The following is a 576,716-nucleotide window of genomic DNA, read 5'->3' on the forward strand; positions in this document are numbered from 1 at the left end:
TTAGTTCCGAGATTTACCTATTGTGGCAAAGTAAGGAGTTTTTAATTGTATTTCATTTATATTTAATTTATTATATGGGAAGCAGGGATTGTATCACTTTGTTATGTTCAATATGTGAGCTTCTATGCGAAGTCAGAAGTATTCCTTGTATTTTAAATGTTATATAATTTATCTGGATATAACCAGACCTCGAGGATTTTTAACAAATCTTGGCTTCAGTCTGTAAGGCTGCAAATTCAAACTTAGATTTTAGAGCATCGAATAGCTTGAAATCAAAGAGAATTCGATTCTATAAGAGATTGTACGACTTGGCAAATAAGGAAAGTTGAAGTATAAAAATCGTGAATTTAAGTTTGATTGATTGCATGTTTTATGAAACATACAAGATTCAAATCACTGTTTTTCAATTTGGACTCTTCTATTCAAGAAGAATTTATATTTCATTTATTTAATATATATTTAAATTAATGTATATCATACGGTTCCATACCTTGTGTTAACAAGTCTATTTGTGTCTCTATATAATTGTGTAATTTCTTTATTCCATATTATATATATTCTTATAGTTTTAGCTTGTATAACTTAATTTTATCTTCCAAATAACTGAAGAAAAAAATGTATAATAAAGATAAAATAATAAATTTGAAAATACAACCTTTTATTAAGTAACATTATTAATTGAAATTCTGATGAACAAAATAAAAATTGAAAAGCCTGAAGCGCTGAAAACAATGCCATAAAGAATGAAATCCTAATGAATATAAAGAAGATACGTCTTAACGATTTGTTAAATATTGAAACATAGTAAGAATGCAAGAAATCCACATTACATCTACTATTTCTATTAGTATCTTTCTGATTTTTTAAATCTTGTTCCGATTAAAATTTATACAATGAACTAATAAACAATTTTGACGGAGTAAAGTGAATTGAAGAAATCGGATTTGTGTATATTGATATATATTTAGAAAATACGTTTCGGCATGCTTTTTTTTTATTTTGATTGTTAAATAATCTTTGAGACTTGAAGTCCTATATATAAATATTATATATAATTGTCTATTATCCTTTTCTATTTCAAGAGCCTTATTATTCAAATATTTTTGTAATGTGTAATTAAATATTTAAAGGCAAATACTTAAATTTTGGATTAGATGGTATGGCAACAATTGTTAACTGAAGCAAAAAAATATTACTTAAATTCTCATTATTACAAAGGCCAAAAGTGTTTAGTTAGGAAATGTAAGCCAAAAGAAAATGTTTATGAAGATATTTAAAAAAGTAGGAACTTAAATCTGATGGGATAAAATATATAATAGTGCAATAAAAATTGACAAAGTTACCTAGAAAAATTTTTATTCAATGACCTCAAACTAATAAGAAAGTAGTAAAAAAAAAAAGAAGTTAGCTAATCGTAATGGAGAATTTTAACACGCTCATATTAAAATTTTTGCTATAACTTTACGTATGAAATGTAAAAAACAAATTCTACAGAAAGGAACTTAACATTATTATTAGCAATAGCGCGAGAATGAAAATGTGAACATTTCTGATTAAACATCGAAATAAGTTTAATATTTCGAAAAAGAAATGGAATTGATAAGAATCAAGTTTAAATTAATTTTTAAAAATTTATTAAGAATCAGAAAGAACTTTGCGACAATAAAGTAATGGCACTATAAAGTAAATATTTTGAATTTTAAGATGAAAGATATTGTTTGAGCGGTACTTTGTAGAGAAGGTTACACAAAATTATTCAAATCCATTTTTACACTCTTCAGAGGGTTATAGATATTTACCATTGCTAAGGTATGCTAAAGTGTTTAGATATCATCTTTCTAGATGCTATGGAATATATGTACGAAATTTCATTCTAATCCATCAACAGGTGTGGAATTGTATAAAGTTGAAACAAGAAAAACAACCGGTTTTTCAATTTTTTTTTATTAATAGATTATTTTCATTAGTTCAATCTAGTCATTCTTTTTGCATGTCTTACATTTTTGAATCCATCGTTTCTATATTAAACTTATATATCCATTCATGAACTGAGAATAGCTAATCTAGGAAAAAAATATGTATAAATTTGAATTTTCGAAACTCAGTAATACATTATTAAATTCAAAGAATCAATTCCTTAAGAAATGAAGTAAAAGATCAGGGATTTAAGACCTTTTTCTGTTTTTGATATTCCTTCCTATTTTGAGATCCTGGCCGGAGAGAAAAAATTGGTAATCAGTTATTCCTTTTATATTTACACATATATCGGTAGTTTGAACTCGACTTTATCATCACATTATTTTTTCACGTCAATTCCTATTTATTTCTTTACATTATTGTAAGGAAACTTTTTTGTTAAGTCTCCAGAAAAATAGTCACTTTGATTAAAATAGGGAGAATCGATTTCTGGTGAAAATTAAGTATTGAGATTACTGAATACGGTAAGAGGGGAAAAAAATGAAACTTTTTATAAATCCTTCTGTCTTGAAAAATTATCCTAGCAGAGAATACTTTTTATTACCTTGTTAAATTTGATCACCATGTTAAAAATCCTTGCCATGTAATGAATGAAAGTTGGGAAAAAAAGCATACATTTATTTAGATTTTGAATTGAATACTCCTTTAAGACCAATTAAATAAATGAGCTGTAATGGATTTTATTCGGAAAGAAAAATTCCCAAAAGAATTTCAGCCAGCAACTATCTTGAAAGGAAATATAGACGTCAGGCAGTCACTGTAAAAAAAAAGAGAAGATTACGGGATGATATTAGCTTACGAGTAGCCCAGACAATACCTTGTCAATAGTAAATTGTGCAATGCAAAGTGATGAAATGAAATTCAGGTAACAAGATTTAATCCTAAAATTCAATTTTTTCCCATCGGTTTCAAAAATACTCTTCGAACATACATTTCATCACTGGCTAAAAATCTCCCATTTGTTTCATCATAACTTTGTATCATCACAAATTTATACCATTGCTTCCTTGCGCAGTTAATATCATCGTAAGAAAAAGAATTTTACAGATATTTGAATGTACGTATGTTCAATGGAGGTCAGATGAATATCTCTGGTTTTTGGAAACCATTAAAAAATAAAAGGAAGTTCTAGGAAGTACAAAAAATATTATGATTTCTCTATTAAGAAATAAGTTCAAAAAATCATTCTATATTTTTAAATGCTCTGTCATAACATGTATATAAAGAGAGAAATTAAGACGAATCGAGTGATTTTTTTTTTCTTTTGAGTATGATACTCGCTATGTGCATTCAGAGCATATTTCTGGCTTGCTGTTATTTTATTAGCGATTTGCTGTTTGAGTATGTGCGTTTTAGGCAGATTCCTGTGGGAAGACTACCTATTGCTATGGTTCCCATGACAAAACTGCCAGAAAACTTCTTTCTGGCAGTCTTGTTCTTCGCCAGTCTGGTTCTGGTTCTTCGCCAATTATGGTACCTAGAACGAAAATCATCCTGCCTATGTTATCTTGTGAATAGAATAACTAGAGTAATTTTGTTTGCATTTTAACTGGCTTGGAGTATATTATGAGAAATCTAAAATTCTCGGATCAGTTCAAAAATTCCAATCTAGCTTAAAGAGGTGGCAATGAATTGAAATTCTCATTCCGCTATAACTTTCTTAATATTTAAGATAGAAAAAATAATTCAATTAGTCAAATTAGCGTCTTATTAAAAAAAACAACTTTTGTTTTTATAATTTTTCGATAATTGCAATATCTTAGGAGTGAGGGGTTGAAAAGTGATTTTTAAGCTCTAATGTTGACTATTTGTAAATCAACAATTTATGTTGCCAGATAGTAACTTAGATATAAAAGAATCTACCTTTGCCTATCAGCTTGCAGAGAGGAATTTTTTTATTTCTTTAAGTGTTGTCTTTGTGTGCGTTTCTTCTGCGTTGTACTATATCTGATTTTGCTATTTCTGAATAAAGTGACGTTATCCGTTATTGAGCTTTTTGCATTTCTAACTCTATCTTCGGACGATTACCATAACAATATCATAAACAAAAGACTGCCTTCTTTAAAATATATTGCAAAATTTAGTGTATATGAAAGGTTAGGTACAAAATTAATTCAACCATTCCATAAATTTTGTGACAAAAATATTAGAAAACATTTCAATTATAAAATTATCAATTTTAGGATCTTGCATTAGGAGCATTTTGAAAATTTATTGATCAAAAGAATTTCGTTTTGTGTAAATATCGAAAGAAATGCAAACCACAAATGCAGCACTTCGATATAAACATATGGTATTAAGAGAAGCAAGAGATATTAAAAAAATGTTGCTTTAAATATCTAAATATCAAACTCTTTTGTATTATTTGATTAATTTTTCAATTAAAAACATGAAAGGATAATATAAATAATTTTAAATCTCAGTTTATAATAATTAGAATTAACTCCTGAATCAAAACCACAGAACTTAACTTCTTAAAAGTATCAGCCTTCTTTATCTAGAATAAAAGATAAGAATATAACCTCCAGTGATAGCTGCAGTATTTTTTCCACTTTCTATCCAATGTGGAATTCAGAAATCTTGAAAAAAATTTGGAAACCTGTTCAATTTATTTCCAAATATGTGAACCTTAGATTCAATTTTTAAAGGGGCATTTAACAACTCGTATATCACTATCTTTTTTCAAAACAATGTCTGCCTATTTGCTTTCCCTTTCACTTTTGAGGGGTTTTTCTTTTTGTATTTCTAAAATTTAAAAAAAAATGAATAATACTTTCGTTTTCCTTGGGATAAAAATAATTGATCTCTGGGAAAATTAAATACTGAAAATAATGAATGTCAATTTCAAAAGAAAAAAAATGAGTGATTTTTTTTTTATTTTCAAAATTTAAGAATAAGGTGAAAAAAAATTGTCCGTTTATAATAAAGGAAATTGAAAAAGTGCAATCAATTGACTTTTGAGTAGAATATTTCATTAGAAATGATTTGCGGTGATTTGAATAAATGCTTTGCAATGTCTTTCGATTCGAAAATTTTAGTATTTCGTGGAATGATGTCTAGACTTGTCTCAGTCAGTCATTCGACATTCAGTTTTAATCAACCAGTTTGCAATAATTAAACCTAAAAGTACAATAAAAAATTTAATTTTCCTTAAGCATGTTCTTATTTCGCTAGGCGCCGTAATCAAGTGTTTACCCTCTATGCAATGATTTTGAAGTCGATTCATGTGACACTAAATATCACTTTTTTTATTGTTGTTGTTCTTGTATATTGATGAATAGAATGCGACAACGATAAAATAGTTCAGATATTAGATAAAGACAGAAAAACTTGAAGAAACTGTGATATTAAAATAAAGCATAAGCATAAATTAAACACTAACGAAATAGTCTTAAAATATGTTTAAACGCTAGAGAAAGCCCAATTCAGACATGATGTTCTTTTTATGTGATTGCGTGATATAGTAGCTGGGAAATCTGCACGTAAGCAAATTACAGCCACAAACAATTTTTTAAAATGCAAACTGCTAAGTTTTTATAAATTGTTCTAATGGGATTCTTTTTTTGAAAGGTAAGATAGAGAAAAGATGTTCTCAATCTTTATTTTCTCCAAGAAAATACAAACCAATCGAATTTAAAGTAACATTTCTGAATTTTATTTTTTGATTTTGCGTTTCATTCTATTTTTTAAAAATAGTTTCACATTTTAAGAAATCAAAATCACATTCAAAATATATTTACAAATCTAATTATTTCTCATCGTGATTATTAGTCATTTCAATAAAAGAAAAGTTCAGTATACTGGAACAATTTAGTAATGCATTGTTATTCAAAAAGAAGGAGCAGGTTTCAAAATACTGGTTTCAAAATACAGGTTTCAAAATACTGGTGAATACTATCCAGTAATTTATTTGAATCTAATAAATTACTGGATAGAGGACCATTCAAAGATTTACTCGATGTGGTCAACATAAGCTCCAATTTTTATGCGACAAAATTCAAATTGGAAGTCCATTTCTGGTTATATATGAAATAACTGCTTCTTGATTATTGGACTCACTGTTGTAATAACTCGAAATAGATAATTCTCAGATATTAAATAACTGCAGGCGTTTGTGGTATATAATGCTATCTTTTATATTATATATTTACACAGATAGTCACTTTTCTAAGACTGCATTCGAAAGTAATTCGGCCTTATCAAAATTTGTATCTGACGTGCAATGAGGAACACTGCTTTTTCCTTTGCATGTGTAACTTTCTTAAACGAATTTCTTGCACAAACAGCAAGTTTGCTTGTGACAAAATGATTCTTTATGAAACATGCAATAAAATGCATGTTCCACTTAATAATGAATTCATTCTTTCCAAACTACAATATTCAAAACAGCTTTTTCTGAGAGCTCTCAACAATAGCACAACTTTTAACGGATTATATGAATACATAAAAATAAACTATGGAACTTGCTTTTATTCAGTGATATATATCGTGAGTCATTATCGATTATTAGAAATAAATATTCTTCTTTGTGAATAAATCTGCACAATACAGCGATTTACAATTTTCACTGCATCTTGTAAGTTCAGATGATATGGTTTCGTTTTTTATGGCGTAAAAGCCAAGATGTTGACTATGCTACGCCATAAGTTCAGAAGAAGACAATTCATTGAAGTCATAATCTTATGTCTGAAGCTACGTCGAGCTAATGCAATGATACCAGCGTTTTTCCCCACAATTTCTGTCGTGATGAAAGGTATTAAATATTTTATCGCTTTTAGTATTTTATCGTTCTCAGTAGTTTGTTTTTTCGATGTTACTCGGTAGACTTTTGGACTCAGATAAGTTCTCTATTCTGGAACTTTGGAACCAAAATGCTTATTTATTTACATTTTAATCCCTTAGGCTGCATTTGTTCGCCCATGCCAACTTCTCCTACTCCCGGTCTCTCACGTACCTCCAAGTGTACGTATACCACATATTGACAACTTCTGGCTTAGATAATTCATCGCCTCTTTTTATAGAAGATAGAACTCAATGTGGAGTATTTCCTTTTCAAGTTGTCTCTTCCTTTCTTCTATCAAATACTATGTATTCACCATTTCTACAGGTGAGTACAGCTAACCCAACCCTAAGATTTTCAGATTTTGGAAATCCATTTAATTTACTCTCTCCTACACCCCCTGGTGTCTGCTTGGTCTTTCCATCGCTCAATGACAAGCGAGTGAACCCATGTGAAACTATTGCCAATCTGTTCTCTTCTAACTTTTTACGGACAACCAAAAACCCCGTATTTTCGTGCGTAGTGACCTTTCAAATGGGTGATGCACTTTTGTCCCTAGTGTAGCTTAATTAAGGGTAATCACTGTCACAGGGATTGGTTCTAATTAGATTTCTATTAGCACTAAGACGAACGCCAAGGATGGCAGTGGCCAGAACAAATGGCTACTTCCATTATTGGCTTCGTCGTGAGTGATGCCATCAGATCTGGAACAATTTCAATATCGTATGGGCCTTAAAAATCTTCCTCCTTTCTGTGAGCATCATTTTGAAGCTTTTAAGTTATCTTTTGCTATATTTTATATAATGGAACAAATTTCAAATAATTAAAAACAAACTTTCGTTCAGCCTCTCCATTTCAACTTATCTTTTCACCGACAACTAAAATTCTTATTAATGTATAGGCTGTGTGCAATATCAATTGAATTTCGTAGTTATAATTTGATATTTTTGATTCCATCAATTAAATATTTTTAAACATCAAATTAATTGTCTTATGCCTATTCTGTTTATACTATAAACTTCCTTAATGGAGTTCAGAGAATATTCATCATCTGTTTCATCTTCTTATTAAAATATATATAATATAATATCATCCATCTGATATGCTATAATCAATTTTGAAGCAAGTTGCCTTGATTTCAAATATAAGTACTCTACTGGCCAAGACGTTGGATGCAGAGCTATCAAATTTGACAAATATACTTTGGAAAATTCCAGAATTTTATACCACGCAAATAAGAATAAAAACACATCTAAACATCCTAAAATTATTTCCGTTTAAATATAACTGTATCCTATATGAAGGGGAATGACGCTAATCTTCTTGGTTCTTTATATTCTAAATCTACAGTTTTTCTTTTCTACCTACCATCATTGAAAAAAACACATTTATCGATATTAATGAAGTGCTTAATTTATAGAAAATCAATGCCCCCATCATATTGACAATTTGGTGACATATTTGTAGAGAAAAATGAATCTATTGGAAAATGTAAGAATCATGGTCGAGATCTGGAGATTTCTCAAGAAATTTCCTTCCCTGTCAAAGAGCCTATAAAGGACAATTCACAGGAGGATCAATTCTAACTTTTGTGCTTTATCGATTGAAGTATAAAGGACTAGTGTATTGTTGTTATTGATTTATTAATAATTTGTTACTTGAAAATTATTTGATTTCTACAAGTGTTGTCTTTGTGTGCACTTCAACTTCGTTTTCTCGGTTTTGAGTTTTCTTACATCTGTTTTGTGTTTTCTTAGGGAATAAAGCGTAGTTGTTCATTATCGAGCTTGTAAAACTTCTTGCATCGGATTCCATTGGTTCATTGTTATAGCATTTATTTCAGTTCGGATTTCAGAAGTGCAAGTAGCAATTGGGGAATGTAACGATAGCCATATATGTGAGTTTCAGGCAGTCATTTCGGGAAGAAAAAATATATAAATATACCTGAATATTTAAGATTATTTTAATTCCTAATAATGGCTCTTGCTTTAATTAGTTAGAAAAATCATTTGAGTGTTTTGTATAAAAATGTATCGACAAAAGTAATTTACTATATAATCAGTAGTATATGTATCGTAGTTTCAGAAACTTTGAGCAAAATGGAAATTATACGGTGTCTGATCTTTACAGTGAAATTATAGCTCTAGATTAAACTCTACACTAAATCCATTTTCAGTAAGTCTTTTGTTTCTTACGTCTGCAGAAATTCGATAAATCTCAAATGAAACTTACTAAGAAAAGGGAATTTGTTTTATTAATTATAAATTTTAGATATGTAACAAACTTGACATTTATGAACTTAGTAACTACAAAAATCCAACAATTACGATAAATGAAACTCGTCATATAATATTTATCATAAAATATATGTTCAGAATCAAATCTTTTCTGTAAGTAAGTCAAAGAGCAAACCTTCTATCTGTAGTTTAACAGTGAGTTATTCGGCACTATAGCAAAGCTTCACAGAAAATATAAACATGCTGTCACCACAAAAAATATTTTGTCCTTATAAAATATAACTGTAAACCTACACCAAGGGCCGTTTATATAAGCCTAGAAATGGGGCATTTAATTTCAGTTCCTTTCCCCTCACCTTAAAGTAAAATTATTCTCAAAATTTTGTAGTATATAACAATCAAAAACATATACAATCAAAGAAGTATTTTTCCGATTAAAAAATCAATGCATTTTAAAAGAATGCGTTTATAATCAATGAATGAAATATTTGAATTTTATATTAGACAGTTCATAAAAGAAAATTTTACCTTAAAACCGAATTTAAGCATCATAATAACACTGCAGTAAATAGTAGGTAATAAATAGTTTCTATCTTATTTGTTTAATAGATCAATCAATTTATAATCTTAATATATATAAATTACATGTCACGTTGTTTGTCCGCGATGGACTCCTAAACTACTTAACCGATTTTAATCAAATTTGCACACCGTATGCAGCTTGATCTAACTTAAAAGATAGGATAGCTCTTTTTTTGAATTTATAATTAGAATTTTAATTATTAATTAAAAACTAACTTTTCCGCCAAAAAAGTCTTCATTTTCCCCATCGCCAAATGAGTACGGCTTCAGTTTTTTCCCCAATAGTCATGAGGCTAGGCTTAAGATTTTTCGGCTGATTATTTGAAACGATTCTATTTATTTTCTTAATGTTTGATGCATTTAAAATTAAACATTGTTAATTAATCGATCTTTCAGATTTATTCTTAAATACTTTTGAATTAAAATAAAACAGAATAAAGGAAATTAAAAATTTCTAATCTGCATAGCGTTACTCCAACTGGCGTAGAAAAACTCGCGCATTTGCGTTACGTTTCGAATCCGAATGTTCGAATTATTTATGATCCTATCCGAAAACGTTTCTCAGGAATGAGATATAATTTTCCACAATTATTTTTTAATGCATACAATAAATTTGATATGTTGCAACGGATAAAGTATCACGATCTTATGTTTGAATTTTGTATTACTGTGCACGGTGGCAATTCTCAGAAATAAGATATTTTATTTGAAAATGATTAATTACAAACGTTTTAACGGATCACTGATTAATATAACATACTAAAATTCTGCTTTTTTTAATTATAAAGAAGTTTGGAAAAATACTTGGAGGTGCACACGGATAATTATTACTTTTCGTTTTGAATGAATTCCGATTCTTTATCTGACTGTTTACTAAGAAAAATGTTGCACGGCAATAACATTTGTTACCTTCATTGAATTTTCAATTAAATGATTTTATTTATTTGTTAAGGATATCGTAAAAAAGGTAAGTGAACGAGCCAATAATAAGTTCCTCTAATCGGATAATAAAAAAATATTAACTCATTTGTATTCTAAATGAAATTTAATCTTTTTTTATATAAATTATTGAAGATATGATAATAAAAAATGGTTACAATAATCGTTTCAGTTTTTCATTTCTTTACTAATAAACTGCATGTACGTATCAAGTTATGTCAGCTATCATCAACTCAGCTATCATTCACTTCAGCTACAATGCTTATCATTATTTAATAAATGTTTCTGAAACTGATTTCATTTTGTAAATGAATTTTGAATTATTGCAACAGACAAATGTATCAATGACGGAATAAATCTCATGTCAACTTCATGTGCGGAATATAGAACTTTTTTTTAAAAAAAAATCTTTCCTTTAAACTGAGGAAGCCAGAATCTGTATCATTGAAGTTAGAGGATTTGTTATACATCATAAAGGGTTTATACTAAGAAGGAAGGTATTAAGAAGGAACAAATTATTTGTTCATTATTTGACAGTCACAATTATCTGTTAGCTCCAAGCTATTCTAACAGATGGCGATATCTGTTGATTGTATTGAGTAAGTATTCTAACAGATGGCGCTGTGTTAAAAGTACCAACGTTTCACATAAGCTACAATTTAATGCCATAACCACCACGTGTTGCAGAGGCTAAAGTATAAGTTAAATTTATTTCGTAGTAAACGCAATACAATGAAATTCAATTGTTCTTACTTTTTCAATTTTAGGTATTAGCATAGCCGACCACGTGTTATTTAGACTGAAGTATAAATTGAATTCATATTATAGTAAAAGTAATACAGTGGAATTCTTCTTGCTTTTTAATTATTAGTGCTTCATTGTTCAACAATCTTTAATTAAAATGCATGTTTAAAACAATCATTCTTATGCCGAAGTGTTGAAACACTTCGATTGGCAAATTGCAAATTGCGTACAATTGCAAAATGACCCATCAGTACAAATATTTTCTGAACAATTACTAGATATTGGGAACGGTAAAATAGAACTGCAACCAAATACGCAATGCATTAAACTGCCAGACAATTTCTGCGCTGTTCTTCAGGGAAAAAATGAATTGTTTCAGAGTATTTTTCCGGATATACAGAGTAATTACTTGAATCATAACTGGCTCAGTGATCGGGCTATTTTGGCAGCCAAAAATGTTGATGTTGACGAAATTAACTTCCAAATACAACAGTTGTTACCAGGCGATCTGATGTCTTTTAAATCAATCGATACTGTTGTTGATGAAAATGATAGTGTAAATTTTCCAATTGAATTTTTAAATTCACCAGATATACCTGGAATGTCACCACATAACCTTCGATTAAAGATTGGTTCACCTATTATTCTCCTGCGTAATTTGAATCCAACACGATTATGCAACGGTACGCGTTTGGTCATCAAAACGATCACCGGAAATATACTTGAAGATACCATTTTAACTGGAAAGTTTAAAGGAGAAGTGGTCCTGTTGCCACGTATTTGGATGACACCATCAGAATCTACGATACCCTTCAAAAAGTTAGTTTCCAATTCGTTTAGCTTTTGCCATGTCTATAAATAAGTCTCAAGGCCAAACAATGTCCATTTGTGATTTAGATTTGGAAATTCCATGTTTTTCTAATGGGCAACTATATGTTGCATGTTCACGTGTAGGAAAACCGTCAAATCTATTTGTGTTAGCTAAAGACAGGTTAACCAAAAATATTGTGCACCGATTAGTGCTAAATTAAATTGAAATTAAAAGTATAATTCAAAATAATAAACATTATTGTCAAAGATTTAAAACTATCTGCCCTACCTACCTCATTTATAAGTTTAAGTGTTACGTGTTTTTTACTAACAACTTTGTAATGTACTCATTTGTTACAAACTTGAATACAAAAAATAAAGAAATTTAAATTTATTTTTTGTATTGATTTTTGTTCAATATCAACGGTAGTAGAAAATCAATCATGGAGGTCCCCATGTTTTTTTACAAATGGCATCTGTGTAAAAAAGCATGGTGGTCCCCATGACCGTGTTCTCCTACTGTTTCCCTATAATAGTTTACTACTATGTAATATAACAAAAACCTTAGCCATAGCAACGAGTGGCCGGGTCTGCTAGTATATATACTAAATATTATTAAGAAATACTTTAATTTCAATTCCTTTTTCGAATTTTGAAATTTTTTCGAAATTATGGCAAAAAAAAATGATTTTTTTCAATTATTCATCTAAAATAAAGACAGGATTTTTTTTTTAATAAGAAGGCATGAAGTTTAAAAAAAATTAAATAGAAAATAAAAAGTCAAGGGCAGCGAAATAATTAGATTTTAATAAAATATGCTTAGATCCTACTTCTTTCAAAATCGAATGAAAATACTCTTCCAAAAGTAAAGACAACGCACAGAAAAAAAAAGTCTTTGAGCTCAAATGTAAGAATAGCCAAAAGATATGGAAGTATGTTCTTATCTTTTTGTTGTTGTCATTGTTATCCTGTATTTTATTAGAATTGAAAATACTAAAGAAGATACAAAAAGTTCTTTATTTTAAATGCGACTTTGTGTCCTTGGATTCAGCCATGGTTTTAACTGAATATCTATCTACTGCTGTGTTCTACATATTTTCCTTTCAAACAATTCCTTCTTTTTTTTTACCAATTCCATTTCTTCAACTTCTTTGCATAATCAATATTACAGAAAAATAATTTCTTTCATTTAAAGTTAAATACTTGAAGTCTGTCGAGATCAAGTATAGAATTCACAAGCAGCATTCAAAACTCAATAAACCAGATTTAATGAAAATAAGAATAGCGTCGTTTAATCGATTATGAAGAGAAGGCCAGTTTTCTGTTTCAGATTAAACTGAGTGTAGTTTCTTTTTTTTATACTCTATTCTAGGAGAAATATTTTTCTTAGATATGTTTTTAAATCATATGCACGTATTATACACATGTTGAAAAAAAACCGGTCTAATGATTAGCTATATAACAATCATTTTTATCTTTCTTAAACTATACAGGTATCAAATACTTTGTATACTTAAAATATACAAGTATTTGTCATAAATGTTGAACTCTGGTATAGAAGTTTGTCGTAAAAGCTTTGTAAATTTATAACAAACTGTAATTTAAAAGAATTACAAGATAATTGTATACAATGTGATTGTGTTGATGTTTCAATTGTTTTAGTGGCTGTAAAGAGGTTGGGCATCTATTTAAAAACTACTTCACTGAAGTCATATCAGCAGTAATTTTGGCTGTAGAAATTTAAGAAGATGGAGTCAGTATAAATAAGGTGAAAAAGTCGGAAGCGAGGTTTGGATCGTTGATTTAATTGCTATAAACGATAGTTTTAAAAGACGTAAAAAAAAAAAAAAAAAAAAAAAAAAACTGCTTCTCATTTTCCGAAAATAAATTCCGACATTGGCCGAAAATATCTTTCTCGAGGAAATGGTTAACTTATGACGTCGTCTAAACAAATACTGACTCTATATTATAAATTACATTCATTACATGCCAGTATTACAATACTCTCTGAAACGAATCTGTGAATGAAATAATTAAATTGCAAACACTCGCTCCGACAGGGTGTTTTTGATCCTATAATTCCTGTTTTCTCAATAATCTGTAGGGATTTCTCAAAACTTGCAATTATTACTTCCCACACCTTTCAAAGATGGACCGAAACGGCAGATATTGGAAAAAAGATATTCATTTTTCTTTGTTGGAATATGGAGAGGAGATAAATATGCACTCGTATATGCTAGTAGTTCATACAGATTTTAAGTTATAGATTTAAATTATGGATTCACACTTTATAAATTGATTATTTTCATATTTTAAATTTTTTATACCGGAAAAATTAGTCCAGAAATAATATATATGAATAGAGGAAGTAAAAAATGAATAAATGCAATAAGCCTTACGGAATCTCGGTGACAAATTTTCTTCATTCTTGTTGAAAAGCTATTATATTTTGAATGCATGACAATATATTATGTATGACATATATTTTTCGTTGACACGCGCTATAAAAGCAGAAACATAAGTTCAGGAGTAGTTTGGTGTTGAATGACCCCCAGAACATTTCAATGTTCTGGAAAGGGATACGTGTACTAACGATTAAAGATGTCCACTTGTTTGATAAAAAAAAGGAATGAACTTTTTGCAGTTATATTTTTTAAGTTCGGAGACGGAAGATATTTAAGACATACCAAATCAACAGAAGTCTAGTCGTATTTATAAACTTCCATCTTCATTTAAATCTATTTCACTATCACTAGAAATTTCCTTTACTTGAACTAAATCACTATCAAAATTCATTGTTCAAAGAGTCAAAATCAAATTTAGTATCGTTGCTTTTTATTTTATTGCTATGGCTGCTGACTTTTGCCATTTAAAATATTATTTTTAAAGCATTTTAAAAGATGAAAGTTTTTAACCACTTGCGATGGAAAGAGCTGACACGCACGTGAGATGATTTTGTCACAGAAATCATCTACTGCGAGCTACACACGGCAGCAGGCGATTTTCACAGAAGTAGAAATGATGTTCGCCACCCGTAGATTGAGATTGTTTAAAGGAGCACTGTTTTAGATTGAAAATCAATTCATTTGGAAGATATAAATCTTTTTCTGATTCTCTGTAAGTTATCAGATACTTTATGTAGCCTCGTTGCGAGTTATTGTAGATTAGTTGACACTTACACCTGTGAATTTCTTGCTACCGCAAGTGGCTAATTACATCCATGTGCACAAGTGCAGTTTGTAAATATTATTTCGCATTCTATGTTTCCCAAAGAATATAGACTTATATTAAATCAATGAACTTCGAAGCACAGCATAGTTCATTGAAATAATGGCTGACAGCAGACATACGATTGGAAGCATGAAAAATATCTGGTGGCCGTGAATATATTGCTACAGAACATTCTCCTCCAAGTCTATAAAGTCAACGAATTCATCTGTAGTAGGTGTATCTAAACTCAGTCAACAGGCCACAGTAAAGAATAACTACGTTTGTGAACACGAAGATACAGACATCAAAACACAGTCAAGATGTACATAAGCAATAAACAGCAGCACTTCCAGCAAATAGCAGAAATGCAAACAATACAACTATGATAAACAGCTCGTAGCTTTCAGGGGAAAAGCTCGTTCAACTATTTATTAACTAGAGCTGAACTCAAAAGACTGCCTCCGCTCGGTCTCATGACTTTTTATAGTTCCCCCGACATGGCAGAAGAGGATCCAGAAAGATCACCTTAAATCGCTTCCACATGGATCTATCAAAAAATTTTTGAAGATTCTAGTATCATCCATTTTGTTGCCAAAATCGCCACCAAGTCGCAAATGGTCGCCAAGTTTGGCGACAAGCTCAGGGGGCATTGATCTTGCATCCGATCAGCATCTAATAGAGCTATCAGTAAAACTTTCTTTCCTACCATAGAACCAACCATTTTGGGAAGCCACTTTACAGATACGTAACAATATATACGATCACAAAGGGTAAAAATTCTTCCTTGACAGTACGAAGTATGGTCATAAAAATTTCATCTAATTCAACAACTTAAATGGAATATCTAAACATGTTAGAAACTTTATTACATTTAATGTGAGGGAAAATCCAATCTTGAATAATTCGAACATAAACTCTATCTTCCTTTGAAAGCAAATAAAGGTACCTTCACAAAAAATAAGCTAAAAAAAAATCTTTAAAAGTTTCATCCTTTACCCACGAGATAAGGACAGCCTTGGGGATATCGGTGGCTTTTTTCCTCTTTCGTCCCATAGTGGGATTCAGAACCCTAACGAAGAATCGGAAATCTGTTCTTCATTTTATAGCCATCTTTGTGTGAGATCCATAGTTTCGACTGAACGAGTAATATTTTTTTTTCTTATGAACCAATGCTTTCTTCTTTCTTTACAATTTCACTTCTTCAACTTCTCTGTGAGGTTGGGACTACTGAAAAATAACCGCTTTCATTAGAAGAGAAATAATCGATTTTTGGCAAGATTAAGTGCTCAGGTTATTGAATGTAAAGTTGAAAAGAAAAAAAAGGGAGGGGAGAGGATATTTTTTTTATTATTTTTACTGTGGAAAATGACCTTTGAAGAGAGAAGAAAAAAAAAAAAATTTCGAAAATACCGCCACCGGGTTGAAAACGGCGTGTGATGAAGAAAGGAGAAAAAGTGTAGTCATTTAGCTTTAGAGTATAATACTTCATTGGAAGTCATTTACTGGTAGTTGGAAAAACGATTTATAATGGCTTACTCTGGAGAAGGCAGAAGTCTAGAAGAATTACGCCAATATTTTCAAACTGATTATTATTAGAGAGAGCGACTTAGATGAGCTAAAAGACTGCGTTAAAAGGACTGAGAGAGATTTATTTTTAAATTGTGACGCAGAATGAATTAGCATTATTCTGCCAGGAATATCGATCAATATACGAAAACAAATTTAATGAAAATTGATTTTGAAAGCATTTTTTCATTATAGTAAAAATAGAATTTCTTCAGTGAATTTTTGCTTTGCAATCTTTAATTTATAATCAATATTGTTATTTTTATAAAATCTCGAAATATTTTTTCTAAAAATTCACCGCCAGATGTCACTACGCCAATGGTATTCTTATTTGATCAAATGAATCAATTAATTAATAATATTGTTCTGAAAATATTGATAGTGTAATTTCATTTTATTTTTGGTGTGAAGGCATCAACCTATTTTATATGTCATGTTCATTTTAGTCACATTTTAATTGATTATCCTAATTTTAAATCTCATCGTGGCCACTATTTCCAATCGGCATCTCTAATTTTACAAAAACTGCTGTTATATATCACCGAATATTTTTGTTTTTAAAAGCTATTCAATTTTTTATTTGCATTTAGCATTTCTTTACGTTTGTCTTCTGTTTATTCCTTTCGAACTATCGCATGTCTCATTTTGCTTTTTTTACATTTACTGCTACTTTCATTGTTATAGGAATTTTACTAATGCCGTTGGTTTAATATTTTAACATGTAATTCGGTAAATATCATAATCTAAATTGGTTAATAGACATTTAGCAGACGATTCCTTTTCAGACATTTTATAACTGCTACTATTTTTTATTTAGTTAAAATATTATTAAAAAGTAAAAGCAAACGATTTTTTATTTGATAAACATATTTTGTTAATATTATTTCATTTATTTTTTGTATAATAGCTGATGATCAATTGTAAACCTTGTGGAAGATGGTAATGTTTGTAATATATACTGTTAAATTGAAAGAATAAACAAGCCGATGGAATTCTACATTGCTTGGAGTATTATTTTAGTTGCAAGAATTTAAGATGCTCTGCAAGCTATAGTTTGAAGCTTAAGAAAACGGGTAGTTTTCTAGAAAGCATGTAAAAGCAAGTTTCATTGCAATAGGGATTTTACTAATGCCGTTGGTTTAATATTTTAACATGTAATTGGCGCGGTTTAGTCATAACTGACTCTTGCACCGAAAAACACGAAATCAAACCCTTTCAGAGCGTCAATAGCTAATCCCTTCTAATTAACGGCCCAATATTTTGAATCTAGTATCCTTTTACCTTCATTTTGTAAGTAAAGAATTTTAGTGAGAGGATTTTAAAGGATCAATGCTGCTTAAACCGCGAAGACTTTGATAAATTTTTGATTTGATTGGTTTCTTAATTGCCATCATCGACTAAATAGGGAAAACTTATGTCAAGTTACTCTTCGCATATTTACCACAATACAAAGACACATAGGGGACATTCTTTTCAAGATCTAAAATGGCAACTAATGCTACATCCTCAATTCACTTTTAACTGTCCAATTTGTAATTTTCTTCCAAATTAAGGAAAAGCCTAAATAAAATTTGGAAAAATTCTATTTAAGAAATGTTCAGGATTTTTTTTAACAAATATATTGTGTAGCAACATGTTTTTTCTGAAATAAAGAATTGTGCCTACCTTCAAACTTCCTAACTGATTAGTAAGCCGTATTCAATTTTGTTTTCTTCGACGATTGAATTTACATATGAAATGCAGCCTAGAGATAATGAATGGCGTTTTCTCATGTATGAACGAAGCTTTAATGTTAAAAAAGAAATTATTTTTTATCATATCATCACTAGTGATGAAAAATAGATATGCTACAATAACTCTAGGTGTAGAAAATTTTGAGGTTTGTCTGGCCATGTATCAACATAGACGGCAAGGCCGAATGCTCATGGTCTGTAGCTGCTGGGACCAGCTTGATATTTCCCTGCTTCAATCGAATGAAACCATCACTAGTAAACGCTCCAGAATTCAATTAATATGATTGAGCCATGCATTGAATGACAAACGATCGAAATTCGATCAGAGACGATGAAGTAATGTTTCAACATGACAACTGTATGTTGCTCTTTTAGTCAAAAAATAAATGGAAACACTGAAATGAGTTTTTATCTTAACTCACTTTGTAAACTAGATACTGTTTCTTTGGACTACACCATGTTCCGATTCGTGGAACATTCCTGGTTCCTGGCTAAGCAGCACTTCCAATCTCATGAAGATATGAAATATCGGATCGATTGGTGGATGCATCAAAGGGTTGTTCTTTCGATATAAAAATTTGTTTGCTTCCAAAAAGATGGGAAGGGGGTTTGGCAGCGATGGACAACACAGAAAAATAATAATGTACGCAATTTTTCATAACAAAGCAAAAATATTCCCCAAAGTTAATTCACAGTTCTAGTACATAATACCATATTACGCGCGAATCTTCTGTCACTACCTTATTCTCGTTTTGAACAAAAAAAATGAATGGATCTCATAATTTTTTAAATAGGATAATTCATAAAATTCGTGTGGTCGTTTGTAGCAGTGATTTGCAAGTAAAATGGCTTATGGAAAGAGGATTTTACAGTATCATGTTATGTGACTATTTACCGCAATAAATTTTAGCTAAAACCTATGGTTATGGGGAGAGAACGTTATTTCCTCTATGTGAAAAAAACGCATACAAGATTTGGAAATACTAATTACTGACAAACGAAAAACAATGTATAAATTCTGTATTTTTTATCATTTCTAATGTGTCATTTTAGAGAAAATACAACGGTAAAACTGTTTTCTCTTGATTGTTTTTTTCCTTATTGCTACTATTTGAATAGTTATTGTTTGGCTTCGAAGTACAATGAAAAAAAAATCGTATATGCATTTTAGACATTTTCCTTTACCGAAATTCAGAAGTGAATTAGGTATCACATATTGGTGCAATATGATGCTTTTTGGTGACTTATAGAGTACTGAAGAAAACCGTTCATACATTTTGGATTTCTCTTCCATGGATTAAGTCCAAAAATTGGTAAAGATCTACAATTCTGAATTTCAAATTTTTACTTTTCTAGAATATATGTCTAGATAAGTAAATGATATAGACTTCTGACTTATCTGAATGTAGATTATTTCTAATATATCATTTTCGTACTCGCATATTTCATCCGAAAACTGATACACATCTAACTTCTAGTGATAAAGGGCAGTGGTGGTCTGGTGGTAAGGTTTCGGCTCGTGAGCTGTAGGGTTTCAGGTTCGAGACCCGATTCCACAGAAGAACCGTCGTGTAAGGGGGTCTGTTGCACGTTAAATCCATCAGGGCCAAACGTCCTCCGGCTGGTGTGGCGTGGTGTGGAGAGGGGGGTGCCAGTCAGGTGTCGTCCTCATCAACTGACCGCGGCTCAAAATGACGAGGTCCGTCCCAAAATAGCCCTAGTTTTGTTTAAATCGGGACGTTAATATAACTAAAACTTCTAGTGATAAAATTGTATGCAAACTTACATCGGTGAGCTTTAATCTTAGCAGTTCTGTAGCTCCCGATGGATATACAAGTAGATTTTCAATTCTTGAATTTCGCCAAAAATTTGATAGATGTCCACAATTTTGGCATAAATATTACTTGCATACAGAACATTATCATTGTAATTTGCTATTTTTTTTATTATATTGTTCACAAAAAAGGAGCCAGATATAGATCTAAAATAGTTTGTCACTACTCTGAGAGGTTTAAAATGTGTAAATTCATCAAATCTAAACGTCAGTTTTTTTGGGAGATTATCATGCGTACTACTTAATAATATTTGATAATCAAACCATTCTGTAATAAAAATTTTAAAGTTGAAAAAACATAATTTTAAGAATTTAATTAAAATTTCCCACTCCACTTTTCGATAAGGCACTTGCAAAATAAACGATGCCTTATCTTCTTAAGAGCTCTGACTAATTGCTGTTGCCGTAAATTAATAACCCGAGAGTTGTTTACAAACTTTATCATCTTGAAGTTGAAAACTGAGTTTGATCAGCTCGCTAAGACCCTTGTCCTGTCTAATTAAATTCAAGAGAAGACTCGAGTTCCGCTGGGATATTATAATCGGATTTTCTTCTTTTGCCTCGGAGCAAACAGAGATGATTTTCTAGAACAGAGTCCTGGAAAATACGGTAAACAAACAGATGAAGCGACATCAAACAATTTGGATCCGAAGTCGCGCAGTTGCGTTACAATGTGGCGAAATTTGGCAATTTCGGGCGTTCGTATACGTTGTGAATATTGTATCTTTTAGAGTCTTATATGTTTATTTTAAATTACTGCACGCTTTTAACCAATGAAATTATTATTTTTATGTGTTATGTGTTCCGTGCACCTCGGGAATGTATAATTGTGTTTGAAATCATAAAGTTTAAAATCTATATAGAAGGTCAAATATAGAGAAAATAATGATTTTTAAAATCGAAATAGCTTCCCGAAAATAAAGAACAGCTGATATTTGAGGTTGAATTAACTATAAGAAAATGATATATTAAATACAATATGCAACACACTTTTAATGGAATGCAAATTAACAATACCAAATGGCACAATTTCGTCATCAACATTATATATAAGTATATATCATTATACATAAGTATATATCATTATACATAAGTATATATCATATATAAATGTATAACATTACATAAAGAAAGAAAACTCTTTTGAAACTTAAATTAAGTATTTCAAAGGTTTACTGTCATATTTATTTACTCATAGGGAGTTAATAAGTGAGTCAGACTTAGTCTCTTACAGTTTCATAGGAAGTTTTACAGATATTTTAATGGATGTTGATTGGATCCAGGTCAAAGGTCATCCGTTCTTGGAGACAAAAATAAAAGTTTCTTGAATGTGCCAGAATTTTAGTGATATATCTATTAGGAACCATAATCTGACAGTCTTAGAGAGAATTCGATACCCTGCTTCGAAGATTATAAAAATGCGCGCGATAGAATTAAAACAATTTTTGATTTCTGTAAGTTCTATCTTTGGGTACGTTTCTGCTGTGTTTGACAATCTGTGTTTCGTGCTTTCTTTGTAATAAAGCGTTGTTACTCATTTATTGAACCTGTTGAAATTTTCACTGTGTACACAGTAGACCCATTTTCCGTAACAATATCTGCCATGCTTCATAAGACATAATACCGTTACTCCTGAAGCTGAGTTATTATACTTTTGTAAATCTATATTCCATTAAAACTATGTGATGTCTCTTGTCAAGTGTATCCCTATTTTTTATTCAATTAACTCTTAAGATACCCCTGTACTCTTTAGTTTGAGGAGCCCTGTTGTAGAGAAAAAGTTACATTTTTTTGTATATGAGTTAACTTTAAAGTTTATTTCATGATCTTAGAAACACCCTGTAATATCTGTATTTATTGAGACATTTATATTAGAAGCCAAAAAGAATGTTGTTTCGGCAATTTTCTCATATTCTTATCAAAACAAATCATTTTAGGCTTAGCTTTGGTGTAGAATCGAATAATTTCTTTGCATTGATCGATTCCCAAATTCAATACACTATAGTATTGATACAAAGACCGTATGATAAAATTTATCCGTATAGCTTGTTGTGGTTTTTAAGTTTTTTTTTTTTTTCGCTTACTTAAACTCGAATAGGCAGACTAACATGCAGTTAGCCAGTGAGCAGATTTGGTCCAGCTCCACAATTCTAGTGGGAATATACTACATAAATTTCATTCACACATCTTCGTGCCTTTTTTTAAATTTTCGGTTCATTTACGTATGGTGCGGCAAAGGAACTTCCATTTTATGGATTTCATTCAGAGCTCAGGTACAATACTGGTATAAAGATTGAATGGAAAATTTAATTCATTTAGTATAGATAATTCTGCTTACTGAGCAGTCGTGCTCACTGATGCGTAGATATAAAACAGAAGCACATTTTTAGAATTATATCTCCTCGAATTAAAAAAAAAACGAATTAAAAGAAAAAGGTCATGCTGTCGCATCAAAGAATAATACAATATACAGTTATATCTTCGAGGGCAATGTAACTGAATTTGTAGATTGTGTTATGTGAATTAATGACGTATGCAGCTTTTTTTGTTCATTGTATTATGTGAATCACTATTGGGCATTGTTAATGCTTCTATTCATTCTGATCAAGCAGAATTATTAACTGTAAAATTGCCTCTAAACGATATCTCCAGATGGCAGATAGACGTATAGACATACACACACAAAAAAAAAAAAAAAAAAAAAAAAACCTTTCCCATTGCCTTGCGAATGGAAAAAATTTCCATTTTCTTACCTTAGAACGATTTCTCCCCTCATCGACAAGAGAAACCTAACACTACAAAAAGGGGAAATAAAGCCGAATACGAGGAATGAATTATTTACAGAATAATTAGAGCTTCCCACAAACAAGATCAGCTAACGACACGAAAATGTAAGGTTTTCCTTTTTATGAGACCATTTACGAAGGAAGAAAGTATATACAGAATTTATATTGACCATGAAGTAAAGGTGATTATGATCCTTACATATACATTAAATGTGCACACATTGATTTATTTTTAAAAATCAATGTGCGTTATGGAGAAAGAAAAGCGATATAATGTCACACCTCATGGAGAGAAATTGTTATGATATATTAAAGGTGAAATCGCATTTGACAGAAGCTTAATGACGCACATTGATCCATCGAGTGTTTGTCAGGGACAAGCATCAAAATTCTGGTGTCTCAAAATAAAACAATCTTTTTGCATATTTTAATGAATCTGTAATGGTGCTTCCATGAGCAGTTTAGTCTTATAGCAAAGAAGAAAGATTTTTAGACAATTTTATAGAATAGTGAATGGTTTCCAGATCAATGATTCCTGATCTTGATGACCAATTGGCGACAAAAATGAAAGTCTTGGAAAATACAAGAATTAGGACGACATCTCTTTTAGAGGCGAGATTCGAAGATCCTTCTAAAAATTATAACCTATCACAAATATACAAATATTATATAAGTGAAGGCGCTCACACAAACATTGATTCTCTCTTTATGTGTTTCCAGATATGCCTTCTCAGTGCTATAATTATTTTTGAGTTAGAAGTTTGCTGTCTGCTTTTATTGTGAATTTTACCAAGTGCTTTTCTTTGCATTCGTCTCTGCAGCACTTTTATTGCTTGTGTTTTCTTGTGGTTTGAAATCTCGTTGGATTGTTGACGTTGAAAACGTGTTGGATTTCTTTCATCATGCATCCATTGAATGATTTCTATAACAATATATTTATAAAAAGTTGAATAACTATCAGTTTTTTTTACACAAAATAAAATACAAAATAAAATAAGTAATACAAAATTTTGTAATGCATGATAAAATAAGTAATACAATACTTTTAATACAAAATTAAATAAGTAATGTAGTTTGAAAAGCATTAGATGAAATCTTTATGGTTTACTTTTTGTCATCATTTGAGGAATTTTACCTCATTGGAACTTTATTAGAAATGCAGGCTAATTATTCTTGGTAGATATGTATATTTAGTTTAGAAGTATCAGAGTTCCGTTTTGAAACAAAGCGAAAAGTATTTTGAATTGAACCTCATAATTTTAAACCAAAGACATTACACTTCAAAGAATTTAGTGAAATAAATATATATTTATGCTTATATTCTTATTTCTCTTTTAAATATTTAAATTCTCTCAAGTTTAAATAACGCATCTCTTTAAGCGCCAAAATTGATTTTAAAGAATATCTCAATATTTTCTAAATCCGAATTTTAAGTCTTAATGGAAAAATAAATTATTCAGGAAGATTAGGATATTTAAGCTCAATGTAAAATAAAAACAATTCGCTAATTCCTCGGAGATTAAGATATTCGACTATGTTTGGGAGAAGAAACGAATTTTTCAGAACTGATGCAAAAAGATTTTCTTATAGTTCTGTAGTGATTTGGCAATAGCAAGAACCGAACTCGCAACATTTGAGTTCGTAGCCGAGTAACATGACCACTAGACAAAAGTGATCACTCCTGTCCAGGAGCTGTTATCTGGCTTATAAAGCGTCGCCACAGTGCCAAATAACTGAAATAGTCTAGAAACATTACAATTAGAAAGAGAAAAAAATATTATGATTAGTTCTTGTAAAAAGATGATTAGTTAATGAAATGTTAGCAAAAATTTCAGTATTAGGATAAACAGTGTAAGTTCAAAAAAATAAAGGAAATGTTTGGTTTTTATTTCACATGTATATTTCTCAAACTACCTAGAATGTAATAGACTGCAAGATAAGAATTATTGTGATAAATAGATATTTTATGAGCATTTCAAATTGTCATTCTTGATTCTATCATGTAAGAGCATGATATTGTTTTAGTTTGGAGTTTTTGAAGCCTCAAGATGTACGGGCAGAAAATTGAGGATTTATCGTTTCTAAGGCATCAATTTTTCGCTTTTAAGGTTATTAGAAAATGATAAAGTTTGTCACATTTGGCGACTTATCGCTAACGAAAGTTACAACTTGGCGTGAATGTTCGCCATGTACAAGATTCTCCTGTCTAGCCAATAAAGGGCAGGGTCATAAAAAAATTATCGCCGAAAAAGAACAAAAGAAAATGGCAATGAACGCGAAATATCGAACATTTATATATAATTTCAACATTTCTAGCTGGCAAGAAAAATGTTTTAGAATTCGAACGATTTTGAGATGGGAAAAAACAAAACCTTTCGTTTTCTAATATCAACGTACGCGTAATCTGATAGTGATCTGACGTGATTGTTTCAAACCGGTTTAAATTAGTATTTCGCGGGGGGGGGATTCTGGCCTCGAGAAAATTTTAGAATTTGATTCATTTCGAGATGTTCTAAATGTTGGGGATTGCGAAATTTGAGTCATGTGAGAAGATATTTTCTGTCAGCCTGACACCACGTGATAAAAAAATAATGTTCTCGCATGATAACCGGAAATTTGCGATAGCAGAGTTCAATTTTTATTTATGTTTATTAATTATTATCATTATTTATCAAAATTTCTCTATATTTTGAATTGAAAGTGTCTGTAAAACATGACTAAATAAAGCCATCTTAAACCCGCAGCCTATTACACCATCGAAAGTATTTGTTATGCAAACCAAATTTCATTGAATTGCTTTTGAGATATCATATTGTCCAAGATTCAATCATTGTGAAATATTCTATTCGTTTGAAACAATTTACTTGCAGATTTGTTCATCCAAATTCATTGAAAATAGATTCTGTTTTCTGATGTGATTTTTAACAGAATTACCTGAAATAAACATATTATGGTTTGGTAGAGATAGAATTAATATAACCTTTCAGATATTGTATTATCAGAAAATTAGAATACAAATAAAACAAATCATTCACTTCCGGTTGGAAATATCATTATTTCTGGTATTATTTTGTGTGTGTGTGTCATTAAAATAGTTGAATCTGTATTTTCTGTATTACATATATTAAAACAAAGACTATTTTAGAATCTACAAAGTTTAGTTCTAGATTTAAAAAAAAATTCAACTGAAAGCAACATTACAATCTAGAAGGATCCTTAACAATAAAATACAGAATAATGTAACTTTTTTTTTTTTTTTTTTTTAACTCTGTATTAATATTTAGAGGAAAATATTTCAAAGAAAGTTTTTGCCTTACTTTGAAGATGAACCAGCCTTCATCCACTAAACGCAGTCATCTCCTTTAATAAAGCTTATTTAAATACTAATTATCCTGCTTTAAAAATATTGACATAAATCTTCCACCTATTCGCTTTTCCGCAAGAGTAAGCCATTATAACTCATTTATCCAACTGACATTAAACGGCTTTCAATGGAGCATCCTACTCAAAAACTAAATGACTACACTTTTTCAATTTCCTTCATTACACGACTACGATTTTTAACCTGGTGCTGGAATTTCCGAGGAGGGGGGGGAGGAGCTTCATTCCCTGCTAGGTTCATTTTCCATGGAACGATAAGGAAAAAAAACCAACCTCTTTAAGTTTCTTTTTTTTTTACAGCTTACATTCAATAACCTTGGTATTTAATCTCCAAAGAATCGAAAATTTCTTCTAATGAAAGCTGTTTTTCTATAGTCTTAATGGAACACAGAAGGTGAAGAAGTGGAATTTGAAGGCAACAAGGAATATTTAATTTGAAAGTAAAAGTTAATAGATAGATATTTAATTGCATGTGCGGATCCATCATCCATATCCATCATTTAATAAATATAAAGATGAGTATTTATATGTTTTTGACGCTAATTTACAGTTTTTATCCAATATTCATGAAATTTGGTCACTAATATTTCAAGGTAAGAAAAAAAAATCGTCAGTTTTTTTTTAAATCCCAAATTTATTTAAAGTATGGAATGGTCACCCTAAAACTTTCTCGCATATTTTCTTATTAAGGTGTTACCCCAGAGAACACCTTACATGGCATTGGCGAACAATAGTTAACAAAATATTGAACTTAAGCGTCACATTTTTACAGAATTGATCGTCTGAATTTTAGCTAATTTTTTGGCTACTAATCTCTAGTACGTAATTAATAATATCCAAAAAACCGAATTTGTGCTTCAGACGCGTTGTTTCCAATAGATTAAAACAAAATTTGAGAAAAACTACACTTATATTCAAAACTCTAATACTAAATTTGATATATTTAAGCCATTGCGTTTACATATTTCTGAAAGTATATGCCAACAAACGATCCCTTTGAGCCAAATTTTGAGAGAAATCCAAATCCCTTGTTGGATTTGGTACAAAATTTGACAGAGTTTTACGCTATAGATGTTAAATATATGTACCGACTTTTATCAGTCTCTCTTCTTTTATAGTCATGTTAACTTATATTTGGATATCCGGGTAGACAAATTTTGCTTTTGGTCTAAAGATAGAGTACCGAATTTCATCCGTCTAGCTCAAAGCGCTTTAGAGTTATCTTTGACACAGATGGATAGACAAATATCTTCCAAAAATGTATTTTTCGAGCTCTGACGTGTTTAAATCGGGGAAATTCGTCAAAATCTTGAGTATAATGGTAATTTTTCTATACTTTATATACGAGGAAATTGTTATGGCAATAGGCCTAATTCTGGCGGTATGTTTGCAAGTAATAAATTCTTCGATAGTGAACAATTTGAGATTAATGGACTTTATCCATATTAATTATAAAAAATAAATTAATTACTATTAACACTTATAATAAAGGATGAACAATTACAAGGAAAGTAAAAGTACTCTGTGTGAGTAGGACTGGTAAAGTGATGTATTTTTTTTAACAGGATATTGGGGAAGACACGATACATTGAAACAGGAAGTAGCAGGTGGTACAAACAGAAGTAATAAAGTTTAACTAAGAATTTAGCAAAGATTTTATATTCATACAATTATAAAACTTTCTGCACAAAAAATTTTTTAATAAGATCAAATTAGGAGACTATGATAGATTTGCTTGATTTGATTTAAATATTCGTTTTTGCTTCTCTGCTATCAAAAACAGACTTAGATAACAAATCACTCTTTGTATAAACAAGTTAATTTTTTTCAATGTATTAAAATTTTTTTGTGGAAATATCTATTTCTAAATTAGAATACTGCCAGATATTTTTCATCGATTATAGTTAAAAGTAAATTTCAAAAATTTCCTAGGACATTAAATCACTCTTCCAAAAAATAATGGTCCCTTATCTAATTATAATCAGGGGAAGTAAGATAAAATTTCATTCCCTTAATTGTTTCAGTCTGTTCCAAAGTTCATTGCCCCGATATATATACTCTTAATTGAGATTTATTTACTTTTGAACTTATTTATCTTTGACATAACGATAAACAAAACAATTTTTTGCAAATATATTTATTGTTAATACTTTGTTCAATGCCAGACTCAAGGCTCTTTTATTTCTGAAATGTAACATTTTAATGAAATAATAACCAGTAATGGCTGAATCCTGAATTTTTATATTGGAAATTCGGTTTCCTTATATGCTTTTTCCATTAAAAATAAATTTATACATCTATAAAAAAGATACAAAATAATTCATTACAAAAGGAGGAGGTTCTAGAATAGTAAAACATTGTACTTTTAATTTTTCATTACAAAATTTAGAAAACATGCTCACTTGCCGTCTTTTCTGAACGTTATTTCTTTATTTAATGATTTTTCATTTGTTAGGTGTATAAAAAAGCGTATCGTAATCGTAAAGAATGTGTGACAAAACAGTAATGAAGCCCCACTTTTAGGTCTTAATGGATTCAAAAATAATATTTTTAGGATAGTGTTTGCCTGTGAATACGTAATTCAAAATTTATAATCGTCAAATAGATGACTATTAACTGCAGATTTCGATCGACAGTCGATTGAAATTGGCACATTTTGATAGAAATTGGTCGATAGAAAGTTTTTATATCTATATTTTTAAAAAAATACGAACAACAAAACTCTAAAATACATAAACTTAGAATGATTAAAATATGGCATAAGGTTAATCATCAGAACTGGAAATCTCTATTTAAAATGAATATTGATTTAAAGTCAAATCTAAGAATGCATTGTATACCTGTTACTATTATTATGCATACATATTTAAACATGATAGTTGCGAAAAAAAATTTGATAAGTCGTCTCGACACCTAAATTGTAATTCTGAACCAAAAGTTAAAGCAAATAGGTTTAAAGAAAGAAGTGCAAGCTATTGATAGCCAAGAAGAAGCTTAGCTATTTGAGTATTGAGAATGCAGTTCTCTTCTTCAGTATGCTACGGAGCTAAATACAAAAGGAAATCAAATAGGTAGAAAATCGAAATGTTGTATGTATATGTTTTATTGTTTTTTCTTCGTCTGGCTTGATTTATCAGATATTGTATCATGTGGTAACGATTTTAGCATTATCTATTAACAATTTAGATCCTTTATTCGGTTACAATCCAACGTATTAAAACGTTTTAATTAGTTATTAACTAACTGAAAATTTTAATATTTATTTTTGATTAGTTGCGTGATAACTATATAACTATTAAAATATTCGTGCTGATTATAAACAAACTAGCTAGAGTGTTGTGTGTAATGAATAAAGGAAAAACATGATTACAAAATTGTATTTGAAATTATTTGAAACATTTTTTTAATTGAAAAAAAAATGCAAGCAGATGAAATTTATTTGACTGATAAGCTTATTTTTGTAATTTTAATATAGTGTAAAAATGTTTTATCTGTTTATATGCTCTGAAGTCATTGAGAGAAAACGTTATGATGTCTATTGATTTTTATTCAATAAAAATCTAATTACAATTTTGAAAAATTCTGTACTAATATGCATCTATTACTCCAGAAATAATTATGTGTCAGATGTGGTAGCCCTATGTCCAACGGTCTGCCTTACAAAGTTTTCAAATTCCGCATCAATCATTTTGCATTTAATATTCAGTCTATAAATATTCTCATCCTAAAAAGAAACATCGTGTCAAAGCAAATACTATGAAACAATTCGTTGGTTTATTTAAATTAAAATAAAATTCGTTATTCAAAAATAATATTCAAATCTATGTAAAAAAAAAAAAAAAACTTTTATTGGTTTTCTTTTATTTCACCTTAAAATGGCTGTTGAAGTTAGCTGTTAAGTTGTGTGCTAAGCTTCAAAACGTGATTCCTTTCAACTTCCTCCTTGCGTACTTATTAAGTAAGTTTAATATGCGTCGAAGGAGCTGTCGTGGAAGAAATATATTTGCATTTTTGTGATACCGACTGGAGTGTGATTCTCTTGAAGTGGCTATGATTCATGAGAGAGATATTCTTACGAATTTTGATATAATTATGATAGAAAAATAACAAGCTTTCTAAATGTATTATTTTATACTTTTAAATATACTGATAAGAACATGCTTGGAATAATAATAATAATAAATATTTTTTTATCCTTACGTCATCATTTATTATGTCATTATTTAAATGTCATGGAATTTTGTTTCGTTTTTTAATTTACTACTAGATGGCGCTTTTCAAATGAAATCAAAATTTAATATGTGATTTTACTAGCTGATTATAAGATCTAAAAAATATTCAGTTTCTTATTATCATCGGGGGAGCTTAGAGATATATGGATTTTCAGAGTTATATCCCATCAGGAAGTGAATGAAAAATCATTTGCAATATTCCATCTTAAATGTCAAAGAAGTCAGATATAAGGGCATAGACTACTTCAATTATCATTAATTTTATAAATAATAATAATTGAAGTAATATTTTTCTATTTTCAAATGATATTTATGCGAAAATTGAAGATTGATAAAATACAATATATATATATATATTAGAGAACATTTTTTTTTGTTTCACATTTCATCTTTTTTTCAAACGTTTCTGGTCTAAAATAAATTACTGGATTAGTATATACTATGATATTAATGTATTGAGTAAGTACTGGAATAAAAAATATCGTGCAAATTACATAAATTTTAATCGTAGCTTTGTTTGAAATTTTGATCTTTTTTCCGAGTTTAAAGTATCTTTATCTTCACAATAGTTCACTATTGCACTCATATTTTAGTCCATTCTCTAAATATTACTATAAACAAATTCTAAGCCAAATTTCTTACTCTTTCAATATTTTAATAGTGTTTTCGTAATCGTATTTGAAAAACGTATGGACAAACTGCATTCTGAGAAAATTGGTTTTAAAGTTTGTTTATAATTTAGAGCGAGATGGAAAAAGATTACTCTTTTAGATTGTTCTTTTTCTTCAACGCAATCGCTTTTTTTTTCAATGTTTTAATTTTGTCTTTTCTCCACTGTAATATATACGTATTGCTGTGTCTGCTATGCATCTGGTATCAGCAGATCTCAATATATCAGTTTTTATTTTTATTATTTTTTTGGTTTAAAGTGTATGTTAACTAGAGATACTGTTATCTATTAATATTTGTCAAAAGTACCGATTTAAATACTTTCTATGCAATTATTTACAGAAATCGCCGTACCAGAGGGAAAAAAAAGATACTTGAGGGAATCATAATTATCTAAATTTTCAACAATGCCATAGTTCATACGGAAAATATTTCGAAATAATATCTAGTATATAGCAAAAAATGAAATAAGAAAAGATAATAATTTTTAAATAAATGAAATAATTTTAAATAAATGAAAAAATATGCCACTGTTTACAGCTCCATTTGCAGGAGTTGCTTTCTATTAAAATTTCTTTAATTTCATATCTATTTATTGTAGATATAAAAATTGGATTTGAAACTAAAGAACAGACTTTCAGTTAAAGTATTTTTTTTAAATGAATTTCTGTCAAAAATGGATTTTTAACGTAAACAGACACTTTAAAAAAAGTTTTTAAAGCATATTTTTATTTCATTCTAAAAGGCAGAATTTTTCTTATTTCAATGCTTTCTATTTTTTTTCAACTTATAATTCATTATTATAAATATTATAGAGTCCTATTCCTTTTTTCAAATTCTCTACAAAGTGGTTCAAAGAGTTTAAAATAAAAATAAATTTATATTATTAATTTATTTAATTGATATTTTTGTTCTAAAAATTTTATAATAACCAATTTCCGTCAAAACTCAAACATAAGAAATAAATGGAAAAACTTTTTAAGAAATCTCATATTTACAAACATGAAACAAATCGAGTTAAATAATGGTGCATAATTCCTGCTCAAATATATCTTACAGACTATACAAATAAAGAGAGTCCGAGAAACAGGAGATCAATATTTTTTATTCGTCCACGCATGCGGGTACAAAACAACACAGCACTCGCTTTCACTAAGGCAAAAGAACATTTCACTCAACAGTACCGGGTTATCGGGGCTACATCCCGAACCCGCCTTCCGGATTAACAAGAGGGTTATACACAAATACATGAGAAGACTTGGGAAGTGAAATCTTCTTTCCCGTCGAAGATTCAAATAATTATCTATGTGTGTTGACACTGCCTCCCCCCCCCCAAAAAAAATCTTTAAACATTTTTTTAAAAAAACAACAGATTTAGTATGAAAAATTCAAATCGTTGTCGTCCAAATGTTTAAATAATCAAGTACAGTCATTTTATATCCTTGTATTAATTAAATGTCGAATTTTGCTTCAGTTTATTAGGACTGTATGTCCCCAGTCTCTTTACTTCCTTTCATTAAAAGAAATGACAAAAATCAAGGAAATTAAATTATACGAATTTCAGATTTATTTTAACTCATTTAAAATTATAGTAATATTTATGCGCATTAAATTATGCGATTCTCAAATTCATTTGAAATTACCTTAAAAACAAAACAAAAATTAAAATTATTATAATATTTCTTTAATTTAATTTAATTTTGAAATGTTAAAATAATTTCATTTTATTTAGATCGATGAAAATATTTATAAAAATGTAATTATATACTCAGATTCTGATATATGTGATATACATTAGGCATTTATACATTGAATTATATATATATGTATAATATAATTTAAATCTCGATTATTATTTGTGTTTAAAGTTTATATTGAAAAGAAGTTATGTTTCATATAATTTTAAAATGCCATTCTATAAAATAATGCTTGAATTGTTTAAATTTTGAAAACTTACGGATTCGTGTCTTCAGATTTGAATTCGAATATTAATTATTTCATAAATAATTGGACTTAAAATCGCTTGCATAATCAAACTTATCTATTGAAGTTATAATAAAAAATTTAGCTAAATATTATATATCTTTGCAAAAATATAGTGCAAATTCAGATAATACAAATACAGAGCAAAGAGATTTGGGTCAATAAATTGAATTTTAGCAGTTCTAAATCTCACTACGGTAGCTATACTGTTTATTTTCTGTTTTTGGAAAACCGTGAGGCTTTCTTAAAATGTTTTTTCAATTCGTCATCAAAGAAATTCTGAAAATGCTCCTAAATGTTTTAGTAAATAAACAAATTTATATGTATTTTAAGGGTAATCATTTTTATGATAACTTGTAAGAAATTCTTACAAGATATATTTAATACAAAAATTTATTTTATTTGTATTTAGTTTTTAAACTCACTGCTATCATAAGTGTTTTTGAAATAGAGTAGAAAATTATATGCTATGATCATAGTTTAAAATTGGGTTTTCAGCTAAAAAGTAAAGATTTAACAAAACGTTTACTATTGCCATTCCTTCTGCTATACTTTTGGTTAAAATTTAATTAATAATATGTGTCTACAGACAAATTATTTCAATGGAATTTTATGACATAAAATTGGAAATACTTTTATGAAACAAATCTCTTATTAATATGACTTCCCAATTGAAATCTTGATGTGTTTGATAAAGTATTATAGTTTTCAGTTTATTAATACGCCATAAATTAAATCGATACTGCTAACAGTTATTTTTTAATTAACTTTAAATAAATAATTCAGTGTAAAAATTTTATTTTTTATAATAAGGAACATTTTTTAATAAATTAATTTTATATTCTTTATTATTCTATTTGTTAATTTTTTTTTCTTTATAAATATTTTTCGTGGAAAATAAAAAAAAATGCAATGTAGTTCTCGATTTTATGATTGCTCAGTTTAAACCCTTTTAATTAATATAATCTTGATCAAACATAATCGTGCTTGCCGAAATTTCTAGATATAAATTTTTAAATAATTAATAATACGAATAATATTTTCTACAAAAAAATTTTTCTCTTGCTAAAAATCCTTTTAAATTTTTCTAATAAATTTATGTTGGATCACAATAAAATCTTTTAGTTGAAAAAACTTTTGTAAATAGCCTAATATAACGAAATTTATGTAATAATAATAATAATAACAATATCATTTTTAATATAAGATGATTTCCATGATACTCAAAAAAAAAAAATCTTTCAGCGCATAGTTGAATTGTAAATGAAAACATTGAAATCTGTCTTTTTCTCAATCTAATTAGTTAATGAAATTAAAAAATAGTTCCATATTTATTAAATTTTTCTTGCACTGTTAAATTAATTGCCATGACTTGCAAATTTATTTCCCTTTATTCGAATAGCTAGGGATTTTAATTAACTGCTTAAAATATATTATTTCATTTCATAGACTCTGAAACACACTATAATGCATTTAGTTGTTTTTCAATAAATATTCAGTATTTTTTAAATTGAAAAATACTTGAAGTTGAAACTTAAACTAGATGGATTTGTACCCATTAAATCTGTGATTTTCAATGCTTAAATATGATTCTTTTTATGAAAGGTGTTCATTTTTATTTCAAATAATTTTTCTTTCTGCTTACTTTGGGCGAAAGCATTTTTCAATGAACTCAAAACTGCAAAAAAAAAAATCTATAATCAAAAACACTAACAAAATATAAAAAAAGAAGTCTTAAATTTAAACGGACGAGAACGATTTGAATGGGATAGCTACCGAAAATTTAAAGAAAAAAAATAGACCAATCAAACTACCGAGAAAAGACATTTCATTGCGGGTAAGTCGGGATCAAGGCCCGATAAATAAAATAAAAAACCTAGAAAATAGCATCACTTGAGCAATATCTGATCTAAAAAGAAGGGGAATTGCTTTGATTTTCTTCACAATTCGAATAAATACAACTCGCTAAAGTAAACGGAACTCCCCAACGATATTTTATGTACAATTATTACATTCGAAAGTGTTCCAACATGTTCACAATATTTTAAGATATTTGTGTATCGTCATTATCATTTGATGATGACAAATTCATATAATTTATTCGGTGGTAAATATCGAAGACACTATACATTTTTCATAATTTTTAAGGAATATAAAAATTATAACTTGTGAATTGTTATTAATAATATAACGTTATGAAAGAGTCTCAAATTATTACTAATTGGATATTAATTAGCAAATTTTGCAATAGATTAGTATTTATAAATATTCAACATCCAAATGATCTAACGTTAAAGATGATAATAACAACTGATAAAGAATGCATCAGCAATGATCAGTATCATTTCTGAACAAGGTTTTTAATGAATTATAAAGCATTTCATCATTAAAAGGGGATCTAAAATACGAAGAGCGTTTTGTTAGGAAAGTTAGGAAGAAGGTGCACAAAAATCAGTTAAGATCATGTAGAAAAGTAAGACCGGAAACGTCAACCCGATGAATCAGATAGCTCTGTAATTGGAATGTAACATCTACAGTTTCGATTGCATAAGGACAACATACAGAAGTTAATGAATGGTGAAACAGCAGACATACTAACCTCATCGCAAAATTTTCCACACTACTATAAATATATTTAAAATTCCGTAAGAAAAAATTTTAATACCAGTTACGGGTGCTAAATGGTCGATTCATGGCCAAATTACTTAAATCTGCTCCCAAAGTCTAGTTGATAGCGGATAGCGACGCCTAGTGTCGCAGGTGCCACTAACCATCTTCTTTGTGTCCTTGTGTAAGAAAAAAAAATCATCAATTTATGTACCCCTCCCACTTTACATAAGGAATATTTTAAGGAAATTTACTTAAATTTTTTTTTGAAATTGAATTTTTTATTATCCATGTGTAAAGTATCATCGAAAAAAGACTTTCCCCCCGTTATTAGATGATTAATTAAGCATTTTGAACATATTCTAACTCTACGAGAGCGTTTCTGGTCATATACTTTAACGTGATCCATTCTACCTTTTCCACTTTTCATTATAATATTTTTCACCTAGTTTTAAATCGCTCTGTATAATTAGTTTTCAAATTATTTGTGTTTTCATTATGAAGTATCCGTTTATATGGTAATACTGCAAATCGATTGACTACTGATAATGAAAAAAGTTAAATTGTGAAGTGCCTTTTTGTTATATTTACATTAAAAATGCAATTTGAAGTATATTGATTCTCACAACTGATGAAACAGTTGTTTTACATGTGATAAAATAATTTTCTGATTAGTAAATTTCCTTAACAGAGTTAAATCCATTCTCAACATTAATTATTAATAAAAACATGAATTTTTTTTTAACAAATACAGACATAGAACATTCTGTAATATATCTTTTAATACACTATCCACTTCAGAAAACTTCTTTGAAAGATACAGTGAAATACAAATCCAGAAATAATGCATGCTTTACAAACAAGTAATAATGAAACAAATTTGCTTGACAGAATAACAGGAAGCAAACAGAAATATCTCAAAGTATTTACAATCAAAATGTTTCCATATAAAATAATTCAATCAAAAACAGATTCTAAATGATTTTTATTCTATGCATTTTTCTTTTCAATAGAATATTTTGCAATGCGCACCAAAACCTCTCTATGTCATCAATTCCTATAATACATTTTAAAATGTGAAGCAAAATTTAAAGGAAACTACACTCGAAGAGACAGGAAGTGTCCGAAATACATTAATTTTCAAAGCTGTAAAGAATGGTTTTCTGAGCTTTCCATTAGTTGTAAAAAATGTTTCTGGAAAAATTTGTATCTTATTTATCAAGTACTAATGTGAAGTGCTATAGTTATATATGCCTTATTTCCTATTTTTATGATTTTTTTAAAAATGTTTATGAATGAGAGGTGAAGAATATACTCTTTTACTATATCTTACGATGAAATAATTTTCTGTGTAATTTTTATGGGAAAAAATCAAAATAGTTCATTATTTCATAAAATAAAAACATTTTTATTCGTAATCTCTCTTAAACGTCTTATTAGACCTCATCATTATATAATATGCCTCTGGTGCCTTTCAATTGATATACTTTAAAGTATCTTAGATAAAATATCATAAAAAATGTTTCTCCCTAAATTTTAAATTACACAGTTTCTAAAAATTGCCACTTCTCAAGAGTTATTAAATAATAATATTCAATAAAAAAATCAAATGAATTACGTTAAAAACTTCTACCAAGCATTTAAATGCTTTTATTCAAATAATTGATGTCTTAAAACAATAAAATTATTCTGCTTTTTATTAGATAGTTTAAATAAAATAATTTTTAAAAAACAGATATTTAGCTCTCAAATATCTCATATCTGCGAACTATTCAATACTGTGGAATGTGATCGGTTTAGAGAGGTTTTGCTGTATATTTTTAAGCAGAATTCATCAAATATGAGCAAACGATTTCAATATTAGATATACAGTTCTAATTTATAATAACTCTCACGAACAATGCCGATAAATGTCGAGGAGTCCCGAAGAGCTAAAACGAACATTAGGGTTTATGTTTCTAGGGAAAGACTACGAGAGAAGGCTTTCCCCCTGATACACAAGAATAGAAACACAGCACCATCAAGACATAAAAATTAAATTGCACTCTCTTTTTTTTTTAATTAATTCTAGAACTAGGACGTCCGGTCGACCGCTCGGGGCGGGTACACATCTCTCCCCTAGGGGGTTTGAAGTGTGCGTCCCTCCCTTGATTTCTTTGCTATCTGCAGCGGGCGATGCATGTTGCTCGGTGACGTCTGCTTCTAGATAGAAAACGCTGAATCTATTACTTTGATGACGTCACAGTCCGAAAGGGCTTAGTTTATTTAGAATCGTTTGCTATGTGTGTGTACGCTCAGACGATTTTCTACGTTCTGAAGGAGATCCTCCCTTTTTACTCCTTCCCACAAAATTGAGCAGGGTACGAGTTGCACAGGGCTGGGGAAGAACTTTTCACTAAACGTGGGAGAATATCATTCAATATCGCATGAAAATCGGAATATATCGTGATTATTGTCGAAATATGAATGCTGAAAATTGATATTGATAAATATCGACCAACATATGATGTGTATTAGAAAATGAATTAAATATTCAATGGCGAAGGAAAAATTTAATAAACTATTTTCATATACGTATTCAGATTATACTTATTTGTTAATATTATATACTTATTTGTTATTAAAAACATGGGATAATATCGGTCAATATCTCATGAAAATCGGAATATATCGTGATTATCTTGGAAAGATGAACGCTGGAAGTTGATATTGGTAAATATAGGCCAACATATGATGTGTATTAGAAAATGAATTAAATATTAAATGATGAAAAAATGTTTTAATGAGTGCTTTTAATAAACATATTCAGATTATACTTATTTGTAAAAGAACTGTAAAAATGTGAAATGAGCTTAAGGGGCGATAGTATCATTTAATACAACCAACAAATATTGTCAGTTAGCTATAAAAAATAGCAAAACTGAATCAACACGCTTTTATTTTTTATAAGGAATAAAAAAAGCAAGAGTCTACACTTTTTGTCACTTTTAAAATTATAATTCCAGTGAAAATAAACATTAGTCCACTAAAATAGAATTTTACTTTGAACAATATTGAAACAAAATAATATTTCAGTGCACCGTCTTATTGCATTGAATATAAATTTATTTCATTTATTTCGTTAATAATTTACAATTTTGTACATTTCATTTATTGACCGATAACACAACTATCAAGTAATACCAATTGGTATTTTCTTGGTTAATTTTCATATAATATTAAATGTTTTAAATTTATTTCATTAAATTATTCACATTTTGAAACAATTATAAAAACTTTAATCAAATAAGAAGTTAATTCTTGCAAAGAATGGCTACAAAGGATATCCACAAAGATTTATTTAACGCGCACTACTAAAGAAGGTTTGTTTGTTTGTTTTAAGAAATCACCTTCGTTTTTCAATGACAATGTAATATTTTTTGTAAGCATTTCCTCAACCCTGGCAAAGCAATGTGGGCGGTAAAAAGAGGACATGCCCTCGGTCCTCTACTATCCTCTACGCGATACAGTTTCCGCGGGCAAAGTGTTTTAAAATTGGTTTCTCGACAGACATGAAATTGCAGTTTCCGCTTTTAAAATTTCAAACTTGAAAAAAATATATATATTAACTAAACTTTATAAAAACTCTCTCCTGATAACGAAAACATGAAGGAAATAAATATATTGTTTTAGAGTTTTAGTAAATAATATTAATTAAAAAACACATTTAAAAAATTACTGATATTTATGATGTATTTAGAAAGTTTTTAATATTGTGAATGAATTATAACGGATAAGATTATAGATAACATGTTATTGTCTTAGAGAATTTTGCTGTTAACAAAGGAAAAATTAGGAAACTTTAAATATTTTTAGTATTTCATTCTAGAAATTTTATTCTTAAATTACATAATAAAGATAACTCTTTTCCAAAGAAAAAATACTATCAAGATTTAATTTCACATTAAAAGCATGAAAAATAACGAAGTGAAATGGGTTGCGACAGTTTAATTTGGATTTCCATGACATCACATTACAATGTAAAATAGAATGAAGTCAGATATTAAATGGAATACGCAGCTGATACTGACATGCGTCTATGGTATTTAGTGAATACGAGCATATAATCCGATTGTTAAGCCTTTCAAATAAAAGAAAAAGACTGTACTTTCGAATAAAGTAAATATCACAATGTGCTATCTTTAATCTCTGAAATATAAATTATTGCAGTAATATATACTGACAAAAATATAAAACTATTTAGTAAAAGAATAACTCAAAAGAATAACCAAGTTGTTCGGAAGTTCAAAGCTAACGCCAAGATGATTTTTGCAGCCAAACTTATATTTCAAAATGAATGATGCATTCACTCGAGAGACATATATGAACCGAATTGAATGCATTTTAACTGGCAAAAAGGTGGCTTCTTTTGCCATTATTCAAGCTTCAAATGGCAACGAAAGGGTTTTTCACAGTTGGTTTGGGAGCTTACCAAAACATACATGAATAAAACAACAGTTGGCAATGCAGCAAATTCAATTTCGGGAACTTCTTTCGCGTATTTTTCTTTTTTCAGCCAATACAGTTTTTCTTTATAAAAGTTGAAAGGCGAAGAATTTTGATATAAAATATTATTGCAGCGGAAATGCGGCTTTAAAGGGTTTTACGAAGTAATTGAGGAATCTGGAGCAAATATCTCACAATAGGTTGTTTATTAATAAATTTAAAAACATGCGTACATTCTTAAAAAAAACATTGACTTGTCGTTTTAAAAAGTTAAAAAAATTACAAATTTTAATTCATATTTCTGCAATTCATTACATAATTTTGTCAAAAATAAATTAAATTTAAAAAAATAGAGGATTATAAAATGCATTATTTATATATTTAGAAATGTTAACATATTGGAAATTTGTTTTTAACAAGTTTGCAAAAATGTAAAATGTTTGGAATATTATAATATTATTATCAAACGATTTTTCAGAGATTCTATTTTAAAATTTGGACAAGAAAAATCTTTGAAGAATTTTTTAATCATGTTTTTATTATTAATTTTATTGCATTAGTATTACAAATAATTTATTAATCGTATCATTTATACTACAATAAGATCTCATCTTCAGTGTCCATAGTGATGAAATTATATTATACTCTTCCAAGATTTATGTCTGTTAATTCATTATTTTTTATTCGTAATTCGCTTTCTAATTCCATGAATATTATTTATATTCACTGGAAAAATGATAAAATTGTCAAAACTTTGAGATATTTGACTTCCAGGAAGATTTGTTTTGGTAAATTAACAGCTTTTTAAAACAAGAAATCAAAAAGCATTTAACGTCTATTGCAAAGAGTAATAGTCATCAAAAAATTTTTACTTCTTGTATTTATTTCTCACAATCTGATGTTGCTTTTCTGAATTTTAGAGCTTATGGAAATTCATTAATGTTGATTTAAAACTAGGTTAAAAATAAAAATCTTTTAAAATATTATTAGCGTTAATTAATCATATTTTGTAAATTAAATCATATTTGAATTAAATAATTAATGATGTACATTTTAAGATTGACAGTTTGAGTTTATTTACTATATTTCAATTCATTTGGAATTTTATGATTTTCATTTTTCACATGTAAAATAAAATTAAAATAATTTTTTTTTCTTTTAATTTCCCTTACATTTTCTGCCTTATTCTGATTACTTTTCATATAATGTCATATGTTTTGACAAAATCATTCTTGTAATTATTGAATTTTTATGCTCATATTTATTGAAGCGGAATTTTCATTAAAAATTATTTTCTGAGCAGCAGAAACGTACAGTGGCTCAAAAAATTGAGAGTACACCTTATTTTTACTCGATAAATCAGACTTTCAATATAAATAGCATATTACTAAGAAGTGCAAACATGTTTTTATTTTTACCCATAACAAATGGTTTAATTTAGAGTAAAAATAAAGAAAAAATCAACGAAAAACTTCTAAATTGAAAAGTTTCAGAAGCATTTTAAATACACAAGCGCAGAATTTCACGTCAAAAAATTGAGAATACACCAATGAAATTCTTATAATATTTCGCATAGAAAGAACGTGTCAGTATTTAGATGCATATCTTTTGGCTTTTATAAAGGTCTCTAAACGTCGTGGTACCGATTCGACCCATTTTTGGTGGTATCTGAAGATATCTTATCCCATTCTTCTTGCACCACTTGTTTTAAATTGGTTTTGTTTCTAATTTTGTGTTTTTGGCCCATTGCTTCGAGTGTGGCCCACAGATATTTAATGGTATTGATGTTGGGGTAATGTGGTGGTGTGTGTAACTGCTGTTTACAATGAAAAAGACGCCATATTTTGACGTTACATGCATTCTGTCTGGGGTCGTTGTCCAACTGGAAAATGAAATTTCCATCTAAATTCAGATTTTTAGCACTTTCCTTTAGATTGCTGTGAAGTATATCCAAGTAAACCATATCGTTTATAATGCCATCTATAAAAATTAAATTTCCTACCACGGATAAAGCCATGCAACCTCAAATCATGACGGAATCACCATCATGTTTAACTGCAGGAGGTAAATTTTTTAGATCCAAAGCAGTATTAGGTTTTCTCCATATAGTAAGATGGCTGTCACTGCCAAAAATGTTGAGTTTTCTTTCATTACTAAACATAGCTTTCTTCCAAAGGTTATTGGTCTTCAAAAGATGAGTTTCTGCAAACTTCAGATGCTTTTTCTGAATTTGCAAGCTGGTGAACGGTTTCTCTCTAACAATGCATCTTTTATATCCAGCTTGTCTAATGGCATTTCGCACAGTTTCAGCACTTACACGTCTGCGTTTGATTTGAAAAGTTTCTGAAACAAGTTGGATGAACCATATGGTCGCAGCAATCTAAAGAAAAGTGTAAAAATTTGAGTTTAGATGGAAATTCCATTTTCCAGCAGGACAAACGACTCCAAACAGAATGCACGTAACGTCACAATATGGTGCCTTTTTCATTGTAAACGCAATTACACACACAAACACATTACCCCAACATCAATACCATTAAATATCTGTGGGCCACACTCGAAGCAGTGGGCCAAAAATAGAAAATTAGAAACAAAACCCATTTAAAACAAGTGGTGCAAGAAGAATGGGGTAAATTATCATCAGATACCATTAAAAATTGGTTAAATGGGTACCACGACGTTCAGAGGCCATTATAGGAACCAAAAGACATTCAATTTAATAGTGACACTTTGTTTCTATGCGTGATATTGCAAAAATTTCATTGGTGTATTCTAAATTTTTTGAAGCAAAATTCTGCGTATGTTTATTTTAAAATGCTTCTGAAAATTTTCAATTCAGAAATTTTTCGTTTATTTTTCTTTATTTTCACTTTAAATTAAACCATTTGTTATGTGTAAAAATAAAAACATGCCTGCACTTCTCGGTAATGTGTTATTTATATTGGAAGTCGGATTTATAAAGTAAAAGTAAGGTGTACTCTCAATTTTTTGATCCACTGTATATGTATAACTGCTGAAAAGAATTGCATTATTTACAGCTATTCATAATTATTTAAAATTATTGCAGAAAATACTTAAAACCTAATAATTGATTCATCAACATTATTGAATTCTAACCAGTTTCCTTGATTTTGAACTGAATTCCTATATTCCAATGCGTTCCAAAGTTTTTATACGAATCAAAGCTGTTCTGAACCTAAGCCTATAGTCATCAAGACAACAACTTATTTTTTTAAATTATACATGTGGTAAGATATATTTTTTTAAGATTTAAATATCACTAACCGAAAACGCAAAAACTGCAATGTCATTTCGGTCAAAAAAAATTAAAATCAATTCTAAATAAATTTTATTAATATATGGAATTGCACAAATGGAATTCGTTTCAAATATTGTACCAAAAAAGTGAAACGAAAAGACGGAATGGTTGTTGTGCGCAATGTTTTTGACCAACACTGAAAAATGAATCACAATGACTGGAAAAAATGCAAATGGAACGGAAATTTCTTTTTCCACAAAAGAATTTTCGAATACTGTGGACATGAATGTTAAAATAATCCTTGGAACGCGGCCATCTTTGTGCTGTCATTTCGGATTGAGCCGTATTTTTTCTTGACTTCAGCGCTAAAATATTTCATAGATACGAGATGTGGTTACTTAGAAGATGTCACATTTATGATATAGAATTTGCAGACACGGAGAAATTTTCAGTCTTCCTTAACTCTGCTAGAACATTGAATATGATAAGCATTCATAAGTTCTCCACTTCTTGATGTCACAATTTTTAAATGATAACCATTCATTTAAACTATTTTGGTCTTTTTTATTTAAAAAAATGTTTATTAACTGATTTTATAAAAAACTTAATCTCTAATTTAGAAATACAATACTTAACAGATGGTCTTAATTTTTTTCTGAAGTATTGAAGTACGTCAAGAATTATCGCATAGATCAAGAAAATGCCGAGAAAATCTCAGTGTGTCCTAATAATGTTTAACTTCATCAAGTATATGCTAAATATTCTTAACTATTCAAAGAAATTTATGTTAAAAAAGCAAATATATTTCAAATAATCAATTGTTTTAAAGGACTAAATTAGTTTATTGAGGTTATAAATCTATTCTATAATTAATTTCTGGAAAAACACAGAAATTTATTGTCAGTATACCAGAATTTAAGACTTGATGATGTAAGTTGAATCTGAAGCATGCCAACAATCCATAAAAACTTAGTAGACTATTAAAAATATTGCAGTTATAAGCATACATTTTCAATGGATTGTTAATCCCATGGGAATGATAAGCAAAATTTTATTATTTTAAGAATAACAGAAAAACAAACAAATTGAAAATATGATAGTTTAAATTCATCTTCAGAATCATTTTTTTAAACTTAATTTCTATACTTACAAAAGGAAGAATTTTAAAATGTTTCTAAATGTGTTTTTTTCAATTACCATAGACAAATGCTAATTGCCACGCAAAAAATGCTCGTATTAGAAAAATATTAATTTCCACATAATATTCAAAAAAAATTTTTTACAAAAATTAAGAAAATTTTAAGCGCATTTTATCATTAATACACGCTAAAATTCAAAAATCATTTATTTTATATTTCAACAGTTGTTAAGCAATTTTCCTATTTAAAAAACGATTTTTATTTCTATAAAAAATTAAAATTAAAATGATAGAATACTATTAAACCAAATTTAAAGCATAAACTCAATCATGTTGGAAAACAAGAATATACACATAGTTAAATATATGTTTACTTAATAAAGCTTTAACTTTTTATTTACTACAATTAGAGCAAAGAATTAGTGATTTTATAGAAAGTAAAATTAAGGAGAATTTCCCAATTTATTAATATATTTTTTAGCTTCTTTTGTCGATAAAAACGTCCAAATGCTTTTTTTATGTGTGAATCTAATTTGTTTTGGAAAATTGGCAAAGAATATCGAAAAGAACACATTTTATTGATATTTTCTTTAATTAATCCTCTAATTTAGAATAAAAAACTGAAGGAATATTCGGATGATTTTAACAAATTCTTTCTTGTACGTAAGCAACACTCTAAGACAAAGATAATGATGAACTTCCCTTTCTTGCATATCATATCAATTCCGTAACTATATGAACATATTCTATCCATCTTTGGTTGCAAACGAATTCGTTATGTGACACCCACTAAGTGTCCACACCTCGCATTTTTGTTTATTTAATAGTCAATAAATATTCTCCTAGTTTTGATAAGAGAGGTTGTAAAAAGCGCTTCTTCAGCATTAGCCCGGGAAATTGCTGATACCACTAGTGAAAGCATATTCGATCACTTCATAAGGAACGAAAAACAAAATGGCATCCATAGGTTAGTGTTACAAAGCACGTATAAAACTCGAAGAACTAATCCTAAGTCTTACCTCCAGCGGGGTGAAAAAAGTCCCATTTCTGGGGCAGAGACTTCAGCCACTATTAATATTGACTACAACCAGGTCACGGAACACATATACCACAATCGACCCAAAAAAGATCGATATTGTATCGGGATTTTTTTTATTCATTGATTTAACAGATCTTTTTCAAATGTCCCGTGGTATAACTATAGATTTCTGAAATTTTTTTTCAAGTAAATTTCAAAAGATTATAAGCCGACGTATTCACGTATCCTGGCCTGAATTTTTGTTCAATTGAACAAAACTCCAGCAGAATACGTGGCTATAGGACACTTGATTTTTTTTTTTTTTTGCAAAGATTTTTTAATTCTTTTTTTTTTTTTTTTTTAATTTTTTGCTTTTTCTGGTATGGAACAGAGGGTTATCACACCATGCTAAGTATAACTGACATTAAACGGTTCTTCAAAAGAAATAACAGAGCAACAACTTCAAGCTTCTTTTTTTTTCTTCCCTAAATTCTCCAAACCACGCATCGATGTTCCAAGTTTTAAAAAATGTCCTCCTTTGTCCAAATAGCGGAGGTAGAGAAAAGAAGAAAAAACAAAGAAAATGCACCAAAATTTGCCGATAGGAGCGCTGGCAAACGCGCTGCGACGACTTCATTCAGTTGTTTGTTAAGTGCAAGTCGGTATTGAGCAAAAATCTTTCATGGTTATTTTTTTCAAATATGTCTTTTCTTTTATGCTTTTTTTTCAGCTGGCTCACTGCTCGCAGAAAAGCCACGTGAATTTCAAAAAGGGATATATCCGACGCCTTGCAGGAGATCTTTCATCTGGAGGCTTTTCCCTTGTGCATCTCGATGATGGCGTCCTGGTCTACGTACTGGAAAATGTGCGGGGCATCCAAAAGTATGCCCACGGTTCCAGCAGCTGTGACCAAGAAGAAGATGTATAACTGCAGGCGATCGATTACCATTGCCACATATTTCCAGTCTTCACGAATCTGTAAAAGAAAGCAAAATAAAACTAATGTCAATAAAATGCATTAGAAATTCTCAAACTTTGGACTGCAACCTCAATTGGCTCACTTAGAAAAGTGTGAAAGTGAAGAAAGTTCTTGTTGACAAATTCCTCAACGCTTGAAATAAACATAAAGGAATTATTTAAACGATAATGAGACATTGGGGAAAATTCTCCAACGTGCAAATAATAAATGAATAAACTGCAAGAAGCCATGCCGTAGATAAAATGGACTAACATACATTTTGAGAGCATTATGCACAAGTGAAGGTTACTTAACAGAATCCTTTACAAATATTCAAGTGCAATTGATTCTCTTTCAATACCCAAATAAAGAAATATGGTGTTTTAACCATGAATATTTTAGTCCCGGGATATAGTTTTCTAAAGAAAAATCTCCGTTGAAGTCTAAGAAAGTTTCGAAGAAACTGGATTTGCAAGTTCGAGGTTCACTTGGGATGATATTTTCGATGAAGCGCACTAACCCAGAGTGTCTGTCGAGATCAACTTTTAATTCTTTGAGCTACAAAATTCTCTATTATATAAATCTGCGATGATTTCAGCTCTATCCACGAACCTTCGAAGTTTCGAAAAAAAATTACATATAGGCGAACAATGCAATGATCTAGAAATAAAAATTTAGTTTATGAAATGATCTAAAAACAAATTTGGAGTTGGAATTATTTTGTGTATTTGACTGCATTATTTAGATTGTTTTAGGGTCTTGCTATAATCTCAAAAACTATTTTCTAATTTCTCAAATGCAGATGATTTATTCACTAAGTTTTTATTCGGGTTAACTTTAAAACAGTTGCCAAAAAGTTCTGCTTATTTTCTAAGGAATTTTTTCGTTTAAAACATGCTTTTTAAATAGTTTCTCATCAAACAATTAGTACATTTAAATATTTTAGATATTATGAATAAGAACAGTTTGAATTTTCTAAAAAAAATAACTAAAAAGTATTTTCCGAGTGTTTTCAATCATAAAAAAAATAACTAATACTCTCATTCTTCTAGGAAACATAGGCCAAAATAACTCAGCCTAAACGGGTTGAAGGAACATACGGTAACACTGAAAAATGAAGACTCAATGGTTCAAAATCTGTGTCCACTATCTGCAATTTTTAGACACTCCCCCAGTTACGTACGCCTTATCTGACTCTTTATTACATCCCTAGAATTGTGAAACTCGGTCTTTCATTTTTCCTATAAATAATATTTATAAATACCAACATTAGTAAAAATATTTTTTAGTCTATTAACAAATCCCATAATAAAGCCATATTCTAATATTTAAAGAATCATCTCTCTTTGTGAACTCTCTTTCACTATATAATATGGATCAGGTATCAAATTATTTTTGTTATGTCACTTTTAGCAGCAACGTAAGGGAACTGAGTCTGGAAACTTTTCAAGTCAAGTTAATACTATTGATTGTTCTTTCTGATGGTGTGCTGTTTTTACCCTCTCTATCTATGTAATTTCTAAATCCATCACAATGCACGTTTATAGAAAATGAATTAACAAAACACTTCTTTCACTAACAAAAGAAAGCCGTCTACATTCCTTCGCCTATTTAGTTCAGTTTCATCGTCTGAGCAGGTTATGACTTACACCTCTGTAGATTTAACTTCTTGAAATGTGCTTTGCAAATAATTCCGAGAAAATCGAGTTTGATACATTCCGATGTTTTTATATATTCTCTGGATATCACCTTTATCAAGCCCCTCACTACAGAGTAAATAACTGTTTCATTAAATGAATGCGAGGTCTTTGGATCAAATTTGCCATTTTGAACAAAAAAAGGTCATTTTCATTTCTAAAATTCCTTGACTGTAAAACTAAAGTTGTTTAGAATTCTTGAAATAGCTGTCCGTTTTAAGGCCAGAATCGAAGAATCAGGGATCCAGCAGCTAATAAACAGAATAAATTGCTAAAAAAAAAAAAAAAAAAAAACCTGTGTTCTGGCTGTCTTTGAAATAAATTTTTAAAAATAATTATTTTTTCGATGAAAATTGATTATTTAATATTTACGATTTGTATAATCATAATGCTTATGTTTTTAAATTTAAGTAAAGGGTGAAAACAAATTTGCCAACAGAGACACTCAACTAAAAATTTCGCACACATCTGCTCCGCTACGTGATGCGTCACAAACATGATACACACAAAGTATAAAACATTTCAATTAAAATTTCTGAACTTTATTTTATTTTTTTTTAATTTTCTGGACCTTATAAATTATGTCTTTTTAAATGCAATTCATACTCTTCACAGATGATGAAAATCAATCGAAGTTGGATAATAATGTGGATAAATCTTTTTAGTAAGGGAAAAAGGATATGTTTTAATCCAGGCTTTACTTGCCTATTGTTCATCCCGATTGTCTTGCAGCCTATTTTTATTTACGTTTATAAACTTTTATTCCCTGATGTGATATGCATTTGTTATAAAAATAGATTCGCTTGCCACTTCTTGTAGCAAAGTTAGTAAAAATGATCTTTATGAAATTATGGGTCCAAATTCTCTTCTGAATAGTGGTCAGACTACCCACCTGTATGTACTCGTCTTCACTCCTGAGGTGCTCTGCTATGAATTCCACCGCCTCGGTCGCCTTGTATGCCTCAGAAGACAGCACCAGGGTGTTACTCTCCGACGAGATGCTTCCGGACAGGGCTCGGGCAACGGTGCAGTTGGGGTGGTGGACGTCCAGGAGCTCCACTTTGCTCCGCGGTGGAGGGTGCGAAGGGTGGTAGTGCTGGTGGTACACTCCGGGAAGGTCCATCATCCACCGGAGGCGGGTTTTCTTGGGACGCTTCATAAAGAGCATGGCGGGCAGGTATTGAAGAAACACGACTCGGATCCAATTAGGCATTCTACATGGACATGAGAAATCAATTTCCATTATTTCTTAATAAGATTGATATATAATTTTAAAAATGATCTAAAACAACCTGATTATTTTTCAATATTTTAAAATTTGAATACTAATATTCTTTCATTCTTTAGAATTGTATTTTATTTCACTTATTTGATTATCTCTGTTTATTTCTTTAATTGGTATATATGGCTCAAGTGGACGTACTATTGAAATCCAAAAAAAATAATAATAATAATAATAATAATAATAAACCTTCTAATATGACAAACCTCAGAACTGATTCGCGGAGGAATTCGTTATAATAAAATTCAAATGAAATAAATTTGTCTTTTAAACTTATGAATGCAAAGAAAGGATTCTTAGTGGGAAAAATATTATCTATGCCTATAACAGTCCTAGAGATAGTCTTATTGATGATGATATAAGCCTTTTTGGCACAAGATCAAATGATGCCAAAATCCTCAAGAGGAAAGTAAGCTGTATTTGATTATTAGACATAATTCCTCCTTATGAAGTGGATCTATTACAGTTTTCAGGAATAAAAACCCTCTGTAAAGTAAGAAAATATTCAGATACACTACAGCATGTGCATTACAAAATGATTTTGTCTTCCAATTTAATATTCATTTCTCTTCAAATACAAGATAATAACAAAAAAATCAATCTGGATATCACAATATGTCTAATATTATCAAGCAGAAAAAAAATTATAATAATAACAATAATTTTGAATTTATTATTATTTTATTTCTCAATCATTTGATGGCAATGATATGTATTATTTCATTTGGTTTATGATTTCTCCTTTTTTCTTGTCGTAATATAATTATAGATGAATTAAAAAAACTGTCCTGAGGGCAGTTAAACGGTCCTTCCCAGGACAAATTCCTGAAGGAGACATATAGCAGGAAATGAGTTTTTCATTATCAGTCTTGCTGTCTAAAAATTAAGCTTAGAGAAATGCATTCGTTAATTCGTAATAAATGAGAGTGAAGGTTTTTATTTTAAATAGCAAAGGAATCTGCAATTTCTTAAACGGTTACAGAGATGAACATAGAAATGAGTTTTATGAAATATTTTGATGAATTGCTTTATTGCCTCAATTGCATATTTCCATCTTTAATATTGACCATGTCTAATAGAGAAATGCACTTTTTAGCATCAATAGTTATCATAAACAGTCCCTACAGCAACTTCTATTTCTTTACATATTATTTCTACAAGGTGATGACTCAGTCTGATCTATTAAGTGGGGAAATGGCAAATATCGTAATCATAAATTTCTTTTCAAGAAAAATAAGAAGGCAGTCGTTTATGTTACAGTACTGAAATATCGTTTGGACGAAAAACGAAGTCCATTTTATGAAGGACCTCTAGCTTTGAACAGTGGTTAGATAATGAGAGCTAAGCTATGGACCTCAGATGCAAGTGGTCTTTGCAGCTGATATTATCTTGCCCGATAGTTTAAATTTAAATACTAGGGAACCACATACCTCGAGGCTGTTACAGAAAAATTTCTTGCCAAAGTTGTTAATAATCAACCTCTTTACCTAGTTGCAGCAAAATTAATTCACAAAAATATATGCTATCAAAAGGAAAAGAGTTCCCCACCTGTGTGTCCTGGGTCCCCTGAAGTTCCAATTTATAATGATTACGGTGACCAGGATGGAGACGGTGTTCATGAGGAAGGTGAAGAGCAGGTACTTGGCGATGAGGGGCAGCACAAGCGATGTCGGGGGTAGGATCTTGGAAACTAGCAGCAGGAAGACCACGAGTGACAGCAGGATGGAGATGCCCAGCGTCACTTTTTCGCCGGCTTCTGCTGGCAAGTAGAACACCAGGATACACAAAAAGGAGATTAGCACAGTCGGGAGGATCAGGTTCACGGTGTAGAATAGCGTCTTGCGACGTATGGTGATGTAGAACGAGATGTCCGTTTCAGTCACCTGGGAATAGGGAGAAAAATAAACGATTCATTAACCGAAAAGCATTCAGTTAGCTCTGAAATAGCTGTAATTGCTGCTGGAGAGCCTACCCCCACCAGTAGCGACCACTATTTGCACGCCTTTAATTAACTACTAAGGCAAAAAAATCAAATCCAGTCAATGTTTGAAAGTATGTTGTCTTTTGCTAATTATAGATATTAAGGCTGTTTGCTACAATAAATTGAATGATATCAGCAATTCACGAGATGATGTCTCTGTCTCCCTGTGGTGTTTTACGGCCACTTTTGTGAGGATACGCTCGACCTTGATTGGTTAAAGCTCTTCTGAATCGATGGTTGTATAGAAAGCATCATTCAAAAATACAATGCAAAATTCAGTATTCCTGTATATAATTTTAATGTGCTTAAATACGATAAATAAACAGAATTTTGTCACGAATATAAGTCATCCCTATATATCAAAATGGCCATGAAAAGTAATTTCACATTATGCATCAATTAGATGAAGAAAAAAAAATGGTGTCTTTCAATTAACATAACTTAAAGAACATTATCAGTCATTTATGACTATCTGTGACTTATTAAGTATCAGTTACTATGTTACAAATTATAGCCAATATTATATACCGTCTTGTTAAAATAATTTTTTTATTTAATTTATTAATATCTAAAAAAAATCTCAGTTTTTCCGAATAACTTAATCAAACTCTTCACTGTATATATAAATATACAGAATAATCGTGGATAATCATAATATTGAGGTTACATTAATAGGTGGAAGTACAAAGTATACCGATATTTTTCGACCAGTTTCGCTGGATTGTAAATGATAGTTTGTTTAGTTATATTAACGTCCCGTTGTAAAGCAACACTAGGGCTATTTTGGGACGGACCTCGTCATTTTGAACCGCGGTCAGATGACGAGGACGACACCTGAGCTGGCACCCCCTCTCCACGCCACATCACACCACACCAGCGGGAGGACGTTTGGCATGACGGATTTAACGTGCAACAGACCCCCTTACACGACGGTTCTTCGGTGGAATCGGGTCTCGAACCTAAGACCCTACGGCTCACAGGCTGAGACCTTACCACCTGGCCACCGCGACATCTATTGTAAATGACAGATAAAAGACGTTATAAAGAACTTTTTATTACATTCTAGAATAGAGCTACTCCTTGGATTTCAAAGAGTAATTCTAGCTGTTCTCTGTCTAAGGAGAACAGTAAAGTATGCATAATTTATCTGATAAAGGAGAATCCAAATGCAAATGAAACGCCAAATTCATATTAGTTGTTCGGGAGAATTTGTCAATTCTTCCATTGTCACTGTGAACTGTACAGTTCATTCTTTTCAACTAACTGTTCAATATTTATTTATTAAATCTATCGCTTCTGGACGGTATTGGTTTTCTATTTTTATCTTTGGAGTCATCCTTGCGTTTTTTCTTTTCATTTCATATCATTGTCTACCCACCCACACTAAAAGAAAAAGCAGTTTTCGTGTCATTTTTTGTTGAGTTCAGAATCATGTAGACATTCTAGGGAATGAAGAAACAAATTTGGCAGCAAAAGCTGCAATAGCGTTTTTGAGCAAAAGACTTCCATTTTGCGTCCTTCTTTCTCTCCTGACAATATAGTGAGATCTGCACAATTAGTGATCTGACAATACGTGAGATTAAACCCATAATTAATTTGTGGTCTATTTCTCTTGTACAGGAGATCGATGTATAAGTCACTGTCGCTTCACCCACAGATATCACCTATTTCCGAGCATTCTCCTGTATGAGACACGTGTCACTTTCCTTTTACAGCTCGACATATTTTAATTAAATTTCATTCCTTTAATAATTATTATATTCATTTTATCGACTGGTGGTCCTTAACTTTACAAGATCTGATGGGTGAAAAATGCCACCTAAATATTGCTAACTTTTATACCTGCATTTAGCAATTTTTAATCCATTTTAGTTGAAGTTTCTTGTTTTGTAAATCTTATTAAGTTGAATTATTGCTTCGACTTTTTTTTTTTTCGAATATTTGTTTCACTCTATGAAAATTATTTATACCATTGTTCATCTGTTATTTGTATTTTTACTATTTGCATTTTATTTTGATGTTTTTAAATTCTGATAAGTGTATTTTATAATCTACTGTAGGGATTGGATTTGCCATTTGCTTGGCGCAGTATGATCAGCTGTAGCTTCTACTGTAGAGAACACAAACAACGACTGCTAAATAGAGACTAAAAAAACTGTGATTGAAGATAATATAATTGGTATGTACCATCATTTCTTGTCTAGCTTTTTTTTCATTCATTTTGTACACAACAGAAACTTTCATAACAAAATTATGAATATTTTTGTTGCACTTCTTCGCGAATCTTTTGTAACTGGAATCATTTCATTCCGATTTTGCATTGAGAAATGAAAGAAAGTTTCCCTATTAATAACCGCTTTTAATATTCTTTTAATTGTCTTTTAAAGAGTTATTATTAAAGAGCTATTATTTTAACATGTAATTATCGAAGGATATTTCATAATTTATATTCCAATTTAGAAACAAAACCCGAACAATATTAGGCTTTTAACCTTCTTTGTTCTTTTGATTTCCGATCGTGCCTGTATAAATCATCATCCATATTCTCAAAAGATATATTTCCAAGCTGTAATGGCCATTTTCTTCGTTTGCTTGAAGTTAATTTTTTGTGTGGTCCAATAAATCATTCATTTTAACACAGAATCTGAATTTTCTCTATGCTGTTTTGAAATAAGAGGAATTAAGGTGTACGTACACACTAGAAGATTTTTTTTTTAATTTTAACTTTAAACATCCAGTTTTTTCACAGTAGGTCATTAATATATGTTTAAACTCATTTCAGTGAGAAATCCATATTACACTAATTATTAATTAATTAATATTAATAAGCTAATTAGCATATTTTTTGAAACATGATATCTTAAATTCTAATTTGTAAAGACGCACAATTCTAGTTGGAAATGATGCCTAATATTAGTCTTCATGTTGTCTGCCTCAATCAAGTTATAAAAATATATAGTTTTTTTTAACAATTTTTTCATCAACGATGAATAGAAAAAGCGAGATTTTTTCTGTAATTTTAACTTTTAAATAGCTATTAAAAATTTATTTCTATAAATATAACTTTGATTGAAGCTAAAAATATCCACTGTTTCATGCATATTATTTTGATATATAAATAATTGTATAGGGCTAATTTCTTGTTGAGTTATGATTGTTTGAATGAAGCAACATAGTGGAAAAATATCATTCTTCATAAAATGAGTTTTAAAAAAAACCGAAACTAGAGTTTTTAGCGAAAGTACCACAATAAAAATAATTATAACTCGAGAAATATTTCAAATATTGACAACATCATGGTATCGTTTGAAAGCTAAATGACCAGAGAACATTTTAAAGCAATAAAAAAATATTCGATATTTTGAACGATTTTCGAAGTTTCAAGTGTGTACGTACACCTTAAATGGAATTCTACAAATGCATTCAATACCAGAAAATACTATTTGTTTAAAGAAATATTTGAAATGCAAATTTTACTTATTATTCAATGTGGTATTCTGCTTTATTTCTCGTGATTTTTTTTCAGAACAATTCTCATGTATGAAAGTAAAAATCTGAGGATTCGTGACATTCACGCGCTTAATCAATGCCCACAATTTTTGTCGGGGAGAAGGGGAAACACATTTACTAGAAAGTACGCGAGAAAGTTTTGAGGAGACTATTCTCGCTTTTTGATTTAACAACCCCTGTAAATAAGCCTGAAATAATATTTAAAATGGTTAATCCACACTTTGGGTAACATAATTCATGCCCGTGACTCGGATCACTCTCTAATAAGATGCTTACTTCCTTTAATTGTAATATAAATGAGAATTCCTCATTAGATAATAAGTGTGAATCACAGATGATTCACATAGTGATCAATCTGCTAAAATAATGTGATATAAACTAGACATAGGCGTGCTCTTTTGCATCTAATTCTCTGCTGAATAAGAACTTTTGCTGTCACCCTAATATGAGTACACGCAAGTCAGCAAATTAAAGCCCATGAAATATAATTGTACTCGCTGCTTCAGACTGTCTCCTTAGCTCAAAATGGATGTTAAAACTAATGGATGTTTAGGTGCGACAATGTTCTTCTAAGGACTCGAGTGGAGAACGGCAGCTACTCACCTTTCCGTACTTGGAGTTGTTGTAGACGTTGAGGAAGGCTGGCACTTCGACAATGTCCCAAGTGCCGCTCTTCCAGTAGTCAGACAGGTCCACCCAGTCATTGTCGTTGTAGAGCTTGAGCGAGACCTGGTCCCCGTTGAAGGTCCAGGAGCCGAATTTCATGACGCACTTCTGCTGATCGAAGGGGAAGTACGTGACGTCGATGCGGCACGAGCTCTGGTAGATGGCGGGGGGGACCCACATCACCCCGCCGTTCGGATAGATGAGCACGTTCGACTTGTAGCGAACTTCGTAGTTGCCATCAGCGCTGCGGGGGGAGAAAGTTAATCTTCATGAAAACTGGACATTCTTTTTTTTATACCAGTTTTAAAGCCCTGAAGTATTCACTTACTGCCAAATTCTTAAATTTTTAAATGACCACAGAAAACTATTTCCAACTTTCATTTTAGAATCGTTTTCCTTTAAAAACTTAAAAAAGAAAAAAAAAAAAAAAAAGAAAAAGGACCCATTAATATTGTAACTATTTAATGTAGTTTTAGCTTTCGAATTGATTATAAATTAATTATTCTTATTATTTTCAAATGATAATTGGCCAATATTTGACATTAAAACAAAAAGATTTGTTTCTGTTTCCGGAAATTTCTAGGATGGAAAAAAAAACATAGATCTTAGATCCTTCAACATTTGATCTCTATAGTCATGAAGAACTATATTTATTTTTGAATTATTGGATGCTACCCGTTACTGCAGCAGAGGAAATAATTTTAGAAATATCGTTTGTAATTTGAAATAACCATCTTGTTTAATTAGGAATGATAGAAAAAATTATATTTTTTTTTTTTTGTCGACAAAAATGCATCCACTGAAAATTGAATGACATGTAAAAGAGAATATCAATAGTATTTATTCTATTTTTTGACTTGGTGATTCAAGTGACTTGGTGATACTTTTGGGTAGGCATTATTTTTTTCCGTTTTCAGCAAAAACTAATACGTTTCTTGATTGTCCGACTCGTGAGCATCCAACATACAAATGGCATGTGAAAAACATGGATTTTCTTGGTTCAAAGCAATAAGATGGCAAAGTTATATCGTCATTGGAGGGACAGTACGACAGCGCATAAAATACGAACAAAAATTCATTTTTATATATTATATATGATAATTATACTATGCCTATAACTTTCAGGCAAGTACAAGCAATAAGTTGACCCAGTTTTATCGCATTTGGATGAATGGAATAGCAGCGCATAAAATAGGAACAAACAAAAATCCATTTTTATATATAATATTTATTAATAAATAAAATAATTAACAAATTAAATGTATTTTATCTAATTAGCCAAATATTTTTTTAAATCAAACTCAATCCTAAAAATATCTTATAGTTTCATTATTAGAAAAAAGTTTAGTTGCACAACTCCTTTATAAAAAAAAAAATATATTTCCCCATTTCTTTTAAATCTTCTTTAAAAAAAAAACAGTTTCTCTGAAATAAAACAAAATATAAAAGGAGAGAAAAAAAATGTCTCTGTTAAATATAATTATGACAGATCAACACGACTTACAAACCAGTGACAGATCTCATTTAATAGAAATAAACAAGTTACAACTTCGAATGAAACGTAATTTCATTTCGCTGAGGCGCGCTTCAAAAATGAAAGAAGTAATTGCGAATTTTTAAAGATCATCTATCTTCGCTAATGTTAGAATCGATTATCTCTTAATAAGACTGTCTGCTGTAGAATTATTTTTTTTCTTAGTCATATACAGCTGTCGTGATAACTAACTACATTTTTGAAACAAAATAAAGCATGACAAAAAGCTGAAGATGGAAATGAGCGATTTCACAGTTATTAAATTAGATCTTTCGTATTATTTTTTTCATTGTTCCCTGTTGATCAATCAGCATTCACCTGAAGATGATAAAGATAGATGCAAGCAATTTTTTTCGGACTATTAGCTTCTTTATATGATTAAAAAAACATGAAATGATGCAATTATAAACATTGAGAGACATAAAACAGATTTGGTACTTTTTGATACTTTGTTTACGTTTGTAGTTAAACAATTTACATGTGTTATGTTAAATGATGACTACAAAGGTAAACAGATTTTCCAGATTATTATCTTCTTCAGAGATTTTAGAAACATGAAATACTGCAATTTATAATGATTGGAAGCCATAAAACAGATTTGGAACTTTTTGATACTTTGTTTATGAATGTAGTTAAACAATTTACATGTGTTATATTAAATGATAAAGACAAAAGTAAACAGATTCTTCGGATTATTATCTTCTTCGAAGATTTCAGAAACATGATTGTTATTGCCCCAGGAAAAATGGTAGAGAGAAAAATTTGAAACCTTTTGTTATTCTATTGTTGTTATTATCTGATTGGTCTTAAAACTTCAGTGAGTCTTTGTCTTCGAAACTGCATTCTTATTAAAAAATTATATGCTTACACATTATTTAAATAATATGTAAGTATATGCTTACGTATTATTTAAATAATATGTAAGCATTATTTTGTCTGAAGCAGAATGCAGTTTCGATGATCGAAAAACTCATTGAAGTTTTAAAGTTCGCTTTATTTTATCTCCCGGGAGGCAGGCAGAAATGTTTATTTACAAGAAGGCGTGGACACGGCATGTCCGCTCACAGCAACAGGTTAATCAAGAAGTGGCTTAAAAAAGAGGATGAAACAAATTATATCTATCTTATATACTGTGATGTTTTAATAGGGATTTCCATGGCATGTCAATCAAAAAGCAAGGGGAACACAGGGATCTTTTACAAGAATTTGTAAAGTCAGCGATATTTTGTCCCTTCACGCCGAGTGTGTGAAAGTGACGACGTTTAGCCGATTCAGTAGTTTTATAAAGCTTCTCTTGAATTGATTAAGTAGAGAAAGTGGAATTGGATCGGTAAAAAAAAGAATGAAATTACTATGGGCTAAATTAAGATAAAGCTTTGGAAATTAATTTGGATTAAATTAAGAGTTTAAAATATCATTACACACATATACATTACATATATATATATATATAGAGAGAGAGAGAGAGAGAGAGAGGGAGAGAGAGAGAGAGTATAAAAAGTGAAACTTCGCAATTGTAAAATTCTTCTCTCTGAAAATGAGTAATTTCTTTTTTATTACATTAATAAGTATTGAAATATTACTTAAATATTGATAAAAAAGAATATTTTCATGAAATATTGGCTACTAAAATGTATTAAAAGAGTTATTTAAATTGAAAATTCAAGTTTCACACAACTTATATCCGTAATTTGAATTACTTTCTCCGGTATTGTATTGCATCTACCAATTTACATGTGTTTAAGGATGTATTGCATCATTATAAAAACAATACAAAATATATATTGGCCATGAATAATATTAAAATAAAAGGTGCGTGGATTCCCGAAGAATGAAAACTGCAGCTCACTAAATTCACAACTATGCGCAATATTTTTGAAGAGAATTGTGTTAATGTCAAACAATAAAACACTTCTTATTTTCAGAAAATTATTTGCTACAATGTTGTAAAAATATATGTGATATCTCTGTCAATTATTTGCAAAATGTAAGGTTTGATTTAAAATATAACGAATTGATTTCGGTAGTAATTGACTAGTTAGAGAGAAAAACTTAATACGAACGGCACATTTCTGCTGCTTTTCATGGGGTTAACATTAGTTATAAATTAGGTAAACTTATATAAAATAAATAAAAGTAACATAATATAAAACAATAATATACTATTTCCTTAATGATGACAGTCTTGAGCATTTAGAGGATATTTTCTTTCAAACGAGAAAAGGTGATTTTGGCATTTCACTCCAATTTCTGCAGGAAAAAGTTGCGAGAAATCTCCATTCCATAGCATTCGCATATTAATTGTTACAGTTGGTAGTCAAAAATAAATTTGTCTTGGTTTTATGTAACTAATTATTCCACTAGGATGCACCATGAGAATGTGGAAGCGACGATAAGTAAGTAGATTCTAGTTTCCTTGTTAAATATAGAATAGTATATAGTTGAGTCATCCGCAGTTTGATAACCGAATGTACATCCTGTAGGACAGGTTGGGCTTTGGCTGGTGATGAGTATTTGGATTTGAGCTTTCATTTCATTGTAATGTCAAGTCAATTATCTCCCAATTTAATCTCGGATATCTAGCCACATCGAAGGTAACTCTTTTTCATTTCTTTTAAATACCCAAACATTTTAGGTTTAATATCCATAAAAATATAAAGTATGTAAAATCTCCTTTTTAATTGAGGATTTGACCTTGATATACAGTGGTGGAAAATACTTTGAAACCCCCATTGAACTTTTTTTTTTTTTTTGCATTTAAAAATGCAAATCTTTTTTGTAATTTACATTTACATTTATATATAAAATGTAATAAATAAAAAAAAATGAATTTAGAATTTAAAATACGTTTATTGTAGCTATAAAGAAAAATGTGTAATGTAATGAAATGGAAAAAACTTTGAGACCAGTTTTAAAGAGTGATTGTTTGCATAATGAGATGACGTAACTTTTGCACGATTTTGTGCGAGATAGTTGTGAGACTGGAGAAAGAAACACTTTCTAATCATTTCTTTGAGTGTTGAAGCAACTGAGATTATGGACAGCAGAAGTTTACTGACTGAAATTGAAAAAAGGGAAAATCTTAGCATTTCGCGGAAGCGGAATGAGTGAAAGGCAAATTGCTAGCAAAATCAAGAGGTCTAAAAACTGTGGTTCATCATTTACTCTCAGATCCATGCAGATATGGTACAAAAAATAGATCAGGAAGGCCATCAAAACTCTCAGCCAGAAGGAAAAGAAGTGTTATAAGGATGGTTGTTAAAGACAATGCACATTCTGCAGCAATAAAATCGACACTTAAGCTTCCAGGTACGGCTAGAACAGTTAGAAATATTCTGAGTAATACGGAAAACATCAAATATGCAAAATTCAAAAGTAAATCCAGACTTGAAAAACGCCATATTGCAGCAAAATTGAACTTTGCAACATCTCATGTTTTAAAACCCAACTTGTGGCGAAAAATAGTGTTCACGGATGAAAAGAAATTTAACCTAGATGGACCTGATGGTTTAAGAAAATATTGGCATGATTTGAGACAGGATGCTACGCTTTTTCAAAGCGAGTTCAAGGGGGTGGATACGTTATGGTTAGGGATTGCAGTATCGGACCAAAATTTCAAAACCGGTATTCGGTATTTTTTAGATCTTAATACCGGGATACCGGTTTTAATGCCGGTAGTAAAAATTTTAGGGGGAAAAAACACAAGTTATTTTTTTTGTTTTATTTCCCAGTTTTATTAGAGAGTGTAAATAAAACAAAAAATAATTTATAACCTATAAATTATAACAGTATATAAAGAATCACAAAAAAAAAGGAAGATCTTAATTTTTTTTATTATTATTTATAGCTAATTCTAATTTTTGTTCAAGAGACAATTCCTTTTCACTATCGACATTAGTATCATCATAATCTTTGATAACTGGACCGAATTCTTCTGAAAGTGGATAGGTTTGTGGGTAAAAAAAATTTTAAGAAAATTTACTATGGACTTGATCAGTTTTGAATTGATTAGTCTCTTTTAATTAATTGTTTTTTTATTTTTTTAAAATCATTAAAATTATGTAAATACCGTAAGACATTTTTTATTTCGGTATGCCTTTCTTCTGTGCGATTTTTCAATGTAATATATAATTAATTCTTCACAGAGTGATGTGTGCTGTTCTTTCAGTGACTGCAACATGAAATTTATTGTTGCATTAGCTGTTAATAAATTAGAATCTCTCCGACATAATGCCTCAACAGCCAGTTTTATTGGAAGTAGAGCTGATACAGTTCTGGACATTAAGTTGAATTTACTATCTGAAAAATTAATTTACAGGTTTAAGTCGATTATTGCTTTTTGGATTGGATTTCCCAGTTTTCAAAAATCGTTCCATCGTTAGGCGTAAACTGTTCCAATGTGTTTTAGAATATAATATTAACATATATTCTGTTTTATTTTCAGTTAGTATATATTTTTGTAATATGGAATTTTTTGTAGGGAAACGTTTAAATATCTTAACATTTTTTCGAACTTTATAAATTATAGGAAGGAATTCTTGATGGACTAATATTTCATCCTGATTAGCAATATCTTCTTCAACAATTACATTGTTGTTATCTTCATTGTCAATATCACTCACATTCTTATTCTCTTCAAAGTTGGAATCCGAAGTTTCTATATCCACAGTATTTGGATTCTTCTGTTCTTTATTTTTTTGGTATAACACATCTATTACTCTTAATTGAATTCCATGAGCATAGCAGAATTGCTGATTTGCACCAATCAACTTTCCAACTTTTTTCATTATTGTTTCTCCATCAGTCGTTATGGATACAATATCTTCTTTCAGGGATAATCCATGTTTCGCTCATTTAGATTTAAGCCAATTAATTAAGCCATTAATTAGTAAATTAATTTCGCCCGTTAGGTAGACATAAAAACAAAAACGTATACTATTTTGCTATGTTGGCGATCCCTGAAAATTTAGTGGAGACAATTTTAAAAATTTCTAGTAAATACCGAAAAACCGGTATTTTAACTTGTGAATACCGGTATTACAAAATTGTACAAATGGCTCAAAATACCGGTATTCGGTATACCGGTATTGCAATCCCTAGTTATGGTTTGGGCAGATTTCAGTGCTAGAGGTAAGATTGATATTGTGTTCACTAAAGGTAATATGAACTGTATTGACTATCAAGATATACTGGCGAACAATTTTGTTCTATTAAGAGATGAACAAAATTTGATTTTGCTACAAGATAATGCGTCAGTGTACAAGTCTGCTTCAACTATTGCTTGGCTAACTGAAAATAATATAAGTTTTATGGATTTTCCGGCCAAAAGTCCAGACCTCAACCCCTTAGAGAACATGTGGGGTATCCTTGCGCGCATGGTGTATGAAAATGGTAAACAATATTATTCTGTGTCTGAACTCAGAGCTGCTATTTTAAAAGAATGGGATAAAATACCGATTATAACATGCAAAAACATAGCAAAATCCTTCCAGAATGGTCTTTTAGAAGTAATTCGTGTGAAAGGAAAACACACGAAGTACTAAAAACTGCAATGCTATACATTTAATTAATATTTAACTTCGTGGTTTCAAAGTTTTTTCCACCCTTTTATGCTATGAAAAGAAATAATTTGAGTATAATGTATAATTACACTAATTTCTTTATAAAATAATAAGAAGAAATTTTTATGTTTTTGTATTGTATATACTATTTAATGTATCTTTTTTAGTAAAGTTAAAAGTTTTCAATTTGACATGTGGTCTCAAAGTTTTTTCCACCACTGTATATTCAGTCATATTCGCTGATATTTTATCTTTTGTGATTCGGATGATCTATCGAATTAAATTACCCTATCTTTGCTTCCTCATACTTTAAAAGAGAGGTATTCATCTAATTTGGCAATAAATGTGAGTTAAATAATAGGTAGGATTCACAAGCGAGTAACGCGATAAACGAAGCTTTCAGTTGAATATTTCTAGCTGTATTATTTAATAAGTTACATTAGAAAACTCAAAAATAATTTATTCTTTCAGATCGGTTTGGTTGTGGTGTTGTATTTCATCCAAAAATCTGCAGTTTTTCTAAAAAATGGTTATTTTAAATTGCAAGAACAATAACATGTACACAATAATATTTTCACTTCAATATCCATTCTTATCTATCTGATATCATTCCGTCCAATCCATATTTATTTTACGTGCAACCATCTACTTCACTCGAATGCCACTCCAAATTGCTCAAGATGTGGTGTTATTCATTCTTGTCCAGCATATTATAAGTGAATACACTTAAACACCGCTTCCTCAGAATAAAATAATTCAAAAGACTTTATCATATATTGAATGGTATCATTTGTAAACTTTACCGTGCTGCATGTTCTCTTTTATTCTTGACCCTTTTATGTATAATATTTAAGTTAGCGTCGTATTTTGTTCGATCTTTTTGACTTGGCTTTTCTCTATAGTTTTTAATAAAATAATATTTGTACTTTAAGTCAACCCGAGTTTGGCACCGCTTGGTCTGCATTGGTTCTTGTACTATAAAAATCCATCTATCAGTAGACAAACAGATCACAACATTACAACTACATGTAAATAAGAGATAACTATGATTCAAAATATCATTTTTCTTAAACATGAAGAGTATTGAGTAAATAAATAAAAGCAATAATCAAAAATACATCTGAGATTTTCCTTGAAATTGAACTGGGCAATGTTTTTGAAAAATAGTGTTCACGGTATCCATTTTTCTGTAGCTGTTAAAGAGTATCGAGTTTTCATTTTTGTATTTGAACCAAAATGTGACACAAATTTGCAGTTTTAGTGTAATAATTTCAAATTCGATTTTGTTCAATAGCTCTTTACAGTTTCAATTACCGTGTTTGCTCTTCTCTTCTATAGTTAAAAGATAGCACAAAAGGGGTAATCTAATTAAACAGGCGGCCAGATATTCAAACTTTTAATAACGGGAATTGAAGGTTTGCTGTAAAAAGGAGGTAGCTCCAATTATTCAAGTTTGCAGAAAACCGGCGAGAGCACCAGGAGCTACCTCTATATTGCAACAAACTAATGAGACAAACAGCTCTAAACAGCTTGAGTTAACGAGAGAACTAATGATTAGGGCTATATATCTTTCTGGCATCAAACGAACAAGTTTTTATTCTACAACATGATAGTACATGTAACTCCAAATTCTCCTAATTGGTGTTACATCCTTTTTGCAGAAATCCTTCAATTATGAAATAAATCACCAAAATCTGAACATAAATTTTTTTGCATAGTATTAACGTATAACAGCTACGAAATAAAACAGAACTACAATGTAGTCCCAAAATCACATACGCAATGTCTTTTATTTAAGGTAATGTGTGTTTGAATTTTGTCATTTAAATACAAGAGTAAATACAGGCAGAGATACGTTCAACTCCCTCACGGATTTGGCTCAAAATTTGATATAAATATACATTATAGATGATAAATCTGTGCCCTAAATTTTATTTATCTAAGTCTTTACGTTTGGTTGCAATCGCCTTTACTTATACTCGGACAACCAAACAGACAAATTTCCACTGAATTAATTTCTTTCAAAAGTTGATAGAAATGTGTAAGTTGCTCTTTGAGTTGACGACCAGACATAATTCCAAAAACGAAACGAGTTGAGTTGAATTGATGAATCTCCACATTTCAAATTTCTGGTGATCTGAAATGTGGAGATTTATAAAACCCTTGAGTTAAAATTTTATGACCATTTCAATACTTTATCTCTATATACTTCTTATTCGAGAGATAAAAATTTAGAAGCAATTAAAATCTAGTTAATACATTCGAAAGTAAAGACATTATTCATAAATCAGAAGCGTATCAAGCTAAATCAAAAGATAGTAATAAACCTCAATCCCAATTCCTGTTCACACAAAAATGGTGATGGTGAGGCGTTCCCAGATCACACACAAATATGGTAGAAAGACATGTTGGAGGCCTACCGCTATCGATTTCAGAGACTCACTGAATCACAGAAAGGAAAAAAGAAAGAAAATGGGTTAATTCTTTCCCAGAGGAAGGAAAAGAATGCTTTTCTGCATGAGAAAGAGAATGATGTATTCGAGGGAGGTCTTCATTCATTTTGGCGCTGGAGCAACACAGAGATGGGTGTCCTCGGCACTATCTGATACAATGAAATTCTTTTGGGACGCGAAAAATGGATAGGGAAGGGATAAAATAGAAACAGACAAAAGAAGGGGACAGAAAAAAGGCTTGGAATAAAAAAAGGCTTACAGATGCAGGGAGATCGTTTAAAGATAAAGGGAAGACTATCAGTTAATGATCGTACAAAATTTCTGGAAAAAAAATAAGATGAAGCAATTTATAAAAGCAGAAAGTGGACGAAGTGATAAGGGTTGTATTAATCTGGCGCTTTATTGTTAATGTATATTATTAATACATTTCTAGAGTTTAAACTCTTAATTTTTTATCAGTTCTTATATAAAACAGTTGAGATTAAATTATTCTATTGGTCATAAGAGAGGCAGATCTTGGTGCTGCACTTTTTAGACGTGAGAAATCAGTTGAGAGAAGAAAGTTCATAATAAAAGAATAATTCGCTATCGTGTTATAGAAACGGTAACCATCCTTATAAATAGGTCATATGTAGTTTAGTACTGCAGTAGATACTACAGTAATCATAACATCTAAATATCTATCTAATTAATACAAATAAAGTAAAAAAATAGTTCTGTATTTTTATGATTCTTTTCTTTTTCCATAATTCCTCTCTCTAAATAAATTCTAAAATGTAATCAACCAAGATATGAAGTTAATAACAGTACATTTCTTTACGTTTTTGCTCATGTACCATAAAAAAGCATATTTCATAGATTTTGTTTTATTCTTTAAACAGAATATTAAAAAGAAGGAAGTAGGAATTTTCGTTACTAAATGTAAAATTCAAATGTCTTTGCCTACAAACTCTTCGACTGAAACTCACAAGGTAATACTCACAGGTAATAATTTATGATTTCTAGCTAAATGATTCATTAACGTACGAAGGAGTAAACTGTTTGCATATAAATCAATGATTTTTTTCCTTGTTGGTACCTTTCCTTTTTCATCTAATACATCTTGCACAGAGGTTGAGGCAAAACTCATGTGGATTGTAAAGATGAAAGTAATTGTGGAATATATGAGATTGAAGTCTGACATAATTATCGTCTTGAAGGATACAGACTGAATACATACAAATTAATTTCTCTTATCCATTTTCATCTAGCACATCTTGCGAAGTAGGTGAGGGGAGAACTCATACTGATGATAAAGGTCATAGCAACCTTGAAATATCTGAAGTAGGAATCTGGCTTAGTTATTATATTAATTAATTATATAATAACTTAGTTATTATATTAATTAATTATATAGATAGAATACATACAAACTAATTAATTTCTTCTGAGGTTTTTCTCATTTAATATATCATATCTTCGAAATGCATGAGTCAAGAACACATGTGGAATGTGAAGGTCAAAGCAGCTTTGATACACCTGAGGTAGACTGTTCAGTTTGCCTTTGGGATGAGGTTACTTTCTGGAACGATTTCAAGTTAAACTGGTTCACATTTGTGTTTCACTTAAAGGAAAACCTCAAGAGATTATCTGACTAATACTAGCAATCCGTTGCTAAAGCGTAAATTGGTCTAGCAGTTCTAAATAACTGATATATTTGAAATAATAAGAAAAATTAATAACTAGTCCCTGGGTTCCAATCATTGGTTCAGTTTCTATCATTTTATTTCGTAGAAAAGCTTATGACACCTTAATTTGTCATCACTGGTCGTCTCTTCATCCATCTTTTACTTTCCAGAGAATTCACAAAAACACAACTTCATTACACATCTCTATGGGAAAAAATAAGACTGAATCTCCCATCTTTAAACATTGTACATGCTTCACCATTTTTTTAAATTTCATTTAAAAGTTCACGATCCCCTTAATGTGTTGTCATGGTCATTAGTTCCATCCCTTTTGATTTGATAAAATGTAATTCATCAAAGTTGGGTGACATTACTAAATTACTGCTATTTACCAGTTAGATGTTTTTGTCGAGTATACTCGACATGGAAAAAGTACATTTTGCGTTATGACGAGATAATTCGTCAAGAGTAATAACTAATGATAATTTGCAGTTTTAATTACAGTTTTAATAAAATTTCAAGCATATTCGTAAATTTCCAAAATGTTTAAAACATTTTGAGGCCAAGTCGAAATCAAAGGAACAATTAAAAGATTATTATGCGTTGCACCAAGCTTTGCTCAATACCATTCTCTAACAGCAAATTAAAATAATAAATTAATTTTTTATGTTTATGATCGTTTATATGCAAAAAATGTATCTTAGTTTAAGTAAATAAATGAATGTGATTATTGGATTATTGAAATAAAAAAAATAAAAGTCATTTCATTATAACATAATTTTATATTATACATCCCCTATGTTTGACTAGTATACTCGTCATCGCTAAATTTGGCGACACAATTTAGATGCGCATTTTCCGAAGAGGTCGAAATAGTTAAATGGTTAATGAGCTGGTCCATCTTATCACCAAAATTTGATAATTCTAATTAAAAAGGGAGCTGAAATAATGCATAAGTTGTATTTAAATTAGTACAATAAATCTATAGTATGTGTCAATTTGATATTTAGGTACATAGTGCTTCTTTTGTTAAGCTTACGTTAATCTACTATAAACTATAACTACTTAAGGTTAGTAAAAAATGATCACAGAAATGTGTATTAGATGGAAGCAAGAAATCAGCATATCTAAAAGCTCAAAACCTTTGATCAATATCTAGGTTTGTATTTGATTAAGTGTTTAAATTCAATCTTATCAAGGAGGCATGTCTACACAACGTTTCAAGATGTCTCATAAGTATTGACTTCACTTTAGGCCGCTTAATTTGAAGCTTACAATGTTCCAAAAAGAATTTCTAACTACTCCAAAAGCCTTTTGAAGGACATATTTTCTTCTTTTTTTTTACACATAATCGTCTCATTACTGACAAATAATAGCCGTTTTTCCGCGACAAAACCAAAGAAGTTACCGAAAAAAAATGGGCAGCAGAAAAGCCTTCGTTTTAACGAGGCCTTTATTCCTTTCAAACGCAAACTATTCTTTGTTGTAGAATTCCCTCGTCGGCTAAGTTCTTTCAAAACAGAATAATGGAAAGTAAGGGAAGAAATCGAGGAAAAAAATTCAAACAGAACACCATAAAAATTAATGTTAGCAAAGGATTAAATTGCTGAATTAATCCCCAAAAATAATACCTCGTTTAAATCAATCATTATTAATTGACATGATCATCTTTGTCATCGTCGAGGGATTTAGATGCAAAAAAATTTGAATTGATGAAACTATCCAATTATCTTTCTTTAAAGCTTTTAATCCTTAAATAATACTCAGTTTAGGATTAAAATCATTTCTGTCAGCAATAAAAGTATAATTATATGTCTTTGTCTTTCCTCGGCTGCTTCAGAACGTTTCTTTCAATTGTCGAAATATCTTCTTTGATCCCTTATTTTTCAAATTGAGATATTTTGTTTGCGCAGCATTTAACGATCTGCTGCATAAGAGGATTTCTCACCAATCTCTCGTGTACAAATTTGATTCATGTATGAAAGATTCAAATTATCAAGAAATGATCTCAGAGGTTTATTTGTCCAGTTATATTGAATGAACTCGTTTAATGACAAGCTTATTATCACTACTGATATTGGACTTATTTCCTTTCAATGATTAAAATTCTCAACAAAATTACGGGAAAACTCAAACATCAGTGGATTCTGTCCTTTAAATCTATGTACGCGTGCGTGTACGTGCGTGCATGTGTGTGTTGGTGCTCAACATTCTAGACCAATTAGTCTAGAACTACCAAACTTGTTTTTATGTCATTTAAATCCTTTTGAAAGTAAAACTAAAAACTGAAATTTAAAATGAAACAGAAATTTTCGTCGTATAATTATTTAAGGATTTGCTTAACTCATAAAACATTCTGTACTGCATATAAGATTTCAATGCTTAATGATTCAGGTTTCTGTGCTCATATTTTTAAAATTCTGTTTAGGTTTAGCAAAAGAAAATATTTTTATTAAGTGTTGTTTAATCACTTTCTATTCAATTTTTAAAGATCAAATTTTATGGGAGCTGAGAGAAATGCATAGTACAATAACCAGAATGATGTAAGGTCTATAATAATAATATAATTTATATGCTATTAAAATTTGAAGTTGAAAAATATTTTGCTAAAAAACACATTAAGAGATCGGTTTATATAAAATATTGAATTGAAAAATTTTTCAAGCAATAATCCCAGCGAACTAGCTGGTCGCCAAAGGCAACTAGTGAAAGAATAAAAAAAGAGAAAATTTACTGAGTGTAAACTAAAACTGAATCATAAGGCTAAATTTATTATTATTAACCCACTGACAAAGAATTGACTTGATAATGTTTACTCTTCAATAACATTCTCTCCATGTAACTAAGAATCTAGGATATATAAATGGAAGGAAAATAAAGCAAGGGTAACATAAAACAAGTGCTAGAAAAATCCACAATGAATGCTTTGGGTGTAAGAGAGGACTTTTAACGTTATTATTAGCCAATATTTGTTATTGTATGCTCGTTCTTGTAGAAGATTCATAACCTTCATTTTTTCGTGCCACAGATTTTTTTTTATTTTCACCCCAGGTGGATAAGTTTCCTAGTATGGTCTTAGAGAACTGAAAGACTTTTGTTATGGGAGTAGAGAGTACTATAGCAATCTTGGTAATCTAATCTCCATAGACTCAACGGCCATGAGAATAGAAACCGAGGTTGCGAAGAAAGATCATAAAGGATCCATGTCCTATATTATTGAACTGATTAATGTTTGAGTTGAAAGAAGAATACATCTTTTAAAATATGAACATTTATATTAATACAATTACAAATAATTCAAATTGGAATTATGTTCAAATAGCATTTGTTTATGAGTATAGCACTAATGATCAAAACACAGAAGAGTCAGCCTAACACCTGCATCTTTGACAGGATAGGGTAAAGGCTAAAGATTTAATTAATCGTCAGCTAAAGCCTTAATTTTATTCAATTTATTGACTATTCTCAGAGTTTTTTTTCATAAATCCCCAAAAATTCCATTTGACGTTCTTATCTCCAGTTTCCCTCAAAGGATCAAACCGTTAATAATTATGGAATTGATACCATTATTGCTAATGAAAGGGAAGAATTCAAAGCTATTTTTACTTTTCTTATCAAACAGTCTGCAGATTTGATTCTTTTTGTGCTTAGAAATATGTAGAGAATGTAGAATTTTTGCTTGCATTTTTCTATGCATCATACTATGCAAATCTATTCCTCTTACTTCCAGTCTCCCTGAAAGGCTCAAACCGTCAATAATTATGGAATTGACATCATTATTGCTAATGAAAGAATCAAATTGAACACTTTTTTTTTCTTATTAAAAAGTCTACAACTCGGATTCTTTTCATATTTATAAATTAGAAATACGTAGAGAATGTAGAATTTTTGCTTGCATTTTTCTATGCATCATACTATGCAAATCTATTCCTCTTACTTCCAGTATCCCTGAAAGGCTCAAACCGTCAATAATTATGGAATTAACATCATTATTGCTAATGAAAGAATCAAATTCAACACTTTTTTTCCCTTATTAAAAAGTCTACAACTCTGATTCTTTTCATATTTATAAATTAGAAATATGTAGAGAATGTAGAATTTTTGCTTACATTTTTTAGGCATCATACTATGCCTAATTATGGAATTGACATCATTATTGCTAATGAAAGAATCAAATTCAACACTTTTTTTCCCTTATTAAAAAGTCTACAACTCTGATTCTTTCCATATTTATAAATTAGAAATAGGTAAGGAAGGTAGAATTTTTGCTTGCACTTTTCTATGCATCATACTATGCAAATCTATTCCTCTTACTTCCAGTCTCCCTGAAAGGCTCAAACCGTCAATAATTATGGAATTAACATCATTATTGCTAATGAAAGAATCAAATTCAACACTTTTTTTCCCTTATTAAAAAGTCTACAACTCTGATTCTTTCCATATTTATAAATTAGAAATAGGTAAGGAAGGTAGAATTTTTGCTTGCACTTTTCTATGCATCATACTATGCAAATCTATTCCTCTTACTTCCAGTCTCCCTGAAAGGCTCAAACCGTCAATAATTATGGAATTGACATCATTATTGCTAATGAACGAATCAAATTCAACACTTTTTTTCCCTTATTAAAAAGTCTACAACTCGGATTCTTTTCATATTTATAAATTAGAAATAGGTAAGGAAGGTAGAATTTTTGCTTGCACTTTTCTATGCATCATACTATGCAAATCTATTCCTCTTACTTCCAGTCTCCCTGAAAGGTTCAAACCGTCAATAATTATGGAATTGACATCATTATTGCTAATGAACGAATAAAATTCAACACTTTTTTTTTAATTAAAAAATCTACAACTCTGATTCTTTTCATATTTATAAATTAGAAATATGTAGATAATGTAGAATTTTTGCTTGCACTTTTCTATGCATCATATTATGCAAATCCATTCTTCTAAAAATGAAACCGGTACATCTTTGAATTTATTGTACATATAATTTTATTTATTTTTGTGCCATTCTAACATTGAGAGGTGACGAAGCAATCAAATACTAATTGCAACGCGGCTGGCTGGCTAAGTGCAATGGTGATTAGATAGTAAAAATGCATCTTCTGAATGCAATATATCTAAAATAAAAAGTGGCAGAACATTTCTAATCTTCTATTAGTAAAAATTTATGTATAAATTAGGTTATATTTCAAGATGAAAACAAAGATCTAAAAAATATGCCTCTGAAGGAATTGAAAATCAGAGAAAGTTATTTCTTATATCTTCAAGAAATATTAACGAGATTATTTAAGATTTCATCTTCCCGTAATCTAAAAGTTAATAATACAAGTCTCTTGATTTACTGTAATCCCAAGTAATGCTTGTCAGTAGAACTAATACTTCAAAGAGAAAATTATTTCCATCCTTTTAGCCTTCGTTTCATATATCTAAATGATGCAAATCAATTGCCTTATTTATTACAAGTAATCTCTGCTGCTTATTCCCCAATTTAAGAACTCCCACAATTAATACCACCTCGCTAATGACTCCTTTTTCACAATTCTTGCTTTCAACTGACATCTGGACAGGAATTAGCATTTAGTGATACACCCAATGAATTTACATCACATACAAAGTGCCTGTAATAAATGAATAATACAGGCTCGAAAGAATGATGCGAGTGCACCTAAACACGTCTTAAAAGCCTCCTCCAGGCTATCTATGATCAGTGGAGCGAGACGAGCATGGATTTGAATTAATTAATTAGTCATAAACTCCATTCGTAAGTATTAAAAATTGAGCATATGCTCTGGAAAACGAGTGTGCTGGCGTTTGCGTCCGGGCGATCAATATCTCGAGTTATTGAAGTCACTTCTCTTCATAAAGGGGAAAGAAGATCGTTTGGCAGAAGATCTCTTCTCTGCTGTACAGAGAGGTTGTTTGGTGTAAAACAACAAGGAATAATTTGCCTTGTTTAATTGCTTCAACAGATTTTATTGCTTACATTTCAGGAAGTTCAGATTTATCGATAAAATTTCTGTTGTCTTATGTAAGAAAATCCTTGCTCTGATTTTCCGTGTTTGGATTTTGGAAGATAATTTCCAATATTTTGGATGTTGCCCAATATTTTCTGGTGGTGAAATTGTTTTTGGCTTGTATTTGCAATGAAAAGAATGATAGTTTGTAATGTCATTGAGAATGCTTATCTTTTTATGGTAGCAGCTTCTAATAGATTAAAAAAGACTCATATGATATTATAAAATATAATTTAAAATTAATTAATTTCTTAATTTTTAGCTTAATTTAACCCATATTAACTTCATTCTAAAATGTTCTCTTGTTTCCTGATTTCATTCCACTTTTTCTATTTAATTAATGCAACGGAAGCTCTGTAAAAATGGTGGAATAGACAGTTCACCCAATCCGAGTGAAGAGATAAAAAATTGCTGATCTAAACATCCTTTTAAAGGATCTCTATAATTCCCTTATCTAGGTCGACACGTGTAGAGAAATCCCTATCAAAATCTCACAGAATATAATCACAGGGATAAGTTTTTCATTAACTTTTCCTGATTTCGCTTTTGTGTCGTTCTATGTTGATGCGCTGATCGCTCCTCCTTGTACATAAACCCTGCCTCCCGAGATGGAATAAAACGAAGTTAAAAATTCAAAGTATCTTCTCTGTCTCCGGCCACGACTCTGCTTATATATATATATATATATATATATATATATATATATATATATATATATATATATATATATATATATATATATATATATATATATATATATATATACAATTTTTGAAGCAGAATCGTGGCCGGAGACAGAGAAGATACTTTGAATTTTTAACTTCGTTAACTGAATTTTTAACTTCCTGTAACTGGAAGTATGTGAAAGACAAGATATCTGGTCGGTAACGTTGGAAGTGTTAAACGAAGCTGTATTTAGGGATGTGGGCTATTTATTGAAAAAAAATAGTTACTAATAGGTGAAAACAAACGGAACCGAAAAAAAATTGTGTTGTAATGTAGATCAAAATAATCGCTCATTTAATATAAATAACAATTGTTATTATATTGGACTTGCCTAAAAGGACTATTAAGATACTCATCTGATTTATTCATACTGATTTCTTTGCGAAACGTTCAGAAAAAGTTGAAATAACTCAATTTAAAACCATTATATCTTTGCGTCACTTTACTTTATGTCTTACATTTGTTTATCATAGCAATCCGTAAAAGTGAAATTATATGATTCAATATGATAGATACAGTGGCTCAAACAATTGAGAGTACACCTTACTTTTACTTCATATATCTGATCAAGTAACGCATAATAAATAACACATTACTGAGAAGAGTAAACATGTTTTTATTTATGTGTTTACATGTTTTTATTTACACATGTCTGAGAAGAGCAATCAACAAAAAACTCCTAAACTGAAAAGTTTCAGAAGCAATTTACGTAAACATATGCGGATTTTTGGTTAAAAAATGAGGATTCGGAAATTGTTCGCACCTTTTTAACTATCCGTATTATTTTCTACATGACAGTTACTTTAATCTAATTTTGCGTAATCTTATCTTAAACCTTTTTAGCGATCTATTTTGTATGGTTAAGTTCATTAGATGAACTTAAAGCACAACTTTAAATTGGAAAATGGCTCCTCGAAGACAAACTAGTATTGATGTAAGAAAATTCGTATTAATATTATTTTAAAAAGAAAAATCCTATTGAAATAGCTGAAATTGTTGATGGAAGACACACTTGTGTCCAGAAAATGATTGAAATTTTTTTAAATGATGGATTGATTGAAAATAAATATGGAAGAGGAAAGAAAGGTATTCTGAGTCATGTTGCAAATAAGAAAATTTTGAAAGAAATCAAGATTGATCTTAAAGTAAGTGCAGTCAAACTTGCTGAAGAAACTTCTGAAATTATAGGCAGAAGCGTAAGTACCGAAACTGTGTGAAATGTAATTAGACAAGCTGACTATAGAAGTCGAATTGTTAGAAAGAAACCGGTCATCAGCTTGCAAAATCAGAAAAAAGCGTTTGGAGTAGGAAAAACTCATCAATTGAAGACCAATAACTTTTGGAAGAAAGTTATATTTAATGATAAAAATAAATTCAACATTTTTGGCAGTGACAGCCGTAGCTCCGTATGGAGAAAGCCTAATACTGTTTTGGATCCAAAAAATTTACATCCAACAGTTAAACATGGTGGTGACCCCGTCATGATTTGGTGTTGTATGGTTTCATCTGGAGTAGGAATTTAGTTCTTCTGGATGACATTATAAACCATATGGTTTACTTGGATATAATTCGCAGCAATCTAAAGAAAAGTAAATTTGGTTTAGATTGAAATTTCCTTTTTCAGCAGGTCAACGACCCCAAACAGAATGCACGTAATGTCAAAATGTGGTGTCTTTTTCATTGTAAACAGCAGTTACATACACTACCACAGTACCCCGACATGAATGTCATCGAAAGTCTGTGGACCACACTCTAAACAGTGATCCAAAAATACAAAATTAGAAAAAAAACATTTAAAACAAGTGTTGCAAGAATAACGGGATAAAATATCTTCAGATATCATCAAAAATTGGTCAAATTGGTGCAACGACGTTTAAAGGCCATTATAAAAACCAAAGGACATGCAACTAAATATTGATACTTTCTTTGTAGGCGAGATATTATAAAAAATTCATTGGTGTATTCTCAATTTTTTTAGGCAAAAATTTGCACATTTTTATTTAAATGGTATCTGAAACTTTTCAATTTAAAAGTTTTTCGTTGCTTGTTTTTTTATTTTTACTTTAAACTAAATCATTTGTTATGTGCAAAAAGAAAAACGTTTGCACTTCTCGGTAATGTGTTATTTATGATGAAAATATGATTTATCAAGTAAAAGTAAGGTGTACTCAAAATCATTTGTGCCCCTGCATATATATAAATATATCATAAAAAATAAGCTTTATATCATTCTCAAATTGTTTTATTTTTGTGCAAATTTTATCAAAAATTTTTATTACATCCGCCTTTAAGGAAACTTTTATAATTGTGCATTCAATTAAAAGTATTGTGCAAGTAAAAGCCCATTCACAAAACCCTTTCAATTGTTTAAAGAAACTTGAAATCAAACGCTTAAATCTGCCGACTCCAGCTGCACGCATATATAAAATACACAAAAAAAAATTAGCATATATTTTATATATCAATAGTCGTAGAATATTTATATAGTTACTGAAGTCCCTTTTCATAACATCGTTTGGCCTTCAACGCTTCCTGAAAAAGTCAAAATCGTTTGGTGCTAAACAGGATGATGGCGAAAAGGAATAATTTGCCATGTTTGATCATCCCCAACTACTTGTTTTCAATGTTTGCTCAACTTGCACCTTCAAAACAGCACTAAATTTATGGTTATCGATAAAGTTTCAGTTGTTCTAAGAAATCTTTCACTGCTTTCCGAGTTTATATATCCCATGCTATAAATAATAATTTCCAATACTTTGGCTGTTTTCCAATATCGTGTAATATTAAAAATGTTTTTGCTTTGACTCTTGATAGTCTGGTATGTGATTGTTTGCTTACCATGCCTTTCCATTTTGTGGAATATATTGGAGACCAGTTTTGTCCTGTTAGTCTGAAATCCGATTTTTTCTCTTTTTTTTTTTTTTTACAGTAAGCACTTCTAATAAATAACAAAATAATTGAGTTTATCTGTCTGTAAAATTTTATACGATTTTCAGATAATAAGGAAGAAAATTTGATAATTTTTTTCTTAATTTAGCCTGAGAAATATTGTAATTAATTCCATCAAAAATTGACTCGAGAATATCCCCAAACTTCCATTATTTATTATGAAAGAAACCGGATGTAGAAATATTTTGACTAGAGAAAGGTAGAGAAATGTTCGAGAGAATCTTTAAAAAATGTAAATAGATAAGTAAAATGAAATAAATTAAGACAGTTAACTATTTGGAAAGCTAATACGAAGAAGACCGAATAATATATTTTGGTATTGTCTAATTTTATTAGATATTTCCAACAATGCCGACAGATGGCATGTCACGTCCAGTGAAAAAACTGAGCTCATGACTGATAGACTGAAGATGTGTCAGTTTTATGCAGCAGTTGATAATTCCTGACCAATCGAAATATTGGAGGCGAATGCATGCATATCAATTAAATGAAGAATTTTTTTTAATTCATTAGTTTTAAACTGTTTTCAACTACCTTATTATTCAAAAGTATCTCAAACTGGAGTACAAACATTTCTTTATATAAATTGTAAATGAATAAACCTAGAAGTATGTAGTTCAGAAATTAATTTTAATCCTCATCGTTAAATTGGAATGGAACATGGTAAGCTAAAAAATGTAAAAAAATAATCAATGAATTTCAGACATCGAATCTTAGATTTTTAAAAATCATCTTTAATTATATGATTTTGTGTTATATGCTAAGAAATAAAGGAAGAAAAAGATATGACACATTGTATAAAATCTTATTCGTGCCCCTACTAAAAAAAATGCCCAACAAACTTTACGATGTTTTCATAATATTGATATATTTCATAATATTGATGATATTCAAAACGACATCATGGAGTTATTGTACGTCTTGCGGTGATAGGCTGGGTTCATACATCATGTGCTTACCTTGAATTTTAGATTCTAAAACATTCTTGCTTTGATTGTGCTTAAAGAAAATGGTGATTCAAAGTAGGATATCATTATTTAATGAGATTAATAGTATTTTCCGCAACTTTTTGCCTGCTGTAAAGAGTATTTTTCAAAAACATGTTTTGAAAATAATTAAATTATTAAAAAATTTATATTTACAATTAATAAATTAGTACATTAAAAATGTTTAGATAAACGAAATTTGGCACTTTTCCCTCATATCGCACACGGCAAAAACTTTTACATAATGAATTGAATATAGTTAAAATATTAAGCCACTTACATAAAACTGTATTTAATTTCTAATTACATAACTGAACTCATCTCTATTCTATTATATTAATATTTCAGTGAACACAACAATTCAGAATCAAGAAAAGTTAAAATATTGTATTCAGGATATTGAAACGTTTGCATGGTTTTATAGAATTGCATGTTCAAACCTAGGTATACTGTCTCTCAATTTCCGGAGACAACTGGTCTCCAAAGAATAGCACATAAATGCTGTGTTTCGCGGCAATTAGGTTGTGGACAAAGGTCAAAGGAAATGAGTGGTCTCGTCTAGACTAAAAGCGGCCATTCTGAGAAGAAACAGCAGGTACCTGACCTTTTAATGGAGGTTAAGCTTTAATGAAATCTGAAGATAAAAAGTGTGAGTCAGAGAAATACACTCCCTAGAGGGAAATCGTCGGAGAATAGAAGGGAAGCTTACAGAGACCTCACGTAACTCATTTGAGAGAGATGCAAAAAACGCAAAAGATGCTCTTTTTCCGAAATACATACATAAAGAGAGAGAAATATAAAAAAATGGATTTTATAATTTTTCTCTATGAAGTATGAGTTATTTCTTTTTTAATACGTGCATAAGTATTAAAATATTACTTACATATTGTTAAAAATACTATTTTCATGGAACAGCGGCTACTAAAATGTAATATATCCTTTTTTTAAAATTGAAAATCAAGTTTCTGCCAATTTATTTCCATCATTTTATGCGATATTGTATCGTTCTTTTTAGCACAAAATGTCGAACATTTTTATCATATCTTCACGATTGGCCAATATGCAGAATATAGAACAATATCGTACAGTATCTTATGTTAATAAGGATATCTATCAATAATAATGTATGCAGGGTGGGTGGGGGTGAAAGTGTTCTTCAAAATTTAAATTTAGAAGTTAAGAGTGCCCCAGTGTCATACCAATGAAAAAAAATTCGAAAACAATTACACACAAAAATTATTTCGTTCCATTTTAAAATTCGCAAAATTGTCAACCCTACCACATCGAGTTGTTGCTTCTTATGGCATTTGTGCAAGTCCTCTGACGAAATCAGCGGTTTAAGCCGAGTTTGTGCCGTAGCTTCTGAGGGTAAAGGCCCCTGAGCACCCGTGGGCAGAAGTCTTCCAAATCATATGAAGATGACACTCACACACCCGCATGCACAACCCCTTTTTATAGGGGGGAGGGGGCTGTTTCATAAATCTTACAAATAGAACACAGGGTAAAGAACAATCCTGCTCCAACCCGGAAAGCTCAGATCACGGTACAGATGCGCTACCCCTAGGCCAGGACACCGGCACCACATCGAGTTCTGTAATCAAGCACTTTTTTTGCCTGATTTTGATAAATTTCAAAATTTATTCTTTAATATAATTCCGAATCAATATCAATATTTTTCAATGTTAGAATAAAGTTTTAATCATTTTCATTGTTTCTTTTAAATAGTTGATATTTTATTTTGTCTCCCATTGTTAAAAAATAAGGCATAAATCTGTTAATATTTTGTATTAACCGCTTTTGACGATCAGCTTGTTCGAGAGAATATTGATATTGGTTTATTGCAATCAAATATCTGATGAGTAATTCAATATTCATGCTTCTCTTCAAAAATATTTTTCCATTTCAAGTTCTAATATTTTAATCTTGTTATTTTTAAAAGCCTTGGATTTATTCTGTACATAAATTTTCCCAATATAACCATGCCAAGTGAAATAATTGCTCCCATCATCCAATTCTACTGTATCTTCTCAGCCAAATTTTGTAACTCGCATACAAGAAGATATAAATAGTTAACACACTTAATTTTATGTATAATAATAGTAATAAATACAGTATATTAATGTTGCGGCTTTTGTGCCAGCCCGGATCTCTTGGGAAATTCCGGTCTCATAAAACTCCTTTGGCACATATGAGATCAAAGTCAGAACCAATCTTTTGATTTACGACAAATTTCCTCCTGGATCTAAATCTCATTTGAGAGTGTCAAGTTCCAGACTGCATGGTAGTAGCTCCTAAACTTCCCAACCGAATACTTGCAGTTTGGCACGAACAGACAGGCGATGTTTATGAGGCAGGAATTTTTAAACTGATTCGACGTTGGAACAAATATATCAACATAAATAGCAGTTATGCTAAGAAGTAATAAATTGGTAAATCTTCAATTTCTATTTTATATTGTGTTTATTATTATCATTTTGTACAAAATTTTGTGCTTTATTTATTGTTACGCCCTCATGAAATGCTGTTCAAATTGCTATGTATTATTCTTCCTACGGGTACAGTAACAAGCTCAATAACAGATAACTATATTTTATCCCCGCCCCCTCCCCAAAAAAACACTGCAAAACGCAGCTTAAACGTACAGAAGAACTACACTAACAGAAACCAGTAACACACATGCAAACAGTAAATTGTTAATTAAACAACAATAACTGCACAATAGTACTAGATACATCAGATTACAATGCAGTGACAGTCTATATAAAGGACTGCAGGATCGTTAAAGATTCTCAAATTTACATAAATTGTCTGAAAAGCTATGGAATTTTCCAGAAGAATCCTTGGTTCTCTGTTCCTAATATAGATCCAAAATTCTTGTATTTTTTCGAACCTTTGTTTTTGTTGTCAACTTGTTAGTAAATCATCACATAGTCACTAAGTGGCTAACAGTAACGAGAGAAAAAAAATATAAACATTTCGTGACATTTTGCAGTTAATTCCAGCATTGAAATAGTGCTGCGCTTTTTATGTCCAATATCATATAAGTTGAAACATAAATAAAAGAATTAACGGCCTTAATTACTCAACTTATTAAATATATTTTGTAGCATACTTATTATGTTGCAGGTTTTGTTTACAAATTTGACTAAAATATGATGAAATGAAAAAAGCTAAATTAATTACCAGATTACTTGCAGAATCTCAATTTTTAACTTTCAACAATGGAAAAGAAATAAGCAATTACATATTTGCAAAAACATTGAAATGATTCTAATTTCATTGCAACAAAGAAAAGTATTGCTAGAATGGAGACTTTTTTAAAATGTTAAAATTAGAGAAACAATAGGAAGGCTATTAATTATTTATTTGCAAGGAGATTTTTTTAAATTTTAGGATGTTATAAAGATTATTTTTGTAGTATAAAATTCTCAAAATAATTACCGAAATTTTCCAATGTTTAATTAAATAAAATTATAATTAAAACTTGTATAAAATTTCTCCGAGATTCCCATTTTCTCCCCCTTAAAGCATTTTTGCATCTGAGTCAGAAAGTCTGCTCAATTGCGCGCCGACATATATATATTTAATTTTTTATTAGTCGCGATATTAAAAGAATTGCTTATAAGGTAAGCTTTTAATAAAATGTTGAATTTTTTTAGTTTATTTCTTTTTTATGTTTCTTTATAATATGAAATAATTGCAGTTAAATTTTAGAAAAGCAGTGATGAAATTTTTTTTTGTCCGCTTCTAAACGCACCATTTCTTTACTCAGAAATACATGAAGATGTAAAATAATGGAGGGTAACACAACTTTTCTTATTTCAAATTAAAATTGTAACAGTTCAGGCAATTTTGAAAAGACAAAAAACATTTATAGGTTTCTCAATATCTCTGTCTTCTTAAAGTTTGCAAAGGTATTGTGGTTCTCTTTGCCAAAGCGAAAATCTTGCAACTCTCTTAATCATTCAGTGCTAATGGCTCTGTTATAGGTTTTTTAGCATTAATCGAATATTAGACTATGAATGAATAATGCCATTTTAAAGGTCATTTGCTTTGTTGTAATTATTAATTCAAAAAAAGCGCATTAGTTATTATTATTTTTATTATTGTTTTTGTTGTTGTCTTGTCCAATAGTGCAATAGGATTAGATCTGTCCAAAAGTGTCTAAAACGGCTTTGGCCACATCAATAACCTCAGTAGAGTAGAGGAGTTGATGCGGTGAATCGAGATGGATCATGAAGAGCTTCGCCAAAATGGCTGGACAATCAAAGATATGATCGGGGGAGATTTCAGTATCAATGCAGTGAGGACAACTTCTGTAGATTCGATGGCCATCGGAAGATATTTTCCTTTCCCTGAAGTGTTTAGTCCTCAATCTAGCAATGGTTGTGGATATAATGCGATCACAATTTTTATTCTTCTTATTATTAATTCCTTTATGTTTTTTCAATATTTATAAATATATATTTACAATTTTTTCATGAAATAAGCAGCAGAGCTAAAAAAATAATTATAATTACACATGCAAGCGAGCAAACAAGAATTTCTAAATAGGACGGAGACCAACAGTATATATATATATTATACATGCATTCCAGCAATGGAATAAAATAACTAGTCTCCGAGCCCTAAACAATAGTCAACTTTCTCCCTTTTTTGAAAAATATTTCTCATATATGAGTTATGTAAAGAGAAAGCATTGCAGTTGCCAAAAAATTCAAACTCGAAATTTTGACGAACCTTTGCGTTTCAGACCTTCCCGGACTCTGAAAACACATTTTTAGGAATACTTATTTCTATCTGTGAATATATTTCGAAAAAAAAATGAGTTAGGTAAATGAAATTTAGTATGCTACCTTTACAACAAATTTATAAACCTCGGTTAAATTTTGAATGGATTGCAATCAGAGAGAGGAAATCTCTCTGATTGTTCAAAAACGATTTCTACGAAATCTATACAGTTAAATATAGAAAATTGGCATCTGAAATGTCTATTCGTATCAAATTTGGAGGCAAATCTATCAAGGGGTTAATGATCTGATTGATGGTCCGTCTGTCCTTTTACATGCATCTAAATGCAACAACTCAAAAACACAATGATTTAAATAAATGCAGTTTGATAGGTGATCTTGTAACTATAATTGCAGTTTTTTGTCAAATTTTGATATCGTTTGGGAGGGGGATAAGGGGTCCAAAATGCATATTTGATTTTCTAGCAATTGTGTATAAGTCCCATGTCAGTGATTAATCCTCAAAGATCGCGCACTCAGTTCAGTAAAAATGCCAGATTTACGCCAAAAAATTGATATCCCGTAACTATTTTACGCCAGTGTCATGCATGTCACAAGTACTAGATTCCTTTACCGTATTACAAAGTACGCAGTGTTCATGTGTGGGCTCTAAACATGAAAATCGAGCTTTCACGACCTTGTTCAACCTCCACAATTTTATGTGGTGTGATAACATCTTTATTAGAGAGTTTGCGAGAAATTTGTGTGTCCAATCCCAATCAAATTGTGGGATTTGATTAACCAATCCCATTTTATTTCTTCATATAAAGTTTATGATTCCCATGTAGGCATCAATGATCGTTTACCTCCCACCACAACCTATTTTCGAGCGAAAATTCAAAAGAAAATTTTCACTGCACATTTTCTATGGGGAAAAAATCTGCAACTGTTTCTTCCTCTCCTAATCAATCTCATTTGAAAGCAGTCCCAATTTATTTCATTTGAAAGATATGATACTCATGACTTTTAGATATACTATCAATGATCTAATTTAGAAAAATATCTGGTCGAACCTAGTTGGTAGGGCGTTGGATTCGCATCCCTTGGGTTGTGAGTTCGAGCCCACCTACCGAAGACTCTCCTAGTGTCTGGTGGCTGGTGCACGTATAAATCTGTTGTGGTCACAAAGTCCTCCATGTTGAGATGAATACCACTGGGTGTACAGATTCAGAGGCTATTTTCTCTGATTCAGATCTAAATTACGATTTGTGCTAAGACGTACTCTTGGCCCTAGATTGTGCTACTGAAAACAGAAGACGCTATCTCGGCTTAAAATCGTTGACTTCGTCACCGGGCTTGTCTATGACACGTGCCATTAGAAGCAACAACAACAACAGAAAAATTTCAGAAAAGAAATCTTGACACAGCCACTAACTTCAACAAACGGACCGATTTCGCTACCTAATATTACCAGTTTGAAAAAATGTTAAACCTTTGAGCATGCTTTATGTTTACTGTGAAAGTATAAATTAACATAGTTGTTTTTTTCATTTGGTTTGATTAAATTAAAATTGGTCGTAAATTAAAATTGGCTGACACTATTTATTCTATTAACCCTTTCTAAGGCAGCAAGAAGTATGCTTCCCACCAAATTTATCAATCTTTGTATGAAATTATGTAGGTTGGCATAAGTTCTGACACATTTTTTTAGAAAGACAGAAACTTAGATGCTTCAGTTCTTTATCTCACACAAAATGATGCATCTTGATTTGTTAATTAGCCAAATTAATTAATTAATCAAATTAAATTTATCTAATAAGCTAAATAAATCCCTTTTCTTATTCTAATTTCAATCCTAAAAATATTTTAACATAATATGACTAGAAAAAAATGGCCCTTTAAAGGGTTAATATAATGGTTGAACATCTGGTCGGAGAAGGCGATTAGTAAATTTTAATAGGAAAAATGATTATAATAAAGCGAATATGCGATAATTAATTTGCTGGTGGGATTAATTATTAAGAGGAAACGACAGAGAAGAAATTTATAGAAATTAATGGAGATAAGGAATTTAATAAACTGAGGTTTAAGGCATATCAACTCCAAGTGTTATCCGGTCTCGAATGCAAGAACCTTCGATCCTAAAGAATAGTATGTACCACCATATCACACTCACCTCATTTTCACTTACAGCGTTTTATAGATATAACCGGTCAACCTCCATGTTACAGTCAAACATCAAATGATTTACAAATCAGAAGGACAGTATCTATCCATCTGACACTGCTGACCTAACCGTTACAGTCGCCGTTATGAGTCGATTCGATAGGAACACCGATTCATTTGCGTATGCAAAGTGCAAACGACAGACGAGAGAAAATTCGAATTGGCAGACAGGATAGAATGCAAAGACGAACAATGCATTTCCGGCACCGTCGTGTCAGTTCGCAGGATGTTATGCGGAAGCCTCATGCCATTTTCACTGTCAGTGACTGCGTCATGCACGCTTCGCTCACAAGAACCTCTTAATAGAACATCCTGCTAATTTCACTCAGCATTAATGCATGTCCTATATGTTGGCCCGTTGTTGAATAGTAGTCTTTGAGATATGATTATTTTAAATACAGTCTATCATGTGGAATCGGGCTATCAAAGGGATAGACGACTTGCTGGGAGTTTCTAAATAAAGCCTTTTGGAACCAAATTAGTTTGAATAGACAATTGTTGAAGGAAATATTCGAACACTCATTTAACTGAATAATCCTTTAATTAACCAACGGGATTAGTCTCAGCAAAACTTCCTCATATACTCTCAGATAAACTTGTTCATGCCAGAGAACGCCTTATATGGCAATGGCATGCATAGTTACGTAATGTTAACTTTTGGTGTAAATTGAACATTTTTACTGAATCTATCGTATGATCCTTGGCGAGTTATTTGGCGATTCATCCTTGGCATGCTTAATAGTACCGAATTTGTGTTTTAGACTCTTTTTTCTCAATCGATTGAAACAAAAATTTGTCACAAAAGTACACTTGCAGCCACAAAATACTTCATCAAATTTGCTATATTTAAATTATAGCGTTTTTGAATTATCGCATTTGCATGTTTCTAAAAGTACAGACGGACAGACAATCAACCCAAAGTTGGATTTGGCTCAAAATTTGAAAAATGTCCACACTATAGATGTCGAATCTGTGTGCTTAATTTTATCTATATTGTTCTTTTCGTTTTGTAATTATCTTGTTTATTTATTTCGAACAGCTAGATAACCAAATTCTGAGCAGGTTTTACTCAAAATTTGATAGAAATCAGCAAATTTGGTAGAAAAACCATATATCAAATTTCAGGCATTAAACTCAAAGCGCTTATGAGTTATCTTTGTCACAGTACAGACATTTTCCAAAAATGTGTTTTTCGAACTCAAGAAGGTCTTTAAACGTGGAGATTCTTTAAAATCTTGAGTTCAAATTTTTTGACGATTACTATACTTTCTCTAGACTATGTATACAATAAAGTAAAAATGCCCTCGTTGAACGTATTTGTAAGGTAGAAGTAAAAGATATCCTCAAATTACCTTTAAAAATTTAGGCTTTAATAACTTTGAAACTATAACAGATAGCAACAAATAATTTTCTACATGGGACAAGATAGCTTATAAAGTGTTTTATTTTCCAAATGAAGTATATTTGACGAGAAATGTGGACACCATATCAGAAGACTCAGTGTGTAGCCAGATTCATTGAGGCAAAATCCGATTCCCAAACGCAATGGAAATTTCGGTCACAATAAGAAAGGAACCACCATCTCAATCAACTATTCGGGCTTCGTATAAGAACCGGTAATTTCAGACCTATCGACCTTTAAAACGTACATTTTCATGTATTTGAACATATTACCACGGAAAAAAAGTGAACATTTTAATAGAATGAAATTAAAATGGGCTAAATTAAAATTAAAAATTAGGAAATTAACTAAGATTTAAATTAAATTAAGAGATATTATTACATGTATCTAGTTTCCGAATAAATCTATGGACGGATTTATTGTTTTTAAATCTGCTCGTATGTGTATAGATATGATGACTCAACAATATTACAAACACAAAACGAGAAATCTTATCCATGTTTACTTTTTGTACTAAAATTGTAGATTCCTTTTAAATTTTGGGCCTAATGAGCCAGAGACAAGAGGTCTTTATTTTTCTTCACTGTACTAGGAAAATAAGTGCTAACTAGGCTTCATTATATACAAAAATTAGAATGTTCGGGGTAGTACATTTTCAATGATTGCTTCGATAAGAAAAGTTAAATAAAATATAGAATAGAAGAAAAATGGACTTTTTATAATATCAATTGTTTTTATCTAACATTATAAAAAAAATTAAAATTCTTAATGAAAAACTTTTATAATTTTCGAATTTGCTTTTATAAATTTATTTGAGTTATATTTGGTACTTATGCTACATTTGCTTTTATACAAAATTAATTTTTATCAACGACTTCAGTTGTTTATATTAATCTAGAATCTTGTCGAAACTCTTTAAAAATTATAGTTTAACAATATAGACTTGAAAAAACCGAATCGTTCTATGTTCTTATTGGATGAAAAATAAAACGATTCATAACGAATTTCCAACTAGGTCTACTAGGCAACTGCCTAGTACCTAAATCTGCCACTGGACGTAGTAGGAATTCCCTCTTCCAGCTTCCTTTCATATTTGCTCTTGTAAAAAAGGAGGATAAAGCTTCAGGCTACAATCGATGTCCTTAAGACGTTCTCTGCGAATTTTTGTAGATCTATAGCAGTTACCGTTTCAGTTCAACAAAACACGAAGAAAACAAACCTTGTTATTTTGAAATACAAACAGACGGACTTCTTGAAATTCCTTGAACAGTTGATAAAAGTCCAACTAACGTTTTCTCCATATATTTCCAAAACAATTTAATTTTTAGAAAAATCAAAAGAAAATTTAAGATAGTAATGATTCTCGGATAAAAACAATGTATGGGATGACCATTCAAAATACTCGCTTACTTGTTGAATAGGACTATGTCTGGTTTCCAGACTTTGTCTGGGGGTAGTCGCAAGACGTTGATTCCACCATAATCCGCAGGATCCCACACCAACTGATAGTCCATCCAGGTCTGGAAAGAAAACTAAAATTAGTACACATCCGAAAAAAATCTTTTGATGCGATGACATCAATCGATAAGACATCAAAGTCACATAGCAAGCGTTACAGAGAACGTAATCAGAATGTTTCCCTTTAGGACACACTATTAATGCGCTTGACCCTTTATTCCATGCTATGGCACCTTCATTATATTTTACAAGCCTTTAGTTCTAAGCATTAATAAGCCTAAGAAGCTTGTTAAAATGATTATAATTTACTTATAAGTATTTTAACCAGCGAAAATGTCTTTTGTTTGTTTTTGGCTTTGAGACGTACAAAGATAGGCGATTATAGAACGAAAAATGTTTTAGCTTTCTACTTTTAATCCGCAAAAACATAGGAAAGAATATTTTAAGGTGTATGTACACACTTGAAACTTCAAAAATCGTTCAAAATATCGAATATTTTTTATTGCTTAATAATGTTCTCTGATCCTTTAGCTTTCAAACGATACCAAAACGTTGTCAATATTCGAAATATTTCTCGGGTTATAATTATTTTTCTTGAGGTGCTTTCATTAAAAACTCTAGTTACCGTTTTTTTTAAACTCATTTTATGAAGAATGATATTTTTCCACTATGTTGTTTCCTTCAAACAATCATTACTCAACAAGAAATGAACCAAATACAATTATTTATATATCAAAATAATCTGTATGAAATAGCGGATTCTTTGTGCCTCAATCATAGATATATTTATAGAAATAAATTTTTAATAGCTATTTAAAAGTTAAAATTACATTTAAAAAATCTCGCTTTTTGCTATTTATTGTTAATGAAAAAATTGTTTAAAAAAAACTATATATTTTTATAACTTGTTTGAGGCAGACAACATGAAGACTAATATTAGGCATCATTTCCAGCTACAATTGTGTGTCTGTACAAATTAGAATTTAAGATATCATCTTTCAAAAAATATGCTAATTAGCCCATTAAATATTATTTAATTAATTAATTATTAGTGTAATATGGTTTTTTCTCACTGAAATGAGTTTAAACATATATTAATAACCTACTGTGAAAAAAATGGATTTTTAAAGTTAAAATTTAAAAAAAAAATCTTCTAGTGTGAACTTACACCTTAAACTTTCATGAGACTATATATAGTGCTAATTTTAACGATGTTAAAAAATACACAGATATACATTTTTTTTAAAGTGTCATAAATAATTTGACTCTTTAACTAAGAAACAGCTTTCTATTCCTTTAAATAACAAGTTCATGTGAAGCTCAAAACCAGTTTAACGATGTCTATAGCCTTAAATAAAACTAAATAAATACGCACAAATTCTAAAAAACATTGATGAAATTTTAATTAGAATCTTTTTATTTTAATTATGCTGACGCTCCTTTATAAAATTTCATAATTTATATTTTGAGATTGGACCTCACAAGTTTGAATCAAGATCCGGTGTCGAAAACGACACCAGAGCGTGAATTTCCTCAACAATCTTCAAATCTCCTCATCACCTAACTTATATTTGAGTAGAATATCATATAAAGATGTTCAGGGAGAATGTTAAATTGTTAAAAAGTATTTACATTAAAGTATTAATATATTTTACACTTGTGACTCAGAATGTTAATATCATCATTTCACCAAACTTCCACATCACAGCAATATAAGGATGTATAGTCCACACAAATCCAGTGTGTGCCAAATCAGCATACATTTTAGAAACTCTTGCCACAAAGTCTAGGAAAAGTTTTCATTTAAATGATACTATTCATCACGAAAATATATTTGTTCTCTATGTATACGTATAAGAGAGAAGATTTTCCTTTTTTAATTTTAGAAACTCTTCTGTCGCAAACTTCATTTAATTCACATTCTTGAAAGAAATGATTTTCTTTTATAATTCTTTAATATTTGAAACAAGTACGTGATATTATGATCAAAATCTCATTCAAGGTACTTCAAAAACGTAATTCAAACAGGGAATTCAATGAAGTTTACTCAAGTCTTAATAAGTCAAGTGTTTTATTTTTGATTTTAAGTACAGGTTAACATTACGTTTTATTCATTAATCATATTTAATACAAGATGCAAAGCATCACATTTCTTCTTTTAAGTTTTTACTTTATTCCTTATATTCTTATTCTTTGTGAAAAAATATTTGTGTTTTATAGTTTAATGCTATGCATTTTTATCTTATATTCCTTTTATTTTCTTCTGACATAAAATGTAAAGTTTTAAAAAATATTTCTTTTTATTTGGAAAAATTTGATTTTTTTTTTTAAAATCTGCTTTCCAAATTTTTTAAGAAATATAAATATTTTACATATAAAATATCCATAAAATTTACTGTAAGACTTCTCAATTCTTATTAATTATTCCAACTTTTTTAACAACGTGAAAATACTGATTATTTATGACTGGAGACTGATCTATGATGCTTAATAGAATGACTCTTTTACTGAAGAAGTTATCTCTATATCTAGCATCAAAGAATGTGCGCGCGCGCGTGCGTGTGTGTGTGTGTGTGTGTGTGTGTGTGTGTGTGTGTGTGTGTGTGTGTGTGTGTGTGTGTGTGTGTGTGTGTGTGTGTCAAGCCGCTAGAGGCCAGACCATCTGCCTTACAGCCATCAAATTTTGCACGTATCATTGTAATTTTGAAAAGTTCCTTCTAAATTCCCTTCCTTCTTTTGTAATTTTAATTAATTAGAAATTAAGAGAAATTTTGATGTTTTCCTGCGATAACTTACACAAATAATACTTCTAAAGATAAATTTTACACCGTTTCAAAATTTGACAAAATGGGAGTTTTTACTAAATTTTAGCAAATTTTTTAAGATATTTTTTTTGCCTCATTTTTAGAAGTCGATTACATTATTGTCCTAAAATTCAAGCCATTATCATTTTTCAATCCTACATTTAATCACGCGATTTCTTCCGATGTTGAAACGTTAAGAAGAAATATTGAGCTTAATATCTGCGTAGTTTAAAAGACGAATAAAAATGTGTAGCTAAAATACCGCGAAAGTTAGATGAACCGGACATTAGAATCTTTAAGATCGCTATGATTTCATGGAGTTAATATGAATTAGAAAGGTTCATGTGCACAATGAACAGAAAATGTCAAAAACAATTAAATTAAGATCTTTTCATGTATGACAAGGTTCATGACAAAACATGGTCATCAAATATAAACGATTTAACTGAAATCAAATTTAACCCCTATCCCAGTGAAAGAGTCAAAGGTGCCTACTACGAAATACAATACTTTTTCCTAATACAAAATATTTATTCTAATTGTGGTCCAACAATTTATTTCTAAATCGTTAAAAAAAACATATATTTCCAGTTTGAAAAATATTCCAAATGAATTAAAAAATAATATTTTATGTTAATTTGTATCAATTAATATATTGCTGGAAAAATTAGAAAATCTTAATTTTTACACAGTCATCCGTTTTATTACTCATATTTAGTAAAATTATCTTGACACACTAACAAAAGGAACTACAAATCCACTTTTGAGATTAAAACTGAACATATTCGAGCAACGAACGTTCGAATAATCAATCAATAACGCCTTTAAATTGATTACATTCATCAGTCGTTCACTCGATCGATAATTTTATTCGACAGTTTTCATAAATATTACATTATGAGTTTTGAAAATGCAGGCATATATTTTTAAAAATACAGTTTTAAAACTTGTAAACGTAAAATGCACTTACCAATTGAAGCCAAACATTGGACGTCATAATTTGATTTTTTTCATTCTACAAAAGAGAAAAATGAACAATTAAACATGGTAATTGTCAGAAATCATTTTAAAGTTTATACGAAACATTTATTTAAAAAAAACTTTTAAGGGTAATATACACAATATAAAACTCAATAAATAAATTATATTTAAATAGAAATTGAATTTTAAATTATATAATGAAAGGTGTTTCACGTTTTTTTCTTAGACGGAGCAGAGTGTCATGTACCGAAGTAATATACTAATAGTACGTGAGCAAAAGATCTATTTTAAGATGCATGATTGGATTGCGATTGAAATATGTAACACTCCTTTAGTTCAATATAATAAAGAATAACTTATCGCTCCTATCTAAAATAAAAAGCGAAATAAAATCTATTACAAACAATGGACCCCCGGGAGGGCACATCGAAAAGAGGATGAGATGCTTCCGGTATGATGGTTGGATCTCGTCACCCTGAAGGGTACACAAAAAGGTGGGGGATCTCTCTCCTCCCGTCGATGACGAGACATACTTCCTTCGGGAAGGGTTGCACCGTGGCCGGTGATGGCCCTTGGGACTCAACTTTAGTTTCCGCCAGTGTTGCTGTTGCGGGATCCGGTCATTCCGTTTTCTTTATCCGTATGTCTTTGGGCGGGTCGGAGAGATATTGGAGATCGGTCGATGGTGGAATTGGATATTTTGCTGCCTTTAGCAATTCACGTAATGAAATCCCTCTTTTAATACCTGGTTAATTCAGTTTCACATGTCGATACATTTTTAATTTAATCTATTAGTTAATAATTAACTTTAGTTTATTTTTTGCATCATGGTGAAAATACATATTCTTTTATTTACTTGTTTTTGATATTTATATCATTAAAACAACAAGTAAAAAATTCTTGAAAAATTAAAAAAATAACCATAATATTAATTAGCCATTTGCTTATTTATAAATATAAGAATTTAATTATTTTGAAATTAATTATTATAAAGAAATAATGTTTAAAACAAATATGACATTAAAATTTAATAATTTACAGACTTGTCAAGGAATGTATCAGAACCAATTAACGAATAAATAATGCTGTATTTTACTATTCAAAATAGTTGCTTATATAAATGTTGTTTTAATAAATGATTTTTAGGATTTAGTGTGTAAGTACACTGTAGTCTTAATTTCTTTTATAATTCAAAAGATTTGTATTTCTCACAAATTTATTTATTTGACAAATAGATTAATAACATTTTTTAAATCTTCTCCCCCCCCTTATCAGTTCGTTGACCTAATGTCTATCTATTCTGCCTGATCCGGAATCCGAGATTGATTTCAGAAACTTTTGTTCATAGAAAATTTTACTGTGGATCAATTTTCGAGATTCAGAAAACCAAATAAGGAGCATAACTTTTGCTCTCAGTTATAGCTAGGTTATTTTTTTTATAATTTCCATGATATGCATTCATATTTAGAATTTCAAAAATGTTACGGATTAATGATAAAAATTAAAACAATGATAAGTGCACGCATAGTAAGAGTGATTTTAAGAAATGATAAGAATTAAAATATCTTAGTTGAATACCGATAAAATATGGCAGTCACATTAGGTACAATTTGCATGTCTTCTTCTGTTACACATTTTTTATTTAGCTTGAATAGTTTCAAGCTTGTAAAAAGAGAATTTTATAATCGACTGTCATTAACTTCATCAAGTATCAGGTTTCTGAGATTCTGAATAGTTGTGTGCGCTCAATGACAATACATTACTGTACTACTTCCAAAATTTAGTTATCTGTTATACCGTCTGTTATTTAATTTGAGGAAACATTTCTTTCAAGGCTCCTAAATAGTTATTAAAAATTATATAATGTGAAAACTAAATTGTAAAAGAATAAATAAAAATACTTTTTTAAGGCAATAATAAAGACGTGTTTTTAAGCATCCGTATTTACTTTGACTTGTTTCTTATTAAAGATGGAATTGTATAATTAATTTTCATTCATTTCTTGAGGCATAAGAGATTAGAAATTTGGCATTTTTGCCTTCTCGATGACAAATATCATTTTAATATTTTTAGACTAAATTATAAGTTAGCCAATTCATTTAATTAAAGTTTCATTTCATAAATGTGCTGCCATCTAGTTATTAATTTGGAAAAAAAATTGATTTTCACAAAATTTATAACAACAAATTATAAATTCAAATATTAAATATTAACTAATTAAAATAGCAAAATCTTTGTAACACACTAATAAAATTGTGTTTTTAAAAGAAATATTTTTGCTTGTTAAAACTATTGATCCCTGAGATTTCTCAGTAGAATATTTTTAACAGAAACACTTTAATTCCCTTAACTACAAACTTCAATTTAGTACCACAGTTCAAAATATGCTTATTAATTCAATTCCAAAATAAAAAAGAAAATCTTAAAAAATTCTATTTTTGGGGGTTTTAGTTTTCAGTAAAAATACATTAGCAGTAAATATATTTTTTAAATTGTTTTTATTAAATTTCTTGAAAAACCGTTTTTGCTTATTAAAATTATTTTGCATTATTCTTACTTTTATGCTCCGAAATATATACCACTGACATTTTGGAGTGTTTTTTTTTAAAAAAGAAGGATTTTGAAATATTTTAAATAGAAATACTTTAATTCTAAGAATCAGTTAACCACAAATCTCAAGTTAGTATTACATTTCAAAAAATGTACAGAAACAGAAGAAACCGCGAGTCTTGTGCATTCACTGGAAAGAACCGAAAATGACGCATTGGTCTCAGTTTATTGAACTGTGTTGAATTGATCCAACAGAAAATGTTTTCCTAAGCTTATGATCTTATGATATATGATCTGTATTTAGAACAAAAAAGTTTAAATAAACGTTTAGAATGAAAAACTCTATAAATCGTTTGTTTCTCTTGTGTACTTTAAAAATCATTTATATTTAAGGAAACCTAAACCTAGTCATGTTTTTAAAGAGTTATATATGTTTTGGGAGCTTTGTTTATATGAATTCGTTGATTTTTCAGTCGAAAAGTAGAGCGTGAAATTGAATCTTAGAAAGATTGTTTCCAGCAAAGTCATCAAATAAAGTGAAATCTGCGAGTTGCTTAATGATCCTAGCAATGAAGTGAATGACTTTAAAGTTTGTAGCATCAGTTCACTGACATTTGCTTGGACAAGTTTCCGCTTCTCAATTTTGTGAACTAATAGTGATATCACATGGATAACTTGTCTGTATCAGTGAAAAGTTTTTAAAATGAAATGCATTTTTATTCCAGAAATTTTATGTATAAATTATTTAGAAAGTCATAAAAAGAATCAGTTAGTTAAAATTAAATCATTTGCCCTGTCATTAAGTTCATTAAAAAGAAACCAAAGAGGGTGGGTTTACTTAAATTATTTCGTACAGCTACAAAAAGGAAGATTTTTGTCTTGTCGTACATCAAACCCCGGCAGGGGGCCCCTCGAAATGAGGATGAGATGCTTCCGATGTGATGGTTGGATCTCGCCACCCTGGTGGGTACATAAATAGGTGGGGGATCTGGCTTCTCCCATCGATAACGAGACGTACTTCCTTCGGGAAAGGTTGTACCGTGGCCGGTGACGGCCTTTAGGATTCAACCATAGTTCCCGCCAGTGTTGCTGTTGCGGCGGTTCGGTCATTCAGTATTCTTTATCCGTGTACCTTCGGGAGGGTGGGAGAGTCAGTGATATGACTTGTCATACATGAAGTACCGAGTATGCATTTTGATCCATATGTTGATCCACTGGGTCAAACATTTGATACAAATATACAGTTTTTATGTCAAAATACTTATTAAATATCATCTATATAAATAATTTCTTTTAGTTTTGGGTTAACACGTTTACATGAAACATTAACTGACATTCAGCCAGACGACCAAGTTGGTTCAAAGTTCAAAATATATCTAAATATTTCATTATAAAACCATAAGCAAAATTTCATTCACCTAGTTTGTTCCGTTTTTAAATCATTGTATCCCAATACTGGAAGAATGGGCAAATTTAGTCAGAAATTTGATAACAATTTATAAATGTAAAAAGCACATAGTAATTTTAATCTTAATCTTTTGTTTTCTTTTTACTTTCTCGTTTATGAAATATAAAAAAGAAAAAGTATTAAAATCATAAAACAAATTCGAACTCGAAGTGATAACGAATTTCCATGTTTCGGATCTCCTTTGAGACCGCTAGGTACATTTTTTTCCAATAATGTATGTCTATCTGCCTGTGAAACGTTAACTCAAAACCCCTTCGATCTAGATTGCTGAAATTCGGTATACCGTCTCTATTCCAAATTTATTGATTTCGGTCTACACTGAGGAAGTATATCTCTCTACCTGTCCGAATATAACTAGATAGCTACAAAATGAGGTGAACTAGATAGATGATAAAATTTAGCATATAAAATATAGATATGTAACAAATTTGAAACCAATTCCATTTAGAAGTGGACCTCTTTTGGTCTGCCCTTTCCCGTGCATGTTAGCGCAATAATTGAAAAACGCCAAGTCTCAGATGTAAGAAATTTGGTACTTGATTTTGGGTTTACACACGCAGTTTTCTACCAAACTTTAGTTTCACTCTGTCAGAAAAAAAAAAAAAAGAAAAAAACTCCGTAATATACATCTGGTTTTCTGGGGCTTTTGTATTAACAGTATCCCAGCGATTCATCGCCAAAGAAACTGCCAAGCATCACACTCTAATATGCTCTTTTTTCGTAACTGTTGTTCACCAGTATGTACGGTTAATAATATATAAATAAATTTATTACAGAGTATGCGCAAACATTTCCTGGAGACCACTCTCGCTCTTTTAAGTTATTACCACTCTTTTAACCCTTTAAAGGGCCATTTTTTTCTAGTCATATTATGTTAAAATATTTTTAAACTTGAAATTAGAATAAGAAAAGGGATTCATTTAGCTTATTAGATAAATTTAATTTGATTAATGAATTGATTTGGTTCATTAATAATTAAGTATCAAATCAAGACACATCATTTTGTGTAAAATAAAGAACTAAAGCATCTAAGTTTCTGACTTACGAAAAAAAATGTGTCAGAACTTATGCCAACCTACATAATTTCATACAAAGATTAATAAATTTGGTGGGAAGCATACTTCCCACTGCCCTAGAAAGGGTTAAGTTATTATTTTCACAACACAACAGATCAGTTACTCTCAAAAATGCAAGCTAGACGTATGAAATTTAGTATATGGTCTTGACAGAAAATTAACAAACAGTATCAAGTTTTAATAGAAATAAATCGAAGAAAAGTAGTCCAAACTACGAACTTTCCTCCTTTTTCTATTTACGAAGTTTAACATAAATTACATCGCATTATCACAATCTATGAAATAATCGATAAAACACCACTATTGCTGGTTAGTAACTAAGACAAATTTATTTGTAAATTAGAAGTACAACTATCATGTGATTAATTCAACAAATGCATAATCTACAAATAATGACAGGCTTACAGTTGGATAGAATGTCTGATGAGAATAGAAGTAGAGCTCAGACAAAACCAGATAAATTCCAATTAGTGTACAAATAGCCTCGATTATTCGAGGGTATGAATAACGGTGGATAATCGCTACATAAAAACGTGACTCAATTTATACAAACGCATAGTGTAGATTAAGGACATAACATGGAGTAATAATGTCCTTAGAGAAGCGGCGCATTCGCCTAATCTTTCCGCTAGTTCCTTAACGAACCGATAGTGCCTTCCTTAACGACTTGTTTACTGCGACAAATACGATAACGATTATTGGTTTTATTGTCAGGGGCACAGATTTACGGCTTATCAACTAATGAAGAAAAGTGCAAAGAAGGTAGTTTTGTAACTGAAAGAGAAATACGATTGCAGCGTCATGCAAGCAATCGATTATGTAAATATAAGAGATGTTACCTCATATCAGAATTGTTTTTCTTTTTATTTTCTTGTTAACTAAGTATATAAAGAGAAAATATTGCAATTGCCAAAAAAATTGAATTCGAGATATTGGCTGATTTTCCCGTTTTAGACCTTACTGATTTCGAAAAATACATTTTTCGTAATATGTCTATCTGTCAATAGGATCTCTCAAAAAGAACCTCATTTCGCATCACTTTTTACTTTTTTATATACTTAGTATAGAAAAAGTATAGTAATCATCAAAAAAAAAAAAAAAAGAAAGAAAGAAATTTGAACTAGAGATTTTGACGAATCTCCACATTTCCGATCTCCTCAAGTTCGAAAAATTCATTTTTGGAAAATGTGTGTCTGTCTGTTTGTGATACAGATAAATCAAAAATGCTTTAAACTGGATGTTTGAAATTTGGTATGTGATTTTTTTACCAAATTTGCAGATTTCTATCAAATTTTAAGTAAAATCTGTTCAAAGGAAGTCTGGCTATTCGAATATAAGTTAACGCAATAATTACAAAAACGAAGAAAGCCAGAGAGATAAACTTTGGTACACAGATCTAACAACCACAGTATAGACACCTGTCAAATTTTGAGCCATATCCAAAAAGAGGTTGATCGTCTGTCGGTTAGTACTTTCAGAAATATGTAAAACGCAGTAACTAAAAAAAAAGTAATGATTTAAATATATCAAATTCGGTATGTGGTTTTGTGACTATAAGTTTTTGTTTCAATCGTTTGAGAAGAAAATGCATGAAACACAAATTCGATTTTTTGATACTATTAACGTATGCCTAAGAATAATCGCCAAATAACTCGCCAAGGATGACTCGGTGTATTCAGTAAAAATGTTAAATCTACTCCAAAAGTTAGTATTTCGTAACTATTATATGCCAATGCCACGTAAGGCATTCTCTGGCATGACAAGTTTATTAAAGAGTATGCAAGAAAGTTTGGGTAGACCACTTCAACTGGTTTCATCTAGCAATCAAACTCACCTCCCTGAAGAGGTGAAGTTTAGGATAATCCTACTGAACTCAACTGAAGCAGTAGAATTTTAGTCTTGTTTTTTTCTGATTTTATCTTCAAAGTCACTACAGCCTATACCCATATTGATAAGATATTATTTTAACCGATTCTTCTAAATAAGTGCAGCAGAATATCGAAAGTATTAAAGATATAACAAAAAGGACCTTTCAAGGAGGAATGATCGTAAATTTTTGAGTAATTAAAATAATTCAAGAAAAATTTAATTAATATCACGTCTGTGGCGAGATAAATGAAGGGTAAATGGTTTAATAGTTACGATATCATTACTATGGTGTCGGCAGCAGACCCAAATACATATTGTTCCACTTTCGTCTTCTAAAAAAAATGGATAAGATATGTTACAAATAAATTTTGTATTTGCTTTTAAATATTGTGACGGCTATATGATGCTACAGGAGATTTATGGAACGTCTGTCCTTCCTAAAAGCACAGTTAGAAGATGTTTAAAGAACAATGATAGCCGATTTCAAAGGGAAACTGACCCAACTGCCTCTCTAACAGAAGTAAGTATCAACACAGCAGTCGTGGTAGTTAAGGAATATTTTCGAATTACTTCAACAGGTTTATTAGAGCATTTCATTGGTTACTAATTACACATTAGTCACAGAGAAACTGCAAGTAGCATGAATTTTTGCTTTCTAATTTCCGAGATAACATCACTCGCATTTCGTCTTTATAACCCTGATTTAGCAGTAAGCGATTTTTTTTTCATGAATTTAAAAAAACACCTCCTCAATAAGTTTTTTTTTCAATTATTAAGTGCAGTGGGAAAAGCTGAGGAGGGGATTGTAAAGGGCGTATTTAAAAAATGACTTTCAACATGTGTTTAAAGAACGAAGAAAAAAGATGGTTCAAATACATATCACGCAATTTGAGAAAAAACATCAATATTTGAAGGTTAAGTAGCAATAATTATTTTTTATTAATTTACGCTCATTCTTAATGAACAATCTACATAAAATTTCTATGAAAAAAAAATACTTAGCTTAAAAAAATTTTTGAAGTACGAAATTTGCTGGACTGCTACTATTTCTTATACAAATTTCTATTTTCGAAATTTTTTACTTTCAAATTATTAGCTATGAACCTATTTGAATCATCAGAAATGCCGGGTCTATCAGTTAATTTAAAAATAAAATCTAAACAAAAAACAATTCAATATTCAAAATTCTTACAATGAAAGTAAATACATTTACTACATTCTTATATTTCATAAAAACAGACAACTTATTCTGTATATTTAGTCGCTTTAATAAAGAAGAGGGAGAGAAAGGAGTACTCACAACGTTGATGAGCTGGATGAAGGAGAGTCCGAACTCTACGATCACCGTCTGATTCATCGCCTCCACGGGACGGATGAGCTTGTTGTAGTCCCGAAACAGGTCGCGAACCAACCTCTCTTCGTCTTCTGAGCACCACACTGGAAACGAAAGAAGTAATAGATCATAATCACGATAGGCAGAATGAAACAAAATGCAAAAGTATTTAAAAAATGCAACAATTTTACTGATTGTTTTTAATTTCATTTGTTTTTAAAGATAGGTGACTACGTTGCGAAATCAATTTTTTGAGAAATTGTAATTTATTTTTTAATTTAATGTTCTTAATGTGTAAACAGGTTTCTTTATAAAGTTTTCGGTATTTTGGTTCTAGGTTTATTTCTTGGAACGTTGCACTGATTACTTTATTCGCATTTATATACATTTCAATGCTATTTCACATTTTAGATGTTATTTTCTCAAATTTTTAACTTTGATAGTTTTCTTAAGAAAAAACTCATAAATTAAAATCTAAAAGCATATTTTTTTTAATTCTAATTTGGTATAATAATTTCTCAATATCTGCAGTTCCTAAATTAGGGAATAAATAATCTTTTCATTTCGAAATATTTTATAATTGTTTTATTGCTTCACAATGTGTAAAAAAAAATTGAAAATTTCGCCTTATTTATCCGTTGAACCCCAGTATTTAAAGAATGGATAGAAATACAGCTTGTTTTTTTATTTCAGGAACTAGATAATATATTTCTTAAGCTCAGGAACTAGATAATATATTTCTTAAGCTATCAACAAACTTTTAAGTAAATCATATGATTAACCTGTAAACCAGAAGATTTTTACTTTATACCTCTTGTGGGAACTGTTAACAGATCTCTTCTCCTGTATGGCGCCATATTGACCATGTTGCGCCACGTCATTAATCACGTGATGTTTTCCCGCCATTATTGGGAGACGAGTGTTGGGTAGTGAGTCTGTAAGACGTACAGCTAACGCTCACGTATCTTTATGTGTTCTATGTTAGTAATGTTTTGTCCTTTGTCCCTTAATCTTAATAAAAATATTTCTCATATCAATGCTGGTCGTTGCCTTTCCCCACACTCTTTTTTAGACAAAATGAGCCCTTTTTCTCAATTTTCTGGAAAAAAAAATGTCACTTAATTGGTATAATTTGATTTCTTAGATGTATTCTTCCAATTCTTTTTATACAAATATTCAAAAATAGAATTATTTTTCAACGTTTTTCGAAAAATTCTTCCTTAGTTATATGTCTGAAACTTTAAAAAACCACTTTCAGCAGCCAATTGCTCTCCAACCAAATGAATAATACTGCCTCTTTTCTTTTCATAGTAATTAACATTATCATTAGGAATAGATATCAATAATAGATAAAATAGAATGCAATTTCGTTTGCTATTTAAATAGTAGCAAAAGAAATAGGTAAAATAGAACGCAATATTTGTTATTAAAAAAAGTTTAAACTAAACAATAAATTTAAAACATTTATTGTAATATTTATTTTTAGTGTTCATACAGTTTCTCGATTTTTTAATAATTTCATACTAGATTTTAGATTTATAGGAAGGATCTCTTAACTTCGGAGTTTTTCTTTCTAATTCTTTTCTTCTTCATATGATCATTCTGCCGCAATTAAATTATTTTACAATTGGAGTCATTTCACATGTCTGAAACTTTTCGTTTTTCTTTTGATTCGTGAAGAATTGGACAATCGCAACTTGATCTTTGCTTGAAATCTCTCTTTTTTTATGATAGGCTAATATTCAAAGGAAATAAAACAATTAAATTCTATCAATAGACGAAATTAGAAAAATAGCTATAATTCATAATAATTAGTTGAGCTAAAAATAGAAATATATGTCGAAACAAATTCCAGATGTCATGGAATATTGATTTTTATTAATAGCTTCGAACTGTTGCGCTGCAACATAACTTGCAGTTGCTATTACCAATAATTCCCATTTAAACATTCACTTGCAACTATTATGGGACAGAGAGCATTTAAATTTAATCATGACTTCCAACTATAATGAACTATATTTTAACACAACATAGAAACTTTTAATTTATACTTGCACAATAAATTTAGAGCATTTTAATTGGTTTGGTGTATTTGTGTGCTGAAATTAATAGGCAAAAACACTTGAACTATTGAGATCAGAGGATCGGACAAAGTTTTATTATTTTTATTTCTTTTGAAATTAGAGTTAAAGAGCAGGCAGCCATCTAGGAATCATGAGTTTTAATGTCAAATTAAAATATCTGAACTTATTATATTAATTGTGACTAAAAGAATATAACGGCTTTTCTCCGTAGAGAATTTACTGTGAAATGCTGTTGTCGAAATTTCTTACGAATAAGAAAGCTAGTGAAGGTCCGAATACCATTAAAGACATATCTAGCAGGCATGAACTTCAGGTGAAAAACAAATTCGAAATCGATTACTGTGGTTGAGCCTAATGGATTATGTCAAGGTATTTCCCTCATAAAGACTGCACAGTGAAGCTGTATGTTTGAGACTTTTTCAATACTGGGTTTGGTTTGGTTTGGTTTGGTTTGGTGGTGTTTATTGGCGCAAAAGCCATATATGGCCATACTGCACCATAAATATGGTTAAAATATAGAACATAGATGGAATCTAAAAGCCACTAGTCTTGAGAATGTAAAAAATAGAATCAGAAAAAAGTAGTAATGCGAAAAACTAAACTAAATGGAAAAACCCAGTAGCCTTTAAAAATCTAAAAAGATTTGGATGGGGTTGCTCCCCCACGAGGCCCTGCATATTTAAAATCGAGGAATCAACGAAATATATGCAATGATAATTAAAAACTGGACATTCAATTAAAATATGTGAAACACTGAAATTAACATGGCACATTGAACAGGTAGAACAATGTTCTCCAAATAAAAGGTGTTTATGCGTAAAACGTGTATGACCAATGCGGAGTCTTACCAACTCCGCATACTGGGGAGGCGGAGTTGGTACTCCGCATACTGGGGAGTTAAGTTGGTTGGAGTACTTACCAATTCCGCAACTTTCAATGCTAGGAGGTGGAGGTCTATTTATGACAAATGTAGGGATCTTGAGCTTTCATGTGATATAAAAGTTGTCGTAATCGGACTAATGATTGCGGCTGTGCGACTTGCTCTTTGGTTTAAACAATGTTTAAAATATATAGAAATTCTAAATTTAATTATAAAAGGGAGTACATTGCAAATAGATTAAAATAGAATCTTCCCTTGGTGAACTATGGTTGAGCGAACTTAATTCTTATTCAATTAAGTTCAATTGTTTGAGTTCAGAAACTTGTTTAGAAACCATGAACTTAAATTCTCATTTTCTTATACAATGGATGATATTAATTAATTTTATTTCTATATATTCTATTTATTTATTTAATTCACGTGTTTTTTCTATCACATGACAAATGTAATATCATGTGCTGCAAGCATATCCAAGGTGTACAAGGGATTAAATGGGTGCCAATAACTTAAATGCGTAATTGTACTATTCTCCATTGTTAAATCGAAAATCGTTTTATTTAATAGGGAGATCAATTAATCATTCAATATGATATCATTTACTATATTCATTCCCATTTAATTGACCAGCTCACTTATAATTAAAAGACAAATCGTCAGTAACTGGTGTGAATCCTTTGGCTTAGTAATCGTTTATAGCCTTATCATTATCCATAACTTTATTTTAAAAATCCTTCTTTAACCCAAAACATTTTATTGCTCCATATGACTCAAATTTTGTTTCAACGGTCTTTTTGAATTGGAGCAAAACTTATAATAACAATAAAAAAATATCTTCAAAAAAAACTTAGATACAACTTGCATGGAATCCTTTTCTGAAATTCGATCATGTTTTCCTCATTCATTTCAATTCGCACATAGAAATCCAAAGGTGGAAGAAAAAAAAAGAACCGAATGCATATCTAAAAGGAAGCTACCAGCACAAGTCACGTCCATCGGACCGTAGAAACACGTTTTCGTCTGCCGTGCTATTGATGTGATTTGGTCGAAAATTCCGCTTCGTTATAAGAAAACCGGAAAACTGCGGAAAAACTCGTTTAAAAGGCTTCAGGCGAAAAGGATTTTTCCTAGCGGAATAAGCCAATTTTCGAGATTTTTTTATTTTCTTTTAGAACTTGTTGGGATAGATATACTTTTTTTTCTCTCCTCCATAAATGAATGGAGGGAAATATTTTCTCTCTTACGATGGCAACAGGAGAGCGTCCAATTTTGATCGTTTGACACATTTGGGGTAGGTGTAGTGTGAAAAAGAATGTTGTGCTAAGCTTTTTAAAAGGTTTCGAATTTGACGTTTTTAAAGTTTCACCGGCATTCTTGGAATAATTTAAGCAGGAATTCCTTGCTATCACGGAAGTCAATTTTCTCGAAATTTCTCTAGGCGCCAAAGACCAAGTGTTCTATGAAAGGAAGAGTATGTATCAGGCAAGTTCACATTTAAAAGAAATACAGTATGCTTTCTTTTTCCTTGCTAGTTAAAGTTTCTTGCTTAACTAGAAAGTTTTATCCTTTTTTATTTGACAGGATATAATAATATTTTATAAGACGAAATCTAATTTTTATTTATAAATTCTAATTATATATTTGGGATCGTCATTACCTTTTAACACAGCTATTAGAATTAACTTTAAAATTTTAAGATTAATGTACATAATAATTCTTTTTCATACAATTTAAATTCTTTTTCATACAATTTAATTTCAAAGACAGACGCACTTCTAGTTTAAATTATGAGTTAAAGATTCGTTAACTTCCAAAAATCTCTTTTTAAAAAACTGAACCTTATCTGGCGAAAGTATATTGCAACATTTTATTACAACTTATTGAATAATACTACTACTTTTTTAGCAGAGTAAAACGAAAGGCAGAGTGTCCGAGAAATCTTGAGCAGATTTTAAAGATAAGCAATATAAAAGTTTTAAGGTATGGAAAAAAAATTTTTAGTTGCTTACACTAAAAATGCTAAAGTTAATAAATCTAAATGTGAGATATTTTGATTTCGATAATACATCCAAACAAGCACCCAACTGTATCACATGATGCATTTTGCAAGAGCTGACTACGGAATGAATTTTTTGAAAAACGTTAGTAAATTGTTATATTTTTGAATATTTGCATAAAAAAAAAAGATTTTAAAAAATTTATGAAACAAAAATATACCAGTTAAGAGCCAAAAGTTTTTCTTAAAAAGGGGGAAAAAGTAATTTTTTAGGCTAAAAAGAGGAATAAAGCGAAAAACTTCTAGTTTAGAGTTTTATTAAATAATTCGCTAAAAATTTTGCCGATAGCTTAAAAAATATATTACCTAACTTCTGAAATAAAAAAATAAGCTGTATTTGTATCCATTCATTAAATATTGGCATTCGATTGATAAATAACAAGAAATTTTCAATTTTTTTCACATAATAAAGCACTAAAACAACTATAAAATATTTCTAAATGAATATACTACTTATTCTCTAGTTCAGAAACTGCATAACATAGTGAATAGGGATTGCAATGCCGGTATAACGGGATACCGAATACCGGTATTTTGAATCATTTGTACAATTTTGTAATACCGGTATTCACAAGTTTAAATACCGGTTTTTCGGTATTTACTATAAATTGTCTCCACTGTATGTTCAGGGATCGCCAATATAGCAAAATAGTATACGTTTTTGTTTTTATGTCTCCCTAACTGTCGAAATTCATTAGCTAATTAATGGCTTAATTAATTGCTTAAATCTAAATGAGCGAAACATGGATTATCCCTGAAAGAAGATATTGTATCCATAACGACTGATGGAGCAACAGTTATGAAAAAAGTTGGAAAGTTGATTGGTGCAAATCATCAATTCTGCTATGCTCATGGAATTCAATTAAGAGTAATAGATGTGTTATACCAAAAAAAATAAAGAACAGAAGAATCCAAATACTGTGGATATAGAAATTTCGTATTCTAACTTTGAGAGTGAGAGTGATATGGACAATGAAGATACTGACAATGTAATTGTTGAAGAAGATATTGCTAATGAGGATGAAATATTAACCCATCAAGAATTGCTGCCTATAATTTATAAAGATCGAAAAATTTTTAAGATAATTAAACGTTTCCCTACAAAAAATGCCATATTACAAAAATATATACTAACTGAAAATAAAACAGAATATATGTTAATAATAGATTCTAAGATACGTTGGAATAGTTTACTCTTAATGATGGAACGATTTTTGAAATTTAGAAATCCAATCCAAAAAGCAATAATCGACTTAAACTTGTAAACTAATTTTTCAGAGAGTAAATTCGACTTAATATCCAGAACTATATCAGCTCTACTTCCAATAAAACTGACTATAAAGGCATTATGTCGGAGAGATTTTAATTTATTAACAGCTAATGCAACAATAAATTTCATGTCGCGGTCATGAAAGAACAACACACATCACTATCTGAAGAATTATATATTACATTGAAAAATCGCACAGAAGAAAGGCATACCGAAATAGAAAATGTCTAATGGTATTTACACAATTATAATGATTTTAAAAATGAAAATGAAAAAGAAAATAATCAATTCAAATCTGATTAAGTTTATAGTAAATTTCCTTAAAATTTTTTACCCACAAACCTATCCACATTCAGAAGAATTAGGTTCAGGTATCGAAGATTATGATCACACTACTGTCAATAGTGAAAAGGAATTGTCTCTTGAACAAAAATTAGAATTAGCGATAAATAAAAAAAAAATTCAACGAACCAAAATAAAATACAGAAATCAGCTATATCCAAAACCATCCGACGAGAAATTGATTTATTTGAAGATGAGGGATTTAGAGGTAAATACTTGGAAAAAGTATATTGCGCATTGCTAACAGTACCACCAACTAGCGTAGATGCCGAAAGAGCGTTTTCGACAGCTGGTAATTTTTACACAAAATTACTTTTCAGGCTTAATGACAGTTATAATTGATCACATGTCGAAAATCTGTAATAGTAGCACAGACTGAATGGTGATATTTACACTTTTTTTGTGATTTAAATAAACAAGTTGTTCCTTTCCTTTTTTTTTTTTTTTGGATTCTTTATATAGTGTTATAATTTATACGTTACATATTATTTTTTGTGATATTTACACTCTCTCATAAAACTGGCAAAAAAAAAATAAACACCTGTGTTTTCTTTCTTTTTCTAAAATTTCTAATACCGGTATTAAAACCGGTATCCCGGTATTAAGATCTAAAAAATACCGAATACCGGTATTGAAATTTTGGTCCGGTATTGCAATCCCTAATAGTGAGAAATTATTATACCGAATCTGAACCAAAAATATCCATTATATTTTAATTTATGAAGTTCTTCATAAGAAAATTCTATTATATTCTATATTTGAAAAATTAGCATTTATAGATGCAAGATAGCATTGAAATGTATATAAATGAAAATATAAAATTCGGTGTAACTTCCCTAAAAATAGACTTGGATTCTAAACAAAATTCTAAAGATTTTATAAAGAAACCTGTTCAAACATTAAGAAAATTAAATTAAAAAATTCATAATTTCGCAAAAAAAAAAATCGACTTTTTAACAAGTCACCTATTTTAAGGAATTATAGATTGAATAGTAGCCATGTCAAGCTACATCAAACCCTGCAAATTAATGAAAAGCATCATATATTTAAAACAACTAAAAAAAATTCTGAAGAGAAAAAATCCTGAGGTACTTAATTTTGAAAATCATATGATATGACTACAAAACAAAATTTTCTCATTAAACATTATAAAGCTATATAAACCGCCATCCATCGAATTCTGGGAATTAACATTTTCATAAAATGAAACATATAAACCTAGTAGCATCGAAGAAACGCCAATACTTTTATTTATTTCTTCACATAATTTTGTAATGTGTATATGAGTTCCCTGTCACCCTGAATAATTTTCTATAATTTTTTTTTTCTTGATTAAAAGAGTTCTATTCAGAGTGTGAATATTCACGAAGTCTATGTTTGCATGAAACCGGCCAATACTATTTTCAAACACTATATTACGAGGTTTATTATATTCTATATTTTTTCTTTAGAGAAAACTGATCCTTATTGTAAATAATTTAGTAAAAGATTTGAAAATTGCTGTTCAATTTTCCTTTCATTCTTATTTTCGTGAAATCAATGTCTCTTGGCTCAAACACAAAAAATTCAGAAGGTTGCAGTATCTGAAAACGGACGTATCGGATTCACACAACATTTTCATTTCCATTTCCTCTAAATTTTTATATCAAGATAATTTTATATAAATATATATTTTTAATATTTTTTAAATAGTGCGATCTTAAGCAGTCCACTTTGTGAGGCCAGTCTTTAAACAAATAAGTCAAATTCGTCTAATATTTTAGCACAAGTTTAACAATATGAGTATATTAATAATTTATTTTTAATTATTTGCTTTAATTTTATTAGCATGGTTAACATATTTGTTTATTTATTATAACTTATGAATACGCTGCAACTACCTTTATATACGTTTTCATTTACACACTCTATAAGATCAAAATGTCCAACAACAGTGTGGTGATATCTAAACGATGGTGGCCGGCATTCGGAATGTGGGATAACATCGTGGGAATATCGTACAATATATTTCGCTAACAGGCCAGACACTCTAAACTTATATATTTTGTAATAATTAAATGAAAGTAAAAATTATATAAAATCGAGACCAATTATACTTGACGAAATGTAAATATCCCAATATTTAAAAAATTCATAGAATTATTATTATTAACATATTTATTTATTTTGCAACAAGATTGACAAAATTTTTAATTACTCGATTTGCGGTCTAGTCAGAAACAGCCTATTTAGAAATCCATCCATGTCTAGTACAAATTCTAGTTATGAAATTTCATTTATTTATTCATTATATTTTGAGAAACATTTCCCTGTTTAGACACAGATGAAAAGGTAAGCAATTTACCCTTTGCGAATTTAGTCCAAAATTGAACATTGCTATATTGCTTTGGTGTAAAAATCACATGCTAAAATTCAAAAATCTAGTTTATTCCCTTTTTAATTATCGCATTCATATAAATACGCATATGAAAATAGATAGTCAACGTTGTAAGATTTAATCCAACAATTGATATACATTTAGAATTTTAGTAATAAAATCATTAACCAAATTTCATCTATCTAGCTCATTATGGTTTTGGTATCTAATATCAATCTATACAAAGACTGACAAAACCTTAGGACTTTTTTTGATGATGGATATGTTTTCTATGGTAAAACTTCATATTGAGACATTAGGGGAAAAAATTGCTGAATATTTCATCTTTGCTTCAAAACTATTTATTACTAGCCGCATTTGGCGAGCAGCCGGTTCGCCAATCTTAATGTTCGTTTAAATTTTAATAATTAAATATTTTACGCAAATATTTTACGCTACTTTAATAGATTCTTCATCAAAATATTTAAAAACTTCTAATTTTGATAGTCATATAATTCACTCATAATATTATAAAGGCCTTCAGTCATAACGTAATATTATCTCTCTAATTTTCTGTTAGTTCCCGTAGAATTAATGCTTTAAATTAAAGTGGAAAGAATTAATCTGCAATTAATATCATAATATTTTTTACTGAAACAAAGCATTTTTTTATAATATGATTACTGATAACAGAGTCACTGAGCGTTTAAAGTTTATGGGCACTAAAGAATATCTTTCTTAATTTATGTAATATCTCAAGAATTTGTCAACAAAATTTTCTGAAATTCATCATGAACAGATCGATTCATTAACAATGTTTAATTTTAAATGCATCAAACACTAACAAAATAAAATGAATCGTTTAAAATAATCGGTCAAAAACAGGTTTAAAAAAAAACTACTTCAAAAACGATGTACTTAAAACTATAAGCATATACAAAAAAGTATATAACTAACATAAATACAATTTAATTACAAAAACATGCAATTAACCTAAAAATAATTTAAATCATTGAAAACAGGTTAAAAAAAAAAACTACTTAAAAAACGATGTACTTAAAACTATAAGCATATACAAAAAATATATAACTAACATAAATACAATTTACTTACAAACCATGCAACTAACCTAAAAATAATTTAAATCATCCGTTGGTTGTCATGTCAACAGTCAGAACATAATGCGCATGCGTGAATTTTCTTCGCCAGTTACGTTAACGCAAATGCGCGAATTTTTCTACTCCAGTTGGTGTATCGCTATACAGATTATACATTTTTAATTTCCTTTATTCTGTGTTATTTTAATTCAAAAGTACTTCAGAATGAATCTGAAACATGGATTAATTAACAATGTTTAATTTTAAATGCATAAAACATTAAGAAAATAAACAGAATCGTTTGAAATAATCCGCCGAAAAATCTTAACCCTAGCCTCATTACTGTTGAGAGAAAAAAAAACTGAAGCCTTACTCATTTGGCGCTGGGGAAAATGGAAGATTTTTTTGGCGGAAAAGTTAGTTTTTAATTAATAATTAAAATTCTAATTAAAATTTCAAAAAAGGGGACCCCAGGTGCACATTCCCGACCTCTAAGGTATACATGTACCAAATTTGATAGCTGTATGTCAAATGACCTGGCCTGTAGAGCGCCAACACACACACACACATTGAGCTTTATTATAAGTATAGATTATATGTTAAAAATTGACATTAAACTAACCGGAAGCAAGTTTAATGAAAGTACACTTCCAAAAACAAAATTCAAATCCCTTATCTGTTGATAAGAACAATGTATATTTTTTGCAACATCTTTTCATTCTTAAAATAGTGTTATATTTTCATCACATAAATAGAATAAACGCTATTAAGAAAGTTGAAACGACTTTTGAATAACTAGGTATAATGCGAAAAGATCTTTTTAAATGGTTGAATGTGTTAAAAATATTCTCTAAAAAACACATTTCGAATTCAAAATTACCTAAAGAGAAGAAATTCATTTGCATATTAACCATATTTCTAAAAATATTTTATATTCTTATTTAGTTAAAATTTCCCTAAAAGCGATCGCTATTAAAAATAATATTAATTTTCTCAGCAGAAGTTTTAAAAAATCCTATTATTCCCAACAAATAATTAAAATTTTATGCTGCAGGAATCACTTATTAAATAATAATGGGAAGAAAGATCAACATGTCCGAAAATTGCTTGATAATGAGTTCGCTGCTTATTGAATTTAATTGTAATGAGAATAAAAACAACAGACAATTACTTTTTTTGTGAATAAAACATACGTAAGCAAACACAAAAGTTATAAACTGAGATTTGCTCTCACGCCGTTCGTTTTAATTGTTCTTCCATTATTATTTAAACCGCCAAACGCTTTTTCCAACATCTGACGTCATTTGCTGACGTCATAACTCTGAGAATCGTTTTCTTTATAACCATGCAGCCAGATTCTTAATACATCGAATAAGTTTCTTAATTAATTAGATGTATATAATATAGTAAATTCTTACGTCACTGAATATGTTTAATTTCTTCAAAAATTTTTAAATTCTTCAAAATAATATAATTTTCTTTACATGTTTCTAAGAATACTTTATTTGACATTTCAAAACGTTTATTTTTTCTCGCTTTAAATTTTTCGTTTTAACTGAGCTTTTATCTGTCAAATTATGGTACAGTTTCATTATAATGAAAGGTGTGTTAGCAGTTAATAAGTTTTCAAGAATTTCCTGGTTGGAAATTATGTATTGTTTTTAAGAATTATTTAAAGAGTTTTAAATATTATGTCAAAAATTAATAAACTTTAAAAGACATTTAGCTTGATAATAAAAAAATAGTCCATTTTAAGTTTTATTTCTTAAACTAAAAACCCTAAATCAATTTCTAATAATTCCAATAATCAAATCATAATTCAATTTCTAATAATTACAATAATAAAGCCATAATTCAATTTCTAATAATTCCAATAATCAAATCCATTTCCAATAATTCTCAAGCCCATTTTAATTTATCATGGAACTTTTTCCTTATTGACGTATTCTAAAAAGGGGTGACCGCTCCTTCAGCTTCATTGAAATCCATTCGTTTCTTCTCCTTATCTTGAAACTTTTATTTTTAAAAAAGACAAAAGGTAAGAAAATGGATATGCACTCAAAAAAAAATATGAAAACCAAATTCAAATTTTTCATTCCTTTCTCAATTTGGAGAGAATTTTAATCTCCCCTCTCTACTGTATCGGGGGGAGATACAGCCGACCATAGTTATTTTACAAAAAGCAAGACACTATTTTCGCAATAATACCCTTTGATTTCTAAGTGATGTATTTTTCTGAATCTTGAAAAATATATAAAACTGTTGCATTAATGGAACTACTAGAATTCAGCAAGAAAGACTTCTTTCAATTAAGGAGAACTCATAATTATTAAACAATTAACTTTTTAGACGGTAGTAATAACTGATGATGTTATTACATAATTATCTACAAATAGGCAAATGTATAAGGGATATAAATTTTTTCCATTCCAAAATAAAATTTCAAAAGACTATCTCTAAAAAAATCCAAACAAGTTTGAACTTTTTTCAAAAACACTTAGAAATGGTCTTAAAAATAACTTTTTTTAAACAACTCATAAAATTCACCAGCTCAAAAATAATGAAATGTAACTTGTTCTAATAAGCACTTTGTCTCCCTACCCCCCCCCCAAAAGACCTCTAGACGGCCAAAATAAACAGAAATAGAGGATGATTAGGGTAGAAAAGTTTTAGGGTATTTAATTTGTACTTATTGTCCTTTGACTCGATACGATTAGTTTTTCTTCATTGTTTTATAATTAGTTAGCATAATTTTCTGAAAACTTGGCATTTGCTTCTAAAATTGTCATTTTTAAAAAATTAATCTTTAATTACAATCATCGAATTTTTCCCTTTTAACTTGCTTAGCAATTCCACAACACTCACTTAATTTCGCTCTTTGGATAATACAAATCTATGAATACAATTCGCTTCAAAAATAACATGATAATGTTCAGAAAGCATTAATCACCATTTTTTTCAAAGATTGGGAGTTAGAATTATTATGAAATCAGAAACACAATCTTTGCAAATGACTCAGCGAGTCGACATATTTTCATCACAGATACCAGATCCATAATCGCAACTCCAGGCCATATTTTCTAGATCAGCATCGATAAATTTTTGCTGAGATTTCTATTAATTTATTCTTATTTAGTCAATATTTTAACTGTTTGTTGAGCAAATAAAAGGAAAAAGTGTAATTCAAATAGTTCTTCTATCGCCAAATTAAATTTCGACCAAAAAAAACTGCGATAACATCAGTGATTTGTCTAACAATTGTAAATGTTCCTTACTCAATTTAATGATAACAGATAAAGCATGATGTATTTTTCCCCGTGCTGTAATGAAATACAAAAATTTGTTCAACGATTAAATATTGTCACAATGATAAGGAGGATAACAGGTAGAGCAGGATTTTTCTTCGGGTGGTAATGAAATACAAAAATTTGTTGGGGTGCAATTGTTATTCTATTGATAAAAAGGAAAACAGGTAGAGCAGGATGCATTTTTTCTTCGGGTGGTAATGAAATACAAAAATTTGTTGGGGTACTAAATGTTGTCACAATGATCAAAAAGATAAGAGGTAAAGAAAGATATAATTTTTCTTCAGGTAGTAATAAAATACAAAATTTGTTGAACTACTAAATGTTATCACATAGATAAGAAGGATAACAGATATATAGCAGGATGCATTTCTTTTTCAGATGGTAGTGAAATTCAAAAATTTGTTGTAGGAATAAATGTTGTCCCAGCGGTAAGAAGGATAACAGGAGAGCAGGATGTATTTTTTCTTCGGGGGGTAAAGAAATACAAAAACTTGTTGGGCACGTGGATGTTCCCACACTTATAAGAATAACAGGCAGAGCAGGATTTATTTTTTTCTGCAGGTGGTAATGAAATACTACAAATTGTTGGGCAAGTGAATGTTCTCACAATGATAAGAATAACAGGCAGAGCAGAATGTATTTTTTTTACTTCCGGTGGCAATGAAATACTACAAATTGTTGGGCAAGTGAATGTTTGCACAATGATAAGAGGCAGAGCAGGATGTATTTTTTTCTGCAGGTGGTAATGAAATACAACAAATTGTTGGGCAAGTGAATGTTCTCACAATGATAAGAATAACAGACAGAGCAGACTGTATTTTTTTATTTCGGGTGGTAATGAAACACAAAAATTTGTTGGGCAAGTGAATGCTCTCACAATGATAAGAATAGCAGGCAGAACAGGATGCATTTTTTCTTCGGATGGTAATGAAATATAAAAAATTGCTGGACAACTAAATATTATCACAGTGATAAGGAGACTAACAAGTAGGGGAAGATATATTTTTCTTTGGGTGGCAATGAAGTATAAAAGTTTGCTGGGAGATAAATTATTGTCACAATGATAGGAAATGTTAATTCAAAATTTCCTTTTTCTGTTTTTTTTCCCAAGAAATGGCCCTTTAGAGAGGTATAAATTATTAAATTTAATTACGATAAAGTTACCAGAAATTCAACGAATGATTTGTCATTTTACAATAGATTAATGTCAGTGTTTAATTAAGCAATGTTTTAGGTATAATTAACCTATTTTTAGTCAACAACAAGCACAGATACTTAGACTCAAAGATATATAAATTCACCAATATCTCAAAAATCAAAGTTTTTAACCTTTTTAGTACCTTCTTTCTATATACTTCATAAAGTAAAAACTGCACGATCCGAGTACATCCAGAGCAGATGTCTCAGTCTTAGACATCCGCTCTCGAGATTAATTTCGCTGTATCCTCCGCCTGTCTCCGATTTTTACGCCATGGAGAGCAATAACCTGATCCTGTTGATCGCAATCATTGCTTTTTACTCGCCATAAATGTCTCCTTGGCGATATTTATGGTTTTGGCCTCACCGACAGAATATTCACGAGACGAAAATAAAGAAATACGAACCCAACTGAAGGGAGGATTACTCTTAATATGTTTCGTGACGGGATTCAATAACTCGTCGGGTGTTTGACTTGACTTTGGTGGTAAAAAACATATGTATGGAAAAAAAATGTATATTTAAAAATCTTTTCAATTAAAATAATGTTAAATTTTATTATAGCATTGGAATGGAAAATAATTAGGAAAACTACAGAACCATTGTCCCAGCTAATAGTCCAATTTCGCCAATTTTTGTTTTATATGAAAATTAGATCGTCTGTTCTACACCCCTATCCTTTATCGAGGAAAATCAGAATAAAACTTAATTCATTACATATTCTATGAAAGAAGAATCTACGAAAGAGTTCCCAAAATTCAATGATAGATATTTGCTAGTTTTCATTTCATTTAAAGACTCATAATTCTTAGATACGTCAGCAGAGGAACCTGTTCCTTTCCAAATTCTATTTTTAAAGGATATTACAAAATAAAACTATAATATAGCCCTCAGTCTTAATCATTGGCACGATTTCGCCAGTTAATTTTGCCACTATATGTGCATAATTGATGAGTCATAATATTCTATTTTTATTGTGCAGGTATAATTTAACCCTTTAAAGGGCCATTTTTTTCTAGTTATGTTAAAATATTTTTAGGCTTGAAATAAGAATAAGAAAAGGGATTCATTTAACTTATTAGATAAATTTAATTTGATTCATTAATTAATTTGGTTAATTAATATTAAGTAACAAATCAACAAGTAACAAATCAACAAATATTAAGTAACAAATCAACAACAACGATTAATATTAAGTAACACGTCATTTTGTGTAAGATAAAGAACTGAAGCATCTAAGTTTCTGTCTTTCCAAAAACATTTGTCAGAACTTATGCCAACCTGCATAATTTCATACAAAGATTGATAATTTGGTGGTAAACATACATCCCACGGTCGTAGAAAGGGTTAAGTTGGTACTTTTGTTGGTTGCGATCAAATGCAATTTATAAAATTGACTGGCATTATCAAATTAATGCTATTAATTTAATAATGTCAATTTATATATTTAGTATTAAATATGAAATATTAATTAGTATTATTAATTTAATAATAGATCTTAGCTAGTCGCCGAAGACAGAAAATTTTGATAAGAAAACTAATGAATTTTGCTTTTGTTTACTGTGAGGATAGATACAAAAATCTTTTCAAATGTTTGTCTTTAATGAAATTTTTTACTTAAATCCCACCACTAAAGCCGAGTGTTTGATAGAAAGATAAAATTTATACTTGTTCGCTTATCTACGTCAAAATATATTAGATATCCACCTCAAATATCCACCTTAGAGAAAAATATATGATCTGACAGAATAACTTCGTACAGGTGCAATTACACATAAGATGGCATGCAGAATTAAGATATTTGTGACTGTGACGTTATATGATTTAATTCTGCATTCGCTGGCAAAAGTTTAAATTTGCTCACATCAAATTATAAAAATAAGAGTAAATGAGAAATTTGAATAGCTAATAATTTTAAAAAATTCAGATTTTTAATTTTTTAAATATGATTATTAAGGTGTACTATCATATCAAAAAGCATACATTAATTATTGTATTTTAAACTAAAATTCAATTAAGTAGCCATTTTGCATCATTTCTATAGAATACTTCTATCTTTATTTTGGGGATTTCAGTATAGTTGTAGAACTCAGAGCAACAGATAAAGATTTCTTTTGTAAGTAAGGCTAGAAAAATAGCACCTTGAAATAGTGTCATAGGAGCATTGCTGAAACGTTTATATTTAATAGACTAATCTAAAATGGTAAAATTTGATTCATTTCAGTATTTTTGTAGAAATTAAAGTCCTTTAATAAATTACCTGCCTTGTAGAAAAATAATAAATGTCTACTATAGAAAATTTTCCTTAAAAAAAACCTTTAAATTGTTGATTTATAGTCAAATTCACATTGAAAATAATTAAAAGATTTAAAAAAAATTTAAATACAGGAAACCTGAATGTATAAAATAGGAAAATAACCAAAATTTAGATTAGAAAAAAAAGCTGAAATTCGTTGTCATATATTTATAAATCAGGAAACTTGGAATTATTCTGCCCTTTCAATTTCGTCGTGATCGTTCTTCAGTTTTCTTTGTTCGGAAACTGACATTATTTTGGGAGATAAGAACTCATTCTTGACTTGAAGTCATTTACCGCGAAACGTCATTTCAGGATTAATGGATCAGCTGATAGCCTCGTCTTCTGTCCATAGTTTAAAATTTCTGTATTTTTCTCAAAATAACTTGGCAGTGGTGGCCTGGTGGTAAGATCTCGGCTTGGGAGTCGTAGGGTTTCAGGTTCGAGACCCCATTCCACCGAAGAACCACCGTGTAAGGGGGTCTGTTGCACGATAAATCCGTCAGAGCCAAACGTCCTCCCGTTGGTGAGGGGGGTGCCAGCTCAGGTATCCTCCTCGTCATCTGCCCAGGGTTCAAAATGACGAGGTCCATCCCAACATAGGTCTAGTGTTGTTTTAAATGGGACGTTAATATAACTAAACTAAACTAAACTTCTCAAAATAGCTAACTCAAATGACGAAAAGCAACAATCAAAGATGCTTATAATATTGTCATTAATAATCACTGGATAACAACCTGCTTGCTAAAAGTAGTTTATAGTGCATGTATATTAACTGCATGTCATTGGTGTACATAGACAAAAGATTAATATGAAATTTTTGATGAATGTTTAGGTTGATTAATCACCGATTACAATAAACATAATATCTTTTTTTGATTTTTTTTCCTTTGGCTATTATTAACGCATAGTTTAAAACACAAGTTCCAAATTCATATACATATTTGTAAACATAATTTATAACACAATAAGGAAATTTCAATAAATGTATTGAAAAGCGCCTCTTCCTGACATATATTAGGTACAAAATATGACAGCAAGTTCCATTTTTGTAGTTCGAAACGAATACCGAATTTAATCATCTTAAATCGTTGCATTATGGTGGTAAAGTGATCACATATACGCGGGCGAACAGAAATAATTCCGAAATAAAATAGAGTTGTATATAGGTGAAGATTAAAACAAGAGTATCCATTGAATATTCTGGTCAAATTTGTTTGAATATTCCCCATTTTCCTATGTATATTTCTGATGAAATATCATGTAACAGTGACTTCATGTAAAATGCTAAAAGAGTTAATCTATAGAGTTTTCACTTCCTCGTGTACGAAGTACAGAAGAAATACTGTAATCGTAAAAACATTCGAACTTGAGATTTTGACAAATCTTCATGTTTCAGACTTCGCTGTGTCCGAAAAACAGATTATTGGCATTATGTCTGTCTGTCAGTCGGTGATCACGATAATTAGCTGAAGTTTAGTGTATTGAATTACGACCAAATTTGTAGATTTCTATCAAATTTGACTGTAACTGTCAAGATTTGATTAACTGACAGTCAAAATTCGATCAAATCAGTTTGATTTTCAATCAAAACTGTAATGAAATCCATTACAGTTTGTCCGTCTGCCTGTGCGAGTATAAGTGTAATCGAATATTGCAAAATGCAACCTATATAAAATTTAGCACACAGATTTAAAATTAAAATATAGGTATCAAATTTTGAATTTCCAGTTTTGAATCAAATTTATCAAAAATTAACCGTCTGCCGGTCTGTACTTTCACATGCATGCAAACGAAATAACCCATAAATGCAATGACTTAAATAAATGAAAGTCTGCATGGCATCTTTTGACCACAACTGTAGTTTTGTGTCAAATTTTGTTTTCCATCGGCCGCCAGGAAGACGTCAAAAATATATATTCTCGCCATGGATTCAGAAAAATTGCAAGATGCATGCACAAGATCTATATTTCATAACTATCATTCACCAAAGACATGCAATGTGGAACTATATACGGCTTTACAAATCTCGGTGCTGTTCACAACATAGTCCTTCGACTATAAGTATTGATGGTGAATAACTGCCGATATGTTGAGTATTTTTCATAAAAAACAAAGTATTTGTTAAAAATCAATTGCTATGCTAATTATTGCTTTTGCCATTATATAAAGCGCCCTCTGTTGGTCATTTTTATCATGTGAGAACATGATTTTGTTTTGGTAAGGAGATTTTGAAGCTCGAAATCACGTAGGCAATAAATATCGAAGTTCGAAATCGCGTAGGCAATGAATAAAGCATAAATGTCAATTTTCATCATCTTTTAATCACATTTTTTTTACCCTCTTTTACCAATATTGCATTATTATTATGTATACTTCTTTGAAAGCAGATGCGTTTTTAAAAGGTTGACCTGCTTTTACCAGTATTGCTTTATTATTACGTATGCTTCTTTGACAGCACATGCGCTTTAAAAAGGTTAACGTAGAAATATGACATCATAGCTGTTATTTCATCTCAAAATCGGTCGAGCTCCAAAACTTTGTTAGTTTTAAAAATGTATCATTATATATATATATATAGAGAGAGAGAGAGGGGGGGGTGATAGAGAAGTTTCGTAATTGCTTCAAACCGGTTTAAACTGGTCAATGGCTTAAATTAATTAAGACAAATAATGACTTAAATATAATAATGTCTTCACATGATAACTTGAAATTTGCGATCGTAGATTTCATTTTAATTTTTTTTGTACTTTTACTCCTTTTATAAAACCTTATGTCATTTCAAACACGTGTGTCAATTTTCACCTCTCTACCTAGATTATTCCGTAAGTTATAGAACTTCCAAATATTAACGTATTTTTGAATCCCCCTGTATATAACTTCTAAAATAAATTTTGTCGCCCTTTTCTGATCATGTTTCATTTAAATGAACCATTTAGTTAACTAAAAGTACATTAAAATTTACACTTAATTAACATTAAAAAAGCGAAAACTAAAGCTTTAACCCCGAGAATACCATTCTTACACCACATTAAGCGGACAGCACTTCTTTATAAGCCTTGAAGATAACGAAATGATTGCAACAACAATCCCGCAAATCTCTCCCAAGATTCTTCACGTTCTTCTCGGCAAGATACAAGAAAAAATATCATCCAGTTGTTTGCATGGCCGATTAGAGATCTTTAATCGAGGTTGATGGTCTGTAAGCAAATTGTCCATTTTGTTACCGTTGATGTGAGCTGCATGTCTCATTACCTCCGGTCCCTGCTATAAATAAACATTTGTTCGTCTCAATTTGCTCCGTTCTGAGCTCCTACTTAAAAATTAATGCTGCAGTTCGAACGAGATGGATTGCCCTCAGGTTCTGAAGTGGAATGGATTTTAACTTCATAACTTGAGAGATTTTTAAGCTCTGGTGGAGTTGTTTTTGCAAGAAGATAAGTGGCAAAAATTATTAGGATATGAAAAAAGAATATACGCGATGCAGTAAAGATGAAAATGCTTTTAATACTTTATAGCTGCTTTACGTACATTTGAAAAATTTTATCTGCTCTTTTTAACACATATTTTTCTTTGGAAAAATGCTTAGGTACTTTAATAATGGAAGCGAGGGGGAATTCTTCTATAAGTTTATTCTATCTAGTCAAACCTCACCCTCAAATATATCCATTATTTGGAAAATTAAGAGCTCTGCATTTGGAAATTCAATGGTCATTGAACTTTTCAAAGCAATTATTTTTCTGACATTTCTGATTCGAATGCTATTAAAACCAGTTTTCTAAAAAAATATTATATCCTGTATGTTTATTCAATTTGATCAAACCTCGCAATTTCAGGCCTTGCTTAAAATGGATGCATCAAATAAAATAAAACTTTTAATAAAATTGGAGGAGAGTATATGGAGTTTTATAATGAAGCAAAAGAATGTGAATTTTCTTCCCTAGAATGTACGCAGCGATACTGCATTCATAATGTTGCACAGTATTTTACAATATTCAGCTTCTTAAAGAAAAAGTATTAATTTTTTTATTATAAATCCTCAGATTATATGCAATTTACAATTCTATTAATTACAAAGAAAATTTATGATTTAAATTACCCTAAAATTTCACGAGCTTGGAAGTACTGTTGAATACTGCATAATATTATTGACAATGTATGCGGAATTCACAATTTAAATTGTCTTAATATGTTTTTCTATATTATACAATATTTTTATAGAATTGCAAACAGTGCCTACTAACTCAAAATTTCATTAAAAACACTTCCTTATAAACAAATATAATCTAATAATAAATGGAATCATTATTCAAGAGCTATAATTTTATTGAAAAATTACGAAATTCTAAAGGAAATAATACTTTACAGAAATACTCATATATGTATATAGTATATATTAAAATCTTAAATCCCTCAAATAAATAATTAAAAATTATGGAATAGTCCTGATTTTATAGTATTCACAATCTTGTTCTATGTTGTGAAATATTTGTTCATTACTGGAGTTAACGCTTTCAAAAACAATACAAATTTCTCTCAAAATGCTTATTCAACGCAAGCACTATGTTATAGGAAATCCAAACCCCATATTGGCGAAAACTGCCATTTCTGCTTATCTAGCTAATTTATTCAATCTGAATTTACGATATCACTGCATTTTATTCAATTACTGCCCAAACTGGACTTTTAATAGATTATATTAATTGTACTCAGCAGCTATTCTCCTCAGTTCGCTTCATTTCCGTAACCAGATGCTGATTAATGGGCATCACACGCTATTATTAGGCCTGTCGAATGCCCATGATTATTAGAACAGATACTACTTTGTTGTAATCGGTATCGGTATTTTGATTCTCTCAGCATTGCATTCCTTCGCCGTTGGACACGGTCATTTAATTGCGATTAGGCCGAGGTGTCTCCGTAATTGATTTGATTAAGCTGTTGATGATCCGCTCCTAGTGACCCGTTCATTTATTGAAAGAGAAGCGACCGATATTCTTAAAGGATTCGTTCTGGTTAGAATTCTGTTTAAGTAATGGATGGCAATGAGTTTTCTGTTTAAAAGACTTAATAGTACAGAAGAATTTGACTTAAAATTTTCATTTTAAACAAATTTTAATGAAATGATGAATTTTAAAACAATTGGAAGTAATGAATTGATATTTTTTAATTTAATTTCACTCAAAATTGTTTCAACGCAAAATCTTACAGAACAGTTATGTGCTCAGGTAGCTACTGATGAAAAATAATTTGATTTTTTTTCCTGGAAATTCAATGATTTATGGGAAGAAAACGATTGATAATTTAAATGAAATTCGTTTAATAGCTGCTGGCAATGCGTTTTTTGTTAAAAAAAAAATGTTAAAAAAGGACAATGTTATGCTTCATTTTGAATATTTCTCATCCAACAGAACTTATAAACACTGGAAAATCGTGTGCAAACTATATTTTCCGATTTAAAATTATTTATAAATTTTTCATCCAAGATTACACAATTTATACTCAAAGGAATTAAGTATAATATTAATTCAACAAATTATATTCCAAATTATTCAAAAATATACAATTCAAAGAAATTTTATAATTTTTGAGACGCTGATACAAAAAATCGTTTGCAAAAATAAAACTATTTAAATTTAAGTAAAATCATCGCTTAATAATACATTATTATCCTCTGTTTGGTTTGTGTATTATGCTTTTTTTATTTTTTGGCAGAAGAATCATATATACTTCTGTTAAATAACATAAATATTGATAAAGTTATGTGTTATTAAACAATTACATTCAGTACCATGTTTCGTTCTAGTAAATATTCTTTTGATATAATTTATAACACTGGTTGGTTTAAAGTAAAATTTATATCTCATAATTATTTCTTGCAGATTATAGAAATGATTTTGGTTTTTTAAAAAAATGATGGAATTTAAAAGGTTTTTATAAATGCTCTGTTTAAACAGCAGAATATGAGAATTTTCTTTACTATTAAATAAACTTCAAAATTTTAGCCTTCAATGCTATTAATGTGACATAGAATACACGAACTTAAAAAAAAAAATTTATTGTTTTTTTAATGACTCATTTATAAGAAAGTTATAGCCTTTTGAATTCGGTGAGATTGTTCTGAATTATCTAGCACAGCATTTCTCATGTTTTTTATACTCCCATATCCCTTTACGTATTATTACTGCTCCTCATATTCAAAATCCCTTCCATTTTGTAAATCATTGTCCTGAATTATCTAGCACAGCATTTCTCATGTTTTTTATACTCCCATATTCCTTTACGTATTATTACTGCTCCTCATATTCAAAATCCCTTCCATTTTGTAAATCATTGTCCTGAATTATCTACCACAGCATTTCTCATGTTTTTTATACTCCCATATCCCTTTACGTATTATTACTGCTCCTCATATTCAGAATCCCTTCCATTTTGTAAATCATTGTCCTGAATTATCTAGCACAGCATTTCTCATGTTTTTTATACTCCCATATCCCTTTACGTATTATTACTGCTCCTCATATTCAAAATCCCTTCCATTTTGTAAATCATTGTCCTGAATTATCTAGCACAGCATTTCTCATGTTTTTTATACTCCCATATCCCTTTACGTATTATTACTGCTCCTCATATTCAAAATCCATTCCATTTTGTATAATTAACTAACATCTACTTGCTGGTACAATAGTAACATTATCATTCAGATTTACTAGTTTAATAAAGATGGTGGTAATCACAATATTTATTTAAATATATATAATTACCACACCCGAGTAGCATAAGCTATCACACAATATTGTACAATATTGTTGGACATTATATTACATTATTCAATATTGAAAAATATTATAAAGTATTACGAATATTTTTTTATATTATACAATATTGTGCAATGTATGTGTGCTTCTAGGAAGCTTGAGACTGCTTGACATCACTCAATGTTTTAAAATTTAGATCAGAAATGCTACTTGTTACAATCGGTTTTGTCTTTTCTCTTATGTTCCAATTATCTATTAAAGTCCACCATTATGTCTTTTTACTCGCGTGTCCCTTGAGACCTTTTCATGTACACTTGGAAATTACATGTAAAGTAGTTGAAATTTACTTATCTAGCAAATAGATCAATTATAATTATCAATTCTTTGATAAGGAATTAATTATTCATGTGAAGATAATCATCTTTCTGGTTCCCATTGGAATAAAAATAATTTTCTTTTAATGTAATTTAATAGAATCGATACATATGCTACCTATTGATGATAAAATATTAAAAAAGTATAAAAATTTAAATTCGAATGTATGAATTTTGAATTAGAAATTAATTTTGGAAGGGGATGGGTATTAGAATGGATTTCATTCTTAAAGAAATATGCTATTTCCATTACATTGTGTTGATATTGCTTTTTGATTATCGTGCATAAGAAAGTGCCCACCATTTGGAATCGGTACAATTGTTATGAATTATTTAACACATAGATCGATTCTTTTTTCTAATGAATCAATTATTCATGTAAAGATAATCATCGTTCTTGTTGCCACCCGCATAAAAATAATTTCCTTTTAATGTTTCATCGAATCGAACATATGCTACCTATTGGAGATAAGATGTTAAAAAGAAAATCAATTATTGGAAATCATAATGTATAAATTTTGGACAAAAAAAAATATTTTTTGGAGGGGATATTGGATTTCATTCTTGGAGATATATGTTCTTCCTTCAATATTATGTTGATATGGATTAAACCTATTGTAGTTTACCTAGTAACTTATAGTTATTTGAAATCGGTGTAAAGGCATGAATTATGTTACACATGGATGAGTGGGCGTTTTTTTCTAATGAATAAATTATTCATGTAAAGATAATCATCGTTCTTGTTGCCACTCAAAATAAATTCGAGCATAAAAATAATTTTCTTTTGATGTTATCACAGCGAATCTATATCATATGTTATCTGTTTATATTCAAATATAAATAATATAATCAGTAAATTGGGATTGAATGAGTATGACACAGGCCTGGAACAAAGAAAAGATGAACTTAATTAAATAATAAAATGCTGAAGAAAAATCACAGATAATTAAAATAAGTATTATTAATTTAAGAACAAAATTAATATAATAACAAGTTGTAGAGGAAATGCTGGAGATATTTAAGATATGATAGAATTATTAAATTGAAGAAAATCAATCAATCTCAAGAATGGTAAAATTGCTGGCGTCCTGGCTTAGGGGTAGCGCGTTTTCCCAGTTCTGGGTTCGAGTCTTGGGTGCTTTTACCCTGTGTTCTATCTGTGAGATGTGTGAAAGACCCCCCCCCCCTCAGTAAAAAAGGGTTGTGCAAGCAAGTGTGTGAGTTTTATCTTCATATGAGCTAGAAATCAGACTTCTGCCCTTGGTTGCTCAGAAACTACTGCACCCCTTTTCCGTGGTAACACGGACACGACGTCATCATCAATGATAAAATTCGATCCTAAAAGCGCTGAAACCCGCGTTTCTGGAGAAATGTGTCCTGACTTAATTTATGACTTGAATGGGTTGTTTAATTTCATTCTTAGTAAAATGTATGCTTTTTTCTATACTAGGGTTACTTTATATATTCATGAAGTTATTTTTAGAAAAATTATAAAGAGTTGATTATTTTAGAATTGTCCTGAATTATCTAGCACATAAATCCTTTACCATTCTCTTTTTAATGAATCAATTATTCATGTAAAGATAATCATCATTCTTGTTGCCATTCGAATAAAAATAATTTTATTTTAATGTCATCATATTGAATCGATCTCATATGCTACTTATTTAATGGATTAATTATCCATGTAAAGATAATCATCATTTTTGTTGCCACTAGAATAAAAATAATTTTATTTTAATACCATTATATTGAATCGATCTCATATGCTACTTATTTAATGGATTAATTATCCATGTAAAGATAATCATCAGTTTTGTTGCCACTCGAATAAAAATAATTTTATTTTAATACCATTATATTGAATCGATCTCATATGCTACTTATTTAATGGATTAATTATCCATGTAAAGATAATCATCAGTTTTGTTGCCACTCGAATAAAAATAATTTTATTTTAATACCATTATATTGAATCGATCTCATATGCTACTTAATTAATGGATTAATTATCCATGTAAAGATAATCATCATTTTTGTTGCCACTCGAATAAAAATAATTTTATTTTAATACCATTATATTGAATCGATCTCATATGCTACTTATTTAATGGATTAATTATCCATGTAAAGATAATCATCATTTTTGTTGCCACTAGAATAAAAATAATTTTATTTTAATACCATTATATTGAATCGATCTCATATGCTACTTATTTAATGGATTAATTATCCATGTAAAGATAATCATCATTTTTGTTGCCACTCGAATAAAAATAATTTTATTTTAATACCATTATATTGAATCGATCTCATATGCTACTTATTTAATGGATCAATTATCCATGTGAAGATAATCATCATTCTTGTTGCCATTCGAATAAAAATAATTTTAGTTTAATGCAATCATATTGAATCGATCTTATATGCTACCTATTTAAGCTAAAATGTAAAAGAAAAGAAATCAATAGCTGGGAGTTGAATGTATAAATTTAAGACTAAAATATTTTTCTGAAAGGCAAAGCATACTGCATTCACATCTCAGAGAAATAAATTCTTCACGTTTCTAGGTTGACGAATCATTATTGTCATTTTCTGCTCACACATCATATTTCATTGTTCTTGCAAGAATTCAACTCTCACTCAAAAATAAAAAAGGGATAGATAACATTTTAAATTATTTATGTATCTCAATGCTTCAGTTTAACTTCAGCATGAAAAATAAATCGACACCTCTCCTCGACAATTATCGGGTAGTCGAAAGACACTTTAAAATGTGTCAAAAGAGACTTTCAAATAAGGCAGATTAGAATTATATGGAGAAATTTTTTTCTCTCAAAAAAAACTGGTGAACGATACGTCTCACGTTGTCAAGATAGATAGCGAACCATCTTTTTCTCTTTTCACTTCGTTTCTAAGCCCCCGGATATGCCATCGATCAACAAGTCCTATTACTTTCCGTTTCAGGCAGCAGTTTTTGAGGGGGAAAAACGTTTGATGTTACATTTTTTTTTTTTTATTATTATTATTATTTTAAAAATTGCAAAACCGGTTTTCATTGCGTATGTGCCCTCCTTTATTTTTATTCTCAGTTAAAATTCGTGTACTTGATGGTTTAGAAGGATGGAGAAGGGGTGGGAGTGGGGAAGAGAGAGTGTAAAACTTTTTCCGGGAAGTTTAACATTAATATTTTATAAACTATTTTGGGAAACATGAGATATATTTGCGCCTCGAAATTTTTCGGGAAAGAAGATAAATTCTTAAAAAATAAAATATTTCCGAATAGACTTCTCCGAATCGAGATTTCAGGTCAAGTTTATCAAATATTTACCGAGTTCTTTTTTAAATGAAGGATTTTCCTCCTGTGTCTTATATTGTTAAGAATTCAGATTGCTGGCGATGCAAAAAATGACAAAGATATAATAATTATTTATAGAATTAATAAAAAGTATAAATTGATTTCCGCAAAAATCTCATATGCAATATGAAAAGTTCTTATAGAAGGTACAGTCTACAGTCTGACTTAATAAAAATATTGTAAGAACCTTAATATTTGATTTTTCAAAATTTTATAACTAAGCAGGTAAACAGTTTTTGAAAATGTCTACCTGTCCGTCCTTGTATTAGGATAGAAAGGCATGAGACAGCTTCGATTTTAGTGTTTCTTTGTGTGTATTTTAATTTTCATTTACAGTGCACTCCCAAGTATCCGGCCTGATATGGTTGAAGGGAAGGCCGGATAACAAAAAAGCCGGATAAGCCGGAGTTCTATGAATTCATTTCTTTGCCCACCAATACTGGAAGACAAAGTTTTTATCCAAAACTCACTGTTTGTTATAATACGTATTTTTCCACTTCTTATGGAGTACTAAGCCCTCCATTTGTCCCAATGTGATCTCAGCCGAAAACAGTTGTTGGTAACGTGTCGAGTTATCCCTTTAAAGGGCCATTTTTTTCTAGTCATATTATGTTAAAATATTTTTAGGCTTGAAATTAGAATAAGAAAAGAGATTCATTTAGCTTATTAGATAAATTTAATTTGATTCATTAATTATTTTGGTTAATTAATAATTAAGTGACAAACCAAGACGTATCATTTTGTGTGAGATAAAGAGCTGAAGTATCTAAGTTTCTAAAAAAAATTGTCAGAACTTATGCCAACCTACATAATTTCATACAAAGATTGATAAATTTGGTGGGAAGCATACTTCCCATGGCCTTAGAAAGGGTTAAAATAGAAGGCTCTGAACTGGTAGTTTATATTTGTTTACATACTGTACTGCGCATTTCAAGAATTTATTAGAGAAAAAGTAAGTTAAAGGGTATAAACTGTTCACATTTTAGCATAAATTTTATAATGCCCAACTTAAATGCAAGAAATGTAAACAAAACATTAACGTAAATCGTAGACCTAATTCTTAAGAAAATTGACTCAAACTGATTTTATTTTTCACTGATAAATGATTACACGGATATCAAAAGATGATCCTAAGATAAGAGTCAAAACTTACAGTTATTAGGTTTGAAAAAGTCCTTAATAGAGGACTTAATAGACACCTTGCCTTTTACACTTAATTAAGATAAAAGAAAACTAAGCCAGTTAGTATGGAAGCCGGATAGTCACGAACTGGATACTCGGGAGTGTACTGTATGTACTAAAATAGAAAATATTTTCCCTTTTAGCCATAAAATTTAGGACTAAGATTGAATCAGAATCTATATTTTTATTACTGGTAAATATTTTTCTATTTATTTATGCATAAAGAACAATCAGGAACATTTTATTTAAAGCTGAAGCGAGATGTTAGTATATCTGTCAAAAGAATTCTGATTATTTTATAGGGAATTCCGTATTGAAAAATAAGTATTTCGAAATCAACAAGGCAAATGATTGATAAATTTTACATTTAACCCCACCACCATCTTTTTAAAATTCTAATCATTGCAAGTAAATGCCGAAATGCTTTTTCTTTTTAAATCATAAATTACTACACTACCTACCATCTGTATTTTACCTACCATCTTAAATCCTACACAATCATACACTACCATCTGTAACTTTAGACTGAGTTTATATGTGTGTGGGTGTGTGTGTGTGTGTGTGTGTGTGTGTGTGTGTGTGTGTGTGTGTGTGTGTGTGTGTGTGTGTGTGTGTGTGTGTAATGATATTTTAACTCTAATTTCAATTTAATTAATTTTCAAGATTTTATCTTAATTTAACCCATAGTAACTTCATTCTAAAATATTCTCTTATTTCGTGATCCAATTCCACTGTCTCTACTTAATTAATTCAAGAGAAGCTTTGTTAAAGTGCTGAATCAGCTAAAAGCCTAACTTTCCCACACTCCGCGTGCAGAGACAAAATACCGCTGATGAGGCAAATTCTTTTTTAAAATCTCCCTGTGTTTCCCCTACCTTGTCCACGCGTGTAAGGAAAATCCCTATCGAAATCTCATAATACATTAGCACTGTAAAGAAATATTTTCCTTATCAAAATCATAGGTTATATAAGAACAGGGATAAAATGGCCAAGAGCTTTTTCCTCATTCCTTTTCTGTGTCGTTCTGTGTGCTCATCGCTTGTACATATGCTTGCTACTTCAAAATGAAATAAAACGACGTCGCGAAATTAAAAGTATCTTCAGTGTCTTCAAACTGCATCATGCTTCACATAAAAATAATGCTTATATATATATATATATATATATATATATATATATATATATATATATATATATATATATATATATATATATATATATATATATATATATATATATAAACACTCCCTTTTAATCTGCGTCACTATCGAATGAGAAATATCAGTTAATATCATAGTAAAGGTCAATGATCTTGCATTTTTAATATTTTATGCTGATTCATTATATTCTCCCATCAAGAACAAAATTGAAGATTAATACTAGTATTTTATTTCGGCATTATTTTTATATTGCATTTTTTTTCTATCAATTAATTATTATTTGTTTCAAACTGATTTTAATAATTAGTTTTGATTTGAGAATTTATGAACGTTATGGAGAGAGATGTTCTCAGTGCGAGGCAACAAAGCTTATGATGTATACTTTTGTATTTACATCTAAAGTGCAGTGAAATAATAGCTTTTTTGTATTTCTTGAGCTCTCTGCCAATGTGCAAGAGTTACTTCTACAACTTTCGTTAGTTAGTCTGACCGTCAGGTTTGATATATCAATAACAGGATAATATCTCGTCTAGACAGGTACATCATCTAATAGCAATAATAGTAATAAATATGCTAATAAGGTAATATAAAACTTCATTTTTTTTTCTTTCTTCCAAATTACACCGATCAATCTTTAAAGAAAAGGCACAGTAATTTGGAGTAGTAAAAGATGAAAAGAAGAATTCTATAGAAGTTACCATTTTAAGAAAGTAATTGTGTTAAATTTTTATTTATATTTCAACCTGTCGAAGTCCAAATTCAAAATGTTTTGTATAATCGCAGTTATCTGATCATTTAGTTTTAGACGTCTAATGTTTAATTTTTATAAAAGTGTCCCGACAAAGGATACAGTTCCTGTAAACTGTTTGTGCTGAATTGAAAATAATATACATATTTGTCTCACATTTAAATAATATATTCCTGATTGTCTCCATTTTTTACTTATATGTAAATAAAATGTTTGCGATTCAATTTTAGAAAGTTGGATGTAAAAGGAGTAAATGTGTATTATTTTTATTTCTAATTTGTATTAAATACTTAAAGTAACCAGATTTCCTATAACAGCCGGCATTACACTTCGATTGCCAAAGAATGAAAAAAAAAATGTATCTCATTTAAATTGAAGGGATTGGTTATCTTTCTATATTATTATTCCTTAGAAAATAATTTTAAATGAAAGTTATTATGGTTATGTACGTTTGTAATTTGTTTGTTTATGTTCCATATTTTTTTAAACAATTGATCCAAATTCAACCATATTTTGCACACTTATTATATCAAATATCAGAACGAATACTACTTTTAAAAGTACATAAATTTGTTAAATATTCGATTAATTATAAAACAACCTAAATTTTGTCTTTTTTAAACTTTAGAAGACTCTACCATTCTTCGTTCAGGTTTCTCTTTTATTTTAATACATCTTTTGGCAATGATTTTATTTATCTTAACATATGATTTAGCCATTCTTAAAAACAAGCTTAAGTCAATCATTTGAATTCAGAAATCTTTCCTCGGCATATGTGAACAAAATTTGTATTGCTAATATAAAAAATATCAATTACTTATAATGGAAATTAGCTACCGAGTTTTGTTTGTTTCTTTTAATCATCTGGTTCAAATTATATTCTAATTTTAATTAAATAACGTTTTAGGTAACTAAAGAATTTTGTGTATTTCAATACTTCAAGCAAAAATATTTTTACATTGGAAATATTATAGACGAAAAGCTTTTAATGTCAACCAAAGCCGCATTTATCAACTAGTTCACTATAAAAATGAAATCATATTCAAATTTTAAATACTTAGCTACAGAAGAATTTTCTTTCTTACATTTTACTAAACTTAATGTAGGATTACCCTAATATGATCAATCTGGAATCATCTGAATCAAAAAATACTTATGCTGATGGCGAAATAGTTCAGTTTTTCTATTTTAAAAATTTCTAATACTTACCATTTATTGCTTCAAAATTTTAATTATCTATTTTATTTTATTTTACATACTATGGTGCATTTCAGTTTTATTCAATATTTCGTATCATCCCCCCCCCCGAACAATGCCAAAAATGGCTGCTATGGTTTCTACTGGATTAAGGTGACTACATTGGTTTTGATGAAAATATGCACTTTTTTTGTTCATTATTTTTAATTTCTGAACAACGTCCTTTTTAAAATCCTTCGAATTTTCTTTTTGCGTTCATTCTTTGGAAAACTACGCTGAGTTTTCAATAGCTTATGTATGAATACTATTTATATCTATAAGCGTTGTTTTCACATTAGTAAAATTCAAATTTTGGTAAAATTTTAATACGAAAAAATCTCATAAAGGAAAATCAAACGAATGTGTGTGTGTGTGTGTGTGTGTGTGTGTGTGTGTGTGTGTGTGTGTGTGTGTGTGTGTGTGTGTGTGTGTGTGTGTGTGTGTGTGTGTGTGTGTGTGTGTGTGTGTGTGTGTTGTTCATATATAGCATAACTGCTTCTTGGTTATAGTGCATAATTATTGAATTACAGAATAGGTTATCTGTTCGTTTAAAAAAAATTTCATATGTTTTTTTTTATTTTATAAGGTGAAAAAAATTGAAATTTTTTTTTTATTCAACAAACGGACTCTAGTATTGAAAGCAACTCATTCTTATATCAGAAACTATGGTGGAATGAAGATCATTATGATCCGTGCAGTGGAAGCAAGAGGACTCATGTTTTCGGGAACATTTCTTTAATAATCACATTTCACACAAAACAAACACAAATACGAAAGACAAGACAAGACATTCACGTGCGCACCTTAACAGAACAGTGTATCATTTCCTTATTTACAATCGCAATGCACTATGGGATGCGTACCTAATCAGGCATCGCCATCTAGTGTCCAAAAACAGAAGATAGAGTAATGTCACTGCTACAAAACTCGATAATATATTTCTTAGGTAAAAGATTTTGAATAAATCATTTGACAAACCTTTAAAATGGAGAGTTTTTGCTTAAACCAATTTTTAGCTGGAAAAAAAACATATTTTTTCCAATTTTTAAACATTTTTGACTTTTATTATTTTTTTTTCTCAGTCTTTTTTCTATGCAATAATTCAAAAATAAAAATATCTTATTGCGTTTATTCGAAAATTCATCCAGGATTTAGTCATATAATTAAAATTCAAAAAAAATATTGTCACTATAATCATCTACCTTATTCTTAAAATTTTCTGTCTGCCAAACCCAACTCATCAACACGAACAGATAAATTCAAATTTAGAGTCCCCCACCTCCATAAAGCGGTTGTTGCTCGTGCTGAAAACCACTTAATTGTATTTACAGATAACACGCCTCTAATGACTTCAGTAATTTAAAAATAAAAAAGGAAAATTCAAAGAAAAGCGGGGTGATTAGCCGACGCTCGTTTATCTTTGCCGGGGACCAATTAATAACACTTGACATCCAAATCGATTTCTTGAGACCAATTGTATCATTTGAGGTAGGTGGGGAAATATGTTTACTGCGCATTTAATGAATGTCGCCACACAAAACACTGAATGTTAAAACGGTTTCCGATAGGTTGTATTTATAAATGAATAAAGACTTGGCCTTAAAGCGTGATTTAGTGATATCTATAAAGCTGTAAAGACTTCTAGAGAGTTTATATATCTGTAAAGCGAATGGGCTTTAAAATTAATTTCTACAAATTTTCCCTACATGTAGGGTTAATAAACTATCACAATAGAAACTGGATCATTTGAACTGATTCGAGTTTGAGCGAACAAAATTTGAATCTGCGATAATTCGAATTTTTTCTTTCTCTGCTTCCTTCAATTTTGTATCCTCAAATGTTATAGTATCGTGTACAGTTCGAATGTATTCTGCTTAAATCCGTTATTCGTAAATTCATATAGGTAGGATATCAAATATATAAGAATTTAATGGAATAAAAATAAAATATCTAGTAGATAAGAATTTGATAGAATAAAAATAAAATATTAAATAGATAAGAATTTAAACGAATAAGAATAAAATAATAAATTAATAATAACTGGTAGAATAAGAATAAAATAATAAATAGATAATAACTGGTAGAATAAGAATAAAATATTAAATATATAATAACTGGTAGAATAAGAATAAAATATCAAATAGATAATAATTGGTAGAATAAGAATAAAATATCAAATAAATAAGAATTTGGTAGAATGAAATAGATAGAATTAGAATAATAAATAGAATAAATAGATAGAATTAGAATAATAAATAGAATAAATAGATAAGAATTTGGTAGAATAAAAATAGTACATAAATTTTATAAAGTTAATGAGTAAAATATCAAATAGATAAGAATTTGATAGAATAAGAATAGAATACCAAATAAATTCTATAGTTGCAAATACGAACAATTTAATTTAAATTCTTTGATATTAAAATTTTTTTATTATGTTCTTTGAATTTCAAACCAAAATAATGTTAATATATCTTCCATGACTCTATTTTATTTTTTCATTAATTCCTGTATTCTCAATATAAAATACAAAAGAATTTGATAGAATGAGAATAAAATATCAAATACATATTATAATGAAAATAGCTTTATTATTTAAATTCCAACTCGTCGATCATTTGAATTTTTAATATTTTCAGTTACAAAATAATATTAAATTTTTATTCAAAATAGTATTAATTTTTTGTTATTGAATAATATTAAAATATCGACCATAATTCGAATTTATTTTGTTTAACTCAATTGTTCGTAACATCAATTAGATAAAAATATGACAGAATAAAAATAGAATATCAAATAGATATTATAGTGTAACTTGGCTATTTTGAACTATATAAATTCCAATTTTTTGATAACTTGAATTTTTTTTATTTTGTTCCTTGAGTTTTTTATCAACATTATGTTAAAATGTCGTCCGTAATACGAATTTAATATTGTTAACTCATTAAGTATTTTAAACAAATAAGCAGACTAGATTAAATTAATCCACATTCCATCTTTTACTGAATTTTTGATGCTTTTCAGTCTCAGGCTTTATTCCAGAATTCTTATATATATTTTTGTTGGAAATAATTGCTTTAAGAGTATGATTATGAAAACCGGAGGGATATATTATAAAACAGAATTTATATCAGACATTGATCACACCTCTGTCGCATATAATAATAGAAATCTATTAGAAACAATACATATAAATAGGATGAGAGCTATAATAATGATCTATTAGCAAATTTCTAAACCGTAACAGATAAATATATAATTCCAATATGAAAAAAGCTTTAAATGGAATAAAGAATTATGTTGCTTAAGTCGATAAATGTGTCTGAAAAAATTATGAAATTCTAGTTCCGATATAATTTTCTATTTATATCAGTTGCATTTAATAAAACGTGTTTGCTGTTTGCTCATTAACACTTACGAAACGCTTTTAGAACGACATTCTAATAATTAAATAAGTAAATTTTTGTAATACACCAAAACTTTTTTCTTCTAAAATATGTATTTTTTCCATTAATGTTTTTATTAATGTAATGAAAATATAATGAAATTATGAAATTCTAGTTCCGATATAATTTTCTATTTATATCAGTTGTATTTAATAAAACGTGTTTGCTGTTTGCTCATTAACACTTACGAAACGCTTTTAGAACGACATTCTAATAATTAAATAAGTAAATTTTTGTAATACACCAAAACTTTTTTCTTCTAAAATATGTATTTTTTTTCCATTAATGTTTTTATTAATGTAATGAAAATATAATGAAATTATGAAATTCTAGTTCCGATATAATTTTCTATTTATATCAGTTGTATTTAATAAAACGTGTTTGCTGTTTGCTCATTAACACTTACGAAACGCTTTTAGAACGACATTCTAATAATTAAATAAGTAAATTTTTGTAATACACCAAAACTTTTTTCTTCTAAAATATGTATTTTTTTTCCATTAATGTTTTTATTAATGTAATGAAAATGTAATGAAATTATGAAATTCTAGTTCCGATATAATTTTCTATTTATATCAGTTGTATATAATAAAACGTGTTTGCTGTTTGCTCATTAACACTTACGAAACGCTTTTAGAACGACATTCTAATAATTAAATAAGTAAATTTTTGTAATACACCAAAACTTTTTTCTTCTAAAATATGTATTTTTTTCCATTAATGTTTTTAAAAATTCAGAATTTTATGCAACTGGAAAAGAATGCAAACTCATCAAATAAATCTAGCAAAAATTATGCATTATCTTTATTGCATATAATTGCATTTTTGTATAAATTTATTTATATTTTAAAATGTTCCAAAAAAATCACTAAATTACCATATAATATTGTATCATTGATATTGTATATAAATAATAAATGCAAGAAAGTATGTATTTATTTATTTTTGAGTCTCTGGAAAGAATTAAAGCTCATAAAATTCTATGATCAAGAAACAAGCAATGAACATTGTTTATGAACGAATTATATTCATTATTTTAACATCCATTAAATTTAATTCTATCCTAAAAGCCAATGTCAAAATGTTACGTATCAGAAATTTCTTTTTTTTCTTAAGTACAACATGTTTTTGCAAAAAAGGAAAATTTACTCCATTTTCTCCGTTAATATCTTTTGTTTAAAAAAAATTTTGTTAGTCTTCAAACGATTTTATACTCCGATTTCAAATGATTTTCTTATTTCACTCTTCCAAAATAAACAGATCCCTTTCAACTTTACTCTCAGAACTTTTACCCGCTTATCATTTTTTATGAAATTCGTTTGTTCTAAGCTGTTTTGCTATTAAAAAAAGTTGGAAGAAAGCAACAATCTCAACGTTAAACTCCAGACTGTAGAATCTTTACAAATTCAAGTACTATTAAAACTTTCAGCAAGTCATTTATAAATAGATATACAAGTCTAATCCCTACAGAACGTATTCTTCAAACATCATAGATAACCTACTTGCTAAAATCATTTATTTCGTTTCATCTAATGGCATCACTTTTCCTTAATACCATCACTCATCTCTGGAACATTTTAGTTTCAACATCCAGTATAAGAGTTATAAATGATTTTTACTTCTAGACAGAGATAGTCATTATTGCCAGTGATAGTAGTACTTTGTGAAGAAAGAGAGCAGTTGAATGGATTTTGAGTAAATGATTCCAATCTCCTATTAGAGATTTAGCTAGGGTAATTAACTAGAGATTAGCTAGAGTAATTTGAAACCCCATCAAAATCGAAACTAGGCATTTGAGCGTCTGTTATCCAATGAGAATATCTACCAAATACAGTAGCTAAAGTCCCCATTTAGCTGATTAAGGACTTAGACTTGGTATTGGACCTTTTCAAAATAGAATTTAGTGAAATAATTTCAGCTATATACGATAATTTTAACGGCTGCATTGAGTCAGCCAAAAATAGTCATACATTGATTAATGAATATTTTCCAAAGTGAATTTAACATTCCAAAATCAATGGCTCTCATCATAATTTTAAATATTTAAAATTATTTTTAAATGATTAATTCTTATATAGTTTTAAATAATTAAAATTATAATAAAATATTTTGTAACAAAATTAAACTAATACCTGTATGAATATTTTTAGTCTTCTTAGATCAACGACGCCCTTAAGCTACATTTCATTAGTATATTGGATGAAAAATAAATCCTGGACAGTCAGAAAAATTTAACCCTTTCTAAGGTCGTGAGAAGTATGCTTCCCACTAAATTTATCAATTTTTCTATGAAATTATGTAGGTTGGCATAAGTTCTGACAATTTTTTTTAGTAAGTCAGAAACTTAGATGCTTCAGTACTTTATCTCAGACAAAAGGATGTGTCTTGATTTTTTACTTAATTGTTAATTAACCAAATTAATTAATGAATCAGATTAAATTTACCTAATAAGCTAAATGAATCCCTTTACTCATTCTAATTTCAAGCCTAAAAATATTTTAACATAATATGACTAGAAAAAAATGGCCCTTTAAAGGGTTAATTGAATTTCAGATGAAGTCCTGGGAATTTTTAATCCACGAAAAAGAATTAAAATTGGGAATTGTTCGAAGCATTATTGGACACTTGATAGCCTTCATTTAGCATTTGATAATTCTCTCTCTCTCTCTCTCTCTCTCTCTCTCTGTCTGTCTGTCTGTCTCTCTCTCTCTCTCTCTCTGTCTGTCTGTCTGTCTCTCTCTCTCTCTCTCTCTCTCTCTCTCTCTCTCTCTCTCTCTCTCTCTCTCTCTCTCTCTCTCTCTCTGTGTGTGTGTGTGTGTGTGTGTGTGTGTGTGTGCGTGCGTGCGTGCGTGCTTATAGATGGGGTGTTGAATATTAAAGAGGGCACTAACTATTTTTTAAAGGTTATTATCACACTTTTCAAATGCATCAGTTTTTAAGAGATGGCATTAGTAGCACTGTTTGTATAGAAATAAATCGAGGAAGTATTTGAAAAGTAACAACCTTTAAAAATTATATATAACCAACACGAAAATAACCAAAAAAATGATCTCAAAATTAAACAGATAAATCTAAAAGTAAGCAGACAAGATTAAAAGGAGTATATTCCACCTGATCTAAACCACTATAAACAAAAGGAAACAAATTAACATCAAGGAATTACACATTTAGAATACAGTAAAGAGTTTTTAATGTAAATATAATATACTATATATGCGTTTTATCTTAAAATATTATTTACCCCTGGGGTAATCCAACGGAAGTCATTTTCAGGATGAAAATTCGACACATATAAAACAGATATTTGGCAGATGTCAATATGCCGGTGAATATCAACATTCTGATAGTCGCCACTCGGCATTCACTGGACGAAAATGTCGATATTCACCAGAGAATTCTGACATTTCCGAATTTCGGTCTTTCACGATCACAGAGAAGATTCTGAGCTCCTTCGAGAACAAAGTTTATTGTACTCTCCGATGACAAGTCGTTTTATCTTACAAAAAAATGAAATGCGAACCATTTTTTTTTTCTTTTTATTTAGAGGAATAATATCCAATAGATATTTAAGGTATATGATTATGTTAGTGATGATTTTTTTCAAAAAACGTTCGAAAATAATGTTATTTTTGAATATTTACATAAAATTGATTGAAAAATATCTATGGAACTAAAATATACCTGTTAAGTGGCAATTTTTTAAAAAATGGAAAAAAAGGCGATTTTTTGCTAAAAAAGAAGTATAAAGTAAAAAATCTTCTAGTTTAGAGATTTATCAAATGATTTGCTTAAAATTTTGTAGATCGCTTAAGAAATATATTATCTAGTTCCTGAACTAAAATTCTAGTTAAATATTCTGGTTCCACGAAATTTTCAATTCTTTTATCACTTTGTGAAGCACGAAAAGAACTATGAAATATTTCTAAATGAATAGATTACTTATTCTCTAGTTCAGGAAATACGAACGGTATTTAAGAATTATTACACTAAATTTGAATAAAAAAATTATGCTTTACATTTTAATTTATGAGGTGTTTCGTAAGAAAATTCTATCAAAGATTAGAATTTGAGAAAATGGCACCTGAAGATGCAAAAAAACATTAAAACTAATGTAAACACAGATATAAAAATCAATATAAATTCCCAAAATAAGACTTAGAAACAAAATTCAAAAGGTTTTATAAAGAAACTGACTCAAACGTTAAGAATACTAAATAAAAAAACATTCATAATTTCGCAAAAAATCGACTTTTCAACGTAGTATCTTAACTTAGGGTATCTATGTTCGGAGACTTTTTCCCCAGAAAAACGGTATTTGAATCATACTTTTTTAAATTTTAGAAGTAATTCATAATTAAAACTTAATAATTCACACAATAAAAGTATTAATTAAATAAATTTTTAAAAAATTGAGAAAATTTACAATTTTTTCATTAAATTTGACTTTTTTTTCAAAAACAAACAATCAAAATGATATAACCTGCTGTATATATAATTATATGTGAGTTTGTTAGGTCCTATACCAAATTTTTTACAATAACTTGTGACATTTCCAAATTATAAGAGTTTCAGTACAAATTTTTTTTTTCTAATTTTTTTTACCTGTTTGGCAAATATAAAAACCACATAATTTAGCAATAGATCGTAATTTTACATATATTCTGTTACAAGACCTATGTAACATTTGAAACAAAAATTACCACAAATGTTATGCAAATGCATTAAATAGGTATTCAGCTATTGTTATTATTATTATTATTTTCAAAAGGAAATTTCGCATATTTCGCCTTTTGTTTTTTTAAGCATAACTCAATTTTTTTAGTGAAAACTCTTAATCTTTTCTTCGTTTCTTAGCAGAACCTCGTGAGCGGCTTTTGTTATCCGTCATTCGAGAGCTGTCAATTATTTCGAATTTTTCTTCAGTAACACATCCTGGAGAAATATACATTTTATCCAACGCTGATAGTAATTCAGAAAATCCGTTATCGAATTGAATCATTGCAATATAGTCAACCCATTTCAGTGTTGTCAACCTAATAACCATTCCTTTTGGCATTATCAATCCAACAACTACATTGAAAGACTCGTTTCAGTTTCGAATTTTTCAATGAAAACATTTTTCAAATAGTTTTTGGTCACAGTGCTCAAAGTACACTATTTATCATATCATTAAGGAGACCAGATAAACTTTCTTTGTATTTTTGGTTAATGATGCGGCTATTGTACCAAACTTTATCCATCTAGCTCTCTTCGTTTTGTAGTTATCGTGTTAACATATTCAAGCAGCCGAACAGATGGACTTTCTCTAAACAGATTTTACTCGAAATTTGACAGAAATCTGCAAATTTGGTGCAAATGCCATATACCAAATTTCAACCATCTAGCTCAAAGCGTTTTTGAGTTATCTTTATCACAGACAGATATTTTCCAAAAACGTATTTTTCGAACTCAGGAAGATCTAAAGCGTGGAAATTTCTCAAAATCACGAGTTCGAATTGTTTTGACGATTGCTATAATTTCCTTGTATTACGTATCGAGAAAAAATTAATTAGTAAAATTAGGAAGTAAAAATTAATATTTGAAATGTATAGCCTAAACCAGCAAGAATATATCAATCTGTTAATCAACTAATCTATTGTTAATTTACCACCCCAAATAATCCCACACAAGTGTGATAACTGTTCAAACCGATATCACCATTATATACGATGTCCAACTACAATCAGCTGTGGGAGATGTCTTCCTCATATTTCTGCCATCCATCTATCCTCTACTGCCAGTTAAAACACGTTCGAACTAACAAAGAATCAATGCGGGTCATTCCTCAATGAAGAACAATGGTTTTTCCCTTTCTACCATTCAAAACGAATAATACTGAAACCAATGACCCGGAATAAGTTTCATTTCCTGGTCCCTTCCCCGAGATTTCCAGCTAATCTCTTTTCGAAAATGGATTCATCCATATCTGCTGGACAGTGGCTATAATTGCATTGAACAAACGTAAGAATTTGGTAGATTTGAATTTGAATGCAGATGCGGACTGGTCCAGGAAAATGTAGGAAGATTTCCATTAATGTAGAATACATTTTTTTTGTATATTAGAACAATCGTCTTAGAATTCTCACAATTTCGATGTTATGAATCAATAAACAGAATTTACAATTACTCCAATCTAAAAAGCAAATAAGTTAAGCCAAAAATTAGGCACAATTCATTCTATTGATATAAAAATCAAATGACATCCAGTAAAGTTTGTGTGTGCGTGGGTGCATGAGTGCGTGTATGTATGTGAGTGTGAGAGAGAGAAAAAGAGAGTTTGCACATGTATGTGTATGAGAGAGAATGTGTGTGCGTACGTGCGTTTATGCGTGAGAAATTCACTTTATATGCTTTCTTTAAGTTAATTATGCCGGCGTCCTGGCATAAGGGTAGCGCATCTTCCCCGTGATCTGGGCGTCCCGGGTTCGAGTCCCGGTTTGGGCGTGGTTGTTCCTCCTGTTCCATCTGTGAGATGTGTGAATGTGCCCTCCTGTAAAAAGGGGTTGTGCAAGCGAATGAGTAATGTGTGAGTTGTTAAGTCGTACTCTTGGACCAAGTTGGCTCTACGATAAAAACAAGAGACGCTCTCCCTTAGACTAAAATCCGCTGTCTTTGAACAGCGGGCTTGTCCGTAGCAAGTGCCCTAAGAAACAACGACAAATTAATCATTCTCTAATCATTTGAATTCGAATTTCCTATCTGAATAACAGTGGATTCAAGACTGCTTCTCAAGGTCTGTCTTCTATTAGCTTACATTTCCATTGCTAAACTTCAAAATCACACAAAAACCGCGCGCCTAAAATAAAAGCTTGCTTAGCTAAATCTCTTTTGAAAGTGTATAAACTGTGAACGACGCTTCTTTTCCTTTTCACTTTGCTCAGTGTCTCTCTACGGTTTCTAGACATGGTTTTCAAAAAAAAAATTAATCCTTTATTTAATCGAAAATAATAAGTAGTAGAAGAAAACTATGATTTAACAAGAGTATCTCTTCTGCTTGGTTACCAAAAGTTTTATTACATTTTTTTTTTTTTTTTTGTAAATTGATTTGAGGTTATGAAATAGAATGGTTTATTTATAGTTGAATTCTTCAGGCAAGCAATAAAACCCAGCATTTCATAATAATGTCGGAAACTTGGATACAATTAAGCAATTAGGAAAAACTATCATTTTGTGAATTTAAAATTTTGTGATTTTAAATTGCACTTAAAAAGTGAATAATGAAAAGTGAATTGAACAGGCATCTCAAGTTGTAAATAGAATATTTACAATTCAGCTATTAATTTCGATATAATGTGGCATTTATTTTTCTTCTATATTAACTTATAAAATTAGTTGTATCTCAAGCTGTGTGGAGTCGAAATGGTAATTGTATAACTACATATACTTGGTGGTAATTTAAGAATGTATTTTATGAAAAATAGTTGATGCGGAATAATGTGGGAAATGGATATCAGAAATTTATGGGTTGGAAATATTGCTTTAAAGAAACTTTCATGTCTTGCAATACATGAAGCATTAAAAAGAAATTGAAATAATCCGTTTTCATCAAAGTACATATGAATTTTCATATTTTTTATGTACGCTGATATAGAAACATTAAAATATAGTTGTTGTTAAAGAAAATATTCTAGATACCAATGGGCCACGGTGGCAAGGTCTCGGCTTCGGAACCGGAGGGTTTCAGATTTGAGACCCGATTCCACCGAAGAACCGCCGTGTAAGGGGGTCAGTTGCACACTAAATCTGTCCTGACCAAACGTCCTCCCGCTGGTGTGGTGTGGTGTGGTGTGGTGTGGAGAGGGGGGTGCCATCTCAGGTGTCGTCCTCGTCATCTGACCCCGTTCAAAATGACGAGGTCCATCCCAAAATAGCCCAAGTGTTGCTTCAAACGGGACATTAATATAACTAAACCAAACCAAATCTAGATACCAATAGAGATAAAAATCCTTATAAAAAAACTAATTGTTTTTGTCTGAAACAAAAAACAGAAAATACTTTACATTGTTGATTATATTAGTTAATTTCGCCTACCAGCTGGCAGATTTGCACATTTATGCCTATCAAAGAATATATAAGTCAATTTTGATAGCTCAGTGTCAAACAGTCTAGCCTACAGGACGTCTACACATACACAAACAATCATCTTTCTTAATAGTCGCCTTTCGCGACCAAATACTTTACTGGAAATTTTAGTTATATTCACTTTCAGTTAAATCGTTTAGATAAAACTTCAAGTCCAGGATTCTCTCAAACTGTCAAACATTAGGGCTGTATTATTTTAATAGTCTCGCATATATTTTATTCATTATACATATGAAGGAATTATCTAAGGAAGAACAGTTCCATAATGTCCTTGAACTATTATGTCCATTACAGCTCTAAATTTATTTTCAGGTATCCTAATTTCACTTTTTTTACTCGTCCTGTGAAGGACATAGATGTTAAAGATAATTTTTTTCTTTAGCTTTTAACAATGGAAGAAAATTACGCAGTCAAATATTTGACGAAACAATGAAAAACTATTTCTGTTTCATAAAACAACATGAAATTATTGTTCTAAAATATATTTAAAAGTTAATTGAATTTAGATAAATTAGTTTTATCGCAACTGAAATGGCATCATTGAAAAGATAATTTTTCGGTAAATCATTTTTGTAATATTTTTGATTGTTTTCGTGAAAAAATGAGATTTTTTTTAAATTCTTTATTAATTAAATTTTTTTTTCAAAACATTGCTCCGAGATGCCCATTCTTATCCACCAAAATGTAAATATGCAAACTTTGGTAACTCTTTGTCAAATGATAAGACATAGAGAATGTCAAAACACAAACATATATCTTTATTATTAGTAGAGATTATGATTATTCAACTAACAGTGCATTCATTCTAAGGTATTGGACGATATAAATTTTTATAACCTATTTGAAAAGGCCATGCATGAGACGATTAAACAAGATTGCTCCAAGATAAGCTATTCAACTAGCTTCTCCAAACAATAGCTCCCACCTACAGAAAACTCACCACCTCAGCAATCTCCCGCAAGTGAGAAAAATGTTCTGGTGCGATACGATCATTATTTATGACGTCCAGCTACAATCCGCTGTGGGAGATGCCTTCCCCAGATTAGTATCCTCCATCCATCCCACACCACCGGTTAAAACAAGGCCGCACTATCAAAGTGATGGACGGTCCTCGACGCCATCCCTCATTCCCTTTGGAAGAGAGGGAGAGAAAAAAAAATTCGAACGGGGTAGAAGGATTTTTCTCGTTCCGCCATTGAAAAGGAATAATAGTGATCGCAGAGATTCGACGAGAGTCCAATTTCCGGTGCCTTTTCCGGGTTTTCCAGTTAATCTCTTATCGGACATGGATTAATCAACATCTATCGGGTGGTGAATGGGACAAGTGTAGGAATTCAGTAGACCTAGGGCTAAAGACGGATGTACTGGAGTACTTTATCCACCGCAAATTAAAGACTTTGTCTTCAGTTGCGTCTGTTTCGGGGCAGCTTAAGAGCTTAATGAACAGTGGGAGACTAGATTTAAGCTCGTAGAACTTTTTTCCTTCTGTTTTGATTTGAACAATCAAAAGAGGATATCCAGAATTTTTTTGCCGCCAGTCGTAGACATTGTGAATTCGGTAGGAATCATACAGAAAGAAATTTAGCAGTTAGTTGTTCTTTGAAAAAAAAACTTAAAATGACTTTTGACTGAAACATCGAATGATAAATAATAAAAAAATCTCCCTCTGTATTGAAATGTAATTTTGTTGTTGTTACTCGTAAACGTGTGGGTATATAAATGAATTTGAGAGTTTTACTGGATGCATATGCATTTTAATCCGTTTAATTTATTGACAGATATTTCCTCATGAATCCGAGAAGAACCTCATCAAGAATATGAGAATCTCATCATTTCATTACAACCAGCAAGACAGCTCTTCCCATGGTTGTATAAAACAGAGGAATAAATAGTGTTGTGACTCACCGAACAACCACTTATGCAAGGAGAACTACCGAAGAGAATAGACGTAAGTATTTTTGAAATGTTTATCTTGTAATAAACATGAGTTTGTGTGTGTGTGTGCGCATGAGTGAGTGAATGCATGCGTGCGTGCTTGGCTCTACAGACTAACCTGTCGAAATGTAATATCTTTGATTGATATTATCTCTTTGTAAATTGGTCTCTTTGTGCTGCTGTGTTTATTTAATAACGCTTTTCTGCGTATGTGCTGCTGTTAACTGCAAGTGCTGTTATTGTGTATACCTCAGATATATGTTTTGCTACCTGCGTACCGTGTGTGAGTGTGTGTGTGTGTGAGAGAGAGAGAGAGAGAGAAAGGGATAGATAGTGAGTGAGTGTGTGAAAGAGAGAGAGGGAGTATGTGTGTGTGTGTGTGTATGTGTGTGCGTGCGCGTGTATGTGTGTGCGTGTGTGTGCGCGTGTGTGTGTGCGTGAGTGAGTAATTGAGTGAGTGAAGCATGCGTGCGTGCTTGGCTCTACAGACTAACCTGTCGAAATGTAATATCTTTGATTGATGTTATCTCTTTGTAAATTGGTCTCTTTGTGCTGCTGTGTTTATTTAATAACGATTTTCTGCGTATGTGCTGCTGTTAACTGCAAGTGCTGTTATTGTGTATACCTCAGATATATGTTTTGCTACCTGCGTACCGTGTGTGAGTGTGTGTGTGTGTGAGAGAGAGAGAGAGAGAGAAAGGGATAGATAGTGAGTGAGTGTGTGAAAGAGAGAGAGGGAGTATGTGTGTGTGTGTGTGTATGTGTGTGCGTGCGCGTGTATGTGTGTGCGTGTGTGTGCGCGTGTGTGTGTGCGTGAGTGAGTAATTGAGTGAGTGAAGCATGCGTGCGTGCTTGGCTCTACAGACTAACCTGTCGAAATGTAATATCTTTGATTGATGTTATCTCTTTGTAAATTGGTCTCTTTGTGCTGCTGTGTTTATTTAATAACGATTTTCTGCGTATGTGCTGCTGTTAACTGCAAGTGCTGTTATTGTGTATACCTCAGATATATGTTTTGCTACCTGCGTACCGTGTGTGAGTGTGTGTGTGTGTGTGAGAGAGAGAGAGAGAGAAAGGGATAGATAGTGAGTGAGTGTGTGAAAGAGAGAGAGAGGGAGTATGTCTGTGTGTGTGTGTATGTGTGTGCGTGCGCGTGTATGTGTGTGCGTGTGTGTGCGCGTGTGTGTGTGAGTGAGTGAGTAAGTGAGTGAGTGAAGCATGCGTGAGTGCGTGGGCTCAACAGACTAACCTGTCGAAATATAATAATGGTAATATTAAACTTCTAAAAACTGTTGCCCAACAATTCTTTAATTTCAGCTCCAGTGTCAATCCCGAAAAGTTGAAATCCCCTGTCTGAAGTGTTAAAACGAATTGAAATTCCTTTTTCTTACTGTTTTTGCTTCATATTTTTGGAGATAAAATGGCGTTTCTCTTCAATGGCCATTGCTCACGCCCTTTGCAATAATATTGAAACATTTCCTCTTTTTGAGTCAGATTATAAGCATACAAACGTAGTTATGGATATTTTTAAGTGACTACAGATTCCTTCAATACTTTCAAAAAACAGTATAGTCAATTTTGTGCGCGTGTGTATATATATATATATATATATATTTATATATACTCAACCCCGTATACCCAAAGTCGTGAAGTATCAGATGGCAAGAAAAAAGAGACAGAAGTCTTTCCTTTTAGTGCTTTTACAAAGAGATTCTGATAGGGATTTTTTTTGATAGAGTCGACTTAGTAAAGGGAATCTTAGGTATCTTTGAAAGGAATGCGTAGATGTTGGGAATTTTTATCCCTTCGCTCAGAGCAACTTTTTCAGGGCGTATGTAGCAATAATTAAATAAAAATGTGAGATTTGGATCAGGAAATAAGAGAAAACATTAGAATATAGTAACATGAATAAATTTAAGATAAAAATTAGGAAATTAATTAGGATTTAAATTAAATTAAGAGATATCATTACATATATATGAAAGTCTGTGTGTCTTTTATAGAAAGCTATCGTTTTTGAAAACTTGATGAAACCTACCGTAAGCATTCTTCGAGACAAAAAAAAGTCACTCTCCAACTTATGGAAAATCAAAAATTAATTAAAATACATGTTAATTAAAAAAATAAATAAATGTTTGTTATTTTCCAGAAAAAGTTTTAGAAAGTATTTTCTTATAAAAATTATTTCGCATTTTGTTAAAACTCAAAAAAAAAATCTTTTTTTTAATTATATCAATTTCATTCCTATAAAATTATTTTCTCTAATATTAATATTTTTAAAATTTTATTCGATTCACAATCACAAATAATATTTTTATGATAAAGATTAATTTCAAACTAATTTCATTCTTCCATTCAACCACATACTTTTACCTCTTTTAATTTTTTTAAAAAACTGTTTTCTTTGGACATTAATTCCGAAATAAAATTTTCACTTTCCGATTTCATTATAAGTATAAACATTTTTTAATTTATACACTCAGTCATTTATAAAAATATACCGATACCATTAAGCTCATCTTTTCAATCTTATCAAATAATAAGTTGAAAATGAAAATTTAAATAAATACATTCTGTATTAATAGTTTATCAGCCATAGAAAACAATATTCCGAATGAATAAGCTGGTCGCCAAAGGCTGCTAGCATAGATATAAATTATTGAAATTAATTTCAATAAGTCAAATTTGTTTTACGAAGCGGATATCGATTTATAAAAAAACGGGAAGAAAACATCATTATGTACTTTTGTGAACATATCAGCATCATGATTAAAATGACTCTTATCATTTTCTCTGCACCATAAAAATGCTTTTAAAGTTTCTGTCCTCACTTTGTTAAGCACCTTAAACAATCGAATAGTCCTTTCCAATATCCAGTTCACCGCATCAAATCCGCTTGAAGCTGAAAGATAAGACTTTTACAGACAATTTTGGGATTTAGCCAACGGAATATCTAAACAGGATATCAGTTTTATTTTTATGAGCTTTAAAAATCTCCCATAAAATCTGGAAAGTAAATTTAAAGGAACTGCCATATCCTGTTCATGTGATCAAAATAGATAAGTAAAACTGATATCTGGTGTTTAATTTATATAAATAATGATATTTATAATAACTATCCCCTTTGTTATGCATCATTAAAAGCTTATTTATTTCTACTGGAATCGTTTGCAGTTAAGTGGAATTTGTTGTCGAGTATTTCTAGGATTAATAATCAAAGCACAATGAGTAAACTATTAACAAATCTTCCAGACATTGGAAAAAGGGACAACGAGCACTTTTGAGGAATGCATTTTTATGGTGCTGTATATAAAACTACAAGATTTTCTTAAACTTAGATGCGGCCCTCCAAAATCTGGGAATCTTGCTACAGACAAAAGTAGCAAAAAAATACTTATAAATGAGTAACATAATGTAAAATTTTAATTAAGAAAACATTAAAATTTTTGTGCATTTCAAGTAATTTTTTTAAATAAAAATGGCAAACGGAGGTGTGAAAAATATGTATTTGCATTTGCTTTTACACTTTTTCTTCATAGTGATTCGTAAATTTTAATCTTTTTGGCGGAAGGGAGGAGAGAATCAAAAGGTAAAAACTATTTACTTACATATTTTTAGTAAAATTAATTATTTTCTTTATTAAAATTATTTTATTTTATTTGGTAAGCAACATCAAAATCTAATTTGATTAAAAAGGAAAATAGAATTGTTCAGAAATTAATTTTAAAAATACCAAACCGATTTAATATTTTTTATAGGAACTATGTATTGATAGTAAAATATGAAACAGCCCAGCACTTCTAATTCAAGCATTCAATATTGTTCAGTAAGCGTACAAATGGAAACTTGGTTAGTAGTATTAAAAAAGTTTTGTTGATAAGAATACTAAAAATATGAAAGCAATGATTTTGCACTTATAGCAATTTTAATTTACCATCTTGAAAAACTTTCTTAACTCGGTGCCCCTAAGAAATTGCCTGGTCAGAATCAATCACCCCTTCGGTAACAACATTCCCATGCTTCTAAGTGTTTTAGCCCTCAACCCCTAGAATTTCTGGACCTTTTCTGGGCACCCACCTCCTACAGAAGGTGGAATATTTAAATGCTCCCTCTAACATAATAATTATACCAAATATTAGTGTATTGTTTTCTCTGCATTCACTACCGCCTCCATGGAAGATTCCAGTGCCAAATGGTACTATTCTTAGTTGGGAAATTATGAACTTGAAGGATAAATTTTAGTACATAATTCTAAAACAAGAAGTTCATATTTCTATGAAATTCTAAATCAAAGCAGTCTCAAATTTGACTATAAATTGATCTGTAAAGTCTCGTGTGATAACTAAAAAACTCAACTGTTCGGATAAGTAGAATTTGATAAGCGATCTACAATTTTGTAAGTTTTGGTTTCAAATAGTTAAAAAAAACTTTCAAAGCACGTGTTTCTAGGCTACACTATAAGGCACAAAATGCGAGATTTTAAAAATAAAACCTTAACCTCGCGGCATGTGTCTTACTTACTATTATCACGATTACAATAATTATTACGCACACAAGAAAGTAAAAGCAACGCAATCGGTAGGATCCGAACCTACGCGGGAATATCCCAATGGATTTCGAGTCCATCGCTTTAACCACTCGGCCACGGCTGCTTGTTTTGTATTTTAATTATTATTATCAAGATAACAATAGTTATTACGGACACAAGTAAGTAAAAGCTACGCAATCGGTAGGAACCAAACCTACTTCTTAACATCCCAACGGATTTCGAGTCCATCGCCTTACCCACTCGGCCACGACTGCTTGTTTTGTTCCTTAATTATCATTATCACGATTACAATAATTATTACGGACACAAGAAAGTAAAAGCAACGCAATCGGTAGGATTCGAACCTACGCGGGAATATCCCAATGGATTTCGAGTCCATCGCCTTAACCACTCGGCCACGACTACTTGTTTTGTTCCTTAAATATCATTATCACGATTACAATAATTATTACGGACACAAGAAAGTAAAAGCAACGCAATCGGTAGGATTCGAACCTACGCGGGAACATCCAAATGGATTTCGAGTCCATCGCCTTAACCACTCGGCCACGACTGCTTGTTTTGTTCCTTAATTATTATTATCACGATTACAATAATTATTACGGACACAAGAAAGTAAAAGCTACGCAATCGGTAGGAACCAAACCTACTTGTTAACATCCCAACGGATTTCGAGTCCATCACCTTACCCACTCGGCCACGACTGCTTGTTTTGTTCCATAATTATCATTATGACGATTACAATAACTATTACGGACACAAGAAAGTAAAAGCAACGCAATCGGTAGGATTTGAACCTACGCGGGAACATCCAAATGGATTTCGAGTCCATCGCCTTAACCACTCGGCCACGACTGCTTGTTTTGTTCCTTAATTATCATTATCACGATTACAATAATTATTACGGACACAAGAAAGTAAAAGCAACGCAATCGGTAGGATTCGAACCCACGCGGGAATATCCCAATGGATTTCGAGTCCATCGCCGTAACCACTCGGCCACGCCTGCTTCTTTTGTTCCTTAAATATCATTATCACGATTACAATAATTATTACGGACACAAGAAAGTAAAAGCAACGCAATCGGTAGGATTCGAACCTACGCGGGAATATCCCAATGGATTTCGAGTCCATCGCCTTAACCACTCGGCCACGACTACTTGTTTTGTTCCTTAAATATCATTATCACGATTACAATAATTATTACGGACACAAGAAAGTAAAAGCAACGCAATCGGTAGGATTCGAACCTACTTGTTAACATCCCAACGGATTTCGAGTCCATCGCCTTACCCACTCGGCCACGACTGCTTGTTTTGTTCCTTAAATATCATTATCACGATTACAATAATTATTACGGACACAAGAAAGTAAAAGCAACGCAATCGGTAGGATTCGAACCTACGCGGGAATATCCCAATGGATTTCGAGTCCATCGCCTTAACCACTCGGCCACAACTGCTTGTTTTGTTCCTTAAATATCATTATCACGATTACAATAATTATTACGGACACAAGAAAGTAAAAGCAACGCAATCGGTAGGATTCGAACCTACGCGGGAATATCCCAATGGATTTCGAGTCCATCGCCTTAACCACTCTGCCACGACTGCTTGTTTTGTTCCTTAATTATCATTATCACGATTACAATAATTATTACGGACACAAGAAAGTAAAAGCAACGCAATCGGTAGGATTCGAACCTACGCGGGAATATCCCAATGGATTTCGAGTCCATCGCCTTAACCACTCTGCCACGACTGCTTGTTTTGTTCCTTAATTATCATTATCACGATTACAATAATTATTACGGACACAAGAAAGTAAAAGCAACGCAATCGGTAGGATTCGAACCTACGCGGGAATATCCCAATCGATTTCGAGTCCATCGCCTTATCCACTCGGCCACGACTGCTTCTTTTGTTCCTTAATTATCATTATCACGATTACAATAATTATTACGGACACAAGAAAGTAAAAGCAACGCAATCGGTAGGATTCGAACCTACTTGTTAACATCCCAACGGATTTCGAGTCCATCGCCTTACCCACTCGGCCACGACTGCTTGTTTTGTTCCTTAAATATCATTATCACGATTACAATAATTATTACGGACACAAGAAAGTAAAAGCAACGCAATCGGTAGGATTCGAACCTACGCGGGAATATCCCAATGGATGTCGAGTCCATCGCCTTAACCACTCGGCCACGACTGCTTGTTTTGTTCCTTAATTATCATTATCACGATTACAATAATTATTACGGACACAAGAAAGTAAAAGCAACGCAATCGGTAGGATTCGAACCTACTTGTTAACATCCCAACGGATTTCGAGTCCATCGCCTTACCCACTCGGCCACGACTGCTTGTTTTGTTCCTTAAATATCATTATCACGATTACAATAATTATTACGGACACAAGAAAGTAAAAGCAACGCAATCGGTAGGATTCGAACCTACGCGGGAATATCCCAATGGATGTCGAGTCCATCGCCTTAACCACTCGGCCACGACTGCTTGTTTTGTTCCTTAATTATCATTATCACGATTACAATAATTATTACGGACACAAGAAAGTAAAAGCAACGCAATCGGTAGGATTCGAACCTACTTGTTAACATCCCAACGGATTTCGAGTCCATCGCCTTACCCACTCGGCCACGACTGCTTGTTTTGTTCCTTAAATATCATTATCACGATTACAATAATTATTACGGACACAAGAAAGTAAAAGCAACGCAATCGGTAGGATTCGAACCTACGCGGGAATATCCCAATGGATGTCGAGTCCATCGCCTTAACCACTCGGCCACGACTGCTTGTTTTGTTCCTTAATTATCATTATCACGATTACAATAATTATTACGGACACAAGAAAGTAAAAGCAACGCAATCGGTAGGATTCGAACCTACGCGGGAATATCCCAATCGATTTCGAGTCCATCGCCTTATCCACTCGGCCACGACTGCTTCTTTTGTTCCTTAATTATCATTATCACGATTACAATAATTATTACGGACACAAGAAAGTAAAAGCAACGCAATTGGTAGGATTCGAACCTACTTGTTAACATCCCAACGGATTTCGAGTCCATCGCCTTACCCACTCGGCCACGACTGCTTGTTTTGTTCCTTAAATATCATTATCACGATTACAATAATTATTACGGACACAAGAAAGTAAAAGCAACGCAATCGGTAGGATTCGAACCTACGCGGGAATATCCCAATGGATTTCGAGTCCATCGCCTTAACCACTCGGCCACAACTGCTTGTTTTGTTCCTTAAATATCATTATCACGATTACAATAATTATTACGGACGCAAGAAAGTAAAAGCAACGCAATCGGTAGGATTCGAACCTACGCGGGAATATCCCAATGGATTTCGAGTCCATCGCCTTAACCACTCTGCCACGACTGCTTGTTTTGTTCCTTAATTATCATTATCACGATTACAATAATTATTACGGACACAAGAAAGTAAAAGCAACGCAATCGGTAGGATTCGAACCTACGCGGGAATATCCCAATCGATTTCGAGTCCATCGCCTTATCCACTCGGCCACGACTGCTTCTTTTGTTCCTTAATTATCATTATCACGATTACAATAATTATTACGGACACAAGAAAGTAAAAGCAACGCAATCGGTAGGATTCGAACCTACGCGGGAATATCCCAATGGATTTCGAGTCCATCGCCTTAACCACTCTGCCACGACTGCTTCTTTTGTTCCTTAATTATCATTATCACGATTACAATAATTATTACGGACACAAGAAAGTAAAAGCAACGCAATCGGTAGGATTCGAACCTACGCGGGAATATCCCAATCGATTTCGAGTCCATCGCCTTATCCACTCGGCCACGACTGCTTCTTTTGTTCCTTAATTATCATTATCACGATTACAATAATTATTACGGACACAAGAAAGTAAAAGCAACGCAATCGGTAGGATTCGAACCTACGCGGGAATATCCCAATGGATGTCGAGTCCATCGCCTTAACCACTCGGCCACGACTGCTTGTTTTGTTCCTTAAATATCATTATCACGATTACAATAATTATTACGGACACAAGAAAGTAAAAGCAACGCAATCGGTAGGATTCGAACCTACGCGGGAATATCCCAATGGATTTCGAGTCCATCGCCTTAACCACTCTGCCACGACTGCTTGTTTTGTTCCTTAATTATCATTATCACGATTACAATAATTATTACGGACACAAGAAAGTAAAAGCAACGCAATCGGTAGGATTCGAACCTACGCGGGAATATCCCAATCGATTTCGAGTCCATCGCCTTATCCACTCGGCCACGACTGCTTCTTTTGTTCCTTAATTATCATTATCACGATTACAATAATTATTACGGACACAAGAAAGTAAAAGCAACGCAATCGGTAGGATTCGAACCTACGCGGGAATATCCCAATGGATTTCGAGTCCATCGCCTTAACCACTCTGCCACGACTGCTTGTTTTGTTCCTTAATTATCATTATCACGATTACAATAATTATTACGGACACAAGAAAGTAAAAGCAACGCAATCGGTAGGATTCGAACCTACGCGGGAATATCCCAATCGATTTCGAGTCCATCGCCTTATCCACTCGGCCACGACTGCTTCTTTTGTTCCTTAATTATCATTATCACGATTACAATAATTATTACGGACACAAGAAAGTAAAAGCAACGCAATCGGTAGGATTCGAACCTACGCAGGAATATCCCAATGGATTTCGAGTCCATCGCCTTAACCACTCGGCCACGACTGCTTGTTTTGTTCCTTAAATATCATTATCACGATTACAATAATTATTACGGACACAAGAAAGTAAAAGCAACGCAATCGGTAGGATTCGAACCTACGCGGGAATATCCCAATGGTTTTCGAGTCCATCGCCTTAACAACTCGGCCACGACTGCTTGTTTTGTTCCTTAAATATCATTATCAAGATTACAATAATTATTACGGACACAAGAAAGTAAAAGCAACGCAATCGGTAGGATTCGAACCTACGCGGGAATATCTCAATGGATTTCGAGTCCACCGCCTTAACCACTCTGCCACGACTGCTTGTTTTGTTCCTTAATTATCATTATCACGATTACAATAATTATTACGGACACAAGAAAGTAAAAGCAACGCAATCGGTAGGATTCGAACCTACGCGGGAATATCCCAATGGATTTCGAGTCCATCGCCTTAACCACTCGGCCACGACTGCTTGTTTTGTTCCTTAATTATCATTATCACGATTACAATAATTATTACGGACACAAGAAAGTAAAAGCAACGCAATCGGTAGGATTCGAACCTACGCGGGAATATCCCAATCGATTTCGAGTCCATCGCCTTAACCACTCTGCCACGACTGCTTGTTTTGTTCCTTAATTATCATTATCACGATTACAATAATTATTACGGACACAAGAAAGTAAAAGCAACGCAATCGGTAGGATTCGAACCTACGCGGGAATATCCCAATGGATTTCGAGTCCATCGCCTTAACCACTCTGCCACGACTGCTTGTTTTGTTCCTTAATTATCATTATCACGATTACAATAATTATTACGGACACAAGAAAGTAAAAGCAACGCAATCGGTAGGATTCGAACCTACGCGGGAATATCCCAATGGATGTCGAGTCCATCGCCTTAACCACTCGGCCACGACTGCTTGTTTTGTTCCTTAAATATCATTATCACGATTACAATAATTATTACGGACACAAGAAAGTAAAAGCAACGCAATCGGTAGGATTCGAACCTACGCGGGAATATCCCAATGGATTTCGAGTCCATCGCCTTAACCACTCTGCCACGACTGCTTGTTTTGTTCCTTAATTATCATTATCACGATTACAATAATTATTACGGACACAAGAAAGTAAAAGCAACGCAATCGGTAGGATTCGAACCTACGCGGGAATATCCCAATCGATTTCGAGTCCATCGCCTTATCCACTCGGCCACGACTGCTTCTTTTGTTCCTTAATTATCATTATCACGATTACAATAATTATTACGGACACAAGAAAGTAAAAGCAACGCAATCGGTAGGATTCGAACCTACGCGGGAATATCCCAATGGATTTCGAGTCCATCGCCTTAACCACTCTGCCACGACTGCTTGTTTTGTTCCTTAATTATCATTATCACGATTACAATAATTATTACGGACACAAGAAAGTAAAAGCAACGCAATCGGTAGGATTCGAACCTACGCGGGAATATCCCAATCGATTTCGAGTCCATCGCCTTATCCACTCGGCCACGACTGCTTCTTTTGTTCCTTAATTATCATTATCACGATTACAATAATTATTACGGACACAAGAAAGTAAAAGCAACGCAATCGGTAGGATTCGAACCTACGCAGGAATATCCCAATGGATTTCGAGTCCATCGCCTTAACCACTCGGCCACGACTGCTTGTTTTGTTCCTTAAATATCATTATCACGATTACAATAATTATTACGGACACAAGAAAGTAAAAGCAACGCAATCGGTAGGATTCGAACCTACGCGGGAATATCCCAATGGTTTTCGAGTCCATCGCCTTAACAACTCGGCCACGACTGCTTGTTTTGTTCCTTAAATATCATTATCAAGATTACAATAATTATTACGGACACAAGAAAGTAAAAGCAACGCAATCGGTAGGATTCGAACCTACGCGGGAATATCCCAATGGTTTTCGAGTCCATCGCCTTAACCACTCGGCCACGACTGCTTGTTTTGTTCCTTAATTATCATTATCACGATTACAATAATTATTACGGACACAAGAAAGTAAAAGCAACGCAATCGGTAGGATTCGAACCTACGCGGGAATATCCCAATGGATTTCGAGTCCATCGCCTTAACCACTCGGCCACGACTACTTGCTTTGTTCCTTAAATATCATTATCACCATTACAATAATTATTACGGACACAAGAAAGTAAAAGCAACGCAATCGGTAGGATTCGAATCTACGCGGGAATATCCAAATGGATTTCGAGTCCATCGCCTTAACCACTCGGCCACAACTGCTTGTTTTGTTCCTTAAATATCATTATCACGATTACAATAATTATTACGGACGCAAGAAAGTAAAAGCAACGCAATCGGTAGGATTCGAACCTACGCGGGAATATCCCAATGGATTTCGAGTCCATCGCCTTAACAACTCGGCCACGACTGCTTTTATTGTTCCCTAAATATCATTATCACGATTACAATAATTATTACGGACACAAGAAAGTAAAAGCACCGCAATCGGTAGGATTCGAACCTACGCGGGAATATCCCAATGGATTTCGAGTCCATCGCCTTAACCACTCGGCCACGACTGCTTGTTTTGTTCCTTAAATATCATTATCACGATTACAATAATTATTACGGACACAAGAAAGTAAAAGCAACGCAATCGGTAGGATTCGAACCTACGCGGGAATATCCCAATGGATTTCGAGTCCATCGCCTTAACCACTCCGCCACGACTGCTTGTTTTGTTCCTTAAATATCATTATAACGATTACAATAATTATTACGGACACAACAAAGTAAAAGACACGCAATCGGTAGGATTAGAACCTACGCGGGAATATCCCAATGGATTTCGAGTCCATCGCCTTAACCACTCGGCCACGACTGCTTGTTTTGTTCCTTAATTATCATTATCAGGATTACAATAATTATTACGGACAAAAGAAAGTAAAAGCAACGCAATCGGTAGGATTCGAACCTACGCGGGAATATCCCAATGGATTTCGAGTCCATCGCCTTAACCACTCGGCCACGACTGCTTGTCTTGTTCCTTAATTATCATTATCACGATTACAATAATTATTACGGACACAAGAAAGTAAAAGCAACTCAATCGGTAGGATTCGAATCTACGCGGGAATATCCCAATTGATTTCGAGTCCATCGCCTTAACCACTCGGCCACGACTGCTTGTTTTGTTCCTTAATTATCATTATCACGATTACAATAATTATTACGGACACAAGAAAGTAAAAGCAACGCAATCGGTAGGATTCGAACCTACGTGGGAATATCCCAATGGATTTCGAGTCCATCGCCTTAACCACTCGGCCACGACTGCTTGTTTTGTTCCTTAATTATCATTATCACGATTACAATAATTATTACAGACACAAAAAAGTAAAAGCAACGCAATCGGTAGGATTCAAACCTACGCGGGAATATCCCAATGGATTTCGAGTCTATCGCCTTAACCACTCGGCCACGACTACTTGTTTTGTTCCTTAAATATCATTATCACGATTACAATAATTATTACGGACACAAGAAAGTAAAAGCAACGCAATCGGTAGGATTCGAACCTACGCGGGAATATCCCAATGGATTTCGAGTCCATCGCCTTAACCACTCAGCAACGACTGCTTGTTTTGTTCCTTAAATATCATTATCACGATTACAATAATTATTACGGACGCAAGAAAGTAAAAGCAACGCAATCGGTAGGATTCGAACCTACGCGGGAATATCCCAATGGATTTCGAGTCCATCGCCTTAACAACTCGGCCACGACTGCTTTTATTGTTCCCTAAATATCATTATCACGATTACAATAATTATTACGGACACAAGAAAGTAAAAGCAACGCAATCGGTAGGATTCGAACCTACGCGGGAATATCCCAATGGATTTCGAGTCCATCGCCTTAACCACTCGGCCACGACTGCTTGTTTTGTTCCTTAAATATCATTATCACGATTACAATAATTATTACGGACACAAGAAAGTAAAAGCAACGCAATCGGTAGGATTCGAACCTACGCGGGAATATCCCAATGGATTTCGAGTCCATCGCCTTAACCACTCAGCCACGACAGCTTGTTTTGTTCCTTAATTATCATTATCACGATTACAATAATTATTACGGACACAAGAAAGTAAAAGCAACGCAATCGGTAGGATTCGAACCTACGCGGGAATATCCCAATGGATTTCGAGTCCATCGCCTTAACCACTCGGCCACGACTGCTTGTTTTGTTCCTTAATTATCATTATCACGATTACAATAATTATTACGGACACAAGAAAGTAAAAGCAACGCAATCGGTAGGATTCGAACCTACGCGGGAATATCCCAATGGATTTCGAGTCCATCGCCTTAACCACTCGTCCAAGACTGCTTGTTTTGTTCATTAATTATCATTATCACGATTACAATAATTATTACGGACACAAGAAAGTAAAAGCAATCCAAACGGTCGGATTCGAACCTACGCGGGAATATCCCAATGGATTTCGAGTCCATCGATTTAACCACTCGGCCACGACTGCTTGTTTTGTTCCTTAAATATCATTATCACGATTACAATAATTATTACGGACACAAGAAAGTAAAAGCAACGCAATCAGTAGGATTCGAACCTACGCGGGAATATCCCAATGGATTTCGAGTCCATCGCCTTAACCACTCGGCCACGACTGCTTGTTTTGTTCCTTAATTATCATTATCACGATTACAATAATTATTACGGACAAAAGAAAGTAAAAGCAACGCAATCGGTAGGATTCGAACCTACGCGGGAATATCCCAATGGATTTCGAGTCCATCGCCTTAACCACTCGGCCACGACTGCTTGTTTTGTTCCTTAATTATCATTATCACGATTACAATAATTATTACGGACTCGAGAAAGTAAAAGCAACGCAATCGGTAGGATTCGAACCTACGCGGGAATATCCCAATGGATTTCGAGTCCATCGCCTTAACCACTCGGCCACGACTGCTTGTTTTGTTCCTTAATTATCATTATCACGATTACAATAATTATTACGGACACAAGAAAGTAAAAGCAACGCAATCGGTAGGATTCGAACCTACGCGGGAATATCCCAATGGATTTCGAGTCCATCGCCTTAACCACTCGGCCACGACAGCTTGTTTTGTTCCTTAATTATCATTATCACGATTACAATAATTATTACGGACACAAGAAAGTAAAAGCAACGCAATCGGTAGGATTCGAACCTACGCGGGAATATACCAATGGATTTCGAGTCCTTCGCCTTAACCACTCGGCCACGACTTCTTGTTTTGTTCCTTAATTATCATTATCACGATTACAATAATTATTACGGACAAAAGAAAGTAAAAGCAACGCAATCGGTAGGATTCGAGCCTACGCGGGAATATCCCAATGGATTTCGAGTCCATCGCCTTAACCACTCGGCCACGACTACTTGTTTTGTTCCTTAAATATCATTATCACGATTACAATAATTATTACGGACACAAGAAAGTGAAAGCAACGCAATCGGTAGGATTCGAACCTACGCGGGAATATCCCAATGGATTTCGAGTCCATCGCCTTATCCACTCGGCCACGACTGCTTCTTTTGTTCCTTAATTATCATTATCACGATTACAATAATTATTACGGACACAAGAAAGTAAAAGCAACGCAATCGTTAGGATTCGAACCTACGCAGGAATATCCCAATGGATTTCGAGTCCATCGCCTTAACCACTCGGCCACGACTGCTTGTTTTGTTCCTTAAATATCATTATCACGATTACAATAATTATTACGGACACAAGAAAGTAAAAGCAACGCAATCGGTAGGATTCGAACCTACGCGGGAATATCCCAACGGATTTCGAGTCCATCGCCTTAACCACTCAGCAACGACTGCTTGTTTTGTTCCTTAAATATCATTATCACGATTACAATAATTATTACGGACACAAGAAAGTAAAAGCAACGCAATCGGTAGGATTCGAACCTACGCGGGAATATCCGAATGGATTTCGAGTCTATCGACTTAACCACTCGGCCACGACTACTTGTTTTGTTCCTTAAATATCATTATCACGATTACAATAATTATTACGGACACAAGAAAGTAAAAGCAACGCAATCGGTAGGATTCGAACCTACGCGGGAATATTCCAATGGATTTCGAGTCCATCGCCTTAACCACTCGGCCACGACTGCTTGTTTTGTTCCTTAATTATCATTATCACGATTACAATAATTATTACGGACTCGAGAAAGTAAAAGCAACGCAATCGGTAGGATTCGAACCTACGCGGGAATATCCCAATGGATTTCGAGTCCATCGCCTTAACCACTCGGCCACGACTGCTTGTTTTGTTCCTTAATTATCATTATCACGATTACAATAATTATTACGGACACAAGAAAGTAAAAGCAACGCAATCGGTAGGATTCGAACCTACGCGGGAATATCCCAATGGATTTCGAGTCCATCGCCTTAACCACTCGGTCACGACAGCTTGTTTTGTTCCTTAATTATCATTATCACGATTACAATAATTATTACGGACACAAGAAAGTAAAAGCAACGCAATCGGTAGGATTCGAACCTACGCGGGAATATACCAATGGATTTCGAGTCCTTCGCCTTAACCACTCGGCCACGACTTCTTGTTTTGTTCCTTAATTATCATTATCACGATTACAATAATTATTACGGACAAAAGAAAGTAAAAGCAACGCAATCGGTAGGATTCGAACCTACGCGGGAATATCCCAATGGATTTCGAGTCCATCGCCTTAACCACTCGGCCACAACTGCTTGTTTTGTTCCTTAAATATCATTATCACGATTACAATAATTATTACGGACGCAAGAAAGTAAAAGCAACGCAATCGGTAGGATTCGAACCTACGCGGGAATATCCCAATGGATTTCGAGTCCATCGCCTTAACCACTCGGTCACGACAGCTTGTTTTGTTCCTTAATTATCATTATCACGATTACAATAATTATTACGGACACAAGAAAGTAAAAGCAACGCAATCGGTAGGATTCGAACCTACGCGGGAATATCCCAATGGATTTCGAGTCCATCGCCTTAACCACTCGGCCACGACTACTTGCTTTGTTCCTTAAATATCATTATCACCATTACAATAATTATTACGGACACAAGAAAGTAAAAGCAACGCAATCGGTAGGATTCGAACCTACGCGGGAATATCCCAATGGATTTCGAGTCCATCGCCTTAACCACTCGGCCACGACTGCTTGTCTTGTTCCTTAATTATCATTATCACGATTACAATAATTATTACGGACACAAGAAAGTAAAAGCAACTCAATCGGTAGGATTCGAATCTACGCGGGAATATCCCAATTGATTTCGAGTCCATCGCCTTAACCACTCGGCCACGACTGCTTGTTTTGTTCCTTAATTATCATTATCACGATTACAATAATTATTACGGACACAAGAAAGTAAAAGCAACGCAATCGGTAGGATTCGAACCTACGTGGGAATATCCCAATGGATTTCGAGTCCATCGCCTTAACCACTCGGCCACGACTGCTTGTTTTGTTCCTTAATTATCATTATCACGATTACAATAATTATTACAGACACAAAAAAGTAAAAGCAACGCAATCGGTAGGATTCAAACCTACGCGGGAATATCCCAATGGATTTCGAGTCTATCGCCTTAACCACTCGGCCACGACTACTTGTTTTGTTCCTTAAATATCATTATCACGATTACAATAATTATTACGGACACAAGAAAGTAAAAGCAACGCAATCGGTAGGATTCGAACCTACGCGGGAATATCCCAATGGATTTCGAGTCCATCGCCTTAACCACTCAGCAACGACTGCTTGTTTTGTTCCTTAAATATCATTATCACGATTACAATAATTATTACGGACGCAAGAAAGTAAAAGCAACGCAATCGGTAGGATTCGAACCTACGCGGGAATATCCCAATGAATTTCGAGTCCATCGCCTTAACAACTCGGCCACGACTGCTTTTATTGTTCCCTAAATATCATTATCACGATTACAATAATTATTACGGACACAAGAAAGTAAAAGCAACGCAATCGGTAGGATTCGAACCTACGCGGGAATATCCCAATGGATTTCGAGTCCATCGCCTTAACCACTCGGCCACGACTGCTTGTTTTGTTCCTTAAATATCATTATCACGATTACAATAATTATTACGGACACAAGAAAGTAAAAGCAACGCAATCGGTAGGATTCGAACCTACGCGGGAATATCCCAATGGATTTCGAGTCCATCGCCTTAACCACTCAGCCACGACAGCTTGTTTTGTTCCTTAATTATCATTATCACGATTACAATAATTATTACGGACACAAGAAAGTAAAAGCAACGCAATCGGTAGGATTCGAACCTACGCGGGAATATCCCAATGGATTTCGAGTCCATCGCCTTAACCACTCGGCCACGACTGCTTGTTTTGTTCCTTAATTATCATTATCACGATTACAATAATTATTACGGACACAAGAAAGTAAAAGCAACGCAATCGGTAGGATTCGAACCTACGCGGGAATATCCCAATGGATTTCGAGTCCATCGCCTTAACCACTCGTCCAAGACTGCTTGTTTTGTTCATTAATTATCATTATCACGATTACAATAATTATTACGGACACAAGAAAGTAAAAGCAATCCAAACGGTCGGATTCGAACCTACGCGGGAATATCCCAATGGATTTCGAGTCCATCGATTTAACCACTCGGCCACGACTGCTTGTTTTGTTCCTTAAATATCATTATCACGATTACAATAATTATTACGGACACAAGAAAGTAAAAGCAACGCAATCAGTAGGATTCGAACCTACGCGGGAATATCCCAATGGATTTCGAGTCCATCGCCTTAACCACTCGGCCACGACTGCTTGTTTTGTTCCTTAATTATCATTATCACGATTACAATAATTATTACGGACAAAAGAAAGTAAAAGCAACGCAATCGGTAGGATTCGAACCTACGCGGGAATATCCCAATGGATTTCGAGTCCATCGCCTTAACCACTCGGCCACGACTGCTTGTTTTGTTCCTTAATTATCATTATCACGATTACAATAATTATTACGGACTCGAGAAAGTAAAAGCAACGCAATCGGTAGGATTCGAACCTACGCGGGAATATCCCAATGGATTTCGAGTCCATCGCCTTAACCACTCGGCCACGACTGCTTGTTTTGTTCCTTAATTATCATTATCACGATTACAATAATTATTACGGACACAAGAAAGTAAAAGCAACGCAATCGGTAGGATTCGAACCTACGCGGGAATATACCAATGGATTTCGAGTCCTTCGCCTTAACCACTCGGCCACGACTTCTTGTTTTGTTCCTTAATTATCATTATCACGATTACAATAATTATTACGGACAAAAGAAAGTAAAAGCAACGCAATCGGTAGGATTCGAGCCTACGCGGGAATATCCCAATGGATTTCGAGTCCATCGCCTTAACCACTCGGCCACGACTACTTGTTTTGTTCCTTAAATATCATTATCACGATTACAATAATTATTACGGACACAAGAAAGTGAAAGCAACGCAATCGGTAGGATTCGAACCTACGCGGGAATATCCCAATGGATTTCGAGTCCATCGCCTTATCCACTCGGCCACGACTGCTTCTTTTGTTCCTTAATTATCATTATCACGATTACAATAATTATTACGGACACAAGAAAGTAAAAGCAACGCAATCGTTAGGATTCGAACCTACGCAGGAATATCCCAATGGATTTCGAGTCCATCGCCTTAACCACTCGGCCACGACTGCTTGTTTTGTTCCTTAAATATCATTATCACGATTACAATAATTATTACGGACACAAGAAAGTAAAAGCAACGCAATCGGTAGGATTCGAACCTACGCGGGAATATCCCAACGGATTTCGAGTCCATCACCTTAACCACTCAGCAACGACTGCTTGTTTTGTTCCTTAAATATCATTATCACGATTACAATAATTATTACGGACACAAGAAAGTAAAAGCAACGCAATCGGTAGGATTCGAACCTACGCGGGAATATCCGAATGGATTTCGAGTCTATCGACTTAACCACTCGGCCACGACTACTTGTTTTGTTCCTTAAATATCATTATCACGATTACAATAATTATTACGGACACAAGAAAGTAAAAGCAACGCAATCGGTAGGATTCGAACCTACGCGGGAATATTCCAATGGATTTCGAGTCCATCGCCTTAACCACTCGGCCACGACTGCTTGTTTTGTTCCTTAATTATCATTATCACGATTACAATAATTATTACGGACTCGAGAAAGTAAAAGCAACGCAATCGGTAGGATTCGAACCTACGCGGGAATATCCCAATGGATTTCGAGTCCATCGCCTTAACCACTCGGCCACGACTGCTTGTTTTGTTCCTTAATTATCATTATCACGATTACAATAATTATTACGGACACAAGAAAGTAAAAGCAACGCAATCGGTAGGATTCGAACCTACGCGGGAATATCCCAATGGATTTCGAGTCCATCGCCTTAACCACTCGGTCACGACAGCTTGTTTTGTTCCTTAATTATCATTATCACGATTACAATAATTATTACGGACACAAGAAAGTAAAAGCAACGCAATCGGTAGGATTCGAACCTACGCGGGAATATACCAATGGATTTCGAGTCCTTCGCCTTAACCACTCGGCCACGACTTCTTGTTTTGTTCCTTAATTATCATTATCACGATTACAATAATTATTACGGACAAAAGAAAGTAAAAGCAACGCAATCGGTAGGATTCGAACCTACGCGGGAATATCCCAATGGATTTCGAGTCCATCGCCTTAACCACTCGGCCACAACTGCTTGTTTTGTTCCTTAAATATCATTATCACGATTACAATAATTATTACGGACGCAAGAAAGTAAAAGCAACGCAATCGGTAGGATTCGAACCTACGCGGGAATATCCCAATGGATTTCGAGTCCATCGCCTTAACCACTCGGTCACGACAGCTTGTTTTGTTCCTTAATTATCATTATCACGATTACAATAATTATTACGGACACAAGAAAGTAAAAGCAACGCAATCGGTAGGATTCGAACCTACGCGGGAATATCCCAATGGATTTCGAGTCCATCGCCTTAACCACTCGGCCACGACTACTTGCTTTGTTCCTTAAATATCATTATCACCATTACAATAATTATTACGGACACAAGAAAGTAAAAGCAACGCAATCGGTAGGATTCGAATCTACGCGGGAATATCCAAATGGATTTCGAGTCCATCGCCTTAACCACTCGGCCACAACTGCTTGTTTTGTTCCTTAAATATCATTATCACGATTACAATAATTATTACGGACGCAAGAAAGTAAAAGCAACGCAATCGGTAGGATTCGAACCTACGCGGGAATATCCCAATGGATTTCGAGTCCATCGCCTTAACAACTCGGCCACGACTGCTTTTATTGTTCCCTAAATATCATTATCACGATTACAATAATTATTACGGACACAAGAAAGTAAAAGCAACGCAATCGGTAGGATTCGAACCTACGCGGGAATATCCCAATGGATTTCGAGTCCATCGCCTTAACCACTCGGCCACGACTGCTTGTTTTGTTCCTTAAATATCATTATCACGATTACAATAATTATTACGGACACAAGAAAGTAAAAGCAACGCAATCGGTAGGATTCGAACCTACGCGGGAATATCCCAATGGATTTCGTGTCCATCGCCTTAACCACTCGGCCACGACTGCTTGTTTTGTTCCTTAAATATCATTATAACGATTACAATAATTATTACGGACACAACAAAGTAAAAGACACGCAATCGGTAGGATTAGAACCTACGCGGGAATATCCCAATGGATTTCGAGTCCGTCGCCTTAACCACTCGGCCACGACTGCTTGTTTTGTTCCTTAAATATCATTATCACGATTACAATAATTATTACGGACACAAGAAAGTAAAAGCAACTCAATCGGTAGGATTCGAACCTACGCGGGAATATCCCAATGGATTTCGAGTCCATCGCCTTAACCACTCGGCCACGACTGCTTGTTTTGTTCCTTAATTATCATTATCAGGATTACAATAATTATTACGGACAAAAGAAAGTAAAAGCAACGCAATCGGTAGGATTCGAACCTACGCGGGAATATCCCAATGGATTTCGAGTCCATCGCCTTAACCACTCGGCCACGACTGCTTGTCTTGTTCCTTAATTATCATTATCACGATTACAATAATTATTACGGACACAAGAAAGTAAAAGCAACTCAATCGGTAGGATTCGAATCTACGCGGGAATATCCCAATTGATTTCGAGTCCATCGCCTTAACCACTCGGCCACGACTGCTTGTTTTGTTCCTTAATTATCATTATCACGATTACAATAATTATTACGGACACAAGAAAGTAAAAGCAACGCAATCGGTAGGATTCGAACCTACGTGGGAATATCCCAATGGATTTCGAGTCCATCGCCTTAACCACTCGGCCACGACTGCTTGTTTTGTTCCTTAATTATCATTATCACGATTACAATAATTATTACAGACACAAAAAAGTAAAAGCAACGCAATCGGTAGGATTCAAACCTACGCGGGAATATCCCAATGGATTTCGAGTCTATCGCCTTAACCACTCGGCCACGACTACTTGTTTTGTTCCTTAAATATCATTATCACGATTACAATAATTATTACGGACACAAGAAAGTAAAAGCAACGCAATCGGTAGGATTCGAACCTACGCGGGAATATCCCAATGGATTTCGAGTCCATCGCCTTAACCACTCAGCAACGACTGCTTGTTTTGTTCCTTAAATATCATTATCACGATTACAATAATTATTACGGACACAAGAAAGTAAAAGCAACGCAATCGGTAGGATTCGAACCTACGCGGGAATATCCGAATGGATTTCGAGTCTATCGACTTAACCACTCGGCCACGACTACTTGTTTTGTTCCTTAAATATCATTATCACGATTACAATAATTATTACGGACACAAGAAAGTAAAAGCAACGCAATCAGTAGGATTCGAACCTACGCGGGAATATCCCAATGGATTTCGAGTCCATCGCCTTAATCACTCGGCCACAACTGCTTGTTTTGTTCCTTAAATATCATTATCACGATTACAATAATTATTACGGACGCAAGAAAGTAAAAGCAACGCAATCGGTAGGATTCGAACCTACGCGGGAATATCCCAATGGATTTCGAGTCCATCGCCTTAACAACTCGGCCACGACTACTTTTATTGTTCCTTAAATATCATTATCACGATTACAATAATTATTACGAACACAAGAAAGTAAAAGCAACGCAATCGGTAGGATTCGAACCTACGCGGGAATATCCCAATGGATTTCGCGTCCATCGCCTTAACCACTCGGCCACGACTGCTTGTTTTGTTCCTTAATTATCATTATCACGATTACAATAATTATTACGGACACAAGAAAGTAAAAGCAACGCAATCGATAGGATTCGAACCTACGCGGGAATATCCCAATGGATTTCGAGTCCATCGCCTTAACCACTCGGCCACGACTGCTTGTTTTGTTCCTTAATTATCATTATCACGATTACAATAATTATTACGGACACAAGAAAGTAAAAGCAACGCAATCGGTAGGATTCGAACCTACGCGGGAATATCCCAATGGATTTCGAGTCCATCGCCTTAACCACTCAGCCACGACAGCTTGTTTTGTTCCTTAATTATCATTATCACGATTACAATAATTATTACGGACACAAGAAAGTAAAAGCAACGCAATCGGTAGGATTCGAACCTACGCGGGAATATCCCAATGGATTTCGAGTCCATCGCCTTAACCACTCGGCCACGACTGCTTGTTTTGTTCCTTAATTATCATTATCACGATTACAATAATTATTACGGACACAAGAAAGTAAAAGCAACGCAATCGGTAGGATTCGAACCTACGCGGGAATATCCCAATGGATTTCGAGTCCATCGCCTTAACCACTCGTCCAAGACTGCTTGTTTTGTTCATTAATTATCATTATCACGATTACAATAATTATTACGGACACAAGAAAGTAAAAGCAATCCAAACGGTCGGATTCGAACCTACGCGGGAATATCCCAATGGATTTCGAGTCCATCGCCTTAACCACTCGGCCACGACTGCTTGTTTTGTTCCTTAAATATCATTATCACGATTACAATAATTATTACGGACACAAGAAAGTAAAAGCAACGCAATCGGTAGGATTCGAACCTACGCGGGAATATCCCAATGGATTTCGAGTCCATCGCCTTAACCACTCGGCCACGACTGCTTGTTTTGTTCCTTAATTATCATTATCACGATTACAATAATTATTACGGACAAAAGAAAGTAAAAGCAACGCAATCGGTAGGATTCGAACCTACGCGGGAATATCCCAATGGATTTCGAGTCCATCGCCTTAACCACTCGGCCACGACTGCTTGTTTTGTTCCTTAATTATCATTATCACGATTACAATAATTATTACGGACTCGAGAAAGTAAAAGCAACGCAATCGGTAGGATTCGAACCTACGCGGGAATATCCCAATGGATTTCGAGTCCATCGCCTTAACCACTCGGCCACGACAGCTTGTTTTGTTCCTTAATTATCATTATCACGATTACAATAATTATTACGGACACAAGAAAGTAAAAGCAACGCAATCGGTAGGATTCGAACCTACGCGGGAATATACCAATGGATTTCGAGTCCTTCGCCTTAACCACTCGGCCACGACTTCTTGTTTTGTTCCTTAATTATCATTATCACGATTACAATAATTATTACGGACAAAAGAAAGTAAAAGCAACGCAATCGGTAGGATTCGAGCCTACGCGGGAATATCCCAATGGATTTCGAGTCCATCGCCTTAACCACTCGGCCACGACTACTTGTTTTGTTCCTTAAATATCATTATCACGATTACAATAATTATTACGGACACAAGAAAGTAAAAGCAACGCAATCGGTAGGATTCGAACCTACGCGGGAATATCCCAATGGATTTCGAGTCCATCGCCTTAACCACTCGTCCAAGACTGCTTGTTTTGTTCATTAATTATCATTATCACGATTACAATAATTATTACGGACACAAGAAAGTAAAAGCAATCCAAACGGTCGGATTCGAACCTACGCGGGAATATCCCAATGGATTTCGAGTCCATCGCCTTAACCACTCGGCCACGACTGCTTGTTTTGTTCCTTAAATATCATTATCACGATTACAATAATTATTACGGACACAAGAAAGTAAAAGCAACGCAATCGGTAGGATTCGAACCTACGCGGGAATATCCCAATGGATTTCGAGTCCATCGCCTTAACCACTCGGCCACGACTGCTTGTTTTGTTCCTTAATTATCATTATCACGATTACAATAATTATTACGGACAAAAGAAAGTAAAAGCAACGCAATCGGTAGGATTCGAACCTACGCGGGAATATCCCAATGGATTTCGAGTCCATCGCCTTAACCACTCGGCCACGACTGCTTGTTTTGTTCCTTAATTATCATTATCACGATTACAATAATTATTACGGACTCGAGAAAGTAAAAGCAACGCAATCGGTAGGATTCGAACCTACGCGGGAATATCCCAATGGATTTCGAGTCCATCGCCTTAACCACTCGGCCACGACAGCTTGTTTTGTTCCTTAATTATCATTATCACGATTACAATAATTATTACGGACACAAGAAAGTAAAAGCAACGCAATCGGTAGGATTCGAACCTACGCGGGAATATACCAATGGATTTCGAGTCCTTCGCCTTAACCACTCGGCCACGACTTCTTGTTTTGTTCCTTAATTATCATTATCACGATTACAATAATTATTACGGACAAAAGAAAGTAAAAGCAACGCAATCGGTAGGATTCGAGCCTACGCGGGAATATCCCAATGGATTTCGAGTCCATCGCCTTAACCACTCGGCCACGACTACTTGTTTTGTTCCTTAAATATCATTATCACGATTACAATAATTATTACGGACACAAGAAAGTAAAAGCAACGCAATCGGTAGGATTCGAACCTACGCGGGAATATCCCAATGGATTTCGAGTCCATCGCCTTAACCACTCAGCAACGACTGCTTGTTTTGTTCCTTAAATATCATTATCACGATTACAATAATTATTACGGACACAAGAAAGTAAAAGCAACGCAATCGGTAGGATTCGAACCTACGTGGGAATATCCGAATGGATTTCGAGTCTATCGACTTAACCACTCGGCCACGACTACTTGTTTTGTTCCTTAAATATCATTATCACGATTACAATAATTATTACGGACACAAGAAAGTAAAAGCAACGCAATCGGTAGGATTCGAACCTACGCGGGAATATCCCAATGGATTTCGAGTCCATCGCCTTAACCACTCGGCCACGACTGCTTGTTTTGTTCCTTAATTATCATTATCACGATTACAATAATTATTACGGACACAAGAAAGTAAAAGCAACGCAATCGGTAGGATTCGAACCTACGCGGGAATATCCCAATGGATTTCCAGTCCATCGCCTTAACCACTCGTCCAAGACTGCTTGTTTTGTTCATTAATTATCATTATCACGATTACAATAATTATTACGGACACAAGAAAGTAAAAGCAACGCAATCGGTAGGATTCGAACCTACGCGGGAATATTCCAATGGATTTAGAGTCCATCGCCTTAACCACTCGGCCACGACTGCTTGTTTTGTTCCTTAATTATCATTATCACGATTACAATAATTATTACGGACTCGAGAAAGTAAAAACAACGCAATCGGTAGGATTCGAACCTACGCGGGAATATCCCAATGGATTTCGAGTCCATCGCCTTAACCACTCGGCCACGACTGCTTGTTTTGTTCCTTAATTATCATTATCACGATTACAATAATTATTACGGACACAAGAAAGTAAAAGCAACGCAATCGGTAGGATTCGAACCTACGCGGGAATATCCCAATGGATTTCGAGTCCATCGCCTTAACCACTCGGTCACGACAGCTTGTTTTGTTCCTTAATTATCATTATCACGATTACAATAATTATTACGGACACAAGAAAGTAAAAGCAACGCAATCGGTAGGATTCGAACCTACGCGGGAATATACCAATGGATTTCGAGTCCTTCGCCTTAACCACTCGGCCACGACTTCTTGTTTTGTTCCTTAATTATCATTATCACGATTACAATAATTATTACGGACAAAAGAAAGTAAAAGCAACGCAATCGGTAGGATTCGAACCTACGCGGGAATATCCCAATGGATTTCGAGTCCATCGCCTTAACCACTCGGCCACGACTGCTTGTTTTTTTCCTTAATTATCATTATCACGATTACAATAATTATTACGGACTCGAGAAAGTAAAAACAACGCAATCGGTAGGATTCGAACCTACGCGGGAATATCCCAATGGATTTCGAGTCCATCGCCTTAACCACTCGGCCACGACTGCTTGTTTTGTTCCTTAATTATCATTATCACGATTACAATAATTATTACGGACACAAGAAAGTAAAAGCAACGCAATCGGTAGGATTCGAACCTACGCGGGAATATCCCAATGGATTTCGAGTCCATCGCCTTAACCACTCGGTCACGACAGCTTGTTTTGTTCCTTAATTATCATTATCACGATTACAATAATTATTACGGACACAAGAAAGTAAAAGCAACGCAATCGGTAGGATTCGAACCTACGCGGGAATATACCAATGGATTTCGAGTCCTTCGCCTTAACCACTCGGCCACGACTTCTTGTTTTGTTCCTTAATTATCATTATCACGATTACAATAATTATTACGGACAAAAGAAAGTAAAAGCAACGCAATCGGTAGGATTCGAACCTACGCGGGAATATCCCAATGGATTTCGAGTCCATCGCCTTAACCACTCGGCCACGACTGCTTGTTTTTTTCCTTAATTATCATTATCACGATTACAATAATTATTACGGACACAAGAAAGTAAAAGCAACGCAATCGGTAGGATTCGAACCTACGCGCGAATATCCCAATGGATTTCGAGTCCATCGCCTTAACCACTCGGACACGACTGCTTGTTTTGTTCCTTAATTATCATTATCACGATTACAATAATTATTACGGACACAAGAAAGTAAAAGCAACCCAAACGGTCGGATTCGAACCTACGCGGGAATATCCCAATGGATTTCGAGTCCATCGCCTTAACCACTCGGCCACGACTTCTTGTTTTGTTCCGTAATTATCATTATCACGATTACAATAATTATTACGGACACAAGAAAGTAAAAGCAACCCAAACGGTCGGATTCGAACCTACGCGGGAATATCCCAATGGATTTCGAGTCCATCGCCTTAACCACTCGGCCACGACTGCTTGTTTTGTTCCTTAAATATCATTATCACGATTACAATAATTATTACGGACACAAGAAAGTAAAAGCAACGCAATCGGTAGGATTCGAACCTACGCGGGAATATCCCAATGGATTTCGAGTCCATCGCCTTAACCACTCGGCCACGACTGCTTGTTTTGTTCTTTAATTATCATTATCACGATTACAATAATTATTACGGACACAAGAAAGTAAAAGCAACCCAAACGGTAGGATTCGAACCTACGCGCGAATATCCCAATGGATTTCGAGTCCATCGCCTTAACCACTCGGCCACGACTGCTTGTTTTGTTCCTTAATTATCATTATCACGATTACAATAATTATTACGGACACAAGAAAGTAAAAGCAACCCAAACGGTCGGATTCGAACCTACGCGGGAATATCCCAATGGATTTCGAGTCCATCGCCTTAACCACTCGGCCACGACTTCTTGTTTTGTTCCTTAATTATCATTATCACGATTACAATAATTATTACGGACACAAGAAAGTAAAAGCAACCCAAACGGTCGGATTCGAACCTACGCGGGAATATCCCAATGGATTTCGAGTCCATCGCCTTAACCACTCGGCCACGACTGCTTGTTTTGTTCCTTAAATATCATTATCACGATTACAATAATTATTACGGACACAAGAAAGTAAAAGCAACGCAATCGGAAGGATTCGAACCTACGCGGGAATATCCCAATGGATTTCGAGTCCATCGCCTTAACCACTCGGCCACGACTGCTTGTTTTGTTCCTTAATTATCATTATCACGATTACAATAATTATCACGGATACAAGAAAGTAAAAGCAACGCAATCGGTAGGATTCGAACCTACGCGGGAATATACCAATGGATTTCGAGTCCTTCGCCTTAACCACTCGGCCACGACTTCTTGTTTTGTTCCTTAATTATCATTATCACGATTACAATAATTATTACGGACACAAGAAAGTGAAAGCAACGCAATAGGTAGGATACGAACCTACGCGGGAATATCCCAATGGATTTCGAGTCCATCGCCTTAACCACTCGGCCACGACTGCTTGTTTTGTTCCTTAAATATCATTATCACGATTACAATAATTATTACGGACACATGAAAGTAAAAGCAACGCAATCGGTAGGATTCGAACCTACGCGGGAATATCCCAATGGATTTCGAGTCCATCGCCTTAACCACTCGGCCACGACTGCTTGTTTTGTTCCTTAAATATCATTATCACGATTACAATAATTATTACGGACACAAGAAAGTAAAAGCAACGCAATCGGTAGGATTCGAACCTACGCGGGAATATCCCAATGGATTTCGAGTCCATCGCCTTAACCACTCGGCCACGACTGCTTGTTTTGTTCCTTAATTATCATTATCACGATTACAATAATTATTACGGACACAAGAAAGTAAAAGCAACCCAAACGGTAGGATTCGAACCTACGCGCGAATATCCCAATGGATTTCGAGTCCATCGCCTTAACCACTCGGCCACGACTGCTTGTTTTTTTCCTTAATTATCATTATCACGATTACAATAATTATTACGGACACAAGAAAGTAAAAGCAACCCAAACGGTCGGATTCGAACCTACGCGGGAATATCCCAATGGATTTCGAGTCCATCGCCTTAACCACTCGGCCACGACTGCTTGTTTTGTTCCTTAAATATCATTATTACGATTACAATAATTATTACGGACACAAGAAAGTAAAAGCAACGCAATCGGAAGGATTCGAACCTACGCGGGAATATCCCAATGGATTTCGAGTCCATCGCCTTAACCACTCGGCCACGACTGCTTGTTTTGTTCCTTAAATATCATTATCACGATTACAATAATTATTACGGACACAAGAAAGTAAAAGCAACGCAATCGGTAGGATTCGAACCTACGCGGGAATATCCCAATGGATTTCGAGTCCATCGCCTTAACCACTCGGCCACGACTGCTTGTTTTGTTCTTTAATTATCATTATCACGATTACAATAATTATTACGGACACAAGAAAGTAAAAGCAACCCAAACGGTAGGATTCGAACCTACGCGCGAATATCCCAATGGATTTCGAGTCCATCGCCTTAACCACTCGGCCACGACTGCTTGTTTTGTTCCTTAATTATCATTATCACGATTACAATAATTATTACGGACACAAGAAAGTAAAAGCAACCCAAACGGTCGGATTCGAACCTACGCGGGAATATCCCAATGGATTTCGAGTCCATCGCCTTAACCACTCGGCCACGACTTCTTGTTTTGTTCCTTAATTATCATTATCACGATTACAATAATTATTACGGACACAAGAAAGTAAAAGCAACCCAAACGGTCGGATTCGAACCTACGCGGGAATATCCCAATGGATTTCGAGTCCATCGCCTTAACCACTCGGCCACGACTGCTTGTTTTGTTCCTTAAATATCATTATCACGATTACAATAATTATTACGGACACAAGAAAGTAAAAGCAACGCAATCGGAAGGATTCGAACCTACGCGGGAATATCCCAATGGATTTCGAGTCCATCGCCTTAACCACTCGGCCACGACTGCTTGTTTTGTTCCTTAATTATCATTATCACGATTACAATAATTATCACGGATACAAGAAAGTAAAAGCAACGCAATCGGTAGGATTCGAACCTACGCGGGAATATACCAATGGATTTCGAGTCCTTCGCCTTAACCACTCGGCCACGACTTCTTGTTTTGTTCCTTAATTATCATTATCACGATTACAATAATTATTACGGACACAAGAAAGTGAAAGCAACGCAATAGGTAGGATACGAACCTACGCGGGAATATCCCAATGGATTTCGAGTCCATCGCCTTAACCACTCGGCCACGACTGCTTGTTTTGTTCCTTAAATATCATTATCACGATTACAATAATTATTACGGACACATGAAAGTAAAAGCAACGCAATCGGTAGGATTCGAACCTACGCGGGAATATCCCAATGGATTTCGAGTCCATCGCCTTAACCACTCGGCCACGACTGCTTGTTTTGTTCCTTAAATATCATTATCACGATTACAATAATTATTACGGACACAAGAAAGTAAAAGCAACGCAATCGGTAGGATTCGAACCTACGCGGGAATATCCCAATGGATTTCGAGTCCATCGCCTTAACCACTCGGCCACGACTGCTTGTTTTGTTCCTTAATTATCATTATCACGATTACAATAATTATTACGGACACAAGAAAGTAAAAGCAACCCAAACGGTAGGATTCGAACCTACGCGCGAATATCCCAATGGATTTCGAGTCCATCGCCTTAACCACTCGGCCACGACTGCTTGTTTTTTTCCTTAATTATCATTATCACGATTACAATAATTATTACGGACACAAGAAAGTAAAAGCAACCCAAACGGTCGGATTCGAACCTACGCGGGAATATCCCAATGGATTTCGAGTCCATCGCCTTAACCACTCGGCCACGACTTCTTGTTTTGTTCCTTAATTATCATTATCACGATTACAATAATTATTACGGACACAAGAAAGTAAAAGCAACCCAAACGGTCGGATTCGAACCTACGCGGGAATATCCCAATGGATTTCGAGTCCATCGCCTTAACCACTCGGCCACGACTGCTTGTTTTGTTCCTTAAATATCATTATCACGATTACAATAATTATTACGGACACAAGAAAGTAAAAGCAACGCAATCGGAAGGATTCGAACCTACGCGGGAATATCCCAATGGATTTCGAGTCCATCGCCTTAACCACTCGGCCACGACTGCTTGTTTTGTTCCTTAATTATCATTATCACGATTACAATAATTATTACGGACACAAGAAAGTAAAAGCAACGAATCGGTAGGATTCGAACCTACGCGGGAATATCCCAATGGATTTCGAGTCCATCGCCTTAACCACTCGGCCACGACTGCTTGTTTTGTTCCTTAATTATCATTATCACGATTACAATAATTATCACGGACACAAGAAAGTAAAAGCAACGCAATCGGTAGGATTCGAACCTACGCGGGAATATACCAATGGATTTCGAGTCCTTCGCCTTAACCACTCGGCCACGACTTCTTGTTTTGTTCCTTAATTATCATTATCACGATTACAATAATTATTACGGACACAAGAAAGTGAAAGCAACGCAATAGGTAGGATTCGAACCTACGCGGGAATATCCCAATGGATTTCGAGTCCATCGCCTTAACCACTCGGCCACGACTGCTTGTTTTGTTCCTTAAATATCATTATCACGATTACAATAATTATTACGGACACAAGAAAGTAAAAGCAACGCAATCGGTAGGATTCGAACCTACGCGGGAATATCCCAATGGATTTCGAGTCCATCGCCTTAACCACTCGGCCACGACTGCTTGTTTTGTTCCTTAATTATCATTATCACGATTACAATAATTATTACGGACACAAGAAAGTAAAAGCAACCCAAACGGTCGGATTCGAACCTACGCGGGAATATCCCAATGGATTTCGAGTCCATCGCCTTAACCACTCGGACACGACTTCTTGTTTTGTTCCTTAATTATCATTATCACGATTACAATAATTATTACGGACACAAGAAAGTAAAAGCAACCCAAACGGTCGGATTCGAACCTACGCGGGAATATCCCAATGGATTTCGAGTCCATCGCCTTAACCACTCGGCCACGACTGCTTGTTTTGTTCCTTAAATATCATTATCACGATTACAATAATTATTAGGGACACAAGAAAGTAAAAGCAACGCAATCGGAAGGATTCGAACCTACGCGGGAATATCCCAATGGATTTCGAGTCCATCGCCTTAACCACTCGGCCACGACTGCTTGTTTTGTTCCTTAATTATCATTATCACGATTACAATAATTATTACGGACACAAGAAAGTAAAAGCAACGAATCGGTAGGATTCGAACCTACGCGGGAATATCCCAATGGATTTCGAGTCCATCGCCTTAACCACTCGGCCACGACTGCTTGTTTTGTTCCTTAAATATCATTATCACGATTACAATAATTATTACGGACACAAGAAAGTAAAAGCAACGCAATCGGTAGGATTCGAACCTACGCGGGAATATCCCAATGGATTTCGAGTCCATCGCCTTAACCACTCGGCCACGACTGCTTGTTTTGTTCCTTAATTATCATTATCACGATTACAATAATTATTACGGACTCGAGAAAGTAAAAGCAACGCAATCGGTAGGATTCGAACCTACGCGGGAATATCCCAATGGATTTCGAGTCCATCGCCTTAACCACTCGGCCACGACTGCTTGTTTTGTTCCTTAATTATCATTATCACGATTACAATAATTATTACGGACACAAGAAAGTAAAAGCAACGAATCGGTAGGATTCGAACCTACGCGGGAATATCCCAATGGATTTCGAGTCCATCGCCTTAACCACTCGGCCACGACTTCTTGTTTTGTTCCTTAATTATCATTATCACGATTACAATAATTATTACGGACACAAGAAAGTGAAAGCAACGCAATAGGTAGGATACGAACCTACGCGGGAATATCCCAATGGATTTCGAGTCCATCGCCTTAACCACTCGGCCACGACTGCTTGTTTTGTTCCTTAAATATCATTATCACGATTACAATAATTATTACGGACACAAGAAAGTAAAAGCAACGCAATCGGTAGGATTCGAACCTACGCGGGAATATCCCAATGGAATTCGAGTCCATCGCCTTAACCACTCGGCCACGACTACTTGTTTTGTTCCTTAAATATCATTATCACGATTACAATAATTATTACGGACACAAGAAAGTAAAAGCAACGCAATCGGTAGGATTCGAACCTACGCGGGAATATCCCAATGGATTTCGAGTCCATCGCCTTAACCACTCGGCCACAACTGCTTGTTTTGTTCCTTAAATATCATTATCACGATTACAATAATTATTACGGACGCAAGAAAGTAAAAGCAACGCAATCGGTAGGATTCGAACCTACGCGGGAATATCCCAATGGATTTCGAGTCCATCGCCTTAACCACTCGGCCACAACTGCTTGTTTTGTTCCTTAAATATCATTATCACGATTACAATAATTATTACGGACGCAAGAAAGTAAAAGCAACGCAATCGGTAGGATTCGAACCTACGCGGGAATATCCCAATGGATTTCGAGTCCATCGCCTTAACAACTCGGCCACGACTACTTTTATTGTTCCTTAAATATCATTATCACGATTACAATAATTATTACGAACACAAGAAAGTAAAAGCAACGCAATCGGTAGGATTCGAACCTACGCGGGAATATCCCAATGGATTTCGCGTCCATCGCCTTAACCACTCGGCCACGACTGCTTGTTTTGTTCCTTAATTATCATTATCACGATTACAATAATTATTACGGACACAAGAAAGTAAAAGCAACGCAATCGATAGGATTCGAACCTACGCGGGAATATCCCAATGGATTTCGAGTCCATCGCCTTAACCACTCGGCCACGACTGCTTGTTTTGTTCCTTAATTATCATTATCACGATTACAATAATTATTACGGACACAAGAAAGTAAAAGCAACGCAATCGGTAGGATTCGAACCTACGCGGGAATATCCCAATGGATTTCGAGTCCATCGCCTTAACCACTCAGCCACGACAGCTTGTTTTGTTCCTTAATTATCATTATCACGATTACAATAATTATTACGGACACAAGAAAGTAAAAGCAACGCAATCGGTAGGATTCGAACCTACGCGGGAATATCCCAATGGATTTCGAGTCCATCGCCTTAACCACTCGGCCACGACTGCTTGTTTTGTTCCTTAATTATCATTATCACGATTACAATAATTATTACGGACACAAGAAAGTAAAAGCAACGCAATCGGTAGGATTCGAACCTACGCGGGAATATCCCAATGGATTTCGAGTCCATCGCCTTAACCACTCGTCCAAGACTGCTTGTTTTGTTCATTAATTATCATTATCACGATTACAATAATTATTACGGACACAAGAAAGTAAAAGCAACGCAATCGGTAGGATTCGAACCTACGCGGGAATATCCCAATGGATTTCGAGTCCATCGCCTTAACCACTCGGCCACGACTGCTTATTTTGTTCCTTAAATATCATTATCACGATTACAATAATTATTACGGACACAAGAAAGTAAAAGAAACGCAATCGGAAGGATTCGAACCTACGCGGGAATATCCCAATGGATTTCGAGTCCATCGCCTTAACCACTCGGCCACGACTGCTTGTTTTGTTCCTTAATTATCATTATCACGATTACAATAATTATTACGGACAAAAGAAAGTAAAAGCAACGCAATCGGTAGGATTCGAACCTACGCGGGAATATCCCAATGGATTTCGAGTCCATCGCCTTAACCACTCGGCCACGACTGCTTGTTTTGTTCCTTAATTATCATTATCACGATTACAATAATTATTACGGACTCGAGAAAGTAAAAGCAACGCAATCGGTAGGATTCGAACCTACGCGGGAATATCCCAATGGATTTCGAGTCCATCGCCTTAACCACTCGGCCACGACTGCTTGTTTTGTTCCTTAATTATCATTATCACGATTACAATAATTATTACGGACACAAGAAAGTAAAAGCAACGCAATCGGTAGGATTCGAACCTACGCGGGAATATCCCAATGGATTTCGAGTCCATCGCCTTAACCACTCGGCCACGACAGCTTGTTTTGTTCCTTAATTATCATTATCACGATTACAATAATTATTACGGACACAAGAAAGTAAAAGCAACGCAATCGGTAGGATTCGAACCTACGCGGGAATATACCAATGGATTTCGAGTCCTTCGCCTTAACCACTCGGCCACGACTGCTTGTTTTGTTCCTTAATTATCATTATCACGATTACAATAATTATCACGGACACAAGAAAGTAAAAGCAACGCAATCGGTAGGATTCGAACCTACGCGGGAATATACCAATGGATTTCGAGTCCTTCGCCTTAACCACTCGGCCACGACTTCTTGTTTTGTTCCTTAATTATCATTATCACGATTACAATAATTATTACGGACACAAGAAAGTGAAAGCAACGCAATAGGTAGGATACGAACCTACGCGGGAATATCCCAATGGATTTCGAGTCCATCGCCTTAACCACTCGGCCACGACTGCTTGTTTTGTTCCTTAAATATCATTATCACGATTACAATAATTATTACGGACACAAGAAAGTAAAAGCAACGCAATCGGTAGGATTCGAACCTACGCGGGAATATCCCAATGGATTTCGAGTCCATCGCCTTAACCACTCGGCCACGACTGCTTGTTTTGTTCCTTAAATATCATTATCACGATTACAATAATTATTACGGACACAAGAAAGTAAAAGCAACGCAATCGGTAGGATTCGAACCTACGCGGGAATATCCCAATGGATTTCGAGTCCATCGCCTTAACCACTCGGCCACGACTGCTTGTTTTGTTCCTTAATTATCATTATCACGATTACAATAATTATTACGGACACAAGAAAGTAAAAGCAACCCAAACGGTAGGATTCGAACCTACGCGCGAATATCCCAATGGATTTCGAGTCCATCGCCTTAACCACTCGGCCACGACTGCTTGTTTTGTTCCTTAATTATCATTATCACGATTACAATAATTATTACGGACACAAGAAAGTAAAAGCAACCCAAACGGTCGGATTCGAACCTACGCGGGAATATCCCAATGGATTTCGAGTCCATCGCCTTAACCACTCGGCCACGACTGCTTGTTTTGTTCCTTAAATATCATTATCACGATTACAATAATTATTACGGACACAAGAAAGTAAAAGTACGCAATCGGAAGGATTCGAACCTACGCGGGAATATCCCAATGGATTTCGAGTCCATCGCCTTAACCACTCGGCCACGACTGCTTGTTTTGTTCCTTAATTATCATTATCACGATTACAATAATTATTACGGACACAAGAAAGTAAAAGCAACGAATCGGTAGGATTCGAACCTACGCGGGAATATCCCAATGGATTTCGAGTCCATCGCCTTAACCACTCGGCCACGACTGCTTGTTTTGTTCCTTAATTATCATTATCACGATTACAATAATTATCACGGACACAAGAAAGTAAAAGCAACGCAATCGGTAGGATTCGAACCTACGCGGGAATATACCAATGGATTTCGAGTCCTTCGCCTTAACCACTCGGCCACGACTTCTTGTTTTGTTCCTTAATTATCATTATCACGATTACAATAATTATTACGGACACAAGAAAGTGAAAGCAACGCAATAGGTAGGATTCGAACCTACGCGGGAATATCCCAATGGATTTCGAGTCCATCGCCTTAACCACTCGGCCACGACTTCTTGTTTTGTTCCTTAATTATCATTATCACGATTACAATAATTATTACGGACACAAGAAAGTAAAAGCAACCCAAACGGTCGGATTCGAACCTACGCGGGAATATCCCAATGGATTTCGAGTCCATCGCCTTAACCACTCGGCCACGACTTCTTGTTTTGTTCCTTAATTATCATTATCACGATTACAATAATTATTACGGACACAAGAAAGTAAAAGCAACCCAAACGGTCGGATTCGAACCTACGCGGGAATATCCCAATGGATTTCGAGTCCATCGCCTTAACCACTCGGCCACGACTGCTTGTTTTGTTCCTTAATTATCATTATCACGATTACAATAATTATTACGGACACAAGAAAGTAAAAGCAACCCAAACGGTCGGATTCGAACCTACGCGGGAATATCCCAATGGATTTCGAGTCCATCGCCTTAACCACTCGGCCACGACTTCTTGTTTTGTTCCTTAAATATCATTATCACGATTACAATAATTATTACGGACACAAGAAAGTAAAAGCAACGCAATCGGTAGGATTCGAACCTACGCGGGAATATCCCAATGGATTTCGAGTCCATCGCCTTAACCACTCGGCCACGACTGCTTGTTTTGTTCCTTAATTATCATTATCACGATTACAATAATTATTACGGACACAAGAAAGTAAAAGCAACCCAAACGGTCGGATTCGAACCTACGCGGGAATATCCCAATGGATTTCGAGTCCATCGCCTTAACCACTCGGCCACGACTTCTTGTTTTGTTCCTTAATTATCATTATCACGATTACAATAATTATTACGGACACAAGAAAGTAAAAGCAACCCAAACGGTCGGATTCGAACCTACGCGGGAATATCCCAATGGATTTCGAGTCCATCGCCTTAACCACTCGGCCACGACTGCTTGTTTTGTTCCTTAATTATCATTATCACGATTACAATAATTATTACGGACACAAGAAAGTAAAAGCAACGAATCGGTAGGATTCGAACCTACGCGGGAATATCCCAATGGATTTCGAGTCCATCGCCTTAACCACTCGGCCACGACTGCTTGTTTTGTTCCTTAATTATCATTATCACGATTACAATAATTATCACGGACACAAGAAAGTAAAAGCAACGCAATCGGTAGGATTCGAACCTACGCGGGAATATCCCAATGGATTTCGAGTCCATCGTCTTAACCACTCGGCCACGACTGCTTGTTTTGTTCCTTAATTATCATTATCACGATTACAATAATTATTACGGACACAAGAAAGTAAAAGCATCGAATCGGTAGGATTCGAACCTACGCGGGAATATCCCAATAGATTTCGAGTCCATCGCCTTAACCACTCGACCACGACTGCTTGTTTTGTTCCTTAATTATTATTATCACGATTACAATAATTATTACGGACACAAGAAAGTAAAAGCAACGCAATCGGTAGGATTCGAACCTACGCGGGAATATCCCAATGGACTTCGAGTCCATCGCCTTAACCACTCGGCCACGACTGCTTGTTTTGTTCCTTAAATATCATTATCACGATTACAATAATTATTACGGACACAAGAAAGTAAAAGCAACGCAATCGGTAGGATTCGAACCTACGCGGGAATATCCCAATGGATTTCGAGTCCATCGCCTTAACCACTCGGCCACGACAGCTTGTTTTGTTCCTTAATTATCATTATCACGATTACAATAATTATTACGGACACAAGAAAGTAAAAGCAACGCAATCGGTAGGATTCGAACCTACGCGGGAATATCCCAATGGATTTCGAGTCCATCGCCTTAACCACTCGGCCACGACTGCTTGTTTTGTTCCTTAATTATCATTATCACGATTACAATAATTATTACGGACACAAGAAAGTAAAAGCAACGCAATCGGTAGGATTCGAACCTACGCGGGAATATCCCAATGGATTTCGAGTCCATCCCCTTAACCACTCGTCCAAGACTGCTTGTTTTGTTCATTAATTATCATTATCACGATTACAATAATTATTACGGACACAAGAAAGTAAAAGCAATCCAAACGGTCGGATTCGAACCTACGCGGGAATATCCCAATGGATTTCGAGTCCATCGCCTTAACCACTCGGCCACGACTGCTTGTTTTGTTCCTTAAATATCATTATCACGATTACAATAATTATTACGGACACAAGAAAGTAAAAGCAACGCAATCGGTAGGATTCGAACCTACGCGGGAATATCCCAATGGATTTCGAGTCCATCGCCTTAACCACTCGGCCACGACTGCTTATTTTGTTCCTTAAATATCATTATCACGATTACAATAATTATTACGGACACAAGAAAGTAAAAGCAACGCAATCGGAAGGATTCGAACCTACGCGGGAATATCCCAATGGATTTCGAGTCCATCGCCTTAACCACTCGGCCACGACTGCTTGTTTTGTTCCTTAATTATCATTATCACGATTACAATAATTATTACGGACACAAGAAAGTAAAAGCAACGCAATCGGAAGGATTCGAACCTACGCGGGAATATCCCAATGGATTTCGAGTCAATCGCCTTAACCACTCGGCCACGACTGCTTGTTTTGTTCCTTAATTATCACTATCACGATTACAATAATTATTACGGACACAAGAAAGTAAAAGCAACGAATCGGTAGGATTCGAACCTACGCGGGAATATCCCAATGGATTTCGAGTCCATCGCCTTAACCACTCGGCCACGACTGCTTGTTTTGTTCCTTAATTATCATTATCACGATTACAATAATTATCACGGACACAAGAAAGTAAAAGCAACGCAATCGGTAGGATTCGAACCTACGCGGGAATATCCCAATGGATTTCGAGTCCATCGTCTTAACCACTCGGCCACGACTGCTTGTTTTGTTCCTTAATTATCATTATCACGATTACAATAATTATTACGGACACAAGAAAGTAAAAGCATCGAATCGGTAGGATTCGAACCTACGCGGGAATATCCCAATAGATTTCGAGTCCATCCCCTTAACCACTCGTCCAAGACTGCTTGATTTGTTCATTAATTATCATTATCACGATTACAATAATTATTACGGACACAAGAAAGTAAAAGCAATCCAAACGGTCGGATTCGAACCTACGCGGGAATATCCCAATGGATTTCGAGTCCATCGCCTTAACCACTCGGCCACGACTGCTTGTTTTGTTCCTTAAATATCATTATCACGATTACAATAATTATTACGGACACAAGAAAGTAAAAGCAACGCAATCGGTAGGATTCGAACCTACGCGGGAATATCCCAATGGATTTCGAGTCCATCGCCTTAACCACTCGGCCACGACTGCTTAGTTTGTTCCTTAAATATCATTATCACGATTACAATAATTATTACGGACACAAGAAAGTAAAAGCAACGCAATCGGAAGGATTCGAACCTACGCGGGAATATCCCAATGGATTTCGAGTCCATCGCCTTAACCACTCGGCCACGACTGCTTGTTTTGTTCCTTAATTATCATTATCACGATTACAATAATTATTACGGACAAAAGAAAGTAAAAGCAACGCAATCGGTAGGATTCGAACCTACGCGGGAATATCCCAATGGATTTCGAGTCCATCGCCTTAACCACTCGGCCACGACTGCTTGTTTTGTTCCTTAATTATCATTATCACGATTACAATAATTATTACGGACTCGAGAAAGTAAAATCAACGCAATCGGTAGGATTCGAACCTACGCGGGAATATCCCAATGGATTTCGAGTCCATCGCCTTAACCACTCGGCCACGACTGCTTGTTTTGTTCCTTAAATATCATTATCACGATTACAATAATTATTACGGACACAAGAAAGTAAAACCAACGCAATCGGTAGGATTCGAACCTACGCGGGAATATCCCAATGGATTTCGACTCCATCGCCTTAACCACTCGGCCACGACTGCTTAGTTTGTTCCTTAAATATCATTATCACGATTACAATAATTATTACGGACACAAGAAAGTAAAAGCAACGCAATCGGAAGGATTCGAACCTACGCGGGAATATCCCAATGGATTTCGAGTCCATCGCCTTAACCACTCGGCCACGACTGCTTGTTTTGTTCCTTAATTATCATTATCACGATTACAATAATTATTACGGACAAAAGAAAGTAAAAGCAACGCAATCGGTAGGATTCGAACCTACGCGGGAATATCCCAATGGATTTCGAGTCCATCGCCTTAACCACTCGGCCACGACTGCTTGTTTTGTTCCTTAATTATCATTATCACGATTACAATAATTATTACGGACTCGAGAAAGTAAAAGCAACGCAATCGGTAGGATTCGAACCTACGCGGGAATATCCCAATGGATTTCGAGTCCATCGCCTTAACCACTCGGCCACGACTGCTTGTTTTGTTCCTTAATTATCATTATCACGATTACAATAATTATTACGGACAAAAGAAAGTAAAAGCAACGCAATCGGTAGGATTCGAACCTACGCGGGAATATCCCAATGGATTTCGAGTCCATCGCCTTAACCACTCGGCCACGACTGCTTGTTTTGTTCCTTAAATATCATTATCACGATTACAATAATTATTACGGACACAAGAAAGTAAAAGCAACGCAATCGGAAGGATTCGAACCTACGCGGGAATATCCCAATGGAATTCGAGTCCATCGCCTTAACCACTCGGCCACGACTGCTTGTTTTGTTCCTTAATTATCATTATCACGATTACAATAATTATTACGGACACAAGAAAGTAAAAGCAACCCAAACGGTAGGATTCGAACCTGCGCGCGAATATCCCAATGGATTTCGAGTCCATCGCCTTAACCACTCGGCCACGACTGCTTGTTTTGTTCCTTAATTATCATTATCACGATTACAATAATTATTACGGACACAAGAAAGTAAAAGCAACGAATCGGTAGGATTCGAACCTACGCGGGAATATCCCAATGGATTTCGAATCCATCGCCTTAACCACTCGGCCACGACTGCTTGTTTTGTTCCTTAATTATCATTATCACGATTACAATAATTATCACGGACACAAGAAAGTAAAAGCAACGCAATCGGTAGGATTCGAACCTACGCGGGAATATCCCAATGGATTTCGAGTCCATCGTCTTAACCACTCGGCCACGACTGCTTGTTTTGTTCCTTAATTATCATTATCACGATTACAATAATTATTACGGACACAAGAAAGTAAAAGCATCGAATCGGTAGGATTCGAACCTACGCGGGAATATCCCAATGGATTTCGAGTCCATCGCCTTAACCACTCGGCCACGACTGCTTGTTTTGTTCCTTAATTATCATTATCACGATTACAATAATTATTACGGACACAAGAAAGTAAAAGCAACGCAATCGGTAGGATTCGAACCTACGCGGGAATATCCCAATGGATTTCGAGTCCATCGCCTTAACCACTCGGCCACGACAGCTTGCTTTGTTCCTTAATTATCATTATCACGATTACAATAATTATTACGGACACAAGAAAGTAAAAGCAACGCAATCGGTAGGATTCGAACCTACGCGGGAATATCCCAATGGATTTCGAGTCCTTCGCCTTAACCACTCGGCCACGACTTCTTGTTTTGTTCCTTAATTATCATTATCACGATTACAATAATTATTACGGACACAAGAAAGTGAAAGCAACGCAATAGGTAGGATTCGAACCTACGCGGGAATATCCCAATGGATTTCGAGTCCATCGCCTTAACCACTCGGCCACGACTGCTTGTTTTGTTCCTTAAATATCATTATCACGATTACAATAATTATTACGGACAAAAGAAAGTAAAAGCAACGCAATCGGTAGGATTCGAACCTACGCGGGAATATCCCAATGGATTTCGAGTCCATCGCCTTAACCACTCGGCCACGACTGCTTGTTTTGTTCCTTAATTATCATTATCACGATTACAATAATTATCACGGACACAAGAAAGTAAAAGCAACGCAATCGGTAGGATTCGAACCTACGCGGGAATATCCCAATGGATTTCGAGTCCATCGCCTTAACCACTCGGCCACGACTGCTTGTTTTGTTCCTTAAATATCATTATCACGATTACAATAATTATTACGGACACAAGAAAGTAAAAGCAACGCAATCGGTAGGAGTCGAACCTACGCGGGAATATCCCAATGGATTTCGAGTCCATCGCCTTAACCACTCTTCCACGACTGCTTGTTTTGTTCCTCAATTATCATTATCACGATTAGGGATTGCAATACCGGACCAAAAGTTCAATACCGGTATTCGGTATTTTTTAAATCTTAATACCGGGATACCGGTTTTAATACAGGTATTAAAAATTTTAGAAAAAGAAAGAAAACACAGGTGTTTCTTTGTTTTATTTGCCAGTTTTGTTAGAGAGTGTAAATATCACAAAAAATAATTTGTAACTTATAAATTATAACAGTATATAATCACAAAAAAGTAAAGAAACATCTTATTTATTTAAATCACAAAAAAATGTAAATATCACTATTCAGTCTGGGGTATTATTACAACTTTTTGAAATGTGATCTTAAAAAACATACTGCATCAATTGTACTGTCACTAAGCCTGAAAAGTAATTTTGTGTAAAAATTACCAGCAGTCGAAAACGCTCTTTTGGCATCTACGATAGTTGGTGGTACTGTTAGCAATGCGCAATATACTTTTTCCAAGTATTTACCTCTAAATCCCTCATCTTCAAATAAATCAATTTCTCGTCGGATGGATTTGGATATAGCTGATTTCTGATTCATTTTGGTTCGTTGAAATTTTTTTATTTATCGCTAATTCTAATTTTTGTTCAAGAGACAATTCCTTTTCACTATCGACAGTAGTGACATCATAATCTTCGATAATTGAACCGAATTCTTCTGAATGTGGATAGGGTTGTGGGTAAAAAAGTTTAAGAAAATTTACTCTAAACTTAATCAGATTTAAATTGGTTATTTTCTTTTCTTCTTTTTCATTTTTAAAATCATTATAATTATGTAAATACCGTAAGACATTTTCTATTTCGGTATGCCTTTCTTCTGTGCGATTTTTCAATATAATATATAATTCTTCAGATAGTAATGTGTGCTGTTATTTCAGTGACTGCAACACGAAATTTATTGTTGCATTAGCTGTTAATAAATTAGAATCTCTCCGACACAATGCCTCAATAGTCAGTTTTATTGGAAGTAGAGCTGATATAGTTCTGGATATTAAGTCGAATTCACTATCTGAAAAATTAATTTACAGGTTTAAGTCGAGTATTCCTTTTGGATTGGACTTCTCAGTTTCATAAATCGTTCCATCATTAGGAGTAAACTGTTCCAACGTTTTTTAGAATCTAATATTCACATATATTCTGTTTTATTTTCAGTTAATATATATTTTAGTAACATATCCTTTTTATAGGGGAATGTTTAAATATCTTAACAATTTTTCGAACTTTATAAATTATAGGAAGCAATTCTTGATAGGTTAATAATTTCGTCTTCATTAGCAGTATCTTCTTCAACAATTACATTGTCATTATCTTCATTGTCAATATCACTCTTACTCTTTTCAAAGTTGGAATCCGAAATTTCTATATCCACAATATTTGGATTCTTCTGTTCTTTATTTTTTTTGGTATAATACATCTATTATTCCTAATTGAATTCCATGTGCATAGCACAACTGCTGATTTACACCAATCAACTTTCCACCTTTTTTCATAATTGTTGCTCCATCAGTCGTTAAGGATACAATATTTTCTTTCAGGGATAATCCATGTTTCGCTAATTTAGATTTAAGCAATTAATTAAGCCGTTAATTAGCGAATTAATTTCGCCCGTTATGGAGACATAAAAACAAAAACGCATACTATTTTGCTATGTTCGCAATACCTGAACATATAGTGGAGAAATTTTAAAAATTTCTAGTAAATACTGAAAACCCGGTATTTAAACTTGTGAATACCGGTATTACAAAATTGTACAAATGGCTCAAAATACCGGTATTCGGTATCCCGGTATACCGGTACTGCAATCCCTAATCACGATTACAATAATTATTACGGACACAAGAAAGTAAAAGCAACGCAATCGGTAGGATTCGAACCTACGCGGGTATATCCCAATGGATTTCGAGTCCATCGCCTTAACCACTCGGCCACGACTGCTTGTTTTGTTCCTTAATTATCATTATCACGATTACAATAATTATCACGGACACAAGAAAGTAAAAGCAACGCAATCGGTAGGATTCGAACCTACGCGGGAATATCCCAATGGATTTCGAGTCCATCGCCTTAACCACTCGGCCTAGACTGCTTGTTTTGTTCCTTAATTATCAGTATCACGATTACAATAATTATTACGGACAAAAGAAAGTAAAAGCAACGCAATCGGTAGGATTCGAACCTATGCGGGAATATCCCAATGGATTTCGAGTCCATCGCCTTAACCACTCGGCCAAGACTGCTTGTTTTGTTCCTTAATTATCATTATCACGATTACAATAATTATTACGGACACAAGGAAGTACAAGCAACGCAATCGGTAGGATTCGAACCTATGTGGGAATATCCCAATGGATTTCGAGTCCATCGCCTTAACCACTCGGCCACGACTGCTTGTTTTGCTCCTTAATTATCATTATACGATTACAATAATTATTACGGACACAAGAAAGTAAAAGCAACGCAATCGGTAGGATTCGAACCTACGCGGGAATATCCCAATGGATTTCGAGTCCATCGCCTTAACCACTCGGCCTAGACTGCTTGTTTTGTTCATTAATTATCAGTATCACGATTACAATAATTATTACGGACAAAAGAAAGTAAAAGCAACGCAATCGGTAGGATTCGAACCTACGCGGGAATATCCCAATGGATTTCGAATCCATCGCCTTAACCACTCGGCCAGGACTGCTTGTTTTGCTCCTTAATTATCATTATACGATTACAATAATTATTACGGACACAAGAAAGTAAAAGCTACGCAATCGGTAGGATTCGAACCTACGCGGGAATATCCCAATGGATTTCGAGTCCATCGCCTTAACCACTCGGCCACGACTGCTTGTTTTGTTCCTTAATTATTATTATCACGATTACAATAATTATTACGGACACAAGAAAGTAAAAGCAACGCAATCGGTAGGATTCGAACCTACGCGGGAATATCCCAATGGATTTCGAGTCCATACCACTCGGCCACGACTGCTTGTTTTGTTCCTTAAATATCATTATGACGATTACAATAATTATTACGGACACAAGAAAGTAAAAGCAACGCAATCGGTAGGAGTCGAACCTACGCGGGAATATCCCAATGGATTTCGAGTCCATCGCCTTAACCACTCGGCCAAGACTGCTTGTTTTGTTCCTTAATTATCATTATGACGATTACAATAATTATTACGGACACAAGAAAGTAAAAGCAACGCAATCGGTAGGATTCGAACCTATGCTTGAATAATCCAATGGATTTCGAGTCCATCGCCTTAACCACTCGGCCAAGACTGCTTGTTTTGTTCCTTAATTATCATTATCACGATTACAATAATTATCACGGACTCAAGAAAGTAGAAGCAACGCAATCGGTAGGATTCGAACCTATGCGGGAATATCCCAATGGATTTCGAGTCCATCGCCTTAACCACTCGGCCAAGACTGCTTGTTTTGTTCCTTAATTATCATTATCACGATTACAATAATTATTACGGACACAAGAAAGTAAAAGCAACGCAATCGGTAGGATTCGAACCTACGCGGGAATATCCCAATGGATTTCGAGTCCATCGCCTTAACCACTCGGCCACTACTGCTTGTTTTGTTCCTTAATTATTATTATCAGGATTAAAATAATTATTACGGACACAAGAACGTAAAATTTTGTAATGAAACTTGGCTTTGTTTAGATATTTTACCAAATTTTCACATATTTGAGTTTTTTTTATATTGCATTATTTTTTCTCTTTGATTCTGAATAATTTGTTTAACAAGGATAAAAAAAATACGATGATGTATTTTTGTGTACGTGTTCTTTTGAGAAAAATAAAAATTTATTTAATTTTGCTCTTACTTGAAATAGAATGCTGATCTTTTGGTCTTAGTTTGATTAATCGATACATTATTCATTGTAGCATTTATGAAATTACAGTAAGTGAAATAATTTCTATATATTGCTTTGCAAGTATAATTTAAAATTGTTAAATTGCACTTATATTTCTTTTTTAATGTGTCATTTCGTGTTTTTTTGTATCATAATTCAGCTATTTACTTCCTAAAATTTTACTTGCTCTCGATATTTGCTATTTCTTCTTTACTTTAAAGTACTAAAACTTCTGATTCAGTGTTATTTTATAGATATTTCTATTTGCGGGCATTAATTTACTTTTCTCCAGTGAAATAAAAACTGTTTACTAATTTCATTTTTTAAGCTTATTTATTTGATTTTGATCAAATTATTAACCAGTTTAATATAGATTTTTTTCAGTTTATTATCAAATTCAAATTTTCTTTCGGTATATATTTTTTGTTACTATTCAATTTTATTCGCAAGCTCTGATACCAAATGCGATTTAAGTCATTGTGTTTTTGAGAATTTTAATTCAATATTTTATCGTATTTACATTCATGTAAAAGTAGAGACTGCGTCCTTTGGTATATGGTTCTATGGCTACATAGATATGTTTCTGCAGACATGGTTCTAAATGTAATAAGAATCTACACTTAAAATGAAAAATGTATGAGATTTTTCTTTTACCTAAGTTGTTTAGTTTTTTAATTATCATGGTTGTAGCCATGTAAAAGTACTGACTTAGAGGCGGTCAATCTTTAAACGAACTTCAGATGATAAATTTGTGTACCAAATCTTAATCATCTATTTCTTTTTGTTTTGTAATTATTGTATTAATTTGTCTTCGAAGATTCGCATAATAAAAATTTCTTTCAATGGATTCCTTTAAAATTTTATAAAAATCTACAAATCTTGTTTTAAAACCCTCAAATCAAATTTCCTTTATCTATCTCAAAGCGTTTTTTTTAACTTGTTTACATACTGGCAGTATGTAGACAAGATTACTTGTTTATGTACTGAATGATGTGTTTTCCAGACTCAGATAGGTGTGAAATTTTAAGATTGTCAAACTCTCGAGTTCAATTGTTTTGACGATTAAAATACTTTACTTTCTACATATGTAGAAAAATAACCAGGGGGGCGCTGTCTCCCCTAAACATTCCCGCATACACTCTAATAAATTTGGCATGCCAGAGAACACCTTACATGGGATTGGCGCACAATAGTTACGAAATATTAAATTTTGGTTTGAATTTATATGTTTACTGGATTTATCGTGTGATCCTTGAAGTTTTGTTTTGCTATTAATGGCATCCAAAAATCGAATCTGTGTTTTAGGCTCATTTCTTCTCAATTGATTAGATAAAAAATTCGACAAAAACTTAACTCATAGTTACAAAATCCGATACCAAATTTGATAGATTTATATCATTGCGTTTTTGAAATATCGCTTTAACACGTTCATGTTAATGCATCATAACAAAATACAAACGGACAAAAATTAACCCGCAGTTGGATTTAGTTCAAAATTTGGTAGGTGTCTATACCATAAATGTTAAATATATGTGCTGAATGTTAACTTATATTCGAACAGTTGGACAGACGGACTTCCTCTGAACAGTTTTTACTTAAAATCGGTAAATTCGGTTTAAAAATCATATACCAAATCTCAGCCATCTAACTCAAAGTGTTTTTGATTTATCTTTGAGATAGACAGGCAGAAGAACATTTTCCAAAAATTTATTTTTCAAACTTAATACAAGGGGTGTTCAAATGAAAAGGTACGAAACGACACTGAGGGCATAAATTAAGACTTTATTCAAAGTATACACCATAGACCTGAGCACAACAATCCCATTGATTAACGAGCCGAAGGATTCCTTGTTCATAGAATTCCTGTGGCCGTGATGAGACCCAGTCCTTCACAGCGTCCTTGAGATCCGTTGCTTGTTGAATACCTCGAGCACAGAAGAACCATTAACTCTGATGTGTACTGTGAGACACTTCGAAGACTATTCAGGTCTATCAAGAACAAAAGACCGTGGCTACTCACGGAGGGTGTGGTTCTGTTCCATGATAACGCGCGTCTACACGTCTCCAGGGTGACACACGTGGAACTGGCTAAATTCAAGTAGACGCAGCTCGACCATCCGCTCTACAGCCCGGACATTTACCCTGCGATTTTCATGTGTTTGGTCCCCTGAAAGGGCTTCAACTCGGATGGCGAACTCAAGGATGTTGTGAAGGACTGGGTCTCGTCACGGCCATAGGAATTCTGGGAACAAGGAATCCTTCGGCTCGTTAATCAATGGGATCGTTGTGATCAGGCCTATGGTGTATACTTTGAATAAAGTCTTCATTTATACCCACAGTGTCGTTTCGTACCTTTTCATTTGAACACCACTTGTATTTACAGGGAGGTTTGAAACGAGGAGATTAGTCAAAATCTAGAGTTCTAATTTTTTTGACGATTACTATACTTTCTCTATACTAAATATACGAGAAAGCAAAAATGCAGCATTGTTTTTTCTTTGTTTTGCTGCGAAAATTATTATTGAAACTACTGTCTTTTGATTGACGCGCATGCTTGCCTTATGCAAGTGATGCATACAATGTAAAATTCTTGAAATCTAATTCCCCACATAAGTATTAAGTGGAATGAAAATATTCACTCAAAATACATTCTGTGTGTTAGCATATGTATTTCGATATATCTTATTATAGTGCCTTAAATATAAAGTAAAATTTGTTATCATAATATCCAATTATAATGGATTTTATTTGTATGACATTACAATTACTGGATAATGTAACAAAATATGTCATCCGACTACGAATTCCACGTTTTCTTACTTCCCTCTACCATTTCACATCGTGTTTCTTTCTTCGAATAAATTCCAACAAAGGTATGTGATCACGAATTGACTTACATCTTTTATACCTCTTTAGTTCCTCATATATGAAGTATAGAGGAAGTAATGTAATCATCCAAAAAAAATTGAAGTCAATATTTTGACGAATACTTATCTGGTACCCTGTTTCTATTGACATAATTCGACTATGTAAATTTATCTCATAAAATGACCTGTAATAAACTAACCCTTCAGTCGTTACTGCACACTGTCGATACTGCTTCGTTCAGTGGAGGCGGGGTGGTTGGCTGGCTGTACATAAAAAGTCGCTACTGCACTTCAGAAGAGAGGGCACTTGCTAATGATTAAGCAATCTCTTTTATTCTTTCCATATATTAATACACCAGGTACCTGAAACTGTTCACTTTAAAAATCTGCTCTATTACTCTTTTTAAAAAATGAAGCATTTAAGGCGTTTGAATTTCTAAATTCCTCCATAAATTAATATTATTTGAAATATAAAATCATTTTAAATTCCAACCCAGTGCCATAGAATTGCCATACTGTGAATTTACTCCTATATTTATTATATTCTTTTATAACTAAACAACCTATAGTAATAAATTTTCCCTTCAGTCACTACTGCACATTGTCGGTACTGCTTCGTTCTTGGAGGCGGGGTTGTAGGCTGTCTGTACATAAGAAGTCACTACTGCACTTAACGATTAAGCAATCTCTTTTATTCTTTTCATATATTAATATACCAGATGTCTACACCTGAAATTATTCCCTTTAAAAATCTGCTCTATTGCTCTTTTTAAAAAATGAAGCATTTAAGGTGTTTGAATTTCTAAATTCCTCCATAAATTAATATTATTTGAAATATAAAATCATTTTAAATTCCAACCCAGTGCCATAGAATTGCCATACTGTGAATTTACTCCTATATTTATTATATTCTTTTATAACTAAACAACCTATAGTAATAAATTTTCCCTTCAGTCACTACTGCACATTGTCGGTACTGCTTCGTTCTTGGAGGCGGGGTTGTAGGCTGTCTGTACATAAGAAGTCACTACTGCACTTAACGATTAAGCAATCTCTTTTATTCTTTTCATATATTAATATACCAGATGTCTACACCTGAAATTATTCCCTTTAAAAATCTGCTCTATTGCTCTTTTTAAAAAATGAAGCATTTAAGGTGTTTGAATTTCTAAATTCCTCCATAAATTAATATTATTTGAAATATAAAATCATTTTAAATTCCAACCCAGTGCCATAGAATTGCCATACTGTGAATTTACTCCTATATTTATTATATTCTTTTATAACTAAACAACCTATAGTAATAAATTTTCCCTTCAGTCACTACTGCACATTGTCGGTACTGCTTCGTTCTTGGAGGCGGGGTGGTAGGCTGTCTGTACATAAGAAGTCACTACTGCACTTAACGATTAAGCAATCTCTTTTATTCTTTTCACATATTAATATACCAGATGTCTACACCTGAAATTATTCACTTTAAAAATCTGCTCTATTGCTCTTTTTAAAAAATGAAGCATTTAAGGCGTTTTAATTTCTAAATCCTTTCATAAACTAATATTATTTAAAATATAAAATCATTTTAAATTTCAACCCAATGCCATAGAATTGCCATACTGTGAATTTACTCTTATATTTATTACATTCTTTTATAACTTAACAACCTATAGTAGCATATATGCCACGTCATTAACCACGGTGCAAACTAGATACACTTGAAAACATTTCGCATGATAAAACAAAAACTTGGAGTTAAGTACATATTGAAAAGAAAGCATTCAAGACTCATCTCTCAGCAACATCTTTTAAGCCCCATTCTGACTGCCCGTGCGCATCTTCAGATCGGCACATTTTACCCTCTTTCTCCTCTCTTAAGGTTTTCTGGGGCTCTTTGAAGTCTGTTCTTTTTACCGAAAATTTGCGGGAATCACCCGACCGACCTCTACAGGTGATGGCGGTTCTAGAATGGGTCAGTTCGCATATTTACGACCATATCCGTAAAGACAGCAGGCCGTCGGAAAAGGGACTTTACTCTCCTTCATTCCTTTCCTGAGTCATCGATTCATGGAATTTAACTATGTACCTTTATCTATGAAGCTGGCCGAAAGTTAGTTATTCATCGGTTACTATTCATTTCAGAAAAAGAAATTCCTCGTGAATGAACAAGGACTGTCTCCCTTTCATTCCTTTATCATAATAAGACTAATGCCGCTTTTTAACTCTTTTGAAAATTACAATCATATAAATTTAAAAAATGTAAATTCGAGATATTTACATTTTCTAACTTGTAATATTTGAATTGTAAAATTTATCCAAGACTATAAACTTATTCTATTGTGTAACATTTGTAGCTATAAGGCATTAAAATACTGATTCATCTGCAACTTTACATCTCCTTGTAGTATTTGTAAAGATCATTAACGAGTATGCAACAAGACATAATTTAAAACAGTACGCCCAGTCATTTGGAATAAACATCATATGTAGGATAAATTTGATCTAATCTTTCAACCGAAAGACTATGGCAATCTGGTCCTACTTCTTTCCATTTGCAAATATGGATAAAGTGATTATACAATCAATCTAGAAAATTCCTAATTAAAATTTTTTTGACAAATCTAAACATGCAATAAACACATATTTTGTAAAAGCAGAGTTCCTATAAGACAGACCATTTTCATCAGGATACTTGGGTTTAAATCCAAGTTACAAGCACCAAATCCTTTGAATTTTCGCTAAAATCTCTATTCTTCATTGCCTCTACCATTCTAGCTGAAATATATCAAATTTACCAAAAGTTACTCAAAATTTTTTTTATACCACTCAAAAATTTTATCAAATTACCATTTGTTCTTTACATCAGTTTTTAAATGAGCCTATAATCTTAATATATATAAATTACGTGTCACGTTGTTTGTCTGCGATGGACTCCTAAACTACTTAACCGATTTTAATCAAATTTGCACACCGTGTGCAGTTTGATCTAACTTAAAAGATAGGATAGCCCTTTTTTTGAATTTTTAATTAGAATTTTAATTATTAATTAAAAACTAACTTTCCCGCCAAAAAAATCTTTTCATTTTCCCCACCGCCAAATGAGTACGGCTTCAGTTTTTTTTTTTTTTTTTTTTTTTTTTTCCCAACAGTCATGAGGCTAGGCTTAAGATTTTTCGGCTGATTATTTGAAACGATTCTATTTATTTTCTTAATGTTTGATGCATTTAAAATTAAACATTGTTAATTAATCGCTATGGTCATGATGAATCTGAGAATATTTTGTTGACAAGTTCTTGAAATATTACATAAATTAGGAAAGATATTCTTTAGTGCCATAAAATTTAAACGCTCAGTGACTGTTTTCAGTAATCATATTACAAAAAAATACTTTGTTTCAGTAAAAAATATTATTATATTAATTGCAGATTAATCCTTTCCACTTGAATTTATAGTTTAAATTCTACGGGAGCTAACAGAAAATTAGAGAGATACATATTACGTTATGACTGAAGGCGTTTATAATATTATGAGTGAATTATATATGAAAATTTGAAGTTTTAAAATATTTTGATGAAGAAGCTATTAAAGTAGGAATTGCATAAAATATTTAATTATTAAAATTTTAACGAACATTAAGATTGGCGAACCGGCTGGTCGCCAAAGGCGGCTAGTAAGCTATATTTCTTTCTACCTTCATTTAGTCACCCAGTGACAAAGATCGACAAAGTCTATTTACCTACAAGATTGTTAGGTAATTGCTCATTACACCATTTTTTAAATGAGCTTACAATAAGCCATACTTCTTTCTTCCTGCTCTTAGTCACCCATTGAAAAAACTCGAAAATGTCCATTTATCTACAAAATTGTTAAGTATCAAGGCATCTCTCGATCATTCCTCCAGTTCAAAGAAGAGGAATTTTGCTTACGAACAAGGATCCTCACTAAGCAATTTTTTTTTTTTTATTATAACAATAAAGCTGAATTCGGTTGATTTGGTCCATTTTAAGTTTTAACTTTTAAAAGAAAAATAAAGTAAATTTTAAATATACGTGCATTTTCTGAAACATTATATAAATTTGCATTACTTAAATTGCAAAATTACTGCAAATTTCAATGAAATACCAAAAACTTATCACACTCCGAGTCGGTTAATTAATGCGTTTTAAAATATCGATTCCATTATAATTTTACAATCTACAATAGATTGTGCAGCTCATCATCAGTAACGATGCATTACCGGTATTTCTAAAAACAATTAGCACGATCAACCCAATGACCCAGTATCAGCGCCATATTGAAAAGAAAACATTCCTTCTAAGACCCATCGTTCAGAAACATCTACTTTCCTCCCTCTTTTCCCCCTAATCACCCATTGATGGAACTCGACAATGTCCCTTTATCTACAAAATTGGTCGGTAACAAGCCATCCCTCGGTCATTCCCCTACTTCAGGAGAGAGGGTCCTTGCTAATGAACAAGGACCCTCTCCAAGTCACTCCTTCATCATAACAATAAACCTGATTTCGGCTGATTTGGTTTTTGCTGCTGCCGCTCGATGCAAAAGATCAACTGTTGCTTTGGCAAAGGTAAGGTGGCTGTACCTGGGCGGTTGCCTAGCAACCCCTCGTGGAAATGAGCCTCTTCCCCGCGCTCGTATCTGCGGAGTGTTTTATAGCGCACACCTGTTGGAGGAAACCTCTTCTCTCTTCCTTGAAGAGGGCTGTAAATTTTTTCTTGCGTGTGTGTGTTCGTTCTTTTTATTATTCCGGGATGAAGAGGAGGGAAACACGTCTTTCTCAGGGCTGCCATTGGACGAATGGGGATGAATGACTAGAGAGAGCAAACGATTTATAGGAATGGGCAGAGGGGTGGTTCTTGCTGGAGGATGGTTTTTTCTGAAGTGATTATGTTAGTGCGTCAAACGCGCCATTAGGATTATATTCGAAACAAAATGACACTTTCGCTAGCATTTTTTTTTTTTATTTAACATTTAATGGTGGAACATAACAGTCTTTCTTTCTCAGCCGGGACATCTTTAATTTCGAATGCTCTTTTTTGAATTAGACGTCGTACTTTTTAACAACCGGCAAATATAAATAAATCTTGTTTTTCTTCAACTGAAGAAAGAATTCAGGTAAAAATATATATCAAATAAAAAAGAATCTTTGGAAAATTTTAATAATATTATGTAATGTAAAAATAAAGTTATATGTATACATATATATTGAAGCTTTGGAATTAAATAATACGAAAAAATGAGTTTAAATCAAGCTTTTTCGATTACAAATTTAAATCGTCAAAAACGGAGAGTTAAGGCATATTAAAAATTTGAAGAATGAGTCATGAAAAGAACGAAATAAACGAAATTGTTATAATATATTCTTTGTACAAAGCAAAATTTTTGAAATATAAAAGCATCGCCATTTTGAAATAAAGCTAACCAATCAGAATGCTCCACCATTATTGTTCAAGTATAATTTAAAATAACATAATAAATATAATACGAATTTTTTTAAAATAATACAGTATCTTTTTTTGTGTTGTGATACAGCTCATTAAATTAATTGACATTTAATTAATTGACAATTAACTGACTAATTTAATCATATTAACACTCGGCAACTTTGGCCATTATTTCTATATTATTAACATTATAACCGCTAGCTTCAATGAAATGCATTTCAACAAAGGAAAACGAAGTAAATTCAATTTTGATTTTTAAACATCTTAGAATTGTATGCTTTTACATTCATGCATTGAAATATATCATTATGATCTCTCTTATACCAGAAAACTTTAATTCTGAAATCGATGAATTAGTTTTTAGTAATGGATGAAAAATTAATGTTATCAGTCGATGCAATTTGAAATAATTCCAATTTATTTTTAGGAATGAATGTATTTATAATTTCTTAGTGCTAGTAGAAATACATAACTAAGCTATCTGGAATCACGTAGTAATCCAAAAAAAAAAAAAAAAATCACAACGTGATTCCTGGGATTGGTAAGCTGAGTGAGCTGGGAAGTGTAATCCCCTAGTGTTTAAAAAATTAATGCATCTATTTATTTTAATGATATCTAACCGAATATTTGCAACATAACTGAATTAGAACAATGTCAAATGCAACTACTTTAAAAGTGAATATATAATGGATAGTCGGAAGATGTTTTACCTAATTGCAAAATAAACCACTTGGAGTATTCTAACTTCGACTTTCTCGAATATTTCTAGAATATGACGCCATTCGTGTTTACTTTCATCATTTTGTGAATAGAATATTACAAATAACTGACTTTTTCGAATATTTCTAGAATATGACGCCATTCGTGTTTACTTTCATCATTTTGTGAATAGAATATTCCAAACAACTGACTTTTTCGAATATTTCTAGAATATGAAGCTATTCGTGTTTACTTTCATCATTTTGTTAATAGAACAGACCAAATATTCGACTTTCTCAAATATTTCTAGAAAATGACGATATTCATATTTACTTTCCTCATTTTGTGAATAGAATAGACCAAATATTCGACTCTATCGAATATTTCTAAAATATGACGCCATTCGTGTTTACTTTCATCATTTTGCGAATAGAATAGACCAAATCTCCGACTTTCCCGAATATTTCTAGAATATGACGCCATTCGTGTTTACTTTCCTCATTTTGTGAATAGAATAGACCAAATATTCGACTTTCTCGAATATTTCTAGAATATGACGCCATTCGTGTTTACTTTCCTCATTTTGTGAATAGAATAGTCCAAATAATCGACTTTCTCGAATATTTCTAGAATATGATGCCATTGGTGTTTACTTTCATCATTTTGTAAATAGAATAGACCAAATATCCGACTTTCTCGAATATTTCTAGAATATGACGATATTCATATTTATTTTCATCATTTTGTGAATAGAATAGACCAAATATTCTTATTCATTTCAGATTGAAATTTGAAAATAAATCTACAGGCTCAAAATTTGAATTAAATCTACAATTTGATGCCAAGATAAAATACCAAGTTTTATTTATCTATTGTTCATTTGAATTAACATGGCTATAAATATGCAAATAAGCATGATCGATAGGCGTTCATCAGGTATAAAGATTTAATTGCCTCTATACATTTGAGACATATTATGTGGCAACTAACTAATTCTATTATTCACTCAAAGAAAAGAAAATAGCATTACTAACTACCAATGGATAATTGGTTGGATAATTGATAATTTTATAATGCATAATTAATAGACGTTCATCAGGTATAAAGATTTAATTGTCTCTGTATATTTGTAACATATTATGTGACAACTAACTAATTTTATTATTCACTCAAAGAAAAGAAAATAGCATTACTAACTACCAATGGATAATTGGTTGGATAATTGATAATTTTATAATGCATAATTAATAGACGTTCATCAGGTATAAAGATTTAATTGTCTCTGTATATTTGAAACATATTATGTGACAACTAACTAATTTTATTATTCACTCAAAGAAAAGAAAATAGCATTACTAACTACCAATGGATAATTGGTTGAATAATTGATAATTTTATAATGCATAATTAATAGACGTTCATCAGGTATAAAGATTTAATTGTCTCTGTATATTTGAAACATATTATGTGACAACTAACTAACTTTATTATTCACTCAAAGAAAAGAAAATAGCATTACTAACTACCAATGGATAATTGGTTGGATAATTGATAATTTTATAATGCATAATTAATAGACGTTCATCAGGTATAAATATTTAATTATCTCTGTATATTTGAAACATATTATGTGACAACTAACTAATTTTATTATTCACTCAAAGAAAAGAAAATAGCATTACTAACTACCAATGGATAATTGGTTGGATAATTGATAATTTTATAATGCATAATTAATAAACGTTCATCAGGTATAAAGATTTAATTGTCTCTGTATATTTGAAACATATTATGTGGCAACTAACTAATTTTATTATTCACTCAAAGAAAAGAAAATAGCATTACTAACTACCAATGGATAATTGGTTGGATAATTGATAATTTTATAATGCATAATTAATAGACGTTCATCAGGTATAAAGATTTAATTGTCTCTGTATATTTGAAACATATTATGTGACAACTAACTAACTTTATTATTCACTCAAAGAAAAGAAAATAGCATTACTAACTACCAATGGATAATTGGTTGGATAATTGATAATTTTATAATGGATAATTAATAATTTGAGATAAAACAACTGAAGCAAGAATTAACCGCAAAAAGCTTTTTCAAACCAAACCAAATCAATCACTGAAACCGTTAACAAATGGGAAACCAAATGCAAGTTTAAATAGTTTAAAGTAGCTATGTAAATCAAAAAATAATATTATTAAAATAATTCCATTAAGAAGAAGAAATATTGATTAAAAAATTATCGTCTGTCAAAAAATTTAATATACAATATTTTATTATCTATGAATCAACATGTAATTATCTTTCATGTCATATTATATGGTTATAAATCTTTGTTCCTTAACCATAAGCGTAATTACGGAGGAAAATTCGTTGATTTTTTTTTTCATTTATATAGAGCTTTCTTCCAATGAATAATTTTTGAATGAAAAATAAAACACAGACCTTGGTTGTCAGAAAAATCTAGTATGTTGAAACGAAGTGAAAGCTGTGCTCTGAATACAAAATCAGCTTGGCAATCATAATAAATTCTAAAATGAATAAATTCAAATGCAGAATAGATACAAAAGAATGAAATAAACACGTTTATATGCAGCGAAAAAGAGAAAAAAGAATAAAAAAACTTTAACTTTGCTTTCCAACTCAGTCAAAGTCATTTCTTTGAATTAATGATTTGGCTGTTCTTGCGAGTTGGCTGCTTTTCAAGATTTCGCACTCAAAACACCAGATTCAAAATGGGAAATGGTGATTAGATCTTAGAACAGAAATATGTTCTGTAACTTATCAAAATTTAAAAAAATATTTTTTCAAAACTCTAGAATTTTCTCTTTTGCACAACTTTGGATTTTTCAGTTTAATGCTTGAAAACTTGGTTTATATTTGGTTGAGATTTGCTGGCGCAGAAGCTGATTTGTTCTCCTTGTTGCGCGGTATTGTATAAAACAACAACTGAAACTGAAAATTATAAAATTGTTTTTAATTCACCGTGCTGCTTTAAAAACATATACTGAAAATGGAGGATTTGTATAACCAGCCAACTAATAAAATATAAAACTATAATAATTAAAGAAACAAGCTAATATGTAAAAAGATGGTACTTATTAATCAACGATGAAGGTTTGGCGATTCGTTGGCGATAATTTCTTTGGCAGAAATATGATTTTCTTCTAATAAACTTTGTATAAACAGCGTAAACAGATGCTTATATTCTTCTCATAAGTAAAAAGGGCGCTCATAAGTTGGCGCGTTTTGGGGCTATATTTGGCGAATTTTGGCTCTTTCTCTGTCTATTAATGAGTATCAAAAATTAACACATAATGAATTAGTTACTTCAGAAAAGGCTTGGACTTTACATTTTGAACTACACCTTGGGGTTTGATGCTCGTCCCCTAAGAAAGATTCGTCCCTAAAGATACGAAATATCCAAACTAATTTTTTATACACAGGAGACGATTCAAAAAGATGGGTCACACGTGATTAGGCTATAGTACACTTCAAACCAAAAAGGTTCTCTAAAGTTTGGTCATAAATGAAATCTACAGACATCAGAAGGAACATAATGTTCAACGTGATGGGGCAAACGAAAACACAGGACTAACACAGGAAAAGGAAAAAAAAAAAAAAAAAACACTCACGAGTCTCGTATATGAACATTCTCTGAAATCTACAAAGAAACCAGAATTCTGCAGTATCTATCTACAGCCAGAATTGTGTTTACTACTGCTGACATGTGCAAATATCTTGATGTTTTCTTTTGAAAATTTGCTAATCGCCGCTGCTAGAAATGCATTGAAGCTATCAATTGTTATGTTTTAATTTAACACATAATTGGAATATTTTGTGAATGGAGAGAATTGTCTTTATTTAAATAAGCGATATATTTACTCTAGCTAAAATTTACTGTTATTTCATTACTTAATGTATTAAAATTGACTTAGTTTTAATTAAAAAATTATTTTAAATTTGACTTGGGGAGACATTTTTCATAATGCCTACAAATAAACTAAAAATTTTAATATACTAAAAACTCACGGAGGTTTTAGTTACATTTAAATAGAAAAATAATTTTTTTTAAATAAAAAGCTTTTCTGAATAATTTTAATGTTTGATGCAATAAATAATTATTGATGTTTTTTTAGTAAATTATCATTTTGTTTTCCTTTTCTCTATTTGAAATGACATTTTTACTATAAGCATCAAAAATTCATTGTCAAAAGTCTGCTACCTTACTACAATTGACAATTCTAGAACAATTTTCTTTAGAAGAATATTTTTACAGAATTCCTTTCCTTATAGAAGCTGAAAATGTAGCCTAGTAACATTTTCCCCATAATTTAGAGGAAATCCTATAACCTTCTAGAAAATTCTCGCATCACAGCGGGTGTTTCAAGGCTTGTACTAAAACTTTAAAGTAGGTTCTCTTTTCATATAATTATAATAGTATATTGATTGGATTTTAAAACACTGCATCTCGATTGTGAAATGAACATTAAAATTCCTCTCAAAATTCTTAATCAATCGTTTATCAGTGTTTTTTGTGGTTATCCATAATTCAATATCGTGTTGTTTAATTTAAATGGTACTAAAGATCTTGAGCATTCGTTCACATTGAAATAGTTGAAGCAAAATTGGTTTATTTTAAAAACCTAATAATGTTTCGAAATTACAATTAGTGTTCTAAGCATGAAAGTCATTCATGTTGAAATTTTTACCCAGAGGTCGATTGCTATTGTGGCGATCCTGCTTCCATCAAAATGACTGTATTCGAAAAACTATTTTCCTAACTGCGCACCGGAAGTACGAAGCAGTTATCTACGATCAAGCGCGCAAGCTGTGCGAATTAAAAATCTGTTGTCTGTCGATGTGTTAGCGTTAAAAATTAAAAGATGTTTATTTTTATATAAAAAAGTCGTCGCTCATTCTTTATGTGTGGATGTAACTTAACTATCCCAATTTGCAACCTTCTCCACTAAAACATCCCACATTTGGTGACCCGAAAAGTGAAAGGATAACTTTCCCAGTTTTCTTTATGCATTAAATGGCGCCATAGCGCATTTCTTCCTAATGGCGGTAAGCGTATCGTTGAATATTGTTTCTATTTTCACAGCCTAAATAATTTCCATCGGAACTTCTGTTATATAATTTGGATTAGCATTTTCATATTATTTACTCTGATTATCAGTATATTATTTGTATTTTCGTATTTCAAAGCAGTTTTGTGACATTATATTTATAACGTGCCTTTGATTTCTTGAATAAAACATGCCAGGAGATACTCCAAATTCCGCCAACAACGACGCAACAGTTTCTCGTGTTGGCGTCAAACTTCCGCCTTTCTGGAAAGCTAACCCTGCATTATGGTTTGTTCAACTTGAGGCGCAATTTGCCTTGGCGGGAATTACTGCTGACGATACAAAATTTAATCATGTTATTTCTGCCGTTGATTCTGATATTTTGAATTGTGTAAGCGATATAATATTGAAACCTCCTGATACTGATAAATATCCAACATTAAAAAAACGTTTAATTGAGTTGCATTCTGAAAGTGAAGCTTCGAAAATACGTACGCTGCTACAAGGCCTAGAACTTGGCGACCAACGACCATCTCAGTTATTAGCTCGTATGAAAACATTGGCGGGCGATACTGTTGGCGAGCCACTCTTAAAATCTCTTTGGCTCGGAAGACTGCCAAACAGCACACAAACTATTTTAACTGCTTTGAATGAAGATTTAGCTGGTTTAGCATCAGTTGCAGATAAAATAAATGATTTGGCTGGCCATTCAAACATTAATTCCGTTACTCCTCAATCTTCGAATAATCAAATAGCCCAACTTGAAAAACAAGTCGCCCATTTGACGACTTTAGTTGGCGAGCTTACTACAACAATGCGCCAATCACGCTCTCAAAGCAGAAATAGAAATCGACCTTTTAAAAACAGTCGTAGTTGCTCTCGTGATCGCTTAAAAAAATATAAAGAACCTGCTGATGGCATTTGCTTTTATCATACAAATTTTGGCACAAAAGCAAAAAAATGTAGTTTGCCTTGCTCTTTCAAGAATTCGGGAAACTAAATCGGCGGTCGTCCACTGGCCTTGGCCACGATCGCAAAATTAATAGAATTATGCTGGCCGATAAAGTTAGTAAATGGAAATTTTTAGTGGATACAGGCGCAGACGTATCTGTTTTACCACACAATTATGCTCCTAAAGCTGATTCCTCTAATGAATTACTCCTCTTAGCTGCTAATGGCACAAAAATAGCTACTTTTGGTAAAAAACGCCTTACGCTAGACTTAAATTTACGGCGAAATTTTACTTGGTCTTTCATAATTGCAAATGTGAACCAACCAATTATAGGTATTGATTTTTTAAAACACTATAATCTTTTGGTTGATGTTAAAAGTGGTTGTTTGATTGATGGCATAACTAAATTAACCACTCAAGGCAAATATACAAACACAGATTCATTAACTTCTGGTATATCCATTTTGCTTGGTGATTCAGAATTCTATGACATTTTATCGCAATTCCAAGACCTCACTAATCCATCTCAACCAACAAAAAGCAAAGTATCAACTAAAATACATCACTTTATTGAAACAACTGGTCAACCAGTATTTTCGAGACCTCGTCGCTTATCTCCCGAGTTGCTAAAAATTGCACGTCAGGAATTTGAATTTTTAATGTCTCAAGGTATTATCCGTCCTTCTAGTAGCCCATGGGCAAGTCCTCTACACATGGTGAAAAAGTCTAATGGAGAATGGAGACCGTGTGGCGACTACCGTCGTTTAAATTCAATTACCGTTCCTGATAGATACCCAGTTCCTCATATTCAAGATTGCACTCAAATGTTTTTCAATAAAACCATTTTCTCCACCCTGGATTTGATCCGAGCTTATCATCAAATTCCTACTAACCCAGCGGACATTCCAAAAACAGCAATCACAACCCCATTTGGTCTTTTTGAATATGTTTATATGCCCTTTGGTTTAAGAAACGCGGGACAAACCTTTCAACGTTATATACATCAAGTTTTGTCAAATTTAGATTTCTGCATTCCTTATTTTGATGACATACTGATTGCATCAAATAATGTAGAACAGCACAAACAACATTTAAAAACAGTATTTGAACGATTATCTCAGCACGGATTGAAACTAAACCCTTCAAAATGCGTCCTTGGGAAGCAATCGGTAAAGTTTCTAGGTTGTCTAATTACATCTGAAGGCGTGAAACCTTTACCGGAAAAAGTTCAAGCCATTTCTGATTTTCCCAAACCTCAAAATATATCTGAGCTAAAGCGTTTCTTGGCCATGCTCAATTTTTACCGTCGATTTTTGCCTCATGCCGCTCAGACTCAAGCTAGCCTACACGAACTTTTAAAAAACTCTAAAAAGAATGATAAGCGACTTGTTCCTTGGACTGACCTCACTACAGAAGCTTTCGAAAAATGCAAATCTGATATTGCAAATGCAGCTACTTTGAACTTCCATTCACCTAACCAGCAATTATCTATCATGGTTGATGCTTCAGACTCAGCCATCGGATCTGTCCTCCATACAACTACGTCTAATGGTCAACAACCTCTAGCATTTTATTCCCGAAAACTTACGCCCTCAGAACGTAAATACAGTACGTATGATAGGGAACTTTTGGCGATATATGCAACTATCAAACATTTTCGACACTTGTTGGAAGGTCAAAATTTCATAATATTTACAGATCATCGACCTCTTACTTTTGCTTTCACCAAAAAATCTGACTCTTCTTCTCCAAGACAACTAAGATACCTTGATTTCATTGCACAATTCAGCACCGACATCAGGCACGTATCGGGCTCAAAAAACGTTGTAGCTGATACCTTATCTCATATTAATGAAATACAGTTACCAAAAATAGACTTTTCTGCCATGGCAGAAGCACAAGAATCTGATGAAGAACTTCAGACTATTTTGGCAAAGAATGAACTGTCACTTTGTTTAAAACCTCTCTCAACCGACTCCAATTCATCTAAACTTTACTGTGATGTCAAGCAAAACAAAATTAGACCTTACGTCCCGGAAATTTTCCGAAAGAAAGTTTTTCTATCTTTGCACAATATTTCCCACCCAGGTATCCGTGCCACTAAACATTTGATTTCAGAGAGATTCTTTTGGCCGTCCATGCAAAAGGACATTTCAAATTTCACCCGTTCATGTCTAGATTGCCAAAAATCTAAAATAGCTAGACACACCAATAGTCCTCTTAAATCTTTTCAATTACCTGCAGCCAGATTCGATCATGTTCATCTAGATCTCGTAGGACCTCTTCCACCTTCAAACAATTGCGGATACCTACTTACCTGCATAGATCGTTTCACACGATGGCCTGAGGCAATTCCCATTCCTGATATTTCTGCTGAAACTGTTGCGCGTGCATTCATAACTCATTGGATCTCACGCTTCGGTTTGCCTTCAATAATCACGACAGATCAAGGACGACAATTCCACAGCAACTTGTTTTCTTTGCTCAGCAAACTCTTGGGTGTCCAAAAGATCCGAACGACCCCATACCACCCAAAAAGCAATGGAATAGTCGAGCGATTCCATCGATCTCTTAAACAAAGCCTCCGATGTCATGCATCTACGAAATGGACCGAATCAATTCCTTTGGTTTTGCTCGGACTCCGAACCGCATTAAAAGAAGATCTACAGTGCACATCGGCCGAACTAGTTTATGGCTCAACCCTTAAACTACCATCAGAATTTTTTGAATCCCCTTCAATTAACGTCGAGCCTCATGAGTTCCTAATAAATTTACGGACCTTGATGGATCAACTTAAACCTGTTGCTACTGCACCTCATGACACCAAGAAAGTATTCGTTCATCCAGCTCTGGACACTTGCTCACATGTGTTAGTGCGCCACGATGCTGTTAAAAAACCTTTACAAGCGCCATACGATGGACCATACCTCGTACTCAAACGAACTGATAAAATGTTCACAATTGAAAAGAACGGCAAACAGTCCACGATCAACATTGATCGCTTAAAGCCTGCGTTCTTCGAGAACTCTCACCAGTCCTCTGCACCAGCAATATCACCACCAGTTGCAGTTCCGACTTCACCAAAACCAGTACCTGAACTGTCTCCATCGAGTCCTGTGTCACCTACAAATTCTACTCCAGTACCTTATGTGACCAGATCTGGCCGACGAGTTCGCTTCAACACTCGTTACCTCTAACTTCAGTGCCTGCTGCACTACTAGAGGGGGGAGTACTGTGGCGATCCTGCTTCCATCAAAATGACTGTATTCGAAAAACTATTTTCCTAACTGCGCACCGGAAGTACGAAGCAGTTATCTACGATCAAGCGCGCAAACTGTGCGAATTAAAAATCTGTTGTCTGTCGATGTGTTAGCGTTAAAAATTAAAAGATGTTTATTTTTATATAAAAAAGTCGTCGCTCATTCTTTATGTGTGGATGTAACTTAACTATCCCAATTTGCAACCTTCTCCACTAAAACATCCCACACTATCAAGTGCCAACATGAAGTTTTTCTGACAAAGTAAGTCTGTTAATAATTTTTTTTTCTTTCTGTGATTACCCTATTCTTGGGCATTCTCTATGCTCTTCTACGCATTCCCTTTTTTTTTGGTCCACTTCATTGTTGAAATAAATTTAAGATCCCGCGATAAATCGACAAAAAATGCATGTCAATTTCTTAAGTGGCAACTCGGCGATGGCAATCTTGGCTTAACCTGAAAAATCGCCAAGTAAATCTGGGATTGCCTATTCGCTGTTGAAATCTAGAAATCGTACGCATAATGGAACTTTCTTGGCATAATCATCTGAAAATCACTAATATATAAACCTTTGAATGAAACTATTTTGGCGTATTATGTACAATAGAAATTGGCAATCTGGGTGTAATTTGAAAATCCCCAAATAAAGCCAATATCGTGGCGTTCTTGGCGTAATCTAAAAATCAAATTTATTCAGGGGGCCATAAAAATAAAATACATATCAAAGAATTTCCTGCTTATATCCTTATACGTCGAAAAATAAAAATATTCAATTACTTAATTACAGAAAAATGTTATTTGCTTTATTGGTAAGAAGCTTAGAAAAAACAATTTGTATCGAACTCCATCCTCCTCCAACCACACGCACTATGAAATTCTCATCCATTATTCAACAGTTTCTGAATTAATAAATTAAATTTGAGAATTTTCGATGTGTTGTCTTGAATACTAAAATTTTATGGCATCACACTTTATTCGCTCGAAAAGTGAGAGAAAACATTGTAAATAAAAAGAGAAATACACGACGGTTACCATAGAAACATAATCGCTTTTCCCCATTTTCCCCTTCAAGCTAAATCCCATTTGCAACAGCACGATTGAATTACATTAAGAGAAGTGGATTAAGATAGGCTCTTGGCCCTTTAAACAGTTTCATCTGATCTTCAATTACATTACAGATCACAAATAGCTGAAGCGAACGCGATAAAAATTACCAACCCTAATAGAAACAGCGAGTCAAAATATTGAAAAAAATTATTATCGTAAATGAAACCTTGTGAAAACATAGTGCCGCTTCAAACATAGGTTCACCAATGTTGCGAATCCATCATTGGCATGGTATGAGATTATTTATACTGGAGAACAAATGAAGTATCTGGATTTGTCAGCGTCTTTCATGAAATTTACAAAATATATAAGATTATATAAAATATATATAAGATAAATCATTTATTAAAATAATATGTTCTTTAACTTTAATTATTTCTACTTTTCTATACATATCGTTTGAAATATAAAATAATGGAAATGATTATTACAATATCAGCTGCCTTTAGCAATCAGCTAATATGGCGGAAGATTGATTGTGTTTAGTTTCAATTAAATCTCTTATGATATTTTAGATCATAATTCTCTAAATAAAGTGTTTTTAAGTTAAAATTGTTATAGAGAATTAAAGTCGGGTTATTTTAATAGTCTTACACCCGTGTTTGACGGCGTCGTGACCCGGGCGTCATGGCTTCGAGTCCCTGTTCGGGCATGGTTGTTCTCGTCCTTGTGTTCCCTCTGCGAGGTGTGTGAATGAGCCCCCTGTAAAAAGGGGGTTGTGCAAGCGAGTGTGTGTGTGCTATCTTCATTGGAGCTAGAAGTCAGACTTCTACCCTCGGGTGCTCAGGGGTCTTTACCCTCAGAAGCTACTGCGCAAAAATGTGGCTTAAATAGTCACAAGACAAAAAAAAGAAAAAGAAACCCGTGTATATTATGTTCATGAACATCCCTAGTTCATTTGAGACATGTGATATCATATTCCCATTAAAAACGTAACTTTCTGAGTACTCTGTTGTCTTTTGAAGAATCATTTCAATTTCTTATTCCTTATGTAAACTATCCAGTTCATAAATGTTATCTTTGATCTTTAGATTTCAACAATGGAAGAAATTTAACATTTGATGAAAAATGAAAAAGGCTTTAATCCCATTGCAGTTCTGTAAATTATTGTTGAAAACTGTTTTTAAAAAAGTATTGTTAAAATCATTTTTAAAAAATTAAAATTCAAGAAAAATATGCGTGATAATTAAATTTCCATCTTTAAAAAAAGGCAATATTTTTAAAGTTTAAAATGATGGAAAAGTTAGTTTCGTGCAATGCTATTTGTAGAATAGATATCGGGAGAAATCATCCACATTTCACTTAGTTTTTAAATAATTAAAATTTAGAAAAAAATATCAGAGGTATGCATTACAAATTTCCACAATATTATGTATTAAATTTGGTAAAAGTCTGTCTAGCAGAGTGCCAAAATACACATATTTCCCTTTATTATTAGTACAGATTAATGACTGCGTTCACAATTGCATCGTATCTATCCATAACAATGATTGTTTCGAGCTTTCGCTACACAAAATTCAAATAATTTAATATTACCAAAGGGAATAATTTTCCTTCAAATTTATCGTAAATTGTATTTTTATATTTAGTTTTAAAGAGAAAAAGAATCTAATATGCATTTTTTATACATCTTTTGACAAATTAGATTCGAGAATAGGTGCAGATTTGTTTTAGCATCAAAGTAACATATTAAACATTATCGATCTGTGTGTGTGTGTGTGTGTGTGTGTGTATGTGTGTGTGTGTGTGTGTGTGTGTGTGTGTGTGTGTGTGTGTGTGTGTGTGTGTGTGTGTGTGTGTGTGTGTGTGTGTGTGTGTGTGTGTGTGTGTGTGTGTGTGTGTGTGTGTGTGTGTGTGTTCTTTTATGGAAAAGTTTTCACATGCATACGAATTATTTGAATCTAAAAAGATTTTCCATCATTCCCGGCTTTAATCAAAATTTAGACATATATTTAAAATGTAGTTGAGAAGATTATATGAATAAATTCACAAATTATTCCTTTCCTGAATTTTTGTCTTCAGAGACAATTGGTTTATATTCCATTCACACTGAGATAGACAGATAATTACTATTGTTATCTCATTTAAGTCATAATTGATTGCAAATCTGTAACCTCGTTGTAAATCAAACTTCATTTAGTTCGTAAATTTTTTTAAAAAAATTTATGAACTTTACATTATTAGTAGTCAAACGTAATCCTCGAATAAATGTGTTTTTGAAATGACAGTCGGTTTACGGAATTATGGAATTTATTTGGTCCAAATCTTGGAAACTTATCAAATTCTCGAGATCCAATTTCTACAGATTAAAATATTCATTTTTTTATATTTATTCCAGAAAGTAAAAAATAATATCAGATTTTCTAAACAATATTTTTTTCTCTTTATATTTCGTAGACTAATTAGAAAGTAAAAATTAAGATAAGCAGATTTTCTAAATTATAATTTTTTCTTTATACTTCAAATATTAGAAAGTAAAAATTAAAATAGTCAGATTTTCTTTGCCGTATTTTTTTTAAACTTCACAAGCTACAAAAAATTTAAATAATCAGATTCTTTGAACTATATTTTTCCCTTTTTTTTAAAAAACTTCATACACTAGAAATAAATAATCAATACTCTAGAAATAAATAATAATCAGATTATTTGAATTATACTTTTTCTCTTAATACTTCGTAAGCTAGAAAGTAAAGATTAAAATAATTAGATTCTCTTAAGCATTTCTAAATTTCTTATTTGTTTTTTTAACTTTCGCATGTTAGAAAGTAAAAAGGAAAATTAAGCATTTCCTGAACTACAGGGTAATTCAAAATGAATATAGCGATTACATAAGTCTATAACTATTTAATGAAAAAGAATTTATTGATAAGATTAACACAGAATGTAGACGGAACTTCAAAATTTCTTTACGTAAAGCGCAGGTGCAGTGAAGAAGAAGTCGACGCATGCGCGAGTTGGAACTTCGCAAGAAAAAACTGTTCATTGCGGGCGTCTCATTAATGATAATGGCGAGTCCGGACTTGAAGCCCTTCATTTTTTATCTTTGGGGTTATGTGAAAGGCAGGGTGTATGGGCTTCCTATTTTCACAAAACAATTGAAGAACTCAAAGTACACATTTGTAATGCGCTTGCGTCGGTGTCAGAATGTATGGCGTGAAATGAACTACTGCCTAGATATTGTCCGTGTGACCAAGAGAACATCTATGATGTATGTATACAAAATTTTGAAGTTCCGTCTTCATTATGTGTCAATATTGTCAATAAATTCTTTTTCATTAAATAGTTATAGCCGTTTGTAATCGCTATATTCATTTTGAATTACTTTGTATATTTTCCTTTTTATATTTCTTATATTAAAAAATCAAAATTAAAATATTTATATCATCTCAACAATATTTTTCCTTTTAATCCTCATATATTATTTCTTTAAATTTAAAAATTAAACTTTTATCCGAAATTACAATTTTTTTAAAATATTTTATCCGGAATTAAAAAACTTTTTTAAAAATCTTTTATCCGGGGAACTCAAAGAGCTGGATGCACATTCTAGGTCGTAGTCCAAAATGAGGAGAAAAGGACGAAAAAAAAATCCAAAAGAAATATAAATAAAAATAATAATAACATTTGAAAACAAATTCAGTAATTTAAATAAATCATGGAAAGGCAAAGTACAAATAATTTATTTACCTATTTCTTTTGCTATCTTGCCTTCAAGTTAATCCATTTTAATTTCTTAATCCAAATCAATTGTATTTATATGACTATATTCTATACTCAGTAAGCAGAAAAAAAAATTTAGAAATAATTTTTTTTTAAATTAAATTTATTTAATCATTTTTTAAATATGAGCTGGTTGCTTATAGGTGAAATTCCGAACAATCGAGAGTAATTAATTAATATTTCAGCACACTTCTTCAATCCATAACATTTAATTAATATTTGATCAAATAAGGGGGACGACTTTTATCTGGAACAGTCTATTAATATTGAGATAAATCTAGGACACTTCTATTCGGGACAAATATTATTTGGAACGAATTAAGGGCACTTCTATCAGGGATAACTAATTGATATTTGGGAATAAGCAGTGACACTTCTAGCCGGGACAAGTAATCGATATTTAAACAAATCAGATATACTTCTTCATTTAGAAACATTTAATTAATATTTGGAACAAATTATTCCACATCTTCAATTTGTAATATTTAATTAATATTTAGAACAAATAAGCACACATCTTCAATTTGAAATATTTAATTAATGTTTAAAACAAATCAGATGCCCTTTTTCACTCTAAGACATGTAATAGTATTTGGGACAAATCAGGAGCACTTCTTCAAACTGAAACATTTATTTAATATTTGGAACAAATAAGAAACATTGTTACACTCCAAGTCAATCAATTATTATTTGGGAAAATTAAGAAACACTTTTTCTCAATTCAAAATAAACAGTCAAAATTTGGGACAATGTGGTATGGTCTTATTTGGAAAATTCCATGCCATAATCCGTTGAAAATATGCCTTACATCACCTATTCCTCTCTTACAATAACTGATGTTGATATGAAACATCAGTGTTTCAGTGCTCAAATATCCTTGCCTTTATAAACAAAGCACTTCTCGCCATTATCTGATATTATTGCTTGCTTCCTCTTCCGCACGCTTCTACAAAACGGCACTGGCAATGTTTCGCATCATTGCGAGTCGTTGCATGGGGTCCTTAACGTATTTGAATTTCACGTCCCACAGGATCTATTAGATGAAGGCTTCTAAATTATTTGCAAAATACTGAATACTCCGGTAACAATCGCTCGCAGGATGAGCTGGGGGGATAGCTCATCCTGCCAGCTAATACGGTGCTTGAAAACAAATCTGCTCGTATAATCTGGTAATTTATTGGAGAGATGCCAAATAGGATCTGATTTAAAGCTGTGTGGATATTCAGGTCCTGATTCGCATTGGATGCATATATTGGCTTTGGAAAACATGCAAAATAGCAATGGGACGTTTTACTGATTGAAATGGGATATTGTGGATTTTGAAATTCCATTTTCAGAATTAATAATGGAATACATGTGCCCTAACGTATTGCTTTGTCAAAGATGATATGACATAAATTTACAAAATATATAGAAGCATATGTACAAAGAAAGAGAAAATATAGTAATGTTCCGTCTTATAGACGCCTTTTTCCCTTTCCAGGTGTGGTTCCCATGGAAACCTGGTATGAAGGAACAATTACAGGATAATAGTGAAGTAGCTCTAAAACGGATTTTAGGTTTAAAAATAAAATTTCTGAATGACCCCTTGCTTTTCCCTGAATATAAAGCTGTTCTAGATATCTAAAGCAGAACATTATTGAACAAGTTGCGTGTAGGTTTAATGAAAAGGCGAACAAATCAACATTTTATTTGCCTCATAGAGCAATAATTCGCAAAGACAAGACGGCAAGTAGTTTACTTTTCATTTTTGATGCGTCATCACGACCGATGTACCAAAGCAAAAACGTTGATGCCTTTGGTGCCAAAGCTTTCAACAAATAATTCTAAACGCAATCATGCCATTCTAAATCTATTATGTGGTTCAGTGGTTTTAATTATCTAACTAACATCTAAATCTATTTTCTAATTTCTAATAATCAAATATCATTAAACACAGAATGTCATTTATTAACGGACACGAAAATGCGCACGAATACAAAGATATTAACGGTTGCATCTCTAATTAGACCTTAAAATTCTAAACAGCTAAGCGTGAAAAAACGCATCAAAGTTCTAGAAAAACTGCGCATGCAGACTACTAATCTTCAAAAAATTCGAAACTTTTCCATGGTTATTTCCCCATGTCCTTAAACATGTTTTTTTTTTTTTTTTTTTTTTTTGGAATTATGTTTTCCTATTGGCTCGTCTGAATAGTCTATTTAGATATCGTAAAATTGCAACATTCCATATAGATGATAATTTCAAATATAGTCTTTGCATCCAAACTATACACTTGATCAAATTTTGAATAAAATTAGACAGACAATCTGATATCCTGTTCATGTGTTTGCTAATATAATTAAAACTATATGGAGGGGGTCCCCTCTAAACTTTCTCACATAGCCCTCCCCCAGCATTGTGGACCTTGGTTAAGATCATGAATCTCTTGCATTTCATTGGCGAGAAATAGTAATGAATCATTGATCTTTAGAGTAAATCTGACAATTTTATTGAATCTGTCGTACGAATATTTATTTCGGATACTTTCTTACCGATCAACTGAAGCCAAAATTTGACATGAAACTACAGTTGAAATCACAAAATGACAGGCGAATTTCATTGATTTAAATCATTGCATTTATGAATTACTGTCTTTACATGCAAGCGAGTTTACAGGCTGAAAAACAGTGAACTCTTTGACAGATTTTCTTCAAAATTTAATAAGTATCTATACCTATATTAAAACTGTATACTCAATTTTATATAAGTATTTCTTTAAGTTTTGTTTTTAATTACCACTTCTACTCGGACAGCCAGACAGGCTCCTTGCGAATGGATTTCTTTCAAAATTTAGCAGGAATCTGAAAATTTGATATAAAGATCATATACTGAATTTTATGCATCTAGCTCAAGTTCTCCAAAATCCAATAGCCAATTAGCAAGAGATACATTTACCCTTCTTGCAAACCCTCACATTAAAATCTCATGGATTAAGGCACATGTAGGCTATGAAGGGAATGAAGCGGCGGACAAACTAGCCAAAACAGCGGCTAATGCTAATCAAGATTGGAATGTAATGAAGCTCCCAAGATGTCATCTGAAGAACATCCTCCAAACCGATATGATGACAATATGGCAAAAGGAATGGGAAGAAGGCGAAACAGGCCGCTCCACATTCAATATAATACCGAAAGTTTCTCTATAACTGGAACAGAACGGATGTCCTTTTCTTCACTGGACACGGCCCATTCCCGACATACCTACACAGATTCCATCTGGCCAACTCTCCTTATTGTATCTGTGGGGAGATAGGATCCCCAATTCACTATGCCACCGTATGCCTACTGACTCTCTCATGGCACATGAGAAAGCCAGAAACAAGTCTCGAAGAAGAATGGTTCAGGAGAGTTGCATCGAATACCCTTTCACGTGGCAAGATCCACTCCATAGTGAACCATATTCACAAATACCAAGACCTCTTCAAGACTACACAATAGCTGAGACCAAAATGCCACTCGTCAAAATCAGCCGAAATTATAACTTCAAAAGTCTCTCAAAAGTGCAGTTCTCACGAAGGAAATCAAAACCACAGGATTCAGACGGACGCCACAGATTTCTGACTCTTTAGTGATTACTTATATGCTTATACATGTCATACAGATATTCTCAATGTAATTTATCAATTTTTCAGTTAGTAATCTCATTTCCCAGTAAGTTCAACTCAAAGTCACCATTTGTTTAAGTATTCTTGTCCCCTCTATCCAGTTATTACATCACCAAAAAATTGAATATAGTCATGTAGGATTTGACACCAATATGATTCTCTCTGGAGAACTCTGGATGGTCTGTCGTCTCTTTCTTTCTATCAACAATTTTCTTTCTTTTCTTTTTTTTTTCCCTTCCGTCTTAAGCTCATCCAACTGGTTAGATAACTTAGTGTTATAAGCACCAGAGGCACAGGATGGCGTTATGTTATGTATTGTCACCTTCAAAAGCAGACAGACTTAATTCCCAGAAATGTGTTCAGGGAGATCTGAAGCGTGAAGATTCACCAATGCAGTTCGAATTTTTTGATGATTATAATACTTCTCTATATTCCATATAAGAGAAAGTAGGAAGAACTAGTAAGCTAACTAAATCTGACATGATGTCTTTACACCAAACAATTCGGAACAGTACCGAATTTATGAAAAAATCAAACAACAATAAGAATCTCACTCTTTCTATTTATCCATAAGTATTTGAGCACGGTAACTCAAAATCGTAATGAGTTCGACGAAAAAATGTCAACACTTCGTATTTGTTCAAAAATTTAGTTCCGCTTCAAAATTTAATCAAAATTCGCCCCAGGTAGAAAATGTTTTTCTAATATTTGCTATTCTTATACAGGGTTAACGGTGAGTTTCTTTTAAGCCGTATAAATTGAAAATGATGCCTTGTATATTTAGGGAAGAAGCATGTACCTATAATAAAGTGACTATGCTGAATTTATTGAGACAGGTTACAGAGCCCCTAGTGGCGAAATAAGGAGGTTACAAAGAATAACTCAAAAAAATAAAAGAGATCGGATAAAAAATCCAGTTAGAAAAATGTGCGCTATTTCATAATAAAAAAAAAAACAGGAAAAAAGTTTTCATGGAGTCATCTATGAAATTGAAAAAGATATTTACGATTAAAATTGTGAACTTTCCATTACTAGAAAAAGGATTATATCGGAAAATGTATTCCCCGGTATTATCAAACATTTTCTCCTAGTTAAGCAATGGCGAAATAAAATTTAAGTAACGACGAAAGTAAAAATAATAATAATAATAATAAATCTGAAAAATGCAGTCGGTAAGAACAGGGAAATAAATCGAAGGATAAAATATTTAAATTTTAAGACGAACTCTTTTTCAAGTCATGAAAAGTCTTCTTTTTCAAGTCATCACTGCATTAAGACTGGAGTTCCGCTGTTTGCTCTAGAACATTCGATTTGGGAACTATAAAAAAAGAGACACACAGAGGAGAGGACAGTCAGTAGTGAGTAGGTCTGTAGCCGAGTGGAGCTTAGGCGGTATAATTGAACCAAGTCTCCAATAATTTTTCACTGCTCTCTTTGTGCTGCTGTGTTTATTTAATGACGATTTTCTGCGTATGTGCTGCTGTTAACTGCAAGTGCTGTTATTGTGTATACCTCAGATATACGTTTTGCTACCTGCGTAGCGTGTTGTGTGTGTGTGAGAGAGAGAAAGAGAGTGAGTGAGTAGGTGTGTGTGTGAAAGAGGGAGAGTGTGTGAGGGAGTGTGTGTGTGTAAGAGAGAGAGAGAGGGAGAGTGTGTGAGTGAGTGTGTGTGTGTAAAAGAGAGAGAGAGGGAGAGTGTGTGAGTGAGTGTGTGTGTGTAAAAGAGAGAGAGGGAGTGGTGTGAGTGAGTGAGTGTGTGTAAAAGAGAGAGAGAGAGAGAGAGGGAGAGTGTGTGAGTGAGTGAGTGTGTGTGTGAGAGGAGAGAGAGAGAGAGAGAGAGAGAGAAAGAGAGTGAGTGAGTAGGTGTGTGTGTGAAAGAGGGAGAGTGTGTGAGTGAGTGTGTGTGTGTAAAAGAGAGAGAGAGGGAGAGTGTGTGAGTGAGTGTGTGTGTGTAAAAGAGAGAGAGAGGGAGAGTGTGTGAGTGAGTGTGTGTGTGTGTAAAAGAGAGAGAGAGGGAGAGTGTGTGAGTGAGTGCGTGTGTGTAAAAGAGAGAGAGAGGGAGAGTGTGTGAGTGAGTGAGTGTGTGTGTGTGTGTGTGTGTGAGAGAGAGAGAGAGAGAGAGAGAGAGGAGAGAGAGAGAGAGAGAGAGAGAGAGAGAGAGAGAGAGAGAGAGAGAGAGAGAGAGAGAGAGAGAGAGAGAGAGAGAGAGAGAGAGAGAGAGAGAGAGAGAGAGAGAGAGAGAGAGAGAGAGAGAGAGAGTGGGTAGATTTTGAATTTTTTCGTATTTTTCGTAATACTCTGTTTTTCAAAATTAAGTAAAGTAATGGCTAAACTATAATTAATACTCATACTGTAAATTCTAAATAAGTAGTTACAGACTCATACCATTGTACAATATTGGATGGTTTATTCGTTATTTGACTTTATTCATTGGCTCAAGAGTGTGACATAACTATCCAAAATGTTCATTTTTAGTATTTTCTTGACAGAATCTGAACCATGTATTACTGCAAATATTCTGTATAAGGAAACATTCAAATTATTTTTTTCAACCGATCAGCCCTTTTCTCTTATTCAGCTCAAATTCCAATACCAAGAATTGGTACCATCCCAATGGTATCAATGCTTGGAAGATATCAAAAAATTCCGGGGCTTTTTGAATGTATTGATGTTAAATCTTGATTCAATGCCTACATTTGTAGATCGATATGTCGTCTGCTCAACAATATAAAGAAGAAGGCGATGTAACAATAAATGCCATGTTACATTAATTAAATATAATTATTTATATTAAATATAATTATTTCTATTCAATGTTTTACAATCAAATAAATGCTTTCAAGTCATTCTGTATCTACCAATCAGAGATACAGTCTGAGCAACTATCATTTTTCTAACATCATAAAAATCAGTTATGATTGCCATCTTAAATATAAGTTCTTTTGCAATTACGTAATTCAGTACCTTATGTGGATATTTAGAGCTTTATTATTGGGATAAGTAGCTTCGTGAATTGTGCCTATAAAAGTCTAAGGCTGTATTGATTTCCTGTTAAATTACGAGTTGTTTACGTACTTGAACAGGGAAAGCTCTAAATCATCCAATAGTGTTCGTCGTGTCAACAAAATGGAAGCTTCATGTGATAATGCTGAGAAATCTCGTAAGTTATTGATAAGATCTGTTCATATTAGCTATATACTGAATTGAGATTCAAATATCCCAAGTATGTCAAGAGTGTAAAAAGAAAATCTTTTATTGGTAACAAGATCGCTAAATATCTATTAGTATACATTTGAAAATATGAGAGAATGAATTTAAGAACTTTGTAATAGAAAATCTATAAGAATTCACAAGATCGCCAAATGTTTTCTGGCACATTTAAAAATGGGGGAGAACGAATTTTAAGAGCATTTTAAAAGAAATTCTATTAGTAGTCACAAGATCGTCCAATGTCTGCTAATGTGCATTTCAAAAAAACAGCATTGTAGAAAAATCTGTTAGTGGTCATAAGATTACCAAATAAATATTAGTATACATTTGAAAACCAGTGTGTGTGGTCTCCTCAAATCTTTCTCACATGCTCTTTAATAAGATTGTCATGCTATAGAACGACTTACATGGCTTTGAACCTACAATAGTTATGAAAAATTAACTTTGGCATAAATTTAGCATTTTTACTGAATTTATCGTATTATCTACAGAAAGTTATTTAGCGTTTAATCCCTGGCATGTGTTAAAAGTATCCAAAAATCGAATTTGTATTTTAAACACTTTTTTCTCAACCGATTGAAACAAAAATTTGGCACAAAACTGCACTCGTAGTCACAAAATTCTATACCAAATTTCATATATTTCTTTGCATTTTTTGAATTATTAGGTTTGTTTCTGAAAGTACAGATCGAGAGACAGTCAATCGGTGTTGGATTTGGCTCAAAATTGGACAGATCTTAAATCTATGTACCGAATCTTATTTATCTAGCTATCTTCATTTTTTCTTTTTATCGCGTTAAATTATATTCGAATAGTCGGGCAAACGGACTTCTTCTGAATGGATTTTACTGAAAATATGACAGAAATCTGCACATTTGGTGTGAAGACAGATATATCAAATTTCAGCCGTCTGACCCAAAACCTTTTTGAGTTATCTTTGTCACAGACAGACAGATGGACATTTTCCAAAAAGGTGTTTTTTGGACTCGGGGTGGTCTAAAAGGAGGAGATCATTAAAATATAGAGTTCAAATTTTTTGACAATTGCGATACTTTCTCTATATTACGTATACAAAAAGTGATCTAGTGATCACTTGTACGAATCTAGGGATCACTTGTAAATTGTAATTTATAAGTGATTATTAGAGTGCCAAATATCTGCTGGTTTTCAGAACAAATTTTAAAAACATTATAAAAGAAACTCTATCAATGATCACAAAGTTATTGAATGTTTTCTACCGTGCATTTGAAAAAATAAAGCATTATAAAAGAAAATCTGTAAGCATTCAAAAGATCCCAAATGTTGGCTGGTATGCATTTAAAAACGTAAAAAAGAGAATTTTAAAAACATTGTAAAATAAATTCTATTAGTGACCACAAAATCACTGAATGTTTTCTATTTTACATTTGAAAAAAAAACTGTATTGTAAAAGAAAATCTGTAAGCATTCACAAGATCCCAAATGTTGGCTGGTATGCATTTAAAAACGTAAAAAAGAGAATTTTAAAAACATTGTAAAATAAACTCTTAGTGACCACAAGATCACTGAATGTTTTCTATTTTACATTTGAAAAAAAAAACTCCATTGCAAAAGAAAATCTGTAAGCATTCACAAGATCCCAAATGTTGGCTGGTAAGCATTTGAAAACGTAAAAAAGAGAATTTTAAAAACATTGTAAAATAAACTCTATTAGTGACCACAAGATCACTGAATGTTTTCTATTTTACATTTGAAAACAAACAAACTGCATTGTAAAAGAAAATCTGTAAGCATTCAAAAGATCCCAAATGTTGGCTGGTATGCATTTAAAAACGTAAAAAAGAGAATTTTAAAAACATTGTAAAATAAACTCTATTAGTGACCACAAGATCACTGAATGTTTTCTATTTTACATTTGAAAAAAAACAAACTGCATTGTAAAAGAAAATCTGTAAGCATTCACAAGATCCCAAATATTGGCTGGTATGCATTTAAAAACATAAGAGACCAAATTGTAAGAACCATGTACAAGAAAGTGATCACAAGATCCCCTATGTCTGCTTACATGCAGTTACAAATGGTAGATAATGAATTTTAAGGACATTCTGAAAGAAATCGTACTAGTGGATACAAAATAGCTAATTGTTCGTCAGTATATATTTAAAAAATTGTAAAAGAAAACGAATTCAAAATACAAATGAAATGGAAATATAAGAATAAGCCTATTGTATGAACATAATTTATTCGTCGTCAAATCAGCTTTCTGATTTATCATTTTTCTTGTAAATCTTAGATCCACCAACGAAATCTCAGAGCAGCATTCCGTATTACTTTTCATAGTTTAAATCCATAAATCTAAATAACTCTGATTATGAAGCGCATCATTTCTGTGTTTAAACTACTCAAGGAACTGATACACAAGTATCCGAATGTTTATTTTTCCAATACGATAATGATCAAGAAACTCATTTCGGTTATTTATTTTATGTCTCTAATTAACACAAAAAATTAAATGATCCTTGGCACGCATTAACGCAGAGGTAATAAACGCCCCGGAAGCAGCCTCCAGCAAGAAACAAGAACAAGAAAAGCAACCTCCTTGGTTGTTTTCTTTGGTACGCTCAAGTAGCGTGCAGTTAAATTGGATAATTTGATAAATAGTTTCGTTAACTGCCCAAACGTTGTTTCCCTTCGCAAGAAAATTGTAGAAAATCCCATCACGATATTTGCGTGTTTACCTGGAATAATGTCCTAAATAGTTAGTAACCAGTTAGTGGTTGAACTACTCTTAGCATATTTAAAGAAGTTTTTGGCATGGATATTTCACAAAAAAATGTCTGAAATGACGTAAAGTTAAATGAACTGTTGTTCAAATCAAAATAATCTAGGAAATTGTTTTATATAATTTGATGGATATACTCCGGTGGACTATAAAAAAGAAGAGAAGAAAACAAGATGAATTTATTAGGAAAAGTTATGTACAAAATGGTTACTATTCGAAATAATTACCATGAAGATTCATGCATTTGTCATATCTGTGAAGATTCAAGGTTTTCTCATATCTGTGAAGATTCAAGGTTTTCTCATATCTGTGAAGATTCAGACATTTGTCATATCTGTGAAGATTCAAGGATTTGTCATATCTGTGAAGATTCAGGCATTTGTCATATCTGTAATGATTCAAGGATTTGTCATATCTGTGAAGATTCAAGGTTTTCTCATATCTGTGAAGATTGAGACATTTGTCATATCTGTGAAGATTCAAGGATTTGTCATATCTGTGAAGATTCAAGGTTTTCTCATATCTGTGAAGATTCAGACATTTGTCATATCTGTGAAGATTCAAGGATTTGTCATATCTGAAAAGATTCAAGACTTTGTCATATCTGTGAAGATTCAGGCATTTTTCATATCTGTGAAGATTCAAGGTTTTCTCATATCTGTGAAGATTCAAGGTTTTCTCATATCTGTGAAGATTCAGACATTTGTCATATCTGTGAAGATTCAGGCATTTGTCATATCTGTGAAGATTCAAGGTTTTCTCATATCTGTGAAGATTCAGACATTTGTCATATCTGTGAAGATTCAGGCATTTGTCATTCTGTGAAGATTCAAGGTTTTCTCATATCTGTGAAGATTCAGGCATTTGTCATATCTGTAAAGATTCAAGGATTTGTCATATCTGTGAAGATTCAGACATTTGTCATATCTGTGAAGATTCGAGGATTTGTCATATCTGTGAAGATTCAGGCATTTGTCATATCTGTAAATATTCAAGGATTTGTCATATCTGTGAAGATTTATGCATTTGTCATATCTATGAAGATTTATGCATTTGTTTTGTTTGCGGGCATTGTCATATCAGGTTTCTGATGTCATCTTCGAAAAATTTTACCGCCAATAATGTGAGATGGACCTTAATTTTTTTTGAAGATCCTCATTAGTCTGGAATCTATCGCCTCTTAATAAGTTCTTCAATTCAAGAAAAAGATGAAAAATCACTCGGCTTTAAACTGCGTTCTCAGTGAAATGGGATAGGATTTGCATCTCTAGTCTCAAAAAAACTTATTCAACATATTAATCAAATATTTTTATAGGAGTGAAAGATTGAGGAAAGAAAGGAAAGAAAGTTGAAACCCGAGCAATGAAGTAGTTGAACATCATGCTAAAATGGCGAGTATGGAAGGTGAATGCTTACCTCCACTGGTAAAAATGCTTCTTGGATAATGACGTAATATTAGCACACAAACACAGATACAGTTACAAGACTTTCGTTGTGTTCAGTTTAGTACTACGGATCCCCCGATATTGCTTATCGTTTTCAATCAGTGGAGTGTATTCAACTGAAGCAAGGTAAGCAGAGCTTCAGCAAAAAAAAAAAAAAAAAAAAATGTTTTGCTGATGCAGATTAGTTGTGTATACTCAGTTTCTTTCCTCTTGAAAACTTCCCAAAGCAAGATTGTGTTTTCCTGGCCTCTACAAACGAATGGATTTCGTAGTCAAGTGTGCTTCTCTTCAATATTTTTGTCTTCTTACCCTCATGTATAAATTGCTTGTGTAAACTATCGGGAGTAGAAGCCCCAAAACTTTCTCTCTTACACTCTAATAAAAATTTATCCTACATAATGCCTCCTATGAAAATGGCATTCCATAGAATTCCATTAGTTAAGAAACATTAAACTTTAGCAATTTTACAGGATCTATCCTTTACTGGATCCTTGGCGAGATTTTGGGCTATTAATCAATGGCATGCGGTTAATAATATCCAAAAATCGAATTTGCCTTTTAGACACTATTTTCCCAACCGATTGAAACAAAAATTTGTCACAGTACTACAATTGTAGTCACAAAATCCTATACCAAAAATGATGTATTTAAGTCATTGTGTGATTGAGTTATGCTGTTTACATGCTTCTGAAAATACAGACAGACAAACGATAAATCCTTTGTTTTATTTGACACAAAATTTGATAGGTGTCTAGATTATAGACACCTATTGATGTTAAATATGTGCATAGACCAAATAGATTTTAAATATGTGTATATAAATTTATCCATCTGCCTTTCTTTATTTTGTTGTTGTATTGACTTATATTCGAACAGCCAGATATATAGACTTCCTTTGAATAGAATTCGTTCAAAATTTGACTGAAATCTGCAAATTTGGCGTAAAGGCAGTATACCAAATATAACTCAAAGTGGTTTTGTGTTATCTTTGTCATAGACAGAGAGACGGATAGTTTCCAAAAAGGTGTTTTTCGACTTCACGGAGGTCTAAAACGTGGAGATTCATCAAAATTTCGAGTTCAAATTTTTTGACTATTGCAACACTTTCTCTATACCACATATACGAGAAAGTAAAAAAGCGAACACCCGTGCTTTATCTAGGCAACTAAAGACCTCTAATTTCTTGCTTATTTTATACCCATGAATTACTATTTTTTCTTACTCACACCGATCGAGTGATTTTTCAAAGCCGCCAAGTACTGCTGGCTTTCTAGTCAATCATGGGTGCTATTTTAAAAAATACGAGAGGCAAATGGTACTTCATCACCATATCACTATACAGATTTAGTTTGTTAATTCTCTTTCCATCATTTTCTCATTCATACAGATCTCATAGCTTTTCGGAAAATGTATAGAACATGCGCATTTATATATAAAATTGGGGGGGGGGATACGAATTGAAATATGTCAGGTTGATTTACTTATTTAGAAATAAGGTTGCATATTTCAACTTGTTCGTCAAGTGGTAATTGTTTGAATGGCATTTTATTTTAATGCATTTTTTATAATCATTTTCTTTATCTTCAAACAAAATATTTTTGATATTATAGATTTATAAAACTTGCTTGATAATATTGTTCTTATTAAGTGTGCTAAAAGTTCGATTGCTTTAGTAGATGTAAAATCATCTCATACCACCGCTTTCATTACACAGATGACAGCGAATTCAAGATTCGTAGTCTGTTGCTTTCTAATCATACTACTGAATTCAAATATGCCCCCCCCCCACACACACACACCTTTGTAATCAGACAATTTAGGCACTTCATAGCTGTTCAAGAAAACATGGTAGTATTAAAATTTCCAATTATCTTTCTTATCTTCTAATTTGATTAGTTGTCGCCAAATGGCGCCAAGTCAATCGTTAAATCAGCTCCAATATTTTAACTCCAATGAAGCATTGATTAATATGTCCGTAAACATTATCTTCTGCGCTTGAGTGAAACAAAAGGGAAAAATGCAGGAAGGTTTTTTTACGGTAGAAGAAAAGCAAAATTTGAAATAAATAAAATATTTTTAAGTTATTGGACATGCAAGACAAAACAGAATAGGCGTTTATAAAATTTCAAAACACTACTCTCAATTTCTACTCAAAATAAAACTGTTTGTATGTTTGTTGCTGTTCAATAGAACAGACTGTGAACCAAATTTAGCATAAATGTTCTCAGGAAAACGAGAATGAGCACGTTGAAACAATTTTTTCATTAATTGAAAATCAAGCGAAATTTATCGTTTTTCATCCATAATTTTCCAAAACAATCATAGCATAAAAATAAATTTTATGTTATCTTAAAATTTGAAAAAATTCTTTTCACTATTTTTTGCTACGGTAAATTATTTTCTATTTTTAATGAAGTTGTAAAAAAACAGCTGAAGCAAATTTTACAATTATATATTCAATTGTTGTAAAACTCAATGTATCCTAAATCGTTTTCATTGCTGTTGCAGATATCTCGATAACAAATTTTCTTCCATTTTTGGTTATGAAAATATGAAGATACGGCTAATTTTTTCCACAATAAGTAGATTTCTGTTATAGACAGGCTTTTAAGAAAATATACGAAATTCTATAATATTTATAGATAAAATTAGCTTCAGAATGAGTTAAACTATTCTGAATAATTGTTCTGAGTTAAATATCAAATTTTAAGAGAGATGGCGAAAAAATATGAGATAGTATATTTTATTCCTTATGAAGGAAAAGAATGGTATAAGATTCCTTAAAAGTATGAGCGCCATGTCAATCAAAATTTAAAGCTGAAAAATATTTTGCTGATAAAGCCACTGAAACACAACATAAAATATTTAATTGCTTTTACCAATTATTAATCCTGACAAATTATCTGGTCCTCAAAGGAGGCTAGCTAATCTGAGAAAAGAATTCAGACTTCAAAGGAAAACAATAAATAAGTAAATCTAAATCTTTTCTACTCAAACTTGTCGTTGAACCGGAAACTAACCCTTATCTTCTAAACAATTACCGCATCAGATAATTATACCACTTCCAATGCAAAAATTAACAAGAGTCAACCATAGAAGAATGAAAAGTTAAGAGACAGAGAAAGAGACACTTAAAATTCCGACTCTGAGCGATAAAACTGATGAGCCCTAAAAAGAACAAAAAAGGGGGTCTCGACACCCCACAGTCTTCAGAACAATGCAGATAGAGCGAGCTCTAAAAAGAAGAAAAGGACGTTTTGGCTCTTTGCCAAATAGTCGGTGCATATGCTAGTTCCCATTCCACGTCCATTGGAAATCAGATAAACCGAAAGAGAGCACATTAAAAGAAGACCTTGAAACTAACGAATGGGGAAATAAGATTTAAACTTTGTCGTCTCTCAACCAGAGGACGCTTCTTCACAATCTTTATCGCACTTGGTTAGCTAAGACAATGGATATAGGTAATTGGTCTTCTTCAGTTAGGAGGCGAGTAGTTAACGCGGCCTGAAATAGTTATCGGGGTCGGAAACTAGTGGGGATGATTATACTTTTAATAGGTAAAGAGGTATGTGGAACGTTGTAAATCAAAATATTTAACTTTTTTTTTTATTTGTGAATGGGGAAGAAAGCTGGTACAACTGGAAAGAGTCTTTGGTTCCTTTTTTGGTTAGAAGTTTTAAATCTTCATATTTTCTTTTCTTTTTTCTTTTCAGACCTTGCAGACGCTAAACTTGATGCTATTTGCATACTTATTATAGATGGATTGTCACAAAAATATTGAAATCGCATTTTATACAAATATGCCCAATGCCAGATGTAGGCTCTTTGTGGCCCTGAACAGTACACATTGTGAGAACCCTCTTTTAATAACTGGTGAATTTAGTTTCACATTTCAAAGGATTTTTAACTTAATAAAAATATTAATGATTTTAACTTAATGTCTTTACTCTAGCAGCACACATATATTTTACAATATTGTATGATATTAAATAATATTTACTATATTTTATTATATTGTCAAAAATTAAATGATACAATGTAGTATCACACAATATTGTATAGTGTGGTGAAATAGGATGTGCTACCTGGGTATTTCAGTAATTATTTAAATAATTTGTTTTTGTTTACTTATTTCTTTTGATATTTATGTCACAAAAAAAGACAAAGATTAAAAACGCTTTCAAAAATTATCATTTTTATTAATTAATGATTTTTACTTGCAAATTAAAGCATTTGATTATTATGATATTAAAGAAATAATAAACTCCATGCAATTATAACATAAAAAATATGTTACAGAACCTGCTGAACGGAAAGTAACATGAATAATTAATTTAAAATGTTTTAAGAGTTTGTATATTTTATAAATTTTTTACCTAACAAGAAGATTAAGAATATTTTTTTAAATAACACTTGCCTGCACCATACCTCAACAGAGGTCTGAAATTAGCTTTTGAACATGAATACTTACATGTATTTATATACGTGTAAGTTATTGTGGCTCATTTTTGTTTCAATTTTTAAAAATATGCGAAATTTAGAGAAAAAATATAGAATCATTCTGTAGAATTTTATAACTACATAAAATTCGTTTTCTTTGGATAACGTTTTCGAAATCATCACCTGTTTTCGAAAGACCTGTAAAATCACAAAATCAAAAACCATGATGGCAAATAGTCACTTGAGAAAGCAATTTTTACTGTTGTCAGTTGAAAACATTCCAATGTAAAAGCATTTTGATGCCAAATATTTGAAATAATTATTATACGATTGGAAACCGAATACTATTTTATTTATTTCCTATTTCCGCCTATGTGAGTATCATTACAACAATAAAAAATAATTAGTTTGCAAAATCGCAGAATTAATTTCTTGCAATGCTTTGCAAAAATAATTATATCTTAAAATGTATGCTCTGTAAATGGTTCCTTATTACATAACTCTGTGCACAAGTAAATTGTTCTTTTTGTTACGGTCAGCTTTTGCTATTATTCCGTTTCTGTTTGGATTTTTAATAAAGTTAGAAATTGTATTGGGGCTGACGTGCAGTATTCGAGCGATCGCTCTGATACCTTTACCTTCATTTTTATATGCAACAATTCGACATTTTTGAAAATCATTTAAGGGTATACCTCTAGGCATTCCGAAATTAAAGTATCAGTGAAATTTTTTACAAAATACGTTTTACTGAGAAAAAAAGTATATACTTACTCTTTCCCTTAAAAAAAGTATATACTTACTCTTTTTCTTAAAAAAAAGTATATACTTACTCTTTTACTCATGCGCTTTCAGCCAAATAAAAAATGTAGTAACTGTCCCACTTTTTTTACATTCCGTAAATCATATATTCTCGTCTTTCTAATTATATATAGTTGCAGCTATTTCATTCTTACATGAAAATAAAGAAAACTTGGTTAAAAAAAAACCTACATAAGTAACTATTAGCCAGGATAAAAATATTGGGTTGGCAACTAAGTAATTGCGGATTTCACTCATAGATGGCTTCAGTGGAATTTTTAGGTTTGCAGACGTAGTACAAATGTAAAACATATTTTGTTATTTATAGTTGACAAGTCAGCTGTCAATCAGTAAAAAAAGTTTTTTGATCGGTTGCGTAGTTTTCGTTTGGTGTTCGTTGAAAAATGGAAAATCAAAAGGAACATTTTCGTCATATTTTGCTTTTTTATTTCCGCAAAGAGAAAAACGCATCGCAAGCTCATAAAAAGTTATGTGCTGTTTATGGTGACGAAGCCTTAAAAGAACGGCAGTGTCAAAATTGGTTTGCCAAATTTCGTTCTGATGATTTTTCACTCAAAGATGAAAAACGCTCTGGTCGTCCATTTGAAGTTGATGACGACCTAATCAAAGCAATAATCGATTCGGATCGTCACAGTACAACACGTGAGATTGCAGAGAAGCTTCATGTATCACATGCATGCATTGAAAATCACTTAAAACAACTTGGCTATGTTCAAAAACTCGATACATGGGTTCCTCACGAACTGAAAGAAACGCATTTAACGCAACGCATTAACAGCTGCGATTTGCTAAAGAAACGTAATGAAAATGATCCATTTTTTAAACGACTGATAACTGGCTATGAAAAATGGGTTGCTTACAACAATATCAAGCGGAAAAGATCGTGGAGAAGGCCAGGTGAACCAACTCAAACAATATCAAAAGCTGATATTCATCAAAAGAAGGTTTTGTTATCAGTTTGGTGGGATTACAAAGAAATTGTCTACTTTGAACTCTTACCACCCAACCGAACGATCAATTCTGATGTCTACATTGAACAATTAACGAAATTAAACAATGCAGAAGAAAAGCGGCCCGAATTGACAAATCGAAAAGGTGTTGTATTCCATCATGACAATGCAAGGCCACACACATCTTTGGTCACTCGGCAAAAATTATTGGAGCTTGGTTGGGATGTTTTGCCACATCCACCATATAGTCCTGACCTTGCAACATCTGATTACTTTTTGTTTCGATCTTTACAAAACTCCTTGAATGGTAAAAATTTCAATAATGATGATGATGGCAAATCGTACCTGATTCAGTTTTTTGTTAATAAAAACCAGAAGTTTTATGAACGTGGGATTATGATGCTGCCTGAAAGATGGCAAAAGGTCATTGATCAAAATGGGCAATACATTACAGAATAAAGTTATTTAGTTCCATGTGAAAATTGTCTTTGATTTTCTAAAAAAAATCCGCAATTACTTAGTTGCCAACCCAATATAAAATAAAAATTTACAGAAAACGACTGTCCTTCTACTCTTTTTTACGCAGTGTATAAGAAATTTATTGTGTGTTATCAAATATGCATTTATTGTTGCAAGTACAACCTTCTCCAAGAGTTTAGAGTTCATTCAAAAACAGATGGATGGAGTTAATCCAAATTATCTGGTTTTATAGAGTGACAGGAATAGTTGTACTAAAGGTTACACATACGTATGTTTCTATCCAGGAAACTGGATGAATCTACAGAATCTGTATCAGTGACGAAGCCGTGATAAGCTAGCAAGAGGGCATACATACATCAGTTTTAAACGAACTAACATCTGAAAATTGTACAGAAAGCAGCAAGGATTTATTATGAAAAACTGATAGTTTTATTTTGCTTCTTATCTTCCATTCCAGAGTCTTTCTCTGATAATAAAAAAATATTGTAAAAAAAGCTATTATAATTCGTAACATGGTTGCTTCCATATGTTGTTAATACGGTTACAAAGTATCTAATAAATCCACTAAGTAAATAAATTTTAATGTGAGCACCTTTGGCGGCTCGAAGAATGATGTCAAAACAATATTCCAATGCTCGCTATGTATCGTCAACATTTCGACTTCACACGAGATGCAATTTCTGTGAATTCACTTCGAGTAAATCAATATCTTCAAGTAGTGTTAGAAATACTCTATCCTTTATACAAACCCAAATCTAATCTAAAAAATCTAATGGAACAATAATCAGTGAAACCCAGACGTCGTTAGACGCTATTTTCGCCATGATATCGTTGTCGTTATTTTGATAACAATCTAACGTGAAATTACTGTTTTCTGCATTAATTGCACCATCTGTTGAACTAAAAAATTTAAGAGCACGGCAAATCAATATTAAAACAATTACTATCATATATTTGGGTATTATTAGTAGAAAAATGCCTAACAGCATTGTCACGATGTATTCACGACATTCGATATCATTAAGAATATCAAACACCATCAAGGAGATATCAGGAAATATCTTGTGATGATAGTGATGGCTCTATCGCTGTAATTTTTTATATTCAGAGAAAGATTTTGTGGAAACTTTATATTATCCTTGGAGACTTAATCAAAGCATTTTGAAATTGAAATTGATTTCATAAAACTCAAAAAATTATTTTCTACCATAAAATTGAACACTTTTGGAGTAAATTAATCCCTAAATTGCAATTTACTTTTTTTGACATGGAGACAATGTCCCGAAAATTTTAGAAAAAACATACGATAAATATGAATTACAATATACATAAACTTCAAGATATATCTGTATCAAAAATAATAAGAATTTGTTTCTAAAAATAAAACAGTCTGTCAAAGAGATTTTGTAGAAATATGCCCATTAAAAAACTTGCATGATTTTACATGAGTTGAAATAACTTTTAGATGTCTAGTACATTGCATTTCTTAAAATGTAACCAAGAGTGTTCGTCTTTCATATTCATAATCAGATAATTTAATGGATCTTTCATGATTTCTCTGAAGTACAGAATATTTTCCTAAGAAAATGTTAATAGCAACTCAGCCATCAATTCAAAGAAAGTTTAACCACCATTTAAGAGTTAAATAGACAACTGTGTGCTTAAATGCTATTAAGGTAAACAGGATTAGTGATGTTTACTTTAGGTAATGGATATTTGCTTATTTCTGTGCTTTACTTAAATCTGTTTACACGTCGTGTTGATATTTTTTTAAATGTTTGAAAATTCTATGAGCTGTTTATTCGACATTTTACGAATAAATTGGTAATTATTTCTTATGTTCAATCTTTTTGTAATCCATATAGGATCAAAGTTTATGAAAATCCTTTACATCACATAAACGATATAAAATACCTATTTGTTTAAACACAAGATCTCCAAACTGTTATCGGCTATCTCTAATATAAATAATTTAATTTCTCGTTTAGCAATTAATCGTTCAAAATACACTAGTTCTGAAATCTAGAAGTATTTTCAATTTGTATTTAATTATATCATTTTATTGTAACCAAAAGTAAATGGAATATTTATAAAAGCAATATAAAAGTCCAATTTGTTTAAGAACAAGATATCCAAAATGTTATCGGCAATCTCGCTTCTAAATCATTTAGTATCTTGTTTGACAACTTATCGCTTAAAATACAATGGCTCTGAAATCTATGAATATTTTTAATTTTGCATTGAATTGCATCGCTGGATGAATGTTCCATTTACTTTTGCAATGAAGCGGATCGTTATTTATAAATTACGCTTTAATAGCTAAGATTATATGGGATAATTGAGAAGTGATTTGTACGTTACCCAAGGCAAAGAGTTTGGCTTTTACCAGAAATATTACCATTGGAATTCCTTCAAATAAAAGATTGCAACAATTCAGAAAGATTTGAATTAATTCGTATTCACACTGGAAATTAATTCATATATATGGTATCACAAATTTAAATTGGGTAAATAACATTGTTAAAAAGAAAATGGTGGAAGATGGATTGTTGTGAAAGAAAGATTGTGGGTGGGAGGGGGAGAGAAAAAATTAAATGAAATAATTCAGTCTTGATTCGTATGTTACTCATAGCAAAAATATTCTATTTTTACCCGAAATATTGTCTCTCAAAATTCAAATGATAAATATGGCAAGTGAAAAGAATTGAAATCAATATGTTTCCATTTTGGAAATTAATCGCTAATATTACAAAAGGAACTATTGAAATATCATATTTATGTTTTCGCGCATATGATATTTCAAATTTAAATTCGACAAATTATGTTTTAAAATAAATTAATTCTTATCGTTTTATAATTAGAACGTATGATTGTATCATGAGTTTTGACAGAACGGCATCCTTTAAATGGTTACATCAGTCCCGTTTATATAATCCTACAGTAGGAGATTTCCATCTACGCAGACAAGACAACTGCCTAGGGCCCTAGACTGAGAAAGGGTCACAATATGATCGAAGTATTAGTCTAGAATAAATATTGAACATATTAAAAATGTGCTCAAATGTGAAATTAAATTGACCTCTTATTAAAAGGAGGCCTCATAATGGTCATTGTCTAGAACCTGCCTAAATATCTAAATCCTCCACTGATGGGAGAATGCTCCCGCTGATTTAATACTGTAAAAAAAGAGCAAATCGCTGAACATAATGTCAAATTATTTCCAATTTTCGGCAAAAAAAATTATTTGTTGAAAGAACAAAGAAATCAATCAAAATCTTATTCCATAACGTTCTCGTCGTTGCCACTGCCATGAATAAAAATAATATTTAAGAAAACTAATCAGCTGGTTAATTTTTACATTTCAATGAACTTGCCTCACAAAATGTCAAATTTTTGAACCATAAGAAGCTTAGTTTCGAAAAATTATATATAATTTTATGATAAGTAAATCAAAATTAAAATTTATTTGCATTTCACTTTTTTAAATACAATTTTGAAACTTTTATCTCATCTACAGTAATGCATTCTCTGTTTTAAAATAATACGATCTTGCAAAACAGATTTCAAAGAAATAGTTTCATTTTACAATATGACAATATTTATCATAGCAACGAAGACGACCTTAGAATCAAAGAATAAATGAATAATTTTAGAATAATCCAGAATTTTTGTCATCCAAAGAATATTCAATAGAAATAAAACAAAAATAAATTTGAAAGAGCGGTATTTCTTCCTATTCAATAGCGCAAAAGCTATCAAAATGTCTAACAGGGTTATTGTTCTGACAAGAATTATTTTCTTGCACAAGAAAGACATATTTATTTAGAATATCTATTATTTTGGTTGTTTTCGACTATTGATATTAAGTACGTGATATTATATATTACAGAAAGCAGAGAAGATCTGTTTGACAAAGAATTTGTTAACACTGATTTGCCGAAAGCTGATAAGCTAAAGCAGAAATATTTAATAGAAATAAAATTAAAAAAAGAATAAATTTGAAAGCACAATATTTCATCCCTTTCAGTAGCGCAAATGTTACTAAAATGTCTAATAGAATAGTTATTCTAACAAGAATTATTTCATATGAGCGAGAAATTATTTATTTAGAATATCTGATATGTTGGTTGTTTTCGACCAAGGATGTTAAATATATATTATTATATATTACAGAAAGCAGAGATTGATTGCAGATTGCAGCAGAGAGATTATTGATTTGTTGAAAGCTGACAAGTTAAAATCAGAATGAAAAATCTGATAGCATCAGAAATAAAATATTTTAAACATTAATTAATTAGATTATTTTTTTCAAAAAAAAATATCAATACAGTTATTAGAATGATTTAGCACAATTTTCAATTAGGATGTGAAATTTTTGTTAATCCAACCCTAAAATCACAGAAAAACAAGAAACTGCAATCTGATAAAATATTTATGAAGCCTTAATGTATAGAACCTGTTGACTATGCTTTACCAATCAAATCTCTAAAAGCACTGATAAAAGTAACTTAATCGTTTCTCCAAGTTTGGGATATAAAACCTCTAACTCATCCTCCCCATTTCCAATCTAAAAATTAACTTTTCGTCTTCTCGCCTGAAATATAACTTTTATTTTTTCCCAATTTCTACCAGTACAACTAAAAAATACTTTTCAGCATCTCCCAGAAGACGTAGATATCTCACTTCAGAATAGATGTAAAAACGTGACACTTAATGCGACCGCTAATCTGCAATAAAAACTAAGCCGCAAACGCACTTAACACCAAATTGCTGCTCGGTTCTTCTAAGCTCCAATGTGACCCAAGAGAGCTCGGAGTTCCCGAGCAAGAGCTACAATTTTGACGGGTAATTTTTCGTTTTTTCTTCAGAAAAAAAATTACCTTATTTTCTTCGAGACATTTCGAATGAAGTTTAGGGGTGTTCGTGGGTAGGGGACAATAGAGAATTCCAGATGACAAGTATATTGTCCAAAGAACAAATGTGTGTTGAGAAATATTTGAAGAAGATTGTCTGCAGAAATTTATGTTGCAGTAATAAAAATACGGATATTTGGTTTGTATAGTATTGTATACATTCTTGGAATGGCTCTTTTTCATTACATAAAAGTTTTATGTCACATGAAATCTAGGATAATAAACCCGTAAACAGAAGGAATGGAAATTAAATAAATGGAAGCGTATTATTCTAACTAATATAACATATTTATTTCCTTGGAATCTTTATAATTCTTCGATTTGTAAGGGATATCCCAAAATTTACGCAAGATTTGAATTTGCCACCATTCGCGTTAGCAACCCTATTAAAAAAACCATATGATAGTTGATAGTTTAGGGTTAATAAAAGTGGAGCTTTACACGATAGAGAAACGTGTTTTCATTGTTGAGAAATATTTAAAAAATAATGAAAGCCTGGAAGTTCACAGTTCGAAAATTTGAGAAATGACCCCCTTAATCGTGTGATTTAACGTGATTGGATTTCTTTTTATGGGGTTATTTGAAGTGAAGGGTCTCTGCCAACAAGCCCACAAGCACACGTGCATTGAAGGAGGTAATTCAACGCTGCATCAGAGAAATTCAGCCACATTTATACAAAATGGTCATGGAAAATTTAGAGAAAAGAGAGCGTATGTGCCAACAAAGACGTAGAGGTTATTTGCCATATGTGTTATTTCATATATAACCCTATCCTTTATACTTTATGATTCATTAAAAATATATCAATTCAAAGGGAAAAAAATCGTGTGTGTTTTTTTATTTATTTAGTTCAAATCTTACTTAAACACGTTGTTCAATCGTGTAACGCTTCATTTTTACTACCCCTAAACTATCAGCTGTCAAATGGTTTTTTAATAGGGTTGCCAACACTTTACAAATCTTGCTTTAATTTTGGGACGCCCTTTACATTAATGTTGTTTGCAGCTTGTTTCCAGTGATGTGTAATTAGTATAATACTTGAAGATATAGTAGCTCTATTGGTGATTCACATGTTGCAGTTTATTACTTTAAGAATAACTGGGATAATAACAGTTATGTTTGATTGTTCAAATGTAGCAACAAATTCACAAATTTATGAGACAATCAAGTAACAACAAATGACTGATTTTTTTTTTTGTTCATTAAAATTGAGAGTTGCTGCACCTATTATTAATCCCCTCTATTTATGATTTGATTTTAAAGAAGAGGATACCACTTCGATGGCATTCGTCAAACTGTCCATAGATTCTTAAAGCGATAACGACAAACCAACAATTAACAGAATTGGTACCCATTCTAAGTAGATACAACATAGAACCTTTCAACAATCTTTGAAATGTTTATAGCACTTCGATTTGGTCACTAGCATTGTACATGACTTATTTCTAGGGATACAGAAATCGTAGAACGGCTGTAGCAGCAGTTGTATTAATAATACAAATGTAGCAGTTAATTGCTATAATAATTTATAGAACAGCAAATGGTTGATTTTCTTACTCATCAGGAGTGAGAGGTGCTGCACCTGGTTTTTAAGGCACCACTTTGTGGCATTCGTTGTCGAACTGTTTCAGAGATTCTTAAGGTTATGACCATTTACTTGAAACGTTAATTGAATTGGTACTACTTCAACATTAGTTGAATTGGTACTACTTCAACTATTCTATGACTTCCATATCACTGGAAAGAAGGTTTTCACAACGCTGGTGCTTACATCGATGAATTGATGTAAATGTTTTAAGCTGCTACTAATGTTGTATTGGGTAGAATTACTTATGCGGCTGCTATTATCAATTTCTGACACTAGTATTTTCTACCCAGTTGAAGAAAATAAGACAAATTTGTTTGAAATTTTTTTCCAAATGAGTTTTAAGCTAAAGGTTACAACATAATGGTCTAATACCAACCAACCCCCCTCCCCTAAGAACTAATTTTACTAATAAATATTTAAACTGCATCCAGTTAGTAGTCAAAAGATTAGCAGGTAAATTTGTAATTCCATTCTTGTTGAATGTTTAATTTGCTGCTTTTATCTATTGGTATTTTCCATTTGCTTCTTCTTATTTCGTACCAATCGCCTTATGACCAGTTGGTTTGCCTTAATTTCAATTATAACTTTTATGTATGGTTTGATTTTCGAAGTAGTTTTAAGAAATCGGATTGTATTTAAATCATGTTACTTTTATAGACATACACTTATTCTAATTATTGTGTAAATGGACCTTTCTAATGGACTTCTATCCAACAGCATCATAACGTTTATAAAAACGTCACTGCCTTCAAATGGTTAATTTATGTTTGAAAAAATACACGTTGATTTTCTCGAGCTGAAACTTTACACTTTTATTCTTCTTATAATTAACGTACGTATAATAAGTATAACTTATTTCCCTTTATCTTCAACAACGGAAAAAAAATCATGCGATTAAGTATTTAATTAAAATTGTCAAAATCAAGGAGTGCACAGCAATAAAATCAATATCATTTAAAAAGACATTTTTTATTTTTTATTTTAAGATACTAAACTCAGTTTTGTGCAATAATATTTTCAAAGCTTATCACAGAAAAATCCTCAAAATGAATGAAACATTCATTCTGAGGGCACATTCTTGTCCTTCAATGTATATTTGTACCAAATTCGGTCCAAATCTATTTAAGCTATACGGTTTTGCCTGTAGAGAACAATTACATACAGAAACACAAATTCTTTTTAATTATTAGGCTTTAATGCATAATACTATCATTAAAAGGCAAGTAAAAACTCAAATGCTCTGTATTCTTACATCAGAGCATGATGGGAGAGTACGATACTTTAAAAGTACAATGATAAGATTTGCAAAATTTATTAGAGGCAGTGTAAGTAAGATAAAAAATACATATAATACATCAAATAAGAAAATATTTGATCAAAAATATGTATTTAATTTTTGTTGTATTGTAATGATCAAAAAATTCAAAATCGAGATTTTGACAAATCTCTACATTTCAAACCTTTCTAAGACAGAAAAAGGCGTTTTTTGGCATTTCTCTCTGTGAACTCGATATCTAAAAAACACTTTGAGCATGAATGGGCAAAACTTTGCACATGGTCTTTACACCAAATTTGTAGATTTCTATTAAAGAGGAATTCAGAGGAAGTCTATCGGTCAGTTTGTTCGATATAAGTTAACTACAAAATGAATAGAGCTAAATGGATAAATTTTTTTATACAGATTTAAAACCTAAAATGTAGATAAGTGTCAAATTTGGAACCAAACCCGTCACGGCGTTTCTCAATCTATCGATTTGTACTTTTAAAAGTATGTGAGCGCCATAGCTCAAAAATGCGATAACTTATATATAGGGAATTTAGTATATGATTTTGTGATCACAATTGTAGTTATGTGCCAAATTTTGGTTTAAAAAATCGAATTTCTATTTCAGAAGCGTTTTCCCCAACCGATTGAAACTAAGATTTGATACGCCGACGTCCTGGCATAGGGGTAGCGCGTCTTCCCCGTGATCTGGGCGTCCTGGGTTCGAGTCCCGGTTTGGGCATCACCGGCCCGGTACAACCCTTCCATAAGGAAGTATGGGAGGAGCCAGACCCGCACCTTTTCGTGTACCCACCAGGGTGGAGAGATCCGGAAGCATCTCATCCTCATTTTAAGGTGCCCCCCCCCGGTGGGAAAATTGCTGCAAAAAAGTCAAAAACTAAATTCGATATATTTAAATCATTACGATTTTGAGATATTTTATTTATACGCTTCTAAAAGACAATCAGACCGACAGACAATCAACCCTTTTTTTTAATTTGACTCTCAATTTGACAGATGTCTACACTATAAATGATAAGCCTATGTACCCAATTTTACCTTTCGAACTCTTCATTTTACAGTTATCGAGTTAACTTAATTGGAACAGCCGTACTTTCCTCCTTATGAATGGATTATTTTCAAAATTTGATAGAAATCTACAAATTTGGTAAAAAGATCGTATACCAGATTTCATCCGTCTAGCACAAAGCGTTTTTGAGTTATCCTTAGCACAAGTAAACAGGCGAATAGAACAGATAGATGTAATTCTAAAAATGTGATTTTCGAGCTCAAGGAGGTTTAAAATTTGGAGATACATCAAATTTTGAATTCGAAATTTTTAACGACTACAATACTCTCTGTATACTTCGTATACGAGTAATAAATATGAGGAATAGGATGAGGAATAGAATGAGTATAAAATAAAAATGAGAAAAGTTCTTAACTCTGGAAATTCTCAAAAAAAAATTCATGACTGATGTTTTGCAGGCAAGAAAGAAAAGGAGCTTCAACATTGTAATTAAAAATCTAATAAGACGATTATTTAGATATAAGAACTGTTTCACTATTTCGAGAAAAAAAAATTAATTCCAAATGAAAATATTTTCATTCATGTACTGTAAAAACTAAATACTCCTATCGCGCTTCTCCTGCACGATTGCCAAGAATAGTCTTCTACTCATCTATATCTTAAAAGTTTTTCTTTTCTTAAGATCCAGCTTAATGCCTAAATCTACTTTCTGTTGTTATTCCAGTGAATCACGAGTCAACAAAATGAGTAATTTGCATCGCAAATGATCAGCAGGCTTCGATACTTTTTTCGCATGGATGATGGCAGAATCGCAAAAAAAAAGAAAAAAGAACGCAAATAAACGACCAGCTATTATACGACTAGATTTCTTGCATATATCGTGCATCACATGGCAAAGTTCCAAGATGCACTCTAATCTCTTGGAATTTTTTTTTTATCGACATATTTCTTTTTTTTCCCCCTTTGGCTTATAAACTATGTTGAATTCTGCTAACTGAAAAAGAATAAACAATGACATTTTTTAATAAGTATAAAGATAGAATTTTTGTAAGTTTGTGACATTACTGAAACTCATTATATAAACATCCATTCTTTTGACACCTAACAGATCTCAGCTATGACTGTAGAATAAGAAGTGATATTATATTCTGAGTTGTTTCTTACAGCTGTATAAATCTTCATGTAAACTTAGGTATATTTTGTGTACTAATTTTTTTTCAGTAATCTGTACGTCTTATTACCGCCCGCTTTATTAATAAAGCTTAAGAAAGATTTATTATGAGATTCTGATAGGGATTTCTTTACACGTATCGATTTAGGTAAGAGAATTATAGGTATCCTTTAAAATAATTTGCGTAACTTGACAAATTTTTATCCCTTCACTCGGAGTGTCGGAATTGCCGATTTCAGCAATTTTAAGGAGCTCGTGTTGAATTAAGTAAATAAAAAAGGTGGAATTGGATCAGGAAATAAGAGAACATTTTAGAATTAAATTAATATGGGTTAAATTAAGATAAAAATTAGGAAATTAATTAGGTTTAGATTTTAAATATCATTACATCTATATAAGCCATGTTTCTTTTAAGGGGACAGTGGACTTTTAAATAAGCAAAAATGGATGAAAACGTGCAATTTTGTTTTTATCGTTTCATCACCAAAATATAGGTTTATATTCAACTAAAATAGAGTTGTAAAATTCATTGTTCAATAAAATAAATATTTGAAGGGTTAAGAGAAAGAAAAGTAATCTTAATGACTTTCTCAATGATATTGTTATTCAGATTTAAATATCTTTGAAATGTTCCAGGTGGCTTAATTTTTGAAAAAATTAAATGAAATTGATAATAAAGATTTCGGTCAAACATTTAAAGAAAATAGGGCATGCGTTTTATGTTTTGAATTTTTTTAGATAGTTAAAAGTTAATTTTAGTTCAGAAAAACATAAAATTCCTAAGAAAATTCAGTAAATCTTCATAAAATATTTCTAAAAAATTAGCATTTAATTGGAATTACAAAATAATATACAGTTTTATTCCAAATAAATTTATATAGGGTAGTAAGGAAAAAATAGCTTTTTTAAAAATTAAGTGGCTTGAAATATTTAACGTTTTTTTTAAAGAAATTTGAAGTATTTTTATTTTAATACATCTGCGTAAAAAATTTCATAACCCTGACTGAATAATTCCCCAAAGTGTCTAATACAGTCCACTGTCCCCTTAAGTAATAAATAATTATTGAATTAGGATCACAGAAACCTTTTTCTTGCCCCTATTTTTCTAGAAAATATCGTGTTCCATATTTATTTCCTTTAATACAGCCCTATGCTACAAATCATGGTAATAAAGGTTTAGTTTGTAATGAAAATTATTAGTTTTTAATGTTTTAATGTTAATTTGTAATGAAATTTTGCCTTTTTTTTTCTACTATAATTATCAGTAGTTGGAAATAAAAGTAGCGATATTACTCTAAGGTATCTCAGATTTAACTGCCATTTGCTGACCACTTTGATTCATTTCAATAGTATATGTCAGTGCTTATGCTTTAAAAAACGTTTAACTCAATATAAATTTATAAAGTTTTAAAATTAATATTAAATTACCAAAAATATTGTCTTTGCACTGCTAAATACACACATTGGGAAAATTTAAGAAGCCATCGAAAATTGTTTTAAAGTATATTTATTTCCGATTTATCGGTTTATAGTATCTGGCATTTTATTTCATTATCAGATAAGATAATATCTATATATTTTTCCTGTTGTTTTAAATAATCATATTAGAAACGAAAAACTCTGCAATATCTTTCTAATATTTATTTACTTACATTATTTCTCACATATAATGAGGGTTTCGTCAGGATACGGATAGTTTTAATTTGCATTACGGATAGTTTTAATTTACATTGCAGAATTTAAATTTTCTTCTTGTTTGTTTTTTCTGAGAGTACCTACATTTGAGTTGCAAATTTCAAAATATGACGAATTATCTACTTCAGTTGTAGGACAGTGTTTCTTAATAAAAATTGGCAGTATTTGATTTTGAAGATATTAATTGAATGAAATTTGCTCTAAATTTTATCTACACTGCATGTGGATGAGTTAGCAAACAATTTGGAATAGTGTACAATTTATTTATTTATTACAAATGCCTAGAAAATCGGCTATGACGGCATTAAATCTGTAGTCTTCCAGTATTTCTGAACTTTACAGCTTAAAAACACAAGTGCAGAGCACGAGTCAAGATAAATAGCATCAAAAAGTTGATGTCCGCACAGAGCACATAAGGGAAAGCCACAAATCCCGAGCCAATACAAGTATGCGGGCAGACAATCATGGCCTGTAGTAAAGCGGAAAAGTGCCATGGCTGCACTTCTAGGAAAATCTGGGATCAACTGTGTATCCTCAAGCAGTGAGACCCATGGCTTACCGGTAGAGTCGCACAGTGAACAATAAATCGGGTGATAGGTGGACGAATACTTTAGTAAAAGATTTTGATATTGGTAGAAACAAATGTATTCGGGTAACAAACGTTTCTCTGAACAAAAACAAAATGCTATCTTATCAGCGGCATTTTGTAGAATTAGATACAATACGCTCACGACAAACACGCAGATTTGAAAAAGAAAAAAAAAGAAAGAAAGAAAGGAAGAAAAAGAAAAAGAATTAACTTATGTAGCAGTACACTGTTTCTTTCTGTTGACATTGAAGACAGTAAATTTTCTCTCTAATTTCTGAATTTTATCAACATTGTATGAGCATCTTTTAATAAACTATTTGGGGAAAGAATTATAAATCTGGCTGGGGGGCGAATGTTTTGGTAAAATATTTGAATGCCGGTATAAGCAAATGTATTTGGATGACATACGCTTCTCAGAACAAAAACAGAATTAGACCCTATGTGCGGCATTTTGTAGAACTGGTTATTCCTACATGTTTGCGTCAGACACGAAGAAGAAATTGATTCCCAAATGTAACAGCGAACACAATAGGCTAGCAGACAGTATCAGATTAAGTTTGCTAGGAGCTATAAGGAATGCATGTTTCAGTCTACTTTTCCCCCTCTCCAGCAGATATTTCTATCCTCCCAATGATTTCTTTATTAAATTTTCATTTAATCACTATCTAAGCATTAGCTAATTTAAATAAACCGAAGTGGTGAAACGTTATTAAAGTTGTCATTACAGTTGGTTTCATTATATCGTGCACAATTAAAGTTTAAAAGTTATTTTTCAAAAAAAAAATTAAATTTAAAAGTCATTTTGTTATTTTTTTTGTCAAAAAGCCCTTTTTTTCTGTGATAAGATGTAATTCAATGAAATTCGTTCTCAAATATTAACATTAATATTGTTAATGAGATGGATGAACTATTGGTTGCAGAAGACAGCTAGTAATAAATAATTGTATAACTTGAATAAAAACATAATACATTTAATATTTGCTTAAACTAAATAATATTTTTCATGACTAAAAATGTTTTGTTCTTTTAAAACTATTATGTTTCACAGTAACTCTAATATTTCAAATCTAGTTTAAACTCTACGCTTTTTTATAGAATTTTTCAAATCAAAACATTTTAATCTATTTTTAAAGATTTTAATCAAACATTTAAACATTTTAATCTATTTAATCAAAACATTTTAATCTATTCAATTCAAATCATTTTAATCTAAAGCATTTTAAACATTTTAATCAAATCAAAATATTTCAATCAAACATTTTAAGCTAATTAACTTCTTAAAGTTATAGAAGAAAAAAAATATGATACTTCTGTTAAAAAGAAAACTGAAAAAAATGATATAATTTCACAAACTTCTTTTGAAAATTTTTTAATAAAGTCACTACTAAAAAAAATTAACCTTGATATCTCAATCGAATATAAAGGCCTTAATAGCTTTCTGAATTATTAAAAATGCCCTCATAACAAATTTACAAATTTTACTTTTAGTGTCGGCATCGCACATTAAAACGTGCGCTTCGATTTACTTCTACATTCCAGAGAATCCGAAAATTGGCGCTCACAAATTCCGGATAGCGGAGTCACGTGACTTTTGACGCGGCGTGGACTGATCTATTTCTCGGGCGGCGAATGTAATGACGTCAAAACTGACGTCACTCCAAGCCTCAAAATCTGTGACGTTCGCTACCATATTAGGTGAACAACCAAATGCATTTCAATGCATACCCCTTAAATTTAATTGTCATATAACCATATTTAGATTCTTTATAAGATCAGCGATTTGTAGATTTAAATTCCTGATAAAAAATTTAAAAAACTGTAACAATATCTAACAAATTAATCGCTTAAATAAAAAAAAATGAGTCGAAACTCTGATAAATTATTCATTTCCGTATTTTATCAAACTGTTATTGTGAAAACAATTTGATTAAATCAATCTTAATATAGGAAAATTTTACAAATGGGATCAATGGATTTAAATTGTAACAAAAATCTTTTTTACCTAATAACATTTGAAATGACAAATATGATTACTGACTATCATGATTATGATCATCAAAAAGATTTCTTTCTTGAAAGCTTTACTTTCAATTTAATCAATTATATTGGCTGAATGGAAAGAGAATATAAATGAAACTAAATTATAAATTCTGTTTCATCTTTTTGTAATTGATATTATTTACGAATTTCATGAATTACCAATTCATTTCCATTACCCTTGAGGCTGCAAAATCAATTGATATCCTTCTGATGAAGAAATATCGGTTAAAAGTGGTTGAATTTATTAGAAGCAATCATCATAGAAAGAGGAAAAGCAGAAAGAAACAAAAGTATTCCAAAATGTCCCTAAAATGCATGTTAATATGACACATTAAATTATTTCCCAATTGTCTGATATGCGAAATAATTGCGTATTAAAATGGTAGAAAAAAAACAGTAACTCCATAAAGTGGATTCAAATTCTGTATATTTGTAAAAATTTCAAATTATAAGTGTTCTTGATATCTAAGGGAATTTCTTTATATATATATATATATAGATTTAGTTTACCTTTTATACAAAATTTAGTATAAAAGGCAAACTTTATACTATAGTGTTGGTCAAATATTAAGCAGTTAACTGTTTTTGATGAGTATAATGATCAGGGAAAAAAATATAATATTTTGAGTTGTGACGAGTACATTCGATGTCAAATACTATATTTATAATTAATTATTTATTATATTTTTATAATATATATATGTTTATAAAAATTTAGATACGCATATCCGAAGAGATCGAAACATTTAACTAGTTAATGAAAATTTGTCAAAGATGTTGTTCAAGGCAAGGAGATACTCTTTGTTTTAAAATCCTGAGATTAACATTTTTCGACGATTATACTTCCCTAAGAGGTGATACGCAGAAACATGGACAGTTATTACACTCCCTAATTCCGGAAATAATCTGAATTTATTTTATTGCTAAAGTAAATATCACATCCTTTCATCTTCCCATTCACCCCTTTTTTGACAAACTAAACGCCTCCTGACGCATGCGCAAAAGCGCGGAGGGTTTTCGAATTCGAGAATGAAAAGTACCTGTCCATCTTAAAATGCAAGTGAAATGAAATCTTAGCAACTTTTTGATTTTTTCAGTTATACTTTCCAAAAACAATCATACATAATGATACAAATTTAATTTCCATTCATTTTTTTTTCTGTAATATTAATACATTTGTTGGATTTAATTCAATATACAATCTGTAACGCTGGTTTTTTTTAGTATGAAGAATCTCAAATTAATTTCGTTCATTCATCAAACCCATGGGTTTACCAATGATAAAATGAAAATAAAAAATTGCTTTCTTTGGATGTTAACTTCAAAACACGATTTTCATTTTTATTTTTATTTCGTAATAAAAACACTTTTTAATATGTATTTGCAGTAATTTGTAATAGACATATTCCCTTAATATTTTCCATTCTTATCAAATAAGAAGTGTCTGCCTCTATTTTCCAATCAAAAGTATTAATATCAAATATTTTCCGAAGGGACAGTAACAATACTGTGCCACTAAGACTGTAAATTTTCCCGCCAAAAGAATTAATCTAATAGTATTAAAATCACCCTATAGAAAATTTTGCTTTCTTTTCAATTGCATCACATTAAGTATGGTAGTTAGGTTTATTCCTAACTAGTGTGAATTATCTAGTCTATTCCTAACGTCTTCTTCTTCAGGTATGAGGATTTTAGCAATGAATTATCTGTTAATTTACGAATATTCTCTGTTAATTTATAATTTTTTGAAGAATATTTTTCATCGTCGAAATTTCTAACACATTTCCATAGTCAATTTTCCATTGAAGTTTTGAAATTTTCTTAAATGCCTTTTGAAATGCTTAAGAACAGAACTGAGTTTTTGTTTCTTTAAATAAATTTTGGAGTTATAAAAAAAATAATAATAATAATCTGTCTATTAATGCCTTAATAAAAAAACCTCCTCATCTTGAAACTCCGTTCTCTAATGCCAACTTTAACAAATTTCTCTGCAAAATTCGATTTTTTTTAAATGAAAAAATAGTCTGATTTCCTGTTTTCGGCTTTGTGAATAGAGACATTTATAGATAAAGGCTCCGATAATTAAAATTCTATAGAACTATAATTTTATTTCATTGAAATGGCAACCAGTTTTTCATTACTTTGATCATATGTAGTCTCAGTTCTTCAGAGAAAATATTTTTGAAAAAATTACTAAATATTAAATCTTTTTCAATATACAAAAAATCTATTTTACTAAGAAATGACTTTGTATACAAAAATAGGAGCTTAAAGCAATTAAACAATTATAGAATGTATAAGTGAAATCTAATCATCGTTAATTTTATTAAAATGTTTCTGAACGAGCTGGGTTAATGAACTCATTAATACAAACATACTTCGGAAAAGTTTTTTTTTAAATATTTATTATATTAGTTTATTTAGTATTCGAAAATTATTTTTATTTCTGAAATCAACCAGTAATCAAGAGCATTCAAAATTTTAGATTTTCTAAATCTTTCTATTTCATAATTTTATTCTGAAGTTTAACACGTTAACATTAATTATATTTAACACTTTTTTATTAATATGCCTTCTTCTCTGTCTGTTTGTCTGTTCGGTATAAATTTTGCTATCGATTTTAAGCTGTTTTCCTATTGAATTACAGTTTTAAACATAACTCAGAACTGGATGACAATGCAATATTCATTATCGTTCTTGTCCGTGCGTTTGTCCGTCTGATCGGTACAAATTTATTGATAAAAAATAATCTATCAAAATCGACAAAAATATTTTATTACAAACACATGGTACCATGTCAAGCCATTAGTTTATTTAGAAGTTAATCTAAAATTGATTGCAAAATTCCACATACTCAAGACTAGAAAGGAGAAAATAATTATTTAAATAAACAATATTATTTGCAAATTTTCAAGACAATCTGCATGGAGCTAAGAGAAATTATTTTATACTTATTTATCCTTAAAAATGTAGTATAAAAATGTAGTATATTCAATTTTTTTATTTTAAAAAATTGTTATATTTTATTTTATATATAATGCTACTTCACGGAACATAAAAAAAATTTGTTTGAATTCATCCGAAATACATGATTAAAACGTTTTAAAATGTAAAGAAAAAGCGATGTACAAATGAAATGATAGATATGTGATATAGTAATAATTGCATGCCAAAATTTATAATTAAACAAAACGACTAAAAGTTTTTTAGCATGAAATTGAAAGCGAAACACATATACAGAAAAAAAATGTTTTATATCCTTTACATTCATTTATTAACCAATTTCTAATTTTACTTAAAGAAAGGATACATTAGTGATATTTGAATTTTAATTCCACGTTAATGTCAACATAATGCTTTAATAACAACATAATCTTTAAAACGGTGTAGTCATTTTCGTATTTTGATACAAGTAACAATTTTTAAAATAAAACAAATTTTTTAATTGCACATATTTCTAAATTCTTTAAAATACCCTAAGTATAGATTAAGTACGTATACGAACGTCTAACTTATGCATATACCATTGATGGTACAATACATCATTTTTGTGGTACAATTTTTTATACAAAATATTTTTTTTAATGTAAAATGGCGCTTTTTTTAACACTTAGCTTTTATCTTTAGTATTCATGTATATATATATTGTTTTTGTTGTTCTTGACGTCCTTATCGTTTATACGTACTATATATAATACTATGACAATAACAAATAAACAAATATGTTATTACAAATATTTCATCCAAGACTTTTCTTTATTGTTGTTGACGAAAATATAAAATTTAGATTTACTTTTTTCCCATGTTGAAAGGGCTTCTATTTCAAGCAGATTTTAATCAAAATTTCCAAATTTGTAAATAAGATTTATTTTTACAAGTTACCAATGAGGAAAAGTTTTTTAAATGCAGTTATTTTCAAAAATTAGTGCTCTTTCCTATAATATAATTGGATTTAAAATATACATATTATCATTTTTATAGTTTTAAATTTCTTTCTTTTATGGTTTCCCTCTAAATTTTTGTTCGAACAAAAAAATTTTCATTAAATAATCCTCTGAGATACAACATAAATTAAGAAACATATTCTGTAATACACACAAATTTCATTGCTGAACGTTTCCACTTTTTATCCTTATATTTTTAGTCAATATGTCTAATTTCATCAAAACATTATTGTGTTAGATGAAGTTTCATCAGTTCCATTTCATTTCAAAGTTGAAATTATAAATCTGATGGTAGAAAATTAAAACGATACAAAGCACAATGAACTGGAAGCTGTAAATCTATCAAAATTCAATATTTAAAAATATTTAGCGGAGGACTCCATTAAAGACAGCCTATATAAAATGTGATATTGAAACTTTTATCAACCACTGATTCCGGCGAACCAGGTGCTTGTCCAGTTGTTAATAAAAATAAATTTTTACAAATTTGCTTATTTGGTAACAGCATTTAAGCTGACATTACACATTCGCCTTTATTTTTAGTAGCGATAATATAAATTTAAAATATTTTATTCTATGCTCCTGATTGCTCCATCTAAAATGCTTTGATGACGGCGCACTAATTGATTCTTATTTTAATGGGTAAAAAGAATTTTTAAAGTGTGAGAAGTCTTCTTATATGCACTTGTTTTTTTATGTGTCAGCAATTAATTCATGCATCGTTTTCAATTTCATTCCCTATCGCTTTTTGTTGTGTTTTGGTTCCTAATCTGCTTCTAGTCTAAACAATTTTCCGTCGAACTAGAAATGCAACTTCAGCATTTCAGCTTATCACAACGACCTTGATTTCTGTGGGAATATTCAACTCTCAGTAGCGTCAGGATATTTATTCCACTCATAACCTAAACAAACTCCAACTGCAACCTTTTCAATTACAGACAATATGATTTTATTATATTCATTCTTCATAGCTAACGATGATCAGCTGCCTAGGACAGCTGACATGTCGATTTTGAAACTCTTATTGGCCTTGTTATCAAATAAATAAATCTATATGAGATACAAATTCTATGAATTATAATATATTTGGACTACAAATTATTTACATTGAATTATCAAAATTAAAAATTTAAGTATAACTAATTTTTTATTCATCATATATTGAACGTAATTTATTCGTTTAAATAGTTATAAAATGTTTCACTTATAACTATTTGTTTAGGTTATGAGTGGACAGGTTCTGTAAAATAGTAGCTTTTGAAGTTAGATTTGTTTAAAATTTATTATTTCCTAATAATGCATCATGACAGTTACCTTTAATTGAAAGTAAGAAAATCAGTATCTAACAGTCATGACTAATTGTATAAGGATTTTATAGGAAAAGTCGTTTTTTCTATGATACTTCTGCTAAGGAAAATAAATAAAAGCATATATACTTTCAATTGTTGAATTTAAAAATAAAATTAAAATAAATCATGAACATATTGATTAAACCAAATATTCGTTGAAATGCACGATTAAAGTGAAGAAAAAATAAAAAGAGAACTCATAGTGTATAATACTTTATGGGGCTGGTACATCAGTGTATACTCATGGCATTCAATTCCTGAATCCGCAATTTGCCATGAATCTCTAAAAATTCAAAACAATAACAAGTTTCTTAAATCTATCCCAATATGAATAAAAAATAATAAAAACTCTTGAATGCCTCGTTTATATTTTTAATTATTCTACTGATAAATATATATTTATATTTAAAAGCTGGAAAATAATTTAAAAAATATTATGAAGTTATGAATCTCTGCTCTTTTTTTTTTAAATTAATAACTTTCAATTTAAAGTTCGAAGTTGAAATTATTAAATATCCAACGTAAATAATATGAATTATTTATATAAAAATCATTTTCCATTCTTTTTATCGGCTATAGCGAATTGAAAATTTCTGGATGACGTGTTGATTATTGTTGTTTCTGCATACTCAACAAATCAAAAACATACTTTTCAGGAGAAACAGTAATACAAGAAAATTAGTGAAAATATAGCTTTGAAACTTAGACGTTATTTTGAGCTATGCATTATAATGTATGTTTTTTGCTTCTCTTTGTTCAGTCTCTTCAACATTATCAATTCAAGGTTTGAAACTAACGTTTCACTCAAAATATATGCCCTGATAACAATGTTCTGGCATCTCATTTAGTAGAAAGAGAACTATGCATTAATCTACTATCATGAAGTTCGAATCACAGACAAGAACTGGTATTTTTATTCGAAGTGTTATTTATTATTTATTTATGTTCTTGAAAATCTTGATATTTCTTTAAAATGCTTTATTCTAGAATATTCTTTAATTGTATAAATGCTGTATCTCTCAAGTTGTGGGCAAATTCACTGTCTCTTCATATTATGAGTTTCATCTAATTGATAAATTTCTTTATTGATTCGATTATTTAAATCATATTCTACCATCTACAAATTGTATTCTACTATTCCTTTGTGATAATATTACTATTTTACTAGCATAATGAGACAAATATTTCCCCCCATTCAGTATTAATGTTAAATTTACACCTATATTTTTCTCTATTTGATCAGATTGAGACCATTAGTCAGATTCGTCTTCTGAGGAAAATCAGTCTATTTCAGTGCTGAATCAGTAAAATAAACTCGAAACGAAAACATTTGATGCCCATTGCATACCGGCAGACATGACTATGAAGCATGATAACAAAACAATCTCCCAGAAATTTAATTTAACGAAATCAGAGGAAAAGATCAAATTGCATAAAAACTAATGCATCAAAAACAAATCAGCAGGGTATTCAAAGTGAGTTTAACTTGGACTGCTGCCATGATTGTATCAAGTGAAACATTTATTTTTTATTATGGTATCAACAATACTCATATTATTAAATCGTTTTGGACGATAATGTTTTGAAAATCCCTTGCATGTCTTTTCTTAATACTTTACAAGGAGACATAAAAAACATTTATTGCATGATTTCGGCTTTTCAATTTGTGGGAAGAAGTCTCGGGATCATATAATTTCTAAAAGAAAAAAAAAACAACTTCTACTTATATACGTTTTTGCTATTTTTCTAGAAAGCAACACGACCTCTATTGCCACAACAGATCATGAATGTTTAAAAGAAATTATTACTATTCCTCTCTATTATTGAAAGATGTCATTTGAATGAATAAATAAATATTTAATTTAAAAGTAACTTCTTCATTTATAATTGCAATTTTCCTTGCTCCTCCGCAGTTCTTATTAAGTCATCATAATATGAGTTTCACTATTATTTTTCTTTCGACCAAAGGAATATTATAATTATTTTTCTTTAGGTCGATTATTTTCGACATTTTAACATTTACATTGGTAAAAATCCATTTAATTGGTAAAACGTTTAATTAACACATTATTAACATTTTAATTGATGAAAATCCATTTTAAGCACCATTATCACCTTTTTTGTCTGCTGAGAGTAACGTTAACAGATGGAATTTTCATTTCACATGATTATAAACTTTTCTATATATATTTTACAATTTTTTTTTAATATTTAGTACTAACATTTCAAACATCTAATTATTTTCTCCAAAATTAGACGCAATATTGTATTTCTTTTAAAAACAATTTTTTAAAGAAATACAATACCTTTTATTCACTTGCTTTTATTACCATTCAGACGGTTAACGTTCAGCTCTGCCAGTGAACTTATGTACTGATCAAATTAAATTGCAGAATCTTAGGATAGATATAACATAAATTAAACAATTCCAATTTAAATAAATTTATTTTTATGTACATTAGTTTAAAGGGGGACAAACATGCTGAAATATTTGAAGGTTGCATTCGACAAAGGCATTTGAAAGCTTTAATTTTAAACTTGAATTCATCTTAAAAATAATAAAGAGCCTTCTATCTTCATATGGAAAACGATATATTTAAAAAGCAAAATATTTAAAAGGTATGTGACAACGTTCAAAACGAATTTTTTGAAAAACGTTCAAAATCTGTTTTATTTTTGAATATTTGCATAAAAAAGATTGAAAAAAATCTCTATGAAACCATAATACACCAGTTAAGTGTCAGAATTTTTTTAAAAATTGGTAAAATGTGCATTTTTGGCTAGAATTTTAGCAAAGAAATCTAGCAATTTAGAATCTTAAAATCTAGAAAATCTTAGAAATCTAACATTTTAGTATAAATCAGAATTCTTTCAGTTTAAAGATTTATCAAATGATTTGCTTAAATTTTTGCAGATAGCTTAAGAAATATGTTATCTTGTTCCTGATCTAAAACGTAAGCTGTATTTTTATCAATTCTTTAAATATTAATATTCAACTGATAAATAACACAAAATTTTCAATTTTTCCACATTGTGAAGCACTAAAACAACCATAAAATATTTCTAAATGAAAAGATTATTTATTCTCTAGTTCAGAAACTGCAGAACATATTGAGAAGTTATTATTATTATTATAAATTTGAACCAAAAATATGCATTGGATTTTAATTTGTGAAGTTTCTCGCAAGAAAACTCTATCATATTCTATATTTGAGAAAAGGGCATTTAAAGATGTAAAACAGCATTGAAAGTATATATATTGAAAGCATTGAAACAAATATAAAAATCATTGTAATTTCCCAATAAATAGACTTAGGAACAAAATTCTAAAGGATTTATTAAAAAAACCTGTCTAAATATTAAAAATATTAAATTTTAAAAAAAATGCAATAAATCGATTTTTTTTAACTTAGTCACCAATTTTAAAATATAAAAGCACTTTCTTTAAATAAAAAGAAAACTTTAAAATATTGCATTGCTAGTACATAAAGTCCAATTTTAAAAAAAGCAACTACAATCAAAAGAAGCTATTTTGCATTATTGTTACTGATTAGATTATGCCTTTTGTTTTGGGAAAACGCTTTTTTACTAATTCGATTATAAATCCGTAGAATTCTTGAAATATTTGCGAATTATGTGTAATAATTTTTGTATCAAATTGTAGTATTTAAGAATGCCTTCATTTCCGTTTACAAATCTGAATAGCGGTAATTCGATACTCGTATGACATTCCAGAACGACGATTAAAGGATTAAATTTGAGTATTGTGATAACACATAATTTAATACAACAATAAAGGTTTCGTAGTCTCCCGTAAATATTTAATCGTAAAATAGAACATTTTTTAAAAAATATTTATAATAAATGTATGTTACTATAATAAATAAATGAAATGTTACTTTAATAATATAATTACTTATATTGAAAATGATTATCACAGAATTCAAAACAAGTTATCAAAAAATTTGAAATTTTCATCATCCCATATATAAATGCTGTTATTCAATTAGGAATCAAATCTAATGTTACATTTTGATATCCCAAATTTCTGCGTAAAGTATAGCTAAAAAAAATTCATGTGTTGAGCTGTTCCATTAGTTATTGCACAAGTTATCAATCTAGCTCAATTTTGCATATAAAGTTTGGTTACAATTTGAAACATGAATCAAATCTACGATAGAAATCATCCCGAAAATTTCTCGCACACTCCTCCTTTATTCCCTTTTTCTCCCTCCACTCTCGTACAAAAATTGTTTGCAGACTGACAACCAGACAAACAGATATAATGCCAAAAATTGGGAAATCTGAAACATGGAGATTCGTCAAAATATCCATTTCGAATTTTTGACATTGCAATATTTTATCTATACTTCATATAAGAGAAAGCAAAAATGCGATTTTCGGAATCAAGAAGGTTTGAAAGGTGGAGATTTATCAAAATTACGAGTATCAATTCTTTGATGATTTCAGTACTGAAAATGAATCCATGTATCAATAGTTGTCTCCTAATTATGTAAATTCATTCACATAATATATGCTTATTTATCCGAAACATTTATCATTGTTAACAAATAAGTCACTGAAATAAATAAACAATGTTTAACATCTTGAACGTACAGTGACTCAAAAAATTGAGAGTACACCTTACTTTTACTTGAAAAATCCGACTTTCAATATAAATAACACATTACCGGGAAGTGCAAACATCTTTTTATTTTTACACATAACAAATGGTTTAATTGAGAGTAAAAATAAAGAAAAATCAACGAAAAACTTCGACATTGAAAAGTTTCAGAAGCATTTTAAATAAACATACGCAGAATCTTGCCTCAAAAAATTGAGAATACACCAATGAAATTCTTGTAATATCTCGCATAGAAAGAACGTGCCACTATTAAGTTGCATGTCTTTTGGCTTTTATAATGACCTCTAAACGTCGTGGTACCGTTTCGACCCCTTTTTGGTGGTATCTGAAGATATTTTACGCCATTCTTCTTGCACCACTTGTTTTAAATGGATTTTGTTTCTAATTTGTGTTTTTGGGCCACTGCTTCTAGTGTGACCCAAAGATATTCAATGGTATTGATGTCGGGGTACTCTGGTGGTGTGTGTAACTGCTGTTTGCAATGAAAAAGACAACCACATTTTGACATTATGTGCATTTTGTTTGGGGTCGTATCCCAAACATAATTTTCATTTATCCTACCGGAAAATGAAATTTCCATCTAAACACAAATTTTTAGCATTTTCCTTTAGATCGCAGCGAAGTATATCCAAGTAAACCATATCGTTTATAATGCCATCTATAGAAATTAATTTCCTACCCCGGATGAAGCCATGCACCTCAAATAATGACTGAGTCACCATCATGTTTTACTGTAGGACGTAAATTTTTTGGATCCAAAGCAGTATTAGTCTTTCTCCATACAGTACGATAGTTGTCACTGCCAAAAATGTTGAGTTTTCTTTCATTACTAAATATAACTTTCTTCCAAAGGTTATTGGTCTTCAATTGATGAGTTTTTGCAAACTTCAAACGCTTTTTCTGAATTTGCAAGATGATGAACGGTTTCTCTCTAATAATGCGACTTTCATATTGCCTAATGGCATTTCGCACAGTTTCAACACTTACACTTCTACCTATGATTTGAAAAGTTTCTACAACAAATTGGATGAAACATATGGTAACAGCAATCTAAAGGAAAGAGTTAAAAATTTGGGTTTAGATGGAAATTCCATTTTCCAGCAGGGCAACGACCCTAAAATGATTACACGTAACGTCAAAATATGGTGCCATTGTCATTGCAAACAGCAATTACACACACCACGACAGTACCCCGACATTAATGACATTGAATATTCATGGGCCATACTCGAAAAAATGGTTCAAAAATACAAAATTAGGAACAAACCCCATTTAAAACAAGTGGTGCAAGAAGAATGGGGTAAAATATCTTCAGATACCACCAAAAATGGGTCGAAACGGTACCACGACATTTAGAGGTCATTATAAAAGCCAAAAGACATGCAACTTAATAGTGACACTTTGTTTCTATGCGGGATATTACAAAAATTTCATTGGTGTATTCTCAATTTTTTTTAGGCAAAATTTTGCGTATGTTTATTTAAAATGCTTCTGAAACTTTTCAATTTAGAAGTTTTTCGTTGATTTTTCTTTATTTTTACTCTCAATTAAACCATTTGTTATGTGCAAAAATAAAAACATGTTTGCACTTCCCGGTAATGTGTTATTTATATTGTAAGTCATATTTATCAAGTAAATATAAGGTGTACTCTTAATTTTTTGAGCCACTGTATATATTTGCACCATAAAAATATTTCAAAAAACAGTACAATTCACATTTTACATTTTCAAGTGAAAAAATTGTATTACTCTTTTTAATTGAATTTTATTACTCTTTTAATAAAATAAAACAAACATTATGAACATACATAATTCCGTAAAATGTATTTGACTCACAAAACTATTTAAGAAAGTAAAAAATTGTTTGCAATCTTTGATTTTGACTTAGTATGAACCAAAGTAAATTAGAATGCTTGATAATATTTTAACATGAAATAAATAGATTCGAAAGACGAAAAAAAATTATAATTTATATTCAAATTAAAGATATTCAATATATACAGTAAATTAATTTATGTGTCTGTTTTTCTAAAATATATTCATGATAATTATTTGATAAAAATGATCTTTTTTAACCTTAATGCCTGCATTTAAAGACTGCTTTTTTAAAAAAGAAGTTATTAAGTTGTCCATTGTATTATTAAAAGACATCGAAACTGGTGAATAAATATTTAGCTAAGCAACTACAGCTGTCTTATCTCCATTTATGAAATACATAATAATTAACCTCCTTGTTTCAGCATAGTTTTTGTATGGTCATCGTAACATGAGTCTCATTATTATTTCCTTCCAGCCAAAACAAACTTTTTAAGTGGTAACAGTCTCTTTTAATTTCCTTCATGCTTTTAATTACCTTTAAGCAAACTTTTTTTCCGACAAATATAACGTCATCAAACAGAATTTTCATTTCTTTATTTACGCAGAAAATATCGTCTGCACTTAATTTCTCGAAAGAATTTTTGAGTATAATAATATGGCAACTGGAAGTAAAGCTGTAATCAAATAATCGTTCAATTCCAAAAATGACGAGTTAAATACCAGTTATGATTTCAAATAAAATCATTCAAAGAGAATAAAATATATAATTTGCGCAATTATTTACAGAAAGCATTTAAATAATATTTGAAACCAATGGAAACATTGAATTGGATTATTATCATCAGAGTTGTTGAATTATTTCTCAAATAAATCTGGATCTCAAAGTAAGAAGTTTTTATCTTAAGTTGCATTTATCGAACGGATGTTTTAATTAAATGTTCATAATCTATGAAATATGAGTTAACTTTATAAACATTGTCAAGTTTTTATGCTTTGTTATATAAAAGTAAAAGTACTATGAATTTCGGAATTCATATTTCTTCTAATAATAAGAGTTTCATTATTTTCTATATTATAAAGTAAACGTTTGATTGGTAATAATACTTATAATTTTCCCATTTTTAAATTATATTTGAATTTAATTTTCCTACCAGATTTGACTTCACCAGACAGTCCCCTCCAACCCCTAACTCAAAATATCATTTGCATCTAATTTTGTGAAATAATTTTGATTAGAATATTCAAAAAAACTAATTTTCAATCGAATAATCATTTTACTCCACAATTGATGAGTTAAATGCAAGCTACTCGTTCAAATAAAAATGGTTAATAATTCAATACGTAATTAGCGACATTGTTCTAAATCATATTTGATGCCACTGAGAGAAAGTAATTCAATAATTTTCTGAAAAAAAAGCTGCTAAACAGAATCTTAAAGTAGTAGTAATAATAGTAGTAAGATGCTGTTGTTCGAGTTATTGCTCTAATTATTCCTGAACAATACCGATGCATGAATTTCTTTTTTACCTTAATTTTAGTATACTAATTTATTTTAAAAATAAAATAGTTAATTAAAATTTTGAACGATTATCCTTTCATTAAATTGTTTTTAAATCATTGTTTTAAATTCGTTAAATGCATGTATTTTCCTTGCACAAAAAGGAAAGTTTTTGGATTTTAGTATTATTCAAAAGTGTTTTTATATAAATAATAATTTTTATAGCTATTTATTTTGCTGCCGTGAACTATAGCTATTCATTTGAACTTTAGCTATCTATTTTGAATGACACAATTATCTTTATTTATATTTATATTTCAAAAAAGTTGATGAAATAAAAATATGCTTGTGTTCAAGTGTTAAAAAAACTACTTTATGCAAAAAATATTTTCTTTTTTTTTTTCAATTGTATTCAAATCGATAAAAATTCAAAAACATTAGTTCAATATCATTGTAAATCTATTTTAATTAGAATACATCATTCCTATAAAATGTAAGCAATACGAAAGTTGATGCTTGTGTTATTAATAGTTCTTTTCATGGCAGATTCTCTGGCAATGTTGGTCTACTAATTTTTAGACGTGATTTTTTTTTTAATTTAGAATTTTGGATTAAACAAATTTTTACTCTAGCCGCCTGAGGTTTCAATTGCAAAGTTTCACAATATTTAAGGATAGTAAATACAGTGGAGCTTTGAACTTTCTCATTTATCATGAAGGGGAAATTGGATAGAGAAAACATAGCCACTACATTTGTACATACAAATTACAAAAGAGACTAAACCTTGCTAAGATCCTACATTTAATTCGAACTGTATTAGAAGTAAGAATATGTAATTTTTAATTTGAAATTCCCATCAACTTCTTAGAACTTATATTTTTACTTAAATTAAGTATTGTTAGAGATGTATCTAATACTAACACGCTAAATCTTTTATCATTTAAGAATTTGGAAAGTTTGAAAAATAATATTTAAATTATAAAAAAGCTAGCACCTCGAAAATATTTCAATCACATACTTTTAGAATTTCTCTGTAATTGAACTACTCGTCTACAAAACGATTAAATCTTTTTTTGGAAATTTTAGTTTTATTATTCTGGCAACAACATGGATATAAGTTATGTGAATGGATTTTTAAACGTCGTATTTGGTTTATAAGCAATTTTTTAAACGGCTTATTATTTCTATTATATAAAAGTTTAATTTGCTTTAATATTTTAACTGCTTACGATGGCAAAAACCGTAAATATCAATAATATATTGAAAGCAAAATTCTGACTGAAAAATAACATACTTAATGTATAGTAAAAGTTATATAAAATTGGAATTGAGATTTATTTTTAACTAATTTCTAATTTGATGCTTATGATTCAAAAATTTTTCTTTATGGCATTATAATAATTTCTAATAAGGGTTATTTTAAGATAAATTTCTATTTAAGAATGAGTTAAAAAGAGGATCAAATTCAGAACTGTGATGAGACAATGAAGATGATACTTCAATGGCACTATATTTAAAATCACTTATCATGTCAATTTAAATAAAATAACTTGCTTTTATGAAAATTTTGTTTATTAAACAAGTTTTAATTTTATTTTGAACATTAATTAGTTCATTGTATTTAAATATCAACTGCCTTCGGCGATTAACTTTTCACACATCGTACTCGGTGGCAGATTTCCAACTAAGCAGTTTTCTAGGGCTGCTAATCGGAGAGGGGGACACAAACAGGCTAATTAAAAACTTTTTTTCCAGTTACCAAGTAAATATAATTCATAATTTATTTCGAACATTAGGAATGATAAAATTTTAGGATAATATCATCAATTTCTTAAGTAAAATTGACCATGTTCTATATGTTTCATTACGTTCATTTTATTATTGGACCGTTTAGAAAACCGAATATCTGCCTCAATAATATTGTATACAAGCGAAGATACCAGCAGTCTAGAATCATAATATATAAATAAAATTAAATCAATATTCACACGTTAACAAAATAAAAAAATATTAACATAAGCCATTAATATATTTAAAATGTGTAGAAATGTGGAACTAAATCGATCATCGTATTAAAAGAGGAGCCTCGTATTTTAAACTGCTCAGTGCTCCAAAATGCCTAAATGAACCGCTAACCATATTGATAATATTACTTTATTAATGTAAATTAGTCCTGATATACTCAATTTCATCATATTACAATAAAAGTTCTGTTTTAAATTGCACTCGTACACTAAGCATAAAGCCTTTTGAATGTATATCTATACATGCAAAATGTTGATATTAATTGGCTAATAAAATTTAAGAATTTATTGAAGATTTTATTTTGAGATGTCTGTCAAAAACGGAAAGTGGGGTAGAGATGGGGAGTAAGGAACCGAAGAAACTTTATTTTATAACTAGGTGTCATGAGCTCTCACATGGCATGGAAATTGGCCAATCGATAGAAGGCTCAAGGGTAGAAGATTTTATATTATTCTTTTCATAGAGAAGGAATAATAAAGCCGTGTTTTTGAGATTTTTATTGAACATTGAGAACATTATGGACAAGTGACTGTTGCTGATATATTTAAAGGTCCTGAGCTTTCATATGAAATAAAAATTAACGAAATCAGACCAGTAATTGGAGCTGGGGAACTGTTCTCTGGATATCCTAATTAATATAAAAATATAGATTTGATTTTTTTTATATGGCTGGTAACTTTTTCTAATTTAGCGACATGTCTGACACTTGCAATGAAATACAAAATTTTAAATATTTAAAGCTGTGATTAAATCAAAGTTATAAATAATTTTAAAATAACGGTTGAAAAAACTAGTTAATCAGATCTCTTTTACGGTTTTATATAGATATAAATAATAATTAATGGCTCAGACAGGACATGTATCTAATTAGGAGATTAAATAAATTCCTAAATCAACAAATGGAATTAAAGTAACGTTAAGCAGCTTACAATCATTTTAATAAAAAGATTATCCATTATTTTATCTTTAAAATAAATACATGTTTTAAACGTTCAGTTACAGAAAAAAAATCAAAAGACTTTAAAATGCTTGAAAGGTTTGAAATAATGATCAATTATAATGTATTTATCTAAAAAAATAATTCAATATCTTTATTAATTACCTGTTTTTAAAAATTACGTTGCATTTTCTTTCAAATAATGTTTCTAAATTAGTTATCTTCGCTGTTTTAGACAGAAAAACCTTAAAAGTTTAGAGTTAAATCTAAATGTACGGAACTTCGCCACTTTTTTTACTCTCCTCCGGTTTTTAATTCTAATAAAAAGCACTATCAGTTATGAAAAAATCGTCAAATACAACAAAGAAAACTCTTAAAGGATTACAAATAATACATTGCTTCAATGTATTATTGAAATAATCCGGTGTCTATTTTTTAAACTGCGTGTTACTAAAAATAACATTAAATTTCTTTTCTAATGCTGCACTACATAAATCAAACATCTTAGAACTTTATGAACTTGTCAATAAAACCTTTCAAATTTAGAGTTTTATCAAAAAATATAAAACTTTTATCCTTTTATAAGTGCTATTTTCAAAATAAAAACGAACAATATTTAGAATGATCAGTTATAAAAAAAAAGTTTAAAAAAACAGAAATTGTTTTTAAAGTTGGCAAATACTGAACAATTCTTGTGTATTAATGTAAAAAAAAATATTTAAAAATCGTTTTCAAACTACAAATTTCTAAAAATTAGGTTATATTTCTTTACAATTAGTGTTCTATATAGCAAAACTCTCAACATTTTATTAAAAAATTTTGACAACTAAACTCTACAAACTTTAATCGAGAACTTCATTTCTTTTCGTAATAATTTGCTATTTTATGTTTAAAAATTAATAGATATTACAGCATCGTTATTTAATCATTACATTCAGCAATCTTTCATAATAGCAACATTTTTTTTCTCAAAAGGATTACCGCAAGTAAGGTTAAGTTCTAAACTAAGACTCCTAAATATGTAAGATTAGTTAAAATAATATCAGTTTTGATTTCTGCATTCTGAAATCTAATATTTTATCAGATTTATAAATAAGAATCCCCTATTGGTCTGTAAAAGTGTTTTTTCTAATAATAATCTATGTTGAAGAAAGAACACATTAACTTGATTCAATTTTTGAATTCTGAAAAATCCCCGACGCAGCTTTCACAATTTATATTTCCACCAACCAATATCTTAAGTTTCCGGATTAAATTTCAGAAAATATGGTCTCTTTAATAAGGTATTCTTCCTTAGAAATCTAATTTTTAATTAAATAAATCATATTTTTTAAACCAGAATTTTTTGAAATATATATAAATGCATTAATTTTGGGAGAAATCCGAAAATTTAGCTCGTTTTCTGTCAGACTCTTTATTAACAAAGAGCAAAAATAATTTATAAAATGATCTGCATTTTGAATGTCTTTATAATATTACAATATTTCAAATAAATAAATTCATCTAAATAGACTTTCATTTCAAAATCAACCAATATTTCTGGATACAATCAATAATTCTTAGGGCGCTGTCGGGGGTCATTAAACTTCCCTGACTCGAAAATGCATTGTGAACGTCAATGAAAACCCTGGAGTTTAAATGACTCCATCCCATTCGCATTCCAACTGAGATCCCACAGCTTGAGTCTCGCGACAATTTGAGTCAAAATTTCTTTGTTTCTATCCGATGTATCAACAGACTTAAGTTAGATGAGAATGTACAGGGTTTCTCGGCTCCATTTCAGCAAGAACTTTATTTAATAACTTTATTAGTAAAATTGATTTCAGATATAATTCAAATTGAACCACATAAAACTTTGAAATATCGAAATTTATATCTGTGTTATGAACAATCTAAGTCAAGGTAAGGACCAAGTACCGTACCACGCAGGTTTTACTGATTCTAGTTTGGCAAGTAATTTTTCAAATCCGTGAGTTAAAGTTTTTCTTGTATGAATCTAATTAACCACAATGAATTCTGGGATTCTGTAAATGTTTGATTTTGGAATTATAGAATACTATGTCTAGTATGTCTATGTAGACTATACCGAGAATAGTCTACATAGCTTTTTTCGATTTCTTTAAAGCAATAAAAAGTAAAAAAGGAATTTAACATTTGATAACCGTTCATAAGCGTTTCTTGTCTGCGGCGCCTTTTAGCTGATGAGATGTTCTCGAAATTCGAATTTTATGTAAAAACTAAAAACTTAATGAAGTGATGTTAATAAAAATTATCGTGTGGAGTTTCGGTCATAAAATATATTAAGTGACAGACTCTCTGAGGAGGATGGACAGTAGGATAGGCAAAATCTCTATAGAGGGAAGGGTGGAATAACGGAATTTTTTTCAAGAGTATCTTGTTTATATCCATTATAAATACGAATGCCGGCGTCCTGGCATAGGGGTAGCGCGTCTTCCCCGTGATCTGGGCGTCCCGGGTTCGAGTCCCGGTTTGGGCATGGTTGTTCTTCTGTTGTTCTATCTGTGAGATGTGTGAATGTGCCCTCCTGTAAAAGGGGGTTGTGCAAGCGAATGAGTGATGCGTGAGTGCAAAGTTGTACTCTTGGCCCTAGTTGGCGCTGCTATAAAAAAAAAAGAGACGTTCCCCCTCAGGCTTAAATCGCTGTCTTCGTAACAGTGGGCTTGTCGGTGGCAAGTGCCATAAGAAACAAACAAACAATAAATATGAATGGACTATATTTTAATACTATTATTCTCTGAATATTTTCATTATATCATGGTTAATTGAAGATGATGGCTTGAATTCATATTTCCCTAACAATATGTGATGTTATTAAAAAAAAAGATTTATGTTCGACGTGGAATCACCAGTTAAATTTCGCAAAGCATGGCATTACTTTGCTACAGAGTCAAATTTGGTTCTTAGGACTCCTGTCACATTATTATTCTTAGACAAGGAATTGAATTTTCACCAAAGCAGGGTTCCTACTCCTGATGAAGAAAAAAAGTCGAGGACCTTTCATGAACCTTTTTAAGAAAATTAAAGCATTTTTCAAAAAGTTTTTTACAAAAGTTCAAAAATTATAAAAATTACATATTTAAAACATAAAAAGACAAGTTATTTAATTTAAGTAGTTTCATATTAAATCTTAAACACTCCTTTACTCTCTTGCCTATTACTTCTAAATGCTTAAATGCAGAGAAGTACGAACACCTGTTATACTCAACTTGTTGTCAGTAAGCGATACTAATATTTCTAAGTGAGTCACAACACGAAAATCCCTAGTATTAGCCACTGGAGGGCTATTACTACATGCTAATTTCATGCAAAATACTATTGGGGCATTTCACATACATAATCTCAAAGCAAAACGAGGTTGAAAATTAGTTTTCCTTAGTCTTACAAGAAATAATGGATGTATATGTTGCGGCCAAAGCCCGAAATCGGCCATTTCGCGATTTGGCCAACGTTGCCTTAAACTTACCGGCCAATGTCCGATCTTTTCTTGATTTCGGGCTTTGGCCGGCCAATTCGCGAAATGGCTTGGGACGATCGGCCAAAGTAGGAAGAAAGGAATCAAGAACAGATTGTTTTACACCCTGTTAAAAATGAAGTATTTAAAAATGAGTACTTCTGTGTACTGTTTCTTTCTTTTTTTTTTTTAAGTACAATTGTTTTAGAAATGAGTTTAAATATAAGTGACAAATCTGAGTTAAAAATAAGCTTGTAATATATAAAAATATGATTTCGTGTTATTCTGTTCTCATATTAAAGCCATAATAGAAATTATTCAGTGAACGTATATACTGTAACAACGTGATAGCGTGAAGATTAGATTTGCGCCCGTCAAAATGAATGAATTATATCTTGAGCAAAGGCGTTGCGTATCGTGTATGAATGCAAAGGCAAATTGAGTATTCAGTTTTCAATTACCTTTGAGGGTGATCCTTAGTCTTTTTCTGCTCCATGGACCTAATGTTAAAGATCCCACATCACATTGTCTCCCGAAATATAGCTTCAAAAAATATGAAATTTTTTGCAAAGGCAAATAGCAAAAATAAGGGCTAATTAAAACAAATATGAAGGAAATATAGTTTTATTATTAATATCATTTAAAGACATTTCTTTGTTGGCGCCATCTGTCGAATTTCACCTACAAAATTGTCCTTATTTATATTTTATACATGAATGTCATTATATTTATTTACCACTAGTCGCCTTTGGCGACCAGCCGGTTCACCAGTATTAATGATCGCTAACATTTTCAATTAATGTAACTTGTTCTCTTAGTAGCTTTTTCTGCAAAATATTTTTGAGCTTCATATTTTGGTAGTTAAATGATTCAGTCGTACTTTTATGTAGGCCTTAAACAGTTCTGTTTCATTGTACTACTTCTCTAATGCTCTGTCAGTATCCATAAAATTTCTACTTTAAACTAAAGTGGAAATGTTAAACTGCAATCAATATAAAAACTTTTTATATTCAAGCCAACCATGTCTTTTTTTAAATATGAAAATTGAAATCAGAGTTGTTCGGCAGTGAAATTATATGCGCACTGCAGAATAATTTATATAATATCTTAAAGAATTATTCAACAAAAATTTCTCTGATTCATCGTAAAATTAATTTTTTACTTTCAAAAAGACGATGCAAATAAAAATATTTTATTTTATTTTAGTCAAAAAAAGATCTTATTAAAAAATTATGAATTTTAAATTTTACATAATCCTTTGGTCCCAAGGAATCCTATTCTGCGAAATACTCTTGACACCAACTTTTAAATAAATAAATAAACGTCCTTATCTTCTGCGATGAATCTGACCGATTTATGAAGTTTTTATGCATCAGTTTTAGAACAATCAACATTTTTATAATCACAGGCCAATCACTGTCGAGAAACCCTGCAGAGGATTAGCGTATCTTCATTGAGACAGTCGGTGAAGTAGTCTAAAATCGCCAGTTTTTATAGAAGAGTGATATTGAAATTTCATAAATCAGTCAGTTTCAGTGAATGATTTAGTTGGTTGGAGTTCACAATTTTTATTAAAAATATTGGTGTCTCAAGAATATTTTGTTAAATATGATTCAAAGGGCAGAGAACCTATTTAAAAATTTAAAATTCCTGATTCATTGGAGCATTTATTGACTAAAGTTATATTAAATATAATTATTTAGTTCCTTTACACCATTTTGTTAGCAAATGTATGCCCCAAATTAGCTGATGGTCGCTGATTAGAATGATTATCCTAAGTATATTAAACTATGTTTGCCTTAAATTAAATTGTTTTATTGAATTAATAACATAGGTATTGTCAAAGCTCATAGAAAACTTTTCTTCCTTTTACTTTTCAGAAAATATCTTATTTCATTTTTTTCATTTTACACAGACACCTGCTGAAAATTACAATTTTGCTTATTAAATTTGCAATAATAGTTGATTTATTTTTTAATTTAAACTTCTATCAATGTGATGGCAACACGTTGATAAAAGCTATTTTTTTTTAATTTGATGTGCTCGTGCAGATTAAATTTCAACATAATTTAATCTAAGCATAATTTATAAATTAAATTTTAAGCTTTAATTAAAAACAACTTTAATTTGATGCAAAAATCGATTTTGTGCTGTAATATTTTCTGGTTATTGCGACAAAACACCGAAATTACGCTTAATTTTTAATTAAAATTATAATTAAAAATTTTAAAAATCGCTCCATGGTGCACATTTCCGACCTCCAAATTTGATAACTGTATGTCAAACGGTTTGAACTGTAGAGTGCCAACACACACACACACACATTGAGCTTTATTTATAAGTATAGATTATCACATCGGGCTTTGGCCAAGGATTCCCGGTCACTTCACGAAATGTCCAGCCAAAGTAGAAAAAACAATATTTATTGCAAGTATTTCGGACTTTGGCTAAACCTCTTGGCCAGTTCGCGAACTGTCCGTACTTCGGGCTTTGGCCGTAACATATATATCACCTATTTTTGAAAGGCTGCTCAAAGACCTCGCGAAAAAACAAGTACTTTTCCGAGGCCCAAAATACAGCAAAATAAAGTTTGAGTTATTAGGACCATGGTGGCCCAACAAAGGATTACAGCAGTGCCGTTTTCAACACCTAATTGAAGTAAAAAAATAATAAAGTTGCTAAAATCAGCGATGTTTTTGAAATATTTTCATTTTTCCTTGAATTTAATGTATACTCACACACTCCAGTTTTTTATTTTTTTAACCTATTTTACACATTGCATACTATTTCTCCAAAAGATTTACGCATACAATTACCCATTCTGGTGAGATAAAACAACTTCCAGACGTTCGATGAACTTCAGAACTCTGTTTAACATAGAGTTTTTCACGGATAAGAGAAGAAAACAAACAGAAGGGGATATCCACTTTGTTGGATGAGGACACGAACAAATTAGCATTTAGTTTCAGCAACTTTAGAGAAAGGGCATTTTGAATGTCTCGCTTTAATTTCTACCAGTCGTCCACTTCCCTGAAAACCAGACAAGTGCAAACAAGTTTTGAATTAAGATTTTATTTGCACTTCATCTTTTATTTCATTTTTTTTTTTCATTCTCTCTCTCTCTCTCGGAGAAGAGTGGTTGCCTTGCTCTCTGTTATTGCGAGGCCACGGAATTTCTTTTTCTTTAAGTGAGAGAAACTGAGAGAGAGAGGAGCATCTTTTGAAATGTCCCGAGCTTGCTGTGAGAGGACTTTAAAGAACATTTACTGCTGTTTCTAAACTTAAATCTTTGAAAGAGCATCTGCTTTTCGAATAGTGGAATTAGGTACCAGTGGATTTCCTTTATACTGAATTATATCTGTCTGTTTTTGTCAGCATTGTGGTTATTAAATCATAAAAGTATTTAATTGTTCTTGGATATGCTAAAGAATGAATTGGTAATTTTTTATAACAGTCAGAGGATGGCGATAGCATTTCAACATTTTCCATTAATCCTATATTTGCTCCCAAAGAGTTTTAAAAACCGTTTACTACAGATTTAACAACTTGTAAGGCATATACAATCTGTTAGTAGTCAACGGATTAATGCTTTCGAAATTAAATCTTTAAAAGCATATTCCTATATCTTGGAGCAATAAAACATTGCGTCTATTCTTTTTCTTTTAGAAACAGTATAACTATATTTATCTCAAACCCCTTTACTCGGACATTTAAAGCGTTATTTCCTACTTCTGTTGGCCGCGATGGCCTAGTGGTAAGATCTCGGCTTCAAAACCAGAGAGTTTCAGGTTCGAGACCCTATTCCAGTGAAGAAACCGTCGTTTTTTTCGATCAGTTATATATGATTTCTTGTCAGAGTATTATTATTCTACATGTCATATTCTGTGCTTGTCCCATTTCAATAACAATCTTTTCATTTTGAAATGGTCTTGTCAGAAATATGATGTAATAACAAGTAACTCTTTTATAGAGATTACAAACTACAAGGCAGATATTTCTTTAAAATCTCTAAGCATTATTGCAAGAACAAAAAATAAGAAATCTGAAATGCAACAATTTATAAGCACTACCCTTAAACACTCGTTAATAATTAAAGTAAATGATCGCTGCACAATCTCCCATCCATCATGGGGAAAAAATCGGAAATGAATATTTCATTTTAGTTTAACGGGGAAAAGATGAATCAGCATAATGTATTGCCCTATTAGTTTTCTCTGTTAAAGAAAAGATGCAAACGCCACGCTCATTAGGAGATATGCAACAACAGGAAAACTTTTTTTTGGTCAAAAAATTGATGACTAGGAAAAACATACAATGGCAGATTTCCCACTTGGCAGAATAGGCAGCTACCTAAGGCTGCTGAGGCGAGAGAGGCCGCAGGCGGATTGATTGAAATGTTATTTATTTGGAAATTAAAATAATAACAAATTCGTAAACAATATAAACTTTTATTTAAAAAATACAACATGTAAAGAAGTAAAAATTATTATAAAATACTGTAATACTTTTAATACTTTGTTAAATAAAATTTGTCATGTCACTGTTTAATCACGATCACTTTGTTATTATAGTATTTTATAAACAACAATTTTCTACTGAAAAAATAATTTGTGTAACCATGTACTCATACCTTAAAAAAATAAAAATGTATGCATTTCATAAAATTAATAAAATATTAAAAAAATTAGCAAATAATCATTTACACGAAAAAATGTATTCAATGTGAAACTAAATCGACCAGTTTATTAAGAGAGGGGCTTCATAGTGTGCACTGCCTAAATCCGCCAATGAAAATAGATGTTTCTAGTTTCGTTTCTTAAAGAATGTAATAAATATATTAAAAGTAAATAATTTTATGAAGGTAACTAAATGAATTCCATTAATTGTCGCCAACTGTGAATCAAAATTGAATTTGATTTATCTAATCATTCCATATGCTGTATAGAATTGCGAGTTCTTTATTTTTATGTTTCCGTTGCTCCGGTTTGGTTCTTTACTCTTCTTAGAATGTCGCATGTAAACTACTACTTTAAGAAAAGTTAAATCTATAGTATATTATTCCAGCCCCTCAGCTTTTTAACACAATAATAATTTGACAACTTAACACGTTTTTAATGTCATAGCACATATTTTGTATCTGCCTAAATACAGAATCAATTATTTTAGAAAAGCTTTTATTACAATAGAAAATTACTCAGAAATATAATTTTTCCTTTCAGCTTTCACCAGTGGCGTGACTAAGGTGAGGTAGACAGGGCATGTGCCCTGGATGCAATTGGGAATCAATTCGTTGCATTTAAAATAAAATTAAGTTACTAATAAATTCTTATTCCCTAGAATTTTAAAAATTAAAATTTCTTCAACAAAATGTGAGAAAATTAAGTCTTACGTAGTTGAGAATTAACTTATTAAAAACTCTCGGATATTTATTAGTGGCTGACAGTTTATGGTTATTTTATGTGTTAAACAGATTCAATTAAAATAAAACTCAGATAACTTCATTTTCTTTTTGCAAGAAAAGCAAGGAGAAGAGATTTAAAATCTTTCGGCTTTATGTAAAAAGAAATAGCTTCACAGCAGCATAAACCAGAAATTGTATAAATTGTATAAATTTCAAAACCTTTCAACAATAGTATCATGCGTATTTCAGAAAAGAATCATTTTTTAAATATATGCGCAGTAAAACAGATTAACGCAAACTACGTTCCTGAAATTCGAATCATGGTTAGAAACCATATTTATGACAAATGTAACTAAGACAATTATCACACGATAAAATAATGAAAAGTAAATACGTGTAATAAAATCAAAGTTTTTTTCTTATTTGGAGTGTCAACTGAAAACGAGGTAAAAATCACAGTATCAGATTAGATAAAAATATGTTCGAAAGGTTATATTTATTTCCCTTCATTGAAGGCCACAATTAATCAGAAAAAAGGTCAACAGTATTTTGAAAGATCGATTTTTGGAAATTTTGACTAATACTTTTGATTCCTAAATAGCGAAAATAATTTTCATTTAAAATAAAGGGATTTGCTTGTGAATTATAAGCAATAATAAACTATATATGATTTAAGATGGTGTAGATACAATAACCAAACATTCTTGCAAACACAGATTCATAAATTCATTTCTTTATCTTTTTTTACAAAAAAATTATGTGAGGTAGCTCTGCTGATACTTTTGACGATAGAAGCCTCAACGGCAAGTTCGAAAGATCTTTTAGCTATCGAACACATATTTTCACATCACAAAACTTCAGTGAGGCAAGAGCTGCGAGTTTAGTTCTTTTGAGTGTAAACTGATTTCAACGAAATCACAAACACTTTCGCGTCGATAAAAGCAAGAGAGGGAGGAATTCCCTACATCTAAAGACTCCAAAAAATTTCGGAAGTAATGTATCCACTTCACTAGTATCTAATTTTTTTTTTTATATACGTATATATAAAATTATAACAAAGTACATTTTACATGTCATAGACAAATTAATATTGCGTTTATTTTAAATAAAATCAGATCTTTTGAGTTTTTCTTAATTTATATCTTTATATTTTATTTTTAATTTATATTTCTCTCATTTATGGAAAGTTCTACATTAAATTTTTAAAATTAGAATGAGGAAAATTGTCTGTCTGCATAAGTTTAGAGTAAAGTTTTTGAACTGATTTCATAAAATTTGTTTTCCGAACATTTTTTTTGAAATATTTTTATGACGCATTTTATATTTAAGAGTTGCCGATCATTTGAAGTTATTTGTAATGTTTAATTCATAACAATTCCATGATATTTTATATATTATTATTTAAGATACTTGTTTTTTTATTATTCCCAGAAAAATCCTCAAAGTATAAATCAAAAGCTTTTTTCAAAATATATATATATATATATATATATATATATATATATTACTTTATCAACAAGCAAACAGAATCTCAAAATGAAATTTCGTTCGGAGAAAAATCTTTCGCGTATCTTCAAAAAATAAATAAATAAATAAGATGAAAAAGCTTAAGACTAGTAATTAAATTAAAAGTAAAAGTAATTTAATAAAAAAATTTAAAATAAAATCTAGAGTAAAAAAAAGCTGAAAAAAGCACAAAAATATCACATTTTGAACTGCACTTCATATTTTCAAAGTATCTTAAGATATGTTTAAAGGATATTTAAGATTAATTAGCAAATCAACAAATTTGTTTTGCTATACAAGCACGTTAAATTAAAACTATTTTGTATTGACGGAAACTACTTTCATATTTAATCTTTGACTCCGTGGCTATAAAAATAAATCCAAAATAACTTGAATCAATAAAATTCATAACAAAAATTGTATTAATTTTCCTTAAAGCATAAAAAAGAGAAAAATAATCATTGAATTATTAGTAATTTGGAACCCAAATTGTGAAAAAAAATCTATACTTTTTTAAATACTTTTAGAAGTAGTTTGAAAAATATACATATCATGGGTAACGCAATTAAAATGACCAAGTAAAAAAATGAATAATTGTACTCTTATTGTTTTAACATGTCATCTCTGTAGCATAAAAATGAATGCATAAATATATATTCAGAATATTTTATGACTGAAGATAGATATAATTTATCTGCGCAATCTTTTCAGTAATATTTTAAAATAGCGAAAACACAAATAATTTTGATCGTTTTTAGTTGTATACCGACAATATTTTCTCATATAAAATATTAGAATACCTTTTGGTAAAATTTAGAAAACAATATCTAATAAGAAATATCAAAGTAGAAATCAATTTTGGAAACTGAATTTATTTTTAATCTTTATTGCTTTTTCTTCTCGTTACTTTCTACGGTCATTACTATTTTGTTCTCTCACTTTTAGGAAAGTTGCATCAATATGTTTCCTTGTACATTTAAATTGTAAATAAAATGAATTTCCTATTTATGTTTTGATTTCTAATATTATTTTACTGAGTTATGATACTTTGTTCTGGATCCTAATCCAATATCATAATGTTTTTATTTAATAACTGATTTTTCACGTAATAAGTGACTATTTATGACAGTGATAAATAAATCCTATTCTTTGATAATGCTTGTCATATTTATTCTATTCATCATTTTATGTCTATAACATAAATATTTATTTAATTCATTTTATATCTATAACATAAAAATTATTTCCAAAAAAAAGAATAATTAACTCTCAAAATATTCTTTTGATGATCGTACTAACGTCGTTAATTCTTCTAGTCTTTATTTAATTTTTCCTTCTATAACTAAAACATAAAAATTATTCTTTTCATGCCGAAATGATTAATTTTATCTTTCAAGATGTTCTTTTGATAGTCATAATGCCAGACCATTTATTTATTTCAATTTATTACAGCGTCTTGAAATATTACTTTAATATTGCTCCTTTACCTCTTGATTCACTATTTTTTTTTATTTTGTTAATATATGACATATTCTGTATTACGAATTTACTATAGAATACCATAGTTCGACTTTCTGTTTATTAATCTATATTGTTCTGATTAATTAAAAATCGTTAATCTAAAATTCCACATTCGATAGATAGATTTTGCTTTCGCTGTTTAATAGGTTGGTTGATCAGATGTCTTGGTTGTTAAACAATTAATGCTGATAGTGACTCAATTATGTGACTTAAAGATAATTTTGTGGCTGTGATATCGAATGCAGTTAATTATTTCGTTAATTCTTCATAAATGGATGAAGGCTAATAAATTCCGTGAAATTATGAACATAGAAATAGTTTATTTATTATAAATTATGACACACCAGTCAGTAAACTTTTAAGAGTGTACTAAGTTTATAAGAGTGGACTAGATCATTCTAAAATAATCTTGAATTTCATTGCATTACAGAAAGTGTCATAAGAACGGATGGACGAAATAATTTTCTTGAGTTAGTATGACATAACAGCTAGAAAATCTAACGATGAGGAAACAATTTAGTTTCATAAACTTTTAAAATAAAACTAGTATCGCTCATTTTAATATTGTTTTGCTTTTTCTAATGAGATAGACTTCAGTTGCTAGTTTTCCTGTTACATAATTTACATTTTAGTTGCATACCGAGTATATGATGAAAGATATTGCATATTTTTATAGTATAGTAAAAGAGGCCTAATAATTGTTCAATTTTTTCCCATCAATTCTTACTAAAATTCATAAAACATTAGAAATATTTTATAATGCGATTAGATTTTTATCGGAATTTAGATACCGCTAATGAGTTCATATCAGAATTTTATTTGTGAAAAATGTTACGAATAGGGCACGCGAGTTATTTTCTTCATGTTAAAGTGAAAGGAATAAAGTGTTCTCCAGAATATAAAATGTTTCGATTTAGAGAATTTTTTTTTATCATTCTTTTCTTCGGTTCGAAACAATAATTAGCAGCCATGTCCCCTCCCCCCTTCATTTCATAAGAACACTGCAAGAGCGAAAAAGTTTGAGATTAAGTTTCTCATTCATTTAAAAATTAATAGTGTAAACAACTTTTATTGAATTCCAAACCGTTCGTTGCTTTTTCTACAGATTTTATTTAAATAATACAAGGAGTAAAAAAAGAGTATTCAGAATTTCGGTAAAAATTTTTTGAAATGCAGCACTAAGTTTCTTTATAAATTTTTTTCATTTTATGAATGTTGTCTTTTTAAAAAAATTTATTAGTTTTTTTTTTGTTGTTGTTGTTTATCGCTGACGATTTTTTTTTGTGTGCGCTTTTACTAACTAACTCTAAATTAAATACTTATTATTTTCAATTTAGCGAAGTAAAATTATTCATAGTATGTCATTCGAAACCACATAAAAGTGATTACAAACAGCACGAAGAATGGGAATGATCAAATTATTTTTAACGGTATTATTCAACTTTTTATTCATTTTTATATTTAAATAATTATTAAAAAAATCATGAAATCAAATTATGAGAGATTTTCAAAGGCAAGCGAAAAATTTTTAATTTATTTATTTCATATTTCTCTAAAATTATTATCAGCAAATAAAAAATATAGTTTTAAAAATTTGGTTTTTCAAAAAAATGTAAACATTATTATCAGCAAATAAAAAAATATAGTTTTAAAAGTTTGGCTTTTCAAAAAAATGTATTTCAATTGTAATTTTTTTATATTGTATTTCAACGAAATAAAAAAGCTCTTATTTCTCCAGACATAAAATAGAATCTATAATAGAATTCTAAGAACAGAGCATTTAAAAAATTCTGTGGAATCATGAAACTTGAATTAAAACATTTAATACAATATTTTTGATAGAAAATTTTTAGAAAAAATAATGTTAAAAGCTTATAATACATAGTTATGGGTGAAATATAGTTTTGTAACAATGAACGGCAATTTTTTAAAATCTCTTTTCCTATTCTCATGTAGTAAGCATAGCTGAAGTATTTCATTGACTTATTTAGCATTAACTAATATACCTGCTTTGGATGGAAATATTTTCATGTTTAATTTTAACGGTATTATGTTAAAATTAAAAAATCTGTATAATTATATTTATCCCTTGAAATATAGTTGCTACTTCTTTGTTGTATATTAGAAAAATTACAGACTACCAAACGATATTTAAAACCTGCCGAAAGCTTATTTTTGCCATTAAGATATTAAGAATTTTTGAAAAAATTATACGAAATTTAATCAAATAGTGCGAGTGGCAACTCGAAAACTAATAAATAAAATAAAATATCTGCCATATTTTTATTCGTATTAATGATAAAATAACAGTTTTCATACATGAAAACATAATTTTAAGTTAGCAAAAAGTTCATTTTTTAATTAATTATTAAGAAAATTTTATTAAATTATTTGGCAACACTAATGATAAAATAATAGTTCTATGCATGAAAAAGTAATTTTAAGTTAATAAAATGTTTATTTTTCAATAAATTGCCACGAAACTTTTATTAAAATTTTCCGCAAATTTATGAGTAAAATTTGAAGAAACTTATTCAACAATTAGAAATTCCATAGCTTACAAAGTATTTAAAAATGTCTATTTTCGTATATGTAATTCAGTTTCCAAAATTTGTGTAAATCACAAGCATATATATTGAAACTTATTTACGAACAGTCATTTTTTTCTACGAATATTTTTATATGGTATATGAAAAGAACCAATAAATTGCATTATATAAATAAGAAGTAAGAAATAAAAAACAATTCGTAATGTTGCCTGAAAATCCAAATGTATTTTAATATCACATTACATATGTATCCATTTCATCCGCCAATTTGATTATGTGAAATGTTTTTATGTTTTATTTATATATATATATATATATATATATATATATATATATATATATATGTTCGTATTTCTTTTATGTTGCCCTTATTCATAGCGCAAAAAAAAGTTTGACTGCACTTAAAATTTGTATCCCTTAGTTTGCAGTTGAAATATAAAATACAAAAAGAGCAATTTTTTATAAAAATTTCTTTAAAATTTCTTTAAATTTAATAAAAATTTTTAGCTGGTAATAATTATATGTCAGTTAATATTTGCGTTATCATTACAAGTTTTGCAAATTTTCATTTGCGTCTCATAAAATGACAGGTTTAATATAATTTCTACAGTAGATGAGTATGTATTAATAAACCCTTGTCTTTTCCTCTATTATCTAATTAGATTATTACCTTTCGTTTTTGAAATGTTCTGTCCAACTGATTCAATTAAGATTTCATAGAATATTTATTTATGGATTATGTGTGATTTTTGTATCGAATCATAGCCTCCTTGACTGATTTAACTTCATCTTATAAGCTTGAGAAATTATAATTTGATGACGATAGGAAAGCACGCATACGTTAATCTTAATTCAGATGGAATCTGAATTATTACTCAATAATTATAGTCTCTATCCAATTTAATATAGGATATTTACAATGAAATATATATTTCTACTTTTAAATTAAAGATCGAAGAAATCTCAAAATATCCCTCTAAAATGGAAATTCTGGGAAAGAAGGAAGTATGTGTTTTACATAATTTTTAAATCAAATGGGAAATCAATGGGTCTTTTTTAATAGCATATTTAGTTAGAGTTCTTCAATATTAACTAAAATTCTAGTTATCGCTTATGAGATACTGCAATGGTACAAGAGAGCAAAATTATCTACTGAGTAATCAGAGGATTAGTCGAGTTCCATTGAAGGGAGAGTGAATGGTTTAACTTTACAATAGCTGCACCAATCAGTGTCAAAATCGTAAGATTCTGTTTTTTCACCAGGTAAAAAAAAATAGAATCCTATTATTTATATCAGCAAAAAAGTTAAAACTTTAAAACTTAATACATTCACTAACATGGTTTATACTTGTGATTGGATCATCGACTTTATTCTATGAGTCCTTCTTTGCTGTCTCTTAACTAGAAGAGAATGGGTCATCTACACAGACTAGGAGTGAACTAATTATATTGTAAGCGTGAATCGCAGGTGAATCACGCTGTAGCCAACGAGTTAATATAAAACATTTTGAGAATCAATTTAGCTCACATCTAGGCATGATCACAAAATGATAAGTATCATTGCTAATACTCCGAGTTATCACTGTAAAGTCCAATTGTCATTTTTATAAGACATATGATTCGTATATCTTAAATATGTTAACCTATATAATTTGAGCGTTTCTAACAGACGAAAGTATTTTTTTCCTCAATTTTTTTTCCTTCTATATTTACACAATATGGCACATCTTGTGTTTAACTTCATCAAGCAATGAAGAGGATGAAAATTGTTTTTTTTTTTGGAAGAATACTTCTTAAATTTCACTATAGAAAATTATTAATATAAGCATCAAATTCTATATTTCATACATCTCGTCTGTAGCTCCTTTGAGTAATCACCTTCACGTGCATGCTAACAAACGTACCTACAGACAATCAATTTAATTCAATGATTATTAAACTCAATGACTATTTTATTCAACTAAATAATTTCCTTCCATCCGGTTTTTTACATTTTTAAGTTATCGAGTTCAGTCAGATACAATAGATGATTTAAAAAAAAAACACTTTTGGTCTTTTTTCGGACTTCTTCGGTAAGTCTGAAATGTGGATATTCGACAAAATCTCGTAGTCAAATCTTTTTTAAAGTACAATGGGCTCCAGATTTCTTGAAACAAAAAGGAAGCACTAATATGCAGACTGCAAATTATGTATTAAAATTTTAAAATTAAACCAAATATATAAATTATTCTCCTTTTAAAGCAACTGTCGTTTTTTGTGTGCGATTGTAATTAAAATATGAATAAAATTTAGAATACTGCTATGATTTTAACTTTATAAATGTATGTGATAATTTACTTTTCATTACACAGGTTTTTTCTAATTTTTATTTTTTTTCTAATCTTTACCTTTTATTTACGCTACTTAAAATAAGACTGATATCTTAATAATATGATACGGTATTGAAATGTTTAAATAAAGGTATTCAAAAAAAAAAAGGAAAAGCGTAACTCCTACTGCAAGCAGTAGATATAATCAAAAAGTAGAAATAAAAGTCTTTCCTTATTAATTAAAGTATTCATTTAAAAAAATCCTTTTCCCTGGGCTTATTTTTCACCAAAACTTAACTATCGATACAAAAATAAAATTGAAATATTGATAGTAAAATAATACGGTAAATGAAAAATTCAAATTTACCAGTTTTTTAGAATTACCTTGGATCTATATTTTCTTTGAAAAATTTTTTTTTATTTTTTATTGTTTCGGTTGAAATCCGACACTCTTTTCTAAGAACATTTTATATCTAGTAAAAGAAATATACTTTATACAAGAATACTATACCCAATTGCATGAAAAAAAATTTAAGAAGTCATTCTAAGAACACAATCTACTTCCTATGAAGATATAAGTCAATAATATTTTGAAAAAATTAGTAACTTTTTTGATAACTTTTTTTAGTTAATTTTCTGAAAAACTAACAAATTAAGATTCTTAATTCTTTTCATAGATTCCTTCTATCACAAGTACTATATTTTATGACTATTTTAAACCACACCTGGATTCGATGAACATATTACATATCATTTTACATACGAATAACTAGCTGGTTTGGTCTCCCCGAAGCTTTATTGCATACTCTCCAATAAATTTCCCTGCGTACTATTAACCGTATATCATCGGTAAGCCATCATTACAAATGAATTGTTAGAGTGCAATACTTTGCTATTATCTTTGTAAATAATCTCTAGAATGCTGTTAATACATAAGTATTAAAAATCCCAATATATATTTTGGGTGCCTTTCTTCTGGCCAATTAGAAACAAAATTTGACGCACAACCACAATTGTGGTAACAAACTCATATACTCTATTTCCTATATTTTAGTCGGTACGTTCCTGTGTTATTGCTTTTACATACTTGTAAAAGTACAGACTGACAAACAACCAATTCTTTCACAGGTTTGCTTTAAAATTTAATACATATCTACTCTATTGATGTTAAATTGGTGTACCATATTTTTTAAAAAAAACTCGCTTCATTTTGTAGTTATCTTGTTATATTCGGACAGACAGACAAACAAACTTCCTCTGAATAGATTTCGTTCAATTTTGATAGAAATATATAAATTTTAAGTAGAGACTATGTGCAAATTTCATCAATCTAGCTCAAATCATTTTTGAATTATTGTGTTCACAGACTGACTGACTGACAGATAGATGGACAGTTATAATTTGAAAATGTGTTTTTCGGATTCACAGAAATTTGTTAAAATCACGAGTTCACATTTTGTTAATGATTATAATACTTTCTTTTTGTATCATCATACAGAACGAAGTAAAAAACGAATTTCACCAGCATTTAAAAAAATTCGACCTTGTTTTTTAAAGCTGAATTGTTAATTTTTAAAGATATTGAATGACCTCTCCGTAGGTATTCTTAGATATTTGTTGTACATCTCCTTGGTATTTGTACATCTCCTTATGTATTTGTTGAATAATATTGTAAGTAGTTTTAGAAGATTATCAAAGTTCCAAATCAGTTACAATTCTTAAGTGTCATTACGATTGCAGTTTGGATTTTATGAATTTTTGGAAAGATTATTACCTTAAGGTTAATCGACTAAATTTTTTATTCATTCAATCATATGATATTCCTTTTTCATATAATGCATTCATATAATTTAGTTTTCCTTGGTGAATCCACCATAAGGTATAATTTCAGTACATTTATAGGAGAACTAATGAGGTTGTATTGTCTTTTTCTACACTTCCATCATCATTCGTCCTTTATTATAAATACCAAATACTTGATTAGCGTCTATATGATATTACATTAAATCAATTAAAGTAGCATTTTTTCGGTTAATACCTCTTTTCCGATTTTATTTTTTTATCAATAATATTCAAACAAAAAAATTTTAATTATTTAAACCCAAAGTTCTTCTTTTAAATGATTTTTAATTAATATTTAAAAGATATTTTTGTTATTTTTTCATGTAATCGAATTACATGATTAGATGCATAATATATATAATATTCATTAAATTATTGTTCAACATATTTATAATTTTTTTTTGCCATAAGAAATAAAATATTTCTCTGACAACTTTTTTCAGCATTATTATCATATAAACTTTATGCAATTACTTCCTAAAAGCATAGGACGCCTTATCTTAATGATGTTAAACATGTCAATTGCATTTATACTCATGTCAATTGCATTTATATAAAACCGCTATCCTTAAATATCTGGGATATGAATTAAAGGTTAGAAATATACGAGATATAGGTTCGAAAAAAAGTTATTAAATATAAATTTAATAACTTTTTTTAAATGAATATTCTATCCCATATTTTTTAATTCAATCGGGAACTGTAAATTTGTAATATATTGAACTGGTATAACACAAGAGTCGTAAAACTAAACTATCAATCTGAAAACTTTAGAATATAAATTTGAATAAATTTAACTAACAACTGAGGTTTGGAAAAAATTAATATCGATGGTAAAATGATCCAACTGAATATCTAAATTTCAAATCTTTCTACTTGAGATAATGTTATCTGATATATTCTGCCAGGACCTGTAAAGCTGTTTTATTTTGAACTTGTAATCCACCAAAAATTATAAAAGATAACAATTTGTCGATGTGATAAATTTAGGATATAAATGTAAATGAATATGCCTTAAAGCTATGATTTTTAAAAAAAGAAACCCTCAATATTGGAGTGATCAAAACGAATGAAAATTTATGTTCCAATTTCACACTTTTGCATCATAAACTAATGATGTCTGTTGCAATCAGTCAGTTTTTTTATAGCATAATATTTGTTCAAATTACTTTTATAAGAAGGTAAAAGTAAATATAGAATTACCATTAATGGCTACGAGTTCTTTAGTCAACTGTATTATTCTGTATAACTCTGTTTGTAGAAACAAAAACAAAAAACTGTTTATAAAAATTGCTTTTATAAACTGTTTATATGTGTTCATACCAAATCTTGTTAAGATCAGATGAAAACATAGTTATTAGAATTTCTCAAAAGTTTTCAAGAAATACTAAAAAAAATTACTAAGTTCAATCTCATCTGATGTATCATGCCTCTTAAATGTACTTTTTTTATAATCTTAAAGCCTTTCTCCTACATATCCTCTGTTATTTTTGTTTGTATAATTATCAAAATTTTCAAACAATAGGTGAATTTACAAATTAAATTCTAGCATCTGCTGTATTCGAATACTTCATAAAATTACCAATTTTTCTGTGTTTTAGTAGCTCAGAGATATCAAAAATGGGGATAAAAATCATAAATGAATCTCTTTATGCGATAGAAAATTTTGTATCTCATTCTGATTCTTAAACTATTTTTAAACTTCTATGTATTTATTCAATTTGATAATCCTATCAAAATCGTTAGCAACGTTCATAGGTGAAAATCGTTGAATCTATATCGCAACTCTTTGTGAACGGTGAATTCTATGACTAACCATCATCAGGAGTTTAAGAAAACACAGCTAAGTAAGATTAATTAATTCCTAAAAAGACAATCATATTTATGATAATAAAATAAAGAATTGAGATAAATATAACTGCCTTTATAAAGTCATTTCTGATTTGGTATGTTTTTCTTCAAAATTTCTAAAACGAACTTTTTCTTGATTTAAAGTCATTGAATATATACTACCACTCTTAAAATGTGAATTTAAGATCCAATCGTTAATAATATAATAGTTTTGAGGTAAAGGCACTGAAAGGCTCATCGAGTTCATCGCCCTAATAAAGATGATAGGTAATATAAATTAGTGACAACTGCATGGTGATCTAAGGATACTGAAAATGACAACTAAAATTCATTCGCAATTTCATAAAAAATAGAAGAAAGCAGAAAATAAAGAATTTGGATAAACAAAATAGCATTTACAAAATCATTTCCTATTTGACATGTTCTTCTTCAAAATTTTTAAAACAAATTCTTTCTTCATTTAAAGTTATTGAATATGTTCTACCACTCTTGAAATGTGAATTTATGATCCATTTGTTAATAATTTATAGTTTTGAGGTAAAGGGAGCGCACTGAAAGGGATAATTAATGTTATCGAGTTCATTGCCTTGATACTTCTGTACGTCAGTGGATACTGAAAGTAACCGCTAAAAATCGTTCTCAAATTCATCAAAAATAGAATTGAAAAAAGCAGAAAATAAGACCTTACCTATAGAAGTGAGAAAGCTTAAGCAGCCAATTACCAGTCCGAGGAGGCACTTGTATTTCATGGCTTCTACGGCCTCTATCAAAGCATAACTCCCTCCGCTCTGTTTCCTAATTTAAAAAGTTCAAGCTGTTCATCGATTTCATTTCGATTAATATTCCACGTGTCCGTCTGTTTACCTTGTAGTCAGTTTTTTTAAGGGGTGATCAAGCACTCTGGATGGTAGCACCTGTGAATTATACTTCGATGGATTGAAATCAAGCCGATAGGATTCGGCTTAAAGACAAATGTCGAAACTTTTCTGTTTATGCCTAATATCTTCACCCCAGTGTCCTGAGCATCAACGCTGATGAATAGATAAGGTGCTTTGAAAGAAAAAAGAACAGAAAGGTTATCCTGAAGCTTCAATAAAGTCTGTCAACAACCTGGTGCAAGATATAGAACAGTGCAAGGTTCCATCATTAAAAATTAGTGTGTTGCCGAGAATGTCGAGTCGGATATCGGAAAGTATCCGTTATCATCAAGTGCTGGATTATACTATATGAAAGGTAAGAATAAGGTTGTATTTCTGTAACCAAACATGCAAGGAGTAAAACTTCTTGAGTGCTAATAGAACGAACACTTATAAATTGATGAAGAGAGAAGAGCAATTGATTGTTTCGTATTTCAAGCTTTCCAAAGAATTTTTTTCAAAGGCTGCAAATTGCCCTTGCTTTCTAATCTAATCTGTTGTGCTAAGCCTTTCCTTCTACTAGAAGACAAAGTTTGTAGAACCGCTGACAAGTGGGGTATAGAAAAGAATCCACAGAATCTACACGCTCTTGATGCTTCAGACTGACTACAAGTTTCGGATTGGCACAGTTCGTGACTGTCATACACTTGGTAGATACACAAATAGCGCCGCGCTCTTCGTTGTTTAGTCACTCGCATGTCTCGTCAGGGCTTAGAATTCCAACAGCTTGTTTATCCTAAGCACTGAGAACTTCCAAAAAAGAAAGAACATGTGGCTAGCAAGCAAATTTCAAATGCAGTTAAAACTAACATTAAATCCCCCATCGGCTTCATGCAGTTTGAGATGTAACTTTAATTTTGAAAAGAGGAATATCTTAATCATTGATTTAATTTTTCAAATTGATTGTTTTCTGTATCTTTGGAAAAATGCTTTATTAATATGTACTAAGAGAAGCGACTATTCCTTTCCTAAGTGTATGGATTTCGACAAAAAAAAAATTCAGTGGCAATAGTACAAAATGTCTACTAAATATCCAAAAGCTCTTGAAATTTATCTTTTTTGTCAGCCCTTGTAAATGTTCTACAATTTTAATGCACTGGAGTTACAAATCTTCCTACTTTTGTATAACACCCACTAACGCTTCTCAAAAAGTTGCTCAAAAACACTGCAAACGGTTGCCTTCGACAAGTGATGTGATTTTGTTTAATATAAAATTTATCAAGTAATGATCTTTTAACGTCTAAAATTGGGTAAAATAAAACTTGTATCTTTAATTCACAAGATTTCTAGCCTTTTTCGCAGAAATTAAGTCAAATAATAATCTGGTATTCTAGAGACCAAAACTTATACTATCTTACTAAACCGAAATTGCTTGAGTTTTTATCCACATAAATTGTGACAAGCAGTTTCACAGACACCACTCACCAAATTTTACCAAACTTTCTTTACAAAAGTTCTGTTAGGCAAGGTCATCTAGCATTCCATTAAACGGTCTTGGGGTCTTTTTAATGCACCAAAAACTACGAGACTTTTTACACTCACGAAATTCCTTTACGGTAGTTCAAAAGATCCAGTCTCTCTTCAGAAGATCTAAACGACGATCCGCGGTTTGGGGAAGTAGAGAACTCCAGAGGAGAAACACGATTGCAGTCAGTTTGACACACTTTTCAGCAGGTCCTGACCCTTTCAGGCCCGTCTCGTGGGGGGAACGGGTAAAAATCCCACCGAGGGGATGTTTCGACCACTCTCCTAGGGATGTCCCTTTTCTCTGTCGTCCGCCATTCTGTCCCACATTCTGTTCCGCACGCTGTCCTTCGTTTGAAGAGTTTCACCCACGTTGCCGTCGCGATTCGCTCTGAAAGGCTGGATTTTCCATCGACCCACGATTCCGGAGCGATACATTCCGGGAGAGGAGGAGGGATCAACATCCTCTCGCCTCCCGGATCAGGCGCATGCGCAAGGGAGGACTTTGGGTCCGTCGGATCGACAGAGACGTCCCCTGGTGGGGGGAAGAGGCACGACGTCGATATATTTCCTTTTTAGGTCTGTTTCTCCTTCTCTCTCTCTCTCTCTCTAGCTCGGCGTCTGTTCCCAGAGCCCAATTTGTTGCTGTTTTTCTTTTTCCATCGAAGGGGAGGCTCGTTTGCGATACTTTAAATGAAGGCTCAGGGAGATTTTTCTACTTGTAAATGCGATGTCTTGCATTATCTTTCGCGTAAGAGATGCATTTGGAGTCCTGCTGCAGTGTGGGCCACTCTAATCCTCCCGCTTTTGTTCTGTACATTTTTCTCTCCTTTTAGTTTGTTCGACGGTTGGGAAGGGGGATGTATTCGACCTCCTAGAGAGTGGTTTCTATTTCAGCGGAATGGAATGTTATTCAGATCTGATTAATGCTAATGCGAAGTTCGATGTTTGATGATTTCTGGTTACTTATTCTTAGTATAACTAATTTTGCCTTGCTTTTCAGCTACGGCCCCTCTTGCACGCTCAAAGATGATTTTATCCGGATTGAATGTTTCTCTTGCAGATTTTGCTGAAAAGTATAAAATCGCAATTTTCCATTTTCGCTTGAGTATTATTCCACTGCGTTTAACATTAGTCTTTCGTGATAATGTTTTTGAACGAGAATTCCATGCATTTCTTAAAGATATGAAATAAGCTATCAAGTTTCATCAAATTCTGGTTCATATAAAAAAAAATTAGATGAAATAAATTTTGCATTTGAAGAATGAAATATTATATTCATTTTTACACACACATTTGTAGTCAGTCCTTAATTTTATTTCAGAAAGATTTTCAACCAGAGTTACATTCATTAATGATCAATGCAACTTAACTATTTAATAATTATCTAATTTATTTGCGACAGTATGTTTTCAGATAAAATTAATTTTGTACATAAAAATTGAAACTTTTTAAATAAATTTTAAGCATTTAGATTATGAAGGGATGAATTCAGACAAATATATTAGAATATGCTTTCCCCTTTTCAACTAACTTGTATATGAAATTTACTAAAAAAAAAAGTATTATCATCAAAATATTCGAATTCGAGATTTTTACCAATCTGCGATGTTTCAGACCTCCTTGAATTTGAAAAATACTTTTTTTTAATTATGTTTCGCTGTTTCTAAGATAAATGAAAAACATTTTGAATCAAATCTGATATGTGGTCTTTACACCAAATTTGATGATTTCTGTCAAATTTATAAAAAAAAATCATTTGATAGTTAAAATGTTGATCTTTGGGAGATCAGTCAAGAGTTTGGTCTTCTGCTCACCTGCACTTTCGCATGCATTTAAAAGAAATTTGAATTTGAAAACTGAAATTTGGCACATAGTTTTAATACCCGTCCTTATCGAATTTTGAATTCAATCCATCAATGGTTTGACCACTTGTCGCTTTCGCATGCATGAAAAAACGATTACTAAAAAACGCAAAGACTTAAATAAATAAAATTTGATTTGTGCTCATGTTATTAAAATTTTATTTCCATGCCAAATTTTGGTTTAAATCAGTCGAAAAGATGTCCAAAATGTATATTCAGTTTTTTTTTTTTTTTTACTATATTAAGAATGACAAATATGCAGAAATCTCTGAAAACAAAAACAAATAGTTGCTTCCTTCACAGTCTTGTCCAAGGTCCACAATTCTTTGTGGGAGAGAATGTGCCAACATTTTTTTTTAATGTGAGAAAGTATTGGGTACAAATCTCGCAGGTCATTGAAAGTTAACAGATTTCCCTTTCAAACAACTATGGAGTTACCTATTATTGCCTTCCCCCCCCATGTGGTTCGCGATGGACTCTCGAATTTTGTGAACAGGTGGTCGCGGATTCGAAATCCTTTCTTATAGCAGAACCGCCTTAAAGAAATTAGGAGAAAATAAATCATTACTTTATTAATTAGATTTAAAATTTAAGGAAATACGAAGCTAAACTGACCAGTTTAATAAAAGAGTTGATCATAATGCGGACTATTTGGCACTGTAAAATACTTACATCCGCCAGTGAAGATTATCAACTCCTTATTAAGAGCCTAAATCAATTCTTGTGATGTCAGCCAAGTAAAAGTATCTGCATATGTCATCTTATGAGCAACCAAATATTGCGCTATATATTGCAATATTCATGAGTCTATCCTAAATCAATTCTTGTGATGTCAGTCAAGTAAAAGAATCTGCATATGTCATCTTATGAGCAACCAAACATTGCGCTATATATTGCAATATTCATGAGTCTATCCTAAATCAATTCTTGTGATGTCAGTCAAGTAAAAGAATCTGCATATGTCATCTTATGAGCAACCAAACATTGCGCTATATATTGCAATATTCATGCCTCTGTCATTTAATTCCTCGTATTGTTTGTACATTGTATTAACTTTTCTAACAATGCATTAAATATCAATTTTTATATGATATCTCTATCTCTTCTATTAATAAAAGCGTGTGTGTGTTTCACTACTCATGAATGTCTAAAAATTAACGATTTATCAAAATCTAGATTGCAATAATTTTTTTCTCTATGTTTCATATATAAGAAACTGAATTCATAATTTTTCTTGGTTATGGAATTGTACTTTAAAAGCAGCATAAAAATTCATGACAAGGAATAACAGAAACTTTCTTCCGTCACTAGGAGGTAGGAAATCATTTTTCTTTTAATTTACATGTGTGCGCATGTTGTTAACTCCAATCACATCTAAACCGTAATCCGATTCAATCCGGATGTCCTGTAGTATTGATTGTGAAAAAAGACTGAATAGCATGAGAAATTCGTGTTTAATCCAAAAATCCTGAACAGTTCATATATATAAACGATTATTGAGATCTATAGAACGTTTTTTGCTGTCTTTGAAAAGCAATGCCATCTATGGGCAAAATTAGGAATCTTTTTTTTTATTTGTGAATAAAAGTATTACACTGTGAGAAAAATTTTAGTTCAATCCGCACTCTTCTACGCTACTTGACTTTATATTTAATTTTAAACTGTCATATTTATAAAATGAAAGGCCAAAAATGAATAATTAATTAATTATAATGTATCAAACCACAAAATGATTGCGTTCAATTTTACCAGCAGCTAATGATAATAATATATTGCGGATTTTAGGTAAGTTATGATTTGACTCCAATCCCCACAATCGCAGATATAACACAATAATTTAACTATTTTTTTAATCATATTTTGGCTTTTTCAAGGAATTTTGAAATTTTAAGTATTTACTCTATATTGCATATTATAGGCTAATTTTAAGAATGACATTTTATTACAATTAAAAAAAATCTTATTGTTACTTCAATAATTAGGTTTTTTTATCTTTATGATGTACAAAGCGTCAAAAAGGAAAAAAACTGAAAACATAAAAAAAATTCCACATTGAGATCTCCCCAATTTAAATCCAAGAAAAAGCTACTTTTAGAGTCACGTCTGTTGTCTGTCTTCGAATATGCTATTTCAATAAAGGAAACGAATCAGACAGATTATATTTCGCTTGCGGTTATCACCGCTAAGTTGTGAATCAAATTGTGCGTCAAATATTGAGTAAGTCTAGGAACACGTTGTTTATTTTCCGATCCGTTTCCTTCTGCGTATCTGAACGCTATTAATAAAAAAGCAAAAAGGAAATTTGAACCCTCAATCCAAAACAGCGGAGTGCAATGTTTTCACTTTAATTTTATTTACCGTCTGCATTTTTACAATGCCATTTCGCCGTCGTTTCTAATTCAAATTAAGAAATTCATAATATTACAATGTATTATCCACGGAATTGCGTGGCGAAACAACCTCGAATAGGCGAATTCTTGGGATAATTTAAAACAGCAGAGAGAAAAAACTTTTTAAATTTTTATTTACAATAAAGGGTACACAGTACACCTAAAATTATGATGTATTTAACAACAAATTGCTGTACTTAAAATTTAGCTTGCTTTGCTACAAACAAATGAATCTATTCGTTATTTTTTGTTGTTGTTATTTGTGTTAAAATATTCATTTATTTGTGATTGAAGCTATCCAACAACATTCTGCTCACGAAAAACCACTGAATGATCAAGAGTTAGTCATAAATTAAAATAATACAAAATGTAAGATACATCCTTTAAATATAAAAGTATGCAAGTTAATCTTGAAAATTAAATATTATTGAAAAGTGATTCGTTTATGCGAAGTATACAAATAAAAAGTATGTTATCATCAGAATGTGAACTTGGAAATTTCGGAATTTTGGAATTACATCTGTCGATATGTGAACACAACTCAAAAAACGCTTTGAGCTAGATGAATGAAATTTAATATATGAACTTCACATTAAATTTGTAGAGTTCTATCAAATTTTGGACGAGGACGAAATACATTCAAATAAAGTATATTTATCCAGCTGTCCGAGAAGAAATGAAAACGGTAATAACAAAACAAAAAGAACTAGGTGAGTTTAGTTTAGTTATATTCACGGTCTGTTTTACAGCAACTCTAGGGCTATTTTGGGACGGACCTCGTCATTTTGAACCGCGGTCAGATGACGAGGACGATGCCTGAGCTGAATTTAAATTCAGTAAAAATGTTAGATTTGTGCCAAAGATCTATATTATGCCATAACTATTGTTCGGCAATGTCACTTCGTCCAACGTCTATAATTTTTTGCAGAGGTAGAAAAATAAGTTTTTTATTAGAGAATGCGCATGAATGTTTTGAAGAGTCACTCCCACTGTTTTGATTGAAAGTTACGCGGGAAAGTTCGTCTGCAAAATTAAATCAAATGCTGAGTATTCCACCAGTGAATGAATTGTAAAAATATGTCACATCAAAAGGTGTATAGTTAATTTTTGAAAAAATTATAAAAATCATGGAAAAAATTTCTTGTAAATTATATTGGTAATTAATTTTGGGGGGTTTAAAAGTGTAAAAATAGCTCCACCGGGATAATATTCTCAGAAGTTATCACGGTGGAGCTAATTTTTGGATAAGGATTTGTATTCGATAAGAATTTGTGGTATTGGATAAGGATTTTAAAATGTCTATTAATTTTTTAATTCATTAAAAATTAAAATTTTGAAAAACTCTTCTCAGCAACCATTTATTATCCAGGAAATTAACTGAGTACCATAGCTCAAAGTTCTGCAGGGTCTCTGTAGAAATTTTTAGCGTTTTTTGTTTGTTTGTTTGTTTTTTCTCATGCACGTTACAATCTACATACAATATATAGGCTATAAGCGTTATCACGTTAATCAACATGAATGAATTTGAGAATATGATCTTTAGGATAAAATAGTAAATGTGTGTTTTTCTTTCCGGTAACTCATTCGTTAATGCACACGCAGTATATGTATAGATCGATAAGCAGTTAATCTGGATTACTTGATTTACACTTGATACAGATTTACACTTAGATGCTGAAACTGATTATTTAATTTTATTTATGCTTTACATTAATTTTTACTCTTTACGTTTCAAAGATATAGCGTGCACTTCTATTCAGACATAGTGATAGGCAAAAATTTATCTGCATAGATTTCAGCCAAAAATTTTTTTAAAAAAATCTATAATTTCGGTGCGGAGATAGGATAACTACAAAATGAAAAGAAGCAGGTGAATAAAATTTAATACATAGATTTAGTATCTAAAGTGTATATCTGCATCAAATTTGGAACCAAATCCACCAAAGAGGTTGACTATCTGTCGGTCTGTATTTTCACAAACATTTAAACACAGTGACTTAAATACCTGTAATTTGATACGTGATTTTGTGTCTATAATTAGAGTTCAATGTCGAATTGTGATTTTATTTCATTAGAAAAGTCTAAAATACACATCAATTATTTGGTGTTTGTAAAATGTATGTCAGTTTCAATTATCTGGTATCAAGATAACATCGACTATCTATATTAATTCAAAATACACATCAAATATCTACATTATTTCAATATATATATTAACTAGCCGCCTTTGGCAACCAGCCGGTTCGCCGACTTAATGATTTTTAAAATTTCGTTACATATGAATATTTTATGTGTTTTTAATTGCTTCTTCATCAAAATATTTTAAGTTTCAAATTTTGATAGTCATATAATTTACTCATACTTTTAAAACGATCTTAAACCATAATGTACTATCTCTCTCTCTAATGTTCAATCAGAGCCCGTAAGATTAAACTGCAATCAATATGAAAAACATTTTTTTACTGAAACCACGGATATTTTTTTTAAATATGAGTACTGAAAACAGAATCGTTCAGTATTTAAGTCATACGGGCACAACAGAATAATTTTCATAATTTTTGTAGTATCTTAAGAATTATTCTACAAAGATTCATCATAACATTCAGTTTTTAGTTTTATTTTCAAAAGGATTTAAATGACGTTAAATATATATTTTTTATTTTGTTTATAAATATACTTAAAAAAGTTATGAAATCTAAATTTTATACAGTCCTTTGGTCCTAAAGGGATCATATTCTCGAAATATTCTTGACACTGCAACTTTTAAATAAGTAAATGATCTATCTTTTGATGTCAGATATGATCGATTTACGAACTTTTGAATAGAATAGTTTAGAACAATCAACATTTTCATAATCCTAGGCCAATAAGTCGTAAGAAACTCTAGGCGCTGATTGAGATATCATCTTTGAAATGGTCGATGAAGTGGTCTAAAATCACCCATTTTTATTAAATAGTGATATTTAAATATTCATAAATAAGTCAGTTTTAGAGACTAATTTAGTTGATTGGAAATCAACTGTTTTTATTTTAAATATCTGTATCTCAAGAATATTTTGTTAAATATGATTCGCAGAGCAGAGGATCTAGATAAACATTCGTCATTTATTAGAATATTTATAGATTCAAGTTATATAAAACATAATTGTTTACTTCAATTAGACAATTTTACTACATGCATTTCTATTATTGAAGGTTTACAAATTAGCCGTTGGGCATTGAATTGAAAGGATATATATTAAACCATGTTTAACTTAAGTATAACTGATTTATGGAATTAATAATTTAGGTATTGTAAAAGATCATAGAAATCTTTACTTTGTATTAACTTTTTATAAAATATCCTATTTCATATTTATTTCATTTCATTCAGACACATGCTGGAAATTACATTTTTGTATGTTTAATTTACAATAACAATTTTTTTTAATTTATATGATGGCAACATGTTGATAAAAGCTAATAATTATATAACATTTCCTATGAGCGCGTAACGTGCTGGTGCAAGTTAAATTTTATTTTTATTTTGTGCGAAATATGGTGTTGAAAAATATGGTTAAAATATATCTTTAAAAATTCGTTAAAAATAAGAACTTAATTATAGGTTAAAGCACTGTTATCATTAAAAAGATCATTTTTTGAACTTTAACTTGATGCAAAAATCAATTTTGTTCTATAATATTTTCGGAACGTATAGCGGAAAAACGCCGAAATTTCGATTGATTTTTAATTAATTAAAATTCTATTTAAAAAATTTTAAAAATTGCACCAAGGTGCACATATCCTGCCTCCAAGGTATAAACATGCCAAATTTGGCAGCTGTAGGTAAAACGGTATGGTCAGTAGAGCGCCAGCACACACACACACAAACACATTGAGCTTTATTAACGGCGGGTTAATTATTTGGATATAGTTCATACAAAAATACTAAAATCGCAATTAAAAAATGGGAGGGTGAAAATTTGAGGTTATAGATATTTTTTGATGCCAAATAAAAAAAAATACAAAAAAAAAAATTGTCAAAAAAAAAAATAGAAAAAAAAATTGGATAGGGACACTCTAATTACCTAGCGTTATGAAATATACTTTACGACCTATTCTCATACCTACCAAATACACATAAATTTCATAAAAATCGGTCGAGCCGTTTCGGAGGAGTGCGAACACAAACACCGTGACACGAGATTTTTATATATTAGATTGTCTAGTGCTTGTGGATTAACCCCATCCCAGCGATTAATCGTCAATGCTGATTCAGTAAAAATGTTTTGATTAGCGCCAAGATCAATATTTCTTAACTATTCGCAAATGCTACACACGACCTTTGTTGCGTTATTCAATGTCCACAATTTTATGAGAGGAGAGAGGATAATATCTTTATTAGACAGTAAGTTGGAAAGTTTTGGGAAGACCACACATATTGATTGAGTGGTCTTCCCAAATTCCAAAAATGAATGTTTAAATTCCAAAAATGCATTTTTCGGATTTAAGAAAATTTAAAACGTGGAGATTTGTCAAAAATCTCAAAATTCTATTTTGAATGCTTTCTATTTGTATATTTGTTTACAAGAAAATAAAAAGAATTTACGTTCCGGCTTTCCAAGAGAAATTTTGAATATTATAATATCTTTTAGCCGGCTTATTTCTTTCATGAATTATGATATGTATAAGAAAGAAGATTCTTCAAAATACTTAACAAGACAGAGAGGTATCTGACTCACAGCTACTAGTTACTTCATGGATCACAAGTACTCACTAACAAGGTATTTTTCAAATTCTAATTAAAAGTTAATCAAAAATTTTACGTTTTAACTCACTAGTCTCTGAGCATTTCGTTATTTAAAAATCTTTTTTTACACAACTTTAAAATTCAAAAGATTAAATTTTCGCTGATCTTATTTTTAAGAGAATAAAAATATGTTTAAACATAATTTTAACAATACTGTAAAGTCTCGATCCAATAACAGGTAGCGTTATGATCAAATTCTTTATTTACAGCTTTATTACATAAAAACAACTTTTTCTCATCTAGGTTAAATGAATGATGCTATTTATAGCACGAAATTTAAACAAGAATAGTTCCTCGAACAAATTTGGAGAAAACGCCTTCACAAGAACAGCTAACAGGCGGTTGGCGTCTCAGGCTACTGAAGGGTTAGCTCTAGGAATCCACCGAATTTCCTTCGGGTTGAATTTTTCTCAGAAGTCCACTTCATACCAAGCTCCTTTCTCTCCCTCTTCTTCCGAAAAATCTCACCTTTTATCTTTCTCTCAAACTCCACCTTTCCTGTCCACTCCCTGTTACCCAATCACCGTTCAGAACAACCTGAATCGTCTCTGGTCGCCCGTGGGAAATGTCCATTGATGATCCACCCTCCACAATGGGAAAAATGAAGGACATCTGGACATCTGGAGTGTTTGACACTGTCGCCTTTCGAAGACACGATTTATTTCCCTGGGAAACGCAAGTGTGGTTCCTTATCTGGATTAGCACTAATTGGCCAGACGACCGTACTTAAAAGGAGGGTCTTCCATTTGGCAATCTGGAGGCACTTAACACTGTGGGAGTTTCGTTGATGAAGAATGGTCCGGAATGTAAATTATCGAGTGTGGGAAAAAGGAATGTCACACTGGTCACCCAGGGAAGAAGCTGAATCATTACACTACATACAATTGCTTTGGTAACTACGATTCTTCATTCATGCTTTACGATGATTTTAAATACACATTTTGTGTTTAATATAGTTCATTTTGATTTAATTATGAGTGGATTTTTAAAAATATAGAAACATAATGAATAAAGTACTACTATCATGTAAAGATGTTTCGGAATATATCTTTTAATTTCCTTCAAGCTTTCTTGAATCAGTTATGTCTCCTTGATCTAAAATATATTCCACTAAAATTCCTTATGAATAATTGTTTTTTGTTTCTCTAGGGTGTTTAGGACTGGAATAATTTTATTGTTATGACCTAGTATGTTATTATTCTACAGAGTACATTCAATATTCATTTACCAATTTTACTTTCTTACAACTTTTCCGCTCATTTTAATGTGTAATAATTTCCTCTAATTCGGATTTTAGTGATCATTACATCCGAATAATCAATACATACGAGATTTTATCAAAAATAGTGCAATTTCTGTAAGTCTGCATGAGCACCAGGAAAAGGCAGATCATATAACGTCATTTGTGTTATTCATTCGTTTCAATTAGAAACAGGAAAATCGATGCGGTGCATAAGATGGAACAATATTCATATGTTTTTAATCCTTTCTACTTTTTAAAATATCTTCGAGATTATTCGAGTTATTAAGCATTACTTGGATAAACATTCCATATGAATAATGTTCAATAAAAGATTCAGATTATCTTCTTGTGGAATTATTTTCTTAAAGTCGAAGGGCCAGCACAGTTTCATCGGTTAATGATGGTTTCTCTTCCAGTATCTCTTTATCATCATTGTGTATAGACTGTATGCAGTCTTCTCTTCTATTCATCACAAATTGTTCCTTCTGTTATCTGTTTGTTATCTCCCCTTTTACGGCCATGGTGAAACGGGACTCATAATCGTCTTTGGAAAGATTTACTATTTCTTCAAAAAAAAAAAATCAGGGACATCTTGATTGGCCATGGTAAAAAAAGTCCATGCTGGACCACCTGCACCTCGAAATTGATAAATCACTACAGGCGAATTGTTGATTTCTAGAACTGGTGGAATATCTATGTATTTAGATACGAGTTATCTATTCCTCGCTATTTTGTTAGATACACCCGATTGATCGTACATAGGTGATCATTAAAGCTGCGACTTTTCTAGTTTGTTTTAAAATAATTTGAAATATATCCTCAATAGCTATCATTATTTTTGCTCTTTGATTCTCAATATTAAATACTAATTTTTTAGGCACATTATCTCTGGTATATAATTAAGAATGAAAAATTAAAATTTTAAAGTTAAACGAATTAAACATCATTATGTTACGATGTTTAAAACCAGAGGTTCGATTCTCCTTTAATTTTATATTTCCCTTATATAACATCTCTATATACAATTAATTTTATAGTTTCAAGATGTTATATTAAAATTTAACGCCTTAAAAAATAAATATCTTTCTTGGAAATTATGTACGTAGAATAAATAATATGTGTCTTCTTTTGGTTCTTTTTCCCTCTTTCTTTCTTATATCGAAATCCTACAACAATGTCTAATCTTTCAACTGTAAAGAGTTTCTGAAAATCTTCAACAAGACGTAACCCTACGAACTGAAAATAGAAGCTTGGGACTTTTTAAATCAAATTTTACAATAATAACGGATGGCGAAATGGGAATTTTAAATTTCCATCTGACTGACCAACCCTTCCTGTATGTTCGGACAATCGTATCTCCCGGCATCACATCCATGAAATATCTTCTCGAGGGAACACATAAAAAAATGTATTTTCTTGCTTTTGACCATAAAATTCAAACCACAAACGACGATCAACTCACTGAAACTCGATGGTGTGGCGAAACTTGGTCAAAAGGGACATGGCTGTTCAAGAACAAATCTTGGAATTAGAAAGCCGCAAGAATGAAATATTCTGGTGTTTATTTCACTTTTCTAAAGATAAATATGACGAAAGAAAATGAAAAAAGTATTATATCTTGTTTTATTTACTCTCGCCATATAAGTTTGAAAGTATTTTAAGAAAGAAAAATTCAGAAAAGTATTACTTAAGTTAGCAAATATTACATATTTAGATAGCATAACATGTAAATTAATTTAGTGACGATAATATAATAGTAATTTTGTATCGATACTAGTTTTCATATATTCTGAGGGTCAACATTCAACATTGCCAGGGTTACATTGTTTCATTATACAGTACATTCCCGACTATCCGGTCTAGTTTTTTAAAAACTAAAAACAGTAAATTTTGACTCTTATCTTAGGATTATCTTTTCATGTCTGTGTATCATTTATTAGTGAAAAATAAAATCTATATGAATCAATTCTTACGAATTAGGCCTACGATTTACGTTAATGCTTTGCTTATGTTTCCTGTATTTAAGTTAGGCATCACAGAATTTATGTTAAAATGTGAACAATTTATATCCTTACTTTTTCTCTAATAAATTCTCGAAACGTGTAGTGCAGTATATAAACTATAGTTACAGAGCCTTCTTTTTTAACTCGACATATTACGGCAGAGGCTTTTATGATTCATCAGACCACTGTAATGATTCAGCTTCTTCCTGGGTGACCACTGTGACATTCCTTTTTCCCATACTCGATAATTTACATTCCGGGCCATTCTTCATCAACGAAACTCCCACAGTGTTAAGTGCCTCCAGATTGCCAAATGGAAGACCCTCCTTTTAAGTACGGTCGTCTGACCAATTAGTGCTAATCCAGATAAGGAACCACGCGTGCGTTTCCCAGGGAAATAAATCGTGTCTTCGAAAGGCGAGAGTGTCAAACACTCCAGATGTCCTTCATTTTTCCCATTGTGGAGGGTGGATCGTCAATGGACATTTCCCACGGGCGACCAGAGACGATTCAGGTTGTTCTGAACGGTGATTGGGTAACAGGGAGTCTGAGAGGAAAATAAAAGGTGAGATTTTTCGGAAGAAGAGAGAGAGAAGCTTCGTGTGAATCGGACTTCTGAGTAAAATTCCACCCGAAGCAAATTCGGTGGATTCCGAGAGCTACCCCTGGAGTAGCCTAAGACGCCAACAGCCTGTTATAATAGCTGTTCTTGTAAAGTTGTTTCCTTCGAAATTGTTCGAGGAACTATTCTTGTTTAATTTTCGTGTTGTAAATAGCATCATTCATTTAACCTAGATTAGAAAGAGTTGTTTTTATGTAATAAAGCTGTAAATAAAGAATTTGATCATAACGCTACCTGTTATTGGATCGAGACTTTACACCGCTGTCACATTCACATTCTACGTGGCTTGAGATAAATGAAGGGCTTAATACTCAATAAGAAAATATATATTATAATAATGAATTTTGGTATAAAAACTTTGACTTCTGGTATTCGAGGACAAAGAAATTAGTTCATAGAACTACGGTATATTTGGTATTTTTGTTATCTGGCCTCCTCTTTCGCCACATTAAGCCAAATATTCGGGAGTGTACTGTATTATTTTTATGTAATATCTATTTTTGTTTAAAATATTATGATAAACAACATTCTTTAATCAGATAAATATTTTTAATTAAAATTAGAATATCAATTGAACCAGACAATTTTTTAAAAAACCCTTAAATCTGATTTTTCTTCATAAGTTTTTAATATTTTTATATCACTACTGCAACAGCAAAATTTGTTCACAAATTCTGCAATACCAGAAAGGTTGTCTTCGTTTAAGCTTTCTTTTAAACATAGTTAAATCACTGCTTTAAGACTGTTAGAGTTTTGACTCCCTCCGGTGGAGAAAAGGGGAAATTCTGTTCCCCTAACCAGATGTACTCGAGACGCCGACCCGGCGACATGTACATACTCTCTCTCCCGTCTTTTGAGTTGTGATGTGTTTGTATGGTAGCTTAGAAATGTCCGTGTCCATATATGTGTGAAAATAAACCTATGAAAGTTCAACTCCTGCTTCGTCATTTATGGAATTGTCATGCACTGACTGAACAAAGACCAATATTAAAATGAATTCGAATAAAAGAAAAATTATCAAAACTAGTGCTAGAGTATATAAAATGTAAAAACAATTTTTTTTAAATTTCTAATTAATTGAATATTTAATAGTTCGTACTTTAAAAAGTAGGAACAACTTTTAAAAATTTAAACAATGTTTTTTTTTTCATGTTTTTCATAATAAATGCGCAAAATTTGATTGAATCCAGTCCAGTTATTTAAGAAGAGATGTGGAACATGCAGACATAGCCACAATGACTTTTATTTATATTAAAATAACAATAACATATTACTTAGATAAAAAGGAATATTAAATTTTAAGATAGCATTGAAGTTAAAATGTCGACTTATTTTCATGCATTCATTGCATTTTTTTCTCTCTCCAAATGGAAAAGGAAACAAATTAAATAGAATTAAAAAAACAAACTGATAATGCATTTTAAAAGATAATATATAGGAGATATCATAGCTCTGAAGCACTTCTGGAGAAACTGCCAATATCTCAGACCGACAGATATAAACATACCTATCTGTCTGAGACATTGGTGACTTACCTATAAGGGAAAGGAAGAAAAAAATGAATTAGAGAACAGATTACATAAATAAATAATTGGATTGAAATAAATACAGTTGTGTTGAACAAGCTTCAGTTTCATTTTATTTCCCTTTTACCTGTTTTATTCACTTGGTTTTATTTATTTATTTTTTATTTTTGAAAAAGCGGAAAATGTATTGATGTTTTTTTCGCTCACCTGCTGCGCCGTAAATCCGGTTTTTTTTTGTGCAGTTTAGTGTTCCTAATGACAAAGAATTATCAGAACTTAATTATCAATAAAAGATTTTTTTTAATCTTAAATTTTATTTTGAGCCAGAATTAAAAACTCTTCAGAAGCTGTTCTAAAAATATCCGTAAAGTGATCATTTATCAAAGAATCTAATTTCACCTACTGCTGAGCAGATATTAATTTTAAAAAGAGGGGGTTTGTTTCCTCTTCTTAGTATAACATTTCCCTTATCATGAAAAAAAAGAAAAATTTAAATACATGATCATAATTTTATAGAAAGGTAAGAATTAAAAATATTAGTTATTACAATAAGATTATTACTAATATGAACTAGAATGATTAACATTTATAATATGTGAATTAGAATATTTAAATTTTTGGAATTGAATCTGTTATTTTTTTTAAGTCACAGATGTAATTGTTTAACAAATAATCGATTAAAATATTCTGTTATAAATACTATCCCCTGTCATAAAATATATTATATTAGAAAATAATAATTAAAAAAAAAGCTTTTTCATCGGTATACTAAAAATGAATTATTTTTCAAAAAGCTGAATATCAAAACTAGTATCATAGATAGCGTGAGATATTGAAAATAAAACAAGAATAAATTAAGCGAATGTTAACACCATAGTGAAAGAAATCCTAAACATTCGGAAAAAAAATTTATAATTAAATTAATTCCAAGAATTAATTTAGTTATAAATATGATTCCGATTATGAATAAAAATATTGTGAATAAAATTCCGATTTACTTTGAATACATCTCTATATCAGTTTTTTTTTTTTTTTTTTTTTTTCGTTTTAGCATTTTGTTCTGACATCCCGATTATTTTTGATTTAAAAAAATATATTTCTTTTTTTCCTTCTGACAAAAGTGTACTTTTTAAAAAGTACTTTTATATTTATTTTATTTCTCAGAAATTACTATCATCAACCAGCTAGTTCGGCAGGGATATTGGTTATACTTCATTTAAATCGAGAGATATAACTTCATAATTCTGCCAAACTGTCAGATATAAAAGTCGTGTTATTTTAATTGACTTATAAATGTTCAATTAATTGTATACACGTACTTTTAAAATGCAGACCAAATCCCCTGACTTCATAGTGTTATTAAAAACGTCAATGTTCGACATTCATCTACCTTCTTACTTTCGCGGTATTGTAACTTCATTTTTTATTTGTCTTGATAATTACAGAAATATTAAACAGAATACTTCTTCCATAGCTTTCACCAATGAAAGAATATCATGAGATTAAATATTTGATGAAGCAATATAAAAAGATTTGAATTTCAAGGTAATAATGTAATCTTTGCTGAAATTTTTGTGAAAAAAATTAAAAATTACCAAAAATTATAAAAAGAAAAAAAATTATTACATTGGATTTTTAAAATATTTTTTTAAATTTTAAAACGTAGTAAAAATTTTTTTACACAATAATATTTTCGGAAGTTATTTGCTGAAAGAATCCAAAATTCAGCATTATTTTTGATTAATTAAAATTTTTAAAAAATGGCTCCGAAATACATTCCAACTCAACAAGGTATGTAAGTGCCAAATTTGATAAATGTAGATCAAACTGTCTGACCACCAGAACGCCGAAACACATTAAACTTTATAGTTAGTAGAGATTACAACTGTGTAGACTTCTTATGATTGTTTCTTAGGAATATAAAATATATAAGCTAAATTATAAAATATCTCAGAATACTTAGGATTTAAAAAAAAAACAGTCTGCTAAATGATTATAATTTATTTATAGTTACATATTTTATTTTTAGAAGGTTCATAAAATCGATGGTTGGTCACGGGAAAAAAAAAAGTACTGAAACGGAAATATAAAGTAGGCTCTTTTCCTTTAGTAAGATATTGAAATATCACATAAATTTAACTTTAAAAGGCTATTTTCTTCACTGAAATATTTCAAGATAAAAAAAATTATCAGAAATTCTATTGGTTAATGGTATATGCTTATTTATTTACAGTATTGCAAAGGATTTTTTTTTAAATCAAAAGGATGCTGAATCTTTCTACAAATTTCCAAAAGTAAATAAAATAAAACAACTCAAACAAAAACAAAATTCCTAGGGAAAAAAAAGGAAAAGAAACATCAAAAGAAAGTAGGCTATAAAATCGTAGAAAAAACAAAATTCAATCATCACCGTATAATAATTCAATTACAGTAATGAATATTCAACGTCATCTTAAGAAGTTTGAATAATTTTGGCTTTTCATCAGAACTGTAATTACAAATTACAGCACCAGTGGCCCCCAAAAAAAGTACTTTGTAGAATAAATAATTGAAAAGAAAATTTTAAAAAATGAGTGTGTGGGGGTGTTGGCGCTCTACTGGTGGTGTGTTTGATTTATAATTACGGAAATCAGCACATTTTTAATTTGGAGGTAGAAATGTGCAATGAGGGACGATTTATTTATTTGAAATTTTAATTAGAATTTAATTAATAAAATATTAAACTGAATTTCATTGATAATTTATGAAAATACTATTGCACAAAAAACGAACTATACATCGCTTTAAAAATTAAACTAAACAAAAGTTTTAAAATTCCATTGTTAATTATACCTATTTAATAGTCGTTCAAATTTTTCCTGAACTTTAGCAATTTTTATTTTTATTTATTTTGCCTATCTCACAACAATAGATTACATTGCTGCTTTGAAATTCAAAGTATTCATTCTTTTAAGAAATTTTTTTATCAAATTGTTTTATTCCAATTTTGAAAGCTGAAGAAGGATTCTATTTATTATCTGTGTAGTTTACAAGAAGAAAAGAAAATGAAGTTGCAATACTGCAAAAATTTGTAAATATTTATATATACGCACGTTTACTTTTCTTAATAGTGTTAAAATGTCATGGGATTGGTATTCCAAATTTTTTCTAAGAACAATATTTGATTTACTTTCGTTGAAACATTTAGCTAAAATATGGGTTTTTTTACTGTGTTAAGTTCGACTTCTCTTTACTTAATGCCTCTGATTTTTATATTTTCTCTCCCTATGACATTTGAATTTGGAGATGCTGAGATGTTATTCGTGGACATTACATATATATTTTGGATTGAAAAAGTTTTAAAATGTGCTCTTTAACAGCTGCTCATCGAAACTTCAACGCTACATACCTAGCCACACAATTTAACTGTAAGTTAAATTCCCGAAAAAGTTAAAAACTTCAATTCCTACTACAAAACGAAACCGAAACTTTTGGATAATAGTAAACGGTAGTTTCCCGCTTTTGGATTTATTCTTAGCTCAGCACTACGCAATTGAGCAGCTGCGCTGATAAAACAACTTTCAACTTGCTTTAGACGCTGCAACTTCAGTCGAATCGGAGGCGATAAATTATTTGGTTTCTTTTCTGTGATGCTGATTTATCGATACGAAAACACTATTTAATTAAAGCTGTCGTCAAGGGAAAATTTGAAAGACTGACTGGAACTAGCTGAGTGAGTGATTTTTATTGCATGCAGTTCTTATTTTTCGCCTTAAAAAACTTTTTCTCAAAATGCCACTCGATAGACCGGAAGATATCTTCCAAAAATTCCTTACTGACATGTTGCAGTACTTTTCAGAAGATGTATTGAAACATTTTTCTGATAATATGCTGGAACAATCATTCAGCGAAATTAGTCGGAAGTCTACGAACGCATTTGTTGTTTTCAGCTGTTTCGCATACTTTTCTACCGATGGCATACCAATTGATATAATTACATCAGTCGTGAACAAAGAAGATCTAGAAAGCGTGGTAGAAATTGGTAAGAATTTTTTATTATTGGATGCAAACAATGACAAAAATTTCATTAATGTCAACAAATTTGCCCAAAAGAAAATAAGAGCATCTCTAGAAAACTCGGGAAAAGGTAAATTAATTTTAAAATCTGTTATAGAATTATTAATTAATATAGGAAAAAATGCAGAGAAATTTAGTTTGCTTGTTGATCATGCTATATGTGCATGGTTGCATACATATAATTCTGATGAACTTCTGAAAGCATCATGTGCATTACCAAACTATATTGTAACTTCTTTGATAAAGCAGCTTAAATATAAAAAAGCTAATTCATTTGGTTGGAAAGCATTGAAAGCCTTAAAAGCAATTTTAGGAGATGATCATTCAGAAGTATTAAAACTTCAATTTCAACTGGGAAATTTGTTAGAAATGGTGGGTAAATACAAACCAGCTTTGAGATTGTTGATGGGCCTCTTTGACAAAGATATCAAAGACACAGAATTAAAAATGAACATAAAACTTGCTGTTATTTCAGTTACTAAAAAAATCCAAGATAATTCCCAATATGATGAAATCTTGCCAGTCTATGAAAAACTATTAAGCAAAGAAAAAATTGGTGTAACAAATGATGAAGCCATTTTAAAAGCTTGGCATCATTATGCTCTCCTATTAATGAATCTGGATAGATCTGATGATTTTCTAGAAATCTGTAATGATATTCTTAAACAAGATAAAATTCCTCTTAAAAAAGAAACAAAATTCTATTTCATTAACAATATGGCTAATGCTTTTCTGGAACGAACAAACTACCAGAAGGCTTTAACTTTGTTTAAAGAATTACTCGAGCAAAAAAAAATTATTTTTAGAGAAAATCATGTTGAAATTTTGGAAATAAAATGCAGTATAGCAACAGTTCTTCAAAAATTAGATAAACAAAACGAGTATGTTACATTACTTGAAGAGATAGTGAAACAATATGATACAGTTGTTGGAAAAACTCATCCAGAAACTATATCTGTTACAGAACGTTTAGCTTTAGAATATTATAATCAAAATGAATGCAAGAAAGCTGCTGAATTGTTCAAGATTGTGTGTGAAGGTCACAAAGAGAAGCTAAAGAAAAACACTAATGAAATTCTTACTATAAAACAGAATCTTTCTCCAATTTTAATAGGAGACAATATTCATCCAGATCAGATTAAGAACTTCACTGCAGAAATAAATGAAAATTCTGCTTTCCAACCTGTTAATATTACTGTCATGAAAAAGAACATGGAAATTTTGAGTTTAACTCATTCTAATTCTATATTATCGATGGCAAAGGAAAGTGATGTGGGTAAAGTATATGAAGTAGTACAAAATGGCTGTGGCATTAATGACAGTGATGACCTTGGTAATACACCATTACATTATGCATCACAGTTTGGAAATATAACTGTGGTCAAACTTTTATTAGACTTTGGTGCCATATATATTGCAAAAAACAAACAAGGTAAAATTCCTTTACAAGTTGCTGACAATAGCGATATCAAAGCTCTCTTAAATATAGTTGAAAAGTTATTCAGGTATGTAAAATTGGGAAATTTTGTTGAAGTTAAAAAATGCATTCAACAACAGAGATGTATTGTGAATGCAAAAGATAATGATGGGCATCATCCACTACATTGGGCTGCTTCTAATGGTCACATAAGCATTGTGAAGTTATTACTAGAAACAGGGGCAGATCCTACTTATGTGACTAATAAAGGCAATACACCATTGCATATAGCTGTATCAAAAGGCTTTCTCGTAATTACAGAAGTTCTGTTACAGTTTATTGCATGCGATGAATTGGACAATTTCATCAATGCTCCAACTCTTGGTACTGGTGCCACTTCACTGCATGTAGCAGCTAAAAAAGGATTCAGAGATATTATAAAAATATTGCTGAAGCATGGCGCAATTTATAATATGAAAAATAATGAGGATAAAACACCACTTGAATTATTTGAAGACAAGACTTCTGATAACATATTGAAATTAACTGAAGAACTATTTGAAGATGCTGTAGTAGGAAATCCATCAATAGTTGATAAACTTCGAAAAATACCATCAACTGACTTGACTTCCATTGCCAATGCATGCAATATACAAAGATGTACATTAATGGAAGTTATGGTTAATAATAATCATAAAACATTAGCTTTTGATTGTTTACAAATATTAAAAAATCTTCAAAATCTTAAACCTTGGAAAAGTAGTCCAACAACTGTACCAGAAACAAAAAGTTCCAAAAATGCTGATCCTGAGCTCTTTCGTGTTGAAGGTGCTTTGCAACAAATAAAAAGCTTCCAAAGCCTTGCTAAGGAACACTTGGCATTTTCAGATCCTTTCATTCTCAACCTGCAATTTTTTTGTAACTTAAGTTCACATTTGTCAGAGATAAATCCTTGTCCTTCAAGGACCTTTGGAGATGGTCTCTGCTACTTGCTAAATGCACACAAATTAGTGAAGGAGTATAAAATTTCATACCCTAATTGGACTGAGAATGTTAACATAAAGCAAATAAACAAGATACTTGATTATTTAGAATTTGAACCAGAACCAGTTCCTGAAAAACCAGGCCAATTTAGTGCGAAAGCAGATACAAAATTTCATAATTTACTTCATAGTGAATTAAAGAAAGACTTGCGGCTCTTCATTGATTTGGTAGAGATTAATATTGAAATTCCAGTAATAAGATTTTTGCAGTCTTTAACTTCACAATTACGTTCATTTTATTCAGAGGCTTTATTTAAAGCTATTGAAACTAATAACCGATTGATTGTGGAAAAATACGTTAAGGAAGATAGAGCTGTATTAAATATAAATGTTAACGGAATAAGTCCACTACATTGTGCCATTAATCATGCTAGTTTCAAAATTATAAAAATCTTGATAGAAAATGGGGCTGATACTTTGCAAAAGGTTGATGGTGGAGACACACTACTGCATTTGACAGCTTCTAAAGGACATAAAGGTTCTGTTGAACTTTTATTGAAGCACACATATCCTGATCAACTAAATAAATTTTTGGATGCCAAAAATAAAACTGAAGGTGATACAGCATTACATATGGCAGCTAAAAATGGTTTCATACTAATTCTCAAATCTTTATTAAAATATGGATCTTGTTATTGCATAAGAAACAAACAGGGTAAAATGCCAATTGATTTAGCTACAAAACATAGCAACATCAGAGATTTTTTAAAGCTAATTTCTCAGCTTTTTAAATATGCAGAAAGTGACAATTTTGAATTTGGTAACATACTACGATCTGTACATCCAGAAGATCTTATGGCAGTTACAAATGCAAGAAATGACTTGGGACTGTCATTACTAGAAATTATAAAGTTGAAACACGTTCGACAAATTCCAGACAATATGTTGGGAATGATGTTAGGATTTGGAAAATCTGCCTTGTATAACCCTATATCTTATGACCAGACATCATATGAAAGAATTTGTAAAATAGCCCATACATTTTCAAGATATTCCGAGTTGTACCTCTCCAAACTCCGCTATAAGGCACAAATCTACCCAGATGATGCTGGAAAGAACCCATCTCCTTGGAGTACCTTGAAAGAGGGATCGTTATATCTTAATAATGTTAGTAGGTTTATAGAAGAATGCAAAACCTGTGTTGGCTCTGTGAATAACTCCAATTTCTTGAAAATGAAAGAAACTCTTGAAGAACTGCAGTTTGATCCCACTCACATTATAAGTGAAGCTCGTGATTGCATAGTCAGAAGTTTTATTTCACAAGGTCAAGGATCTAAATACTACAAGTTGCTGCACAGTAAACTGAAAAAAGACATTCTACAGTTTATATATGTTGTTGAAAAAGGTATTGAAACTCCAGCTATTCATTTCTTGGCTGATTTAAAATGTCTTATAGTAACAGCTCAACCAGGAATTTTCTAATGATGTATGTAGACTGAAAGCAATTTGTATACTTGAAGTATATAATGTTGAAAGCTAAGGTTACAACATTAGCACATGTAAGATTAAGGTTTTTGTGGATATTCAAAATATTCTTATATTAGTATCTGAAGAAATTTGTAAAATATAATCTTTTTTCTTAGATTTGCTGTTTAACTAAAATAATATGATAAATTTTTAAAAATATTACAAGATAAAGTGTTTCAACATAGTAATTTTTTTTTTTTTTTTTTCAAATATGATGCATTAAAAGAAAATCAGTTCTACATTATAAGTACAATGTTTGTCATGGGTACATTTAGATATAACTTCTTTTTTTTTTTTTTTGTTGTTGTTTTAAAATTGCATTCATTTGATTTTACATGATCTATATTTTTAAATTTTGATCAGAAAAATTATTACAGTAATTTATTATTAAAGTAGAAACATGCTTTTTTCTTTGATTTAAAAAAAAAATTCTTCTGTCTAAATTTTTCTTTTTATTGATATTTAATTCTTTATGGTATAATATAAAATACATTTGAATGAAGCAGAAAAGGATTTTTCTTTGGCACATGTAAAATCAGTTTTCAGTTGTATATTCATTTTTTATTTTTGTCTTTTTAAAGCTGAATCACGAACTTCTGCAAGAACTTTTTCTTTCACATTTTTTTTAATTTTTTTAGTTGCAAATATCAAAGAAATTGTCTTTAATTGAAATATTTCATTGACATTTTTAAAATTTACTGTTCATATTGAATTTTGTTTTTTTTTAATTAGTATATATTTTTACATTTTTTAAAATTTATTTTGTAAGAAGTCATTAAAAAATTTTCAGCCAAAAATGAGTTGATAAAATTTTTTATTCAATTTTAAAAAGAATGCATAGGAAAAAAATTTTAATTTATTATTAATTTTTTTTAATTTTTTGTTTCTTATATAAATTATATTTTTGTATATGAAATTCTAAAATTTCTCTTCTTTCTGATAAGTTGATGTATGAACTTTGTTCCCCAATGATGTGGTTTAATTTCTTATTAAAAATATTTTATAAGCAATTTCTATTTAGTGTGTGCAGTAGTCTGTTAGTAGTAATACAGTAACTGGAATTATATAACAATAAATATAATTCTTTACAAATTTTTTATTCCTCTTCTAAAATAATGTGTATACTCTATTATATAATATTTGATTTTAAAAGTATATTTTTAAAATACTATAGATTAGTTTTTGGAAAATTAACCTATAAAGGGAAAAAATTCTTCTCAAAACTATATTTAAATATCCAATTTACTATTTCTTCCATATTCTATGTAAGTTTCAATTAATATTAAAAATTAGTTCTTTTAAATAATGATATATATTTAGTAGTTAGTTTCACGATTATTATGTGTTGCTTGAAATATTTTGTAATTGCTGTTTTATATCTGTTTTAAAGTAGTGATGTTTTTCAAAATAAGAAAACAATTAAAAAATTGTTTATTCATAATATTTAAATTAATTTACATGTGAAAAATTTGTTTAATAAAAAAAAATTGTTTAATCAATTTTTACTTTCTTTTTTCCAAGTATTTCAGTTTTAAATCTCATTCCTCTATCATCTGATGATCCTTGTTGATTCTGGATAGGAAAAAAAAAAAAAAAATTGCTGTTAGTATACACTTAATTATAAAAACTGCAAGAATGCAAATAAAAAATTAAATATCAAACCATATTTTGAAGCATTTCTGGAATAGCAGTAACAATAAGATTTAATTTCTTAAGGAAGATGCAAGAATCAAAAGTTAAAAAATACTTAAATTGGTAATATTTGTTTTATACATTTCATGGTTATATTTTCATAATTTTTCCAATAGATCTGCATAATCATAACTAATTAAATCTGTTCAAAAAGTAATAAGTTAACAAATTTTCAGACACCTACTGTCATAAAGGCTACTCTTTGAACTCTTGTTTGCTTGTTGCTCAATTTTCAAAACCATTGTTTGAAAATATGAATGCATTGAAATCCTTCTGTAAATTACCTGACTTTTTGTAATTGTTTTAGAAATTTGAAATTGGTTGTATTATTTGCACTCTCACTTTCAGAACTATAGTACATTTCATTTGAATGCAAAATTGGTTCTACTATATGCATAGTTGTTAAAATGCTTTCAAACAAACAAAACTTTTTTTAAATTCAAAGTTAAAAATATCTGAAAACAATTATGAGTTTAGATATACAAAGGAATAGGGTAGTTAAATCTTGTAAGAAATTATTAACAAATTTTTAACTTGTTACCAATATGAAATTTAAGCAAAGCACATTACAAGTTGAAATGTTGATATTTTTATCAGTTGAGATATTTACCAACCTCTTTCTATATACATTAGTGTTGATTTAAATTTTTAAATCTTTGACTCAATTAATAGTGACAGTTTCATTACATGCAAAATATGCCAAAGACATATCTAACCAGACTAATGCAATGCTGAGCAATAGTTTAATGGTTTTATCTGGATAGCTGCAGAATTTTAAAATAATGATATGAAATTGTTAATTAATATAATACTTGATATAACTTGGCTTGATTCAAATTATGAAATCTTTTTTTAGAAATTGTATCACAGTTTAATTTATGGTATTATCAAAGAATTTTTTTAGTCCTTACAGAGTTTTATAATAAACTATATGGACCTACTTCTAAAAAAAAGTTTTATATTAATTCAGAACTATGCCATAATTCCAAATTGTTGCAATGGTTTCTACGCAAACTTTACTTTTAGTATAAAAATTATTGATTATACATTAGTAATTTCAATATTGAGAATATATTTGTTTTCCATCATGACAAAATCTAGCTATATTTAAAAAATATCACATTTTAAAAATATTTAAAAATTATAATAGAATTCATTATAATTATTTTGCACTAAAGTCATTGGCCTTTTAAAACTTTATTTCTCTATTTTTCATTAGTTAGAGAAACTAGCAATTAAAAACTCAAACCAATAACAGAGTTAACATTTTGAAGAATAACATCACTTTGGAAGGATGTACTATATTTGTAAGTTAGGGTTATGAAGAAGAAGAAGAAGGAAAAGAAAAAAAAAAAAAAAAAAAAAAAAAAAAAACTGTAAAGCTAAATATTTTAGTTTAAAATTTTAATACACAAAATATAATTTACAGTTATTGACATTTAAATTTTCCTTGAATGTATGGAATATTTTTGTAACGTAAGTATATTAGAACTGGCACAGTGATACACTCAGGTTTCCTTATACTATTACTATCAATTAGAATGGCATTCAAAATAAACCAAAATGTTAAAATGGCATTCAAGAATCTCTGGAAAACTGATATTTTGTACTAAAATAATCAGTCTAATATTACAAATTCTTGGAAAATTCTATCAAAGTTTTCATTAATAGTTCATTCAAAAATCTGTGTAAAAAATTTATCTGAATTTCAGTTTTAAGAAATATTTAAAGATTTTTTTTTTTTCCATGTTTTAAACATGTTCAATAAAAGCGTGCAAATGCTTACTTTAAATACATTATAATCCTACAATTTAAAAACATTTACATTTTTAAAAAATTATGGAAGTGGTAAGAAATATTTAAGGAAAAATATTTTCAGAAATCAATCAAAGAATATGTTGATTTCTTGCCATTAATTATCTAAAGAAAATAAGTTACAATTAAGATATTTTGTTTTAATTTCAGTATTCCCATTCTGAGATTATCTGTAATAATTTCCATGATAATGCTTTAAAAATGCATCTGTATAATATAAAATGTTATTTATAACCATCATCTACAACTAGATATTTTAAGCATCGAATAGTATCAAAATAGGACATTAATACAAAATAAAAGAATATTTGTATTTAATATTTCATTCAGAAACTTTTTGTGTAAAAATAGTTAAACATTCTCATATTTTTACCCTTTGCATTCAAATAGGACTTCTCGCTCACCATTCAAGATGGTGCATTATTTTGACGTTTTATTTATTTATTTTTTAATTTTGATTGTTAAAAATACCTACAGAATGGTAAAAAGATGTAAATTAATTTTTGGAAAAATTCAACATGAAACAGTTATATATATTTATCTTTGTGGCAATAAACAAGCCCTTGTATTAAACAAATAATTTTGCATCAAACTTTCCGAGTGCAAAGGGTTAAATGTTGTTTTTGGAACATAACTTCAATTTTATTTTATGTATTATGGTGTGCAATAGAACAGTTATATATAAAACATTGCATTAAAAAAGATGCCAAAAATGGGCAAAAAGTAGAAAGATATTGAGTGGTCAAGTAATTCAACCTCATATGGCAGTATTAAAAAAAATGTATTCTTTTCTAATTTATTGCTGCCCTTTCAATAGAATTGGAAATTAAGGTTTGAAAAATTTTTTATACTATTTTATAATACAAAAAAAAAGGCTCTTAGAAATGCGGACTTAGTGTAAAATAAAATGTCTTGGCAGACTCGGCAAAATAAATTAAAAAAGTACAGCATAACATATTGGAAAATACAATTTCCAATTGATATTTCCAAAAGTAATAAATTGTAAATGCATATCAGGACTAATAGTAATTGTAAGGGAGAAATTATTGAATCAATACTATATGAAAATGTTTATAGCCGTAGAATCTACATTTAAATAAGAAAATTAACTTAATAATTGATTCTTTTTCTTCTATTATTCCACTATAGAAAAATTTTAATACAGTGTATAACTATTAAGAAGTATGGAAATACTGAGATAATCTTGTTATGTACTTATTGTTTTATATATCTTATTTATATTTATTAATAAAATATATATTTTACAAGCTATCTAATTAAAGAGCTTTTTTTTAGTGACTACACTATTTTCACAAAGCTTAAAGTTCATATGAAATGTAAAATGTTTATGGATTCCTCACAATTTTTTATACAATTATATGAATGATCTAATTTTGAAAATTTAAAAATGATCATTAAATGTATATGTTGTGTGAGTAAATTAGTTAAGTAATTAATGAAGAAATGAGCGCATTGTTTTTCTATTTAAATATTGTTTTAAAAAAACTCGGAAGAAAAATTAGGAAAAATATTGTATTTTTCCACACCATTCAGTTAAAATTTCTTTGGAAAAAAAGAACTTTTAGTCAAGAAATTATTTTTAATTCATTCAAATGCCTGAATAATTAGTTAAAAATTAGGCTGTAAAATTAAGAGCAGATTATGATAAAGTCATACAAAAAAATATATCCCTGAAAATGAAGAACACTTGGTAGAAAACTAAATAAAATCAAAATAGTCAGTAAAAAAAATTGAAAATTGGATCATTAGTAGCAAAAGAAAAGGCAGCGAATCCCAAGATTCATAAAAATTCAATTATCCTATCAATGACGAGCGAAATACAAAAATGTCTGTTATTAAATCAGTCTCAAAAGAAAAAGTGAAAGAAGACCAATTTAATTCTTATTGCTGTTTTAAGCAGAAATAAAATGATAACGTGCAGATAAAAAATTGATGATTGCATACTTAAGGACGATTTTTCATTCAACAAAAATATTTCCTGTGACCTACGGAAAACACAAAGGCAAATCCTTTTGTTCAAATAACGACATCAAGTTTTAAAAAAAAAATCATTTCAAAACAAACCGAGGAATGATTATTAAAAGATTTGGTATCTTTAGATTTTATATCGCTGTAATAAACAGAAACCATTAGCCATATATTAAATATGTAAATTTATACATCTACTATTATCTGTATAACAATTCTGAAACTAGTAAAATGCTTAAATTAAAATAATTTATTTACATATGCAATTCTTCTGTAAATAATCGAACACTACTTAATTTTTAGTTTGAAATCTTAAAAGTATTTAATTTAAACAAACCCTTTTGTTTTTGAAAGCAAATTCAAATTGCCGCTAGTAGCATAACAAACACAACAAAAACAAAAATTAGTTGTATCATGTCTTCACTTCACTTACAGAAAGTTGTTTCTAAAAATAGCGCCTCAAACACAAGGTGGTAACTGCTAGAGTCATAAAAATAAATTGTTATAAAATAAATTATTCTAACTACATAAATTTTAATTTTTTTTCAATTTCTAGCATGTATCGATAAAAAGTAAATATCAAATTATTTATTAAATACTTATTCCATGAAAGCAATATTAGATTGTCGATATTCTTTAGAAGGATTGTTTTAAGTCTCAGCTACTATATGATAGTGATGATGATGGTAGTGGACATGAGGATTCCGATTCCATCAAACATTCTTCTGCACGTATCCGATGAAATCTAACATCATCACGCTTGTGAAAGACTCCTTTGAGAAGTTTACTTTACAATTCTAAATGACAAATTTGTCCCTAACTAATTTCCATGCAGTTTCTAATAAGGACACTAAACTGAGTTCCTTATGTTAAGCATATATTGTAGTTCACTGTATTTGGATACTTTTATCTTTATTTAATGTGCCTCTAATGGAAAGTGACATAAACCATTAATGCTTTTGTTTCCGTAGAACCAGGGACATCTAATTCTTGCTTTCCGGTCGCAACAGCTTCCTTTTGTAGTAATATTTATAATTTCCTTTCATATATATAACAGTGTACATGATACCGGAATTCTTATCTGCATCCAAGTTATTTTTAAACAAGCTGGTATATTTTACTTTCGAAGAACTCCAAACCTTTATTCATTGCGGAATCGTTGTGAAATTCATTATAAATCTTCCCAAACAGTTCGAGCACAATTTATTAGAAATACATAATAAAATTTGGTGTACTGGTTAACATTCTTAGAAATGACTATCAACAAAATTAATTCCTTTTCTGAAACTAGGAAGGATAACACAAATGCCCAATCTTACCGTCCAATTTTCCTTATTCCTGTTCCGCACAAAATATTTAAAAGATAATTTCTAGAAACAATGAAAAGTTCCGACGCAGTAATAAAATTTTAGCCTAATTTCTTGATTTCCTACCTCATAGAGACAAACTATCTTTTGTCTATTTTTATCACAAAATCTTCAAAGCAAAAATAACTAAATAAATATATTTTTTTTAATTTCATTAAACTAGATATAACATCAATATATGATTTAGTTTTAAGGGATTTGTTAATTTAATTTTTTTAAATTGGATATTAATAGTATAGCATCGAAATGCTTTAGAACTATCTTAGAATTTTTTTTCCTTACTTTTTGGAGAAATTCTAAATCGAACTTAAAGCCACCTTTTCATGGTATTCCATAAGGTAACGTGATAAGTGATTTCTCTTTCACCTCTATATGAAAAATATATTTGAAGTTACTCACCTCCAAATTGAGTGCTTTATCTATGCTGAAAACATTCTACTGTTTTGCAGCAACTCAAGTCTTTCGTCTGCCGTTAGAAATCTTTAATTTTCTCTTGATAAAATAATCTAATAGTGTAACACTTAGAAAATGCAAATTCATTCAGAAAAATGGGAAGCCATTAATTTCTCTGGCAATAATATCCTTTACAATGCTAGCCATGATACAGTCACTTTGACATAACCTCAAAACAAATGACGCTGAAATTCTATGGATGCAAAGTTTTAAACTTTGAATTAAACTTATTCTTCATTTGAAAAAAAAAATCTATTCTCAAAAGTTGAATGCACTCAAATCAATTGCGGCCAACCAAACCTCATCCGGCAACTGCTTTAATGGTTGATTACAACATTACAGTCACACCTCTAAAGGTGAGAGATGTCATTAAAAAAGAAGGTTATAATGGACGTGTGGTTTTTTATAAGTATCTGCAACAGGAAAAAACGCCTCGAGTTTGCAAAGAAGCATGTAAGCAAGCCTCTATCTTTTTGGGAATCGGATCTTTTTTAGTGATGAATCAAAATGTAATATTTTTGGGTCAGGTGGTCGAGTTATGATCTGGAGAAAGTCAAAGCAACAGATGTCAATTAAGAATTTATGTCGAACTGTGAGGCACGGTGGTGGTGGGTTAGTGGTGTTGGGGTGTATAAGTGCTGTTGGTGTCGGAAATTTATGTTTTATTAAAGGAAATATGAATAGGTACATGTATCTTGATATTTTAAAACAAAATGTTTTAACCAGTACAGAAAAACTGTCTCTGGGAACTGATTTTGCTTTTCAAAAAGGAAACTATCCTAAGCACATCTCTCCAAAATTTGTCAAAAGTGGTACTTCTATCATTTTAAACAACAGTTTCATAGCCTTCTCCAATCTCCTGATTTAAACCCTATAGAATATTTAAGGGAAGAAATAATTTGTGAGAAAAATATGACAGGAACAACTCAAAAGGGTCATTGTCATTCGGGACATATGAAATAATATTTCTCCAGAAAAAAAAAACGTGTGCTGGATTAGGCCACAACGCTTGAGAAAAGTTATAAAGGCCAAATAGGGCCTTGCATATCATTAAATGTAAGTTGGTCAGCATGAAAAAGTTAATTCATGTACTATATAAGTGGTGTTTTTGACTTTGTTGACTGCAAAACTTACTGCTGTACCCAGGCAATTTGAAGACACCTCTTTTAGAGTGTTCCAAACTTGATTAATGGGGTTCAAATCTAAGAACATGCTGACCAACTCATAAGCACGATAACTTTTTACAGGATGTATCTTCACAAATTATGTTGTCTGATCACATGAAACTGTCACCCACGGGTTGTACATAAAATCGGACATTATGAATAAGAAAAATGTCTCTTTATAACTGAGCATACACGATGTCTTTTAAGGCGATATACAAATCAGCTTGATCATCCAAAGAGGAATCTACTCGAAGAGCGAAACTGGAATTATCAAATTTTAATAAGAATCTCTGTAAGAGTATTTCTATCTCTCTTCTTTGATTAATCTTTTGCATCAGGTAACTGAATTCTAGAAAAGTCAACAGTTATAGTTTTTTTTTCCTTTACATTTTTTTTAAGGAGGGGGTGAGAAGAGAAAGGACGGGATGAAATTACTGCTTCAAAATAAGGCCTGTCACATATCACAATTTTTTCTCTTCTCTTTTGCGTAATGTAGAAAACACTCATCTTATGATGACATGTCTGGTTCATGAAACGAATAACTGAAGATTAGGGCTTTCTTCATCTCTATTTAGCCATCGCCATGTTGCCAAGAGATTTAAAAGTACTTCCGGATTAGATTTTTTCTAAGCAGACGGAGAAAAGATCTAATCCTAATAAAAGATCTGAGCAAAAGAATAAAAAGCATAAAAGGGGAATACATTTAAATTTGGATGTGACGAAGACATTTCATGGTGATATTTTTTCCTCGCCTGCCAGGTCAAAAATTCAGATGAAATAGAGTGATACATTAAACTTTTTTAGAATGTCTATGTTTCCATATTTTACGTACTGAAAAATAATTTGAGCCGGCGTCCTGGCATAGGGGTAGCGCGTCTTCTCGGTGATATGGGCGTCCTGTGTTTGAGTCCCGGTTTGGGCATGGTTGTTCTTCCGTTGTTCTATCTGTGAGATGTGTGAATGTGCCCTCCTTAAAAAGGGGTTGTGCAAGCGAATGAGTCATGCGTGAGTAGCAAAGTCATACTCTTTGCCCTAGTTGGCGCTATTAAAAAAACAAGAGACGCTCCCCCACCGGCTTAAAATCGCTGTCTTCGAACAGCGGACTTGTCCATGGCAAGTGCCATAAGAAACTACAACAATTAATTTGTTCCAGATTTTTTACTTGCAACATAGGTGGGAAGTTAGGTGATACTGAAAAGGCTTTGGTAAGGAAAGTTTTAGTTCGAAAATGAGTCAGAATAACTTCTATTTTTCTAATGTAGGGTAGTAATCGATATTGAGCTTTGAAATCTATTAGGATGCTTAAACTTTCATTATATTTTAAATTCTACCATGTTCTTTCTGTTTCACGTTGCTAGTTTGGCGATATCCAGTTAGAAATCGATATTGAGCTTTGAAATCTATTAGGATGCTTAAACTTTCATTATATTTTAAATTCTACCATGTTCTTTCTGTTTCACGTTGCTAGTTTGGCGATATCCAGTTAGAAACATATGGATGGAAAACCCTTTTCGTCAATGCAGGAGTGAATTAGGATTCAAGTGAATTCAATGGAAGTAATCGAGCTTATGATCTTTGAGACCTCCTGAACAAAAAGTCTGATAACATACTTGGAATGGGTGTTTGAAAACTGTAGCATTTTCAAGACGGATAAACTGTCAGTTAATTAAAGTTATTATTTTATTGATTAAGGGACTTGGTGATCCATGAAGATTGCTAGGGCTTCACTGGTAAAATTGCTACTATAAATTGAAATCGATTCTGAAGTAGTTTCACTTATAATGATATTTTAGCTTTTGTTGGGGGCCGCGGTGGCCTGGTGGTAAGGTCTCGGCTTCGGAACTGGTGGGTTCCAGGTTCGTGACCCGATTCCACCGAAGAACCGTCGTGTAAGGGGGTCTGTTGCACGTTAAATCCGTTATGACCAAATGTCCTCCCGCTGGAGTGGTGTGGTGTGGAGAGGGGGGTGCCAGCTCAGGTGTAGTCCTCGTCATCTGACCGCGGTTCCAAATTACGAGGTCCGTCCCAAAATAGCCCTAGTGTTGCTTCAAACGGGACGTTAATATAACCAAACCAAACCAATTAGCTTTTGTTGTTGGACTTAGATGCGTAGAATTATTTTATTCATCCAGTTCTGAAGTTTATACGCTTTGTACAATATTTTCAATTATCCCTAAATATTGCTATGTATTTCTGCATACATTAGTCCTTTAGATGTCGTGGGTTTACCATCCATTTCGGGACCGTTTTGTCTGAATGATTCAATTTAGAATCTACAGAATACTTGAAGTGTTTGTAGATTGCATGTGATAACAATTAAAAAGTTCAAAAAGGAAAATATTGACTCGAAAGTGAATACACTTTCGAGGTGATGTTTTCATATTTTTGTCCTCCCACCAATTTAAAAATTTCATATTCTAATTTGGACCTGTGCATATGGTAAAATATTTCAAAGATTTGTCATACACTGCTTATTTATATCTCGAATTCACGGATGATGAGTCAACATAATATAATATAAATCTGCAGTTTTTGATCGATCTTGATGAAATTAAAAACACATGTTCTTCAATACAGGAGGAAGATAACTATCAACATTTCATTACTCAAAATATAATTAAAATATAAGTTAATTAAAATTTAAGTCCAAAAATTAATATATAGTAAAAAAAGTTCAATAAATGTGTGGCGTTTGTAGCTAAATTTCTGAAAATATTTTCTCCCAAAAATAGTTTTTTTTTTTTTTTTTTTACATAATTTAAAATCCAAAAACTATTAAAAACTAACCATTTTAATTATACCTATTTCATTTCTGTACAGTATTTTATCTAGTCTTAATAAATTTTTAAAATTTAATTTGACACTCGATTTACAATAAGGTTTTTATTACTATGATTCATTTCAAATTAATTTCATTATTACATCAAATATTTCCTCGCGTGTTTTTGAAAGTTGAAATAGAGATGAAAAAAAAAAAAAAAAGAATACTTTTTTGGACGTTGTGTCTGTAGTAGAAGATTTTCACATCTTATTTTATTTGAGAGTGTGTACGCTTTTTAATTTGAACTCGCATTAATTTGTTGTTAATTGGTTCCATTACATTCATACATTCATTCTTACCAAATAACAAAGTCAGGTTTTAAGTAAATGCATTTGTTTCATATCATAAGTTATACTGCCAGGAAAGCCAGTATTTCGAGCAGACAAGTTAATTTTACACCAAATTAATGAAGATTTTTGACAATATCCTTTGACAATCGAGCAAGTTTGAAACCACTCCGAGTTCATAAAAAGCATTTTTAGAATTATGTCTGTCTGAGAACAAAAATGAATGAAATTTAGTATATAATTATGATACCTTAATTATACATTTGTAGTATATTTGGGACCCAATCGCTTGATGAGAAGAGAGTAAATATACATACATTGGTTATTACTGATTTTTTTGGGAGGGGGGGGGAGGAATAACATTTTTAGTATGTTGGTTGCATGAAACGAGAGCAACATTGGTAGAAACTAGCGAGAGTGGTTTCCCATAAACTTTCTCACATACTCTCCAATAAAGGCCTAAACTCCCTCGTAGGGCCGTGGTGGCCTGGTAAAGTCTCGTCTCGTGAGCCGTAGGGTTTCAGGTTCGAGATCCGATTCCACCGAAGAACCGTCGTGTAAGGGGGTCTGTTAAATCCGTCAGGGCCAAACGTCCTTCCGCTGGTGTGGTGTAGAGAGGGGGATTCCAGTTTAGATGTCGTCCTCATCATCTGAACGCGGTTCAAAATTACAAGATCGGTCGTCCCAAAATTGCCCTAGTGTTGCTTTAAAACGGGACTTTAATATAACTAAACTAAACTTAATTCTCTCATAAAATTAGGGACCTTGGGAAAGGCCACGGATATTTTGTATGGTATTGGTGAACGATATTTATGGAATACATATCTTTGACGTGAATCTAAAAATTTTATTAAATCTATCGCGAAAAAATGTATTTTGGATGCTTTCTGCCTGTTGATTGGCACCAATATTTGACATGAAACTACAGTTAGAACCAAAAGATAGCATACCGAATTTCATTGACTTAAGTAATTGTGTTTTACATGCATGCGACAGAACAGATCAACAGTCGGTTGACGCATTTGGTTCAAAATTTGAGAAGTTTCTATTGTTTGGATTATTAACCTGTGTATCAAATTTTATCTGTTTAGCTCTTTAGCCTTTACAATTTCATTGGTATTTGAAATTCAGACTTTTCGCGAATGGATTCCGTTCAAAATTTGATAGAAATTTAGTTGTAATTACATATACCAAATTTCAGCCGTCTAGCTCAAAGCGTGTTTGAATTATCATGCTCACAATTAGACATAATGACAAAAATAAGACTTTTGGACGCAAGGTCTAAATTTTTTTAATTTGTCAAAATCTCGAGCTCAAATTTTTCGTTAATTACAAAACTATCTTTTTGCATATTTCGCATGCCAGTAAATAAGAAAGATGATTGTTTCTCAAGAAATTTTTTTCATTCAGCATTGTTCCTTTTTCATTTGAGGTGATGTTTATACATAGCAGCCTTAAAACTGAATGCATAAAGAGTAAAAAATAATAATATTATTATTATCTACATCCTGTGTAATTGTATAAAAGGCCCATTTTTTCCTTTAAAATAAAACAAAAATTAAGACAAAACTAACATTACAGCTAATTGCCAGATTTGAGAAATCATACATCACATGTTAAACATGTCAGAGATAGTAAAAAGATTGATCGATCTTAACAAAAGTTGATGCAATATAGCTTTATTCTGATCAAATGAAAGTTTAAGATTTCTTAATGTCTTCGGTACATCTTCTCTGACCTTCACGATTTTTAGTAATAGATTAGAAAAAGAAGAGGCTCTTGTTAAATTATGTTTCACTTGAGTGATTTTACAATCGACACACGGCATTTTCCAAGTGCGTCATGGAAAATGAGAAAAGATACAATTAATTATGATTAAAGTATAATTTTTCGCTTTTCTTGTTAATGCAGGAAGTGCGCTTACAGGATTGCAGCTTACTGATTTTATAATAATGAACGTTGGTTTGTGAGCAGATGGTTTTCAAGTGTCAATACTGCATACTAATACTACTAAAAGTAAGTAACTCATACTTTTTTCTAGTATAACTTATTGATACTTAATTGTTTAATATCTAGCATATGTTTAAAATGTCATTTAATAAAATAATACGCCAAATTAATTATTGGCCTTTCTCATTTGATTAATCTCAATCATTTGTTTAAAATATAAGCTAAAATACAATAATGCCCAAAGTTGTACAAAGTGGAACTGACAAAAAACATACAAATCGGTGTCTAACTTTGCATAGTGGCGGATTTAGATATTTTTGTGGCCCTATATGGTGCACTTTACGAGACTCTATATATTTTCACATTCAACACATTTTTAAATAATGTACATGTCCATGATTTTTAAAAAAAATTTTTATGAAAAATTAACCATATTTATTTGTTACCAGCATTAGTATATTATTAAAAAAGTAAATAGATATCAATCATTTTCTTACTTGCAAATAAAAGCATATAATTACTATGATGAAATAGCAGAAAATGATAAACTACAAATAAATATAATATTTATAAATGTTATTCTTTTATAGGATTTGTAAAATGGAATTCTAAGTAACTAATTAAATTCTTAATTGATATTTCAATATAAAATAAACTAGAAACTGGTAATTCTTTATTTAATAATGATTTTAATCCACATATTCTATCCCTAGTAATTTTTATTTTCTGGTATGCATAATGTAGTAAGTATAGTAATCGTCAGAAAATTGGACCTTGAGATGAGTGATGTAGTTCGATCAATCGAATGATCGAACTTGGCAAATGATTCCGCAGAAAGCTCGATTAAAAAGACATTATTAGCCCTGTTGCAAATAAATTTGTAAAAAAAATAAATACATATTCTATGAATTATAAAAAAATTAAAATAATGTTAACTTATTGAAGTATGACAAATTATAATTGACTATATGCTAGATTAAGTTGCTTAGTAATAAAGATACTTACAAACTTTCAACATATTTTTAACACATTACATACCAAGTTGTGAAAATGTGCCCGAAGGTAACATTTTCCAGAAAGTCGCATCGCATCATCATAATAGCTACATCATGCTGTACTGACTGGCATTGCAATGTTTATATATATATATATATATGTGTGTGTGTGTGTATGTGTGTGGTATCGAAGTCTGTAGGGAAGAATCTTTCTAAGTGTGGCTTTCGCAGATATAAAAGAAGAAAATGCGTTAACCACTTAACTGTTTTATTTTCTTTACTATCTAGCTTCGATGACACCTTCTATTTTGGGAATATATTCTTATTTTGATTCAAATAGAAATCCATTGAATACTTGACTTATCTATGTATTCGAATGTATCTATGCATTTAATATTGAATGGGGCTTTTTTCCTTACAACTGTGGGATGTTTTAGTGGAGAAGGTTGCAAATTGGGATAGTTAAGTTACATCCACACATAAAGAATGAGCGGCGACTTTTTTTATATAAAAATAAACATCTTTTAATTTTTAACGCTAACACATCGACAGACAACAGATTTTTGTGAAAGAACGGAAAATGATCTTTTTAATTCGCACAGCTTGCGCGCTTGATCGTAGATAACTGCTTCGTACTTCCGGTGCGCAGTTAGGAAAATAGTTTTCCGAATACAGTCATTTTGATGGAAGCAGGATCGCCACACAACTATCAAAATTCGATAAATCGATGCAGGTATGGCATACGGGCAAAACAGTTAAGCGGTTAATGCCATATTGTTCATATGTGAGCGACACCAAAAGAGCTAAAAATGAATGAAACTAAAACAGTTTACAAAATCATAAATCACATAACATATTTAGTGTATGTGATGTATTACAACCAATAACAATGGCCTCCTAGAAACTTTCTGATGTAATCTCCGATAAATTTTTTTATCCCCATCCTCCCGCATAAAATTTTGAACTTTAATTAACGGCACTAGTAAACTATAGTTATGAAATATAGATCTTTGACGTTAATCTAGCATTTTTACTGATTTTTATGTATTTTCGTTGCCTTATTGCCAGTGGATGGATACCAAAATTTCACTCAGAACTAGAGTTGTAGTCGCAAGATAATATACCGGATTTCATTGATTGAAGTCATACGTTTAAATGCATGCAGACCGATAGATGATCAGCTCTTAGATGGTCTCAAGTTTGGTTCAAAATTTATTAAGAATCATTCATCAATTTAGATGCTAATCCTGTATATCAAATTTTAACTACTTAGCTTTAACTACTTGGCTACTTAGTTAACTACTTAACTACTTAGCTAGCTAACTGTGAATGAATTTCATTCACAGTTAGGAAAATATTTACACATTTGGTCATGAGTCCACAAGCCAAAATTCAACAATCTAACTCAATTCGTTTTTGACTTGTCGAGTTCGCAAACGGAAAGACATTTTCCAAAAATGTATTTTTCGGACCCTTGAAAGTTTGAAATTTGGAGATTTGATAAAATCTCAAATTCGAAATTTTTAATTATTACAATACTTTCTCTATACTTCGTATAGGAGAAATGGAATATATATAATATATATATAATATGAGTGTAACATTATTTTGGTTGAAGCAGAATGCAGGTTGGACAAGCAGTGAAGAGACGTCGTATCTTTAATTTCGTTTAATTCTCTTCCGTGTGGCAGACCTGATTATTTACAAGAAGACGCAGTGCGGCACAAAAGCAGAAGTAAAGAAGGGAAGGAAAAAGGGCAGAGACAAATGTTCACTAGTCTTATATAACATGGGATTTCCGGCCACTCGCCAATTTATTACACGTGGTGACCTTTAACACCTTTTCAAGGGCACCGAAGGATCACTTTCTCTTGAGACGTAGATTGATTGCGCAGTAATTTTTTCACAGCTTCATACATGGAATGAGATCAGAAAATAAGAGAATATTTTATTATGGGCTAAATCAAGATAAAGTTTTAGAAATCAATTTGGATTAAATTAAGAGTTTAAAATATCATTACATATATATAATTTTTGAATTAGAAGGCAGTTTCGAAGACATTGAAGAGATTTTCGATTTTTTGACGTCTTTTTATTTCATCCGAGGGAGGCACTTATTATTTACAAGCAGGAGCGACGAGCACACACACAACGTAGCACGACACAGAGCGGAATGAGGAAAAGCTCCTGAACATTTTATCCCTAGTCTTATATAACATGAGATAGTGATAGGGAAAATATTTCTCTACAGTGCTTATATACAATGAGATTTCGATAGGGATTTTCGTTATATACGCGCGAATCAGGCAAAGGAAACACAGGGATCTTTTAAAAAAGAATTTGTCAAGTCAGCGCTATTTTGTCCCTTCACGCGGAGTGTGGGAACGTGAGGCTTTTAGCATATTCAGCAATTTTACAAAACTTCTGTTGAATTAATTAGATAGAAAAAGTGGAATGGGATCAGGAAATAAGGGAATATTCTAGAATGAAGTTAATATGGGCTAAATTGAGCTAAAAATTAAGAAATTAAGTTTAAATTAAATTTTAAAATATCATTATATATATGTAAAGAATTTCGAATCTTGTCGGCTAAATAATATGTAACATATTTTGGTTGAAGCAGAATGCAGGTTGGACAAGCAGTGAAGAGACTTTTTATCTTTAATTTCGTTTTATTCTCTCCATGTGACAGGCATGATTATATACAAGAAGGTGCAGCGTGGCACAAAAAACAGAAGTAAGAAAGAAGGGCAAAAAGGGACTAACAGATGATCACTAGTCTTATATAACATAGGATTTCTGGCCACGAGCCAATTGTGGTGACCTTTGACACATTTTCAAGGGTACAGAAGTATCACTTTCATTTGATACGTAGTACTGATGGAGCATTATTTTTACAAAGGGATTAATTAAACCGAAAGTGGAATTGGATCACGAAATAAGAGAATATTTTACTAGGGTCTAAATTAAGAGTTTAAAATATCATTACATATATATATATATATATAATGTCGTGGACTTCAGGAAAATATTACCCATTTGACCGTGGCACACATAATAGTGTTCCATAGTGTCGAATAATAATGTGCATAAAAGTGGGAACCGCAAAATTATGAATTAAGAAAAAGACGTGTTTTTAAAAATTGTTTATAGTAATAAATTAATATACTGTCACATTAGAAATGTGTGTTGACTCTGTTATCCATTGTTTTGAATCAATTCTTTGGTTGATTTGGCATTTGATACGAAATGGAAATCCCTGTTATGAATCTCGATAGAGCTAATACGCTCTCAATTTAGAATTCATACTTTACTAACTTCGTTAGTAAAGTATGCCCACACTTTCAGATCAAGAAAAAAATAAGGAGTACACGTCCACTTTTATTTATGATTGAAAATTTTGGATTAGCAATTGATGATATGCGAGAGTTTATTCTGTTATCGATGCGAAGGTGGATGTTCTTATATAAAACATAGAAAGATGCATAGAGGTTGGAAACTAATTTTTCCAATTCATTAAACTATTTACAACAATTCAAAATCATTAAAAATAAATCATTTGACATTAAGTTTAAGTTAAGTTTAATTAATACTAAAAAAACTTGAGATAATTCAGGACATTTAGTTCAAATTTAAAGAACTTCTTCAACTGAGAACATACAGTCGAAATTCGAAATATCGCGGTTAATTTGAGAAACCTGTTCATTTCATTCTACTTATCTGAATGTTTCTATGTTACAATACACATTTTACAATAATGAAGTATGTGAAGTTTTCACCCGGGATTAAATAATATTAAATTCCCGTTCGGCAGCTACATGAGGGTAGGACGTTTTCATTTTGAATCATTATCAGATGACGAAATCAACGTCTGAATCTGTACCCTTCTTATCAACCTTTCAGGACACATTAACGCGGTTCCTTTCGGAAGAATCTATAAGGGAGCTTTTTAAAATTTTACAAGATTAATAGATTAATAGCAAAAAAATGCAACAATGCTGTTGTGTATCTTTATCATATTGTGCGAATATCAACCGGCCTCGTGGAGATATATATTATCTTTTGTTGAAAGGCAAAGCTGTAAACTTCAATCCAAGCTAGGCAAAAAATTTTTAATCAACCTTTTTTCTGCTAGATAAAATTCAGAATTATAAATTTTTGCTAGTTAGTTAGTTAGTTATATTAACGTTCCGTTTTAAGCAACACTAGGGCTATTTTGGGACGGACCTCGTAATTTTGAACCGCGGTCAGATGATGAGGACGACACCTGAGCTGGCACACCCCTCTCCACACCACGCCACACCAGCGGGAGGACGTTTGACCTTGACGGATTTAACGTGCAACAGACCCTCTTACAGGACGGTTCTTCGGGGAAATCGGGTCTCGAACCTGAAACCCTACGGCTCAAGAGCCGAGACCTTACCACCAAGTCACCGCGGCCCTATAAATTTTTGCAGACACGGCGGGGAAATATAATAATTTTCTGTTCTAATTATTATTCAATTGTGATATAAGATAAAAAAAAGTTTCAATAAATTTCTCTAAGTAGAATAAGTGCTTTATAACTACCACTAACTTAGTAATATAAATTAGTGTCAACCATATGGGGGGGGGGGTGCGGCGGATGCTGTGCATCGGGGCCCCGGGATTGTGGGGGCCCAAACATGATCAAGAACTAAAATGACGATTCGAAAGCAGCCATGTACTATAGTATCCAAATGGATTGTACTTCTTATATTTCCCATAAGAGACAAACGTCAGTCATTATTAGATATGCAAATTTTGAAGAGAAAAGTTTAACTATAAATGAGTCATTTATAGGGTTTATTGAAGCAACTGGTGTAACTTGAGAAAGACTGACAAAAATTCCATTGAAAAGATTGTATGAACTTGATTTAGATATTTTAGAAGAATGAATTATAAAGGATAGACATTCAGCAATGGTTGCAACATGAAAGGGAAATATAAAGGTGTACAATCTAGAATAATTACTCTAAACTTTCATGCAATTTTTGTGCCTTGCCTATTACATTTCTTTAATTTATGGATTTGTGATGCCGCTTCCAGCAGAATATACTGTTTTTTTTTTTGTTTTTTTTTTTTTGATATTGAAACTTTTTATTGCTTATTTTCTGCATCTATAAAAAATATGGGATATTTTACAAAAAACATTCAAATATTACTCTTAAAACATTATAAGACACTCGTTGGAAAGCCAAAATAGATAAAACTATTTCAAGCAAAAACAATTGTTCTTGATTGATTAAATTTAATTTAGTCAATAAAATTAAAACTAAAATCCAAAATTTAACACAGTTTTAGACGAAACTAAAGAGATAGCACGCAACTTGAATATTTTAGAACATGTTCCTGAAAAACGAATAAAAAAAGTAAAAGCTTATATTCTGAAATAGTTGAAGATGAAATGAGAGAAAACCTTGTAGGGGATAGATGTTAATTTTAACGCTGTAATTGATACTGGTATTGTACAGATAGAAAATAGATTTAAAAGAATTTCAAATAAATCACTGATTTAAAAAAATTAAATAAAACAAGAATTAGAAAAATTTTCTAAAAACTTTAAAAAGTTTTATAACAGTGATGTAAATGTAAACCTCATCCAAGAATTTGGTTTGCTATGGGATTTGATTTCGAATAAAAGGGATGTAACTAACGCACAAGACATACTGCAGTACGTACTAAATAATTATTATAATGAATGATTTATAAATATATTAACTGTTTTAAAACATTTTTGTACGTTGCCAGTTTCTATGACAAGTACTGAGCACTCTTTCAGCAAATTAAAATCAACAAAGAATTGTCTTCGGTCAAGCATGTGTGCACAACGCTTAAATGCACTTGCTGTATTAAGCACCGAAAAAGAAATTGCAAAAAATTCTGATTTCTCTGAAGTAATTAATAGCAAAAATAAAATCACGCATTAAATAAGCATGCAATTGTAATATATGTTTTCAATTGTTTTTTTTCTTTTGCTTTATTAAAAACTTAGAGCCCCAAATGGTGTTTTGCACCTAGGCCTCTTTATAAAGAAGGCCGACTCTGAGTTTCAATCATAATAATAAAAATTAAAATTCGGAAAATCAGAAATAAATGAGTTAAAATTCATTATAACAATGTTAATTTGATTTGAAAAATATTTGTAATTGTATTTTCAACTATTCTCGTAACAAATTATGAAGCTGCATCATTGTAATAATTAATGCTTATTTTCTTTATTCATTAGATGTATTTCCTAATTTCTGCCAAGAACATTTCTCTTATTTGGATTATCACAGCTTCAGTGCTTTGTAACGGGATGGAAACATTCGCTAACAACTTTGGAGATATCATCTACAGTGAATTGGGAGATATGGGAGCTGACTGTGAACCTGTGGACAATTGCAAGAGAAGTAGACAGAACGACGAACTCGCCACATACAACTGTAACTGTGACAACAATTGTTCTGAATTTGACACATGTTGCTTAGATTCGGAATATAGAGGTACCGGTATACCAAGAGCTATAAACTCTGATATAAAATGTCTTCCACTTTATCGTTCAGAAATTGGCGTATTTATGATTGATAAATGCCAAAACGGAGAAGATTTGGATATTGAAAGTCTTTGTAGAAGCAACGGGGAAGATACTGACGATCCTTTCTTGACGATTCCAGCCACAAGTTTGGCGACTAAAATAACTTATAAAAATTACTTCTGCTTGCTTTGTAATGAAAATATCGACCGTGATCAAGTAGTTTTGTGGAATCTTCACTTAAAATCTTTATCTAAAGCGGTCGATAGTTCTACCCTACCTCGTCTGAGGTTCGATAATTTCACCAGGTCCTGGATGGTGGACGACAACGGAACCTCTGAAGCAACAACATTAACAATAGAAACGGAAAAAAGTGTGATTCCATTTGTTAAGATATGTAAATCTGGTGAAAAAGGATTGATTTCCAACTGTTCCAAAGAATGGACGGATGATTCCATTATGCAGAAATGTGCTGCTTATATGGCAGTGGTTGGATTTTATGGAGATGAGGGCTGGAAATGGTACAGAAACCCACACTGTGCATTATGTAATTACGAAGATGTGAAACGCCGTTTCTGTAGGCAACCTATATTGCACACAAGATGGACGTTTATCCAGGATAATTTCTTTGTCGGCTTATTCGTGATGAAAGATGATGAGACATCTTGTGGACTTAAAATGATTTACGATAAATCTGCAAAAAAATGCAGATGCAATTCGAGAGAATCAATCATGCAAAATGGAAAGTGCGTGAGCAAAATCGAATAAGTTTTAAAATAACTTTGAGATGAATCTAACATTCTTTTACTTTTTCCACTGCATGTATTTATATGTATCATATTTAGTATTGTTTTGTAGTCTTATAAATTACCTGTCGATTCTGAGAATAAGTTGTGGTATAAGGGTGCTTATAAATAAGTAGTTCGATTATTAATTCATACGGCTGGACAAAGATGTAATTCAATGTAATGTGTAATGATTAGTTTTCAAATACTTCTACTTAACTTGACTTCATTGATTTTTGTGAAGATGGAATTTTGTAATTGGTTTTTCATTCATTTCTTGCTGTGCTAGACTTCGGACGAAAGATGATTCTTAAAAAAAATTGACTTATCTGTCTTGCTGTAGATGAAAATAATTTTAATATTTTTAGAATTTAATTACTACTTAATGAATTAATTGAATTGAATTTTGAATCAATACTAACTCGTTTTCACTAAAATTATTTTTAAAAATTACCAAAATTAAAATGAAAATTGGGCAACAGTAAAATTGCAATCATTAAAAATATAATTTATTCATTTTAAAATAGTAAAAAAATAATTTTGCCCAATATTGTTTTTGTACGTTTTTATGAAAAGATTCAAAATCCCATTTAATTGTTAAGTGATGAAAAATTCTTATAACCACCCTGCCCCAAACAAATGACTGCGGAGTGCATATTTTCACCTTCCAAGGTATATTTATGCCTAGCTTTGGCAGTTCTAGGTCAAACGGCCTGTCTTGTGTGTGTCAAAACACACACACATTCTTCTATGTTGTTGATAGACGTTACTGATTTCCGTGCTGTTTCACCTCATGCTATCGATAGTGCCAGTAAGGGTTATATGATACCAAGTAATAAGCGAGCTCCAAGGTTTCACTTTTTATTTCAGTTTTAACTCTTCAATGCACCGTGTAGCCATTTGCATATACTTCTTTATTTCCATTTATAAGCTTCACGTGATTATTCTAAAGGGCGATAATGAATGTTTCGAAATGCTTTTTCTGAACATTTTAAAAGCTTTTTGATAAATATTTGTAGGAAAGACATGGAAATAGCGGTAGTATAATTAGATTAAAATTGGAAACTTGGAAAAATTCTAAAATGGCTGTTGTAAGAATAGCTCTACGATTAAATATACTATCAAAATATTTTTTCTTTTTGGCATTTTAAAAAATATATTGATAAAAAGGGACTTTAATTTTTAATGTAGAATTATTATAATGTGATTTGTGTCACGGGGCTACAGTTTAATTCATAATATATCCATTAGCACATTTTTAATTTTTTAAAAAATTTTATGAAAAAATAATTACAAATCTTTTCATATATTTCCCCCTAATTATATGCAACTATTCAAAGCAAATATATTTCTTCTTTTTTTTTAAATAATAAGTCATGCATTCTAGGGTAAATTGTAATCAAATATCTTTTATTAGTCGGAAAAGTTTGAGTTCAACTGCTGATCCTTCATTTAATACGAATTTTAATTAAACTTCAACAGACATCTAAATGAGTAATCCTTATTATAAAGTATTAACAAGATTTAATTCTTACTTTCTCGTATACAAACTATAGAGAAAATATTTTAATCATCAAAAATTCAAAATCTAAATTTGACGAATCTCCACTTGTTGACCTCTCTGAGTTCGAAAAACACAGACAGACAGAAAATGCCTGTCAGTCTATCTGTGACAACGATAACTCAAAAACGCTTTGAGCTAGATGGATGAAATATGGTATACGGGCTTAAAACCAAATTTAAGATTTCTGTCAAATTGTAAGCAAAACTAAGGAAGTCTGTCTGTTCGGCTTTCGAATAAAAGTTAGCATGATAACTACAAAACGAAGACAGCTAGATTGATAAAATTTAGCCCACAAATTTAACAACTTCAATTTAGACACCTACCAAATTTTGTGCCAAATCCAAAAACTCGCCAGGATCGCACGATAGATTCAATATAAAGCTAAATTCATGCCAAAGATTAATATTTCGTAAGTATTGTACACCAGTGCATTACAAGGCTTTCACTGAAATAATATCTTTATTAGAGATTATGCAAGAAAATTTTGGGGAGACTTCCCCTGCTGATTAAATAATTAGATAAGATGCGAAATTCCCAATTTTGGTATGCGTAAAGAGTAATTATACACGCGCTCTCAGCCGAGACAGAGAAGTTTTTTATTTTTTTCCCCGAATTTGAATCGCCAAGATTAATAGCTACTGAAATTTTCATATTTTATTATTTTATGAAATTTTAAATATTTTATGTCAATGTGTTTTAACGTTTTCTTCAGCAAAATATTTTTAAATTTCACATTTTGATAGTCATATAAATATTACTTGTATAGAAGTCTTACGCTATTCTGTTCATTGTACTATGTATCTTTTGTCAGCTCCCCTAAAATTTGCACACATTAAAGAGGAAGAGATTAAACTTCAATTAAAACAAAAACTGTTTTGCTAAAATTTTATATATATATATATAATGTCTGTTTGTTTCAAGAAATTTCTCCTTAATTTAAGACACTGTTTTTCGGGCGTATCAAATGTCCCGTTATGAGATCACGATAAATTAAAATTCTCAAGTGTAGCTTTAAGTTCTCCCCCCCCCTTTTTTTTTCTTGTACTATGCTAGGCAATTCGAGCAGGAAGAAAAATAGAAGTAAAATAGAGTTTCTATTAATCATGTCGTTAGTTGTAGAAGGAGGTGAAAATAATTTTAACAATCTTTCTGAACTTTAAAAACAAAATATGGTATAAAGAATAAGAAATGAAAACAGAAAACTAATTTGGATCACATATTTCAATAGAAATAAATAATGGTTAATTTTATGGTACTAAAATTTAAATGTTTCACGCTGAGGAAACTCATTTTTTACATTTTAGATAATTCAACTCTTATTAAGAAAGATTTTTAAAAAATAGGTGAATATGTTCACTATTACCTCCTAAAAGATAATGGGCAAGAAGAAATATAAAAGCAGGGTAGTTTCAACAATAAACTTGCCATAGATCTCTATCTGAAGTAAATACTAAGGAATAAGAATGAAATGTGCTAAATTATTAATAATATGTAGCTGAAAGTAGGGTTTGAAGGTTTTCAAAAACCGGTTTTTTAAAGTATATTTGTCACATTCGAAAACCGGTTTTTAAATTGAGAAAACCGGTTTTAAGAATTCATATTATTGTGTAAAAATTAATTTTGAACTTATTTGATTTTCTATTCATTCTATGCAACGGACAGCAAAACATTTTTTCAACGTTGCAAGTTGCGTTGGCCAGTGCTTGTGCACTGCACAGTTGCGCCTCGAATTCGTCAATTTATGTTTTTCATGAACATCCCTTTTCATTTTCTTTTCTAGGTGAAACAAAAGTTTGAAAAAGTTCATCTCTTGCTTCTCGTCGGATGTTGTGTCTATTGGTATGAAGTCGGTGCTAATAGAAACGTCAGCAATTTGACTGGCTCGTTTCGAGGAACGTGTGAAAGGAATAAATAATTCCCCGTTTTCTGCTTCTTGATCATAGTATTTAATGATATCATATAAAATTTTCTTCGTACCACTCCTCAATGCTTTTTTACACCACTTGAACTAGCCATATCAATACGAAATATTCAGTTAAAATAAAATGCTGTCAGAAATGACATAACACTCACATACACGTGAAAAAAAAATAGAACTAAAAAGGCATCTAATGCGAGAAATCCAAGGTCAAATGTGCTCATCGTTCCGCGTCTCGCCCCTTGATGGAATGGAATTGTCGAAATGTGGTCTCAAAATCCGAACCGTCTCGAGTCACGACAGGTTTGCTTAATATTGTGAAGGTGAAAACTGGAAACAAAAATATAAAGTTGTTATATTTGGTAAAAATAACGTAAGTATTAAATATGTTTAATTTTTATGTTTATATTTTCTATTTTACATTTTAAAATTTAAATTTTATTTATACAGGGTGTTAAAATATTCCATATTTTCTTTCGCAACGTTTTAACATAAATTATGTCTTTAGCAAGCATCAGAATTAGATTAAGAAGTGTTTTTTTTTTTTTCAAAATTCCTACAAAATGTGTAGATTAGATTATTTTAAATTGCAATAATATTAATAGTTAAAATAATAAAATTGTAAAATAAACGTCAAAAATATTTATTCAATAACTTTAATTTCATTTTTAGATAAAAAAATGAGTAAGTCGGAAGTTTGGGATAGTTTCAAAAAGTTCGATATAGACAAGGCAATCTGAAATAATGTAATAAAATGTTGAGCTGCAAAGGAGCATCTACGAGCTATCTACATAATAATTTGAAAGCAGTTCATAAAATAACTGTCGGAAATAATATAATTCTTTATTTTCTTGAAGACCCTGAAGAAACACTTACAAATCCAAAGACAATGAAAGCTGAATTTTCATTATTTGAACAAACGAATAAAAGAACAAAAAAAACTTAGATTTGTAATTTGATGCCAAACTCAGTAACTAGTGAACGAGTATTTTCCATTTCAGGCAATATTGTGTCCAAAATAAGAACGAGACTTAGCCACCGTTCAATGGATATTTTGTTTTTTAAAATCCTATTTTCTTAGGAGAAATTAAAATTAGTGAAAATAATATAAATATTATTTGAAATTTTTGTATGAGTTTCCGTTATTTTGTGTAAGTAATATGTATATGTAATCTTCAATTTTGTTTTTTATATTTTGACTTTGATATTGATTTCGTTTTTTGTTATATTATATAAATTAAAATAAAATAAAAAAAAATAGAATAGGGGAAAATATTTTATTTTTCCTTATTCAATTTTTTTTTTTTTTGACAAAAATTCAAAACCCGGCTAAAACCGGTTTTTTAAAAAGTTGGTTTTTGTATAAACCCTAGCTGAAAGGGTCATATTAAGAAAGTCATTTGAAAAGACAACAACGCTTTGATTATCAAATACACCAAAATTTATTCATCTAGCTTTTTTATGTTCGTAGTTATCGTGTTCTAGTACTGAAACAGAGACAAACTTTTTGAAAATGAATTTCTTTAAAAATTTAAAGAAATTTGCAAATTTAGCGTAAATGGCACATGCCCAAATTTCATTTGTCTAACTCAAAGCATTTCTGAGTTATCGTGTTCATATAGTGGCAGATATACATTTTTCTAAAATGTGTTTTTCTGACTTGGGGAAATCGAATCTATTGATAACTGAAATATTATCTTTACATATTAATTATCTGAAAGATAAACAAACCAGCGTGAGTGGTCTCAAATCTTTTTCACATATTCTTTCATAAACTTGTTATACCAGATAATGCTTCTCATGGCATTGTCTTGCAATAATTACAAAAAATTAATTTTTGGCGTGAATTTAGCATTTTCGCTGAATTTATCGTGTCATCCTTGGCAAGTTATTCGGCGATTAATCCCTGACATGCGTTAATAGTATCGAAAAAATCCAATTTGTGTTTTACAAACGTTTTTCTCAACTAGTGAGGTAAATTAAAACATTTCTACTGAATCTATCATGTCAACCTTGGCGAGTTATTTGGCGCTTAATTCCTTCATACGATAGTAGTATCTAGAAATTGAATTTGTATTTCAGTCAAATTTTCCCCAACCGATTGAAAGAAAAATGTGACACTAAGATGCACTTATAACCACAAAATCTCATACCCAATTTGATATATTTAAGTCATTCCGTTTTGGAGTTAACGCGATGATGTCAAATCTGTGTACCGAATTTTATCTATCTAGCTTTCTTACGTTTTGTAATTATCGTGTTAACGTATATTTGTACAGTCGGTCTTCCTCTGAACAGATTCTACTGAAATTTTAATGATCTAAAACTGATAAAAATCTGCGAATTTGATGTAAAGACAGTATATATATTTTAGCCGTCTAGCTTAACCCTTTCTAGGGCCGTGGCAAGTATGCTTCCCACCAAATTTATCAATATTTGTAGGAAAGTATGTAGGTTGGCATATGTTCTGACAATTTTTTTTTACTAAGACAGAAACTTAGATGCCTCAGTTCTTTATCTTACACAAAATGATGTGTCTTGATGTGTTACTTAATTATTAATTAACTAAATTAATTAATGAATCAAATTAAATTTATCTAAGTTGAATGAATCCATTTTCTTATTCTAAATTCAAGCCTAAAAATATTTTAACATAATATGACTAGAAAAAAATGGCCCTTTAAAGGGTTAAAGTGTTTTTAAATTATATTTGTCACAGACAGACAGGCAGACTGACATTTTCCAAATATGCTTTTTTTAAAACTCGGGGTAGTTTAAAACGTAGAGATTCGTCAAAATGTCGAGTTCGATTTTTTTTTTTTTAACGATTACTACGCTTTCTATATACTACACATACAAGAAAGTAAAAATTAACCTAAATTAAATCATTAAAGGGGTTTTAAATTGAAATATGAAACCAAATGTATCTATTTTTTTAAGAGATGGATCTCATAGCTGTCAAAGGCCACAAAATCCTTACATCTGCCACTGTATGCTACTGTTTCCTTCAATTTACGCCACTGATGCTCTGATTAGAGAGTGCACTTGTAGAATGAGTTCATCCTGAATTCATTGTTTCTGAACTATCATTTTATTTACTTAAAACGTTTTAAAATTTTTCCATATTTCCAACCCTTTTCAATAACCAAGTAATATTTAGAAAATACGATAATATCATTTTAACACCCCCCCACCCCACCCCATTTATTAGAACATCTCGAGGTAAAATATTAAGATATATGGTCATCTTGTATCAGCTCATTCCATCAAGCGATAAAGAGAAATATAAAAAAAAATGATAATAAATAATTGCCTTGACTTAGCATAAGTGTATTGATCCGAAAGCGTGGGCGTTAGTAAAATATGAGTTCTACAACGAAAGCTCTTTTGTGATTTATTAAAGGAAATTCCCATTTTGGGATCAAATACCCAATATGGCAATGAACTAATTCAGGACACTAAATTACACAATTTAAATGAGAAATAATTTATTACATATATGAATCTAAATGACAAGAAATCTCGAAAAGGATTTTTTAACATGTAATTCATATCTGTATTAGCTGTACCAATCGTTTAAGATATATTGGAGAGTATTAAAAAAAAGAACTTCCTCTGCTGATTTTGCAACATATGATCGCTTATTCAAATACATTTAATCTATTATACTCCAAATTTTTAATCTATTATTTTTTTTACGAGAAATAAAATACTATTATAATTACTCCTTAAAATAACTCAATCTTTGTCTAATCCGTCATACTCTCGTGAGAAAGATTAGTATTTGGAAATAATCAGAGTAATGAGTCATTGATGGAAAGAATTATTTTAGGTTTTATTGCCGAGAATCCATAACATTTTCTATATTACTTAACCATGTCATGATTTTACGTTGAGATTACTTAATTTTAACACAAATCGAAATTCAGATACATTTTTTTAAGAAATATTCTATTTGAGCTACAATAGGCGTTATTTCTATGCTTTGATCAATTGATAAATAACTTCAAATTATGCATTGTCTAATTTTCCACATTCATATTATTTCAATACTTATTTCTATTTCTATTAATAAGCCAGAGGAAGTGGTCATCCCAAAACTTTCTCGCATAATATCTTATAAAGAGATGCTATAAAGATAGCGCCTTGCATATTGGCGTACAATAGTTACGAAATATTAACCGTTGGCGTGAATTTAGCATTTTTATTGAATCTGAGCTTTAGCGAGTATTTTGGCGATTAATTCCTGGCATGCGGACGAAAATATCCAAAAACAGAATTTTGGTATCAAATGTGTTCTACCCAACCGACTGAAACAAAAATTTGATACAAAACTACGCTTAAAGTAGCAAAATTACGTACTAATTTTGATACATTTAAGTCATTGCATTTTTGAATTATCGCTTTTATATATTTCTGAAGGTACAAACAGACAGACGGTCAACTCTTTGTTGAATTTCGCTCAAAATTTGACAGGTATCTTCAATATAGATATTAAATTTATGTTCCAAATTTTATCCCTCTAACCCTCTTCGTTTTGTAATTATCGTGTTAAATTATATTCGAACAGTTGGACAGGCAGACTTCCTCTGAACGGATTTTGCTCACCATTTGAAGAAATCTACAAATTTGATCTGAAGACCGTATACCATATTTCATCCGAATAGATCAAAGCGCTTTTCAGTTAACTTTGTAACAGAAAGAAAGACGAACATTTTGCAAAAATGTGTTTATCGAACCAAGGGAGGTCTAAACGAGATTTGTCAAAATCTGGAGTTCGAATTTTTTGACGATTACTGTACTTTCTCTATATTTCGTGTACAAAAGTAAAAAAGATATCGTATTTGTGTTGACGCTTTACAAGATAGACCATTTGATCTAGAATTACCAAATTTGGCACATGTATATGTTGGAGTGAGTATTTCGGTGCGATTTTTTTGAAATTTTCATTAAAATATTAAATAATTAAAAACTAAGCGAATCACTGACTTTTTTTTGGATAACTTTTAAAAATATTATTGTTAAATTATTTCGCGAAATTTTTGCGTTATATTTTCGCGACAACTTTTTTACTGATAGTATATGCGATTTTTACCTGAATTTTTCAATTTTTTTAAAAATATTTTTTGTGCGCAATTTTAAACAATGGATTTCGTCATTGCACTGAAATTCATCGTTATCATTATTTCATCAAATATTTAATCGCATGATTTCCTACCATTGTTAAGATTGCAGTAATTGCCAAAATGTTGATAAAGAACGTTTCGCTTTAGTATTCAATGACATGTATATGTGGATGTTGGAGTGAGTATTTCGGTGCGATTTTTTTGAAATTTTCATTAAAATATTAAATAATTAAAAACTAAGCGAATCACTGACTTTTTTTTGGATAACTTTTAAAAATATTATTGTTATACTACAATATACAATGAACAAAAGTGGATAGGAAATGTTTCGTTTGACTCTGATAAAATAGCAATACAGATTATATAATCTTTTAAAAAATTCTACAATTTGGATAATAAAAAAGATACAAGACTAATCATTTTTAGCCCACTCATAATTATTTTCTCGTATACAAAGATAAAATACTGTAATCTTTAAAAAAATTCGAACAAGAGATTTTGTGAATTCCCACATGTCAGACTTCCCTATGAAAAACACATTTTTAAAATTTTGTCTGTCTAAGAATATGATAGCTAAAAAACATTTTGAGCTACATAAAAGAAATTCGATATGTAGTCTTTATTCCAACACATATTTTTCTATCAAATTTCCAACGAAATGCATTCACTGGAAATCTGTCTGTCCGCTATCTGAATACAAGTGAACATGATAAAATTTGATAATAATAATAGGTTTTATTTTTAAATTAAACTCATATCAAATTTTAAATGATATCCACCAAGGGATTGGCATTTGTTGATTTGCACTTTCGCGTGCATTTTCAAGGCTAAAACTCAACCAGCGGAATTGGTTCTCTCAAATCTTTCTCGCATATTCTCTAACAAACTTGTCGTGCTAGATAACGCCTTACCTTAATTACGAAATATTAACTTTTGGCGTGGATTTATTTTTACTGAATTGAATTTACTCATCAATGGCGAGTTATTTGGCGATTAATTCCTGGCATGTTTTAATAGATACAAAATTGATGTTTTAGACACGTTTTTCCCCAGCTGATTTGACATAAAACTATAGTCACAAAATCTCTTACCAAATTTTATTTATTTAAGATACTGAATTCTTGAATTACCACGCTTACATGTTTCTGAAAGTATAGATCAGCAGATTGTGAGCCTTTCATTGGATTTGACTCAAACTTTCGCAGCTATCTACACTATATAGATCAGGTATGGCGAGCCAGTGGCACGCAACGCAATACTTTGGACACGCTGCGAGATCAAGGCGGTTTGCATTTTAGTTCAAAATAACACAGTTCACTATGAAGTATTCGCTTGCTGAGAAAGAAGTTTATTTGAAAAGTATTGTTTCAGAAACTGATGATGCCCCAAATACGGTGGCAAAAAAAGGGGGGGGGGCTTTATTAGTTTATTTTAAAGAGACGATTCTTTTATTCCACTGTATTATTCATCAACAAGCCTTGTGTTTTAAGAGTGGTTTAACATCTCTTGATAATGTAATGGCGTAAGTCACAAAAATAGTCAACCTCATATCGTCGCGAAAATAAACGGTAGTTGGCTGAAGTCAACTCGGTATATAATGGCTTACTAATGAATAATAATGTTCGCTGGTTGAGCCGGGGGAACGTACTTCAAAAATTTGTTGACTGTTTAGGGGTTTGCGATGAGCGAGGATAGAACCTGGGACCTTGTGGTTAGCAGTCCAGTAACATAACCATTATACAAAAGTATGTGCTCGTGTAGCGTAGTTGTTAACTGGCTTATATGCTATTCACCAAAGACTCTCCCTCCAGTGAGTCGGAGGTGAGCCGAACGATATGGCTGTTGAGTGGTGATGTATTATTAGCTGTTGTCTAATGGGCCTGTACCCAGTTCAGTAGCGAAGTGTGTGTGGTTGCTGATGCTGCGTCAAGTGAATCTGACGACTTTGGGTTGCTGCGTCAAGTGAATCTGACGACTTTGGTTTGCTGTGGGTAGATGGCGCTACAACAGCTGTACGATGGTTGAAGGTTCATCGTCCGAGGTCACCAATTTAGCAGATTGGAATGCGCGAGGATAGTATTTAGCTGTTGATTCTAATGCACCTGTATACCCAGTAGTAACATAACCATTATACAAAAGCATATGCTCGTGTAGCGTAGTTGTTAACTGGCTTATATGCTATTCACCACAACTGCTTGGACGAAATCGAACTGTTTCTGCAAAATGAGGTGGAACAATATCCTCAGTTGTTGGATGCTATATGGCTTTCAAAATTGATGTTTTTTACAGACATATGCCAACATTTTAATGAATTGAACATTAAGCTTCAAGGCACAAAGAAAACAGTTGTCTTCATGATGAAATATGATGATAATTTAATTGCATATATTAAAGATTTAGATGTACATGAGAAACCAGACTAAGAAAAAGTTATTGAAGAATTTATTCCCGTAATTGTTTCTTCAATCAAGGAATTTTCAGCGAGATGTTTTTAGTTCAAAGAATTATCAGAAACGCGAAATTTTATTGTGTACCCTGATGTGACTTCATTTGATAAATTGAACTTATCCCAATTCGATTAGTTGGAAATTGAAGAATTTAAAATGCAACTGATTGATTTCCAGTCTAGTTCAATATGGATTCAAAAATTTATTGAAACTAGGAAAAAGTTGAAGAATTGATTGGAGCAGAAAGATTAACAAGCAATATAAGTAAAAATGCCAGTAACGAAATTTTCCGAAGTATGGAATTCGATTCCAGATACATTTAATGGTTTGGAGAAGCTGGTTTATGCTATTTTAACCATATTTTCATCTACCTATGCCTGCGTGTCATTATTTTCAGAGATGAATAACATTAAAGAATCTTTTAGAAATCGTTTAGCAGATGACTCCAATTCAACATTCATCTTACAATCCTAATAAAAGTTTTTGGTCATCTAATCTGCAACAACAGATGCCACATTAATGTTACTTTAATTGGAATTATACGTATAACTAAATCTATACAGTGCAAAACGTATTTTTTCTTGGTAAATAAAGAGTTTTGAGTTGTTAGTATTTAATTTTTTTACTTTCCTAATAATCACAAGTCAAAATTATTTGACCGCATGTCTATACCACATTAAACATTTTTTTAAAGAAAAAATGGCACGTTGATCCATAAAGGTTCGCCATCCCTGCTATAGATGTTAAATCTTTGTACCGAATCTTATCCATCTAGCTCTCTTTTCTTTGTAATTATCGTGTTAACTGATATTCGAACAGTCTGACTTTCTCTGAACTGATTTTACTCAATATTTGATAGGAATCTGCAAATTTGGTGTAAATCTTATGCTAAATTTCAGCAGTCTAGCTCAATGCGTTTTTGAGTTATCTTTGTCACAGATAGACAGATGGACATTTCCAAAAATGTGTTTTTCGAACTGAGGGAGGTCTAAAACGCGGAGATTCGTCAAAATCTCGAATTCGAATTTTTTGACGGTTACTGTACTTTCTGTATACTACGCATAAAACGCAACAACTTAATTGAATAAAATTTGGTATGTGATTTTACGACCAAAATTGTGCTTCTCTGTAATTTTTTTTTTTTTGGTTTTTAACCGATCAAAAAAATAGGCGCCCAAAATGCAGACTTAATTTCTTTGCAGAGTATAGTAAAGTATACTGTGAATATATATTAATAAAATATATTTCGACTAAGCATTTGGGATGTCTTTTTTTTTCCACCGATTAAAAACAAATTTTGTCCCAAAATTACGATTTTATTGTCAAGATCACATACCAAATTTCATGTATTTAATATATTTACATTTTCGTGTTTACCTGCATGCGAATGCACGGACAGATAGACTGTAAACCTTAAAGGAATGTGGTTCAAAATCTGACACGGATATACACTTTAGGTGCTAAATTTGTGAATCAAATTTCATTTTTCTAAGTTGTTACTGGTCTGAATTATAGCTCTTAGATGTATACAAAAGTACAGACACACGTTTTTCTTCTTGTCTGATTTGGCACAAAATTTGATTAAAAAATATACATTTTAATTGTTACCTCTCTGTACCAAATTTTATCTGTCTAGATCACTTGTATCGGGACAATCGGACTTCTTGAGAATGTATTTAGTTTAATATTTAATAGAAATCTTTAAAGATGGTGCAAACACTGCATACAAAATTTTATCTATCAAGCTTAAAATATTTTTGAATAGTCATGCCCGCAAAGCAGACAGGCGTAATTTCTTAAAATTGTTTTTTAGACTCAGGGGTTTAAAATATGTAAATTTATCAAAACCCCATTTTTTTTTATTTTTTTTTTTTTGACGAATACAATAGTTTTTCTTTGTAAACCTCGTATGCAAGAAAGTAAAGATACATGATAATTTGTCATTTTTTTAAAATAATATTTTTATCAGCAAGAATGAAATCATTCGCCTAGTTATAAAATCTCAGATAAAGCCGCAACAAATTTGGGATTTAAAGGTTTAATATGAAAACATTAAAAGCTAAAATTAGCTGATAGGTGAAATTCCGTTAAAACCGTTGGACTGAAAAAAAAAAAAGATTACAGACGAATCGTTCCATTTCACATTTTAATGCAACTTTTTTTATCACTATTATTTATCATTTATCTACCAGACACAATTCTTCAATTTTGTTGTTTTATAAGCGAAATCGAAACTTTAAATATGGGGAATACCCGAATTCTTTTTCGACAACTACGAATTGACACAGAAATCTGACATGTAAAGCTATATAGCGTAATCTAAAACTTAAAGTTAATTTACTCACAAAATTTTATAACTGAAATCAAATGCTTGTTCAGAACTTGACTGAAATGATACAATTCATTCTCTGAATGAGTAACTCGTTTCATTGTATTTATTACTTATTTTATTGCATTTTCCAAGTTAAACAAATATGAATTATATCCGAAAATGGCATTAAATTCAATGGGATTCGATTTTGCGATCAGTGATTAGATGCAACGTGTAGGAAAAGAAATGGCCTTAAAGCAATTAAGGTTCTACATATTTTATCTTACTTTTCTTCTCAGAATGTACACATCGATATATTCATGACGATGATGAGTAAAACAAAATTAGAAACTTCTACAGTATATTTGAAAAAAGTTTCGTATAGAGATACAATTTACCAAGTACCAATTACTTTGTACCAATTTATCATATCCTTAACAAAATATTTGCTAAATAGATTTCTTCTTCTTTTTTTAAAAAGAAAAAAAAAACCAGTCCTAAATAAAACTTTCATATAATTAAAAAAAAAAACTTCACAATGTATTATTGTTTTAAAATACTAATAAGTAACAATTTATATGATATTAATAGTTTAAAAAGAAACAATTTGTGACCAAATTTCATAGCAGATTCCAATTTACCACAGCCATAAAACATTTTAAAGAAGTAACACAAGAGGCTCATTTGAAATAAAATACATACAATTTTTATAATTGAATGATATTTATATAAATTAATAAAAATCTTAAGTTTTTTATTATACATTTTAAATAATAAATGTGAATGTCAGAAGTAAAATTCTACAGGTAATTCTAATTTTTCATTCTCTATAGGTATTATAAATATTGTTTTGTTATTTATTATTTATTTTCTGTATATGAAGTACCAAGAATAATATTTATTTCTTCTCATCATAGTTCTTAAACAACTTTCAATTAGAATGTTAATTTCATATACATATATCGACGCGATCCGTTAGTCTACATAGCAATACAAGAGCAAAAGAGACCGAAAATTTGTCTTTTAGTGATTTTACAATAAGATTTTGATAAGGCTTTCTTTGAAACATGTAGACTTAGGCAAGAGAAATTTAGGTATCTTTAAAATAATGTTGCAAGCATTAGGGATTTTTATCCTTTCACTCAGAGCGTGAGAGCATGCTGAATTAGCAGTTTTACAAAGCACATGTGGAATTAATTAAATAAAAAAAATGGCAATTGGATCAGGAAATAAGAGACCAATTTAGAATGAAGTTAATGCGTACACATTCAGTTCGTGTGTTAAAGCTATGTGCTATGATGAATACCTTCTTTTTTTCCCCTCTCTCTTTTGCAAAATATATCAATATATGGGTGTTTTTTTGTATGGAAAAAAGATAATGGAGTAAGTTTAGAATATTTGGCAAAACTGTTTTTAAAATCATGAAAATTTTTCAGGTATTACTGTAAGAGAATTGACCACTGCAAGTTTCAATTAATTGACAATTTTGAACTAAAATAACAATTCAGAGTCTCAATAAATTGCATTACGGAAGTATCCTAGGGAGACAGGGCATAAAAATAAATTGCTTGACATTAGAAATACCCTTTTTCTGTATATCTTCCAAGCCAACATATTCCAGCAAAGAATAAACTTTTATTATTAAAATTTGATATTTATGGAACCAGAAATATAATTTCCTGTTGAATTGAGTTTCAGATTCAAAAACTTATCTATGCATTTTAAAAATAAAGTAAATGGTCTCATATGAAAGTTTTAAATAAATACAAAAAAATATCAAGGGAAAGATTTTTTTTTTTTTTTGTACAGATTGTGAAATTGTTTTATTACTAAAAATTTCCAATTTGGAAACATTATCCATTAAACTGCTTTTCTGTATACTTTTATAAAATAGTTTGTAGTACTGTTTGTGAGAGCCCAAAAATTATTTTAGTCCAAATTTGTAGCTGAAAAATCATACAGTATTTTTTTCATAGATGTACATCAGGGCTTAAAAAAACTTAAATGCATTTTTTTCCATTTGAATTCTTTAATGTTAGTGAAAAAAAAAGCAATTTAACATGATTTATTTAAGGACATTTCATTAAAATGCTGCTGAAAACAGTTATGCTGCTTATACAAGATAATTTTACTTGTTAGTTTTAATACTTAGATTTACAAATTCTAACTATTATATATATTTTCAAATTCTCAATATCATCAGTACTGTTTAAAACATAATGCCATTTATATAAGTCTTAAAAAATTTCATTTTCTGAATAAAATTTACTAACAGCTATTTATTTTCAAACTCTCCGGTTAATTGATAAATGAAATTTAAATAGTAGTGCATACAATAAATTTCTCCTAAATAATAATAATAATAGGCAATATATATTACCAGAAAAATTGAATTATATTATTTTTATTAAACAAAAAAATATAATTTTTCTCAAATTCAAATAGAACACATCTTTAACCCCCCCCCCATTTTTCACTTATTATGGTTTAAAGAAAGAGAAAAGATATTATTTTATAATTTTTTTTTTGTTCTGTCAAAGTACTATATTTATAAAATATCTTTTTTTCAAAGTACTGTTTACTGACCATGGAGAATTCTTATAAATATACACAGGTTATTCAAAAATACAAAAGATATGCTCTTAAAAAGGATGAAATGTTGAGCTGAAGATGTAACATTTCTTTTATCAAGGAGGCTCAATTTTAATTTCAGAAGACAAATTTTCAGTATATTAAAGCTACTATATCTTAAATATCTAAAACTATACTAAAAATTTCACAAGATAGAACATTCAATGAGATGTATTCTATGATTAGAGCTACTTTATGCAGCAGATAACAAAATATATATTTTAACTGCAAAGGTTGTCATCCCAACATTAATAAAAGTTTGATCCAATAAATGTCAAATAATAGGAGACACTGATGAAGAGATAAAAATTAGAAACTTTATTCTTTTAAACCAAGGCACAGATTGGAAAATTCTGAAATATAAATAGGAACTCAAATTACTTATGTTTAATGCAACAGTGTTGGCAATCCTTTTTCATGGTAATGAAGCTAGGAAAATTACTAAACCACAAGAAGAGAAATTAAATGCCTTCCAAACTAGCTGCCTCAGAAAGATTTTCAAAATTTATAGGTTAAATAGAATTTCAAATATGATATTTCAAAAAAAGATTAAAGGCTTCATGATTTTAAAGGAAACAAATTCTTTTGAATGGCAGAGATCGAGATGTACTTAAGAGGCAGCATCAGACTGTATTGGATAGCATGCAGCTGTTGTAGCCTCATGCACTAGTTTGGTATAAATAGGAATGATTATAATAATGAATAAATGCCAAAAAAATTTAGATTTTTAAGGAAGATACAAACATTTTGTTTATTTTCATATATTTGGTTAATGAGTTATTGAAATTGAGGTCTCAAACTCGGTTTATTCTAAAAAAAACTTTAAATGGTTAATTATCTTGAACCATGGAGTAGAATAGAGACTAAATTATTAATTTCCTAGCACATATTACACAATGGGTTATTTTAAAAATTGTGTTTATTTAAAAGATCAGATGCTATTAATATTTTGCTGAAAATTCATAGACAAATAATTTTCTTCCCAGCTGTTCTTGTTTCTGATATCTGGAATTTTTCAATGTTCTTCATAAAATTTGCTATGCCTAAAATATGTTTTTTTCTGTGAATTTTACTTAATGTGGAAAATGATAACTTCTGATGTAATCCAGTAAACTTATGGGTTATGTTTTGTAACAGATTTTGCACTATTATCTGCCTTTCCATTCCACAAGATTGACATAAAGACCTTGTTACTGAAAGCAGCAAGTTTTTTTTTTTTTTTTTTTTTTTTTTATAAACAAAATATGAATTATCACCTATTTGCAGCATGGAAACTGGAATAGCAACTTTTGTAAAATTCTTTTTATGGTGTAGCCTTGAAGTTAAGAAATTACTTAACAAAATTATGCTACTCATTATTTTTTTGAACAAGATTGCCATGGCCATCTATTTTTATTTTAGAGTCATACAGCCTTTACTGCAATTTGGATATCAAAAATGTCATGCTAAGCTTTGAAATTTGAATAAATATGGAATGCATTACCTGTAAATATATTTTATGTCATCTGGACAAGTCTTTTTCTTTTTTAAATTAGCATTTTTATAATTAATTAATCAACAGCCTAGAATAAAATAGTATGTCTAGATAAAAATTTTAGGTTGAAAAAACTATGAAATGCTTTAGATATAATCACATAAAGTATTGTACATGTCTGAACAACATATATAGAAAGACATATAATCAGATGTTAAACTGAATTGTTACTTTTTTTTTATTGAAAAAATCATGGTACTATAAATCAGCTACTTTTTATTACATTGATGTAGTGGAAAAGAACATGAAAGTCAGGACTTTTTTTTAATTTATTCATGATAAATATTATGAAGTCTTGAATTAAAACTGTAATGAATGAATAATAAGATATACAGTAATGCAGGGTATTTGGAGCTGAAATGTTGCAATTAACAAATGTATTTGAGAACTTGGAAGAATTATTAACAGATGATTTTTATTGGCAACAACTTACTATAAAAGGAAGATGAACTGAAAATTCACTGAAATTTTTTTTCTCTATGGGCAGAATACTTTATGTATTTTAATAATATGTAAGAGATGTCATTAACTAGATTACAATTATTGCAACGGATTGATGTTTAAGTTAAATTTATTTAGAAGGCCTGCAGTAATAATCATTTTACTTATTAGAAATTACTACAATTTTGTCGTGTTTAGAATATTTCCAAACAAATCTACATTTAACAAACAACGGAATTTACTTTTCTGAAGTTATATGAATTGAACCCTTTCTCAAGTTGGAGATAATATTAAATGAAGTTGAAAATCAGGGCTTTATTTCGGATATGTAGCATCAAAGGCTGTCATACTTTAGCATTTAATATGCTCGATAACATTTTAACATACTTTTAACGAAATCTTGACAATCGTACATAATCAAAATCACCTCTCTTCACTTCAAATGAGAGTAAGCAAGTTTAAATAAGAATTTTCACTACATTCATTTAATTGATTCATATGCAAGAATATGTTAATTCTTCTTCAAAGATTCCTTTAGCTTAATTTTGAAACTAATATGTTCCAAAATTTTTTAATTTATGCATTAATTTAAAATTATTTTCCATTTTTTTTTTCTTATTTAAACATCTTAATCGATTTGTAGATTCCTGTGTTGAATCGATTATTTACCGGGAAAATCAAAATCTATACAAACATCGAAGACTCACCCAAAACACTAGCGTTACCCAAAACAACTCTCATCTACATAAAATTATGGCTGCTCAAAAGTAAGATATACAATTTTATTAAATTCTGAAAAGAAGCTCTTTATATTCATTTTTGTTTGTTTGACTTTATTGTAGTTAAAACTTTTTGTAAATCTACGAGTTGTCTTTTCTCAACGTTCAAAGGACAGTTCCAGTTCCCAATAGAATTTCGACAATTTGGTTCATATAAAGATGAATGATTTACTGTAATAAAATTGTATTATGAATGCTTAAGCTCTTTAATGTCGGATTTTAAAATTTTAATAAAGTATTCAGATTCATTTGATAGTATGCATTTATAATTCTAACTCAAAATGTTATACTGTACTACTCAAAATGTTATACTGTACTACACCTAAAAAGTAATAGAGAGATTTCACATCTCAGCATTTATTTATTTCAAATTTTATGCAGTTTACTATCTAATATATTTTTCTTCTTTATCTTAAGCTGTTTTATGTAAATATTAATAAATAAACTTGGGGAAAAAGTTATTTCTTCTTAATCCAGTTACCACCATTCTACTGATTATGCCAATTTTTATTTCATATGAAAACTCATGACCATTAAATACATCATCAATGGTTGGCCATCTCCCATTTTTGAAAGATATCTTTATAATAAAATCAACCAATCAATATAAAATTTTGATAACACCCTAGTTTCAATTATTTTGTATATTTACTTCTCTTTATAAGTATAGCAAACGAAACAAAATGCTTAATGTACAGTGTGCAGGTACAGTTAAAAAAAACAACAGATATTTCTTTTCATGGGATAAGATACCATTTATCAAAGTTGGTTGACATTGCTATTAATATGGTAGGTAAAGAGTTAGTTACTAAAGGTAGCTTGTTTTTATTATTATTTTTTATTTATAGACAAAATATGAATGATAATCATCCATTTGCAGCGTAAAGACTGGAATTGTGAATTTCTTTTTTGTATGGTCTTGCATGGAATTAAGAAAATTACTTTAATAAATTGTATTATTTATTACTTTGAAGCATTTGAAACATCTATTAAATGTTTCAGAGATCATCGATTAAATTAAATACTCAACATGTTCTGATCAACATATTATTAGAAAACACATGTTACATTGAATTCTAATTAAGTTTACTTATTTTTATCCTTTGAAAAAAGTCATAATACTATAAATCAGTTACTATTTTATTGCATTGGTCTTGTCGGAAGTAATATGAGCTTCAAGACTAGAAGGTATTAGGTTTGAAATGTGATATATATGCTAATGCCATGGCACAGCACAACAAAAATAAACCAGAATTTGTTTTGTCCTGCATATTAAAACTTTCTGGGTCAAATGTTCAGCTGTAGGTATGGTATAGAAATTTGAAGAGCGAATGTTAACTCAAAATCATTTTGAAACCTCATCATCTAACTATGACTATGAAATTATGATTTCAAAATAGCCCCTATACTTCTTAATGACACAATAATCAAGTTAAACCCTTTTTTGATTCTCTTATGCAAATTAATATAATTATCAAAAATTCTGATAGACTTTATTAGAGAGTTTTTAAGATAATTTTGGCAAGACACTTTTGCTGATTTTATTTATTTATTTTATGAATTGCTATAATTTTCAGTTATTAAGGTAACAAGTATGCATCAAATTAATATTTTTCTATGAACAGTAATCTAAATAAAATGTTACATCTGTATTGTCAATAAATTGTTAACTTTCTGAATACTATATTTTTTTGTTATTACAATTTTCAGGTTAGAAAAATTAGCTTTTAAAATGAATTTTAATTTAAAATCATTTTTTTTTCTATTTAATCATCTCTTTGTAATCCATAGTTATTCTCCATTTGTGGAAGTTTAAGAAAATATATACATAAATGCAAATTATCCTTTTTTCAATTGAACATGTTGCTTCTTCTACTTAGAAATTTTAATTATAAAAAGAAATTTCTTGTCATTTGTACATTTTAAGGCTACTTGAAAAAAGAAAAAATCAAAGCTTATATATTTCACAGTAGTTTACTTCTTACTTAATTAAATTTTTGACTTTAAGAATTTGAGCTATTTATAAAATGAAGACTTGAATTCTCTATTTTTGCAGTACATCCCCAAGTTCCAGAAATTCAGATTCTTCAGAAATTCATGATATACCTATAGTTCCACCTCGACCAATTGCTCGAAAGGTATGCTTTTCATGTTTTTTCAAAAGTTTATAAAATCCTAGTTTAGAAGTTTGAAATTTTGTAGCAAATGCATCTAAATAAGAAAAAATTTTGCTTACAGAATTAACTTTTCAAAAATTTACATTAATTTGTCAAATCAAATTTCATTTTTATACAGAATTATTCTCAGGCTGGCAGTAAACTATTAATTTACTTCAAAAAGTAGAATTTTGATAAATAAAAGATTATTTTCTGCTCATATTCTTTTACTTTTCACTATGTTTTCACTATTAGTGTTATTATTTTAACAATTTTATGTTCAGCATAAAATTGTTAAATTAATTTTGAGATGGAATAAAATTAAATAAAATATGCTTCAGAACCTTATCTTTATAATTATTCTTTGTAAAAGTGCATTAAATGCTGGATAAATCATTAGTATCATTAATTTTGAAAACATCAATAGCAAGCATTATAAATTTAAATAATTTATCGGTACCTAATTTTTTATTCCAAATTTTTGAAAAATAACAGTTACTGAGAAGAAAAATATATCCTTCTATTCCAGTTTTGTATAAGATTTTATTATAATATTAAAGTAAAATAAAAAAGTATTATTAAAAATACTTAAAATATTAATATTTGTTATTAAGAAATTAAACAGTAAATAAATAATATTAATGTTTCAATTTTTAAAGTTGAAAATTTGAAAAAAAAAAAAAAAATTTATACAAAATTGCATACAATAAAATCAAGATAACTAAGCAGTACCTTATTTATATCATTATTAAAATTGTATAGTTTCTTTTTTGATATAAAAATAGTTTTATTTATTTTTCTTTTTAAAAGATAACTAACTGGCTTATATAACCAACATTTTTGCCCATAATACTAGATTATTGAGTTCGAATTCTTAAGTTGTTAAATGATTCAGATAAAAAGCGTATATATATATATATTATTTAAAATCATTCTGTTATTGAATCAGTTTACTTCAAATTAAAAAGAAAATGTGCATATTACAAAAAAGAAATGCAAGTGAAAATCCTACTGCATAGTTTTTAATTGGCGAAAGCATGCAACTGAATGTTTGATACTTATAGTGAAGATTGGCAATAATTTTGTTGCCACAAACAAGCAACCAAACAAAAAGTTTATTTTAATCATTTTGTTGAACAAAATTCGTAAGTTAAAAGTACGCTTATAGGATTGCTGTGCCAATTTAGTTATATACTACGTTGAACTCTTTTACCCTTAACTAATAAGTACCGCCTGTTTGATAGATGAGTTTTAATTTCATTACAACATTTAAAAACATTTCATTGAATCAATTATGTATGAAATTTTATTAAAAGATATTATTAAAATTAAGGGGGAAATTGTAAGAAAAGGAAATTGATATCATTAAAAAGATATTTTTTTTAGTCTTAAGATAATACAATAACCATTTTTGTAAGATAATTGCTTTGGAAGGTTTGAACTCAATTTCCGTTGTTAAGTCATACTGATTATCTATATGGTGACAGTTAAGCCTTTTTTTTTTATTTTTTAGCTCAGTTATGCTTTGTTTGAAGCTCGCTTCTTGATTTCTTTTATATTTTTTCCCTCTGAATGAATTTTTTAGTAACATGGTGAACATTCTCCAGAATTTTTCTAGTAATATTTTCCATTTCCATTAATTATCTAAGCGAAGCATCGTGTTTAGTAGAACTGTAAAAATGTTAAATGAAGCAATCTGAAATTCATATGATGGTTTGCTTACATTTGACTTGTTGTTCGACAATAAGTAATCAGAATGATTTCTGTGCTATATATATTACTATTTTATATGTAGATAGATACGGAAAAATAACTGCTTGAAAAGAATATAGAAATAATATATTTTTATTTATATTTCCAGAATACTCAAGCTATGTTTCAAGAAAATCATTAAGGAATTATAATTTTATAAAACAACGTGATTAAAAGATAGTAACATCCACTTATATGAAAACATTCATAAACAATTATTTTTAAAGGGAAAAAATTCATTGGACATTTTTTTTTTCTTTTTAAATTGATTTCTAGTGTTTGATTAATAATTCAGCATTTATTTACTGCTCTGAATAATGAAGGTTATTTTTCCCCCACTAATTTTAAGTAAATTTTCTGTTTAAAAAAGTTTAAAAGGACTAACAGTCAATGTAGATATATTCATTGTATTAAAAAATTGGAATTTTTTCATTTAATATAAAGATATTTAAATTTGGAAAGATTATTTACAAATTTAAAAACACTTCAATTTTGAAACATGTTTTAAATCTTTCATATAGCAAAACTTTTTTTTCACACATATTAAATTTATTTTCTACGTGATTTTTTCTCTTTTTTTTTCATTTAGTGTTTGTTTTATTGTTTTCTAAACATAGCATTATCAATGCTTATTATTCCTAGTTTAATCAGAAATAATAAAGGGATCTTTATTCTTTTCTGTATATTTATTTCCATCAGCTGTTCTCACGAATTCTTTTCAAAAATTAAAAAGGTACAATATGGAGCCTTGTAAATTAAACACAGTTAGAACATTCACAATTTTTTTCCACTCTCAACTTTTTCTGATTAGTTATATATAAACACCTCTTTTTCATTAAAATTTTCTATAAAAAATTCTTAAAAAAAATTTTTTTTTTTTTTCCTCTCTTTCTTTTTATGATTTTGAAGTTGAAAATTAAGAGTCGAGTAAAAGAATTTAAATTAAAAGCAGTTATTAAGAAAATTTAATGTTTTCAGTCAAGATTACTGCTTACAAAAAGAGGGAGGAGGACTTGAGCAATTTTGAGATTCCAGTTGTGATCAAGACATATATTTTGAGAATTCTTATGTTAATACTGGAAATTTAAAGCTAGAGCTTTCCAGAAGATACAATTTTCTAAAACTTGTTGCATAGTAAATTTAAAGTGTTTATTATTATTAGTTTTACTATTTTACATATGTATTATTAATAATAAAAGAAAAATATTCTTTTTATATTTAAGATATAATTTTTTTTTTCAATTTATAAGTTTTCATTATTATTATTAATGAATAATTCATCTTTAGTTATCTGCTAGTTTAAGAATTTCAAATTCACATTATTTGAGGCAATGTAAATTATTGCTCATGACATTGCTTTTGTTATTTTTTTTATAACTTTCCCCCCTATTTTTATTACTGAAAAACTTAAGGCTTTCAACTTCTCATGTATATATAATATATAATAAAAATTTATCTTTTATTACAGTTAATTTAATTTAGGATGCAAAATGTGTTTTTTAATTTACTATCATGAAACATTTCTATAAAAAGCAGGTTTCAGTTTTTTTAAAAAATGAATTTTAACACTCTTGAGATCAGTTAATTTTTATGTAATAATTCTACAATATTTATAAAATCTAAAATACTTTTTGCATAAATTTATTATTTAATCAATTATATTTGTTTTACTCCTTGTTGTTTATGATTGAAATCATTTTTATGAGGTTCAGCTTTTAACTATTTCAAACTTGTGTTAAGTTTAAGATTATTTTTTAAAAAATTATTTATTATCAAAGAATAAAAAATGATTGTCGTAACTTTCTACTCCTTAGCTTTTTACTTTTATTTACTTTGCATTTTAATAATATTCTGTTGTTATGACTACTTTTAAACAAACTGTAGCTTTGAAGTATAATTTTAATCAAGAATTTCAAACATAATAGTTTTTAGGGTTACATACAAGTCATCCTTAATTGGAAAGCTATGCAGATTATCACTAGCTCAGTTTAATAGTTTATAATATGAGCTTAATATATTTAAAAGAAACTTTTTAAGCTTTTACTTTTAGCTTTATTTTTAAATTTAAAAGAATGAATTTAGCTTATTAAAAAAAAATCCAATGCAGCATATTTTTGTTATACAATTTGTAATACAAAAACAGCTTCACTGCATTTTTTCTTATTCTGTATCTGAATAAATTATAAAAAAATATCATTCATCTATACAATCTACTTGCTTTCTGCATATTATCAACTTGAAGTAAGATGTTTCTTTCTGATGTAGAAATAATTTATTTTTCCTTTTCTGTTTACTAAATTTATTGTTACTTGAACTGAGATATTTCTTTGTGATGTAGAAAAAATTTATCTTATGCCTTTTCTGTTCATTAATTTATTATTATGTACATTATGATTATACTATCAAGATCAAAATGTGCTTAGACAAATTTATTATTGCTTAAAGTAGTATCTTGCAACTATTTCAGGAATATAAAGAAGTTGTCCCTGATATATCTGTGGTATCTGATATTGCTGACAATGGATCAAAACAAAATTTTCAAAGGGATGATCCCAGACCTCATACTAGGTCAAAATATTTTCAACTTCAATCAGAATTAAAAAGTGATATGCTTGCAAAAAGCAATCTCTTACTATCTACACCAGACAATCTATTACACAGAAATATAAATCATACATCTTATGAACAACAATTAGAAATTGATTCCGGTGTTGCTAAGAGAATTAAAGATATTACCAAAAGAACTAATACAATCTTGGATCATAATACTATATTGCCAGTTAAGATATATTTCAATCCTGCTTGTCCATCTTGCATAACAAATTGTACTGGATTGACCAATAAAGGGCATAATGGTATACAACATGTGTTACCAAAAAATAGTTCATCAGTTCTGTTAGCTGTAGATAGTGAACAATCTGATAAAGATTTGGGATGTAAATCTGAAGATGGAGATATTATTTCAAATAAAACATGTTGCAAACACATAGAATCAAACGTTACTGCCAATTCCAGTCATAATTGTATTATCTATAACCATACTCAGCTTCCATGTGCATCAAATTCAAAAGAGCCAGAAATGCTTCAAGTTATGGATATTCCAGATTGTTGTTGTTCTAAAGTTCAGAATTCTAAATTGAAAAAAAGTCTCCCCAAATGTGAAAGGCACACTTCTTCAGATTCTGGATTAGGGGAGTCCAAAAAATCTGAAGAAACTTCTGAGAAAGAAATGGTAGATAAAAATGCAATAAAAAACAGGAACATTTTGTGTCCAACTTGTTGGAAGAAAACGACTTGTACATGTAATTTTTCATCAAAAAAATATAATGCAAATTCATTAAAACAAAGTGATGAATCCGTGCAGATAACTGAAAAGTTTTTTGGTAGTACAAATCTTCATGCATCTTCTGATGAATTATCAAGCATTTGGGAATATCTCAAGCAGCAAGATGAGAAAATTGATTTGATTCATAAAAAAGTTTCGAATTTTTTATCCCAGCATGAATCATGCTGTTTGGCACACCCAGAAGAAGAAAATATGCCTAAAGCAACAGAAAGTGACATACCTTACATTCTCAATATTTTAGAGGTACATAGTGATAAAATCAGAGAGCTGCAAGATCAAATAAATACATTAAAATCAAATGAGCAAAAATCTTTTGCTAATAATAACAAAGTTGATGAATCTATATTAAATCAAGCACAAACTATAAACTGTGCTGATGTAGAAACCTGTAATGAAGACATTCATGTGCCATGTTCTCATAATGTAATATGTCATGAACAAAGACAGAAAGTAACACAAACATCAACCAGTACTATGACCAGTTTCGCTATTGAAAATAATGATAAACTTGTTTATCATAAACAACTGACTGTAGTTGCTGATGTTAAAAGGGAGAAAAAAGATTCTTCATCTTTACAAAAAGAACATGATTCTCCTACAACTGTGAATGCAAATTCCCATAAAAGAAAATCCCATAAACTCAAGTGTTCTCCACGGTTGAAAGGCAAAACAAATGCATCATCAAACAGTTCATCAGATGCACCAGATTATAATGATAATCAAGTGCTAAAAACTTCTTATAAAAGGTGAATTCTTTATTTTAAAACATTTGCATTTAAATTTTGTTTTTGAAATTTTCTCTTTATTAAGTTGGATAAAAAAAAATTTTGATTGTAAATTTTAATTTCCAGTGAAAGGAAATCTAAGCGTGCTTCAACAGGAAATAAAGTACCAGATGAGGTAAGTTATTCTTCATTTGAATTTCAAAGTATACATAAAGGATATTTCATTGATTAATTGTCAAATAATTTATGATGAAATTAGATTTCAACAGAATGAAACTGAAACTGGTTTCAACATCTGCACCATTTGAAAAACAGATTTTCAGTTAGTGTGATTTATGAGTGAAATTTGCATGAACTTGAAAAAATTTATAACACTGATATTTCCATTTTTTCACATCTACAATATTTATTTAAAAAAAGAATTTAAATCATTGATTATTAAATGTTCACTTTTTAATAAATTAATAAAACACAACAATATTTTTTTCTTAAGTTGAATTGTAAAGTAACAGAATTTTCTTGGTTGAATGTTTATTTATATTATATCTTATGTATTATATACAGTGGTGGCCAAAATTGTAGACATTTTTGAAAATCGTTATGTTTTCTAACTTCGTATGCTTATAGAAAATGTTACATTTCAAAAAATGTAAACTTTTACATATCATTTTAAAGAGAATTAAATACTGATCTCAATACAAAGAGCAAAATTCAAATATTTGGAATGCAAAAAAAAAGTTATTTTTATAAAAAGTTAGTAAAAAAATAATAAAAAGTTATTTTTACTGTAATCTGAATAACAAACAAAATGATGAAGTGGATTGTAATTTTTAACTTTTCTGGCAAATCACTGTTCTTGTTCTGGGAACCAATCAAATGTTATTAATTGCTAGCAGAAGCTAACATCATGTTTAAAGTTGGAACAAGTCATTATTGTGCTTTTTCTGTAGAAGTATGATTGTTTTTATGTAATTAAATTGCAAGTTAGAAGTTTTGTTAAAATTTTTTAATATATAGTTGGAATTTTTGTAAATATTTCTAATATTTAGTCAAGAATGAATGACATCAAATCAAAGAATATATTGAGCTCCTAGAAAGAGAACCAAGATTATTGTAATACATGAATGTGGTCTTTCCTATGCTGAAATTACAAGATAGATGGGTGGTTCAGTGACTATATTTGGAGTCCAAAAGTTTTGTTTACAATACCAGGAAACAAATTCAATAAAAAATAAAACAGGAAATGGCTGAAAAAGATGAACCACATCTGTTGATGACAGGAAAATAAAAAGACTATTCTTCTCCAAGATAGAAGAATGTCATCTGCGGCCATCAGTAGTCAATTGAATGATGTTGGCATTTATGTCAGTTCAAGAAAAATCAGGGGAAAATTAATAGATGTTGGACTAAAATGTAGAATTGAACGAAAAAATCCTTATATCAATTTAAGCAGCGTATAACAAGATTGCAGTGGACAAAGGAATGCATTAATTGGACAGATGATCAGTGATCACAAGTTATTTGGAGTGATGATACAAACATATTGTTATTCTGTAGTGATGGTAAAAATAGATAAGACACAGAATAGGCGAAGAACTACACCCTGACTGCATTCAACTATGAAGAATTCAGTTAATGTTATGATTTGGTCATGCTTATCACCAGATGATATTGATCTCCTTCATGTAATTGATGGAACATTAAATGCAAGAAAATACATTGACACTATTCTAGAGCCAAAATTTACACCTCCCATCAGTAATCTATTTCCCAACAATGCATCATTTATTTTTCAGCAGGATTCAACTCCTTACTACACAGCTGACCAGGAAATAGTCTTGACTTCAAAATTATTGAGAACTTATGACACTATTTGAAAACTCTTGTACATATGAAGCATTCGTCAAATAAAAGATGATTAATTCAGGTTATAGTTGTTTCCTGGCATCCTGTAATAACAAAGGAAGAGCTTAAAACTCTAGTCAGCTCAATGAAACATCAAATTGAAGCTGTAATAAAAAATATAGGCTAACCTACTAACTCACTGCAGTCATCAGCATCTAATGTATGTCGATAATTATTACCACTCAACTTTTTTTGTATTGCAAATATTTGAATTTTACTTTTTGTATTGAAATCAGCATTAAATTCTCTTTAAAATGATATGTAAGAATTTGCATTTTGTGAAACGTTACATTTTCTATAAGCATACAAAGTTAGAAAATATACAAATTTCTGAGTGTCCACAATTTTGGTCACCACTGTGCATATATATAAGGATATAGAATCACATTACGTGTTAAATTAGAATGACAGATTTAAGATTAATTAAAAAGAAAATTATATAAATCAATCTATTTAATATTTATATTAAGACATTTAAAATTTACACCATTTTTTTTAGACATCTGCTTTTGTTTTTAATCAAACTGACACATACATATTTTTAAATATAATAACTAAAACAAAACTTCTGTGTGCCTATGAACAAGATCATCCCAGCAGACTTGAATAGCACATCAGATTTCCAATTTTACGACTTTACTGGGTATAATTCGTTTATAAATAGCAGTGAGCAATGTATTTTAATAAATGATTTACTAATTTGATTATTTGGGAATTAGTATTTAAATTCCGAGTTTATATATTATTTCTTTCTGATAAAGTTATTTTAAATTTCAATTATTGATGTCATAACTGTGAAATATGAAATTATTTATCAAGTTTTTTTACAGAGGCATGTTAATGATTCGACAATGAAAGATAATAATGTGAAAGAACGAAAGAATTCCCCCGCACTGAAAACCGATGCTCTTAAATCACATTCACGATCTTCTAAACAAAAGCAGAAAAACAATACATCTGCAAAAGTAGTAGACATGGCCATACTAAGGGATTCTGGGTAAGTACTTTTTGTGTGTGTGAATTAATTTTTTAAAAATTAAAATATATATATATTTATAAATTTATAATTTTATTTTAATGTGAAGGCATTATATACATATGTACTAAACAAAGATTACTTGATCCTTCAAACTTTGGGTCAGAACTGTATAAAATCTCAAAACAACACTGTAGAAAAGTTGAATGGAAATTTCTAAATTTCAGTTAATACAACGAAACAAGATAAAAGTTTTAAAGTGAATTATACCCAGATTGCTTTGTCATGCAGTTCCAAAAATTGTATATGTATAAGATTTAATTTCAAATTTTCAAGTTTGAGTTTAGAGATGATTTATTCAAGTTCTGGTCCAACTAAGAATATTTTTCAGTTATGTGCATATGCAAATAATGATGTTTTATAATAATGTTTATTAGTAACTCAATACATGTAAAAATAGTTCGCTGAAATCTGTTGCTTTTTTTGTATGAAGCAGAATATAATGAACTAATTTTAAACCTTACACATATATATTTGGTATAATGCTTACTATACAGTGTAATAACCATTAGAATTTTAACATTTTCTGTATTTTATAATAATTATCTAAAAATAGTACATCCCCCCCCTTATTATATAACTTTTTTTAATTTAACAGATGTCTGATAGAGACTTCAGAATTTATGTACTTCGAAAATAATTCTTTAACAGTTAGTTGGAAAAGGATGAACATATCTTATGGATTGCTTAAATACCAATTTAATAAGAAAAATATATTTTCCTTTGTACTTTTATATATATAAAAAAATTCTTTACATGTTTTTTTTAATTCTCTAAACAGTGAAAAGTATATTAAAAGCAATTATATAACTTGTTTTTGAAATATTGTATACTGAGTTAAGAAAGTGTTTAAATTATAATATATTGATTGATTATTATCTTTATTTTGTTGTTTTAGAAGTAAAAAAATGACTCGTCAAATATCAACATCATCTTCAAGTACAAATTCTGATTATGACAGCCCTAAACAAAGGCAGATAGAATTCGATTCTGAACAAGATGAGTCCACAACAAAATCAAAATATGGTTTATCATCTAAATATTTATCAATTGCAACAAAAACATACCTTGACAAATTTCAATTATATTTAGATAAAAATAACAGGACTGAGTCTTCTTGAAAGACTTCTTTATTGAAGTGTATTTTTGTACTGTGAATGTTTAAGCAAGTGTGATTTATGATTTGTTATGGTAACAAAGCTAATTTAAAATGCATTTTATTAAAATAAGTATAAAATATTTATTTGTACTGACATGTTAATAATTTATTTTGTACATATAGTAAATTAAATGTTCTTTCTAAAAAGAAAACAATGATTCATCACTACTATCCACTGATTCCTTTTTTATTTCATAGTCCTCTTCATTCAAAAGCTTGTTTTCTTTTATGCTGTCTTGTGCCCATTGCTCAGTTAGTATGTGAATATTTCTTTTTTTCAACTGTGCCATGGATTCACAAACCTTTTCAGACATGCCATCACTGAAAGAATTTTGCATTTAACGTTTTAATAGTATCAATATGCTTTAAAAATGTAACTTTTAATGAAAAAAAAAAAAAAAACATGAATATACATAGTACAGTATTAATTGGAAATTTGTAACTTTTATACAACCATCTGATATTAAATTTTTCTCATACAGGTTTAAAACCTGTTTAATGCCACTAATAAGATTTATTCTAACAAAACACAAACAAAAAAATGCATTTGCTATAAATCGTGGTTTACTAATGTCATTTATATACATAATGACAAATATTGTATAATATGTTAAATATAAAAAGATTAGCTTTCCAATAATATAATTTTTAAATAGTAGAAAATGATTTTTATGCAACAATATAATTTAAAGTTATAGAGGAAAAATATTAACATGTTTTAATTTAGACCTTTTCTTAATGAGCATCTATTATCTAAGTAATTACTAACCAAATAAAACCTAAATCTGTCATATTATCTATTTTCCACAGCATTTTACATGGTGTCACATCACAATTTAAAAAAAATACAACAAAAGACTTCTCACAGACATAATGGTCTGTTTTGTTAATTTTGATGTAAGAAGTTTTATTCAGTAATGAATCATCCAGATTGTTTGGCTTTCTAGACTTATTTACAGATCTTTCCATATGAACTCTGCTTGACTCTTCAACTGGCTGGAATGTAGAAAGTCATTCTTTGTACATTTAAGTATCACTTTCTAAGGAGATACAAGTTCTATGTTGTTGCCAGTCGATGAGTTAATGAACATTTTATTCTCTATATAAGAATAACACTAAAGACAGTCATTGCACACATGAAGTGGGGAAAAAAATTCAACAAAGCACTCTGCTTTTTCAAAATTGCCTACATTCTTTCCCAGGTGTAAATAAATACAAAAATTGGATAAGATCTGCCATTTATTATCAACAAGAGAATTTGGGGGAATGCACTCAAGAATTGTATTCCCCAATACTATATATAAAAGCAAATAATTATTTTACAAAAAAGTTTGCTAGCAAATTTATTCAAAATGACAAATGGTACATTACATTGTTTTAGGTTTTAAAAATTCATATATTTTGTTGATATTTTAATTAATTTATCTTCTAACAATTTTGTGTTTTGCAAAGGCATTCTGATCAGTTATTTAGGCTTGATGTTAAAATTTCAAAGACAAATTTTCAATTCAGTTTTATGGCTGTGAATTATTTAAATCTAGAAAAATACTTTACTCAAAAGTATAGATGAATAATTGTTTCTCCTCAAAGACTTACCAAGATGGTATAATGATATGAGTAGTTCTATCATCAGTGCTTTTACACATATTAGCTCCATGTAATTTTAGTTGAAAATATAATATCTTGCAATCCTCATTCAAGTCTTCAAATGGAATAACATCATCATTTTTTGATTTTATGAATATCCTGAAACAAAATATGATAATAATTAATATATTAATAGTTATTGATAATAATACTGATTCAGAATTGTATTTTTATGACATGAATAAGTTATGATTAAATATTTTTTTTTAAGTCACAAAATGAAAGCAATTAAATAGCAATTTAATAGATGAATTCACAATTACCAAATTACTGCAAATGCTTTATTTTTAAAGACTCAAATATCAAATTATTAATTTCAAAGAAATATTTTAAATTACTGTTACCAGTTTTAAAAATTGTTTCAATAAGCAAAAATATGTGTTAAAACTAATTAATGAACTGACTTTCTAAGAGATTAGTACCAATGGATTAATAATAAGCAATTCTTAGTGCTTAAAGATAATATTAAAATACAAGAACTTGAAGTTAGTAAAAATATCTCACCAGCATTCCCTAAACAGACCATATGGGGATTGTTCAGAAAATAAAGATTTTTCCATTTCAGCAATTTGTCGACTAGATACTTCTACACTCATCCATTCCTAAAAAAGTGAATGTAGAGCAATACCATTTTTTTATTTATTACTGTGAATGAAATCTAAGAAAATCTTCTCATTATCATTAATTTATGAAGTAAAAAAGTCAACAAAACCATGTGAATTAAAAATATATGGGAAAAGAAGTCTCAAAAATTGAAAGAAAAATATTAAATTTATGTATTTATTGAAGTCATATTCAAAATTTATTAATTAATATGCATTAAATTAAATACATTTGTTTTTCAATCTATAAAAATAAGTAAATGAAACCAGTGGACAGGCTATTTTAAATAGTTACTAATATTTATATTTATACAAACTTGTATATAATTACAATTTAGTACAAAAATAATACATAGATTGTGTATACTTACAATGACAATACATTTGTATAGTAGTATAAGTATTTGTAATATTTTAAAAGAGAATTTCAGATTGATTTCAAAATGTGGTTTCACATTAAATTTAAGTTGATAAATCTTCCATATTCTAATAAGCAGTAATAAAAACAAAGAGCAGATGAAAATTATTTAAAGTGAAACCAAATAAAAATGCTCTTTTTACCTCTTTTGGAATATTACTGAATATTTTCATCAAAGAATCTTCGGTAACATCTTCAGTAAAGCTATCTCCATATTTATCAAAAAGTTCTCCAAGATTATCACGAGTTTTTTCTGTTGCATGTATCAAATCATCAGGAATCCTAAATTAACAACAAATTTAGGGTAATACCAAATGAAACAACATATTAAATTTATGAATAAATAATGCGATTTCAACTGTAGATTGCGTATACTTACCATGACAATAACCTTTGGTTTTGTATGCACTTGTCAATCCATTCACACTTCACAACATCATACATGTCAGTTTTTATTATATTTTTCACTTTAACTGTAGTTTTATCACAGACAACACAGAAAGTATTGTTACCTAAAAGAAAAATATCTTTTAAAAGCCTGTTGCCAGCCAACAAAGCACTTTAATCACTTGAATTGAAATGACGAATTTGGTTTATTATGAACTTTCTAAATTTAACTGAAGAGAAATAGTTGAATTTATCAGAAATTATTGAGATTTGATGCTTTATAAAAAGTTTTATTTGTGTATAGGGAAGTGGGGTTTTTTAATGGGAGGGGGACTATTTCTATATCAATTACTTCTGATTGAAAATAAATTGCAGTTCAAGGGGATAAAGATGTTTTTTATTTACAAACAGGTATTAGTTAAATTATTTACCAATTATTGGAACCTGAACAATATTGCTTGTGACATGATGAATGCCAAAAAAATCAAAACCACAATAACATAAAATAAAAATATGAATATATATATTATATATAGATCTTGTATACAAATTTTTCTTTATGAAAATGATAACACTTGATAAAGTACAAATGATTTAAATCAGCGGGAGTGGTCTCCCGAAAACTTTCTCGCATATTCTTTAATAAATTTGTTATGCCAGAGAATGCATTGTATGACATTGGTGTAAGACAGTTACGAATATTAACTTTTGGCATGAATCTTACTGAATCTAACATGTCATGCTTGGCGAGTTTTTTTGGCAAATAATCCACTGGCATATGGTTAATAGAACCCGAAAATCGAACTGTGTTTTTTTCAACCAAATGAAACAAGAATTTGACACAAAATTACACTTGTAGTAAAATAAATTCCATAACAAATTTGATATTTTTAAGTCATTGCAATTTTGAGCTATCGCATTTATGTTTCTGAAAGTCCAAACCAGCAAACAGCTAGCCCTTTGCTGGATTTGGCTTGAAATCTGATAGGTGTCTATACTACAATTATTAAATACTTGTACCAAATTTTCTATATATTGCCCTCTTCGTTCTATTAGAACAGCCGATTTCCACTGAATAAATTTTATTCATAATGTGAAAGAAATCTACAAATTTGGTATAAAGATTGGATACCAATTTTTAACCATTTAGACAGTTTAACCATTTTTGAGTTACAGACGGACAGACATTTTCCAAAAATGTGTTTCTGAAACTGAGGGAGATCTAAAACATGGACATTCATCAAAACTCTCGAGTTCGAATTTTTTGACGATTACAATACTTAATACTACAAATACAAGAAAGTAGTAACTAAAAATGAAAACACTTAAAAAAGAGACAGAGAATAAAATTAGAAATCTAATGCTACAAATGATACTATTGGAATTTACATTATATAAATATAATTTTCAAGATTTTTGGTTTGTTAATTTGGTCCCCCCCCCCCACTTCCTGCCAAATCAATGGCAAAGTAAAACTTTTCCCTACTCATCTGCATTTATTTTTGTGGGTCAGTGAAGAAAATCTTTCAACTGATCAGGAAAACAAATCACCAGGAAAAAAATTTTAAAATCAATGAAAAACGGTATTTTGTTCACACATGTTTTAAATTAAAATTTCTCGCATAATGATTTAAAAAAATCTCAAAAAGATAATAAAACTTTATTTTGTTTTAAAATTTTTCTAGAAATGTGAAAATTTTCTCCAAATGCAGTAAATTACTTTAGAAGTAGAAAATAAATTTCTTCAGTATAAATACAACCCCCCCCCCCATAATCATTAGAAATGATATTAAGACAAATGGGGATAAAAAAAATATATAAAAAATTTCTACATTAGGATTTGAAATTTGGGCTTTCAGATGCACATTGAGTTATCATGTCTACCTGTCTGTCAAATGTCATTATTGTATGTGTAACAGATTTATTGGGACATTGCAAAAATGCAAGCATTACTTCCTTTTACAATTACAAATACTTCTTTTTATAAATTTATAGATATTAGCAATAGTTCCCATTAAACAAAATAATACAGTAAGAGTTAGAATATATCAGATATAATTCCCAACCTTATTAAAGAAAATTCAGTATTTTTTTTAGAGAATTCAAAAATTATAAAATTGCATAATTTAGGCAAAGATGTATTCTAATTAAAAATATTTCAATATAAATGTTGATGTCAGCTTTTATTTTCTAGTTTGCTAATTCTAGATGCTTAAATGAAGTGCACAAAGGACAACTGTTATGCTTATCTTTCATGCCAAACATTCAAAAGAAAGAGGAATATGAGATTTAGCTTTTACAGCTAATGTATGATGAATGAAGAGATGCTAATTCGACACAAACTACTACATTTCATAAATATACCAATCAGACTTTATCTGAAACAAAATTCAGTAAAAATTATTAATCCCTCAAGAAACTCTTACTTTTGACCAATGATTAGCAGATAAAAGGGGAATATACAAGAAATGAATACAAAACAACAAATCTTTATTTACATTTAAACAATTGAACTGGAAATAGTGTGTCAATAAAACATTCTAAATTTACATTTTGAGTTGTTTCCATTAAAGCCTGAATTCTTTATGCTATTTAATTATGAAAATCTGCATTTTTCTTTACTTTTTGAACTAATTTGTTGATAGACTTCAAACAAATTCCATCCCCCAAAAACTGTTTTGTCCCCCCCCCCTGAAAAAAAAATTGGATGCACATTTCACCTATTTTTCAAGGACCCAATAAATCCTTGATCCCAAATTCAGCAAAATCAAATTCACGCAATTTTCAAGGGCCATGGAAACCTACAGATAGCTACAAAAAATAAGAGCAAAATATCTAGCCTGGAATTTCTTGGGATATATAATTACATATATATGTATTAAATTATAGAGCTTTTTTTATTTATAAAAGAACTTCTGTTTAAATAATTCACTATAATGTTAAGTAATATGTTAATTACATGCTGCATTTAATTTGCACTGTCTTTCACAAATATGCCTAATGAAACATGTCTAAATCTCGCCTCTATTTCTTTAAAGTAAAATAATGTGATATAGAAGAATTTATTTATAATGTGACAGTTGCTGTGATTTATTAATACAAATCATTACTGTCCTCATGAATACAGAATAATAAAATATTGGCTCATTGCTATATTGCAATCGGTGGTAAGAATTGGAATATTTTTTTGTAATATTAATCAAAATCTCATGGTCAGAATAGTGAATAGATCATATTTGATCTATTTACTATACATTTGACCAAACAGACATTAATATGATAATATTTATAGACTGGCAACTGTTATTACATTAGAACATTCATGATGAAAAGAAAATCACAATCAGCTGGAGCTAGAATTATCACATTTGATATGTAATTACGTCTTAGGTGTTCACTAAAAGAGATTTAAAAAATTTTAATCAGATTTTTTTAATTAAAAACTAAATTGAAATTTTAATGTTTTTCTTAACATATCTATAACATATTATTTTTATGAGCACAGCTTTTACATTGCTATAAAATACAAAAATTAAAAAATATATATATATACTAATTTTCAATGGATACTAATTTTTTCAGAAAATATTTTCTGAAATTTTATTAAATAAAAAAAATTATTGCAATTTTACAATAGTTCAAAGAGTTTTAGCTATTGAATTCATTCCCATGTATTATAACAATATTAAGTATTTAAAAAAAATATTTTTAATTTATCACTGCTACATAATTATGAGTAATTTTTAAAAATAAATAAAAAAAATAGATTAACTAAGCCTAAAGCATCGTTACACTATGATATTTTAAACTAAAAATTTGAATTTATATTTTTTAAAAATGGAATCCTAACAGCACAAATTTGTGATTCTTTACTATGAATTATCAGGGTGAATAATTATTAATCATTTCCAGAATAGATGCAATAGATAATTAAACTCAAAGTAGTTATCAAAAAATATTATATAATAATTTTTATTTTATCAGAAAAGGTAAAATTTTTTAATTATATTACCTGGATTTTGCACACATTTTCCACCATGCTGAACAATAAGTTTTTCCATGGCTTGTTTTCTTTCAAGCGAAGCAAAAATAACACATATTTCTTTATCTTTAAAAAGTTCAGAAACCTGTTGAACCAAACAAAGATATTTTGAATAATAATAAAGAACATTTCAACATTTAAGAACTAGCATTAGTTTAAGAGAAATGACAATCTTAAAAGAAACGACAAAATATAAAACCCGTTAATTCGCTTACAATGAAGAAAAAAATTAAAATTCTAAATTGACATCATGCAGTTAGCTACTTACAACAAGAAATATATCCTATAAAGAATACTCAGTAATGGAGGAAAACCAAATACAGAAACATAAAAAAATGGTGTAAAATGTGAGTGGGTAAGAAAAAAGCCATCAATTGGTCAGGTATAGATCTCTCTATATGAAAGTGTGTTTGTTTCCTTATTTATTTGTTTGTTTGAATTATATACAATTTCACATCCTTTTAAAAAAATCGAACAAAATTAGACACATATATATTTTTAGTACTTAGGTGAATTACCTATCCTATGAAAAAATCATTGCATTACCCTAGAGAATGAAATAGGAGTAGGATAATTTAAATTTTTTTTCTCCATAATTTGATATAACTTATTAATGCACAAAATTATTTTTGCACCAATTAAAATTTAAAAAATTAGTATTTTAGTGAAACAAATTTCATTTCTGTATGACCACTTTCATAAGTATAATCAATCTTCCAAAATTAATTTAAACACAATTTGTAACAATTCTTTTCCCCTCATTGAAATATTAATTTTACTGTATGACGTGACAAGAGTGATTCATCTGAAATCTTTAATATTAATTAATTAATATTTTAATTAAAATTGAGGGTTCATTTAATTTTAAATCAATTTTTCAAAATTAATCTAAACAAAAATTGTAACAATTCTTTTTTTCGCAACTGAAATATTAAATTTAAGACATTGTGGTGATGCTTTATACGTCAGATAACAGCTACAAGACAAGAGTAATTACTTTTGTCTTGTGGTCATGTTATGCAGCTACAAACATATGTGTACCAAAAGATGAGACAAGAGCATTGTTTATCTTAAATCATTAATTTTAATTAATGTCCAAATTTGTGTTGAGGGTTCTAAAACATTTTTAAGATGTTGAATATAAGAATTCAAATACTATATGGCATAATAAACTTTTTGTTTTTTTTCCTATGTAAGCAACAAATAAACACAGGTGAAGCAGTTATTAATAATATAAATAAAATCAAACATATAGAATGTAAAACATGCAGGAGATCCATTCTAAATGTGGTATAATAGCTAAATCTTAAAACACTAGAGATATGCATAATTTACAAGTTATATATATATATATATATATATATATATCTTAATTAATCTGAAAACATGATTAACACACACAAAAAGGAAAAAAAATTCTAAGAAGGTATTTACCTTTTGAACAGAGCTTGTATCAGTAGGACGAAAATGAGGTGCGACAGTAGCAGCCTTCTCTTTCGGAATCTTTTGCTTTTTTGGAGAAGGTTCCTCTTCACTAGCAACACTCCTTTTTGTTGCCAATCTACCTTGGGCTAACTTTGAAAATAACATTCATTAACTATAGCTATATAAACTAATGATAAAATTAATCAAAGCAATATTCTAACAAACAGGGTTGAAATCTACTTCAGTGTGCTCCTTAATATTACTAATGATGCCATGTCGCTAAAGTTGGCAAGATGGTTGTCAAGGCAAACCATGCATTGAAAAGTTAAAGTGGAATTACTCTGTTACATTGCTAAGTTATCATATTAGCATCAAGGGGTGTATTCAAGCAGATTTCGACCACATTAATTAAAAGAAAAGCATAAATTTTTAAATACATTTCTAAGATCGTCCAGCTCTATTGTGGTCATACAATCATGCCAAGGCTTGTCATAACGAATTTTTTCAACTCTGGGGAATCGAAGAGTGCAGTTTGTAGCAAAACCTTTGCTTCTAACGATTTCAGATGCTTTTACCTATAAATAAAAGTAGATATTAGATAAATAATTCAAGAACTAAGATCATTCATCAAACAACAAGCATCTCATTCATATAAGTTAAAAAAAAATCTTTTCTATTATGCCTTTTAATAACTAATACTCTTTCAGCATAAATGTAAGATTTTTCATCACACAATTTCAAAACATGCAGTTATATGAACACAAAAATGTTGTGATATAAAAAGATTATGAATTAATAAAAAATATGTATTATATATATATATATATTACATAGCTTATACACATAAGTTACAACTTGTAAATTCAAAATTATGCTTTTGAAATAATTTCATGATTCCAAAAATTAGACATCTTCCAATGCTTTTATTAAAATCGATTAATAATTTTATACCAACAGATGTTTTAAAACATAAGCTTCAGTTATGACCTTTTTGTTGCTTCTGTTGTAATATTATTATATACATGAATCATAAAATATTATAATTATATTATTGCATAATTATAATAAAAGTGGTTCACTAAGATATTCTTTGTCAAATACAATTCAGCATCTCGCTGCTTATGAAATATATGGTAATCAATTATCACTATATGATTTTCATGTTCATAATTAACTACAACCTAGAGTGTTTAGTTCACCATTCAGAATTGAGCCAACAGCCAAATTTCATTACATAACATGCATTTTATAACAGAACTCAATTTTTGAAAAACTGTAGTATTAGAATTTTATTGAGATAATTTTTCAAAAATAGCTACATCTCAAATTGTTTGTTTGAGATATAAACTTATATTGTACAATCATATTTAAGTACAGATAAGACTTTACAGAAACAGTTATCTTTGATCTCAAATAGATGAGCACATTTGCTGAGAGGTAAAAAAGTATGAAAATAAGAGCAAATCACAGAAAAATATCAGGGTCATAATAAACATGACTATATTCAACTTGAGGTAATTTTTTCCTTCTTCCATTATTGACTTATCTTTACTAGCAAGCTATAAAGTAATGAAACATAGACAAATCCAGAAAACCTTGATTCATACCGTCTCCTAATTTAACAAAGAATTTTTTGTGTAACAACAATTTTCTGATGTCACACCCATCAGCTTCTGAAAGTCAGTCTATACATGTTTCTGATAATTTTTAAAAAATAATAAAGCAAGCTTAGGAAATTTGCAATTATTCTAGTAAAGTAATATATATATATATATATATGATTTTTTTTTTAATTACTTGCACTATAACAGATTTTGAAGGTTCAATCCACACATCAGGTTGCTCTTTTCTTCCTCCACCAATTACTAAATAACTTGGGGATTTCTTGGGATTGTAGGGCTGCCAATGATCTCCAAACTTCCCAGAAAGTTCATACAATTCTTTAAATGAATACCCAGAACCGACTTTACTGAAGGAATAAAATTTATTTGGCATGCCATCTATCAAAAGTCAAACAAAGCAAAAGGTTATTATTTGATTTTTGAATTCTTTTAATATTATTAATCTTTATCACTCAAAAAGTTAGTTTGAATAACTTATTTTATATAAAAATGAGATTGAATAAATGGAGAGGAAGTGAAATTGAAAGGGGGGTGGGGGGGCACTAGTCATAAATATAACACATAAAATTACAAAATAATTACATAAGTGTATGTAATATAATTTTTTTGTTATGCTGTAATATTATGTGTTAAGCTAAGAGTTATTGTAAGTCGGAAACCAACAGAGGAAAAATCAATTTCTGTTACTTGGAAGCATCTACAGTAAAAAGGCAATTTGGAGTAATAATATCAGATATGCTGAACAGTGTAGCTTACAATAAATATATATGCAATCCAGAAAATATTAGGCAACAATATTTTTAATTAAAATTTTCCTTTAATTCATTTTTTTAAAAAGATTTCATTTTATTTTTAAATTTTTGGAGGAAAAATTTTCTTTGTGTTCTTCAGACAACATCATTCATAGCACACTTTAAAAGATAATGATAAGAGTACACAAATATAGCAAGATGGGAAGTTCTCAAATTAAATATTTAATTACTTTCTGAATAAAGTTTAACATAGAAATATTCAACAAAAACTTATCCATACAAAATGACATAGCATACCTGTCTGGTCTGGTGAAGCCACCGCAAGTAAAAAATGAGATATAGCAGTGGATCGCCGTCCTTCACCATAGTATCCACCAATGATAAGCAAGTCTAATTCATCCATCAAATTTTCAATATATTCTGGTTTGACTTTCAGCCATCCACATCCTTTTCGCATATTTGGTTTATAAATGGAATCAGGATTTTTCACAACAATACCTTCTAATCTACTGTCTATTGCCTTGTTTAATTCTTCAGTAACTTCATCACTACAAAAACAATAAATACTTTATTCTGTGAGAAAAAAACTAAAGTCAATAGTTAATTTACTCATCGTAATAAAAATTCATATGCAATGCCATCTAACAGTTTGGCAAATATCAGACATCAGAACTGGTGGATTAATGAGAGATGTGTTGGATTTGTTGAGGCTCAGTAAAAAGACACATATATTATAATTGGAATACCTGTGTTCACTATGCAATACATTAGAGATAATTATCTAATAAATAGTAAATATTATAAAAATTATTAAAATATCTGAACAGCAGTTTACTGTTTATATTGTGCTCAGATTCATGAATGATATTTATATAAGATTACTTGTTTTACTTTCCTCTTACATACCTCTTTAATTCACCTAACTGAAAATACAGGACTATAAGTGGGGTTGGATTACAGTAGTGCCAGATTATTGAGAGTATGCTATAATCATGCCATTAAAAAAAAATACCACTTATAAAAAAAATCTCTATTTTGACAGTTGGTGAGGTAAAAGACTATTGAACTACCCATATAAAAAAAATAGAACTTCTTTTATATTTGTCAATGCACAAATCAAAGAAAAGAATTTTCTAAATGGCACTCATGAAAAATATGCAATATCTTTATTGTGACACAAGATAAGAATAATATCAGTGCCACTTTTCATAATAGATATGTAATGTCTCACATTAACATTTTAAAATGTTTCAAATAAGATAATTAAAATGGATTAAAGAAAAGTAAGATTAAACAAAATAAAGATTTAAGTAAAGTAGGATTAAATAAAATAAAGATTTTAGTAAAGTAAGATTAAATAAAATAAAGATTTTAGTAAAGTAAGATTAAATAAAATAAAGATTTTAGTAAAGTAAGATTAAATAAAATAAAGATTTTAGTAAAGTAAGATTAAATAAAATAAAGATTTAAGTAAAGTAAGATTAAATAAAATAAAGATTTAAGTAAAGTAAGATTAAATAAAATAAAGATTTTAGTAAAGTAAGATTAAATAAAATAAAGATTTTAGTAAAGTAAGATTAAATAAAATAAAGATTTTAGTAAAGTAAGATTAAATAAAATAAAGATTTTAGTAAAGTAAGATTAAATAAAATAAAGATTTAAGTAAAGTAAGATTAAATAAAATAAAGATTTTAGTAAAGTAAGATTAAATAAAATAAAGATTTAAGTAAAGTAAGATTAAATAAAATAAAGATTTTAGTAAAGTAAGATTAAATAAAATAAAGATTTTAGTAAAGTAAGATTAAATAAAATAAAGATTTTAGTAAAGTAAGATTAAATAAAATAAAGATTTAAGTAAAGTAGGATTAAATAAAATAAAGATTTTAGTAAAGTAAGATTAAATAAAATAAAGATTTTAGTAAAGTAAGATTAAATAAAATAAAGATTTTAGTAAAGTAAGATTAAATAAAATAAAGATTTTAGTAAAGTAAGATTAAATAAAATAAAGATTTTAGTAAAGTAAGATTAAATAAAATAAAGATTTTAGTAAAGTAAGATTAAATAAAATAAAGATTTAAGTAAAAAATAAGATAGAGCTAATTTAAGTAAAAGTATTCTTTTACTATCTATAAAATATGAACATTATTTTCCATTAAGTTTCAGCTTTAAATAAACAAATCTTTCTTTCACCATTCTAATAAACCTATTAACTCTAGACAAAATAACAGAAATCATATTAAAAAAAATGGAAGAAAGAAATATAGAATTAAAAGCTTTTAAAAGAAACAAAATTGAATATACTTAGTTGAGGCAGTTATCTGTTCAGTGTATCGGATTTTATTTTCAATGGCAGTAAAGGTATTCTTGATGTAACTAATTCTCTCAGTCAAAGGAAGACTGCTCAGTACTTTATCGTTAAGCATCAATATATCAAAAACACAAAAGCAGGGTTCATAATCTCCATCTGGTTCCAGAGCTTGAACATCAGCATTTTCTCCTTTTGAAACTAAAAGAATTTCATATAAATGCCATTAAATATATAATCATTTATATATATATTTATAAAACTGAAAAGAATCAAAAATAAGAATTATTTGTTCCAAATATATGAGACGCAGAGTAAAAAAAATTTTCTTTGTTGAGGGAAAGACATTATTCTAACTATAAATAATAATTTTAAGAAATAGTAATTTCTATGAAAATATTACATCCTATTTAATAATTGCAATATTAGAAATTTCATTAATATTGTATTTTAACAATAATTAAACTTTTGAAATTTAATTGCCTTAAAGTTTAAAAGTATAATGATTATAAAAATAATTATAAATTCACAGTGTAGTGATACTGATGTATAAATATCATTTTTGAACTATAAGAAAATCATTTGACTTTTTAAATTATCTTTAAAGTGAGAGTATCCCTAAGAAATGGATGAAAAGTGGCTTGACTCTGATTAAGCTGGCTTTCACTTTCCTTCAAGGTATAGTAATAAAGACTTGACTGTGCTGCACAAACAAAATAATCATTGTTGATTATTTTGCAACAGTAATTGCATCACGTAAACTAAATTAAATTGTACTTGGAAATTATCATGATCAGGGATTTATCATGGACATCACAAATATATATGAGAAGTGCTCTCAGTCGGTATGCCAAATTTCACTTGCCCTGATGATATAGTAATGGTGATATGATTGTGTTGGCACATATTTGATGACTGGGTGTACTTGTTTGGGAGGGTCTATACAAGAGCCAATGATGGCTTTTCTGGCATCTGGGTCGTAATACAGTTATTTTGCCTTGTACTGCCTTCAGTAGTTTAGAAAGAATAAATAGAATCCATGGCATGGTATTAGATTTTTACCATTTCCCTTTATCATATTTGATTTTAAAAACTGGCATAAATGCACTCACTCATATTTTATCTTCATGGTAGACACTAGCTATGAAACCTCAAGTCACAATATAATTGGTGCTAGTATGATTATGACAATCTGTTATCCACTAGACATATTGGGTAGTACATCAAAGCACTATGAGACTGAGGGTTATGTACAATATGTTTTTAAATTCTTATAATTACTCATACTCAGTTCAAAGTTTTTTTAAGCTCTTAACAGTGGAAGCAAATATATATTTCCAGTTTTGGTATTACAGGTATATCTAATCAATCTTAACAGTGTCAAACTAAAACTATAATGGTTAAATATTATATTTTTCCATACTCCACAACAATTCCAAGAAATCTAAATAGAAAAATTTTTATTTTGGGGGCACATATTTTTAAAAATAATATTAATATTTTATATGGTTTTGATTGTTAAGATTTATTTTAGTCAGTATAAGTATACAATTATTGAAAAATCACACAAAATATTAACATGGACAAAAATTAAAAATAGAACTGATTAAAAACACATATAAAAAAATACCAGAACAAAGCACTCCTCCAAAATATTTTTGGAATGTCATTACAGATTTGAGAGAATAAGTTTAACTATTTTATATAAAGGTGAACCCACTGTCTTGTTGAGAGACACTCCTCGAAAGAAATTAAATGACTGACCGAGTTTCTAATAAAGAAAAATTGATGAACTACTTTGTATGAAATTGTAAACACAAATAAAATTTAAACACACACACAAAAGTATTAAACTAGATAATTTTCCTTTAGGCAAAAAGCAAAGAAAAACAAATCAAGGCAAATTTTGATAGAAGAGAGGAAAAAGAAAACAACAGTCAATCGAGAGCCATTTATGATTTGAGAAGATCTCAGTTCAATTTCCACAAAGTTAAAAAAGAGAAAACATCACTATTTGCCTTCTGATGCCTCAGTGAGCTACATATATACATATAGTGAGTGAATTTTGATGCTTGCGTCTATCAGTATACACTCATATTCTGTTTCTTCTACATATTGATTTATTTTTTGTCTTCATTATTTTTATTTGTAATTTTTTTTATCCTTTAAACCACAGGATCAGACATGACAAAAGTTCTGAACAAAAAAAAAAAAAAGCTGAATATTATAAATAATGAATTTTATCAGAATTAAACACTAAAAAATAAAATAAATACAACTAATTAAACAGTAAAATAAAGTTATACAAAAAGTGCTCGAGATATTAAAAATATTTTACCTCAAAAATGATAAAATCGATTCTAAAAATGCGGTAATCAACATTTCTGCAGAATAGGGCAAAAAAAAAAAAAAAAATAGTGTGCCTCTGCATTTCATTTTTTCAATTCATTGATTTTGTTATTATTTTCCTGCAACATTTTGATTGATAAATTTTGTCATTTTTGTAGATCACTATTGAGCAATTAGAATATTTATTAGCAATTACTGAGCAGAATATAAAAGTAAACAAAAAATACAACTAAAAAAAAATAAAAAATAGAAGCTTTTAAAACACTTTCAGTGGTTACTGCAATTTTAACATATGAATCGCCACTGGCCAAAACCAAATACTATTTAAAAAGTCATATCAGCTGCTTGAAATTTAATATTAAATAACAAATTATTCCTGCAGTTTTACATAAAATACTGTCACAAAGGCAAGATTTTGAACTTGCCATTGTGACCATCTATATAAATATTATTAAATTTTCTTACCAATGCAATTCAGTTTATTGCTGTATATCACAATTTCTCCATCTAAGATGCATTTGTTAATGCCTGGCTTGAAACTTTTGTGAATAAATGGTGTTAAATTGCCTTGAGAAGGAGTGCTCCCATATGTTTCCGTGCAATCAAATCCTCTAAAGAAAAATACTAATTACAATATATAAATAGATGAAATAATTGTAAGATATTCATATGATGATTCATTTAATATAGAAAAGATATGTAATGGAAATATACCCTCTAGAAAAATACATATAGGAGTTCCCATCCTTGTGAAGCTGCAGTCTTTCTCCATCATATTTTGTTTCAATAAAAAATGGTTTGCCTTTCATTAGTCCTTCAACCTGTTAAATAAAGTACACAATAGAAATACGAAAAATCATTTACAGCATACTTGAAATAATTTTAAGCTTAGTAAATATAGACAGATCACTAGGCATGGCATTTGGATGAAAATCTAGGTAACCTAACATTCTTAAAAGTACCATAGTTTTCTTTATTGGCAATACAGATGCTTTATCAATGGATTTTTTAAAATCTTTGTTTATATACTCGTATCAAAATTGTAATACTTTTGTGGTCATTTAGTTTTCCTGAATGTGATCTGAAGCATTCATTTTCACAGTGATAAATATGAATGTTATTTTTGTGATAAATATGAATGTTATTTTTCTTATTTATCCTAAAGATTAATCTTTGACGAAACCTAGTGAATATTTCAAAACAAAGATATTTACAGATAAACTTTAGAAAATACAAAAAATTTAAACAGATTCATATCATTATTTGATTGATTATTATTAAATGAAATATTTACTGTTGTTTTCAATTGATAAATTTCAAACCATATTTTGAAAATTTATTAGTTTTACAAAGTAATACATATTTTCACACTAGATTCAAAAAGTGCAAGATAATATCAAAATGTTTAAACAAAGCTTATGATTTGATTCATTTTTAAATCAAAATATACTGAAAAATAAAAAAATAAAACTTGAAAATAAATGCCAATAAAATAACTACATTGTAAAAATTCTACATTCATTAACTTCTCTTCAAAACTGATATCTCATTTTAAAATACTTTTGAGGGCAAATTGCACACAATAATCAAAAATAAAATTGATATATCACATGAATGAAAAAAATTCTATTTGCAAATCTTATCTATCCAAAAACATAAGAGAAAAAAAATTATATTATCCATAAATTTCTCTTTTATTTTTATAAGGATTGAAATTATGATGTTGAATGACAATGGAAGAGAATGCAAAAGGTAAGAATTTTCAATGAGATGTCACATGCATAAGTTCATATGCAGTCTAAGTTAGGAATTGAAAATTCTTTTTCAAGCCTTCACTTCTAAGCAAATGCCACTATTGAGAAATGTTTATAAAAAAGTTATCAAATTTGGGAAATTTGAATTATTGTTCCAATTTTAAAAGTAAAGGAATCACAAGGGAATGAAAATTTTAATTTCCCACCATTTCCACAATATTCCAGATACATCTATTAACTTGTCTGAGGTTTCCAAACTTCCTACAACCTATCCCTTTTAGTAGCTATCATATGTGCAAAGTAACATAGTTAAAGCAACATATGCTCAAAAATGCACAGAAATTTAAGATTTGTACTTTTTTTTGAATTTCTACAGAAAGGCTGGGCAAACTGCCTTTAAACTTCAATCATGTGAAGAATATATAACAACTCACATTTTTCAGTGAAGATTTGATTAGGAGCACATTGAAGAGACTGACCAAAAAACAGATGAAGAAAATGATTTTGACTCAGACTATTTCACAGATGTCTTTTTGTTTATAAAATGTAGGATTTTGAGCCAAATTATAAGACATTTACAGTGTATGTGATGATGTGCCAGAACAGTTTTATAAGTAAGTTTATATATTCAAGGAAATATTCAGTTCTTGAAGTCAATAAATTTCAACTGTACATGTGTAAAGTATTTTTTTTTTCTTTTTTTTTTACGTATATATAATTTCAAAGCTTTCAATATAGGACACGTTAAATAAAAAATGTCACTTCAATATCATTAAATTTTAGAAAGATATCAATATTGCATTGATAATAATTTTAAGTGCCATGGCAATTTGCAAGATAATTAAATAGCAACAATTAATCCTTCAACAGAAAAACTTTTAAATGACAATTTAATGCAATGCTTATGAAATAAATTCAAATATTTTTTACAATAAAATGATTTACTAAATGTATGCAAACATATAATAATATAAAGCAACAATCTTATAATAATGTAAATAATATAATAATGCAACCAGCCTGAATATATTGAGACACATAACAGGAAACAAACTTCGTACCAAAAATTACAAGATATCCAGTAAAAAAATTAAAATAAAAGATGGATATAAAATAATTATATCTGCTTGCAAGCATCTGCAGCAAAAATTGAGGAATATAATGGAACCAAATTTTATGTGCAGACTGTGCGCATTTAAAGAAAAAAAGTATCAAATGCAATATCATATTCACAGGTAAAGTAGACATATTGTAAATGATGTACATGAGCCAGAAGTTCCAACATATTGATTCATAAAAAATTATTTTCTGAAAGTTTCATACAGTACATATATATATATATATATATATATTTAATTGGTGAAACATTACTGACATTCTACCTAATTCTTTTTCATTGTATTCACTGCAATTATTGATCTATTTTTGATAATAGCAATACCCAGATCTCCCCTAATGGCAAATAAACTAAATTCTTTTATATAATTAATCTCTTTATGTCTTCTGCAATGTGTATATGAAATTGATTTCATTCTCTCCATAGGTTTTCATTGCAAATGTCTTCAAACAAGAAAAGCTATTTTACCCACTCTGTATTATTTTGGTGCTCATAACTATAATTTTTTATCATAAAAAACCCTCATGCTCCTCGCCGACAAAATTCTGATTTATGGTTTATCTCATTACTTATACAAATATATCCTTATCCCTATATATCCTAGACAAACAAGCTGTGTAAATGTTAAAGCCTGTAGCTTGCAACAGCATAATTTAGATGATAACATAATTGCATTAAATAACAATTTCTGAATTTTTTTTACTTACTCTTTTCTACTTACAGTATTAATTATCTTTCAAAATATTTTTAAAATTCAGAATATACGAATACAAATAACAAGCTATCATTATGAATACTTCTTTTATTAAACATGTTTAGTCCTCAGCATATATTTAGTATACATAAAAAAAATTAGGAATCAATACAGAAACATGCTTCATACATCAAGTGAAAACCAAAAGATTTACTTGAGTTGGTAAGGCCATTTCAGCTAACATAGGACGGAAAGGTGAGAAAAGACTAATTTCAATTTCATGAAGTCTAACAGATCGGTCTTTCAAGCTGCAGCAAACCTAAATAATGAGAATAAAGATCGATAAAATGTCCTGTTACCAAAACAAAACTATAAAAATTATATCCTGTGAAAAAAAAAATGCTCAATTTGAAGAACTCAAAGAATAAAATATATATTAAAAATGTATTATCAAAAATAATTAATAATTTATCTACATGGATTTGTACAAAACATCATGTTTACTTTGTTCATTAGTTTAGCTGGAATTTAGCTTTAAACTCAATCAATAATTTATTAAATGAATTATTTTTTAATTGAGTTGGAAGTAGAGAGAAAATATTTAATATTAACATTACTATTAACCAAAATATTTATATTTTCATAAGCTTGGTTAGATTAACATTCCATTTTGCAATATCTAAAGCCTATTTTCGGACAGAGCATGATTTTTTTTAACTATGATCAAATAAAAAGAACATCATTTGACTAATATTCTTAACTTCAAACTTATATGCCACACCAAAAAGGGTCAGACAGATTTAACCTCAGATGTACAATTTAAGACCAGCTGTCTATGGAATCACCATGTTTTTCCAAATTATTGACTTTTAGGTTGTTAAATATTATTGTGGAATGCAAATTAAAAAAAAATCACTTTGTTATTTGTTAAAAAAAAAGAACATGAATTTTAATTGAATAAGTCAAGACAAATTTTAACACTTGCAATTTAAAAAGTGTATATGCTGAAAAATGAAAGAGGAAATCAAATCCTACTTCAAAAATAATTGTCCAAAGAAAATGTTTTTTTTAAATCTTAATTTCAATATTGACAAATGTAAACAATTGAATGCCTTGATGGATAAGTTTAAATTTCTTTTTAATTTTTAAGGCAATATTAAAAACCATTTTTGTAAAATAATTGGTAGATATGGTCATCAATTTTCATAAGAAAGTCACATCAATAATCCATCTGGTAATGGTTCAATATATTTTCATGCTTGATTGAGCTTTGTTTGACAACTATTTTTAAATATTTCTTTTGCATCTCATTTCCTCTGAGTGATTAGTTTTGGTGATTACTACTCAGAGAAGAAGTAGTCTGAAGCACTTGTATAGTGATTTGTTTACATTTGACAATCAGTAATAAGAGCAATTTCTGTCCAAGTAGATTAGCGTTTATATATATATATATATATATATATATATATATATATATATATATATATATATATATATATATATATATATATATATATATATATATACATATATGGATTATCTCACTTGCTTTCTGATAATCACTCAAAATTGAAATTTTTAGTAAATGTTAATAATATATATATATATAGAGAGAGAGAGTTAGACAGAGACAGAGAGAGAGAGAGATGACTCTTATCTTTGAACAAACTCACTTAGCAGATTCTCTATGGCATAGAAAAACTAACAAACAAAAAAACTTATTATGGAAATACCTTATTTCGGAGAAAAGAGAGGAATGACTGGTATCTTTGAAAACACTCACTAAGCAGATTTTGTATGACATGGAATATTTATTTGATGACTAGAGAAAAAATTCCAGTATTAAAACATAGGAATTGTTTTTAACAGTTTTTTTTTTTTTTTTTTTTTTTTTTTGTAATCCAGAAAAATATAATAGAATATATAAAGGTGTATTTTAAGCATTAAAGTTAAAAAAGCTATGAACTATTATATCAACACATGAATTTGTGTTATGAAGTTAAAGAACAATTCATTTCAGATTTTGACCATAATAAAAATCATTTACCTTCTCCAAACTATTTGTAACATTGTATAAATCTCTTGCATCAGTATGGAATGCATTTAGAATTGTATTTTCACTTATTCCTAACTTCATATCTTTTAAAATCATTCTAATTAACCACTTCTGTTCCAAAGCTGTTGTGTTCCGTAACAAATGCAATAAATCATGCTTTAACTCATCTGTAAGAAAATAAGACATTTTAATGGTTAATTGTAATAAAATGAGAGATTAAATGTTAAGATAAATAATTATTAATTAGGAATATTTATATCAAAACCTTAACCAAATTTAAAAATAATTCACATGGTAAATTAAATAATCTTTTAATTCTAAAAAGCAAGTACTTTTTTATTTCAAAAATCTGAAATCTGCAAAAAAGCAATTAAATATGAATTAAATAAAGTTTTATTAAAGTTTGTAATTTTATAAAAAATTAAAGAATTGTGAATGTTATAAATTCTGTTACCTTTATTTTTATCTGCATGATTAGCTGCAATGCTATCAAGATAGTAATTTATATCATAAATTGTCAAGGTTCCTTTCTCTGGACTTCTGTTTTTCAGTACAAAGTATGCCACACTAGCAAAATCCCCTGCTTCCTAAAATTAAGGAATATTTAAGAATATTTGCCATGCATATTAATATATAAGTAAACACAATAAATCACTCCTTCCTGCCCATAGATACCAGATAAATATGAATAACATATCATTGCAAAAGTATGGTGGGAACTATGGTGAGCCCTAAGGGCCATCACCACCAATGGTACAATTTCTCCCATAGGTAATCAACCCTGTGATCTGTAAGTGGTAGTCACCAAGGTGGGGGAACCAACCATGTTGGAAATTTCTCATCTCTAATATTGAGAAGAATTAATTTATGAGTAAATACAAATGCAACTTCAGTAACTTCAAACAAATTTATTTTGCGTAAGTCTACATAACTTTGAAAAATAATATTACTCAATTGATTTACTGCATGTACTTTAAGGATGGCCATTCACAAGCCAAGACAATAAATGGTTAATTTTATGTAAGCATTCTCCCTTAAGTGGGGGGGGGGGCTAAGATATGATGATAAGAAGCCATTGGTATAATGATTGTTTCTTGCAGCTGCAGATGGTGTCAATATGGTGTAGGGTTATCTACCCTTAACTGATAATGGGACGTGTCTCTTATGGGAGATAATGTAAATTTGCATAGCTTTATTTTGAATAAGTTTTCTGTATAAATATAGTTTTACAATAAAAATCTTGACTTCTTTTACTTTGAGTGAATTTCTTTACATTTGTCACTTTGTAAATTTGTTATGTTGAGTTAAATTTCCACAGCTTTATCTTGATTTAGTCTGCACAATTTTAATTTGAATAATTCTATTTTGTGGACATTTTAATTTACATTGCATAAATTATGTCATATGAAATCATCCAAACTTAGGTGAAGAAACTTACACACATGCAATGTTCAGAAATTTGTAAGTGTTTTGAAATTCCTCTACAACATTAACATTTATAATGTTAACAAACTAAATTTCAAATGTTTCTTATTGCATAAACTTGTAAAAAATGATTTAACATATAAAGTACCTGATATTTAAGAAGAAATTTCAAATACATTTTATTTTATAATATTTGATTGGTTTATATTTTATTAAACTTAAATAAAATCTTTAGCTTGTATCTAAAAACATTAAACATTTTTAATAAATTTAAAATTAAGTCACAATTACAATTTATTTCAAGAACAAATTAGAAGCACAATATATCTCATTGATAACTTAAAAAGAAAACAGGATATCCTTTTATTACTTACTGCATTTGCAGATTTTGGAGATCGATAATTCAGAAGCTTTTGGGCATCAACACTGTTTTTATCCAGACAAAATATTTCAATCAACAGCTTGGCTAAAGTAAACTACAATTAAACAAATATTTTAATAACATTTTCATCATATTCATCACATTGTATAAAAATTGGTATTTGTTGATATTTATGACATCTGCAATAAATCATCAAAATAATTAATAGCATTGCAAATTGAAACTGCCCATGATAAATCACAATACGATTATATTGAAATGTATTATGTATAAAGCAATTTATCTTTATTAAATCTTGTAATTTTATGTAAAATGGAGCTTGGCATAATCTGGCAATCGTCAAGTAAACTGGAAATCATAAATGTCAATAAAATTAAACCAAATATTGTAATAATATCATTATCATTTAAAATAAAATCTGTACTAGGAGTAACTGTAACAATTATGTAACATGCAGGTCATTTTTTTTTTTCATAATTCATTCATAAAAGTTGTCTTATAGTTAATTTTTTTTTTTTTTTTTTTTCTTTTTTGACAAGACAAAGGAGACCAAATATGAGATGTTAGAAGGACTTGTTTAATGTCATATCATTCAATATCAACTGCAATTCTAAATGTGGTAAAATTGTAAACAGACTTCTTTACACTTTTTTTAGGGCTTTAGATATATTATCAATAAAACCAGAATAATCTTTCCCATGTAACTTCAAAATAAACTTAATGTATCTATTACTGCTATATGGATTTCATACTTAAAATGCTCATTATCATTTTTTAAAGAACCAAATAATATGATAAAAAAATTAAATACACTGGCAGAAAAAAAATCCCACCACTAAGGACTTGTGCTCGATAAACCAAATTTGGTAAGTGTGTTTATACATCTGAAAGATGAAAACGATTCAAACTTCACGTTTCAAAATTTACATATCAGGTTTGCTTTAACTATGTGCTGTAAAGAACTCCAGCATCATCCACAGCTAGTACTGACTGTCCCAGTATTGACAGAACAAACAACATAGAATTCCATATCACACAGTGACATTCAGCACCTGTATATGACACAATGCATGAACATTGCATTCAAAATTCTGGAGGATACACTGGCTATTAATGTAATAACATTTCATATTTGAAATGCTTCTTGAGCTTAAATTAACCTGTCATCTTGAAAATTTAATCAATTAAACATGCTAACTAGACAAATACATTGTCCAAATTTCATTTACAATAATTTTTTCTTGGCATTGGGACTTTTTTCCATCAGTATAAATAAACAGAACAAACATGATAGTTATAATATCATAAGTGCAGTTTATCAAGTTTAAAATAAATTTCAAGTCTTTTAATCTGTCAACTATTATAATTAATCCAATGACTTACTTTACTAAATGCAATAGAGAAGAAATATTAGATTCATACAAAAAAAAAAAAGTAAAAAAAGCAGAAACAATGAACAATGAGAAAACACATCTAATGCATTGATTATAATTACTTATAAACTTTTATTTTTACACATAACTGTACATTTTTTAATCTGAATTTTGAAGAAATACTAAGAAATTTGTCATGAAAATTTCATTTCAATCAGATAATTAGAATAATATAATATATTAAAAAAACTTGTTAACAAAACAGAACCAAAAGAAATTATTTTGATAAATATGTTTCAATATCTTAACACATGCATTCCGAAATACATATTTTTTTTTTTAACCATAAAATTAAATGAATACCTCTTTTATTCCGTAGGCCGCTCTTTGTCTTTCACATTGCGGAAGTAAAAGACGCATGGCAGGAAAAAAGGAATCTGTCTGTTAAAGATATAAATATAAATCAATCCATTATATATATGCACATGTTAGAAACACATTTTTGTTGTTCATATATCCAATGGAAAACTTTGCTCATCAGGTTCAAAGCAATTAAAATTCTTTAATTCAAACCATAAACAGAAATCATAAGGGGGAAATTATCTTCAGATTATGCTGGTAGAATTGCATATTCAAAGTAACGATGCTCATTTACTTTGAAACTTCTGTTAACCAAATTAAAATACAATCATATTCAAATGACTGGTTATTCAAAAAAAAAAAAAAAAAAAAAAGGAATATATATTATTTAATAAAAGAATATTGCTTCAAAATTTATAATTTTTTTTTTTGTTTCTTTTTAAAACTGTAAAGCTCATAATTTTATTAAATATATTTCTGTACAAACACAAAACAGCTGAAAATGATGAAGAGATGAAAGGAAATAAAGATTTCCCTCCCTCCTCTAGTAAAGAAGTGTTCATTTACATAGTGTACAGTTTTTATTTTGTCATTTTTAATATCCAAACTCATGTTGACTATAAAAGGGTTGCTTGCAAATTGTGATAATGCTTTAAAAATGTCCCTCAAAAATTTTCTAAAAATTTCTTTTCCACCTTTATAAGTGATTATAAGTTATTGTAGAAAAAAAGACACATTTGATGTAAAAACATAACTTTAAATTTTAATGAACATATAAAAGCCAATTAAAAAATTATTGCTGCTTCATAAAAATTTAATCACCTAAGAATTTTTTTTTTTTCAGAAGTAAATCATCTAAATAACTCATTGTAAACATTCAATATATTAGATTCATTAAAATTTCAGACAATTTTTAATTTAATCAAAGATAAAGAAATTTATATTCAAAGAAATTGCTCCAGATTTATTTATAAGAATTTTTTAAAAAATCTTAGGTTGAAAACCAAAAACCCATTAAAACATTTGTAAGTGTATAAAAGACCAATTAGTTGCAGAATAAATATGCGAAAATTACTACATATTTCAGGATTTAAAATAAAAAAACAAAATAAGAGGTAATTGCATGACACAGAATATTTGATTAAAAAACATATTTTCTTACTAGCTGACCTTTACAGCTTACAAATATAATATGTATACTGATAAAAGTAACCAAATAAAATCTTCTTCCATTTCAAATATTTTTTGTAAAGCCACTATTGTTGTTGTTAAAAATATGTAAATACACAAATGTAAATGTATACAAAAAAAATGCAGATTTTTTAATGAATATAACAAATAACTCTCCTTATTTTGATAGGGACTTTTAATGGCAATTTGTAAAAAATTATATTTTCTGACCTAAGCAGTACATTGAAGACATAATATTTGCCACTCATCAAATGATTTGTAACAGGATATCTACAGAAACCATGAAAAAAATTTCCCAGGTTTATGACAGCTAATTATATATGTCTCCTTGCTTTCTCCCTACTCAGACTACATCAATGTATGTGTACATCGCTATTTCTGTACAAATTATTAAAAACACTTTTACAAGTTTAAAACATAAATTTTCATGAAATTTAATTTGTAAAAAATGGAATGAACATTCTAAGAAACTATTAAAACAGTATATTACATTTCTTATTTGGGTACAATACTAAAAATTTGAATAAAATAGTTTGATTCTAAAAGTGCATAAGAATTCTAGGTAACATTAAAACTACTCTTTACAATACAAATTAAATTATATTAACAGTAAAAGTCATTATGATATTTGTTCAACATTTTAAAATGGTTCAACAACTGTGCCCTTTTTATTGCATGCTCAATATAAAATTGTAATTTAAAGACAATAACTGAAGTAACAAATAACATATACTTGTGTATTACAACTAAAATGCAAAAAATTAAAAATAGCAATCAATTATTAATTTCAAAATTGAAATGTCAATTATTAGAGCCCTAATAAAAAATGGTTTAAAACAACTGATCCTACTTTCAGTGAATTAAAAAGTTTTAAAAGCTTCATTTAGAAAAATTTTGAGGCTTGCAGCTTCTTCAAATGTTAAACTCTCCTTTTCAATTATTTCAAAATTGATTTAGGCTTTTAATTCTTTCAGCATGCATTTTGTTTCTTCTTCCCAAATTTCCTTTTTCCTCAATTCTTTTTCTTATAATTTCTTCTTTTTATACTCTTAATGTTTGGCTAATAAATTCCTCACATATAAGATCAATTGTTTTACTTATTCCACTAAACGTATGAATCCAATTTTTCTTGCAATGAGTTTTGTTCTTTCATATTTTTCTATAGTCAATCTTTAATGACTGAAAATTCTCTCTCGACATTATTGTTGCCATGACAAAGTATCATTCTTCTCTTTAATAATAATATGGCATCTTTGCATGATTCTGAGTTAAGATCAAGTAGAACCAAATTTATTTAATCTCCCAGTTCTTTGAAAACTGATCTTTCTGAAAGTTTCAATAGAGCTGCTTTCAACAACATTCATCAACTTATCATTCTTCTAATCATAATGAAATCCCAAAGTCACCATACCCTTTAAGGAAAGCTTTCCCTGGTTACAGTAGCTATGATCATTTTGGTAATATTAGGGCTTCAGATGTGGAGAAATGATAGCACAAAATTGCCAATTGTGTGCATGCTTGGCTCAAAATGCTCTCATTTGCAATTTTTCCTGAATTATAGGTATTTTTTATGGATGTCCTTTTATTTTCCATGATATCCCTGATTTCCCAGTTCTGACCCATTTTAGGTAATATTTTTTTTTTTTTTTAAATATGAATATTTAAATTATTGTATTTGCAATTAAAACTTTTTCAAATGCGAATAGGGAAAAGATTGAGCTCTGAAAAATATTTTATATATGTTATACAAAATGTTTTGCAAAAAGAAAAAATAAATAAATAAAATTTTATACTGATTTGTAAGACTTTATAAAACATGAACAATTAAATTACTGCATTTATAATTAATACTACTACAAGAATCAATTAGAAAAAGATTGAGCTTTGAAAAATACTTTGCATTATTATAGACACAATTTTCCAAAACAAATTAACATATTTTATTCTTTTTTACATATTTTACTTTAATATAATTTCTAACAAAGTAGACAATTTACAGCTTGGAAAGAATTTGAAGAATCAAATTCTTTATCTTCATCCTTTAAATATAAATCAGATTCATCAAACAATATTTTATTTTATTTTCGAGTTAAAGCTTTCTGATATCCAGGCATTTCAGCAACAACATTAAGGATTTAGAAAGCATGATGTAGATTCAACATCTTCTCTTGTATACTTACTGATGACATCAATCAAGAGTGCTAAAAGTAGAGAAAATAACTATCCTTCCCCGACCATTTAGCAATCTTCTTGAAGAAAAGGAAGCAAGTGAGCATATCATATTTCGGCCACTTAACTAATAGCTTACATGATAGACTTTTGAACCATTTTAGCAATCAGAGGGTTAATAATAAAAATTAGTAATAAAGTTTTCACTAATCTGTTTTAAAGCCTCATTTCATAACTAAAAATTCTATAGATATCTTAATATTCCCTGACAGAAATGCATTCGGTACTTTTTCAAATGCTCATTTTAGAATATTTTTTTTTTTTTTTTCAAAATAAAAATGTAAGACAAAAAATAAATAATATTTTAAGATCATTTTATCCAAGTCATGTGATATCATATGCCAATTACCTTAAAAGAAAAAGAAGAAAATAATAAAATTGCTGAAACATTTTTATCACGTTAATTTTTAAAAAAAAAATGTTAAAATGAACTTACTGTATCAGGATTAGATGTATGAAGTTTTTTATGAAAGTCTTGCCAATAATGTATAAATTCTACCAAAGGTTTAACTTTTTTATCTTTTCCTTTTTTATCCGAAATTTTTTGACATAACCTACACAGGTGTAAAAAAGGGACGTGTTCTGCAACTGTCGACATCTTCGATTTTTATTCACTCTTCATCTAGCTATGAAAAATGAAAAAGAAATTAGAACTATAAAAAATCTATGTTAAATAAAATCAAGATATAAAATACAAAAGTATTTAAATATTATTCGCAAATTAGAGCATTAAACATATTATTAAGTGGTTGAACTGCAAACTAAAAAAATTTTTGTGGAATATCGAAACTAACAAATATACACACTATTTTTTGAAATTGTAAACAAATGGCAGCCTACATAATAGAACTGATGTTGCATATAAGATTGCATAATTTACAGAATAATTTCTTGAAAGAATATGAGGTGGAAAAGGAAGTTATCAGTTTATTTCTTGTTTCAAATACATGTTTCGAAATTTCCTCCGCAAAACGAAAACAAATAAACTGTACAGTTACAGTTTATAATAATTATATTCCATTGGATATTTAAAAGATTTTGACACGGATAGCAAGATAGATTTGCTTTCAGTGCTTGGTAAAAGATAGAAATTATTCCTAGATATTATCTATTATATTTCCCAATATCGATACTATCACCGGTTTTATCTAATACACAACTCTAGTACGTTTATTTTACCATCAGAAGTTTGTTAGATGAGATTTCTGAGAATAGAAGTTTGTTTCATGAGATTTCTGATGGTGACATTATTCCTGGCGCCATCTATTGGCAGCTTCTATAGAAATTAAATAAGCAAGCATTAAAGAATCTCCGCTAATAATAAAGATGAATATTTGGGCGCTAGACCCAACAGTGTGAGCCACAGATACAAAATGAGGCATCTATTCGCCTAAGTGGAAGGCCGCGGTGGCCTGGTGGTAAGGTCTCGGCTTCGGAATCGGAGGGTTTTAGGTTCGAGACCCGATTCCACCGAAGAACCGTCGTGTAAGGGGGTCTGTTGCACGTTAAATCCGTCCTGACCAAACGTCCCCTTCTGGTGTGGTGGGGTGTGGAGAGGGGAAGTTCCAGCTCAGGTGTCGTCCTCGTCATCTGACCGCGGTTCAAACTGACGAGGTCCGTCCCAAAATAGCCCTAGTATTGCTTCAAACGGGACGTTAATATAACTAAACTAAACTAAACTCGCCTAAGTGGATGAAAATAAGTACTCACGCGCTTTAAAAAAATTTTAATTATTTAAGAGTTAAGTTGATTGTTGGTGTTTTATTTCGTCATAACCTCCGAAAATATTACTGTATAAAAGTGTATTTTAAACCATTAGAAAAATTTTTAAAAATGTATTTTCAAGACACCAATTTAACTGGGGTGTCAATTTTTTTCTGAATTTTGGTCATTCCTTAAATTTTTTTTTTATTATTATATATAACAAAAATTACACTTTTGTCCCGAAATTTAAATCGTTTTCATTGCTTAAACAAATATTTAATCGCTTGATTTTCTGCCATTGCTGAAAGTTAAAGTAGAAGGGTTTTGTTCTATATTTTTGTAATATAGAAGTTTTATAATCGCGCGAATGTCTCTTGAATTTTGGCAATTTTTTAAAAAATATTTTCTTTCTAATTTTTAACCATCAATTATATTGATCCCCTTGAAATTCAAACCTTTTTCATTGTTTCATCAAATACTTAATTGCTGGATTTTCTTCCAGCGTTGAAAGCTAAAGAAAAAGGATTCTGTTTAATATCAATACGAATTAAAAAGTGAAATTATACTAACGCAAAATTTAGAAGATAGATGAACCGGATATTTACATTTTTAATAACATCACGACTAAGAAAGATTCATGTATTCATGAATTTGAGTAAGAAAAATAAAATAATACAGCTTTTTGTCTGACAGTTTGGCAGAATCATGTACATGAAGTTACACCTAAATTATTTATCTGAAATTAAATTTAACCAATATTCTAAGTGAACTAGTTGGACACTAGAGATGACTAGTATATAATAATAAAAGAAACCCGATAACATTAAAAAAATTTTTTCACACAACTCTTTGACTTAATAGGACCTTAAAAATTAAATGTGTTTGCAATAACAGCAGCAACTTATAATAGCAAATATATTGATTATTAAAAAAAATCGAGTGTAATGCATTCCATGTTTTATGTAATGACCTATTATTGGTGTCGAGTCTCATCTATTAGAGTTGCAGAGTCACATTATCCTCAGCAATTATTTTTTTAAAGTTGCATTTTCCCTTTTTATAAAAAATATTATTTCCTTACTTTCCGCTCTAAAATCTCGATATATTCTCTGCCTAGTTTTTCACTCTGAGAGTTCGAAGACCAACGAAAATGAAAACCCACAGGAATTATCTTCCCTAAATCTTCCCGCATGCCCTCAAGTTAAAGTTGTCCTCCTCTCTTCGCATATAATTGTGAATCCTGAGCAAATCCGCGAACGACATTAGTTCTTAGATTTTTATTTTCACACATGGGGATTATGAACGTCTTTGGATAATATAAAAGCTGATACTTGCATATGAACTGTACGCTACTGGCGAACAGTAGTTACGAAAGATCGATCTTGGCGAGAATTTAACATTTTTGCTGAATCTAACGCTCGATATTTAAAGAATTTTTAGCAATAAATCCCTGATATATGATTAATATACAAGAATTAAAAGTAAAAAGATGTATTTTTAATAATATAGACGAATACATTTTTTATATATATTAAGAATTCGAATGATGTAACCAAAATTTGACCACAATTGCAATTGCAGTAACAAGATTTCATATCAAATTACATTTATTTAAAGTTTAGTTTTGAGTTATCGTTAAAGTTAGTTTTGAATTATTGTTTTTATGCGTAAGAAAGCACAGAACAACAGACGGTCAACCCTTTGACAGATTTAATTCAAAATTTGTTAAAATTTTACTATTTATGCAATTCTTTTATTTACAGTTATTCTTTTTTATACAATTATTTGTAGCCTAAATATCTTAATACTATCCATAAATGACGCTTACTGTACTTTCTAAGTATATGTTGTTAAGAGAGTGGGTTGCTTTTTCCTTATTTCGACGAGACTGCTCTTTTTTTCAACTTGTGCAACTAGGCACAGCTCACTTTCGTTATTAACGGCAGTCTTCAATGCTTAAATATGTTATAATGTTAATTTCTTATATAATATCGTAAATGTTAAGTGTTTTTCTTTCATGCTGGTGTGTGTGTGGGTGTGATTTTTAATGTCAAGAATAAATAAGCAAAACACAATCAAGGTGTCCTCATTGGATAAATACACACACACCTCAACAAAGATTCCACATCTATATACTAAATTTTATTTCCCTAGATTTTTTTTTCATTTTGTAATTATCATAGTAATTTGTATTTGGGCAATCGGATAGACAGACTTTCTCTGAATTGAATTCGTACAAATTTTGATAGAAAGCTATAGATTTGATTTAAAGTTTATATAACAAATTTCTATATCGTGTTCACAGACAATTTTCATAATTCCAAAAATTAGGAATTAAAAAAATTTCGTATTCAGAAAAATCTGAAACATTCGTCATATGAAAATCTCGAGTTCGAATTTTGATTTACAATGCTTTCTCATTGACGATTTGCAATACTTTCTTTTTTGTGTACATCGAATTCAAGAAAGTAAAAAGTGATGAAAAGATTTAAATACAAGAAATATATCAAAGTTCATTTATTTCTCCTCTTATCTTTTACGCTTTTGTTTGCTTTTTCAGCAAAACAAACGCAGAGCAAAGGATGTTGGATGAGGCATCCAAATCTGTCACAACTGTGTAATTGATCAGAAGCCAGAAGACAATCCTTCCCTTGAAATTAAGAAACACTAGAACTGCAACAAAAGTAGTTTTGAGCGTTACAAAGTGACTCCTCCTCCCCCCCCTTCTTTATCATCGTAAGTTCGACTTCGTTCTAAATGTTTTTTCTTTTTTCTCTCGTTGATCATTATATGGTTTTGATTTCGATTCTGGAGAGACACTCAATTAATTCATAGGGTATTCATTCTCTTTTGTTAAAGATGACTCCTTCACAGAAGAAAAAACGTGCATATTATTCAAATGAAAATTTTTATAAGAAGATTATATTTATTATTATTGCAAGTAAAAAACTGAATGATGCAGATCATTTATCAAACACCTTATTTGATATTCATTTTTGGGCGAACATTATTGAGCCGTTTGGGCGAAGATAGGTATATGGGGGAGGAGACTTTGATATTTTTGTTTACTGAATGTCAAAATGTCAATTCAATGTTCACATAACTTTCTATTAAAAAAAAAAAACTACAGCAAAATAAAGATTGTAGACTAGTTATATAATGTTTTTAAAATACAACATTTCTTTTGGTAAATTTTTTGCAGCAGTGCTAATTTCTGTGATAACAATTCTGAGGCCATGTACAATATGTTACTAAGATATCCGAAATGTGGAGTGATAATCATTCGAGCTCGAGATTTTAGCGAATATAATGTAATAAATAGAAACCAGTCTAGGTATTGACGACAAAAATTAAAGACCCAGAATATTCAAGAATCATGGCAATATAACCATAAGCTTTTGAGCTTTGACAATTGCTCAAGAAATTTCTTTGCTCTGCCATGAGTATAAAAGGATAGAGTTAAAGAATCAATGAGTCGAGAGTTGCATGGAGAGAAGCGAGTAATTGATTAAAGTTTTTTTTTTTTTCTGGAATACTGATCTCCTTTTGAGAACTTTGTGCTATTACAGTTGTTTATTAACGACTTACTGCTTGTGTACTACTTTTTATTGCAAGCATTGTTTTGTGTGACCTTCGTTTATGTTTTGTTTCAGTGAATTCGTACCTCCGTTTATAATAATGCGCCTTTACCTGTTATTGAGTCTGTTAGACTTCATTAACAGAAAATAGACGGACAGATTCAGAGATTTAACACAAATTATAGAGATTTAAAAGTGATGTTATACGAAGATGATTGTATCAAAGTAATATGCAGCGAAGCTTTTCTTGATTGGGATGAATAAAAATAATTATATTTCTGAATTTTCCAATATATACACTTTAATATCAGACTCCAAAAAATAAATTTCACATTATTTATACTGTGTACATATCTTGAAAATGATTAAAAAATGATATCCACATTAAATAATATATTTTAAAGGAAAATATATAAGTGAATTTCTTTTTAGTGGAGCCATAATAGTAGGGTGTATTATAATAAATGAATATATAGTTTTATTCTTCGTACAATTCTAGACACCACTCGTATTTCACTCGCATTTATTTACAATATACATAATATATATTTTTATTATTACATGTACAAGCAATAAAATAAACATTTCATGCATGGTTATAAGCGTTAGCATTTATATTGACATTCCATGGATATATAAATAAAGCCAAAATACTTCACAAATAGTTAACCTTTTTAATCAATAATTACTTTTTATTATTAAATCGAAAAGCATTCTTCCACTTCAGTAACATATTGGGAAATACAAATGGATTTAATCCAAAAATATCTTAATTTCATTTTCATCTAAGTTGGTGTAAAAAGATTACCTTTCAAAATCCTGATAAATAACTAATATTCCTTAAATTGCAACATTTCTACAGTTTTAAATTTTAAATAAAAACGAATATCATATTTTTATGCATTTCATGCACAAAAGAAGTTCAGAATTTGTTATAATTCGTGGGCATGATTTGCTTACAAAAAATTGTCCTCAAATTTATTGAGAATGAATTTCAAACTTCCAAAACAAAAATTCAAAAAATGCTTTTTGAACTTTTTTTTTAAAATTATTATTATCATTGATTGATTATCAACAATTATTATCTGATAGTAATACTCATTGTTAGTTCTCTTGATGTGTTTTTTGATTATGGTAATTCAACAATACAGAAAAACATGCTTCAAATATTCTAATTATTAATACTGATCCTATACAAGCACTTGCTGTCCATCTTTTTGCTGTATTTTTGATTTTTAATTCTAATCTGACGGATGACTGAATCAGTCATTATAAATTTTTAATAATTTATAATGACTGAAGCAGTGACAGTGCTTATAATGTATTTAAATTGAATAGACAGAAGTACTGGTAGCACTGTCAATATTTTTAAAAATCTTTGATTATTATTTGTGATTTTATGGAAATATTCTTTATCAATCTTTTGATCTATTTTTGTCTACGAATGACCGAAGTATTCTCTTCCAGTACTTTTACGACCAGGTTAACTAGTCTCACAATGGCACAGGGATTCCATTTACAGGATAAACATAGAAGATTCAAACTAATAAATAAGATTTCATATTTTTGAAATGCAGATAGCATACTACTAATGGAAGAAAGTTAATCTAATCAATTTAAATCTGAAACATCTTCGTAAATCTATAGACAAGTTTTCTGTTTTTATTTATTTGAATCAATGTTTTATTACACTTAGGTAGAACAGAACTTTCTGATTTCAGCAATCAACTAACTCATTTGACTTCTATTTCAAGCACTAAGTTCAAGTCAGTCTCATATCTTCTAGAAAAAAAAGATAGAACTCTGAATTTATTTTTATCTTTAACTGTTCAAATAAAATATACCAATTATATCCAACTTACGATTATAAAATAATACTTTTTTAATAGTAGGAGATGATATGTCATTATATGCTGTTATAGTGACTATGATAAGTAAGTTATTTAACCTATTAACTGGGTAATTAACTAATATTCAATTTCGTTTTGCATTGAAACATTTTGTCCTACCCAGTTAACAGGTTAAAACTTAAAATAATCGTTTGGCATTGATACCTTTTTTATACCGTTATTTTATTCTATTCACTAACAAAGTGCAACTGCACAGTGAATAATTATTAAATTTTCAATAAATAAAAACTTATTTAACTAATTGAAATTCAATACGAATTTAATGCTGTGCCTAATTCGATAATGACACCCTACAGAAGTCTCAAAAATCTAAAAGGCACAAGATCATTAAAAATGGCCGTGAAAAAGATTAAAATTTGTCTCGTAATAGCATTCCTGAAAACAAGGGTAATTAGAGAGAAAGTTAAATTGAGACCTTATTCTTGATAACCAACGAATAATGGAAGCAGAATACTGCTATAAAACTTTGGAGAAGGTAAAATTAATATATCGGTCCTAAGAACCTTCAATTTTAATTTGTATTATTTCTTTTTCCAAGACGATGCAATATTTCACACAACTAGTACAGGTGAAAAAAAAAACAGAGCTTAAAAACTTTATTGGATAACATTAGAACATCCACAGAATAAAGAATACCTTTTCAGACTTTATTTGTTTGTGCCCTTGAAAGAAACATCAGTAGGAGAAAGATTTTCATCGTATGAAAAATTAAAAGAATGTTTTCGTAGTTGGCTCCGTACATTTCTGCATCTTTTTATCATACAAGAAAAGAATTTATAAAAATTTAAATATAATATATAGAAAAATAAAATTTATGTTATTTTGGTAAGCAATATTTCTGAAAAAAAAATCGTTGAAAAATAGATTCATTTACGTTTAATCCACTTTTGCAGATAGATAAATGCTGAAGGCAGATTTTCTGTGTTTCTGAGCAAAGTGATAATAAAACAATTATGGTAACTATATCCCTATTAGAAGAAGATATTGTACGCTATTTCTACGATATTTTTCGATATTCTAAATACCGGCCATGACAATAATATCATGAAATTATTAACCGGTCGATATTCTAAATACCGGCCATGACAATAATATCATGAACCGGTCTTACAATAATATCATGAAATTATTGTAAGAATGTTGTTAAGGAGTTTTTGCTAAAATGGACCAGGGACCTAAAAAGATGTTTGCATTTTACATTATCCAAAGTTATAGAAATAACACAAAGCTCACATTTGATACTGTCAGTATCTTCAAGCTATAAAAACCGAAACAATTAAATGCTCTTTAATACCTTGAAACTGAGAATTCAAATTTTGAAGACACCGGCTTGCAAAGCATTTCACTAGAAATTGAATGATAACAGCAATCTACATACACGAATAAAAAATACCCTAGAAAACTCGTTCTGATTTCAATAAATTACGGAAAAAATCAGACATTCGTTTGAACAGCCAACAAATAAATCAAATAAGTAAAATAAACATATGCAATATGCAATAAATTGAGTTCTGGAATAAGGCATCCATAATTGAAAAATTTTTTTAAAAGAAAAACCATCAAACAAATTTTGTACTACATCAGTTCCTCTTACATTTTAAAACACATTTTTTTTCTTGGTTCAAACGATTCTGCGCTTTTGCAATGTTTCCACATCAGAAATAAAACAAAAAAAATGTTGTTAAAAATAAACAAACATATTCATTTAATTGGTTTGTTTGAAAAAGAAAAGCGAGTGTTGTGAAAATTTCAGTGACAATAACATTTGAGCACCCAAGATAACTTTAGCATTGGATTTCGGCATTAAACCAAAAATAAATGAGAAATATACGAGATTAACAATTAAAGAAATAAGTACCTATCACCAATATTAATTTACTTTTGGTATAAATACTGCATAAGGGGCAATAATAAAACACACAAGCTATTTATTCAACTCAAAAACATTTCAATAATTCATTAAAATGAACAAATTACTTAAAAACATTTACTTTCGACAAAAATACACTGACAAGAAAGACATTTTGATTATTATAAACCACAGTCACACATAATATGTAATAATCCATCCAAATACAGTAATTTATAATAGAAAATAATGTTTTACCACAAAACAATAATAATCTTCGGAATTTCCCAAAGATATAAAAATAATAGTGACAAAAACAGCATATCATCTGACGTCTCGAAGATTTTTCGATGAGCTGCTTGTCTTGCATTTTGTGTATCCAAAAGTTGCATTCTGTCAGTTCATAATTCAGTGCTCTAATTTAATGGCCAGATTCAAATGTAAGGCACTGTATCATAAAGGCATAAAAATCTTCCTTTTTTTTATGAAATATAAGAGTAAGATTATCTCATAAAACACCATGTTTATACGATAAAAAAAAACAACCTCACATTCCAGTAGCTCGACACCGAATGAATCATATCATAAAATTGCACAAATGTCAACCATTTCGTTTCGATTTCAAATCACGTAAACCATGCAGAAAACAAATAACCAAGTGTTTCGTTCCTTCATAACTTTTTTTTTAATATTTATTTATATATATATATGGAACGACACATTTCCTTTGTGGTAAAAGTTCAATCCACCCTCCTTTTTAATTGACTGTTTATTTTTATTATCACAGTATTTCTCGGTCTTTTTTTCCTGCACTGACGTCATCGTCTCTGTGTCGTCCTCGTCAAAGTGCACACACAGCAGGAAGGGATGAAGAAGTTCTCGACAGATGTTCCTTGGCCATCCGCGTCCAAAGCCAGCAACTTTTTCTTGATGAACTTTTGCTTGCACTGGCTCGCATATCCGAAAGGCAAAGATAGCTCACTGGTACAAGGTTGCCCTGGAGATCTGAAAACAATGGAAAATGAGTTTAGATAAATTTAATGGAGTGAGTCTTTAAAAATATAATTTTATTATTTAATGCAAATTATTATAACACCAATTAAAATAAATTAGTCTAATATCAAATTTGATTATAAATATTAAATAAATTAAATCTATGAGCCCAAGTAGAATGAGAATTCTACTCCCTCAAAACTCGGGGTAAATTTTTATGCACAAAAACAGAATTGAATCGACCTTTCTATATGAGTGACAGATAGCGAAATTCCTTTCATCCTTTAGACTTCAGCTAATCAACCGAAAAAGATCGAGTCAGTGTTTTGTCGAATGGGAGCTTTGGGGCGGTTTCGGGCCCATGGGTTTAATATAATAATAAATTGTAATAAAATTATTAATAATTATTATAAATATTAGTACAAATTATTTTCTTTAATTAACTTAATTATTTGAATTTTTCATTATTCAAAATATTAAAAAATAATTCACGGTAAAAAAAAAAGTCGCTTAGAAGTTAAATATGAATAAAAACACGTTTCAATGCGTATTTTAAATAATGTAAAGAAAAACTATTTTTAAAACGAATTTTATTATTGCTCAACAAGGTTGATTTTTTTATATAATTCATATTTTTTTTTCTGTTTTTCAATCATTATTATAAATACTAGAAGATGTGCCTGCCTAGGCATCTGTCATCCTGTTAATAATATTTTAGATTTAGTTATCAGAGATTAACAAAAGAAAGTTCTAGTAAAAAAAATCCATGCGAATTGACAGAGCGCTTTAGAAATGGATATATAAATTGTCGTGCACTTAAGATGTACCATCAAGTAACATTAAAAATAAACAATAAATGTCGGAATTATATGAAAGAAGACTCAAATCAAAAGTAATAATTAAAAACGGGTAGAAACAAATAATAATCTAGTAACAGAAAAAAATGCATTGCTAAATTTTAAATAATGAAAATTGCTGAAAGAAAACAATAAAAATAAACTTCAAACTATCTCATGAAGTGAGAATATAATGAATCAGAACAATAAAAATTTTCAGACCTCAGCTTATTTATCTTAGCTATAATACAGTATGAAAATGCAAATAAAACGTGAAATTTGTGATCTCATTACTAATTTTTATCCGTGCTTAGCTTTATTCAAACAGATAAAATAAAAATGTCTGAGTAACTGGACAACAGAACAGAAATTGGGATTTCGCATAGGCAGGGATATTATAAAACTCCGCTTAGTGTTATAGATAGCTCTGGATGATTATATATATATATATATATTAACGGATAAATTAGATTTGAAATAATTAAAATAGTGTACTGTCATCAAGACCACACAAGAGTAAAAAATTTCAAAATTCCGACCAATCAGAAATAGGTTATGAAATTTCAAATTTATAAAAAAAAAAAAGTCAAATTTGACTAAAAGTATGTCAAGAAATGAAACTATGTGTTAGTAATTTCAAGTATGTTCAACATATATTTTGGTAGATGCATATCTCAATTACGAAATTTGAGTACCATATCAAGAACACTTGTCTAAAATAATAAGCAATTATATAATTCTACTGTAATGTGGAATCAGATTGGGCAGTGAAAGTTAAAGTAACTGAAATAATAAGCCCCTCCCCATACTACGTTCACTTCAATTCTTACGTAAATGTGTTCTGTATAATAATACATCTCAGAGTTTATTCAGCTTTAAAGAATTATTGTTGGAATTTAAAAAATTTACTGCATTTTAAACTTATGATCTACACATTGCAAAAATATTTGTGTTTCTGATCCACAGATGGCAGCACAATATATCTAGGAATAGGTTCAGTTAGTTTAATTAGATCGAAACCTCAACTTTTGGAATAACGTGGACTAGTTTGGGATTAAATAATTTTCAACTAGGAAGTATGGAGAATGAGATAGGGAATCAAATAACATCTTCACTCATTATAGTTGAAAATTATTGATGTCATAGCAACATAGCAACGCGAGGACATTTGGCTTATCTTCAGAGGAATAAGGTTTCGATCTTAAGGCCCCTTAAGCCGAGATCTTTTAATAAGAGTAGCGCCGAAGTCAAATTTGATAACTTACTTTTTCTTGTTTTTCTTTGTTAGCTAAGAAATTACTTAAGAGGAGGGGCACACATCTACACAGAATACAAAAGTTTCCTAACACACAAAAAGCATTTATGAAAACTATATTTAATAAAAAAAAACCTTTCAAATTAATCTACTTCATATAAGATATATATATAAATAAATGCTCGTTTTTATGACTTTTATACAAACTGACAAGATAGGGGAAATATCCCTGTTAATTTTTCCAAAACCTCAAAGTTAATTAAAATATGTCCATTTAAACTAAGCCTTTTTTTTGTATATTATCAGTTATATATTTTGAAAATTGTATTTGGAAAATACAAAATTTACACAGCCTTAAAACTTAAAAAACAATATTTTTAATGACATCAATTTCACTTTCATATAATTTTTGTCACTCATTTTAATAATTTTTTACAGTTTCATTTGGTGCACAATCTATAACAACGTTTTCATTGTTATGATGAAATTCAAATGAATTTCATTTTAATCAAACAAATGCTAAATTAAATTAAAATTGGCAATACTTAATTTTCACTTTTTTTTATTAAATTTTATTTTCAATACTAAATTAAGATTCAAAAAATTAAGTTTCTTCTGTGGTAAAAATTAATTCTTGCCACAGAAGTAAAAATTTCATTTCTTCTTATATTTCATAGAATATATACCTTTTTATTTATTTATTTATGTTTTTAACAGCAATTTGTAGTCGAACGATTCAATTAAATTCATACTTATCGTTCCTATCAAATAAGAAAATAAAATTTAAAATAAATGCATTCAATATTAATACTATTTTTAGGGAAGAAGTTTGACGCAAGGAGATTAATTATATGTGTTTTTAAATGGATTTTGTCGAAATTTCCCTTACATGATTATAGTCTCTTTCTTTCTTTCAAAGAGTTATGATTTAATGGATTTTCTTGCTGTTTCTCAATCGAAGTGACTATCATCTGTATCATTCTTTTTTTTTTTCACCCCATAATAATTGCCCCTATATTAACATCGAAGAAAACTAATACAGTAATATTTTCAGAATCCAAAGATAAAGTGAAACATCTCCATTGCGAAGAACGAAGGTTTTACTTCCCAGTTTACGGTCTTGAGAAAAATTTGACTCTTTATTTAAAACATGTCTCTGAATGTTATCCATCTGCAAATAGTAACAAAACAATATTACAAAGCTTTTAAGAGGCGCTGCAAATTTTTCTGATCTTGTGGTGAAAGCTTATAAGCCAGTTAACAGCTATTCTACACGGGCAATTGCTTTTGTATTGTGGTCATGTTACTGGACTGCGAACCACAAGGTCCCAGGTTCTATCCCCGCGCAATTCCACCGCCACCATCTATTGGACGAATAATTACAATCTCTTTGAGATATTCTACTACTAATAAAGATGAGTGTGTGTGTGTGTATTTGTCTGTGTGAATGTGCCCTGACAGCCAGGTTAGTTCAAAGAAGTTTCTACCACCCTCAGTGTGATATATGTATATTTTAAAGAGCGGAAATGTGCACCTTGGAGCGATTTTAAAAAAAATTAATTAATTAAAAATTAAACTGAAAAATTTTGAGACTTTATAGTGATAACTTCCGAATATTACGGCTCAAAAATAGTTCTAAACACCATATTAAAACTTTAAAAAATATTTTAAATGATATTAATTTAATGATCGAACAATTTTTTTTCTGAATTTTGGTAATTTATTTATTTATTTTGCATGAATTCCAATAATGGTTTACATTGTTGTCCTGAAATTCGAATCGTTATTATTGTTTCATTAAATATTTAATCGCGTGATTTTCTTATATTTTTCTAAAGAAGACGGTGACTGTTTCACATCTGTGTAGTAAAGGCGAAAAAAAAAAAAGTGAATTTGTGATGCCTCAAAACTTTTAAGATAGATGAATCGGACAACTGCGTTTTTCATAGCACTATGATGTCATTGGGCTGATCTCCATTAGGAAACTTCTTGTACAAAATTGGATAAAAAAATATGTAAGTCTATTCAAATCACGGGATTTTTGATGCCTGACAATTTGATGGAATTAAAAACATGAAGTTATATCTAAATGATTTAACTAAAATTAAATATAACTAATATCTCCAGCAAAGTAACCGGTCTCTAAAGATGACTAGACATTTGATAAATCATAATCGTCTGGATAAGAGGGTATATGAAAGATTTTTTTTCTATATTTTTAATGAGAAATTATAGCGTTCTCTGATCGATATTTTTCGATGTTAAACCAATATTTCTGCATAATGTCAGGTCTGTTTACTGTACCAGCCAGAAGGTTTAGATTAAACTTTTTATTTAAAAAAGTAAAATTTAGTATTTAAAACTAAAATTTTTATTTAAAAACGTAAGCGTAAAATTATTTTTTGTAAAATTTAATTACTCAGATAAATTTTCATTATATAAATTTCATACACTATTCAAATTTCCTGAAGACTTTGATATTTTTAATATGTCGCTTGATGTTTTAAATCCAAAATGTCCATAATTTTTAAATTCCAAAAATGCTTAAATTTTTTTAAAAAAGAATTCAATGCATTTAAAATTCAAATTTCTAACATGTTATTTAATGTTTTCCTCATTTTCTATATTCGGTTTTGAAATTTTAATGTTTTTAAAACTGATTTTACTCAACTTTTAAATTCATAATGTATTTTTAATATTTTTAAGATGGAATATATTTAGTTTTTAAGTCTCTTGTATATTTTTTGTGTTTTTAGAATTCAGACTTGACAACTTCAAATTTATTTTTACGTGTTTGGATTGACCGAATACATTTACTATGGACTTAACATATTTCATAATGTTCATGACATTAATATATAAGGTATTTATTTTTTTGTAAATTTGTTGTTCATTTTGTAATGCACACTTTAACTGATATTTTTTTTTCTGCAGTTTGCCTTTTCTTTAAAAAAATAAATACATAAAAATTAATAAAATCAATCGTCATTCAGTAAAAAAAAAAAAAACAACTCAGACGAATACTTTATGTAAAACTAGGCGTCTTTGGTTTGCTCTCCAAGATTGTTGATTTTTTTTTTAGGTTCTTGAACAATTGATATGGAATGCATTTTTTTAAAAATTTCAGTTTGTTTGATACGACTTAAAAATAGGTCTTGAACTGAATCATTCTGAAACAAATTATTGTGGGCCCAAATTGAAAATCTACATACAATGAAATATAAACGGAGGGGAAAATCCTATTTCGGAATTACTAATCAAAAAAGTTATTTTTTTAATCATATTTTTAACAATGGCAAAAGCACGCAATTGAACATTTCGATGGATAAGTTTGAATTTCATAACATTAAAAAAGCAACTGAAGTGAGTATTACTCTTAAAAAGCTTTTTTTTTTAACCAAACCAAACCTAACATGAAAAGTACCGTAACATTGTTGATTAAATGTGAAGAATTTATTAAAAAGTAAATAAAAAACTGTATAGAAATGAAATAGATGTCATTAAAGAGATAATTTTTTGAGTTTTAAGATAATGCAAAAACCTTTTTGGGAAATTAATAGTTTTGGAAGTCATCTATTTCTAGTAGGTAAGTCGTAGCGAGTATCCATCTCGATGGTTAAGCCTACTTTCACTTTCGATTAAAATTTATTTCTTAATTTCTTTTTCATCTTCTAACAGAGTGACACGGCGAGTAGCATTTATAATATAATAATTTTATTTAATTAGCGAAGTGCTTAATTAAGTGCAGCTGTAAAAACGCTGAATAAAATAGTCTGCTAAAACTTTCCTACATCGATATGTTTACATTTCATTGCTGCCATTCCGTAACAAATAATAAAAGAGATTTCTGTACCACGTACGTTGTTTTTTTATACATAGAGATGTATGAAGAGCGGAAATTCAGATCTACATATACTGAAGCGAACACATTTTATAACACCTCAGGAGCATAAACGCACGATCTGAGAATTAAAGCAACATAACCAAAATAAAGAAAAAGAACATAACCTATAGCTGATCAGCCACGCCTCCTCGAATAAGAGCTGAGTGAACTTTGACCCTTCTTATTATTCGTGAAAGTGGAAGCTTGAGAATTTTTCTGCACCTTGGTTTGGGTAAACGGAATATCAAAGTGGCAAGGTTATTTTTCTATTCTCAGAATAATGATTAAGGTTTATAATTTATGGCTTCCGTAATTAACAGATTAGCGTATCCGATAATTATTTCTACTGTTTCGCTTACCTTATCCGATTTCGATTAAGAATTTCTTTTTATTTTCGATAACTTCCGTAAAGTGCGTGAAAAAAAGGGGGGGGGGGAATGCAGAAAGCTGTTTCACGTTTTGATTAACGCCATCGTGACTTATTAAAAGGATATAAAAATTAATTATGCCTTTCGGTGCATGAAAAAAGAATTAGAACAATAAAGTGCAACATTTTTTGAAGGCTATCGAATAATTCATTTTTTTTTAATGATTCTTTTTTTTTTCATTGTAAGTGTTCTTTAAGCATTTAGGAATGTTCTACAGAATCTTTAAAGTAGAATTTAAATTATTCCTTATTGATTGATTGAATATTGTTTCCGTTTTAATTAATCATATGCATCTGTATATAATCAATTTAGCTTTTTGGGAAGGGTTTTGTATGCGATATTCTTCAAGGCAAAAAAGAAATATTGATTAATTAATTTTTTTTGAATAGGTGCATAAATTTCAATATGGAATCGTTTGCACTTGCCAGTATCTTCTATAAAAAAGTTTGAACTATTTATACATCTTACGCATGATTCGGAAATAAACGCTGAAAATAAATCCACTCACCCAAGGAATTTTTGATTCAGTAAGTACATTACAAATTTTGGTAAAATGAGAACAAAATAATACATTTGCTTTAAATAGTTAGATTCTTTTTTGTTAATCCTTAAGAAGATACTTTATTTAGTGCTCGTATTTATACTGATCTGTATTATACAAAAAATGCATTAATGTAATTATCGAATGCTAAATATACTGAATATATATAAACATTTTTGAGTATTATATTTAAATTATGATTTAATCGCCTTTGACGACTAGCTGATTTGTTGAGAGTAATGGTGGCGTTTACTTTTAATTTAACCTCTTATATATTATTTAAGACGACGGGAATAATTTTAAACATGAAGTTGTGACGGACATCATAGATGTGTCATTTTAAATGCCTCATATTTGCTCTGTTATTGTTTTTATAAATCATTCTAATAAAGTCAAAACCCATGACATCATAATGCTATTAAAAATGCATTTTTGAGGTAAAACTACTTTCTAATTTTTTACGGTACTGTGAGTTTACTTTCTTATTCCTAAAGAATATTAGACATATTGAAAAAAAATCCTTCTACTTTGGCTTTTCAGTAATTTAGGAAAATAACGCGATTAAACATTTGATCAAACAATAAAAACAATTTGAATCTCAAGGCAACAATGTTATTTTTGTTGAATATTATGTAAAATTAATTTCTAAGAAATAGCCAAAATTTAGAAAAAAATGTGCATCGCGTTAAATTGGCTTCTTGAAAACAAAATTTTTAAAATTTCAAAATAGCACACAAAAAAATCAGCTTTGTGCAATAATATTTTCGGCAATTATCCAGGAACATACAAACACTGATACACACATCCATCCATCTTTATTTATTAATATAGACATGTATTGTATTTTTATTTAAATATGTGTACTTGTAACAATATATTTGCAAATTCTGACTGCGCATATGTAAACAATGCTATCAATATTTTTGAACTCTTCCTCTTTCATACTCTATAGTGTACTAAACACAAAAACACTGTGCATCCCTATAGGTATACAGTGTTTCAGAATTTAATGCATAGTTAACATAGGGTGCATAACATATACAATGTATTAAAACTTGGCTTATCTTATGAGTGAGTGCGGCTCAGCAGTGAATATTTATTTAAGTGATAATTAAATAAATATTCGGCCATCTCAACTTCATATCAATATTAAAAGTAGACATATTTGAAATTAAAACTGTAAGAAAGAAGAAATTTCCACCTGTGTTATAGATTAATAGACACTACTCACATTAAAAGCTTTTTAAATTTCATTTTGTCGAATATCAAGTTTGTAATTTTTTTTCCTTCTAAACCTATTACGAGTGTGACACACCCTGCATGTTCTTGAATGCTTCTTAATGTTTATTTGACCTTCATTTCTTGCTCAGCTGCTTGCTACAAAGTTATCACTATGTTAGACGGAGTGCACGAGTGAAAGTTCTACGTTTCCAATGAAGCGATACAGCAGTCAGAAAAATAATTTTTTGTGGAAGTATCCTCAAGCCAATGTGAATTTTTGAAGATGACTAGGAACATTCCAGCTGTTCATCCAAAACATTATATCATCAATTTAGTAATGTTAGCAAATTTGATGAGCTAACTCTTATCACAACAAATGAGAAATACTGTTTTGAAATTTTGCACACTAAATATGGAGCACTATGATTGGTAAACCATGCAAATAAAGTGGCGAAATTAATCCAACTGTAGAGGCTAAGGATAGTGCAAATCCTTATTTTGTGATATTTTTCAAAAATATGGGTGGTGGAGAGTAGATGATAATTGATAATTTATTCAGAGATCATGGATTTTCATAAGAAGTAAACACAGAAGAAATCAGTTCTATAGTTATTGCTGGAAAATCTGTTGTAGTTATTTTTTTCCATATGGAGAATGAATAATGTTTAAGTATTTTAGAGATTTCATTCGATAATGAGAAGAGGTGGAGAACGACCGATCAATGATGATATATTCAGGGTTCATGAGTTACAAATGAAATAAAAAGTGACGAAATTGGGCAAATATTTGCATTTGGTAGGATTAATTCTTAAGCTTTCCTAGCTATTTAAAATGTATAGATAATATTTTTAAATGGGGATACTATATCGAAATTATGTGATGCCTGATATGAAAATCGTCCATTGAAAAAAATAATCAATACTATAAACAGCTGCTATAGAAGAGATGGATGAATTTGTAGAGAAACATAATAGATAGACGTATATGCTTTCTACAAATTGCACGAATCTAATAATAACCATGAATAATATGCTTTCTACAAATAGACGAATCAAGTCTTAAAAAATATAATGCCATGATGTTTCGGAATAGACGTTCGGAATCATTTTATTCAATGTATTTAAGTTAAAAATTAAATTAATGATGTTTAGGTAATTATATTTACGACCCATTCAAAGCAGCATGTAAATTATTTTGAATGAATCTTGTAATTCTGTAACGTGGTCGGACGACGAGGAGGACATCCAAGTTCATGTGCTCCTCTGCAAGCTTCTACTCCATGCTAGCAGAAGGGTATTTGGTCCCGAAGGATTTAATTTGCACTATACCTGGGAAGCGGAGGGGGACAATATTCCTTATGTTCCCACACTTCCGTCTTATACAGGCTCCTGATTTCAAGGGTTAAAAAAAATATCTGGATATGCGTGGGGTGCATGGCTATACGCAAAGTACACAATTTCTCTGCTGAAAGAAGGAGGAAATAGCACTTTTATTAAGAAGTGTGCTAGAAAGTTTCGAAGAGACTACCCCAGCTGGTTAATCTTGAAAACTCATTCGTCTATCATAATGTAAAATCTCAAGAAAATTATTAGTTATGCCTTCGTAATATGAATTTGTATATTTTGTTTACGAATTTGTATATTCGTAACAAACGGTATAGTTAGTTTCAAGTAAGAAAAATAGTTTTATAGATTACTCTGACAGATACTGAATAAATGTTAGATGAATGACCGCGGGTCTTGGCGACGAATTTAGTAAGTTTAGCGATAAGTACGAAGACTTCCCAAAATTACTCGAATTCTGGCGATATATCGACTAAGAACAAAGAAACTATATCCTTCTAGAAGCCTCCTTACCCAGTCAAGGATATTATAAAAACCCGAGTGACAGAGATGAAGTAATGCTCGAGTAAGCGCTGAAGCCAATAATTGAGTGAAGTCACTCTTTGGAATGTTGATCACCAGCGAGTACTCTCTAAGCGTTTCATGTTGCTGTAATAGTTTAACAGTAATTTGCTGCTTGTACACCACTGTTTGCTATAAGTTATGTTCTTGATGACACTTCAGTTGTATTTTACTATTGTTTATTCATGTAGAATAAAGTGTCGTTATTGAGCTTGTTGGATTTTATACCGTAATCCACTGGACAGATTTTTCCGTATCAGTATTTTGAAATATTATATATGTTGTTTGGAACTTGGAAATGAAATATACTTACTCGCAGACATCCACTCTTATGATCTGTCGGAATCGGACATCTTTATTCTGGACATTCACAATGTATTTCCATTCAGAGTTGTCATTAAGAGCTGCTTGGGGAGGCACGTAGCGTGTCTTGGCTGAACACACCGGCTTTTCTACGTTTTCCAGTTGACGCCGAATAATGGGTCTACAGTGAAAGTAAAAATCATTAGAAGTGTGTAAATCTCTTATATCGTAATTAGTAATTCCAGCAGTGGTTTCTATTATAGAAATACTTTGTTTCAGATCTTTCACTTTTTTGAATTTTATACCACATAAACACAAATTTAAAAAAAAATATTCGCGATCATAAAACAGTATCCTGAAATTAAGTATCAAGGCATTTTGGATAGAGCGTTTATAATGAAAAAATTAAAGATTTTAAATTATAATGAATCAGTAATGTTCGTAAACGAAACTTTCACATTATAATAAAATAATAGATGCCTTTGGTAACCAGCTGCTCGCCTATCATATAATAGTATTTAGATCTGTCAATCAACTTTGAGGAACACGGAACACAACAAAAGAAAGAACTATTTTAAACTATGCTTACACAATAAATGTAGAGCATTTTAGTTGCTTAGCTATGCTTGCACAATAAATATAAAGCATTTTGATTGATTAACTATGCTTCCACGACAAACGTAAAGCATTTTGTTTGCTTAACTATGTTTACACGACAAACGTAAAGCATTTTGTTTGCTTAACTATGTTTACACGACAAACATAAAGCATTTTGTTTGCTTAACTATGTTTACACGACAAACGTAAAGCATTTTGTTTGCTTAACTATGTTTACACGACAAACGTAAAGCATTTTGTTTGCTTAACTATGTTTACAGATTGGCGAAATGTATTTAATAAATGTTTCTTTCAAAATGAAATTTGACAATCACTATAAGGTCGAAGAATTTTCTGCATTTGTCTTAGGATTCTCCCCCATCCCCCAATTTCCGAAAACTTGCGGACGATACAGAAAAGTCTACAGAAAGATGCAAAATATATCATACTGCAAAATAAAATCAAACAAAATGATTTATTTTTAGTTAATAAACTACTTAAAAACATGAACAATATTTAAACATAAAATTGCATTACTAAAACATCAATATTCACATAACATTGATTCTTTTCCTCTATATCCAACAGTGTGTTGGAAAGAAAATGCCGGGTATTCTTCTAGTTAATCTACGAGTACTATCCAAAATCTAAATTCAGTCAAACAATTACAAAGAAAAGGAAAGGATTGTTAGAAAAACTCTTTTATTGCATAATGAAATACATAGACTGGGTTATTTTTCAATGTTGTTGCCAGCGCGTTGTTGAAGCACTTATCTAAGTGGGGCATAGGCTATCATGTGATCTGGTAGTTGAAAGATGCCGCCTGCGATGATGAAGTGAATGGGAAATTAGAGAAAAATGCAATGAGAATGCCGTAATGGTGAATCTTCGGTTCTCCTTAAGCAAATCATCATCAATCAAGGACCGCTCCTCGCTTCTTTCCTCATTATGAATTTTTATAACATCGCACTATCCTTCTTACTAATGTCTTATAAACTTCACAAAATTTATCTGTGCATTTCAATTGGTTTAGTATTTCCATTAATAAATCAGGTAACAGAAAGTAGTTCGTATGAGGCGGGATATTCAATTTTTATTAACATTTTAAATACTCAATATGAAGCTGACACAATATTCAGAGATCTAAAAATGACTTCAATTGTTTGTCAATGATTTAGCCAAGTGGACTTAGCGTGCAATAATGCAACGTTTTAGTGACGAAAATTGAAAATAGAACTTACGTTCTGGATACTTCTAATATAAACGAGATTCTTCTAAAATCTGTTTTGAAATTTGTCAATGATGGATTAAACATTATGCAAAATTTTTAAAGTTAAAAAAAAACTTCCAATTAAACCAGAGTTTGTTTCTAATTCGACAAAAAACTTATGATCTTTCTTACTTAGGATAATAATAAGTAATATGTAGATTTTGCCCTTCTAAATCAAAAATTGCAAATCTGAAAAGAAAATATAGGAATTTCAGTATGCAGTCCCCGCCCCGAATTGAAATGTTTTTTTACTGATTTTTCATTTATTTTAGGTGATCCGACAGTAGTATGGCCGGTCGTAAAAAGGCAATTTTTAGTAAAAAAATTCTAATAAAGTACTCTGATTATTGAAAAAGGAAAACAAGATTAGTAAAACACGTGAGGATATCTAATAATGAAATGCAGTGTTCTACGTTCTCCTATACTCCTACGCTGACAAATTTAAATCACACTTATTCACGTGATAAAATACTGTGCACTTTTCAATTAGGCATTACCTTCTCCGTCTATGTATCGTCTGCGTGTTGATCGTTGTAGCAGCTGGTGCAGCTGCATATCTCCAAGGGACTGACGCGCTGGGCAGATGGTAATCATAGTGCACCGCTGTTTGGTACACCACATATCCGTCGTGCTGAACTTTAGGAGGACCTTCGGGCAGAAGTTCGTTGTTCGGTTCCACATCCCCATCACGCTCGTCCACAAACACCGTAGTGAAGTTGAACCGTCTGGCTTTAGTACTACTCACCAACTGATAAATGTGCTCACTGGAAGAAACAAAATACAGAAATCATAGAGTCGCAGAAAGATTTTTAAATTTTATAATTCCGATTAATTTTATTGTGTGTATTTCTATATCTGTTAATAATAAAGAAGAATATGTGTGTGTGGGGGGGGAGCTCCATAACTCCACCGTTTGATCAAGAACTACCAAATTCGGTACAAATATTATTTTTAAGGTAAATTATTAAATTTCGAGAAATTGTTTTTAAAATTTGAATTAATAAATAATTGCACCAAATTTTAGTCTTTCTCGAGATAACTTCCGAAAATATTATAACATAAAATTATTTCCACAAAAAGTGAAAAATCATAAAATAATAGCATAAAACTTTAAAATAATAATATTATCAGTAAATACAGGTTCGAAGCAGTATGGTTATTTTTTTTAGAAACGCAATCATAGCATTAGTGTTAAAGAATTTCTTTAACCCTTTCTAGGGCCGTGGGAAGTATGCTTCCCACCAAATTTATCAATCTTTGCATGAAATTATGTAGGTGGCGTAAGTTCTGACACATTCTTTTAGTAAGTCAGAAACTTAGATGCTTCAGTTCTTTATCTCAGACAAAATGCTGCATCTTGATTTGTTACTTCATTATTAATTAACCCAAATTAATTAATGAATCAAATTAAATTTATCTAATAAGCTAAATGAATCTCTTTTCTTATTCTAATTTCAAGCCTAAAAATATTTTAACATAATATTACTAGAAAAAAATGGCCCTTTAAAGGGTTAAATAACATTCGCCGAATCCTTATTGACTTTCAGAATAAATTAAATAGACTCATCAAAATTTCTTTTTTGAGAGAGAGAGGGAGAGGGGGAGGAGCGGCGCGTCGCATATTATAATTAATCAAGAATGCTAAACAAATCATTCAAAGAAAAATATGTTTATCGACACCATTTTTACTTTCTCGACACGAAATATTCAGAGTGAAAGTAGAGTAATCGTTGAAATATCCGAATTCATTGTTTTGACGAATCTCCACATTTCTGATCTCAAAGATCACATTTTTAGAATTATGTCGGTCTGTAAACACGATTACTCAAAACCGCTTTGAGCAGGACGAAGAAATTTCGGAATATAATCTTTATACCAACTTCATAGATTTCTATTACATTCTGAACGAAATCCATTCAGAGAAGTCTAACCGTCCGGCTGTCCGAATACAAGTGAACACGACAATGCTAAATAAACATAAAGAGTTTGAAAAATAAAATTTGCAACACTGGTTTAGCATCTACGATGTAGATTCTGTTCACGTTTTCTGCCAAATCTGTCAATAGCTAATTGCTTCTCACTCTGCACTTTCATATGCATGCAAATGCGATGAATCACTAAGGCGATGATTTAAATAAATGAAACTTGTCTCGCCAAATCTGTTGATTTATACTATCACAAGTTTGTAATGACAATAATTTAAAAACGCAGTGAGTTAACATATGAAATTCAGTAAGCGATTTTGTAACTTCCGTTGTTGCTCTGTGAAATTTTTTTGGTTTCAATCGACCGAGAAAAAGACGTCCAAAATGCATAATTCATTTTCTGTTTTTGTATATTAACTGCATTGTAGCGATTAATTGCCGAAGGAAATCGTTAGCGATCGCACGCCAATAGGTTCTTTAGAAACTACTTTTCAGTGACATGTAATTAATAATACAGAAATACATTTATTAGAAATTTACGGTGAGACCATTTCCGCTGTTTTAAAAAGTAATGAATGGCTAGGTATGAACTGCTTTTTCATTTCATATTTGTCTTTTTAACATCTTGAGCTATATTTGGAGCCACTCTGTTAAAAAAAAAGAGAAACATGCTTATTAGATCAGTTGCATCCGGCATAAGGTTAAACAATCACAGTCGTCGAACGCCTCCTCTTACTATTCAACGAATACGACTTGAAGTCATCTTCATCAAGTCCTCTTCAAACAAGGTCAGTGTGTAACCATCCCAACCATAAGCGTGTAGGTAGTGTATCTCGTTCAAGTCTGTGACTTCTTGTCATTGACCGCGATTTCATTTGCCTTTCATGCTAAATTCGGCTTTTCGACTTCCTGTTGCACACCTCTAGGCATCAAAGGAAGGCGTTCACTAGAAAGCCATTGAATAAAGATGCTATTAAAAGTTTATTGTGAAAGTGATTACGTTTTCCATTCAAGCCATTTGAATCTAAGTATCTATCACGGTGTGTTTTTTCGTGCTTTTTTTGTTGCGAATTTTCATTAATGAGCTTCTTTTAATTTCAAGTCTTTTTTGTCCTATCCTTAACTTTTGCAGGAACCAAAGATTTTCGCTTTGAAGGCCTGAAATGTGATGCTTATTCTGTTGCTTAATGGACTTTGCCTTTCATTTTAATAACATTCATTTTCGTATCTAATTATTAAACAAGCCAATTAAATACGAATGTTTTTAATTGGCTTGTTTTGAATGATTCAAGTAATTAATTGCCATGATGATAATTCTGCATTTTTTTTCCTATTTCTGATTTAAAAAAGAATTTAAAAACACTGCTGGTATCGAATATCAACTTAACAAGATTTTCGATATTACACTGCAAGTACACAAATTAGTATAGCGCATCTGTTTACAGTAAAGAGATATAATCCAAATTTTGAAATAACGGAGAAAGTTGTTCCAGCAAACTTTAAATTATAGACAATATTTAATTGCTTTTGAGCTGTAGTTTCTGATTTATTGTAAAATTAGCAATCTGCAGAAATTTTCTCCGATAAAAAATAATTAAAAATTCAATCATTAAAAAATCTGGATAAAAGTATGATGTCGATTGCATTGCATGCGGTCCATCATTATCGTGCAGAAAGATCATACTTCACTTATTGACCACAACAAGACATTTAATCTTTAAAAATTCAAATTCTTTCAATATATATTACTGGCGATAAAAAAATGACTTAGCTATTTTTAAGCATTTTGTAGAAATTACACATTCCATATCCCACCATGGCAATACTCTAATTAACGATGAAATAATAATTTGACTATTTTCAAACATTACGTAGTAGATTATTCACTCTATATCCCCTCATGCAAAATTCTCTAAATGAACTATGAAATAAAGGCTTGACTAATTTTGAACATTTCACATTAAATTAGGCATATTAATATTTCCTCATTCAGTTCAAAATATTCTTTTCATGTGATTACGGCTTTTCTTTTTGGATTAGATGTTTTTTTCCAAATAACTTAACACAAAGGATCTAACTTTTATTAATAAACACAATTCATTAAAAATCCAAAAGAGGCGTGTATCTCCATGTGCATGTGGCATAAGCTCAAGCGCAAGTAAACACGATAATTCAAAAATCCAATCAGCTGGAGAAATGAAATTTGGCATATAGTTTATCAAAATATTTGTAGATCATTAACTATCAAATGTTTATTCGCATCCGGCAAAGAGTCTTATTTGTTGATCTGTTTATTCGTTTGCATATGATCGTGATATCTTAAAAACTCAACAAAAGTGATAAATGAAAATTTACTACATTATTTTCAGATTAAAATTGTAGATCTGGGACGAATGTTGGTAAACAATCTAGGTAATTAAAGCGAATATCAAAATGTTCAAATACATAATCTATTCATTTCACTTTCGAAGAAGCTAAACAGAATGCACGTCATATTTTGAAAGATACGAAAAAAGGGAAAATACTCCTGCTGATTTGTGAGCTAAAATCCTGTATAATAATTTCCTACGAGAGAAAATTGTACAACAGTCTCTATTAAAAACGACAGAAAACGTTTGCAATAATTTAGCTGGAGAAAACAGCTTCAGTAGTTTAGTTTTCGACAGGAAACCTCTGGAATAGTTAGTTTTCGAGAGTAAACATCAGCAACTATTTAGATTTCAGGGTAAAAAAACAGCAACAAGCTTAGTTTTTCGGAGAAAATATCTGCAATAGTTCAGTTTTTGAGAGAAAAAAATATCTGCAGTAGCTTAGATTTCGAGAAAAAAACATCTGCAATAGTTTAGTTTTCGAGAGTAAACATCAGCAACAATTTAGCTTTCAGGGGGAAAAATAGCAACAAGCTTAGTTTTTGGGAGAAAATATCTGCAATAGTTTAGTTTTCGAGAGAAAAAAAAAAATCTGCAGTAGCTTAGATTTCGAGGAAAAAGCATCTGCAATAGTTAAGTTTTCATAATGCAGATTATATGGTGATTATTTTGATGGTCGGTACATAGAAACAGTTTTACTTCCGTTAAATTTTTCTTTTTCTGATAAAATCCAGATAAAGGCTACAGATTTAAATTTGATAAATGAAAAGAAACTACTGTTATGGTACGAATTTGGCTACATTGTTTAAACACGGACGTAAAATTTGGGCTATTTTAAAATAATAAAAGAAGCAGTTACGGGTGTGGTCATGACCTTCGAAACTACAAACTCCGTTACATTTTCAGTAGAAACGCCCACTTTTAAGGTAAAAAAAATAGAAGCGACATTTTTCACTGATTTATATCCGCTTGTCTTGAGTGATTCGATTAAATAATGTGGATTTCCCATCTGTTCGAATAGAATATTAGATCAATACAAATACCAGGCTTTTGGCGGGCATATTAATATGCTGGTGACTCCACGTGATTCAAGTCAAAAATTAATAGGTAGCTTCGCGAGTTATTCTTATGTTGAATCTAATGCATAGATTCAAAAAAGGAGTTTCACAACTTAGCATCGCTTTGGAATTACAATGAGTACTCATCATTATTCAGTTTTCATTACTCAGTTTTCCCAAACGAAATAAAAAAATAATTGGACAATTGATATTATATGAAAGACGATAGAAGAATTCCTTGAGAACATTTTTAAAAAATGGGGAGAACATTTATATAGAAAAAGATAATCCAGAAATTGCATAGTCAATTATTGAGAGTGTAGTATATTTGATTGTACATAGATAACTAGAAAAAAAGTGTATTTGTCTCCTTAAGCACTTGTTTCCAAGCTATGAATCTGATTAAAACTACATTTTTTCCAATACAAGGGATACAAGGCAGAATACAAGAGTTTGTATGATTCAGGAGAGGTTTATATTGTTATTGTTTCCAATAATGTCTGAAGAAATTAGTGTCCCCTCATAATTACGTGTTACTGATTTGTTTATCCTATTATTTTTGTCGTGGTGTCTTAAAATCCTAACATTCTTTAGGGAATTTGATGATAAACTAACTAAGGCTGCAGTAACCTGATGCTAAGGTTTCAGCATGGGGACAAAAGGGTTGCAGGTTCCACCTGATTCAGTAATAGATTTCAGTGTTAAATGGTTCCAGCTGGTGATATTATCCGTAAACTCAAAAATATCTCAAATGATCTACAGCGAAGAGCACTGAAACCAGAATCACATACTAAATGGGTGAGTTTTAGTATGCCTTTGACATGAAAATTATTTATTTGTATAAAATTTTGGATGAATTACATATACGAGAAATCACTCTGCCTATCTATCTAAGCGTAAGCGAATATGACAACTCAAAAATATGCAACATCGATTAATTTCAACGCATGATTTTCACAAACAAATTGTGGACCAAATGATTAATGACAGATCTAACTTATTCATTATACGACGCAGTCAAACACAGAACGTTTCATTATAGAAATATACGAAAAAGTTCAACTAATTACTTTCCCAGGTTCAAATAAAATATTGACTTGGCTCTGTGAGCTTATTCATTAAGTCAAAACAGTTCTTCAATATTTATTACCAGGACAATCAATCATAAGTTAACGATTAAATGTCTAATAGCCCTGTTCCATAGTATAAAAGTACACCATAAAATCATGGGGATGTATTTCTGGTTCAATAAAAATGTCGAGTTGACTGTAAGAGCCATTCCAGGTATAATGTCAAAACAGTCTGCCAATTTTTATTACAAGCATACTCAATCAATCATAAAAATTAAATGACTAATGGCAATTTCTTATTTGACTATACGTCAGAAGGCAATGTAACGAAAGAAAGTGAGACAAGATTCAGTAAGATAAATGCGATCACTCGTTCCCTCGGGCAGACTGAACAAGAATTTTTATCGCACGACAAAGAAAGTGATTGCTCTTCACGTGATCAGAATGTTATTTTGTAGCTACTTTGTTACTCTCAGGAGTGCCCCATTACAGAGCTTCCAATTAGAAGATTAATTTTCAATTAAAAAAAATGACAAAAATAATACTACATACCATATAAATAAAAAAATAAAATAATACCATATACCATACCAATATTCTCGCATGATGCAATTCGACAAATTTTGTGTTCTAAGGATCTGCAATTCTAGTTATAAAATTATATGCTAAATTTTATATATGTAGTTCGTAGCGTTTTTGGATTTCCATTTTTAACGGCAAGCGAACAGGTAGTTTTCTTTTTGGCAGTTTTTTTTCTCTAAAATTTGATACATTCATACACTTTTTGTATAAAGATAACAATATTTTTATAGCTCATTCTTTAGCCCAGTTTTATTTTTATAAATCATTCCATTTTCAAGGAACAACAAACCGATAACAAATTTAAATTCAAAATTTGTTATTTTAGAGTCAATGAATTCTAAAAGTTAGCGATTTATCAAAATCTGTAAGTTGACTTTTTAGATGATTACAATGTTTTCTCTTTTTAGTCTACTTATTCATTAAGTTAAAAATAGTTTAAGAAACTAAATTCATTCTGGAAGGCTTCCGATTCACTTTCCTAAACGGATTACAAAAATGTACATGCTATTTGAGAAAAAATGTTTTGTAAAGTTATTTTTGTAATATCAGTAGTGTATCTGAAAATCAGATTTAGAATTGAAAACAGTTTTCTTTTATTTTTATACAAAGTAACAAATGGACGGTTCCTGAAAGAAAACAGTCTTGGTTGAAATTAGGGGTTATTTCAATCGTTGCCATCAAAGGCACAAATGTATATTTAAAATGAAAATAAGAGGGTTAGATTTACATCCCAAACTGAAGCTTCGCGAAGGGTATTATGGGACGAACGAAACAGTTCCTATCCGTGGTCAGATGTTGACTTTCAAACTTTAAGTAAACCCTTATTTCCCATCAATAAGAGCACATTTGAATTATTCGAATTATTATTTATTAATTATTAAGTATTTAGAATTTTCAATCTTGAACAACAGTAAATAAACAACAAAAAATTATTACACATCGCATGGCATGAATGATCTTAAGATTTTTACTGAATGTTATCATATAAACCAAATATTTTTAGCCTGCTTCAAGCATTGTGAAACAAATAAAACAGCAGTATGGGCTCTTTACAATTGATAAAGAAAATAAAGACATTTTTCCTTACTCTGGATAATTGCGCACACCTTTGCAGATGGTTCTTCCAGTATCTGGGCAGTACTGAGGTCCTGGAACAAACTTATGCTTGGACTGTGGTTTGGGGAATGTATAGTCCGTGTAATAGTAGCTGCTGCTAGTATAAGCTCGCCATCGAGGAGGGCTAGATGCCACCAAAGGTATCCATAGAATAGCGGTCAAGAAACCACCCACCTGACGGAAAGAAAGGACAAAAAGTTATTTTAAATTATTCTTTCTTTTACAAATATAAAGTAACTAGTTTAATGCTTTCAAAGATACGAGCTACAACATAAAACCCAAAATGTTTTAACTCAATATGGTTATCCTTATGTAGCAACATGTGATGATTCTTTACATATTGTTTCAAAGCTCGCAAATTCCCAAACACCAAAGTTCATTCTGAATTGATAATCGGACACATGCACAATGTTCTATGTAGTTTTAGTACATTTTCTGAAGTGCAGAAAACTTTAATGCTAATAAGTCGATTTGAAGTTTACTAGCCATATATAACTGGTGAGAACGCATGTGTGTAATTGTTGCCAAGCTGAAAAAAAGTATTGCTATGCGTTATTCTACAATAACAATAATCTGAAAAGTAAATTTATTCTTTCGAACAATATCTTCCGAGTTACGCAAAGTATCGAGTAATTTTTTTCTTATGAAGTGAATTATTTGATGAATCGTCATTTCTCATTTTTTCAAATGCGAATAATACAAAAAAAAGTATTATAATCGATAAAAAAATTCAAACTCTAGATTCTGACGAACTTCAATGCTTCAGATTTCCGCGAGTCCAAAAACGCAATTTTTTGGATTATGCGTCTATCTATGAACATGGTAACTAAAAAATGAAATTAATTAGGGCGGTGAAATTTCGTATGTAGTAATAACAAAAAATTCGTAGAACGCCATTGAAAAGTGAATGAAATCCGTCGGAGCAAAGTACGTTCGTCCGCATGTGTGAAAAACCAATAATTAAAAAGCGATATTTGTATGAAATTTGATATGCAGAATTTTCATCAGAATTGTAAATTTCTATCAAAGTTTTTCTATCAAAGTAAACTAAATCTCTGAAAGATGAAAAACATATTTTGGTCTGTATATTTTCCCTTATAGAGATATGGTCTTTCAAAAAGCAGTGTCTTTGCTTACCAAATTTTATTTACCAATCTTTGGCTAAAATTATAGTTTGTACTAACTTTTGGATCCAATTGGTGAAACAGAAGATGTCCAAAATTTATAATTAGTTTTCTGCATTATATTCCAAAGCACTAAACGCGCCAAATGGCGTTACTACAAGCGGGAATCGGAGGGAGGGGGGTCACTCACGTTTATGAATTGTCAAGACTTTCGAGAGTCGCTTTAAGCATTAAACTATTTAACGTCTTGGATAAGTAACAGTTTTGTTTCGCCTTTTTGTCCTAGATAAAAAAAATGTCCAAAATTTAAATTAAAATCGTCCGTACTTTATTTGTCAATAAATAGTTCATTTAATGATTAGAGATTAAATGTCTCAATTATACAATTTTTGAAAAATTCACATTTTGTACTTATACTGCACGTAGAGTTTGTGAACTCTAATATGATACACGTCCATTATTAATTAAATGAAAAAAAAAACAATTAAAAGTAAAAGTAAAAAGCTTTTTTCACGGCTATAAAAGTGCTTATAAATTTCATTTTTTAAATTTTTTTAATATTTATTCATTTGCCTTTATTTATTTTTCGGATTTTGTTAAATATCTTCTATACTTCTCTGTATTTCACCTCATCTAATATTCTGGAGTACAGCAAAACTTTAATTATCAAAATTAATAGAAATCGTCATTTCAGATAGATGATTGAAAACATCATTAATAGAGACTAAATTCTAAATGAATGGCGCGCTCTCTCTCTTTCAATAAGGTTTCTCAATACTTTTGTTATTGGAAAACATTATTTCTGCAATTTCTATTTTTCCTAATATTATCTTTATCCTTGAAATTATAAAAAATAGATCAGCAAATATCTATCACGTATGCCCAACCCATTATCCGAGAAATTCTTCCTTGGAATTACAAGAAGAAAACAAGAGGAAAAAAACACATGGCACATTAGAAGGGCCGTTAAAAAATCCATTTTTGATAAGTAAGGTCAACAGATCACTGATAACGGGACTTTAATGTTACTGTCTGTATTGCATTTTCTCAGTGACTTTTTAAGGGTATTTTCAAAAGAATATTTTACTTTCTTCAACAGCGCAAAACGTTCAATATGTTCACGGTGCCAATTTTCCCTATAAGAATGCAAGGAATTTCCACACATCTCTATTGAAATGTTTACAAATGAAACTTTGTTTTTTGCTCTAAATAACAGGTTGATTAATAAGAAAAATCCTTTCTATATTCAGCTTTTACAAAAATATACATCCTGGCAAAAAGCTCTAATGACAGATTTTGCATCCTTTTCTTAAAAAATTCGCTGAATTTATTAAAATTTTTTTTTGTGGTCTCTTCTAAAATGCCTCGCTTACTCTCCAAAAAAGGTACAAATCTGCATAAAAAGGAGGCAGAGGTTGAACAAAGCCAAGAACTTCATTTTTAAAAAACCACAAATGAGTATTTTGTGTTTTACGCTATATTGAAGAAATCCAAATATGCATTTCGGATGCCTTTTTTTGACTAACTGAAAGACAAATTTGAAATAAAAGTATAATTTAAAAACAAAATCACATGACAAACTTCACTTATCTAAGATGTTACGTTTCTGAATATTCTCATTCGCATTCATGGAAAAGTGCAGACTGACAAATGGCTAATCCGTTGACGGATTTGGTTCAAAATATGACCTGGAACAGCATTTTTGATTCTAAAATTGTATGCCAAATTCTATTTATCTAGTTCTTTGTATCTGTGTTAACTTGGATAGACAGACTGTGTTAACTTGTGTTAACTTTGTTAATTACTGTGTTAACTTGGATAGACAGACATGCAAACTTCTTGTAAAAACATTTTGTTCAAAATTCAACAACAACAAAAAAAAAATCAATAAATTAGATGTAACAACTACACACTAATTTTTACCAGCCTAGATTAAAGCATTTTTGAATCGCCGGGCTCATAGATAGACATAATTCGGAAAATGCATATCAGGGAACGTGAAGATCTAGGTCGAACTTTTTTTGACGATTAAATATTTTCTTTCAATATATTTCGTTTGCGAGAAAGTAAAAAAAAAAAAAAAGTCGATTATAATTATAATTATTCGATAATATTATAATTCGATTATGTATATTCGATTATTCGATAATATTATAATTCGATTATGTATATTCGATTATTCGATAATATTATAATTCGATTATGTATATTCGATTATTCGATAATATTATAATTCGATTATGTATATTCGATTATTCGATAATAATTCGATTTTCAACTACCAACGTGTTGAAAATAATCACAACTGCAATAAACTTAGACCATCGTGGTTGTGCATCTAGTCAGTTTACTTATTAATGAACACATAGTTCTAAAATCTGGCAAGAGGCTATAGGATGAAATACTCTGGGCACACACAACAAATGCTTCTTTTGGGCATGGTCCATTTGTTGTTGATCCTGCTGAGTTGAGCAGCTGTCCACATCCCTGACCTTCTCACTGTTGATATCGGTTAACAAACAAGCGAGCTTGACTTTGCAAGCATACCGCTGGTTTCTGTGGTTGAATATTTTTAATTTTAAAAAATATATGCTTACGTGATAGCTTTTTTTTTCCTTTCTGAAAGGGCGTGTCAATAACAACGAACTGCACCTTCAACCTTCATAGGAACTGGTTCAAAATTCGCAAGTTATTTGAAAGAATTAATTGAAAAAAATTCCACATCTGGAATGTATGCCACCCAAACATCAACAAGTTCAGAGTATTATCAGCAGGTATAAAAGCTTTGTTGACAGAATGTTTTTGTTGTTGTTGTTGACTCGTTATAATAGTAGCATTCTTGATTCAGCTTCTTCAGTATTATCTTACTTTTAATGTCTTGCAAATAAAAACAGAAACAAGTATGTCATTCAAACACTTTTCTAGTTTTTCACTATAAAATAAGAATTATACGAGATTTAATACTCAAAAGTAAGTTTAGTGCATCAATTGTTAAGCTTGCAATATCAAAGAGTTTTTAACTGATATCTTTTTTTTCAGTATTAAAATTTTAAGAGGGTTCTTATAGTTTACAATTATTGGATTAAGTGATGGTATGTGATTGAATGGAAGAATACATGGCATCATAGCTTTAATATTTACTTTTCATTCCTCTATTATGGTGTGTTAATTAAGGCAAAATGGCTACAGCGTGTTCAGTTGAGGGAAGAATCAAAAGTTTAAAGAGCAACAAGTGTATTAATTAAGCCTTAAAAATCCACCTTAATAAAAAAACAAGAATGCCCTAAGAGCCTGGAACTGCGGGGTGCCATGAAAATGCTGTTGCAAGCTTTTAAAATAGAAAAAGGTGGTGTTGCTACAAGCTTAACAAATACGCCATAACAATAAAACAGATAAACACCGAGCGGTACCACACCCCTTAGGACTCTATCGATGACTTTTGATTCTAAAATTGTAAATTAAATTCAAAATATCGGCAGAGAAAGGCTACAAAGCTTCCTTATTCTATGTTGATGTGCTTCATTGCGCATGTCTACACACGTCTTTTAATTGTTACAGACAAAAAAAGACAGAGAGATAAATTCTTCGATGCAATAAATAAATTAAAACCGCAAGCAAGCATCTGAAGAAGCACACCGAAAACAAATGAGTTTCAATGAGAAAATTAATGCTACAGAAACCCAAGCTTATGAAAAAATTTGCTATGACTCAAAACCAGCTATAATTATCTTTCAGTTACGTATTTGAACACCATCCTATCACAGCCAAATGTTAATTTGCCTCGAAGTAGATCTGCAGACAAAAATTGCGACTAACACATTTAGTTGATAAAGCATACGAGGAAGAGGCCAGGAAAATAAAAAGTCCAAAGTACGTGAGGCCAGTGGAGGTCACTGGATTGGCGTCGTGCTTGTCAAAGGGGGCGCTATCTGTTAAGCCTCAAGAGCACACGGCCGTCCATCTGTCGACGGCAGAGATACAGCGGACTGACCTCAAGTTGAAAAATAAATAAGACAGCCAAGAAGAAGAAGCAAAGAAAGCTCTCGGTTTACACCGAAATGTTTTATTTTTACAGTCGTGTGGGTCTTTGACTCGTCGCGAGTTTATTTACATAACCATTCGTCATTTTAATGAAGCGTCTATCTGCCGACAGTTGCTATCTCAGGACTCAGCGTCTCCATATCTAATCCTTCGGTGGTGAGAGTAAATTTAATGGTTATTTAAAGTGTTTGGGAACAACAAACTTCTTTATTGGTTTAATACATAGTTGAAGTCTTTATCTGAGTAAGGTAGTCAGCTTCAAGGGTTTAATTTAAACTGGGAAGTTAATAAATTTAGGAGCCATGTTGTTGACTCCAAGAAAATAGATGACCCTTTTTTTTTACCAAAGAAAACAAACAAAAACTATTTGCAAACAAAATGATACAAAAATATCTTGAATGCTATTGTTGTACTCTTTCGTTTGGCAAAGTAAGGCTCAAAAACTGAATTCACACATCTAACTTATTTTAAGAGTAGAGTAACCAAAGCACAGGATATATGACTGTAATGGCATTGCAAGGTCTAATGACACTCGATGCAGAATTTTTACGTTCCAGCTGTCACGTTCACCAACGTATAAATTATAATTTATTGAAAAAGCAATTTTTTTCTATTCATTTGGTTAAATAAAGTAGGCGTAATGTTAATTATTTTAAAAACTATTGCTGAAAAATTACATAAAATGCATTTTTTGTTAATAAGTCAATTTCTTTTTTTTATAGTGATAGTATCTAGTATGTAATTTCGATATTATTATAATACATTTTAATGAAAACTCAATAGTTTACTGGCTTCATACTCCAGACTCTTGTCCAACAAACTGTACTTTAACTTGATAGAATATATTCTTTGTAACCCTTTTGTCTTGCAGATGTTGAAATTACTTCCTTAAAATCAATACTTTTAACTATATTATTTTCAGTTGACAAAATGACTAAACTAGAGAGTCGTGCTTGGTTCATAATCTATCTGGGATAATTTTAAATTAGTTTGATTTTCTAAGAAACTCCTCTCGCATGATGCAATAAAAACACTTTAAGTCAAGATAATTCTTTAAAAAAACTTTTAAAATGAGATTGGAAAACGAAGTCAGAAAATTCATATTCAACGTCAAACTGTAAAATAATTGATAAAAATTTTAAGCAACCGAGAAAAACCGAATTTTAACCGAGAAACTCTTCTTTCGGAACACTGACTTTTAATCTTCTTGGACATGGAATTTCTGTAAAGATACCATATACAAAAAGTTCGCGGTCATTTGCAGCCAAGCTTTGTACAAATTTGGAAAGTTAAGTTTCCGAGGTTTTGATCAGACTCCTAAGATTTGTAAGTACAAATCAATCTGATTTACATTCCGTGCCTTGTGCCAATTTCTTGCTGAAACCCATCAATGAACTATATTTTCAGTTCTTGACCAGCTGCTGCTCTTCTGTAGCCTTCTCTCCAAGTATAAGTTTCTTCTTTCTAACAGTTCTTTGTACTACAAATGCATATCTTTTCACATCTGTCTTTTGTAAATTTCAGCTCTTTCTCAACATATTTCTTTCTATCATTTTAATAACCTTTATACTTTTAATTTTGAAAACAGACGACACGAAATTTATCTGAAGAATTTGTAAATACTTTTGAATGTGTTCGTTTTCTTCTAAATTATAATTTCTTCAACAGAAAAAGCACAAAAGAGAAAAAAAACACACACATGGCAGGCAATAGAGTTTTAGCTGTTCTTCCGGTTTCGATCATATCTAAAGAATCAAATAGTTCGTCAATGGCACTGACGAACTAGCACTTTTAAACTGATTTTTTAAAGCACTTATAGGCTTAACAGTTTCATAATGAGCATCCCTCCTTATTTCTGAAAGCCACTTAGCTGAACTTCTACATTTGTCAGAAGGATTGTCTAAATGTGCATAAAAACTCAGAAAAATACTACAACTTTATATGATCTCAAAAAATCCTATATGATGGAACTGATATGAAAAGGCAGGCCCCATACAGATAGAGAGAGTGATTTGTATAAGGTATAGAAGCTAATTAATTACAGCAATATTCTTTGTCCGCAATGTAATGCAGTTATAAGGACCCATGTAAAAAATATGATATGCTATTTTAGGTAACAAATCCGCCAATTTTTTTGCCATCCTCGGAGCTAGTATCTGGTGCGATCTGCACTCATAGTACCCACCTTCCTAAGATATTGGTTCAAGGGAATATTACATTTTTTTAATTGTCAGAATCGTCATCTTCTTGTTTTAAAAATGTGAACTATTCGTAATTTTATTTTTTACGGTTCTCCCCAAGACTAACAACAAAACATCGACACGCTTACTAAAGTTCCAAAACAAAATTATCGACAAAATAATGAGCTAATAAACACACGTCAGCAAAAGAACTTACATATTTCAAACACAAGGATGTTCACAAACATGTGTTAAAGTTTTAAAAAAGTAGAAAGCAAATAAGACATTTAAATTAATGCTATAACCATGATGGAAATTACTTACAAAATAAGAAGCTTTCAAATTAGCTTCAGCAGCATGTACGTTTAGTGATATTACAGCGAGTTTTAAATTAATATGAGAAATATTTTCATATGGAACTCTTAATTTTGAGTCGTAGTTAAATCAGAACGACGACATTTGATCCTGAAACGCTCATGTAGAAAATTTCATCAAATTGTTGAAATTTTCTACATGAGCATGTCGAACAAAAATTGTAAATTTCTATGAAAGACCTAAAACATTCATCAGAGCGACGACATTTGATCTTAAAACGCTCATGTATAAAATTTCATCAAAATCGAACAAAAATTGTGCATTTATATGAAAGACCTAAAACATTCATCTTTACATAAATAGATACTCTTATATGGCTTAACATCTGAAGGAAAAAATAATAAGCATTTTTATTAACATTTTTAGCGACATTTTATATTAAACGTTGAAAGCTCAGAAACTAAGATAAATACCAATGAATTATTAAGGTTCAGTTATTATAACAAACTATTTTTAACCTTTATATTATTGATTTTTTAGTTGACATTGATTTGTTAGTATATTATTTAACATTATGACCAACTCTATTCAATAATTAAATGTCAAATTAATATTTACTTAATTCAATTTTGATTCAAAATGAGTATCGCCATCTTGGAGTGAAATTGGAGAAAGAAACTGATTTCGCAATTCCAAAAAAATTTGCTTTTTAGTTTTTTTTATTTGCTAAAAAATATGTTTTTATAAAATACTAGTCGCCTTTGATTACCATATGGTTCACCGAAATATTAGTTATATTTAATTCAGTTGAATCGTTAAGATAAAACTTCATGTCCATAATTTTATCAAATTGTCATTCATTAAAACCGTGTTATTTTAATAGAATTGGGATTGTTCTGTTCATTATACATATTCATTTTTCTAACGGAGACCAATTCTATAACATCATATCGCTATTATATCCAACTCATCTCAAAATTTAGAGGTAACGTAACGTCATTTTTAATCCGTTCTGTAAACTACATAGATATTAAAAACCTTTGATGAAACAATGAAAATGATTTCAGTTTTATTTACTACAACGAAAATATTGTGAAATGTTCTTGAAAAAATGTTTTATGTTAATAAGTTAATTAAATCAACCAAACTAGCATCATAGAAAAGAAACAAGTGTAAATATATTCGCACCAAATTTGGAAGCTCTAGGTCAAACATTTTGGAATCTATAACGTCCACACACACACACACACACACACACACACACACACACACACACACACACACACACACACACACACACACACACACACACACACACACACACACACACACACACACACACACACACACACCTTTATTATAAGAAAAGATTTTAACGAAAAAGAGCTGCGAATATCTGTATATTAAAATCAATTCGTTTGTAAAAGAGTAAGTAACTTCTGAAATTATTTGTTACGAAGTAAGGAAGATCTTATCATTTAATCTACATATAATATGATGATAATTGTTTGAATGCTTTATAATACAAATCTACAGTTTTTGTCCAATCTTATAGAAATTTGGGACACATGCACGTCAAAACAACAAAAGAGTTAGAGTTAATTTCTCAAAGTCTAAAATTAATTAGCGTTTAGCGTATAAATTAATTAGAAATTAGTTTTCGATACATTTACAATATATCTTCAGAAAATATTATCTCGTAAAAATGCTATGTGTGAAAATTTTTTTTTATGTCATTGATTCCATTTCCATACAATTCTTTCTCCGATTTTAATACTTTTAAAAATTTAATATGATTCAAAATGTTCAATAGTGTTTTTAGTTTTGTGTCGAAATTCAAAGTAACTTCGTTGTTTTATCAAACTGTTTTAATCGCATTCTTTGCCAAATCAGGATGAATGGATTTCTCTCGCATACTCTCTAAAAAAAGATGTTATTCTCCCCACAAGACATTTTGGGCCTTGAGAAAAGTCGTGAACGTCACGAGTGCTCATATTTTCAGTTCTAGATTTTCTCATAAGAGTGTTTTCTGCTTCCTATTATAGTGACGAAAATCGAGTATGCATTTTGAAGATTTTTTTTCCGTTTCAACGAAATTAAAATTCGATACTCAATTACAATTTTAGTACCCAGATCAAATATAAAATTTCATCTGTTTAAATCATTGCTCGCGAAAAGATAAGATTAATAGACGATCAAACGTAATTCAAAATTTAATAAAGATCTATACTTTAAATGCTTAAACTGTGTACCTAAATCGTTGCCTTTTTGAGTTATCTTGTTAACATACAGACGAAAGTATAGACCGATGGATGGTCAATACCATGGCGGATTCGGCTCAAAATTTGGCACGGATCTAGATTTTAGATGCTAAATATATGCTCCAAATTTTATTCGTCTCATTCTTTACAATTTGAAATTATTGTGCTTATTTTTACTTGGGCAAACAGACTCTCTGTAGATAGAGTTTGTTCAAAATTTGAAGGTAATCTATAAATTTAGTGCAAACACCAATTGCCAAATTTCGTCTATTTAACTCAAAACATTTTTTAATTATCGTACTATCAGATGACATAATTCCAAAACTGTGCTTTTCGGACTCGGAGAGATGCGAAATATGGAAATTCGTCAACATTTCAAGTTACAATTTTCGACGGCTGCAACACTCTTCAAAACGAGACAGTAAAAGATTCTTTTCGGTCATTAACACCGACGTAGGAGTTTTACTTCCGCTTTTATTTCATGTCTCGTACTTTTCAATTCGCACTTCTATTGAATTTATATTTTACACTCCTGTCAATTAATAAGGTTAATAAAATAATAAATGTGTTCCATATCAGTAGTTTAGAAAATAAGAAAGCTAATATTCCGGGTAAACAATCTGATAGCCAAAGTGACTAGTCGCAGACAATAGAAATAAGTGTTGAAAGAACAGTCTTTTTTATAGGGTATAAAAAAATTTAAAGTTTTATAAAACGGTTCGTCTCGCATTCTTTGAAGATGAAATCACAACTTTTGCGTCGCCTCAAATCACTGTAAGTCTAAAGAAGGACATCATTTTTTTTTAATTTTAGAAAGTTTTCAGTAATCTAGTTTATTTTCTCTTTATACAAAACTACGCAAAACGTATATCCAATCTAATTACAATTATCTTAAGAAAACTGTTAAAATTTTTCTACACTCATTGGATAAATAAATTTGTTGTCGGACTTCCGACTTCTCACTGGGCAAACAGATTAAGCATTCATTTCTGTCGCTTATTTGCATCTGTTTTTACGCTCTCGTATGCAAAGAGTATTGTAATTTTTCGCGATTTTGATAAATCATATAAGACGTCCTTGAGCAAAAAAAAAAAAAAAAAAAACCGAATTATTCCTAATGAATACAATGATTCAATGACTTATGGAATTGAGTGTACAATATTTAGCATGTAGTTTTGATACTAAAATTAAAATGTTGTGTTTATGAATGTTTAGTTTAGTTTGGTTATTTTAATGTCGCGTTTTAAGCGCCATTTTGTAATGAATAAATGACGTCTAACAGAGAAAAGATTTTAAAAAATCTTCAGGAGCATGTTCGAGTCAATTAAAAATGTACTCAAATGTCTTCATCTTTTAACTCACTGTTTAAAGTTACAGTTCCGCTCCTAAACAAATCTAATGGCAATTAAAATATGGCTTATAACAACTATCTGCGCCTATAACACGACAAAATTAATTCAATATCTAAATAAAATTCACTGATTCCGAATTCCACAATTCGAAAGAGGAAGCTATTCTTCTAAGATATAAAACACTATGTCATTTTTACCAAACTTTACAGAAACGCAACATAAACATGTTCGATTTGCATCTAGCTCGGTTTAGTTTAGCTATATTATTGTCTCGTTTGGAAAAACCATGAGCATTTTAGAGCAGACCCCGTAATTTTGAACTCCGGTTAGACAAAAGGGATGGCATCCCTGTCTACTCTTCCGCTACAAACACGAGTAATGGGACGTTTAGTCCACGGCGTCATATTTAACATGCACCAAAAAGATCATATGGGAAAACAATGCCGAAAGAAAATATTAGATGACCGCAAATCATTAAATTTTGCTACAATCCAATAAAAATTTTTTTAAACAAAATGTGAAGTTTGTGATCCTATATCTGCATAATGTTTAGGAATACTGAGGTTAAAATTAAGCATTAAAATCAGATTGGTTATGTACAAACAGAAAAAAAATGCAGAATAAGATACAATACAGAATAAGATGAAGATTTTAGTGTTCTCTGTACGTGAGTTCAGAAATATTTTGATTACACTCATTGTTCATGGGCATAAAAATAAACAGACGCAAAAAAAAAAAAAAAAAAAAAATGATAGACGCCAAAGGAGCATTACGAATATCTGTAGATAATTCTTATATAAAAAGACGTTACTTGACATGAAAGAAAGAATATGCTTAAAAATGCTTAGAATATGAAATGAACGAATATAAATAATACTGTTCAATATGGAAAAAGGAGTGTGGTAACATAAAAGTGTGTGAATTATTCTGGAAGAGGAAAGCAGAAATCCGTGACAATTATTATAAATAAATATTCATTGAGGTAACAAAAATTATGGATTAGCAAAATGCAATAACATGAAATATATAAATAAGCAATGCAGTAAGTTTCGATAATTTAATTGCAATAACTGTTGCAACTAGTAGTTTGATGTTGAACTTCTTGGAAGGATGCTTGAACAATTACACTAGAACAACTAGCGGCAATTTCCGCTCCTACGAAGTAAACATTTTGCTCCAGGATATTTTGCTTTAAATTGATTATTTGTGGTATTTTTTTTAATATCGAACTGATTCTTTATGAATAATACAACAAAATATCCATTAAAGTATACATAAATTGTTTTTAGGATGATTATATTTAATCTTGCTACATGACATTGGTCTCAATGGAATGCGGATTTTCAAGTTATTTATAAGAGTGGCCGTATTTTTGGCTCCAGTCGTATATATACGACTGAAAACTTTCAGCACAACAGAACATTAGTGGGATAAAATTTATTCTCAGCTTAAAAAATCAAAAAAGTATTGCGAGTCAAAGAGCATGAAGTTTAGTTCAAAACTTCTGTTGAATCTTCAAAAAATAATTATATCTCCTCAAAATTCCTAAAATAATTTATTAAGTCTTGCGTGACCTTACTTATCATAAAAATGAAATGGAAATAATATAAAGTTAGTGCAAGTAATTTCCATATTACGGAAACTGTTTTAGACAGGAATTTTGGCAATTATGTGTTTTAATTCGATCACTTCTTTGTTCTAAACGACCTTCTTTTAAAAACAAAAAAAAGCTTTTGAAATATTTACTTAAAACTCCAGCGTTTTACGATTTTACTGTCCTTGAACAAGAGCAGAAATTGCACGGACTATTGTTGGAAATAAAACCTAATCGAACACCTGCGAAATAAAAGCATTCATCCGAAAAAGAAAAAACTAGTTTCACCCTTGATTTAATTTTCTATAAGAACTGAAAACATTGATGACAAGGCGTCAGTCACAATTAATACACTTTTTGATTTTAGTATCAAGATAAAAAAATTCCTGTTGATCAATTAAAAGGGGAAAAAATTCAGAATGAGCTTAAAAAGAAAAAATAAATTGTGTTTGCGGTTAACCACATAAGGCGTTAACCCTTCGCATGAAGACACACGTGTTTTCAAGGCCAATAAAGTGTTGTGAAATTAAAATCTTGTTTCAAATATGACATAATGTCGGAGATGATAAGAATGCTGGGAAACCCCAAGCCACGCTTTCACATGCCAAACAATGAGTTCTCTGACAGTCATAAATGCTGTATTGTTTCAACTGGTTAATTAGTCTGCATTCTTTATTCAAAGTTCCATGACTTTGTCAAATAGTTTTAAAAAATGCTTAATAATTACCAAATATTGTTTTTTTCTTTATTAAAAGTTCCATGACTTTGTCTAATAGCTTTAAAAAATGCTTGGTAATTGCCAAATATTGTTTTCTAGAAAATTTATTAATGAAAGTCATGTTTTAGCTACAATGTTTCCTTAGCACGTGCGATGTTTTTGTTGCATCTCGGCTAGTAGATTTGTAAAATGATAAAATCAATTGGATACAGTTAAGCAATAAAGAATCTGTGAACGCTTCATGGATTTTGGATTAGGATCTTTTATCAAAAAACATATTTATCAAATCCCAACGAACTATAAACCATTAGGTAAGAAATTACATATAATGCAATAATTAATATTTAGAAAATGCAGCATTAAGAATATTTTTTTTTTGAGCAGGAGAATATTTATAGGCTGGCCTATCTGTAAATTGCGACATACAAAATGAAAAAAAAAATCCCTTTGGATATTTCACTGATCAGAATATTGGTCCTGGAGCTACTTAATTTGATCTTAGTTGTTTCTACGGTAATAAATGCTGTGTTAAAAAAAGGAATTTTAAAATGTTTCATCGGATTATTAATTAAAAATCAGTCCAAATTTTTATACTTTTTTCTCAAAAATTTCAGGGCGAAATATTGCACCAACAGTATTTTTATACTATTTTAAAATTCAAACATTAATCCTTTTAAATGATATCATATTTGTTTCTGTAGAATTGTGTCTCTAACTTCAATAAGATTTTAAAAATATTCATAAGTTTATACGTATCATAACCATACTTTTCCTTGTTTCAGTGATATCACTAATATTCATGCGCGTTGCGACAATAATAAATACATATATTGTGCTCGCATCAATGCTAGAATACATGTATTTTTGAGATATTTTAAATATTTTATAGATTCAAAACTATTTATCTATTACACTTTCTTATTCCAAATTATAACAACCACAGTGACTGAGTTTTAGTTTTTAATATGCTGATTACAATTTTTGTTTCTTGGCAAATTAAAATCAAAATCTGACGCAGAACTTCAAACTTACTAATAAAAACGCATGTTTCATTTCATTTATTTATGTTTTTGAGTTATCATTTTTATCTGAATGTGAATGCATAGACCGACAGAAGGCCAACACCTTGAGGGATTTGTTAAGAATTTGATATCGATGATAAATTGTATATAAAATTTTATTGATATTGCTTTGAAATTATGCTGTTCATTTGCACTCGGGCAAACAGACTTTGAATACATTTCATTCAAAATTAGGTAAAAACTTGCAAATTGAATGTTAAAAGCACATACCAAATTTCATATATCAAGCTCAATGTATTTTTGAGTCATCTTGTTTACTGACATACAGATAAATATAATTCCAAAAATGTGTTTTTCAATTATATTTAAATGATTTATAGTGGCAATTCATCAAAATCTTGAGCTTGAATTTTTTTGACGATTTTAGTGCATTTTCTCTCTGTATATGCTTCGCATACATAATAATGCAAAGAAAAGTGTAAATAACTGACATATAAAGGACTTTCTTTTACACCTAATAATCAAAATATATATTCCCTATTCGTAAAAAATAAAATCCACCCTTTAAGAGACAAGGCATACGATCATATCTCAATCAAATCCAAAAATGATTAATTACATTATTAAAACTTAAACGGTCTGGCAATAGCATTTTCCCACATTGTAATAAGGCTATCTCACAAACACATCTAGCACGATTTAAGTGCACTTCTGATTCTCCTACCGGTGTAATCGTGCTTTCAAACAACAATTATGAAAAAATTACTCCAAGCTGATTGTTTACTATTATAAAAACCTGAATCAAATTTACCAACCATACCTGAATGGTAAATGAACAGTAGGGAGGAAAAGAAAAAAAGAGTTTATGTGCCACTCAAACCTTGTGGTCTGGCCAACAAGGTGTGGTAAGCGAAGCGTGCTGAAATGAATTCATCTTCTGCAGACACCCTCTCATTGTTGGTGAAAGGCAACTCTTAGAGGACGCTACTAAATTGCGGATGAATGGAGATGGATGGTTTTTTGAGGCTTGTATCAGATCGCAAGATCTCGTGCTTGTGTCATCTGAAAGTCGATGATTTCCGTGTCATTAATCTTTGGAATGATGAGCTTGTTTGAAGAGTGTTAGGGCTCCTGCTTGTTGATGCTGCGAGATGCTTTTTCAAGAACAGAAGGTGATTGTCAACTGTGAATGAATTGTGTGGTTTTGAATGAAGAGGACATAAATAAATACGAATGCTAAATTTTACATTTTAAAAGGAAAATGATGTTTAAAATTTTTTTTAAAAAATTGAACAATGAAAGGAAGTTGTGAACTTCCAGAGCAGGGAATTAATATAATCGTATTTTTATTCGGGTGTTGCATTGGCCTCGGGCAGAGCATCAGCCTCGGGAAAGGACAGTCACAGGCTCAAGAATCCGATATCAAGAAAAAAGAAAATCAACCATGTAAACGATGATGGTGCATATTTAATCGAGGAAAGGTTCAAATATTCCCTGCTAGTGCGGTATGGAAGTTTGGAGAGGAGGCGCGATTCAAATGTCGTTAAATGATAATGGTTCAAAATTATGAGATCTATCCAAAACAATTTTTTATTTTTTCTAAAACCAGAATAATTATCTTCATAAATTCAACTAAAACTTTTTTTTACTTAACCACTGCCAGTTATGTATAAAAGTCCAAACATTTTATAATGTCTATATTATATATATAAAGTCTATATTATTTTGTAATGTCTACTTTATATTGTCAAGATATTTTATAATGTCTATATTAAATATATTTCATTTAAATATTTGCCCAACGATTTGTAGGAATATTTAGATATCTATTAAAATGAAAAATATTTTTTTCAAAGTAGCAAAAAAAGTTATTAATGAAAACACAGAATTGAAAACGTTAATAATACAAAATGGAAGGTTTGGATTATTTTTTTGCCAGAAAGACACTTGCTCGCAACTATCAGCTGTTTGAAACCATACATATTAAAAAACACTTAGCGGGAATAGATTCCCCAAAATTGTCTCGCATACTTTCTTATAAAAATATTATTCCTCTGCTTCCGAGCAAAATTGTGGACATTAAGTGAGACCACGAAAGATTTGCATGACATTGGCCTCACGATTGTTACGAAATACAGATTTTAAGCATGAATCATGCATTTTAACTGCTTACATTTTGTAACAATCTATCATTTGATCTTTGAAGTTTTTTATGGCGATTTATCCATAACATGGGGTTAATACACAAGCATCCGAAAATTAGGGAGTATGCATCTTGGGCTCTTTTTCCCCTACCGATTAGTTATTATTATTATTATTTAGTTTACATGCTTGTGAAAGAACAGACCGGCAGATACTCAAATCCTTGACTTTTGATTAAAAATTTTATAAAAACATTTAGCAAACATAACGAATTTATATTTTAGATGCTACACCTGAGCACCAAATTTTATTTATCAAGCTCTTTTGTTTGAAATCATTTGTATTGGAACAGACCGAGAGTCAAACTTTTTTTGGTATGGATTTCGTTCAAAATTGTAAATATACAAATTTCGTGCTAATTTCATTTACAAAATATTATCTGGCTAACTCAAAGGGAGTTTGAGTTATATTTACAGACTGAATGGCATAACTCCAAATAGAGTTATGGCATTCAAAAGACGAATGATATGACGAATCTCCATGAGGAGATACGTAAACATTTCGTGTTTGAATTTTTGACAATTACAATACTTCCTCTTTGTATACTTCGTATAAGAGAAAGTAAAAAACAACAAAGAAAATCCGATTGATGTAGTATGTGCACCTGAAGAATATCATCGATGTTTAGAGAAGGTAAAAGAAATATTAAAATAGCACATACTTTGATATCATTTTTGAAATAATTATTTTGATACAAATATAAAACATGTCAAAATTTAGCCAGATTTTTTAAAGAAGGCGGAAATTTCATACATTGTTATTAACTTACATTATGTACCTCTTAATGAAGTTTAAAAGAAACAAAGATATGTTTAACCAAGCAACCGTTTTTGAAACGTGTTGTCACAACTGTCCTGAAAAATGTTTTAGATCCAATGTTCCATTTACAAATAAAATTTTGTGAATAAAAATTGCACAAATGTTGATTTGCGGCATTTTTTCCTGCCCTTGATTTTGACAAATCCGCAGGTATTTACTGTCATGTTTCCCCAAATTGTGACACTTTTTATTGCGATTTCTTTTCTTTTTATTTATTATTGTTACTCTGATTTTTCTTTTTTTTTTCTTCTGGAAAGTATTGAAAATCTCGGACATTTCATTCAAATATGGGACAAAATGTTACATACTGGGGTTATTCTGGCCAATCAGAAACATTTGGTCAATTTGTACACGATTCATCTCGAAAAAATAAATATTGCTCATTATAAAGGGCATTTTAAAAAATGTATTAGCAATAATCACTTTATTATTTCTAACCCTTTTTCATTTTTCCAACGGAGGACACCTCAAACATGGAAATAAGAAGTTTTCATTATAGTGGTCAGTTCTTGGCTGAATACATTAATAATGAGGGGCCGAATTATCCTCATTCCGTACCTATGTGTGAGGGTGAAAGTGCAACCCGAGTCTTTATGCGTTCACCATAGTGACTTTTAATTTTCGTCTTAATTTGGTCATTCAGATTACACCAGGACGCTTAGGCAGAGCGGGAGTAGCTCCTTTATTTTTATCCCCTTCCACTACAACAATGAGAAGGTACCAGAAGTTCGCTAACGTGAAGCTGCGGGCTAAGAAGTCGATTTGACCTTCTAGGTGGGAATACTCTTGGTTACTTGATGGGGGATTCTAATATTTGGTTGTATTTCATATAAGAGAGGCTGAACCGTGGGCGCTTGGAAAACGGCTTGTTATCTCAGGCATTATCTGTATCATCTGAGTACAGTATAAACTTATTCTGTCCTTCACAAAACAACAACCGATTAGTTTCGAATTGGAACTTAAATATACAAAAATAAACTTCATAATCTAAGTTTTTAAAACAATGAACTGGTTAATATTATATACTTTTAATGTTAAACGCATTTATTTTGATAAAATAAGCAGAAAATATGAAAAAAAAACTTAAAAATAGTAATTGTCCAAACCTAATGCAAAGCCTCTGGCCACATAATTTTGATAATTATTAAAAAAAGAAAAAAAAGTACATTTTATTCTACCGGGAAATCTGCGAACTGTTCACAAATATATGCTTGTGTTTAGCTCTAATTCTATAAACCAACTCCTACTATTTAGTACTGCAAATAAGAAACAATACTTTGGCATTATCCGAGGGCATAATCTCTTAATAGTCAAAAGATGACGTTTTTACATCTGCAGCTCAAGATAGAACTTAAAAGGAAAGTGACGTTTACTATAATGGCAGAGGTCCTCACTCAATGATTTGATGACTGTCATTACCATGAATTGAATGACTTCATTAAATACCACGTTTAAAGAAAACAGCTTGTTATTGCTGATGATGATCTCACTTTGCAGTCAAAGACATCATTAAAGGCCCTGAACATGTTTTCAATTTTCTGAATCTTCTTGGATAAGAATAAAGATATTGTTTCAAGTTGTAACAAATTTGGCAAAAAGTTAAAAAAAAATAGAAATTAAATATAAGGACAGCTGGAGTAATTAGGTTGCATTGAATCTCTGGCTGCAAATATTTGAAATATTTCGAGTGGGGAAAGTAAGAACAAATGATTTGAAATACATGCGTGTTGGGTGCTTTGAATGATGATACCAGAAAGAAGATAAAAAGATTCTGCATTCATTTTATTAAATTAAATTTTTTTGAACGGTTATGGTCTTTTAAGTATCTTTTCAGATAAACTTTGTGATCATGTTTATTTTTTTACGCTCTCGAATGCGGAGTATACGAAAGAAAAAAAAAGAATTATTGATTTTTGGCTAATCTCTACATTTCAGACCTCGCTGAATCCGACAAACACAAAAACACTCAGAATTAAACGAATGGAATTTAGTGTGTTGTTTTTACACCCAATTTGTATATTTCTATCAAATTTTGAACGAAAAACTTTCAGAGGTAGTCTGTCTATCCGGCTCTCTGAATATAGGGTAGCATGATAACTACCAAATAAAAATAGTTAAATGGAAAAACTTTGGTACACAGTTACAGCATCTGAAGTATAGATATGTTTTGAATTTTGAACCAGACCGTCAAAGAGTTTACCGTCTGTCGGTCTGAAATTTTGTATGCATATAAACATGATACTCCAAAATGCAGCGACTTAAATAAATGAAATTTGGTATGTAAACTTGTGATTACGATTTTAATTCTGTGCCAAATTTTGATTTCATTCGGTCAGAAAAAAGAAAGTCCAAAGTATAAATTTGGTTTTTTGGTACATATGTATATTAATCAATTACAAAAATTAATCACTAATATTATATATGTAGGTAATTTAGAAAATAAGTTGCGTTTTCTATTTTAGATATTTAATAACAGATTTTTACCGAGTCATTGTCAAGCGAAGATAGGCATTTTAAAACTGCTGATTTATGTCGCACTTGTTTGATGAGAGTTCATAATGTTTAAAACAATCTAACATCCTACAGTTTGCGATATACTGTCGGTTATTCGATTTCTCAGTGTAATTAGCACCGAAGCTTGTGAAATTTACATCCAAATTTGGGAAGTTAACGCGTTGAGCTACTCCATGATTAGAAAGTAGGTGCAGCACCTCAATGAAGGACATGAAAATGTTCACGATAAAGAACGAAGTGGGTGTCCATCTCTGATTGATGAGAATTTGATTGTAGCAGTTAGTGTGAAGATTATAGCGAATAGAATTTTCACTATAATGGTACTTTCTGTGGAATTTCTCCCGATTTCCACATCACGTCTGCACGAGATTGTGTCTAAAAAACTGAAATTTTAAAAACTCTGGGCTCGGTGATTATTTCACGATTTTACAGAGTAACAGAAACTGAAACGTCAGGGCGGTGCTCTAGATTTCCTATTAGGCACAATGAAAGGAGCGATGTTTCGTTGTTATGATAAATTTGAAATTAATCTAATTGCTCGATCAAAGCAATCAATCAGGTGTTATGTCACCAAGGTTACAGTTAAGATAAAAAACTGCTTTCTTTTATCATTAATTCAGAAAGAAATTTTCAGTTCCGTTTTTACTTCGTAGTACGAATATGTAGACTTTTTAATTTGCACGTGCAATTATTTGAGTAGAATTATTCCTACAGAATCATAATAATCATTTTTTTTTACCAAATGACACAATGAAATTTGAAACAACAGCATTCCATATTTAATAGTTTAAAAGCTAGGAAAGCCAATATTTGGAAAGAACAAGCCAAAATTGGCTGGTGAATAATAATATGATATAATAATAAAATGAAAAACAACATGAAATAAAATGTCAGTCAAAAGAATTGCAGCTAGGGTTTTTTTTTTTTTTTTTTTCTAGAAAAATAAACGCATTAATATGGTCGAATAAACACTTTACACAGTTCTTTGAATTTTCAAATTAAAATTATTCTAACATGCTCAGAATTTTCATATTTTCCCATTTTAATAAAGTTATAATTAAAGTTCTTAAAATAGTTGATATAAGGGCTGAATTTGGAGCACTTTAATCCTTGATATCAATATTTTCGTTACAATAATATTTTAAGAATCAGTATCTGTTAAATCAATTTTGCGACCCTAAAACTACAAGAACTTTTATTTTATAATAATAAATAATATTTCATAATAATCTGTGACAGCATTTATGCAATCAACATTCAAGCATGCCCTGTATTCCATAATAATATATCTCTAAATGGGCGTATTTGCTTTAAAATAAAAAATTTTAAAGTGTCGCAAATTTATGTTTTCATTGCGTAATCAGCCCATTTCGTTGAGAATAGAGGCTCTGCCAAATCTTAAATTTGAGATATCTCATCAAATATAGATTTTGGGACAGGCGGCTATTGATGGCATATTTAAAAGACATGTAGTTTCAAATAAATTAAAAATTCTTGAGATCACAGCAGCAAGCTAGAGCAAAAAGCATTCTGTCTTTTTTTTTGTTTTTTTTTTTGTTCTCAGTTTAGACCGTACCACGAAGAACATTTTTGATATCTTTTATCGAAATTCTAGGGTAATGAAGGGCAGAAGTCCTTGATGACATATCTAGAGTTCATAAGCTTTCACATAATATAAAAATTGGTGAATTTCGATTAATGATTAAGGTTTGGAACCAGTTCTTTGGTTTAATCAATTATTTTAATAATTACCCTTTCAGGAAATTGAACTTGTATGTCTTATAATTACTTATTCATTAAACAAACGTTACATTCACAAAGTGCAAATTTTAAAAAAATAATCAAAAAGTACATCGGCATTTGTAATATTCGAACCTAGTAACCTTGCCATCAATTTATGACGGAAGTCAACCCTTTTCTGAAGCTGCTTCGCTTTCCAGCCATATGCAAATGACTTTCTCTGAAACCGATATAATTATATCAAAGATCTCAACACTTTCTCAACGGAACAGCAACAATAAATAATCCCTTTAGGGTCTGTACGATAAACTAAAACGAAGGACAAAGCTATGCACAATGGTAAAAAAAAAAAAAAAAAAAAAATGTTGATAAATTCATATAAGGAAAGAAAAGGTCTTTCGGAACCAATGTCGCTAGTTAAAACAGGGGTGGGTGTGACAAGTGAAATAGTGTCCAGATGACAATTTAATTGCTCACGTTAAAATGGCTCCGGAAATGTGACAAGATTTTTTTTCTCGCTCATGCCAGACGCAGGATTGTTTGTCTGGTAGATCTGTGGTGAAAGCCACCTGTTTTTTTCCTTGTTTTTTTTATCTTTATTTCGGTGAGATTTAATTCATACCCTTCTCCCGCTTGCAAGATGTTTTTATGTTAGCTTGTAAGTTACAAGCAGGAAGTCTTGTCTGCCTGTAGTTGTTATCAGCAATCTGGACACTATTTCAGCTTACAAATCGCCGAGATCGCTTTGATAAAGCTGTGACACTGAAGAATTTAATTATTTACTTTGTATCGATTCAATTTTGCATTAATTTAATACCTTGTACACTTTTTTAGAACAAACTAATTAATTTATTCTTACTCTGTAAAAAGAAATAATAATATTCAAACAATATGCATTAGTTTTTGAAAAACCTTAGTTGTTGTAAACAAAATATAATTATTTTCTTAAAACAATTGGTCACCTTAAATTGGAGGTATATGAACAGTATATTTTTCGAAATCAATTTCAAATCTTGATTCATGATTATGACAATATTCAAGCCAACAATTCAGTTTTCTAATTTCACATCACAACAACGTAAAAATGTTTGGAACCACCGAGACAGTATTTATATCCACAAGACACAAAACATTTTTTTTTTTTTTGCTTTCCCGAGATTTCATACTTACTATTTCATCTTGAAGTCAAGACTTCCAACAACAACAACAAAAAGTCTATTATAGTAGGTGGTAGCTCATATTGACAATTAGAAGTGATCTCTGCTCTAACTAGATCTTCGGGTTTTGAATGGGTAGTGAAAATAAGATAAATATTACAATTATATACGGCTGTCGCTGAATCATACACCGACCCCTCCAGAAGAAAATACGTCTCAGCAGAAATTGGCCAATTCAACCATAATACCATGATTCTACTCTTTAGGAAAGTAAGAACCAGTTTACTTAGATGAAAATTTCTCCCTAATTGAGGTATTCATGGCTGGAAAGTGATAGGGGTCAATTTATGCATCATTTTTAAATGCATACTTTGTACTTCTTTATGTACAGTGAAGTCATATCGTGCATTTCTATAAACAATAAACATTATACATTGCACAAATGGACAGTTGTCAATGAAGGTTAAGAAATGCCATCGTACAATAACAAACATTTCAAATTTCAGTCTGAAAAAAGTTTCTTCTGGTTCTTTTTCTACTTCTGTATTGAGAAGAAGACGGAAAAAATTAACGCAAAGTACAAGCTTTCTATTGAAATTAAAATATAATAGAATTTTTATTCAGTGATTTTTGTAAGCTTTTATTTAAACGCAAAGCTTTGGGCAGTTTTTAACGCATTTTCATTGACTAGAATAAGAATTGAAACTTAAAACATAGTACAGAATTAAATGAAAATGCTATATTAATTCGCTTTCTCATTTGTCTATTCGGCCAAATTTTGGAATCGAAAATTTTCATTACCAATAGATGGCGCCATGCCAAGCCGTTAACTCATCAGCAAGTCAGTTTAAAATCGATTGCAAAATTTCACACACACAAGACTAAAAAGTAGAAAATAATCATTTGAATAAAAATTGTATGAAATAATTTCTTTTAAATTTTATAATTATGAAATTTAAAGATACATTATTCAAAATTTCAGAACAATCTATATGGCGTTAAGAGATTGTGTAGGGTTATAAATTTGTATACATCAAGAGGAAATTAGTTTATACTTTTTACTCTTTTTAAAAAACGCGGTATATTATTTTTTATTTAAATAATTATTTCACTCTAATCTAGATGTTAAGAGCTCTATGCCTTGTTTTGACAAACCAAGTTCTGGTACCAAATAATTTAATTCTCCTTCAGAGAATTTTGTATTATCAACAAGCTTACTTCTCATTCACCTCCATCATTCTGATTTATCGGATTTGATCATGTATATTTATCTAATTTCTGTATATTTTGTTTCAGGTAACGATGTGAAAACTTGTACAGGATATCTCCATTTTGTGGGTACATATCCAGGGTATTTCCATTTATTTTTCTGACTTTCACATTCGCAAGCAAAAATTTACAACCATTTTGATGATTGACAGATTCTCTTCACATCATCGGTACTCCAAACTAGAAAATTTTCTTTCTTCCTTTTTCCCACAGTTAGAAACCCTTTGCGTAATCCCTACATCTTTTGCTTAGAAAGCTCAAAGTTTTTCTTGTTCGCAAGGTGGAAGTCATGTGATTACATATACGCAATGATATTTGAATTAGAAAATTTATTGGAGCATTTTATATATATATATGTATATGAGTAAAATAATATGTAGCTAAAAAATATATAGCTAATAGCATACATTAATGGCAGCAGATACTGAAATACTGAAAATACACATAATTTCAAAAGCCAATTTAGCAGAAGTAAAATTAGTTTTGAAACCAATAACCTCAAATTGTCTTCCCTTAAATAAACTTCCTTAGAAACTTTTTTTTGTTTGCAATTATTGTTCTGAATCTCCGCATAACTAAACACTTACGGAAATTATTTTAAATATCAGTGTAAACACTCTTCAGGTGATTTTTTTTTAACCATAATGGAATATATATTAAAATTTTCAAGATTTATGAAAGGAGGTTCAGGTAATCATTCAGATATTTACCATAAACTCATGTTTAAAGGATTTCTAGATTATTAATCATTATTTTTATCTAGTATAACATCTGTTACTTGCAATAAACTATTCTAAAATATGGCATTTTCGTTGAATAATATCTTGATATATCTAAACTAGAATTTCTTGAATTGTTATTGGAGATTTAATTGAAGAATGTCCATTGAAATAGTGGCATTATGATTTATGACATTTATGAAAAATTTCTTATATTTCTATATAAACATGATTAAAATGATGACAGAATTTGAATCAGATTATCATTACATCTTTGATGAACCTGCAGTTCTCTTGAACAATTGGATTGATAAATAAAAGTCTAAAGTAATCAGAATTCATTTTATCCTTTATAGATTACAAAACCCGACAATTTTTGAATTCAAATAAATATTCAAATGTCATATTTGTGTAAAAGCAAATATGTTCCTTCACAAACTCGGATAAATGAAGAATTAGAAATGGTTAAAATCGCATTGTTTCCAATTTTGATTTTGTACCTAAAAATTATAGTCAAAAGTGTTTCAGGTTAAATCATGGCTTCATTTTCTATCGTAATCTGATCTAAGAATTTTATCATAAAGCGGCAATGAAAAATATGGGCGATAAAATTATTCTCTCAGGAAAAAAATTAAAGTAGAAATTTCTGCTAATAATGAAGATATGTGCGTGTGTTGACGTTCTACAGACCACATTATTTGGCTAAGAAATACTAAACTTGAAGCAGATATATTTTTGAGGATGGAAATGTGCACCTGGGGTTTAATTTTTTTAAAGTTTTAATTATAATTATAATTAATTAAAACTCATCAAAATTTTGTCTGATAAATTCCAAAAACTAATGCAAAATAATTTTTGCATAATTTAAAAAAATTATTCTTTAAATTAAACTCTTTTATATATAGTACATTTTTTGCCAATTTTTATTTTATTGATAAAAGTACGCTAAATATATCTTATTAGAATATATTTTACAGTTAAACTGAAACTCAAATTGTTCTATTACTTATATTTCACCTTAACTTTTTATCCATCGTTGATGATCAATATATGAAGATTCTGCTTATTCTTCATGTTGTATCTTTCAGTATAAAGCATGCTTTTAAAAAGTTTTTTCTTAAATTTTTGTTTACTTACAATTAAGATCTAATTTAAAAACTAAGAAAATTTTAATTGTTTAGAAATACATCTATTTTTAAACACTGTTGCTTTTTCCTATGTTGTAATTGAACGTATCAGATACAAAATTAGAGAAATGCATGGAATAATAAACAGAATGATGTAAATCTTCTAAAACAATATAAATTATATGTTGATCCATATTTTCAGTTTAAAAATATTTTGCTGAGGACATTATTAAGACCAAGTTACGCAATATAATTGGTTGCCAATTCGGCTACAAAAATAAACGACTATAAATCAAAATAGTAATTTTGATTTATTTTCTAAAAATAATTAAAACTTAAGAAAAATCTCTGAATTAATATAAATTACACATTTATGAATATTCTATATCAATTGTGAGTTTTAATCAATATTTATTAAATTTCAATTTCAAACCAAAAAATAATGAACTGCTAGACCAGCAACATACTAGTATTTCATAATTCTTTTTTTTAAATGAAGATACTGATAATAATTTTGATTAATAATTTATGTCCAATTCGTACTAATAATGATCAAATTTTAAATAATATTTAACAAAACATTTTAAGAACTAGGTGATATAATTGAAGCATTATTGTCAGTTTTAAAATAATTTGTAAACAATAATAAATTTGTTGAGGTAGGGGCTATATTAAAGATTTATTTTGCAACCTCTCTTGAAAACAATTCAAAGAGAAAAACATTGATGATGCATCTAAGGATTATTAAGGCTTTCATGCTAAATAAGAGTTGGAGAAATCGGTGCTGTGGTTTGTGGCTGGCATATACGGCCGCCGTTTTTCTTTCTCATAAAGAATGTACATCTGATAAATGTAATTTTAAGTTTTTTTTTCTTTCGAAAATAGGAGATAGTTGAAGCTAGATGACCAGTTATGACATATTTAATTTAAAGGTCATGAGTATGAATTAAATGTTGGCGAAATCTGACAAGTGATTGGGTCTGGGGGACTGATTCTTTGGGACAGTTTTTTTTTTATATATAATTAGATTGCAAATGAGAAATAACTGAATTTAAATAAATGTATGCACATATCATAGAAAAGTCGACATGAGACGAAATAAATGCAAATAAAATCCAGCGAATAGTGTGTAATTTTTGGTAACTGTATGAAAGTAGACTGTCTAATGCCATTGAAGAAAACCAGAAATAAAGCAATCAAAAAGACTAATTGGCACTTGAAAAACCAAATACAGTGATCATCGTTTTACGAAATTGAATCTAAATGTACGCGATGGATATTCGATAAGCATAGAGCCTTCCATTTGGAAGTTAATTAGGCGTAGCAATCGCAAGAGACGCACGAGCGCGATGTCGGCATCTTTAACAAAGGAAGCAAGCTCACCAGGGAAAGAAAGAGAATAAAATTAGCGTCTGTGATCGTTGCTAATGGAGAAAAAGAAAATTTCGTTTTAAAATGATATTCTCCGTTGTGTGATCCAAGGCCATGGTTTAAATTGTGGGAGGAGCCGAGACCGTGTACTCGATGACAGCAGAAACGGGAAGTTCGAGACAGATTACGATCTGAGTGACAAGTATTTGAGAGAAAAGGGCAATTGCGTATCGACAATGTTTCAGAGTTGAAGTTCATTTATCACAGAAATGTAACCTTTCGTGTAAGGGCGAAAAAAATGAGTTGCCGAGATTTCGGTAAGGAGACAAATGCGATCAGGAGCATATGGAACCATGAAAAAAAAATAATCTAGCACCATAGAAGAAATATGATATTCTTGATGATATGAAAATTAATGAACTCAAATCAGTGGCGTAGTTATAAAATGGAAGGATTGACAAACTACCAGAGGTTCACAAAATTAGAGTCCCGACCTAATGGCGGATTTAGACATTTTTTGGCCCCAGGCGGAGAACATTAGGAGTTCACTGTTTCATAAATTGAACAACTTAGTTTCACATTTCTATATATTTTAATTTAATCAATAAGTATTTTTTTTATTTCATGATTACTTTTATTTATTTATTACGATTTATAATTGTGTGTTACGCATTATTTGTACACAATATTGTGTCATGTTTGATAAGTAAAAACACTATTAAAACAAAATGAATGTAATGGAAAACAGATAGGAACTTCATATTTGACTAAGTTGAAATATTTAACAATTGTATTACTGTAATATTCTACAATTCGTAGAATTCGTATTTTTTTACAAATTTATTTATTTGGAATGAAAGTAAATAGTATTTTTTAATCGATCGATTTGAAACTATCTTCATCCCATTCGCTTAAAGCAGTAATCTAGTTTGCCTACTCAAAAATCTGCTACTGCCTCTATCCAAGGTATTGTATTGCATAGACATTCCTTCTGTCGTCTTTTGCAGTTCTTAAAGCATTAGTTCTCAATTTAATTTAAAACATAAATTTCAGTAAATTTCCTTTAAATAATGTTTAATAAAATACCAAGATTTAGAAAAAATAATTGTGGAAAATTATTCCAAATTATTAAAAAAAATTCTTGAAAGATCGATAAAAATACATTAATATTTTTTTAAAAAAAAAAATTTCTTAAATGCAGTAAAAAGTTTTTAAAAAATTAAGATTACTTTTGAGTTTCTTAAATCCTCTGGAAAATAAAACAAAAAAATTTGAAAATGCATTTGGTTTTCAAAGCCGGTAAAATAAATGATATAAGCCAATAAAAAAATGTTTAAAAGTTTTGTTTTCTTAAACAAAGCAAAGAAAGAAAGAAATGATACAATGCATTTGGCTTAGCGAGAAAACTCAGATACAAACTTCTACAGTTAATTAGCTGGGGAGTTAATGGGTTAATAGGTTGCAAATTATCAGTTCCTAATACCTATCAAACCTTAACTTATATAGGAAACTTCAAGGGCTGAAAAACATAAATACGATGACAAAATAAATATAATTCCGAGCTGTACAAAGTAAACTGCAGCACCAGCAGTCCACAAGATCTTTCAAAATTAGCCAACAATAGTATAAATAATAAATAAGATCTTGAAATCCACTTTTGTCTGTAGTTGGTGATAGCCATGAATTTGATCCCTAAAATTTACTGTAATCATATACCGAAGTCATAATCTTGATTACTTACGACACTCGATTGCAGTAAATTATTCAGCAGAACCATCGTAAAATTCGTTTTATATAAAAGTCATTGTATGGGAATTTATCAACTTACAGAAATATAATTCTTAGCAAAAGACAATAAATGAACTTTTGAGTTGTTAGCATAAAAAGAAATCTGATCATGGGTTCTAATTTTTTTTATGATACACGCCAACAGAGCTCTGTATTTGTTTCACCCATACAGTACGGTGCGTTTTGTGTTCAGATTTGTAGTAAGGTGAAGAGAAATGAATATGGATTTGAATCATTATTTCTCAGAGTTCACTCTGCAATCAAAATATTATAATAATACACATTAATTGTGTAAAAAAACCCATGTATCTAGACTCTCGCGTTTTTGAATAATTACCAACATATGCATACAGAAAGGTGTATTGATAATCAACTTTTAATACATTTTGGTTTGGTTTTTTTTTTGGTATATTTCTAGTGATAAAATCAAATGTCATATTTCATCCCTCCAATTAGTTGAGTTTTTTTTTGTTCACATTTAAGCAGAAGACTCACAGTTGATAAATCTTGTCTAAAATTTCATAAATCCTTAGAACTTTTCAAATATTCTGTCCCTTCACATGCTGGCAGATGCACAGGCATTGTTTAAAAAAATATCTTCGAGCTTAAGAAGATTTAAAACAAAAGAATTTGTCAAAACATTCTTGCATTTTAAGAATTATAATGTTCTTGCTTTTTTTTATATCTCGTGCATGAGAAATTAAAAATATGAGTGATATGTGGTTGAATTATCACATTTTCGGAAATAGCATCGCATCTAAAGAGAAAAGCATGATCAGAATTGGATACGAGACATTTTAACCTGGAAATTAATTTTGTTCAACTCGTTTCAAAACGAAATATTTTGTCTCGCCTAGCTAACAGGTTAAGTTAGCAGCAAAAAGAGATTTATATTTTCAACTCAATTAATTTAGATAACTATAAGAAAAATTTAGTTAAATTTCAGCAATAAAGCTATTATAAACAAGTTTCGAGCTTAAAGTAGTTTAAACTTTGAGGTTAAGAGTCTAGTTTCAAAACAATGAATTAACTTTATCAAAACTTTCCTAGATATATTTTAAAATTTCTTGGAAATAATGCATTCTCTAATGAAAGCATTATTTACTTCAATAATTTATTTATTCATTTAAAACAAAGAAAGAAAACGGATTTAAAATTTTACGTAGGTGTTCATCTTAAGATAATTTCATTCCGAAAATCCATGACCGGTTTCAGAAACAAGGAAACGGAATGGTATAATCTATTAATGCAAGGTAAACAGTTATTATAAACTTTTATAAGATTCATATACTCTAATGGTGTTTTAGAATTATCTTCTAATTTACTTGAATTTATAAAATATAAAAGAAAACATAAATCTTCCATTTTCCATTAAAAATAATTTAGATGCTTTGAAATAAAAATTCAAACTAGAATGAACCACGCCTTAGTTAATCTTACCAATTATAAATCTCTTTCCAGAAACTTAATTAAGTTGTAATAAAACTGTAAATTTATTTATTTCGAAAATAAAATAAAAGTTTAATACTGCTCAAAAAATCTTTCTTAGAATAGCATTTGCCTTGAGCTGCTTTTTAAATTGCCTAGAATAAAAGCAAAACGAAGTTGAACAACAAATAGAAAACTCCTAAGTATATCATTAGATGTGTATAGGACATTCTAAAAACTGCATAACTGAATAATTATATCATTATATATAAACTAGCCGCCTTTGGCGACCAGCCGGTTCGCCAATCTTAATGCTCGTTAAAATTTTAATAATTAACTATTTTATGTAATTCCTACTTTAATAGCTTCTTCATCAAATATTTTAAAGCTTCAAATTTTGATAGTCACGTAATTCACTCATAATAATATAAAGTACTTCAGCCATAATATAATATGTATCTCTCTAATTTTCTGTTAGTTCCGGTAGAATTTATGCTTAAAATTAAAATGGAAATGACTAAACTGCAATTAATATAATAATATTTTTTACTGAAACAAAGCATTTTTTTTAATAATATGATTACTGATAATAGAGTCACTGAGCGTTTAAACTTTATGGGCACTAAAGAATATCTTTCTTAAGTTATGTAATATCTCAAGAATTTGCCAACAAAATTTTCTCAGATTCATCATGAACAGATCGATTCATTAACAATGTTTCATTTTAAATGCATTAAACTTTAAGAAAATAAAATGAATCGTTTAAAATAATCGGTCGAAAACAGGTTTAAAAAACTACTTAAAAAACGATATACTTAAAACTATAAGCATATACAAAAAATATATAACAAACATAAATACAATTTACTTACAAAAGCATACAACTAACCTAAAAATAATTTAAATCATCCGTTGGTAACGGTTGTCATGGCAACAATCAGAATGCGCATGCGTGAATTTTCTTCGCCAGCTCCGGTAACGCAAATGCGTGAATTTTTCTACGCCAGTTGGGGTAACGCTATGCAGATTATACATTTTTAATTTCCTTTATTCTGTGTTATTTTAATTCAAAACTACTTCAGAATGAATCTGAAACATGGATTAATTAACAATGTTTAATTTTAAATGCATCAAACATTAAGAAAATGAACAGAATCGTTTGAAATAATCCGCCGAAAAATCTTAACCCTAGCCTCATTACTGTTGGGAGAAAAAAAACCCGGAAGCCTTTCTCGTTTGGCGCTGGGGATAATGGAAGATTTTTTTGGCGAGAAAATTGGCGGTGGGGAAAATAGAAGATTTTTTTGGCGGGAAAGTTAGTTTTTAATTAATAATTAGAATTCTAATTAAAATTTCAAAAAAAAGGGACCCCAGGTGCACATTCCCGACCTCTAAGGTATACATGTACCAAATTTGGTAGCTGTATGTCAAATGACCTGGCCTGTAGAGCGCCAACACACACACACATTGAGCTTTATTATAAGTATATAGATAACTAATGACACAAATCGGAATTTCACAAGTCAAATTAATTTACGCTAATGCAAAATCTATTTGTAACCGTAAATGTTACTAATTTTTGCGTAATATTGTCCAATTGCTGCAGACAAATCCGACTTTAAGCCATTTGTTTTAAAATGACTGCTTTTAATTCATTGCATTTATGCAACAATAGATTTGTTATAATATTTTTCGTAGAATAATTCCTAACAAAGTATTAATATCATGATTCACCAAAGACAATAGTTTGATGAATTGGAAAGAAAAGCTTTGTAAAGTCATGTCGATTAAAAAAAATGTTTGTAAAATGTCTGGTAGAGATATTTAATCGACTAGAGATATTTGTAAATCACATCAAGATTGTCTACGTGCAACAATACAAAACCAGATCGTTAGTTATTTGTCCACAACAGCCTGTCGAAAATGACAAAAAATTTCAGAGCAAAATACACTTTTCTGGGCAGTAAAACCAGAGTCATTGGCACAAACTATATGAAATTGCCTTCAGCAATATGATTTGCATGCGCATAGATCATTTGCTTGCTTTCCGTAATCGGTAGATATCATAGACAGACAGAACAAACTGGACGGATAAACATCGTATTGACATTGCTTCAAGTACTGTGAAGTTCTTTTCATATCTGAAATAGGATTCTGTTTTCAGCCAAATAAACGTAATGTGCATGAACACGTACGTAATTACGTAATGTGTGAAAAAATAATACCCACTGTGTGCACGAAATAATACACTATCGAAATGATGGGCTCGCTATTTCGATAGGAATGAAAACAGGGAAAGGGATAGGCTTGTGTATTATTATGTAGAACGGCAATTTGGCTTTTAGAAATAAGAAAGAGATTCTAGAATCTTATATTTTATGCCAGAGTTTCGATTATATTTTCCTTGTTGTAGAAGGCAGTAGATGTAACTGAAATCGTCTTGCGAAAGATTGGCTCTCAAAATAGATGTAGAGTCGTGGAAGGGCCAATGTGCTCATTCGATCTGAATCCGATACAGAATTCATGTGGCGCTCTTAGGAAACGCGCTTCTACTCTAATAGGCTTTCTTACAATTCGAAAGTTATAGATTGCCCTTCTGAAAAAATGTAATTGGTTCATTTAACATTTAATGGATAGTTTTGTAAATTCTATGCCAAGCTGATGATCAGATTCTTAGAAAAGATGAGTGAAACTTATCTATATCTTACAAAAAAAAAGTTTAATTTTTTTTTGAAAAGTGAAATTTATATATTCGAATAGAATTTAGCTTTAAGAATATACGATAGATCTTTTGTGTGTTTCAAAGCAAATATTGTTTAATCTTTTGAGTTCATTATCTAATTTTAAGACACGTAACATTTTAGTGCCTGTTCTAAGTAATTGAATCTAAATATGCAATATGAATGGATTTTATCTTTTTTATTGTATATTTTATTTTTATTTCTCTGCAAATGTGTGTGAAAGTCAATACTAATACGTAAAGCAACATTGTAACAGTAACCATCCTTCTGAAAGGCTTCACAAACTCTTTTAAGGCAACACAATATTTTTAAGTACAAAAAATGATCCGCCCTCCAATCCTCACTATGTATTTTGATTCCCAGATCCTCTGACAAATTATTTCTTCAAGTTTTAGTTTACTTGAAGTAATCGAAAATGAAGAAGCCTATTGCAATTATATTGTTTCTTCCTGTAAAGCATAAGAAATATATCAGTATTTGCGATTCCAAACATCAAATCACCCACAATAACAGTTATTGATAAAGAGGCGGTTACCGCCAAAGAAAGAATCTGTTAATGACAGGCATTATACCTCTCTTTCGAAGAGGAAGTTGACATGAAAGAAGAAGTGCATTAATTTGTGGACACGTTAGGTCTCCAGTGCTGAACGACGTGATTATCGTGAGTACCATTGGAAATGGATACTCATTGCGCTAGTGGAAATCTGATTTAGTTTCAATCAATCTATCTTTTATGTAAGGATATTTTAAAATTAATTTAAATTTAATTAATTTCCTAGCTTTTAGCTTAATTTAGCCCATATTAACATCATTCTAAAGTGCTTCCTTATTTCTTGATCCAATTCCACCTTTTTTATTTAATTAATGCAACTGAAGCTCTGTAAAATTGCTGATATCGATGAGTTCCCACACTCAGAGAGAAGGGATAAAAAACCGTCGAGCTAAGACATTCTTTTAAAAGATCCTTATAATTCCCTTACCAAAATCGACATGAGTAAATCAACCCTATCAAAATCTCACAGTATATAATCGCAGGAATAAATTTTTCACCAGCTTTTCCTCATTTCGGTTCTGTGTCGTTCTGTGTTGATGCGCTCGTCGCTTCTGTTTGTGCATAAATCATGCCTACCGGATTGGAATAAAACGAAGTTAAAAATTTAAAATGTCTTCTCTCCGTCTTCGGCTACAATTCTGCTTAAAAAATTATATTATATTATATTATATAGGGGTGTCTTCTTAAGAAATGTTAAGGGGATACATTCTAACTAACATTTGCATTTAGCAATAAAGTAAAAATTTCAGTAGGCAATCCGATATCAATGGGCAATTTCTTGCTAAAACACATTGTTCGTTGTAATAGTATCTGCTGGTTGAGATGTATTCATCATTTAACTAATATGTCAGAGAAGAAAATCTATTTCAAAATGTTAGGTTCCAAGACGGGGCATTAAAAATCATATCAAATAAACCTTTATTTCTCTTGATATTTCATCAAACATTTTTAGCTGACATTTCATAGTGAACTATAACGAAATGAAATTTTAATTCCGTAAATGTATATGTTCTAGTAACTAGAAAAGAAAATAATTCTTTTCCATTTACATTAAAAGTCAAGAATAATATTTTTAAGGATATTTCACGAAGAAATAAAATTATTTATCAATATACTTCAAATAAAATGATAAAATAAAATAAAATAGTTTTCTGAAAGAAATCACAGTGGAATATTTCTGAAACGTTTGCTGACTTTTAATACCAAACGTTTTAAATACTGCTTTTAAAGCTGAGATGAAAATAGAATAAGTTGTTCTTTTTTTTAGATTTCCCACATTCTTTAGCATAATCGCATCCACCTCATTCCGTCAAATGGGACAATATAACACAGATGCGATAGTCGTTGACAGTTGAAAGGTTGGCTTTTCTAATTAACATGCATATAATGACTCGCAGTACTTTCGTTAAATGTACTGGAAAAATCTCTTGTTCCAGAAAATTAGGAAAATGTTTTTGAACTGATAGAGAAGAATTCCTGTTTTATCAATTCGAAGGACCTCACGTTTTAGCAACGGTTTTTTAAATAACGGTTTTTAAAACGTCCTTTACAATTTCTCATTTAGACAGATAATAATAGAATTCTTTCCCTTTTTCACATTACATAAGACGTTCCAAAAATTTCAGTATCGAGATTTCTTCTATATAACCAATTCTGTGATTACGCCTTTGAGCTTGACAGAAATTTTTTTCACTTATAATTCGATTTATTTATTCACGTGAAGAAAAATGATCTGTTTAAAAGTTTAATTAAATTAAGACTATATAATGCTTCTATTAGTAGTCTATAAAGGGGGACTTAAGATTATCATCGGTATTTTAATAAATTATTTATATTACTAACCCGACTCAATAATTTTTGTTTATGCATTCAACAAAATTAACAGATCGCAAAGCATATTGTCAAATTATAAACAAAACGTAAATATAAAAAAAATCCTCACAGTTCATAGCCTGAAATTTTTCTTGGAAAACAACAGAATTATTGAAACAATATTTTATAGTATTTAATAGAATATTTCCATTGATTTTAAATTTATAATATTGTAAACACTATCTAAAAGTTTAATATTAAAGATATAATTGTGTATAAATTATAAAGAATAAAATAAAAACTCACGAGAAAAGTTAATTGGCCATAGTTATACGTATAATAAGAAGGAATACTGGAAAAATATTCTAAAATATAACTTTCTCCAGATCAATTTTTGCTTTATAAGTAGACTGTTAGGCAATGGACTGTCACTGATTCCATTTTGAATGCCAGATTATACGTATTTGGTATAGTTTTAGATAATAAATTCGTAAAATGTTAGTTAACTCACGCTTGAACATGTAAGTCCAATAATAATTTTGAGATTACAAAGCAGATAGCACCATTTCTTATTTTTTGAAATCAAATTATGGACATTGCTTATTTTCGAAGCATGATTACGAAATGTACATTTTGTTCTTTTTTACATATTTATCTATTAGGCAAAAAAAATTTCTGTTATTAATAAAATGTGGGATGTGCCAAAATATACAAAATATTTTGAAATCTGTGCAACGAATATAACTCTAGCTACAAAATTTCCAAGTTATAAAGGAAATCATGCATTGAAAAAGTTAAGAAGAAAAGATTTTTGGATGATAGAATTAGGTTAAATGAGTCTTCCAAGTACAAAGACTATATTTTCTGATACTGCATTATGTCTTCAGAAGAGTGTTAAAACGATGCCCAATCTCGATTCACAGTATATCAAATCTTTGTTTTATTGGAAATTAAAATGATGCGGATTTTGCAATCTCTCGAAAATGCTACAATGTCTTGGTAATTAATCCATTTCTACTATCTAGCAGACGCATATTTTGATCAAAAATTGCATTTCAGAAATATGAACTTTTAAAATGGATATACAATACTTCCAGACATGAATCGAATTTTTGAAACTAGAATATCTTACGAGCGTTATATTATATATATATATGTATATATGTATATATATATATATATATATATATATATATATATATATATATATATATATATATATGCATCAGTAGCCAGATGGATGAAAGCTAGACATGAGTGAATAACACAAGTCGCAGAAAAAGGATTATGTTTTATGCTTCAATTGTACCTTCAAACAGTATGATTAAAAACAGATAAGCTGATATGTGATTTATCGACAATTGTTTGCTGCGGTCGGGACGGTAAAAGGTTTCCTTGTAAGTGCAAAGCAAATAGAGACCCTGACCTCCCCCCCCCCCCAGGTAAGCATCCTACACCTATAGTATATCATCTGCTTCAGGTGGTACCTAGGTTTTCAGATTGCTATGATAAACATTCTTCATTTGCCTGAATCTTTTATTTTTCAAGTATACTTGACTCATAAAACCTAGCTGCATATTCTAGCCCATACAGAACAAGAGCCACTAGAAATAAATTAACCTATTTGTAACAAACATTTATGATAAAAACTGTCGCCTTGAAGGCTACAGGATATACAAAGATTCTGAATTACCATGCAAGGGATTTTCACAGCAATTAGCGATTATGCTATAGATATACCCTTATATACTCAAGGACTTTCGCAGTTAGAAGTATTTAACAGGTCTTGTGAAATTTTCAGTCAAGGCACCTTCATGTATAAAAACGGTATTATTTAAAAATAAGTAGGCCAATGTGAGTTTTATCGTTTACTCATTAAAGTCCGAATAGCTGTTGGAGTTTTCCTTTAATGAAACATAAATATGACTTAATTTTCACAGCAAAATTAATGTATAATATTGACCCCACTGGGGAAAACTTCAGATATAGGGATGAACTATTATAATAATGATGTGGGGTTTGCTACCCGATGACGAATTGCGCCTGTATATGAATGACAGATACGTTAGGCAGGCTGTGATAAGGGCTAGAATACGTTAACAGTGCCGGTTTTAATTTTTATACTAACTGGTCATTCAGATTACCTGGATGCTAAATCCGGATGAGGACGTAGCTACTCGTGATTACAGCCTATACTGCTTCACCAGGGATGGTGCTACGAATACGTGGAAGTGAAGTTGCTGGATAAGTACCCATGCTCAGTTACCCATGCCCATAAATGCCCATGCCCAGTTAGGGAGGGTATCTTCTACAGGACTGATCCAAGCCAAGTACAATGATGGCCATTAGGTAACAGTTTGCAGCTGCAATATCCCTATTGCATCATCTCTGTTTTTCATTAGTCTGGCCCAAAGTAGAATAGCGACGAATATTTTATGAATGTCCAAATATATGTTATGCTCCAAGGTTACTTTGTTTAACAGAGGATGCTACTATTCTAGCTACCAGGCGTTTCTTGATTCATGGAGTTTACTAGGTCAGAAGAGAATTAAACCAACGTCTCCATTTATTGCATTTATATCGATCTCATCGACAAACTACTCCAGGGGACATTGCCTCCTCTAAATTATTATATATTTTATAAAACTTTATTGTTTTTTAATTGTTATTTTGATTTTTGTGTATTTTATTTGTTTGTGTGTATTTATTATATATTCAGTTTGCATTTTTCTCCGTTATTTGTCTTTTTATTTAAAAAAATAGAACTCACCTCCATCTATAAAAACCAAAAGGGAGCCGTTTGACTCTGAAAATGGGCATGTAGGTGATGCAGTGTAAAAGTTTTCCCAATATTTTCTCGCATGTTCTCCGACAAAAGTGTTATCCTTTCTTCTCAGCATGAAAATCATAAAGGCAAGACACGATGGAAGTGTGTAAACAACCACCCACTTTCGACTCTCGTGTAAAATGGTAGAACAGGGCTTTAGAGTTTTGTGCTTATTAGAATAGGGAAATATTGGTTGTTTCTTGTTTTACAGGTAGAAAGCAAAATTTGACAAAGATCTACAAGTTTAATAACAGTCGAGCACAGGTTTTATTAGATCATTGCGTTTTTGAGTTGTCGCGTTTGCTTACACACGAATATACAGATCTATAGATGCTCAACACTTTGAAGGATTCGATAGTGAGAGATCGGCACTTCAGATAATAAAACTATGCTTCAAATTTTACCGATCTCGCTGTTTTCGTTTTTTCGATATCATTCTGTTTTGTATTCGTACAAATAGACACACTGAGAGACAAATTTCTAAAATCTGATAAAAAAAATCTACAAATTCAATGTAAACATTTGCCATATTTCATCAGACTATTGAAGGCGTCTTATAAATTATATTTAGACAAACATTATTTAAAAAAAATGTGTTTTATAAATTCAGGGATGTGTGAAATGTAGAGATTTATCAAAATATCGAGATCCAACGTTTTGATTACAGTATTTCTCTTTGCATACTTCACATTCGTGGAAGTAAGGGAAAAAAATGGAAAAAATTATGATTGTAATAAAAAAATAAGAATTAAAAAAATTTACTAATAAGAATGAAATAAATTTGCATGCTCTCACAATCACAAGGTAAACGGTTAATGAGCATACTATCTAGTGTTGAACTCAACGTTTCTTAGCCAAGGGTGCCTGAAGACCTCATGCAATCAACAACAACGAATATCTTTCAAACTTTGCAAACTTAAAAGTACGTAATATAATTTTTAATAAAAATTGTGAAGGTAAGCTACTAAAGTTTCTAATTATTCATACTTATAAATAGCAGACCATCATATTCGACAATGATCGATTATTAAATGTGTAAAGTCAATTTTTTAAAAGTGTTTACTTATGCAAGTAATTATTTTCACTTATAAAAGGAAATACGTTACTTGTTGGATCCAGAATAACTAACATTAACCTTGTATCAGTTTTAAAATTAATTGCTGCAGACAACATATTTCTACAAGTAGGGAAGATGGTAGCAGAGAAAAAGATATCAAGTGTCAGGATGAATGATAGCATCAATTATAGCATTGTTCTTTTTTACAGCGCGTTTTCGAATTGAAATCCATATTTCTATTACATAAACTATAAAACAGAAAGGTTCTTTTTATTTTGACCTACATAAACTTAGATTTCGTTTATTTGACTTCAGTCAACATTTGAGTTTGACTTTCTTACGTTGTTGTGGCGTAATAGTAGAAGGAAAAAAGTTAAGTTACTCTATAGATTCCAAAATATTATTGAAGTTTTTTTTAAGTGAATCATGATTGCAAATCAACCCCGCTGCGAAATTATTTTAAAGCTAATCATAAATTCATGTTTCTATGAAAAAAAATTTATTCATAAGAGGTAAAAGAAAAGTCAAGCCTTATTTTAAGGCATCAAAATATTTATTTTGGAATTAAAGTAACATCATTCAAATATATGAATATTTTTTCGTCCGCAGCTTAAAACAACGAAACAATTCTGATATATTTTTTATCAGGATACTCTACAAATAAATTCTTTCATTCTTAAAGAACTGCATTTAAGAGGAAGTGGTAAATATTTAACAAGTGAAAAAAAAAAAATAAGTAAACCCACTTCAAATTTGCACTGCGACAGCTATCGTATGAAATTAGAGGTTGACGGCCTCTGCTGTCTTTTCAAAACAAAACGAATTCCTTCGAAATTTCAACAGGTTTTTGAAGCAATTCTTTAAATGTGACTCTTCTGTTTGTTTGAAATTAAGGAAACAGACTTATGAAATGAACGTGATAGTGACGTATGTTCTACTTCGAACACAGCGAATTGAAGTTGATCAACATCTACTCATTGTGGCACTTTTTGAAAATGTGGGGTATCAGCTTTTGTTGCTATAAATCTCTAACACATTGTTTCAAGTCTAAATTATTGCATGAATACTTTTGTTCACTCATGACACAAAAATGTTAATGTTCTTTACAAAGTGCTTTTAATCTAAAAGTTTATAATCTTTGTCACGCATGTGCAATTAAATTTTGCCGTTGTTAAGGTTAAAATTGTATACATTAATAATAAAATAGCCAAAGGCCTTTAGGAAATAATTTTAAAAACCATGTGATAATTTTATGAATAATTTGTTTTGGGATTGTAATAACTGAGATTTTCGATTAAATTTAGAAAATTAAATTATTAATTTTAGGAAAAAAAATGAAAATATGTGCCAGAAATTAGTCATAGATAAATTTGATAGCAGTCCAAAAATTGTATTGATCAATAAGGCTTAAAATAACATAAATGGTTTCAGTTCATAATATGCCATGGAATGAAGTACTCTACTACGCTTGTTATTACAGTTCAAAAAATAATCAACCAATACTCTTTATCAAATATAATACGAGTTAAAGAAGCAAAAATTTAACTGTAATTAATAATTTTCATACCTATTTTACTAAATTCTAAATTTCTATCAAAACTAAACTGTTTGGTTTGCTGATTTTTCAGAAGAGTGGCCAAATCTTTTATCTTTAACTATGAAGAGCAATTAAAAGTTTCTTTTTACAGTTAAAAATTTTCAAAATGATCTGTAATTGATCGATGCAGATCACAAAGATGAGATGCTGTTACTATATTGTATCGTTTATAACTGGGCTGCTTTTGAAACTTGATAATAATTCTTCCTTTCATAGAAATCGATAAAATCTAGTTAATATATAATTTATTGAAATTATCTTCAGTAGATTTTTATAATCGTAAATTAATTAATGTATTTACCTTGATACGTAATTCGATTACATTAGTAATTGATTAAACACATTTCGATTTTTTTGGCACTACAAGAAAAGGTTTTGTTAGTGCATAAATTTAGAAAATATTCTTCAATGGAATGAATTTAGATCGAGTTGATAAAAATGATTGTGATTCATAATCGATTAATCGTATAAATCGGATATTTCTTTTAGTCACGATCCAAATAAACTGGAAAATTCTACATAAATCTTCAAAACATTCGTTTAAAAACAAGATGAAGACATAGTTAATAAAATTCAGAATTGGGAAAAAAAAGTTTGAAAAATGTATAATAAATATATAGCAACGATAATGGAAAATTCGTAAATTTTTGAATATAAAAGATGGACGAATTTTATAGCTATATTACTGACAGCACTATAAAGAAATAATCAGATAGCTTCAAGAATGGCGATATCTGTTTAATGCGTGGAATATAATTTTAAATGTAAAGTTAATGAGAATAAACTTAGTTTAGGACTAAGTTATCTTATATAAATAATGTAGTGCTATAAAAATTTCTAAACTTTATTTTTCTCAAAACAATAAAAAATTCAACTTATTTTTTCATCCTATTAACGTTTTAACAATTGCACGCAACATTATGTAATTCAAACTTCTAGGTGAATAAAAAAAATAAGAGAATCAAGAGATTACTTAATCAAAATTATCGTTTGCAAAATTAAAATAAGCATCCAGAAAAAAAAACCTTATCTATTTAATGCAGTAATTTCTGAAATGATTCAATTATTATTAAGAATTATTATTATTATTCCCTAACTAAAATAATAATAACTTTTTGATACAATTAGCATGAATCAAAAATACAAGAAAAATTCATAAATGTGTTAAAAATTCCAGTTTTAATAAATATATTAAATGATATTTATTTTTCAATAAATTCTTCGTAAAGTAAGGTAAAAACTTATATAAAACCTACTATACTTAACCATAACAAAACTAACCTATTTATGTATCCAAAACTACTACCTTTAGATTGATGATTTAAAAAAACATTTCTGTTTACAATTATATCTCTTATGAAAGAAAAAATAATTCTGTAAAAGTAAACATAATTCTTAATTCCAAAATTTAATCCGTGATGCATTTGAAACAATTATAGAATAAAGATATTAAAAAAAAATCGTTTTCAGTTTAAATGAGCACTTTTTAAGCGGAATAAATATTTTTGAATCTTGTAACACAATATATATATATATATATATATATATATATATATATATATATATATATATGAAAATGAAAAGAAGTTATTTATCACAAACTACAAATTAAAAGTTGCGATTTAAAAATTCACTTTCTGTTTTATCTTATGAATGATTAAAAAAAAATGTTTTAACAAAATTTTAGATTATATAAAACTAAAAAAAAAAAAAATTCATTCGTATATGTTGTATTCTCTATCATAATTTTATATTAATAACTAAATAAATTTCTTTCTGTCCAGATTCACATTTTTAAGGAAGAAAGAAAGAATTTCCAAAACATAGCAAGAACGAAATGAAAGCAAAAACCCACCTGTGACCCAACTGTCAACCTCATGGTGTCAGGGGAGCATGCACGGAGTAGAGCAGAAGATCGAGTGTGTTTCGTTCGGCCGCCGGTGCTCGAGTGAGAAGAGGCCTCTCGCCGCTCACCTATCCCTCCCCTCCCAAGGTCACGCCACCCGGGCGGCCTTCCGATAATCGGGCCGTTATTCTGGTAGTGAAATCGACAGGAATCCAGAGCGCTTTTGATTTTCTTGCCTCGTTTTCTTCTCGTCTAGGTAAGAAAAGAACAAGGGCAAGAGGGTGGTTGCCGGAACAACAGATTGTTCCACAGATTTGCATGTTTAGCATATTAGAGCCCCAAATTAAATACAGTAGTTCGAACTAATAGGATGTGGTTCAGATTAGTGGCTTATCTGGATTTTTGAATTTCATTAGTTTTTAGCTTTCAGCTTTATTTCAGTCAATAAAAGAAGAACAATTCATCACTTTTTTTTTATTGTATACCAAACATGGAAACAAATATTTTTAAATAAGAAAAAAGTTAGAAATCTCGTTCTTTAAATTTGCTCGTTCTTTGCATAAATTAGTAAGAAATGCTTATTACAGTCATTGTTTACATAATTGCTTAAGAATATAAGACAATGCATTAAAATCATTATGTAACTTGAAACGTCTGTAAATATAAACTTCAGTGCAGCTATGAATTCAAAACAATTGAGAAAATAAAATATCGAATACTAGTCATCTCAGGCGGCTAGCTTGTTTGCCTGTAATATCGGCTATATTTTGTTTTTGTAACTTCACGTTCATGATTCCTCCAAACCGTTTGACATTGCAGCCGTGTTATTTTAATTGTTTTAGTTAAGTTTTGTTTATTTTGTATTCGAACCTGTTTAATGAAGGCCAGTCCCATAACATCATAATGCTATTAAAAACATAAATAAATATCCGATTCATCCGTTTCCCAAAATTCGCGATATTGCAAGTTTATTTTTTATTTGTATAGTAAACTAGACAGATATTAAACAGAATAGTTTTCAGCTATGGAAAAAGTTACATGCTTAAAGATTTGATGGAACAATAAAAGTGATTTGAATTTCAGAACAACAATGATATTTATTACTGGAATTCAAGCAAAAAAATAATTTTAAAAAATCGTCAAAATTCAGGAAAATTTACCTGACTGTTAATTTAGCATCATTAAAAATACAATTTTTTAAATTTTTTAATTGATGTAACACTTATTTTTGTGCAAGAATATTTTGGTAAGTTCTTGCATTAAAACGCCAAAATTCAGAATGATTTTTAATTAATTAAAATTCTAAATAATTTTTTTAAAAGAATCTCTCCGACTTGCAAACCCTATTAAGTATATACGTAATATATACATTGTAGGCCGAATGGTTCAGTCTGTTAAGCGCCAATACACAAACACGCACTCATCTTTATTACAAGTAGAGATAAACATGACTATTAAGACATTTTTCGGTTATTTTTTTAATTATTTTTTCAAAAATAAGTTATTTTGAAAATTTTTTGAAGAAAATAGCTTTTCTTATTAAACAAGGCAAGGCCAATCTTCACAAAAAATGTAAATAAATACAAATTTTAATAAATATTTAATAAATAATTTTAATAGCACTTTTGAATTGGATAAATAAATATGAAGCATGTTATTCTAGTTAAATTATCTCTTCTTTATTAACGTTACATTTCATAAAGAAGTAATAGATTTTTTTAATGATTTTTTTTATAAATTTTATGCACGGTAGAATATTCACTTTTTCTTTCACCTTTTATTTTCTATCTACATTTTTTCTAAAAGAAATATTTTCAACATCTCCTTATTTTATATGAAAATGAACTCTTATTTAACTTTTTTTAAGAAAAGGCACACTTAAAACAAAAACTTTTGTTAGAATGCTTTATAAAATGAACATTAAACGCAAAAAATGAATAAAAGTATAAATAATAACATAAAATCAATTAAAAATGAAAAGTGTTTATAAAATTCCATTATATTAAACATTGAGAAATACTTTAAAATGTAAAAGTTATGAGCCTTGAACTTTAAAAAAACTTTCAAAATGTATAAGAGATTTAAATTCCAAGTATATTCAAAATATTCTTTCAAAAGATAATGATTTATCTTTCAAAAGGAAGTGGCCAATCGCATTTTTCATCCATTAGATTTCTGATAAATTTATGTTTCATTATAGTAATTGCAATATTAACAAAAATACTAAAAATATAATAGAAAAGATTTTACATTTCTATTTTCTCAACAGAAACTAAATGTCCTCAGTTACGTTTAGTTACACTTTTCGAAATCAGAATATTTTTCAATATTAGAACGGGAAGATACTTCGTGAAAATATTTCGATATAAAATAATAGATATGTCATTTTAGAAAATATTTCAATATATATTTTTTGTTGACTTTTATGGTAAACCATTTGATCTTCGATTTGACAATATGATGTATTTTCTAAATTGTCCGTCTAGTGTGTACATTATGGTGAATAATTCTATGATATAAGTGCATGTCCATATAAATTCATGATGGAACATGAGAGTCTCAAATTAACATATGTCAGTTTCAGTGGAAAATAATAGTTTATTTTTTTTAAACTTAAATTCAATTTGTGAACAAAACTGTAGTATTTATTTATAGACGGATTTATTTGATAGTACAACATTAAATTCAATATGGTAGTTTATAATTTACTTTTGTATTTTTTCCGCTAAACTAAACTAGAATTTAAAAATACACAATAAATTAATCGATTATTAAAAATGACATACTTACAGATACTTTGAAATTCTTGATCATGCGCATTTACAAAAGATTTGAGCATTTGTGTTATTATAATTAATTCGACATCGCTTTTAGAATTTGCGAATGATTCATTGTTCTGCCATCAGTAAGTTAGAAAAATTTTTACATTATTTAAATTATTATCGTTTGGAGTTGAAATGGTTTATTATTTGTCTTTGCATTAAAAAAACATTTTTTCAGCTAACAATTTTTTTTTTATTATAGAATATATTTCCTTAAACAATAGTATTTTTTTTGTTATTATATTAAACGAAAAATTATTTTATTAATACGAGAAATCAACGCAGAATTAATTAATTTTAAAACATGAGCTGAAGTCAGCTGGTAAAACCGGTTAGCAATATTTTTTGCTTTCTCTGTTGGCAACGAAGAAATTCTCGATGAAATATTTAACTGAGAAAAATTAAAAGTTCAACTGAAATAGAATTCTTATTTCTTAGCGAAGCATTTAAATAAAAGAATATTCCGGCATTATGTTTTTGAGCTAAGTGATTGTTTAAAAAAATTCCTTTGCTGTATGACGTTTTTAATGATAGTATAAAAAATATTGAACATAATTGAATTTATATTTATAAAAACTACGGTGCAATTTTTAAAAAAGTTCCATCATTTTGGTCATTTTGATGATCAAAAGGTTAAATCATTTATTGGATAAATACATAAACAAACATTAGTCCATCTTCTATGCAAAATTACCTTGAATTTTCAACCAACTTTGAAACCTGTTTTATGGTTTCTGATACAGAATTTCTTCAAATGGAATGCCTTCAAAATATTTATTTTTCAATAATTCTTTGTCCACTTTGCAAGTCTATAATTTCTTTTCAGGAATATAGTGAACAATTTACTATATTTTGAGAAATTTATCAGTGACGAAAATAATGAAGGCGGTTCTTATTTTCAATGGAACATCTAAATAGATATTTTTAAATGCAACCAACTTCCAAACAGAATTTAGGTTCTAAGATTTATGAAATCCTCAATTTAAAAACCTTCTCTTAACCATTCACTAAAAATTAAGTAAATGTGAATCATATTTACTTAAGATGTAAAAGTAAAAAATTCAATCGATGTTGACTCGATTTTAATTTATAGTATGCGAATCAAAGGAAGAGAAAATATCGCAATTGTTACAACATTTGATCTTAAAATTTTGATAAATTTATATAAACAAAAGCTGCCTGAAAACGAAAGATATTTCGAATAATGTCTGCCTATATGTAGATAATTCAAAAATCAAATGGTCAACATGACTGAAATTTGATATTTAATCCGTACACACACCACAGATTTAAAATTTTGAGCAAAATCTATTTGTAGGAAGTTTTTTTGTGTTTCTAGGTATGTCTATGCAAAGATGCAAGCTCAAATTGCAACAAACTGTTTAGAATAATTTTCTTTGTATTAAAGTCAAGAATAGATCAAATTTTGTATTGTGTTTTTGTTGTTGTTGGAAAATGAGAAGCATTTAAACATTTTTATTCTTATATAAAAGATTTCTGATATACTGATTCAGTTACTTTATGTTCTTTGTTGAGATAGAAAATGATGATTTTAGCCACAATATTCATTTTATTTAATGGTTAAAAATAAAATGCTATCATTAAATATGGCATTTTTGAGCAATTTCTTGCCAAATTTAGTAGCCTTGATAATTGATATTGCGATCCCTAAAAGGGGTTTGTTACAGTTTCTTATCACTATTCATGTTGGTGGATTGTTGGTAACTTTTCTGGAATGGTTAGCAAGATTTTAGCCTGCTAAAAAAAAATTGTACCTTGTTCTTAAATCTTACTATTATCTCTGTAATGTTCATCGTATGGCATTTTATCATATCTTGAAGCTGTGATCGTAGAGTGGTTCATCCATATTGAGATATATTTATATTGACTCGCATAATATTGCATGATTTTTCTTAATTTTATTAGATTTATAATAAAGTTATGAATTTAATTAAAAATATCTAACAAATTTAAAGTTCTCAATGAATCAATTATACGCTTTGTTTATAACTCTTAATTGTGAGAAATCTCAACAACAACAACAAAAAAGGAATATTCTTGTTTTCCTGGTCACATGGTATTATCATGCGTAACATAATTTCATAGAGTTTCTATCGTGCTGATAAAACCACTGAAGAAATGAAACATTGCCACATTGAATATATTTTAAAGTTACATTCTAGCTGTGTACAAAATCTATGTTAAAAACAACAATTTCCAATAACGTAAATCCCACTTTTAATGAAGACTTAATTCCAATGTTTTATTGTTTCTTGTTTTAGTGCTTCTTATATAATCAAAACTCTAGGACATTTTTTAAGGCGTGCGTGTGGACGTCGGATATGCATATCGCATGACTGGCGCACTAGAATTATTGTATTATATAACGATAAATCCTAAGCACGGTCCTCTTAAGAACTCTCTAGAAATAATGTTTTTTATTCAAGGTCTGGCAGATGCAACTAGTGGGAATAAAGAATATTATGAGAAAATGTGAAAAATTTCCACCACTAAGTGCTTTATTATAATATCCCAGTGTTTTGAATCACAACCGGAAACATAGCAGAGATTTTAAGAGCAATCATAAAAGTAATCTTTCCTTATGTCACGCAATCGGCTGGTCAAAGGACAGACAAATGTTCGTACATTATAGAATGCATGAATAATTTTGTTCTATGTCGTCCGTGAATTATTTAGGGAATCAAAAGAATTTGAACATCAATTTGTTAAACAAAACTTGTTAGTTGACCATGGTTGAAAATCTTGAGGAAATCATCAAGAATTGATTACTATCATATAACAATAAGCGATGAGACAACCTGGATTGCTCGGAACACTCAAATTTTGTCCAGGACTGAAAAATTGATCCAGTATTTGATCCTAATTTCAATTAAATATCCCGAGTTTTATGCACTAACAAATAGATTATATGATAAAACTTAGGAATAATGTATGGTTTTTCGCCAAGCTTGTGAAAATGTGCCAATCTCCGAAAATTCGCCAAAAGTCCATTATTTTGGATAGATATTTAAAAATGACAAAAAAGGATTTTGTGTTGCAATAAAAATATTATCACGATTATATGTAGCGAAAAATCATCCCAAAATAAATCAACTTTGACGGTCATACATTAATCTTTAACCGATCATATAATAAACAACTAGATTTATAACAATTTACAAAAAGAATAATATTACATATATTTACATCAAGCTATTTTAAACTCAAACTTATATAGTATAACGTTGACATATCATATTTTTTTCAACGCAAGTTGCATTGAAAACATTTTTTAAAAAATGGTGATAAAGCAACTTGGAATTCGTGCACGCGAATTCATCGCATGAGACTGTGGAATAACAGGTCACCGGTTCATTGGTTAAGTACTAAATTATTAAAAGAGTTAGTTAAAGAATGATTTAAAAAAAAGAAAAGTAGAATAGGCAGAAAAGGAAGGGCGATTTTTTTTCTTACTTTTTAACTATAATTATAAATAAGTAAATTATGACCATTCTAATTTCGTAGGCAATAGAAAATGAAGTTTGTTTTCTTAAAGTAAATAGATGTCCTAGATTTTCTTGAACCTTTTCCATTTTTCATTCTTTATCTCAGATTGAAAATATACTCCGGATTTCAGTAAGATATTGTGAAGTTTCCAGAATTATACTTCAAAATAAATTATTCGTTTATATGACTTTCAAAAGAATGACGTAATTTCAAGGCAGAAATAAAAAAAAATATAAATTGAAATTTTAAACAACTTTTATAAGTACCAATTTAGTGCTACAAACACAAAACCATTTAAAAGAAATAATTTTTATTTTTTAAAAATCACAGTGGGTTACTACTTCGTATTTAAAACAATTTTTAAATTTTAAAAATAAACATTTATCATAAAAATGAAAAACATCGCATTATATCTTTATAGCTTAATTATACATTTCTTATTTCATACAAATTATGTGCATGCAGGTAAAACATTTGATTGAGAATTTTTTAATTGTTGTCCGAGATGCTTATTAGTAAATATTATGAATTTGATATGAAAAAAAGAATGAAACATTAACATGATTATCAACCGAAATAATTTCTTGAACATTATTAATGTTTTGACTGATAAAATAAGTTTGAATTTTTGAATGAAAAACACATTTAAAGAAAGGTTGAATAACTACTTCACGTTTTTCCTTTATCAACGCAACAGACGATTTTTTTTCATTAATTCATCAACTGAAATTAAATCCGAAGTCATAATATGGTTTTATAATTTATTTATTTATGGTAAGAGATTGCAGTTCTAAGGTATTATACTCTTCTTTAAATTTTAGAAAGGAAGAATTTGAAGTATTAAAAAAAAATTTCATCTTTTCCGTCGTGTATACGAAATAGTTATGTTGTTATAGCAATGATTACAAATGAATCGAGATTGTGATTAATTGACGTATAAATGAGGAACGTATAAAACGATATTTTACTGTAAATTCACATTAAAAAAGGAAACTAACAACATTTTATAAATAAAATATTTTAATATATATTGTGTTTTTTAACTATATTAATAAATTTAGAGATACTATTAACTATATTTTCAGTTGAAGAATTTTGAAATCAAAATAATTTTATTTCATTGCGGCTGTCTTTGCTAAACTAAAAAGAAATAACAATAAGAATAAGATTCATCAACTTTTATTGCTGTGTAAGTTTTTTCGAGAATAAAGGAAAATATAAAAATAAAAAAGAATTATCGCAACATTTCATTCGAGTAAAATATTTTTTATAATAAAAATATGGTTTTGTAAAGAGACAAGACTCTTTATAACTTCATTATAAGGTAGAAGAAAATAATAGACGCGTTTCAGGAAGATTTATTTAATTATTTTCCAAGTTCCACATTTCACAAGACAAAACAAACCCGAACACGAAAAAAAAAAAAAAAAAAAATGTCGCTCACTAAAATAAAATATCTAATAATGACCCCCCAGAAGGATCATGAAAAATATACTTCGATGTTAATAAAGTAACGCCATCTGTTGAATCAAAAGAAAATGTAGTAGAGTTATATAACCGCTGCAGTCTGATGTTAAATAAATATATTCTGAAGTTATTTTAAATTATTTTATTTGCTGAAAAGCATTCCATCCAATTTTTGGACAGATTTATATTCAGAAAACCGAAACTTGGCAAGTCGGTTTATTTATTTTGCTATAATTCTTCAAATTATTTCTGTTTGAAGGCATATATATTTTCCATCAGTTTTAAGTGTCTTTTCCTTCAGAGGCAATATTATACATTCCAATGAACAAAACACGTTGAGATCTACTGCTCTGATTTGTTTCCTTCAGAATTTCGAAGGTCATTCGACTCATCATATTTCGTGATTACTTGCTTTCATCTCAAAGACAGGGTTTAATAACCCCATGGACTGCTTTTAGTCCCTCGGGGGCCCCCTCTTATAAATAAAGTCAAGGTCAAACGTGATCTCTGTTACAACCATTAATGTAATGGATAATATTTCTTCTTTACTTCGGGAGGTACAAAATAGGAGATGCTGTGAAAAAGTGACATTTTATGTAACATTTAAGTCATTAAGGAACCTACGCACTTCTTAAGATTTTCGCAGGTTTAAGTTTGAAACTATTACCATATTGGACTTCTTTCAAATCATGCCGAAATTGTAAAGCGATTTTATCATTAAAAATTTGGCTTCAAAGCTAGTGCAAAAAATACCTTATTTTTTGTAATAATAAATTTTCTACAACAAAGAAAAAAATAAGTTCTTCTCCAATGGTTACATCAAAAGGTATAATTTATAATGACGACGTGATTTTTTTAATTCTTTTTTTATTTTCTCAAGTATAAAACACACAAAGAGAAAATATTGGAACCATTATTAATTTGACCTGAAAATGTTAATGAATCTCCACTTTGAAAATGTTTCAAAATCAGAAAAACATTTTTTTAAACGTCTAAACACAACAACTAAAAAATGCTTTGAGTTAGATGAAGGAAAATGAAATGAGAAAATATATTCACTACAAACACATATGCTTTTTTTTGTACAATCATTTCAAAATACGTAGGTCCATGCGATTTAACAAATTAATTTAATATATATCATAAATTCTTCTAAAAAGCTAACTTGAAATACAATATTAACATACATTCATACATTGATAATAATAATAAATAAAAATGCATGAATGTATGTATCTGTGAGGCTTTTGTTTGATCTAAACTACACAGACCGTTTGATCTAGAACTATCAACTTGGTAGACGTAAATAGTGAAGGGTGAAAACGTGCAACGTGAAGAGCTTTTTTAAAGTTTTAATTGGAATTTTAATTAATTAAAAATTAAGTAGAATTTTTGCATTTTTTTCACTTCCAGAACTTGGGAATGGATAACTTTCAAAAATACTGAAATAATTATTATCGCTTCTCAAAACTCAAAAGTTATATTTTCAATGTTTCGTCCTATAACATCTTTTCTCTCATTAATTCAATTTTTAAAAGGTATTTTAAGGGAATTTCGCAATTATATACAGAGGGATTATAATTAATGTTACACTTTCAAAAACTTGCACACACACATAAAAAAAAGAAGCATTGGTAAGATTGACTTTATGTTTCATCTGAGAATATGTGAAGTAAAGGAAATTTGTGATGAGAAAGAAAAAAATATTTAAAACTTGATCAATAGATGGCGCCGTACCCATCATAACATGCTAATTAAAAGACGTAACATGTTGTAACACTTCTTGTTCAAAGTCACGTCTTAGGTTAATTATTTCGTTCCACATCCCTATGAAAAGCAGAAAAAATAAATACTATTGAAACCACCTAAAAAGGGTTGTCGACGACAACTTGCTTAAGAAATGTTCAATATACTGTTCACTGTCATTTAGCCTGCTCCACAACCGCTCGGAATGTTTCAGTGCTGATATTGTGAATGTTTTCCATAATTCGTGTTTTCAATAAATGTAAGTTTGCAATCGGACCCCACAAACAACATCTTTTAGTAACCCCACAGCTAGATGTCGCAATCTAGATCTAGTGATCGTGGCGGCCAGGCTAAGGAGAAATGGTGATTGATATTACACCTCCCTAGAAAAATTCTGTCATTTTCAAAATGCATATTCAACAACTACAATACTTAGCTGATGTGTGGAAAGGCATCATCTTGCATGAAATTCGTGCTATACATCCATCTGCACTGTTGCACTGCTGAAATAAACTGATTTCGCAAAAGAGATTCAATATGCGTCCCATTGAGTATACAGGTTACAGGATCCGAATTACATATCTGTTAGAAAAAGAATGGTCCAACGATAAATGCTGCCTTAAACACGCACCACATAATGACCTTTTGAATGAAAAGACAATTGGAACAAATTTTTTTCTTTGCTACAATTTTGAGTATTGACAGAACCTTGGAGACGGAAGTAGGCTTCATCTGACCACAAAATGTTCCATGGCCATGTATTACTCACGCCATTCGTTTAAGAATTTGCAGGGTGTAAGCTTCTCATTTTTTTTTAAGGTTTTCATTAACATATTTTTTAAAATAATAGTTTGTTAGGTTTTTATGAAAAATTCTAACTTTTTTTCTTTCGCAAAAAAATTCCCATTGCCTCTCGTATATTCATATGAAATAAAATCATTCTGGCTAATTATTCTCTTTTTTTTACGGCTTTTTGAAAATACAGTTTTAATTATAATTTCCTTGTCTTTCACTGTTGAAGTATAACTCAAATCGTTTTCTTTGTTGCTACTAATGTTTTATCGTGGTTCCCTTAACATTTTTTAACTTGAATTTATGTAGTTACGACTTATTTTTCAATAATGAATACTGTTTAAATATGCTTTTAATACACTTTCTGAAATTTGCTCGTTTAGAGTTAAGGCTTAATTTCATAACTAAACAATGATGAAATGTTTTAAAAGCGGATTTAGTTTTAAGCAATGCTATATTTTAATTTAATGTAATTGGATGCATAAAATTATATTACTTTATTCGCTTAAAAATTGCTTTATTACTTTAGTGTACTTAATTTCATTTGTTGAATCAGAAATTTGTAATGAATAATCCTCTGAATTATCACACAAATCATGAAGAATATTTTGTGCTGTCCAGGCACCTTTCAAATTAAAGTTGGTACTTTAGGTGAGATGACATAATTATTTATGCATTACAATATGAATGGAATGGTGTACGGCTTTTTAAATAGAAAGTGTTTCATGCATATTAATTTTTAAATTTAAAAATACTTTACTGAGAAAGACTATCAACAGCAAACTAATAAAATATTTAATTTTTTTTAACAGTCATTGAACTTGCCAAACCAAATGGTCGCCAAACGCAGTTAAAATTGTATAGATTATCATGAAAGACCAAAATCTGGTAAATGTTGGCATTCTCCGGTGAATGTCAGGATTTATATATTCATCATTCGACCTTCGCCACGGAATACTGATATTCTTTTAAATCCGGATTTTCACGACAATGTATATAACAATTTAACAAGCTAATTAAAAAAGAAGGAAGCAAATTCTTCACAGCTGTAGATTCTTTTACTCTCATTATTTATTTATTTTCTGTCTTTTTACAACTGTCTATTTTTACGGCATATGCAATTCAGTTTCACCTTTACTTATTTATAGTGTGCAGTTAATTTATGTTCGCCGCTAAAGGATCACATAATAACATTGTAAAAAGCTACTGAAAGGAAGGAAAACTGTTTCAGGATTAAAACTGGCAACATTGTTGCAGTAGAATATAAATCATGTCTAATGATGAAGGAATGACGTAATGAGTCTTCTTTTTCTCCGTGTGTGTGTTTGTGTTGTCTGTCCATATGTGTTGGCAGTCTACAGGCCTGATCATTTGATACACATATTTTTTGGAGGCTTTATCTTTGCTACACATATGTTTGGGAAGAATGTGCATCTTGAGGATATTTTTTGAAATTTTGATTAATTAAAAAATTAGGGGAACATTTTGAAGTTTTCTTAACCACAACAATCAAAATATTGACAGAGCAAAAATGATTTTTATAATGCATCAAATTACTACCAAGGGACATAGCAGAGATGAGGGTGGGAAACTTCCGGTATGGTGGTTGGTTCTCGCCATCCTGGTGAATACAAAAATGGTGGGAGTCGGCTACCTGCTATCGATGACGGGACGTGCTTACCACGGGAAGGATTATATCGTGGCAGATTTTGGCCCTTAGGATTCAATTATAATTCCTGCTAGTGTTGCTGTCGAAGCAGTCTGGTCAATCAGATAAATCCATGCGCCTTAGTGGCCGGTCGTAGCCGGTTAAGGTTTATAATATATCAAAATTCGAAAGAAAATCTTGTCTATGATATAAATTGTTTGCCACGTTGACTTTTTTTTATTATTCAAATTCTGAAAATAATTTTAACGTATAGTAATATATTTCTATATGTTGAAGTAAAACTGAAATCGCCTTCATTGCAGCTACTAAAATTTCATCTTGGCTCCGTTTCCATTGTTGCCAATAAAAATTTGAAGATTCAGCTTATTTTTCCTTGTTGTGCAGGTTTTCAGTATTATGTTGCTTTGAATAAAATTTTTGAAATTTTTTTGTACTTACAATTAAAATTTAAATTCAAAATCAAGCAATGATGATCAATTTTTAAGTACTGCTGCTCTTTTCTATGATTTAATTGAATGCATAAAAAGATATAGACAGAACATTATGAAATTGCGCAGTATAATGAGCACGACACTCCAAGGCTCCGAATACAAAATGAATTTTATGTCCATTAAAATTTGAAGTTAAAAAAATATTTTGTTAAGGAAGCCATTAAAACATTTACACAAAATATGTAATTGAAATTTTTAACAAGTATTAATCCGAGTGAACCAACTATTCACAGGTGGTTAGTCTGACATAAATGAGGATTTCAACGTGAAAACGGGTTAAATTTCCAGATAATAGGGAAAGAATCATACCCGGAGGTACCCTAGTCATTTCATTTTCTTTCAAACTTACTCTACTCTACAGCTTCTATTCTCACCTTTTCCGATGACAAGCGAGTATCTCTCGGTCGTCACCAGTGTTTGCTTCCTTTTGCTTTCTTGTATATGAAGTATCCCAAGAGAAAGTATTGAAATTGCCAAAATATTCTGGCGAGATTTTGGCGAATTTCCAATTTTCGAATCTCTCTGAGTTCGACAAACACAATTTTTAAATTATATCTGTCTCTGTCTGAGTACGCAACAACACAAAAACCCTTCCAGATAGATGGGGAAAATTTGGTACATGTTCCTTGAACTAAATTTGTAGATTTTTATCAAATTTTGAACGAAATCCATTCAGAGATAGACTATGTAAATGAAAACGATAACTTCAAAGCGTAAATAGCTAGATGGATAAAATTTTATATAACTTCAGCCTCTAAATGTTATATATATATTTTTATCAAATTTAGAACCGAATCAGTCAAAAGATTGACCATCTTTCAGTCTATATTTTCACATACATGTAAACGCAATAACACAAAAATGCTATTATTTAAATATATGTAATCTGGTAAGTGATTTTACGATTACAAATGTAATTCGTACCCAAATTGTGATTTGATTTGGTCAGGGAAAAAAAAAAGATGCCCAAACGGCATATCCGACTTTCTAGTGCTTATGTATTAACCTATGTCAGCAACTGAAAGCCAAAAAAATCGCCAAAGAGAGAACATGTTTTCGCCAACCGCATGCAGTTAATACACAAATATCTGTCTTAAAAAAACCGTTTCACCTGTGCTAATTCTTCTAAAAAAATATTTTTCAATCAAAAATGAAAAAACGAACCACTTTAATAGATTTATTTAAAACTTTTTATAATATAATGAGGAGCTCTGTGCATGAAAAATATTTAAAACAATACTCTACGAAAAGATTGAAGATTTTCATGCTTTATCAACAATACTTTTAATAATTTTTTATGTAATTTAATTTTTTTTATCTAGAGAAATACTTACGGAAGAAAGCCTTAATTGATTTGAATTTCTACATAGAATTAAAATTAGTTGATTTCTAAATACTTCAATTATCACTTTTTTATATTTTTATCAATTAAATTCAGTATTTGTATTATTATTTTATATTAAGCCAGTCTGTATATGAATTTAGACGAGATCATTGGCTTTTTTGGCTGTTAAATTAAATGTCACGTCGTTATCTGACAGCACTGAAAATTACAAGAATTTACAAGACAGCACAGGTGTTTGTAATTAAACAGTGTAAATACAACAAAATAAAAAGAGGAAGTGAAAAATCCTACCTTGGAATTATTTTTCAAAGAAAGCAATTTTTTAATCCTACCTTGGAATTATTTTTCAAAGAAAGCAATTTTTTTAAAATTTTAATATTAGCAAAATATCGCAATTTAATGGTTTGATACGACTGTGAAAGAAATTTGAATTTCAATATAATTATAAAAGTATTTTACATATTATTTTGTGCATCAAGGAAAAATTTAAAAGTCTTAAAATTAATGAAAAAAATTGTTCGGAAATAATACTGGTATCATTAAAAAGTTATTTTGAGTCTTAAGAAAGAATTAAAATAATTTTTTGAGGCAGAATGTTTGGAGGATATGGTCGAAAAAACGAACATAAAAATGTCTAATTTTATTTTATTTGCATTTTAAATACGGTTGGAATGTTGAAAAATTGTCAGTGATCTTTTTGTATTCAAGTGCATGCATATTAAATTTCCTCAAGCTCGAACAAAAATTAGATTTACATAAAATGGATACAAGCTAATATATATGAATGTAATATTATATATATAGGCCAAATTTGGGTAAATGCTTGAGCGAAAAGATAACATTTTAAAGCAAATGTCAATGTATTTTTTCACAGAAGGCATAATTTGCACATAGGGATAAAGGCAATAAGCGTCCGTTCACACCAGAATATAAGAGCGAAAGTGTGAGAATTTTTTTCTCTGTAGTGATTTTGCTAGAAGATACTGAAAAATTGCAAGAATTTAATGGGGCATTGGCACTGATAGTACTGGCACTGATAGGGGTTTTTTTGACACGTTTCCAATTAGGAAAGGAAATTTTAAGTATCTTTATAAAATATCTTAGACATTTCGGATTTTAATTCCTTTCCTTGGAGCGTGATAAACTATAATGATCAAACTTTTAGAAAAAGCGTTAGAAATAATTAAATGAAAACTGGATCAGAACATCAGAAGAAATTTTAGAATAAAGTAATATGTGCTAATTTAAGAAAAAAAAGTAAGACATTAATTGGGATTACTTAATATAAACATATTTTAGCAGTTAAGTGACCGAATAGAAGAAACTTGAAATTTTGAAACTTTGATTTATTTCACCACGGGAGGCATAATTTACGTACACAGTGGTAAGAAATACGTCAGTCTACATCACTACACAAAAACAGAAGGAACCAAAATTTCCCCCTTCAGTGATTTTATTCTGATCTATCATTTTATAGTTTTCTATCATTTTATTTGATAGGGATTCATGTAAATTTAGGATAGCGAAATTTATGTATCTTTAAAAAAATCTTGTGACCATTAGGGGCTTTTGTCCCTTCACTCAGAGCTTAAGAAAATGCTCATCAGTTTTATAGAGCGCTTGTAGAATTAAATAAAAAGAGGGAATTGGATCAGGAAATAAGAGAACATTTTAGAATGAAGTTAATATGGGCTAAATTAAGATAACAGTTAGAAAATTAATTAGGATTTAAATTAGATTATCCTTACATTATAGTATGCATGCGTGTGTATGTATGTGTAATAAAGATGCTTGTGCACATAAGTTGCTTTCTAAAAATAGTTTTTCTCTAATTTTCTAACTAAATCATCACTTTTAACTTTGAATTGTGCATAATATATATATATATATATATATATATATATATATATATATATATATATATATATATATATATATATATATATATATATATATATATATACACAAAAGTATTAGAATCAAGTTAATAGGAAAAACAAAAAATCAAAAAAAAGAATTAAACCAAAAAAAATTATAAAAAATATATAAAAAAAGAATCCGGCCTGAAGACTTTTTCAAGGGTCACCCTCAGGCAGGGATTCAAAGAAAGGGATTTTTTCTGTGAGGAAAAACAGACATTGTCTAAAAATGATATATATATATATATATATATATATATAAATATATATTTACATATTATATTATATTATATTATATACATATATTTGTTCCCTAAATCTTTAATCTGCCGGGCAAAAAATAAATTCGCATTATGCTAGAACTGAGGGTAAATTCCCTTCAGAATTTCACGGTGTCTCCGCGTTGTCCCTTTCTCCTGCTTTTTGCTTTTCATTTCGGTCCGTTAGTCATGGTTCTTACATAGAAATCTTGATAACATAACATCATGATGAATTAAAATTATTGTTAAAGAGCTCTACTCTTTTAAATCGAAGAATGTTTTGCACACACAACCACACAACCACAGAGAGAGAGAGAGAGCGAGATTTCATTAATTTGGTTAGAATTTCTCCGCCAAATTTGGTTTTCTATCAGTCTCCCTTTCTCATAAAACCCAAACCAATCAATCCATCCATGTTAAAATTTGCCTTATTATGGTCTTTATTTTACTACTCAAATGCTTCTTCCCTTCATTTCTAATATACTTTACATATGGTGATGAATATGGTGGTGAATATGGTGAATACATGGGCCTACGATAAAATAAAATTATGGTGAAAAATTCCAGTTATTTAAGATCTATTATTCCTTTCGAAAGAAAAAAAAATGTCTGCAGAGATAAAGCATTTTATTTTAAGAGAAAGAAAAAAAAAATCTGTAATTGTCATTTATAAAATTCAAAAGCCATCTTTTAAAATATAAACATTTTTTAAATTATTTTTCCTTTCTTCAAATCATTTTTTTAACAAAAACCCATTTTACTTGGCTTTCTAAATTTGAAAATTTTCAACACACTCTAACATTTTGAGAAATATACTATATATAGAAAGAAAAAAAGTACTGTAAGGCATTATTCTCGCAAAAATTAACAAATTTCTGAGTTGTACGATATTGCACTGTCATTTAATGCATCAAAATAAAAAAAAAAACCTCTTTAATTATTAAAATAACAGATCATATTCTTTTAACCGCAAAAAAAGAAAGAAAAAAATGTGGCTAGCATGCTTATATGACAAAATAACGCTCACAGCTGCTAGAAAAGAATTTTAATTGAACTGCTATTTAGAAGAATTTTTCTTTTTTTATTATCGTTTGCTTCTGATAAAAAATATTTTATTTAAAGTTGAGATGTATAAGTTGAATCGCGAAAGCAACAGCAGCAGGATAGATATGATTGTTTTACTACATCTCCTGATTCATTTGTAAAGCTATGATTCACTTATATTCATCAAGAAAAAAAAAATCAAATAGTTGTCTTTTTGCTTTATGCAAAACATGATGCAGCATTGTAACATTTTGCACGCTTTTTAACACTGACTCATCGAGCCTTTCGCACAATCTGAGTGAAATGTAAAACAGAAGAGAAAAAGAGAACTTCTTTTTCCAGTCACGGTCTTTTTGTGATGTTATTCTTTAAGATGTACGCGCATCAGCATGAAATTCCTGCAATGTAATCCTTGAAAGTTAAGAATTCTAACATTTACGCTTTCACTTCACTTTCATTCGTTTAAAATAAAATTGACAGTTTCTGGAAAAACAATTGAAAGAAAAACGAAACAGAATATTTTGCGATTTAGTATGCAATATTAAGCTAAAATATTTTTTGTGGTGTATAAATCTACTATAGCAATTTAAATTTTTTTAAAAAAAAGTTGGCTTATACAGAAGGTCTAAAGATTAAATTTTATGTAAGTCTTTGTAAAATTTAAGAACCTTTACACAAAATTTAGGAATAAGGTGGTTTGGCGGTAGATTCTTCTATAAAGCATAGGATCGCACACTTTGTCCGACTCAGCCCAAGATCCAAACATGGGGCATTTAAATCAGCAGTGTTGTGTTAACACTACTAACAGTGAAAGGCTCCAAAAGTCTGTCCAACTGAACTATGGTGGGTGACTGACCGATATACAAAGTTATTATGGCAAAATTCCTACCTCTTTTGTTATATATGATTGATTTAATACTCGAGGAGCATACTTTGTTTATTAGAGACGCTCACCTAATTAAGTTTGAGGGACAGCGAAATTTTCAAAAATGGTTCAAAGGATATTAGAGCATCATTTTCTTAACAGTCATCGGCTAAGCGGGATTTCATTTAGATATTCTTTAAGAATAAGAGCTATCATTGCGGTTTTTAAGGGGAAACTAGGATTTTTTTTTCTTATCTAAGAGAGAGAAATTCGAGTATTCTAATATTCTAAGATAACTGAACTCGAATAATCTTAAGAATAACAGGGTTAAACTGGCATGTTAGGGAAGGCACACTGGCATGTTAGAGATGTTTGCAGATTGGTAGATGTCAGTGTCATTGTCAGCTTCAGTATTACAAAACTAGTTCCAAAATATTTTTTTCAAAATGATGTAATGTATTGTTAAAGAAAATCTTTCAGGTAGGTATATGGGGAATAGTCAAGGAAGTTTAACTTTTTATTTCACAAGAAAACACAAGAAGCATTGGGAGCAAAACACAGCAGAAAAATGCAAAAAAGAAAGCATTTGCAAAGTAAACAACATACATGCAAACAATAAATCTTTATGAAATAACAGTTCAGCACCGTATCGACTCATATTACGGCAAGAAATTTCATTCCGAAATCGTACACGGAACAGAGAATTCACTCGATTCGTTCTTCACTGTTTAACTAGTTTTTTTGACAGTAGATGAAAGATTTTGGAATTATCCAAGTTCCCAAGTCTTAATAGAGATATCGTCACAATTCTTGAATTTTTGAGAACCTAGATTTTAATCCCTAAATTCGCTTTTAAGTCACCAAAGTCGTTGGATCATACATCCATTTTCATCCATTAAAATATCTATAAAACTATACCTTACTCTTATTGTGAGATTAATTGCGCATTGAATCAAATTGCAGATTCGTATCAGCTTAATATAGAAAGTTTTAATCTTCTTTTAGAAAAAAAAATGTCAAAAAAGGAAGACTGGAGGAGTTAGAAAAATTGTCATCTTTTGGTCGAACTGGATAATAGTGCATTATTTAATAGAATAATAACAAAACCAAGATAATGATTTTATTTTTTTTTCGTTGATTTTATCTAATAATCGATCGAATATGCATTTTTACAACTGATTAAGATCAAAGTTTGATACAGAATCACAATTGAAGTCACAAAGTCATGTACTAAATTTAAAATATTTAAATCATTGTGTTCTTGAGTGATCACATTTATATTCCTTCGAAAGTGCAAATTAACAGAGGAACAGGCCTTTGCAGAATTTGACCCTAAATTTGATATATCCCTACAATTTACAAGTAGAGCTGTACACCAAATTTTATTGATTCTTTAATCTTCCTCGATAGTTAAATAACCTTCTTTTTGTATTTATTGTGTTAACTTATATTCAAACAGCCAGAATGACTTTCCACACTAAAAGTGATAGGTACTCAATCGCCCGAAACAGGTCGAAAGATCATAATAGGATTGAATTTATTTTATAGACAGTTAAATGATTGCATTAATGTTAAAAGGTAGGCATTATTTTTTATATTATAGTTTAATAATAAAATCTTAATAAACTTAATTACTGATTAGAATTATTCACCACATAATTGAATATTACTTGAACTCTATGGGTAAAATAAATTAACTCTTTATTTTATTAAAGATAATAATTTTTTTCCTAACTGAATAGTCGCTAACTGGGTAAATGAATGTCTTCTATAGACATCTCATTTCTTCCTACAAATTATAATCTGACTACCACAAAATTATATCCATTTCTTAACCCTGACTCATCGAAAACCGTTCACACAATTTCAATTACAGAAAAAGAAGAAGAAAAAACTAAGTGAAAAAGAAAGTCTCTTCTTTCATTTGCTGCCTTTTAGTAGTCTCCGAGAGCCGATGACGATGATGGATCGTAAGAAATACCGTATTTAAACTGTCACCACCATATCATTTTACTACCGTGACTTTTTCACTTCTGAATGCCAATTTTTATTTCCGCTTTTGAAGGGACGAGACAGTTTCCAGATGGAGCCCGCGCGTCTGGAGCACTATTGACCTAAGGACTTTCGTCCTCACACGTGCGAGCACGCACAACAAATAACCTACGAATAATTAAAAAAATAATTGTGAGGCTTTACATAAAAACGGCCTTTTGTTGTGCTGGAAGGAAAAAAAAACGACCTTTTGTTGTGCTGGAAGGAAAAAAAAAAAAAAAAAAAAAACGAAATGAACAAATAATGTGAAGCTTTACATAAAAACGTCCTTTTGTTGCGTTGGAAAGTTAATAGCACTTTGAAACAGAATTTGTCATTTAATTGCTTGGCTCCAGGGTAATGATTAGCAACAAAGGCAAAGTTACTGTGTGAATATTGTTAATTTTATCAGAATACTTTTTAAAATTGCTCATTAATTCTCTCAATTAAGTTCCAACTTAATCAGTCCTAAAACTAAACTAAAACTCGAAAAACTAAGAATTTATAAGATTCTTATTATGCCTGTTCTGCTCTATGCAAGTGAAACATGGACTCTTAACTTGGACACTCAGCATCCTCTGAACATGTTCGAGAAAAAGATCCTTAGAACTATCTTTGGCCTACGAGCCTAGACTAGAGAGAGGATGTTGGCAAACTAGATTCAATTTTGAATTATTCAAACTCTACAGACAACCACAGATAACACTGGTTATCCGGAGCAATACGTTAAGATGGCTCTGCCATATCCGGAGAAGCCCTGAAAACAGTGCCCTCAAAATATCCACTTTTAAAAACCTATGGGATCCTGGGCCAGAGGAAGATCTCCAACTAGATGGTAGGATGGCGTGGAAAAAGACCTTAGTGTTCTGACGATAAAGAAATGGAAGGGAGTTGTAGGGGACATAAAGCACTTGAAAGTGCGCGTGGTTGAGGCAACCAGGGTCTGCAAGGGGCTGTTGTGTTCATGAAGAAGAAAAAGATTAATTCTCTATATAATATAAGAAGCTTATGAAATGATAACACATATCTAATCACAGAAAACATAACCAGTTGTACCAAACAATCAATCAGAAGGGAGACCATATATCTGCTGAAAAGTTATAATTGAGAAAACATCGCTTCTAAATTCAGCTCTAAAGAACTTGTTTATATTGTTTGTGAGCATTAATTTTGCTTAAAAATGGCTATAATCTGAATAATATGCGATTATTATAAATGCTATCGACAGCGACTTGCAGCCAAATATTCTGAAGCTGACCGTATTTATAGGCAAAGTAACCGCAATGTAATTAACACATGCAAAGAAATGCTCAAAATGATAATTGCGTGGCAATTATAGGGAGTTGGGAAGAGGTAGAGATCAGGAGGCTTACCCCCTAGTACTACTTATTAAAAATCTCTAGAAAAAGGAATGTCTCTCAAGTCCCCAACCATTGCTATATTGCCATCTTTGTTTCATTAAAAACTTATGATATTTAGATATGTTTATCACTGATATGATTGTCCTGTATTACCCCTCCCTCCACTTTGAAAAAAAATTTCAAAAGCACTAATTCATTGTACATTCTGTAAAGGCAAAAACCGTAATAAACTTTTCCAGTCACAGCCATGAATTTGATATATGATCTTTACACCAAATTTGCAGATTTCTATCGAATTTTGAGTAAAATATGTTCAGAGAATGCCCAGCTGTTCGAATGTAAGTTAACACGATAATTACAAAACTAAGAAAGCTAAATAGATAAAATTCGGTACACAGATTTCACATCTATAGTGTAGACATCTGCAAAAATTTGAGCCAAATCCAGAAACAGGTTGACCGTCTGTTGGTCTGTACATTCAGAAATATGTAAACGCTCCAATTCAAAAACGCTATGACTTAAAAATATCAAATTTGGCAATGGATTTTCTGGCTACAAGGGCAGTTTTGAATAAAATTTTTATTTCAATCATTTGAATAAGACGTGTCTAAAACATAAATTCGATTTTTGGATACTATTAATGTATGCCAGGGACAAATCACCAAATAACTCACTAAGGGTGGCAAAATAGATTCAATAAAAATGATAAACTCACGCCAAAAGTTAATATACCAGAACTATTGTGCTCCAGTACCATGCAAGACGCTCTTTGGCTTAACAGTTTATTGAAAAGTATATGAAAAAGATTTTAGAGGCCACTTCCGATGTTTTTTTTGTTTTTTGTTTTTGTTTTTTTTACCTGCATCTCACCCATAGTCGTCTACATTCAAGAGATATCGTATAATAAAACACTTTCAGACCTTAAGCCTTAACTACCATACCCCTTTCACCAGTTTTTAGACATTTATATTCAATTATGATCCTCTATTTTTATTTTACATGTCTAATTTAAAATAGTGAGATAACAGCTGATCAAAAAAGACGTTTTGTTAATTAATTAGTCTGGGATTATTAAACAATAACTCATCACTAGAAATGTTTTTTCACTCTATTAATATAAACTAAGATAGTCTCGAATTTTTACTGTTTATTCCTGAATTAAGTAATTTGTTCCGAATTCGAGATAATTTTTCACGGATCAAATGAATAAATATAGCTAATTTAAAAATATTAACTAAAATTTTTTAAATGATCGATAAAATTCTAATTTTCCCACTGGTTTTTTCAAATGTATCATTCGCACAGGCAACTAACTCTATGATATTCTTATTTAGCTACAAATTTTCTGTGATACAGAGGAGTCAATTTATGTGACAGTCCATTTTCACCGTTTTTCAGATCTTCCATCTCGTTTTCTGTTTTAACAAATTTCAAAACAGCGAGTGAGATAGGAATGAAACACAACATATATAGCTTATCGCAACGTAAAGTTTTATTTTCTCTGAGTTCATAAATAAGTCCGTTTTTGGCGTGCTTTGTCAGATCATTTTTCTTCTTTTCTTCAAAAAGAAAAAAAAAATTACAAGGAGAGAATGGCGCCGGTAGTAAGTAACCTCTTTTCTTGTACAACTCTGCTATTTCCGCATTATCTGTATTCTTTTTTTCAACCATTCTAAATGCTAAATTTAAAAATGTCTCTAGAACACGGTTAATGTTATGTTATTATTTTTGCTGTCTAAATATTTCTTTTAGACTCTAGAAGATGTTTTTTTATGTATACAAAAACCGGCATAGAAGTAAACATTTACTTTAGACTTATTTTCAGACGATTACATATAATAAATGTTCTAATCTAAAGTAGTAAGTACCCTTTTTTTCCCCGAGTGAAACAAACCCGAAAAGAAATGAATACTTACAAAAAACAAACCGAAAGCAGATGCAAAGAAAAGAAGAAAAAAATATTTTCTGACAAAGTTGTTAAGCTGAAAGAAAAACTTTGTAAAACGGAAGAAATATTTTCTCTAGCTGATAGAAGGACCACTTTTTCACAGAGAAATTATTTCACAGATAAAAAAAAATTATAATTTATTTTAGTGAAACACATTTTATATTTGTAAGAAGACACCGCAAGAAAAAAATGGGACAAATTGTGTAACAGGAATTTAAAAAAAATGCTAATGATAAAAACTAAAAAAATAAGATAAGTTCATTCTTTGTAACCTGACAGCTTTAATAATTTATTTATTATGAATCTTTTTATAACATGATTGCTAAAACCTTTCAGAATATCTTAAAAATTTTTTTATTTTTTATTTTAAGAGACACCTCTAAATGACCTCTAAATCTAATGGAAAGAAGTCACGTGGTCGCACTAACAGAAACGTTATGCCTATAAATCTAATTATGTTGTTCTGTAAATCACAAATTTAACCCATCAACAAAATGAGTAACGAATTTCCCTTTATTGGTTCTGACACCAAATTAACCTCAATAATTAGAACTGCGCTATTATAAATAACTTTAATCCACATTGTTACTTCGAAATATTTTTTATTACAGCTGTTAACAACTACATGCAATTTTATATTTTTTCGAACAACAAAACTGAATATCTTTTCGTTGCCATTTCAAAAACTACAAAAACATTAAACGAATAAAACGATATTAACTGTTATTTTAAAATTCTGTATAATTTCAGGCCACAAAGCCTGTTTCCCGGTGCTTCCTTAAATATTGAAAGAATTAATAGAATTTGTTTTAAATTGCTGAAGAATTTAAATATTGGACATAAAATTAAATTAGATGAAAATATCTACAAAAGTAAGTAATTTGGCAATCAGGTTCTATAAATACTTACAGAGAACCAATTCTATATTGAATTCTTCAGATGAAATAGTTAAGCTTTTAGAGATTATTAACTTCGGTCAAATTGCTGTATTTCATTATAAAAAATTTCCTCTCGGCAGGCTGGAAGGCAAAACTAGATTCTCTTTCTTCTAAGTTATTATTTCCAACTACTTTTCACTCTTTAGACAAAAACTAAGGGGAATGGTCTTCCCGAAACATTCTCGCATACTCTCCAATTACTCCTCTCGCATACTCCGTCACCCTCTCCTCGCATACTCTCCAATTACTCCTCTCGCATACTCCCTCACTTTCTCCTCGCATACTCTCCAATTACTCCTCTCGCATACTCCCTCACTTTCTCCTCGCATACTCTTCAATTACTCCTCTCGCATACTCCCTCACTTTCTTCTCGCATACTCTCCAATTACTCCTCTCGCATACTCCCACACTTTCTCCTCGCATACTCCCTCACCCTCTCCTCGCATAAAATTGTGGACCTTGGATAAGGCTGCGAATACTTTGCATAGCGTTCACCAACGACATGCAAAGTAATTATAGATCTGGTGATAGTTATAAAATGGAAAATTTTGGCATGAATTTAGCATTTTTATTGAATCCATTTTGGGAATACGTGTTTTTGACGCCTTTTTTATAGACCAATTCACACCAAAATGTGTGCAATTGCAGTCACAAGACTAAATAGCGAATTTCATTGATTACAATCATTACGTTCATGCATTATCGCGTTTATATGCATGAGGATATATGAACCTACAAACGGCCAAACGCTTGACACAACTCAAAACGCTTGATTTAACTCAAAATTCTATATGAATCTATTTTAGATGCTAAACTTGCGTACCAAATTCTATTTACATGGCTCTTTGCGTTTTATAATTATTGTGTCCATTTGTACTCAAAGAAACTTCCTCCGAGTAGATTTTTCTCGCTAGTTGATAGAAATCTACAAATTTGGTGAATAAACCATATATGAAATTTCATTTTCTATTTTAAAATTTTCTTGACTTATCTTTGTCACAGACAGACAGATTGACAGACAACCATAATCTCAAAAATATGTTTTTAGGACACCGTCCGATACGAAGAGTTTCATCAAAATCTCGAGTTTAAACTTTTTGACAATTGCATTACCTTCTCTATACTTCTTATAAGATAAAGTAAAAATAAAATATTACATATTGAAGCAGTCATAGGTAATGCTTACATTGCTATCGAACAATTCTGTATTTATTGCAACATAAATAATATCAAAGTAAAAATAATTAAAAGTACAAAAGTAATATACAAATCTAAGCTTCTTACAAAGTTTATATTATTGAAAAGCTGAGAAGTTTTTAGCAAGTGCCAAACATTTGCGTTAATCGGCAACAACTGAAAGTTTATCGCTGCATTTTAAATACATTTGAAGAAAATAACTATATATTGCAAATATTGTAATTTTAATCAAATGCAAAAATTAACGTTTTATGGTAGAAAGTACGAATGTATTGTTTAATTTTTCATATATATTGGAGGGAAAAAAATCATCTGCTTTTCTTATTTAATATTGGATCCTATCTCATGCGAATTTAAATATTTCAATTATAATTATTCATTAGAGTAAAAAGAAATTTATCAACATTTTTTTTAAAAAATTCTTGGCATTTGTACGTTAATTGCATGCTATTGGAAACTTTAGGCTTAACCGCATGCCCTTAACGAACGTTGTCAATAGACTAACATGATATTTTTTTGGCAATTAATCGCTATTATGCAGTTAATAAAAGTTTCCACGCTTGGATTAAAGCCATAATGGCTGTCTTTTATTATTATAGTATTTTTTAATACAGTATACTCTCAGTAATGCGACAGACACCAAACTAAAGCATCATCAAATTAACAGCATTAAAAGTATCATGAATAATGAGATTCATTTTTTAAAAAAAAGTATATAAAGAGAACTGAAAAACACGTAGTTTTTGAAAATTTTTAAGTCGATTCTTTTTACTTAATGTTGTAAATTACGAATAGCATTCTGTTGTAACCTAAACCTAAAACCTAACTAATCGAAAACCTAAGTTTGTAATTGCATTTGGATTGTATTTTCTTTTTAAAATATCCTTTCTGCACCGTCCAGTTTTGAATTTACGAGCCGTTACTGATCCTAATGAAACGAAGATCCATGAAATAACTTTTAAAAATGAATGGAGATATAGAGTGCCAATGAAAGTGTTCAGAATTTACTTCACACTGCCAAAGTTAAAATGGACTAACAGATGAATACTGTCTAAGTGACCAAGTGAAGTCACATAAGGTAATCATTACATACCAAACAAATTTTTAAGCTTATTGTTCCGATAGCGATTAAATATTTTTTTTAGTATCGTTGTTGGCAAAAAAGTTATATCATTTGTAATCAGTATAAATGTTTTGAGCATTTATATGCTATTATATCATTGCACACAAAAACAACTCATTTATTTTTCAAAGAAATAGATCGATTCTGGAAATGTTGCACTTGAATTGAGATTGGAAAACCAAAAGTTACCGAGGATTAGACATGGCCTTACTGCAATTATAGAAGTGAAATGTCATAAAAAATGCCTTAGAAACTCCTTAAACTTTCAAAATATCAAAGTAAATTAGATTTACAAATATATTACACTTTCTGATAGTGAAAAAGAACAGGCATTTATTTGCAGCTGAAATTGCTCAATACTTTAAACGTGTTATCAGGGCAAATTTCACAGACACAAACAAAAATCCCTCTATCTTAAAACTGAAAGAAAAAAAAGAAAGACACATCAGTATCGGATCTTGCATAAAACCAGTAACCCAGTACGATTAACTCCACCAAACGTAGGTGGTCCTCCTCTAAAACAATGCACTCCGTTATCTCGAAAGTGTCGTTGCCGCCTGTTGAATGGGGACAGATCTCTTGAGGTGTTACATTTTGCACTCGTCTGCTGATGTGGTAACGATTCAGGTCAGGGGCGCTGGACGTTCCTCAGCATCCACCTTCCCGCTCTTCCGTTTCAGTGGTGACCTCTGAGAGACGCCCAAGTGATGCAGACGATTTTTTTTTCTTTTTACCGAGAAGCATTTTTGTCATTTCAGTCATTTATGACGAATTGCTTTGTTTTAGACACTATGACGAAAGTAGCATTTTTTTTTTTTTTTTTTTTTTTTTTCTTTCTCGTATATCCCAGTAAGCACATCCTGTAGTACAATATTGTCCGATAATATATAATGTAATTCAATATTAAACAAAATTATACAATATTCTATTATTTTTTATATCATAAAGTATTCTACAATGTATTTGTGTTACTTGGAGGACGAAATATTTTAACTATCGAAAAAAAAAAAAAAAAATTCGAATTCGAGAGCTTGACGTATCCCCACATTTCAGACCTCCTTGTGTCCAAAAGACATTTTTAGAATTATATCTGTGAACGAGATAACTTTAAAAAGTTTTCATCTAGATGGATAAAATTTGGTGTATGATCTGCCCACAAACTTCTTAGATTTCTATCAAATTTTAAATGAAGTTAATATAATAATAATAAGAAGAAGAAGTTAATATAATAATTTGAATGTAAGTTAATGGAGCTTTCTGAATATAAGTTAACATCATAACTATAAAATGAAGAAGGTTAGATCGACAAAGATTCAAGCTAAATACAAATTCTTAGCAAATTTCAATCCAGATCTGTGAAAAGATTCATAGTCTATCGGTGTATACTTTCGCATGTACGTAAACGCAAAAAATTATGAGTGAAATGACTTAAATCAACGAAATTCTGTCTACAGACTACAGCTATGGCAGTCTGTTGAATTTTCATTTTATTCTATTGGCAAAATGGAATTCGAAATACATATACGCACGATAGATTCAATTAAAATTTTTGATTCACGCCAAAGATCTATATTTCGTAATTATTGTTCCAAATGCCATGCAATATATCTGCGGACCTATTAAAGGTCCTTAATTTTATGCAATGGGACCGGTATGAGACTTTTATTGGAGAATAGGCGAGAAAAATTCGGAGAGACGATTTCCATTGGTGTTCGTTTACATAAAGAGAAAATATTATGATTTTCAGAAATTTCGAATTCGAATCATGACGAATCTTCACTTCTCAGAATTCAACAAGTCCGAAAAAAAACCCCTTTGGAAATCGTCTGTATGTCCGTCTACCTGTTTGTGAATACGATAACTCAAAAACGCTTTGAGATAGATGTATAAAATTTGATATATGGGCAAGAAAATTGAAGAATAAGAAGACAATTCAATGTTTTGACGGAATACTGAAATTATTTTGAATTCCCTCCAAACAATACAAACGCTGTTATAGAATGCAACAAAGCGAGTTTAAAATTGAATAAAATTACAGAAAAATTGTGAGGAAAAGATTTGGTATCATTAACCACTTCGCCGTGCGTAACGCGTCTAGCGCGTTCAAGTGAAACTTCTGCAGGGCGGCTGTAACACGCTTCAAGCGTTCTTCTAAATTTCAAAACTTTTAAACGTTTAAAACGCTTTGTAAATGTTTACTTGTTTGGGTTTTTATTTTTGTTTGTTGCAATGGGGTGAAAAACAGAAATTTTCGTGGGCAGGATAGGTCGGCGAAAGGGTTAAAGAACGGCTATAGTTTGAGTTTGTCGATAGTGTAAAAATTATTTTTGCGAGATAATGCATTTAAAGTGTATAGTTGAAAAATACCAACAAATAAAGTATACTCACACGAAGTGACATGTTAGTGCACTTTTTTGCTTCTTGAAAGCAGATTATTTAAAAAACAGCCGAAAATCAAAAACCAACGCCAGTGGTTTCCCGAAATTTTCTCGCATATTCTCTAATAATTGTATTGTGCGGTATTGCAACCACATGTGATTGGTGGGCAATTGTTGCAAAAGATTTTTTTTTTTTTGGCGAGTAGTCTCTGATATTCGTTTAATATAGAAATGTCAGAAAACCGAATGTGTATTTTGGAAGCTATGTTTCCCACTGATAGAAATAACAACAATAAAAAAAATTACAATTGTAGTTATTTATATGAAATTCGGTTTCTGATTATGCAAGTCATTGAGCTTCCGGATTATTGTGTTTACAGAAAATATATATATCAATATTCTCCCGTTTGACGGATTTGGTTCAAAATTTGATAAATATCTACGCTTTACGTTTTAAATCTATATACAACATTTTATATATCTAACTCTCTTTGTTTAGTCGTTATTGTATTAACACATTTCGTACGGCGTTCTGAGCGCTTAACGCCCTCTCAGAACCCGTACATTTTTGAACTCTCTAGAAGCATGTTTGGCAAGCAATAAGACGCATATATGCACATTTTTAATTTGTATTTGGCGTCATATTTACAAAAGCATTCTTAAATATTATTATATATTTTATACATGTATTTATTACACAAGATTTTTACATTTTAACTATTATTTATTTCACAGACTTAAATAATGCTTTAGAGTGTGATATTTGGTAAATCATATTCCTTTGTACAATGGTGTTCGGCACGATTTGCAGCAATATTTTGTTTCAAGACATTCGGGACCGCTGACGAATTTTCTCGTAGTACGCATCTCATCTGTTACAAACCCCTCTCAAATTTTCTCGTGTTGCGTGTCCCATCTATTATTGCTTCATAAATAATATTATGATGATTTTAGAACGTACAAGTTTTCCCCAAAACGTGCTGTCTCAGACGTATGTCTTAGATTTATTTGCGGTTCTTAATGTGTTAAATATTTGCCTCTGGTTGGTTATGCATCGATTTATCAGAAAACCCCCCCATGAAAATGTGACCCAACCACAACGTTCGGCCTGCTGAAAACGAGAAATCTCCTAACCTGTACGCAATGTGTTAACTTATATTCGGATTGCTGATCAGATCGACTTCCTCTGAATGAAATTCTTTCAAAGTTCGACATAAATATACCAATCTGATATGATATATTAATATAATATACTAATTTCCATTTGTTTAGGTCGAGGTGTTTTTGAGTTAACCTGTTCACAGAAGACAGGCATAATTCCAAAAAATATATTCTCCGGGCTTAGGAAGGTCTGAAATGAGGAGATTCGTCAAAGTCTTAAATATGAATTTTTTCGACAATTACACTACTTTCTCTTTGTATATGAGACAGTAAAAATGAGTTAAAAATACATCAGAATCAAATGGCACGGTCGGTCTAGGTTAGATGTGAGCAGTGTGTGCACATAGGTCTTGAACATCTAATTTATTCTTTTAAAATGTTTTCGTTTTCTGTATATTATATATATATATATATATATAACACTATTTTGGTTGAAGAAGAATTTCAGGTTTGACAAGCAATGAAGAGCCTTTGTATTTTTAATTTCGTTTTATTCTCTCTTTAATGGCCATCTCGGGAAAGCAATTTATTTACAAGCAGACGCAGCGCGCCACAAAAGCAGAAGTAAGGAAGAAGGGCCGAAACAAATGATCCCTAACCTTATATAACATGGGATTTCCGGCCACGCGCCAATTCAATACATGTGTTGACCTTGAGAAGGGCAACTAAAGTATCACTTTCACTCGATACGTAGTATTGATGGCGCATTATTTTTTAAAGAGTAATTAATTAAGCTGAAAGTGGAATTGGATCAAGAAATAAGAGAATATTTTACTATAGGCTAAATTAAGAGTTTAAAATATCATTACATATATTTAAAAATTCGAATGTATATAAAATTGAATTTTATGAAGTGCTTTTTGCACATTTCACATCCACCAATCCAAGACTAAGTTGCATGTTTGGAGTCCAACTATGGCGGCATAAAGCTATTTCCGAATCTCCAAACACTTAGATGTAGTCATAATCGAAATGTTGTTTCCTTTTAAGAAAATATTCGAAATTTATTTCGAATTTGAGACCTTTCATCGTTTATGTATACTTTTTTATATAAAGACGAATGTTTGTACGTATGTCTGTAATACAAATCTGCAATTTTTTGCCCTGTCCTGATGAAATTTGTACACATGTACTTGAAAATAACAGGAAGTCACTGTCACTATTTTTAATAGAAAAGTCAAATTTAAAGTTTACTAAAAATGTTAGTTAAAAATTGAGCAATTTTTAATGCCTACTCTGTTATATATTTTAAATTGTTGTCTAACATAATTGATTTGTACATTACTTTCAATTAAAAAACAATTGCCTTTAAATGAGAACACATTCATTTCTACATTTTTATTCTCAATTTCAATTTCTATGTATAATTAAAATTTAATTTGGTTCACTATTTGTATCAACGTTTCTTTTTCTTATGGCGAAATTCAAACTAATTTCAACAAATCATTTCATCGCGAGCTTTTTCCAATGCTCTATTTTACTGTGCTAAATTTTTCAAAAATAATGTCTTACAAAATTGATTTGTACATTATTTTCAACTAAAATAATTACCTTTAAATGAGAATATTCATTTCTGCATTTTTATCCTCAATTTAGATGTACATTTAAAATTTAATTTGATTCACTATTTGTAACAATGTTTCGTTTTCTTATGACGAAAAACTTATGCAGTTGTTTTAACAAACCATTTAATCACGAGCTTTTGCCAATGTTAAAATAAAAAATAACTTTCTTTTGATATTTAATTTAAAATAGGATATTTACATCTGCTTCGATTTCATAGCATATGCATTTTAAATTTTCATGCGCAATAATTTGTTGCACACTAATTCTATTTAATGCATATTTTTTCAGTCTTAAGCCAAAGTGAAATTTAAAATAAATGCTTCCTAAATTAAGTATTTGCGGTGGTAAGAAATTCATGGGTGCTGTGCCAAACAAACAGACAAAAAAAAATCCCCTATGACTCGCATACAAGGTATCTGATACCTTAAGAATTCGGGAAAATATTTATATCTCCCAAATGAATTAATTTTCGATTTAAGATTGTATTCCTCTACATTATATTCCGGCAAATAACCTCAACCGACGCCCCGCGAACGTCATTTCTACTTCTGTGACAGTTTCCTGATGACGTATGTAGCACGTCATTGGCGATTCTGTGACAAAAACATCTCGACATGCATGGTATGTATTTCCACCCCTAGTGGTTAATGCTTTAATATCCAGAAAAGCCAACAAATAATCCATGAACGAAATGGATAGTTATAAAACATGTAAGAAATTGAAACGAAAATCACATATGGTAACTTTATACTAGTAATTCGCTTACCAAATTACACTTCATAAGTTTATGAAACAATTCATTTTTAGTTTATTAACGCTAATTTTTGAAATTAATTACTAACTGAATAAGAATAATTTTATTATTTATTATTTTCATGTTTTCTTTAAGCCCTTATTACATGTCCAATGTAATTAAAAGCGAAATGTATTGGATTATTATTTTAATTAATGTTGTAGCACCTCTTTCTCCCCTTGAGCAGAGAGCGCCCCCTTGTGGCTTTTTACAGAAGCCTCTTGTGGCATTTACAAACAAGCAGTTGAATGGGAGACCTGCATCCTTAGGTCGACTTTTTCCTATGCGCAACCCTTGCGCTAAAGCCGAATGCTTTCGGTTGGAAACGGTGGAATCCCTCCATCACACTGTTTACTTTAACCTAATTGTCTATGTGTGTTTGTAAATTTTGTAGTGTAGCTGTGTTTGTGTAGATTAAAAATATTATTTAAATCCGGGCAGTTCATTCGAAAATCGCCCATTATAATGTCCCATTATAACATAAATCACCCATTATAATGTTATAAATTTATCTTAAAGCTACCTCACAGCAATTCTAGGCCACATTTGTTCAAGCCAGTCACAGTATCTCAAAAAATTCTAAACAATTATCAGTTTATTTAATGAATAACTTCACAACTTATTCAATTAGCAGTTTATTTAATAAATAATTCGGCATTGGGTTTCCAGATAAATAGAATAATGTAACAATACTCATGTTATCAGTAAAATATCAAACAGATTGCAAAATTATGCAAAACAAGAACTGTAATGTAAGGAAGCAAAATGTCCAATTACTTACACAGGAAAAGCTAAAGTTAATAAATCATATTTTGTGACCCTTCGATTGTGCATGTTATGTGTCTTAGCGATATTCAATTCTTGGCTGTGTGTTTGGTGAATCAGAGGTGAAAAGCGACTGTGATACTCTGCTCTTATCTGCTTTAAACTCTGCAAATTACCAAGACATCGGATGCATTTTTATTACCGCTCATAGTAAAAAAGGAAATCAAAGAAACTTAATTTTGAAAATTGTATGATAAGTGAAATTTTCTCTTTAAATCCTCATCAAGCTATACATCTATCGAGTTCCGAGAAATAATAATGTTATGAAATAAAGCTTTATGAACTGTATAACATTGCTTTAGCTTGCTTTATGTATGGTATTTAGCTTTATATGTAGCTTTATGAACTGTATAACTTAAAGCTTTATGAACTGTATAACTTAAAGCTTTATGAACTGTATAACATTGCTTTAGCTTTATGTATGATATTTAGCTTCATACATAGCTTTATGAACTGTATAACTTAAAGCTTTATAAACTATATAACATTGCTTTAGCTTTATGTATAGCTTTATGAACTGTATAACAAAGCTTTATGAACTGTATAACAAAGCTTTATGAACTGTATAACATTGCTTTAGCTTTATGTATGGTATTTAGCTTTATATATAGCTTTATGAACTGTATAACATTGAAGAAATGCCGTCATTTTTATTATTCGTTTACATAATTCTGTTCAAAAATTCTCGAATATCCTTATATCGCAGACTAATATCAAGGATGAAAATTGAAAATCAATCACGAAGGAAAATTTAATTCCCATATTATGTAAATTTTATTTACTTTCAAGTATGGTTTTGTTTAAATTACACCACAAATGTTCCAAGCCACATGAGTGAAGCCAAACAACTTCATCCCCTCCCTCAGTCTTCTCCTAACCTTCATTGCCTCGTTTCAGTTGTTGTTAGTTTACTGCGCCTTTTTAACCACGTTACATTTATTTTTTAATCGCAAAAATCTGCGTTGTAAACCTTAGCGAGATAGGCGTGTTCCGTCCAGTCAGTGGAAGTGACCCTCGGTTCCGGAATAACGCGATACGGTTGCAGAGAAAACCGCGCGAAGCACATTTCAATAATCCTCGAAGGCCAGTCACGCCAGAAAACCACCAACAAAAAGTCCTTGATTTCAGACCATAAGATGGGGTTAAAGCCTAACTTCCTAACATCATAAATTCTTAATAAGAGTATCGGCGGTATGCTCCATATATCACGAAATTTGATATTGTAGTTCTCGCCAACTGTGAGCAATTGCAAGTTACCACGCCTACAGAGCCATTTGTTATTATGCAGTTAGTCTGATATGCTTATTTAGGAACTAGAATGCTAATTTACCTGGAGGGGAGAGAGAGGTTGTAATTTCTTTCGTCGAATGAAATGATGAATTGATCTAGTATCGATCAATTTCTGTTGAAAAGACAGATGTGGTTATTAAAATCAAGGTTTTGAGTTTTTTTTTTTAAATTTAAGTATCTTAACGATGTTTGACGAGTTAATGGTCTTGTTTTTGTTTTGATTCGCATACTTAGATCTTTGCAATCTGTTTGTTCAATCAAGAAAGGCATGCATCAGTTTGAAGTTGACACATGTTTGACAGTTTCGACGGACTATTTATCTCATCAACATAGATGAAATGTGAATATAATAAATGAGAGAATTTTGTAAATTAAACCAGTCCAATCAGGCTCGCATCTGATGAAAAAAATTCAAGACTTCTGAAAACTATTGCCTTTTTGTATAAAATGACATAATATTTAGGCGTACATTAAAATAAATTTACATTTTTAAGCAGATTTTTTTTTCTGTATAACTACCTATTGCAATTTTCTCTTGACATTTCCTCACATCTTTAACATTCAAGACCTAATTAGAATACTTCTGATTCGATTAGAATTAGCTACGATAGATATTGTGTACAGAAAATGCAAGACTCGAATGAGCTCTTAAATGGGTTATTAAGTTGAAGAAACACGATAATGATGGAAACGGTAATTTTCATTTCCTTATGATTCTCGTTCAACTTATTAACTTGTTCAGGAAGGAATTCAACTTTTGCAGTTTCCTTATGACATGACTTACAGAAAATTTCTACATATCTTCTCCAATCATGGTCTAAACAGTGTGAATTCGAATGGATTTGTGAGGATATTGTATGTAAAGGATAAAAACACTGGAACGAATTGTTGTCTAGCTTAGAGGATTTGGTAATAATTGGAAGGACATTTCTATTTGATTTTAATTCCTTATCACTAAAGATAGAAAAATATTCAAATAAGGCAAATGTTCACCATAAATAACAACTTTTAATGCAAAAGTTTTTTTGACATCGTTCTCTCCTTAGAAGTTTAGAATTAACAGCCCTAGTGTTATATTAAAACATTCTAATAAGGCAAATGTTCACCATAAATAACAACTTTTAATGCAAAAGTTTTTTTGACATCGTTCTCTCCTTAGAAGTTTAGAATTAACAGCCCTAGTGTTATATTAAAACATTCTAATCTACGTTAACGTTTTGATGTTCGATCACCGAACGTATGGTGGCTTTGTTGCAAAGTCTTGGCTTCGAAATGTATTTAATCGGAAATGCCATTTTGTATACGAATAGAATGTCTGTACTTAATATAGGCTTATCAGCAGCATTTTTAAAGGTTCCAAATTAAATAAGAGATAAAATATTTAAAGTTAATTTCTTGATTAGGAGTTTAATTAACTTCTTTTTCAATATTAGCAACCATATTCATGTGAAATTACATAATTCAATACATCTTTCGTTGAAGTAAGCATTTCCATTAATTTCAAATATTGATACTTTGCCTGAGAATAATAAACATCATTTATTTATCTCGAATTTTAATTAAATTTATTTTCCCCTGCTCTAATTGTCTAATCTGGTCTAAACGACAGAAGAATAAAATTTTAGAAACAATAAAGATTTTGAAATATTCACAATGTAAAAAAATGAGGGAACTAATAAAAAGTATTATAAACTATGGGAACATTTAATAAAGGTAATGCTTTATTGACATTTTTTTTTTACCTTTTCTTATATAAAGTGTACAAAGAGAAAGCAATGTAATTGTCAGAAATTTGAATTAGACATTTTGACAAATTTCTACTTTCCAAAAATTTCCGACTACAAAAACGTTTTCTGAATTATGATTGGTTGTGAACTTGATAATTCCTAAATATTTTGAACTGATCGAGTGAAAACTTATAGCTCAACATTCTCAATCAAATTTTGAACGAAATTAATCCATGGGAATTCAATCAATCTTGCTCTTTTATCAAATTTTGAACGGAATTCATTCAAGATAATTTTGTCTGTCTCTCTTGTAGATCGCTATTAAATTTTGAATGAGATTCATTTACTCGAATTTTGTCATTCTATCTTGTAGACTTGAATCAAATTTTGAACGAAATTCGTTCAAGGGAATTCTGACTGATGGTTTGAGAACAGATGAACATGATAACTACAAAACGTAAAGAGCTGGATAAATAAAATTTGCTACACAGATTTAGCATCTAGAATTTAGATATATATATCAAATTTGGAACCAAAATCTTAAAAGATTGTCCATCTGTTTGTCTGTCTGTACTTTTGTTTGCATGTAAACATGATAACTCAAAAAAGGTAATCACTCATCTTAAATAAATGAAATATGATATAAAATTTCAGCATCTAATTTGGGCATCTTAAATTTTGAACAGTCGACCAAATTTGTCAAAAGGTCGACTGTCTGCTAATCTGCAGCTTCGTAAGCGTGTTAATGCGATAAATCTAAAACACGATAATTTATTCAAATGTAATGTGATATTTGATCTTACAATTACAATTGTAGTCTTGTAAAAAATTTTGCTTTCAAACTTGACAAAAAATTTATCCAGCTTTCTTTACCATACTATGAAGCAAACAATTCTAAGGTGCAGGCTTTAAAAAAAAAAAAAAAAAAAAAAAAAAAAACTGAATACTCTTGGAGTTCACAGCCTTACCCAAGTTCACAATTTTATGTTGAAGCTTATAGTTTAGTTATATTAACGTCCCGTATCAAAGCAACACTAGGGCTATTTTGGTATGGACCTCGTCATTTTGAACCGTGGTCAGATGACGAGAACGATACCTGAGCTAGCACCCCCTCTCCACACCACACCACGCCACGCCACGCCAGCGGGAGGACGTTTGGCCAGGGCGTTTAACGTGCACGACCCGCTTACACGACGGTTCTTTGGTGGAATCGGGTCTCGAACCTGAAATCCTCCTGTTCCGAAGCCGAGACCTTACCACCAGGCCACCGCAGTCCTTTATGTTGAAGGAAATGGAATAACAAATACCTTTATTAAAGAGTATGCTTTAGAGTTTTAAGGAAACCACTCTCGCTTATTTTTATCCTTTTTGTTGATTTCTGCTTTCCTTAAGCTAATATTCCAGATTTTGTGTTCAGGTTCTATAGCCACCATGAATAAAATAATAATAACAGTGGTAATGGTCTCCTCTAAACTTTCTCGCATGCTCTCTAATAAGCATGTCATTTGCTCTCTAACAAACTTGCCTTGCATGACACTGCCTACAATAACTACGAAATATCAACTTTTGGTGTACATTTAGCATTTATGCCGAATCTGTCATATCATCCTAGGGGAGTTATTTGTCGATTAAACCCTAGCATGTGTTCATAGTATCCAAAAATCAAATCTGTGTATTAGATACGTTTTCCTCAACCACCTGAAACAAAAATTTGACATAAAATTGCCCTTATCACAAAATCCCATACCAAATTTGATATATTTAAGTCATGGCATTTTTGAATTTATCGCGTTTACTTATTTTTTACAGTACAGACCGACAGACATTCCACCCCTTGTTGGATATGGCTCAAAACTTGATAGTTGTTTACGCTATAGATATTACATCTATGCACCGAATTTTATCAATCTTGTTCTCTATGTTTTAACTAGGGTGTTAACTTATATTCGAACAGGCAGACAGACAGACAGACTTTCTCTAAACGGATTTTACACAAAATTTGATAGAAATCTGGAAATTTGTTGTAAAGATCGTATACGAAATCTCAAAGCTTTCCTGAGTTATCTTTGTCACAGACAGACAGACGGACATTTTCTGACAATGTGTTTTTCGAACTCAAAGAGGTTTAAAACGTGGAGAATCGTCAAAAGCTTGGGTACGATTTTTTTTTTTTTTGACGATTGTTATACTTTTTCTATACTGCGTACACGAGAAAGTAATAAAATCTAGTCGCTTTATTATAATCGATTTTTTTCATATTTATTACAGAAAGATCTGACTTCATCTCCATAAACGAGATGAAAAGGTGATCTCTCCATCAAAATCTGTAGCGTGTGAAAATGATCTCATCTCGATTGCGTGGGTTTCTCCCGTTTTCCTCAAATGCGTTTTTTAACAGAACTCTCCTTTTCAGTGGGTTGTTTAGTTATTCATTGCAACACAATGACCCTCTTTCAACGGCACTCCATGGGACCCACGCTGTTTGCATCTCACTCTCCCGCCCATGAATAGGAAACAAGAAAGAAGACAACGTTCTTTTCCGCTGCGGAAAAGTAAACAAAACGTGAACTGGAGCACGTTGTAAAACCAACTTAAATAATTTTTTAAAGATTTGCAGTCAATGGTTCTTTCTTCTGTTTACTGATACGATAGACTGAAAGTGGATGGCCATTTTTTTTTTAAATTTCTTTTTGGGGCCTTTCATTTGTTCCGATTTCGGAGGAACTAAGTGCCGCCACACATACAAATTCGTTGAAATAAATCTTTAATATGAATAGAAGGTTGCCAAGTTAAATTATTTACTCCAGAACTAATGATAAGTAAGTAGATGTTGCTATAGTATAATCGCACTTCTTCTAGTTAGAATGCTGGAAGTAAGATGTTTGTTTGGAACAGAACTTAGAAGTAGCTTCCATTGTTTTTAACTTTATGTCAACAGTGATAAATTCCGGTTTTTTTTTTTTTTTTAATATTACAATAAGGAACTTTGTATATTTGAAAACAGACAAATCTGACGGAAGGATATATTTTTCAAATTATTGTCCGAATTGAAATAAAACGTTAGCATTTAGTTCCAGCAACCTGTATTCGACAGACACATTGTCAGTTGGATTTCGAAAGCGTGCGTTTGTTTTCTGGTATGCGAAGAAAAAAAGCTAATCGACGAAAACTGGCAATGGGATTTTAAGAATAAAACTTTTTGTTTTATCTTTAAACTTAATTGCTTTATTTTTGATTAAATGTCCTGGAAAGGAAATGATTTTAAAGGCAAGACTAAATCCAATTTATCTCAAATAAATTTCAATACAGTAATTCAGGAAAGTGATGATCTAAATAGATTATGGTAATTTTAACGTCATAATTGTAAAAACATGAAAATTTTTGAACCAAATCTGTCATTTAAAAGCAGTACTTCCTGTACGCAGGCTTCCCCCCTTCGATATTATGAAAAAAAAATCTAATAGCTTATGGAAGCATACTATTTGGAATGTAAGGTATATGATTACTTTGGCGATGTGAAAAATGCTCTAAAATAGCTATATTTTTGAAATTTTGCATAAAAAGATTGAAAAAAAAAAAAAAAAACATGCATGAAACCAAAATATACCCGTTAAGTGAAGAAAGTTGCTGTTTTTAGTAAGCAAAAAAGGACTTTTAATTGCTAAAAAGTTTTGCAAAGCAAAACGCTTGTAGTTTAGAGATTTATCAAATAATTTGCTTAAAATTTCGCTGAAAGCTTAAGAAATATGTAGCGAATTGAGATGCGCGAGGATAGAACCTGGGACCTTGTGGTTCGCAGTCCAGTAACACGACCATGATACCAAAACAATTGTTCAGGTAGCAGGGCTGTTAACTGGCTTATATGCTATTCACCTATTCATATAAATTCACAGTGGTGAATAGCATATAAGCCAATTAACAGCCCTGCTACCCGAGCAATTGTTTTGGTATCATGGTCATGTTACTGGACTGCGAACCACAAGGTCCCAGGTTCTATTCTAGTGCATCTCAATTCATACGGCCATAAATATATTATCTAGTTCCTGAACTAAAAATAAGCTACATTACTATGTAGTTCGACTGATAAGCAATGTGAAATGTTCAATTTTTTTCACATTCTGATGCCTTAAAATAACTATACAATTTTTCTAAATGAATAAATTACTTATTCTCTAGTTTAGAAACTGCAGAACATATTGAGAAATTATTGTACCAAATTTAGACAAAAAAAATATACATTAGATTTGATTTTATGAAGTTTTTCGTAAGAAAATTCCACCAAAGGTAATAATGTGAGAAAAGGACATTTAAAGATATAAAATAACATCAGAACGCATATAAATGCCAACTTAAAAATCAGTATAAATTCCCAAAAAATCGACTTAGAAACAAAGTTTAAACGTTTTTATAAAGAAACCTGTAAAAACATTAAAAATAATAAATAAAAAAAAATTCGTAATTTCGCGAAAAATCGACTTTTTAACGTAGTCACCTACCAAGCAACAAAGGAAGTTAGCTCTTGAAATGAACAAAACAGCTGCTTATTTATAAAAATGACTTTAACTTCAATGTTACCACTTAGAAATTATTAGTGGAATCTTATTATGGAACTAAGTGATTTCCACTTTCATTTTTATTCTTAGTGCTTAGTTTTTTTTTTATGTTGTTTCTTATGGCACTTGCCATGAACAAACCCGCTGTTACGAAGACAGCGATTTTAAGCCGGTGGTAGAGCGTCTCTTGTTTTTATAGTAGCGCCAAGTAGGACCAAGAGTACGACTTTGCTACTCCCGCATCACTCATTCGCTTGCACAATCCCTTTTAACAGGAGGGCACATTCACACATCTCACAGATAGAACACAGATGAAGAACAACCATGCCCAAACCGGGACTCGAACCCAGAACGTCCAGATCACGGGGAAGACGCGCTACCCCTATGCAAGGAAGCCGGACGGACATTTTTTTGTTTTGTTTTTATAAATGTATAGAATAATGGCAAACTAAATGTAATTTAAAATATGCTATAGTCATTTATATGGTAAATGCTATAACATATTTTACTATACTATAGTCATTTATATGGTAAATGCTATATTTTCAACCCTTTATAATGATGAAAAATAATTCCATATAGTCTTTTCAAAATATTATATTACAATACTCAACCCAATTAAATCAAAGTATAGAACAAACTAAGCATAACTATTTGAACTCTCACTTGATAATGACTCAGAATCCGTCATTAATTTATGCTGAGATATTTCATAATAGTCCATCTTGTCCTTGACAAACAAAACACTCCAATAAAGTTATCTTCTATTATATCCAATACATTGGGAAATAAATTTAATTTATCTCCTTTATTGCCGCTTTTATTTCCAATGTATCTATTTGCTTTCTTTAACTCGAAATTGCCTTCACTTGATTATGACTCAGACATCTTTAATGCGATTGCTGACGCCTTATCAGCATTCTGCATGCGAATGCAGAGGACGCAGTGTGCATTAGAAATGCATAAATGACAGCATTTCATCTCATTTCGGTCTCTACCTTGTCTGCTGCTGAGTCATTATGGAGATGCATGATAAAAAAAACTATTCCAAGTTAAGGATCAAGGAGAGGATATTAATATCTTCCTATAAATTAACTCAAAATAGCAAAAAAATTATCACACATTTAAGGCAGTTATCGCTGCGATGTTTTCTCAAAAATTAAAGATTTCCCTCAAATTTTGGGCATAATTCGCCAAAAATATCTTTTTGCTATATTTGATTATTCAAATTTTGGACATAATTATCAAAGATATATTTTTACTATAGGCAATTTTTTAAATTTTGGACATAATTCATCCGAGATATAATTTTGCTATATGCGATATTTCAAATTTTGGACATAATTCATCCGAGATATAATTTTGCTATATGCGATATTCCAAATTTTGGACATAATTCATCCGAGATATATTTTTGCTATATGCAATTTTTCAAATTTTGGACATAATTCATCCGAGATATATTTTTGCTATATGCAATTTTTCAAATTTTGGACATAATTCATCCGAGATATATTGTTGCTATATTCGATTTATCGAATTGTGGACATAATGCGTCAAAGATATATTTTTGCTATATTCTCTTTTATAAAATTTTGGAGATAATTCATCAAAGATATATTTTTGATATATTGGATTTTTCAAATTTTCGTGTATAAAGTATATAGGTAGAAAATACATTAATAGTCAAAATTTGACATCGGAAGTCGTTGGAATAGCGTCGTTTTTGACCTAAAAACACATTTCTCCAACAGGACTATGAGTTTCTTGTTATGTCTGACTGCAATTTTGTATAGAAAATTTGACATAGAACTACAGATACAGTCTCAAGATAACTTATAAAATTTCATTTTTTGAGGTTTTGTTTTACATGCTTGAGAAAGTACAGACCGATAGACAGTCAACCCTTTAACAGATTTGATTCAAAATTTGATAAGAGTCTGCATTTTGGATGTTAAGTCTTACCAAATTTCATTTACCTAAGACTTGTTTTTGCGATAATGAATTCACCCGCATTTGAAGATACAGACCAACAGATAGTCACTATTTGATGGGTTTGGTTTCAAATTTGATACGCTATATTCGAATTTTCAAATTTTGGACATAATTCGTATAGATACATTCATAGATATATTTTTGATACATTCGATTGTTTAAATCTTCATATATGAAATATCTAAGCAAAAAAATCGCCAAAATTTGCTATTGAGATTCGTTGGAATTTCTACTTTTTTTTACCATAAAAACACATTTCTGAAATACTACTATCGATTTCTAGTAATGTCTAGTTGCGGTTAAGTATTTCAGGTGTATTTCTTTCAAATGATTAAAAATAAAATTTGACTTAGAACTGCTGTTATAGTCACATGATCGCTTACAAAATTTCATTTTGTTTTTCTTTACATGCCTGAGAAACCACAGACCGACATACAGTCAACCCATTTACAAACTGGATTTAAAATTTGGTAAAAATCTGCATTTATGTTGTTGGTCCATATAACCAAATTTCATTAACCTAAGGGTTATTTTTTATTGAAATATTGAATTCATATGCATGTGAAAGTACAGACCAACAGATAGACAATTTTTGATAAATTTGTTTCCAAATTTGATATGAATCTACATTTTAGAGGCTAAAACGTGTCTAAAATTTTATCGGTTTAGCTCTAAATTTTGTAGTTATTTTGCCCAGTTATACTCGAAAAGATAAGCTTTTTTCTTTAAATGTACTTTGTTCATAAAAATTTACAAATTTTGTTTTAAGACCATATTACAAATTACCACATTACAAACCATATACAAAACCATATTACAAAAAGATAAGCTTTTTTCTTTAAATGTACTTTGTTCATAAAAATTTACAAATTTTGTTTTAAGACCATATTACAAATTTCCCCCTTTTAACTCACTGAGTTATTGTGTTCATCCGACACATGAACAGACGAAAAGACAGACATAATTTCAAAAATGTGTATTTTCGAACTTAGAGAATTCTAAAACGTGGTTATTCTTCAAAATCTCGGATTCGAATTTTATGATAGTTACAGTACTTTCTCTTTCTATGAGAGAAAGAACAAGCATTAAGAAATTTCTAATTATTTTGAGATATCCGTCTTTTATTTAGGATTTCGTTAATGTACGTATGCGTTATCGTTGTTATTGTCAAAAATAAAATTTTAAAAATATTAAAGATCGATGAAAAAAATAGGCAGTAAAATAAGCATTTAATACGTTTTATTTTTAATGAAATTAAATATATATATAACATTATTTTGGTTGAAGCAGAATGCAGGTTCGAAGACCGCGTCTTGTCCGCGTCACTGCTTGTAAATTATGCTTTCACGAAATGGATATTAAAATTAATTGAAGAGACATGTTATATTTTTAAATTAATTTTAATATCCATTTCGTGAAAGCATAATTATTTACAAGCAGAGACGCGGACAAGGCACGTCCGCCACAGCGCAGCACAAAAGCAGAAATAAGAAAGAGCGCGAAACAAATGATCACTAGTCTTATATAACATAGGATTTATATAAGATGTGGCGGATAAGATTTATATAACACGTGGCGATGGAATGCACATGTTCATCCTTGACAAGGGCAACGGAAGTATCACTTTCATTTGATAAGTAGTACTGATGGCGCATTAGTTTTACAGAGGAATTAATTAAACCGAAAGTGGAATTGGATCACGCAATAAGAGAATATTTTTAGAATGAAGTTACTATGGGCTAAATTAAGATAAAATCTTGGAAATTAATTAAATTGAAATTAGAATTAATAATATATATTTACGATTAATGACTAAATAGTCGACAATGAAATAGTCCTATTTTTATTTTTTGAATTTAAAATTTAAATCGTTTTTTTTAATATTATAGAAATTAAAAACCTTAACATATGAAAATACAAAAAGTACAAAATAATAAAGGATGACGATAGTCCATCAATGTCTGGGAAAAGCTAACTGGAGACAATTTTACAAAATTTAAATTAATGAGATTCGCAAATGGTTTAATGCTAATTGTAATTTTTTAAACTAATTATAGCACTGATAAATACTGATTGTGATATGACTATTTTGTATGGAAATATACCAGAAAATCTTGCGATAGAAACTTCTTAGTATTTATTTCCTCTATATTATGTTTGTATAACAATATGCAATATATGTGTATATAATGTATGTGTGATAATTATATACTGGAAGATATATCGAGTCATAGAATCATTAAAATACATTGTAACAAAAGGTAATGAATTTAGTTAATGAAAGAATATAAAAACTCCCTTGCGTTGGCGCTTGCTTTAAAACACTGTATATTATTTCATTCACAAACTTCCTCTTTTCACAATGGTTAAAGTAATTATAGTAGCTTTCAGAGCCTTTTCATGCATGATTTTTAAGATATTCATTAACTCAACAGGTAATGTAATGAAAGACTCGCATTTAACCTTTCAAAACGAAAAACGGGAAATTTATGTCCTATTAAGTCCTATATACAACGCCTTCAATTTAAACACAAAGCTATATTTCTACCAAACTTAAAACCATTTAAACTTGAATAAAGATTTGAACTTTTGTGCACTCTCATAATTGAAAGCAAACTGGGAAAAAATGTTTTAAATATTGCGAGGTTAAATTAAACTGGCTAGCCTTTCTTACTTTTTCGTATAAGAAATATATAAAACATTGCAAACGTCAGGAAAATCAACCTAGAAATTTTGTCAATCTTTATGTTTCAGAACTCTTTGAGTACAAAAAGCAAATTTTTGTCAAAACTATCTCTCTTAGGACAAAAAACACGCATTGAACTAGAACGTATTGCCATTGAAATTTGGCATATCCTCTTAGAACCAAATCTGGAGATATCTATCAAATTTTAAAAGCTATATTGAAAATAAGTCTATCTATCCTTGCGCAATTCAACACGATGATTCAAAACCTCAAAGAGCTAAAACATAGAAATGTGGTACATAATTTTAACGTCATAGATGTAGATATGAATAAAATTTCACACCAAAGTCATAAGACGGATCATTTTCTGTCAGATGGTTTATTTATATGGATGAGTTATATCATTTCTGATAAACGAAAGATGATAGAATCTATGGAGATACTGAAACACGACAGCATATCTGTCCCATCTCCAACCGTTTACAAGTTATGGCAAATACAATGATTTTGCTCAAAATCGTAAAAAATCCAAATTAAGAAAATTTAGAGCACATCTTTACGCGAAGTATGCACATATTCTGAAAGAACAGTTAAACTCCTTTAAAATGACACCAGTTTCATGAAAATACATAGATTTAAAGACGTATAATGAGTGCTGAAACGTTGGCGAAATTCAAAATCAAAATGTCGCCAATCGTAAAATTTGTTATTCTGAATTCTAAAAAAACACCACACAAGCTACAATCTGTTAAATTTACCAAAAACTTGTTCATCCCATAGGTTTTTGAATGAACTCACCACAAAACCATTTAAAATATGTGATTACTTTGAGTGAAAATGTGCTTAAAATTTTTAAATTTGGATTTTTTTACGATTTTGAGCAAATTTATTTGTTTTGCCATAACTTGCGAACGGTTGGGATCGATCTGGCGATCGATTTGCTACAGTGTTTCATGATCCCCATGGGATCTTCTATCACACTCGTTCGTTTGTTAGAAATGATCAAACTCACCCTATATATGTGAATATAATTCGAAATGACAGCGACTTAGATAAATAAAATTTTATTCCTGACATTTGGCCAAATTTTCAATCTGTGGAATCGGTGGAAAAAAATACTTCCGAAATAGATGCTTAGTTATTTCATTATATTTTAAATTGCAAAACGCAAGACACGCCAAACTAGATCACTGCATGCGAAAATCGGAAAGATGATAGAAGAGTCGCTGGCGTTTTACGTTCTATCGTGATCTTAAAGGATTCCTTATCCTACTCCATTCTATTCAAGTATATGGAGGACAGAAGGACAGATAAGAAAGTGCCGTATTATATAAGTGCATAAGAAAGTCTATAAGAGAACCCTCTCTCTGGTTCTAATTTCACAGTGAAATTCAGATGAATTTATAAGTACAATATAAGGTACGGAGAAAAAAGGTACGGAGAAAAAAGGTACGGATTATAGGTACGGACTTAAGAAAAGTAAAGACAATTTTTTTTAATCCGAAAAAATAAATAATTATTAAAACAGTGGAAGTGATCTCCCCGATACTTTCTCGCGTACTCCCCAGTAATGTTGCTATTTCTCCTAAATATCAAATTATAAATCATAATCTTCAATACGACTTTGAATATATCATATATCTTCAAAGTAAAGTCTTCCTTAATTTGAATTATAATCATATATCTTCAATAAGACTTTGAATTTCACGAGTGTTTTTTGTTTGTTTTTTTTTTACTTTCATAGTCCTGTGCACGAGAGTTTTTTTCGTAATGTAATAAAAGAAAAAAAATCGAATATGTATTTTAAATGCTTTTTTTCGTCCGAATGTTTACTAGAAGTATTATTATTTTTACACTATTTTCCTCTAAATTACTAAATTTCAAAATTAATTTTAAACATAATTCATAAAGAAGTCTTTTGTTTATGAAATGATATTCAAAATCAATTTTATTGTTTCATTGCCTTTGACGAACAGCTTGTCGTCGGAGATAATGGTTATATTTAACTTCAATAAGATTATTTAAATATAATTTCATATAAGACAGCCAAATAAATAAAGTTATCTTATTTTAATTACTTGCCGTAAGTACTGTTTCTTGTGTACTTGAATCTTTCTAGCAGACATCTGCCCATGCCATAATAACGCTTTAAAAACGTCGAATTCGGTTCGTTTATCTCCTAGTTTTCGCGGCAATGTAAATTCAGTTTTTTTATTCATCTTGTAAAGTGCAAGGATATTAAACAGAATAATTTTTCCTTAGCTATCAACAATGGAAGAAAATTACGAGATTACATATTTAATGATTAAATGAATGGAATTGTTCTCTTAAAATTAATTCATAATTGTTGTAAATTAGACCAAAAAATGTTTTTTTTAAAAAACTGCCAAAATTCAGAAAATCTCTGCACAAATATTATTTTAATATCATTGAAAACATAAGATATTAAATTTAGAGAAACACTTTTTTTTGTAAGTAAAGATTTTAATCAGTGAGTTACGAGAATCTTTTATATAAGAAAATTAACTTAGTTGCTACAAAATAATGAAACTTACTCTCTTAATTTTTAACCTAATTCTTAACATTTAATTTATATATATACTTATATAAAGCTCAGTGTGTGTGTGTATGTGTGTGTGTTGGCGCTCTACAGGCCGCCCGTTTGACCTTGACCTACAGCTATCAAATTTGGTACATGTATAGCTTGGAGGTCGGGAATGTGCACCTGGGGTCCCTTTTTTTGAATTTTTAATTAGAATTTTAATTATTAATTAAAAACTAACTTTCCCGCCAAAAAAATCGTCTCATTTTCCCCACCGCCAAATCAGTGAAGCTTCAGTTTTTTTCCCCACGCTAATAAGGCTAGGCTTAAGATTTTTCGGCCGATTATTTCAATTGATTCTGTTTATTTTCTTAATGTTTGATGCATTTAAAATTAAACATTGTTAATTAATCGATCTTTCAGATTCATTCTAAAGTACTTTTGAATTAAAATAAAACAGAATAAATGAAATTAAAAATTTCTAATCTGCATAGCGTTACCCCAATTGGCTAAGAAAAATTCACGCATTTGCGTCACCGTAACTGGCGTTGAAAATTCACGCATGCGCATTGTGTTCCAATTGTTGATAACTATTTTCAACGGAATGTTTAATATGTTTTCGACAGATTATTTCAAACGATTCTGTTTATTTTTTTAGTGTTTGATGCATTTAAAACTAGACATTGTTAATTAATCGATCTGTTCATGATGAATCTGAGAAAATTTTGTTGAAAACTTCTTGAGATATTATATAAATTAAGAAAAATATTCTTTAGTGCCCATAAGGTTTAAATACTCAGTGACTCTGTTTTCAGTACACATATTTAAAAAAATGCTTCGTTTCAGTAAAAAAAATATTATATTTATTGCAGTATAATTATTTCCCCTTTAATTTAAAGCATAAACTCTACGGAAGCTAACAGAAAATTAGAGAAATACATATTACGTTATGGCTGAAGGCCTTCATAATATTATAAATTATATGACTATTAAAATTTGAAGTTTTAAAATATTTTAATGAAGAAGGAATTAAAATGGGAGTTCCATAAAATATTTAATAATTAAAATTTTAACGTGTATTAAGATTGGCGAACCGGCTGGTCGCCAAAGGCAGCTAGTATAAAATAAAGATAAATATTTGTATGTTTTATAATACAAATCTACAGTTTGTGTCCAATCTTGTTGAAATTAGGCAAGTACTTCAACAAAAGAGGTATTGTTAACTTTTCAAAGTCCAAACGTTAATCAGGATAACAACAAAATAAAAAATTAAACAAGTTTTATACTATACCTATCCCATAAAAATGATTATTAGTAAAGGATTCATTTTCTGGTGTGCTTATGCCGGTAATAAAAATGCTGTGGAAAAAAATCGCATCATTTGGCCATCAATTCCAAACAAAATTTTCCCTTGTTATTTTTACTGGTATTATTTTTTTTTCCGCCTGAAATTTTATTTGTAAATTACGTGATGTAAAATTCGTTGCGCACAGAACACAGTAACTAATAATATCGTCAGACAAAGACAAGGCTGATGAATCAATCTTGAAACGATATTTCGGTTACGATTTGAAATCTTGGGAGATATTTTTTTTTTAATTTAGGGATGGAATTCTACATATTATTCAAATTATGAATGCAAATATATGGCAAAACCAATCCAGTTATTAAATTAATTAAACAGTAATATATAGTTAAATTGTGCAAACCTTTTGATAATTTTTCTAGTTTATTTGTGCTTTTAAAGCACTTAACTATTATTCATTTTTAAGTATTGTCAGATAGACATGTGTGCACGTGCGCAAGTACTGAGGCTTGATTTATATAATCGTGTGATGTATGGGTTTCCGGTGAGAAATCGTCGTCTGCATATCAAGTCGGTGACTGGGTGTGGTCTGAGACGAGAAATTTGTAATTTAGAATTCAGAAGAGATTTTCGACTTGACGTCTGAATGAGCTTGAACTGCATGCAGCGCTTTTTCGGAGAACTATGTCATTTCTTCGTTTGAATAAACCAATTAAATATATAAAAAATTCATTATCATAGATTGTAAATTTTTCACACAATTTTTGTTCCCTTTTACAAACTGTTCAATTTCCTATTTTGAATTGCATACTTGCAATCAAATTCCTAAGAAATCCATCTATTTTCATGCCAAACATCTGCATGTCTTGATGTCGATTTTCTTACAACAGTGTGAAAATTTTAACTAACTGGCGAAATAGAAACATATGGATTTTACACTAAGGTACAAATATTTGCTGATTGATTGACCAAAAAGAACATATGGCTATTGTGGTAAGGTGAACATGTTTGCCCATTGATTGATCAGAATAAAATATATGACCGTTACGCTGAAGTGAAAATAGTTGCTGATTGATGAATGAATCGGAATGTAACATATGGTTGTTGCAGTAAAGTGAAAATATATGCTGACTGAATGACCAAAAGGAGCCTATGGCTATTACGCTTACCAGGAAACCATACTTTAATGTAATAAAGAAAAAAAATTAAATAAGTAACAATCGAAAGAGCATAGGGAAGCATATTTATTGACGCACAAATCATTTGTCCTCGTCTCCCCTTTATCGAGATACAAAATCTTAAAATCTGGCGATATTTCAAGAAAAGTTGCCAAATTTGGCGAGAAACGAACTTTTGGCGAAGTTTCTCCAAACTTGGGAGCAACGTTATCCCCTTCCATGACAAAGATTTTACGTACTTCGATTTTGGAACACAGTACTTTGCTAAAAGTTATGGATTTCACAACATCCCTCGCTTGGGTATAGAAATTTAAAAATCGGTATAACATTGGGTCGCGAAAAATCACGAGTTCCGTTGGGAAGATTACTTGCACTCATACCCACAATGGAGTTGAGTTGAGATTTTTTATGGCACAAAAGACATCTTCGGCTAAGCTGCGCCACATTAATCGAGATTAAATTATTTATCAAACCAATACATGGAATGTTTACAAAATCCAAATGTCTAAAAGCAAAATATTGTGAGTCATGAGAAAACGCAACAATGATATAAGAGATGGGACTGTACTATAAAGCGCAGCTAATGTTTATATATGATAGTGAAAATCAATATTTTTTTTAAAAACTATAAAGGTTAACATGCGGTGTTTTAGAAAGCAACTCAACCAAATCAGGGTGAGATTTCTGAAAATATGCAAGATGCTGTAAAAAAACCCGTGGGCATTCTACAAGAATATGTAAAACAGACGTAGGACTATTACAAATTGAGCAATGATGTTGGGTCCCCCATCAACAGATGTCGGTGGGTGAATCGAGCGAGCCCAATCCTCAACCTAGTTAAATTGAGTCCAGTTTTCTGCTGTATAAAATAGTCCAGAGATCTATTGTAGGCTTAATTGTATGTAGCTTATTGCGAATCTTCGCATTCCATTCAGTTTGACATTTGGAATGTAAAATGTGACATATATATTTCTTATAATCAGAAAGAGGAATCTGTGTTGGCAAGAAAGTAGTAGCCAATTTAGCTGCCATGTCAGACTTTTCATTTCCCGAAATTCCCACATGTGCGGGTACCCAGCATAAAATAATTTGAAAGCCCTTCCAGGTAAATCTGTCATACAAATTTAAAATTTTGAAAAGCCAAGAATGGCTGCGAGCATGTAAAGATGGTACGGATTCTAGAGCATTCAGTAGATCAGTAAATATTATATAGCTGTCTGCAGAACAATCTGAAATAAACGATAAAAGATTTAAAATAGCAGTTACTTCTGATGTAAAAATGGAATAAAATGAATGAATTCTATAAGCTATTGTGGAATTTGAAATACAAGCGAAAGAAATATGATCGAAACTTCTAGAACCATTTATAAAAATAGGTTTGAATTGACGATATTTTTGACGATGATCAGCAAAAATTTGCTGATAAACGATATCAGCAGTGCTTTGTTTATCAAAATGTTGAAAGAGGTTCAAGTATTGGATAGCATGAGATGTCCAGGGTATCCAATAAGAAGAAATGATTGTTCAGAAACTATTTGTTTCTTCTCTAAATGCAATTCTGAAACTAAAGGAGTCATTATCTTAAAGAATGAGGGTATTAAGGATGGTCGAACAGCCTGAAGGCGTTGTATAAATCGGCTTTTATTAAAATTATTATAGGGATGACCAGCGTTTACCCACAATGAAAGAGAAATAAAGAGAAAAAAGAGAGAAAAACAAATATCGTAAAATATTTTGAAATTTTCTTAGAGAAATTTTGGAGAAAAAAGCTAGACATAAATAAAATTAATATTATTAAAATTCTTGTTTTTTAAATTTTAAAGTGGTGTAGAAATGTTTTGTGTATAGTAATATATTAATGCTTTTGAACAGTAACTTTTAATTTTAATTAAAATCTAATAAAAAATATTAAAAATTTTTCTTTTGCAGAATCTATTGCATAAAAGGTATCTAAAATCCAGTTTGATAGCTCTAAGTTCAACGCTTTCAACAATTTTTCCATAATTTATGTCAAATAGCATATTTTTGAATAAAATATGCTATTTGACATATTTTATTCAGGCAAATATATTTATTTTATTTTATATTTATTATATGACATTTATTTGATACAGGCAAAGTATGCAATACACTTGCCTGTATGCATTATCGTCGTAGAAAAACACCATTTTTAATAATCATAGACTAAACTTTTAATATAAAATGAATAGGCCTCGAAATTCAAAGCCATGGATCTCGTGGTTGAAATGTGCTATCCAATTTCTGCTAAACATTGTACTGAAAAGTAGTTATAAAATATTTTATTTTCATCAAATTCCGTTGAATCAGTGTAATTATTTGGTAAAAATAATCCACATTTTAGATAGTTAAAAGATTAATTTATATGCAGTTTCCTTTATTACCTAATATTACCTCGATTTCATTTCTTTACCTCGAATTGAAAGAAAAATGTCCTGAAATTGAATTAAATATTTCGCATTGTCATTATTTTTATTTATCAATAAATGTAAAATCCCAACGAAATAATCTTTTTTTTAAAAACAAACAACTATCTTCTGCAGAAATCGATTTCTTACATTCACAGAAAAAGTATGTAACGCTAATAGGATCAAAGCGAATGATTCTGCCTATAAAAGAGCAATTAAAGTAATTGGGAAAATATATTATTTATGCTTTTTTTTTTTTCTTACCTCTTTCGCATATTTGCAGTTTTAAAAAATATTGAAATAATTTTGTCACAGAATTTTTATTTCATTTTGAACTTTTATTTCATTTTGAACTTTTTTCTATACTTTCACGTTTTTCCTGAAATCAGTCAAACTGAAGTTTAGAAGATCTGGTCTATCTTTTTTTAATAAGACAGCACTTATACAGCTTACTTGCATTGCTACTATTTCAACTTCTTTCCGAGGAAAAAAATATTCTATTCCTATTCGAATGGAAAATAAACTTACTTGCATGAAAAGTTAATAAAAAAAATCGAAAGATTTAATAAGAAAGAAAAACACATATAATTAAAATGGTTATTTTGCAATATTTAACGAAATGCTTAAAATGCGAAACTTTATTTGAGGAAAGATCTGCCTCCACTATTAAAGCAACCTTTATTTGTATAATAATTTTTAATTATTTTTGGCAAAACAACTGTGATAATATATTTTTTTCTGTTTCAACTTCTTTATGTGAATTCTATTATTATTTTTTAAATTTAAAATGGACAATAGAAATATGGAAGGTTAAGAAAAGATACTGATCTGAGCTATGATCTAGCTGACTTCCTAAATAAGCCTGCGTCACTTTGTGCATTTTGTGCTTTATATCGTTAAAAATATATGTTAAAAAAATGACAAATTATTTTTTGACTCCCATAAAAGTATATATTTTCATTCCTAGATGGCAGCACGAGCGTTTTCAGGAATGTAAAGGACTGCTTTTAAATTCTAGTTATGTTTGAACTATTTATTTTATTAATTACTACATTTACTTGATTCTTCCGTTCCTTCCGAATTTGTTTAAAAAAAAAAAAAACATTGGATGAGGATTCAGAAAAAATAAGTTACATTTTGAAAAATTGCTTTAATGAACTTTAAATATTAAACATAAGGGGAGGAAGTTAAAGCTTTTCCGATTGAAAAAATTAAGATAAATTAAAATTCTGTAAAGAAACATTTTGCAATGTGAAAAAAAATTATGAACTATGATTATATGAACAGAAATTGATATTTAAGTGAATTTCCTTTCTAAGCGTATTTTGAAATGAAATTCTGGCATTAAAATATGCCTAATTTCTCTCTATATAATTCTTATCTAATTTCTGAATCCATGTTATTAGTTTTCTTAGCATTGTATCTTTAAAAAAATTAACATCATGGGATTTAAAATCGAGAAATATGAAGAACTATATTCGTAATAGAAACTAAGCAAAAGGCACGTATTTTGATTTTTTTTCTATTAATGAAAAATTACATAGCAATAAAAAATTATAAGATATTTATTTTTACATTTCTTGAGATTATAAACCTGATATACATAAAGATCTGTTGGAAATTAATTTTATTGGGCAAAAATACCCATTAAAAGGTTTATGCTTTTTAAATGATCACCTACTCCAATAAATAGAATGAGTAAATGTTAAAATATAAACAATTGCTGCTGAAGATATTGAATGCTTAGTAAATGAGCTTTTAAAAATCTTTAAAAATATTACGTTAACAAGAATTTCATTTATTTTCTTCTTAAACCTACAGATGAACAAACAATATTTAGCATCCTCTATGTTGTTTTTAAGAACTGACTATTTATAAATGATTAACAGATAATGTATTTTTATTTAAATATTGTTAATCAAATATAATATATTTGCCCATTTGCTAATGTTAGAGAAATGAAATTGTTTTCTTTTTACTTTTTATTTTAATAAGAAATACGGTTGTATAATGAAAGGAAATGTTTTATAACTTCGTTTCAAATAAAAAGAAACTTTTTTTTACAAGAAGAAACGTAGTATTTTTCATTTTACAGTTGAAATTAATTTGTGTTGAGCTTTTTCAGAATCCACGATTCGTAAATACTATACGTAAACAAAAGAAATATCCTGTCATAATATTGCGATAATGTCATAATAATGAATATCTGTCATATTAACTAAAATACCTGTCATAATAATGCTGAATATTATTTTGAGCAATAACCAGCACCGTAAAATTATTTTACAATGATTTTTTTTTTTATATACATGTTTTATTAGCATCAGGGCAGAAAAAAAAAATCAACGAGAAATATCGTTTGAGAAAAATTTTGTAGATGGCAGCACCACAAACTAAAGATTTGTTTAAAGTAGTCGGTGAAAGGAAAGAGAGGCGCTGTTCATAATCTAACAACACTCAAGGGAGGAGAGAAAAATTAAAGCAAATTTATCATTTGAAAGATAAGAGAATAATTTTACGAAGAGAAAAACAAATGAATATTTTTTTTCATTGCAAAAAAAAGCATGTTTACAAAGTACTGACTGTTTTCTTTTTAGAAACAAAAATCTTTCGCACTGTTTTGATTTTACCAAAATAAAAACGGGATGTAAGTTAGAGTAAGGAATATTTGTTTTGCATAAATCAATAAATATAAACAACAAAAATTTTCAAATAAAAAAATCAATACTAAGATTTTTTAAAAAAATCAGTTTAAAACGTTGTATATCACCCCTCTACAGATAAAAATTCTCCAAAAGGGGTTGGCGAGGGTTTCTGAAATAGATAACGCTTTCTACTTTATATTAGTGATAAATTAAATTCATGTAACATTTTTACATGTTACAACTCATAAGTTATTCCGAATCAACCATCGGGGGAACTAGTGCTTTCCTAGCAAAGCCATGCATCGTTCTGATAATGATAAATGACTCATTATTTGATTCATTCGTTCATCTTAACCATCATGTTCGTATGCCATACGGATATGTAATTCTGGCTTTTCAATCTTATTAACATAAATTACCTTATTCCAAGATGCTATAGTACGACACAAAAATTAATTACGTACTAGCAACTCTATTATCCTATTATTAATTGTATCAATAGGACAAGGAACACATTCTAAAAGCCGAAGAATTAATCTAATTATATAACAGAAAACAATTAAACAGTTAATAATAATTACGAGACAATAGATAAAAAGAAAAGTATAGAAGTTTTAAAAAATGTAAAAAAGTTTCACTATACGCATTTATTTTAATAGTTACTAGCCGCCTTTGGCGAACAGCCGATTCACCAATCTTAATGTTCGTTAAAATTTTAATAATTAAATATTTTATGCAATTATTAGATTAATAGCTTTTTCTTCAAAATATTTTAAAACTTCAAATTTTGAAAGTCATATAATTCACTCATAATATTATAAAGGCCTTCAGTCATAACGTAATATGTATCTCTCTCATTTTCTGTTAGCTCCCGTAGAATTTATACTTTAAATTAAAGTGGAAAGGATTAATCTGCAATTAATATAATAATATTTTTTGCTGAAACAAAGTATTTTTTTGTAATATGATTACTGAAAACAGTCACTGAGCGTTTAAACTTTATGGGTACTAATGAATATCTTTCTTAATTTATGTAACATTTCAAGAATTTGTCAACAAAATTTTCTCAGATTCATCATGAGCAGATCGATTAATTAACAATGTTTCATTTTAAAAACTACTTAAAATAGATGTACTTAAAACTATAAACATATACAAAAAATATATAACTAACATAAATACAATTTAATTACAAAAGCATGCAACTAACCTAAAAATAATTTAAATCAAGAATCATCCGTTGATAATATTGTCACCAATCAGAACACAATGCGCATGTGCGAATTTTCAACACCAGTTACGGTAACGCAAATGCGTGAATTTTTCTACGCCAGTTACGATAACGCTATGTAGATTAGAAATTTTTAATTTCCTTTAATCTGTTTTATTTTAATTCAAAAGTACTTCAGAATGAATCTGAAAGATCGATTCATTAACAATGTTTAATTTTAAATGCATCAAACATTAAGAAAATAAACAGAATCGTTTCAAATAATCAGCCGAAAAATCTGAAGCCTAGCCTCATTAGTGTGTGAAAAAAAACTGTAGCCTTACTCATTTGGCGGTGGGGAAATTGAGAAAAATTTTTGGCGGGAAAGTTAGTTTTTAATTAATAATTAAAATTCTAATTAAAAATTCAAAAAAAGGGACAACATGTGCACATTCCCGACCTCCAAGGTATACATGTACCAAATTTGGTAGCTGTAGGTCAAACGGTCTGGCTTGTAGAGCGCCAACACACACACACACTGAGCTTTATACAAGTATAGACAAGATTTACTCGTTATAGCTGTCTGCACATTTCTAATTTTCCCGATGTGCCGACTTGTCATTTTGAAGAATAGATTAATTAGTTTCTACCATTTGGAAAGCACAGTTTACCTAGATTTCTCTTATGGCACATTTTCTAAGAGTCTACTGTCATCCAACCTCAATAATCTTTTAGGGTGATTTCTATAGGGAAACTACTTATTGCAATAGTTCTCATGACAACACTTTGGGAAAATTTCTGAGATTATTCACCGATAATGGTCGATAGAACCCAAAACCACCTTCCGTTAAACATTTATAGATGTATATAACACTTTCCCCATGTTATCTTGTAAAAAGGATAATTAAAGTAATTTTATTTGGATTTTTATCGTCTGGGAATATGTTGTTAGAAAGATAAAACCTCTGGTGAGTTCGTAGATGGGATATCTAGCTGAAAGGGGTGGAAATAATGTGAGAGAATTTTCATTTCGCTATTACTTCCTTAATATTGGAAGCAGAAAAATAAATTCTATTAACCAAATTAGACTCATTAAGACTCATTAACTCATTAAGACGAAAAACTTTTGCATTTTAAGTTTTTCAACAACTGCAATATCTTAGAAGTTATAGGTTAAAAAGTGATTTTCATGCCCTAATTTTGCTTAAAATTAGATTCATGAAATATTAAATTAGAAGAAACGGAAAATACCTGTGCCTTTCAGCTTGCCAAGAGGAATATTTTTTTTTTAACTATAGACAATCCACTTAAACTCTTTCATTGAGATCAAGAAGCACCAAAATCCGCATGGCTTAAAGAATAGCTGCAGAAGCACAGTGATTCTTTTCCAATCCTGAAGTGAAAAATTATTGCATTTATTTATAGGGTTTCCGAGTACAGTTAATGAATATGATACACTAAGCACACAGAAATGGTTACACAATTAATAACCATACTGCTGTTAGCGATAATGCCCACATCGTTAATATTACCACCAGAAATACTTATTATTAAATACATATTCCCATGTATACGTATACATATTTGGAAAAACGTTGGGTTTTGTAGTGAGGGTCAGTAAAAAGTTAGGAAATTTAAATTTTTATACGTCCCCCGTAGCAAAAAAATGTTACTCATTAAAATATTTTTCTTGTATTTAACTATGCATATACAAAGTTTTACTATTTTATCTGCAAAATTTGCTAAACTATTTAATGCCATTTCAAAGTTTCAAGACAGAATCATAAATTTTTGTATGCGCATAGATTTATTAACTTGGACCATATTTCCATAGTTTAGATCGATGTTTGTAGAGACCTCCGTTGTAATTTTCAGGAATAATAAACATACCACGAAAGTTTATTAAAAGCATATAATCAGAAAATAATAATTCATTTATATTCATTAATTTCAAAAATGGTCTAATAATGCATTGATTGAATTGACACTTGCCAAGTTGCAATAATATTTGGACATACGAGATCAAGTTTGGCAACATTTGTGACTTAAAGAGAGTCCTTTTGAATTCATCGATAAAGATCTACAGATCATTTACAGCCAAAACCAATGCATTCCTTAATTCAGGCATAATGCCAATCAAACTAACAAAATATTTCAATAACGAATCAACATACTGTTATGCAAAATGGAAACAACCTAAGAGTTTCAAAAACAGAAGTACAAAATATATTTATAGATAGTTGTCAATGATGATGAACCTCTTCCATAAAAAAGAGATATTTACTGTTTCAAAAGTGATAGTTTTGAAGATTAATGTTTATATATCAATGAAAGTGACATTCGTCTGTCCAAATTATTTTTCTAAAAGAAAAAGAGTTAGACGTTACATAAGGTAAGGCACAATTATAAAATTCTAGACGTCGATTGAGAAGTTTTATGCTATGTGGAAGCTAGTTATGTTGAAATATTCTCTACGCTTTCGTTATTAGAATGTTGAGTTCTGTACAGATTGTTCATACACTAGCATGAGGCTAAGTTGAAAAATGAGAAAATGTCAATTTCTACTTCATATATATGACGGCTCGTTCTCCTAATTTCTTTCCGGGTAAATAAAGTTCCAGTAAACAGACTTCCTAAAAGGATGTTTGGAATTCGAAAATCAAGTTTATATATTTTTACTACTAGGCCAGCACTAGATACAGCTTGGAATATCGGTAAACCCGAAAACTCCTTGTTACTAAAATATTGCAATCTCTTAGGAAGCACACAAATATGAGGAAAGAATTTTCATTGCTTGTTCAGAATTCCAGTATTTCTTTGATATATATTAAATATTTAAATTTCTCCAATTTCACTTCCCTTCCCTTCTTTATTAAATCGACCAATAAAAGCGAATAATAATACTTGTGATCAGAAAATTTCTTCGAAATCATCGCAATTGGATGAATATACTACTAGATATATTTACATTGGACAGTTTTCTTTTTCTGAATAAACTTACAGTTTTGAAATGCTTTCATGTTGTTTTTGTGACTTATGACACTCTACAGGCCCTCTGACAGTTATCTGTCAGCGATTCAAGCCGAGTGAGCGTATCTTGTTTTTTCAGTAGCGCCAACAAGGGCCAGGAGTGCGACTTAGCTACTTCACGAGTCACATTCGCTTGCACAACCCCTTTTTACGGGGGGGGGGGGCACATTCACACATCTCATAGATAGAACACAGAAGAGGAACAACCACGCCCGAATAAGGTCTCGAACCCGGGATGCCCAGATCACAGGGAAGACGCATTACTCCTAAGCCAGGACACCAGCGAAATGCTTTTAGAATTTTTGTGATTAAGCTTAAAAATAGGCACATCTTTGTAAATTTTGTAGATAAAAATATGAAACTTAGTGTGTGCGTAGATGGATGTAAAAGAAACATTTTATTAACATTTTTCGCTCTATGAGGTCCTTATAAAATTTGATTTTTCTACCTTTTTATTATTCCCCTTATTATTCACCCCATAATCAAAGTTTTTTCATGCATTTCCAACTCCAATAGCTAAGGAAATGAAAGTTTATCCCACACTTTTGGGATACCCTGTGTATTCAACTGTTAAAAAAAATCTCCATTTTTCAAGAAAACGAACGGGAGTAGTCTTTGAAGGTTTTCTTAGGATATTCTTCCTGTATAAAATTATAAACCTTTGGGAAGGACATAAACTCTAAAAATATTTTTATTTTCAAATTCTGCTTTTAACCCCTTGCCTGCCGCGGGGGTATATATACTTCTCCCTAAGTCAATGTGTTAACTGCCCTTGGCGTATATATACGTCTCCCAACTATATACGTATATATACGTGGCACTGGAGACAGAATCTCGCAAGTTATCCTCGGCAGGTAAGGGGTTAATATAGCAAATGAAGTTGAATGTGTACTTTAGACACCTTTGCCCCTTTCGTTTCGAACCAAAATTTGGTAGAAAATTACAATTTTAGCAAAAATATCACAAACCGGTTTACATGTACGGGAATGTAAACGCTGCCCTTGGTTCAAATTTTGATACTGACCTATCTTTTAGATGATAAATCTGTGTGCCAAATGTTAAGTAACTAGCTTTGCAGGTTTTATAGCTACGTTGCTTACCTGTACTCTGCCAGCTAGACAGACTTTCTATCAATGGATTTCGTCCAGAATTTCATAGAATTCTAGAAATTTGGTGTAAAGATCTTATGCTAAATTTCATCAGTGTACTTCAAAGCGTTTTCGAATAATCGTGTTCATAGACAGAGAGACATTAGTCTAAAAATGAGCTCTTCGGACTTAGGGAGGTCTAAAATGTAGAGGTTCGTTAAAATCATGAATTCGAAGGAAATAAAAAGTGATTGAATAATTTTTACATTTAACAAGATATTAATTAGGGAAACGATGTTGTCAATTTCATTCATTAACAAATAAAAACGGCAATTTTATAATAGATTTTTTGATGTTATTTAATTTTCTTTCTTATTAACTTAATATTTTTTTGTATGACAAAGTTTGATATCTTAGTTATATTTATATTTCGTTTTAAAGCAATATGAGGCTTACTTGCGGATGGGTCTCGAATCTGCGGTGGCATATTGTTAAAATTTCGGCTTAAGGACTGGTGTTTTCCAGATTCAAAACTCGATTTTATCAAAGTTCCGACTTTTAATCAGGTTTAATACATGTTAAATCAGTCAAGACCAAATCTCCCTCTGGTGGAGTGCAGAAGTTCGAAAGGGGAGGGGAGGGTCCGTTAGTCTAACCCCATCTCTTTTTACCATCTATTGACAATCCAATTACCATCCAACTATTATTTAAAATTAACAGGATTCACCCTTAAATTGTCTTCATGTTACTTTAAAAAATTATGTAAATGTAACTAATCTAATTGGGAGGAATGTTGCTACTTTGAGCCGTGATCAGATGGCGAAGACAAACTCATGAGCCGACATTCTCTTCTCTAAACTTCTACGCTATATCAGCGGAGGACCTGATAGATTCAACGTGCCTTTTATCTGCTCACACGGTAGTAATTTGATAAAATCCGGATTCGAGGCGGGAACTCTCTAATCGCGAAGCCTGGGTTTGCCACCTTGGCTCTTTGGTAGGCGAGGAAAATATCCTTAGCTCAGATAAAATTTAATTTTGACATCGCTGACACATATGATTCAATGAATTAACCTCTCAAATTGCATATTAATCTCAAATGCATTAACTATTCAGATTGCATACTCTATGGCAAAACACAGAAGTTCAACATTGATTGGTCGAACCTACAATGTTTTGTGATCTTTCAAGGTAGTTTGATTATCCTATTGTAAATGAAGTAATTCAAATTAACTTTATTACCAAAAATCACTCAAAGTGGAATCCGGGGAATTCGATAGTCATTTGCAAGTAAATATACAACTAATTAATTGTTTGCTTTTCAAGAAAATGTTGTCAATGCGCAATTCAACGAGAACTAGACATCAACTTATGTATTTTAAATAATCGCAATTTCAAATGCATTTTGTCGTACATATTTCATCATTCTGTAAGCAGCCCTATTAATACAAGATATTGTACGATATCTTAATGTTGGTGTTTGATATTCTGTTACGATATTTCAGGGTATTACAATATCGTGAAATATCATAGCAGTATTGTACAATTTGTGCAACGAAGATTAAGCTCATTGGAACCGAATCGATATTGTATAAATGACAACAAAACAAAACTTTGTCACGGATATTGTGATTCTAATGATTGACTGACTGACTTAACCAACTGTGACGGTGAATCCTATATAGTGAAGGAAATAGGAATACTTTTTTTTATGAGTCGAACAATTTTGAATATTCCTTTTATAATATTGAATAGCAACATTCCCACATCTTAAAAAGCTTTCAAAACATTCCTAAACTATTTAGTTGATGAAAAAGCAAGAACAATGTATAAAAAAGCAACAAATAAAGATAATGCTTCTTTTATTCAACATATGTGGTTTCTATTAATGGGGAAGTTTTATGAACCAGCTGACAACCGATCTATTCAAAATGTTTTGAAATCATAATTAATAATTTCTTTATAACGACACAGTATTGTCAGAATTTCCTAATTTTTCTTTCAAACAAAAAAATAAATATAAAAGCATGACACATGAATTACTCCATTAGCTATTTTTTTTCTCTCATTCTTTCAAAAGTAATATTATGACGGCATTTACCGATACAAATTGTTTGGAAATCAAGGTCAGATGCGGTTGAACGCAATGCTCAAAGAATGTGAATATCAAAAAAGAATTCGAACCACAGTATTATGGAAATAAACAGCATTGATGAGGTTGTGGTTAATTCTAACCTAAAGATTAATCTATTTTTACGTCAATAAAAACATTGATACAAAATTGTTACTTTTTGAAACTATTCTGTGGTTGTTTAATGACATGTTTTGTGAAGTTAATGGCATTCTAACATATTATTACTTCCGGTATCATTTCACGCACTTACACGTACAACTGCCCATTTAACATTCATTCATTTTGTTCCTAAAATTGTCACAATGTATTCCAGAAACATAAAATCTATTTTATGATGTTTTCATCCAGTTTAATTTTTTTTTATAATTGTAATATTGAGTTCCAATGCGAATACAAATGAATATCTATAAGAAATCCAGACTGTAACATATTAAAACCTGTTAATAGATGCATGTTGCAAGCGTATTCTAGAGAAATCGGGACTAATTCAGTGTTAAAGTCATATATTTAGTAAAAAAAAATTATCGGAAACACTTTTTAAAATTTGAAAATTTTCATTATTCGATTTAAAAATCAAGATTTACTTGTAAGACAAGGCTAAATTAAATATAGGATATCCCTAAAATACTATACACACTTTAAAGAGTTATAAAGTAAACAAGTATTATCAAACTTTTTCATAAACAACGTTTCATTGCTTCTTGCAATTTGGCCTTGCAAAATTATCGAATTTTTCAGAAGTTAACACTGAGGAAGATATCTATAGCCTACAGATTAATAAATTTTATTTAAAAGTAACTTGGCTGGTGGTTACTTACCAGAGCTTTACAACAGAACTTGACAGATGATAATTTAAGAATGCGTGGCAACTTCTGATAATAACCAAAAATGTGTCATTCAAAAGAATGGAGCACCTCGACTTGAATGCTTATCATAAGTTGAGAATTGTTGGTTGCTACTGTAATTTTTAAATGACTTTCAATTCTTAAACCGTTCGTAAGTTGCAGTTGTTGGTTACATTTAAGATTTTAAGTAAGATACCATCGCCAAGCTATAGAAAGTTTCGATAACTGTTAAAATGCTCGCCAAACGTGTCGCCAGCTTGGGTAGTGGAATAAAATACTGAAGTTTCGCTTGGAAAGCATTTGAGCTTGTAAGATTGCAACTGAAATTTTATGGATATCCACATTTTTGGAGTCCTCGCTTGAAAAAATTATGATACACGTACAAAAATTATAATACATTATAATACACGTAATAATAGATGTACACATGACAGTGCACATCTTTAGATTAATCCTCCAGCTGCGTATCCCGCGATTTCGGCTAGTTGGCAGTCCATTTTCTGTTGCATCCCTCGTATTTCGCAGTTTTGAGTTTATTTTTACGATTACAGATTATTATTATATTAAATTATTATCGTGTAACATATAGTATGAGTTTATTTCCTTTGAAACATATTTGAACTTATTTGCAAACATTGCATTTAAAATAGTGATTTTAAAGAATTATGCAGCCAGAGAGTTAATAGAATTTAGGTTATACAAGTCCATATTATCTGTGAATTTTTACACAGACCTTTTTGATTTGATTACGTTGGACTTCCTACAGTCCTTTACTGGCTGTATTTCAAAATTAAATTTGAAAAATTTAATAAAAATGATAATAAAAAACGCATAAAACAGACAACCAAAACATAAAAATATTCCCAAAACAGAACCAAAAGAAATAGATACGATACCAATCTTCACTATCTGGTTCGATTTTTACTTTCTCGTATATATAGTAAGGAGAAAGTATAACAATCGTCAACTCAAGATTTTGGGAAATCTCCTAGTTTTATACCTTCCCGAGTTCGAGAAACACATTTTTGGAAAATGCCCGTCTGTCTGTCTTTGACAAAGATAACTCGAAAACGCTTTGAGTTCAACGCTTGAAATTTTGTACTGTCTTTGCACCAAAGTTGCAGATTTCTATCACTTTTTGAGCAAAATCCGCTTAGAGAAAGTCTGTCTGTTCGGCTGTTCGAATATAATTTAATACGATAACTATAAAAAGAAGAGAACTAGATGAATAAAATTCAATACAAAGAATTAACATCTGTAGTCTAGACATCTATCAAATTTTGTGCCTAACCCAACGGAGATTGACCGTATATTTGTCTGTACTCTTAGGCCGTGTACCTTAAATATATCATATTTGATATGTCATTTTTAACTACAAGTGTAGTTTTGTGTCACATTTTTATTTCAATCAGTTGGAAAAAACATAATTAAATGGTAATAACATCTAAAATACAAATTCGATTTTTGGGTACTATTAATCGTAGGCAGGGGATTAATCGCCAAATAACTCGTCAAGGATGGCACGATAGATTCAGTAAAAATACGCCAATTCACGCCAAATATTAATATGTCGCAACTATTGTACGCCAATGCCATGTAAGGCGTTCTCTGGCATGACAAGTTTATTACAGAGTATCCGAGAAAGTTTCGAAAGACCACTCCCGCTGGTTTGTGACATGGGTTCATAGAAAAATAGACATAATTCCATGAATGGTTTTCATTCTCATCCTATTTTAACTTAAAATTATTCTCGTCATTTAATTATGTTTTCTTAGTTATTATTTTTCACTTTTCGAATAGTAATTGTTAAAATGATTTAACTCTGCCAACTTCCTGCAATTCTTCTTGAATCTAAAAAATATTTATATAACGCATGAATTTCTATCATAAATTGCCATTTAAAATTTTAACTACTTCGTGTCCTTATCACGTTTTATGTAATTTTACTTATAAATATTAATAGTATTTGGCAGCATCAATTCCATTTTAATCGGATTGAAAGATCCTAATTTGTGCTATGATAGGGAATAGAGGAATTCCCTGTATAAATTTATATTCTTTATTGTTTACAATCCTATATTTCAGTACATATGCCTGCCGTAATTACCTCTAAAATTTTAAAATAATTCAAGTTTTTTTTTCTTTCTATTTTTGGTATTTATTTTGTGGCGAGTTCAACTCAAATGCATATTAGCGGAAAATTTGAAAAACAAATGGGTAAAATTTGCAAGTATATAATATTAGTATTTTTTTTATATCTTAGCTTATTTCCTACTTTATTTATAATTCCAAGGACACCCAAAATTTTAAAAATCGAAATATTAATAAAATTAAATAACGAGTGATGAAGATGCACATGATCCCAAAGTAAGAAATAAATTGGATACATTTTTCGAAAGCAAGTATGAATTCGATAGAATTATGTTTATATAAAAAGTAAATCTTATCAAATTGAACTGATAACTGGTCAGCACTACTGTTTCTACAGTTACTTATATTCAATTTCAAAGCATAAAAGAATACCTTTTAGTTACGTATGCACAAATTTGATGGAATGGTTAATAAACGTATGTCACAGTACGGTTTCTCAATCACAACAATGCTGAACTGTCGAATGTTATAAAGCTTTAAAGGGACTACAATGAAACATTAGTACAAAACAATGACAAATAACACATAATAATAAAATTGACTATTCGATGCCAAGCAAATTTACTTTTGAACCTTACTGTTTAAGGTAAAAATTTGGCTGTATTCGGCAATTTCTCATTTAGAAAAGTTTGTATTTAACGGAACAAATGCTAGTTTTCACATAAATTGTCATAATTCCTTTTTTAAAAAAATCTGATTCCACCTTTGGCTTTTTGTGGCATCAGAGCACTTTACACAAGCTCCCTCTCGGTTCATCGATCACCTTTAACCCTTTGCATCCGGAAGAGTAATTCGATGCATAATTATCGTATTATCGTATATCACCATGTATTAAATTCCCTTAATACATGGACTTGTTTATTTATTTATATTTTTTTTGTCGTGTGACTATTTTAAACCAAATTTTGCGCAGTAGCTTCTGAGGGTAAAGACCCCTGACCCCTCTCGGTTCATCGATCACCTTTAACCCTTTGCATCCGGAAGAGTAATTCGATGCATAATTATCGTATTATCGTATGCATATTATCGTATATCACCATGTATTAAATTCCCTTAATACATGGACTTGTTTATTTATTTATATTTTTTTTGTCGTGTGACTATTTTAAGCCAACTTTTGCGCAGTAGCTTCTGAGGGTAAAGACCCCTGAGCACCCGAGGGCTGAAGTCTGACTTCTAGCTCAAATGAAGATAGCACACACGCACTCGCTTGCACAACCCCTTTTTACAAGGGGGGCTCATTCACGCACCTCACAGAGAGAACACAAGGAAGAGAACAACCGTGCCCAGACCAGGATTCGAAGCCGGAACGCCTAGATCATGGGGAAGACGCCCAATCTCTAGGTCAGGACGCTGGTGACTTGTTTATTGCTCCGAGGAATAAATATATACAATTATTTTAAGTTGACTGTTCCCCTAAAAAATGAATCTACATTTTTTCAACATTCTGTAGGTATTTTTAACAATTAAAATTTTAAAAAAATAAATAAATAAAATGCCAAAATGAAGCACTGTCTTGAATGGTGATTGAAAGGAGACATTCGAATGCAAAGCGTTAATTGATATCATTTAAATCAATAACTAAGTACATATGTGAAAAACGGCTTACCATAGTTTTTGCTAAATCTAGCACACTATTCTGGCTTTTATTGGTAACATTTGAATCTTGATCCACAAAAAATGCCCAAATCCACTCCATGGTACCTTCAACATCCGATTCAACTTTTGATCTCTTAATACTTTAATATAATTTGTTCTCTAATAATATTTTGTCTATTTTGTCCGTCTCTCAGATCGTCGATTACCTATAATTGATCTCATTCCAGCCAATAACTTCTTCACTAGGTACATTTGTGAAAGGGTTATTTGGCAGAACTTCTATTGATCATAGTCTGATCTACAGTCATAAAATCATAGTCCGGTTGTTATTAATAATGTTTAGATCTTAATTCACAACAAACGCCTGCCCGAATCCAATCCATGATACTGTAGTGAAAAGCTTATAAGCCAGTTAACAGCTACGCTACCCGAGCAATTGCTTTTGTATCGTGGTCATGTTATTGGGCTGCGAACCACAAGGTCCCAGGTTCTATTCTCGCTCCTAACAATCCGTCACATTGGTGACCTCAGACGATGATCCTTCGTTCAGCTGTTGTGGCCATCTACCCACAGCAAACCAAAGCCACCAGACTCACTTGGCGCAAAAGTATCAGCAACCACTCACTCACACGCTCGCTATAACGCTTGGCGCTACTCAAATGGGTACAGGCACATTAGACTCAACAGCTAATAAATAATACATCACCACTCAACAGCCATATCGTTCGTCTCACCTCCGACTAACTGGAGGGAGAGTCTGTAGTGAAAAGCTTATAAGCCAGTTAACAGCTACGCTATACGAGCAGTTGTAAGTGGTCATGTTACTCGGCTGCGAACCACAAAGTCCCAGGTTCTATCCTCGCCCGTACCAATACGCCACATTACCTTCCTCATTCGATTCCATCTTTGGTCTCTTAAGGCTTCATAATTCTTTATCCAATCTGTTCGGTTCTCAATTCGAATATCACCTTCAGTTGATCTCATTCCACTCAATAATTTCCTCACAGAGTTCTTTTGTAAAAAGGTTATTTGGTACAACTTCTACTAAACTTACAATAACATTCTTGCTGTCGCTAATAAAGTTTTGAACTTGATCCACAATCAATGCTCAAATCCATTCAAAACAATCCAATCCAGCTGCTTGCTCGTTACAGGTTTGCAGAAAATGCTGAAACGAAGAATCCCTCTTTAAAGTAAGTTCGTAATGGTTCGTAGGTAGTTCGTAAATGGTAGTTCTAAAAGAATGGATTTAGGAAAAAAAACCTTAAGGCTTTTGAATCTTACTTTTACAAATGTGTTTTTTAGAATTGATTTTACTTGGAAGTAAGGTAATAAAATTGGAGATAATCAGACTTTGTGGTAATATTTGAATACCAATAGGAAGATGGGTCATGAAAAGACAGAAATCGTAATTATTGGTTATTAACGCTCAGTACGTGTATGGAAATGTCATAGTACCGTGGGCTTTTCAAAATAGTACACAAGCGAAGCAACTTCATGAACGAGCGGGAGTGTTGTCCCTTCCATATTGTTAAATTATTAGGGAGTGATTTGTGTATCACTTCGTTGTATTACGCAGAAAATTCAATATTCATTTCTGATATCTCGTTGACCGATTAGATATGAAATTATATTCATTTATTTGTTGTTTCTTATGGCACTTGCCATGGATAAGCCCGTTGTTCGAAGACAGCCGATTTAAGCCTGAGGGGGAGCGCCTCTTTTTCCTATAGTAGCGCCATCTAGGGCCAAGAGAACGACTTAGCTACACACACGTCCCAACCCTTTTTACGGGGCGGACTTCATTTACGCATTTCATTCACTCAACCACAGATCGTAATTTAGACCTGAATCAGAGAACGATCACCCCTGATCCAGTACCCCCAGTGGTATTACTCTCGACATAGAGGACTTTGTGACCACGACAGATTTAACGCGCGTCAGCCACCAAAAGCACGCGGGGAATCTTCGGCTGGCGGGGTTCGAACTCGCAACCTAAGGGACGCGAATCCAACGCTCTACCAACCAGGCTATCCCAGCATTTAAATTCTTTTATCACGTTTGTTGCTTTTTCGAGTTAATGAGATTTCATTAAAACTGACGTACTAACAGTCAACGTGTCGACGTATTTTGTCCGAAATTTTAATGTGGATTTACCATTTCGTTGATATCACTTTGCTCCAAATGTAAGTTTTATAACACAATCTTTTTAAATTATCATGTTCTCGTGCACACGCAGGAATATTTAGTCAAATTTCCATTTGACGATTCGCAGCTGAAAAGGGAGATTACCAAAGCTAAAGAAATAACAGATTTTTATAAAACTATTTTTAATTCAAAGTAAAAAAAAAAATTAATAAAAATTTCACACTGTAATATTGCATAGTATAAAGATAAACATTGGACGTTAGAAGTTGACGAAAATTGAAAATGAACTACATGTATTTCAAACAAGCGATTTGCAGCAAATAAATGTAGTTGCCATGCTAGATATGTAGAAATTTTCCCAAAGTCTTGTCATAAGAACTATCGCAATAGGTAGTCTTCCTATAGGAATCTACCTAAAATGGATAGATAATGCTAAAATTATATTTAAGAATATATTTTAAAGCCTTCTTAAAATTATGGAGAAAAAGAATTATAATAATAAAATTGGTATCACTAAAAAGATATTCTGTTTTTATTTAGCAAATATCTCGGGATAAATTATCATTTGTTAGCAGAGCAAAAGCATATGATTTAAAACACTTGATGAAAGTCTGAAGACTATTTAACTTTCATAACAACATTGCAAATCATACTTAGAGAATAGTTTAAATTTTTTCAAATGTAGAGAAAAAATGCACAGATAAATTAGTAATTGGGAGACCAGTTCTTTTATTTTAACCCTTTCTAAGGCCATGGGAAGTATGCTTCCCACTAAATTTATCGATCTTTGTATGAAATTATGTAGGTTGGCATCAGCTCTGACAATTTTTTTTTTAGAAAGACAGAAAACTTAGATGCTTCAGTTCTTTATCTCAATCAAAATGATGTATCTTGATTTGGTACTTAATTATTAATTAACCAAATTAATTAATCAAATTAAATATATCTAATAAGCTAAATGAATTCCTTTTCTTATTGTAATTTCAAGCCTAAAAATATTTTAATATGATATGACAAGAAAAAAAGGGCCCTTTAAAGGGTTAATATGGTATAAAAAGTTAATTTTTGCAATGGCATTTCTTCCCACAAAATGCCACAATTTTGCTTCAGTTTTCATTAGATAAAATTCTCATTGATGTTTTTGAAAGTTGGAATATTCCCAAGGATATTTCTTTATATGAAAGCGAAACAGTCAAAAACACAGCCAAATAATAGGAAATATTTTTATTAAGATATAAATACAACAGTAAAAAATAAAAATTGTACACAGAGTAATGGATGAAACGATGATAAATTGGCAACAAATAAACAAATGTCATATACACAAAACGTAAACATGAATGATAAACAATTGCACACATAACAAATATATATACGATATTTTTGGCAAAATATATTCAAAAATATGCATCTGAAGAAACCTCTTCATATAGGAAACCGTATTTTATCAGTAAATTCTCATATTTTGTTGAATAGCAGAATGGCAACATGGTAAGAAATGTAATGTGAATATCAGGTACCCAAACGCGTGTAATTGTTTTCATTCGTCATCTTCTAAGAATTTCTATTTATAAAAATATATGCTTATAATTAATTCTAAAGTGTAATTTCTACAATTATGCATTAAATTTGAGGATTCAGCAAGCTTATTCATTTGAAAATTCTATTGCCAGTTAGTTATTCTATAATATTTAAGTATGAATTTTCAAGGAATTCGAAGTTTAACAATTTTTTGGCTAATAATCTATAAAAGTTATCATATAGCATGAATCTATTGTAATAAATAATGTTGCAATTCTTTTATTCTGTTATATGTTTATTCTGTTTGTTTTTTTATATTTCCATGAATATCACCTTTTGGGAATCTATCAATCGTGTCAAATATATCAAAAATTACAAAAAATAAACAATATTTTATGAATGTAACTTTCTTAGTGTTCCATCAGTTGCAGATAAAGATTTATCATAAAGGATTTCAGAACAAAATCCAACAATAATTATTTATGAAGCCATATAACTTAATAACTGTAACTGAAATATACTTTGTATCGGAATATTTTACATAGACAGGTTTGGACTCGATCAGACAAATGGGTTTTTCCTGTATCTTTCATGATGAATTTTCATTGACGTAGGAATGTTATCACGATTTTTAATTTATTACTGCATCTACAATACTGTAAATTTAGTTTTCACAATAATTTATTTTTTAAATGTCTTTTTTTTCTTTATATTTTTGTTTTTTATATCTATTGATTTATTTATCGTCCTTCAAATTCATAAAGGAAATTTAACTTTCATTTCCAGAAATTTTATTGTTTAGCTAATACTAATATAACTATGAGTGATTTGAGAGACATAACTAAATTATGATTATAGATAGTATTTAGAATCAAAGCTATCTCTTCTTATGTATTTGGAAATAAACTCACAATAGGCACACTTTTCATCATCTAAAATATCTCACTTTTGATTCAGTTGTAACGACAAGCACGTATTATAGCTAATGCCCAAAGGAAATATTAAGTGAAAAATAGATATCTTCATTTTCCAGTTGTCAAAGTCATGCAGGTAAGACAAGAATAACAAATAGAAGGAATAAAAAAAACATAACTTTGTCTCTAATCTGGCGATCCGAGAGTTCATACAAAGAAATGAATTCATCGCACACAACTGAATCAGAACATTTTATGTATGCATACCTTAGTAGATTAATTCTCTAGTAGATTAATCAAGATTAATTTACTAGGGTATGATGGAGACATTGGACACTTTCATTAAGGCATAATGAAATATCTTCATTAAGGTATAATGGGATACATTGGACGCATTCACTAGGAGTAATGGAATACATTCGCTAGGGCAGGTCCATGTAATATGAGAAAATAACCTTATGACCTGGCATAGGGTAAATTCTTGTTTTTGAGGTTTATAGGTCTTGTTTGAGGCAAAGTTAATATTTGGTTCCCCAATGCCTAGTATTTAAGGGAAAATTAGGGTCCTGGTAACGTGATGAAAAATAACATATAATTAGATGTCAGATGTTTAGTTATATATGTATTTATACATACTATGTGATCATGAGGTCACATATATGAATCCAATCTTAAGGATTTATGCATTAAACACAAAATTTTCACTCTATATATGATAAATAAAAACTGCATTTTGGCACTTCTGAATTTCCATTCTGCGAAAAAAACCAGCCGGACGTGGTTTCCATTACAAGAAATAAATCTTTGTAACATAGATTTTGCATAAAAAGACAATAAATCTTTCTTATTACACAGATTTTGCATAAAAAAACTTCAAATCTTTCATCCTTTGCTCTTTTCTCCTTTTCTTTTAAAAACATATTTCACAGACAACTTCTTTAGAAGTTATTGATGGGGTCAGTATGGCAGCGACACGAACTTGGCATCCAGAATGTATCTTTGGCGACCGTCCCGTTGTGGCTTAGGAACACCATGGAAACTGGAGAGTAGAACTGTGTACAGTACGTGCTGCACTCTTCACTTTTACTATAAAAGAAATGATACAATTAATCCTATTGAATACATGATATTGACTAAATTTTAAGATAAAAGGAAATCCTATATTGTTGTAGATAATCCAAAACAAGTTTTAAGTAAATTTCAAAATAAAAAAATATGAAACATAGCTTTGGTACAGCTAAAAACATAGAATGGTTCAGAAGATTTTCAATTATTTGGAGAACTTTAATGGCAACAAACTTTAATAGTAAGCCAAGAAAGTTGAAATAATTTTACCTAGGAAGATAAAAAAAACCAAAAATCCAAATTAGGAATTGGACAGTATGATCTAGCATTATTTCAGTCTGCAATAAATTCTGAGATAATGCAACATTTTTTTTTTTTTTGACAAAACACATGTTTGATAACATTACATAAAATGTTATTGTCGAACCAAATATAATCAATTCAGTACGTTCCGTATTCCAGTTTGTGCAAATGGCTTGATGACGTAATGCTGAACGTTGAAACATTTCGTAAAAGTTGCGATTGCGAGAATCGAAACAATCTCCTTGCTTTAGGCAACAACTATGACGTGAGCAAAAGATGAGTCGAATATATAATCTACAGCCTTGGGTGTTCCTGGACCGATTATAACCACGTGGTATTGATATTACTGCATATTAATACCACGTTTCAAAGAAAAAAATTAGAGGTCATAAAGTCATCATATCTTGGTGATAAGCAATTCAATATAAGGAGAAACAAATAACATAAAATACTCCAAAGATGTTCGTTAGGAGATATGTAAAAAACAATTCAACAAAAATGTGAATAGTCGATAACATAAACATAATTAAATCGTCATCTTATTGTAACATTGTAATTGTGATGCATGTCAATTGCAATAGAATTATTTCAAATTTTCAGCAGAAATAAAATTTTATTACAGAAAAGAATTCCAAATTACTTGTCCAGATTATGTAAGAATTGCTAAAATGTATTTATGATTTTCAGTTGCCAATAGGTAGTTTTATCCTACAGTTATCCTTCCGATCCTACAGATAAAATATAATTCTAACCGAATTTAAAGTAGTATCCCTGTCTTTCTAAATCGAAATTATTTGTATTCTGTTTAATTATAGTAATTTTTCATAAAAAATATAATTTATATTCGAAATTTCTTTTGTTGGAGCAGCTGTTTATCTTTCTTTGTACATTCAATCTGCTCATCAATGTCCACTATTAGATCTTTTTTTATCAGTATATATTTTCAGGAGATATGTACAGATGGAAAATCTCCTAAAAAATTATGATGTATGAAAATCTCCAGAAAAAATATGTACAGATGGAAAATCTCCTGAATTTTGAATGGATTTTTCAGGATATACATGAAAAGGTTTAATGTATCTCATGAAAAATGAATTAATGAATAATATGTTTATCCTGAAAAATGAATTGATGAATAATATGTTTATCCTGAAAAATGAATTGATGAATAATATTTTTATCCTGAAAAATGAATTAATGAATAATATTTTTATCCTGAAAAATGAATTGATGAATAATATTTTTATCTCGAAAAATGAATTGATGAATAATATTTTTATCTCGAAAAATGAATTGATGAATAATATTTTTATCTCGAAAAATGAATTGATGAATAATATTTTTATCTCGAAAAATGAATTAATGAATAATATGTTTAAATTCTAAATCATGCTTGAATATTTTACTCGAAATACAGTACTACGAAATACTCACTCGCATAGATGCACTTTGATCTTCTGGTTCGTCTCCGAATGTTCGTCCTGCACAATGAACTTCCATTCTCCAGAGCTACTGGCCGCCATTTTGGGCAATGCCGCCTTGCTGAGGATGGGACACTTCTTAGCGAGCTCCGACACGGACAAGTTTGGACTGGACTTCTCTGTAACCGATCTGCTCTTGCGATTCAGGAGGGACTTGTTGCCAGGCAAGATCAGCAAATCTTCGTGCAAGAATTCTGGAGGTTCTTCAAGTCCATCCCTTTCATCAATGAACCAATCATCGAAATCATAAGCTTTCGATTCCAGTAGCTTTTGAATAGTTTTTCTGTAAGAAAATAAACAAATTAACTAGCTGCCGACAGAGACGACCAACACAGATTTTTGTATAATTGAATTAAGGTCATATCGAAACGAAAAACATGTTTTCTTTCAAAACCGAAGTGAATGAAAAGAGTTTTTGCTTCTTTAGTCAAATGGTTCTCTTCTAAAGTTTGTAAAATATTATGCCTAGATCATTTCCGCCAAAATTGCGGATCCGTGATTAATTTTTTTTTTTTAATATCGGTTACATTATTAGAAAAGTGCATAAAAATTTAGGGAAATGCACATGAATCATGTAAATAATGTTCTTAACATTCTCAAGATACTGAAGGAAGAACTTAAATTTTTTAATAATTTTATTAATCCAAGAATATAGAAAATTAAATTTGGTCTAAATTCTTAAAAAAAATTATATATTGAATTGACATACGCCTATCAATTGAAAGTTATAAAATAACTAAGCATTTTGGATAAAAAAAAATATTCAGTTTTGTAGAATTTTTGTATGAAATTTTTGAAGACATGAAACGAAAACCAGGATAGAAGGCTTATAAGAAAATCTGACATTTTATTACATCGTAACATTAATTCTTTGTATAAAATTTGATTTCTGAATTTTCGCTTTTGTCGACATTTCCTCGATATTTTAAATTCATAAAGCCAAATTAGCATATGCAGTTTAGGCAGAACCATGATTAACAGGATACTAAGCAATTGCAGTTCAATAAGCTTTCATCAAAATTTTGACACATTTTGAAATCAAAAATTAGAGAAAAAGTAATGGTTCATGCACTGCGCATCAAATACCTAACCCTATTTAATTTTAGAATCTTATGAGCACTTCGAAAACAGAGCAGTCAGTTTGCAGTTTGACGTCACGTTACAAAATATATATATCATATAGTCGGATACAAAGAGAAATAATTTGTCTATGACACCATCTGATTTGTTTACATTTCGAAGAGGAAGTTTTAAATTGTGTTTTAAATTAAAATGAAATTTTAAACTTATATATACGTATTTTCTTAAATTATAGTTTTAAAATTATAATATATTATTAACTAAAATATCTCTTTTTTATGTAGTTTTGTCTTACTTTTATCATGTCATAATAATTTGAAATTATAAATAATGATATTTAAGCAAAAAGCATTAAACATTTTATTTTTATTTAATATTATATTACTTTTTTGTACGCAAATTTAAGAAATCGAATTTAAAATTTTGACGAACCTCCACGTTTTATACATTCCTAACTCCAAAAGAACTATTTATTGGAATTATTTGTAGCTCAGTTAATGAATTCGCTTTTTAACAGTTTATTGAAAAATCAAGAAAGATATGTCAAAATATGATTTGATTAATGGATACAATTATTAAAAGGATAATGAAAATAGTTCATTCAAATTGAACAATTAAACGTAGCATCATTTAATAGGAAGTAAATATTAACATTAACCTTCGCTTTAGAGAAGAATTTCGTTTCCTGTTTAACAGAAAAGTATCAGTTCTGTGGTGCAATTCTTACGAAAACCAAGTCTGAACTGAGGGGGGTTTTCGCTTTCGACACCACAGGATGACAGGCACTGCAAATGAGATTAAGAAGAACTACTTGAATCTTCCGTCTTTAAACTCAGTAATTAAAAAACACTTTCGGTTTACGCGAAAAACTGTAAATTTTTATCTATCCATTCCAACGGCATCCATTCATATGAAGTCTGTCTATCCGACTGTTTGAATATAAATTAACGAGATAATCACAAAATAAAAAGATTAGTTGAGTAAAATTTGGTACATAGATTTTTCTATGTATCAAATTTGGAACGAAATCCATTAATTGATTGATCATCTGTCGGTCTTAAATTTTTAAAGCATATAAACACAAAGATTCAAAAGCATAACAACTTAGGCGAATCAAATTTGATTAACAGTTTTAGAATTTAAAGTGTAGATTTTTACTAAATTTTGAACCAATTCTGTCAAAGGGTTGACCGTTTGTTGGTCATCCATGTAAACGTAACGATTTAAATAAACCAAATTTAATGAGCTATCGCTTGAATATAACTGTAGTTCTATGGCAAATTTTGGCTTCAATCGGCCTGAAAAAAAGGCGTCCAAAATGTATATTCGATTTTATGGTGCTTGTATATTATTAACCAAATGTCGGCGATTAATCGCCAAAAATTGCACTCTAGATTCAGTAAAAATGATATGTTCATACTAAAGATCGATCTTTTGTTAGTAACGCTCTCCAGAATTATGAAATTTCTTAAACTAGTCTACAAAGCACACAGTTCCCAAATGTATGAATAAAAATGTGAGCACTTATGGTGTTTCCAATCTTGCCCAAGGTCCATAATTTTATATGGGAGGAAAGAATAACACTTTTATTCGAGAGTAGTATATGATAAAGTTTCCGGGGAAACTACTTCCGCAGGTTTCACTTTGTTTAATTTTCCTTTTTTCGTTTTCTTTAACTCAATATGCATTTCAGATTGTATTCTAAAACGTATACAATGCAAAAACAACATCCTAATAAACTATGAAAGCGATTCAAAATCATTCCAAGAACTGAAACATGTAATAAAATCCTGAAAGAATAGATAAAATCTGGAATAAACAAAATGGAATTTATCATTGTAGTACTTTAATACGGCAGACAAAAAAACTCGTTTCTTTTAAAGTTATAAAATGTGAATTCCAGATATTTGGTTTTTGATTGTATAAAGAATAAAATACGAGTCGGCGTATAAGCACGGATCAGTTTTGCGCAGTCAATAACTTCACATTCTTGAAAATCATAAAAATAGAAATACAGTCTGGAAAGAAAAAGTGAGGAGCTAATGTTATTCACAGAAATCGGGAAATTCCCGATATCTGGAAGGGTATTTCCAGAAGCGAGCATTGTTAGAATGCATACCGATCACATCGACACGGTTACGGTTAAAGAGAGAGAGAATTTAGAATTTCTCAAAATTTATTTGCTGGAAAAAGTTAGCACGCGTCTGTGTTGCTGATTGATACGCATTGCAGGTACGTAACTACGCGTTCGAGATCTGACGAAAAAAGTAAAGGTCATATTTTCAACAGAATCTGTTTTGATATAAATCTATCTGAAATGGAAATAATGAAGTCAACAAAAATGGATATTAAAAATGGAAAACCATACTAATTAGGAATGTTAAGAAGATCATTAATTACATATTTTATGAATTATACATTAACGAATTTATGAATCTTTCATTAGAATAGGTGTTATGTTCAGGCATAATTTTAAAGCATCTAAAATGAGGGCGAAAAATATTTGAATAATATTTTCTGCATTAATTCTGATGATATTTTAAGCAAATGATTATTTTACCAATTTATGTTCAAAGTCATTATTTTAAAATATTAATTTAAAGTCACTATTAAATAAATAATTAAAATACTGAGAACAAACGATAATGCCAACAAATATTTTTATTTATCGTTCGCTTACTTTTACCATATTAATTTTAGAAAATTGTATAAAGAATAAAAAGGAAAATATTGCTTGCCAACATTTAATTCTACTTTGAATAAAAGCAACAAATTAAAATGTGATGTTTAGAGCCATTTTTTTTTAAGCAAACTCAAGCAGAATAAAAACACATTGATGTTGTTAAAAAGCGAGAATGAAATATAAACTGAGAAGTGTTAAAGATAATACTAATTATTTTATTTTGAATTTGTTCCAGTTCAGTTTTTTAAACAGTTCTTGATTCCAGAATAATTATATTTTCGATCAGATAAATATTTTTCTCTTCTGGTTTCCTTATTTTTTGTTATCCTTGGTCACTTCTTAAACTTGCTTCGTTTTTTGTTTCGAATTAATTTTTTAAAAAACGTTTTTATTCAATTATTGACATTTTATTTTATATTTATCTGGTCCTTTAATTTGTTTTATTTTCACATTTTACTTGTGCTCTAACTATTTTGTACTAATTTTTTAAAAACATTTTTAAAGACCTTCATGAGAAACAGATTTTATTTCTACACTTTCTCAATTTTAAATTATGCCTTGTATTTTAAGCTCAGCATAGCTAAATCTGATTTCGACGTCACACAAACAACTCAATTTTTTGCTATATTTTCGATTTGCATGGCTCTAGTTTTAATACTATTGCTACTAGAATACAGTTTTGACATATAGAATTGTATACGCACGACTTATTAAGAATTTTTTAATAACTGTTGTTGAACAGTGATTAGTATTGTAAGTCAACGCATCATATGAAACGTATTTTTTGCACTTACCATAACTAATGATAGTTATGTGAGGATTTTAATTTCAATATTTGAAATCGGTAAGAAGTTTAAAAAAATTAAGGTAAATTTTGATAAACTTTCGCTGTTTTTAAAATATTACAATAACGAGTCGTAAATTTTTTCATTGGGGAACATAAGATTGCCAATAATGTTTTATTCAAGTTTCACACCTAATCCATTTGAATGAAGATAAATTGTCAAATTTTTCAATTCAAGCATAGATCTATAAAGTTATCGAATCCCATCTTATATATAAAATCCTTTAGGTATAAAAAATATCACTGACATATGTGATAATTTTTAAAAAAATTTACTTAAATTTTCTAATTTACTTTAAAATTTTTAAAGAAAAAAGTGAAAAAATTAAACACTTCTCCATGAAAACTTATTTTTCTGAAGTAATTCAATTCATAAGGAATTTTTATCTTTAATATTATAAATCAAGATAATAACGCGTCTGATTTTGTTTCTTAATTCATCAAACATATAAAATTTAAATCCTAAAAAAACTTCCTTTAAAACAAAACATCAAAAGCACTTTTTTTTTAGAATTGTGGCAAGATATTTTACAAAGACTTCATTTATCAACAATTGTATATGAAGAATCTGTCAGGCGCACCCATTTTCTTTACAGCAAAGAACGCTCCCAATCTAGTTTTTCTTTTTACATATATAGGCTTTATTCACTTTCATGTAAGTTCTAAATTTTTTAAAATCCTCTTTCATTTTATACAGTAGATAAAAAAAAATCAATGGGCGTCAAACATTTCACGTGTTCGCCATCAGCAATCATTTACTTTGGAATTCGGCCTGATAATACAGAAGACAATAAAGTGTGCACATCAAAAGAAAAGACATTCAAACCCTTTCTTTGCATTCATGCAAGGATTAAATGGCTGAAAATATTTGACTACACCCACGACGCAATTCTACGGAGATAAAATCGCTCCGTTTTGAGCAATTTTTTTTCTTTCTTTTTAAGCTGACCTTCGTGGCAGCAGAGAATTTGATTTATGTGGACGAGTTTTCTCATTGTTGCCAAAGCACGATTCGAAATTTTAATAAGGCTTTCGTTTGAATACTATGACATGTTTCAACTATGATTGTGAAACAGAGCTGCTTGTTTACGTGTCAAAGAATTAAGAAAGTAAAAAAAGCTGTTAAATTTTTCTTTCCCAATGTAACTCATGGCGTAACCCTTTTCTCATAAGAAATATTTGGGAGGAAATATAAGTCTATCAAATTCTCGAACTTTTTTGAAGAATTCATTGTACGTCAAAATAAGTCAATCAAATGTTATTGATTAAATTATAAATTTTAATACATTTTTAAAATGGTAAGGAATGATTCAGATTTTTGAATCCCCTTCTAAATTTGTATTAAATATGCAAAGTTATATTTGAAATCACTAAATGTAGATATAAATGGACTAAATTTTATAGTAAATGGTCTCTATTTTAAAAAAGATTAATTAGAATAAGTATTTTAAAACAGTTTTGTAAAAATTCTTCACAATTATTTCACAAAGAATACATATAGTCAACTTGCAATACGTCATCTTCTATAATTATTCCTTTGAATGTTATAAAATTCTATGTATAAAGTCATATTATTTTTTCGAAGAATGACAAAAGAATTAAACCCTCCAAATTAGATGAGATTGTGAAAAAATTTAATTTTATTTATCATTCCGGTTAAAAAATTTAATATCTCAGTTTATCCTCTTTCCTACATTTCTAAAATGTAAATCTAAAAAAAGGAAGGCTATTTCATTCATTATTATGTTTATTTTCATTACAGTAAAGTGCGGTTAAAATCATATGCTAGATTATTGTTTCAGATGGCAATAAATAATTTTTTATCAGCAATATGACCTAATAATTGTTATTAAATGGTATACGTATTAATATATTTCTTGTAATTTCCATCGATATTTAATATTAATATGAATCTTTAAATTTATACGAGATTTATTAAAACACTCTTTACCATATAAAGAGTGAATTTTTACCTGATGATTTTTAAATAAAATTAGCTTATTCTTATCTCGTTCTTATTATTTTATTAATTAAATTTTTCTCTTCTAAATGGCAGTATTCAGTTCGATATATATAAAAAAAGAATTTAAAAAGAAACACAATTACTAAAAATTATTTATATTATCTTTGCTCTAGATTTCTTTTTTAAATTTATAAACTGACTCTTCATCAAAAAATCTAATTATATAACATTTTATTGGATTTTTTTTTATTTTCTATTATAAGTTAATAGGAATAAATAAGAATTTAGACAATTTGGACATTTTAAACAGTAAGAAAATATCAAGAAACTAGATATCCCTGTAAGCCCAGGAAGTTTAGTTAGATTAATAAAAATTTATACTTTAGAAATAGACAAACCACTATCTTAAATAAATAAATAAACGTAAAGCTAGAGAGCACGAATTGATGATTCATTACGAAATAAACAGCTGCGTATGATACTGGTTGAACCACAGGATACAGGAAGTATTTTAACAGCAAATCGCGATAAGTATTTTGAACAAAAGTATTCGAAACCAAAATAAAGAAATTAAACCCGCTTCTTTTGGCATATCCAGAATTTATAACATCGTCACTACTAGTTTTTGAATTTAGTTCTTTAATAACAAACAAACCTCATTCTTAAGCAAGTGAGAAAAAAAGATGGAAGCTAGGGAATTAACGCTGATGATTCATTTAGAAATAAGATTAAGTATGCTGCTGGTTGAACCACAAGAGGCAGGATGTCTCACTTTCACTTTTTCACATCGTGATAAGGCATCTTGATTATTAAGAGGAAAGGGTGTCGCAAGTGCATGCTTTCGTAAGTTGACATCAAATATTTTAATTGCTGTGTTGGGAAAACACTTTCTATTTTCTGTTGGGGGTTATTTTTTTGCTTAGGAAACCTACCGAAACAGCAAATATGTTTATTTATAGAAAAACACCGCAGAGATAATGTTTTCCTAAATTGTATCTTCCTCTATTTGGTTACATATTCTATGTAATTAGAACGATTTACAAAATGAAGAATTCTCTTTTTGTCTTCTTGATATAATTTTTTTCCATCTTATACTTCTGTAAAGTTGTAACAGCTTAACTGAATTAAAGAATATTTTTATTTTTATTGAATCATAACAGAATAAAAAACAAATAATCGGTTTCATTACGCAGATGAATTTTATAAATTTTCAAAGGAAGCAGACGATATAAAATCTGGTGTAACATTCAATTTAATTCTAAACAATACTGATGAAAGCAATTTTTTTTATTATTATCAATTAATACCTGTCAAGAACGTGAAAATTATTTAACAGAACGAATTTAACAGAGTGTTCAAGTGACATCAAAATCACTGAAAAAAGAAGTGCACATGTCATTTCAAACTAATTGTAGGTTGTTTTCACCAATCTGGTGACATAAAGTCTTTTTTTTCCCACTCTAATAAACGCAATAGCTACTGAAATTTAGTTTGCATAGTATACACCTAATGTGAATCATATGAGCATGATTTGACTCCATTATATATTAAGTGTTTTTGTAAAATATTGTAACAATTTCTAGAACAACAAAAGTTAATCAATTTAATTGCTTCTGAAATTTCGCAATATTAACAATTTTCTGGTCTATTTTTTAAAATATTAAAAATTGGGTATTTTGTACAAAAGTTTTCCCATTTTTTTATTTGTTGCAAATGTGAAATTTGTGTGCAAAAATTACATACAAATTTACATTCATTTAAGCTCATTGCCTTTTTAAGTTATCATATTACACACATATAGAAAATCAGATAGCATTCGCATTGACAGATTTTTTTTTTTTTTTTTTTTTTTTTTTTTTTTTTTTGTAAAGACCAAATATGAAATTTCATTTTTCAACAAACTGGATTTTTCAATTATCAGAGTCACCGGCAATTATAACCATAAAATGTCAAGATTTTTTTTTAATTCACTAATAAAAATATGTTATTCAAAAATTTTCTATTTATTAATTATTATTTTCTATTATTTGTTCTTTCATATATTTCATATACCATCGAAATTAATATGGAGTTTTGTAATCACTGAAATGACAATTTAATGAACGAAATAAAAATTAAATTGAAATGAATGCAGTAGATGATAATTAAATTCTGAAAAAATATTGGTTTGATTCTGGGAATGCATAATTGAACAAGATTCCGGAAATTTAGTATGTTAAGAAACGAATGAAAAATTGGTTGAAAATTCTTTCTTTACATCTATGAAAGAGTTAAATCAAATTGTATAAAGACACGCCAAGAGTTAAAAGAATTTGAAACCTTTTTTTTTTATGTATTTATATTTTGTTTTCTTGAGAAGAAGAAATTCATGGTTTTTATTTTTTGATGGATATTATTCCATGCTCTCATGCCGATTTTTTTTTTTTTTTTTTTGCAGTTTATCATAACAGCGCATTGAAACAATATCTTTTGCCAAAAATAATCATCTGAAAAATGCCGTAAATCAAATTTGATAGCTTTACGACACTTTCAAATTCTTCGAATACTAGTATGTTTTTATTCATTTCTGAAAATAAAATGTGACTGTTTAAGTTTGTGTTAAATTACTTAAAGTTTTTAAAGTATTCCATAATGTATCCAAAATAAGTCGAATTATTTATTTTTGAAATATTTATGTATAATTTGTATGAATATTTGAATAGAAAATGTTTTATATTATAATTTTTCAGAAATAAGATGATTTTGAAATTTTAATTTCAATTTATTTTACCGCAGGAGCCATAAAATTTGTACTGCGCAGAAACGAAGCGATGATAAAATGGCTTCCTTTTACACCTCGATATAAAAACAAAGTGATCGAGATGTTTTCCTTCATTGATTTTACTGCGAGATTCTGTAAGGGATTTCTTTGCCAAGCATTAGCTTAAGCAAGGAATCTTAGATTTCTTTTTAAAAAGATTATGCAAATCCTTTCATCGCTCTGTTTCCGGCTTGGGAATGAGGGAATCATCAATTTTATTAAATGCGTATTAAAAGTAATTAAATAAAATAGTGAGAATTGGATTAGGAAATAAGAGAACATAATAGAATGAAGTTAACATGGGCTGAATTAAGACAAAAATTAGGAAATTAATTAATATTCAAATTACAATAAGAAATATCATTACATATGTATAGCATTTTAAGAAAATTCAGAAATAATGTCTACACATTTTTAAAGTATAATATCATCTGCAGAGTATTGGAAAATAATCCGGCAGCCCATAATCCCATGTACAGAAAAACAACAAATTGCATTACAATGTTAAAATATGTGGAATCTACAGAATACCAAAGTTTTGCCAACGAAAATTACACCGATAAATTAACTAATCAAAGGAAAATGGCATTTAAATGTATAATTTCTGAGAAAGTGCTATTTTTCCTTTTCAAAGAAAGGTAAAAAAATAAATTTCTGATTATAGAAAAACTAAAAAAGAATAATAAATAGCAAACATTCTATTTTATTATAATAAAAAAAAGAATCGAAGCCTTTAAATAGATGCTATCGAAATAAATATGTAAAACAAATTCAACATTCGATGATAATTGATATTGAACTCAGTTCCCTTATTGCATCATTTTATGGCGACGTTTTTAATCACACTTTGTCTAATATATTTAATATAATTCGAGAACTAAGACCCAAGGAAAAGAGTGAATTCACTGTTTGCCGTGACGATCTTAGAGAATTAAGTTTTCCAAAAGCAGAAGTTTGACTTATCCGAAATATTTTCACTGAAATAACCCTCTAGGACAGATTTCATGAATAAATAGTTCATATTTGAGTTTCGCATGGAGAAATATCAAGAAAATACCAAACAGTCAACCCAAATACAGTAAGTAACAAACATAATTCGTACAGTCCACCAATTTTTTAATAAAGCCATTTAAGAAGAAAGGCAAAAAATAGAACACATTATCCCCTTCTTCCAATTTCTGTTCCTTTGTCATGCCTGGTATGGTTTAACTCACTAAGTTAATATAAGGTATTTTGTTTATTAACTTATGTAATGTAGTAGTTATTGATAAATCAATTTTATTATATTAAAAAGTGAAAAGTTATCAGAAGCTTGTTGCATGCCAAATATTCAAAGTCAGTATTCGATGGTATTTAAGCCCTTCGCATACGGATTTATTTACCTTCTTAATTAGATGACGAATCCTATCTGGGACATTTACAGTTATTTTAATTCCTATAATGAATATTAAGACCTCTGAAATATTGAAACCTTTCTGAGTGATTTTTTTTTAGTTTTAAATTACTTAATACTTTCACTTAATTGCAGATTTAAAATTAAAAATTCAGTAATTAAATACGCGTATCAGACGTGTCATTGTATGCGATAGGATTAATATTGAATTGCGTTCTTTTATTGCAAGATGTATTTTATGACGGTTTTTTTTAAATATAGGTTTAATTTTTATGGTGCAGTTTAAGATTATATATGCCTTTTCATCTGTTGAATTATTAGGGGCAAGTTTTAATTAGGAAGTTGTGAATAAAAATGAAACTATGCAGCGTTATGTGACGGAAAGAATAAAGAAATTATATAGAAAGAGAATTATAAAGAAAAGAAAAAGAGAATGTGTTCATTATGCACATGAAGAGGAAATACGATGTCCTCAGGCATGAGGACATCGTAGCAGAGATTCAAATGTTCTGTTCTTCACAACTTCAGTCCTCAGGTCTCTTTGATCTGTTCCCATGGACATTTTCCATCCTATTACATGTTTATCGAATACACAATCCTATGGGAGAAAAATCCAATGATTTACAATCGGGGGTTCTTGGTAGCCAAGCAAATGTTCTACTTTTTGCAAGCGTTCTTCTATAAAATCTTTCTCCAAACATATGTACCAAGTTTCGTTCATTTCTATCCGTAAAACGTAAAAATACATATTCACCAATTCCAAGTTACTGATTTACTCTACCATGTTTTTACGATGGCATTGCCTGAAATGGTCCTGATGCCTGCTATTTAATACATCAGAAAACTGACCTCAGGCGACTCGAGGTCGCATTTCTATTTCCCAAGTAAAAATCATACAGACGAACAGGAAAAATTTGTAAACATTTTGGGACACACTATATTATTGCAGTTTTTTTTTTTTTTTTTTACTTTTATATTGTTCCAAAGATTTGGCTTGTATCAATCCTTAGTTTCCCGTGTTTTATTATATATTTCTCCTGTAATATGTTTTACTCTCTGTTTGCAGTTTATGTTTAGCATTCAGAGTAGTTTAAAGACAAAGTCGAAATGGTTTATTAAAATTAGTTTTATAGCACCTCTTTTTCCCCTTGAGCAGAGAGCACCCCCTTGTGGCGTTTTACAAAGGACAAGCAATTGAACGGGAGACTTGCATCCTGAGGTCGACTGTTTCCAAATACGCAACCCTTGCGCTAACGCCGAATGCTGTCGGGTGGAAACGGTGGAATCCCTCCACCATACTGTTTACTTTAACCTAATTGTCTATGTGTGTTTGTAAATTTTGTAGTGTAGCTGTGTTTGTGTAGATTAAAAATAGTATATTTAAAACCGGGCAGTTCATTAGAAAATCACAACACACTCATTATAGTTTTAAAAAGAAATTAATGAAAGTAAGAATCTTGTCGTGTGTGTGTATATATAGCTACTGTTGTATATACAGTTTTGCTGATGAGTGATTGAAAAGATGACAAATTCGGAATTTAATTTCAATTTATTTTTCCACTGGAGAGCATGGTTTGTACTCGGGAGGGGGGGCGCCAGTGAAACGCGTCTATTTACATTGGGACACAAGAGAAAAGTGTGAGAAATGCTTCCCTTAGTGCTTTTATTAAAAGATTCTTTTAAGAACTTCTTTGACATGTGTCATTTCAGAAAAAGGAAATCTTAGATATCTTTGGGAATTATGCCTTAGAGTTTTTTACCTCTTCACTTGCAGCTTAAGAATTACAGGTTCGGCAATTTTTTATAACGCGTGTAAGAAATATTTAAGTACAAAAACGGGATTTAGATCAGGAAATAAGAGGAAATTTTAGAATAAATTAATACGGGTTATTTAAAATAAAAAAAATTAAAAATTAATTAAGCTTAAATTTAGAATAAGCGATAGCCTTATATATATTTTTTGAGAGTTATTTTTAAAACAAAAGTTTTAGAAAAAATCAACTTGCTTCTCAGCTTTTAAAATTGAATAAACCTTGGTTGTCCGATCCAAATTTTACTCATTTCATGCTTCCTGGCTTTTTGCGTGCTTAAGGCGTTAAAATATAAATTAATATGATCAGATGTATGTTATTTCCGCGGCAGTTCCAGTTTCCCATTTCGAATGCATTGAACCGCATTGGCTCAATTCTTATTTATAAATAATTTATTTATTTTAAATATTAAAATAAAAATACAACCAAGTTTAATTTTGAAAAATAAAAATTTTGCCTAATATTTTAAATACGATAAAATTTAGTATTCAAAAAAAATTATTTAAACTGAAATAGTGCCAGCGTCCTGGCTTAGGGATAGCGCGTCTTCCTCATGATCTGGGCGTTCCCGGGTTCGAGTCCTGGTTCGGGCATGGATGTTTTTCCCCTGTGTTCTATCTGTGAGGTGTGTGAAAGAACCCCACCCACCTGTAAAAAAGCTTGTGCAAGCGAATGTGTGTATGCCATCTTCCGCTCAGTCAGACTTCCGCCCTCGGGTACTCAGGGGTCTTTACCCTCTGAAGCTACTGCACCCCTTTTCCGTGGTAACATTGTCACGACATCATCAACTGAAATGGCAATTTTGAAAAATTCGCACTTAAAAATGCATTCTTTCGAACAGCTTTTTAAAACACCCACATTTCTCAAAACGGGAGCAATCGTTTTTCAAAGAATATAAATATCTTTGTGACGGGATTCCCGGCAACTTTGTAAAGTCCAAAGTTGATGGAAAAAAACCCACACCTCTTTTGACCCCAAAACATCTTCGATATTTCCTGGTAAGCGAAGTGGTTTTTCTATGAAACTGAATAACAGAAACAAAGATAAATTTAAAATGAAATAAAGTATTTAAAAAAAACCCTCTTTATACTCTAAGTATTAGCATGCTGTCATGATAATGAGTCTTATTGTGATTAATAAAAAAAAATTATTGCAGTGTTTGGTTTAATTCAGCTCAATTTAGTTACATTAAAGATATATTAAAAATTAAATATCTACAATAAAGATATACTAAGTAACATTGGAGCTGTTTTAGAGTGGAAACTTGAATTGTAATCAAGCAATAAAGGTGAAATTTGGTTGTTGTTTTCAGAAAGAAAAAAAAATATCGTAGTCCATTTTGAATAATAAAATAAAACACTGTTTGTTAATTATTATTGTGTTTAAAAAATTAGCAGCTCAAGAAGCTAAAAGGTATTTTCTGTTAGTGATTGTGAGATTCAAAAAGATATTGACAGAATTCAAAAATTAAATGATAAAATGGGAAATTTAGTTACAAATTGTAATCGTTCAGAGTGACATACAAGAGACTTTCCTGGCATTTGTAATATTTATATTACATTTATATAAAACAACTTATAATTTTTTTTTTCTATCTGAAGCTCATTTTTTAAAAAAAAAATATGTTTTGTAAACTTTAAAATCTAGAATTATCTCTTTTAGCATTAATTAAATAACTTATTTAAAGGCTATACGAGTGAAAAAAAAACTATTTTTAGAAAGATTAATTCGTTTCTGCTCAACAAACAAAAAAATTAAAAACATTAATAATTTTCATGATTATAAGAACGAAATGAAAAAAAATGTTTACATGTTTTGCCAAATTTTGTATTGATCTTTGCTGAAAAAATTTATTTAAATTATGGAAAGCTGCAGTTTTTTTTTATGATATTCGATGTTTTTCTCAGAAAATTAAATATTAAATTTTGAAGGTGTTTAAAAAATTAATTGTGTTGTTGGTTATGAAATATTTTGATTGCAACAGATTGAAATGAAAAGGGATATATATACAATTATATTGTTAGTGCACATATCAATTTTTTAAAGTCAAATTGTTTAAAAAACTATTCAAATATTAAAATGATACTAATGATAATTCAACTTATGTATATCTATCCAAGTCTCTTAATAATTTTAAATAATGTGCATTTAAGAGCAATATAATTGTTTTTAATGCTCCTCCTGCATTTTGTAAAAACATAAATAACTGTCCATTTTTATAGGTTCACAAAATTATTTCTGTAATAAAATATCTGTAAAAAAATAAGATTTTATTTAAAATATGCATTATATATAAATGTATATCAAGTAAATAAGCCACATATATTACTATGTATGAATAACTAATTTTCAAATTCAAAATATCGATTATTTACGTAGTCTAAAAATTAATCACAGTTTTTAAACTGTCACTGTTTACTCCAAATGAGTTGTCATAAGTATAACGAGACAATTTTATTTTATTATTATTATTATTATTCAAAACATTTTTAAAATAAAAACCTTCAAGTCTTGGAAAGATATTTCAATAATTTGGACAAAAATGTAAATAGAAAATATTTTTCAAATAAAAATTTGTATATTTTATTAATTTTTTTAATTCACATCCTATGTTGCATAATAAGAGGATAGAGATTAAATATGAAATAAATCAAATACTTAAATTACGATTGAACTGAAAAAACTTTTATAAGAAAAGGAAGTTTTTTTTTTTTCAAAATTAGTTTTAAAATTTTAATTTCTACATATCTGTAGCACGAAATTACTAAAAAAATTTCTTAAGAATAAATGAAGTTAACTGAGCTCTTATAAATAAATAAAACTAATAACATGATACTTGGGATAGACCTGAAATGAGAAAATAATTCAGTCCGGCGCAACAGGTGGGCTTTTTAGATTTCTTTAAGGCTGGACTTCGAACTCCCATATCGTACACTTCTGTCGTATGTCGTACTCAAATTTTACACAGAAATGAATCAATTAACTCAATAAATTAATAATGATATAAAATATAAAGTAGGTCTGCTTCTGGGAGAAGGAAAGAACAGATGTTTTATTATTATTATTATTATTATTACTATTTCGGTCAGATCGTATTAAAAAAATTCAGCATGCTTCAGATATCAAAATAATCAATATTTTGCTCAAAAGTAATAAATCATTTCAACTCACGCAGGATATTTATCCACTTTTTCGCAGAAAGTCGCCGTCTTGGCAGCACAAGGGGGTCTCACCCCTGGAGGTGAAGGGGTGAATGTCTCATCCCGGAACAAAGGAGCTCCCGAAACAACACTCACCCCCAAAAAGCAAACGACCACTAAACTCCTCCACATTTTTATTGTAATAACGCGCCTCACCCTCAAGTAGGCTTTTTATACGGCCTCGTGACGTCATCATCTCACAACAGACGGAAAAAGTCGTCCAGTAGGGGTGACGACCCTATCCCAGAATCGTTTGGAAGGGAATTCCCAGAGTGTTCGGGGATTCTCCACTTTTTAATCTCTTCTTCGCAGTGGAATGAGTGTTTTCCGACGAATGAGAAGGCGGTGTCTAGTGTGTGTTTTCGACGTCGTCAAAATTAGATCTCTTTCTCTATTTCTAAAAAGAGGTTTGTTTTCGAGATTCGTTTTGGTAAAGGAGGTTGTAGTTTTTTGAAGGTCATAGTTGTGTTCTGATCACATGTAGAGTAATGAGTTGGGAGATTTTGGCGTACTTTTGGGCTGGAAATATTTATTGCATGTTTTGATAGTGACTGATTGTGAAATTCAGAATAGAATTTATGTTAAAAAAAATAAGGTGACAAATAAAAAATATTTTTCTAAACGATTTTTTTTTTTTTTGGAAAGTGCAGTATGCATAAGATAAATATTTTGTCGTTTTTTTTTTTTTTTCTTTATTAATTTGCATTTTTCACTTTTTGTTTTAAATTTCAGGCACTTAATTTTTTTTTAAATATCTTAGAAAAAAAAACTGAAACTTGAATTTTTTGAAGATTAGTCTTATTTTAAAGACAAATTAGAATTCACGGTAAGAAGTCAGTAGCATTTTTCATTTCGAGCGTTTTCATTTGACTTTTGCAAAAAGAATCGACAAAGAAATAAACAGGACAAATATTTCTCTAAATGAGTCTATATATACTTAAGTGAAAAAGCATTCATCAATCAAAATGTATGAAAGAAAATTTTTCATTTAACTCTGATGTATTATAAATCACTAATGATAAGAAGAATTCTCTTCCATTGTTAAAATTTGTGATATTTAGGATAATATATTGTGATAGTTAACAGCAAATCTATTTTCAAGTCACGCAAAGCATTGGATTGCGTGTTTAATAATAAGTATAATAATCTAGCATAATAATCTTAGTCGGATCTTAGAAGAATTTTGAATTACTTCAGCTTGGGATATCATACCTTTTGTAAAAAAATAATGAAAAAAATGGATAATTTTCTAGAAACAAACATAAAAAAATTTTGAAACTTATTGACAACAAATGATATTTTATTCTGTCAGTCGAATAAAAATGTTCAATTTTTCAAAAAGGAAACTGGCATTAAAATCGTTTGAAGTTGTTATTCTTTTTTTCCTTTCTTTCGATAAGAATATTTTTATTACTTTCAATATAAAATTTGTGGCATCATAGAGAAGTTTTATTAATCATACTGCATTATCTTATTCAATTAAAACAAAATAATGGACTTCTATTTGAAATTAAAAATAGAGTTTTCTTAGAGAGATTAAAAATAGAGAGAATTAATTAAATTAGAGAGAATTAAATAAAAATAGAGAGAAAAATCAAAGCTCTGCATCATCCTATTTCCTTCATATAGACAAAAGTTATTTCACATAAAACAGTTGACTGATATCTTAAACTTTCAATTATTTTTGAATTAGAATAGGAATATCTTTTTTTTCTTTGCTTCAAAATATATATTGAAATACGCTGACAAAGCATTTCCCCTACAATGATCTAGCACCATATGAACTAATGATCGTAAATGGAAAATATCACATTCCAAATCATTACTATTTGAATAAGATAAATATGAAAATGTTTAATTGATCAAGCAATTAATTAATTACTGTGAATCAGCAAAAATATTAATGAAGTTTGTAAATGAGAACATATAATATTCTAAACCACACATTATTTGAATTAGATACCTATATATAACTGAATGTATAAATTAATAAGATATTAGTTTATTCAAATTTTGTTGAGGCATCTTAAATCATTCAGTATCATTAATTAACTCGAAAAATTACCGTTAACTCAAAGTCAAAATGATATCAATGTTGATAATTGCTATTAAATTTGTTATTAAATAATTATGAAACGAACTTGTTTTACTATTGGTACTTTTTATCAATTTGCATATGAAACCAGAGGTAATGGTCTCCCCAAAACTTTCTCGCGTACACTTTAATAAAGTTGTCATGCCAGAAAACGTTTTAAATGGCATTGGCATACAATAGTTACGAAATACTAATTTTTGGCATTCATTTAGAATTTTTAATGAATCTATCATATTATCCTTGGCGAATGTTTTGGCGATGAATCCCTGGCAGGCGTTAATAGTATCCGAAAATCGAATTTGTGTTTAGACAAGCTTTCCTCAACCGATTGAAACAAAAATTTGACACAAATCTGTACTTGTAGTTACAAAATTCCACACCAAATTTAATTTATTTAAATCACGGCGTTTTCGAATTATCGCGTTTACATATATCTGAAACTACAGACCGACAGACAGTAAACTCGTAAGTCGATTTGGCTCAAAATTTGATAGGTGTCTACGCTATAGATGTTAAATCTGTGTTATAGCGAATTTTATCTGATTGGCTCTTTTCGTTTTGTAATTATCATATTAACTTGTATTCGAACAGCTGGACAGACGAACTACACAGATTTTACTCAAAATTCGATAGAAATCTGCAAATTGGGTGTTCAGACAGTATACCAAATTTCAACAGTCTAAATCAAAGCGTTTTTGAATTATCTTTGTCACAGGAGGTCTAAAAAGTGGAGTTTTGTCAAAATTGAAGTTTGTCGAGTTTGAATTTTTTGACAATTGCTGTACTTTCTCTATACTATGTATACGAGAAAGCGAAAAAAAAAAAAAAAACATGGACTCAAAACTAAAGAGAATCATTATAGTTAACTGTAATTAAAATGTGTTTTTTATTAATTATGAAATGGCATGTATTATCAATTCGAATTTTTATTGTTATTTTGTGCAGTTCGTTCCATTTATTTACACAGAGGATAATCTCCTACAAATTAAATTTGGCGATCAGAATTATATCCATCGACCGGTTTAAAATCCAAACTTGACGATACTTCACCAGAGAAGGCAACAATAATGCGCAAGTCTTATGAAAGTGAAATTTTGAAAATCATATGAGAAAATCATAAGAGAGCTATGTGATGAAGTAATTGCGGTTTATGAATCTTTTGACCTTCGGAAAAGAAGATGATTGTGAGTCAATGGAACTACCTCTGAAGAGAATTTGAAATTTGTCTGATGCAAAAATAAAACGGTTTTAATCATTGTAAATCTCCTGTGTGAAGGGAAGGGAATTTTGTGCATCCGGATGTTGTTCGAAATCTGTGGTCAAATCTCGATATGCGAATGTTTACATTGTTGTAAAGAATCAAAGATAAATTATTAATGATTACAGTTAATTTATGAGCATTTAAGGTATGTGGCTGCTTTCGGGATGGATTTTTTGAAAAACGTTCGAACTTTTATATTTTATTTGCATAAAAATAATTGAAAAAACATCTGTGAAACTAAAATATGCCTGATAAGTGACAATTTTTTTAATTGGAAAAAAAGACTTTTTTTTTGTCTAAAAAAAGATATGAAACAAGAATTGAGTTTATCAAATGATTTGCTTAAGATTTTGCAGATAGCTTAAGGAATATATTTTCTAGTTCCTGAACTAAAAAATGATGTATTTCTAGCCATTCTTTAAATATTGGCATTCGACTGATAAATAACATTTAATTTTCAATTTTTTTCACATTGTGAAGCACTGAACAACTATAAAATATTTCTAAATGAATATATTACTTATTCTTTAGTTCAAAAACTTCAAAATATAGTGAAAAATTACCATACCAAGTTTGAACAAAAAATACACATTAGATTTTAATTTATGAAATTTTTCGTAAGTATAATATTCATTATTTGAGAAAAAAGCGTCTAAAGATGTAAAAACAGTATTAAAACGTATGTAAATATAAATATAACTTCCTTACAAAATAGACTAATTAATAAATGATTTGTTTAAAATTTTGCAGATAGCTTAAGAAACATATTACCTAGTTAATGAACTAAAAAATAAACTTGTAACATTAAACAAAACTAGTTACCGTTGGGCGCCAAAAACTATTCCTGCTGGGGAAAAACATAAAACTCTTAAGGAAAGAAGTTTAATTGATTTAAATCTTTTTAATGAAATATTAAAGGACATAACACACGAAAAACAATAACAGGACAAACAATTAATACAAACATTTAGGAAAAGTACAATTCTCGGGATTAAACACCATGCTTCACCTAGGACTCCAGAGCACAGACTGAAGTTTTATCGAACGGCCGCTAGGTGGCAAGCTGGGAAAGTTGTCCGGTTACAAACTGTATTTCCATCTATTCTTTAAATATTGGGGTTCGACTGATAAATAACAAGAAGTTTAAAATTTTTGCTGCCATTGTGAAGCACTAAAACATTTATAAAATATTTCTAAATGAATAGATTACTAATTCTCCAGTTCAAGAACTGTAGTACGTTCTGTGAAATTATTGTACCAAATTCGAACAAAAATGCGCATTAGATTTTAATTTATAAGGCTTTTTCGTTAGAAAATACTATCAAAGATTAAAATTTGAGAAAATAGCGTCTAAATATGTAGAATAGCATTTCGATGTATGCAACTATAAAAATCAGTGTAATTGCCTCCCCCCCCCCAAAAAAAAAATAGAAACAAAATTCTAACGATTTAATAAAGCACTTGACTCGATTCGAAAAGTTAATTTAACACGGTAAATAAGTGGAAGGCTGGTAAATAGGTAATAAAGAAAAATTGGTAATAACGGTAAACAAGTGATAAATAACACAGTTTTAAAGCCTATCATGGTCTGAAGATTAAATATATTTTGTTAAGGATATTATGAACATCAAAATTATGTATATGAGATATTTATTTAATTTTAATCAAACGAAATAGTTATAAATGGTTGACTGAATTTACTTCTATATGCGATGCAGCCAGATGCATAATGTGGAAATTCGCATGAAACCTAAAAGAACAGTTTCACCGAAAATATACATAACTAACATACATAGACTTGTAAAATCCGATTATATAGAGAAAAAAAAATTATGTCTGCTTATATTTTTTTCCGCTTAAAATTTTCAATTTTTATTTTTAAAGTTTTTTTTTTTATTATTTAATGAAATTACAAACGATATTTTGTGAATGATTTTATCATTTAATCTAGATAAACTCTGCTACGATACTACAGATTAACCAAACGATTTTCTTTTCTTGCATGAATTATCAAGAATCTTCCCATATCAGTTTTCACATCCAAAACTTATAATTCTATGCACATGTCTGACACATCAAAACACGTCCAAAGGTGAAGTGATATAATTCAACCTTTCTCTCGGTCGTGTGGAAGCGTAGCTTGTAGGAAAGGAAGAGTGGTTAAAATGAATTTGTTTTTAATTCAGAAAATTTTGCGATTGAAGGTTAAATGGTTGAAGGTCAGCGGGATGTCGGTGACAAATAAGCTGGAAAGTTTTAATTATTGCTATTTGATCTTTGTTAATTTTTTGTCTGGTGACATTGATTTGTTTTGCAAAAATATGTGTTGAAATATGTTGTCGTTTTACCCAATTGTCACTGATTAATTGTTTCAATCCTTTCATTTCTGGAACAAAAAGAATAGTTGATAATGTTCCAAACCTAGAACTCTTGATGTAAAGAGAAAAACAGCATTCTGTTTATTGAAAATAGGGATAGTTATTCGATAAACAGTGGAGACTATTTTTTTTTATAACGGATAACAAATGCGTTGTAAAGAGTGCATTATAAAGTCTTTAAAATTCCTTTCAATAGAAACATAGAAATTACTTTTTATAATTCCTCCTAATGATAAAACGTATGCTTTGGACACAATTCTATTTTTGTAAAAATAAAATGTTCACAATTAGAATTCAGACCAAAAAGTGTTTTCGTGCACAGATTGTAAAAATAGTCTTTATTCTGTGTGTTACCAGAAGAAAAAATAAGCGTGTGTTATGATCCTTAATATTTTCTACTGATTTCCCAAACAATGTTTATGTGCTTAATATCTATATATTTTTATTATTCAAAGATGATTTTAAGTAAGGCAGTATATAAATTCTGATCTTGTTTCTTTCCAACCGAAATAAAAGTAAATTTTTATTTCCTTGTCTGCAAAGTAGGCAAATAGAAAGAACTATAATCATCTTCTAGGGCCGAGAAACTGATTTTCGGAATCTCTTTGAACATGATAATTCATGTACACTTTGACCTATAAGGGTAAAATTCAGTATATGGATTTAAATTTGTAGATTTTAATTGGATTTTGCAAGGAATCCATTCACAGGAAATCTGTCCATTCTTTTATCTGAATATAAATTAACATAATAGCTAATTACAATGTAGAGAGCTAACTAGAAAACATTTGATGGACTAATTTTAGTCGAGTGTTTAACCATCTGTAGATCTCTACTTTGACAAGCATGTAAACTCAGTGACTATATGCAATTTGGTATGTAATTTTGTGACTGAAACTGTGCCTCGGTGACCAGTTTTTGTTTCCTCTGTAGGAATAAGGCATCTTAAAACGTATTCGTTTTTCTGGTTTGAGTATTTACAGCATCCCTGCAATTAATCGCTAAAAGAAGCCGCCAAAGATTTCACCCCAATGGGTTTTTTGTAACTGTTTTATCACTGGCATGCAATTAATAATCCAGAAATACAATTATTAGAGTATACGACAAAGTTTCAAAGAGGTCAGTATCGATAGTTACATTTTGATTTTTTTTTATATCTGACTTCTTAGGGGCATAAAGTGTCACCAAGTGCTGGTAAAGCAAATTATTCTGATAATGATGCTTCTAGCAGTATAACAACTGTGTGACACATTTGATTGTATCACAAAATATGGCAAATGGAAAAGATATTAATCTTGAGAATAATTGAATAACGTAGGTCATGAGTTTTAATTACTAAATTAAGCAGACAAACGAAGAAGACATAGATGAAAGTGTCACAAGTAACTAAATGTTAAAGGGAAATAACTTTAAATCAGTAATGCCATGTGTAACTTCTCAAAAATTGAGAAGTAATATGTCATTTATTTTAAATTTTAACTTCCTCGCATTCCAAGTATACATAGAGTTATTTTCATCTTTAAATAAAATGGACTCCAAATTTTGTGGAATTTTCATGTTTTAGACTTCGCCGAGTTGAAAGCACGTTTTAATTTTTCGTATGCGAAGTTAACTAAAAGACAACATTGCAAACAGCATTGCAATCGTCAAAGAGTTCGAGTTCAAGAATTCAAGTATTCTTTATATTTTAAACTTCCGATTTTCGTGTGTTTTGTTTTCTTTTCTTATTTACGGAAAAAAAATTATTTTATTTCATTCTTTTAAATAAAAATGAAACTATTTGAAATCCTAAAAACACATTTTGGGAATTATATATGTTTGTCTGTCTATCTCTCTGTGTGTCTATGAACACAATAAATGGAGAATTCCTTTAGTTAGGAGGAGGATATTTCGCATGAATATCATATCATTCATTTTTGTATGCACTTTATCATACCTAAAGCCTATATGTTGCTGTTCGGAGTTGATGAGCTGCTGTAAAAATTAAAAAGTTGTGACGAAGTATCTATACAAACATTTGGTAAAGAATTTAAATTCCTGTCACATATTAGTGGGTTTAGTTTAGTTTAGTTTAGTTATATTAACGTACCGTTTTAAAGCAACACTAGGGCTATTTTGACGGACCTCGTCATTTTGAACCGCGGTCAGATGACGAGGACGACACCTGAGTACGCACCCCCCTCTCCACACCACACCAGTGGGAGGACGTTTGGTCATGACGAATATAACATACAACAGACCCCCTTACACGACGGTTCTTCGGTGGAATCGGGTCACGAACCTGAAACCCTTCAGTTCCGAAGCCGAGACCTTACCACCAGGCCACCGCTGCCTCACATATTAGTGGGAGTGATCCCCTCGAAATTTTTGCATATACTGTCTTATAAAGTTCTTATCCTCATCCTCCTTCATAAAAATGTGAACCTTCGACAAGGCCATGAACACAAGGAGGGATCACATTCTGATTTTGATGACATGAGATTTCCGCTCATAAAAGTTGTATGCTTCGTGATATATATAAAAGAAAATTGCTATTTGCTTATTAACCACATGACATTGGTGAACCATAGTTACGAAAGAGTTCTTTAGTATGGCCATTTATCGCTGGCATGTGGTTAACAGACATGTACCAGAAAACCGAATATGAATTTTGAAACTTTTTATTTCCGACTGACTGAAACCAAAATTTGACAGAGAACTGCAATTGTTATCACAAGATCACATATCGAATATCAGTTATTTAAGTGGTTGCATTTTTAAGTTTTGTGTTTACTTGCATGAAAAAGTATACACAGACAGATGGACACCTTGGTGATTAGTTTAGTTTAGTTACATTAACGTCCCGGTGTAAATCAACACTAGGGCTATTTTGGGAGGACTTCGTAATTTTGAACCGCGGTCAGATGACGAATGCGACACCTGAACTGGCACCCCCCTCTCCAAACCACACCAGTGGGAGGGCGTTTAGCTCTGACGGATTTAACATGCAACAGACCCCCTTACACGACGGTTCTTCGGGTCTCGAACCTGAAACCCTACGACTCAAGAGCCGAAACCTTACCAGCAGGCCATCTCTACCCCTAGGAACCTTCGTGAACCTAGGAACCTTAGTTCCAAATCTGATACGGATCTATATTTTAGATGCCAAACCTGTGTACCAAATTTGATCTGTCCAGCTCTTTAGGTTTTGAAGTTACTGTGTCAACTTGTACTCTGATAGCTGGATTTCTTCTGAATGGAGTAAATTCAAAATTTCATGGAAATCTATAAATTTGGTGGGAATATTATATATCAAATTTCATCTGTTTATTTGAAAACATTTTTGAATTATCACATTAACAGACTGACATTATACCTAAAATGTGTTTTTTTTGGGCGCAGAGGGTTCTAAAACGAAGATTCTTCAGAACTTCGAATTCGAATTTTTCGACAATTACTATAATTTCGCTTTATATTCTTCGTATATAAGAAAGTAAAAATACTGGAAATTAGAGGGGATTAAAAAATGTAAAAATCTATTCTTGATTTTATCAGAACCAAAATTTAGGACAAAATACCATAGTTTTATCTTCATACCTAGCTAGACAATCAACCAATCACTCATAAAAATTCATTAATAAATTCTTGAAAAAAAAACTAAAAAGAAACTGCTGTTAATACAACACCTTCTACTAACATTCTTGGTACGCTTTATTAATTATTAACCAGAAAAGTAATTCGATACATAAATATTCACCTAATACAAGGAGCTGTTTATTCATCTGAAAAATAAATGTATATATTGTTCATTCACGGATTCGAAAACCTTCCGCACTTTTGCGCAAGCTCTAGGATGCTTTTATTTAGTCAAAATAGGGGTGAGAGGAAGGTTAAAAAAAGAAATATGTACATTTAATAATAAAGTGAACTCGGATTATTCGTAAAGCAAAAAAATTTGCCTATAATTCGTAATATTGTGGGGAAAAGACTAATTCACAATAAAATATTTTGGAACAATTCTTATTTACTGTAAGAGGTTCAAAAATTAAATTTTATGGAATAATAGACGATTTATTTCTGTTCTTAAAATTTAACAGTTTACCTTTTCACAAAAGAATAATAATAATTTTGTGTTAAAATACTTCTATTTTTTAAAATCTGTTATTGAATTTTTGAAAAAATTAACAACGGTAGTTAATCTTAGTCACATTTTGAAGATATTACAGAAAATATAGCCGGCGTCCTGGCATAGGGCTAGCGCGTCTTCCCCACGATCTGGGCTCCCTGGGTTCGAGTGCCGGTTCGGGTATGGTTGTTCTTCATCTGTGTTCTATCTGTGAGATGTGTAAATGTGTCCTCCTGTAAAAAGGGCTTGTGCAAGCGAATGAGTAACGCGTGAATAGCAAAGTCGTACTCTTGGCCTTAATTGGCGATATTATAAAAACAAGAGACGCTCCCCCCCCCAGGCTTAAATCGGCTGTCTTCGAACAGCGGGCTTGTCCGTTGCAAGTGCCATAAGAAACAACAACAACATAAAATATCCTTTGTGCACTCTTGAAGGCTTTTTATGACACTCGAACTAGCCATATAAGCAATCAATATGCAATTTTGAGTTAAAATGAAACAGCAAGGTCAGGAACGACGCGACACTCACATACATGCGGAAAAACAACAAAACTGAATGGAAAAAGTAAACCAATAAGGCAGAAATCAAGATCAAGGAATGACGATGAATTCTGGATATGAAATCATCCTTCCCCGTCTCATGCCTTAGCGAGGTAGAATCGTCGAAAAGTGGTAGTCTTGAGATACTGAAACGAACAGCTATTAAGTTGAATTTCTCCGAAAAATTCATTTATATCTTCTTATCTCTCTATTGGTATTTGATAATCAAAATTAAAAATAAATAAATAAAACGTCAAATTAATGCACCGTCTTGAATGGTCTCCCTGAGAGGAGACATTAAAATTAAAAAGTTAAAGAACTTTTAAAATGAGTGATTTTTGTGTGGAAAATCTACTTTTGAAATGTACAAAAAGGCATTATTATCATAAAAATTTTGTTGCAGAATGGCGATTAAGATAGAAGGCAATAAAAAAAAATTAAGCACCAACATTTTGTTTACATTTTCTTAAAATTTAAAAAAATATATACGATCCCATTAGTCAAGCAAGTTGGCACGCATCAAGCGACGCATTTACATCACACGAAGGACTTGTTGATAATCTGAAGCCATAAAACAGCAATCCAGGGTGGCTGTGCGTTTAGTAGCACGTAGCTCAACCACGAATGGGGATTATTTGTAACCACCAAAAGGTTAAAGAACTTCATTTAAGATTCTTCTTGTTAATTTTTCATTACGTTTGGAAGGAGTCAACTTCTCGCAATTTTTCATTTACGAATTTATTGTTAAATTCATAAATTAGCACTCCACCGCATGAATTATGAGTTTCTAAAGAAGTAGTGCCCGGGATCAAGAAAGATAATGGCTTGGCAACACATGATTATTTACGAATTTAATTTCAGTTGCACAAAAGACAGCAATATTTGATTTTCTTTACAGACAAATATTATTGTACACGCTATTAGTGAACGGAAATCAATTCCTAGACTGTGGCAACTATACGTGCGTTCAAGCATGTGATGATACCACAGTTTGGTGATCCTTTCATCTTGAACCAACAGTTTAAAAAAGAAGGTTTATCTGCTTCATGAACTTATTAGTAAATGCGTATCCATTCAGCTGCCTTGCTGCCCCCTGACCTTGCTGAATCGAAGAAATATGAAAGCTACAAAAACAAAATTATCCCAAAGCAAAAAGGCGATCATGTGTTCTGAGCTTTGTATCACCAAATAAATGGGTTCAGTTATTTAAGTATTGTAATTAAATGCGAGCGTGGGGAAGGAATGATTAAATTAATTAACTCGTAATTAAGCTTCATGATAATTAACCTCCAACTACTGTAATTACTGAAAAATACGTGGAACTGCACAAAATAGTAATTTTTATAAGTTTGGAATGTATCTATTAGCTCTGAATTACGAAGAATATTTAGATCAAGATATATGATGAGTGATGATAAATGATTTATTTCAATTATTTATAGCTTATAAAAAGGAAAAATTTAGAATCAATAAGAGATAAAGTAATTTACAAATCATTTTTTCGAAAAAAAATCTTATGCATTCATACTTTAGAGTCAGACAAGAGAGTGAGAAAAAAAAAAAAAAAGAAATTACAGAAGTATCGAATGAATTCAATAGTATCATATGTCTGCGTTTATTTTCTGGTGTCACAATGTGCTATTTCCTTTTGCAAAAAATTTCCTGGTATCGAATTTGTTACGGTCTAACACGTCAGAGAGTTTGTAACAATTTTTATTGATATTTCGGGTTCTTTATTTCTTTTCACGTATTATTTCCAGTATAAGCCTGTTGCGAACAGCCTATGTTACATGAAATTCGGTTAGCTGAATGCTTTTTACAAAGTTTTGTGTTTATTGGGAAATAAGGGAATGCTATATCCCATATTCTAGTCAAGAGTTTAGGCTATTTAATGACTAAGTCATATGTACTAAATGCAATCTTTTAAATGAAATTCAAAGCAAAGAATTCTAACTGCAATATATCTAAAAGATCCAAAAACCCATACGGGGAGAAGGGAATTGCTCTTCTTTTAATAGCTTTTTGAATGTCACTAAATTGCCAGATATTTTTTCCCTTTTGGATACTTGAAGAGTTATATCTTGTACTGCTATCAAATTTTAATAAGCTGAAAAAATTAGAGGGTTTATTCGCTTGACAAAGAAATGAAATTTAAAGCTACAAATATGTCTATCTCTCAATATTAGATATTACTTTTCGATAACTTTAGCCTAGCTATTTTGTATATATTATGTTACCGTTTATATCCAAAAATTTTAATTCCATATCTTTATGACTTCAAATAATTTATCAAGCTTAAGATTTCAAAAGTGATGGATATTTTTCCGCTTAAAATTGAAGAAAAGTATCACTGAATTATGCTGTAAAAAATAATGAAATTAATTATAAAGGAATTTTTTTATCTTTAATGAAAGCAAAACGATATTATTGATTAGAAGGGAACTTTCAAAAATACATAACTTTTTCTAAAAATAAGAATGCATGAACTTTATCAAATCTCTTGAAACTTTTTCTATGGAAGAAAAGGAAAAAGACGAATTTTATTGCCATACATTATTGCTATTATTGGAATTTTAATGCCATACGTACATATTGATTTATCGATCGGTAGAAATTGCTCCTACATCCATTATTTTTATCAAGTTTTTAAATCCATCAATCGATCCTTGGAGATCGAATATCCTTTCAGTAATTTCTAACCACTGAATGGCAATCAAAATAAAAATCGTTTGAACGAGGAAATTTTCAGCAGTTACAAAAAAATTCGGAGATGTAAACTCATTAACCTATTTATAAATCAGAAATAAAAAAGTTCTGTTTGTATTGTCAATTAGGAAAATATATAAATAAAAAAATGAAATCATTTCCTTTTGGATTGCAACCTGAAAACTGGTCAAAGTGGAGGTCACGCCTATTCCACTTTCACCATCGAACATGCAAGAAGCATCTTTTTCACATGAAACTAACTACTCTGACCTACAAGTGGAAGTTGAAGTATTTGAATGCGAAAGAGGTCGTCTGTTTTTAGTCTCGCCCATAAAACAGGCATGGAACTGTTGCAATACCCCTTAGAGAGCTATTAAGAACCTTGCCTTCACATAATAAAGTGTTGGAAGACCTTAAGAAGTGGAATGAAGAATACTTAAAAATCATTGTATGGAATCTTTTCTTTAACACTTTCGAGAGTGAATTGAAATTTCTGACCTTGTGATTGACGAGATAACTAATTGTTATAATTCTATTTTAAATTTTTTAGAATAATAATGAAGTATCGATTGTGATAATGATTAGTCTAAAAAGTAATTCAAAAATAAAAACTTTTTCATTCATAACCTTTTATTTGTTATTTATTTATAGGAAAATTAGTATTGCACTTTTTGACGAAGACAAAATGAATAACATTTTAATCAAATTTTGATAGCAGTTTTGTTTATTTCTGTATTTATAAAATCAGTTTTTGTGCGTGTGTTTACATTGATCAGACACATGTAAGGCACTTAAGCCATACATTTCAAACACAGGTACTAGCAACTGTGATACTTTGAAGTCCAATTTTTAAAATTTAATGTTGAAAATTTTTGTGTTGTTTTTGATGAATTTTCGCTCATTTTTGTCCATAGAATTATTTCTATTGACTGTAGTAAAAAAATCAGTGCAAAGAAAAGTATGTGAAAAGAAAGTGAAAGGAACAAAGTATGTGTTTAATATAACTGAATTTTCAGAAATTGTTTGAAAAATTTTCAAAACTAAATTTTTTTGCATTTAACATACTAATTATGTTTTTTTTCCTTTAATTTTTTTAAAATTATTATTCGAACATCTTTTCCTAATTTAACCCTTTCTAGGGCCGTGGGAAGTATGCTTCCCACCAAATTTATCAATCTTTGTATGAATTTACATAGGTTGGCATAAGTTCTGACAAATTTTTTTAGAAAGACAAAAACTTAGATGCTTTAGTTCTTTATCTTACACAAAATGACGTGTCTTGATTTGATACTTAATTATTAATTAACCAAATCAATTAATTAATCAAATTAAATTTATCTAATAAGGTAAATGAATCCCTTTTCTTATTCTAATTTCAAGCCTAAAAATATTTCAACATAACGTGACTAGAAAAAAAATGGCCCTTTAAAGGGTTAAAACAAAAATAATTAAAAGAAATTTTTCATTGATATTTTATTAATCATGTTCCTGTCAAGTTCAAAAATTTTCTTCACCGAACCGCAGCCGTAAAATGGATCCACTTTGAAGAAATTTTATTTCTGCACCGATTTGGCAAGGAGCCAAATTAGGAAATCTAGGATCATGATCATTATTTTTCGTATAATTTATATTCTAAAAACATCGTTTGCAACAGATTTCCAAAATTCCACTTTCTATCTCTCTTATTTCAGCGAGTTTCGTTTCTATTTTCCAGCATACAAAGCATACGAAAGGGAAAAAAAATGGTAATCCTCTAAAAATTCGAATTCGAGATTTTGGCAAATCTCCAAGATTCAGACCTCCCTGATTCGCAAAAACGCACTTTTTTTGGAATTATGTCTTTTTGTGAACATAATAACTCGAAAATGCTTCAAACAAGACGAATGAAATTTGGTATGTAATCTATTTCAAATTTGTTGATTTCTATCAAATTTAGAATGAAATTCTAAGAGAAAAGCTTGTAGTCCGAGTACAACCACTGGATATAATAAAAAATGGTAACTATAAAAAGTAGAGATCTAGATAAATAAGATTTGGTATCCAGGTTTAGCTGCTAAAATGTAGGTATGTGTTAAATTTGGAATTATATCCTTTAAGAGATTAGATATGTAAATGCCATAACTTATAAACACCATTATGCACAAATGAAATTCCATAACTGATCTTGTGATTAAAATTGTAATTGTGGTACAAATTTCAGTTTTAATCGGAAAAGGGGGGGGGAATAGGCATCCAAAATGATATTCGATTTTCTGACACTTGTCCATACAGCGATTCTACCCAATTAATTAATCACAAAAAATAATTGCCAAAAATCGCACACTGATAGGCTGTTTTGTAGCATGCAATTAATAATGCATAAACACATTTATTAGAGAATATGCGAGAAAGTTTCAAAGAGAAGACTCACACTGATCGATTCTTTGTTTGGATTTTTATAGCTTGCAGTTCGTTAAACAGTATCATGATCATGAAGAAAAGGTTTGGTTATATTAACGTCCCGTTTTAAAGCAACACTAGGGCTATTTTGGGACGGACCTCGTAATTTTGAACCGCGATCAGATGACGAGGACGACACCTGAGCTGGCACCCCCCTCTCCACACCACACCACACCAGCGGGAGGACGTTTGGTCATGACGGATTTAACGTGCAACTGACCCCCTTACACGGCGGTTCTTCGGTGGAATCGGGTCACGAACCTGAAACCCTCCGGTTCCGAAGCCGAGACCTTACCACCAGGCCACCGCGGCCCCTATCATGAAGAAAAATAACAATGCAAAATCAGTGTTACTTATTTATATTCATTTTGAGAAGTTCATTTTATACTATGGTGGTTTTGATTTCGCTGATATTCATGTCACGAAACATGCCACGTTGATTCTGGCATTATGCGCATAAACGACTTGATTTTGCGATTATGTATATTATATTCAAACTTTTAATTCAAATTTGTTGCAATTCTTTTCCAAAATACTCCACATATAAATTTAAACAGAATCTTTGGAAACTTATGTAGCAAAATACAAGCAAATATTCTATTTTTTTAAATTCTGTTTTTAGTGATTCAATTAGTACATTGTTTTAATGCATCTACAAACCTTTAAAGCTCTGAACTTTTATTATCCTAAACCTTTATTATAAATTCTAACCTTATTTTAATTTTTTTTGTTAAAATATATAAAATGTAATGCATTTATCAATTTTGAACTGGTATACAAAATCATATATATCACTTCAAAGTTTCCATTCAAATTTGCAGTATAATTATGGATTCAAAGTTAAGCTTAATGTAGAGATCTCTGAAGTGCTATTTCAGATTTGCCAGCAAAAGTATACAATTCAACGTTTTTAATTATTGCATTTAATTTTAATTTCAGCAAAGTTTTCTTTGAATCATGCACCTCGAAAACAAGTTTTTTTCTCTCGTACCTTTCTTGGTGACAAAGAAGATAGAGAGGTAATGTGAACATTAAAAAAAAAAAAAAATTAATCTCCGATCAGTATTTTGATGAATTTTAATGTTTCGAACCTCTCTGAAAACATAAAGGATATTTATTTTCAGAACCATGCGTATTTATCGGTCAGTATTTGAACATAACTCTAAAACATATCGAACTAAATGAATGTTATTTACAAGATGCCTATATTCCAAATTTGTAGATTTCATTCAAATTCTAGATGAAATTCGTCTAAGAAAATCATGAGCCTGTACATATGGTTACAATGTATATATGCTCATTTCCCTAGTCGTCCTTTTATATTTATTACATTCTGTATGATAGGCCAGTAGTCGTGGGCTAATTTATTGATCATGTATATATGATTCAATACGTTCCAAACAAAAAAAAAAACCTAAATAGATGACTACATATGTTGTTGTTTCTTATGGCACTTGCCACGGACAAGCCCACTGTTCGAAGACAACCGATTTAAGCCTGAGGAGGAGCGCCTCTTGTTTTTATCGTAGAGCCAACTAGGGCCAAGAATACGACTTGACTACACACACGTCACAACCCTTTTTACGGGGCGGACTTCATTCACGTATTTAATTCACTCATTCATTCACTAATTTAGACCTGAATCAGAGAACGTCACCCCTGATCCAGTACCCCCAGTGGTATTACTCTCGGCATGGAGGGCTTTGTAACCACGACAGATTTATACAAGCGGGGAATCTTCGGCTGGCGGGGTTCGAACTCGCAACCTAAGGGACGCGATTCCAACGCTCTACCAACCAGGCTATCCCAGCCTGACTACATATGTTTCTATAGTAAACTTTCAGATCTGTATTAAATTTTGTTTGTGACCTAATAATAAGGACTGGAATGAAGGTACCTCGTAGTCGAAATTGGAGGTCTCCAGATTCGAAACCCGCTTCCACTAAAGTTTCACGTTTATATGAGCCTTGTATATATTAAATCTGATGTTGTGGGCGAAATGTCTTCCCTACTGATGTGGTGCAAAAGTTTCGATAGGTTTTTCTTTCTTATCGTGTTTCAAAATTACGAGGTCCACCCTAAAATAATTCTTTTATGTTACAAAGCGGGAAGCTGTTATAACTATATAATGTACTTGTGTTCAGTGCTAATGGGTGATAATGTTTTAAGAGTGAATTTAATATTTTTCTCAGTGACTTTTTTCGCCAAATTTCGAAATATTCTTCTTAATCCGTTACAATCCTTATTATGTCAATGAAAAAGAAATTAAGCCAAATTTTAACTTTTTTACTAATTTAGAAAAATCTTTCATGTTGACAATTTAACTAGCTCTAATATCCTTTTAAAATATTGAAATAAAGTGAAAAAAAATGGAATTGTGCTTAGTAAGATGTTAGTTGGCTTTTTCTAAGTTGGTTTTTATAAGCTAGAATCATTTTGAGATGACCCTCACAATTTTGAACCATGATCAAACGCTCCTGTATTTAAAATATCACATTGAACGAAGGCGTTTGATAGAGAGATAAGAAGTCCCATGATGAATCATTGTCATAATCATCCTTTTTCTTTATATTAAGTTAGTACATGAGGCCATTACACATGCATTACCATTTAATTTCATTCAACTCTGCCTCTTGAGCACACTCCACCTCGGCCATCCAAAAGAATTTCTTTTGGATTAACCATATTGCACCATGTGGTCTTTAATTTTCCTCCCTCTCTCATTCCATATGATGTCAATGTCAACACAATTCTTGTATTATCATTTTCCCTGATGAATATTTCGTGGAATCCTGTATTGAGCTAGTGAAATCCCGATATCGAGGCACTGCCATTGATAAATTTGCAAAAATCATTCCAAAATACGACTTCATCGTTTAGACTGTGGAGGATTGTGATGTACGAGGATAGAACCTGGCACCTTGTGGTTCGCAGTCCAGTAACATGACCATGATACAAAAGCAATTGCTCGGGTAGCATAGTTGTTAACTGGCTTATATGCTATTCACTACAGACTCTCCCTCCAGTGAGTCGGAGGTGAGACGAACGATATGGCTGTTGAGTGGTGATGTATTAGCTGTTGATTCTAATGCACCTGTACCCATTTGAGTAGCGCCAAGCGTTATGGCGAGCGTGTGTGGGTGAGTGGTTGCTGATGCTGTTGCTACGTCGAGTGAATCTGACGACTTTGGTTTTGCTGCTTATAGATGACGCCACAACAGCTGTACGAAGGTTGAAGGTTCATCGTCCGAGGTCACCAATGTGGCGGATTGAAATGAGCGAGGATAGAACCTGGGACCTTATGGTTCGCAGTCCAGTAATATGACCATGATACAAAAGCAATTGCTCGGGTAGCATAGTTGTTAACTGGCTTATATGCTATTCACTACATTTTTATCGAGTTTTCTACCATGATTCGGATTTTTTTTTTATCTAAATAAATGACTCCTCCTCTACTGTTTCTTAAATAAAATAAATGAGTGATTCTTCTAATTAGATAGTGTGCGTGAATCGTATGGCATTATCGGCAGCCAGCATGTTCATCTATGGTGTCTGACGATTCCAATACAAAATTTTACTCTTTCATATTGATTCTGATTGATTCACATTGATTCTTTCTAAGATGATGTGCTCTTCTCACATATTCTTCACCGTTTTGCCATTTTTATTGAAGTCCTGGAAATGCGAATTTATTTAATTTCCTAATTAGATGACACATTATATATGGGACATTTTTAGTTATTTTAATTCCTATACCAATATAAGGATCTTTGTGATATTGAAGTGTTTCTAAGTGATTTTAAATTACTTAATGCTTTTATTTAATTTCAGATTTCAAAATAAAATTTACTAATTTGAAGCGCGTGTCAGATATGCGAAGGGGTTAATACGAGCTTACATGAAAAAAATCGAGATAACTCCGAATATTCCATTTGAATTTGGAACATCTTTGACTACATTCTATTCTAAAATATATTTTCTCTTTTCACCTCCTTGTTATGATGTTTTACTGATTAATGCCGTTTACTAATTAGCTATTAATTATTCACATAGTACTAATTACTGAGAAATATTTTTAAATAAATAAAAATTGGCACAACTTGAAACATTTGTTTGGTCCTTGGCTATACTCTTCCCTGAAGTTTTCTTTCTATTCTCATCCTCTTCACTAACTAATAATTTTTTGTTTTTATTATAACATACATGATTTTGTTTCTTTTGCCGGATTCAAATATTTTTTAACTGCAGCAAACTGCTGCTACTAAATCAAAAAAGAAGTGATACATATACCCTCATTGTCACATAATATTTTGCTTTGAATTTTGCTTTAAATCGCGTTACAAAAGATCCATTTCAAAAATACTTTTTAACAAATTAACCCAGAACTGGGTTTCAAAACACACCCAGCCATTATGCTAATTAGAAATGACCTTCGGGAGAAAAAAAGGGTTAAAAAAGTATAGAACGAATTATTTATTTGTTGAAATCTTATCATTGTATGGATTTTTTTGAAAATAAGTAATTAAGGTTCTGACGTTGAGAGAAAAAGCAAATCAGTTCCAAAAAATCACCATTGTTTTCAAAAGGCACAATCAATCCTGATTAATATGTGGATAATCCACATTCCCTACCCATCCATCAAAGTTCCACAAAGGATCTTGAATTTCCAAGGCCCCCAACAAATACCTGTTCCGAGGTCCATCTTCTTATCACACTTGTTTGCTTTCATCAACAGGTGATCACGAAAGAATTCCAACCCTCTAATTGAAGTTTAATAACAAAGTGTTAAAACGTGATTCCAGACAAGTATCCTGGCAAGGTCAATAAGGGGGAAATCACAATAGTCGGAGATCCTCGTCATGGCCGCGAGGTGGCAGAGGTCATCTGAAGGAAGGGTACCGAGGCGAAGTGATACGACTCGAGGTGATTGAATACAGACTTTTCTCCGAAGACAAAGGGACTGGGAATGAAATGGACTTTCCCTCGCCCGATCGAAACGAAGAAATAGCCAAATGTGGGAATGGTCATTCGTTGGTGGGGACCTGTTGAATATGGTTGCGACATGTGTGAAGTATGTGTGACCGAGAGGTTCTTGGAAATGCAGGGGTTTTCTGCGGTGACAGATGGTATGTCACATCATTCAGTTCCGTATTTTGTGGTATCTTCAGGGAATTTTGGATGAAATAACATGTTTGTCAAGAGGGATTTTTTTTAAGGAACTATAAAGGTACCAGAGAAATTTCCAGAAAAATAATTACCTTTTCTTTGGGAAAGTTTTCCACCAAAAACGAGCTGTCATTTTGTCATGAAAATAAATCATTCGAGGCAATCGATTATTGCAAAATGAAATAAAAAAAATATGGGAATTCTTTTAAAATTCAAAGGAATTTTTGATGTCATTTTTGTTAGCAAACGAAAAGATGTGAAGACAAACTTGAAGGAAGCATTATGCAGTTTTGTAACAAATTGCAAATTTGTCGCTTTAGACTGCATTATGAGAAACTGTATCTAAACATGTAATTTGTCATATAAATTAAATCTATATCTTTCTATTGCACAATACATGAGTTATATAGGATACCTTACATGTAACCTATTAGTAATTTCTAAATAATTACTAATTAGACAATCTAACTTGAAAAAAAAATGTTTTAAATGACAAAGAATTATATTTCATGTTATTTGAATCAATAAATGCAATGTTGAAAAATTTACTTCACCTAATTCTTATGCAAACCAAGATCCTCTTAGCTCTGTTTAATCAAATATTCTCGACACACATTTCGAACAACAGCAACAATAAAAAAGTTCTGCACTTGTGTAATTGAACCTGACCAAAATATAAAGTTTTAAATATCCCTATTTTAGACTATTCTAATGACCGAAGGAGGCTTCCTCAATCCATTCAGTGCAAATCTCTTCCTATAGACAAATTTACCTAAAGTAATAAAATACAGTTTCAAACTTCGACTAGGTTTAATATCAGAAGTTTGGAAGTTTCTGCTATTCAAAATGCTACAGAATATAACTAATATGACCATGGAAACTTAATAAAAATTTTACTTCGTACTTTCAGAATTTTCTGGCTCAAAGAATAAAAAAAATTCGTTACATTATTTAAGATACTGTTCCGATTGCAAAAAAAGTACCCATATCTAATTGTTTAGAAATGAGCTGCTAATCAAAATTTTCGTAATTACTCGATGTAAAAGAATAATTTTGTAACTTGCAGGCATTCATTTTTCACTTATTCTAAAATTTATTTGCTTGATATGATACTATTAAAGCAAAAATTTCACATGAAGGAGCGGTGAATATTTTTAATTCAGATATAATTAATAGATAGACATTTACAGAATCAGGCAGAAACAAATATTGACAATATGAAGCCAGAGTCATTTTGAAATCTATCACATCTATCAATGTCCTAAATTCTTTGGAAATTAACGCCCAAAATATATTTTGAGGTTCCTTAGATAGTGGTAGCACCTCCATTATGGCTGACGAATTGCAGCACCACATAACATTATTTTTTAAAGCTGCATTTTCGTCTTAGATGAATATCCTTATTTTTGGACTCTGAGAGTTAAAAGGCATGGAAAGATATTATGTGCTTACTTTTTCAGTATGAGAGTTCAATAATCAACAATAGCGGGGGGGGGGGGGGGGAAAGGAAAGAGGAGAGGAATCAAGAAGCAGGAGAAGAGCAGATGGAAGCAACTCGACACACAGTCCTTGAAAGCCTATTGCGCACATATTGATTCATTGATTTTGCGAAAACAAAACCATTTGCTCCTTTTGAATTTAGAGGCGCTGGAGTTGCATTCAGAGCAGATCTGGCTTTGAGAACTGATAATTTGTTTTTCACGCACATCCACAGTTCGCCTTTGCTTTCTCGCGTTTTTTTTTTTTTTTCTTTCTGTCTCTCATTAGTTGTTTATGGAGTTTATTTTAGATTCTTGTTGCCTTGACAGAAATAAAACTGTTTTATTAAATATTTCTTTTCTTTTCTTACAAGTCTAAAAGAAAGATACGTGGGCAATTT

General features: G+C 30.5%; 7 protein-coding genes and 255 non-coding genes across 265 annotated transcripts; 3 read left to right on the top strand and 259 right to left on the bottom strand.

Moving 5' to 3' along the window:
- Window positions 1–46,411: 46,411 nt before the first annotated feature.
- Window positions 46,412–285,390, bottom strand: LOC129976125 (acetylcholine receptor subunit beta-like 1). Its single transcript, XM_056089525.1, has 8 exons — window positions 284,795–285,390; window positions 99,822–99,958; window positions 91,548–91,592; window positions 87,726–87,835; window positions 56,002–56,308; window positions 51,456–51,790; window positions 49,518–49,839; window positions 46,412–46,946 (listed from the first exon to the last, which is right to left on the bottom strand). The coding sequence occupies exons 1-8, from the start codon at window positions 284,853–284,855 to the stop codon at window positions 46,773–46,775; spliced, it is 1,491 nt and encodes a 496-aa protein (XP_055945500.1). The 5' UTR covers window positions 284,856–285,390; the 3' UTR covers window positions 46,412–46,772.
- Window positions 149,626–149,707, bottom strand: Trnas-cga (transfer RNA serine (anticodon CGA)). Its single transcript has one exon. It is a non-coding gene; the product is annotated as a tRNA-Ser (tRNA).
- On the bottom strand, window positions 149,928–150,009 carry Trnas-cga (transfer RNA serine (anticodon CGA)). Its single transcript has one exon. It is a non-coding gene; the product is annotated as a tRNA-Ser (tRNA).
- Trnas-cga (transfer RNA serine (anticodon CGA)) lies at window positions 150,079–150,160 on the bottom strand. Its single transcript has one exon. It is a non-coding gene; the product is annotated as a tRNA-Ser (tRNA).
- On the bottom strand, window positions 150,381–150,462 carry Trnas-cga (transfer RNA serine (anticodon CGA)). Its single transcript has one exon. It is a non-coding gene; the product is annotated as a tRNA-Ser (tRNA).
- Window positions 150,532–150,613, bottom strand: Trnas-cga (transfer RNA serine (anticodon CGA)). The gene has a single exon. It is a non-coding gene; the product is annotated as a tRNA-Ser (tRNA).
- On the bottom strand, window positions 150,683–150,764 carry Trnas-cga (transfer RNA serine (anticodon CGA)). Its single transcript has one exon. It is a non-coding gene; the product is annotated as a tRNA-Ser (tRNA).
- On the bottom strand, window positions 150,834–150,915 carry Trnas-cga (transfer RNA serine (anticodon CGA)). The gene has a single exon. It is a non-coding gene; the product is annotated as a tRNA-Ser (tRNA).
- Trnas-cga (transfer RNA serine (anticodon CGA)) lies at window positions 150,985–151,066 on the bottom strand. The gene has a single exon. It is a non-coding gene; the product is annotated as a tRNA-Ser (tRNA).
- Window positions 151,136–151,217, bottom strand: Trnas-cga (transfer RNA serine (anticodon CGA)). The gene has a single exon. It is a non-coding gene; the product is annotated as a tRNA-Ser (tRNA).
- On the bottom strand, window positions 151,287–151,368 carry Trnas-cga (transfer RNA serine (anticodon CGA)). Its single transcript has one exon. It is a non-coding gene; the product is annotated as a tRNA-Ser (tRNA).
- Trnas-cga (transfer RNA serine (anticodon CGA)) lies at window positions 151,438–151,519 on the bottom strand. The gene has a single exon. It is a non-coding gene; the product is annotated as a tRNA-Ser (tRNA).
- Trnas-cga (transfer RNA serine (anticodon CGA)) lies at window positions 151,589–151,670 on the bottom strand. Its single transcript has one exon. It is a non-coding gene; the product is annotated as a tRNA-Ser (tRNA).
- On the bottom strand, window positions 151,740–151,821 carry Trnas-cga (transfer RNA serine (anticodon CGA)). The gene has a single exon. It is a non-coding gene; the product is annotated as a tRNA-Ser (tRNA).
- Window positions 151,891–151,972, bottom strand: Trnas-cga (transfer RNA serine (anticodon CGA)). Its single transcript has one exon. It is a non-coding gene; the product is annotated as a tRNA-Ser (tRNA).
- Trnas-cga (transfer RNA serine (anticodon CGA)) lies at window positions 152,042–152,123 on the bottom strand. Its single transcript has one exon. It is a non-coding gene; the product is annotated as a tRNA-Ser (tRNA).
- Window positions 152,193–152,274, bottom strand: Trnas-cga (transfer RNA serine (anticodon CGA)). Its single transcript has one exon. It is a non-coding gene; the product is annotated as a tRNA-Ser (tRNA).
- Trnas-cga (transfer RNA serine (anticodon CGA)) lies at window positions 152,344–152,425 on the bottom strand. Its single transcript has one exon. It is a non-coding gene; the product is annotated as a tRNA-Ser (tRNA).
- Trnas-cga (transfer RNA serine (anticodon CGA)) lies at window positions 152,495–152,576 on the bottom strand. The gene has a single exon. It is a non-coding gene; the product is annotated as a tRNA-Ser (tRNA).
- On the bottom strand, window positions 152,797–152,878 carry Trnas-cga (transfer RNA serine (anticodon CGA)). The gene has a single exon. It is a non-coding gene; the product is annotated as a tRNA-Ser (tRNA).
- Window positions 152,948–153,029, bottom strand: Trnas-cga (transfer RNA serine (anticodon CGA)). Its single transcript has one exon. It is a non-coding gene; the product is annotated as a tRNA-Ser (tRNA).
- On the bottom strand, window positions 153,099–153,180 carry Trnas-cga (transfer RNA serine (anticodon CGA)). Its single transcript has one exon. It is a non-coding gene; the product is annotated as a tRNA-Ser (tRNA).
- On the bottom strand, window positions 153,250–153,331 carry Trnas-cga (transfer RNA serine (anticodon CGA)). The gene has a single exon. It is a non-coding gene; the product is annotated as a tRNA-Ser (tRNA).
- Window positions 153,401–153,482, bottom strand: Trnas-cga (transfer RNA serine (anticodon CGA)). The gene has a single exon. It is a non-coding gene; the product is annotated as a tRNA-Ser (tRNA).
- On the bottom strand, window positions 153,552–153,633 carry Trnas-cga (transfer RNA serine (anticodon CGA)). The gene has a single exon. It is a non-coding gene; the product is annotated as a tRNA-Ser (tRNA).
- On the bottom strand, window positions 153,703–153,784 carry Trnas-cga (transfer RNA serine (anticodon CGA)). Its single transcript has one exon. It is a non-coding gene; the product is annotated as a tRNA-Ser (tRNA).
- Window positions 153,854–153,935, bottom strand: Trnas-cga (transfer RNA serine (anticodon CGA)). The gene has a single exon. It is a non-coding gene; the product is annotated as a tRNA-Ser (tRNA).
- Trnas-cga (transfer RNA serine (anticodon CGA)) lies at window positions 154,005–154,086 on the bottom strand. Its single transcript has one exon. It is a non-coding gene; the product is annotated as a tRNA-Ser (tRNA).
- Window positions 154,156–154,237, bottom strand: Trnas-cga (transfer RNA serine (anticodon CGA)). Its single transcript has one exon. It is a non-coding gene; the product is annotated as a tRNA-Ser (tRNA).
- Window positions 154,307–154,388, bottom strand: Trnas-cga (transfer RNA serine (anticodon CGA)). Its single transcript has one exon. It is a non-coding gene; the product is annotated as a tRNA-Ser (tRNA).
- Trnas-cga (transfer RNA serine (anticodon CGA)) lies at window positions 154,458–154,539 on the bottom strand. Its single transcript has one exon. It is a non-coding gene; the product is annotated as a tRNA-Ser (tRNA).
- Trnas-cga (transfer RNA serine (anticodon CGA)) lies at window positions 154,609–154,690 on the bottom strand. Its single transcript has one exon. It is a non-coding gene; the product is annotated as a tRNA-Ser (tRNA).
- Trnas-cga (transfer RNA serine (anticodon CGA)) lies at window positions 154,760–154,841 on the bottom strand. The gene has a single exon. It is a non-coding gene; the product is annotated as a tRNA-Ser (tRNA).
- Trnas-cga (transfer RNA serine (anticodon CGA)) lies at window positions 154,911–154,992 on the bottom strand. The gene has a single exon. It is a non-coding gene; the product is annotated as a tRNA-Ser (tRNA).
- On the bottom strand, window positions 155,062–155,143 carry Trnas-cga (transfer RNA serine (anticodon CGA)). The gene has a single exon. It is a non-coding gene; the product is annotated as a tRNA-Ser (tRNA).
- Trnas-cga (transfer RNA serine (anticodon CGA)) lies at window positions 155,213–155,294 on the bottom strand. The gene has a single exon. It is a non-coding gene; the product is annotated as a tRNA-Ser (tRNA).
- Trnas-cga (transfer RNA serine (anticodon CGA)) lies at window positions 155,364–155,445 on the bottom strand. Its single transcript has one exon. It is a non-coding gene; the product is annotated as a tRNA-Ser (tRNA).
- Window positions 155,515–155,596, bottom strand: Trnas-cga (transfer RNA serine (anticodon CGA)). Its single transcript has one exon. It is a non-coding gene; the product is annotated as a tRNA-Ser (tRNA).
- On the bottom strand, window positions 155,666–155,747 carry Trnas-cga (transfer RNA serine (anticodon CGA)). The gene has a single exon. It is a non-coding gene; the product is annotated as a tRNA-Ser (tRNA).
- Trnas-cga (transfer RNA serine (anticodon CGA)) lies at window positions 155,817–155,898 on the bottom strand. The gene has a single exon. It is a non-coding gene; the product is annotated as a tRNA-Ser (tRNA).
- On the bottom strand, window positions 155,968–156,049 carry Trnas-cga (transfer RNA serine (anticodon CGA)). The gene has a single exon. It is a non-coding gene; the product is annotated as a tRNA-Ser (tRNA).
- On the bottom strand, window positions 156,119–156,200 carry Trnas-cga (transfer RNA serine (anticodon CGA)). The gene has a single exon. It is a non-coding gene; the product is annotated as a tRNA-Ser (tRNA).
- Window positions 156,270–156,351, bottom strand: Trnas-cga (transfer RNA serine (anticodon CGA)). The gene has a single exon. It is a non-coding gene; the product is annotated as a tRNA-Ser (tRNA).
- On the bottom strand, window positions 156,421–156,502 carry Trnas-cga (transfer RNA serine (anticodon CGA)). The gene has a single exon. It is a non-coding gene; the product is annotated as a tRNA-Ser (tRNA).
- On the bottom strand, window positions 156,572–156,653 carry Trnas-cga (transfer RNA serine (anticodon CGA)). The gene has a single exon. It is a non-coding gene; the product is annotated as a tRNA-Ser (tRNA).
- On the bottom strand, window positions 156,723–156,804 carry Trnas-cga (transfer RNA serine (anticodon CGA)). The gene has a single exon. It is a non-coding gene; the product is annotated as a tRNA-Ser (tRNA).
- Window positions 156,874–156,955, bottom strand: Trnas-cga (transfer RNA serine (anticodon CGA)). Its single transcript has one exon. It is a non-coding gene; the product is annotated as a tRNA-Ser (tRNA).
- Window positions 157,025–157,106, bottom strand: Trnas-cga (transfer RNA serine (anticodon CGA)). Its single transcript has one exon. It is a non-coding gene; the product is annotated as a tRNA-Ser (tRNA).
- Trnas-cga (transfer RNA serine (anticodon CGA)) lies at window positions 157,176–157,257 on the bottom strand. Its single transcript has one exon. It is a non-coding gene; the product is annotated as a tRNA-Ser (tRNA).
- On the bottom strand, window positions 157,327–157,408 carry Trnas-cga (transfer RNA serine (anticodon CGA)). The gene has a single exon. It is a non-coding gene; the product is annotated as a tRNA-Ser (tRNA).
- Trnas-cga (transfer RNA serine (anticodon CGA)) lies at window positions 157,478–157,559 on the bottom strand. The gene has a single exon. It is a non-coding gene; the product is annotated as a tRNA-Ser (tRNA).
- Trnas-cga (transfer RNA serine (anticodon CGA)) lies at window positions 157,629–157,710 on the bottom strand. The gene has a single exon. It is a non-coding gene; the product is annotated as a tRNA-Ser (tRNA).
- Window positions 157,780–157,861, bottom strand: Trnas-cga (transfer RNA serine (anticodon CGA)). Its single transcript has one exon. It is a non-coding gene; the product is annotated as a tRNA-Ser (tRNA).
- Trnas-cga (transfer RNA serine (anticodon CGA)) lies at window positions 157,931–158,012 on the bottom strand. Its single transcript has one exon. It is a non-coding gene; the product is annotated as a tRNA-Ser (tRNA).
- On the bottom strand, window positions 158,082–158,163 carry Trnas-cga (transfer RNA serine (anticodon CGA)). The gene has a single exon. It is a non-coding gene; the product is annotated as a tRNA-Ser (tRNA).
- On the bottom strand, window positions 158,233–158,314 carry Trnas-cga (transfer RNA serine (anticodon CGA)). Its single transcript has one exon. It is a non-coding gene; the product is annotated as a tRNA-Ser (tRNA).
- Window positions 158,384–158,465, bottom strand: Trnas-cga (transfer RNA serine (anticodon CGA)). Its single transcript has one exon. It is a non-coding gene; the product is annotated as a tRNA-Ser (tRNA).
- Window positions 158,535–158,616, bottom strand: Trnas-cga (transfer RNA serine (anticodon CGA)). The gene has a single exon. It is a non-coding gene; the product is annotated as a tRNA-Ser (tRNA).
- On the bottom strand, window positions 158,686–158,767 carry Trnas-cga (transfer RNA serine (anticodon CGA)). Its single transcript has one exon. It is a non-coding gene; the product is annotated as a tRNA-Ser (tRNA).
- Trnas-cga (transfer RNA serine (anticodon CGA)) lies at window positions 158,988–159,069 on the bottom strand. Its single transcript has one exon. It is a non-coding gene; the product is annotated as a tRNA-Ser (tRNA).
- Window positions 159,139–159,220, bottom strand: Trnas-cga (transfer RNA serine (anticodon CGA)). Its single transcript has one exon. It is a non-coding gene; the product is annotated as a tRNA-Ser (tRNA).
- On the bottom strand, window positions 159,290–159,371 carry Trnas-cga (transfer RNA serine (anticodon CGA)). The gene has a single exon. It is a non-coding gene; the product is annotated as a tRNA-Ser (tRNA).
- On the bottom strand, window positions 159,441–159,522 carry Trnas-cga (transfer RNA serine (anticodon CGA)). The gene has a single exon. It is a non-coding gene; the product is annotated as a tRNA-Ser (tRNA).
- On the bottom strand, window positions 159,592–159,673 carry Trnas-cga (transfer RNA serine (anticodon CGA)). Its single transcript has one exon. It is a non-coding gene; the product is annotated as a tRNA-Ser (tRNA).
- Window positions 159,743–159,824, bottom strand: Trnas-cga (transfer RNA serine (anticodon CGA)). Its single transcript has one exon. It is a non-coding gene; the product is annotated as a tRNA-Ser (tRNA).
- Trnas-cga (transfer RNA serine (anticodon CGA)) lies at window positions 159,894–159,975 on the bottom strand. The gene has a single exon. It is a non-coding gene; the product is annotated as a tRNA-Ser (tRNA).
- Window positions 160,045–160,126, bottom strand: Trnas-cga (transfer RNA serine (anticodon CGA)). Its single transcript has one exon. It is a non-coding gene; the product is annotated as a tRNA-Ser (tRNA).
- Trnas-cga (transfer RNA serine (anticodon CGA)) lies at window positions 160,196–160,277 on the bottom strand. The gene has a single exon. It is a non-coding gene; the product is annotated as a tRNA-Ser (tRNA).
- On the bottom strand, window positions 160,498–160,579 carry Trnas-cga (transfer RNA serine (anticodon CGA)). The gene has a single exon. It is a non-coding gene; the product is annotated as a tRNA-Ser (tRNA).
- On the bottom strand, window positions 160,649–160,730 carry Trnas-cga (transfer RNA serine (anticodon CGA)). The gene has a single exon. It is a non-coding gene; the product is annotated as a tRNA-Ser (tRNA).
- Trnas-cga (transfer RNA serine (anticodon CGA)) lies at window positions 160,800–160,881 on the bottom strand. Its single transcript has one exon. It is a non-coding gene; the product is annotated as a tRNA-Ser (tRNA).
- Window positions 160,951–161,032, bottom strand: Trnas-cga (transfer RNA serine (anticodon CGA)). The gene has a single exon. It is a non-coding gene; the product is annotated as a tRNA-Ser (tRNA).
- Window positions 161,102–161,183, bottom strand: Trnas-cga (transfer RNA serine (anticodon CGA)). Its single transcript has one exon. It is a non-coding gene; the product is annotated as a tRNA-Ser (tRNA).
- On the bottom strand, window positions 161,253–161,334 carry Trnas-cga (transfer RNA serine (anticodon CGA)). The gene has a single exon. It is a non-coding gene; the product is annotated as a tRNA-Ser (tRNA).
- On the bottom strand, window positions 161,404–161,485 carry Trnas-cga (transfer RNA serine (anticodon CGA)). Its single transcript has one exon. It is a non-coding gene; the product is annotated as a tRNA-Ser (tRNA).
- Trnas-cga (transfer RNA serine (anticodon CGA)) lies at window positions 161,555–161,636 on the bottom strand. Its single transcript has one exon. It is a non-coding gene; the product is annotated as a tRNA-Ser (tRNA).
- Trnas-cga (transfer RNA serine (anticodon CGA)) lies at window positions 161,706–161,787 on the bottom strand. The gene has a single exon. It is a non-coding gene; the product is annotated as a tRNA-Ser (tRNA).
- On the bottom strand, window positions 161,857–161,938 carry Trnas-cga (transfer RNA serine (anticodon CGA)). Its single transcript has one exon. It is a non-coding gene; the product is annotated as a tRNA-Ser (tRNA).
- Window positions 162,008–162,089, bottom strand: Trnas-cga (transfer RNA serine (anticodon CGA)). Its single transcript has one exon. It is a non-coding gene; the product is annotated as a tRNA-Ser (tRNA).
- Window positions 162,159–162,240, bottom strand: Trnas-cga (transfer RNA serine (anticodon CGA)). Its single transcript has one exon. It is a non-coding gene; the product is annotated as a tRNA-Ser (tRNA).
- On the bottom strand, window positions 162,310–162,391 carry Trnas-cga (transfer RNA serine (anticodon CGA)). The gene has a single exon. It is a non-coding gene; the product is annotated as a tRNA-Ser (tRNA).
- On the bottom strand, window positions 162,461–162,542 carry Trnas-cga (transfer RNA serine (anticodon CGA)). The gene has a single exon. It is a non-coding gene; the product is annotated as a tRNA-Ser (tRNA).
- Window positions 162,612–162,693, bottom strand: Trnas-cga (transfer RNA serine (anticodon CGA)). The gene has a single exon. It is a non-coding gene; the product is annotated as a tRNA-Ser (tRNA).
- Trnas-cga (transfer RNA serine (anticodon CGA)) lies at window positions 162,763–162,844 on the bottom strand. Its single transcript has one exon. It is a non-coding gene; the product is annotated as a tRNA-Ser (tRNA).
- On the bottom strand, window positions 162,914–162,995 carry Trnas-cga (transfer RNA serine (anticodon CGA)). The gene has a single exon. It is a non-coding gene; the product is annotated as a tRNA-Ser (tRNA).
- On the bottom strand, window positions 163,216–163,297 carry Trnas-cga (transfer RNA serine (anticodon CGA)). Its single transcript has one exon. It is a non-coding gene; the product is annotated as a tRNA-Ser (tRNA).
- Trnas-cga (transfer RNA serine (anticodon CGA)) lies at window positions 163,367–163,448 on the bottom strand. Its single transcript has one exon. It is a non-coding gene; the product is annotated as a tRNA-Ser (tRNA).
- Trnas-cga (transfer RNA serine (anticodon CGA)) lies at window positions 163,518–163,599 on the bottom strand. Its single transcript has one exon. It is a non-coding gene; the product is annotated as a tRNA-Ser (tRNA).
- Trnas-cga (transfer RNA serine (anticodon CGA)) lies at window positions 163,669–163,750 on the bottom strand. The gene has a single exon. It is a non-coding gene; the product is annotated as a tRNA-Ser (tRNA).
- Trnas-cga (transfer RNA serine (anticodon CGA)) lies at window positions 163,820–163,901 on the bottom strand. The gene has a single exon. It is a non-coding gene; the product is annotated as a tRNA-Ser (tRNA).
- Window positions 163,971–164,052, bottom strand: Trnas-cga (transfer RNA serine (anticodon CGA)). The gene has a single exon. It is a non-coding gene; the product is annotated as a tRNA-Ser (tRNA).
- Trnas-cga (transfer RNA serine (anticodon CGA)) lies at window positions 164,122–164,203 on the bottom strand. The gene has a single exon. It is a non-coding gene; the product is annotated as a tRNA-Ser (tRNA).
- Trnas-cga (transfer RNA serine (anticodon CGA)) lies at window positions 164,273–164,354 on the bottom strand. The gene has a single exon. It is a non-coding gene; the product is annotated as a tRNA-Ser (tRNA).
- On the bottom strand, window positions 164,575–164,656 carry Trnas-cga (transfer RNA serine (anticodon CGA)). The gene has a single exon. It is a non-coding gene; the product is annotated as a tRNA-Ser (tRNA).
- On the bottom strand, window positions 164,726–164,807 carry Trnas-cga (transfer RNA serine (anticodon CGA)). The gene has a single exon. It is a non-coding gene; the product is annotated as a tRNA-Ser (tRNA).
- On the bottom strand, window positions 164,877–164,958 carry Trnas-cga (transfer RNA serine (anticodon CGA)). Its single transcript has one exon. It is a non-coding gene; the product is annotated as a tRNA-Ser (tRNA).
- Window positions 165,028–165,109, bottom strand: Trnas-cga (transfer RNA serine (anticodon CGA)). Its single transcript has one exon. It is a non-coding gene; the product is annotated as a tRNA-Ser (tRNA).
- On the bottom strand, window positions 165,179–165,260 carry Trnas-cga (transfer RNA serine (anticodon CGA)). The gene has a single exon. It is a non-coding gene; the product is annotated as a tRNA-Ser (tRNA).
- Window positions 165,330–165,411, bottom strand: Trnas-cga (transfer RNA serine (anticodon CGA)). The gene has a single exon. It is a non-coding gene; the product is annotated as a tRNA-Ser (tRNA).
- Window positions 165,481–165,562, bottom strand: Trnas-cga (transfer RNA serine (anticodon CGA)). The gene has a single exon. It is a non-coding gene; the product is annotated as a tRNA-Ser (tRNA).
- Trnas-cga (transfer RNA serine (anticodon CGA)) lies at window positions 165,632–165,713 on the bottom strand. The gene has a single exon. It is a non-coding gene; the product is annotated as a tRNA-Ser (tRNA).
- On the bottom strand, window positions 165,783–165,864 carry Trnas-cga (transfer RNA serine (anticodon CGA)). The gene has a single exon. It is a non-coding gene; the product is annotated as a tRNA-Ser (tRNA).
- On the bottom strand, window positions 165,934–166,015 carry Trnas-cga (transfer RNA serine (anticodon CGA)). Its single transcript has one exon. It is a non-coding gene; the product is annotated as a tRNA-Ser (tRNA).
- Trnas-cga (transfer RNA serine (anticodon CGA)) lies at window positions 166,085–166,166 on the bottom strand. The gene has a single exon. It is a non-coding gene; the product is annotated as a tRNA-Ser (tRNA).
- Trnas-cga (transfer RNA serine (anticodon CGA)) lies at window positions 166,236–166,317 on the bottom strand. Its single transcript has one exon. It is a non-coding gene; the product is annotated as a tRNA-Ser (tRNA).
- On the bottom strand, window positions 166,387–166,468 carry Trnas-cga (transfer RNA serine (anticodon CGA)). The gene has a single exon. It is a non-coding gene; the product is annotated as a tRNA-Ser (tRNA).
- On the bottom strand, window positions 166,538–166,619 carry Trnas-cga (transfer RNA serine (anticodon CGA)). Its single transcript has one exon. It is a non-coding gene; the product is annotated as a tRNA-Ser (tRNA).
- On the bottom strand, window positions 166,689–166,770 carry Trnas-cga (transfer RNA serine (anticodon CGA)). The gene has a single exon. It is a non-coding gene; the product is annotated as a tRNA-Ser (tRNA).
- Trnas-cga (transfer RNA serine (anticodon CGA)) lies at window positions 166,840–166,921 on the bottom strand. The gene has a single exon. It is a non-coding gene; the product is annotated as a tRNA-Ser (tRNA).
- Trnas-cga (transfer RNA serine (anticodon CGA)) lies at window positions 166,991–167,072 on the bottom strand. Its single transcript has one exon. It is a non-coding gene; the product is annotated as a tRNA-Ser (tRNA).
- On the bottom strand, window positions 167,142–167,223 carry Trnas-cga (transfer RNA serine (anticodon CGA)). Its single transcript has one exon. It is a non-coding gene; the product is annotated as a tRNA-Ser (tRNA).
- Trnas-cga (transfer RNA serine (anticodon CGA)) lies at window positions 167,444–167,525 on the bottom strand. The gene has a single exon. It is a non-coding gene; the product is annotated as a tRNA-Ser (tRNA).
- Window positions 167,595–167,676, bottom strand: Trnas-cga (transfer RNA serine (anticodon CGA)). Its single transcript has one exon. It is a non-coding gene; the product is annotated as a tRNA-Ser (tRNA).
- Window positions 167,746–167,827, bottom strand: Trnas-cga (transfer RNA serine (anticodon CGA)). The gene has a single exon. It is a non-coding gene; the product is annotated as a tRNA-Ser (tRNA).
- On the bottom strand, window positions 167,897–167,978 carry Trnas-cga (transfer RNA serine (anticodon CGA)). Its single transcript has one exon. It is a non-coding gene; the product is annotated as a tRNA-Ser (tRNA).
- Window positions 168,048–168,129, bottom strand: Trnas-cga (transfer RNA serine (anticodon CGA)). The gene has a single exon. It is a non-coding gene; the product is annotated as a tRNA-Ser (tRNA).
- Window positions 168,199–168,280, bottom strand: Trnas-cga (transfer RNA serine (anticodon CGA)). Its single transcript has one exon. It is a non-coding gene; the product is annotated as a tRNA-Ser (tRNA).
- On the bottom strand, window positions 168,350–168,431 carry Trnas-cga (transfer RNA serine (anticodon CGA)). The gene has a single exon. It is a non-coding gene; the product is annotated as a tRNA-Ser (tRNA).
- Trnas-cga (transfer RNA serine (anticodon CGA)) lies at window positions 168,501–168,582 on the bottom strand. Its single transcript has one exon. It is a non-coding gene; the product is annotated as a tRNA-Ser (tRNA).
- Window positions 168,652–168,733, bottom strand: Trnas-cga (transfer RNA serine (anticodon CGA)). The gene has a single exon. It is a non-coding gene; the product is annotated as a tRNA-Ser (tRNA).
- Trnas-cga (transfer RNA serine (anticodon CGA)) lies at window positions 168,803–168,884 on the bottom strand. Its single transcript has one exon. It is a non-coding gene; the product is annotated as a tRNA-Ser (tRNA).
- Trnas-cga (transfer RNA serine (anticodon CGA)) lies at window positions 168,954–169,035 on the bottom strand. The gene has a single exon. It is a non-coding gene; the product is annotated as a tRNA-Ser (tRNA).
- Trnas-cga (transfer RNA serine (anticodon CGA)) lies at window positions 169,105–169,186 on the bottom strand. Its single transcript has one exon. It is a non-coding gene; the product is annotated as a tRNA-Ser (tRNA).
- Trnas-cga (transfer RNA serine (anticodon CGA)) lies at window positions 169,256–169,337 on the bottom strand. Its single transcript has one exon. It is a non-coding gene; the product is annotated as a tRNA-Ser (tRNA).
- On the bottom strand, window positions 169,407–169,488 carry Trnas-cga (transfer RNA serine (anticodon CGA)). The gene has a single exon. It is a non-coding gene; the product is annotated as a tRNA-Ser (tRNA).
- On the bottom strand, window positions 169,558–169,639 carry Trnas-cga (transfer RNA serine (anticodon CGA)). Its single transcript has one exon. It is a non-coding gene; the product is annotated as a tRNA-Ser (tRNA).
- On the bottom strand, window positions 169,709–169,790 carry Trnas-cga (transfer RNA serine (anticodon CGA)). Its single transcript has one exon. It is a non-coding gene; the product is annotated as a tRNA-Ser (tRNA).
- On the bottom strand, window positions 169,860–169,941 carry Trnas-cga (transfer RNA serine (anticodon CGA)). Its single transcript has one exon. It is a non-coding gene; the product is annotated as a tRNA-Ser (tRNA).
- Window positions 170,011–170,092, bottom strand: Trnas-cga (transfer RNA serine (anticodon CGA)). Its single transcript has one exon. It is a non-coding gene; the product is annotated as a tRNA-Ser (tRNA).
- Window positions 170,162–170,243, bottom strand: Trnas-cga (transfer RNA serine (anticodon CGA)). Its single transcript has one exon. It is a non-coding gene; the product is annotated as a tRNA-Ser (tRNA).
- On the bottom strand, window positions 170,313–170,394 carry Trnas-cga (transfer RNA serine (anticodon CGA)). The gene has a single exon. It is a non-coding gene; the product is annotated as a tRNA-Ser (tRNA).
- Window positions 170,464–170,545, bottom strand: Trnas-cga (transfer RNA serine (anticodon CGA)). Its single transcript has one exon. It is a non-coding gene; the product is annotated as a tRNA-Ser (tRNA).
- Window positions 170,766–170,847, bottom strand: Trnas-cga (transfer RNA serine (anticodon CGA)). Its single transcript has one exon. It is a non-coding gene; the product is annotated as a tRNA-Ser (tRNA).
- Trnas-gga (transfer RNA serine (anticodon GGA)) lies at window positions 170,917–170,998 on the bottom strand. The gene has a single exon. It is a non-coding gene; the product is annotated as a tRNA-Ser (tRNA).
- Trnas-cga (transfer RNA serine (anticodon CGA)) lies at window positions 171,219–171,300 on the bottom strand. The gene has a single exon. It is a non-coding gene; the product is annotated as a tRNA-Ser (tRNA).
- On the bottom strand, window positions 171,370–171,451 carry Trnas-cga (transfer RNA serine (anticodon CGA)). Its single transcript has one exon. It is a non-coding gene; the product is annotated as a tRNA-Ser (tRNA).
- Window positions 171,521–171,602, bottom strand: Trnas-cga (transfer RNA serine (anticodon CGA)). The gene has a single exon. It is a non-coding gene; the product is annotated as a tRNA-Ser (tRNA).
- Window positions 171,672–171,753, bottom strand: Trnas-cga (transfer RNA serine (anticodon CGA)). The gene has a single exon. It is a non-coding gene; the product is annotated as a tRNA-Ser (tRNA).
- Window positions 171,823–171,904, bottom strand: Trnas-cga (transfer RNA serine (anticodon CGA)). Its single transcript has one exon. It is a non-coding gene; the product is annotated as a tRNA-Ser (tRNA).
- Trnas-cga (transfer RNA serine (anticodon CGA)) lies at window positions 171,974–172,055 on the bottom strand. The gene has a single exon. It is a non-coding gene; the product is annotated as a tRNA-Ser (tRNA).
- Trnas-cga (transfer RNA serine (anticodon CGA)) lies at window positions 172,125–172,206 on the bottom strand. Its single transcript has one exon. It is a non-coding gene; the product is annotated as a tRNA-Ser (tRNA).
- Window positions 172,276–172,357, bottom strand: Trnas-cga (transfer RNA serine (anticodon CGA)). Its single transcript has one exon. It is a non-coding gene; the product is annotated as a tRNA-Ser (tRNA).
- On the bottom strand, window positions 172,427–172,508 carry Trnas-cga (transfer RNA serine (anticodon CGA)). The gene has a single exon. It is a non-coding gene; the product is annotated as a tRNA-Ser (tRNA).
- Trnas-cga (transfer RNA serine (anticodon CGA)) lies at window positions 172,573–172,659 on the bottom strand. The gene has a single exon. It is a non-coding gene; the product is annotated as a tRNA-Ser (tRNA).
- Trnas-cga (transfer RNA serine (anticodon CGA)) lies at window positions 172,729–172,810 on the bottom strand. Its single transcript has one exon. It is a non-coding gene; the product is annotated as a tRNA-Ser (tRNA).
- On the bottom strand, window positions 172,880–172,961 carry Trnas-cga (transfer RNA serine (anticodon CGA)). Its single transcript has one exon. It is a non-coding gene; the product is annotated as a tRNA-Ser (tRNA).
- Trnas-cga (transfer RNA serine (anticodon CGA)) lies at window positions 173,031–173,112 on the bottom strand. Its single transcript has one exon. It is a non-coding gene; the product is annotated as a tRNA-Ser (tRNA).
- Trnas-cga (transfer RNA serine (anticodon CGA)) lies at window positions 173,177–173,263 on the bottom strand. Its single transcript has one exon. It is a non-coding gene; the product is annotated as a tRNA-Ser (tRNA).
- Trnas-cga (transfer RNA serine (anticodon CGA)) lies at window positions 173,333–173,414 on the bottom strand. The gene has a single exon. It is a non-coding gene; the product is annotated as a tRNA-Ser (tRNA).
- Trnas-cga (transfer RNA serine (anticodon CGA)) lies at window positions 173,484–173,565 on the bottom strand. The gene has a single exon. It is a non-coding gene; the product is annotated as a tRNA-Ser (tRNA).
- On the bottom strand, window positions 173,635–173,716 carry Trnas-cga (transfer RNA serine (anticodon CGA)). Its single transcript has one exon. It is a non-coding gene; the product is annotated as a tRNA-Ser (tRNA).
- Window positions 173,786–173,867, bottom strand: Trnas-cga (transfer RNA serine (anticodon CGA)). The gene has a single exon. It is a non-coding gene; the product is annotated as a tRNA-Ser (tRNA).
- Window positions 173,937–174,018, bottom strand: Trnas-cga (transfer RNA serine (anticodon CGA)). Its single transcript has one exon. It is a non-coding gene; the product is annotated as a tRNA-Ser (tRNA).
- On the bottom strand, window positions 174,088–174,169 carry Trnas-cga (transfer RNA serine (anticodon CGA)). Its single transcript has one exon. It is a non-coding gene; the product is annotated as a tRNA-Ser (tRNA).
- Window positions 174,239–174,320, bottom strand: Trnas-cga (transfer RNA serine (anticodon CGA)). Its single transcript has one exon. It is a non-coding gene; the product is annotated as a tRNA-Ser (tRNA).
- Trnas-cga (transfer RNA serine (anticodon CGA)) lies at window positions 174,390–174,471 on the bottom strand. Its single transcript has one exon. It is a non-coding gene; the product is annotated as a tRNA-Ser (tRNA).
- Trnas-cga (transfer RNA serine (anticodon CGA)) lies at window positions 174,541–174,622 on the bottom strand. The gene has a single exon. It is a non-coding gene; the product is annotated as a tRNA-Ser (tRNA).
- Window positions 174,692–174,773, bottom strand: Trnas-cga (transfer RNA serine (anticodon CGA)). Its single transcript has one exon. It is a non-coding gene; the product is annotated as a tRNA-Ser (tRNA).
- Trnas-cga (transfer RNA serine (anticodon CGA)) lies at window positions 174,843–174,924 on the bottom strand. The gene has a single exon. It is a non-coding gene; the product is annotated as a tRNA-Ser (tRNA).
- Trnas-cga (transfer RNA serine (anticodon CGA)) lies at window positions 174,989–175,075 on the bottom strand. The gene has a single exon. It is a non-coding gene; the product is annotated as a tRNA-Ser (tRNA).
- Trnas-cga (transfer RNA serine (anticodon CGA)) lies at window positions 175,145–175,226 on the bottom strand. Its single transcript has one exon. It is a non-coding gene; the product is annotated as a tRNA-Ser (tRNA).
- Trnas-cga (transfer RNA serine (anticodon CGA)) lies at window positions 175,296–175,377 on the bottom strand. Its single transcript has one exon. It is a non-coding gene; the product is annotated as a tRNA-Ser (tRNA).
- On the bottom strand, window positions 175,447–175,528 carry Trnas-cga (transfer RNA serine (anticodon CGA)). The gene has a single exon. It is a non-coding gene; the product is annotated as a tRNA-Ser (tRNA).
- On the bottom strand, window positions 175,598–175,679 carry Trnas-cga (transfer RNA serine (anticodon CGA)). Its single transcript has one exon. It is a non-coding gene; the product is annotated as a tRNA-Ser (tRNA).
- Window positions 175,749–175,830, bottom strand: Trnas-cga (transfer RNA serine (anticodon CGA)). Its single transcript has one exon. It is a non-coding gene; the product is annotated as a tRNA-Ser (tRNA).
- Window positions 175,900–175,981, bottom strand: Trnas-cga (transfer RNA serine (anticodon CGA)). The gene has a single exon. It is a non-coding gene; the product is annotated as a tRNA-Ser (tRNA).
- Window positions 176,051–176,132, bottom strand: Trnas-cga (transfer RNA serine (anticodon CGA)). The gene has a single exon. It is a non-coding gene; the product is annotated as a tRNA-Ser (tRNA).
- On the bottom strand, window positions 176,197–176,283 carry Trnas-cga (transfer RNA serine (anticodon CGA)). Its single transcript has one exon. It is a non-coding gene; the product is annotated as a tRNA-Ser (tRNA).
- Window positions 176,353–176,434, bottom strand: Trnas-cga (transfer RNA serine (anticodon CGA)). Its single transcript has one exon. It is a non-coding gene; the product is annotated as a tRNA-Ser (tRNA).
- Window positions 176,504–176,585, bottom strand: Trnas-cga (transfer RNA serine (anticodon CGA)). Its single transcript has one exon. It is a non-coding gene; the product is annotated as a tRNA-Ser (tRNA).
- Window positions 176,650–176,735, bottom strand: Trnas-cga (transfer RNA serine (anticodon CGA)). The gene has a single exon. It is a non-coding gene; the product is annotated as a tRNA-Ser (tRNA).
- Window positions 176,805–176,886, bottom strand: Trnas-cga (transfer RNA serine (anticodon CGA)). Its single transcript has one exon. It is a non-coding gene; the product is annotated as a tRNA-Ser (tRNA).
- Trnas-cga (transfer RNA serine (anticodon CGA)) lies at window positions 176,956–177,037 on the bottom strand. Its single transcript has one exon. It is a non-coding gene; the product is annotated as a tRNA-Ser (tRNA).
- Window positions 177,107–177,188, bottom strand: Trnas-cga (transfer RNA serine (anticodon CGA)). Its single transcript has one exon. It is a non-coding gene; the product is annotated as a tRNA-Ser (tRNA).
- On the bottom strand, window positions 177,409–177,490 carry Trnas-cga (transfer RNA serine (anticodon CGA)). The gene has a single exon. It is a non-coding gene; the product is annotated as a tRNA-Ser (tRNA).
- Window positions 177,560–177,641, bottom strand: Trnas-cga (transfer RNA serine (anticodon CGA)). The gene has a single exon. It is a non-coding gene; the product is annotated as a tRNA-Ser (tRNA).
- Window positions 177,706–177,791, bottom strand: Trnas-cga (transfer RNA serine (anticodon CGA)). Its single transcript has one exon. It is a non-coding gene; the product is annotated as a tRNA-Ser (tRNA).
- Window positions 177,861–177,942, bottom strand: Trnas-cga (transfer RNA serine (anticodon CGA)). The gene has a single exon. It is a non-coding gene; the product is annotated as a tRNA-Ser (tRNA).
- On the bottom strand, window positions 178,012–178,093 carry Trnas-cga (transfer RNA serine (anticodon CGA)). The gene has a single exon. It is a non-coding gene; the product is annotated as a tRNA-Ser (tRNA).
- Trnas-cga (transfer RNA serine (anticodon CGA)) lies at window positions 178,158–178,243 on the bottom strand. Its single transcript has one exon. It is a non-coding gene; the product is annotated as a tRNA-Ser (tRNA).
- Trnas-cga (transfer RNA serine (anticodon CGA)) lies at window positions 178,313–178,394 on the bottom strand. The gene has a single exon. It is a non-coding gene; the product is annotated as a tRNA-Ser (tRNA).
- On the bottom strand, window positions 178,464–178,545 carry Trnas-cga (transfer RNA serine (anticodon CGA)). Its single transcript has one exon. It is a non-coding gene; the product is annotated as a tRNA-Ser (tRNA).
- Window positions 178,615–178,696, bottom strand: Trnas-cga (transfer RNA serine (anticodon CGA)). The gene has a single exon. It is a non-coding gene; the product is annotated as a tRNA-Ser (tRNA).
- Trnas-cga (transfer RNA serine (anticodon CGA)) lies at window positions 178,766–178,847 on the bottom strand. Its single transcript has one exon. It is a non-coding gene; the product is annotated as a tRNA-Ser (tRNA).
- Window positions 178,917–178,998, bottom strand: Trnas-cga (transfer RNA serine (anticodon CGA)). Its single transcript has one exon. It is a non-coding gene; the product is annotated as a tRNA-Ser (tRNA).
- Trnas-cga (transfer RNA serine (anticodon CGA)) lies at window positions 179,068–179,149 on the bottom strand. The gene has a single exon. It is a non-coding gene; the product is annotated as a tRNA-Ser (tRNA).
- Window positions 179,219–179,300, bottom strand: Trnas-cga (transfer RNA serine (anticodon CGA)). Its single transcript has one exon. It is a non-coding gene; the product is annotated as a tRNA-Ser (tRNA).
- Window positions 179,370–179,451, bottom strand: Trnas-cga (transfer RNA serine (anticodon CGA)). Its single transcript has one exon. It is a non-coding gene; the product is annotated as a tRNA-Ser (tRNA).
- Window positions 179,521–179,602, bottom strand: Trnas-cga (transfer RNA serine (anticodon CGA)). The gene has a single exon. It is a non-coding gene; the product is annotated as a tRNA-Ser (tRNA).
- Trnas-cga (transfer RNA serine (anticodon CGA)) lies at window positions 179,672–179,753 on the bottom strand. Its single transcript has one exon. It is a non-coding gene; the product is annotated as a tRNA-Ser (tRNA).
- On the bottom strand, window positions 179,823–179,904 carry Trnas-cga (transfer RNA serine (anticodon CGA)). The gene has a single exon. It is a non-coding gene; the product is annotated as a tRNA-Ser (tRNA).
- Window positions 179,974–180,055, bottom strand: Trnas-cga (transfer RNA serine (anticodon CGA)). The gene has a single exon. It is a non-coding gene; the product is annotated as a tRNA-Ser (tRNA).
- Trnas-cga (transfer RNA serine (anticodon CGA)) lies at window positions 180,125–180,206 on the bottom strand. Its single transcript has one exon. It is a non-coding gene; the product is annotated as a tRNA-Ser (tRNA).
- Window positions 180,276–180,357, bottom strand: Trnas-cga (transfer RNA serine (anticodon CGA)). The gene has a single exon. It is a non-coding gene; the product is annotated as a tRNA-Ser (tRNA).
- Trnas-cga (transfer RNA serine (anticodon CGA)) lies at window positions 180,427–180,508 on the bottom strand. Its single transcript has one exon. It is a non-coding gene; the product is annotated as a tRNA-Ser (tRNA).
- Window positions 180,578–180,659, bottom strand: Trnas-cga (transfer RNA serine (anticodon CGA)). The gene has a single exon. It is a non-coding gene; the product is annotated as a tRNA-Ser (tRNA).
- On the bottom strand, window positions 180,729–180,810 carry Trnas-cga (transfer RNA serine (anticodon CGA)). The gene has a single exon. It is a non-coding gene; the product is annotated as a tRNA-Ser (tRNA).
- Trnas-cga (transfer RNA serine (anticodon CGA)) lies at window positions 180,880–180,961 on the bottom strand. The gene has a single exon. It is a non-coding gene; the product is annotated as a tRNA-Ser (tRNA).
- Window positions 181,031–181,112, bottom strand: Trnas-cga (transfer RNA serine (anticodon CGA)). The gene has a single exon. It is a non-coding gene; the product is annotated as a tRNA-Ser (tRNA).
- On the bottom strand, window positions 181,182–181,263 carry Trnas-cga (transfer RNA serine (anticodon CGA)). The gene has a single exon. It is a non-coding gene; the product is annotated as a tRNA-Ser (tRNA).
- On the bottom strand, window positions 181,333–181,414 carry Trnas-cga (transfer RNA serine (anticodon CGA)). The gene has a single exon. It is a non-coding gene; the product is annotated as a tRNA-Ser (tRNA).
- On the bottom strand, window positions 181,484–181,565 carry Trnas-cga (transfer RNA serine (anticodon CGA)). Its single transcript has one exon. It is a non-coding gene; the product is annotated as a tRNA-Ser (tRNA).
- Window positions 181,634–181,715, bottom strand: Trnas-cga (transfer RNA serine (anticodon CGA)). Its single transcript has one exon. It is a non-coding gene; the product is annotated as a tRNA-Ser (tRNA).
- Trnas-cga (transfer RNA serine (anticodon CGA)) lies at window positions 181,780–181,865 on the bottom strand. The gene has a single exon. It is a non-coding gene; the product is annotated as a tRNA-Ser (tRNA).
- On the bottom strand, window positions 181,935–182,016 carry Trnas-cga (transfer RNA serine (anticodon CGA)). Its single transcript has one exon. It is a non-coding gene; the product is annotated as a tRNA-Ser (tRNA).
- Window positions 182,086–182,167, bottom strand: Trnas-cga (transfer RNA serine (anticodon CGA)). The gene has a single exon. It is a non-coding gene; the product is annotated as a tRNA-Ser (tRNA).
- Trnas-cga (transfer RNA serine (anticodon CGA)) lies at window positions 182,232–182,318 on the bottom strand. Its single transcript has one exon. It is a non-coding gene; the product is annotated as a tRNA-Ser (tRNA).
- Trnas-cga (transfer RNA serine (anticodon CGA)) lies at window positions 182,388–182,469 on the bottom strand. The gene has a single exon. It is a non-coding gene; the product is annotated as a tRNA-Ser (tRNA).
- Window positions 182,534–182,620, bottom strand: Trnas-cga (transfer RNA serine (anticodon CGA)). The gene has a single exon. It is a non-coding gene; the product is annotated as a tRNA-Ser (tRNA).
- Window positions 182,690–182,771, bottom strand: Trnas-cga (transfer RNA serine (anticodon CGA)). Its single transcript has one exon. It is a non-coding gene; the product is annotated as a tRNA-Ser (tRNA).
- On the bottom strand, window positions 182,836–182,922 carry Trnas-cga (transfer RNA serine (anticodon CGA)). The gene has a single exon. It is a non-coding gene; the product is annotated as a tRNA-Ser (tRNA).
- Window positions 182,992–183,073, bottom strand: Trnas-cga (transfer RNA serine (anticodon CGA)). The gene has a single exon. It is a non-coding gene; the product is annotated as a tRNA-Ser (tRNA).
- Window positions 183,138–183,223, bottom strand: Trnas-cga (transfer RNA serine (anticodon CGA)). Its single transcript has one exon. It is a non-coding gene; the product is annotated as a tRNA-Ser (tRNA).
- Window positions 183,293–183,374, bottom strand: Trnas-cga (transfer RNA serine (anticodon CGA)). The gene has a single exon. It is a non-coding gene; the product is annotated as a tRNA-Ser (tRNA).
- Window positions 183,439–183,524, bottom strand: Trnas-cga (transfer RNA serine (anticodon CGA)). Its single transcript has one exon. It is a non-coding gene; the product is annotated as a tRNA-Ser (tRNA).
- Trnas-cga (transfer RNA serine (anticodon CGA)) lies at window positions 183,594–183,675 on the bottom strand. Its single transcript has one exon. It is a non-coding gene; the product is annotated as a tRNA-Ser (tRNA).
- Trnas-cga (transfer RNA serine (anticodon CGA)) lies at window positions 183,745–183,826 on the bottom strand. Its single transcript has one exon. It is a non-coding gene; the product is annotated as a tRNA-Ser (tRNA).
- Trnas-cga (transfer RNA serine (anticodon CGA)) lies at window positions 183,896–183,977 on the bottom strand. Its single transcript has one exon. It is a non-coding gene; the product is annotated as a tRNA-Ser (tRNA).
- Trnas-cga (transfer RNA serine (anticodon CGA)) lies at window positions 184,198–184,279 on the bottom strand. Its single transcript has one exon. It is a non-coding gene; the product is annotated as a tRNA-Ser (tRNA).
- Window positions 184,349–184,430, bottom strand: Trnas-cga (transfer RNA serine (anticodon CGA)). Its single transcript has one exon. It is a non-coding gene; the product is annotated as a tRNA-Ser (tRNA).
- On the bottom strand, window positions 184,500–184,581 carry Trnas-cga (transfer RNA serine (anticodon CGA)). Its single transcript has one exon. It is a non-coding gene; the product is annotated as a tRNA-Ser (tRNA).
- Trnas-cga (transfer RNA serine (anticodon CGA)) lies at window positions 184,651–184,732 on the bottom strand. The gene has a single exon. It is a non-coding gene; the product is annotated as a tRNA-Ser (tRNA).
- Window positions 184,797–184,882, bottom strand: Trnas-cga (transfer RNA serine (anticodon CGA)). Its single transcript has one exon. It is a non-coding gene; the product is annotated as a tRNA-Ser (tRNA).
- On the bottom strand, window positions 184,952–185,033 carry Trnas-cga (transfer RNA serine (anticodon CGA)). The gene has a single exon. It is a non-coding gene; the product is annotated as a tRNA-Ser (tRNA).
- On the bottom strand, window positions 185,253–185,334 carry Trnas-cga (transfer RNA serine (anticodon CGA)). The gene has a single exon. It is a non-coding gene; the product is annotated as a tRNA-Ser (tRNA).
- On the bottom strand, window positions 185,404–185,485 carry Trnas-cga (transfer RNA serine (anticodon CGA)). Its single transcript has one exon. It is a non-coding gene; the product is annotated as a tRNA-Ser (tRNA).
- On the bottom strand, window positions 185,555–185,636 carry Trnas-cga (transfer RNA serine (anticodon CGA)). The gene has a single exon. It is a non-coding gene; the product is annotated as a tRNA-Ser (tRNA).
- On the bottom strand, window positions 185,706–185,787 carry Trnas-cga (transfer RNA serine (anticodon CGA)). Its single transcript has one exon. It is a non-coding gene; the product is annotated as a tRNA-Ser (tRNA).
- Trnas-cga (transfer RNA serine (anticodon CGA)) lies at window positions 185,857–185,938 on the bottom strand. The gene has a single exon. It is a non-coding gene; the product is annotated as a tRNA-Ser (tRNA).
- Trnas-cga (transfer RNA serine (anticodon CGA)) lies at window positions 186,008–186,089 on the bottom strand. The gene has a single exon. It is a non-coding gene; the product is annotated as a tRNA-Ser (tRNA).
- On the bottom strand, window positions 186,159–186,240 carry Trnas-cga (transfer RNA serine (anticodon CGA)). Its single transcript has one exon. It is a non-coding gene; the product is annotated as a tRNA-Ser (tRNA).
- Trnas-cga (transfer RNA serine (anticodon CGA)) lies at window positions 186,310–186,391 on the bottom strand. The gene has a single exon. It is a non-coding gene; the product is annotated as a tRNA-Ser (tRNA).
- On the bottom strand, window positions 186,461–186,542 carry Trnas-cga (transfer RNA serine (anticodon CGA)). Its single transcript has one exon. It is a non-coding gene; the product is annotated as a tRNA-Ser (tRNA).
- Window positions 186,612–186,693, bottom strand: Trnas-cga (transfer RNA serine (anticodon CGA)). The gene has a single exon. It is a non-coding gene; the product is annotated as a tRNA-Ser (tRNA).
- Trnas-cga (transfer RNA serine (anticodon CGA)) lies at window positions 186,763–186,844 on the bottom strand. The gene has a single exon. It is a non-coding gene; the product is annotated as a tRNA-Ser (tRNA).
- On the bottom strand, window positions 186,914–186,995 carry Trnas-cga (transfer RNA serine (anticodon CGA)). The gene has a single exon. It is a non-coding gene; the product is annotated as a tRNA-Ser (tRNA).
- On the bottom strand, window positions 187,060–187,145 carry Trnas-cga (transfer RNA serine (anticodon CGA)). The gene has a single exon. It is a non-coding gene; the product is annotated as a tRNA-Ser (tRNA).
- Trnas-cga (transfer RNA serine (anticodon CGA)) lies at window positions 187,215–187,296 on the bottom strand. The gene has a single exon. It is a non-coding gene; the product is annotated as a tRNA-Ser (tRNA).
- On the bottom strand, window positions 187,361–187,446 carry Trnas-cga (transfer RNA serine (anticodon CGA)). The gene has a single exon. It is a non-coding gene; the product is annotated as a tRNA-Ser (tRNA).
- Trnas-cga (transfer RNA serine (anticodon CGA)) lies at window positions 187,516–187,597 on the bottom strand. Its single transcript has one exon. It is a non-coding gene; the product is annotated as a tRNA-Ser (tRNA).
- Window positions 187,667–187,748, bottom strand: Trnas-cga (transfer RNA serine (anticodon CGA)). The gene has a single exon. It is a non-coding gene; the product is annotated as a tRNA-Ser (tRNA).
- On the bottom strand, window positions 187,818–187,899 carry Trnas-cga (transfer RNA serine (anticodon CGA)). Its single transcript has one exon. It is a non-coding gene; the product is annotated as a tRNA-Ser (tRNA).
- Window positions 187,969–188,050, bottom strand: Trnas-cga (transfer RNA serine (anticodon CGA)). Its single transcript has one exon. It is a non-coding gene; the product is annotated as a tRNA-Ser (tRNA).
- Trnas-cga (transfer RNA serine (anticodon CGA)) lies at window positions 188,120–188,201 on the bottom strand. Its single transcript has one exon. It is a non-coding gene; the product is annotated as a tRNA-Ser (tRNA).
- Trnas-cga (transfer RNA serine (anticodon CGA)) lies at window positions 188,271–188,352 on the bottom strand. The gene has a single exon. It is a non-coding gene; the product is annotated as a tRNA-Ser (tRNA).
- Trnas-cga (transfer RNA serine (anticodon CGA)) lies at window positions 190,231–190,312 on the bottom strand. Its single transcript has one exon. It is a non-coding gene; the product is annotated as a tRNA-Ser (tRNA).
- Window positions 190,382–190,463, bottom strand: Trnas-cga (transfer RNA serine (anticodon CGA)). Its single transcript has one exon. It is a non-coding gene; the product is annotated as a tRNA-Ser (tRNA).
- Window positions 190,533–190,614, bottom strand: Trnas-cga (transfer RNA serine (anticodon CGA)). The gene has a single exon. It is a non-coding gene; the product is annotated as a tRNA-Ser (tRNA).
- On the bottom strand, window positions 190,684–190,765 carry Trnas-cga (transfer RNA serine (anticodon CGA)). Its single transcript has one exon. It is a non-coding gene; the product is annotated as a tRNA-Ser (tRNA).
- On the bottom strand, window positions 190,834–190,915 carry Trnas-cga (transfer RNA serine (anticodon CGA)). Its single transcript has one exon. It is a non-coding gene; the product is annotated as a tRNA-Ser (tRNA).
- Trnas-cga (transfer RNA serine (anticodon CGA)) lies at window positions 190,985–191,066 on the bottom strand. The gene has a single exon. It is a non-coding gene; the product is annotated as a tRNA-Ser (tRNA).
- Trnas-cga (transfer RNA serine (anticodon CGA)) lies at window positions 191,135–191,216 on the bottom strand. The gene has a single exon. It is a non-coding gene; the product is annotated as a tRNA-Ser (tRNA).
- On the bottom strand, window positions 191,430–191,511 carry Trnas-cga (transfer RNA serine (anticodon CGA)). The gene has a single exon. It is a non-coding gene; the product is annotated as a tRNA-Ser (tRNA).
- Trnas-cga (transfer RNA serine (anticodon CGA)) lies at window positions 191,581–191,662 on the bottom strand. The gene has a single exon. It is a non-coding gene; the product is annotated as a tRNA-Ser (tRNA).
- On the bottom strand, window positions 191,732–191,813 carry Trnas-cga (transfer RNA serine (anticodon CGA)). Its single transcript has one exon. It is a non-coding gene; the product is annotated as a tRNA-Ser (tRNA).
- Window positions 191,883–191,964, bottom strand: Trnas-cga (transfer RNA serine (anticodon CGA)). Its single transcript has one exon. It is a non-coding gene; the product is annotated as a tRNA-Ser (tRNA).
- A 19,060-nt stretch (window positions 285,391–304,450) lies between the features above and the next one.
- LOC129976249 (uncharacterized) lies at window positions 304,451–309,397 on the top strand. Its single transcript, XM_056089730.1, has one exon. It carries the CDS (start codon window positions 304,697–304,699, stop codon window positions 308,861–308,863), a length of 4,167 nt encoding a protein of 1,388 aa, XP_055945705.1. The 5' UTR covers window positions 304,451–304,696; the 3' UTR covers window positions 308,864–309,397.
- A 13,001-nt stretch (window positions 309,398–322,398) lies between these two features.
- Window positions 322,399–334,717, top strand: LOC129974874 (uncharacterized). Of its 2 annotated transcripts, XM_056087642.1 has the most exons (3): window positions 322,399–322,514; window positions 329,691–330,724; window positions 334,108–334,717. In XM_056087642.1, exons 1-3 carry the CDS (start codon window positions 322,473–322,475, stop codon window positions 334,109–334,111), a joined length of 1,080 nt encoding a protein of 359 aa, XP_055943617.1. In that variant the 5' UTR covers window positions 322,399–322,472; the 3' UTR covers window positions 334,112–334,717. The 2 variants fall into 2 exon arrangements, with proteins under 2 accessions (XP_055943617.1, XP_055943616.1); XM_056087641.1 differs by lacking the exon at window positions 334,108–334,717 and having other exon boundaries at window positions 329,691–330,987.
- Window positions 334,718–349,417: 14,700 nt separating this feature from the next.
- Window positions 349,418–361,675, top strand: LOC129976217 (uncharacterized). The gene is made up of 6 exons (XM_056089669.1): window positions 349,418–349,502; window positions 351,571–351,652; window positions 355,890–357,514; window positions 357,620–357,668; window positions 360,229–360,395; window positions 361,333–361,675. Exons 1-6 carry the CDS (start codon window positions 349,489–349,491, stop codon window positions 361,553–361,555), a joined length of 2,160 nt encoding a protein of 719 aa, XP_055945644.1. The 5' UTR covers window positions 349,418–349,488; the 3' UTR covers window positions 361,556–361,675.
- Window positions 361,636–390,705, bottom strand: LOC129976215 (DNA ligase 4-like). Of its 3 annotated transcripts, none has more exons than XM_056089667.1 (20): window positions 390,564–390,705; window positions 390,160–390,349; window positions 386,307–386,384; window positions 384,563–384,664; window positions 383,218–383,350; window positions 382,755–382,930; window positions 380,922–381,026; window positions 377,857–377,963; window positions 377,608–377,753; window positions 374,790–374,994; window positions 372,786–373,036; window positions 371,912–372,114; window positions 370,552–370,689; window positions 370,124–370,264; window positions 368,660–368,774; window positions 364,640–364,772; window positions 364,404–364,542; window positions 363,745–363,842; window positions 363,190–363,339; window positions 361,636–361,914 (listed from the first exon to the last, which is right to left on the bottom strand). In XM_056089667.1, exons 2-20 carry the CDS (start codon window positions 390,319–390,321, stop codon window positions 361,734–361,736), a joined length of 2,763 nt encoding a protein of 920 aa, XP_055945642.1. In that variant the 5' UTR covers window positions 390,322–390,349; window positions 390,564–390,705; the 3' UTR covers window positions 361,636–361,733. The 3 variants fall into 3 exon arrangements, with proteins under 3 accessions (XP_055945642.1, XP_055945643.1, XP_055945641.1); XM_056089668.1 differs by having other exon boundaries at window positions 390,160–390,345; window positions 390,530–390,702; XM_056089666.1 differs by having other exon boundaries at window positions 390,530–390,702.
- An 8,121-nt stretch (window positions 390,706–398,826) lies between these two features.
- On the bottom strand, window positions 398,827–463,448 carry LOC129976294 (uncharacterized). Its single transcript, XM_056089786.1, has 5 exons — window positions 463,299–463,448; window positions 420,087–420,289; window positions 412,493–412,759; window positions 410,139–410,309; window positions 398,827–399,769 (listed from the first exon to the last, which is right to left on the bottom strand). Exons 1-5 carry the CDS (start codon window positions 463,320–463,322, stop codon window positions 399,583–399,585), a joined length of 852 nt encoding a protein of 283 aa, XP_055945761.1. The 5' UTR covers window positions 463,323–463,448; the 3' UTR covers window positions 398,827–399,582.
- Window positions 463,449–534,299: 70,851 nt separating this feature from the next.
- LOC129976350 (protein spaetzle 5-like) lies at window positions 534,300–554,365 on the bottom strand. The gene is made up of 3 exons (XM_056089876.1): window positions 554,120–554,365; window positions 538,328–538,657; window positions 534,300–536,611 (listed from the first exon to the last, which is right to left on the bottom strand). The coding sequence occupies exons 1-3, from the start codon at window positions 554,278–554,280 to the stop codon at window positions 536,464–536,466; spliced, it is 639 nt and encodes a 212-aa protein (XP_055945851.1). The 5' UTR covers window positions 554,281–554,365; the 3' UTR covers window positions 534,300–536,463.
- Between the last annotated feature and the right edge of the window lie 22,351 nt (window positions 554,366–576,716).

This window comes from Argiope bruennichi, chromosome 7 (assembly GCF_947563725.1).
Source record: "Argiope bruennichi chromosome 7, qqArgBrue1.1, whole genome shotgun sequence".
Lineage (NCBI taxonomy): Eukaryota > Metazoa > Arthropoda > Arachnida > Araneae > Araneidae > Argiope > Argiope bruennichi.

Coding starts and splice junctions, on each gene's coding strand:
- LOC129976125 (XM_056089525.1), bottom strand. CDS start 284,855: ATGAAATACAAGTGCCTCCTCGGACTGGTAATTGGCTGCTTAAGCTTT. Junction 91,593..99,821: donor TCATCCAGCTCATCAACGTT/GTGAGTACTCCT, acceptor TCTCTTTTGTAG/AATGAAAAAAATCAAATTAT. Junction 46,947..49,517: donor GTGAAGACGAGTACATACAG/GTGGGTAGTCTG, acceptor TTTCTTTTACAG/ATTCGTGAAGACTGGAAATA.
- LOC129976249 (XM_056089730.1), top strand. CDS start 304,697: ATGCCACTCGATAGACCGGAAGATATCTTCCAAAAATTCCTTACTGAC.
- LOC129974874 (XM_056087641.1), top strand. CDS start 322,473: ATGGTTTTCAAGTGTCAATACTGCATACTAATACTACTAAAA. Junction 322,515..329,690: donor GCATACTAATACTACTAAAA/GTAAGTAACTCA, acceptor TTTATTCATTAG/ATGTATTTCCTAATTTCTGC.
- LOC129976217 (XM_056089669.1), top strand. Junction 351,653..355,889: donor CTCGACCAATTGCTCGAAAG/GTATGCTTTTCA, acceptor CAACTATTTCAG/GAATATAAAGAAGTTGTCCC. Junction 360,396..361,332: donor GCCATACTAAGGGATTCTGG/GTAAGTACTTTT, acceptor TTGTTGTTTTAG/AAGTAAAAAAATGACTCGTC.
- LOC129976215 (XM_056089667.1), bottom strand. CDS start 390,321: ATGTCGACAGTTGCAGAACACGTCCCTTTTTTACACCTGTGTAGGTTA. Junction 383,351..384,562: donor CTCCAAAATCTGCAAATGCA/GTAAGTAATAAA, acceptor CCTTAATTTTAG/GAAGCAGGGGATTTTGCTAG. Junction 373,037..374,789: donor CAGATAACTGCCTCAACTAA/GTATATTCAATT, acceptor TTGTTTTTGTAG/TGATGAAGTTACTGAAGAAT.
- LOC129976294 (XM_056089786.1), bottom strand. CDS start 463,322: ATGAGGTTGACAGTTGGGTCACAG. Junction 412,760..420,086: donor GGTGTGCGCAATTATCCAGA/GTAAGGAAAAAT, acceptor TGTTTCTTCCAG/TGAGCACATTTATCAGTTGG. Junction 410,310..412,492: donor ACGATACATAGACGGAGAAG/GTAATGCCTAAT, acceptor CTTTCACTGTAG/ACCCATTATTCGGCGTCAAC.
- LOC129976350 (XM_056089876.1), bottom strand. CDS start 554,280: ATGTGGAGGAGTTTAGTGGTCGTTTGCTTTTTGGGGGTGAGTGTTGTT. Junction 538,658..554,119: donor AAAGTGGATAAATATCCTGC/GTGAGTTGAAAT, acceptor ATTTTCTTACAG/AAAAACTATTCAAAAGCTAC. Junction 536,612..538,327: donor ATCAAAGTGCATCTATGCGA/GTGAGTATTTCG, acceptor TTTCTTTTATAG/TAAAAGTGAAGAGTGCAGCA.